The sequence below is a fragment of the Stegostoma tigrinum genome, chromosome 33 (assembly GCF_030684315.1).
Source record: "Stegostoma tigrinum isolate sSteTig4 chromosome 33, sSteTig4.hap1, whole genome shotgun sequence".
Lineage (NCBI taxonomy): Eukaryota > Metazoa > Chordata > Chondrichthyes > Orectolobiformes > Stegostomatidae > Stegostoma > Stegostoma tigrinum.
Window position 1 is genome coordinate 8,604,860 of NC_081386.1, and position 496,221 is coordinate 9,101,080.

The window sequence follows — 496,221 nt, forward strand, 5'->3', positions numbered from 1 at the left end:
GTAATGGCCTAGAATCTAATGATGACCGTGAATCCATTGTTGATTGCTAGGAAAAAACCCATCTGGTTCACTAATGTCCTTTAGGGAAGGAAATTGCCATCCTTGCCTAGACTGACCTACATGTGACTCCAGACTCAAGCAATGTGGTTGAATCTTACCTGCCCTCTGGGTGATTAGGGATGGGCAATAAATGCAGCCAAACTAGCAACACCTTCATCCCGTGAATGAATAAAGAGAAACAAAATTGTGGCGGTTAGTCATGTTCTCTAGAACATGGAGTACAGGAACTCAATAAGCTTTCAGAAGAAAATACTCCAGAGGCTGGAAATCCAAACTAAAAAGGGAAAAAAATTGGAATCATTCAGCGGGTCTGACAGTATCTAAAGAGGAAGGGAAAGACAAAGGTAACAATACATTTCCATGACCTTTCACAGGAACCCACAACCTTCAGATTCAGCGATTTTGACCAACAAGGGCTCCAACATTCCCTCTGACCCACATACCATACTTGGTTTTACATATTTTGCCCTATCTTCATCATTACTGGGCAACACCCTGGAATTGTCCGCTACTGTGGGACGTCCACTACCACTGCAGCCTATCAAGGTCAGGTACAACTTTCTGAGGAAGTTATGTGACATCAGGTTAGCACTCCTGTTACTAAGGATGGAAAGGGTCTTAGCAGTCTTCCAACACACAAATGGTTAAAGCACGGCTGTCTACTTAGTGGCATCCAAACATGTTTAAAAAAAAAACAATGTTACCTCTAATACCCTGTCGCTGTGAGCAACTTATTTGTTTTGCTGCATTATCCCTTTAAATTTGCCAGAGGGCTGCATGTGTACAGTTCTTAAAGGGACAATTCTTGTGGGTAGCTTATTAATTCCATGCAAAGTAAGTCCTCTTGGCACTGAAGTAGTTTGGGGTTGGGCAATGGATGTTGACCTTGCTATAAGCTCTATACATCCCTGAGAACAAATGAAAAAATAATTTTGGAAAGGACTAAATGCTCAGAAAAACATAAAAGATTCCAGGCTCCCAGACAAAAAAGGATATGTACTATTTTAAATCTCTCCAGAAATAAACTTTTGTTTGAATTCTTTGCTTAAAATATCACATTAATAGCAAAGCTTTATTTGAATGTAGTTTCATTCAGTTGTACATTCAGTCATATTTATTATAGTTTGACATTGTTGAACATTCAGTGTGGACCTAGCATATGCAAGATTTATATACTGTTTTAAGAAAACATCACCTAGCTATCGCATTTAAGATGCATTCACATCCAAGCCAATATTTTGTGCTCTCTGCGCTAAGTATGGGCGTTGGTGTCTTTGGGGGGATGGAGTTGCTACCACCTCACTCCACTACCCCAGTCAGCAAGAGCTGACTGGTGGGCTTCTTGGCCTATCAGGTGCATCAACCTGGAGTCCTGCCCTGTCAGAAGCTGCAAGCCGATCAGAGGCAGGAAGTCTCTGGGCACTGGAGTGCTGAGCAGTTATAAAGGACAACAAGACAGAAAGTGAGGGAAGATGGTGCTCATTATCAGATAGAGCTCGTGGGGGCTGGAGGCAAGGGTGGGTTGTTGGCTCTCAGTTATCGCCCATCTGCCCTCATATATAGAGATAACAAGGTGTGGAGCTGGATGAACACAGCAGGCCAAGCAGCGTCAGAGGAACAGGACGGTTGACATTTCGGGCCTAGACCCTACTTCGGAAATGGGGTGGGAAAGGGGGCTCTGAAATAAATAGGGAGAGAGGGGGGTGTAGGTAGAAGATGGATAGAGGAGAGGATAGGTGGAGAGGAGGCAGATAGGTCAAAAGGTGAATGTAGATGGACCCATTAAAGGTCAGTGTAGGTGGGGAGGTAGGGAGGAGATGGGTCAGTCCAGGGAGGATGGACAGGTGGAGGAGTGGGATGAGGTTAGTAGGTAGGGGATAGGGGTGGGGCTTGAGGTGGGAGGAGGGGCTAGGTGGTAGGAAGGACAGGTTAGGGAGATAGGGACAAGCTGGGCTGGTTTTGGGATGCGGTAGGGGGAGGGGGGATTTTGAAGCTGGTGAAATCCACATTGATACCGTTGGACTGCAGGGTTCCCAAGCGGAATATGAGGTGCTGTTCCTGCAACCTTCAGGTAGCATCGTTGTGACACTGCAGGAAGCCCAGGATGGGTATGTCGTCTGAGGAATGGGAGGGGGAGATGAAATGGCTTGTGACTGGGAGGTGCTCTCCACCCATTGCTTAGATGACATGTCCATCCTGGGCCTCCGGCAGTGCCACAACGATGCAACCCAAAGGTTGCAGGAACACGAACAGCAACTCACATTCTGCTTGGGAACCCTGCAGCCCAATGGTATCAATGTCGACTTCACAAGCTTCAAAATCTCCCCTCCCACTACTGCTTCCCAAAACCAGCCCATCTCATCCCTGGCTCCCTAACCTGTCCTTCCTCCCACCTATCCCCTCCTCCCACCTCAAGCCCCATCCCCATCTCCTACCTACTAACCTCATCCCACCCCCTTGACCTGTCTGTCCTCCCTGGACTGACCAATCTCCTCCCTACCTCCCCACCTACACTCACCTTCACTGGCTCCATCCCCTCTCTGTCCGTCTCCTCTCCACCTATCTTCTCTATCCATGTTTTATGCATCTCCCCCTCTCTCTATTTATTTCAGAATCCCCTTCCCCTCTCCCATTTCTGAAGAAGGGTCTAGGCCTGTGACATCAGCCTTCCTGCTCATCTGATGCTGCTTGGTCTGCTGTGTACATCCAGCTCTACACCTTGTTACCTCTGTATGAGGGCAGGTGGGTGATAACTGAGAGCCAACAACCCACCCTTGCCTCCAGCCCCCATGAACTCCACCTGATAATGAGCACCATCTTCCCTCCACTGGGGGGTGGGTGGTGAACCCCCACTTTCTTGTCCTTTATAACTGCTGTCATTGATGGTGGATCAGGTGCCCTTTTTTTGCCACCTGGCCCACCACCTCTAAGGAGGGAAAAGTGCTGACCTCAGTGTTTCTGACTTGGTACAGAGCTTCACAATAAACTAGGTTAATATCTCAATGGCATAACATTCACGCGAGACAGTATAAAGAAAGATCTGAACAAAGAACTGTGGATGCTGGAAATCAGCAACAAAATCAGGAAATTTCTGGGACAATTGTGCAGGTCTGGCAGCTCTATGGAGAGGAAATGAGCTACTGTTTCAGACCCAGTGTCTCTCCACAGATGCTGCCAGACCTGTGCAATTCTTCCAGCAATTTCTGATTTTGTTGTTTTTAAAGACAGCTCTGGATGGTTTTGCTGATCAATTTTAATCTTTCAGGCTATTTGTTCCATTGTTATTTTGGTTCTGCTATGGAATTGAGCAGCAAAAGAATTGTGTGCAGAATCAAGCCATAAGGCCGGAGTGGGTTGGTCCAAGAATTTTATTTTTCTGTTCCCATTTTGTTAGCAGCTGATATATGAGCAAGGTAAAATGACTTTAGCTATATTTTTACAAAATATAATCAATGGGCAGACACTACAGTTTAAAATAAAACAGCAACTTGACAAATGGATACATTTTTCCACTCTACTCTGTCTCAAAGCCTGGACTAAACTCATTATCCTGCCACTCCTTCACTTGCCGTTGCATGTTCTTCCTGTTTTTCCAATTTCAGGTACCCAATGAAAGCATTTCCAGGTAAGAGATGGTGTGAGCCAGAGGCAGAGGGTTTTCTATGCTGAGAATATGTGCCATTGTTCTTCTGTCATACATAACACCCATCGCAGGATGTACTCTGAGTAAACAAAAAAAAATCTGGCATATTCCAATCCTTTATAAAGTGGCAATTAAATAGTATTTGGCTAAATGCTAAGTTTACTAGATTTTGTAGTCTTGAAGGAGCCAATCACACGTACACAGATCCAACCCATCAGATGATGATTCTTGTAACAACTGTACGTTTGTGACATAACACATCTGTCCTTACAAAGCAGAGTGACGCCCCATGTACTGTGAATAATGCCATGGGACACTGCAGAATGCCTTGTATATTTGTACTTTAGCCAAAGAGACGTTCCAACCAAATGCTCCCTTAAACAAAAATATGTTGCTGATCTCCACCGCATTTCACTTAACAATGAGGTGGAGAAAATTATTTTTCCTTTTTAATGCTTCTGTGCTACAAATTGTTACGTCTGAAATATAACATCTGAGCTATAAGAAGTGAATATGATGCATTCAAAACTTTTGTGCAGACAGATCTGTACATTACATTCTCAAGATGCTGTTGATCATGCTAAATATTGAATTATTAGAAGAATACATTATTTGATAGCCTCTCGTACCTGGTGGAAGAGTCTAAGACCAGAGAGCATTGTCTCAGAATAAAGGGACATTAATTAAAGACTGAGCTAAGGAGGAATTCCTTCTGAGTATTGTGTGCGGTTTTGGAAATCTTTGCTGCAGAGAGCTTCAGGGGCAGTGTCTCGGTATATGCTTAATGCTGAGATAGATTCTTGATCAAGAATCAAGGGAAAATGCAGGAAAGTGGATATGAGGAATGTTGGATCAGTCATGATCAGGCTTAATGGGCTGAGTGGCCGATTCGTGTTCCAATTTCTTGTGGTCTTCAAGCTACTCTTGATAGAATTCTAGGTGCTAAAATAAAGCTGTGAAGAGGACACAAATGCTCTGCAATGAGATATAGGCAAAATGTGACTGGGCAAAATGGTGGCAGGTGAAGTATAAGTGGGGAAGTAATAAATTATCCACTTTATGGAGAAAATGAGTAAACAGAATCTTTTCTGAGGTGCCATACATAACAGCTTGGTATCCAGGGAGAATTGAGGATCCTTCTATATGAATCAGACAGTTACAAACAATGGGGCCTTAAAAGGGTTGTTAGCTGTCTTCATTGCATAAGAATGAGAAAGTTTTGCTGCAATTAATTTCAAGTTTTCATGCAGCCGATGTGGACTGTATGTACGGTTTTAGACTCCTTATCAAAAGAAGGGAATGTTTAATCTTGAGGAGAAAGCAAAGATTCACTAGATCGATGCCTGGGAAGAGGATGCTATGATTTGATGAGGGATTGAATTAATGTCCTTATTCTTTGGAATTTAAAACAATTAGAGGAGATCTCATTAAAATGTATAAAATGCATAGAGGATATGAGATGGTGACTGCCGAGAGGTTGTTTCCTTCCATTGTTTGGGGAGTCTAGAGGTAGGAAAAGGGGATGACCATTGAGATGCAGAACAACTTCTTCAATTGGGATGGTAAATCTTTGGGGGTCACCCCCAGAGAGAGCCATTAAGCTCAGTTGATGACTTGATTCATGACTGAGATTGATATTTTTTTGGGTGCTGAGGGAATTAGGGAAATGGAGATAGGAAGAGTGAGATGATGTTGAAGTTTAAGCCATGATCTTATTAAATGTTGGTGCAGGCTTACGAGGGCATATGGCTGCAATTCCACCATAGGATTCAGGCCCCCAAGGTGGGTCACAAGGTGATCTGATAGCATCTTTTTCTCCGATATATCAATGGCTGCTTTGGAGCATAGGTCACATTACTACAGCTGTGTTTCTACTTGGACAGGCATCTATTCTCAAGGCCATTTCCCTCAATTTCACTGGCTTGTGTGAAGCATAAACCCTGACACAGACCAGTTTGAATGTATGTCCTATTTCAGTGTTATACACGCTATGTGACTGATCAAAAAAGAAAAAGAAATTGAAACAGGAGCATGCAAACAATATAATTTTCAGCATTGTTTTTTTAAACAACCAGTTTTGTTTGAAAAATCCTGCCTGGCCTTTCTCGAGTCATGTAGCGTGGGAGTTAAATAATTATACATCAAAAGATTTCTTTTGAAGATAGCTTCAGTTACACTTTCAATGCCCTTCCTCTCCCAGTTAACTTCATAAATTCCGAGTGATGTAAGAACAATTCGAGACAGCATCTGAAGCATTAGGCCCTTTGTTCACGTCTTAATGAAAGGTATCTTTGAGAAATTTGTAATTTGATAACTTCTAACTTAAAGTAGAAGTAAATCTGGCCATTACGTGTAAAGTTATAGGTCTGCACCATTGATGCTAGGGTGAAAGGAAACCAAAACTACATATTTTGAGGGAGGCTCCACTATTCTGGGAAGATTTGATGTGGTTCTATTTGCAACTAAGTCAGCAGACAAGTCGGCCATTAATGGCAAGGAAATGGGGCAGACTGTGTGAAGCTGGTTTAATGAAAGAAGATGAAAATCATATTAAAAGGTTTCATTTGAATATTATAAATCTGCATATCAATAAATCCCTGTCATACTTACAATTGCTACTTAATTAGAAGTTGGCTTGTTGAGTTGTATACTAATTATCTACATCAGAATTGGTCACAATTCCAGGTCCTTGGTGAGAAGGAGTTCAGGTGCCTGGGAGCTAATTTGCTGAAAGTTGAGGTGGGCTCAGACTGTGCTATATTCCTATCCTTTCAAAACAGTTGCTGAAAATCTCTATAAGAGAGGGAAACTTTTATTACATTCTTCCTTTCACGTGCTCTGACATCAGTTTGGGAACGTTTTTGAGGATTTTCCAAGCTTTGTTTTTGAAAATCCTGTTAAAATGCCAAAGATATGGGCACGAGAAAGCAGATTTGCATGCCAAGACACCCCGGTCTTTCAGCAACAATACCAGCTTTCATTTATATACCACCATTAATGTTGCAAAACATCGCAAAGTACCTTACAAGAACATTGACATCATTATTCACACAGATTGAAGAGATGGTGGTGTAGTGATAATATCATTGGATTTGTAATGCAGAATGCCAGCCTAATGTTTTGGGGACATGCCTTCAAATCCCACATTGACAGCTGTTGCAGTTTCAATTTTATAATTTTTTGAAAAGAAAAGGAGCCTATTATTGATTTATGATTGATCATCGTAAAATTATTTCAGGTTAAATAATGTCCTTTAGTGAAGGAAGACTGCCGTTCCTATTTGGTCCGCATTACTTGTGACTCCCAACTAACAGCAAAGTGGCTGACTTTTAACTGCATTCTGACGATTTGCACCAGGCAACAAATGTTGGCTTTTGTACTGATATCCCCATCCATAAACAAAGAAAAAAAAGATCAAAAATACATTCAAAGAGATTTAGGAGGAATGTAAGTGAATTCGAGAGCTTAGGGCTTTGACAAAAGAAGGTAGGTCCTCCATTAGGAGGCCCATTAAATCATATTCAAGGGATGAATAATTTTAACAATAGGAATGATGTAGATGAGATTCTCCCCGTGTTTGCTTGGGTTTCCTCCGGGTGCTCTGGTTTCCTCCCACTGTCCAAAGATGTGCAGGCTAGTTGGATTGGCCATGCTAAATTGCTGGTAGTGTTCAGAGGTGTGTAGATTAGGTGGGTTATAGAGGAATGGGTGGGATGCTCCAAGGGTCGATGTGGACCTGTTTTCACACTGTGAATTCTATGATGATAACATTTTATCCATTTTCCTGTACGTCTCAGAAACCTTGGACAATAAGTAAAGACTTTGACAATAAGTCAAAATCTAGGAAAGAAAATAAAGGGCTTTTAATGCACATGCTAAGACATTAAAATGCCACTTATTTTATTACCTTTCATTGGATATAGGTATCACTGGCCATGCCAGAATTTTGTTGCCCATCTCTGAATGGTGTGGCTTTTCTAGGACATTTCAGAAAATAGTTAAATGTCAATGACTAAAATGATGGACTAAGAGTAATGTGCATCATGCAGCTGCTCCTGAGATTCTGGCTTATTTCTAGAAATACTTCTAGATTTCTCACAGCTATTACATTCCAGTAGTATAGTATTTTCATTTTGACTCATTCTTGTTTCTTTGAAGTTAAAGCACGCTTTTCTCCAAACATAGTTGTGTTAACAGGATTTTTGGGAAGGCCTACACATATCATACTTTTGGATTTCTCGAAGTTATTATATTTCAGTAGCATAAGGTTTCTATTTTAATTCATTTTTGGCTCTTTTATAGTCAAGAAACCCCAAAATAAAACAAATAATGCAGTTAACTGAGCCACATTAGGGGCATTTAAACAGTCCTTGGATAAGCATATGGATGATGATGGGATAGTGTAGGGGGAGCGGCTTAGATTAGCTCAAAGGTCGGCGCAATATCGAGGGCCGAAGGGCCTGTTCTGTGCTGTGTTGTTCTATGTTCTATGTTCTAAAGCATGTGATTTTTTCTCCAAATGGTTTTCTGTTATCAGACCTTTTGGAGAGGCCTACGTGTGAACAGCTCAGTTTATTTTTCGAGTAGAAGAGAGAATTTTTTTAACAATGCCAGGGAGATTTTATTTTTAATCACGGAGAAGAGTTATTTTTGAAGCAGAGTTGTGTTTATGGAGCTTTTGGAGAGTCCTACAAATGGGTGGCTCTGGAGTGAGATTTTCTTTTACCAGAAGTTTCAATGCTGTCTCCTGGACCACTAATTTGTTTGTTTTGCAAAGTGGTTAGTTTTATTTAAGATTTATGATGATTTTTTAAATTTTGTTTTCCATCCTTAATATTAACTCTTTGGGTAAGGGAAAGTTGTTTACTTTATATATAAGGTGCTATTGTAAGTTGCTTCCTTTTAGGCTTAATGCCATTGAGGGCATTCGAGAGATAGAGAGTTAGACGGCTAATAGATTCAGAGAGATGATTACTCAGCAGGAACAGTCAGATAGATGGGTGAGGTCAGAAGGTAGTTCAAAATTCTCCTGGGGTTATTCCTCTCTCAAATGTATACTTAGTTTTACGTACTGTTGAAAAGGATAGTGTCTCGGGAAAATAGAAGAGAGAGTCAAATCTTGGGCACTAAGAATGACTCTTATATTAGGCAGGGTTTGACAAAATTTAAAACAATAATTGTTATAGGGGAATCTTCTGTCAAGGAGGCAGTGAGCGTGAATGTAGGTAGTCATGCCCTCATGTATCACCCCGTAACCTCTGGATTCAACGTATCATTCTCCATGACTTCTGTCATCTGCAATCTGACCACGCCTTTCATCCCAACCTCAAGCTCACCTGGACTATCTCTGATACCTCATTCTCCTTCCTGGGCCTCTCTGTCTCCATCTCTGGTGACTGCCTCAAAACCGATATCTATCTCAAGCCCACCCATTCCCACAGCTACCTAGACTACACCTCCTCTCACCCACCTTCCTGCAAGAATGCCATCCCCTATTCCCAATTCCTCTGCCTCCACCACATCTGCTCCCAAGATGGGGTGTTCCACTCCTGAGCATCCCAGATGTCCCCTTATTTCAAGGACCGCAACTTCCTTCCTTCAGCAATCGAAAATCCTTTAGACTACATTTCTTATGTTTCCCACACGTCTGCCCTCATATCCCCTCCCTGCAACAAAAACAAAGACAGAATCCCCCTTCTCCTCACATATCAGCCCACTAACCTCCGCATTTGACATATCATTCTCTGCCACTTCTGCCACCAGCAATCTGACCCCACAACCAAGGATATATTTCCCTCCCCGCCCCTATCTGCCTTCCATAGGGACCGCTCTCTCCATGACTCCTTCGTCCGCTCCACATTCCCCACTGGCCCCAATGCCCCTGGAACCTTTCACTGCAAGCACGGGAAGTGTTACACCTGCCCCTACACCTGCCCCCTCACCTCTATCCAAGGAACCAAAAAACCTTCCACATTGGACAGATGTTCACCTGCACATCCACTAATGCGGCCTACTGTATCCGCTGCTCCCGATGTGGTCTCCTGTATATCGGTGAGACCAAGCGCCGGTTCGGAGACCGCTTTGTAGAGGACCGGTGCTCTGTTTGCAACAAATGACAAAACCTTCCAGTCACAAACTACTTCAACTCCCCCTACCACTCCCTGGGTGACATGTCCATCCTGGGCCTCCCCCAGTGTCACAATGATGCCACCCGGAAATGGGAGGAGCAGCACCTCATGTTCCGCCTTGGGAACCTACAACCCAATGGTCCCAATGTGTACTGGTGAGTTTCAAAATCTCCCCTCCCCGAACTCATCCCATGAGTAAACCTCCCTCTCATTCCCGCCTCCTTGACCTTACACAATCTGTCTGTCTTCTCTCCCACCTGTCCATCCCTCCCACTTCACTGACCAATCCCCATCACAACCTACCTGCCTTCATTTCTGAAGAAGAGTCCCGATCTGCAACGTCAGCTTTCTTGCTTCTCTGATGCTGCCTGGCTTGCTGTGTTCCTCCACTCCACATGGTGCTATCTTTGACTCCAGCATCTGCAGTTCTTACTACCTCTGGATCTAGGATAGTATGTTGCTTTCCTGGTGCCAGGAGTAAGGGTGTCTCAAAATGTTTGAAGTATATTGTCAAAAGGGAGAGTGAGAAATTGGAAGTTATTGTACACATTAGTAGGAATGACATAGTTAGGGAAAATAAAATCAAGCCTTTACAAAGTGATTATCAGAAATTAGGTAGAACATTAAAAAAACAGAACCTCAAAAGTAGCAATCTCCAGTTTACTCCCAGTGCCAAACTTGAACGAGGGTAAGAATAGAAGGATAAAGGAGAAAAGTCAGCAGCTGAAGAGGTGGTGTAATATTCAGGGATTCAGGTTCTTGGATCATTCGGATCTCTTCTGGAATAGGCCTGTTCAAAAAGGATGAATTTCACCTGTAATAGAAAGAGATCTAACACTATTAAGGGAGATTGTAAACTATTTGGCGGGGGTGGCATCTGTTTGGGGGGGTGGTGGTAATGGTGGTGGGGGAGTGGAGGAGTGGGGGGCCTGGTGGAGGGATCCTAAGCAGCTGAGTAAATAGAAGGATAGATAAAGATAGTGTTGAACCTAAAAAGGGCAAGTTCATTAGAAGAGACAGACAAGACCAAAATCAGACAACGAAGCAACTTTGGAGAATTAGGTTACATTTATTTCAATGTAACAGGTCATACAGGTAGGGCTGATAAGTTCAGGGCATGCTTGTGAACGTGGGATTGGGATGTCATACCTATTACAGAAACTTGGCTGAAGGATGAACAGGACGAGCAGTTCAGTGTGCTGGGTTTCAGATGCTAGAGGAAGGATAGAAAGGGAGGTAAAAAAGGATAAAGTATGGCGTTTTTGATTCAGGAAAACATCACTGTGACTAGAGAAAGTATTTCTGAAATCATCCAATGAAAATATATGGGTTGAAATTAGAAATTAAAAAATGATCACCTTGATGGGATTGTTCTATAGACTCCCCAATAGTCAGAATGAAATTGAGGAGCAAATATGTTGAGAGATCTCAGATATATGTTAAGAATAATAAGATTGTAATAGTAGGGGATTTTAATTTTCCAGACATTGACTGGGAGTGCCATAGTGTTAAGGGTTTTGCTGGTGAATAATTTGTTAAGCCGGTTCATGAAAATGTTCTTTATCAATATGTAAACATTTCTACCAGAGAAGGATCAAAACTTGACCTTGTCTTAGTTAATAAGGCATAGCAAATGGCTGAAGTGATATTGAGGGAACACTTTGGGTCTAGTGATCATAATTCTATCTGTTTTAAAAATAGTTATGGAAAAGAATAAGCCTTCCAGCAAAATTAAAATTTTTAACTGGATTAAGGCAAATTTTAATTGTCTGAGACAACAGCATTCAAAAATTGAGTTGAGTAGACTGTTTGCAGGTAAAGGCACATCTGATAAGTGGGAGGCTTCTAAAAGTGTGATAATGAGACTTCAAAGTCATGTTCCTTTTAGAGTGAAAGATGAGCCTGGTAGGATTAGAAAACATTGGCTGAATAAAGATATTGACATTCTAATCAAGAATAAAAATGAATCAAAACATAGATATACACCACTGAGTTCAAATTAATCTCTTGAACAGTATAAAGAGTACAGGGGCATTCTTAAAAGGGTGATCAGGAAGGCAAAGAAGGATATGACACAGCCATGGCAAATAAGGTTAAGGATAATCCAAAGAGATTCAGCAAGTAGATTAAGAACAAGTGGGCAACTAGAGAAAGAGAGTAGGGCTTCTCAAAGATCAAGGCCATCATCTATGTTTTGAACTTCAGGAGATGGGAGAAATATTAAATGAATACTTTGCATCAGTTTTTACTGTGGAGTAAGAAATGGAAACTAGAGAACTCGGGGAAATAAGTATTGATGTTTTGAAAACATTATAGAGGGAGAAGTGCTGAAGGTCTTAGAAATATAAAGATAGATAAATCCCCTGGACCTGATCTAGTGTTTCCCAGGATGTTGTGGGTAGTTAGACTGGGAACAATTGACTTGTGAGTCTGACTTTGGTGGTAGGTAAGTCGTTGGAAGTGCTACTGTAAGATTTATATGCATTTGGAGAGTCAAGGAATGATTAGGGATGGTCAGCATGGTTTTGTGTGAGGGAACTTGATTGAGTTTTTTGAGGAAATAACCAAGGAGATTGATGAGGGCAGAACAGTAGACATTGTCTACTTGGACAGCTCTTTGACAAAGTTCTGCATGGCAGACTAGTGAGCTTGTTAATTGGATACAAAATAGGCTTAATGGCAGGAGACAGAGAGTGATGATAGAGAATTGTTTTTCAGACTGCAGGTGTGTGTAGGCATTGGTGCTGAGCCCACTTTTGTTTGTCATTTACATAAATGATTTAGATGAGAACATAGAAGGCATGTTACTAAGTTTGCAGATGACACCAGGATTTATGGTATAGTGGACAGTGAAGAAGGTTATCTAAGATTACAAAGAGATCTTGATCAGTTGGGTCAATTGGCTGAAGAGTGGCAGATAGAAATTTATTTGCATAAATGTGATAGGGTTAGGGTTAGGGTTATGTTTGGTAAATCACACAAGAGCAGGACTTATACAATTAAAAACAGTAGGGGCCTGGGTAGTGCTGTAGAACAGAGAGAACTAGGGGTTCAGGTACATAATTCTTTGAAGTTTGCGACACATATAGGTAGGGTGGTTAAGAAAATATTGAGCACACTTGCAAGTATTGTTCAGGCTTTTGAGTATAGGAGTTGGGATGGTATGTTGAGTTTGTGTAGGATGTTGGTGTGGCCTCTTCTAGAGAATTGTGTCCAGTTCTGGTAGCCCTGTTGTAGGAAGGATATTATTAAGCTGGAGAGGGTTTAGAAGAAATTTACCAGGATGTTGCTGGGAATGAAGGGTTTGAGTTATAAGGAGAGGCTGGACAAATGGGCTTTTTAAACTGGAGAGTAAGAGGTTGAAGGTTGACCGTATAGATGTGTATAAAATTATGAGGTGTATAGAAAAGGTCCTTTTTTTTCTCCACGATGGGGAAGTTTTAGACTAGGGGACATATTTTTAAGGCGAGAGGAGAAAGATTTTAAAAGACATCAGGGGCATTTTTTTTTCAAAGATGGTGATTCGTGTGTGGAATGAACTTCTAGAGGAAGTGATGGATGTGGGCAGTTACAATGTCTAAAAGACATTCATATGAGTACATGAATAAGAAATGTTTAGAGCGATATGGGCCAAGCGCTGACAGGTGGGACTAGTTTAGTTTGGGATTATGGTTGACATAGACTGGTTGGACTGAAGGATCTTTTATCGTGCTGCATGACTCTGTGATTCTATGACATTGCCTTGGGTCCTAAGTCACATGCGTGTCTAATCAGGTAAAGGTAGTGGACTTTCTTCACTGAAAGACGTTAGTGAATGATATGAGTTTTTGCAACGATTGGTAATTTCATGATCACTATTACTGAGATTATCTTTAATAATTTAAGATTTTATTAACTGAATTTAGTTTCTACCAACAACTGTAAAACTATAAGATAAATGAAGAGTCATTTCAAACTACAAAGGCCAATAGATCTCGAGAAGATGACATCCGGGAGAGATAATATCAGTATTTTGGCCATTTGATCAGAGCTTAAAAGCTCAGAGGTCTCCTATAGTGAATAAAGTAGAGGGTAGTACAAGGAGAACCTAGGAGTGGTTGGTGTAGACAAGATCCAGTGGAGTGTGAGGATGGTACAAGACAGGCAAGCGGCCCACTGGGTCGTGACAACAAATAATAAATATAGTTTTCGAAATGTGCATGGCAGTGAATAATATTTACCCACTTTTGAGGTTTTGTCCATTAGCCTTTCTTGTCACAGTGAGTCCAGTTAAGAGTGAAGAGGTGGATGTGTGGCATTTTCCCAGATGAATGCTGCTGGCACCTTCTGGTATTTCCTGCCTTTACCACTGTGTGGTACCGGGTAAGGGTTGTTTGGGCCATTTCGCTGCCTTCAATCCCGTTTGTCTTTGCTTTCTCTTGCGCTGATCTAGTGATGGGGAATGCACCACAATACGGTATTTGTAGAAGAGGCACTAATCTTAAATAACAAGAAACTTTATCACATGACAGCAGTAATTACAAATAGATTTTGTCAGGCATAATTACGCGGACCTTAAGGAGTTGGTGACGATGCACCTGCTCCCTCTGGAAGTGTAGAACTCTTTGTCTCAATTTCTGATTGTGTATGACATAGTAGAATGGTTGGTGTCAATGTGTCATGATCATTATTCTCTTCAGAGCCATTACTTATACAAAAAACTTCAGATTCAAGCAACTCTTTGATGTTGAGCTCCTCTGGTACACGGACAGTTGCCACTAAATCCTGAACAATGTCAGCATTACTACACTTGCATCTACATATTTGCAGGCTTACTTCAAATTAGGACATGCATGCAAAATCTTCCTGACCCTGCTCTGCTGACAATGTACTTTATATGTAAGCTTGATGAGCACCAGTTTCTCTCACGAGCAGCATTACTGTATTGTTAAAGAGCTCTTCTGAAATTATCTATCCCTTTGTAACCTTTGCTTGTAATTTCTCCCTTTTGTAAATTCGGGTGCTTTCACAATCATAGTCACAGAGTTTTTAACAACACGAGAAAAGACCCTTCAGCCTATTGCATCCACACTGTTACTCAAGGATCTATCTTTTCTAATCACATTTTCCAGCACTTGGTCATAGCCTTGCATGTCATGTCATTTCAGGTGTTCATCTAAATAGTTGTTGAATGTCTTGGTAATACCCTTTCAGCAATGAGTTACAGAAACACACAATACACAAAAACCAGAATCAGAAACCGACTATTTTCAGTATCAGACAAGTTTTTTTTTGACTTAGTTTTGATCACTAAACAAAATATTCCCCCAGGCATTGTAAAGTGAAAGATAATTTAATGGATTTTTTCATGATCTTAAGTCTTTTTACAGGCAAGATCTGACTTTTTTGTCTCCTTTGGTTTCTGGTTTCTGCATCTCTTTGTCATGATTTCTATCCATTAGTCATACACTTTGCTCTGTCTCTCTCTGTCAGCTTGAAAGCCTCTGTATCTCATTGTAACTGTCTCTGCCTCCTCGCAATCTGCAGATTCTCAATTTTGTCCCTAGCTGTCTCTCCACCAGCTGTGGTTTTACATCAGCACAGGAATATTATTCATCAGAACTAAGCAAATCTGAGGTATGTCTGAACCATGTGGCAGCCATATTAAATTTTCAAAGAATGTTCATATTTTAATAATGTCTTGATGATATTAAGACTAGTAAGCAGCCTGAATATTGCACAAAAGTCATCAATGGAATAGTCCAAGAGATTATGCAAACCCAGTGTTTAATGATAACAGTGTTCAAACCCAGTTTTGCGACAGTGACTATACATCACAAGATTAATATCGGTGGATGTTGGAAGCTAAGCATCATGAAACCTGGACTTTAAACCAAATATGAAGCCTGAAATTTGTGCGTATTTAAGGCACATAAATGCGTGGCATATGCGTATTTATGTGCTGGTGGGTAGATTTATCTATTCAGTGCATTACATATCTATATGTTGTTGTATGCTGTTTGTGTGGTGTCTGTGGACATTTAACGAGGACCAGATTGAGTTTGACTCTAATCCTATGATTGATTTACAGGTATATGCCATAAAGAGAGAACTTTGATTTGAATTCCTTGAATTTAAAAGATAAAGAAGCACTTTCAGGCTGGCAACTTGTAACGAGTGAAGTGCCGCAGGGATCAGTGATGGGACAGCAATTATTTACAATATGTATTAATGACTTGAATGAGGAAAGTGGATGTAGTATAGCCAAGTTTGTAGGTAACATGAAAATACATGGGACAACAAGTACTGAGGATGACTCAAAGCATTGACAGAGGGATATATACAGGCTAAGCAATTGGACAAAAACTTGGAAGATGGAATATGATCTTGGAAAATGTGAGGTTTTGAACTTTGGGGGAGGAATAGAGGAATTGAATATTATTTAAAAGGAAAATGACTGCAGAAAGCTACAGCACAGTGGGGTTTGGGGGTCCTCATAAATCATAAAAAGTGAGCATACAAGTTCAGCAGGTAAGAGAGGAGACAAATGGAATGTTAGCCTTTACCTCAAAGGACTAGCACACAGAAGTAGAGAAGATTTGCTAAAACTATGCCTGGCACTAATTGGACCACATCTGGAGTATTGTGAACAGTTTTGTTCAACCTATCTAAGGAATTATATGCTGACATTTGAGGTAGTGCAGTGAATGCCTTTTGAAAGTCCAAGAATATTCCTTCTACTATTTCCCCTTTATCTACCCTACTGGTGCCTCCTTTAAAATGTTCCAATAACCTGTTCAGACATAATTTTCCTTTCATAACATAATGTTAATTATGTCTGTTCATTTTGTAATTTTCTAAGCATATGAATAAGACTTCCTTAATATTAGGTTATGATTGCCTGATTATCAGGTGGGTAACTGGTCTGCAGTTCTCTATTTTTTTCTCTCCCTCCTTTCTTGAATAGCAGACTTATAGTTGTTAACTTCCAATCAATTGAAATCATTTTAGAATCTAGGGAATTTTGGAAAATCACAACCAATGTATGCAAATCTCTGCAGCTACCATTTTTTTAAAAACACTTGGATGTAGGCCAACAATTACCAGTGTTGTCAGTTTTATTCTTTTAAGTTTTTGCAATACATTTCCTGTGCTGATATTAATTGCCTTGTTAGCTACTCACACTTACTATTTCCTCATTTAGTCTTTATTTCTGGCATGTATTTTCTGTCTTCCACTGTGAAGGCTTGTTCAATGCTTCAGGTGGTTCCTCATTCCCCATCATACGTTTCTATCTTCTGTTAAGAGATCTAAGTCTACTCTAGCTACTATCCTTCTTGCTATATACTTGTAATAGTTCATACAATCTGGTTTCATATTACTGGCTAGTCTACTTTGGCATTCCAGTCATTTTCCCGCTTGATCAACTTATTGATCCTCAAACTTAGAACTATTTTTTGCAACATTGTAACACTCTTCTTTCATCCAATGTTACTGTTATCATTTCAGCCGGACATGTCAGATCCCAGATTGAAATTTGGATTGAATTGATCATTGTTTTTCATTTGATATTCATGAAACATTATCTGACAGTGCCACAGATTTGCCTTTAACAATAATACAGAAGTTTATTCTACAAAAGAAATGAAGATCGAGTCGAATAAACCAAATTGTGTACATATAAGCAATTCTAAAGATGTAAAAACGTCCAGTAAGATATAAACCCTTTAATCCCAAAAGCACTCCTTTGCAGTATACACTCCAGCCTTTCTCTTCCACATCTGTGGGGTTTAATTTAACTATGGCTTTAGTTCCATTTTGAGAAATTGATAGCCTCTTCCTGGAGTCTTCATCCAAATGAGATTAGATTTTCTCAGCTTCAGAGGTTGTAACCAAACAGTTCTGTCATGAAACGTGGAGCTAAAGTATCATCACAAACAACTGTTTTATACATTAAGTTTCAACTAAGACTTTTTCAAAACTGCGAAACTGAAACTTTTTCAATCTTGCTCATTCTTTCAAGTGATTTCATAGAATTCCTTCAGTGTGGAAGCAGGCCACCTGAGTCCACACTTACCCAGCTCCCTACACGATCCCTGTAGCCCTGCATTTCCCATGGCTAACCCACCTAGACTGCACATTCCTGGACACTATAGGCAATTCAACTAACCTGCACATCTTTGGACTATGCAGAGGAAACCCCAGAGCACCTGGAGGAAGACCAGGGAGAATGCCTGTGTGGAATTTACACAATGTCCTGAGGCTGGAATTGAACCTGGGTCCCTGGCACTGTGAGGCAGCAATGCTAAACACAGAGCAATAATGCCTCCCCTTAAAGGTTTCCTTAAAGGCTTTCCTGTTTATTTGTCATCTTAGCTTTTAGTCTATTAACCCAAGCAACCTAAGACAACTCTCCTCTCATGCTTATGTTGTGGATTTAATTTATTTGGAGATGTTTGTTTGGAACTTCAGCACATTGCATTCAAACTCCTATTATTGTGCTTCCTGTAGCAGGAACCTTTACTGCAATAGGATGACACAATTTAATTTAAAATGACTAATAGACTCTGATGGCGCCCATGATCAAGTTGATGGGCTCCAAAATCAATGAAAACTTAATTAATTTCTTGCTCAAATGATATGTGATCAAAAGAGTTAACAGCAGCAGCATTTAAAAATTATGGCAGCTCATATATTAGTGCAAGGAATGGGTAATAAATAAAGGCCCTGGGCTGATGGTACAGATAGTTACATGGGTGCACAGTATCATTCCTGTAACAGATATATGGTTTAAAGAGAGACAAAAGTGCTGCAGATCAACTTCCCTGAACAGAGAGGTTTCAGAGAGCGATGAAAAATGTGTAGACTTATTGACTAAGGAATCAACTATGGTTGTGAGGAAGCATGATATGCTAAATCAGTGGGATTTGGAATCCCAGTGGGCTCACAAATGAAAGTTTTGTGGTTGTGCAATCTGAGATGGTAAACATTGGTGTGGAATTCAGACCAAGATACAACAGCTGTGCTCCCATATTGGGAGAACCACAATCTCACAGTTCTCCCTGAGGGGTCATAACAATTTGCCAGCCTTGAAGTGGGTGGCACGGTGGCTCAGTGGTTAGCACTGCTGCCTCACAGTGCCATGGACAGACTCAAATCCAGCCTCTGGTGATTGTGTGGAGTTTGCATGTTCTCTCTGTGTAAGCGTGGTTTTCCTCTGGATGCTCCGGTTTCCTCCCACAGTCCAAAGATGTGCACGTGAGGTAGATTGGCCATGCTAGATTGTTGATAGATTCCAGGGATGTGCGAGCTAGCTAGATTAGCCATGGGAAGTGCAGAATACTGGGATAAGATAGAGCGCTGGGTATGGGTGGAACGCTCTTCAGAGCGGTTAGTGTAGATTCCTTGGGCTGAAAGGTCTGTTTCCACACTGTAGGCATTCTATGATTCTAAGTAAGCTCACAGTGGGAAAACATTCGGGGAACCCTGTGCTAAATGATTCATCAAATGAGGCCACATGGGTTGAGCTGGAAAATTTAAAAAAGGACTGACCACACTCCTAGGAGATCACTAAAGATCCCCACATAGTGGGATGGAGCTAGGATAGTAAATATGTAATTACATTTCTAATTGCATAAAGAAAAAGAGCAATAATAATTGGGGTGTCAACTGGGCTATGAACAATGTGAAAGGCACAGAGGGGGCACCAAATTCTTGAACAACATTCAAGACAACTGTTTTTGGCTTTTAGCAGGGTATAGAGCTGGATGAACACAGCAGGCCAAGCAGCATCAGAGGAGCAGGAAAACTGACATTTCGGGTCGAGGCCCTTCTTCAGAACCGTTTTTGGCTGACAAGTAACAACAAGAGGGGTCACAATTCTAGATTTAATCTTAGGAAATAAAGCTGGGCAAATAGATGAAGCATATGTAGATAACTATTTGGAGAAGGTAACACCTTAACAGCTAGATTTAGCGTCATTGCAGAAGAGGGCAAAGATGAAGCAAGAGTAAAAGTTCTAAACCGGGGTAAGGCAAATTTTATTGTGCCGAGAGGTGATTGGCTGATGGTGGATTGGATACAGTTACTTGTAGAAAAATCAGGGACAAAATGGTAGGAGGCAAACCAAAATTCTTCGGGCACTATGCAGACAAGTTCCTGGAAAAAAAAAGAGGTCCTACAAAATCCAGAAGAATGCAGGGTGGAGTGAAGCAGAAAAAACTTTTATGACAATCACAAAAATTAATTCTGTAGAAAACCCAGAGGAGAATAGAATGTGCAATAATAAAGTAGAAAAGGATATTAGGAAAGCAAAGAGAAAACGTTAAAAATATTGGCAGGTAAAAACAAGGAGATCCCAGAAATATTTTATCAGTACATTGAGGGCAGGAGATAATGAAGGATAGGATAGGACCTATCAAAGATGTAAATGGAAATATGTGAAAAGCAGAAGATGTGAACCAGAGTTCTAAATCAGTACCTTGTCTCTGCCTTCACAAAGGAGATGGATGATGCAGATATTCCAGTGAAATATTAGACACAATAAGCATAACACAAGATGAATTACTGGAGGGACCAACAGCCTTGAAGGCAAAGAAATCCCTCTGGGCAATGGATCCTTGTATTGTACCCTCAAACTGTAGGCTGTTAAAGGAAGCCAGGGAGGAAATAAAAAATGCTCTGAGGATCATTTTCCAATCCTGACCAAATATTGGTAAGGTAACCGAGGTTAGGAGCTTTGAACGTTGCAGCATTATTCAAAGAGGTTGAGAGAGTTTTGAGAAGATTTGTAGCTCAGATTGAGGTTCTGGATGTGAGTTTGCTCGCTGAGCTGGAAGGTTCGTTTTCAGACGTTTCATCACCATTCTAGGTAACATCATCAGTGAGCCTCCGACGAAGCCTTCGTCGGAGGCTCACTGATGATGTTACCTAGAATGGTGACGAAACGTTTGAAAACTAACCTTCCAGTTCAGCGAGCAAACTCACATCCAGGTTGAGAGATACAGGCCAAAGTATGATTCCACAGGGCTGTGCATTCAGCCCTTGTCATTTGTTCTATAAATTAATGAATTGGAGTTAAATATGGAAGGTGTAATTGGAAAATTTGCATATGACACATAAATTTGCCATATAGTTGACAGTGAAGAGGATTGCTCTTAACTCCAGAAAGATATTAATTGTTTGGAGCAGGCAGAAAAGTGGCAAATGGTATGCAGTCGCAAAAGTGTGGGGCTATACATTTGGGAGGACACAAAGAAAGGGAGCACACAATAATTGGGAAGGTATTAGGAACAGTAGAGAAAGTGAGAGATGTAGGAGTGCATGACCACAGCTACTTGGAGATGGCAGAACATGCTGATAAGGGAGCAAAGAAAGTATATACAATGCTTTGCTTTATTGGACAATGTATCAATTACAATAGCAGGGTTGTAATGTTGGAACTGCTTAAAATGCTCGTTCAGCCACATTTCAGATTTTCTGCACAGTTCTGATCATTACGTCATCGGAAGGAAGTATTTGCTTGGGAGGGAGTAAGGAGGAGATGTACGAAAATTTTACCAGGGCTTGAATATTGCAGTGACGTGGAAAGATTGGATAGGCCAGGGTTGCTTTCCTGAGAAAAGAAGAGGCTGAAGGGTGACTTCATTGAGGTGTGCAAAAATACAAGACACCTAGACAGAATCACAAAAAAATCCTGTTTTCCCTCCTGGAGAGTCAATTAGCAGGAGGCACAGATTTAAGGTGAACCATGGTTGAAGGATCGCAGTGGATATGAGGAAAAGTATCTTCACTCAGAGGGTGGTGGGGCGTCTGGAACATACTGCCCGGCTTGTGGTTCAGCAGGAACCTTCAACTAGTCTGGAAGATGCCTGGTCCTGCATCTGGAGTGCTGTAGCCTACAAGACTATGGACCATGTGTTGCATAGTGCAAGCAGATACACAGCTAGGTTTGTTTTTGGCTGCACAGACTCTATGGTCTGAATTTCTTCTTTCAGTGCCATAACATTTTTATGGGCTTCTCTATGTAAAATGTTAAAAGATACATGCATTATCTGGTATATTTTTATGTCAACCTGATAGCTCACAGGAATTTACAAGGCAGTCTTATGCTGTGGTACAGTGTCCCAACCTCTGGACAGGAGATTTGGGTTCAAGTCCTACCTCAGACTTTCAGGCCCTGGAAGCTGTGTTCTAACACAATAAAACATGTTGGTTATTGGTCAAGAAATCCTTCTGATGATCTGATAGTAAGTCAGAGCACAATGGCCTCCCCATGCTAAAAGATTTCACTCGTAAGTTCTTACCATGAGCAAATGTCATTCTTGTTCAAAGGAACTGACACACAAACAATTTTCTGAGATGTCACCTTTTCTTTTGTCAGATTTTTAAATTGCGAGGCAAGAACTCAAACTTATCTTTTTGGTATTACCAGTCCAGTATCACGACCACATCTCAAACCGAATCAGAGCATGGCTATCTCTAGATGGTGTTTTTGTTCAGTACTTTACTTCTCCGTTTCGATTCCTGTCCCTCAGATTTGTGATTCTCTCAGTTCCTCTATATTTACGATTTGATCTTAGAGGTTCCTTATTTCCCAGGGTGGTTTCATCTGGGTTTGCAGTCATTTCACATCTGTTTCTTCTGTTGTTGCCCATTTATTCATTCTGAAGCCAATTTCTTTCATACACATTGTATGAATATTAATCGATTGCCCAGTTCCTGTATGTCTTTATCTGACTTTCCAATCTTCATTTGTCCTGTCCCCATCTTGCTCTTTCCCCTTGTACTTTTGGTTTTGACAAAAGAGACTTTTTTTTTAAGTTTCTACTTCCCTTCTCATTTCATTCTCTTGATTTTTCTCACAAAACTTTATTGCCTTTTGATTCTCTTTTCTGTATTCTGTTCACATTGTCTTCGTTTCTAAAGAGGCTCACTCTGTGGGATTTTCTTGCTCAATCTGAATGCAGGATTGACAGCTGTTCAGTTTCTGCTTTGTCTTTGCACCAACAGTACCATGAATAATAGGAAGGTATAATCTAAAATGTAATGATTTTAACCCAACACACTTTTCTTCTGCTTAACTCTAGTAAATGAAACAAAGGTAGTTCCAGCCCTTAGATCAGCGAGAAAGCATACATACGCTGAAGACAAATCCTTGCTGAAATTTACCCTGCTTCACCATCTATGTTCCTGCTCTCCCTTTTCACCTCCTGACTCATCAATGTACAAATCAGGAGTAGGAGTAGGCCATTCAGCACTTTGAGCCTGTTCTGCGATATAATAGGATGATAGGTGATCTGATTATAACCTCAAATCCTTGGAGCAAAGAGACCTAACTGCTTGAAAGGTCTCTCATTACATGTGTAGACAGATGGAAATTGAGAAAATATCTTCAGGATTTTAATCAAATAAGCTTGTTGTTCCACTCAATCCCCTTACTCTCCTGAATTTCAGCAGATATAAGTCTAGACTGTCTCATCTTCTCTCAAAAGATAATATGTCATCCCAGGTATTAGTCCAGCAAGCCCTCTCTGAACAGCCTCCAGTATATTTACATCTTTCCTTGAATAAGCTGACTAAAATTATTCATAGGTGGAGGCTGATAAAATTACAATATTTAAAAGTTATCTGGATAGGCATATGAATAGGAAGAGTTTAGAGGGATGTCGGCCAAATGCTGACAAATGGAACTAGATTAATTTAGAATATCTGGTTGACATGGATGAGTTGGACCGAAGGGTCTGTTTCTGTGCTGTACATCTCCATGGCTGTGCCTTGCATTATGGAAGTAGAACCTCCATCCTTTTGTATTCAATTCTCCTCATAAGTGAGAACATACCAGGCAGAACCTCTTTTTTTGGCTAGATCTGGATTGACTCGAGTACTTTGGAAGATTTCTGTAGGTAAGGTTCATCAAGTTTCCTAACCAAACTTGCCTCATTCTTTACTCACTACAGCCTTATGGCATCTCTTACATCCAGATACTATCATCATCTTGCCCCAGCAGTTCACCACTCAAATGGCTGGCACCTCTGAGACCCCACCATTGTGAAAAGGTCCACTGAATAGCCAGAAAAGCATTGGCATTTTGAAGCTGTCCTGCTCAGTCAATGGCAAGATGATGGAGAAGGGGAAGATGGCACTGTGATTGTCCAATGTTGATTGGAGCTCCCAGTGGCTGAGGTGGTCAAAGAGAGGGCTGTTCTTTTCCTAGAGGGCTGGCAGAGGCTTTGTCAACCTGGTCTGAAGTCACCATTAGGGTCAGTGCCATCTCCAGGTGCAGAGGAATTACCAGCCATGCTGCTAGAAAGTCAACAGCCTTTTCCACACCACCACGATAAGTGCCACACTCGCCACTTCACTCACTATCTCTGCTACTGTACACATCTACCACCAAGGCTCATGCTCTGCCACTCTCACTGCTGCCTGCAGCATCTTTTCTCACCCATTCTCACTCCCAAACTCCCACACCATAAAGCGTGCACGCTCTTCGCACTTGCTTCCTCAGCCGATTTGAACACCTCACCACCTCCCCGCGGGCATGCACGAGTATTAACTGCCGTGTTACCCAGCAATCTCTCATTCAATCCCCCATTTTCTGTTTTTACAGGAGACATCCATCCATAACAGGGCAGAGTGAGTGTGTCCTCACCTCCCCTACCAGAAGAGAATACGGGTCCTCTCAGGAGAGAACAGGAACTGCTTGTGCTGGGATGCCAAGACATCCAAGTACTCAGGGAGGAAATTGCAAGCTCCTAGCAGAAATATTCATGTTTATCTGTAAATTCGAAAGAGGTGCCGAATGACTGGAGAATGGCTAAAGTTGTGCCTTTATTTAAGAAGGGATGCAAGGAGAAGCCCGAGAACTGTAGACCTGTGAGTCTGACTTCAGTGGGTAAGTTGTTGGAAGTGATTCTGAAAGATAGGATTTAGATGCACTTGGAGAGGCAAAGAATGATTAGGGATAGTCAGCATGGCTTTGTGCAAGGGAAATCATGTCTTTACAAACTTGATTGAGATTGTTTGAGGAAGTGACCAAGAAGATTGATGAGGGCAGAGAAGTAGACATTGTTTTCTTGGGCTTCAGTAAAGCTTTTGACAAGGTACTGTATGGTAGACTAATTAGTAAAATTAAGGTCACATGAAATTCAGGGTGAGCTTGCCAATTGGCTACGTAATAGACTTAATGGCAGGAGATAGAGAGTGATGCTGCTGAGTTGTTTGTTTCTCAGAGCCTTGTATGTAGGAGTTGGGATGTTATGTTGAGGTTATACATTGTGAGGCCTCTTCTGGAGTACTGTGTCCAGTTCTGGTTGCGTTGTTAGAAGAAGGATACTATTAAGCTGGAGACAGTTCAGAAGTGATTCACCAGGATGTTGCTTGAAATGGAGAGTTTGAGTTGCTGCATATGCTGGGACTTTTTTCACTGGAGTGCAGAAGGTTGAGAGGTGACCTTATTGAAGTTTATAACGAGGTGTATAGATAAGGTGAGTGGCAGATGTCTTCTTCCTAGGGTGGGGGATTTCAAGACTAGGGGACATATTTTTAAGGTGAGAGGAGAAAGATTTAAGAAAAGACACAAGGAGCAATTCTTTTACACGGAGAGTAGTTTATGGGAAATAAACTTCCAGAGGAAGTGATGGATGTGGGTACAGTTACAACATTTAGATAAGTACATGGACAAGAAATGTTTGGAGGGATATGAGCCAACTGCAGACAGGTGGGACTAGTTTAGTTTGGGATATATTTAGCACAGTCTGGTTAGACCGAAAGGTCTGTTTCGATGCTATATGTTTCTACGACTCTACCACCAAATAATCATTATATATCATGTCTAAACACTGACTGCAATGCCGTCTCTCTCCTGTGTCATACAGATTCCACTAATCTCCCTATGACCTCTGCAGAGAAGCAGCCAGCTCCACCCAAAGGCCCTCCTGGAATTTTGAGGGTCTTGAGGTCTCAGAAGAAGCATTGGCAAGGTTGTCTTCTGCACCCTCCGCCTGTTCAGATACTGACACCTCAGTGATTAGAGGTGGAGAGCGTGGGCATGCAAGCTGGTGGGTACCTCACCGTGACAGCTCTGCAGCTGGCAGAGGGAGGAACACCCCAGAGCGCTGGCACTTGGAGGCATGCCAGAGATTAGGCTCCTAATCAGCCCCGGGCAGGAGAGGAGCCTTTGATGAGGGTAATCAGGGACTTTGTCCACGCACACAGGGAGGACCAGGAGCAGCGGACAAGGATGTGAGGAACAATGGTCCTTTTTACCCAGAGGCTGCAGCAATGCAGTGAGTAATGCTGACTCCATGGACAGGTTGGCAGTGCCATGGAGATCCAGGCCCAGCACTCCGGAGCTGCTGAAGAGGGGCATACACCCACACTCCATTGTTCTAGACGTCAGTCCTCAGGACTGAAAGCACTGTGACAGGAAAGATTCACCCCAATCCAGGTGCCCATACCACACAGGAGGCAGGGTGGTGCCAGGAGGGTAACCTCGGGCTAGATGTGCATAGATCAATGATTTGTGCCTTTTTAATCTCTCAGACCATCTTAGCTTTAAATCCCCAGACTGGCTGTTATGGGGTCAATGGGCTGATGCAATCCAGTTCCTGGACTGGAGAAACATGGACCTTCTGACCGAGAACACCCCAGCTGATCAATTGTCTGGCGTGGCATGGGAGGCTGCTCTTGACTTACCGTGCGAGGACCCCCTGACTGACAGCGCCTCAATGGACTTTAGTGAGGAGTACCCCTTTAAAAAGATGGCTAGATAGCTGCTTTCTTGCCCCATATGTAGTGTGTTTGCTGTGTAAGCTGCTGGCACATGGCACAGAGATTGCTGTAGCATACTGCTGCAGCAAAATGTTGCATGCCCTAGGCTAAGGACTGCTAAGCAGCAAGGCCCGTTGTGCAACTGAGCTAATTATCACGACAGGGCAAGGCAAGGGTGCTGGAAGCATGCAGTTCAGTGCGAAGTGAGCGAGCTTGAGGACAGCAGGCAAACAGCCCTGAGATGGGGCCTGGTCCAATTGGAAAGCTGGGTGCCTCTCTGCTAATTGTCCCCACTGTGGGCTTTTTGCAGTGCAGCGAATGCAAGTCTGTGCCTCCAGCACCCATTGTCAGTGCTCTCCAAGTCTAGTCATAATGGAAACGCAGCAACCAACCTGCACACAGCAAGCTCCGATCAACAATAACTTACCAGATGATCTGTTTTCAGTATTAGTAATTCATAAGAAGTAGTCAGAAGGCCATCAGGAAAATTCCTCTCTTCTCAAAGTAGTGTCACAGGGATATTTTTATACTTTCACCTCGGGGGGGAATCACCATTCAGCTGGCAAACCCATTCTCAGTGTAACGTCTCATCCAAAAGACAACATAGCACATCCCTCAGCTTGGCACTGAAATGCCAGTGTAGATAACGTGCTCAAGTCATTTCTGTGGCATTCTGGACCCATAATCTATTGATACAAGGCAACCTATTCAGCCAATGTAAAATTTGACAATAAGCTGTGGTCTGCATTAATTTAGTTTCATGTCCGTTGTTTTGTTAACTGCACTGTACTATATTATATTATTGGTTTTGTCAGTTGTAATCCTGTTCAAATCCTACAGAAAGTGGGAAAAATATCTAAGCTTCACTTCGGCACCATTCTCATATAGGCAGCTTCTTGCTGCACTTTCCCTATATCCATTTGTTCATAATGACAGAACCCATCTCTTTCTATTGTGTGCTTTTTAGGTGACAGGTTTAATCTTTTTTTCTCTTTTAAAAGGCATGCCATCTTTGTCACCTGTATCTATAGCAACAAGATCTTTTTAATCCTGTTGATTGAATGTATAAAAGGCGACCTGTGTGATGTTGTACACCAAGTACAATATTGTTTCCATTGAAATAATTTCTGTAAGGGCCTCTAATGACCTCGGAAAATCAAAAGTGCTGTGTATTCAATGTTGTGTCATCACTATTGCAATGTGGAAACATGGCAAGCAAAGTGTGCATTGCAAGCTCCCACATCAGCATCATGCAAATGACCAGATAACTGATATTTTCTCAGTGATGATGCATTAATCAAAAGAACGTGTAAGACACGGGTGAAAACTCCCTATTCCCTCTTCAAGTAATGCCATGGGTTTATTGCCATCCACTTGGAAGAAGAACAGGTAGTGCTTTAGTTCAAGCAAGAGATGGCATTTCCAACTGTGTGACAGGGTTACGGTTGGCATTAGGGTTACCATACTTACATTGACACTTCGAACATCTGTAAGTTAGTTCACACTTCCTTTCCCAATAACTTTGTGATCCTGTTATCATTTCACTTATTGTAGGCCTACTGAAGAAGGGCAGCAGACCAGTCTGTTACAAAACAAAGAACTGTGGATGCTGGAAATCTGAAACAAAAACAGAAATTGCCGGAGAAACTCAACAGGTCTGGCAGTATCTCTGGAGAGACAGCATAGTTAATGTTTTGAGTCTGAAGAGAGGCCACTGGACTTAAAATGTAAACCCTGCTTTCTCTCCATAACCAGACCTGCTGAGTTGCTTTAACAATTTCTGTTACCCAGAGTATCCAGCCAATATTGTCTACTGCCCCAGGTGAAGAGGCCATGTTTGAAATTAGCCAGCCTTTCGGAATTCTATGATGTTACTCCCCCTAGAATGGAAAGTCACCATCAATGATCCTTCTTTATTTTTGTGGTGAGCACAATGTCCCTTAGAATCTTTTAAGCAGTTACACACATTATATAAAGAGACCAGCTTGTTTGTGGCTACTGCACAATGTCCTTGAGTTGCTGCACCATTTGGGGGGGACGTCAGTCGCCGTTTACAGCCAAGCACGAGCCCCTGTTTGCAGTGTGTGCCTGATGAAGATTGCATACTTCCTCAGCATTTCAATCTATACAGAGCTCCTTTCAACATCAATGGCATTGCTTTGATAGAAATATAATTGCTGCAGCTATTCACAGCTAACATTTCCCCTTATGTACTTTTAGAAAGTGTCACAGGGGAGGCTAGCTAGCAAAGAGGTCAGGAATTTTTGGCCTACTTCCCTCACCAGAGGGAGTGAGACGCTTTATTCTCAACCATTGCAGTCCGTTGAGTGAAAGTAGACCTATTGTGCTGTCAGATAAGGAACGACAAGTGTCCCAAGTCAGGAAGCTGTGTACTTTGGAGTGTAACATAGTTTTCCTATGCACTAGTACTCCTGGTCCTGCTTGGTGGTGGAATGCTTGGCTACCCCAGGGATTTCTGGATTTCTAACCGGGATTTAGAGAATGTGTCCAAATCTCCACTTCACGGGGTTGGCCACCCATAAAAAGATATTCTAAAAATGAAAACATCCAGAAAGGCAAAGGGAAAGCACTGCCACCCTCATAAACACCTCCAATGTCATAAATGATGGTGGCACGGTGGCTCAGTGGTTAGCACTGCTGTCTCACGGGGCCAGGAACCTGGGTTCAATTCCGCCCTCGAGTGTCTGTGTGGACTTTGCACATTCTCCCCATGCCTGCATGGGTTTCCTCCGGGTGCTCCAGTTTCTTCCCACAGCCCAAAGTTGTGCAGGCTAGGTGAATTGGCCATGCTAAATTGTCCAAAGTGTTCAGGGATGAGTAGATTAGGATGATGAGTCTGGGTGGGATGTTCTGAGGGTTGGTGTGGGCTTATTGGGCCAAAGGGCCTGTTTCCACACTGTAGGGATTCTATAATTTATGACCACGGCATCTGATGACCTTTCTGTCCTCCAAAAGCTAGGTGGTGCAATTGCTCCTCCAAGTTTCAACTCCCAGCATTGTTATTGCAGATTGACTAACTTTTCGTTATTTTCTGCTGTGTGAATTGGATTTGAAAGTTGATTTGTATTCATTGATTATTGGACAACAGAAAGCCCAATCTGATCTTTCTGCCCATACAGGGTTAAGGAATGTAAAAAAAGAAGGTACTTGGAGTGAAGTGGGTGATAGTGAAATGGGGATGGGACAGCAGCTAAGGGGATAGCACGAGTAATAAGAGTTATGTCGCACAAGGTCATTCAACCCAATTGGTCCATGCTGGACAAACTTCCAATCCAGTTCATCTAATTTGATTGACATATTATTTGATTCCATTCTCCTCCATATGTTTTTCTAGCTTCCCCTTAAATGTTACTTGCCTCATGGACTCCCTGTCATAGCAAGTTTCACATTCTTACCACTATCTGGCAATATTTACCTTTTCAATTGATTCGTGATTATATTGCTTAGCTCTGACCATTCAACGAATGGCAGCATCTTCTATACATGTATCTGCCATCAAACACCTTCATTATCCCAAAAATCACCATTACATGGGGCAAAGAGCTGCTATAAGGGAGATAGGTTTGGATGTGAGCGAGCAAGAAGAAAAGCAGAAAAAAAGGTTACAAAGAAAGAAATATAAAACTGAAAAAAAAAGTTGAGAAGCAGAAAAGAATGAAAGAAAGGTAATTGTGGAGAGAGTGGAAACTGTCACACCACGATGTGGCTAACTACAGACAGATAAGAGAGAAAGAGTTTATTACAACTTTCTGTAGAGTTTTGCTGACGGGGAACCATGAGTCTTGTGTTTCATATACATTTTCTGCTCCTCACATTTAGTTCTTGTGTCAGAATTTTATACCATGTAATTGGTTTTCATGTATGTGTCACTTCTGGCGAATATTGATAAATGTTCACTAATTTCTTAAACTGGGTATTACAAAGTGACCACACTTTTAAGCAGTGTTTAATGTTGGCTGTAAAGTTCTTTGGATATTGTGAATTGGTGAAGAAAAAATTGAAATAAATTGTTCTGCTCAGGAATGGACTGTGTAAAGTGGTAATGGAAGCGGGTTTGGCAATCTTCAGTTGTGAATTTGATATATATTGGAAATAGAAATATTAGCAGTGTGTGGGACTCAAGAGGGAAGTGGGACTTTTTTCCTATTCATTTGTGGGATGTGGGGGTCACTGACTGGCCAGCATTTATTGCCCATCCCTAGTTACCCTTGAGAAGATGGTGGTGAGATGCCTTCTTGGACCACTGCAGTCCTCTTGCTGTAGGTTGACGCACAATGATATTAGGGAGGGAATTCCAGGAATTTGACCCAGTGACAGTGAAGGAACAGCGATATACTTCCAAGTCAGAATGGTGAGCGGCTTGGAGGGGAACTTGGAGGTGGAGGTGTTCCCATATATCTGCTGCCCTTGTCATTCTAGATAGAAGTGGTCGTGGGTTTGGAAGGTGCTATCTGAGGATCTTTGGTGAATTTCAGCCGTGTATCTTGTAGATAGTACATGCTGCTGCTATTGAGTGTCAGTAGTGGAGGTAGTGACAGTTGGATACAAAATTGGCTTAATGACAGGAGACAGAACATGATGGTGGAGGATTGTTTTTCAGACTGGAGATCTGTGACCAGCAGTGTCCACAGGGATCAGTGCTGGGTCCACTTTTGTCATTTTATATACATGATTTAAATGGGAATATAGAAAAGATGATTAGTAATTTTGTGGATGACACAAAGATTGGTAGGTATACTGGTCAGTGAAGAAGGTTATTGAGATTACAAAGAGATCCTGATCAATTAGGTCAATGGGCTAGAGAATGGCAAATGGAGTTTAATTTGAATAAATGCAAGGTTTGCATTTTGTAAATACAAACAAAGACTAGACTTACACAATTAAAAGTGTGGCCTCGGGTAGTGTCGTAGAAAAGACAGACTAAGGGGTTCGGGTTACATAACTCGAAGGTTTTAGGGTAGATTTGTAGCTTGGTTTGTGGATGTTGTGGTTGGTTGGCTCACCGAGCTGGTTCGTTGTCTTTCTGCAGATGTTTCATTACCCTGCTGGGTAACACCATCAGTGCAGCCTCCGATGAAGTACTGTTGAGTATTCCGTCTTGTTATTTAAACTCTGGAGTTCATTGAGCTGGATTACCTCATTTCTGGTTTTCCTTCGCAATGGAGTGTATATGGATTCAAGCTCTATGTGCTTGTTGATGCCTTTCTTTGTGGAGTACCAGGCTTCTAGGAATTCCCAGACATGTCTCTGCTTTGCTTGTCCCAGGATCTCGGTAAATAAAAACCAAAAGAACTGCGGATGCTGTAAATCAGAGGCAAAAACAAAGTTGCTGGAAAAGCTCAGCAGGTCTGGCAGCATCTGTGGAGGAGAAAACAGAGTAATGTTTCGGGTCAGGGGACCCTTCCTCAGAACTGGGTCACCAGACCCGAAACATTAACTCTGTTTTCTGCTCCACAGATGCTGCCAGACCTGCTGAGCTTTTCCAGCAACTTTGTTTCTGTTCCAGGATCTTGGTGTTGTCCCAATCGAATTGGTGGTCCTCCTTGTCCATGTGGATAGAAATGAGTGAGTATTGGTCATGTCTTTTTGTAGCCAATTGATGTTAGTGTACCCTTGTTGTTAATTTCCTTCCTGTTTGTCTGATGTAGTGTTTGTCACAGTCTCTGCAGGAAGAGGTTAGCCAAACTAGTCCACCAAAACAACAACAGAGCAGACACCTGGATCAGAAACCTCTCAGACAGGAAACTAACAGACACAGAGAAAGATGTTCTCATCCACAGACTTAGCTATAACTACAGAGATGTCAACAAAACAGAATTCCCAGCCACGCTGGAAGCCACACTGAAGACCAACAGCATCAATGAAGAAACACAACAAACCATAAGACAGAGTGACCCCGACACTGACCAGGAAAAACAAACTCAACGCCCTCAACACATCGGAAAGAAAAGCCCTAGAAGGACTGAAAAAGAACAAGAACATTACAATTCTATCAACAGACAAAGGGTGCATGAACGCAATACTAAGTAAATGGGACTACCTCTCCAAGGCACATGCACCACTAGCCGACAAGAACACATACTAGCAAGTGGAGTAAACCTGACACCACATTTAGGCAACAAGATTCTCAACACGCTAAAAATACTCAAACAGATCAGACAGATCAACAAAACAGACTTCTTAAGAATGAAACCTGAAGGAACTAAGACCCCCTGATTCTATGGCCTCCCAAAAGTACACAAACCGGAAGTATCCCTTAGACCAATGGTCTCCCTGCCAGGCATGCCATCATGTAGGAACTACGTGAACAGCCAAGGAACTACAAAGGAGACTAAAGCACCTCATCAGCAAGTCACCCCACTCAATCCACTCAGCGCAAGAGTTCCTCAATTCCATCAAGGACATAAGAATAGGTAATGATGAGGCCATGGTATTGTTTGACGTTATTGCCCTATTCACATCGATAGACATACCACTAGTAAGAGAAACAATGACAGCACTATTAAAACAAGAACAAGACCCCAGTGACACCATCTCCACAGACAACATGCTGAAGCATATTGGACATATCCCGCACCACCCACTTCACCTTTAACAGCCAAATACATGAACTGATCAACGGGACACCCATGGGATCACCTATCTCCGCACTAAGAACCGAAGCGGTGATGCAGAGATTTGAAAGTATGGCCCTTCCGCTAATCCAACCAAAACTATGGATATGCTATGTGGACAACATCTTTGTCATCATTAAACGGGCCAAACTAGAGGAGATTCACAAGCTAATAATCAACACTCTCACCAGGGTCAGATTCACCAGGGAAGAGGAGAAGAACAAATAGCTTCCATTCCTGGACGTCATGGAGGAACGCAGGACTAATGGGGAATTCCTAGCAAAGGTACACAGGCAAGCCACACGCAATGACCAAGTACTGAATTTCAACAGCAACCACCCTAACACACACAAATGAAGTTGTGTGAGAACATTATCTAAATGGGCAACAACACAGAGCGACGCCAAGAAGAAGAAGAGTACTTCTTCCAGGTATTCAAAGACAACGGATGCCCAAAAAACTGGGTCAGAAGATGGAAGCTATTTGGTCTTCTCCTCTTCCCTGGTGAATCTGATCCTGGTGAGAGTGTTGATTATTAGCTTGTGAATCTCCTCTAGTTTGGCCCGTTTAATGATGACAAAGATGCCTATTACACGAACGACACCAGGAAGATACTACCTGCCCCAATACACTCATCACACTACCTTACATCAGGAACACATCTGAACTGACCACAAGACTCCGACGACCGCAGGGCATCAGTGTAGCACACAAACCCACATCAACCCTATGCCGACTGCTCACCCAAACCAAAGACCAATGGACAGGACCAATGTCGGATACAAGATTCCCTGCAAAGACTGTGACAAACACTACATTGGACAAACAGGAAGGAAATTAACAACAAGGCTACACAAACTCCAATTGGCAAAAAAAAAAGACACAACTAATACTCACGCATCTCTAACCACATGGATGAGGAGAACCACCAATTCAAGTGGGACAACACCAAGATCCTGGGACAAATAAAGCTGAGACACTCCATTGCTGGAGGAAAACCGGAAATGAGGTAATCCCGCTCAATAGACTCCAGAGTTTAAGTAACAAGCCGGAAAACACAATGGCATTTCATCCAAGGCTGTACTTATGATGATACCCAGCAGGGTAATGAAATGTCTGCAGAACAACCAAGCACAAGGTACATAATTCTTTGTCTGCATCACATATAGATAAGGTGGTTAAGAAGGCATTTAGCATGCTTGTCTTCATTGCTCAAACCTTTGAGTACAGGAGTTAGGATGTTATGTTAAGGTAATACATGACTTTGGTAAGGACTCTTCTGGAGAACTGTGTTCAGTTCTGGTCAGCGTATCATAGGAATAATAATATTAAGCTGGAGAGGGATCAAAAGAAATTTACCAGGACGTTGCCGAGAATGGAGGGTTTGAGTTATAAAGAGAAGGCTGGATAAACTAAGACTTTTTTCTCTAAAGCATAGGAAGTTGAGAGTGACCTCATCGAGGCTTTTTTCAAAATAATGAGGCATATTGATAAGATGAATGGTAAATGTCATTTTCCTAAGGTGGGGATTTCAAGGCTAGGGGGCGTATTTTAAAGGTGAGAGGAAAAAGACACGATAGGCAATTTTCTTACAAAGACAGTGTCGATTGAACTTCCAGAGGAATGATTGATATGGGTACAGTTACAATTAATTTGATAGTTTGATATTTTGACTTGATAGAGGACTAAAAAATGATCAGAGGTATAGATATGGTAGACAGCCCGAGACTGTTTCCTAGGGTGGAGGTAGCTTTTACAAGGGGACAGAGTTTTAAAGTGAAAGGAGGTAGATATCAGGGAGACGTCAGAGGTAGTTTCTGTACTCAGAGAGTGGTAGGGGCATGGAATGCATTGCCGGAGAGGGTAGTGGAGTCGGCCTCATTAGGGGCATTTGAGTGGCTATTAGATAGGCATATTGTTTGGTAGTATAAGGTAGCAGTGGAGGTTAGTTGGACCTTAGGTTTCGGGTAAAAGTTTGGCACAACATCGTGGGCCGAAGGGCCTGTACTGCGCTGTTCAGTTCTATGTTCTTTCACGGAACCACTACAGACACAATGACCTGAATGACCTCCCTCTGTGCAATGTGATTTGACCATTCTGTTGATGCAAGTCTTCTGTCTTTTAGACTGTAACTTGGATTCTCAACTGCTCCTTGCCTTTTAGACTTCCCAAGACTAGATGGCACTGTTGCTGTTTCAAACAGCAGGTCGTGATACGGTGCTGCAGACATATAGATTTCTTCTTTTTATAAAAAAAATTTCATTGTATATTTACGATTCTCTCTCGCTGTAGTGTAGTGTTCTGTCCAGGACTAACAAGACTTTTCTTCAGATCTCTATTCTGTAGGCAACCTTGCTAAATCCTACTTTCGCCTGACCATTATCAATTCTTCCAAGGAACATGAAGAGGCTACTCAGCAGCTTCAGCTAATTTTGTCTTTCCATTGAACCATGGCTGATCTGTGTTTTAACTCCAATCGCCCACAGAGATTCTATGTCCGTCACTGCCCACGCCTTGCTAAAATATATCTATATCAGTTTTTGAAATGTCCAAATGACAACATCACGTGGGTTTTGGAGCAGGCTCCCTCAAAGCACTTTACAGCTTTTGAAGTGCTTTTGAAGAGCAGATATTGTTGTAATGCAGGAGATTTTGTAGCAAATTTGCAAACAGCAAGATCCCACAGTACATCAGCATGATAAACCACCTGACAAGTAAGAAACAGACAATGTGAAATAAGTGATTGAAGGACCCTTGGTGAATTTCTGCAGTGCATCTTGTGGATTGTACACGCTGCAGCTACTTGGGCTTGGTGATGGAAAGAGTGGATACTTGTCATTCACCATCAGTGCTCAGTAGCAGCAGTGTGTACGATCTACAAGACGCACGTGGAAAAAATCACCCAAGATCCTTACGCAGCACCTTCCAAACCCGCAAACACCTCCAGCAAGAATGACAAAGATTGCAGATACATGGAAGCACCACCATCTGCAAGTTCCCCTCCAAGCCACTCACTATCCTGGCTTGGAATTATATCACCGTTCCTTCACTGTCACTGGGTTAAAATCCTGGAATTCCCTTCCTAAGGGCATTGTGTATCAACTTGCAATACATGGACTGCAGAGTTAAAGAAGGTAGCTCACCACCATCACATTCTCAAGGGTGCCTCGAGATGGGCAATAAATGTTGGCCCAGCAAATGACAATCATGTCCCATGAGACAATTAAAAACAATCTGGAATGTAAATTCAACTGAATCAGCAATGATACAGAGATGTATTTTAAATGACTAGCTTTTTTTTGGTGATGTTTGAGAGACAGATATAAACTAGGACTTTGGGAATAAACCCTCTGCTCAGTGCAATGAGATCTTTCTCTTGCACATGTAGGGCAGATGGGGCTTTGGTTTTGGATTTTATCTCAACGGCAGCGCCACCAGTAGTACAGGTCTTTCTCAGTACTGCATTGGAGTCCCAGCCTTTGGCATCGCTTGAAGTTATGAAAGGCATTGTGTAAATTGTCATTCTTTGATATTACCTATAAATGCAGCGTGACCCTTCTTTACATTGCAGAGGTATACTGACCACATAACACATCTCCATCACTATATACTTCTTGATGGAGTGAGTTGCAATTTCTCACAGTTCACTTAATGCAGCACCAAAACTTTTGCTGGCAGAACACTCCTGCCACCTGGCCTCATGATCATGCCATTTTGCTTAGGGGTCCTACATGCTTATGTTAACTTTTCCTTTGAAAGTTTGCCCAGACTATCTAGGTCATACGTCAATTTGAGTAAATATTTACAGTGGCAGTTGGAGTGAGTTGAATAGACGAGTATGTGACAAAATAACAGCATACAAAAATGGGACAGTGTCAATTGTTAAACTTCAGAAGAAGAAAATAAATGTGTAATGAATGAGGATGGAATTGGGAATATCTTTAGTGTATTTAACTTGGCAGTCAGAGTGATCAGACAAGAGAGCAATCAAAGATAGATCAACTGAAAAAGATTGTATAGATAATATTGTAAAGTAAATAAAAAGGAAGAAAGTGAAGAAAAGGACAGAAATTGTGCTTTTGATACTACAGGTGAAGAGAAAACTAAAGGTAATTAAACCAGGAAAGGAAATTAGAAATGAGTGAGTAAAAATTTTGAACTCTTCACAAGCAATGTTCTGCGGAAGTGTCACCAGACTCAAAGCATTAACTCTGATTTTCCTTCACAGATGCTGCCAGACCTGCTGAGCTTTTCCAATAACCCTGTTTTTGGTCCTGTCCAAATATAGCTGTACTTATGCTATCATGCAATAAACCTTCTAATCTAAACACAGAGGCTCTTTTTTAGATGCTCTATTGTGGTATATCCTCTTCCATTAGTCTCTAAATAGGTCCAAGACAAAGAAAAGTCAAAGAAAGATTGATCTCAGTTAACCAACTTGATAACCGTAACCCAGAATTACATACTAGTAGAGGGGGCAAATACCAAAATATGTCAGGCATGGTCATCGGAGAAAATGCCCCATGAGTGCAACTGTGTGAATCTAACTCTACTTCAAGGAGGAAAAATCCAGCAAACTCAGAAGAAAAAGAAAAATAGCAAGCAAGGGAGTTTATCATTTTAAGAACATTTCCCCTATAAGCAGGCACAGCCAGTAACTGAACTGTGGTCACTAATGGAGAGGGATTGCAGCAGCTATGTAAATTGGCCAGTGGTGCTGAGGTATGATTGAGGGCTGGCAAAAGTGAGAAAAGCCAACAACTCTTAGAAAATCCAGAGGCCTCAGGGAAGGAGACTCAGAAAGGGGCCACCGATGGCTCCAAGAGGTAAAGTTAGACATCCTTAAGGAGGAAGGCAATAACTTAAGACAAAAATAAAACACACACCAGAAAGGGAAGGCAAGGGAATCTCAAAACGTGTTCTCATTTCTCTTAAGAGAGTATTGTCGCAATCAATATTAGGCTGCATGAAGCTCGATTGCAAGGAATGGTAAAAGGGCCTACAGAATCAGTGAAAGCCTCAGAGTTTATTTGAGCTGAAAATGGGTAAATTCAAGGGATTCTAGTGAAAGATTCTAGCAGAAAAAGAAAAATAAATTATGAAAATTTCATAATTAAGGATTGGTACTCAGTCAATTGAGCTGTGATTTCAGTGGGAAGATCTATAGAGAACTTCACCACAAGATTTTTCTAGAAGAAAGAGCTTTGTGTTCATAAAGAAAAATGTCCAGTTTAACTGGGAAGTTGTGAGAAAATTCTAACTTCGCGGAAGAAGGCAAGAAACTCCTCGTCAAAATTTTGATCATTAAAAAAGGCAGGAAACCCCCCAAAATATTGGAAAACCCAATAAGCAGTGGAAAGATATAGAGATTTGAAAAAAAGTGCTTGAAAGCAGTAAATCAGTATAGAAAAGCCAGTAAGTACAATTTAAAGTTTCATGGAAGAACATAATAGTTATACAGCAATATAACATTTAGAAAGAGTATCAAGAGAATGCTGCACAGAATCAAACTATTAATTTAAACATTCGTAAATTGCAGATTATAAGCAGTATTCTAATGATACAGACTTAAAGTACCTTACAGTAATGAGGTTAATCAGCACATTGAGCAGATTCAAGATTAGAGATACAAAACACTTGACCGGACTTCATGGGGTGACAGTTCTCAAGATGACAACATTATGCCAAAATCTAATAATCCGGCAATGGCCTAGTGGTATTATCGCTGGATTCATAATCCAGAGACCAAGATAATGTTCTAGGGGCACAGGTTCAAATCTTATCATGGCAAATGGAGGAATTTGAATTCAATAAATATGTGGAATTAGGAATCTAATGATGGCCATGAATCCATTGTTGATTGTCGGAAAAATCCATCTGGCTCACTAATGTCCTTTAGGGAAGGAAATGCCATCCTTACCTGGTCTGGCCTAGATATGATTTCAGACCAACTGCCATGTGGTTGATTCTTAACTGCCATCTGAGCAATTAGTGATGGGCAATAAATGCTGCTCCAGCCAGTGGCACCCTTATCCCGTGAGTCAGTAAAAAAAAGCACTAAGCATAGAGGTAAGATCGCATTACAGAACTTCAGGAAAGGGGGATGTCGTATAAGAAAAGAGGTCAATATAGTAGAAAAGATAACTGAGGCATTTTAAGGGAAGTTGGTTGGCCCAATGATCTGGGTTTCACAGAAAAATGTTCATCTTGCAAAATTTAATCTCACATGAATAGCGAGATCTTTGTCCCGTAAGACAAAAATACCACGCCTGAAAAAGCAGATAATACTGTCGCTAGAGATCAGTCTAACGTTATAGGTGGAATGGCTGTCAACAATACAGGAGTGTTACAAGTTCCACAGAATTGCAAGTGTTTACATAGTTCACATCAATTCTCCTCTCTTTTGAACCGACAGGCATGTTTGCACCTCAACTTTCTTAAGAGGTCAGAAGGAATCCCACTAATTCTAAGAGAACAACTGGTCCAGAAATAGAGGTGTGGAACCACTGGTCCAGAATGTTGTAACCAGGTGAGGAGGTGTTTCACCTCCCCTCTTTTTAAACCCCTTTTGGACATTCACAACAAATGTCTTATTTCTTTTGACATATTGCTATGTTGCACATTAATTAAAAACATAGATAATGAAATCAAAATGAAGGAGCTGTATACAAAGTTTACTTCAAGGAGTCAGTGGCCATTACAGCCAGGAAGAGTAAAGGTTGTGTGTTTTAAAACTCTTTAGCGTCTGTGAGTGTTAGATAATTTTAGCTGAGATCACAGTTGTTTAATTTTTGACTCCTATCCTCAGCAATGGCAAAGCTTGGAGTTCTTGGAGTTCTCATGAAATAAATGTTTCCTCAATTTTCTTTTTCAATGGATGTTACCTTTGGTAAGGCTCAAAGGGACAAGAGAGACTTCTTGCTTATGTTGTTGCCAAGTCATTTTTTTCATGTCTCTGCTCTGCTTTGCCAAGTATCTGATATGTGAAATATAGTTCATTTATATATTTCCAAATCTGGTTCCATTGTCTTTCTAATTGAAGACAACCATTTGTGTGCAATACATGCATTCATACAAGTGTGAATTGCTACAGGAGATATAAATTTCTTGATACTGGCTCAGTTGTTTTACTGCCTTTAAGAAAGCAGGAATTTCAGCGCAGGTACTTTAGGATGATCACAGCTGGTATCTAGATAAGTATCTGTCCTTTTTAAGGGCTATTTTAGGCCATACTAAATCTCACGTATAACAATCAAATGAGCAAAGTTAAAATTCAATAGTTCACATATAACATAGTCACAAGAAGCAAACAACTGTTGAAACACCAAATGAACAACAAACTGTGGTCAAACAATTGGTCAAAGAGCATCCAGTACAAGATCTAATTGAGCTTCTTAGACTCATGGCTGAATCCTAAAAGAGGGAAGAATTTGTTGAGATTATTGTTTTATAATAAATGTTTCAAAGCGTCGAAAGGGAAACAATGGTCAGCAAACTAAGAGACATTCAAACAAAGCCAACAAGAACAGAAGAGGACAAAGATTATGCTACCATTCATTAGTATTGTGTTAAAGGATGGTCAGACCAAAGACCAGTGAGCTCAATAAGAACACATACTTTTAACAGTGGCAGCATTCCAAAAGCAAAGAAGATTTCCTATAGTACGGAAAAGGACAAGTTATTCCAGCTGTGTGTATCGATTGTACTAGCTTTCTGGGGTCTTATTAATTATGCTTGACCAAATGTAGTTGTACTTATTGCTAGTATGCATTAAACCTTATTGTTATCACAAAACAATGTCTCTTCTCATAGGGTCATAGAGATGTACAGCATGTAAGCAGACCCTTCTGTCCAACTCGTCCGTGCCAATCAGATATCCTAAATAAATCTAGTCCTATTTGCCAGCATTTGGCCCCTATCCCTCTAAGTCCTTCCTATTCGCATATCCTTCAGATCCTTTTAAAATGTTGTAATCATATCAGCTTTTACCACTTTCTCTGGCAGTTAATTCCATATATGCACCACCTTCTGCATGAAAACATTGCCCCTCAGGTCCCTTTTAAATCTTGCCCCTCTCACCTTAAACTATGCCCTCTAGTCTTGGACTCCCTATCCTGGAGAAAAGACCTTGTCTATTCACCCTATCCATGCCACTCATGATTTTGTCAACTTCTATAAGGTCACCCTTCAGCCTCTGACCCTTTAGGGAAAATAGCCCCACCCTATTCAGCCTCTCCCTATAGCTCAAACCCTCCAACCCTGGCAACATCCTCGTAAATCTTTTCTGAACCTCTTCAAGTTTAACAACATCTTTCCTGTAGCAGGGAGATCTGAACTGAATGCAGTATCCCAAAAGTGGCCTAACCAATGTCCTGTACAGCCAGATCATGACCTCCCAACTCCCAAACTCAATGCACTGACTAATAAAGCCAAGCTTACCAAATGCCTTGTTCACTTGTTCTGAAGAAGAGTCACTGGATCCGAAACGTTAACTCTGTTTTCTCCTTCACAGTTAATGCCAGACCTACTGAGCTTTTCCAGCAACATCGTTTTTGTGGCCTTGTTCACTGCCCTGTTTACCTGTGACTCAATTTCAAAAGAACTATAAACCCCCACTCCAAGGTTTCTTTGATCAGCAACACTTCCCAAGACATTACCATTAACTGTATAAGTCCTGCATGGTTGCTCAGTGGTTACCACAGCTGCCTCACAGCGACAAGAACCCAGGTTTGATTCCATCCTTAGGTCACTGTCTGTGTGGAGTTTGCATGTCCTCCCTGTGTCTGTGTGGGTTTCCTCTGCGTGTTCTGGTTTCCTCCCACAGCCCAAAGATGTGAAGCTCTTAATTGAATGGATTGGCCATGCTACGTTGCCCATAGTGTTCAGGGATTTGTAGGTTATGTGGGTTACAGGGGGATAGGTCTGGGTGGAATGCTGTGAGAGTCAGTGTGGACTAGCTGGGCTGAATGGCCTGTTTCCACACTGTAGGGATTCAGTTCTATGATGTGCCTTTCCAAAATGTAGAACCTCACATTTATCTAGATTAAATTCCACATGCAACTGCTCAGCCCATTGGTCAATCTGATCAAAGTCCCGTTGTACTCTGAGATAACTTTCTTCGCTGTCCACCAGACCACCAATTTTGGTGACATCTGCAGACCTACTAACCATCCCTCCCTTATTCACATCCAAACTATTTACATATATTAGGAAATAAAGCAGTGGACCCAGGACCGATCCTTATGGCACACCAGTAGGTATTTTACAGTGGTTTAGCCTCAACACTGACATTATTCCTTCAACTATGTCTGAACTCAGGCTGTTATGGGGTTTGGAGTTCAGTTGGAACACAAACTGTGCACCAATGGACAGACTATTCGCAAGTGCATGACTAACTGAAAGAGGAAGCTGCATAGATGTTCTCTCCTTCAACTATAGCAGTGACAAACAGGGATAAAGCATTTCAAATCCTCCATAATCAAGCTCCCGAGTGTGTATTAATATAATAACAAAATCAGTACCAAGTGGATAATCCAATCTGCCCTCGTCCTAAGTTTCTAGCATCAGTGATGTCAGTCTTCGGCCAATTTGATTCACTCCGCATGAAGTTAGGAAATAACTGAGCGCACCATGAATAGCAAAAGCTGTGGATCCTGCCCACACCTTGGCAGTGATGATGTAAAACTGTGCCTCAATTAAGTGTGCCTCTGGAAGACTGGTATTTATTGGGCAAAACAGAAATGCAATGCCTTTCCCCTGATGGGTTTTGGAGGCAGGGCTGCAATGAATTGGGTGGGAAGGTTTGGCAGCCATCACTCTGTCTCTGTCCAAATTAAGTCCATGGTGATAAAGCTTGAACATGGTGATCCTGCCCTGTCACTGTTTGAAGCTCTTAATTGAGTGAAGTGTCACCAGTGGTATCTAGCCAGCAATGGGAGTGAAATTCACCCTGTGGTAAGCCTGCAAAGCAAACACCATCAGAATTGATTGTCAATTTGCAGATGGGGCAGCCTTGCTCAAAGGTACTCAGTGCCTGATCAAGGAATCTGACATCGGGAAGGATGGACCAGCTAAGAACTACAATATTTCCTTCCTGCCATTCCCCTGATCCCCCCAATTCACAAAGAACTTCCTTGTGGTTCCTCCTCTTGCCATCAGTCACTGGTGTGCTGGGAACCTCAACAAATCCCAGGTTAGTGACTTGGTTGGACAATGAAGAAATGCCAGTCCATAATGGCCGGTCAGTTCTTGACATGTGGAACCTCTGTCCCAGAGTCATTGATCATCAGGGAAGGTCCTTAGCTGTCCAGTTAACTGTCCAATTGGCTCTTCAGCAGCCAGAGCCTCAACACCTGTATTAGATTCTGTCTATCCTGCCCACAAAACTAGGACACATTCATCATGGCCATTCCATGCTCCATTCATCTACTCTCAATCATTAGCAAAGTAATTGGATGGGTTATCAATACTAATTTCAAGTGGCAGTTCTTCATCCAAAAACTGCTGATTATTGAACTACAGGACGTCTCAGTTCCCGATCTCATAATATCTTTAATGAAACATGGCCAAAAGTACTGAATCCTAGAGATATGAGGTGTGTGGCTACCCTTGACAGCAAGGGTAGTCCAAATTTGGCATCAAGGAGCCCCAGCATCATTGAAGTCAATCAAAATCAGCAGAAGGTCTCCATTGATTGGAGTCCTCTCTAGCAGAAAGGAACATAATTATAGTTATTGGAAGTCAATCACGTCAACTCTGGGCCATCACTTGAAGAATTCCTTCAGATAGTTTCCTAGGCCCAACCATCTCTACGAGTTTCATCAATGACCCTCCCTCCATATAAGATCAAAGTGAGGGTATTCAATGATGACTGAACAATGTTCAGTGCCACTCACAATACTTGAGATACTGAAACAGTCTGTGTCCAATCCATAAAACTAACCAACATTCAGGCTTGGGCTGACCGTTTTCGAGCGATATTTATCACTGGTGTGGCACAATCACCAGTGATAGAATGTAATCATCTCCCTTTTTATCATTCAACAGCTATCAAGTGCCTATCTGAGTACTTTTTAAACATTGTGAGGTTACTGTCTCAACTATCCTCTCACACAATGCATTCCATAGCTCCACCTCCCTCTGGGTGAAAAAATGTTTCCCCAAATCCACTCTAAACCTCCAGTCTTTCATTTTAAAATTCTGCCTCCTTGTTATTGACCCTTTGACTGCGGGGAACAGCAGCTGTCTATCCACAGTGTCCGTGCCCCTCATAATCTTACACACCTCACCTCAATCAGGTTCCCACTCAATTTTCTCTGGCCTGGGCAACTGAAGACATGTTTTTGCCAGAGATGGAATCATGGGAATTAGAGAAGACAATGAGGCTGCACAAGATACAATGGTCTGAGGAATGAAAAAATTCATGGGTTTGTAGGCTGTAGGAAGTTAAAGATCATAGGGAATGATGACATAATGAGATTTAAACATTAGCATCAGAATTTTACATGTAATATATTTTGCATTCTTTTCAACTATTTATCTTCAGTATTTTTCTTAATTATCTGTTGCATATAACACAAACTTCCTCCATCATACAGCAAAGTCTGGGGTAAAAGCTGTACTTCCTAACATTAGTCTATGTGCATCTAAACTGTAATAGTGAGCCCATTACATTTGACACTATGGTGAGTGTTGTTATGGAAACTGGGTCAGGCTGTAGCAGCAAGATAATGAGTAAATGTGTAATTGTATTCTCTTCACCAACATGAACTGAAGCAGAAGAAATCACTTCTTCATTGTTCTCTCAGTTATACGAAAATTCATTTTTGTTTTGAGTGTGGAAATTGCTGGAGATACACAGCAGCTCCTGCTCTGTGCAATAAATAAAACATTTTAATCTGTCACTAATTCTCAGTATTCACCTTTTTAAAAATCTTTTTGTGCTATGTTTGGTGTTTTTAAAACATAACATTGATGATCTGTACTGACCACTCAGACAAAGACCAATTACTGAGCTCAACTAATAATTATAGAAATATAAAATTAAATAGCATGCAGTACGACAACATATTTTGGATAAGATCTAATATTTAATCAAATTTGTTCTGAATATGGACTCAGCAGATGTTTGTCACTTCAGTTGAAGAGGTTCCAAGGATTCATATTATGAGTACATCAGGGCCAAACAAGTAAAACCATTTTTCTTTCACAGGAGATGGGTATTTCTGGCTAGATCAGTATGCATTATCATCCCTAATTACCCCATAGATGGAGCTGGTGATAAGCCATCTACTTGTTCCTCTTCAGTCCTTGGGGTGTAGGTATTTGGGGGGGAATTCCAGGAAATTGACCCAACAATCTGATTTTGATCTTTCCTCACTTCAGTATATAAATACATTCATTGTCTGATTTAAATACAACTCGATATTTCACCCAAATCTAAATGGCCAGTGACATTCAACTGTTTGATTCTGTTCACGCTCAGTATCTGCATTTGTGCAATTCCTACAATGTTATGGATTGACAGTTGTCATGCTGGCCAGTTGTGAGCTGGGAATTTCCTTGCATCTGAACCTCATTTGTTGCAATAACTTTTTATAACTGAGTTCAGATTCTATTCAAATAAGTAAAAAATTGATACCAATGAATTAGGCTTTAAGACCAGAGTACATGGTTAAAAACAACTTCACAGCTAATCTTTTAAAAATTAATTCAAGGAGTGTGAGGGTCACTGGACAGGCCAGCATTTATTACCCATTCGGATTTCCATCGTAAATGTGGTGGAGAACATTCTTCTTGAGCCACTGCAATTCACGTGCTAGAGTATACCCTCAATGCTATTGGGGTGGAAATGCCAGGATTTTGACCTAGTGGCAATGGGACGGCAATGTATTTCCAAGTCAGGACAGTGAGAAATTTGAAGGAAATGTTTAAATGGTGTTGTTTCCATATGTCTCCTGCCCTTGTTCTTCTAGATGGCTATAATCTTGGATTTGAAAGATGCTGTACAAGTAGCCTTGATACATTACTGCCATGCATCTCATTAAGATTTGCCATTGTGTATTGGTAGTGGAGGGAGTGGATGTTTGTGGATGCAGTGCCAATCAAACGAGCTGCTTTGTCCAGGATGGTGTCAAGCTTTTTGAGTGTTGTTGGAGCTGCAGCCATCTAGGCAAGTGGGGTGTATTCCATCACAGTCCTGACTTGTACCTTCTATACAGTGGACGGGCTTAGGGGAGTCAGGAGGTAAGTTCCTCACTGCAGGAATCCCAGCCTCTGATCTGTTCTTGTAGCCACAGTATTCCTGGTCAATGTTAACCCTCACAATGTTTATAGTGGGAGATTCAGTAAAGGTAATGCCATTGAATGTTATGGGACAATATTTAGTCTGTGTCTTATTGGAGATGGTCATTTTCTGGCATGTAAATGGCATGAATATTCCTTGCCACTTTTCAGCCTAAGCCTGGGTATTGTTCAGGTCTTGCTGTATTTTGAATTGGATTGCTTTAGTAATTATGGAGTTGTGTATGGTGCTGAACATTGTGTAATCCTCAGTGAACATCTGCACTTCAGACGTTATGATGGTCATTGATGAAGCAGCCGAGGTCAGTTGGACTTAGGACACTACCCTGAAGAACGCCTGCAGAGATGTTCTAGAGCTGAAATGGCTGATCTCCAATGACTACAACCATCTTTCTATGTGCCAGGTATGACTCCAATGGAGTAGTTCAGAAGTTTAATTACAGCAGAAAATAAAAAGCATGGTGATGGCTACATATTAAGCAGGGCATTAGGAAGAACTCCTTCAGCCTTTTTCTAATAACGATCATGGGATCTTTTATGTCTGCCTGAGAAATTAATGTTGCACTGCGAAGATGAATTTATAAACATGAACAGGATTTCCAATACACTTTTGACATTCACTGCCGTTGTGTTCTTACAATAAATCGGACTCAGATCAGTCGGTCTGGATTTGATTCCACCCTGGGGCAACTGTCTGTGTGGAGTTTGCACATTCTCCCCAGCTCTGCGTGGGATTTCTCTGGGTACTCTGGTTTCCTCCCACAGTTCAAAGAAGTGCAGGCTAGGTGGATTGGCCATGCTAAATTGTCTGTAATGTTCAGGGATGTGTAAATTAGGTGGGTTATAGGGAGATGGGGTGCTCTGAGCATTGATGTGGTATTGTTCGGCCTGTTTCCACACTGTAGGGATTCTAAGATTCTAAGATCTAAAATGATGCATGTCCACTTCTTAAACCCAGGACCTCTCTGGTCTACATGGTTTTAATCTCCTGTTGCTTTGAAAGCCTTGAATCTTTGTGGAATACAAGGCTGTATCTGTGCAGAAAGTCTTTCAGGAAGTTAGACAGGCTACAGCTATGGTTGACACAATGGGGGGCTAGAGGAACACAGCAGGCCAGGCAGCATTAGAGGAACAGGAAAGTTGACATTTTGGGTGCCGAAACTTTCCTGCTCCCCTGATGCTGCCTGGCCTGCTGTGGTCCTCTAGCTCTACACTGTGTTATCTCAGACTCCAGCACCTACAGTTCTTACTATCTCTACAGCTATAGTTAGGTACTTGGAGAAAGTATGTGCACAAAGAGGGCTTGGTAGACCCAGTGGCTTATTTTCAATGTATTAATGCCAGTTGAATTGCAGCACAATGCACTAGAAAACAAGATCCTCCTTTCTGACACGCAGTCTTTGTAAGGCTCATACTTGCCTGTGTGCCTTGTTATAGACAGAAATGCTCTTCACTAGTATGGCACAGTTTGCCTTCTTTAGGAGCATCATTAAAATCATCTTCTACTTAGGCCAACTTCTCATGATTGTCTTAGTTTAAGGTAGACTGCTGTACCACATGTTGGGGCATAGAGTAGATGAATGTATCTGCATTATGAGATCACTTATTTCCCTTCTTCTCAGGACGATGAGAATGATGGTGAGACCTTGGTCATCTGGAGTACTGTGTCTAGTTTTGGTCTCTTTATCTAAGGAAAGATTGATTTTCCAAAGAGGGAGTGGAATGGAGGTTCATCAGATTGATCTGTGGAATGGCAGGATTGTTTAATATGGCGGGATTGAGGAGGCAGCGTCTGTATTTTCTGGACTTTCATGAAATCATAGAATCCCTGCAGTGTGGAGTCTCCCTGTAACCCACCTAATCTACACATCTCTGAACACTATGGGCAATTTAGCATGGCCAATTCACCTAACCTGCACATCTTTGGACTGTGGGAGGCAGCCAGAGCACCCAGAGGAAACCCAGACATGGGGATAATGTGCAAACTCCACACAGCCGCTCAAGGGTGGAATTGAACCTGGGATCCTGGTGCTGTGAGGCAGCAGTGCTAACCACTGAGCCACTGTGCTGGAAATGAGAGGTGATTTCTGTGAAACCTATAAAATTCTTACATTAAAATTCAATGGGTTGAAAGGCCTGCTCATATTCCAATGTTCCTAACTGGGACAGCCATGAATAAAAGGACAAAGGAAAAAAACAACTTTTATTTATTTATGCTATACAGCCAATAATTCTCTTGGCCTGTACTTATCATCACAAAGGAGAAAAAAAAGCAGATTTGTGAGGCAAACATCCAAAGCCACAGTCAGATCAATGCCCCGAGTATTGGTTTGGATGGTATTTCATTAAGGAAATAAGTTGGCTAGGACCACTCCCATACTCTCCAATAGTTTTGTAGAATCTTTTACAGCCACCTGATAGGATAGAAGAGTCTTTGGTCTTCTCATCTGAGACAACGCACCTTTGACGGTGCAAGACATTTTCAGTCCTATGTTGAACCAACAACTTACACTGTGTACTTAAAGTTCTGAAGAGGGGTTTCACCATGCAATCTTCTGAATTCAGGCCAAGAGTGATCATGAGCCAATACTGACAGCTGAAGACAGCCCACAAAGCTACATATTTCTTCTATTCGGCCATAGACTATAAAACCATAAGATACAGGAGCAGCATTGGGTTATTTGGCCCATCAAATCTGCTCTGATCTCTGATCATGATTGATATGTTTCTCAACCCCATTCTCCTGCCTTCTCCCCGTGACCCTTGATCCCATGATTCGTCAAAAACCAACAATCTCCGAGTTAAATACACTCAATGCCTTGGGGTCCTCAGCCTTCTGTGGCAATGAGTTCTACAGAGTCACCACCCTCTGGCTGAAGAAATTCCTCCTCATCTCACAGGTTTTAAAGGGATGCCCCCTTCACTCTCAAACTGTGTCTGAAGGTGCTAGTCTCCCCTAACCGTAGAAACATCTTCTCCACATCCATTCCATCCAGAAACTACACACAGATTCATTCATGAAATGGCATAGTCCTCTCACTACTAGCCAGCATTTACTGCCCCTCCCAAATTGCTCTTCAGCAGATAGTGGCGACTTGCCTTCTCAACACGTTGCAGCAATCAATTTGGTATTGATACACCCACAATGCTGTTGGGTACTGCCCCAATTGGATCCAGTTTAAAATATACCATGACTTGTTTAATTGCCTGAATTAGCTGAAGCAAAGTTTTTAAAATTTGAAAGTTTTGAAGATCTTTTGAAAAATATTGGAGGATGGAGGCAATGTTGTTCAATCCTTGCAGGCTTTCCTGCTCCTAAGATGCTGCTTGGCCTGCTGTGTTCATCCAGCTCAAAACCTTGTTACCTCTTTATTTAATTTGATTTGGTTTATTGTCACATGTATTTATTATAAATGCAGTGAAAATTGTTGGTTATTGCAGCCACTTTTCTGGCACCAACTTAAAACATAGAACATAAAGCCAGAAAATAAAACAATAAAGTTCACTTTGTAAGTCTTATTTCAATAAAGTTAGGTGGTCTTTGGAACAGTTCCCATTTCTAGCTCAGTCATGGGCCTGGAAGTGGGCTCCTCCACCAAGATTTTATATCCTACCCCATTTCACAGGTAGCATTCTTCTTGATTTGATTACTTCTGCGTCCTGCATCCTAACTCACAGCAAGACCCCAATCACTTGGATCAGAGACAGCAGTGGTGCATGCGAAAGAGGGTTCTATGTGGAATGCGGTGAAGATAGCGTTAAGGGCCCAGGGAGCAGTTGAGGCTGAGTAGCTGTTGAAACAGAAGGCATCCGGCAACTACAGCAACAACGCTAGGACAAGACGGATGTGGCTGAAGGTCTACTGGTGAGCAAGAAGCTGGTCCCAGGCATAACTGTGCACGCCCCCCCGCCCCAGCCCTGACTCCATCCTCTTTCCCCCCACCAGCCCTGACTGTCTTTTCCCGCCCCAGCCCTGAGCCTCTTTCCCCCCCCACAGCCGTGACCCTCTTTCTTCCCCCCCGCTGTGACCCTCTCGCACCCCCCCTCCCCCAGCCGTGACCATCTTCCCCCCGCCCTGGTTCGACCCTCCCTTCTTTCTCCCCCACACTTCCCAGTCCTGGATCGGACACTGCCCCCCAAGGCCCTGGCTCGCAGGCTGAACTGAGGCTCCAGATCCGCGGCTCGGCCTGGGTACCTGACGGCGAAGGCGGTGAGACTGGTACCAGTGCAGGATCCTGTGGCACCAGTGGCAGCTGCATCGGCGAGGTTGGCCCAGCGTGACCTCATGGTGGCGATGTTGGTGGAGCACTCTTACGGGCAGTGTTGGTGGTTTAGCAGCAGTGTCTCCAGGCATCAGGGTGGAGGAGCCCAGATCCAGGCCCATGACTGAGCTAGAAGTTCCAAAGACCACAACTTTATTGAAATAAGACTTATAAGGTGAACTTTATTGTTTTATTTTTCTGGCTTTGTATTCTGTGTTCTGGTTTATTTACTGTATTTAAAGGTGGCTTTGGGGAATGACAGCACTAAATAACACTTTTTACTGTATTTGTAATCGATGCACATGACAATAAATCAAATCAAACCCAACCTGTCTTCCCTTTGAGGATTGGACAACATTGCCTCTCACCCCCATCAATAATTTTCAAAACATGTTTAAAATTTTCCACCCCCACTGCGAGGTCGCCCTCCCTCTCTCCCTATCCCCTCCCTTCTCCAACCAGACAACCTCCTTCGACAGAAACAAAGTTGCTAGAAAAGCTCAGCAGGTCTGGCAGCATCTGTGAAGGAGAAAACAGAGTTAACGTTTCAGAGATAACAAGCTGTGGAGCTGGATGAACACAGCAGGCCAAGCAGCATCTTAGGAGCAGGAGGCTGGTGACCCTTGCTCAGAACGCTTCTTCTTGGCCTGGGGCTCAAGTTTTACCTGCGAAAGCTCTTCAGAAAGTTCTATTAAGTTTTTCAAATGCAAATTGTTGATTTTCTTTTGACATTCCATCAGTTGATAATATCGAGCACAGAAAATGTACAGGCTGCGTTGATGTCTGTGTAAATATCATTTATGATCACTATTTCTGCGAAATAATTTTGACTGGAGAATTACACTTCCTGCCTAGCTTGCTGGAGTGGTTATGACTGGCTCTGAACACTAAGGGGAGCTCCTGTCTAGTCGAACACAGATGGAAATGGAGGGGGGTGGAGGATAAATCAGGGAAATCTCAGGAAAGCTGACGCTCGGGGCGCAGTGATTCCTGGCTCTGGGCTGCTCGAGTTTCACCTGTTCTGTCCCACCTCTGCCATCATCGCTGAAGGTTGACTTGCGATCGACAGTTGTACGAAGCTGGTCCGGTGCAAGAAAATAATAAAAGGGAAGAACACTTCAGCATCCAGCCGCTGGGCGAAGAGGGCAGAGTCACTCCTTCGGGAAGCGAGAGGTATGCACAAGGGAAATTGCGAACTTTGCCCCGCATGCGGACTGTGTTCATTTTGTTTACACTGATATTCCCTGGGAGCGTCACAATGACCAAGTAGGATAAAATCGCGGATATAAAACGACAGGTTACCGACTAGAAACACGCCCAATGTCTGTCTCGATTTTTAAAAAAAATTGAGATGCAGTTTTGCAGTGCACTTTTGCTGCAGTTAGCTTTGGAGTAGGTTTGTATTCATTGTTCTTGAAATGATTGCACGGTTCTCTGCAAGTGCACCGATTTGCAAAGTCTTAATGCATGTTGCGAGCAAAGCTCTGGGTCCCGGTATTTGGCTTCACAGTGCAAGAGCGTTAAGATGTTCTGACTGTTCGGTATCACAGACTGTTAGGGAGCTATCTAAAGCGAGGGGCACACATCTCACACAATGGAATCACATTAACGCTAAGCAGATGTAAGGGCCGTGGAGCAAAACCACAATCCTGTGCAATGAGCCATATGAACCTTCTCAGGAGCTGAATATGTTGTAAATCAAACCAGCTGGCACAGAGTGTACATGTTTATATATCGGAGGGCAGAGGTGAGCTTTCAGTTAGAGAGGTACATCTTCAAATTATATAATGCGTCTAGAAGGGAAAGAACCCATTCAGCGTATTGTGCCAGCCTCCCTGGTCTTGCAACTGTTTTCCCTTTGGGTGAGTATCCAACTCTCAGGCAATGGCATTCCAGATCCTAACCACTCGCTGCATAAAGACGGCTTGTCCTCATAGAATCAGGCCATTGAATCCACACCAACCCTCTGAAGAGCATCCCACCCTGACTTATCTGTGTAACCCTGCATGTTCAATACTAATCCACCTACACAACCCTCGACACCATCAATAACGTAGCACGGCCAATCCACCCAACCCACACATCTTTGGACTGTGCGACGAATCCTGAGCACCCCAAGGAAACTCACACAGACAGTTGTCCGAGGGTGGAATTGAACCTGGATCCCTGGCTCTGTACTGCCCCTCCTGTACTGTCTTTGTTCGGCTAGCTATGGACCAATTGGTATCACACGCTTCTGTTTCAAAACATTGTGGGCTGAAATCCCCTACCAGAGACTTAGCTCAAAATCTAGCGTGGCATGCCTGCGAGGGGTTGCAGCACTGCTGGTGATGCCATCTTGTAAAGAGAATGTTAAAGCCAAACCTTGTCTGCTGTCGCAGGTGGAGGTAAGAGAGGTTTTGGCACTACCTGATGAGGGATAAGGCGGTAGTGTTCTTATATTCTGACCAGTATTTATGCTCCTCCAATACTTAAAACAGACCAACAGGTTGGTGCTTTCTGCTGCTTTGTGTTGGAGCTTTCTGTGATCAAATTGGCTATTGTGTTCCCTGAAGCACAACACTGCAGAGGCTTTATAACTCATTGAGATGTTATGGAGGTGCTGTAGAAATTGAAATCTTTATCTTTAATGAATTTATGTGAGTTCTGAGTTAATGTTGTACACAAGTCAAAGAAAAAGACCTCCCCCTTCTACTTGAAATACCATTAGTTTTTGATTAACCTAACCTTTTAGACTCGCAGGACGTTCAGGACGTAGAAAGTAGATGCAAAGCTTGGCAATTTAGCCCTTCTTCGAGTTTGCTCTTCAATTCAAATATTTCATACCATTTTCCCATTCTGCCCCTTGATATTTTTAATATCTAGGAATCTATTGATTCCTGTCTTGAATGTAGTTAATGTGTGAACTTCCACAGCACTCTAGCTTAGACAATTCTAAAGATTCACTACCCTCTGAGTAAATAAATTTTCCTCATCGGAGTCTAAGCGGCATGCCTTAATCTGAGACCGTGTTGCCCAATTTTTTGATTCCCAGTAGTAGGAAACCCCCTTCCTGCATTTATTGAGTTGAGACCTATGAGAATTTTGCATCATTCAATTAGATCACCTCTTCTGGTTCTAAATGCTATCCTTGGACCAGTTTCATTAGACTTTGCTAGTGGCAACTGCTGGGACGCAACACCTGGCGTGACCTTTGAACCCAGTTTAGTGCCTCACCACTATGGAAAGTGCTTATCTTCTGCAACCCTGTTGAGTCCCGACAATCAATGATGCATGTGAAGAATGGAAAGGCTTAGCCACCAGGTCAGAACCAGTCCAACTCATTTCATATTTCACATATTTTATCTTAGAAAATCGCTGAGGCCTGTGCTATTTCTTATTATTATTTCTGTAAACTTTCAACTTTTCAAAACACACTGAAATCTAGGACTTTTCACCATGGTGCTTTCTGTGATGCATTATTTTCCTTTTTCCCCAGTGATTTCCAAATTTGAGCAGCCAAACAGAATCAGAAGAAATCCTATATATATAATCCCTATAACCCTTCCGAGATACTAACTTATTTGAAATAATGGATTTAAACCTTTGCTGGATGAAGAGAGACTGATGCATAAAGGTTCTAGCATCATGGTTGTTGGGTGCTAACTGGGGTAACCCCTGAAAAGGGGTATGGCAATCATGATATGTGATTATCCAATGACTGTTCAATATCATGCAGACAACACAACAGACTGTCTTCATATCACTTGGTTGTTGTCACAGATGCTATAAGCAGAAAGCTCTAACTGTGTGTGTGCTAGTAGCACTTGCTAGCTACTTAAAACATCTCTTCAAGGAAAGGACCGTGTGTCTCCTAGAGACCACAGGAGTGGATTTACACTGAGATTATTCCAACACCATTCTGGACATGTTGATGGAGGAGACACAAAGGGGGTGAGATGCCAACCAACCTGTGTTTGCACACTTCTCCACATAGTGTCCAACATGAGATGTGATCCAGCGATTGACAGCACCAACTGAACAAACTCAAGTGTGCTAAACTGGCAGTTTAGCGTTATCAGTCTGGCTCGCAGTGAGGGTTACCTGTGCTTGCTGGAAGCTGTCTATATTCAGACACAGGCCTCTGCAAGCTGGAAGAATATATCCAGGCACTGTATATTTTTAAATTAGACCAATGCAAGGGGGACAACTGTTCCCTGAGTGCATTTCTCATTGGAATGTCTCAACCATTCAGAGTCAACTTGGCTGCTTTGAATTTAAACAAAAGCATTTAATACCAGAAGTGTATCCTTTAGGGCCTGGATGTAATTTTGCAGAAAAGTTTAAAGTTCTCAGAAGTGGTCTGAATTGGTGAATGGAACTCCCAATGCCACATCCCACCAGCTCCTATTTATATCACCACAACTGTCTTCCCTCCCCCATCACTTACCTATCAATACTCTCTACCAATCAAAACTCATATCTTACTGTCATAGCTTCATATGCTCAGCACCACTGCAGGCTTCCCACCCACATTTCAAAACTTTCACATACTGACAGCTATTCAACCATGGTGTGACTTCATACTCTCTAATTGAGCAAGGAGGTGGAGGCATAGGGACCAACTGAAGGCAGGGTTTCCACCTGCATGTCCTAACTCCATGAAGTACATGGTTCAGGTGGTTAAAGAAAGGGAAACTCCTGAAACTGTGATCCCGGTCGAGCCCATTGGCAAAGATATTTTCCTCACATGAAATCTTCCTTCTCTTCCCATGGCCCCCTCTCTCTTCTAACTGGGAAGCTGAGGGTGGTTTATGCATATATCTCATACTTTCCCCTCTCGTCGCTCTATAGCCTTATTCTTGTACCACTTTCATTTCAGACACCCAAGAACTGTAACCTGGCCAGACGGTGGTGGAAGACCAAGATGATGGCGATGATGAGGACACACAGTCACTTGATTTCACATTCACAGCCACAGGTTCAGATACTCACCCTGTACATGTCTTGGAGGACAGTGTAGAAATGGCGTCTGCACACGGTGAGCAATGGGCGTAATTGTCCTGCTGCCAGTGTGCCAGAGAGCGAGCCTACAAACGGGTTTGGCTGCAGAAAGCTCAGATGTGGACTTCAGTGTGCTAGAGATAAATGCTCATGGGTCTACATGATGAAACTTAGAAATAGGTGTAGGTCATTCAGCCAATCAAGCCTGTCCTACCATTCAGTTAGATTATAACTGATCATCTGCCTCACTCCCCTTTCCAGCAGTATCACCATATCCCTTGAGGTCATTAATAGCTAGAAATCTATCAATCTCTGTCTTGAATTTACTCAAAGATTGTGCTTCCACAATCCTCTGTGGTAGAGAATTCCAAAGATTAACTACCCTCTGAGTGAAGAAATTCTTCCTTATTTTAATCTTAAAAGGTCTATTTCTTATCCTAAGATTATATACCCTGGATTTAGATTCACCAGCTAGGGGAACATCATATATACATCCACTCCACCATGCCCTGTAAGGATTTTCTGGGTTTCATTGTGGTCAACTCTCATTCTTCAAAGCTCTAGGAAAATAAACCTAATTTCCTCAATCTGTGCTCGTAAGGCAATCCTGCCATCACAATGATTTATCGGTAAACCTTGATTCTTCTCCCCTTTTGGCAAGTATATCCTCATTTAGGTAAGGTGACCAAATCTGTTCACGATATTCAAGGTGAAGTTTCACCATGACTTGAGTCAACTGCAGCAAGATGTCTGCACTTCTGTTCTCTATTCCCTTGCAAAAAAGAGCAGCGTCCCATTTGCCTTCCTAATTGCTTGCTGACCTGAATGTGACTCATTAACAAAGATACTCTGTCTCTTAGGACACCCACACTTCACAACCTCTCACCATTAATTCCTAGAGTGACCTGTTTGCTCGTACTTTCTGTTTTCTGTCTGTTAACCCATTCTTGCCCCAAACTCATGTGCTTGAATTTCATTTCTTAGTCTTCTGTGTGGAAACTTATCAAAACCCTTCTGAAATGCTAAATGCACTTCACCTGCTGGTTCTCCTTTAACAATGCAACAAGTTTGTCAAGTATGATTTCCCTTTCACAAATCCATGGTGATCCTGCCCTAGTCTGCTATTCTTTTCTAATTTCCCAATTATTATATTTTTTATAATAGATTGCTTTTTATTGTCAGTTCTCACACTCCTGACATCAAACTGACAGGTCCATAGTTCTCCATTCTCCCACCTGCTCCCTTTTTACCTTTGGGATTACATTTATGACTTCCCAGTCTGCAGGAATTTTTTCAGAATCTGTAGAATTTTGGGACGCAGTCACAATGCATCAGCTTTTTCTCTAGTCACCTCGTTCAACACCTTTTGTGAAGTCTTTCTGGTCCAGGGGACTTCAGTTGAATTAGCTTTCCAAGTACTATCTCTTTATTATACTAATTTCTTCTACTTCTGAACTTCTACAAATCCTTTGATTTCCCCATGTATATGGGAGATATTTGGTATCACCTTCCATGAAGACAGACAGAAAGTGACTGGTTAGAGGGTTTCTCTGTCATAACCCTGTAAGCTATACATAAGCTTATATTTGCCCCAGTGAACCATTTCCTTTTCACCTATCTAGAAGATTTTATAGTCCATGTTTATGTTCTTTGCTAGTTAGCATTCATGTCATCTTTTCCTTTTCTTAATCAGTTTCCTGGTCCTCCTGTAAATTGCTCCAAATCTCAGGCTTACCCCTTTCTCTGACAACCTTATAAGCTGCTTCCTTTGATCTAATGCCGTCTTTAATTTCTTCCACTAACCACAGTTGATTTACTTTTCCTTTTGCCTTACAAGAATGTATATCTGTTGCAGATAGTGTGGTATTTTCTTTTAAATATGAGGTGTCTACAGGTGGTAATGATTTGGAGCTCACTGCTCATAAGGCTGGTAGAAATGATGATTTAAAAAGAAAATTGGATAGGCATAACGTAAGAGCATAAGGAATAGGAGCAGGAGTAGGCAGCTGCACCATTCAGAAAGATCATGGCTAATCTTTTCATTGACTCAGCTCCACTTACCCACCTGCTCTTGGTAAGGCTTAATTCCTTTACTGTTCAAAATCTATCTATCTTTGCCTTAAAAATATTTTAACGAGGTGGCCTCAACTGCTTTACTGGGCAGGGGATTCCACAGATCCTATAGGAATTTGGAATTTTTCCACAGTGAGCTGGCGTAAACTTCATGGACTGAGCGTCTCAGTTGGTGCTTTAACTCTACAGCGCTACATAAATTTATACAGTTATCAGGTGAGGCCAGTGTGATCAAAGTCACAAAGAAGGTGTTTGCCTGCACTGATTTTAAACAGAAATGTTCATTTATCCTTAGTTGAAAGGTAATCTTTGCAGTGCATCAGCTGAGGTTTGGAAACATGGGTCGCTTTGATTATTTGCTTGTTATGTTGTTATGTAATTAAGGCTGTAATTGTGCTGCTGCTGTAACAAAATAATCAGGTACTCTAAGGGTAACAAAGAAAGTATTGTGAATGAAGCCAATGAGGGTTACAGCTGCAACATGTCAAGCGTCTGCGGCCGGACAGATGTTCGCTTGCAATCACACGTTTCAATTTTAATTCATGCTGTCCTGACAGCTATTTCGCCAAGCCAACAGGCAGAGAAAAGGATCACACCCTCGCTGCCTGCACTTTATCCCAATTTTAACTCAGGGCATGTAGGAGTGGCATTGGAGCCAAAACTGGGGGAAGGGCCTGTGAGTTCACAAACCTTTGGCCCTCAAACTCTGGTTACATTGTGAAGATGGATAACCTTAACTCCTGACCTCTAACAGCATGCTCCTGTGTGTCACCCCCTATTCTAAAGCTGTCAAGGATATTGCCAAGTTCGCCAGATAATAAACAACCAACTAAAACCGAATCTGACAAATTTAAGACTCAGAAATTGTAAAAGAACTGCTGGAGCTGTGAATCAGAATCAAAAACAGAAATTGCTGGAAAAGCTGAGCTGGCCTGGCAGCATCTGAGGAGAGAAAGCAGAGTTAACGTTTCGGGTCGAGTGACCCTTCCTCAGAACCGTTCTGAAATGTTAACTCTGGTTTCTTTTCACAGATGCTGCCAGACCTGCTGAGCTTTTCCAGCAATTTCTGTTCCTGGCACTGAAATTGTAGTTTGATTTTCTTTTCAAAATCAAATGTTTGCTGGATCTCTCCTACATGTCCCTGCCCACTGAGGATTGCCATTTAAAATGTTTCATTTCCTTTATCATGTTTAAGCAGTTCTACTTGTAAAGTCTACCCTGGACATGGCTTCTGTCCTTTTTCTATCAGTCTCCATCCCCTTTGGTGATAAAAGCCAAATACTACAGATGATAGAAGTGGAACGTTGGAAATACTTGACAGCTCAGGCAGCAAGTACGTGGAGAGAAATGGAATTAATGTGTCAGACCTGTGACATTTCATCAGAACCAAGGAATTATTTCATTGTCCAAAAGCCAAAGGGTGGGCTAATAGTTAAAGTCAAGAAACAAAGGATGTGTCTAGATGAGATGTGACTGGTTGAATAGCAGCCTTTCTCACGGAGAGGGCGGTGACTTGATTCAAGAGGTTGGTGGGTTACAAGGGGAGGACCAGAGAAACCCTCTAGTGCTTCAGCGAGGGAGATGAAAGTGTAAGAGGAGAAAAGTGTGACATAGATGGGTCATGGTGGAGGGCTGTGTCAACTGGGTGGCATGTTCGTTTCTCACATCGGAGGTGTTGAAATGGAATGTGGTATCCATTTCTGTCATCTCCAGCATTGTGCCATTACCAAACAGACTTTACCCATCCCCTCAATGCTAACCATCTCAATCCACGTGGACGAGGAGAACCACGACTTCGACTGGAACAACGCCAAGATTCTGGGACAGGCTAGGCAGAGACAAGCACGAGAATTCCTGGAAGCATGGTATTCCACGAAGCATGCTATTAATGAACACATTGAACTCGACCCCATATACATTCCACTACGAAGGAAAATTGGAAGTGAGGCAATCCACCGCAATGAACCCCAGAGTTTAAAAACCAGGCAGGAAAACACACCGTTGCTTCATCGGAGGCTGCACTGAGGATGTTACCAAGCACCGTAACAAAATGTCTGTGAAACAACAGATCAGCTCAGCGAGCCAAACGCCTTGAACACTCACAACCCAAGCTACAGATCTACTCCAAAACCTTAGACATCTCCTCATCACAGTTCCCCCTGTGAAATATGTTATTCTACACCTGGCCTTGCTTCCTCATGACAGGCTTCCGTGCGAGTAAATGTAACGTACCTATTTACCTACATTCCCTACTGCTACTCTATCACAGAACTTCCCTTTTGTCCCTTCCCTACCCACCTTTTCATTGGTTTAAACACCCATTGGATTTCAAAACTTCCCCATCTCTGATTAAAGGCCACTGACCTGAAACATTAACTCACTTTATTGTTTTGATGAAGGCAGCCGATCCAAATACTGATTGACTCCTGTGCTTATACATTTCACTGGCTCAGTCCTTTGAAAACCCTTCTTTATTTTCAATACTTCCTCTTGCCTTTACGATCCCATCAAAATATTGTAACAGCCTCGGGATTAAATTTCATTATATTTCAATTTCATGAGAGTTTATGGATTTAAAGAAATCAGTAAAAAATATGTAAATTTCAACGAAATTGATATGACTTCAGAGAAAGAAACCAACAAATGCACTCAAAAGCATTACATTGAAACCCGTGGATGAAATAATTTTGTAATGCTGGTATTCACTCACAGCTCAAGAAGGATGTGAGTAACAATGTAAGAGTAAGCAATGTCAATGATTAAAATTCAAATTCAGGATTGTCTGTAAAGTGGCACCACTAATGAGGCAGGCACTGTGGGAAGGATTTCTGCATTTGCAGTTGCCTGTCTGTGATTTCTAACTATTCTTACAATCAAATCAAAACTATAGGCTGACAATGGCAGAAGTGAGTATTCAAAAGCCGGGTTTTAATCAATATGTGATATAATACAAAAAATGTGAATGTACATTTTAAAAATAATCAACCTGTTCTTAATTAAACTGTTCCACTGGATTTATTTAAATTTCTACAATGAATGTATGGTGTCACAATTCAACAAAGCTACACAGCCAATTAGATTATGAACCCTTGCTCATATTCCGCATATCTGCTTCTTTGTAACAAGTTCTTGCTACCTGGGGTTCGGCTTTAAGTTTAAGCATTGAGAATCAGTGCGCATACACCTTGCTGAAAGAGGCTGAGTGCTGAAGTTGCATTTCCAACATTTATTGTTATACACCTGAGTGTGAAAAACAGCAAGGTGGAGAATCATTTAAATGGTGACATATTGGGATGTACAAAGGCACGCAGGTATCCTTGTTCATCAGTTACTGAAAGCATACAGACAGGTATAGCAAGTAATTAGGAAGGCAAATGGTACATTACCTATCACTGCAAGAGGAGTTGAGTTGAGATATAGGATGTTAGAAGGGTAAGTCCGTTATGGAGTATTTTGTGCAGCTTTAGTCTCCCTACCTAAGAAACGGTATATTTGCCATAGAGTGAGTGCAGTAAAGGTTGACTTGGCTGATACCACTCACCTATGAGGAAGACGTTTATTTGACTAGGTCTGTATTCACCAGATTTTAGAAAGAAGAAAGGGCATCTGCTTGATACACAAAAAATTACAACAGAGTTGGACAGACTAGATGCAGGAAGGATGTTTTCCCTGGTTTGGGAGGATCACAGTCTCTAGATACAGGGTAGACCATATAGGACTGAGATGAGGAAGCATTCCTTAATCAGTGGGTTGTGAACATGTGCAGGCCAAGTAACTGACTGTACAGTGAGGCTGTTGTGGAGTATCGTGTTCAGTTCTGCTCACCCTGTTTTAGGAAGGATATTATTAAGCTGGAGAGGTTCAAAAAAGATTTACCAGGATGTTGCAAGAAATGGAAGGTTTGAGGTAAAAGGAGAGGCAGGATATTATAGGACTTTTATTTACTGGATCATAGGAGGTTGAGAGATGACCTTTCAAAGGTTTATAAAATCCAAGGGGCATAGATAAGGGGCTGATGCCTTTTCCCTAGGGTGGGGATTTTTTCAAGATTTTTAAGATAGGCGATTAAAACAAGACATGAGGAGCAACTTTTCTTACGCACAGAGAGTAGTTCGTGTGTGGAATGAACTTCCTGAGAAAGTGGTGGATGTAGATACAGTCACACTGTTTAAAAGACACTTGGATAAGCACACGAATAAGAAATTGTTTGGAGGGATATGGGCCAAGCGCAGGCAGTTGGGACTAGTTTAGTTTGGGATTATGGTCAGTGCGGACTGGTTGGACTGAAGGGTCTGTTTCTGTGCTGTACGACGCTGTGACTGTATATGCGAGAAAGAGAGATATAGTTTTGATTTTAAAGGCATCAAGGGGTATTTGACATTGAGGTAAAGGATCACGCAAGATCATATTATATGGTGGAGAAGGCTCGAATGGTGAAAGGGCTTACTCCTATCCTAGTTTCTACTTTTTCTGATGTTACAACTGTGACTAAACTTCGAAAGTATCTCAACATCTGGAGGAAGACTTGGTGCATCTCAATATCACACAGAAAGCTACAACCCTTTCTTTTCTTTCTTCTAATTTGTTTTCATGACCTTGAAGATTAAACCATTGCGTGAATGACCTCCCCAGTATTAGATGACCATTTTGTTTCAGTTGGCCTGGGGCAGTGGCTCATTGTAACAATCATTATGTTGGCAGCTTGCTTGATGAATAAGAAGAATATAATTGAGTAAAGCAGAAAAAAAAGTCTTAAGTAAAATCTGGAAACTTTGGAAATACTCAGCAAATATGTCAGCAACAATGGAGATAGAAGCAGAGATAATATTTCATCTCATCATATTTGTTTGCTTTTGATAATACACTATGTTTACAGTTCTGTTCACCGTTCGTTACATTCCAGTTGAATACCATAGAACCATAGAAAAGATATAGCCCAGAAGGGTGCCATTCAGCCAATCCTGTCCATGCCAACTCAAAGTTACCCAGTCGCCCTTTCTAATCCCATCGTGCACACAGCTCATAGCCCTACTGGTTACAGCACTTAAGATGCAGATCCCGGCCCCATATAGAATTGTGTTAAAGTTGAGATTTTTTGAGCAATTTTTGGATGAAAAGAAGAGGATCAACTTTTACATCAATAATAAATTTTGAAAGGGTTTGAAATCCATGAATGGTGTCGGCACTGCCAGTTGACATGAACACTGGTTGCCTGCCATGGACCTGAGTTGATCAAGGGGCAGCAACTGTCCTGGACTGTGTTCCAGGATTCCTGGTGTTAAAGTGAGAAAGGGGCAATTGTGAAAATGACTCAGTCAATCAGTGTTTCTCAAACCTTTCCCCACTGTGACTCCATTTCAAGACTCAAAAATTGTCCTGACCCCTCAGCGCGCTAGTGTGGATGGGGGTGGGGATGAGGTGTGAAGCTGTCAAGACTGACGTCTGTTCCAGCAAGAGGGGCCTCTGTTCTAACTTGGTCACGCTCTATGGCGAGCATTGCTGTATCAGAGTTTGTGACTGCTGACCTCTACTGTAAAACAACCCAAGCCTGACATGATATTGAGAGAAATTAATTATATTTGGCCAAAATTCAGGGATTGGACTTGTATTTCCAATATATAAAAATAGGGGTTTGGAGGCCGAAAGTGGAGGGTTAGTACTGTCACATGACAAACCATTGTTAGAGTATATACAGTAATTAAAGTAAACGAAATAGCTGGCATGTACATTTCTAAGCCATTCTTAGATTTAATGCCACATCATGTTTTATTGCAGTTATTGTAACTGATTTAAATCTCACCATTGACAGTTGAATTTGAATCCCGCAAAAATGTTGCCAGTTTGAATTAGCCAGACACCACAGCATTGTTGTGGCTCAGCTCCATTTTTCTTCCTGAAGCTCAGCGATTAGTTTCTCAATTGTCTACTGTGCTGGAAATACCGTGACATTGACATAATTACTTGTATTGTGTGTTGGAAGTAGGTACATTATCATCTTTGAACAGTTTCACATTAGTAAGGCTGTTAAGTTAAGACGAATGATCAGTGTTTCGGGCAAATGTTCTGTCACAATGACAGTATGGTTCAGCCAGCTCAAAATATTGCGGATGCTGCAAAAGTCAGGTATCAAAACTGAATGCTGGAAATACTCAGCACGCCAGGCAATAACTCTAGAGATGGAAACAGTAACATTTCAGAATCCCGCCTTTCACCAGAGTGGGGAGACTTTAGAGACAGTCAGAGAACAGATGGGAAAGAATAAAAAAAGGTCAGTGATTGGGTGGAGAGTAGGCAGTGATCCGTACAAAAGAGATGATGGTGTCAGTAAAGAAATAAAAGAAGGACAAGGAATAAGACTAGGCCACTCTGCCCTTCAAACCTGCTTTGCCATTCAGTAATTACATGGCTGATCTGATTTTAACGTCAGCTGTACGTTCCTGCATATCCTGATAATGAACTGTGAACTGGGATTCAAATTCTGGCTTGACGAGTTTCTCCAGTGATTTATGCTTTCATTTCAGATCTCCAGCATCCGCAGTGCTTTGCTTTCTCAGAAAACAGCATTTGGCAGCATTTGTGGAGTGAAAGCAGAATTAATATTTCTTCAGAACTGAAGAAGGGTCCCTGGACTTGAAACATTAACTCTGTTTTTCTCTCCTCAGATGCTAAGTGCCTCCGGCAATTTCTGTGCTGGTTTCAAATTCTAAGAAATTATTTTAGTGTTGCTATTTCCTTCCATTAAAATTTTTGAGCTTCCTACTTCCGCATAGTGTTGCTTCATCCCTGTCATACAGGATATTCAGGCACCCTTGTAGTCTTAGAAAGAGGATTTCTTTTGTTTAATTGATTGTGAGGACCATCAGAGCAAATCCTGATCCTGGCTTATTTTCCAGTTGTGGTAGTTGAATAACTATCCTTGAAGAAGGAGCTATCTTTGCTTGAAACGCTCCGTCAGAATGGAAAAGCTAATTGTTAAGTGCTTATTCCTGCCCTGAATGAGATTGACTAACTGAGCACAGACTAATTCTCACTTTATTGTCCAGGGTGTTTCCGGAATGAGCTACAACCTTTAGGCTTCCCATGATAATGATTGTGGTGAGTGTGGAACAGGAGTAGTTGGATGATTATAATATTATATCTCTGTTTATGAACACAAATTAATCACTACAATAGTTTTAAAGATGTTCTTTTTTTTCCATTTTTCCAGCCCATACTAGCCATTGGGCAGTTTGACTAATACAAAAAATGGGTGAAGGTGCCACCCAGAAAATAGAGATTTTGAATGTTTTTCAAGCACTTTGATGCCACTGTGTAAAGTCCGCCCAGGGTAAATTGTAGGTTTTGTTCCATCTCTCTGGCTTGCACCACACAACATCAATTTTATCAAGAAAGTGGAGTGCTACACTTCCTTGACAATGTAGTCTCTACTGGTGACAACTCAATGACTCAAGGAAACTCAGAACAGCATAGAAAGTTAAGTACGAGACTGCTGCATCAAAGGGCTGGCGGTGTATGGTGCTAATGATTTTATTCTCAAATGGTAACTGTGAACAATGTCTCTATCTCTGACCATGGATAATGTGTTGGCCTACAATGAAAAGTGGACAAACCCAGAGTCTTTTGACTTAGTATCCTGCAGAGCATTTACTAAGAATACACTGTTGACCGGTACAACCACAACATTTAAAAGGCATCTGATTGGGTATTAGAACAGGAAGGGTATGGAGAGATATGGGCCAAATGCCAGCAAAGGGGACTAAATTTATTTACAATATCTGGTCGGCATAGATGAGTTGGACTGAAAGGACAGTTTCCATGTTGCATGTCATTGTGACTCTGTAAGACAGGGTCCTAACCATAAGGCCTCTGTTGAAGAAGAATGATGATCTAAATGCAGCTTTTCTAAGGTGTCTCTACAAACCACCCATGTACTGTTTGGCTGCATTAGAACTTCTGATGGGCAGAAAATAGCATACTCAGCTCCCAACTCTTCCACCCACCCTCCACCTCAGGCCAACAGAGCTGGAGAGGATGAGAGAGAGAGAAGATCATCACACACTTGACCACAAACTATAACCATTGCCATAAAACATGAGATTAATAGAGAAGTCCAGTCAGGAGAGTCAGTATTGGTCCCTGACTAAACCATATGACCATAAGATGTAGGAGCAGAATTAATCTATTTGGCCCATTGAATCTGTTCAACCATTTGATCATGGCTGATATATTTCTCAACTCCATTCTCCTACCTTTCTCCCTGTAACCCTTGATCCCCTAACTAATCAAGAACCTATCTATCTCTGTCTTAGGGACACCTCCACAGCCTTCTGCAGCAATGAGTTCCACAGAGTCACCACTCTCTGGCTGAAGGAATTCTTCTCATCACATCCCATGAGGGTCCGATCCTGGCATGTGCTATATGCCGATCTAACAGAAAGGAGTGCGGGTGTTCTCAGGAGAAGCAGGTCCACACTAGTGCCCATCCCAAAAAGCTTGGAAATAAATTGGACTGGTTATACTGACTGACAGGACCCCAACCAGGTCGCTCTGCTACAGGGATTAGCTGTCCCTTTGTGCAAGGGCAACCTGCTCTGAAAGAGCTGAAAATAGGATTGGGCTGACTGGTTGAAGTCCCAAAGTACCTGTCCCTGTACTAAGGGATACATGAAGAAACTTGCTAGGGAAGGGAGTGGAAATATAGAAGCCCTGGCCTATGTAATTGTTTTCTCTTTAGTTGGGTATCCAACTCTCAGGCAGTGGCATTTGAGATCCTAACCACTGCTTGGAAGGGTTTATCCTCAGAGAATCCCCATAGTGTGGAACCAGGACATACTGACCCTCCAGAGGACATTTCACCCAGACTCACCCTATTCCTGAAATTCTATTTTCCCAATGGTTAATCCACCTAGCCTGTATATCCCTGGACACTATGGGCAATTTAGCATGGCCAATCCACCTAAGGTGCGCATGTTTGGGCTGCAAGAGGAAATCCACACAAACATGGGGAGAATGTGCAAACTCCACACAGACAGTCACCTAAGCCTGGAATCAAACCTGGGTCCCTAGCCCAATGAGGCAGCAGTGCTCACCACGAAGCCACTATGCTGCCCTATTAGATAGAAATGTAAATACTTAGAGGCAGATTGAGTAGTTGGGGGGAGATATAGTGTAACAGAAGTAGCTAGCAATGTGGTAGCCAATGACATCACTCCAGTAATGTCAGGTCACATGATGAGCTGTTGATTAGTTAGGGGATCAATGAGAAGGCAGGATGGTAAGGTGGAGAAACATATCAGCCATGGTGGAGCAGACTTGATGAGCCAAATAGTCTAATTGTACTGCTCTGTCTTAACGTCTATAGTAGTATGCTGTGTTGGGACTTGCTGTAAAGTGGATGTACAGAGTTCTGTCCTCTTATCTATGCATTATACTTGCTCAAAGGAGTTTCTGCTAACAAATACCTGCTCCATGTTCATCTTTGAACATGTTTGCAAAAGTTAGGAGATAAACGATGAGTGAAATGTGTTGGGATAGCTGTACAATGTTGCGTTTGTATAGCACTATTCACAACCTCAGGATACACCAAAATGGTTGACAACCCCATGATATATTTTTTAAATATAATCACTGTTGTAATATAGGGAATGAAACTATTAGCTTGTTTGCAAGAACTAGAAATGTGATAATGGCCAGATAATCTTCATTTTAAGTCATGTTTATTAAGGACATCAGGAATAACTCACTTGGTGGCCTTCAGGATGGTGCCAGGGGATTTTTATATCTGTCCGAGAAAGATGCTTAATGTCTTAACTGAATTCAGCTTGTGCGATATTGGTGCATTCCCTCAGGATAGTGCAGGATGTGATAATCTACCATTAGCAAGAAAAAGAAGAGGGAGTCACAAGGGCATGTTTTTGCAGAGAGGGAATGTTCCCAGGGCAAGCTAAGAAGCAGATTTCCTCCCCACTTCACACTGCAGGGACAGGAGTGTGTTTTTGGAGCCAGAGGTCCAATTCCCCAAAGAGGTGGCTATGCTTGCGAAAGGGCACAACCTGGATCCCAAGTGATTCCTCTGCTCAGAGAGTCGTCATGGCTTCTGTTCTAATTATGCTGTACGTCCGTCCATGGCTCCAAGGGCATCTCCATATTGAGGAGTCCCCACAGTCATCAACTTTCCCAGCACCCTCTTCCTCTTTGAACAGAGGAATTCAGATGGAGTATGGAAACAAACCTTCAGTAAATTTAAGAATGATTCGCTCTCTTATAATTTGAAGCATTTAGTCATCAAATTATTAGTCCATAAGTAGGGCTGCCGTATGTGACTCCAGACCCACTCTTAACAGCCTTCTGGCAATCAAGTTTGGGCAATAAATGCTTGCCTGGCAATCCAGACCTACATACAGTGAACAAATTGACTACCACACTGCTAGCATTGCCCCCCCAAAGGGGAAAGCCTGCCTGATTTAATGGCCAGAGGTGCACTTTCCCTGGGGCAGTGGAGATCCCGCCCAAAGAGATCCTGGCAAATTAAGATAATAAAATGTGAGGCTGGATGAACACAGCAGGCCAAGCAGCATCTCAGGAGCACAAAAGCTGACGTTTCGGGCCTAGACCCTTCATCAGAGAGCTGTGTTCATCCAGCCTCACATTTTATTATCTTGGAATTCTCCAGCATCTGCAGTTCCCATTATCTCTGGCAAATTAAGAGGCTGGTTGCAATCACTTGCATGCAGTGCCACTGGGAGTGTGGTGGCAGTTGCTGGTACTACACCTACCAGCATCACCAAGAGTTTCACAGTTAGCAGGAACTGCAGATGCTGGAGAATCTGAGATTACAAAGTGGAGAGCAGGATGAACACTACAGGCCAAGCAGCATCAGAGGAGCAGGAAGGCTGACGTTTCGGGCCTAGACCTTTCTGAAGAAGGGTCTAGGCCTGAAACGTCAGCCTTCCTGCCCTTCTGATGCTGCTTGGCCTGCTGTGTTCATCCAGCTCTACACCTTGTTATCTCAGCATCACCAAGGGACTGAGTTTACAAGTGAGGGAGGGATGAGAGGTTACAGGGTGGATGGGGAGAAGGAAGGTTGGCAGTATGGGCAGAAGGGGTGGTTCTCAGCAGGCTCATCCCCACTTCCCGAAGCCTGTAACATGAGCTGGCACTGAGTATTTTTTGAATGAGACCCACCTCCCTTCTATGTCAGGGTTTGCATCTGGGCTGCCTGCATGGTGACTGCATTAATTGCCCACTGAAGGTTGGGTAATTGGTGCTGGGTTTCTGTCTTTGGGCGTAGTTTTAATTGTGGTATTTCCAGCGAAGTTCTGCATAAGCTGTAAGAACAGCACCTCATTTTCCACTTGAGAACTCTGCAGCCTTCTGGACACAATATCGAGTTCAACAATTTTAGGACTTGCGCACCTTTCTCCATGCTTTGCCCTATCCCCACGCACAAGGCCTTATCATCACATGGGCTGCCACCACACACAAGCCATCGCCAACCACTAACAGTCTCCATTAACAGCTTCATTCTCCCAGAATGATCTTTAACCATTCCTTTGCCTGCCCAACTGTTTTTCTGTCTCTTTGGGTTGTATCTTCACCTATCATTTACTGCTTGCCCCTGCCCCCAACCCTATCTTCTGAATAAATACTAATGTTTCCTAAGCTTCTATCAGTTTTGAAGAAGTGTCAGTGGACCCAAAGTGTTAACTGTGATTTCTTTCCACAAATGCCGCTAGACCTACTGAGTTTTTGCGGTATTTTCTGTTTTTGTTTCCGTTTTCCAGCACCCCGTAGTTCTTTTAGGTTTTTTTTGCTTGTAATTAGTGTACAGGCAGGAAGACAGGGTACCCAATTGCATGAATAAATGCCCCTCCACTAACCACGCCTCCAAACTTGCCTTGGTTGGCGTATAGTGAAGAGGGCATTAAATTGTACTCTTGTATCAAGATTCAGAGGGTATATATGTGTTTGAGAGGCAGGTACGTCACTGTCTTTCATTTTGCCCAGAACCTGGGCAGGATGAGAGTCAATGAAGGATTGTTCAGCACAGTTGCTCTCTCAATTTAACTTTGCATCTGTTGCTTTCTCAATCTGAATGTGTATTGAGGTTAGTTTGTGTGGTCAGCCTACAAATCGTGATGATTTGCCAGTGATCCCACACGATGTGAGGTTAGCAGTAATCTGGAAAACAGTATGCAATGGAGTCTTAGATTGTGGCATATCACACATGTTTTGACAATTCTTCAGTTCTACATGTCACCTAGATTACAGCCAGTTCATTAGCTAACTAATGGCATACAAAATATTTCGCTATTGGAAAACAATCAGCATATACATTATTGGGAAATTTATTAAAGAATTCAGTTTGGGTTGTGCTTGCAGAGTTGGCTTCTATTGCCCGTGCCCCACTCGTCCTTGAGAAGGTGGTGGATCATCTCCAACGATCGCGATCCATTTGCTAGGTTGTTGCCGCACTGCTGTTTGGTGTCCAGGGGCTTTGACCCAATGCTGCGGGAGGAATGAAGATAAATATTCCAAACAGGATGGGATGTGACTTCAAATGGAAATTGGAACTGATGGTGTTGCTATGAACTTGCAGCTATGCTGGTCTGTCTGGCTGGTGGAGGTCATGGTTTGTAGAAAGTGTTGTTGAAAACATCTTAGCAGGTTCCCGTAGATGTTACGACTTATGATGGTAGGGAGGTTTGTAGTTTTGGGAGATTGATAAAATATGCATTGCTAAGAAACTACCAACTTCCTGAGTATGAGCAATCCAGTTCCTTGCTAACAATTTCCCTTAATTAATTTCAATAAGAACAATTGGGTTGGAGTACAAACTTTGTAGGAGTTTGTTGAATACAGATAATTGCTACAACATCTACATAGCAAAAGTGCTAAGGGTTAATTTGATTTGGTTTATTATTGTCACATGTACCAAGGTACAGTGAAAAGTATTGCTTTGCGCCCTAACCAGACAAATCTTACCTTACAGAAGGACATCAGGGTAATAGAACAGAATTCAAAAAATGATGTTACGGTTACAGAGAGTGTGCAGAAAAAGATTAACTGTAATGTATGACAGGTCCATTCAAAAGCCTGATAACAGCGGGGAAGAAATTTCTTGCAGTCTTTTACAGATCAGTTGCCATACCAAGCTGTGATGTATTTGGATAGGATGTGTTCTATGGTGCATCAATAAAAACTGTAAGAGTCATTGTGGACATGCTGAATTTCCTTAGCCTTTTGAGGAAGTAGAGGTGTTAGTGTGCTTTCTTGAGTGTAGCATCGACATGGATGGACCAGGATAGATTGTTGGTGATATTTGCTCCTAGGAACTTGAAGCTCCCGATCACATTGATGTAGACAGGGGTGTGTCCTCCACTCCGCTGCCTGAAGTCAATGACCATCTTCTTCTTTTTGCTGACATTGAGGGAGAGATTTTTGTCTTTATGCCATGCCACCAAACTGTCTGTCTCTTCCTGTACTCTATCTTGTCATTGTTTGAGATCCGACTATGATGATGTCATGCTGTAATTGGAGTTAGAGCTGAAATTGGCCACACAGTCGTGAGTGTATGAGAAGTATAGTAAGGGACCGAGTACGCACCCTTGTGGAGCACCAGTGTTGAGGATTATTGTGAATGAGATGTTGTCACCTTTCCTTACTGATTGCAGTCTGCAGATGAGGAAGTTGAGGATCCATTGAATCATACGAGAAGCATAGAATCCCTACAAGCATGCTATTTGGCTCATCACGTCCACAATGACCCTGCAAAGTACATCCCATTGAATCCCAACCCCACATCCTGTCCCCATAACCCCGCATTTCCCATGGCTAACCCACCTAGCTCATAGACCCCTGGACGTTTTGGGCACTTTAGCATGTTCAGTCCACCTAAACTGGACATCTTCTGACTGTGGGAGCACCCAGAGGAAAGCCAGTTGCAGAAGTAGCGGGGAGCAGAGTCCTAGATCTTGGAGTTTGGAGATGAGTTTTATTGGAATTGTGTTGCTGAAGGTGGAGCTAAAGCTAATCAGTAGTCTTTGTCATTATCCTTGAGTTCCAGGGATGGGTGTAGGGCAAGGGAGAAGGCATCTGCCGTGGACCTATTGTGATGGTAGGTGAATTGTAGTGGATCAAGGCAATCTGAGAGGTTGATGAGCCTTGGTTCTGTAGCCTTCCCAGGCTGTGGGAAGTTGCCACACAAATATAAGCTCTATCCTATATGTAAGTAAGAAACACAGAGCATGTTCCTTACCCGTTATTGTCAGTGTTGTGTTTTCTGACAGCAGAGCTGTAAGGCAGTGAAGGAGGGAAGGAAGATCTGTTTATTGATTTTACTGAAGACCTGGGAACCCTTTTCTCTGGATGAGGTTCAGCCACTTTCCACTGAACTCAACTTATGTTGCTATTCAACCAGGCAATCTTATAAACTACTCTGAGCTTAACCAGGCTCGAAACCACTGGATTGTTGCCAGTCTCTCTGTTGGAAGGGAGAAGGTAGTAGTGCAATATCGGTATAAAAATTCCAGTGACAAACAGTGCATTTCTTGGAAACAGACTTCTCAAAACACACTTCCCAAGATTCTTTCAGCTGTTTTGTATGTTTCTATGCTCAAGTTAATTAATAAAGAATGAGAGAAAAGGCTGTGACAAGATTTTTCACCATTTGAGACACTTAATGCAATAATTTCCCCTCCTTTATAGTGTCAACAGTTCTGAATTAGTTGGTAACACAACAGGAATCCAGGTTACATAAACCTTAATGGCATCACTTAAAGGTCAACATTGACAAAGTCAACACTGTGCTTCTGGCCTAACATTTAGCTGAAATTTTCATGCAATCAAATTGGTGAATCAAGAATTGTGCATAAAATGTAACTCATAGAGTCAGAATCTGATGCTGTGTGAATGTTCCTGAATGTTAATAGCAAATGGGTTTAGAGTCATAGATCCACGAATGACAGGTGAAGATCATTTGGCCCATTATCCCTGTGCTGCCCATCCAATTAGCCCTGCTTCTCTCATCTTTCCCCATAGTTCTGGTGATTATTTCTTTCATGTACTTATCCAAACTGAATGTTGGTGTTGAATCTGCTTGCAGCACACTTCCAGGCAGTGCATTTCCGATCATCTTAACCTGCTGCGCAAATAAAAACTTTTCTTTATCGACCCCTCGGGTTCTTTTTCCAGTCACTGTACTCCTGTTGTTGCCCCTGTTTAACAGAAACAGCTTTTTCTTCTCTCCTCTAGCAAAAAATGTTAGATTTAGAACACTTCTGCTAAACCTTCCTGGAATCTTCTTTGGTCTAAAGAGAATGAACACAGCTCCTCCAGCCTCTCCATATAGGACAGCTCAATGGTTGGCACTACTGCCTCCCGGCACCAGGGGCCTGGGTTCAATCCCACCTTCAGGTGACTGTGTGGAGTTTGCATATTTTCCCTGTGTCGATGTGGACTTCCTGCAGATTCTCAGGTTTTCTCCCACAGTCCAAAGATGTGCAGGTTAAGTGGATTGTCTGTGCTAAATTGCCCGTAGTGTGTGGCTCGCTAGATTAGCCTTGGGGTATGGAGGGTTATAGGCATTGCTTCGGGGCACAGGAGACTGGATGCTCTTCAGAGGGTTGGTGTGGACTTGGTATGCCAAATGGTTTGCTTCCAAACTGTAAAAATTCTGTGATTCCATATGAAGTCCCATTTTAAATGGTACCATTCCATTATTCCTTGGCTGCCTACAGGAGTGAAATAAATGTGGAAGTATCTGAGATACATGATTTTTGTTTCAATGCCACATGGGAGATCAAATGAAAATGCTAAGCTGTCACTGTTGCTGCACTGAACCTATAAATGTGAAGATTTCCTTAGGCATTTCAGTCCTGTGCTATGAAAGAAATATTGACAATTTAACCACTTCATTCTAATTTCTTTTAACAGTTCATGAAGTCAGCAAATTCTTGTGGTCGGTGGATTAAAAATCCAGTTTTATTGGAACCTTTCCTTCTGAAACAATTTGCTTTCCCATAGCATCACAATCTTTTCCAATCCTTCAGCATCCCACCGTATTTCCTCTCTGTCCCCAGACTAGTCACTGCCTTGGCAAGAGAGAGAGTGAGAATGGGGGGACTGTCTCTTTGATTCACTGCTCCTTTGCTCATGTGTGTTGCTGCAATTTTCACATAAACTGGAAAATAGTCAAATTGAGAATAGTAGACGAGGAAGCAGCAAGCTTTCTTAATTCCATTGAGCCAAACATAACCACTGTAACCCAGCTAAGAAATTGAAATAAAGGGACGAGTAAATCCACATGAAATCTGAATGGTTGCATTGAATATCAGGGACATAATCACTAAAGAGCTATATTCAAGAGCAGTGACAATTATTTTTAATGACTTTCCTTTTTTTAAACAAGTAATGACAGAGCTATTTAAGGGGAGGAGAGTCATGTGGTCCACGAATATCATGAACCAAATGGACTGACTCTTTACTGCAAGATCGATGTAGTTTATGTATATTTTGCTCCATTTTGACACATGCTAAGTTCTTCATTCTCTTATTATGTGATTTTATAACTTCAAATTTTTTTTTCTAATGATATCCTGCTGTGAACTAGATTTTATTCCGTAGCAGTGATAGAAAAGAAGTCATGCAGATTTTGAATGTCGCTTCAGTTGTGATCTTTACAAGTGATATTAGGATTATTGAAAAGGATTAATGATACAGTGCACATTAAACTCGAGCAGGAGTGTAAGATTATGATTCAAAACTGACAGTCACTTGCCGTGAAAGGCAAGAGCTTTGCTCCTGTGTTTTGTTATTTGAGCAATAAATTACACTACAATTAATGCCACATATAGAAAAAAAAGTAATACAGCAGGGTGAATGTTATGTTTGACAGGTTTAGATGAAGGGGTTTATGAGGAGACTCAATGTGGAGTAGAAGCACCAGTTGGATCAAATGGCTGTTTCTGTGCTAAACATTTTCAGTATTTCTGAAAAACTTTAAGATGACACAGTTGCTCAATGGCTAGCACTGCTGCCTCACAGTGACAGATTTGATCCCAGCCTTGGGTGACTGTCTGCGTGGAGTTTGCACGTCCTCAGCTTTTCTCCGTGGGTTTCCTGCGGGTGCTCCCCTTTACCCCCCCCCCCCCCAGCCCAAAGATATGGAGGTTAGGTGGATTGGACATGGGAATGCAGGGTTACAGGGATAGGGTCTGGGTTGAATGCTGTTTGGAGGGTTGGTGTAGACTCAATGGACTGAATAACCTGCTTTTGCTCTGTCGGGATTCTGTGATTCTTTGTCAAGGTTTTGGCATTCTTCTGAAGGTGTAATCCCAAGCATTGGATGCAATCCTTGAACTATGCCGAGCCAGTGACTTAGAAAGGTTTAGCTTAACTGCAATGGTTTTGCACTCAATAGGTTGGCCTTACATCACAGAGATATCAGTGTCTAAAAGCTGTATTTAAAGCAATGTTATGAACAAATGGCTGTTAAAAAAACACACACCCATACCATTGTGATTTCAACAGTTGACTGATTGTGTACAGAATGTTTACTCGATGAAACAATAGGATGGTGCCACATTATTGTTTGGGGAGGAGGAAGGTTGGATATAAGGGTCATGGAATGGAATAGTTTGGTGTGGATGGTATGAGGGTACATGAAACACAGGTAGACAAGTAGGGGAGACTGATTCAAAAGGTTCCTTCATTGAATTTATGGTTCTCAACATCTAAGGAAGTGCCCTGAATCATGACCCCTTAAAAAGCAGGCCCCATTCTATGAAAATGGCACAAGGCTAGGAAATGCCAGTGGAGCCGGCAACGTTTGGAGAGATGTGATATTGCCTCCAGCAGGGTACTTTACATGATGTGGCATTATTCTTATCATTCCCTGTATTATAAGAAACTGGGCGTGGATATTGTGATGTAGCAATATCCAATCGGTGATTCTTACAGCTAACCACTATGTTCAAACATTATGTTTCTGAGATGCCTATGTGTCTGGGCTAACGTTAAACATCCACCTTACAATAGAACAGCATGCTGTCAATAACATTGCATGCTTCAATTGATTCTGAGGTAAGATGGAGTATGAGACATTGATACCCTGAGATCACATGCTGTGATAATACAGAGGTAATGTCCTGACCCTGTCTTAAAGTCTAACTCGCACACTGATCGTGAACAGAACATAAAAGGGGAGCAGGTCATGGGCTTGAACCAGTCTGCACCCTTATCCCAGGGCTGGTGAAAATTGGGAGTGACATTAATGTGGCTGGGAATCTCATTTGTAGAGGTCAGCAGAGTCTCCCCAACTCTGGAACAATCCAGCTTTACGCCCATATTTAAAATGCCTGGAATTCAGTGTGCATTTTTAATCAGCCACAACGAATTGCCCCGCCTTCTTTAAAGATGTCCCTCTCTCTGTCATAACTGCTAATGAGCACTTAATTATTGATATGTTGTGAAACTGTGCTCAGAAAAGATTTTATTCATTGCCTGTGGATTTGAGTTCAACTGATTCAAGTCGTATTGCTCTGAATAAAATTCTGTTCGTCTTCTGAGAGTGTTAGATTCTAAGTTGCGAATTCGTCATGAAGCCGTTCAGGATGTGGATGCCCTGAACTGTCAGCATTTAGACTTGGGGCTCCACAGGTTGAGGTCCCGAGACAGAATGTATGAGCATACCAGCTGGACATAGCCGCCAGAATTAGCTCGCTGTAACAGAGAAGGCTGGAGCTTTGCTTCAGTTATTTGTGCCAGTTTGTTGCTAATTTGCTGCATCAGTGCTCAGGTCAGCAAATTAGATTTTGTGCACAATGCGCAGCAGAAGGTACATCACTGGATGTTAACTCTGCCACCACTACATTGTGCGATTCAGCTTCAGAGAAAAAACACATGTCATTGAGCAAGCCATGTTCTAGGTAGTGCTTCAGTAGCTCTCACTTAATCTGGTGGTGGCACTAACTTCCATGTGAGCCTGACACACAAAGGGTTCATAGAGCCATAGAATCACCTGCAAGCATGGAGAAACAGTGAGATAATGGTAGGGAACAAGGTATTGCAGGAGCCCAGTTCATCCACAGTCAGGAGTGCCCCGGCATCGAGGAGGGGGTCAGTGTTTGACCAGACTTGGCATGGTGACTTTCTCTGCCAGGGTGCTGTGCCGGGCTAAAGGTGAGCAGGTACAAGCTCATGAAGATGGGTAGGTTGAGGAGCTGTGGGGCTATGAAGTCAGTGGGGTACTCAGGAAGGGGATCTGGATGATCCAAACCTCACTGACGTGGAGACATGAAGTTGCGCTCACTGTCACCTCCCATTGTGCTGGAAATTGACAGTATGCAAGAGAGAGGAATATGGCAGTGACCATACCTGGAGTGGGCAGGGTACGTTTTTCAACCTCAGCAGGAGGGGGAGCTGCAGGACGCTCGATGTGAGACCCTTGAGAGGGCAAAAAATATTTCGCTCAGACCCACACTGTGTAAAGGATACAGACCTGCAGGTTCCCTAATTCCTGGCAATCCCAACGCACTGCCCCCCTGTGTACTGTACATCTCCCTGCCCCATACATCACTGACCACTTCATTCAGCACCAACACAGTTGGGCACAAAGGCCAAGGAATGAATTGGGATGTTTCAGTGTGCCAGCATAATCCAGGCCAGGATGCAGCAGCCTGTTGGCATGGTCTCGTCTGCCAATTTTTAGAGGAAACCTCTCCTCTAGCCCCTCCACCAGGACGTCCTGGTCCCTGTCAAAGACTTGTGGCACCATCTTCCCCTTTTCCAATGCCTTCCGTCCATCACTGAGCAGAGCACCTTTGGAATGCCAGAGCTCCACTGGGTTGACATGGCATGTGTGCCAGGGTCTTTTGGTGGGTATCCATTGAGCAGCAAGTTGTTCCAGGAATGTATGAGCTGAGATAGGGCTAGAATTGCATAAGAGGGGTGCAGCAGGGGCAGGGTGGGTAGTTACTGAAGTGTAATAAAAATTGAAGGAACTGCAGATGCTGTAAATCAGGAGCAAAATCAGAAGTTGCTGGAAAAGCTCAGCAGGTCTGGCAGTATCGGTGAAGAAAAAAATCAGAGTTAACGTTTCAGGTCCGGTAACCCTCAAACGTTCTGAGGTAGGGTCACTGGACCTGAAATGCTAACGCTTGATTTTTTTTTCTTCACAGATGCTGCCAGACCTGCTGAGCTTTTCCAGCAACTTCTGTTTTAGTTACTGAAGTGTCTTTTGCTAAATATTGTGGTAAATCTTGATGGACCTCACAGTGGGAATCCTATGGAAAAAAACCACACAATTTGCCAAAAAAATGTAAGATTCAGCCCGAAGTGGTTTTCAGGAGTGAGTGTAAGTGCCAGAGTAATGAACAGTTGTGTCATAGTCAGACTCAAAATGTGCTCTCAATCTTCCACATTGATTAATTTACAAGTTGACAAACCGACACACACACATTTCCTGAACTGCGTCCCTCATTAAAGCTCTCCTGGTCTATTGGCCTCAGCAACTGAAGGCAATCATGTGGCAGGCACCATACAAAACTCTTTGTTTCAAATTCCCTGGTCCTTTTTTTATCCAGGAATGTAGAGGACTGGGCAAAACATCGAATGCTTGAAAGCAATGAGCCTATTCATTAAAAGTAGAGAAGGAATGGGATGCAAACAGACTGCAAAGCTGTATCCAATTTGGTAATTTTGTGTAATCACATCTGCTCTGGCACACATGCTGACCTGATGCTTTGTAGATACTCAGTCCTTTCTGAAACATATCTTACCGCTGCTCCACTCAAATACAAACAAAGCACACAGACTTCTTTTTCAGTCGGCACCAGGCTTGAGGATCCTTCAGATGATCTCCTTAGCCCCTGGGCTGTCATTAAAAATGTACCTAAGGGAGCGTCGAGTCGATGCCCTTGTTCACTTTTCCACTACAGGGCATGGCACACCAGGACTTCCACTTTGGGTAGGGTGAAGAGACTGGTTGCCAATCCACCATCACTGCCACAGCAGGCTACAAACGGTTGGCACTAATCTCCTCTACCCCAGCCATCCAGATGGTCAACCAACCCCCTCCACCAACGAGACTGAGTTCCTGTGGCAGTATATATTGTAGTGTGCGTGTTTAGTCCAGAGCTATGAACAGTGATTGCAGAGACTCCACCTCTAACTCTTTCACATGGCCATCAGCCTCTCTGTCCTGCTCTTACCACTTATCATCACCATGCTGTGGAAGGATTTTACAATCTGGCCACATTGCGAATGCACAGTCCTTGGCCGTCAAATCCTGGATTGAGAGTTAAACCTGCATCTTCTGGCTTGAGGGCCCCAGATAGATTCTAGAACTAGTAATACTAGCATCCAGGTCTAGTTATAGTTTTTAGAACTAAAGGGATCAAAGGGTATGAGGAACAGGGACTGAGTTGGATGATCGGACATGATCTTATCGAATGGAGGAGAAGGTTTGAAGGGCCGAAAAGCCTACTCCTGCTCCTATTTTCTTTGTTTCTAATTGACACAAAATCAAATTGCTGTGGTAATTTCAATTTGAAAAAGTAAATATTATAAAAAGCCAGCATCTGTAACAGTGACTATGTAGCTACTGGATAGAGTCACAGTGAAGTGTAGCACAGAAACAGACCCTTTGGTCCAACTCATCCATAACAACCATCTATCCTAAATTAATCTAATCTCATTTTCCAGCATTTGGCCCAATTGTTGTAAAGGAAATCCGGTTTACTAATCTCCTTTCTCGACATTAGTCTCTCATGCTGATCAAGTCTGACTGATATGCCACTCCTTTTCCACACCAAATGTAATTGATTTTGAACTCCCCTGTAACACTGTTTGGCTATATTCGAGAAGGCAGCTCTGTGGTATTAGGGATGGGCCATAAATGCTTGGCTTGGAATTTCACTCGGGCAGTGGCTCTGTGGAGACCAGAGAGTGCCTAGTCTCCTAACCCAACCTTTGAAAAGGTGCTGTGCCATCTTTGTTTTTTTTGGCACCGAATGAGGAGGCGGGTTAGATGGGACGTCAGGGCAGGTGTTCTGGGAGCATCTGAAGAGGACGCCAGGTATGGAAATCAGATGGGCAGAAGGCCTGCTTTACGGCTCTAGCATTGTCCAAAGTTTAAGAATAAAGATTATCACATCAAACATCCCTCCAGCTCTCACCCAGCAACCTCCATCCAAACATCACACACCACCTGTGCCCCACCATGCCAACTAATGCCCAGTTCACACCATCTCCTTGACTGTCACGACCCCACATCAAATTATGACTGTACCCATCCCCTAGTCTTTTATAGCCTTTATACGAAATTAGTGCCAACTCGTGTTCCACGCACATTCCATTGCCCTTTTACCTACTGTGTCAACCCAAATTGTACCCACTTTCAGCAGAGCACAGTATTGCTGTACAGGTGAGAAAGAAGAAAGTTCTATTGTATTAAGTAAGTATATTGCGAAAAAAGTCTTTCATTCAGAAAAAAACATTTACTATGTTTAAATTAATTTACTGCAATAAATTCTGGCTAAAATCAAATATTTTGTTTAAGTACAAACATTGGAATTCATAGTTCCACATCGAGTCCAAAACCACTTGTCAATCAAACTGTGAAATGGAAAGCATCTCACTGTGATAATGGATCCTCGTGAAATGAGTCAGGCATCACTAATCCCAGTTATGGAAAATTCTCAGACTTACCTCAACAGACGGAGTGAGATAGCAAGCAATCACATTTTTTAAAGCTCTCTAGACTTCCTTTTCCCCTCAAGGTTAAAGGGGCAGCATTAGTCCTGAATGCCTTGATGGGCCCCTGTAACAGCTTGACTGTTCTTTGACAGATCAACAGTTCTTTGACTGCTTGACAGACTCATTGAATTTATGAGATTCCCCTAACGGGCACCTAATCTCTTTCGAAGGGTTCCTTCCATCTCAAAAAGAGCAGTGTACCTCCTGGAAACATGTGCAGCAACCATATCCAAATGTGAATACCATCTGTCTCCAAAGCCCTGGGTATACAGGCTATGTAAACAAACCCACTGAGTTCCAGACTTAACCTGGTGCCATCTGTAGACTTCGGGTTTCAAGCACCTACTTGACCAAAATCACTCAGAAGTGAAGGCAGCCGAAGGATTTAACCAGCGAGCCATCACTGTAAACCTCACGTGCATGAATCCTGAGCTAACTCCATTCTCATGCCCTGCAAAAATGAGAAGTGCTGTGTTAGGGGGAGGGACATGTCATTTTCAATCACGATAACAGAGGGGCTTTCCATGCTGGTGATAATCTAGGCTATGTCCACATCCCAGCAGAGTTATTGTTTTAAAAAGATGAACTTCAGATTGTTATCAGAATTTTCTATGTGGATGTCGACTGGATTTCAGTAGGGGTTATAAAGGTAAGTCATCCACACCATGTTTTGAAATTTGCATAGTTTCTTCCATTACATAAAACAGTGATAAATTTGCATTTAATACAAATATTGATGACAGATACTGTCAATATCATTGCAAATTAAGCAAACAGTGCTCTGAACTGGCAAAGGTCATTGCTTTATAAATACCTGGTTTGAGCAAACCAAAGATGGCAAACACCAAGCTGCTGAAATCAAACACTAAAATATCACTTCAAACTAGACTGAAAACATTGCGACGGACATAAAAAGCAACAACACTTTGTAGTATGGCATTTTGAGGCATTGAGTATTATGTGTGGCAGAAAGTGCTGAAAAAAACTCAGCAAGTCATGGAACCATCTGCAGAGAAGTAAACGCAGTTGATGTTTCGAGTCTTCTTTGGAGGTGGATTCAATGCTTCGAATTCACTGTCCTTTGAAACTGAAAGGTAGAGGGGACATTCCACTTTAAGCAGAGGTTCACCTGCACATCTGCCAATGTGGTATACTGCATCCACTGTACCCGGTGTGGCTTCCTCTACATTGGGGAAACCAAGCGGAGGCTTGGAGACCGCTTTGCAGAACACCTCCGCTCAGTTCGCAACAAACAACTGCACCTCCCAGTCGCAAACCATTTCCACTCCCCCTCCCATTCTCTAGATGACATGTCCGTCATGGGCCTCCTGCATTGCCACAATGATGCCACCCGAAGGTTGCAGGAACAGCAACTCATATTCCGCCTGGGAACCCTGCAGCCTAATGGTAGCAATGTGGACTTCACCAGTTTCAAAATCTCCCCTTCCCCTACTGCATCCCTAAACCAGCCCAGTTCGTCCCCTCCCCCCACTGCACCACACAACCAGCCCAGCTCTTCCCCCCCACCCACTGCATCCCAAAACCAGTCCAGCCTGTCTCTGCCTCCCTAACCGGTTCTTCCTCTCACCCATCCCTTCCTCCCACCCGAAGCCGCACCTCCATTTCCTACCTACTAACCTCCTTGACCTGTCCATCTTCCCTGGACTGACCTATCCCCTCCCTACCTCCTCACCTATACTCTGCTCTCCACGTATCTTGTTTTCTCTCCATCTCCGGTCCGCCTCCCCCTCTCTCCCTATTTATTCCAGAACCCTCTCCCCATCCCCCTCTCTGATGAAGGGTCTAGGCCCGAAACGTCAGCTTTTGTGCTCCTGAGATGCTGCTTGGCCTGCTGTGTTCATCCAGCTCCACACTTTGTTATCCTGGATTCTCCAGCATCTGCAGTTCCCATTATCTCTGGTAGCTGGGGAAGTGATGGATTTATGCTATAAGAATGTGAGGGAGGTGCAGTGTGTGAGGGAGCAAGTGGAACAGGGATAAGGGTACACACAGCAAAAGGCAAAGGGTGTGCTAATGGCGGTGGAGAAGTGATAAAGGTGAAGAGAAGGTGTTAATGGCAGAAAATACATCAACCCTACTGAAAGCAAGCATGTGAATAAGAAACTTGGGTATATGAGGTTGGAGAAAAGAGCATTTTGAAAGCTAACAGAGGACAACTTTAGGTAGCACACTTTTGGAAGGATTTCAAAGCCTTGGGGGAGAGAAGAGAGAGCACAACATCGAGGGCCGAAGGGCCTCTACTGTGCTGTAATGTTCTATGTTCTATGTTCTATGTTCTAACACCAGGATTAACAGACTTTGTTATCTGGAGGAATTGTAGAATCCCTACAGTGTGGAATTAGGCCAGCCAGTCCATCAAGTCTACACTGATCTGAAGAGCATCCCACTCAGACCCATCCCTAAAACTCTGCATTTCCCATGGCTAATCCCCTAGACTGCACATACCAGGACACTATGGGCAATTTAGCATGGCCAATCCACATAGCCTGCTCATCTTTGGACTGTAGGAGGAAACCCACATAGACACAGGGCGAATATACAGACTCTACACAGACAGGCACACAAGTGTGGAATTGAACCCAGGTCCCTAGCACTGTGCGATAGCATTGGTAACTACTAAGCCACAGTGTCACCCCGATCTCAGATATACAGTAATATGATTGAATCTTAATTTCCCTTTGAAATTTTCCCTCTCACTATAAACCTATGCCCTCTAGTTTTGAATTACCCTACCCTGGGAAAAAAATCTTTGGCTATTTAACGTAGCCGTTCCCCTCATGATTTTATAAATCTCTTTAAGGTTACCCCTCCGTCTCTGATGCTCCAGAGAAAATAGCCTCAGCCTATTCAGCCCTTCCCTATTGCTTAAACCCCCCATGCCTGCAACATCCTTGTAAATTTTTTCTGAACCCCGTCAAGTTTCGCAACATCTTTCCTGTAGCAGGGACACCAGAAATGAGCACAATATTCCAAAGGTAGCCTAACTAATTCAAAATGTTCGACTTGCAAAAGTTGACTGGTGACAATATTTGAGAATTTAAACTCTACCGCCTTACTCAAATGGTGATCAATTCAAATCTCATCCCAAAGACTCGCACTAAAGCGAGGTAGAAACTCCCGTGTATGGTGGCCCAGGTGTTTTTCGATACAAAAAGGATATATTTTGTATTGGGGTAATGGTCTGTTTAAGGACTGGGTTGCACTGGTAAATGATCATGTGCCAAGCTGCCTGGGAGATATTAGTAAAGCATAGAGCCAACCACAGGTTTATTATAGGGGAGAGTAGATTCAAATAACTTCAGATTAGAGCAAGCTAGCTGCATTTCTTTCTAGCATTATTGAATTGCAGTCCTGTGTGCTGGCTGAAAGGATTTAAAGGCACTGAGAACTGAAGATAACCAACAGCGAATCGGATTTCTGAGTTAGCCAAGCTGAGAAGAAAGAGTTCTTAGATACAATATTCCAAAGTGAAAAAAAAATTACAATCAGGAGAGTTTGAACTGAGGTGGCACTGTTTAAGACGACAGTGATGTGCCTTGAGTTTACAACCATGGGGTTGTTGAAAAAGATTTGAAGGGGCAACCTTGCTGGAAATAATTGGAAGGCCCAATTTTTACAAATGCCCCATAGAGAGCATCCTATCTGGATGCATCACAGCTTGATGTGATGCCCGAGGCTACAAGAAATTACAGAGAGTAGTGAATGCAGCTCAGTCCATCACAAAAGCCAGCTATCCTTCCATTGACTCCGTCTGTACTTCCCGTTGCCTTGGGAAAACAGCCAACAAAATCAAAGAAGCATCCCACCATGGTTATACTCTCTTCCACCAACTTCCATTGAGTAGATGATACTAAAGTTTGAAGACACGTACCGATTAGGCTGAAGAACAGCTTCTTCCCCACTATTATCAGACATATGAACAGACCTCTCATATATTAGGTTGTACTTTCTCTTCACATTCTCTGTAGCATCATTCTGTTCTGTTACCCTAATGTACTTAGGTATGATTTGTCTGGATAGCATGCAAAACTGCACTTTTCTTTGTACTTCAGTACATGTGACAATAATAAATCAAATCAAATCAAATCAATAAAGCTTAATATTTCTATGAATCATTGAAACAGTAGCCAGACCAAGTACATAATTTTCTAATTTCTGATAAATATTAAACCTGAATTTTTGCAGGTTAGCTGAGTGTAGAAGGAAATTTGAGTCAAAAAGTTAAGTTTATTGTTCATTGTACTTTTTAGTATTTCTAAAATAACTGCCTGCTTTGAGATATGCTTTCCTATATTCATGTTACGTGATTTTTGTGTAATAGTACGCTCTTGTTATAAACAGTGAACCTTTTGGCCTCATCCATTAAGTAAACATCTGGGTTTTGGAATTCCCTGAAATAATTAAATGTGGAACTGGTCCATTCTGACATCATAGCAAGGTCAGCAGTCAGAGTAAGAGTTAAACTGAGCCTGACTTTTCCCTCCACAATCACCGTTCGTGATCCCTTGGACAATTAACCAAGAATAAGGTCATTTCTCCCCAGTGCGCTGGCCCATAATGAGCCATTATCACATAGCTTGTGGGCCATGTAATAATGATTTTATCTGAAGAAGGTCCCAACCCAAAATATCAACTTTCCTGCCCTTCTGATGCTGCCTGACCTGTTGTGTTCCTCCAGCTCAATACTGTATTGTCACTGACTCTAGCACCTGCAGTTCTTGATTTCTTCATGTTATAATGATGATGCTAACCTCTCCTATGAGACCAGGAGACAGGAGACAAGACTTGGGTAACAGTAATGTGGTGGCATTGCGTAATTGGCATGAAGACAGATTCCCTATTCATTAAAGGGAGTGGGTGAGTTCTTGAAGTAGTAATGATTGATGAAGTTACCAAGTAGGTGCCTTGACATTTGACATATTTAATAAATATTGAATTAAAGAGTAGAAAAATACTGCCAACTTGATGGGGTGGAAGTTGTGGGGGCGAGGAAAGATTTCCTCGACGGCATGATCTTTGACGATTTCACGCTACTGTTGTGTCATTGGCAACGAAAGCTGACCAGAGCACCAGCTTGCTGTTGGGTATCTGTCTCATGTTGGGTGAATTATCCTACACGTTACCCATGCCCCAATCCCCACCCCCACCCTGATTGGAAAACTGCTGGCATTGTATCAGCCTCCAACAAAATCTCCAGTGTTGGGATTGGGTTAAAGAAATTGGCGCAGTGACTGATGCTGGTATTTCTGGACTAGGCTGGGTCCATTTCCATTTTTAGTCCCAATTTCAGCATGGCTGAATGACTATGGCTACAAGAGCAGGTCAGAGGTTAGAGAAATTTTGCAGCAAGTAACTCACTTCCATACCTGCCAAAGCCTGTCCATCACCTACAAGGCACGAGTCAAGAGTGTGATGGTATATTCCCTACTTGCCTGGATGGGTGTAGCTCCAACGACGCTCAAGAAGCTTGACACCATCCAGGACAAAGCAGCCCATGGGAGTAAGCTGTTGTAGATGCTGGAATCTGCAATGAAAACAACAAATGCAGCATCCATGGAGAGAGAGCAAGCTGACATTTCGAGTCTGGACTCTTCTTCTTCAAAGCTAAAATGAAGTGTGGAGGGGACAGCATTTACGCTGTAGTTTGGGGGAAGGTGTAGAGGTAGTGGATTTGGGGTAGTGGTGGTGGAGAAAAGATGTTGATAGTTCAGAATAAGTAATCAGAATGTGAGAATGGTAGAACGATGGTGTGTCTCCTGCCAGTCTTGAAAGGACAGATCTTGGGTTGGGAGGAGGGGAGAGTCAACATGAAAGGGAAGAAATGGTTCACAATTTGAAAGTATTGAGCTCAGTTCCTCAGTTCCGGTCACCCACTCTAAGCTGTCCCTTTTAAAATTGCCACACTTCACTCTCTTAGATCCAACCCTAACTTTGTTTTCAAACTGGCCAACAAAGGTGATGCTGTGAAAGATAATGGGAACTACAGATGCTGGAGAATCCAAGATAACAAAGTGTGGAGCTGGATGAACACAGCAGGCCAAGCAGCATCTTAGGAGCACAAAAGCTGACATTTCAGGCCTAGACCCTTCATCAGAAAAGGGGGATGAGGAGAGGATTCTGAAATAAACAGGGAGAGAGGGGGAGGTGGACTGAAGATGGATAGAGGAGAAGATGGGTGGGGAGGTAGGGAGGGGATAGGTCAGTCTGGGGAGGACGGACAGGCCAAGGGGGTGGGATGAGATTAGTAGGTAGGAAATGGGGTGGGGCTTGAGGTGGGAGGAGGGGTTAGATGGGAGGAAGAACAGGTTAGGCAGGCTGGGACGAGCTGGGCTGGTTTTGGGATGCAGTGGGCGGAGGGGAGATTTTGAAGCTTGTGAAATACACATTGATGCCATTGGGCTGCAGGGTTCCCAAGTGGAATATGTGTTGCTGTTCCTGCAACCTTCGGGTGGCATCATTATGGCACTGCAGGAGGCCCAGGTTGGACATGTCGTCCAAGGAATGGGAGGGGGAGTTGAAATGGTTCGCGACTGGGAGGTGCAGTTGTTTACTGCGAACCGAGCGTAGGTGTTTTGCAAAGTGGTCCCCAAGCCTCCGCTTGGTTTCCCCAATGTAGAGGAAGCCACACCGTGTGCAGCGAATGCAGTATACCACATTGGCAGATGTGCAGGTGAACATCTGCTTGATGTGAAAAGTCATCTTGGGGCTTGGGATGGCGGTGAGGGAGGAGGTGTGGGGACAGGTGTAGCACTTCCTGCGGTTGCAGGGGAAAGGTGATGCTGTTGTAGTTTGGTGCACTGATCTTTACCTTGTGGAGGCAATGTGAACCATTCCTTCCCTTTCTTTCGGCTTGTTCTCAAGTTGTCTCTCCCCTCCTCCCATCCCAGGGTCTGTCCTTTCAAGTCTGGCAGGAAACACACCATTGTGCTGCCATTCTCATATCCTGATCATTTAATCTGAGTTATTACCATGTTTTCTCCAGAACCCTACACCCACATCCCCCTCCCACCAAACTACAGCATAACTGCAGTCCCCTGCCCACTTCACTTCAGCTCTGATGAAGAGGTGTCTACACTCGAGATGTTAACGAGCTGTCTCTCCATGGATAACAAAGTGTGAAGCTGGATGAACACAGCAGGCCAAGCAGCATCTTAGGAGCACAAAAGCTGACGTTTCGGGCCTAGACACTTCATCAGAAAATGTAGATGGCGAGAAGGTTCTGAAATAAATAGGGAGAGAGGAGGAGGCAGACCGAAGATGGATAGAGGAGAAGATAGGTGGAGAGGAGAGTAAAGGTGGGGAGATAGGGAGGGGATAGGTCAGTCCAGGGAGGACGGACACGTCAAGGAGGCGTGAAGAGGTTATTAGGTAGGAAATGGAGGTGCGGCTTGAGGTGGGAGAAGGGGATAGGAAGAGGAAGAACATGTTAGGGAGGCGGAGACGAGCTGGTCTGTTTTTCCTGGGCCTCCTGCAGTGCCATAATGATGCCACCCGTAGGTTGCAGGAACAGCAACTCATATTCCGCTTGGGAACCCTGCAGCCCAGTGGTATCAATGTGTACTTCATGAGCTTCAAAATCTCCCCTTCCCCCACTGCATCCCAAAACCTGCCCAGATCATCCCCTCCCGCCACTGCATCTCAAAACCAGCCCAGCTCGTCCTCGCCTCCCGAATCTGTTCTTCCTCTCACCTATCCTCTCCTCCCACCTCAAGCCGCACCTCCATTTCCTACCTACTAACCTCATCCTGCCTCCTTGACCTGCCTGTCCTCCCTGGACTGACCTATCCCCTCCCTATCTCCCCGCCTATACTCTCCTCTCCACCTATCTTCTCCTCTATCCGTCTTCGGTCTGCCTCCCCCTCTCTTCCTATTTATTTCAGAACCCTCTCCCCAACCCCCTCTCTGATGAAGGGTCGAGGCCTGAAACATCAGCTTTTGTGCTCCTGAGATGCTGTTTGGCCTGCTGTGTTCATCTAGCTTCACACTTTGTTATCTCGGATTCTCCAGCATCTGCAGTTCCCATTATCTCTCCATGGATGTTGTCTGTCCTGCTGTGATCTCCAGCTTTTGTTGATTTCAGGACAAAGCCCCCCTGCTTGATTTGCACAACATCCACCAAAATCTGCTACTTTCACCGCCGACACTCAGTAGCAGCAGTGTGTACTGTCTACAAGATGCACTGCAGAATTCATTAAGGCTCATCAGACAGCACCTTCCAAACCCACAATCACTATCATTTAGAAGGACAGGGGCAGCAGATACATGACAAAAGCACCACCTGCAAGTTCCCTTCACTCACATTCCAGACCTGGAAATATACCACTTAGTCAAAATCCTGGAATTCCCTCCCTCATGGCATTGTGGGTCAATGTATAATGTGGGCTGCAGCGATCCAAGAAGGCACCACCACCTTCTCAAGGGGCAACTAGAGATGGGCAATAAATGTTGGCCAGTCAGCCACACCCCCATCCCATGAACGAACAAAAAAGAGCGCAAACACCCTTTCCTTTGTTTTTCAAATAGATCACTAGCTGCAAAGAACTTTAGGATGTCCTGAGATTATGAAAGGCGCTACACAAATGCAAGCTTGAACTCCATTTGGAATGTAAATAAAAGAAACCATTTAAGTCAAGGCACGTTGTCATTATGCTGTGGGCTGAGGTTTAGATGTAAACAGCTTGTTCATATGTGCTAGTATGGTGGGGTAAACTCTGAGAAAGCTGATTGCAGCATTGTGATAAAGAATGTGTCTCATTCAGGTCAGGCGTCAGTCTAACTTGTTTGTTTGACAAGGGAACAAATTCCTTCTGGTTAATTTTGGGGAGTTTGTGAGATGTGTTTACTTTTTGCTCTGCAGTCAGATGGCAGCGCCACTCAGATGTAGGCACAGCTGAATATGCAAAGTGCCTTCAGATGTGGCCTCCTACTTTCTAACACTGCTCTCAAGATGTCGTTCTGGTGGGTGGGTAGAGAGAGTGATTTGACAGGAAAGTTATGGTTTTAAATAATGATTGTGTGTGATCCTTGCCCAAATGCTTCCAGTATCCTCGTGGTTATCACCCCCAGACTGGCTTACTGCAGTTCAGATTTATTCTACCAAAACAAGTCATAAAGTTCAGTTCAGCAATTGTGGCCTGGCAATGAAGAATTAATTTTTCCTTTTAGTTCATCCATGGAATGATAGTGTCGCTGGCTAGGCCAACATTTATTGACCATCCCGAATTGCCCGGAGAGCAATTAAGAGTCAACCACATTGCAGGGGGTTTGGAGTCACATGTAGGCCTGACCCTCCCCTAAAGGGTGTTAGTGAACCAGATGAGATCCCCCCCGACCCCTGACAATGGATTCATGGTCATCGTCAGACTATTAATTCCAGATTTTTATTGAATACAAATTCCACCAACAGCCATGGTGGGTTTGAACCAGGATCCCCAGAATATTACCTGAGTTTTTGGGTTAGCAGCCCATTGATAATACCACAAGGCAGTCGCCTCCCCTGTAACTGGTTAATTCCTTCCAGGGAAGGAAGACAGCCTGGTTTGGCCTATATACAACCGCAATATTGAAAGTGATACAGGAGAATATTGTGGTAAAATGGCTCTAAGGTAGTTGATCAGCCATGATCTGGAATGGTAGAGCAGTGCGAGGGGCTGAATGGCCTACTCATGCTCCAATGTGTCCTCACTTGCATTACGTTACTTGGCTGTATTTATGGATTATGCCACAACTAGAAGCAATAGTGGCGCATGCACAGACATGCAGCATTGCAGTGTGACATTGCCTGACGATTAACAGTCTTGCTTAAAACTAGAACTCCTACAGAGCAGGACACACTCATCTGAGGCTGAGTACTGTTATAGTACATGAAAGGAATTTGTAACAGGAAACAGTGAGACTGGCTGATCCAAGTATGTTTGCTTTTCCCACACAGCAAAGTTTGTGCTGCACAAAATGCCGTTTCTCTTACTTCCAGGTTCTAGATATCTGATACGATTAGTATAAGAACTCAAGGTGTCACATGCAAGAAGAATGCAATGCAGGCTTTCATTTTGATCATCAGATTTGGACAATGAGATAACCAATGGGTTACAAGCTGCGGAATTCTGTTTGTCCAGTTTGCACTGTGATTGCATCTGTGTACATGCATATGGATCTTGGCGATCATTTTTAATGTCAGCGTGCTCATGCCTATGTTGGGAATACAGATTCCAATATTATTATCCTTTGATGCCCTCTGAAGAGGACTGGCAGGAGTGCCAGTTATTGAAAACTCCCTTTCAAGTTCCGTAATAAATGTTCCCATCACAATGGAACCTACACCGTCTCAAAGTAATAAAGAAGATCTCTCTGTGCAACCCCAGAACAAACCAAGAAATAGTTATTATCCCCACTTTCCCACTGCAAATAGCATCCTATAACTTTAAAAATAAAACACAATTCCTCGTACCTTTGAAACAAACACCACATCGCAAGGTCTATCTGATCAAAGCCATGTGTTCTTTTTTGTGGCCCAGGGCAGCTGGTGTACTTTATCTAGTTGAATTATGGCCATCAGCATCTGAGGGGTTTCTGAAGCTGCATCTTGTCACCAGGAACCAGTTGATTGCCATTATTAGTGTTGGCACACCATCTTCCCTGCAGAACTGCTGGTGCAGTCAAAAGGCTGGCAGCTCAACAGCACCACCACTCAGCTGTGGCCACTGCAGATACTGCAGCCAGAGGTTGATGGAATGTTTATGGCGAGAAATCAGGTTATTGGGGGTCTGGGGATGTCAGGGCCAGTCAGGAAGGGCCCCAGTGAGAAGGACGGATCCACTGTTCTGCTGGGTGTGGCCGTCACCAGTGTATGGAACACTTCAGGGCTTTGGTGTGATCAAGTAGCCATAAAAGAGAGGCCACGAGGGTTTGAGAGATAATGGGAACTGCAGATGCTGGAGACTCCAAGATAATAAAATGTGAGGCTGGATGAACACAGCAGGCCAAGCAGCATCTCAGGAGCACAAAAGCTGACGTTTCGGGCCTAGACCCTTCATCAGAGAGGCCACGAGGGTTTATTCACTCTTGCCACTGGTCAGTTAACGCTGGTGATATGAATAGACCCTTAATTGGCCATTCATTGAGTGAGTTGGGCTCCCAGCAGGCAGCAAACAAGGCTTCTTAGCTTCCCTCCCCACACTTCACTTCAGCTCTGATGAAAAGCCATCCAGGCGGGAAATATTAGCTTGCTTTTTCTCCATGGATGTTGCCTGACCCACTGTGATCTCCAGCAACACACAGTTTTGTTTTTTGTGTCATTGAGCATGCTCTGCTGTTCAATTTGATCATGGCTGATCTGTACTTGAGCACATTTTACTTGCCTTCATTCCATATACCTTCATCTAACCAAAGATTGTCTCCTGCAGTTGTAAACACTCCAGCAGTCCAGGCCTTATGACGCATAGATTTCTGCGTCCCTTTGTATTTGAGCACATAATTCCTGGCTTCATTCCTGAACCATCTTCTTTGAGGTTTTTTAGGGGTTTATATAAGCATGAGGGGCATGGACTGTGTGAATAGCCAAGGTCTTTTCCCCAAAACTAGAGGGCATAAGTTTAAGGTGAGAGGGGAAAGATATAAAAGGGACCTAAGGGGAACTTTTTCACAGCGAGGGTGATGTGTGTACAGAATGAATTGCCAGAGGAAGTGGTGGAGGCTGGTGCAATTACAGCATTTGGATGGGTACATGAGTAGGAAAGGTTTAGAGGGATATGGGCCAAATGCTAGCAATCGGAACTAGATCAGTTTAGGATATCTACATGGATGAGTTGGACTGAAGGATCTGTCTCTGTTCTGTACGTCTCTGAGCCTATGACTCTGTGTCCCTTGTTCTTGATTCCCCCTCAGCAGGAATACTGCTTTCTCCACGTTCAAGCTTTCAAATCCTTTAAACACTTGATCTGATCAATTTTGTGTTCAAAGGAATATAAACCATAATTAAACATTCTGAACCCTATTCCACAAAATCTATGTTGCACTCCTTCAGCACTCAACAAATCCCTCGTGAGATGCAGTGTACAAAACTATATACAGTATTCCAGATGGTACTTAACCTAGGATCTGTTTATATTGCATGTAATGTATGTTTAAAATCAAATTATACTGTAAAAATAATTGCAAATTTAATGCAGTGGCAGTCTTATTTCCTCTGTGCCTCTGAAAGTATCAACATATTAATTAAGGTTAGCTGTTGCCTGGCCTAAAGGAGAGACTAATAATCACAGTAATATTAGTGGAGTGTTGAAAAAGTTTAGGTTAATGTGATCTGATGTAAATTTGATTATAATCTCCATTTTTTTTCAAATAGTGCCTCTTTTCGATTTGTTATCATCTTTCAATATGAGGAGAAATTCAAGGGTGAGCAAAGCATTTGTCTCATTGAAATTTATCCCTCAAGTGCCTTGAGGCTTTCAGTAAAACTCCTCATTACAAAAAGGCACCTCATTTGAATAAGTCACCTGATTTCAATAAGGCACTTCATTTTAATAGGCACCTTATTGCATTATGAATGTAAAACTTGAAATGTCCTTGATTGCAGTTGTTCAGCTTGACCAATAGGGGGAATACCCACTTATTTGTGCACTCAATTTACCCTACCCCATGGAGGGAGGTGCCTACGCTCTGACCTATCTCCAGAGGACAGGCAATTCTGTTTTGGGGCAAACGTAGCCCTAATGGTAGCCCTAGCATTTAGTGCCACAGGGACATTGATCACCCTTACACTTAGATACTTGGCCACTGTTTGAGTGTGCAGTCCGAGAAGAGGACAAAGTGACCTGGAATGGGTCTATTGGGAATATTTAAGAATGTGTGGGCAGTAAGTTTTTGTATGCTGCAGGAAAGCTGGAGGCTGGGAGTGGAAATAAACTCTCACACATGGTTTTCCATGTTCATTCATTCCTTAATCCTCCTTTGTTAGTCAAGAAATTATCTCCGTCTGCCTTAAAAATGTTGAATGACCCCATTTCTAATACCAGGAAGGACAACATCACATCGCTCTCAAGGACAAAACATTCTCCGCTTCTTCATCTGAAAGGAAGGACCCTTTATTTTTCAATCATGTCTCCTCGTTCTAGCTGTCTGACAAGGCAAAAACATCCTTTCAACATCCATGCTGTCAAGTCGCCTCTGGATTGTATATGTTCAATGAGATCACCTCTCGTTCTTCTAAACTTCAATGACACAGGCTTAACCTGTCCATCCTTTCCTCATAAAGCAACTCAGACATTGCAGGAATACCACTTTAATGTTGATCTCATATTTAGTGCCAAGCTCATCTCTGTAGGCTGTTTATACCTCTAACTGAGGAAGGCCACAATTTTCAGAGAAACACAGGAAACAGAAGCAGATATTAATTTAGCACATCTTGTTATTCTGCTGGTGATTTTTGCATTATAGATATATGAAGCAATTCCGTAATGTTTCTGAACAGCTGTGTTATTGACCATGTAAGGGAATTTTGATCCAGGTCAAGTTACAAAGCCATGATTGAAACTGCTGACAGAGGTTAGGAAAGAAGTAGCAGAGATATAACCCTGTCTTATTTCCCCTGAGATAAAGAAGCTGTGCCAAAGGACTGGAGGGCAAGAAACATGGTAGGAACGATGGGGGTTGGGTAGGGAAGGACGGCTGTGCGAGAGGCAGGGAAGCCTTGACAGAAAGCATTAAGTCCCTGTCAGCCTCAAATCAGTTGTGAAAAACTCACTGAAGACAACAGTGTTGATCCAGAGTAAATGAAAAGGGAGAACAACAGTGACTGGTTGGGGATTTTTGAATCAGCACCCTGATTCAAAACAGTAAGTGTAGACAAGGTCATGTTGAGTATCATTCAAATAGATGGTATAAATGCGTGTTCATTCTTTGGAGTGAATTGTCTGGGTTATATTGGTCTGAATTTTCCCATATTTTGTCCATGTGCCAGTTTTGAGAAGTTTCCTGGAGGGCCTCCCAGCGATTCTTTTCATTCCTCTGCAGCGCACCTAATTAATTATGTTTCCTGACCCTACAGTGCCACCACTCGATCTGGCATTAATTCAGGTGACTGCAGTGGGTAGATACCTCCCTGCCCATTCTCATTATGTGGTGGTACATGGGTACTTCCCCAGTCCTGTGCTGACAATTTGTGTTATGTTGTTGTGCATTGCACCTCACTGCATGTGACTGGAAATGGTGCCCACTGCCTGTCTCAAATCGCATATTTCTTAAACTCCACCCACTGTATAGGGATTGGTCAGATTCCCACGAGATGGTCGGAGAAGCTGGAGTGGCAAGGAACTCCCTTGATCAGTTCCTAGCAGTTGGCTTAAGAGTGATACTGACCAGAGCTTGGGAATACGTCTAGTCTGTTTGCTTGACCTGAGTAACGTGTTAAGGAAAAAGAAATAATTCCAATACAACCTCCCTAGCCTTGGGCCAAAAGCAATGTTTTTTATGTGTAAACCAGAGTGTTTCTGCACTTTCAAAGGAAAATGCTTGACAAGTGATCACAGTACACTTGTTAGATGGATATGTTCTGACATCCTTAATCCTTTGTTTGGTAGCAGCTAATTCTCAGCGTTAACACTTTCACCTCTAAATCAGGAGGTCACAGGTTCGAATGTTATCATAGGGAGAATTCAGCAGAAAATCCAGGCTGACGTTCCTATTGGGTGCAGAGGGAATGTGACCGTGTCCCAATACCCTGTTCTGGTTTGAGATGTTAAACTAAGGCCCACCTTCTCAGCTGTAATAAATCCTCTGACATTATTGCCCTCAGTCTAAATCTCTCCAGATCACCCATAATCTGGTCAGTTGTCTCATTGCTGTTTGTAGCATCTGGCTTTGTGCAAATTGTCTGCCACATTTCCTAGACCATAAAATAACTACACTTAAAATTACTTGTTTGAATTTTGAATTGATCTGATTTATTATTGTCACATGTACCCGAGTACAGTGAAAAGTTTTGTTTTGCTCGCAGTACAGGCAGATTGTACCACACAAAGATTGAACAGAGTGAGGAATACAAACTTAAGCTGCAGAGAAGGTGTACAAAAAGCAAGATCAACAATAGATTTGATATTTGAGAGGTCCATTCAGATGTCTAATAACACTGGGATATAAAGCCCTTCAGGATATCTTGAGGTCGCAGGAGGCATTATATAAATGCAAGTCTCTCATTATTTGCTAAAGTAACATACTGCAGATATTGGAAACCTGAAATAATAACAGAAAGTGTTGGAAATACTCAGCCCGTCATTTGAGATGTAGAGAGAGCGAAAGAGACATAGTCAACTTTTTAGGTTAATGATTTTGCACCAGAGCATTTGTATATTTTTAAGTCAGTATTTCAGTTCTGTCAAAACATTATTGATTTAAACTGTTAAGAGATTTATCTCTTATCGTGGAGAGCTGCTCAATGTTTCCAGCATCTTCATTTTTAACATTTTCCATCTGTCTGGAAATATGATATTATCAATTCTGCCAGTAACAGAAACCTCCCTTTGTTGCTACAACACAGTAAGGTATCTGTTATACAGCAGCAGCAGTCTTAAGTCAGGTAAAAATAGCATATATGTCCCGTTTAGCCCTAAGAGTAATGTGGGGGCACAAAGGAAATATTTGATGGCAATCTATAATGTCCATCACTCAAGTTGAATCTAACATGATTACTTCTGTTTGTGAGATATTTATATAGTTATTGCAGCTAAAGTTCTGATGAATACACAGAGCAAGCACAGCAGTAAAACCCAGAGTGGCAGTCAATTCAGGCTGATCCTGCCTGTTCTGTTGTATCGAGGCTTTGAAAGTTTACCAGCTTCTTGTAAAGGCAGCCTTTATCTGCACAGCGATTAGCTTCTTTAGCCTGTGCTGTGGATAACACGAATCCCCGTGATGACAAATCTTGAACTGCTTTCTGAATTCTCAGCCTGTCAGCACAGTTTTTATGCTACAATGAATTTGATAGCACTTTTCTGACAGCTTTAAAACAAGAATTGATGAATCAGCTGTGGACTGCTGGTATAGGCACAGAATCATAGAATCCTGACAGTGTGGAGGCAGCTGATTTGGTCCATCGAGTCCACAATGACCCAACCCAGACCCACTCCCCCACCCCATCTCTGTAAACTCTGCAGGAGGAAGAGAAAGCTATTCAGCACCCCCTTACCTATTCAATTCTATGTCTTCATTTCCATGCTGTGGTAATGTTTTCCTTGCTGGTTGATCAATTAAGATTTTGAAGTGTTTGTTCAATACCCTGCAATTTATTTCATGATGGGATGTTGGCAATGTCAGAATTTGCCCATCTCGGGGTCTTACTGGGCCCTTTCTGTGGGCACTTAAGAGTCAGCCACATTACTCTGGGTATGATGTCATATTTAGGCTGGGAAATTTCCTCTGTTAAAGGGTACTAAGCAACAGCAATCAATGGTCGTTGCTATGGTCACCTCATTACACTAGGGTTGTATTCCAGATCTATTGATATAATGTCAGATTGCACAAGTTCCTATAGTAGGATTTGAACTCATGTGCCATAGTATTTTATCTTTGACTTCTGCATTACTAGTCCAGTGACATTTTACAACTACACCACAGTGTTCCACTGGGGGCAGAGAGGAAGCGTTGTGTGAGATTCCTGACATGATCTTTCAACAGCCGAACAGCTCTCATTTTAAGTTTGTCATAGAATACTTACAACGCGGAAGCAGGCCATTTGACCCATCAAGTCCACACTAAAAAGCATACCCCGCCCCAGACCCACTCTGTCCCTGTAACCCTGCATTTCCCATGGCTAGCCCACCTTGCCTGCGCAGCCCTGGACACAGTGGACAACTTCACATGGCCAATCCTCTTAATTTACAGAGATAACAAGGTGTAGAGCTGAATGAACACAGCAGGCCAAGCAGCATCAGAGAACCAGGAAGGCTGATGTTTCGGGCCAGCTCTACGCCTTGTTATCTCAGATTCTCCAGCATCTGCAGTTCCTACTACCTCCTAATTTACGCATCATTAGATTGTGGGAGAAAACCAGGGCACCTGGAGGAAACCCACCCAGACATGGGGAGAATGTGCAAACTCCACACAGATAGTCACCTGAGGCTGGAATGAAACCCAGGTCCCTGGCACTGTGATGCAACAATGCTAACCACTGAGCCACTGTGCCACCCTCATTCTGGATTCCTAAACCATAGGGAATAGTTTCTAACTGTCTAGCAATTAAATCCTCAGTCATCTTAAACACAGGACATTTTGCCACTGTGGTGATCCCACACCATCATGCCCAGCTCCCATTCCCCATGTTGGTGAAGGTGAGGTGCTCGCCTCCGTGGCCCAGTGGGGTCCATGCTCAGTGACCAACACATTGAACATGATCCTCATGGAATTTCTACCATCAGAGCCATCAGATCTCCAAGGACCATCATATAAAATATTTAACTCTTAGGGCACAATGGGCAGAGCTTGAATAGTCTTATCAGAGCACCACCCATGGTGGGCGGTCAAAATAGTAGACTTAGTCATTCTGTTAATGGCAAAAGAAGCATTATGCTATGCACATTATAGACGTTTTAAAATAGTTACTAAATTGTAATAACTGGAAATGGGAATGAGGAACAGGAAGTCTGATAGATTTTACGTATATAAGTGTATTTATATTTGGATCACCAATGTTCTATGTCAGAAGGCTACTTCTTTTTAAAAAAAATTCTCATGATGTTCACATTCCTCAAAGGCATTCCCCTTCTTTGTCTTAGTAACTTCTTCCAGCCCACAAGTCCCTGAGATATCTGGCTTCAGTTCTGGAAACTTGTACAGCTTGAGTTCTCTTGTTCCATCTTGTCTTCAGTTGCCAATGTCCTAAGCCCTGGAAATCCCTCCCTTAAACCTGTCTGCCTGTCCCCTTGAACATACTTTACAAGACCTACCATTTCAGCCAACCTATTGGTCACATAAATAACAACCATTTACATGGTTCCCTGTCAGTTTCTTAGCATTCTTAAGAAATGCTTTGGGATAGGAGCAGCCAACTGGACCTTTGATCCCACATTCAGCTAGATTGTGGCTCATCTAGTTATAGTCTCAACTCCATCGTCGTGTATACTCTCCATAAACTTCAACTCCCTATGTTTTATGCTATTAAAGGTGCTATGTAAATGCAAATAGTTACAGTATTGCAAGCACATCCTCTCATGTCCTGTCTTCTGATAGTACCTGCTAACAGCCTTCGTCACAATTTATAGCTTGCTCCTGCATTACATAGTCAACCGTTATCTTTGGCAAGGTGGATGAGTACACATGGGGGATAAAAGTATCATGTGCCAGCTATTGTGGCTTTGTAGATGTCCAAATGCAATGCTGCATACCAGCTTGACATTGTACGAGCTACATGCTGATCCCAGTGTTGGGGCCTCACAAACATCTGGATCCCTGCCCCAATCTCTAATGATCAGGTGGTATAGAATCTTTGCAACCATTTCTGTAGAAATTCTCCCCATGGTTTAGTTCTGAATCTAGAACTCAAAGAAGCTCTGGAACCATGAAGGAACTGGCCAGTTTTGTACAATACACATGCATTGAAGAACAATGAGAAAAAAACAGATTTCCTGCAGAGTGCAGTCCTGAAGGACTGTCTCCTGCCAGAAGTCGCAAGCCACTCTGATCCTGAATTCACAGCAGAACTCTCCATGAATAGTACTTCCTTGATCTATTCTTCAGTGACCTGGATTTCAATTCCCTTCTTCCTCTTATTAAATTCCGTCCCCCTTTGCCCTATTCAGTATTTTACTGATACGATGTTAGCTGTCACCCTGCTTCAGAATCTTATCTAGTTGCACTTTATTGTGCAGTCATTAGGTTTTTGAAATGGTATAAATCTTCAGTTTGCAGAGTGCAAAAATTTTCTTTTGCAAGAAAAATCTCCAGAATTCGGTGACAGATATTTTTATATATATATAATCTGCCGGCAATGGAATATAATTGCATAAATTCTACTTATAAGGATGCAAAATCCCTATTTTAATCCTTCCACCTACAATGATATCATGGATGAGCAGTTTGCTTCTGGGACTTTGTCAGTCCTGAATCGTTAAATTTGATTTGATTCCTCTGTCCCCCAACCCCCCTTTTGGAATGCTAAGGCAGAGAAAGCAATGCTTTGTAGATCGACGCGTTCTCAGTCAGACTTCCTCTGGCGTTCAGTTTTGAGTGCCATGTCTCTGAAATGGTGAACTGACCTTAGGGAAGGTGTACTGCAGGCTTATCGGAATGATAACACTGTTTCAAGAATTGTGCTCAGTAATGAGAACAAGCCGTGGAAACCTAGCCTGCATTCCCTTGAGTATAGAAGTTCGAAGAATGATCTGATTAAGGTGCTTAAACCCTTCAAAAAGGCATATGATAAGGTAGATACAGGGAAATGATTTCATCTGGTTGCAAAATCAAGAATCAGTGAGACATAAAGATAATATACTATTTTAAAATTAGAATTGGATCATTTATAAACAAAAATAAATGAAAGAACGGCGGATACTGCAATCAGAAACAAAAACAGAAATTGCTGGAAGAACTCAGCAGGTCTGGCAGCATCTGTGGAGAGAAATCAGAGTTAACATTTTAGGTCGAGTGGCCCTCCCTCAGAACTGATGTAAGGAAGGGTCACTCGACCCGAAACTTTAGCTCTGATTTCACTCCACAGATGCTGCCAGACCGGCTGAGCTTTTCCAGCAATTTCTGTTTTCATGTCCAAAGGAAATCCTTTTTGCATAAAGAGTAATGGATATCAGAAATGCTTTGTTGGGGTGAAGAGCGTTATCTGATGGTGTCTTGTCTTACAAAAGCATGACCATGGCCTCTTTTACAAAAATTGTCAAGGCTATATGCATATTGAACTCTCAAGCGAACTTAGAGATACTGCTCACTTCCAGAATTTTGGTTTAGATTTAGATTTAGATTTTTTGCCACATGTACTAAGTATAGGAATACATAAGTACAGCGAAAAGTGCCCAAAGTTGTTATTCGCTGGTGCTCGCTTGGTTACAAAAACAGAATTAAAAGATTTAACAAAGCTAAAAGGCAAGCAAGAAAAAGTCCAGATTCCAGAATCCCAAGCCTCATCTCCACAATGATGCAGGTGCCATTTTAAACGCCACGTTGCAAAAGCTGCCTCACCTGCCCACTCTCTCACCGCAGCTGTCTCACCGTGCTGACTCTCATCGCCGCTGCCTCACCGAGTGGACTGTCACCGTCACTGCCTCACCGTCCCAGCCTCACCAGGTTCACTCTCATCGCTGCTGTCTCACTGGCCCCGCTCTCACGGCCATCGCTGCCTCACCGGCCCACTCTCAGCGGAATCACTGCCTCACCAGCCCCCTCTCACCACCATTGCTCCCTCAATGGCCCAATCTCATTATCATCGCTCCCTCGCCAGTCCACTTTCACTGCAGTCAACTCCCCACCGGACTGCTGTCATTGCCGTTGCTCCCTCACTGGCCCGCTCTCACCGCCAATGCTCCCTCACTAGCCCGCTGTCAACGCCGTCGCTCCTTCATGGGCCCAATCTCCCCGCCATCGCTCCCTTGCCAGCCCACTTTCACCACAGTCACCCCCTCACCAGCCCGATCCCACCGCCATCGCTCCCTCATCAGGCTACTCTCACGACCATCACTCCCACACCGGCCCAATCTCATCACCATTGCTCCCTCACTGGCCCGCTCCCACCGCCGTCGCTCTCTCACCAGCCCATTCTCACTGCCATTGCTCCCTCAACAGCCCACTCTCACCGCCATTGCTCCCTCATGGGCCCAATTTCACCGCAGTCACCCCCTCACCGGCCTGCACTCATCGCCGTCACCCCCTCACCGGCCTGCGCTCATCGCCATCACCCCCTCACTGGCCCGCTCCCACCGCCATCGCACCTTCACTGGCCCACTCCCACCGCCATCGCATCTTCACTGGCACACTCTCACCGCCATCACTCTCTCACCGGCCCAATCTCACTGCCATTGCTCCCTCACTGGCCCGCTCCCTCCACCATCGCTCCCTCACCAGCCCACTCTCACCGCCATCGCTCCCTCACCAGCCCACTCTCACCGCCATCGCTCCCTCACCAGCCCACTCTCACCGCCATCGCTCCCTCACCAGCCCACTCTCACCGCCATCGCTCCCTCACCAGCCCACTCTCACCGCCATCGCTCCCTCACCAGCCCACTCTCACCGCCATCGCTCCCTCACCAGCCCACTCTCACCGCCATCGCTCCCTCACCAGCCCACTCTCACTGCCTTCGCTCCCTCACCAGCCCACTCTCACTGCCATCGCTCCCTCACCAGCACACTCTCACCGCCATTGCTCCCTCACCAGCCCACTCTCACCGCCATCGCTCCCTCACCAGCCCACTCTCACTGCCATCGCTCCCTCACCAGCACACTCGCACTGCCATCGCTCCTTCACCAGCCCACTCTCACTGCCATCGCTCCCTCACCGGCCCACTTTCACCACAGTCACCCCCTCACCGGCCTGCGCTCATTGCCATCACCCCCTCACTGGCCCACTCTCACCACCAGTGCCTCACTCTCTCATTGCCACTCTCTCACCAGCCCACTGTCACCACTGTCACTGTGTCGCGTTAGCGCTGATGTTTTTCTTCACAGATGCTGTCAGACTGGCTGAGCTTTTTCAGCAATTTCTGTTTTCATGTCTAAAGGAAATCCTTTTTGCATAAAGAGTAATGGATATCAGAAATGCTTTGTTGGGGTGAAGAGCGTTATCTGACGGTGTCTTGTCTTATAAAAGCATGTCCATGGACTCTTTTACAAAAATTATTCAAGGCTATATGCATATTGAACTCTCAAGTGAACTTAGAGATACTGTTCACTTCCAGAATTTTCGTTTAGATTTAGATTGGATTAGATTCCCTACAGTGTGAAAACAGACCCTTTGGCCCAACAAGTCCACACCTTCCTTGAAGCATCCCACCCAGACCCATTCCCCTATATAACCCACACACCCCTGAACACTATATGGGCAATTTAGCATGGCCAATCCACCTAATCTGCACATCTTTGGACTGTGGGAGGAAACCGGAGCACCCGGAGGAAACCCATGCAGACACGGGGAGAATGTGCAAACTCCACACAGACAGTTGCCTGAGGTGGGAATTGAACCCGGGTCCCTGGCTCTGTGAGGCTACAGGGCTAACCACTGAGCCACCGTCCTGCCCTGTAGATTTAGATTTATTTGTCACAAGTACTAAGTATAGGAATCCATAAGTTCAGCAAAAAGTGTGCAAAGTTGTCATTTGCTGGGTTACAAAAAACAGAATTAAAAGATTTAACAAAACTAAAAGGTAAGCAAGAAAAAGCCGAGATTCCAGAATCCCAAGTCTCATCTCCACAATGGTGCAGGTGCCATTCCAAATGCCAGGCCACAAAAGCTGCCTCACTTGCCCACACTCTCATCGGCGCTGTCTCGCCGAGTGGACTGTCACCGTCACTGCCTCACTGTTCGGCTCTCACTGTCACTGCCTCACCAGGTCAACACTGTCACCGCCGCTGCCTCACCATGCCGACTGTCATCGGCGCTGCCTCACCGTGTGGACCCTCACTGTTGCTGCCTCACTTGCCCACACTCTCACCGCCGCTGCCTCACCGAGTTGACTCTCACTGTCACTGCCTCACTGTTCTGCTCTCAGTGTCACTGCCTGACCGTCCCGCACTCACCGCCACTGCCTCGCCACTCTGCTGTCACCATCACTGCCCCTCCAGGTCCACACTCATCGCAGATGTCTCACCGGCCCCGCTCTTACTGCCATCGTTCCCTCACCTGCCCACTCTCACTGCCATCGTTCCCTTACCGGCCCATTCTCACCGCCATTGCTCCCTCACCAGCCCACTCTCACCGCCATCGCTCCCTCACCAGCCCACTCTCACCGCCATCGCTCCCTCACCGCCCACTCTCACCGCCATCTCTCCCTCACCGGCCCACTCTCACCGCCATCTCTCCCTCACCGGCCCGCTCTCACCGCCATCTCTCCCTCACCGGCCCACTCTCATCGCCATCGCTCCCTCACCAGACCACTCTCACCGCCATTGCTCCCTCACCAGCCCACTCTCATTGCCATCGCTCCCTCACCGGCCCGCTCTCACCGCCATCGCTTCCTCACCGGCCCACTCTCACCGCCATCGCTCCCTCACCAGCCCACTCTCACCACCAGTGCCTCACTCTTATTGCCACTCTCTCACCCGCCCACTGTCACCACTGTCACTGCGTCACATTACCTCTGACTTTTTTCTTCACAGATGCTGCCAGACCTTCTGAGGTTTTCCAGCAGCTTCTGTTTTTGATCTCGAGTAAAATGTTTAATTAATTACGTGAGAAAGCTATGCTGCCCAACCCCACCTCCAACACATGACAATAGAAGGCAGGCAAGATGTTTAGACTTGTTAGTCCCAGACAGTTACAATGTCTTATAAATCAACGTGTACAGTTATAGAATACAGCTACATCAAACATTACAACATGCACCCTCGGTTGGTGTGGCTTCATTGGGCTGGTGCACCAGAAATCAAATCTCACTATATTCCCAGAGTCGTTGCAAAAGTTAATAATATTTAAAAAGTATGCAAAATTCCTCAATTGTCTGTCTTTTAGATCCAGGTAGACAAAAAGCGTGGACCAGGTTTCTGCATTTAATAAAAGCTATGATTTATTATACATTAGTCGATTCTAGCAACAGATAAACAACTAAGAACCAGTGGCATGTTAAGAACTCCACTTACTAAACCCCAAATCTCCTTGTCAACTCCCCCTAACAGAAACGTGCAGGTTGGGAAGGCCCTAGAATCCCTAGAGTGCAGAAGCAGGCCATTCAGTCCATTAAGCATGCACCAGCCCTCCAAACAGCATCCCACCCAGCCAAAACCCCTTTCCCCTATCCCTGGAATCCTGCTTTTCCAATGGCTAGTCCACCCAGCCTATACACCCTTGAACACTATGGACAGTTTAGCATTGCTAATCCACGTAGCCTACACACCTTTGGACTGGGGGAGGAAACCGGAGCACCCAGAAGAAACCCACACAGACACGTGGAGAATGTGCAAACTCCACACAGACAGTTACCTGAGGATGGAATTGAACCCAGGTCTGAGGTATGTTGAGGCAGCAGTGCTAACCACTGACCACTGTGCCTAAATAATGACTGGTCTGCCACAGACATCATTATTGGTACCTCAACTGTTTACAATTTATATAAATGACGTAGACGAAAGGGCAGACGGTATGGTTGCCAAATTTACTGACCAGGGTAGGTCAGTGAGTGTGGGGGTAACCAGGAAATGGGACTTGATGTAGGTGAGGATATGGACAGAGATAGTAAGAACTGCTGATGCTGGAGTCAGAGATAACACAGTGTGGAGCTGGAGGAACACAGCAGGCCAGGCAGCATCAGAGGGGCAGGAAGGTTGACTTTTTGGGTCAGGACACTGGGTTTAGCTGATAAAAAGTTTAAGAAGGGTAGAGGTCAGTCAAAGGAATGGAAGCCAATGGAACAATCATATAGATGAAGGATTTCAGCTGTGGAGGAGCTCTGTAGGTGTAACACACATGGAAATAACATTGGTACAGAAATCTGGTTGGCAGTTTATTCTGGGAGTCAAAGGTGACGTCAAGTTTGGGAACTGGCCATCAGACAAGGTGCAGGATTGAATCAGTGGGTAGGGGATAGGGTTTGTTGTGGGGAATAAATACACCAGCTTTGATTTTCTCGCTATTTAGTTGGAAGCTGTTTCTGCTCCTCCGTTTCTGGAAGTTGATCGAGCTATTGGGCAACTTACAGCCAGCGGATTGGGCCTGAAAGACATGATGGTGAGGTGGAGATGTGGGTTCCAAGTTACATGTGGAAACTGTTGCTATACTTTGTGATGATGTTGCCAAGTGTCAGGAAATAGGTGAGAGATGGGAAGCGATTGAGGACAGATCCTTGGAGGACAGCAGAGATAACCGTGAGTGAATAGCAAGACAAAACTATTGCGAGCGGTTAGCTTCTGACTGCATGACTGAGAATGGTACCACGAGAGTGGAGGCCCGCCAGCTGAATGGAGATGGAGGGTGATGTGCTTGACTGTGCCAGAGGCTATAGATAGGTGAAGAAGAATGAGGATGGGCTCATTTACGTCAGTCACAGTCACTTGAGTTGTCATGTTTGACGTAGGTAAGACATGAGGGGCAGAAAACTGATTGAAACTTGACGTTTGGATTTTAAGCTGCACATTAGGAGGCCCAAGCCCCTTTCAGTGTGGGAATGTAAAGTAGCAGAATGCCCTCATTATGGCAATTTACCACCGTCACTGAAAGGGAGCAGGCTGGCAAATCAGAAGTGAGCCTGCCATTTTTCAAATTAGCAGTTAATTAGATATTGAACCTGTTAAAGATCCAATAGTTTGCAATTTCTCAATGCCCACTCCACTCTGGACTTGAACAAAAGTCAATGAGTCTCTTATGGCAGGTAAGAGGAGGCAGCATATGGACAGAGGAGAGGCCTATTCCTGGGTTTGTGGCTTTACCAGAGGCTGCACATGAAGGTGGCAGGGTCTGTGTATTTATGTTACCTTGATTTTCACAGTTTTACATTTGATTTGTTGACCTGGGACAGGTCTGAACAGATTGCTCACTCTCCATCTCTCCTTCCGGAAACCATCAAATCAAGCTCATTACATTCTTGGGAATGGATTTGGGAGGTGATGCATGTTCGAGGTTTTTATAGAAAAAAGTGAGGTGTGAGGTGTGGGATGGGGTAGCCAGTTTGTTTTCTTCCCCTGCAAAGGGTAATAACTGCCAGGGAATGAACATCTGGTGTGCAATCTGAAAATGCTGCATCTGAGACCTCAGTTTGTCTGGCAACATTGAGTGGAAAAACAGTTAATGTTTTACATTGACAAACTCCCATCAGAATCGGGAGCTGCTGAAAATACATTTCCTGTCCATCAACTGTAGAGAAGTATAACCTCCTGTAATTGAATGTACAGAACACATTTGTATTTTCAAAGAGATGTACGTCACTGTGGCATGAGTGAATGAATTCATTTATAAATGATGCCTGCACTTACTGGAAGTGTCCAGACTCGCAACACTCAATTAATTAGATATTGTATGTCACTGCAGTTGTATACAATAAAATACCAAGCCCTTTAGTTACTCAACATCTCCTTCACATTCCCTTATTTAGCTTAAGAGGTCTGCACTGCTCAAAGGTGAGTGCAGGCCCATTGGAACTCACAACGATGAATCTTTTCAATAGTTTTTATTTTCTTGTGCATGCAATTGGTTAGATGTGCATTGTAAAAGTTTCTGAAGGTGGACCATTGTTCCTGCCATTGTACTATTTTTTTTTTGGGTGTGTGCACAAGCACATGTGAGTGCATGTGTGTCTGTGTGTGTATATATCTGTTTGTGTCTGTGTCTGCGTGTGTGTATATCTGTGTGTATGTATGTGTGTGCTTGTGTGTGTATCTGTGCACATACCTGTGTGTGTGTGTTTGTGTTTACGCGCGTGCACCAGTGAAAGGCATCATTAAGCTGGGTGTGACAACGAAATGATTCACAATGACCAATTTTGATGAGAGCTCTGTTTGTTGTCAAAAAGAATTGAAGATTTGGCTGAAGGGCCAAAGAGAGGTTGCCCTCCCTCTTGTCTAAAGTAGGTTTAAACCAAGGTCCCAGAGTGTAATGAAATCACAATGAAACCGTCCATGGGAAAAAAATAAATGAATTACCATGGAGAGGAGGAGTAGAAGCGATCTAGAAAGAACAAAGAACTGGGAAGGATAAATGAGATCATGGAATAATGCTTCATGCAGCATAGCTGCCTTTTCTGATGTTTATCATATTTTAGTGAAGACATGCTCTTGAAACCAACTACTCTCCACATCCTTTCACATGAAAAACTGTGAGCGAGCACAGCAAATAAAGGACTTACTGTTCCTATGAGCAGAGATCATGTGGCATTTACCCGAGGCAGAATGGATGCTAATACACCATGAAATATGGGAAGTATTTCTCCAGTTAAACATTGTGATTCACTGCAGTACAATATCCTGTGAAAAATTCTGTGACTGTCATTCTTCAGCAGAATTGCAGTTTGACAAAGTCTTACTCAGACCCCAGCTGGAGTTGGTCTGGTTCTAGAGATCGTGAGAGTCAATTTGAACTAGCTTTATTGAAGGCAACTACGTGTAATTGATGGTAAGAGAAGACATCTCATCGGAACTCTTCAAACCCAAGTTCCAATACCATGTTATCTGATTTAGCTGTGACAGCTGTGTATGTATGTGTTCAATAGCTATTTTTTGACTAAAGGTATGATTTACCCTTTATATCATACTTTCTCAGATTCTTGCACAGTACCCCTTTTAACCATTAACATTTAGCAATGAGGACTGCCACGTCCCTCTCTCAAGTTAGTCTCACCCAAGACATTAATCTCCAACAGTACTCTTCGTCCGTCTGGATGACATATAAACATCTGCACTTATCCTTGTCTTAAAGGTGATTGTATTTGTGTATTGGATTGGCAGCTTCTCATGACTGCTCATCCCTGGGCTGTACAGCAATGAAGACCAATTGGAGAAAATCTGATTGAAGGGACAATCTTCTTTTACTCAAGCTAATATAGCCCCTTGAAGAGAAAGACAACGAACTGAAATTCTCTCTCTCCCATCTACTCTCTGAACTGCCAAAAAATATGGTGCCTGAAGAGAACAAAGAGCAATCTGAAACCAATTATTACAGATGAACGAATGAGGGCTCTTTGATTGCTCCTAGGGTAGGGATTTTGTTTTCTGCAGCGAGTGGCATCTGTTCCACACTTATCCATGTGACACTGCACATCTCATTTTGCCTTCGATATCTCTTGTGCCCCAATCTTCAATGGAAGACAATTTGAAAATTTATGGCCTCAATCATGGTGATGCATCAGAGAGACTAGATACGCTTTATAGAGCCATTCAGCACAGAAACAGACCCTTTGGCCCAACCAATCCAGGCCGAACACGATCCCAAACTAAACTAGTCCTGCCGCTATCCCTCCAAACATTTCCTGTACATATATCCAGTTGTCTTTTAAATCCACCATTTCATCAGAAAGTTCATTCCACACGCAAACCACCCTAATTAAAACATTTCCCTCTTATGTCTTTTTCAAATCTCTCTCCCTTCTCACCTTAAAAATGTGTCTTCTAGTCTTGAAATTCCCCATCTTAGGGGGAAAAAATAACTATCATCAACTGTATCTATACATATTTTATAAACTTCTATCAAGTCACTTCTCAACCTCCTATGCTCCTGTGAAAGAAATCCCAGCTTATCCAGCCTTTCGTTATAATTCAAACCTTCCACACCCAGCAACATCCTGGTAACTCTCTTCTGAACTCTCCCCAGCTAGATAATATCCTTCCTATCACTGGGCGACCAGAACTGCACACAGTATTCCAGAAGAGACCTCACCAATATCGTGTACAACTCCAACATTACATCCCAACTCCTATACTCAAAGGACTGAGCAGGGATGGGAAGTGTGTTAAATGCCTTTTTATCTAGCCTGTCTATATATGATACAAACTGCACTCCTCGGCCCCTCTGTTCGACAACTCTCTATCATTAACTGTATAAGCCCTATCCTTATTTGTTGCATCAAAATACAATAGTTTGCATTTATCCAGATTGAACTCCATCTGCCATTTTTCAGCCCATTGACCCATCTGACCAGGATCCCTTTGTAATCTTATAAAATCATCTTCGCTGTCTACAATGCCACCAATTTTGGTGTCATCTGCAAACTTACTAACTATGCCTTCTATAGTCTCATCCAAATTGTTTATATAAATGACAAACAAAGGAGGACCCAGAACTGGTTTGTGTGGAACACCACTGGCCACAGCTCCAGTCTGCAAAGCCAACCCTCCACCATTGCTCCCTGTCTCTTGCCATTAAGTCAATTATGTATCCAATTGGCCAGCTCACCCTGAATCCCATGTGACCCAACTTTACTAATTGGCCTACCATGCAGAACATTCTCAAAGGCTTTAATAGAATCCAAATAAACAACATCTTCTCCCATATTCAGTTGCAGACTTAGTTCTCTTGCCATTGACTGTGACATTATTACTTTAATCCACAGTTAAACTATTCAGAAGACATTTACCAAAGTGTTGGTGGAAATGGGGGATTATGGGAAGAGGTTGGATGGTTGGGACTTTATTCACTGGAGTGCAGGACGTTGAGGAGTGACTTTATAGAGGTATATAGAAACACGAGGGGTATGGATAAGGTAAATGGTAGGTGTCTTTCCCCTAGGGTGGGGCATTTTAAGACCAGGGGACATTTTTAAGGTCAGAGGAGAAAGATTTAAAAAATAAATGAGGAGCTTTTTTTTTCACACAATCGTTTGTGTGTGCAATGAACTTCCAGAGGAAGTGGTGGATGCGAGTACAGTTACATTGAAAAGGCATTTGGATAAGTACATTAATAAGAAAGATTTGGAGGGATATGGGCCAAGCACAGAAGGTGGGACTAGTTTAGTTTGGGATTATGGTTGGCATGGATTGGTTGGACTGAAGGGTCTGTTTCCATGCTGTACGGCTCTGTGACTCTACTTACAATAGAAATCTTTATGGGTCTGCAAAATCAGGAGAACCAAAACCCTACAGTGCTCTTGTTGTATCTTCCAAGGAGCTTACATCCTGCTGTAATGTTTGAACACTTACAAGCCACTATTGTGGTCTGTTTATAGGTTTCCGTTCTGCTAATCCAGCTCCAACATGCTGTTTACTCTCTGTAATACTAATTGGCCAGACCTCCAGCTGTGTGAGTCCCTCACAATATTCGTTGTACCCTGTTTCCTCATAATGTTCTCACTACTGGGCTTTCTGAGTGCTCTTTCTTTTACTATTAATGTTACGAACCCTCATAAAAATCTATTACCTAATGCGGGTAACTGATTTTCTTGCCATTTCCCACATTCCCTTCTGTGGGCTTTTCCCATGCTTTGTCAATTCTTTGTGGGAATTTCCTCTTTGTTGTCTAGTCCTAGGTAGAGCCCTGAATTCCTTCACTTGTACCACACTGCCACTGGGGCCACTGTTTGGGCTTAGTCCCACTGCCTTGGTTGAATAGCTAGGCTGGCCTTGTACTACCCCTGCAGCATTGGATTGTTGCTGGACATCTCGGGCTCCTTTCTCCTTGCCTGTCGCTTTGTGTCTGTGGTCACCCTGACTACCATGTAGGAAGATGTGGCCGACACTCAAGAGAGTAAACATGAACATGCTGTAAAGACCATAATTATAGACAACAGATGATGAGCGATGACAGATCTCTGGAACCCTGTAGATTCAGGTCTTAGGTCCCTGTCATATGACATCACTATGACACCCAAATGTTCCTTTACTCCACAGTTACACAGTTCAGAGAAGAGACGTTCTGGCTGGTGTTTGTTCCCTTATCCTACATCGAGGAAAATAACACATACAAGCAAAATATTGCTGTGCTGAAATTCTGAAATATGGAGGAAGTGTTGGAGAAACTCAACATCTATCAGCATCTTTGGAGAGGGAATCAATTCATGCTTCAAGTCTAAAATGAAGCCAATTCCAAGGAAGAATCATATTTGACTCAAAATGTTAACAGTTTCCCTATTCACAAAGGCTGCTAGACATGCTGAGTTCCTCGAACACTTTCTATATTTTAATTCACTAAAACAGGTTTTTATTTAAAAGTAGCTTTACTGCTTATGGGATCTAGATGCATGTAAATTCTCTGTTGTGTTTCCTCTGGTGCATCAGTCACAGCAATTTGAAAGCACTGCATTGACTGTGAAGTACTTTGGGATATTCTGAGGTTGTGAAAGGCACAGTGCAAACATCTTTTCTCTATTTTGATTTAGATGATGATGTAGTAACAGAGCAATGCATTTGACTTTCATGTTGGACTGCTTGTAAAGCTCTGGAGGATGGATGTAAAGTGATTAGGAATGGATTAACACAGCAATCAGGCAAGCTAGCTTAAACATGTGTGTACAGCCCTTCTTAATATTCCTATCCGGTATTTATGGTTGCTGAGCTATTTTACTCCCCCTGTCATGGAGAGGCTATATGATTTAGTGTTATTTTCACATTGCATAAATAAGGCAGAGAGAGATACAAGTCTCATTGATGGAAGCTTGGTACCAGTCATCTGTGTCACAGGATAATACTCCCATCTGTGCAGAGAATAAGGCTCAAGCAAATGTGATCCAAAAAGATTCAAAGTAACATTGTTAAGAATCAATCTGAGCTTAATTACAGTGAGTTGATGTTAGCCTAGCTGCCCAAAGATTTTAGAAAGCCCTGGATACATTTGGCAATTTCCACAACCTCAGGATGTCTAAAATCACCTTGCAGCCAATTAATCATTGTGTCTTGATGTCTAGCCACTTGACCGTGTCAGAAATGCAGCAGCTAATGTGAGCATAGCAAGATCCCATAAACAGCAAGGTGCTAACGTCCAGATAAGCAGTTTTAACCTATTAGTAAGGGCATCAGTATTGGTCAGAGCACTGGGAGAGGACCATAGCTTCTCCTTGACACAGTGCAATGAGGTCTTTTTTGGCCACTTGAGAGAAGCAGGCAAAGGCTTGGTCTAATGTTCTGTCAGAAAGTTGGCACCTCTAACCGTGCTGCACTCCCTCAATACTCCACTGCAGTGTCAACTACAAAGAGTTCAAATTCCTGAAGTGCAGGGCTAGTGGGTAAACATCTTGGCCAAATATTCTTCTCTTGCTGCTACTGTTCAGTGTGATTTTTTAATTTTATTTGACATTTTGAACAGTATACGTGCCGTAAGCTTCTTTGGTAGTCTAACTTCACAGAATCACACTTCATTATTACTGCCCTCTTGTTTCCTGCAGCTTTGATTGACTCATGTAGTAGCAAGCACAATAATTGCATGAGACGTACTGGCCAATTGGTAATAAAAATGAATCACATTTCGATATCTCTTTACAGCCAATGGTGTACTTTGAGAGTGCAGTTAATGTTGAAATGCAGCAACCAATAGCAGACTGGGAGGTTCTGTGAGCCACAATGTGGTAATGCCCAGATAAAAGTCTGAAGCAGCCCGGTGGCTCAGTGGTTAGCCCTGCTGCCTTGCAAGACCAGGGACCCAGGCTTGAACACAGCATCGGGTGATTGAGTGGAGTTTGGACATTCACCCTGTGTCTGCGTTGGAGTCCAAAGATGTGCAGGTTAGGGTGGATTGACCTTGGGAAATTGCTGATAGCGTGCAGGCTGACTGGATGAGCCATGGGAAATGAAAGGATAGGGTGGGGTCTGGGATTGATGCTCTTCAGAGGGTTGATATGGTGTATGGTGCGATGGACCAAATGGCCTGCTTCCACCTGGTATGATTCCATGAAAGGTGAGTGTGTTTGTTTGATACCGATTGGCCTGGACACTGGGAACGCCCCTGCACCTATTCAGAATGTGCTTTTATATCCACCTGAGAGGGCAAATAATTTAATGGCACTTCCAATAGCGCAGCACCCCCTCAGTACTGCACTGGAATGTCAGCCCGATTTGTACTGCTCAAATCCTGACCCAGGTGAGTCACCATTAGCATAGAATGTACTAAATTACAGGTTGATTGATTCAAGATGGAGTTTTCAGATCATAATCATGAGTTTTTCATGATTTAATTGCATTGGCCTTAATTTTACCCCACCACCGCTCCGGATAGTGTGTTGATGGGATAGAGTGCTGTGCCTGTTCCCTATGTTTCAATCCCTACCCCAGCTGCACTTTTACCAGCTACAGGCGAGGCCTATCTAAATCTTCAGCCTGGTATCTTTCGTTGCATGGTTTACCAATGGGCACAGGTATGTGAGAACCCCCTTAAATGGACCCCTCAGCCCATCAGAGGGCAATCCCAGAAACTCCCCTCCATATACTATCTCCTTCCTCACCATCTCTCAGCCCCTGTCACTCAAACCACTTTCCCAGTTCACCAACTCTGCCCACCCAGCCTCAGTAACAGTTCCCCCTTTTGACTTTACTCTGACTCTGGGTCTAGCACAGCTGCAGTACCAACAGTGGCCACCATTCCCAGGAGAATTGCTGGCACTGGAGAGCTGCGGCCTTTGGTCAGCAAGCCTTTGAGGTGGAACCTCCTGTTACATAATCCGTTGACTGGTTGGAGTCCCAGGTTTGTTGGGGAGAAGAAACCTAAGAGGAGATATGATGAAACATTTTTAAAATTACGAGTGGGCTTGAGAGGGCAATATTGTTCCCCTTCATAAAAGAATCGAGAACCGAGAGCACAGATCTAAAGTGATTTGCAAAAGGATCAAATGTGATGCACAAAGTAACTTTTTCACTCAATGTTAGGTTTTGGAATGCACTTCCTTGAAATGTGGTCGAGGCAGGTTGAATTGAGACATTTAAGAGGACACTGGGATGATCATTTGGATATTAATTAATTTGGATATTAATAGGGGTGTGGGAGAAACCATGAGATTTGCACTAAATTGTGATGCACATTTGAAGACCTGGTGCAAACACAATGGGCCAAGAGGTCTTCTGTGGAATAATGCTTTGTGATTCTGCGATTCATTGAGGAAGGCACTGGGAACACACCAAGAGGCTTCTTTGGGAAAATGCGGAGGTGAAGCTGAGGTGTCAAAGGGAGCACACAAACTCCCAAACATCTCATTCACTTCTCAAGCACTAACTGTCCCAGACATGGCACATTCTCTAGATTGCCAATTGGCCATCATCCATCAACCATTATCAGAACCCAGTAAACCTGAGTGAAAGGTTCATCCTTGTTCACAAGTGACCGCCTAAGAAGAAAATTCTGAGGAGGAATGGTAGTGTCAGCCCAATATGCCCTCTTGAGCACAATAAGAAATTATTTTGTCAACATTACTGTTTGTGCGAATTTGCTTTATGCAAGTTAACAGCCAAATTTCCTACATAGCCACACTTCTGAAAAGCCCTAATTGGCAGAACAGTGCTTTGGGATAGCTAATGGGTGATTAAAAAATCAAGTCTTCTTTACTCTCTCTGATTGTGTAAGAAATACGGAGACCATTTCATGATGTTTTAAATAGTCCCTATCGGAAAATATTGAGAGACTTCATGCCTAGTTGTTGACAGCTTTATGACCTTGTATGTACATGCTGTGCATTGTAAACTAAGGTTTTCTATCTTCATTCAATGTACTTTTCAGCTGGTGGACTTCGGCAGCTCTCGGAGTGTTTGTGAACTGGAGTGAGAGGCACATTTATGGAGCTTCCTTTCTTGAAAAGAAGCTAATTATGGATCTTGGCTTTCAAGAATGCATGCAGTAAAATGCTTCTCCTGTAGCCAGTCTCCCACTGCTTGAAGGGATTTAACATGTGGCCCTGATCAAGCAGCCCAGAGGCTATCGTTCGTGAACAATCTGAGCCTAGTCAAACTGAGCTGGGCCCTTGGAGCGAGCCAAGCTATTGCAAGTATAAAAATGCTGCTTTCATTCGCATAGAACTTGTTTGATTTGGATTGTTCACTGGGGTGGTTTTGGTACCTTTGGGGACCGTGACACCTCTATCTTCAGTAAACTTCTAGGTGTGGGGTTAGGGAGGATGTGGCAGGAGGGGAATGGGATGGTGAAGCAAGTCAAAAGTTGGCTTCAAAAGAAATTTGGCTTTTGAAGCACATTCAGAGTTGACTGTTGCCTGAGGATGGGGGCCATGGGGCGCAGGATGCGGAATGGGAAGCAGTAGTGGGGAGATGAAGACAATGGGGAGAGAAGTTAGGATAGGATTGGAGCTATGTAACAAATATTATCAATGGGAGAGGAAGAAATGGGTTAGGAATTGCTTCACAGCGAGGAGTAAGGCGATCAGGATTGATGAACAATATCCATGAATATGGATATAGAGAGTTTTGTGTGTGTTGATAGGAAAAGGCCATTGAATTGTCAAGGAGTGTGGAGAATATGCTAGCAGAAACTGTTTCCCGGACAGAAGGAATGTTTTCCAAGCCTTTTACCCAGGATCACCTGCAGATTTGACTCCTCGAAGAAGACAAGTGTGAAGAAAAATCAAACACGGACTGGGGCTTGAACCCATGACCTACTGACCTGGGCCAGACACTTAGCAGCTGGCCACTTAGCTGAAACCTCGTGATATAGACCTCAGATGAATGCCTCATTTGAACCTGCCTCCACTATACTTCAGGGATTGCATTCCATATCCGAACTACTTGTTGCATTAAGAATTGAATTTGCTCCTTTTGCAAATTACTTTAAATTCACACCCCCTGGCTCTTGATCCTTTTGAGAAAAGGAGCAGTTTCTCCCCATTGTAATTCCGATCAAAACCAGGCTGTTTTAAGCCTCTCGTGTAGATCCCTAACTCAAGTTACTGTAGTCTTAGTAGACCATAGTGTTGCTATGGGTCACCACGCCTCAGGTGAGGGGAGAGGTTGAGAAGGAGAGTCGTTCATTGTGACCTCTGCCAGAGCAAGAATTGAACTCCAACTGATAGCGTCACACTGCTTTGCAAGCCAACTATCCAGCCAACTGAACTAACCAATCCCTAGTTAACCAGTTCAATGCTCAGTGGAAATCCATGTGTCAATGAGTTATAGCAGTACAGGGGTTCAGTATCTTTGTCGATGCCTGTTTAACTTACTCCATCTGTGAGTGTGCACGGTAGTGCAGTGGATGCTAATGAGTCAGACCTGGATAATGCTCTGGTCATCAGTCCAGTACTGTGCCCAGTTCTGGTCACCACACTTAAGAAGTATGTGAAGATCCTTGGCAGGGCACAAAGGACCACAATGGGTACAGAGATGAGTTATTTTAGCTGCAAGGTCAGGTTGGAGAAGCTGGGATTGTTTTCCTTGGAGCTAAAAAGGTTGAGAGAGAATTTGAAAGTGAAATATAAGATTATGACTGTCCTAGAAAAGGTGGACATTAAACGTATTAGCCAATGGTGTAAGGACTGGGAATGGTTCTGAGATTTAGGCTTCTAAGCAAGAGGGTATTAAGAATACTTGCTTTGCACAGTGGGTGATAATAAACTTGTTGCCATGAATGTGTTACAAGCGGAACTGAGGAATGATTTTGAAAGGAAATTGGATAAGCACTGGGTTGAAATAGACACACATGACGGGGGAGAGGGCAGTAAGCATTGGGACTTATTCGATTGCTATACAGATACTCAGCATTGAGGGAATAGGTCTAATTCGACTTGAGGACATTAACATTTCAAGAACGTAATGGACCAAAGTCTTTGTTGAGTTCAGTATGTCCGTTTATGAGCTAAGTATGTCCATTTATTCAAACGAAACTCCTCCCGACTAATGCATGTGTTGGCAGTATCCAAAATAGTGCATGCCTTGAGTTGTAGACAATATTGTCTAACGTCCAGACCAGCTGGAGGGTCAGTACACTGTACTCCACAGAGATATCAAATTTAGTTCAGCTTTGGGTGATCTGTATTTAATTCACCATAAAAAAGGGACATAAATCTCACTAACAGAAGCCTTTAACAATCTGGGAAGCGTTTTGAAGTATAATGATGAAGGGATTAAAATATCTACAGCATCCTGCAGACAAATACCAATGACATTATTGAATAAGGCACATATTATGAAATGTTGTATAATGAATGGCGGTACTGTTGTGCACTTCAATGTATTGTGTTGACCTTGTAACCTCAAAGTGCAGATACTAATTTGAGCAGTCATTAACTGCAACCTCATTATCTTTCTACTGAGATCATCTAACAGGGTTCAGGAGCACCCCCTACAAGAAGTCTATAGGATGTTCCATTGATGAAGGGCAGACAGCATTGATACTGTGTTGACAGAGAATGGCAGAGTCATAGAGCTTCCACTATATGTGACAATGTTCATTGACTGTAATCATTATCTCACACAGACAGCAAAAGATTAGGCCTTTGCCACATCAAATTAATCCCAGTAATGGAGCTTTGTTGACTGTGAAATCTGAACTGGAAAAGCTGATTAGCACAAGTGAGAAAGAATGAAGATGTAAATCCAAGTGAGCCTTGATTCAGGACTCCTATTACAAACTCAGCTTTTCCAAACAGCCAGTTTGCAAGTTATTTTTGTGGCAAACAGCACACAATTTACAGCATGAGAGTAGATCATTTTTATTCTGTGGGTTTTTATTCTCCCCACAATCTCTTCCCTTCCCTACTTATTCTCATGGGCAGCATTTCCTTTAATCAGTGAGAAATTCTGTTATTTTTGTGAATGAAACTATGAAAAGATTAATTCCGAAAGCAATAAAGTGTTGGAGGTCACAGCGGGCCAAGCAGCATCCATGGAGAGAGAGCAAGCTAACGTTTCGAGTCTAGATGACTGAGAGTCAGTCAGAACCATTCAACCTGAACAGGATTGATTCTGGTGTCGACATAGGCAAGTGAGTTACAAAATAAATAATTAATGCTAATTAAAATGATGAAGTAGGTATTTTAATTCAAATCAGAGTGACTTGTTGAGGGATTTATCTGTAACATAGTTGAGATTTAGATATTTAGTACAATGGGCTTTTGTTGTAGTTATTAATGAAGAGTGTCAATTTAAGAAATGTCATTCATCCTCACATTCCCATTCACAAAACTGTATTTTCTTCTGTCAGCTGTCAATTTCTACAAATTCCTTGCATGCACTTTTTATGATGGAACTCCAGGCAGGCCCCTGGTTGGGAACAGTTCTGGAATCTGTTTGCAAGTTGATTTGTACACAAATCAAAAACAATGCATGACAAGGTAATGCAACTGTTCATAAGTACTGGAAATGTTCATACATCATATGTTTAAAGTTACACCCCTGTCTGGGGTTGTGTTCATAAATAAGTGTGTTTCTGAATCAGATATTCATGAATTGGGGACCTCCAGTGTTGTAGCTGGAGGGCAGTATTGACTGAAACCACGGTTACACATTCTGTTTTTTTAAAGGTGGAACCCTTTTATTACACTGTTTTTTGGGTGGTGAGGGAAGGGGGTGTAGTTTGGATAAAGGTGCATCAGAGTTACAAAGAAAGTTAAAGCTTCTTCCAATGTTTAAAATGCAAATGAGATAGTCTTCCAACTTTTCACAGTGATCCCTATCCCCACCTGATGTATTCTGGGTTTGCTTGCCATCTTCCATTCAGTCAATGAGCAATGGGTATATAGGCTGAGTTACTTAAGTACAATTTAAACCGATAATCTGTTTGATAATGATTATTCATTTGTTATGGTCAATGGTTTCAGCATACAATGAGCAAGTTCGGGTCTGAACATTAGGGATGCAGGGGATCATTGATCCCACTGAACAGCATTGTGGCTCAGTGGTTACCACTGCTTCCTCTCAGTGCCAGGGAAGTGGGTTTGATTCTGGCATTGGATGACTGTCTGTGTGGAGTTTGCATATTTTCCACGTGTCTGTTTGGGTTTCCTTGGGATGCTCTGATTTTCTCCCACAGTCCAAAGATGTGCAGGTTAGATGGGTTGGCCCTGCTAAATTAACCATAGAGTCCAGGGATGTGCAGAATAGGTGGACTAACAATGGGAAAATGCCAGGCTAAGATATGGGGAAGGTCTGGGTATTTTTCTGGCAAAGTTATATGGGGGCCCATTCAGTTATTGGACCCTCCTGTTGTCCAAATTCAAATAAGTAACGTCTTGTATAAGTAAGGGATGCCTATGGTTTGTTTGTTGAATAGAGTTGAACTCCAATGTTCTTTGTTTCTTCATATGATACTGTACAGAACTGAACTGCTTCAGTGACTGTTAATGTAAATAAACATATTTTTATGAATGAGGTATGTTTTTGAAATTAAAAGAAAGGCAATGCCTTTGCTGAAAGCCTCACACCAGCATTTTGGGTGTTACCATTGACTGGAACTGAATATGTCACTATGTGGCTACATGAGCAGGTCAGAGAGTACAAATTCCATAGTAAATACCTCCCCTCCTGACTCCACTGTCACCACAAGTCAATGGTGATGTCTGTTACCTGGTGCAGAACCAGAGGTTCAGTATCTTCTGGGCCAAAGCACTCTGTATGATTGGTTCCCCATCCACCACTTTCAATGGTCACTCCCTTCCCCACAGACATACATTAGCAGTATCTACAAGATGCACTGCAGAAATGCGCCTCTGTTAGCACATTGCAAATGATTGTCAGCACAAATTGTACGTAAGCAACTTACCGTCCCCTACCCGACCTATAAGGACAAGGGCAGCAGATGTATGAGAGCACCACCTCCTCTAAGTCACCCCCAAGAGCCACAATTCATCCTGATTTGGAACTATATCACTGCTCCTTCAGTATCAGCAAGGGTCACAGTCCTGAATGTCCCCTCCTAACAGCACTGTGGGTGTACTACACCATTTGGACAGCAGGCATTCAAAAGCAGCTCTGTATTAGCTTCTTGAGGGCAACCAGGGATGGACACTAAATGCTGGCCCCACCAGCCACACTCCTATTCCATGAGTAAAATCTTGTTTTAAATCCAAAAACCAAAAAACGGGCAAGGCATTTCAGAGAGATGTGAACCCGATTTTAAATCATGGTAAACCCATTAACTTTACCAGGAGTTAAATTCATGGAATCCCTACAGTGTGGAAGCAGACCATTTTGGCCCATCAAGTCCACGCCAATCTTCCAAAGAGCATCCCACCGTGCCTGTACATACAACCCCTCACAGGTACCACGTTGGTACGCTGATTGTGGTATTAACGTCCTCTCCCAGAAGTTGCTGTCACGCACAGACTTTGTGTCTATCCAACCAGAAAGAAAATTAGAGGGAACGCTGATTGTAATGGTCACTAAAACTAGCTTTTGATTCCAGATTTATTTTTAAACTTAATGGGTGGCATTGTAGTTCTGTGGTCAGCACTGTTGCCTGACAACATCAGGGATTTAGGTTCAATTCTGACCTTGGGCGACTGTCTGTGTGAGGTTTGCACGTTCTCCCCATTAACTACTGAATGCTCTGGCTTTCTCCAACAGATGTTAGGTGGATGGGACGTGGTAAATTGTCTTGTAGTTGATTTGATTTATTGTTGTATATACTGAAATCCAATGAAAAGTATTTTTTGCATGCTACCCAGATAAATCATACGGTGTATAAATATCTCAGGGTAACAGCACAGAATGTAAAATATAATGTTACAGCTACAGAGAAGGTGCAGAGAAAGACCGGTAAGAGAGGTCCTTTCGTAAGTCTGATAACAGCGGAGCAGAAGCAGTTCTTGAATCTGTAGGTACGTGTTTTCAAACATTGTTTCATCTGCTCAATGGAAGAGGGTGGAAGAGAACGTCACTGGAGTGGGAGGGGTCTGTGATGATGTTGGCTGCTTTCCCAAGGCAGTCAATGGAAGGAAGGCTGCTTTTCATGATAGAACTGGGCTGCATTCACATCTCTTTGTAATTCTTGCAGTATTGTGCAAAGCAGTTGCCATACCTAGATATGATACATCCGGATAAGATGCGTTCTATAGTGCATCAGCAAAAACTGTAAGAGTCATTGTAGATATGCTGCATTTCCTTAGCCTTCTTAATTGGATTAGCCATTAGAAATGTGCAATTATGGGGGTTGGATCTGGATTTGATGTTCTTTGGTGGTTGAGTACAGACTCGAGCTGAACAGCCTTGATTTGCACTGTAGAGATTCTATGAAATTTGAATACTACCAGCTGCCATGGTGGGGTTTGAACCAATGTCCTGACGGTATTAGCCTGGTCCGCTGGAATATTTGTTCAGTGTCATTACCGCAACAGCATTACAGTCCCATAATGGCTAATTCAAAAGCTGACACCTATGACATTGCAGCACTCCCTCAGGACTGAGATAAAAGTTCACCAAAATTTTGTGGTCATGCCCTGGAATGGACTCAGTGGTGGGAATGAGAGTGTGGTGGGCTTTTATGTATAGTTCAGTCACATTTTAAAATCATATGGTCTGGCTTCATTTTTGCTATAAGCCCCTCATTCACCATTATGGTGGATGCTTCCTACTAAACGTTTCCCTTTACAATGACACCCTCCTTCCAGGTGAGTGTGGCTAGATAGAGTGTATCAGTGATAATGGGAACTGCAGATGCTGGAGAATCCAAGATAATAAAATGTGAGGCTGGATGAACACAGCAGGCCCAGCAGCATCTCAGGAGCACAAAAGCTGACGTTTCGGGCCTAGACCCTTCATCAGAGAGGGGGATAGGGTGAGGCTTCTGGAATAAATAGGGAGAGAGGGGGAGGCGGACCGAAGATGGAGAGAAAAGAAGATAGGTGGAGAGGAGAGTATAGGTGGGGAGGTAGGGAGGGGATAGGTCAGTCCAGGGAAGACAGGCCCCAAGATGACTTTCCACATTAAGCAGAGGTTCACCTGCACATCTGCCAATGTGGTATACTGCATCCACTGTACCCGGTGTGGCTTCCTCTACATTGGGGAAACCAAGCGGAGGCTTGGGGACCGCTTTGCAGAACACCTCCGCTCGGTTCGCAATAAACAACTGCACCCCCCAGTCGCAAACCATTTCTACTCCCCCTCCCATTCTTTAGATGACATGTCCATCATGGGCCTCCTGCAGTGCCACAATGATGCCACCCGAAGGTTGCAGGAACAGCAACTCATATTCCGCTTGGGAACCCTGCAGCCCAATGGTATCAACGTGGACTTCACCAGCTTCAAAATCTCCCTTTCCCCCACCGCATCCCTAAACCAGCCCAGTTCGTCCCCTCCCCTCACTGCACCACACAACTAGCCCAGCTCTTCCCCTCCACCCACTGCATCCCAAAACCAGTCCAACCTGTCTCTGCCTCCCTAACCTATTCTTCCTCTCACCCATCCCTTCCTCCCACCCCAAGCCGCACCTCCATCTCCTACCTACTAACCTCATCCCACCTTCTTGACCTGTCCGTCTTCCCTGGACTGACCTATCCCCTCCCTCCCTCCCCACCTATACTCTCCTCTCCAACATATCTTCTTTTCTCTCCATCTTCGGTCCGCTTCCCCCTCTCTCCCTATTTATTCCAGAACCCTCACCCCATCCCCCTCTCTGATGAAGGGTGTAGGCCCGAAACGTCAGCTTTTGTGCTCCTGAGATGCTGCTGGGCCTGCTGTGTTCATCCAGCTTCACATTTTATTATCCTAGATAGAGTGTAAGCAGTTTATGAAGTCAATTCCCCCTCTAAACAAGACAGTTTATAATATATCCTTAAATAGTCAAATGTTGCACAATTTGCATTAATGTTTTGGGACTTTTGGTTTACCTGCTTAAAAGAAAAGTAAATATAATTATCAAGGTGTGAGAAAAATTTAATGAGGAAACCTCTCCTTTTGTAGTCCTCATTATTGGAAGCTATTTAAGCTTAGAGTATCCATGACCTCCTCATTTTGTGGATCATTGTGGAACATAATCAGGAAAAATGTTAAAAATCAGATGGATATGGGAATTCAAACATGCATGGTACTTTTACATTTGAATAACAAGAAAACATCTTTGAATAGATTGGAATTTGGTATGTTCAATCTTTATTCAAACATTGATCATTAATTGAACAACAATTGAAACATGCTAGCATTTTGCTGGACCTGACGTCCACGATACCTGCAAAATGCCCTGCAGAAAAATGTTCCAATCAGCATAAGGGATTGATTTATTTTGATTGTAGTATATTCCTCCATTCTTTATCTCCAATGCCTGCTTCATTGTTGTACTTGATTGAAGTCAGGTTAGGTGACTGAAGAATAACATTGTAATTGGAAATTTTCACTGCAGCATTCAACAAATGATCAAACCAAATGGAAAAATGTTCTTCTGGGGCATGTCCTGAAGCCAAATGTAGCTCTGTGCTGTGTTGTACTATTTAGAACTGTCAATCTGGACATGGTAAGGTTCATTTTAATTGTAGGTGGATTCAGCAAGTGATATTTTTTACCAGGATTGTAAAGCTCTTTGGCAGTGGCCTAGACACTCCTGTGTCTGGTATTCTGACAGATAGTGTTCTAATTGGTAACCCTGTTACCCTCACCTTTAACAAAGCGGCTTTGTTTTTGTGTTTAGAGAAACCAAGTATATTTATCCCATTATTTTCTTCTGCCCATTTCAGGACAAGAGTCACACCAATGACAATCAAAGTGCACAGTGATTTTGTTTTGTTCTAGGCTCCTGCTTCCTCATATGTACTATTTTTCCTAAAGTTATAATCCAGAATATTCACTGCCCCTGTAATTCCATGGGCTATAATCATGTTAACCAAGTTTACTATGTGTCACGTCTGCCAGACTTCTCTGAGTTTGGTTTTAGGAGGTTTTTTTCCATGCCTTTAAAAACATAGAATTGCTAGATTTGTTCCTCATATCATTTTAACGCATTGCAGTAAAAATGCAACCCAACAGCCAATGGAACCATCAACAAAGAGAATCAGTGACACTGCTGAATGTTGTCTTCTGTCTAGGCAAGACATTAAAGTTCATTTCGGTGTGTATTTAGAATGACTAATTATGAATTGAATGAGCAAGAAGGTGTAGAAAGATCTACTTTATAGAGAAGGCTTTTCAAATTCCAGGAGTGAAAAAATGACCTTTATTGATTGGGACAGCTAAATAAGAAGCATGTATGTGCTTTGGAGTCAGCCACATAGTCATCACAGCCAATATCTCACCACATATGAAAATCTATGTGTAAAGTGATTGATTTAAAGAGAAAACCAAGAGAAAGGAATGAGAGTCACTATTAGTAAGTTTGCTATAAGAATTTACAACCACTTAACATTGACTTAACATTGGCAAATACCAAAACCATTTTGTGGTGATAGAAACCTACATCCAATAATTTGGCCTATTCCTCTGACTCATTGCAGATTTTATTTAATCCACAGATGTGAAGCAACAAGAAGATCATGAGGATATTTCGTAGGCATTGCATCAAAATAGGAAGGACAGACAAACTCACCATCTTAGAAACATAAAGAGACTTATTTTTTCATTCATTCATGAGATGAGGGTGTCACTGGCTAGGCAGCATTTATTGCCCATCTTTAATTGCCCTGAGAGTCAACCACATTGTGGTGGGTCTGGAACCACATGTAGGCCAGACCAGAAAAGGATGGCAGTTTCCTTCCCGAAAGGACATTAGTGAGCCAGATGGGTATTTCCCGACAATTGACAATGGATTCAAAGTCATCATTAGACTTTTAATTCCAGATATTTATTTATGCTGGTGTCTCTGTTAACTCACTGCAGGTTAATTCATTTATTATCTCTCAATCTCTGGGGGTGTCCTGTTCTGGGAGAGATCATTTCTGTTTGTGTTAAGAGTATAGGTAAAGTTGCTGTAGTCCAAAAAGAGCAGAGGACTGCTCTCTCACGAGAGAGAGAGAGAGGGAGAGATGAATGGTGGTGGTTTAACCTGAAGGTCACCACACCTCAGTGACAGGGAAAGTGAAGAATCTTTCATGGTAACCTGAGCCACTGCAGGAATTAAACCTACACTACTGCTGGCAAACCAGCCAAGCAGCCAACTGAGCTAACCAAAGCCCCCAGTCCCTCCCTACCCTAGTACACTCTGCATGTTGTGCATTTGCTCCCGGACTGTTGCTAGCATCTGATTCAGGTTGAAGGCAGTGTGTATACCTGTCCAGGCATTGGTAACGGTAACATAGTGTTTACATGGCTGATGTATGATTACAGAGGTCAAGACTGAAAATCCAGAAAGCGCAATTTGAGTTCTCACCATAGAATTTTGAGAATGTGAAAGCAATTTAAAATAAAGGACATGGATCAATAAGAGTGACTGTGAAGCTGGTGGAATGCCATTCAGATCTACCTCCCAATTCATAATATGCAGACATTCCGAGGTTGACTGAGGAGTTCTAGCATTTGTGCTGTTCCAGAGATGTGGAGACTAATGCCTTGAACCTAGCCTTGGCATCTAATTCCTGCTGCTTAGAAGCATTTCCCCATTGGGTTCCTTCTGGGAAGAATGTATACGGACAGATTGTCAATTGAATGATTCCAGTCACTCCTTGCAGTTCTATTCAGCTCATTATTGAATTTTAGAGGCTTAATATGGTGTTGATGGACAGTCCAATTGCTTTGTATTGTTGATCATGGTTGCTTGCCCTCCCTCACTCAATGTCACTCCTTATTGCTTCCAAACACTATTTTTTGCCCTTTCAGTACACACAGCTACCAGAATGTGAACTTTTTAGTCAATCTGCCCATTCTAATTCATTCAGAGAGTTCCAAAGGATTTATAAGAGATGTATTTAGTTAATGTTATTGTCCAAAATCACTGGAAGGATTGTTTTCTTTCCTCATGTTTAATGGATCAGTCATTGACATCAGGTCAATTGTTAGCACGAAGAATCAAAATGGGAATTACTTCCTCTGAGTCAGCCTTAATGTTGAACTCTGTTATTGATTGCAATCTGTAAATAACACTGCATGGCCTTCATTCTCCCTGCTGGCCGCAATAAAACATGTCAGCACAGCAAACAGTATTCAGATGTATGTGAATACAAAGCTGTGAGATGTGTATAGGTGTCACACGCAAAGATACTCATGTGGGCACACTCATGCACAAAAGTGCCCACACTTATATAAACACAGACACACTGAAGGCACTGGATCCTGTAAAGGCTGTGAGCCCTGACAGTAGTACTGAAGACCTGTGCTCCTGTACTTGCTGCTGCCCTAGCCAAGCTGTTCCAGTGCAGTTACAGCATTGGCATCTACCCAGCGATGTGGAAAATTGTCCAGGTATGCCCTGTACATAAAAAGGAGGACAAGTTCAATCCAGACAGTTACCACCCCATTGTCTACTGTTGGTCATCAGTGAATGATAAAAGGGGCCATCAACAGTGACCTCGTTAATAAAGCAGCTTTAGTTTACCAGTAGCCTTCTCACTAATGCTCACTTTGGCAGTAGGAGTGAAAAGGAGAGGATAGAGCCCAGAGAGATAAATGAAAGGTGTGGATAAATGGGGAGATTAGGGTTAGCAGGCCAGGACTGAAGAGAAGTTAAACAAGTGATAAAAAGAACTGAGAATAGGAGAAAATGAGTGAGCTGCACTGAATGCAGTCAATATAATGTGACAATGGGCATAGGAGGGGCATGGTGGTTCAGTGGTTATCACAGCTGCTTCACAACTCCAGGGACCTGGGCTTGATTCCAGCTACGGGTGACTGTCTGTGTGGAGTTTGCATATTCTCCCCATATGTATATAGAATTTCCACAGTGTGGAAACAGGCCTTATGCCCAACCAGTCCATGCTGACCTTCAGAGCACCCCACCCAGACCCATCCCCTTATACCCCACCTAATCTACACATCCCTGAACACTACGGGCAATTTAGCCTGGCCAATCCACCTACTCTGCACATCTTTGGACTGTGGGAGGAAGCTGGAGCACCTGAAAGAAACCCACGCAGACGTGGGGACAATGTGCAAACTCCACACAGACAGCAGCCCAAGGGTCATAGAGTCATAGATGGAATCGAACCTGGGTCCCTGGCGCTGTGAGGTGACCTTACCAACCATTGACCACCGTGCCGCCCCTGCTTGGTTTTTCTCTGGTTTCCTCACACTGTCCAAAGATGTGTAGGTTAGGTGGATTGGCCATGAGTGGGGTGCTGTTCAGTATTGGTGTGAACTCAATGGGCCAAATGGCCTACTTCCACAATGTAGAGATTCTAAAAGAGCTGAATTCCAGAGGGGAGGTGAGAGTGGCAGCCCTAGACATCAAGATTGCATTTGACTGAGTGTGACATCAAGGAGCAGCAATAAAATTAGAGTCAGTGGAAGCCAGGAGGAAAACTGTCCGTTGGTAGGAGCCATACCTGGCACATAGGAAAATGGTTATAGTTGTTAGAGATCAGTCATCTCAGCTGCAGGCTGCAAAAACTGAAATTGCTGGAGAAACTGGAAGCCTGGCAACATTTGTGCAGAGAAATCAGAGTTAACGTTTTAGCTCTAGTGAGTTCTTTCAGTTTTTATTTACCACAATGTGTTGGTGGGTCTAGGGGTATGTGAGAATGGGTGACTGTGCTAAACCGAACCCATGCCATAGCAGGACCATGGTGTATAAAAAAAACATGGAAGGATGGAATCAGGCTCTAAAAATTGTACTCGATGTTGACTTCAGCAGTGATTGTAACAAGATCAGTCAGTTGAGCTGCATTGAATATGAGTTCCCTGATTGGGGCCATTAATCTGCTCTATTCAGGCAGCCCTGGCTGAGAGATAGAAAGGGTGATTGTCAGAGATGCTGGCATTCTGGTACCTGACTCTGTATGAGGCAGTGCTATAGCCAAGGACTAATTATGTGTAAATGAAGGGTGATTTGATGATGAGATATTGACCTCTGTGGAGTTATTTCAAGTCTTAGAGTGCAATGTCACCAAGTAGAAAATGAGATGTTATCCTCCCAGCTTGCTCTGAGACTCACTGGAGCACTGCAACAGGCCCAAGACAGAAATGTTGGCTGGGGAGCATGATGGTGTGGTAAAGTACAGGCAACTGCAAGCACAGGGTCATTTTTTGTGGACAATGCACCAGTGTTCTGCAAAGCAGTCACCCAGTCTGCATTTCATCTCCCCATGTAGAGGAGACCACATTGTGAGCAGCGAATATACCAGACTGGATTGAGTGACGTGCAGGTAAGTCAGTGTTTCATCTGGAAGGTGTGTCTTGGGCCTTTGATAATGAGGAGGGAAGAGGTAAACAGTAGATATTATAACCTTCTGCGTTTGCTGTGAGCGTGTGATTAGATATTGGGAGCAGAAGAGGAATGGTCCCAGGTGTCCTGAAGGGAACAGTCCCTGCAGAAGTCTGTCAAGGGAGGGAAGGGAATATGTGTCTGGTGATGGCAATTCATTGGAGGTGGCAGTAATGGCAGATAATAGCCCTCCAGATGAGCATGCTAGTTGGATGGTTGCTGAGGACCGAGGGACCCTATAGCTGTTGTGGGACGGAAGGGAAGAAGTGAGAGAAAAATTGCAGGAGATGTTCAGATTGGGTCCTTGGACCTTGTCAGCCAGAATAGCAGGGAATCCTCGGGTGAGGAAAATGCTGAATGTTTCTGAGCTTCCCCTGCAAAGGTGAAAGTGTCAGAACTGATGTGACAGAGACAGAGAACTGAGAGAATAAGATGTAGTCCTTTATAGGAAGCGGGGTCTGAGGATGCATAGTTAAGGTAACTGTGAGAGTCGATGGGTTTATAGTGGATATTAGTGGCCAGTCTATCCCCAGAAATGAAAACAGGGATGTCAAGGAGGGGAAGGGATGATCAGAGATGGATCAGGTGAAGGTGAGGCCAAGGTGGAAATTGGAAGTGAAGTTGATAAACTTTTTCCAGTTCAGATCACTAGAGGGAAGTGGCACTGGTGAAGTCATTGATTTATCAGAGAAAGAGTTGTGAGGTGGGGACCAGAGTAGGACTGGAACGACGAATATTCCAGATACCCTACAAAGCCACAGGCATAACTGGGGTCCATGTGGTTACCCATGGCCACCCTTTGACCTGAAGAAAGTGAGAGGAGTTAAAGGGGAAGTTTTCACTCGGGGATCCTGTAGCCTTCTGGACTCAGTATCGAGTTCAATAATTTTAGGCCATGAACTCTCCCATGTCCTAGCTTCCTACCTCACACACCAGTTCTTGTTATCACGTAGTCTGCCATTACATACTACCTATTGTTAGCTGCTAACAGTTCCCATTAACGGACATTCACTCTCCTAGCCAGATTGTTATCCACTCCTTTGTCTGCTCAACTGTTTCCCTGTCTCTGTGGGCTCTATCCACACCTATTACTCCTCACTCCCTCCTCCCACCCTATCATCTGCATATAAACCAACATTTCCTAGTTACATCAGTTCTGAAGAAGGATCTCTGGACCTGAAACATTAACTCTGGTTTTTCCTCACTGCCAGACCTGCAGAGCTTTTCCAGCAAGTTGTATTTTTGATAAGTAGTATAATACTCCGAATCAAAAAAAAAGACAGAAATCAGGAAACTACGGTCTTAAAATCTGGTTTCCAAATTTACAGGCATCACAAGCTAGCTGAGAATATGAGTTGTGAAGAAAACAAGAGGAGGTTGCTACAAGATATTCACAAGTTAAGTGGATAAACAAAGATGTGATAAATGGACGATATGATGTAGGAATACGTGAAATTATCCATTTTGTTCGGAAGACTAATAAAGAAGCTCATTATCTAAATGCTGAGCTATTTCAGAGCGCCAGGATGCAGAAGGATCTGGGGCGTCCTCGTGCATGAAAAGCAAAAGGTTATCATGCAAGTACAGCAAGTAATTAGGAAAGCTAATAGAAAGTTATAATCTAATGTGTGGGGAATTCAATTTTCGGGAAGGTCATGCTTTATTTATAGAGGGCATTGCTGAGACAGCATCTGGAGCACTGCGCACAATATGGGTCGCCCTTGTTTAATTAAGGACATAAATGCACTGGAGGCAGTCCAGAGAAGGCATACCAGACTAATACTAGGGATGGACAAGTTCTGTTATCAATAAGGTTGGTCAGCTTTGATTGGAACAAAATCAGAAGTTGCTGGGAAAGCTCTGAGGAAGGGTCACTGAACCTGAAATGTTAACTGAAATTTTTTTCTTCACAGATGCTGCCAGACCTGCTGAGCTTTTCCAGAAACTTCTGTTTTTATTCCTGATTTACAGCATCTGAAGTTCTTTCGATTTTGACATTGATTGGAGTTTAGGAGAACAAAAGGCAATTTGTTTGAAGCATAAAATCCCAAGGGGTCTTGAAAGGAAAAAATGTGGAAAGATATTTCTCCTTATGGCAAGTCTAGAATGAGGGGGTCACTGTTTAAAAAACAGAGGTTTTTGCCTTTTTCAGATAGCGAAGGAGTGTTTTTTTCCTCTCTCAGAAGGCCTTGAATCTTTGGAACTCTTTTCCTGAAAAGGTGGTAGTTGGCATCAGATCAGCAATGATCTCATTCAATGGCAGAGCAGATTTGATGCTCTTTTAATGGCTCTAATCTTTTATGGGTAGAGTCCTTAAATCTTTTTAAGGCAGAGCTAAATTGATCCCTGTTAAACCAGGGGGCGAAATATTATCACGGGTAAGCGGGGATGTGGGTTTGAGGTTACAAGTCAGATCAACCATGGTCTTACTGCATGGCAGAGCAGGCTGAAGGCATTGATACGGCCTACAGAAACATGTTGGAAAAACTGAGCAGGACTGGCAGCATTTGTGAAGAAAAAATCAGAGTTAAACTTTCTCAGAGTTAAATTTTCATGTTCAGTGACTTTTCCTTAGAAGGGCCTACTCCTACTCCTGTGTACAGTAATAAAGATACCTTACTGTAATTACAAAGAAGCTTTTTGTGACCACCCTTGTGTGCAGTTGTGGTCTCCTCACACAGCGAAAGATAGACAAAGTTCAACCAAACTAACTCCTGGGATGGAGAGATTGTCTTACAAGGAAAAATTAAATAGACTGGGTCGATATTCTCGGCCTATATTCCTCTGTTGAAGAAATGAGGTGATCTCATTCAAGTATACACTACTCTCACAGTATTCAACAGGCTAAATGCAGAAACAACATTTTCCCCTGTTTGTGGGGCCTTGATTCGCGTGACACAGTCTCAGAACAAGGGCAAAATGTTTTAAGAATGAGATGAGGAGGAATTTCTTCGTTCTGAGGGTGAAGAATCTTTGGATTTCTCTACCCCAGATGGATATAGGGGTTTCCGTATTTAAGAATAAGGTTGATAGATGTCTACGTATTGAAAACATCAAACAATATAAACATAAGAGCAAGAAAATGGTGTGGAAGTAGAAACATAGAAAAATTGAAACATCGAAAATATTGGTAGCTGTAGGTCATTCAGTCCTTTGAGCCTGCTCCTGTATTCAATATGACCATGCTGATCATTCAACATAGTCTCCTTTTCCAACTTTCCCCCCATATCCTTTGATCCTTTTTACCCTGAGAATTATAACTAACTCTTTCTTGAAAGCATTTAATGTTTTGGCCTCAACTGCTTTCTATTGTAGAGAATTCCACAGGCTGTCCACTCTCTGGATGAAGATATCTCTCCTCATCTCAGTCTAAATGGCCTTAGATCATGACCCCTAGTTCTGACCTCCCGAGTCATCAGGAACAACCTTCCTGTATTTACTGTGTCTAGTCTTGTAAAACGTTGTAGGTTTAGAAGATCAGCCACAATCTCATTGAAAGGGAGAGCAGGACACAGAGGGCTGGCCTATACTTATGTTCCTTCTTCTGATGTTTTTATGCTCTTATACAGCGAATGGTGGGTGAACAGATAATGAAGTGCCATTGCTTGGCTTGTGATGGGGGCAGAGGGTTGGCATTAGGAGCCAAGGGGGTGTTGGTGGGGCAGAGCCTGGTGAGGAAAGCATGAGGGTTGGGTGGGTGCATAGCATAATGTAGGATTGGGTGGGGGGGGGAGGCATATGGAATAGAACCTGTAAACTCACCTTTCAAGATATTCCCTTAGCCAACCTATAGTTCATGACAGGTCAGAGATTCTGTAGGGCATGATTGTTTGACCCAACCACAGCCATTGTCAGGGCATTCCATTTGCATAATGGAACTGGCCAAGGCAGGTATGCCAGCTGAAGACTTGTGACCTAAAAGGCACTCTTGAAAATCAGTAACTTTGGAAGTGGGGTTGAAATTCCAGTGTTGGGACCAAACAGCCATTTTTAAAAAGGTTCCTGAGTCATCCAAAATCCCACCCATACAAAGTGCAGTCATACTATCTCATACACGCACCAATACATAGACACTCACGCATACAGACTGATAAATATATGTGCAACCTCAGCTGTTACTGGCATTTTAAAATAAATAAATTCTTTATAAAACAGTCGTCTTTAAATAGGAATCACAATGCTTGGGAGGAACTGATGAGAGAAAGTGTCTCAGCGGAATTTTGCTGATTGATTTCCCTTTCAGTTGTGAAATATCTGGAACCTTGAAAGTATGTAACATTAATGAGTGTATGAAAGGCAGATTATTCTCTTTCTCTCGGTTTCCAGTGTTTGTGATATTAATAATTTATTATCTAAAATGTGATGTTGTGGTTTTTCGTTTTATTTGTTTTACCACAGTGAGTTCCCATCAATATCAATTACCAGAACAAATGAGAGTTTCCTTGCTCTGGATCATTGTTACTTTTAGTATTTTAAAAATTAAATTTATTTGCAGTTTAGAAAAACAACTTCACTGAACTGTAAGCTGAATGTAATTCGCTTATCTCAAGATTAGCTAGCTGAAAGTTACAATACATATTTATAGGAATAACGTCACATAGGTTTATTTTAGCAGCTGCTCACAGTTTCATTGTTTTATTTATTGATCTCTGAAGCCTGTATGTGGTTTTGATAGACGGTTCGGTTGGTTCCTATGGTTTCAACCTCAGACCATATTTGTTTCAAGTTCTGATCAAAGAATATCTAAGGAAAACCATGATGAAATTGCTGCATTTCTGCAATTGACATTGCTTCAAGATTACTATCTTTAATAGTTTCAAGCGTTGTCAGGCTCCCACCTCATAAACACCTCTAACATAGAAAGTAGCCATTTGGTTCATCAAGTCTGCACCATCCCTCTGAAGCACATCATACCAAGACACAGTTCCCTACCCCTGTCCCTGTAACCCTGCATTTCCTGAGGCTAATCTACCTAGCCTGCACATTTCTGGAGACTATGGGCAGTTTAGCATGGCCAAACCACCCTGTCTGCAGATCCCTGGACACTATGGGGCAATTTAGCCTGGCCAAACCACCTAACCTGTACATCTTTGGACTGTGGAAGGAAACTGGACCACCCAGAGGACACCCACACAGGAGCAGGGACAATGTGCAAACTCCATACAGTCACCCAAGGCTGGAATTGAATCTGGGTCCCTGGCGCTGTGAGACAGCAGTGCCAACCATAGAGCCACTGTGCTGTCCATCTGTTTAAGCTATTTTGATTTGATTATTGTATATTGTAAATTTATTTGTGGGTGGAAGAGAGTATTCACTTAGCGATGTCGTAATAATCATTTAACACACCAGAAAAGTTGGGTAACTAACTAAGAGGAACAGACTTCTAATTTGCAAATGTATGTACATTCTGCGAATCTCAGACTTGAAAAGTTTTAAGTATACCTAGAATCCAGGGACCAGAGCCCTAAATTATTCTTTTTGTGAGGGCTCTTGTTGAGAAATTTCTTTTAGTTTTAAGGGACTCACATTGTGACATTGCCTCTGTATTTGGGTTGACCTTTTTTTTGCGAGTTTTCACCTTTAAGTAGATGATAAAGCGCAAATACCAAAGATTAGCTACATGCATGCATTATTAAATCTGACAATTAATTATTAATGGACTGAATTCCAAGCATTTTCTCAGGCCAAGTTTCAGTTAAACATAATTTGTTCAACTTCAACCAGAGTCCTATGTGTTGTTAGTCAGTGCCTAATCTGTCCCCTTTCCAGCCATACACATCATCCAAACATCTGGGTGACTCAATGGTTGGCACTCCTGCCTTACAGCACCAGGGACATGAGTTTGATTCCACCTTCAGATGACTGTCTGTGTGGAGTTCGCATATTCTCCCTGTGTCTGTGTGGGTCTCCTCTGGGTGCTCTGGTTTCCTCCCACACTCCAACGATGTCCAGGTTAGATGGATTGGCCATGCTAAATTGCCCATAGTATCCAGGAACGTGCAAGCTAGTTGGATTAACCACGGACAATGTGGGAATGGGGTAGGAGAATGGGTATGGGAGGGATGCTCCTCGGAGGGTTTGTGTGGACTTGATGGACTGAATGGTCTGCTTCCACACTGTAGGGATTCTGTGATTCTATCCCACCACTTCCCCTCACTCATTCAGTTAGCAGCCACAGAATTCCCTGTCAAGCCCTCAAACCCTTTTCCAGTCGAAATATAATCTATGTATTATTAGACATGACCGTATTTTTTATTCTCTTAAAGAAAAGTTCTGCGTAATCATTTGATGATTCAGGAGTAGTATTAGGAACTGGTTAAATATTCAGAGATTGCAGCTTCTAAGCTGCCTGTTGTAACGGAGAATCAGTCCTTTCCGATCTCACGGCTACATTACGTGAAATGAAAAAGCAAGTGAGGCAGTCCTAAAAGAGAGGCTTATTTGTGTTTAAACCAGTCAGATTTATTATCAGCTCTGACCCAGTTCTCCTCAGGAATGGATCCCTGTGACGCAATCTGATTACCAAACTTCTAAGGCACATTACTGACCCAAGCTAAAGGCTGACAAAGAATTGATCTTTCGAAGCGACATGTTACTTAGCTGAGCATATTGGTCTGTCTCACTGAGCGTGTGCTCATCCCCAGGTCACTATCCAAGCACCACATTCCCCACCCCCAGGCAGTCACTGCAGGCTAATGAGGCAGCCAGTTCTCACGTTACAAATCCCACAGGCAGTGGTGAAATAATGATGATATTATGTTTATCCTTACCTTGTTGAGGGATTAGATATTGGCCAAGACTGTGTGAATGGCCCTTATCTTTTATTTGCTCCTGAGCAGGCAAATGAGAGCCTTAGTTTGACATTGCACGCAGCAGTGCAGACAGCACAGCATTCCCTCAGTACCACAGTGAAGAGCAAGCCAAAGTTGAATGCTCAATCTTTGGAGAGGAACTCAAACTCTCTGATTTACTGAGAAGCAGGTTCTGCCACTGAGCCAGGGTCAAAATGACAAATGTATAAACCTGTGGAAAATCTCCAAGTGGAGAAAGAACTGTTGACCCATCAAACCTGTCCTTAGGTCATTGCAAAATGCTTCACAGCTAATGAACCACTTTTGAGATGAACACAGCAGACAGTTTGCATCACTGTTGGTCAGTGCAAAAATGCCCTGAGATAGTTACATGGGCAATGTTTCAGCACAACCGTGCCTCGGTATAGCACTGGGGTACAGATTGAGTGAGAAATGTCATTCTGCCTTTGGAAGCAGGCAGTGAACAGGTATCCCTGGGAATTGTGGAGTTGTAGAATTGAGAAGGAAAGCTGAGAGAGAGAGATAGTTCCCATCAGTATCTGGGGGAGGGCAGTGCCAATCTTGCTCAAGCACTTTGCATCCCATGTACTGCATCCCCCTTTAGTAAGGACCACCCAATCATAAGGGAATCCTTTTCCCATCCTTCAGTATTACAGCCCTGTCACCAAAACCTGTATAACTGGCTTCCATGAGCCTTGCACACTTACCTGCTCCATTGTTGCTGGCCCAGCATGGCTGCAGTGCCAGCTGTGGCCACCACTTCCTGGTGGCGCATTTGGAATTGAAGTGTTGCCTGACTTCCCACTAGGAGGCAGGGCTTGAAGGCGAGACCTCCATCTTTAAAGAGACAGAAGCACGGACACCAGGTTGTTAACAATCTAATGACCTTACATCCTGGTGAAGGTTTCCAGAATTAGCCAGGTTTACTCCCAGCTTTCCAACCAATGGAGAAGGCTCCCCCTGTGGCTGTTAAAGTCAACTGCTTGATTTTATGTTCAAGTCTGGAAAGAAGAGCCATCAGGAGGGTGTTGAATTATTATTGGATAGAAATAGTGCGCAAGCAGGATATATGCACTAGGTAATGATGCTGGTTTAAAGAGCAGGCACAAGAATAATGGGCTGAATGACCTCCTTCTGACAACCCTGATATTTTATGATAAAATTTGAACCACAACACCAATTTGCATTCCTACAATGCCTTTTACATGTTAAAACACCCCAAAGTGTTACATTACAGTAATGTAACTAACAAAATATATGTGAGCTGAAGAAGGAGCAGATTATCAAACATTGTGCCTTAAAGGAGTAGAGAAAAAGTTGTCAAAGGGATTCTGTGAAGTTTCAGCCATCTGTGTTTGATCAAAAACTTGTTGGCTCCAGAACAGCTTTGTTTGATTCTGCTTATACAGGATATAGAATCTTGAAGGACTGAGGAAGTTAGTTGCAGGTACATCTGACTCAGCGACGACCACAAGTTGGTGCTTGGTTTTGACTTGTGTTTAATCCAGCCTCTTCGTGGCTTGTGGCTTCCTTTCTCAGGCAATATGAAGGTAGTTTCTGTTCATTATTAATTTCTTGCTGTTGGATGGAATGTGACTCATACAGATGTTTTGTGATAAAAGTAGTGATAATCACTGCTGGCTTAATAAGTGATGTGAAGAATGAATTGAACAGTGTTGTAAAAAAACTAATTTTTTCTTTGGTAATATGATAACGTTTTGGCTGCAAGATGCAGAAAATGCAAGGTTAGACTTTGCTTGATTTTACCCATATCTTCAAATGGATACTTTAGTTTATTTTTTTAAAAATAACAATGGGGATTCAGGAGAATATAAGGCAAGATTAATTATGAAGCATAAAAAATTCAAAAGGCTATAGTCATCTAAATCCAGAAACATTCTAAAGTCAAAAGGATAACTATGGAGATGGTAGAACCACTCAAGGGTAAAGGAAAGAACTTGTGCTTGGAGGCAGAGGATGTGGGTGAGATCCTAAATGAGTACGTTGCATCGGTGTTCACCCAGGAGAAGTATATGGAGGATAGTGAGGTTTGTGTGGAGCATGCTAATATGCTTTGGCATTTTGAGATTAAGAAGGAAGTACTGTTAGATGAGGAGCATTAATTTGGTTAAGTCCCCAGGGCCCAGTGTCTCTACCGCAGGTTCCTGTGCAATGCAAGAGAGGAGATTGCTGGGTCCTTGACCAATATCTCTGTGTCCTTGCTAGCCACTGGAGAGACCCTGGAGAACTGGCAAGTAGCTAATGTTGTTCCACTGTTCAACAAGGGAAATAAGGATAATCCAGGAAACTATAGACTGGTGAGCATCACATCAGTGGTTGGGAAGCTATTTGAGAATATTCTTAGGGATGGAATTTACACACGTTTGAAAAGCATAGCCAAATTAAGGACAGTCAGCATAGCTTTGTGCAGGGCAGGTCATGTCTTAGTAACTTGATTGAATATTTCAAGGGGGTGAGGAAGGGTAGAGCAGTTGGTGTTGTTTACATGGATTTTAGTAATGTTTTCGACAAGGTCCCTCATGGTAGGATCCATGGCGACATGGCCACGTGGATTCAGAATTGGCTTGAGGGTAATGGTGGAAGAGTGTTTTTCAGGCTGGAGGTCAATGACTAGTAGTGTTCTTCAGGGACTGATACTGGGACCTCTGCTGTTTGAGATATATATTAATGACTTAGATGAAAATGTAGATGGGTGGATTAGTAAGTTTGCAGATGATACAAAGATAGGTAGAGTCGTGCATAGTGTAGAAGGTTGTTAAAAGATACAAAGTGGGATATAGATCAGCTGCAGATACGGGTGGAGAAATTGCAGATGGAGTTTAATCCGGGTAAGTGTGAGATGCTGCACTTTGAGAGATCAAATGTTAAGAGAAAGTATTCATTAATGGCAGGCCTGTGAACAGCATTGATGTACAGTGGAATCTTGGGGTTCAATTCCATAGCTGTCTGTAAGTGACCACGCAAGTAGATAGGGTGGTAGAGAAGGCGTATGGCCTGCTCGCCTTTATTAGTTGGGGAATTGAATACAAGAGTCAGAATGTCATGCAGCAGCTTTATAAGACTTTGGTTAGGTCACACTTAATGTATTGCGTTCACTTCTGTTCGCCACAAGAAGGATATGGGTGCTTCGCAGATTGTGTGGACGAGATTTACCAGGATGCTGCCTGGATTAGAACGTATAAGCTATAAGGGGAGGCTAGAAAAACTTGTGTTGCTTAGCGGAGGCTAAGGGAGATTTGATAGAAGTCTATATAATTATGAGATACATAGATAGGATTGACAGTCAGGATCGTTTTTTCAGAGTTGAAATGTTTACTACAAGGGGACATGCATTTAAGGTGAGAAGGGAAGAGTTCAAAGAAGGCATGAGAGATAAGATTTTTACACAGACAATGGGGAGTCTGGAATGCATTGCCGGGGTGGTGGTGGAGCCAGATATGATAGGGGTGTTTAAGAAACTTCTAGATAGGCAGATGAATATACAAGGAATGGAGGGATATGGATCAGGGGCAGGCAGAAGGGATTGGTTTCATTTGGCGTCTGTTGGGCATAAGATCACGGGCCAAAGGGCCAGTTCCTGTGCTGTACTGTTCTATGTTCTAGACCTTAATATTGTTGATATCAATGAACAGAAGTTTAATCCACTTGTGACAATTTTTGACATGAATTCCATGAATTTTACAGGCCATTTGCTCTGTACCAAGATTTGACACTCCAGGACCCACACCCCAACTTAACTCTTTCTACCTATCAGGAGATTCTTTTATTCCTTGCTCCTTTATATATCCTGACCTGGTTTCCCCTTAAATGCGTCTTTATCTCCAATACTTTCCAATATTTGGCAGCCTGAATAATTAGTTACAACCTTGGCTGAGTTAACAGGCAAAACAGGGTTCGTGTAGTTACCTGCTCATTTCTTACAGAATCCAACAATGTACGCTCAGACGTGCATCCAACTCATTCATGTTCTCATCATCTGTTGATGTTGTTCAGCTCTTGATTTTTCTGCGACGATGGGACAAGTAATATGTTAACAGTACATGTAACTCCTGATTAGAATTGAAGGCAGATGGCCATCAATTGTTCCCTGCTACGCTATGTTCTTACAATGTGATTCACAGCTCCAGCTTCTCACGTGCTGTGAGGGACAAGTTACTGAACCCACTCTCCCCAAGGAGTCAGCCATCAAAGTCTGACATGACTGCAAGGTGCTGGTTGAACCTGCCATGCCTCAGTCAGTGGTTCAGCCTTATCCCTAGCCTGTCAACTGTTTGCTAGCTAAGAGATAATGGGAACTGCAGATGCTGGAGAATCCAAGATAACAAAGTGTGGGACTGGATGAATACAGCAGGCCAAGCAACATCTTAGGAGCACAAAAGCTGACATTTCAGGCCTAGACCCTTCATCAGAGAAGCTTTTCTGATGAAAAGTCTAGGCCTGAAACGTCAGCTTTTGTGCTCCTAAGGTGCTGCTTGGCCTGCCGTGTTCATCCAGCCCCACACTTTGTTAGATAATAAAATGTGAGGCTGGATGAACACAGCAGGCCAAGCAGCATCTCAGGAGCACAAAAGCTGACGTTTCGGGCCTAGACCCTTCATCAGAGAGGGGGATGGGGGGAGGGAACTGGAATAAATAGGGAGAGAGGGGGAGGCGGACCGAAGATGGAGAGTAAAGAAGATAGGTGGAGAGGGTGTAGGTGGGGAGGTAGGGAGGGGATAGGTCAGTCCAGGGAAGACGGACAGGTCAAGGAGGTGGGATGAGGTTAGTAGGTAGCTGGGGGTGCGGCTTGGGGTGGGAGGAAGGGATGGGTGAGAGGAAGAACCGGTTAGGGAGGCAGAGACAGGTTGGACTGGTTTTGGGATGCAGTGGGTGGGGGGGAAGAGCTGGGCTGGTTGTGTGGTGCAGTGGGGGGAGGGGATGAACTGGGCTGGTTTAGGGATGCAGTGGGGGAAGGGGAGATTTTGAAACTGGTGAAGTCCACATTGATACCATATGGCTGCAGGGTTCCCAGGCGGAATATGAGTTGCTGTTCCTGCAACCTTCGGGTGGCATCATTGTGGCAGTGCAGGAGGCCCATGATGGACATGTCATCAAGAGAATGGGAGGGGGAGTGGAAATGGTTTGCGACTGGGAGGTGCAGTTGTTTGTTGCGAACTGAGCGGAGGTGTTCTGCAAAGCGGTCCCCAAGCCTCCGCTTGGTTTCCCCAATGTAGAGAAAGCCGCACCGGGTACAGTGGATGCAGTATACCACATTGGCAGATGTGCAGGTGAACCTCTGCTTAATGTGGAATGTCATCTTGGGGCCTGGGATGGGGGTGAGGGAGGAGGTGTGGGGACAAGTGTAGCATTTCCTGCGGTTGCAGGGGAAGGTGCCGGGTGTGGTGGGGTTGGAGGGCAGTGTGGAGCGAACAAGGGAGTCACGGAGAGAGTGGTCTCTCCGGAAAACAGACAGGGGTGGGGATGGAAAAATGTCTTGGGTGGTGGGGTCGGATTGTAAATGGCGGAAGTGTCGGAGGATAATGCGTTGTATCCGGAGGTTGGTAGGGTGGTGTGTGAGAACGAGGGGGATCCTCTTGGGGCGGTTGTGGCGGGGGCGGGGTGTGAGGGATGTGTCGCGGGAAATGCGGGAGACGCGGTCAAGGGCGTTCTCAATCACCGTGGGGGGGAAGTTGCGGTCCTTAAAGAACTTGGACATCTGGGATGTGCGGGAGTGGAATGTCTTATCGTGGGAGCAGATGCGGCGGAGGCGGAGGAATTGGGAATAGGGGATGGAATTTTTGCAGGAGGGTGGGTGGGAGGAGGTGTATTCTAGGTAGCTGTGGGAGTCGGTGGGCTTGAAATGGACATCAGTTACAAGCTGGTTGCCTGAGATGGAGACTGAGAGGTCCAGGAAGGTGAGGGATGTGCTGGAGATGGCCCAGGTGAACTGAAGGTTGGGGTGGAAGGTGTTGGTGAAGTGGATGAACTGTTCGAGCTCCTCTGGGGAGCAAGAGGCGGCGCCGATACAGTCATCAATGTACCGGAGGAAGAGGTGGGGTTTGGGGCCTGTGTAGGTGCGGAAGATGGACTGTTCCACGTAACCTACAAAGAGGCAGGCATAGCTGGGGCCCATGCGGGTGCCCATGGCCACCCCCTTAGTCTGTAGGAAGTGGGAGGAGTCAAAAGAGAAGTTGTTGAGTGTGAGGACGAGTTCGGCTAGGCGGATGAGAGTGTCGGTGGAGGGGGCCTGGTCGGGCCTGCGGGACAGGAAGAAGCGGAGGGCCTTGAGGCCATCTCCATGCGGAATGCAGGTGTACAGGGACTGGACGTCCATGGTGAATATGAGGTGTTGGGGGCCAGGGAATTGGAAGTCCTGGAGGAGGTGGAGGGCGTGGGTGGTGTCACGGACATAGGTGGGGAGTTCCTGGACCAAAGGGGAGAAAATGGAGTCCAGATAGGTGGAGATGAGTTCGGTGGGGCAGGAGCAGGCTGAGACGATGGGTCGACCAGGGCAGGCAGGTTTGTGGATTTTGGGAAGGAGATAGAAACGGGCCGTGCGGGGTTGGGGAACAATGAGGTTGGAGGCTGTGGGTGGGAGGTCCCCTGAGGTGATGAGGTCATGAATGGTGTTGGAGATGATGGTTTGGTGCTCGGGTGTGGGGTCATGATCGAGGAGGCGGTAGGAGGTGGTGTCGGAGAGTTGGCGTCTGGCCTCGGCGATGTAGAGGTCAGTACGCCATACTACCACTGCGCCACCCTTGTCTGCGGGTTTGATGGTGAGGTTGGGGTTGGAGCGGAGGGAGCGGAGGGCTGCCCGTTCTGCGGGGGAGAGGTTGGAGTGGGTGAGAGGGGTGGAGAGGTTGAGGCGGTTGATGTCTCTCGACGGCAGTTGGAGATGAAGAGGTCGAGGGAGGGTAGGAGGCCTGGGGGTGGTGTCCAGGAGGAGGACTTGTGTTGGAAGCGGGTGAAGGGGTCAGTTGAAGGAGGGTTGGGTTCCCGGTTGAAGAAGTAGGCATGCAGGCGAAGACGGCGGAAAAACTGCTCTATGTCCGACCGTGACTGGTATTCGTTGATGTGTGGTTGTAGGGGGACAAAGGTGAGCCCCTTGCTCAGGACTGACCGTTCGTCCTGAGTCAGTGGGAGGTCTGGGGGGATGGTGAAGATAACACTTTGTTATCTTGTTTGCTAGCTAGCCTGTGTCATATGCTTGCAAACACTTTTCTTTCTTTCAAAGGTAATATAATTAGTGAACTTCCTTTGGGACTCTTGCAACTTAGTGTGTTCCACATGACCACAGAAGTTGGATTTGGAATATTGTGAGCAGCTTTTTGTTCCCTATCTAAGGAAGGATGTGCTGGCCTTGGAATTGTTCCAGAGGAGGTTTACAAGATTGATCCCAAGATGAAGGGCTTGTCGTGTGAGAAGCGATTGAGGACTCTGGGTCTGTACTAAATGGAGTTTTGAAGGATGAGGGGGAATCTGACTGAAACCTACAGAATATTGTGATTAGCATAGTGGGACAGGAGCATGTTTTCACTGATTAGTCATCAGGATGAGGATCTTTTCGTAAACTCATTCACCCAGCTTGACAAATTAACTGATAGACTTTGTTGGTGCAGTTCATGGCTGCTCACAGTTGCACAAGTCATGTCAGATGCAAGGAACTTAATGACTAGTTCCCATGATTTATGTAACTCAGGAGGAAGCCGGGTAGACAGACATTAGTGCTGCGTTGGAACGATAAGTTTAAACAAAGTTTTCAAGGCACCTAATTTGAACAAGAGCCGGGGAGTTCCCCGTGATGCCCTAGTTGTCAACCAACTTTGTTGCAAGAACAATTACTCATTACCACAGATCTGCCTGTGGGTGCATGCTCTGTGTAAATTGGCTGCCCTGTTTCCTACATTACAAAAGTGACTGCATTTGAGATGCATCTTCAGTGCTTGTGGAAGGTGTCATATGCTTGCAAGCACTTTTCTTTCTTTCAAAGGTAATATAATTAGTGAACTTCCTTTGGGACTCTTGCAACTTAGTGTGTTCCACACAACCACAGAAGTTGGATTTGGAATATTGTGAGCAGCTTTGTGCTCCCTATCTAAGGAAGGATGTGCTGGCCTTGGAATTGTTCCAGAGGAGATTTACAAGATTGATCCCAAGATGAACGGCTTGTCGTGTGAGAAGCGATTGAGGACTCTGGGTCTGTACTAAATGGAGTTTGGAAGGATGAGCAGGAATCTAATTGAAACCTACAGAATATTGAGAGACCTGGATTGATTCCATGTGGAGAGGATGTTTCTACTGAGAGGAGAGACTAGGACCCAAGGGCACAATTCAGAGTGAAGGGATGACCCTTTAGAACTGAGTTGAAGCGGAATTTCTTCAGCCAGAGGGTGGAGACTCTGTGGAACTCATTGCCACAGAAGGCTGTGGAGGCCAAGTCATTGAGTATCTTTAAGGCAGAGATAGATAGGCTCTTGACTAGTAAGGAGATCAAAGATTATGGGGAGAAGGTAGGAGCACAGGCTTAGAAACATATCAGCAATGATCAAATGGTGGAGCAGACTCGATGGGCCAAATGGCCTAATTCTGCTCCTATATTTTATGGTCTTATTAGAAAATGTCTGCTTCAATGTGTGTGTCAAGATGATCCAGCCGGCAGTAGGGGGTATTAATTTGAGTGTAGGTGTACGTCCTGTGGCAAGCAATAAGCAGTCTTCCCCAAAACATTCTAGACTCAGTGAATTCATCACAAATAATCTTGGAGGTCCCCTTAAATTTGACAGGGAGCAGGTTCCCTCCCATATCAAGATTAGAGATCATGAAGTAGTTCTAACAGGGCCAAGCTGAAATCCAGAGAAGTGCCCCTGCTCCCTGTGGTCCAGGAAAAAAAAATCTTAAGAACCCCTACAATGTGGGAAGAGGCCATTCAGCCCATCAGGTTCACACCGACCTCTGAAGAGCATCCACCCAGACCCACCCCCACATTTCCCATGGCTAATCCACCTAGTCTGCACTTCCCTGGACACTAAGGACAATTTAGCATGGCCAATCCACCTAACCTCCACATCCTTGAACTATGGGAGGAAACCAGAACAGACACCGGAAGAATCCCTACAGTGTGGAAACAGGCCCTTCAGCCCAATAAGCCCACACTGAACCTCAAAGCATCCCAACCAGACCCACCCCGCTATAACTCACCTAACCTACACATCCTTGAACACTATGGGCAATTTAGCACGGCCAATCCACCCAACCTGCACATGTTTGGACTGTGGGATGAAACCGGAGCAACCCCATGCATACACGGGGAGAATGTGCAAACTCCACTCAGACAATCGTCCAAGGCTGGAGTCAAACTCAAGTCCTGATGCTGTGAGGCAGTGCAAACCACTGAGCCACCACACCACCCTAAGAAAGATTTGGCGCTTTCAGACCTCAGATTAGTAGTCAGGGGTGCAAGGCAATATTGAAACATTTTGTATCTTTACAAGAGGACCCCATTGTGCTATCCCCTCCTCCATCTACTCAAATATACAGACTAGTCTTTAAGATCTCTTGTGGGACACTGGTAGTGTCCCTACCATTGGGCCAGAGGTCCATGTTCGAGTAACATTGTAAGTGGAGCTGTGTCATAATATGTCCAAAGGTTGACTAATAATAATTGTACATTGGTCTTTGCATCAAAGGAACAACTCAACAAGCGCATAGTGTTTAATTGAATGGAGAGTTGCATGGATGTAATTTAAAAGTTAAATTTATAGTCAGTCAGATCAGGTTAAATTCACCAGTTCCCTTTCACTTCATCCCTGTCCAGTGTCCGTCAGTCAGTGGACAAGTTCAGATTCTTCCCTGATCTCAATCAGATCTGAGGCATTTAGTAAAAACAAAAAGAACTGCGGATGCTGTAAGTCAGGATCAAAGACAAAGTTGCTGGAAAAGCTCAGCAGGTCTGGCAGCATATGTGAAGTTAAAAGCAGAGTTAACGTTTTGGGTCCAGTGACCCTTCCTCAGAACCAGATCTAAGGCATTTAGTAACAGCTTCCCATGATTTGTGTTCCTGAGAGGGTAGATATGTAATCGAGAGCCGTAAAGTTTAAAAAATCAGAATGTGAAAGGAAATATCACAATAAAACTTGTACACCTTTTTATTTTCAATCATTTAGTTCTGTTACTTGGTGTTGTGACTAATCATTTCAGCAAAGGTAAAATCATGTTTAACTGTTAACGCTCAAAAATGGCTTCTGCAAGCCATTGTCTCAGCATTCAATGTCAGAGGATTTCCATGTGTGTTAACATGGGCATCTTGTCGCTGATTTTCCTGGAACAGGGCACCAGCCTATCATCAGAGCCACTGAGGAGCACTACTCTGCATGAAACATGGCCGACCAGGAGACAGTTGATCTTTTACAGCCTGCTGTTGATGCGTTGGAGGGATTTGCAAGTTCATAACCACATTGCGAATGCAGTTTCTGTGATTGTCAAGACCTAAAATGGGACTTAAACTTTTAGCTTTGGGCTCAGAGGCACTACCCACTGAGCCACAAGATCTCTAAAGTACTTAAAAACCACTCCTAATCATCATCTACATATTATGTGGGATCAGTAGATAGAATTCTGAGTCACAGTGTTCTGGTTTCAAATCTGGTGTTGGGACTTGTATCAAACAACGCGGTACTGAGGGCATACTGTACTGTTGGAGGTGTCGGCTTTCAGATGAGACGTCAAAGTGGTCCGTTTGTTCAGTTCAATATGAAATATCCCACGGCCCTATTTTGATCAAAAACCTTGGTGTTCTTCTTCAAGTCCTGGCCAATGTTTATCCCTGAATCAAAATTCAAATGGTGTGGTCATTATCGCATTGCTGTTCATGACAGCTTGCTGTGTGTCATTTGCTGTGCTACATTACAACAATGATTACCCCTCAAAAATTACTGATGGCACCTGGAGATATTTGATGCTTGTGAGAGGTGCTATATAAATGCAACCCTCTTGGTGAGGCATTGTCTTACATTATAAGTGAGTCAAGTCTGCTTGTGAATTTGGGAATGATATCTGTTTTCATGCTTATTGGTTAAAGCATCCTGTCCCAGCAACATAGTGACTGACTCATCAGTCTGCTTTTCACTCATGGTGGCAAGATCATGACTGAACATTTCTCCCTCCCCCTCCCCCTTCCCATTACCACCCACAGTCTGATTCCCAGGGAGAAGCAACGAAGAGGAGAAATCCAGGGCCAATAAGAGAGATAAGAGCTTGAAAATTCCCCTGTAACCTCCTCGAGTGCTCACAACCAGTCCAGGGGTTGTGCACAGCCCTTACGTGATCTGTAAAGCTCCTTACCTTGATCTGATGCAATCTCTGTCCTGGAAAGTACTAATTTCAAATGTAGAGACGTAAATGTATCTAATGACTGGATTGAATGATGGTCACATCATGTTTTTTGTAACTCCCATTATCTGCTTTGCATTTGGAAAATCACAGGCACGTTGTGTAAGAAGCGAGCCCTGCATCCCAGAGGTAAAACTTGCTTTCTCATAAACGGACCCAAGGCATATAACAGTAGGAAAGTCTTACTATAGCTGGTAAATGTGCTGGTGAAACCATGCAGTGAGTACTGTAACCAGTTTTTGTCCCCTTATTTAATGAAAGACATCATTTCATTGGAAGCCGTTCAGAGAAAGTTCACTGGGATGTTCCCCAGTAAAGGAGGGATTGTCTTATGAGCAAAGGCTAAACAAGGTGGGACTCCAGTCACTGCACTGCATTAGGATTTTTAATGGTCTTGACAGGGCAAATGCTGAGATGATGTTTCCATCCATGGGAGAGTCTTGGGGAGAATAAAAAGGGCAGCAATTTAGGACTCCGATTGAGGTGCAATTTCTTCACTCAGGGGGTTTTTAGCCTATGGCACAGACAGCTGTGAGGCAGAGCCCTTGTGTACATTTAAGGCTGAGATAGGTAGATTCTTCATGTTTGGGGGAATCAAGTGTCACAGAGAATATAAGAAATAGGAGCAGGTGTAGGACATCTGACCCATTGACCCCACTCCACAACTCAATAAGATCATGGCTGATCTTTTCATGGGCTCGTCTCTGCCTACCTGCCCGCTCACCATAATGCTTAACTCCTTTACTGTTCAAAAATCTATCCTTCTTTGCCTTAAAAAACTTTCGACGAAGTAGCCTGAACTGCTTCACTGGGCAGGGAATTCCACAGATTCATGACCTTTTGGGTGAAGATGTTCGTCCACAACTCAGCCCTAAGTCTGCTCTCCTTTCTTTCGAGGCTATGCCCCCTCGTTCCTGTTTCACCCACCAGTGGAAACAACCTCTGATGAAGGGTCTAGGCCCGAAACGTCAGCTTTTGTGCTCCTGAGATGCTGCTTGGCCTGCTGTGTTCATCCAGCCTCACATTTTATAGTGGAAACAACCTCCCTGCTTCTATCTTATCTATTCCCTCCAGAACTTTATATGTTTCTATAAGATCCCCCCTCATTCTTCTAAATTCCAATCTGCTCAATCTCTCCTCATTAAAAAAAGGCAGGAAAGTGGATGTGAGGTATGTCGGACCAGCCATGATCCTTTTGAATGATGGAGCTGGCCCAAGGGCCAAACAGACTATTTCTTATGGTCTAATAGGTTGCTGTTTAAGAACCGAGAGTAACTATTAATTATTTTACACAATGGTCCATTTACTTATAAGCTTGTCTTCACAGACGAGAGAGGGATAAGTCTAAAAAGAGAGAGAAAGACTGAAGAGAGAAGGGAAACAGTTGAAGAGAGAAGGGAAACAGATGAAAAGAGAGAAATATTAAAGGGAGAGACAAAAATGCACAAATATTTTATCTTCGCCCGCTTTTCATTTTTCATCAAGAAAATCTGGCTGTTCTTGAACCCAGCATAATATCTGTCTTACTGATTCAGATTTTTATTCATTTTGGATAACCGACAACTTATTGACAAGAGAAGTGATGGTATTTTAAATTCACATTAAGGATATAGATTGAGTAGGTGGTTAACCCAGTTTGATTGTAAAAGCATGCACATCACTTACCCCACCCAAGGTATTATTGTTGGTCTATACAGTCTAGTCTCAACATGTAAAGGGCAGATACATTACATTTGTTTCTTTTCAGCAGCTCCCTCCCTTAAGCTTCTCAAATGAACATTCATTTAAATCAAAAAAGCAATGGTGTGTCATCAACTAACAAATTTGGAAAAATCGATTGAGTGAAGTGACACACCTTAAATTGCATGATTGACCTGGGGCTAGGAGGAAGGAAATGCTATTGTCAGCTGAACAGAGGCAACTGGAAGATGCATTTGAAAAGAGCTAGCTTCACAGTGGCTGGTAAAGACTAATTAATGCTATCTACGCTTGCTTTTAAGAAAGACATAAATGATCAGTACCAGAGACACAAATGCAATCTATATTAGTGACCTGAATGAAGGGACCATAAGACCATAAGAAATCAGAGCAGAATTAGGTCATTCAGCCCATCAAGTCTGCTCCACCATTCGATCATGCCTGATATGTTTCTCAGCCCTGTTCTCCTACCTTCTACCTGTAACCGTGATTCCCTGACAATCAAGAACTTATCCATCTCTGTCTTAAATACAGTCAAAAGACTTGGCTCCACAGCCGTAGAGTTATAGAGTCAGAAAGTGATACAGCACGGAAACAGATCCTGTTCATGCCAACCAGATATCCTATGTAATTCTAGTCCCATTTGCCAATATTTGGCCCATATCCCTCTAATCCCTTCCTGTTCATATACCTATCCAGATGCCTTTCAAATGTTGTCATTATACCAACCTCCACCACTTCCCCTGGCAGCTCATTTCCATACACACACCACCCTCTGCGTGAAAACGTTGCCCCTTAGGTCCCTTTTATTTATTTCCCCTCACACCTTAAGGTTATGCCGTCTAGTTTTGGACTCCCCCACCAGCAGGAAAAGATCTTTCCTATTTTCTGTATCCATGCCCCTCATGATTTTATAGACTTCTGTAAGGTCACTCCTCAGCCTCCAACATTCCAGGGAAAATAGCCCCAGTCTATTCAGCCTCTCCCTATAGGTCAAACCCTCCAACCCTAGCAATATCCTCGTAAATCTTTGCTGAACCCTCTCTAGATTTGCAACATTCTTTCTACAGACAGGAGATCAGAATTGCAAACAATGCTCTGAAAGTGACTAAACCAACATCTTGTACAGCCAAACATGAACCCCAACTCCTATACTCAATGCACTGACAATAAAGGCAAATGTACCAAATGCCTTCTTCACTCTCCTATCTACTGATTAGCAAGTTTGCAGATGACACTAAGATCGGTGGAGTAGCAGATCGTGAAGGGGACCGTCAGAGAATGCAGTGGAATATAGATAGATTGGAGAGTTGGGCGGAGAAATGGCAGATGGAGTTAAATCCAGGCAAATGTGAGGTGATGAATTTTGGAAGATCCAATTCAAGAGCGAACTGTATGGTAAATGGAAAAGCCCTGGGGAAAATAGATGCACAGAGAAATCTGGGTGTTCAGATTCATTGTACTCTGAAGGTGGCAATGCAGGTCGATAGAGTGGTCAAGAAGGCTTATGGCATGCTTTCATTCATCGGACGGGGTATTGATTACAACAGTTGGCAGATTGTGTTACATTTGTATAGGACTTTGGTTTGACCACATTTGGAGTACTGTGTGCAGTTCTGGTCGCCACATTACCAAAAGGATGTGGATGCTTTGGAGAGGGTGCAGAGGAGGTTCACCAGGATGTTGCCTGGTATGGAGGGCGCTAGCTATGAAGAGAGGTTGAGTAGATTAGGATTATTTACATTAGAAAGACAGAGGTTGAGGGGGGACCTGATTGAGGTCTACAAAATCATAAGAGTTATTGACAGGGTGGATTGCAAGAAGCTTTTTCCCCAGAGTGGGGGACTCAATTACTAGGGGCCACGATTTCAAGGTGAGATGGGAAAAGTTGAAGGGAGATATGCATGGGAAGTTCTTTACGCAGAGGGTGGTGGGTCCCTGGAACGCATTGCCAGTGGAGCTGGTAGAGGCAGGCACGATAGCATCATTTAAGATGTATCTAGACAGAGACATGAATGGGCAGGGAGCAGAGGGATAGAGATCCTTGGAAAATAGGCGACAGGTTTAGATGGAGGATCTGGATCAGCACAGGCTTGGAGGACCGAAGGGCCTGTTCCTGTGTTGTAATTGTCTTTGTTCTTTGTTCTTTGTACCTGTAACTCTGCTTTCGAAGAACAATGAATTTGCACTCCAAGATCTCTTCGTTTGGCAACACACCCCAACGCCTTCCCATTAAGTGTATAAGTTCTTGCCCTGATTTGTCTTTCCAAAATGCAGTACCTCACAAATCTTCTGAAGCAATGAGTTCACAGATTAATCACCTGCTCACTGAAAAAATACTCCCTAATCTCAGTTCTAAAGGGTCATCCCCTCACTCTGCTGCTGTGCCTTGGGTAGTAATCTCTCCCACTGGTGGAAACGTCTTCTCCGCGTCCAGTCTATCCAGTCCTGTCAGTCTATCCTGTCCTGTACATTTCAATTAGATCCCCCTTCACCCTTCTGAACCGCATTGAGTGAAGGTCCGGAATCCTCAGCTGCTTCTCATATGACAAGCCTTTCATTCTCAGGATCATTCTTGTAAACCTTCTCTGGGCAACCCCTCCTTGGCTAGCACTCTTTCCTTAGATGTGGGGTACGAAACTGCTCACAATATTCCAAATGCAGTCTGATCAAGTCTTATACATCCTCAGCAATACATTTCTGCTTGTATTCTAGCCCTCTTAACATGAGTGCTAATATTGCATTTGCCTTCCTGACTGCCAATTGATCTGATTGTTAACCTTAAGTGAATCCTGATCTCGGACTCCCAAGCCCCTTTGTGCTTCAGATTTCCGAAGCCGTTCCCTATTTAGAAAATAGCCTATGCCCCTATCTTTCCAAGCAAACTGCGTAACCTCACACTTTCCCACCTTGTATTCCGTCTGATACTTTTTTTGGCCAGTCCCCTAGCCTGCCCATGTTCTTCTTCAGCTTCCCTGCTTCCTTAGACTATCTTTATGCCATCTGCAAACTAAGCAACAATGCTGTTAGTTCCTTCATCCGTATTGTTAATGTATAATGCAAAGAGCTTTGGTCACAACTTCACTTGTCACTGGATGCCATCCTGAAAAAAAAACTGTATTGTAGCCAAAATTGCTGACGATTCATAGTTGCGTAAGCAACTTATAAAGAGGAAATAGTGAGCCTCCAAAGGGATTTAGATCAGCTAAGTGAGTGGGCATAAATAAACAAGAACATGTAAGTTAAGAGCAGGAGTAGGTTAAACCATCCTCGAGCCTGCTTCACTTTCAAAGAAGGTTTAGCTTCAAATCCACTTTTCTGCCTGTTTCCCATAACCTTTGACTCCCCTATCATTCTAGCATTTGCCTAACTCAGCCCTAAATGTATTCAATGACCTAGTCTCTTTAACTTTCAGGCATGTATATTTTGAAAGATTCACAACCTTCGAAGAGGACAGATTTCTCCCCATCTTAAATGGGCGATCTCTTTTTCTGAAACTAGACTCTCCCAAAATCCTGCCAACATTTACCCTGTCATATCCCCTCGGAATATTTAATGTTTCAATGCCATCGCCTTTCGTCCCCTGAACTCCGAGTTTAGGCCCACAAGATAATCCCTTCATGCTGAGAATAAGATGGGTGGACCTTCTCTTAAATGCCTCCCATATGAGTGTCTCCCTCTTTAACTGAGGCCAAAACTGTACATAGCACAAGGTGTGGTCTCAGCACCATTATATGCAGTTGAGGCAAGATTTTTCCTCCATTTATATTTTCTTCGTTCCAATAAAGACTGTTTTTCCATTTGCTAATTATTTACTGTACTTGCATAGGATCACTTTGGGATTTGTAAATGCATAATTCATGGAGCTAGCTGGTTACTTTAATTACCAACTGGCTCCACTCCTCTGTGTGTTTGATTGTGCAGGAGAGGAAAAAGCAAGGAATTCAATGTAGACCTGGTAAGTACAGGAAAGAACTTTTGTGCATTCGTTTGGCTGACCAGGATGTCAGGTACACCCTTGGATATGGATCAGGGATGCCTTTCAGGAAGGTTAGGTCCAATGTTGAGGAGGTAAATCACAGAATCCTACAGTGAAGAAGCAAGCCATTCAGCCCATTAAGTCAATACCAATCCTCTGAAGAGCTTCCCACGCAAATCCATCCCCCTATCCTATCCCTGTAACCCTGTACTTCACATGGCGAATCCACCTGCCCATTTTTGGTCTGTGGGGGGAAACCAGAGCACCCAGAGGAAACCCACGCAGACATAGCGACAATGTGCAAACTGCATACAGACAGTTATCTCAGGGTGAAATCAAGCCTGGATCCATGGTGCTGTGAGGCAGCAGTGCTAACCACTGAGTTACTGTGCCACTCTTGTGTCATTGGTAATGTTCAAAAGGCATGAATGTACAGAGAAAGTGCCTAAACTAAGATTAGGCTGATTGGAAACGTCCACAGATCTGTCAACATCAACTGTCAAAAGTATCAGAAGGAACAATCAGGGGACCTGTCAAAGCTGTCAAGAGGATCTGTAATGAAGACTGTCAAATGGACCCCTGTTATGCTACCAAATCATTTAAATGTCCAGCTCTTTAAATCTCTGAAAAAAAAATCTGGAGTGTGGAAAGAAAGCATTGCTCACCATTTCAGTCGTCTTCTTGGCACTGAGGGTTCTCCTCGCTGGACTAATACTACAAGACTGATTTTACAACTTCGCATTCTCACAGTAGGCTGCCTGCCTTTTCCCAGTTTGATTGACAGCCCCATATGTTTATCTAAATTTGAAATATAGCTTTAAATAAATTCTAAAGCTTGTTGTTATAAGGGATTGTGTGCTTTATTGAAATGCTTGTTCTTATAAGTCATTATCTAGTTGAAGGAATGTAAATGTAAGTAAATGGGTTTTTATGAATGAAAGTTATTTTCAATGGAGTGCAGTCTGCAATAGACACCTCGTACTATATGTAATGGAATATATTCTTTCTCATCTCTACATGTTTCTTGAGGTCTCCCTTGGTAGTAGGTGAAATGTTATGGTCAGTCTAAGAGCAAAGCATGGTGGGTGAGAAAGTCACGTGTTGGCATAAGTCACCAAATGGACACCCTCTCAGATGGGTATGGGGAAGAGCAAGGGAGATCTTCCTGGTGTCCTGGCCATTACTGATGCATCGACCCATTGTGGAAACTGGTTATCTGCATGGTATTTCATTGCTAGTCATAGAGTCATAGACTCAGGCCCGCCAGCTCAACTCAGCTATGCTAATCAGGTTTCCTAAACTGAACTAGTCTCATTTGCCTGTGTTTGGCCCATATCTTTCTAAACCTTCCTAATCCATGTACCTGTTGAAATTTATTTTAAATTTTGTAATTGTACTTACCTCTACTGTTTCCTCTGGCAATTCAGTCCACAAACACACCATCCTCTGAGAGAAAAAGTTGACCCTCAGGTCCCTTTTAAACCTTTCCCCTCTCACCTTAAACCTATGCCCTCTAGTTTTGGACTCCTCTACCCTGGAAAAAAGACCTTATTTATGCCCTGCATGACCTCTACAAGGTCACGCCTCAGTCTCCAATATTCCAGGGAAAAATGTCCCAGCCTATCCAGCCTCTCCTTATAACTCAAACCTTCCAGCCTCGGTAACATCCTTGTAAATTATGGTTAGTTGCTGTATCCAAATCGGCTGTAGTTCTTCCTACATTACAACAGTGACAACACTTCACTTCAAGCATATTTTAACTGGTGTGGACTAACTGTGACTGCGAGAACATTGGAAGCCTGTGAAATTCTAAAAGACACTTCCTTGGTGGAGCTGGTGGAATGATTTTGATATTCACAAAGCTGCAGTTTTGGCCTGGAATTTATGCTCCCCTGCTGGATGGTTTGAAGGTTGGTGAGTACCATGCACGGGAATTCTTCCTACCAACTACCCACTTGACTTGACTCAACCCCAATTGTACCATGAGTGAGGGTGGTCCCAGCTAACCACACCTATTGAGGCCCTTAAATAGCTAATTAATACCCACTTAAGGGTCTAATCGAACTTTATTGACATTTAAGGGGTAGCAGAAGAGGCCCACACCAATCAGTTAGGCTGTGCAGGCTGGTAGTGATCAGGGGTAACCCCTCTTGAATCGGCCTTTTGAACCCCTTCGAGGAATGCCCAATATGTCACCCCCAGCTTCTTTGAGTTGTCCAACTGCTTTGACTTTTCAAATCCTGGAAGACCCTCACCACGTCCCCATCTAAGTATGTCACTGATTCTGAAAACACCAACTAAATTCCAATCTTTTATAGCTCGCCTCCTGATCTACTGAGTGCAGAACCATCGGTCACCACTGTTCTCCTATTGGTTCCACTGAACATCTCTGAAGTGCGACTTGCTGTCCTTGAGAGGCAGCCATTCTTCCCTTGGGGTGGGGGGGGGCAACAAACATATTAGCCAGCAGAGGTCGGGGAGGAGAATAATGTTATCATGAAACCCTGTAAAACCCAACCTTGTATTAACACCTGTGGGCCTATAAACTGACTAATTAAGGTAAAATAGCCAGTGATGATTTATACAGGGTTGTTGGGGTGACATGGTGGATCAGCGGTTAGCACTGCTGCCTCACAGCACCAAGGACCGGGGTTTGATTCCATCCTCAGGTAACTGTCTGTGTGGAGTTTGGACATTCTTCCCATATCTGTGTGAGTTTCCTCCGGGTGCTGTGGTTTCCTCCCCCAGTCCAGAGATGTGCAGGGTAGGTAGATTGGCCATTCTGAATTGCTCATAGTGTCCAGGGATGTGCAGACTAGGTGCATTAGCCATGAGAAATGCAGGGTAGAGTAGGGGTGTTGGTCTGGGTGGGATGCCCTATGAAGGGTAGGTGTGGACTCATGGGCCAAATGATCTGCCTCCACACTGTAGGGATTCTATGATTTGCTTGCTGATTACATATCATCCACAGTAGGAAACATTGCATCTGTACAAAATACTTACAAATATGAAATAAACATTCTACAAATCTTTGGGACATGAAAGAACAAAAATTTTTCTGGCATATATTTATATTGACCTTGGAATGTGAGAAAAAATGTTGTAACATACATAATTTGCATTTTAAGTGAACACAGTTACACTGGATTTGATGAGAGTCTTTGAACTCCCAGATATATGTGATGCCCTTCATTCTTTGTTTATATCAACATATAAAATAGGATCTGGATTCATGAATAGATATCACCATTAATATTGACATCTCTAAGGCATGCTGGGCCTGTGGTTGACTCCCTGAATTTGTTTGGAAACCACAAGGTAGAGGAAGACTAAAACCAGAGCCTATGAGGCCATTGTCCTTACCATTTTGCAGCATAGCCCAGTTCCTGAGTCTGGTATTATGTCATTTTTGGAGCTCCAGAACACTTCCACATGAAAACTCAGTGGCAGGACACAAAGAAAAGTAGAAATTGAGCCCCTTAAACCTGCTCCACCATTTGATATGATCATGGCTGATCTCAACTCAGCTTTGTCTCCATTTTTCTGCCAGCTCTCCACAACCCTCAACCCATTATTAATTAAAAATCTGCTTGTCTCGTTCTTAAATTTACTCAATGTCGCAGCATCTACCACACTCTGCAGTAGTGATTTCCAGGTTCATAACTCAATGAGAGAAGTAATTTCTCCTTATCTCTGTTTTATATCTGCTAACCCTTATCCTTAAACTATGACCGATCATTCTAAATTGCCCCACATGAGAAAATGTGCTTTCTGCATTTATCCCCTTTAGCATCTTATATACCTCAATTAGATCTCCTCTCAATCTTCTAAACTCAAAAGTTCATAGGCCTAAATTGCTCAATCTCTCCTCACAAGGCAAATGTTTCGTCTCTGAAATCAATCTAGTGAACATCCTCTGAACTGCCCCATTACAGATAGATCCCTCTTTGGGTAAGAGGGCTGAATTGTACACCAAATTACAACAAAGAACTGCAGATGCCAGAATGAAATAAAAGCAGAATCTGTGGAGGAAGAGCAGAATTAATGTTTTGAGTGCAGTGACCCTTCTTCAGAACAGTGAGGTCTGAAGAAGGATCACTGGATAGAAACATTAACTTGGCTTTCTCTCCACAGATGCTGCCAAACCTGCTGTGTTTCTCCAGCAATTTCTGCATTTGGACCAGAATTGTATGAAATACTCCAGGTGTGGTTTCACTAATGACTTTTATAGTTGCAGCAACACTTCTTTACTTTTATTTTCTATTCCTTGAGGAATAAATGCCAAAGTTCCATCTGCCCTCCTTATTACCTGCTGTACTTGCATATGAGCTTTCTATAATTCATGCACAAGGACACACAGATCCCTCTGCACCAAAACACTCTGAAGTTTTTCTCCATTTAGATAATAAATTGCCTTTCTAATCCTTCCAACCAAAATGGATAACCTCATTCTTATCCCTGTTGCAATTCATCTGCCAGTTTTTGGCCTGTTCATCTAATCTGTCCATATCCATTTGTAAATTTCTTACTTCTTTACAACAGCAAGGACTTCCACCATGCTGGGCTCAACACCATGAAAACGCCTCCAGAAATCTTCAGTTTTCACGAGCAGGCCCATGCCTCTCACACGGTTGATTACAGATTACCCAATCAGATCCTCAAACGAGACATTACTCAGATCCGAACTACCTTGAAGTCATTTATCAAGTAGTATAGAATCTTAGAATCCCTACAGTGTGGAAGCAGGCCATTCGCCTCATTGAGTCTACACCGACCCTCTAAAGAGCATCTTAGCCAGATCCACCCCATCCTTGTAAATCTGTATTTCTCATGGCTAATCCACATAACCCATACTCTATGGGCAATTTACCATGGTCAATCCACCTGTACATCTTTGGACTGTGGGAGGAAACCCATTCAGACACAGGGATAATGCGCAGACTCCACACAGACAGTTACCTGAGGCTAGAATTGAACCCAGACCCTTGGCACTGTGAGGCAGCTGTGCTAGTCATTGAACCACCATGCAAGAAAATAGCCTTGCAAATGTCTGTTACAATGGCCACTTTGGGACGACGCTGCAGTGACCAGTCCCTTTTGGAAGTGAGCATTGAACCTTGGCTCGACCTAATTTAAGGAGCATCAGCCCCAAACATACAACATCTACCATGCCCAGGGGTAGGACAGGAGACTTGGCACAGCCACAGATGTTCCCTAAAATACTAATAACAACTATACGGATTGCCAAGTCTGCAGGCATTCATGCCAGTCCTGTATCAGGCTCCTCAGTCATGAGAGGATTCACAGAAGGTGGTGAAGTAATCCACAGCTTGGGAATACTTGAAACAATGAGGCATCTATGCTAAAGAAACTATCTGAAATAATACTGGTAGTACTTTCTGACTGACAAAGTTAAGATTTGATGTTTCAAAGAGCAAAGTAGTTTTATTTCTGCAGTAGTTAGTCCTAGTCAACAAATTGGGAATAAGGGAAAATGTTACTTGATTCTTATTAACAGCAGCTGCAAGATGGTAGCTTTAATGTAATATCCCCATGGTGTTACATTGGAGGATTGCCAGTTAAAACAACAAGTCACTGAACCCAAAGGAGATAAGAGGGTAGGTAACAAAAAGCTGAGGTAGGCTTTAAGCAGTGCATCAAAGAAGGAAAACGAGATGGAAACATTTAGAAAGATGATTTTAGAGTTTAGGGCCTAGATCAGGGCTTCCCAAGCCATTTTCCATTGTGACCTCATTTTAAAGGTTGTAAACTGTTGTGACCTCTCATTGAGTGATGGCAAAGGGACAGAAGGCCTATCAGAGCAGGGAGAAGGTAGGGTTCCCCCTCAGAGCTTGTAACTCCATATTTGAGGTCTATACTCCCATCTTGGGAAGCCATGTCAGAGAAAGCTGAAGGCATGGCCCCCAGTGATGGAGCGAAGGATGTCAGGGATGTACAAGAGGCCAGAATGGGAGGGTTCTGAGACTGGCGGAACTCGGGACAGACAGTGTCACCTTGGGGTCTGAACACAGGCGTAGTTACATGGGGTGATTTCTGGATTTCCCTGGGTGCCCATACAGCATGACCAACTTGTAGATGTCACAACAGAGCCCAGACCACTGGTGTTCCTGAAGTGACAATCAATTTTAGCTGTTCTGATCGATCAGGAAATGTGGCAGCAGGGAGTCGGTGGGGCCATCTTAGCTTACCCTCTGTCTGTTGCTTGTGTGTGCACAGTCCACACAACTCAGAGTTTTGGAACGGAATCTGCCTTCTAAAGGTTGGAGTGTTGATTTTGTTTTGCGCTGGGGCGGGCTGCTTAAGGAGTACACCTCTGGGGCCGTTTGCAAAGAAGTTGAAATCTTTATTATTATCCAGGATCCCTTCTGTCTTTTGTGATTCCTTATTCTTCCTTCTCTTCCACCACTCCTTCTTCCTCCTCCTCCACCACTCATTCACTCTCTCACCTTACTAACACACAGCCTGCACACGCAACTGTGACCCCAGTCCTAATCTGGACCAACTCGTAACAAATTCATTGGGAAAAACTATGGGCTGAGTTTCCAAAATAAAGCAGAAATCCTTTTTGAACAAATTAACGAAGGAATGTGATTTTAGCAGGAAAAGCCTTTCCACAGAAGATGCAAGTCCCTTCAGTGGTTATGTTATAGTGTGCCATTGGGACTGTTGCAGGAGTATGTTTGAAATTATGAATTTCGATTGTGTACATAGCAAGAAGTTGTTTCCACTGGCAAGAGCATTCATAACCAGAGTATACAGATTGAAGATAATTAACAAAATAATTGGGTAGAGAGATGAGGAGATTTACTTTGCAAGCTATTCTGATTGGCCATGTGCTGTCTGAATGATGGATACTGATTGAACAGTCACTTCAAAGGTGGACAATGACTTAAAAGGAAAACATTTGCCAAAGTCTAGAGAACGAGCAAGGAAGTGGGATGAATTGGTATTTTTTTAAGGAGATGTGAAAGAAGACTGACCTTCCTAAAGAACCCATGAGTGGAATGGTCTGTCACAAGCTGTATCTTTCAAAGCTGCTGACCCCCATCATTAGAGCTTTACTTCTGCTTGCTTATGGTCTATAATGTCATCTTCATACCGCAGCTGAAGTATGCCTTTAGTGTTAACTTTTCTTTTATAGATACTGAACTTTATTGTTCATTAAACTAAGTCTTTAGCTCTGCACAGGTGAAAACTTTCCATTTCTTTTATCTTTGTTATGTGTCTACTTAAGTCCTTAATATTGGGATGTTAATGAGCTTTTGACATGCATTAGTACCTTTCCCAGTCATCCAAATCATCAACATCAGTGAACTTCAAACAGAGCGAGGGCAGCGTTAAAGAACAACACCTCCATATGAAGCTTCTCGGAGCCTGGCGAGTGGATTAAGTGAGCTAATGATCCCAAGCAGCCCACATGATACAAGCTGAGGATCTTATCAGAAAGCCATCGCCTGAAATTGGCCATCTTTCCCTTTTACTCAAGACGTCATTCATTGTTTAATCTGTAGTTGTTCCATAAAGAAATCTGATTATCTCTTCCTTTTGGCCCAGACTCTAGCTCTAAGGGCGCCAGCATTTGTTATCAGTCAGGGAACATCTGGTGCATAAGCCACATCTTGATATGAGGAAGCAATGGAAGCTCCAATGCCGTTATGGAATGCACAGATGGAGGTTTCTTGTCGCAAGTATGATCACTTTCATGTGAAGACCTATGTTAGATAGCGAGGAATTTGTTCACTTAATGAAGGACTATTCAGGGGCTCCCGATCTGCTGAACTTACTGCTCTCATTCGATCATGGGTCAGTCAGCATTTGTAAAGTTTCCATTACTAAATTGCATTGTTAAAAATATTTCTATCACACCAGTTCCATTATTTTCAATAGTAGAAGTGACACTGAACTCTGGTAAAGATTAAAATGCCATCATTCTTTTCAAAGAAATTGCATTTTTATCAGTGCCTTTCCCACACCAAGTTGTGGCAAAGTGGTGAAGAGTGAATGAAGTATTTGGAAGTGTAGGAAGACCGTGTAGGAAGAGGTATGTTGTGGTTTTTGATATGCACTGGGCCAGTAGTCCACAGGCTAATTACCTGTAAATCAGAGAACATGAGTGCACATCTGACCATGCTAGTTGAGAACCTTACTTTAAAATACTGCATATAATCTTAGCTAGTTCACTAATGGGAAGGAATATCACCATCCTTAGCTCTACCTGGCCAATATTTGTACCTAGTTCCACATCTGAGTGCCAGTTTGTGTGGCATTGAATCTTTTGCAGGTTTAAATTGTTTACTCATGTTAAAACCTTAAAATATCAGGGCAGACTTGGGTCTTTTGGCCCATCAATTATGCTCTGCCATTCGATCAAGGCTGATATTTTCTCAACTCCCTTCTCCTGCCTTCTCCCATAACCCTTCACCCCCTTACTAATCAAGGTCTATCTATCTACAATCTGTCTATCTCTGTCTTAAATACACTCCATGACTCGGCCTCCACAGCCTTCTGTGGCAGTGAGCTCCACAGAGTCCCAACCCTCTGGCTGAAAACATTTGTCTTCATCTCAGTGCCCTTGGACCCTGGCTTCTCTGATGAGTAGAAACATCTTCTCCACATCCACTCTATCCAGTCCCCTCTGTATGTTATAAGTTTCAGTCAGATAACCCATCATCCTTCTAAACTCCACAGAGTACAGACCTAGAGTCCTCAATCACACCTTGTATGACAAGCCATTCATCCTCAGGATTATTCTTGTAAACCTCCTCTGGTCCCTCTGCAATATCAGCATCTAACTATCCCTCCTTACATACGCAGCACAAAACTATAGACGATATTCCAAACACAGTCTGACCAGAGCCTTTATACAGCCTCAGCATACATCCCTGCTCTTGTATTCTAGCCCTCTTGAAATGAATGTAAACATTGTATTTGCCTTCCTAACTGCCAACTCAGCCTGCATGTTCACCTTAAGAGAATCCTGAACTAGAACTCCCAAGTCCCCTTGTATTTCAGATTTCCAAAACCTTTCCCTGTTTAGAAAATAGTGTATGCCTCTTCTTTCTACTAAAGTGCATTACCTCACCCTTTCCCACCTTGTATTTTATCTGCCACTTCTTTGGCCACTCTGCTGACCAGTCCAAGTCCTTCAGCAGCATCCCAACCTCCTACTGACAATCTTAATGAAACACTTCATTTTTATTAAAGTATTACCTCTGGATCTTTAAAGAAGATAGTTATTTTGCCCCGTAATGTGTTGCTCCAATCCACTCTCAAGAGAGAGGCAGATTTATGTCTTTTTCTTATTACTCCCCATCAGCTGAAACAGTGACCTAATCATTTTGTAGGGTTCTTGAGGAATTGTGCATTCACTTATCTGCTGTGCCACCAAAGTAGTGAATCTTTGTTTCAAAGGTCCAATACAATTCTCAATTCCCAATGCAAAGCGTAGATCAGGAAATACACCCAGGCTTTACATATTTATTCATTCATAGGATGTGGGCATCCGTGGCTGAGCCAGCATTTATTACCCGTCCCTTGTTGCCCCCGAGAAGGTGGTGGTGAGCTGCCTTCCTGAACCATTGCAGTCCATGTGCACAATGCCAATAAGGAGAGAATTCCAGGATTTTGACCCAGTGACACTGAAGAAACAGTGATATGTTTCCAAGTTGGGATGGTGAGTGGCTCGGAGGGGAACTTGTAGATGCTGGTGTTCCCATGTATCTGCTGCCTATGTCCTCCGAGGTCAGAGGAGCCTTGGTAAGTTATTGTAATGTAGCTTATAGACAGTGCACTGCTGCCGCTGTGTGTCAGTGGTAGAAGGAATGAACACTGGAGGTGGTGACTTTGGTGATACGAGGTAGATTGCTTTGCTTTGTCTTGGATGGATTCAAGCTTCTTGAGTGTTGTTGGAGCTGCACTCATACACATATTACACTCATATTACAGTAAAACCCCCGTAAGATGGTGGAGTCAGGAGGTGAATTACTTGCTACAGGATTCCTAGCCTCTGACCTGCTCTTGTAGCTACAGTGCGGCAAGGTCCAATTTATTTTCTGTCAGTTGTAACCCAAAGGCACACAAGTCTATTCCCAGGGGTTTACCACTTCAAAAAACGTACAACCAGTATGAATCTGGACTAATTGCCCACAAATTCTAAATACAATTACATTTTAAAATTTCACATTCATTTTGTAAGGAGCTTCCTCTCAGTTTGTGAATGTTTAATGAGGAGGCCTATACTGTTACAAAGTTAAAATGGATTTTTTTTTTAACGTGAATCCTTTTAAAATTCTGATAAATCTTGTTAAAGTAAAATCTATGAATTTTTATTATGATTTATTAGACATTTTAAAAGTCATTGATATTTAAAATGTCTGATAAATCTTAACAAAAATTAATAGATTCTCAACAAATTTATTGTACATTAAAAAGGTTACATTTTTAATTTTGCAAAAATACTTAAATTTTTAATTCTGTAAGATTATATTTAAATGTATAATTTTGTGGAATTTTTTTCCAGTAAAACTTGATTTTACAACAGCATTTTAATATGATTTTGCAACTGCGTTTTAATGTATTATTCATTCATGTGGGCATCACTGACTAGGCCAGGACTTTTTTGCCCAAGCATAATTGCCCTTGAGAAGATGGCGGTGAGCTGCCTTTTTGAACCAGTTATCTTTGGGGTGTAGGTAGACCACAGCACTTTTGGGGAAGGAGTTTCAGGATTTTGACCTCAGTGACACTGAAGGAACGACAAAATATTTCCAAGTCAAGATGGCGGCCAAGTTGCAGAGGAACTAGCAAGTGTAGGCATTAATATAGTGAATGTCTTTTCCAGTTCTTGCAGAAATAGTGACTGAACCCCACATTCACCAACAACTGATATTTCCACCCTACTACACCAGACTGCAATCCTCGGTGGGACAGAATTCTCTTTACTGACCAACCCCCATCCCAACTTCCTACCTACCCTCACCTTTACAAGCTTCATGCCCATCTCCTTGACATAACCATTTTCTCCCCCACCAATCTGCTCCATCATCCACCTTCTATCACCGCCCTCCCCTCTCTATTTATTTCAGAGCCTCCTTCCTGTCCCCTATTTCTGAAGAAGGGTCCAGACCTGAAATGCTAGCTTTCCTGCTCCCCTGATGCTACCTGGCCTGCTGTGTTCACCCAGCTCTACACCTTGTTATCTTAGACTCCAGCATCGGCAGTTCCTATTATCAACTGAGTGAATCTCTTTGGTACCACCTCCAGAGCCAGTATATTCTTGCTTTAGTGTGGGGGCCAAACTATACTCAGTTCTCCAGGTGTAGTCTGAACAATACCCTATACAGTTATAGAAGTCTTGCCTCATTTTAGGCTCCAAATCCCTAGCAGTAAAGGCCAAAATTACAGTTGCCTTTTCAATTACTTGCTGCACCTGCTTGCTAACTTCTTGTGTTTCACATCAACATGTTGAATGTCACCTGTGCTTTGCAATATTGTGCACACTGTGGCTTTCCCAAATAGATTCTGTGTAGAAAGGGCGATTATTTTAATATTCTACTTTAGGGACAATAGTCACTCATTTTAGAAATGGATCAGTTCAAACAATTACAACATTTAACACATTTGGACAGGTACAAGGAGAGGAAAGGTTTGGAGGGATCTGGGACAAATGCAAGCAGGTGGGACTAGTTCAGTTTAGGAAACGTGATTGGCGTAGATGAGTTGTGCCGAAGGGCCCATATCCATGCTGAATGACAATGTACACGAGCACCCTGAACTAATAGGTGGTGAAATGGGAGTTGAATGGAAACTGGGAGTGAAAGCAATTCATCCTGCAGCTACTAACCCATAAGGAAATATCCCTCTTGCATTCAGAGTAGGAAAAGAGACATTCGGAAATGAAATGATGGTGAAATCCTGTTGCTGGTGATGATTTTGTAATCTTCATGACTCAATTTAAACAGAAGAGTGTGTCCTGAGACTTACTAAAGCTGGAGCGACAGTAGATCCTCATGTGAGCTGTCTCCACAATGGTAACGTTCATCAAAACTCGGGTTTTAGCAGTTAGAAGTGATTGCTTTTTCAGCCACTCTCCACTGTAGTTTTCTTAATGAAATAAATTTCTGTGGGGCAGAAACAAAACTGTTATTCCCACAAACATTCAGGTGATAAACTCTGATGAAGATAATGACAATTCTCAGGGGTTTAAGAGAAAAAAAGACGTGTGAAAGATGGATAACCCTAACTTAGTGACACGTTATAGATTTTTGGAAGAAGTTAAATATTAGTTAATGCTATAGAGGAAAATAATGTCTTCATTTTTAATCAGAGAGCAGGATATACGTTCAGGAACAATGACTTCCTGCTGCAAACACTGACCTGAACCACTGGGAACGCCCTGTGTATGTACAATACATTAGGTGATTGTGATCAGTCAACTGGCAAATATCGTTTTTTAATACTTTCTCACTATATGAGGAGCATCAATAAAGCAGAGATAAAAAGCAGCTGTGATAACAAGGTGTAGAGCTGGATGAACACAGCAGGCCAAGAGCACCAGAGGAGCAGGAAAGCTGACGCTTCAGGCCTAGACCCTTGTTCAGAAATGGGCCCAGGCCTGAAAGGCCTGCTGTGTTCATCCAGCTCTACACCTTGTTATCTCAGATTCTGCAGCATCTGCAGTTCCTACTGGCTCATAAATAGCAGCTGCTTCCTTCCTCAGGGTGCAAGGCTTGCAGTTGTTTGACCGAGTTCTGTAAAAGTCTGTTGCAGGACTGTCAGAATGTCTCAGCATTGCTGAGAAATACCTCTCATCCCGGGGGCAGATTCATTCCTGATGGAAATTGCAGTCCCTTGTGGAACAGTGCTGCTGTTATTAGATGGTTCAATTAAACTTTACATCATGGGATAGTTAACATGTGGGGAGGTAATGGTGGGTGAGTGGAGCTGAGCCCACAGAAGGATCAGCCATGTTTTTATTGAATGACAGTGCAGGCCTGACAGGCCAGGGATGGCCTACCCCTGCTCCTATTTCTTATGTAATCCAGAAACTCAGCTAATGTTCTGGGGACACATGTTCAGATCCCACCATGGCAGATGGTGGAATTTGAATTCAATAAAGAATCTGAAAATAAGGGTCTAATGATAACCAGGGAACAATTATCAATTGTCGGAAAAACTGATAGGCTTCATTCATGTTCTTTCGGGGAGGAAATCTGTCATCCTTACCACCTCTGGCCTACATGTGGTTGATTCTTAAGAGCCCTCTGGGTAATTAGGGATCAGCAATAAATGCAGCCTAGTCAAAGATGCATGTATCCCGTGAGTGAATACCAAAAAAATCAAGCATGCAAAGCATGATTCTTTGCAACATTTAAATCACAATAGCACCTTTTGCAACCTTAGGATATCCCAGCTGATAAAATATGTTTTGAATTGTAAACACTGGAAGCACCAGGGAAGAAAAGCATCCAGTCAGTGCACGGGAAAAGCACACAGAACAACAATGCAATAATCCCACTAATTTGTATTTTAATCATAAATATTGATAATCCCTGTTCATCTTCAGGTATCGCCATGGAATCCTCTACATCCAGTCGTAGATGCAGACAGTTTAATATCTCATCTGAAAAGTGGCACTTCCAGTAGTGCGGTGTCCCCTGGAGTGACGATCAGGATTCCGTGCACGTATCACAGCAGTGAACCTTAAACTTACAGCCTCCCTGATACATTGATGAGACCCAAACAAGTGAACCTTGGCTGGGAACAAACTGTTGACACATAATGAGGCATTTACATTATGGTCTGGATTTTGACTTGAGAGTCAGACACTGGGAGTTGGGAAACTTCCTGGTTCGCCAAACTGGGTCTATAATCTCGAAAAATGATATAAGGAAGATGTGGGTAAGATGTTTCCCCTAGTTTGGGAGTTCAGAACTGGGGGTACAATTTAAAAATAAGGGGGACGCCACTTAAGTCTGAAATGAGGAGAAAATATTTTACTCGGAATGTTGTGGACCTCTATCACAGAAGGCTGTGGAAACTCAGTCTCTGAGTATGTTTGAGCTTGCCATTGATAGATTGATTACGAATGGTCTGTAGGATTATGGGAATAGGATGAGTAAAAGGTTGCAATGTACCCATCAACATTCAGGCATATGGGATGGAAGGGCAGGTTCGTGTTTCTGCCTCAGGAGAAAGTGTACCAAATAATGGGAGAGATAGTAGGAACTGCCGATACTGGAGAATGTGAGACAACAAGGTGTAGAGCTGGATGAACGCAACAGACCAGCATCAGAGGAGCAGGAAAGCTGAATTTCGGGTCCAGACCCTTCTTCAGAAATGGGGTGTTCGGAAGAAGGGTCCAGATCCGAAACGTCAGCTTTCCTGCTTCTCTGATGCTGCTTGACCTGCTGTGTTCATCCAGCTCTACACCTTGTTGTCTCAAGGAATGGGATGTTTGTTCAGGGAGGAAGCAGATGTGTGACATGGATATGCCCTGCTGCCACCCTTCCCCTGCCTTTTCTAGGTGCGGATTGGAGGCAGCCACATGATGGGAGGGTTAAGCTCCCTAACCTTAACCCTGTTGTGGGTTCCCAAGGCTACATCGGTTCTTTGGGATCCCAGGTCCTTTAGGCCCTCGAGCCCTTATTCCTCCTACCCCCTCAGATCCCCTCCACCATCACCAACAATCCCATGCCAACACACACCAATCCATTACGCCCAACTACCCTTATTAACTCTTGTGGCTCCAATGCAAAATTAATGACAACTCGTGCCAATGCATTCCAAACTCACCATCCTTTGATCTTATGCCCTTCATGCCAACTGACAGAATCCACCATTGGCAGACATCAGGAGCCATGCTGAAAAGAAATAAAGTTATAAATATCTAATACAGACTTCACTGTATGTAAAAGAGCAAGTCATGAAAACTAATTCAGTAGATGTAAATCTCTTTCAGTGTTGATTCCAAATTCATAACACCACAGCATTGAATAACAGTGAGGAAGACATTGATCTTCACCCTGTTGGTACGTGTGCTTAAGCTTTTGCATTTTCTGATGGAAGAGATTGGAAGAGATTATAACTGGGGTGGGAAGGGTCTTTGCTGATGTTGGCAGCCTATCGGCTGAACATCTTGTTCTCCACATTATAGTAGTTGAAAACCTCAGTACTTTGTTCAAAACTGGACGATTCTGCTTATCAAATGGCAGATCTCGCAATTTGTAAAGGCAGAAAGCATGCAGGGTGGGGGATTCTTACTCTTCTGTTACACAACATGTTTTAAGCAATATTAGAAAGGTCAGAGGATATATGAGCACTAATAAAAAAAGATTTCATCTGGAAGCCCTTAATTTTGTTTTGCTATTGATTCATCTTTATATTGCAGTTAGATTAAACTTTAGCCTTTGCAGGAAGGTTTGTGTCAATTTAAAGTATCACTGGGCTATTTAATTAGGGATGACCTTAAAGCAGTGAATAGATTAGTCACCTCAGTAAATCTTAGTAAAAGGCAGTGCATTTATTTAAGAGAACTGCAATATGTAGATAAGTACAGGGAAAGTGGTTAGCTCTACAAAGGTTAACATGCATGCTGTCTGGTATAGACGATACTGAGACAAAGGAATTATGTTTCTGAGACTAAGCGTGGAACATAGGAATTAAGAGGGGAAGCAGGCAATTCAGCCCCCTGAACCCAAACACCATTTAACATGATCATGGCTGATCTTATCCTGGTCTCAACTCCACATTATAGCCTGCCTCCTATCGTCCTTTATCCCCTTTTTTTTGTCAGAAACATATGTTTCTTTCTTGAGATCAGAGATAATGAGAACTGTAGATGTTGGAGAATCCAAGATAACAAAGTGTGGAGCTGGATGAACACAGCAGGCCAAGCACCATCTTAGGACCATAAAAGCTGACGTTTCAGGCCTAGACCCTTCATCGGAAAAGGGGGATGGGGAGAGGATTCTGAAATACATAGGGAGAAAGTTGATTGATTCTGCCTCCAGTGCACTGTGGGGTGATGAGTTCCACAGATTCAGAGAGAAGTAATTTCTCCGCATCTCAGTTTTGAACCTACCTGCTCCCACTCTATATCTTTGACTTCCTGAACAAGACTGTCCCACAAGGAGGGGGAATGTGGAGACAGACTTGAAAATGTGCTTCCACATGGAGGCAGATCAGGTTTTCTTGCACAATTACAATCTCCACAGCTCGTCGCACATGTGTGTAAAACCCTACATTTTGTGGGCAGGAAGTTTGACCTTCTAGGCTCCAACATATTCCAAAGGCTTTCTGACGGTACTTTACTCTCTGCAACCCAGAAACACCACTCCGCCTCTGCTCATTGTGCCCATCCACTCCAGCAGATGTCAGAGACCAGCCAAAAGGCAGTACCACGCACTAGCAAGGCCTCTGTGAGGTTTTCTCTAGAAGGCTGCCCAGGAGCAAGGAGGAGTTCCTTTTCCCAGGCACGGCAGCAAGAGGCCATGCCAACTGATGGAGACAGCATGGACAGAGGAAGCGACAAAGATCAGCAACTGGGGGCAGCTCGAAAGAACCTGGCTTCAGTGCCATAACAAAATGAATGATCTGCATGGGGGAGGCAATGGCCTAGTGGAATTATTGTTGTACCATTAATCCAGATGCCCAGACAATGTTCTGGGGATCCCAGCTCAAATCCTGCACAGCAGATGCTGGAATTTGAATTCAATAAATATCTGGAATCAGGAGTCTTTTGATGACCACAAATCCATTGCCAATTGTTGGAAAAAAACCCATCTGGTTCACTAATGTCCGTTCGGGAAGGAAATTACCATCCTTACCTGGTCTGGCCTACATGTGACTCCAGACCCACAGCAATGGTCTTGACTCTTGATTCTTAACGGCCCTCTGGGCAATTAGGGATGGGTAATGCTCTTATCCATGAATGAATTAAAAAAGAACTCCAGAAAGGCATGTGCCGCTGTCTATGTTCTCTATGACTGTGAGCATTGTATAGCTCCAACTGCAAAGGAGATTGTGTGTTCGGTGACTCTGTCAGACACTTCTAATGTGTCCTTGACCCATGGACCCATCTCTTTGCTGAGATGTAAGATTCTTGTACATTATTCTAAGGTGTGATGGAAGGTCAGTGACCTGACAGTGCATTAGCTGCTACGAAGTGTAGTTTCTTTTGTGTGTGAAGTGAAAAGATGTTTATACTCACCGGAGTAAGTCTATCCCACCAGGAACATGCCCGATTTGCACTTACCTTAATCAACTTGTTCAGACATGCTGCGATATAATCCTAGGTGGGACTTGAGCCCAGGCCTCCTGGCTCAGAGGTAGAGATACTACTACTACACCAATACTTGACCTGACATCATTGAGTTTCTGATTGTTGCCTGATAGAATTGTGACCTTGAATAGAATTCCTGTGCGCTGTGGTGTTAAGAGAACGTACATGACATGCTAATAAATGCAAAACAGGGTTTTTGACCATTAATAATCCGCACAAAAGGACCTGAGAACTTAATGGATGTTGCGAAATTGATATCTTTTGCCTCTCCTCCAAATAGGTTCCCCTGTACATGCATCCACATGTTCCAAGCAGGCTCGAAAGATTCCACCCACAGTTACTAAAATTAATTCTTCCATGGGATGTGGGTCTCGTGAGCTGGCTGCCAGCATTGCTGCCTTCAAGAAGTTTCCTTTACCAAGATCATAACAGCAGAGAAACAGCTCTCTGCTGGATACTTGCACTGCTCCATCTCCAGGATAGAGCAGTTTTGTAGCCTTTAGCTTCGTAAGTGGCAGGTGCTGTTGAAGGAGACTGTGTGCATGATAACAGTCGCAGGAATGTGCTGACCTCGTACTCTGTTCAGTTGGAACGTCATGTTCTGCTGGTACAGGACGTTGCTGAAGCCACTTTTGAAGTACTGCGTGCGGCTCTGGTCAACCTGATATTGGACGGACGTCATTAAATTGGAGAGGGTTCAGGAAAGATTTACAAGCTTAGAGAGCAGAGTGCCAGGCGTTGCTGCTCAGTTGAGGGGATGTGGTTGAGGATAACAATTAGTAGGTGTGCAGGGAGAATCAGTGCAGCGGCTTGCTGGCAGTGGTGTTTGCACTAGTGTCAGCAGGAGTGACGCGGGCAAGAGGGTGGGTGTGGTGGGGGAACATTCGGCCCCTTGAGCCTGTTCTGCTGTTCGATGGGATTGTGTCTGCTCTGTGGCCTGGCTCTGTGTACCAGCCTTTGCCCTATGCCTCTTGGTACTTTAGATTCTGCATCCTTGTTGCCGGGTTTGGAGTGCTTTGACTTATAAGGAGAGGCTGGATAGGCTGGGACGCTTTTCCCTGCAGCATCGGAGGCCACGGGTCATGGCTCAGTGGTTAGCACTGCAGCCTCACAGCACCAGGGACCTGGGTTTGATTCGAGCATCGGGCGACTGTCTGTGCGAAGTTTGCACATTCTCCCTGTGTCTGCGCGGGTTTTCTCCGGGTGCTCCGGTTTCCTCCCACAGTCCAAAGATGTGCAGGCTACGTGGATCAACCATGCTAAATTGCCCGTAGTGACCAGGGATGTGTGGGTTATAGGGGAATGGGTCTGGGTGGGATGCTTCAAGGGGCGGTGTGTTGGACTTGTTGGGCCGAAGGGCCTGTTTCCATACTGTAGGGAATCTAATCTTAATCTTTGTTGAGGTTTATAAAATCATGAGAGACATGGATAGTGTGAATAGCCCATGTCATTTCCTCAGGGTTGGGGAGTCTGATACTAGAGGGCAATGGTTTAAAGTGAGAGGGAAATGATTTAAAAAAGACCTGAGGGTCTTTTTCACGCAGACGGTAGTGTGTGTGTGTGTGTGTGTGTGTGTGTGTGTGTGTGTGTGTGTGTGTGTGTGTGTGTGTGGTGCATGAGTGGGAAAGGTTTAGAGAGATATGGACCAGACGGGGGGCAAATGGGACTAGATCAGTGTGGAAAAGTTGGTCAGCATGGAGGAGTTGGACCAAAGGGTCTGTTGCCATGCTCTATGACTCTGTGACTGTTAATCACAAGTGCCATTGGCCTGTGTTTGGGCTATCAATATTTTTTTGAAGCTGTTAGCTAGTTTTTGCTTGCTTCGTTGGTTAGTTATGGCACTGAGCAACATAATACTTTATTTATTTTCCAATCTTTCCATGATCCTCCTTTCTCAAACCTAGTGCTAGAATCCTGTATTGAAATATGCCCTTGGGCAGCTGATAACTTCACCTGGTGATGTTACACAGCAAACACCTTGATACAGATACATGGGTGTTAGCGACTGTCTCCCTGATCTGAAATAAAACTGGTTCCTCACAAAACAAAGCCCAATTCTTAAAGGTAACAAAGTGTGGAGCTGGATGAACACAGCAGGCCAAGCAGCATCAGAGGAGCACAAAAGCTGACGTTTCGGGCCTAGACCCTTCATCAGAGTGTCTCTGATGAAGGGTCTAGGCATGAAACGTCTGCTTTTGTGCTCCTGAGATGCTGCTTGGCCTGCTGTGTTCATCCAGCTCCACACTTTGTTATCTTGGATTCTTCAGCATCTGCAGTTCCCAGTTCTTAAAGGGTTTTGTTATGTGAGGAACCAGTTTGGTTTCCATTTTGTCTGAGTAGATACATTACCAGTGATTATACATAACAATATTGCAAAGCACTTTCACTACATGCTATCGTCTGTGAAACTATTAAATCGTTCACACCAAAACAAAATAATTTCCGTTCAGGCAGCACCCTCAAATCTTTACAGTCCCATCCACCAGGACCGCGTGAAGTGTCTTGGCACTTTGTGAAGTTGCATTAGTTTCATTGGGATCCTGTGCTTAACCTTCAGCAGTGCAACATCAACTGTGATGAAACTTGAAAAGTTGAACAGAGTTAATAAGAATCAAGGGACATTGCATGAAAGACATGACGCAGCAGATTCCTGGCTTTGATCGCCACAAAGATTATTTGCAACCCCAAACCACATCCACACAAACCTTGGCAGATGTAGATATTCAATGCGCAAATGGAAAATGAAAAGAACCATAGAGTTGTACAGCACGAAAACAGACCTTCAGTCCAACTTGTCCATGCTGACCAGATTTCCTAAACTAATCTAATTCCATTTGCCAGTATTTGGCTCATATCCCTCTGAACCCGCCGTACTCATATACCCAACCAGATGCCCTTTAAATGTTGTTATTGTACCAGCCTCTACCACTTCCTCTGGCAACTTGCTCCATTCATGTATCACCATCTGTGTGATAACGTTGACCCTTAGGTCTATTATAAATCTTTCTGCTGTCACCTTAAACCAATGCCATCAGTTTTGGACTCCCCAACGCTGGGAAAAGAGCGAGTTTTGAGAAGATTTTTAGCTCAGGTTGAGGTTCTGGATGTGAGTTTGCTCGCTGAGCTGGAAGGTTCGTTTTCAGACGTTTCGTCACCATTCTAGGTAACATCATCAGTGAGCCTCTGACGAAGCGCTGGTGTTATGTCCCGCTTTCTATTTATCTGGAAAAGACCTTGGCTATTCACCCTATCCATGCCCATCATGACTTTATAAACCTCAATAAGGTCACCTCTCAGCATACGATACTTCAGGTGAAATAGTCCCAGCCTAATCAGCCTGGCCGAACAGCTCAAACCCTCCAACCCCCAGCAACATCCTTGTTAATCTTTCCTGAACCCTTTCAAGTTTAGCAACATCTTTCCTATAGTAGGGAGACCAGGATTGAGTGCAGTATTCCAAAAGTGGCCTAACCAACATCCTGTACAGCTACAACATGACCTCCCAACCCCTATACTCAATGAACTGACCAATAAAGGCAAGTGTATACCAAGTGCCTTCTTCATAACTTTACCTGCAACTCCACCTTCAGGGAATAATGAACCTGCACCCTAAGGTTTCTGTTCGACAGTACTCCCCAGAGCCTTGCCATTAAGTTAAGTCCTGCCCTGATTCGTCTTACCAGAATGCAACACCTCATATTTACCTAAATTAAACTCCATCTGCCAGTCCAAAGCTCTTCAGTCTGAGACTGTGGAAATTCAGTCTTGCAGACCGAAATTGGGATGCCTCAGTGCCCAGTTGACCACTAGAGGTGTCCCAATTTCAGTATCACAATAATCCTTGACTCCCTATCTGGTTTAACCCCATTAACGTGGTTGTTAATGTACACCTATTTTCGCCATTAAAAAAGAGACAAAGGAGACTGCGTAGAGAGAACGCTGTACTGACCCTTGACTGCGTTAATCTAGAGACTCAAGGTCTTCCATTTCATCCTGCTTTACAAGTTGATTTGAATCAGATGCAAAGTTTATTACATTCATGGCCTAATAAAAGGTGTTGCTCATGACGAGGTTTACCTTCATTGAAAAGTTTGCAGGGGCCTCATGTGGTGTGTTGGTAGTGCCCCTACCTCCGAGCCAGAAGGCCCAGGAATGAGTCTCACTTGCTCCATCTCTGAAGAGGTTGTTTAAGAAAATATATATTCTTCTGAGCAGTTTAGGTGTATAAGGAGTGATCCTATTGATACTTAGACGGGCATTGACAGGATAATGGGAAGATGTTTTCTCTCAAGGGAGAATCTAAAACTGGGGAGACTCAGTTTCAATACAAGGGGTTACCAGTGTAAGATGGAGATAGGCTGGTTTTGTTTTCTGTCTCAGAGGATAATCCACTCTTGCAATGATCTCCCCCAGCAAGCAGTGAAGACAAGGTTATTGAATATGTTCAAGGCTAAGTTTCATATTGGTCTTCAAGGGAGTCAAGGATAAAGGGGAAGGTGTGTGTGGGGGGGCAGGGTGCGGGCGGTGGGGGGATAGTGGTTAAGGTCTTAGTTAGTTCAGCTGTGATTTTATTCAGTGGTGAAGCTGACTTGTTGGGCTTAATGCCCTACTTCCTGCTTCGACTTCTTATGACCTCAGAAATACTTTACAGTCAATGAAGTACCATTGAAATGTAGTCCCTCCTGTCATTATTATAGAAGATTACAGCAGCTGATTTGCATAAGGCAAGGTCTGTACTGATTGTGAAAACCTGTTATTAGTTTAAAATTTTCCACTTAACGAATTTGAACCTGATACCTTTTTGTCTAACTCACGCAATTTTACTTTAGCTCAGAGATGTATACAAAAGCTGTGAGGTTCCCTGCTTTAAGTCTTGCTGATGAACTAGTTGCAAAGCCACACATAAGATCTGTATCTCCAGATTAAGGAATTCTAAGAACACAGAAAACTAAGATCCAGCTGTATCATGTATCAGTGCTTACAGTTCTTGTGAAACTCTATCATTAAATGCACTTTGTCACAAATTGGCTAATTTAGTGAATGCAGTAGTGTTCTTTTAGTCCTGACCATTCCTCGATTAAACAGCAAAATTGTGACTTTAATTTGTATATTTATAAGATCCATTCACATTACAATTTATTGCTCTGAGAAAACTTTGCATCAAAACTAAAGGTATAAACACTTACAAATGGCTCATCCAGTAAGAATGAGCAAGGTCAGCTGTGTTCAATACTGGAAATGGATTAAAAGAAAGCATAATATTGTGGAATTAGGTCACAGATGCTTTGGCAGAGAGTAGTTAGACAGTTTCTTTAAGTGACAACTTGCAAATGGCTGACATTGATACTACCTCCTCAAGAACTGACTGAAATTAATTGCACTTACACAATGCCAAAGTTACAATTGCCCCACGCAGTAGCATTTAAAGGGGCATTACCAGTACAGATTCCAGGATGAAAAACCCTAAATTACTGCCACCAAATGGATCAAATCCAGGAGCATCGAAATAGAGGCACATGATACAGATTACACCCCTGATAGTTATAATGAAAATTATGGTCTATTCACATGTTTACAAACCAGCATTGACGGTTTACTCTACTATAAGGATTCCAACTGACAAGTTCTGATAACTGCTTTTTAAACCAGTGATTTCTCTCGGCCAATCTCCTTGTTTAATCTATAACTGATCCCAGGAATGATGCCAACTGCGTGCCTCCTTGTGAACTTAGTTTGAACTGAGAGAGTTTGTCTTTTGTTTCTGTTCTGCTCATGTTTGTTTTTCTCTAAGGCATCTCGAGCAAATAAACTAAAAAATAGTTTGCATTCAACACTGTACTAGGGAAAGGCCATTCAGCCCCTTGAACCTGGTATTTCCTTCAACTAGAGCACACCTGATCTGTATCTTATCTTCGGCTACCTGCCTTAATTCCAGGCCTGTTATGAGCCGATTAAAAATTGATTGATCTCAGGTTTGACATTTTCAACTGATCTTTATCATTTATACCTATTTGGCAAGAGTGTTCCCACTTTCCATTGTAGAATCCCTACAGTGCTGATAGACAACATTTGAGGCCATTCAATCCACCCTGACCCTCTGAAAGGCATGCTAACCTATCCCTGTAACCCCACATTTCCCATGGCTACTCCACCAAGCCTGCACATCCCTAGGAACTACGGGCAATTTAGCATGACCAATTTACCTAACCTGCGTCTTTGGACTGTGGAAGAAAACCAGAGCACCCAGAGGGGACCCGCACACATATCAGGAGAACATGCAAACACCACACGTACAGTCACCCAAGGCTGGGATTGAACCTAGTCCCTTGGCAATGTTAAGCAGCAATGCTAACCGCTGAACCACCATACCTATCCATTGCACAAAGAACTGCTTTCTTCTGTCATGCAAACAATGTGGCTGTAATATATGGGCCATGGTCCCTTTTGGCTCCAGAAAGTTTCTCTCTGTCAACTCCATTATTCATCAAAAGTGACTCAATCAAATTGTCACCTATTTTATTCCATGCATTTTAACAGCTCTCTAAATTGCTCTGTATCATTCCCCTGACTCTCCATTGCACCCCATCCATGCCTAGGACGTGATCCTGGCCTTATTTCAAATCTCACTACAGACCTTAAACACATAAGGAGCAAAGCTGCCACTTCACTGTAGTACTTGGGGAGAGCTGCACTGTTGGAGATGCTGTCTTTCAGATGAAATGCTAAGCTGAGGCTCCACCCGCCTTTTCAATTGGACCACATGGCACTACTTTGAAGAAGAGTACAGGAGTGATCCCCAGCATTCTGGCCAACATTCATCCTTCAGTTAAAAAGAAACAGATTATCTGGTCATTGCCATGTTGTTAACCACAAGCATAATTGAAAGAAAGTTGAAGAAAACAGATGTTAGTCTTTGGATTTTTCGGCCTCATATGGCAATAGAGGCATTGATCATTGACGAAGGCAGAGATAGATAAAGTCTTAAAAGATAGAGGAATGAGACGTTATTGAGGACAGATGGCAATGTGGAATTGAAACACAAACAGACTAGGCTGTGATCTTATTGAGTGGTGGAGCAACTTTGGGGTCAAAGGGCCTACTCCTCCTCCAAATTCATATGTTTGCATACTGATATAACCAAAGCAGAAGCACCTCTACCATCTCTATCTCTGGAATATCACCACTTCGGCCTAATTGGTGCTGATGGCTTTGTCACCAATTATGTCAGATCCAGGACAACTCTGCTGGAGTTCCTCAGGGTAGTGCCCTAGGCCCCGCCATCTTCAACTGCTTCATCAATGACCTTCCCTCCATCATGAGGTCAGAAGTGGGGATGTTTGTCAATGATTGCACAATGTTCAGCACCATGCACGACTCCTCAAACACTGAAGCAATCTGTATTCAAATTCACCGAGATCTGGACCGAGATCTAGACAACATCCAGCTTTGGGATGACAAGTGGCAAGCAACATTTATTCAATACAGTATTGCCAGACAATGATCCAATTGAAGTAAATCTAACCATCATCACATGATACAAATTGTAATTACCATGACTGAATTCCCCACTGTCAACATTCTGCAGGTTACCATTGACTAAAACAAGACATATAAATACTGTGCTGTACAGGATTGGTTCAGAAGCTAGAAATTCTGCCGCAGGTAACTCCCCTCCTCTGCTGAAAGCTGTCTACCATCTACAAGCTAAAACACTGGAGTGTAATAGAACATTCTCCACTTATTTGAATGGGTGCAGTTCCAACTTGAGAAGCTGTGGGTCAACCCACAGCAGGACGACTGCAGTGGTTCAAGAAGGCAGCTCACCACCACCTTCTCAAGGGCAACTAGGGATGGGCAAGAAATGCTGGCCAGCCAGTGACACTCATATCCCACAAAAAATGAATAGAAAATAAAAGTTTGACACAATCCGGGACAAAAAAAGACTGCTTGATTGGTATTCCATCCACTAGCTTCAATATTCACTTTCTTCACTGCAGCAACTCAGCAAAGTTCCTGAGACATCACCTTCTAAACCCGGGACCTGTATTGTCAAGAACAGAGCTTCCTAAAATGAGATTGGGGTCTCAAATGGCATCCCATGGTGATTCTTGGGGATTGCAGTCTGAAGCAGCAATTGTTGAATCCAAGATGGTGGACTTAGATGGTGGAGAGCAGCAATGGCTGATGCCAGTGAATCACAAAGGACAAGGCATCCGGTGACAGCAAGAAGGCAGATGCAGCTGCACCGCTGCCCAGGATCTCCCAGTGAGCAAGGATCAAGTCCTGGACTGAATACCCTGGCCTGGACTCAGGCTGAGCCAAGGCTCCAGGCCCACAGCTAGGCTCAATGCTTAAATGAGCAGCAGCATTGGCAGAGGACCGCTGTGACCGAGATCTGGCGGCATCGTCTGGATGAATGTCGATGCGCGATTGGCCCATGGCTACAGCTGGGATGCAGCTGTGGCAGGATTGACAGTGGTGGAGGCCCAATACCGATACCCGGAGCGCGTTGCAGAGATCTTGGCTAATGTCAAGTAGAGCAATACAGCAGGAACAAGAAGGGGAGAGAAAAATTAACTCCATTTTATTAATATATTTTAATATATTCAGTAATTTGAAATGGCACCGGAGCATGGCAACAATCGACACTTTCCATCGTATTTTTTTTAAATACATGTGATAATAAATAATTCAATTCAATTCAATTCATTTATAGCAGCTGTATTCTGCTCTAAAAGGTGCCTGCTCTCTCATCTGCCCAATCCACTGATTAGGCCTGTGACAATTGCCACCCTTCAAAATGAGGGTCACCGGGCCAAAGTTTGAGGAGCACTAACCACCAGAAGGTCCCCTCCACGTCATACACTGTTCTGACTTTGATGTAGATTGATGTCATTTCAGTGTAACTGGATCAAAATCCTGGAACTCCCTCCCTAACAGCATTGGGGAAAGTACCTGCTTCATATAGATTGCAGTGTTTCATAAAAACGCACCTCCTCAAGGGCAGTGAGGGATGAGCAATAAATGTTGGCCCACCAATGATGCCCATGTCCCAATAATAAGAAACACTTTATACATCCACAAGCATCCACTCCCTCCAACACCAGTGCTCAGTAGTAGCAACGTGTGCTATCTACAGGATGCACCGCAGAAATTCACCAAAGATCCTCAGACAGCACCTTCCAAACCCACGACCACTTCCATGTAGAAGGACGAGGGCAGCAGACACATGGGAACGCCATCACCTCCAAGTTCCCCTCCAAGCCACTCACTGTCCTGACTTGGAATTATATGACCACTCCATCATTGTTGCTGGGTCAAAGTCCTGGAATTCCATCCTGAAAGGCATTGTGGGTCAGCCCACAGCACTATAGTGGTTCAAGAAGGCAGCTGACCATCACCTTCTGAAGGGCAGCTGGGGAAGGGCAATAAATGCGGGCTCAGCCAGTAACACCCACGTCCCGTGCATGAATTAAAAAAATCTTTGAAAATAACATTTCTAACCAATTTATAAGCTGATAATACTTGACCACACTCTCCAGGTTTACAGTATGAAACTACCTGTAGTGTTGTTTTCCATGCCATGTGAGGAATGAGTCAAGTAAAATTCATTCAAATGAGGCCCCATTAGAACCTCTGAACATGTATTTGGAAAAGCAGTAAAGAAATGTTTAGTTCACATGCGTACTATTCTTGACTTGTTTTCCATTTGACCTGAGAGGATTTGAAGATTTGTAGATTATGAGAGAGTTAGCCAACATGTTTATCTTCAGCATATTACAATCAGGGTTTGACCCATTCCTGGATAATAGCTCTGAGGTGTGAGTACATTCTAGCATTATTCTATCAGCTTAAGTTCTGTTTTGGCCAAATTGACTAATTACAGGAGTGTGCAAACTAAAAAGGAAGTTCCTTTTATGCAAACAGATTTATTCAAGGTTGAACTGCATGGGAGTGATCATTGATGGCTGTTGCTAAGGCACTGTGGAATATTATACCACTGGGAAGCAAGGTCAAATAGGTAATTCAAGCAGGCAGCTGCCGACGTCGTGAATAGGAATTTATAGAAGGAGTTTACTCGAATACTGCTGGATATTCTGTCATTAAGGCCTGTAAACAATCTCACAGCAGAAGCAAGTTGATTTTCTGGTAAGAACTATCACTGCTTGCATCTTTGAAATATTAGGCATGTCAAATTTACTCAGTTTTTCTGACTTGTTTTAGATAAAGAATGAAAGATTTGCATTTTTTACAAATTCAGGACATTCCAGCTCATAAAGTACTTCTGAAGTATGGTCACAAATGTAAGGTAGGGCATTTGGTACCCTATTAGTACACAGCAAGCTTGGCAAATAGCATCCACCAGAGAGAATCAGTTTTGAGATGGCGATAATACTGACGTGGACACCAGAGCTAGCTCTTCTTTGAAAATGTGCCTTGAGATCTTTGTCAATTAGCTGGCAAGTCAGGACTCAATGTACTAACTCACAGTACAGTGGCTACTCTGGCAGTGAGGTAATTGCCTCAGTACTGCACTGGAGGGTCAGCCTAGATTCTTGTGACCCTGGCCTGGGACTTGAACCCACGATTTCTGACCTAGAGGCAAGAGTGCTGTTGACGAAGGAAAAGTAGGACTTCAGAGTAAGGATGCTAGCGTTGTGTATGAAATGTTATTAAAAATTGACTTATTAACTATATTCAGCATCTCTCAGTTATTGGGGTAGGTATTCATCCTGCTACCCAAGTGTGAAGTATCACTGTGGATCAGGAATCTCCCCAAGTTTGGTTTCTGCTGATTTTGGTTTTAATTTAGTCAAACTGAAATTCTTGGAGAGCACTGTCAAGTCGCAACATGGAATAATCTCCTAAAGGAATTGGTCAAAGCTGAATGCAGCAACGTAAGATAATAAGGTATAGGATCTGATAACCGTCGACTCAGCCATTGAGTAGTGGAGCAGACTTGATGGGCTGAATGGCCTACCTCTACTCTTCAAAGAGAAGATGATGAACAACAAGGTTTTGTCTGTGTTGAAAAGTTGGGCTCTTATGTTTCCCCTCTTACGCGAAGAGGTTGGGTGTGGGAACACACAAGCACACACTGTTTTAGTGCCTCCTACCTGATGCTGCTGGTTTGGTATAGTATTGATCTCTGGACAGTAAATAAGCAGAATCATGCAATTCTCCCAACTCAACAAGAAAAGTTCAGATTCTCTGCTACCACTGCCCCTGCCATTTTCCCAACCGCCAGTTCTGGCAAAGCTGCCATAGGAAGGATATTGTTAAATTGGAAAGAGTGCAGAAAATGTTTAAAAGGATGTTACTGAGGTTGGAGGCTTTGAGTTATAAGGAGAGGTTGGATAGGCTGGAACTTTTTTAACCTGGTACATAGGAGGTTGAGGTGAGACATTATAGAGGTTTATAAAATTAAGAGAGGCATAGACGAGGTGATTGCAAAGGTCTTTCCCCTAGGGTAGGGAAGTCCAAAACTAGAGAGTGTAGGTTTAAGGTGAGAAATGAAAGATTTAAATGTGACCTGAGGGGCAACTGTTTCACACAGAGAGTGGTGTGTATGTGGAATGAGTTGCTAGGGGAAGTGATAGACGTGGGTACCGTTACAACATTTAAAAGACATTTGGACAGTGAAATAGATAGGAAAGGTTTAGAGGGACGTGGCCAAACATAGGAAAGTGGGACTAATTTAGTTTGGGAAACTTGGTTGGCATGGCACATCATCTCCTTCTCTTCACCCCCTCCATTTGCTGCCAGCCAGTAATCAGTTTATCCTGGCAGTTGAGGTCAGTTGGTTAAAATCTCCAAGAAATTTACCAGAAAGATTGGCACTGATTTCCTCTGGGAGTTAAGATCCATTCCCTCACTTCCCCAGCTGAAAGTAGAGGACAGGAAAGTGTCAGGGCTGAGTAAAGCATCTAGTCCAACCACCAAGCATGGATCTGCCTTCATTACATCTCCCCCGTGCTCCCCAGAAGCCCTCAGTGAATCCTACTGGCTTTTACTTGCAGATGTACAGTCACTCCGTGGTTAGCACTGCTGCCTCACAGCACCGAGGACCTGGGTTCAGTTCCAGCCTCGGGTGACTGTCTGTGTGGAGTTTGCATATTCTCCCTGTGTTTGTGTGGGTTTCTTCTCATAGTCCAAAGATGTGCAGGTTAGGTGGATTGGCCATGCCAAATTGTCCATAGTGCCCAGGGATGTGCAGGTTTAGCCATACGAAATGCAGGGATACAGGAATTGGGGTTCGGGGTGGGATGCTTTACAGAGGGTCAGTGCAGACTTGATGGGTGCATGGCCTCCTTTCATACTGCAGGGATTCTATGACATACACAACATTTGCAGTAAAATGTTCCATCAGTAGTTTGACAAGAAACTAACAACAACATGGCATTTTGGGAAAACAGAGGATCGAAAATGGGGAATTTCTTTAAAAACGCTTTTGAGAAGATGGGAGATCAAGGCCTTGCTGTCATACTAAAAGATTGCAGTACACAGCACAGTAGATAGAGAATATTTTCATGTTCTCGTTCCTCCTTATCTTTGTAATCTGCTACGGCACCCACACATTTGCACTCCTCCAATCTCGGCTCCACACGCATCCCCACATTTAACACAGAACTTTGAACAGTACAGCAGAGTACAGGCCCTTCGGCCCATGATGTTGTGCCAAACTCCTACCCTAATCCTAAGGTCTATCTAACCTCCAACCTTTATACTATCATCCAATACCTATTTAATAGCCACTTAAATGCCCCTAATGAGGCCGACTCCACTACTGCCTCTGGCAATGCATTCCACCCCCCCTACCAGCCTCTGAGTAAAGAACCTACTTCTGACGTATCCCCTATCTCTTCCTCCACTCACTTTAAAACTATGCCCCCTCATAATAGCCCACCTCCACCTTAGGAAAAAGTCCCTGGCTGTCCACACTATCTATACCTCTGATCATTTTGTACACCTCTATCACGTCACCTCTCATCCTTTATCGTTCTAAAGAAAAAAGCCCTAGCTCTCTCAACCTTTCCTCATAAGACCTTCCTCCATTCCAGGCAACATCCTGGTAAATCTCCTCTGCACCTTTTCCAATGCTTCCGTATCTTTCCTGTAACGAGGCGACCAGAACTGGACACAATACTCCAGTTGTGGCCGAACTAGGCTTTTGTGTAGCTGGAGCATAACTTCATGGCTCTTGAACTCAATCCCTCTGTTAATGAAATCTCACATACCATACGCCTTCTTAACAACTCTACATACCTGGGTGGCAGCTTTCAGTGAACTGTGGACATGAACCCCAAGATGCCTCTGCTTCTCCACGCTGCCAAGAATCTTTTTGTTAACCCTGTATTAATGAATCACCTCACACTTTTCAGGGTTAAACTTTATCTGCCATTTTCTAGCCCAGCTCTGCATCCTATCAATGTCCCTTTGTAACCTAGAACAGCCCTCTGCACTGTCCACAATGTGACTCACCTTCGTATCGTCCGCAAATTTGCTAATCCACCCTTTCACTCCTTCATCCAAATCATTTACAAAAATCACAAGTAGAAGAGCATCCAGAACAGATCCTTGTGATACACCACATGTAACTGAGCACCATGTTGAATATTTTCCGCCCACTACCACCCTTTGTCTTCTAAGGGTCAGCTAATTCTGAACCCAATCTGCCACATTTCCCCCTATCTCATGCCTCCCTACCTTCTGCATGAGCGTACCATGGGGAACCTTATCAAACGTCTTACTTAAGTCCATGTCTACCAGTTTAGTTTAGTTACTGCACCTTTAACAGTCATGGTTTCATTGCTCCTAAACTCTCAAACTCCCTCCCTAAACTTTCTCTCCTCCAAAGACAAGATAATAAAATGTGAGGCTGGATGAACACAGCAGGCCCAGCAGCATCTCAGGAGCACAAATGCTGCTGGGCCTGCTGTGTTCATCCAGCCTCACATTTTATTATCTTGGATTCTCCAGCATCTGAAGTTCCCATTATCACTCTCCTACAAAGACATCTGGCTTTTGGTCACTTTTCCTTGCATTGCCCTTCGTGGCTCATTGTCAGAGTCACCATGTGAAGTGCATTACCACGTGAAAGGGGCTTCATAAATGCAAACTTTTCGGTGCTTGAAAAATAAAGTCCAATATTTTGCCAAGGAATACAGCCAGAATTGAATTGTGATAAGTACAAAACAAAGTTGCCAAGGAATGTTCCGCTTGGATTGGGATTGCTCTCGGTTCAGGGCCCCTGTACAATGGGAGCGGATGGGGAGTTGATGCAATTCGATTGGAAAGATGCTCAGAGCACGGATGAGCTGGTCCAGCCTGCAGGAAGAACAAAGTGCAGTTTCAGGCAGTTCATATGGAAAGTGGCGGTGATTGTTAACCACTGTACAGAAATCAAAGAGACTTGTTCCAAAGTTGATTTATGTTAATGTTTTCTCACTTTAAGGGTTAGCATCAATACAACTGACCTGATTAAAGGGAAGGAGTGAGATTGAGAAATGAAATATAACCACGTGGTATAGAAGAGATCGGTTTTGATCAAAGACTTGGGTAAGTGTTTTCTTTCTGTTGCAATGATGTTTTCCTATATTTGGTTCCCATTCACTGGAAAATGAAGATTTCTTTTTCGGTGAATATATTCAATAAATTCATTTCCTTGATCCTCCTGAGGTTGCAGAGCTGATGAACCAGTTTTCCAGATACTTTCTCTCACAATAAGAGAAGCTAGTAAAATGTCATGATCAGCTGAGGTGATCTGGAAATTGTGATAATGCCTTCCATCAGCTTGGCTTCTGTTTCATTCTAGGGTAAGGTTGAGGAGTGAATAGAGTGAGGTATTTAAAAGGATGTACTGAGATAAGTAGAAACGATTTCCTCAGGTGCTGGAACTCAAGGAAGGGACTTTGGGCATGAAATTCATTTGAGTAATACCAAGAAAAGCTGACCATGTAGTAAACATAACCCTATTGGAGCAGCCTGTGCAAGTGCCTGTTTCCATGCTGTAAGACTCTATGACTCCAAGCGCCCCCTCTCCATTCACCAGTCTCTGTCTGTGTGAGGTTATGTGCTAGGTGCTGGAAATGGGATTAATTGAGTTAGATGGTTGTTTTGACCAGCACAGACTTGATGGGCCAAAGGGCCTTTTCTTGTGCTGTAGACCTCTGGTTATTACTGAGATCTGTGGCCTAATGCAACACCAGGATACAAATAACACAATACTGACAACAGCTTCCTTATTCAGTCCTGAAACAACAAATATCGGAAAGCACGTTGATTCCAGCTCAGAACATAAGAAATTAGAAGAAAAACAGACCATTTAGCTCATTGAATCAGTTCCTCCATTCACTGTGATCCTGGCGGATTTTGGGCTTCCTTGCCCAATCCCATATCGCCAAAATTCTCAATCTCAAGCTTAAAAACATGTGACTCTGTAGCATTCACAACCCTCTCGAGTACAGAATTCCCAAACCTGACAAGCTTTTGAGTGAAATTCTCCTTGTCTCCGTGACCAGTCCCTCACCTTGGGACACAGTGTTCCTGTGTTTTAGATTTCTCAGCTCAGGAAAGAATCTTTCAGCACTTACCCTGTCAAGCACCTTTAGGCAGTTTAATGTGTTAATGGAATATCCTCTCATTCGTCTAAACTCCAGAGAATATATTCAAGTCTCTTAAATCATCCCATGTGCTAATCTAGTGAAACTTTGCTGTGCCGTTTCCCATAGAAGCATACCCTCCATCAATTGGAGACCAAAACTGCATACACTATTTCACAAAGTCTTGTACAATCGTAGCAAGGTGTCTTTGTTCTTTTCATAGAATCATAGAGTCGTACAGTACATAAACAGACCTTTCGGTCCAACCAGTTAATGCCGAGCATAATTTCAGACTAACCTAGCCTCACTTGCCTGCACTTGGCCCATATCCCTCCAAACCTTTCTGATTCATGTCTTTTAAACATTGTAATTGTACCCAATATTTACCCTCCAAACCCAGTTGTTTTTAGAGCAGCTTTCTGTACCTGGAAGCTAATATTTTGTGTTCCTTAAATACCCCCATGTGCCACTGTCTGAACATGGCTAACAGGGAAGTAAAGGACAAAAACAAATTGAAAGATAAAACATGCTAACTTTGACTCCTATATATGTTTGTTTATAAGTTTGCAGATGACACCAAAATTGAAGGTGTAGTGGACAGCAAAGAAGGTTACCTCAGAGTACAACGGGACCTTGATCAGATGGGTCAATGGACTGAGGAGTGGCAGATGGAGTTTAATTTAGATAAATGTGAGGTGCTGCATTTTGGAAAGGCAGATCAGGGCAAGGCTTGTACACTTAATGGTAATGTCCTGGGGAGTGTTGTTGAACAAAGAGACTTTGGAGGGCAGGTTCATAGTTCCTTGAAAGTGGGGCCACAGGTACATAGTAAGGAAGGCGTTTGGTACACTTGCCTTTATTGGCCAGTGCTTTAGGTATAGGAGTTGGGAAGTCATGTCGCAGCTGTGCAGAACATTGGTTAGGCCACTTTTGGAATATTCCGTGCAATTCTGGTCTCTGAGCTCGAGGAAAGACTTGTTGTTAAACTTGAAAGTGTTCAAAAAAGATTTACAAGGATGTTCCCAGAATTGGAGGGTTTGAGCTATAGGGAAAGGCTGAATAGGCTAAAGCTATTTTCCCTGGTGTGTCAGAGACTGCGGAGTGATCTTATAGAAGTTTATAAAATCATGAGGATCATGGATAGGGTGAATAGTCGAGGTCTTTTCCCCAGGGTACAGGTGTCCAAAACTAGAGGGCATAGGTTTAAGGTGAGAGGGGGAAGATTTAAAAGTGATCTAATGGCAGCATCTTCACACAGACGATGGCACATGTACAGAATGAGCTGCCAGAGGAAGTGGTGAAGGCTGGTACAATTACAACATTTAAAAGGTATCTGGATGGGTACATAAATAGGAAGGGCTTAGAGGGATATAGGCCAAATGCTGGCATTTGGGACTAGATTAATTTAGGATAAATGATTGACATGGACGAGTTGGACCGAAGGCTCTGCTTCCATGTTGTACAGCTCTATGACTCTATGATGGTACAATGTGATGAAAATTAGTGGTAAGCCAGGGGAAAGAAAAATTTAAAGACCAAAAAAGATGACAAAAAAGGATAAAATTATTGTGCAAATAATATGTCAACAGACAGTAAGAGATTCTTTCAATTTATAAAAAGGAGGAGAGAAATCATTGAACTTTCACCTCTTAGAGATTGTGACTGGGAAATAAAAAGGTGGAACTCGGAAATAGATGATTTGAATAAATACCTTGCATCGGTCTTCATGGTAGACACTGATAGCATTCCAAAATTATGAAATAATCAAGGGTCAAAAGACAATAACTGTCACAAGAAAAAATGTGCTGGGGAAACTAATGAGGCTACTAGCGGATAGTTTCCTATGGACCTGATGGAATGCACCTAAGATATTAAAGGAAGTAGCTGCAGAGATAATAGATGCATTAGTAGTGAATCTTCCAGGAATCCTTAGATTCTGGAAAAACCCCAGACAATTGGAAAACTGCCAATGTAACATCTTTATGCAAAAAGGGAATGAGACAAAGAAGAAATAGGGAACTATAGATGAGTTAGCTAAATATCGGTTGTTGGGAAAATATTAAAGTGTATTATAAAGTATGTTATGTCAAGTATTTAGAAATTCACAATATAATCAAGCAGAGTCAATATGGTATCATGAAGAAGTAATAGTTACTGACAAATTTATTAGAATTGTTTTGAGGAGGTGACAAAGAGAATAGATAAGAGTTGTAGTATTTTTTGAGGTTTAAGGTGAGAGGGGCAAGATTTGAAATGGATCTAAGGGACAAAATAGTTGGTGCGTGTATAGAATGAGCTGCCAGAAGTGGTAATTTGGTAAAGTTACAACATTTAAAAGACATCTGGATGAGTATATGAATAGGAAGGGTTTAGATGGATACGGGCAAAATGCTGGCAAACAGGACTAGATTAATTTACATATCTGGTCGGCATGGACAAATTGGACCGAAGGGTCTGTTTCCGTGCTGTATAACTCTATGGCTCTATGACTCTCACTCCAAAAGGCCTTCAGTAAAGGATCACCCTTTAATTAGAAAAGAGCCCATAGTGTTGCGAAGCAGTGTACCAGCATGGATTGGGGATTTGCTAGGAGAAGGGTGGCATTTCTAGGATGGTGACAAATAAAATTAGTGGAGTGTTACAAGGATCACAATTACTTAAAATATATTAGTAATTTCGGTGATGCAAGTGAATGTACTATCTCCGAGTTTGCAAATAAAACAAAAATAGCAGGGAAGGCAAGTGGGGATGATGTAAGGGCTCAATGGAGGGATACAGTCAGATTAAGCAAGTGGGCAAAAACTTAGCAGCTACAATATAAAGTGGAAAATGTAAGGTTATGCACTTTGGTGGAAAAATAAGGAGTTGAAGTGTTTCCAGTACAGACGAGTGTCTTGTCAGCCATTTTGGATGATGGCCTATTGGTATCATTGCTGGACTGTTAATCCAGGGACCCAGGTAATGTTCTGGGGATCTGTGTTTGAATCCCCCTATGGCAGATGGCAGAATTTGAATTCAATAAAAATCTGGAATTAAGTGTCTAGTGGTGACCGTGAAGCCATTGCTGATTGTTTGGAAAAGCCCATCTAGTTCACTAATGCCCTTTAGAGAAGGAAGCTGCCATCCTTACCTGGTCTGACCTACATGTGACTCCAGACCCACAGCAATGTGGTTGACTCATAACTACCCTCTGGGCAATAAATGCTGGCCTGGCCAGCGACACCCACATCCTGTGAATGAATCAAAAACAATTTTCAGAAGGCATTTAAGATTCAGCCATTGCTGTGGAAATGGAGTCGCATATAAACCAGAAGTGCCTAGTTTTTTTTTCCACAGGTTGAAGCCAGAGCACAGGTTGAGCCCACTTGCTTAATCTGACTGTATCCCTCCATTGAGCCTTTACATCATCCCCACTTGCCTTCCCTGCTATTTTTGTTTTATTTGCAAACTCGGAGATAGTACATTCACTTACATCACTGACGTTACTAATATATTTTAGGTAATTGTGATCCTTGGACCTCACGTTTATCAGCCCCATGATATTGCCACTTTGCCACTGTCTCCACAGTTTTGTACTTCCCCTGTTTATTGCTATACCTGTTAATCTGTTAACCCAAACAATCTTAGCTAGTTTGCCTTTCGTACTTAAAGAATTGACTTTGTTTAAGTTTGGGATGCTTAATGTGGAATTTAATTGGAAAATTGTTGTTATTTCCCAGTCGAGTTTTTACAATGTGTGTATTAATTAATACTACCTCACTAACTCTGTCTACCTATCAGGCTGATGGGGCAAACTGCAAAAAGACAGTGCAAGGCAATGAGGGATGCTGTGAGCATAAGCATGTGCTCAGAGTGATTACATGCAATGACAGTAAGCAAAGAGACTGGAGGTGAAACCTGATCCAGTCCACGAGCTGGATGGAATTCCCTGTGTGCAGTGCCCTGCTGCAACATTACAATAATAACTGTAAGTGGACTGGAGACATGCCATCAGGGTTCATACAGTTCACACTTCAGATGCCAATGCCTGTGGATGTAGGGTGTATGTGGCTGGTGCCCATGGATTATGCCCTGAGATGGTGGCATCCGATTTCCAACATGGAAGTCCTTCAGAGCAGAAGTTAACAAAGTGTAGAGCTGGATGAACACAGCAGGCCGAGTAGCATCTTAGGAGCACAAAAGCTGACGTTTCGAGCCTATCTAGGCCCGAAACATCAGCTTTTGTGCTCCTGAGATGCTGCTTGGCCTGCTGTGTTCATCCAGCTCTACACTTTGTTATCTTGGATTCTCCAGCATCTACCGTTCCTATTATCAGTGAGCTGAAGTTGCCAGGTATCCACTCTAACTTCCATATCGAGAATTTTCAATATCCAGCTTGTTTGGCATGTTTGGTAAGATAGGAAGCTGAATATTAATAAGGTGACTTGGCCTGTTAGTAAGGCATTTAATAAGATCTGATCCCCTTAATTGGCAACTCACTGATGCCTGATGAGAAACTTGCCTTGGCACCTGACAAATGCCTAAAAGATGCAGGAAAGAGCTCCCAGTGTTGAGATGAGCTTTGCCAGACTTCTCACCTGATTCTTCTGCATGTTTTACTGTAACCCACATTGCTCAGGGCTCTGTAAGATTCCACCCATGGTATTGTCTTTGGATTGTAAATGGCAGTCTAGTTTTAGTCACTTGCATGTGCACCAATTTAAAAGGATCAACTTGAGGTGGCTGTTGAGCTGTTCAGCTCACAAGGTTCATTATGAAGCAGTGTGGTACCCTGTGATATTATTGCAGCTGCTTTAGAATATCTGTTTTTCAGGTATACACTATTTTCTTCAAACCTGATCAAGTCCTTTGTAGTTGCATTCTTGAGGGAAGACAATGTCACCTTTAATATACCATGACACACCGTGGAGTAATCAGAAAGCCTTCTGGGCCCTTCACAGCGTAAGGTAGAATGTTGTAGCTTTGAGAATAGAGCCTACCTGACAGGGTGGTGAAGAAGGTGTTTAGCACACTTGCCTCAGGATGTTGCTGGGACTGGAAGGTTTGAGTCATATGGAGAGACTGGATAAGCTCGGACTTTTTCACTGGACCATAGGAGGTTGAGGGATGAGCTTGTAGAGGTTTATATAATCATCAGAGGCATAGATGAGGTGAATAGCAAAGATCTTTTTCTCTAGGGTAGGGAGTTCAAAACGAGGGGGCATATTTTTAAAGTGAGAAAAGAAAGACTTAAAAGAGACTTGATGGACAATGTTTTCACACAGAAGGTTGTTTTTGTGTGGAATGAACTGCCAGAGAAAGTGGTAAATGCAGATACAGTTACATTTAGAAGATATTTGGATAACTACATGAATAGGAAAGGGATATGAACCAAGCACAGCCAAGTGGGATTAGTTTAGTTTGGCAAATTTGGTCAACATGGGCGAGTTGGATCGAAGGATCTGTTTCTGATTCTGTGTAACGCTATGACTCTGTCACACAATACAAAATCCAAAATAACTTTATCCCTATTTGATTTGACAATGTATTACTCCAGGAAACACTAACAATAGTATTGCACAAACTTTTTGTCACAATCATCTTTGCCAATTCGCTTAGTCCAGTCAACAAGACAATTAAAACCTATCTCCCCTATTACATAGCATTGGTGACAGGCTCAGTCATTTCTTGCTTAATGTTCTTCCTAAAGATATGGCTACTGTTAGGGGTCTATAAAGTACTTGCGACAGTAATTTTCCACTTCTGCTATTCCTAATCTCCATCAGCATACTTTATTCATGATTTTTGAAGATTCTTTCACGCTGATGTCCTACATCTTATTTATCACCAGGACTACTCTTCACCTGTTTCCATTTTGCTTGTCATTTTAAAATGTGTTCCCTGATTATTTATTTCTCAATCTTACTCACCTTGTAACTATGTCTCTGTAATGGCAATTGGATCTAAACCATTTATCTTTACTTTGCCCCGAGTTCTCTGTTGAATTGCAAATAATTTATAAATACAGATAAATGAATTGAATTATTTTAAACTACCATTTTCTGTAAAAACCTAACTCACTAATATAGAGCCACCCCAGCATTTTCTGTTTTCATTTCATATTAAATTCATGTTGGTTTTGGTTTGGATTATTACAGGAGCAGTTTTATAATGTGAAATCTTGTCCTTAGGGTTTTTGTATTGGGGTCGTTTCAGAAGTTTCGTTCTTTAAGGTAGTTAAAAAGGTGAGGTGCACATGGCTTTGGGGAGGATGGAGGAATAGGACTAATTGGGTACAAAAATAAAATGCTGCAAGTGCTGGAAATCTGAAATAAGAACAGATGATGCTGAAGGCCTGGCAGCACCTATAGAGAAAACTAAAGTTAACATTTCAGTTTGATGATAAACCTTCATCTAAATGGATAGCTGTTTCAAACAGCTAGCCTAGACATGATATGCTGAATGGCTTTCTGAATGTGTGGCAAGGTTCTACCCCACTAATGTTGATTAAAGTCAATTGGTTCGCTGACATTCCGCTGCAGTGGAAAGCTCCTTCACAGATCCTTTGGTCATCATTTGGTTGAGCACTCATTAATTCTGTGCTCTATTCCAACTCTCACCTTTCAGTCTTAAGCCTCCCACACTGTTGCAGTGAAGCTCAACGGAATCTTGAAGCACGGCACTTTACTCTCTAATTAGGTATTTTACAACGTCTCAGGCTCAATATTACATATTCAGATTGTACCTCTCTGATGAAGGGTCTAGGCCTGAAATGTCAGCTTTTGTGCTCCTGAGATGCTGCTTGGCCTGCTGTGTTCATCCAGCTCCACACTTTGTTATTTTGTTTTCAGATGTTGTTGGTGTTAACACTGCTGTTTCATTCACACCTCCCCAAGACCCAGCTTTTGTTTCTTTACTTGTCCAATTGTTGTGGTGCCCCCCACCCTCCGCCATTGCCATTGGTCACCTCTGCCCCGCCCCCCAACCTCAGAGCTTCCTCTGTCTGTCAGGCCCCATTCCTTGCCTCTCTACTGACTTCAAACCTCTTACAGTGTTTTTCAGTCCTGATGAAAGACCAGGGAACTGAAATGTTAATTCTTATTCCCTCTCCACAGAGGAGCATACTGTGAATATTGCCAACATTTTACTGGTTTTATCTCAGAATTCACATGTCCATGGTGCATTTGCTTTGACTTTTGTGAAGATATGTATTCATTGTATGTGACAATTGCTGACATGTACCAACCTTCCCAAATTGTCCTTGAGAGGATGGTGGCAAGCTGTGCACAGGGATATTTCCTTGCTCCTGTGCGGAAAAGTTGTCTTAGTTTTGTTCTCTCTTTAGAGACAAATGACTGGTAGTGGCATAACCTGAGAGTTGAGAAGTAGAATCCATCACGGTAGTGGTGGTAGGAACTGCCGATGCTGAAGAATCTGAGATAACAAGGTGCGAAGCTGGATGTACACAGCAGGCCAAGCAGCATCAGAGGAGCAGGAAGGCTGACATTTTGGGCTAGACCCTACTTCAGAAATGGGGGAGGGGAAGGGGCTTCTGAAATAAATAGGGAGAGAGGGGGAGCCAGATAGAAGATGGATAGAGGAGAAGATAGGTGGAGAGGAGACAAATAGGTCAAAGAGGCAGGGTTGGAACCAGTAAAGGTGAATGTAGGTGGGGAGGTAGGGAGGGGATGGGTCAGTCCAGGGAGAACGGACAGGACAAGGGGGCGTGATGAGGCTAGTAGACGCCTCAACCGTGTCTCCCACATTTCCCACAACTCATCCCTCACACGCCCTCCCCGCAATAACAGCCAAAACGGGATCCCCCTCAGCCACACTTAACACCACACCAACCTCCGGATCCAATGCATCATCCTCCAACACTTCCGCCATCTACAATCCGACCCACCACCAAAGACATTTTTCCCTCCCCGCCCTTATCTGCTTTCTGGAGGGGCCACTCTCTCTGTGACTCCCTTGTCCGCTCCACACTCCCCTCCAGACCCACCACACCCGGCACTTTACCCTGCGACACCTGCCCCTGCACCTCCTCCCTCACCCACACCCCAGGCCCCAAGAAGACTTCCCACATCAAGCAGCTGTTCAGCTGCACATCTGCCAATGTGGTATACTGCATCCGCTGTTCCTGTTGTGGCCTCCTGTACATTGGGGAAGTCAAGCAGAGGCTTGGGACCACTTTACAGAACACTTACACTTGGATCACACTAAACAACTGCACCTCCCAGTCGTGACCATTTCAACTCCCCATCCCATTCCTCAGACGACATGTCCATCCTGGGCCTCCTGCAGGGCCACAATGATGCCACCCGAAGGTTGCAGGAACAGCAACTCATATTCCGCTTGGGAACCCTGCAGCCCAATGGTATCAACGTGGATTTCACAAGCTTCAAAATCTCCCCTCCCCCAACCGCATCCCAAAGCCAGCCCAGCTTGCCCCCGCCTCCCTAACCTGTCCTTCCACCCACCTATCCCCACCTACCACCTCGAGCCCTACCTCCATCTCCTACCTACTAACCTCATCCCGCCCCCTTGACCTGTCCATCCTCCCTGGACTGACCTATCCCCTCCCTAACTCCCCACCTACACTCACCTTTACAGGCTCTATCCCCGCCTCTTTGACCTGTCTGTCTCCTCTCCACCTATCTTCTCCTTTGTACGTCTTCGATCTGCCTCTCCCCTCTCCCTATTTATTTCAGAACCCTCTTGCCTCGCCCATTTCTGATGAGGGGTCTCGACCTGAAACGTCAGCTTTCCTGCTCCTCTGATGCTGCTTGGCCTGCTGTGTTCATCCAGCTCTGCACCTTGTTATGTCCATCATGGTGGTGTCAGCTGGTGCAGGAATTGAGCCCACACAGTTGGTATCACTCTGTATTTCAAACCACCTGTCCAGCCAACTGAGCTAAAATAGCCCCCTCCTGCGTGGGATAAAAAGTTATTGATGCCTTTACTGTAAGAATAGCCGGTGAGCAAGTGAATAAGGAGTTACGTCAGATCACATGGAGTCATAGAGTCATTCAGCGCAGAAACAGCCGTCCTCGTTCAACCAGTCTGAGCCAACCATAATCCCAAACTTAACGAGTCCTGCCTACCTGCTCCTGGCCCATTTTCCGCCTATTCTTTCCTATTCATGCACTTACCTAGATGTTTTTTAAACGTTGTAATTGTGCTCACATCCACCACTTACTTCCTCAGGAGGTTCATTCCACAGGCGAACTACCCTTTATAAAAAAAAATTGCCTCGTGCCTTTTTAAAATCTCCCTCCTCTCACCTTAAGAATATGCTTCCTCGTCTTGAAATTCTTCATCCTGGGGGGAAAAAGGCACCTTCTTTTCACCTATCCATATGCCTCATGATTTTCTAAACCTCTAGAAGGTCACATCTCAACCCCCTACAGTGAAAAGAAGTCCCAGCCTATCCAGCCTTTTGTTATAACTGAAAACTTCCACACCCAACTACATCCTGGTAAATCCCTTCTGAACTGCCTCGCCCTAATAATGTCCTTCCTATAACAGGGAGACAAGAACCGGACACCAGAAGCCTCACCAATGTCCTGCACAACTTCAACATGACTTCCTAACTCTCACACTCAAAGGGCTGACCAATGATATGGAACTGGGACCTGAGACTGTAGGATTCCAGTGATAAATTGGCTGAATGTATAGTTACATTTAACAAAGGGTTCTCGATGTTCACTGATGTGAGATATGAACCATCTTTGATCAGCAACCTGATTATTCTGCATCACATGGTGGCTTTGATTTAACATAATGGTTATCTGTGCTTTCTCAGAGGGCAATTAATCATTTCCTGCATTGCTGTAAACCTGGATTTCTGTATATCCCAGGCCAGGTGTGGATAACACATTTCCTCTTCTGAAGTTAATGAAGCAGAACATTATTAGTAAGACTGGCATTTTATTCTGAATTCATGAATTGAATCTAAATGCTGTGCACGGTCATGAACCCTTGTTTCTGGAATATTAGTCCAAGCCTCTGGATTGCAAGCCCAGGAACATCACAATATATTCCATCATCACCCCTCCCACCCCATGTACATACAGACATGCAGAGACAGACACAGACATACACATGTACACAGACACATGTACACACACTCGTTTTGTACACCTTCTGCGCAGCCGTAATCTCATATGCCTCGCTCCATCTAAACACCCTATGATCTGTATGTCCTTGTATGTTATAATCTGCCTGTACAGCTCACAATACAAAATACAAAAATTGTCAAATGTCATTCTTTGGCATGGGCAGTCTTCCATCTTGGTTTGAAAGCCTATTTTACACTTAATAAATGATACTGCTGAAAAGTAAAGCTCTACAGGGAAGGAAAGTAAGCTGTCGAGTTCACTGTCCGTGATTCCCTGGAAAATTGCACTTTATTCAAAATGGGAATGGCAAATATCTTTGTGGATTTTGGCAATGGATTTCCTGGCCACTTTTAAACTGCTTACTTTAAAGCTGGAGAAAAAGGCAATGTGTGAACTGGAATCCAATCATTATGGATTAGTTATTGGGGAAGGATATTTTTATAGGAGCCTGCTTCTTGCTGAACTATGACAAAGGCAAAGAGGAGGCCATCTAAATTTGAATTGTTCTGATAGAGTAAATAAGGGGAAACTGTTCCCACTGGCACAAGGGTTAATAACCCAAAGACACAGCTTAAACATCGGCAAAGATAAGAAATTTTGTTTACGCAGTGTTTCGAAAAAAATGGAAAATGCTTCCTGAAAGGTTGAATTTCAAAATAGAAGTAGATATGACCTTCAAAAGAAAAGGTCAGTAGCGTTATGGTGAAACTGCAGAGGGTTGAGACTAAAGAGACACCTCTTTCAAAGAACCAGCACAGGCACAAGAAACTGAATGGCCTGTTTCTGCACTGTAGTATTCTATAAGGAATGAGATCGGATAGCTTTAGACTTGATATTGGTAGAGTCAAGTCACTGATCCCACACATGCAGGATGTGTGCTCCAACATTATGCTTGAACCTTACACCCAGTGAGAGTGTGGGCTTCCATACGATATACGAGACAGAAACATGGTCATATTTAAATATTGCAGAGCTCTCCACGTAAATACCTCAACCTACGATATTGGAAAATCATACGTTTCATTGAATATTTAATGGAGAGAAAAGCTAATAAGCCGACTCTCAATAAGGCCTGCTTGTACAGACTACTGGAATAATATTTACACAGACTATGAGAAGATTTCATTTGCATCTGCAAATTCAGTATTTTGTCTGCAGTAGTACAGGTGCCATATGCAAAACGTATGTTAATTTTCTGCTAAACATTACCATTTGCAAGCTGCTATCTTTTGATAAGCATCAGCGTTGAATTTCTGGCAATAAAACCTTTAAATCTGCTTCAATACAATAGCTCACACAAAGACAATATTAACATCTGAAATACAAAGCTGGCATTGAATGCCTCTGACTTTGACAGGTTAACATGCTGATAGAGTTTGGGACTGGCATCGAAAACAGTGGCTTTGGTGATAGATGTGGCCATCGGACAGGTCTGGGCAGGCCTGGTTGACCAATTATGCCACAACCCATGCTGCTCCAATTTTTAAAAAATCCTCACAATGGGAGAACTGAAGGAAGCGATTATCTCCAGTTTCTATACCTTACTGCCAACTACCTTCTTAATCCACTCGTCACATTCCCTTCCTCCCTCACCTCTCCTCAACAAAACTGAGTTCTCCTCCACTCCCCGTGCTCTAAATTCCACCTGATGTCTTCAACTCTTATCCCAGCCGGGTTTTCTTACCAAGTTCGCCTCCAGCAAGAGATGTATGTCTTGCTTTTGGAGTGGCTTTTCATTGAAGCAGGAGGTCAGACCATCTGTAGTTTATGTGAGGTGAGGAGATTTGAGATCTAGATTTATTGTCACGTGTTTAAAAAAATAAATGAGAATTGGTTCTGTTGTGTGCAAATTGTCACCGTGCCCCTGCACCATCTTGAAACATTAAATACAATGTAAGATACTACTGCAATAGAGGTCATCTTTATTTCTTCCTCTTGTCCCTCCTCTGCTGCTCCTCCAGTCACTGCTTGACATCAGTCCAGTCTCTGTAACAGGCCCTGGGGTCTTGGTTATGGGCTCCTGAGTCTCTGTAATGGCCTCTGGGGTCTCAATTATGGGCCCCCTTGCTACCATAATAGCAACCGCCAGTTCTGAGCTAGAGCCATGGTCTGGGAATGTGCAGATTCCAACTCTCCTCTTCCCATCTACATGCCTCCAGAAGCTGCTGCCAGTCATTGGCGTTCGGGGTCCTCCACCATCCTTTACAACGATGCTTCTGCTCCTTCACGCTCCTGGGCCTAGCTGCAGACCCGGGCCTTCAGCTTGGCCTGCGAGTCTGGGCTGGGTGGGGGGGCATGTGGAGTCAGCCTGGGACATACTCCTCGCTCACCGGGAGAACCCAGACTGGGATGAAGCCGTGTCCGGCTTGTCTGGGCTTAGCTGCTGCTGCAACCAGAAGCTTTGTCCATCAGCTGCTAGTCTCCAGGCTTTGTAATTTCTGTGGTTCCCATATTTCCACAATTTTCATAATTCTACAACTTCCCAGACTCCATAATTCCATAAGCCGTGCAAATGACATTGTAATTCACCTCCTCTACTTTGATTTACAATCTGAGGTGGTTTCTTTGCGAGTTAGCAACATGAAAGCTTGCAAGAGAATTTGTGAAGTGCTCAGTAGGAAACATTCCACTGTTTTTCCATCAATGAAGGAATCGACCGTCTTCTCTAAGCAGTTTTTTGTATCACGAATGTAAGTCCAACCAGTGACACAGTAAGTGGTTTGGAGTATGAGAACATTTTCCATATTCATACCAGACCATTCTTCAGCCTTGGCTCTGTCTATCACTTATGGTTGAGTCAGCAATGGGCTGCTCTCTGATTCAGAGGGCTGTGGATTCAAGTCCCATGCAGGACTTTGACAGACAATTTCTGTGGTGATGGTGGATTTGGAGGGGATGGCTTTTAGATGAGATGTTAAACCAAAGGCTAACCTGCCCTTAGTTGGGTATAAATAATTCCATGCCCATTTTATGTTGAAGAAGAGCAGAAGAGTTATTCTCTATATTTCTCAATCAACAGTACAAAAACAGAATTTCTAGTCACTCTTACATTGCTGTTTCTAAGTGCTTGCTGTGTGAAAATAGATTGACCCTGGTGGGGGCCCTACATCAAAATGGTAACAACACGGCAAAAATATTTCTCTGGCTGAAAGGCTATTGCGAGGTTATGACACATGCTATAAAAGTGGAAGTCCTTCTTTAGACACTAAATTAAAGATATTTGTAAATGAGAAAATACAATAGGGTTAGGGTTAAGCTGGTATGGAGCATTGTTAACAAAGTGTATTTTATGATGTCCCCAGGATGCTCTTTACTGACAGGGATTATTTTTGAAGTGGATATCATTATCATCTTCCCAACGGTTGTGCCAGCTAATGTCTACACAGCCAGCTCTTAACAAGCATTCAGGTAGCCATTTATGTTGGAGCAGATGAGAAAGAAGGGATACTGGCTCAGCTGGTAGTGAGTTCAATCCCGAGTACAGACTTAAGCAAACAAGGTGAGGGGAAATTATTTAACTACTTTGTGAGTTGATTTGAACTGTACTGCCTGGAAGAGTGTTGGGAGCAGATTATTATCTTAGATTCAAAAGGGAATTGGTTGTACACCTGTAAAGATTTGCAGGGCTGTGGTGAAAGAACAGAAGAATAGAACACATTGGATTGCTCTTTCAAAGAGTTTGCACAGGCTTCATGGCCTAAATGGCCTCCTTCCATTAATGAATGACTTATTGATGGGACCCTCAAATGTTGATCTCAAAAGCTCGCTCCTGAGAAATCTTTTGTTCTGTTAACATTTATCACAAAATGTGCTCACTTCCAGAAATTTTTCTGGCACTCGCTTAACAAATTAACCAAACCTGATCACATTGTTGGATCCCAGCCGCCGGAGTTTTACTGGTAAACAACTCCCAATATATATATCAAGTTGTAAACAGCCACATACCATGCTCCATTTGGGTAATATGGTACCCATCAGTCTAGCAGACAACTATAAAACCTTCCTTATTTACTCGACACTAGAAACTACAGGCCACAGCTTACAGAACATTTACCAGCTGCAGCTATAACCCAGGCCAGAGTTTAAACTAGCTTGACCAAAATTTCCAGCATGTTCAATTGTAGCACTTAACCAGTGTCGTAGCTATTGCTGCTGCTGGGCACCTGACCACAGTAGCACCAGAGACATTCATTTGTAAAAACTTCCCTAGTAGTTAATGCACAAGACCTGCTCCGCTTTGAGATGTCATGGTGACCATCCCAGTTGAGCCACTGAGCAGGGAACCAGCACGACTGAATGGCTTGCTGTTTCAGAGGACTGTGAAGTATCACGTTATATCCTTTTCCCTTACCACCTAAGAATTCCTCTTTACCCCCATTTCATCCCTCACAGATAGAAATTGATGTCAGAACCAAACTTTGATTCATGAACCAATACATAATCATCAGCCATTTCAGCTGCTAATCTTGCAGTCTTAACTCTCTGCCCTTCCACATGTGTTCTCATTACTTCCGGAAGTGAATTTTTGAGCTCCTCCAAAATAATTGTCTCAGAGTGTCATGTTTGATCTGTTTTCAATGCCCTAATCCATCTATTGAAATTACTTCGTTTGATCCTTTCAAACTGAATGAATGTTTGACCAGGATCCTTCCCCAGATTCCTGAAACGTTGCCTGTAGGCTTCTGGTACTATCTCATATGCAGTCAAGGTGGTAAGGGCGAAGAAGATGTTGTAATACTTAGTGGCCCGCTGAAAGAGCAAGCCATTCCGTGAGAGCGCAGTGGCATCTAGGCTAGAGTGTGGCAAGGATGCCAATTTTCTTTTCTTGAATGTCATTGTGAATCTTGTCGCCTTCACTGAATCTAGTATTTTATTTCCGTATGCTTTTAAACTCAGTTCAAATTCTCAGACTGATATTACAGGATAATGAATGCGCCAGAGAATCTCTGCAGTGTGGAAGGAGGCCATTTAGCCAATCGACTCCACACCAATCCTCCAAAGGATATCCCATCCAGACGCACCACCTACTTTGCCCCTGTAACCCTGCATTTCCTGTGGCTAACCTACCCAGCCTGCACATCCCTGGACACTATGGACAATTTAGCATGGCCAGTCCACTTAACTTGCACATCTTTGAACTGTGAGAGGAAACCAGAGCATGCAGAGGAAACCCACACAGAAGCGGAGAGAATGTGCAATACTCCACAGAGACAGGCACTGTGAGGCAGTAGCACGAACCACTGAGCCACCATGCTGCCCCAAATCTGAGTTAGCAGCGCGTACTAGAACAATCCCACTGAATTGATTGAATACTGTGTCAATCCTGAGGTAAAATAAATGCATGGACATTCCTTTGTCTTGCTCACAGTCAGTCACGTCATAAACAATTTATATCATCAGGTTTTTCTGGGCTGATAAAACAATGGATGTTAGCTGACCAAGGTGCATTCTGGCCCCAGTACATTGAGATCTTCAATAGGCCCAAGATGCTCTGTATACCTCAACATAGCCAATCACTGTAACAGACTCCAGCAATCTTTTGGTTGATGTGCACAGAAGCCAATAAGGTGCACAAATATAATTAAGTCAGGAACAATGCAGGCTGAACTATTTTTCCAAATTGCATTGAATCTGCTTGAATGGCAGTGTAGTCATATCATTTTCTTCCACTTAACAAAGAATAATACAGCACAGGAACAGGCCCTTCGGCCTCTGAGCCTGCACCAACACATTTTGCCTTTCCGTACTAAAACAGCCTTCATTTGCAGGATTCAGACCCCACTATTCCCTTCCTATTCGTGTAATCGTCCAGGTGCTTCTTGAATGCTGCTATTGTGTATAATCTGGTCCCCTCCTATTGGTCACCACGAGGCAAAATGGAGCAGGTAATGCTGTTGTCTCTGTGCCAGGATTTTGTTACGAAACTATGACTTTAAGTGGTTGTATTTTGTATTTTTTTATGAAGTGAGGTTGAGACAGCGAGAGAAGGCTTTCTGTTTCATGACATCCCATGAGGCTTGGGTTCTTTTTAAAGCTGGAACAATAGAAGGAGCCTGAATGGGTGGGGCCAAGCTCCCAGAGAATCTGAAAGTTTTAATTTAGCTTTCAGTAGCTGTTGGGCTTGTGAAAGCTGTAACATCTCTCTCTCCCTGCAGCTAAAAGCTTCCTGCTGCTGGAATTGCATGCTTGACAATCTATTTTACGTATTTGACTTTTGCCAATTATGTTGGGATGTTACTATATTGGAACAGTTAATGAGCAGTGTATTATTTTGTTAAGTATTTCAATGCAGTTACAGTCAAACCAATTCTTTTATTTTTTATTGTGTCTGTATTTTAACTGTAGTGTATGAATAAAATATGTTTTGCTTCAACCCTGGTAGATTGACCAATCGAATTGCATCCAGAACTCAATGCTGGCACGTATCTTTCAGTTAAGAGAACAAGGGTCTAGGGCCTAGGCTATCTCCTTGACATGTTTTAAGGAGATTTGATCTGGTCCATAACGATGTTGATGCAACTTCTTCAAAAATCAGTGCACATTTCAATTGAGTGTCAGCCCAGATATTGTAACGTTGAGAGAGTCATCCATTACTAGCTCTCGGTTGACCATTCTTCTGGAATTCTTAGCCAGCCGCCCTAAATCGTGTTATCTAAAACTCTACTATCTCTCTAACTTGCACCATTTATCCATATTCTGGTTGACCCACACTAGCTCCTAGTTAAGCAAAACCTTGATTTTAAAATTCTTAGCTTTATGTTCAAATTACTCCATGGCCTCACCCTATCCTGTCTCTATAATCTTTTCTAAACCCACAACTCTCTGAGATCTCTGTGCTTCTCTGTCTCTGAATTTTTGTGCACTCCTGTTTTAAGTAGTTACTTCAACCACGTGGGTCCTAACCTCTGCAAGTCGCTGTCTAAATTCCTCTACCTTTCTCCTGCTGGCTTTAGAATGCTCCTTACCTTAATGACTAAGCTTCCAGTCATTCTATGGAGTTTAATGCAGAAAAGTGTGAGGTGATGCACTTTGAAAGGAGTAGCAGGAATACAGAGTACTGGGCTAATGGTAAGATTCTTGGTACTGTGGATGAGCAGAGAGATCTCGGTGTCCGTGTGCAGAGATCCCTGACAGTTGCCACCCAGGTTAATAGGGTTGTTAAGAAGGCGTACGGTGTGTTAGGTTTTATTGGTAGAGGGATTGAGTATCAGAGCCATGAGGTTATGTTGCAGCTGTACAAAACTCTGGTGCGGCCGCACTTGGAGTATTGCATACAGTTCTGGTCACCGCATTATAAGAAGGATGTGGAAGCTTTGGAAAGGGTGCAGAGGAGATTTATCAGGATGTTGCCTGGTACGGAGGGAAGGTCTTATGAGGAAAGGCTGAGGGACTTGAGGCTGTTTTTGTTAGAGAGAAGAAGGTTAAGAGGTGACCTAATAGAGACATAGAAGTTGATCAGAGGATTAGATAGGGTTGACAGTGAGAGCCTTTTTCCTCAGATGGTGATGACTAGCACAAGGGAACATAGCTTTAAATTGAGGGGTGATAGATATAGGACAGATGTCAGAGGTAGGTTCTTTACTCAGAGAGTAGTGAGGGCATGGCTGCAACAGTAGTAGACTCGCCAAATTTAAGGGCATTTAAATGGTCACTGGATAAACAAATGGATAATAATGGAATAGTGTAAGTTAGATGGGCTTCAGTTTGGTTTCACTGGTCAGCGCAACTTCGAGGGCTGAGGGGCCTGTGCTGCGCTGCAGTGTTCTATGTTCTCTGTCTACGTTCTGTCTGACACTTCTTTATATAGACCAGTGACCTGTGTTTCATTAACTTATAGGTGCTATATAAATAGAAGTTTCTGTTGTGAGATATTTTGGGTGTTTGGACACAATCGAGCATTGAAGAAATACAACTCCTAACATATTGAGTTCTGAAATATACTGAGTGCCATTAAACATTAAACTGAAAACTGTTTCATTCAAGGACAAGTCAGAAGGGATCACACTTCACTGAAGAGTCATTTATTTCCAAGTATGGAATCTCTCTCCTCCACTTCTATTTATTTCTGATTATTATTGTGTGGTGGTTTGTAAATATATGCCTCCCCCAGCTCCATGACCTGGAGGGACATTGTAGTCTTTTATCGTGTGGCTTGTAAATATTAATTATTCACTAATGATCCAGAGTCAGACAGCAATAGCTTCAATAACAATAGACTTCTTGTGCAACTCAAGCAGAAAACAAAAGATGGATTTTCCAAGTTGGCCCACCCTATGCCAGGTTTAAATGGATCTAAAGCCATGTAATAACTTGTATTTGTATAACAGCACTCATGTAGTAAAGTTGAAGAGCTTTTTGATTTGTCTGTGGGAATTGGGGGGTGGCATTGCTGCCTAGGCAGGCATTTATTACCCATCTCTAATTGTCCTTGTGAGGGTAATGGTGAGCCACCATCTTGACCCACTGCAGTCCTTGGGTGTGGGTCCACCCACAGCACTGTTAGGGAGGATTTCCAGGATTTTGACCCAGTGACTGTGAACGAATAGCAATCAGAGATAATGGGAACTGTGGATGCTGGAGAATCCAAGATAACAAAGCGTGGAGCTGGATGAACACAGCAGGTCAAGCAGCATCTCAGGAGCACAAAAGCTGACGTTTCAGGCCAAGACCCTTCATCAGAGAGAATAGCAATGTAGGCCCACGTTAAGATGGTGCATGTTCCTCATCAAAATAATTTTTCTTTGATGATGTATACATCAAGCTTTGCTGCAGATTACTTAAAATGCAGGCGTAAGCCATTCTTATTCAAGATGTGGAGGTGCCGGTGTTGGACTGGGATGGACACAGTCAGAAGTCACATGGCATCAGGTTATAATCCAACAGGTTTATTTGAAATCACAAGCTTTCGAAGCACTGCTGCTTCATCACCTGATGAAAGAACAGTGCTCCAAAAGCTTGTGATTACAGATAAATCTGTTGGACTACAACCTGGCATCATGTGACTTCTGACTTTATTCTCATTCAGAGAGATCAGTGTTTCTACAGTTCAGTGTTAACATGATCTATAAGATGTAGGAGCAGAAAAACAGGCTGTTCAGCCCATTGAGTCTGCTTGCCATACAGCGGGATCATGGCTGATCTAATCATCTTTTCCCAATAACCTTCATTTCTTTACTAATATCGCACTAATGCCTCTCTTATCTGTGACAGGACTACTGTCAACTTTATTTTGGAATGATCAGGACAACAGAACATTTTCAACAATGTAAATGTGAAAAGTTTGCCTCGAACTCAGAGTGGTCATGAAGAAAGTGGCAATTTTGAATGGCTCATGGCCTCCTGCTGCATTCAGACAGGAAAACTGAATGTCTGAAACTGGATGAGAGAGTGGTACTGTCACTATGCTGTAGACGTATATTTGCTCTCAGGACGTACTGTCAGTGAAATCTGCTTTGCGACTTCAGCTGCCTGGCACTCAAACAGAGACGTCTATGATGTCTTTAACATACTTACCCATTGAGACCCTTCACTGGAGCGTGCCACTTCTGGTGTGGCTGGCAGCTCTCCCTTCTATCAGCGTTAATAGAGGAAATGCAATGTTTAGGACAAGACCTTAAATAAGTACATGTGCAGGAATGCGTGTAATAAGCCCTACAAGGCCCAGGGGAGATTCACTAATTCATCTCTATGTGGAACTTGTTGAGCATGAGTTCCCTCAATAACAGGCAATGGCCAGCCCTGCTGAACTCATCACCTTTATAAAGCAGACGCAGTGGGGCTCTTGTGGTGCAATGGTAGTGTCTCTACTCCTGATCCAAAAGACCTAAATTCAAGCCCCATCTGCTCCAAAGGTGTTCAATAACATCGCTGAACAGGTCAATTAGGAAAAATAGATCAATTTTTTTTTTAAAAGGCAGGCCCAAGTTTCTAAACCTCCCTCAGGAGCCCACAGCCTGAGCTATCTCTAGAGTAAGCATAGTGTGCCTTTTATTGCCTCACAAAGAGATGAATTTACTTCAGGCTGTTGCTGCACACCATCCACCTTGACACTTACATCCACCATCCAGACATGCCTTTATCGTTGCCAGGTGGCGGGGATCCCCTCTGGGCAATAAATGATGGCCTACCCATTGAGGCCCAAATATCATGAATAAAGATTTTAAAGAAAGTCTAACATTTCATCCAAAACACAACATTTCAGTGCGCCCTCCATTAGCCTAGATTTTGGTGGTCAAGGTCTTGGCTCACAGTGGATTGGACTTAACCCATGAAGGAAATTGGACAAAGGCAAACAGCAAACACGATAACTGAACAATAAGCCACGGACAATTACACAGTGAGGCATCAAACAATGCCACATAGTAACTAAGAAATGGAAAAAAGTTAGAGTGGTAAGGAAATACAGTATGAGGTGGATGAACACAGCAGGCCCAGCAGCATCTCAGCAGGCTGCTGGGCCTGCTGTGTTCATCCAGCCTCACATTTTATTATCTTGGATTCTCCAGCATCTGCAGTTCCCATTATCACTGATACAAGAGTAAAAGAGTGTTTGGTTTATCCCAAGTATTGTGTCACATCGTGTTCTTCCTGTGTGTACATGCAAGAATACACAAGAATAATGATGAAACCGCTTTTTTAAATCTGCATTTATCCACAGGATATGGGTGTTACTGGCAAAGTCAGTTTATTGTCCTTGAGAAGGTGGTAGTGACAAACCTGAAAGATTTGCTGCAGATCACAGGGTAAAGATAATTCTGTGGTACCATTTGAGAAAGACTGCCAGGATTTTGACCCAGTGACAGTGAAGGAACAACAATATATTTCCAAATGAGGATGGTGTGTGGCTTGCAGGGGAACTCGAAGGTGGTGGTGTTCCCGGTTTTCTGCTCCCCTTGTCCTTCTAGACAGAAGGATGTGCCCACTCACCTGTGTATGCCTATACAGGGATACATACAGGAATACACACTTATAATAATACATTATACACACAGAAAAGCATGAAACAAATGTGGTGGATAAATTTTATGCAGTGCCAGTGGTGGCTGAGCCAGAGACAGGTGAAATCTCCTTGCCTTGTGTGAAGAGGTTGATCATGCAGTGGTTGACATGGGGGTGAGTACATTGTGCAAAGGTACAAGGAAGGCAGGTCAGAGAGCTGAGATAACGATAAGATGGACTTGACGGTGTTCTGCCTGAGGTGCTGGATAGTTCATTGAGATGTACCTTGCTGGCACTTTGAATTTCAGTGAATTTGAGTAAGTGTATGAGAGTGAATTCCACCCAACCCTGGGGCAAGAGACATTATTAGTCCTTTTCTGTTCTAAGAAATGGGTAAATATGGGCAGGGTGGAATTGTGAAATAAGGTCAGTATACAGCACAATATTTTTTGGCTACCTTTGCTGAAAAGAAAACGGAACTGTCGCCTGTACATTCTTAAACTCTCAATGTTTACCAGGCAATCATGTTATTATTATAATTGCTGTACTTTATCTAATCCACCCTTACTCTATACTCTAACCCTATTCCAACCTTAACTGAGCTCATTTAATTTAAGTATCATTATGAGAATCTTAATTGTTGGATGATCTAGCAGAGGATTCACATGTCGCAATCTGAACTGTCTGTCCTCAATATGTGTGCCTGCCTAATAGTCAGGGTGCTGTCAAACAGCTTACCTCTGTATAATGCTTTTAAATGTTAGCAAATATTCCAATACACTTCAGAAAGTGGGCAGCAAACCAAGAAGAGGCTGGTGATAAAAGTTAGTTAAAGAGACGGATCATGAGGGTTTTTTTGGAGGTGGAGAGATTAAGAGAGTGGGACCAACACTGTCAGTGGCCACAAAAACAGAAGTTGCTGGAAAAGCTCAGCAGGTCTGGCAGCATCTGTGAACGAGAAAAGAGAGTTAACCTTTCGGGTCCGGTGACCCTTCCTCAGAACTGTCAATGGAGCCCTGGTGGGAATATTGGGATTGAAGGTCAACAGAGTTAAAAGGATTGAGATTTTGGGAGGTGGATTATATGTTAAATACAATTAGATTTTTAGGACATGAAGAAGGTATGCATTGGGGTTCCCCAAGTGTAAAAACCAGGACCGTGGGTTTTTGTGATATAATAAAAACCTAGACTGGGTGTGAAGGACACCATTTCAGCATTAGTGGATGACAAAAACTTGGTAGCATTCTAAAAGGGTGCAGGAATATAGGAACCTAGAGGTATATGAACACACATTATTGAAGGTGACAGGGCAGTTTCAGAAAGAGGTTAAAAAGACAGAGTATCTGGAGTTTATCAATAAAGGTGTAGAATAAAAAAGCAACAAAATTTCAGTGAAACTTATGGAATCTGGTTCAATTTCAACTTGCGCATTGTGTCAAACTGTGACTCAACACTTTATGGAGGAGGTGGAGGTATTAGAAAGGGTGCAGAAAAGATTTACAAGACTGTTTCCAGAGAGGAGAGACTCCAGTTCCGTGGATAGATGGGAGAAGTTGAGGGAAGTTTTCATAGAGAAGAAAAGCTTTAGAGATGATCTGACAAGAATATTGTTGCATAAGGTCATGGTTCAGGAGGACTTAATGCTCGTGTAAAGTTATACTCCACTCAGTCAAGAGTACTCAAAGGAAGTAGCTGTATTTGCACAGCTCCAAAGATTCTTCAGTAATTATGCTGAGCAAGTTATTGCAAATGGTACCACCTACTACAAACTATCTTGTTAGGTAAGCCAAATCTCTCTGCTGACTAGACTCACCAGCGATCAATCCTCCACCACTGATAATTAGACAGACCCTGGATTCAAGAGAAAGGACAATTGGTGACAGAAAACAATCCAGACCAGGATACCACATACTGACAGTGGTGAGACCTGAGAAAAATAAAACTGTTTGCATTCTTATGTGCTGTAAAGGATCCCACAATGCTATTTGAAGAGCTTATCCCAAAGTCCTGGCCACAATTTATCACCAAACTGTTGCCATTAAAAGAATTGTTTTGCTCCCAAATACTTGCCTGCTTTCTGGGACCTTGCTGTGTACAGATTGGCTGCAGTGTTTTCTAGAACAGTGGTTACATTTTGTAGAGCATTTAATTGGCTCAGTGGTACCTTGGGATATCTTGAGAATGTGAAAGAAGATCTATCAATGTGAATTCTTACTTTGGTTCTTTCACCACTTATTTCTCAAAGGACTTACGAAATGCTTCAGTGATGTTGTGGAAGCCATCAGTATGAATGATCCATAATAGATAGAAACACAGAAACAGGAGTAGGAGTGGGCCATTCAGCCCTTCGAGCCTGCACCACCATTCACTATGATCATAGCTGAACATCCAACTCAGTCCTCTGTTCCTGCTTTCTCCCTCATACCCTGTGATCCCTTCAACTGTAAGAACTGTATCTAACTCCTTGAAAATATTCAGTGTTTTAGCCTCAACTGCTTTCTGTAGCATAGAATTCCACAGGCTAGCCACTCTCTGGGTGACAAAATTTCTCCTCATCTCGGTCCTAAGTGACTAATTTAAACTGTGACCCCTTGTCCTCGACTGTCCAGTCATTAGGAACACCCTCCCTGCATTTACATTGTCCAGCCCTGTTAGAAATTTATGGATTTCTGTGAGATTCCCCCTTATTTTTCTAAATTCCAATGAACATAGTCCTAACTGATCCAGCATCTCTTCATACATCAATCCTGCCATGCCAGAAACCAGGCTCGTTAAACCTTCATTGCACTTCCTTCATCACCAGAACATCCTTCCTCAGATTAAGAAAACCAAAACCACACACAATATTCCAGGTGCGGTCTCACCAAGGCCCTGTACAATTGAGGCAAGACACCCCTGCTCCTGTATTCAAATCATCTCACTTCAAAGGCCCACATACCATTTACCTTCACCACCACCTGAAATGCTTACCTTCAGTGAGTGTTGTACAAGGACACCCAAGTTTCAGTGCACCTCCCCCTTTCCAAATCCATCATCATTCAGATTATAATCTACCTCCATGATTTTGCTACCAAAGTGGATAACCTCCCATTTTACATTATACTTCATCTGCCATGCATTTGTCCCATAGCTCAACTTATCTAAGTCATTCTGAAGCATCTCTGTATCCTTCTCCCAGTTTACCCTCCTGTCCAGCCTTTTGATTTCTGCTAAATTGGAGTTATCACATGAAGTTCGCTCGTCTAAATCATGAATATATATTGTGAATAGCTGGGGTCCTAGCATTGACCCCTGCGATAACTCACTGGTCTCTGTCTGTCACTCACTTAGACATATTTATCCCTATTCTTTGTTTCCTTGGTCTGCCAGCCACACCCCTATCCATGTCAGCACACTACCCCAGTCCCATGTGCTTTAATTTTAAATGCTAATCCCTTATCTGCTAGCTTGTCAAAAGCCTTCTGAAAATAAAAGTAAAGCACATCCTCCAGCTCCCCCTTACCAACTCTACAAGTTACATCTTTGAAAAATTCCAGTAGATTTTGCAAGTACGATTTCCCTTTTGTAAATCCATGCTAGCTGTGTCTGGTCTTGTCACTATTTTCCAAGTGCTGTGCCATTAAACTTCTGATAAACTGTAGCGTTTTCTCAAGCGCCAATATCAGCAGTCTATAATTCCTCTCTTTTCTTTTTATGTTGCTTTTTAAACAGTGAGGTTCCATTAGCTACCCTCCAATTCAGAGGAATGGCTTCAGAGTCTGTAAAAACTTGGAAGATGATCACCAATGCATTCACCATTTCTACAGCCACTCCTAACTATTCTGGGATATAAATAATTGGTGAAATCCATCAGTCTTTAATCCCATAAATTTTCTCAACATCATTTCCCTACTGATTTCCTTTAGTTCTTCCCTCTCACTGGACACTGTGTTCCCCTTGTGAACACAATGCCAAAATATGTATTCAGTTGAAATTGCTGGAAAAGCTCAGCAAGCCTGGCAACATCAGTGGAGAGAAATCAGAGTTAACATTTTGGGTCCAGTGACCATTCCTCAGAACAGGAGTGAAGAACAGCCATCAGACCTGAAACGTTAACTCTGATTTCTCTTCACAGATCTGCTGGGCTTTTCCATCAATTTCTGTTTTTGTTTCTGATTTCTAACATGTGCAGTTCTTTTAGTTTTTATTATGTGTTTAATTTGACTGCCATCTTTTTGTTCACCAATCTAACTGACATCTGAACATAATTATTTATCCTAACTGCAGATGAGTCCGGCACAATGTTCACATTTGAGATAGTAAGAACTGTCGATGCTGGAGTCAGAGATAACACAGCGTGGAGCTAGAGGAATGCAGCAGGTCAGGCTGCATCACAGGAGGAGGAAAGTTGACATTTCGGTCGGGATCTTTCTTCAGAAAACCCGAAGAAGGGTCCTGACCTGAAACGTCAACTTTCCTGCACCTCTGGTGCTACCTGGCCTGCTGTAATCCTCCAACTCCGTGCTGTGTTATTAATGTTCACATTTGATGTTGTTTTCCACAGAAGTTGTTGATTTCTAATATTTATTGGCGAATCCCACTAATACTGTATTAGAGATAGTAGGAACTGCAGATGCTGGAGAATCTGAGATCACAAGGTGTAGAGCTAGATGAACACAGCTGGCTAAGCAGCATCAGAGGAGCAGGAAGGCTGACATTTCGGGCCTAGAATACTGTGTCACTCCGTTCCTCACTCTGTCAGTGAGAATTTACACAAGGAATTACATCAAAAGGTTACTGTAGTCCTAGGATATGTCTACGAATTGTCCGAGAGGTGTAAATGTGACTGGAAAGTGTATCTTTCAGAATATCAAGCTTGGTGCATTCAGTAATTGACATCAAGCTGTGTAATGTCGATACCTTAATGGGCTCTGGTTTATGGGAGTAGCATTAGACACCGACTGTCGCATAATTTAACGAGGGATTGATTTCAAGATTGCAGACAAGGCTTTACGATTTATTGTATTGCTTTGAAGCAACAAGAGAACAATACATGTGAGCCAATCTGAGTAAGAGTACCTGCTATTTAAAACAGTCCTGATGATGAATTGCACACTGCTAGTTTCTTTGTTTTTTATACATTGCAAATGCATTCAGTGCTGTTTGAATGAATTAAGAGTTCAGTGATGGAAGGAATAATATCAAATGAATATGACTGTGTGCTAATTGCATTTTTTGTTTTGCGAAGGCATTGAATAAAATTGTCCTGCAGCAAGGATTACATTGACAAAGATCGTAGTTTACAGTAGCTCCAGAGCCATTAATGTTCCTCTGGGATTCACCAATGGAAAACCGCTGGCAGACTATATGGCAAGACCCTCAGTCAGTAATTTCCTCTGTGCCTAGGTACATCCCCTTCTCAGTCCTTGCTGTTAGTGGCAGCTCGTATTCATCAGGCACTACAAGCTCGGCTCCAGCTCCACCAGCGTTTGGTAAGAGTGCACTCCCTGAACTGTCAGCTATGACCGGGAATGTTGTCGGTGTTAAAACGGGCTTGAATGCTGGTTCATTGTTGTGGCTCAGACAGATCGGGGCTTTGCTAGAACCTTTTGGGTACCATGGCGATAGATTGGATCACCTTCTGCTGTAGTAAGGTGCTGTAACCATGGTGAGAGCAGGGTTCCAGCAACTGCTAACGATTGATGAGCAGGGTTTCTGTCGTCCTGTCAGCATGTGGATACGATCAGGCTGCTTTCATTAATAACTCAGCATTAAACAGTATGGGTCTGCAACTGCTCCAAGTGAAGTTGGATAACAGTGATGCACAACCCCTGTTAGAATTGTGGTGGAAAACCGCCTGTTAAATGTAAGTACCCTGCACTGCTAATGGGCTGTATTTGTAAGTCTGGAGAGAGGAAAATCAGCTGCACGTTTTATTTTCTTTCTCTCATTCCACAGCATTTTGATTTCAGAAACAGATTCAGGAGAATAAACAACAGTGACTCCAGCATTTTCTTTTGCTTGTCAATGTGACCAGTTACTTGTCAGATATTTTCAAAGAAATCATTGTTCTTTTGGTGCCTTGTTTTCTCAATTTGATTTGTAACACAAATTTGAAGCAAACGGAGAAGGTATAGCCAGTTAGTTCTTCAGACTGGCCAGGCAGTGGCGTCAGTGTGGCTGGAACAAGAGAACGTAGGCTGTGATGAGCTGAGACAATTTGTCTGTCCTCCTCTTTCTTGTTTCATTTTGCCCTGATTATCTTTCCCCAACAAAGCTTAAAATAAACAAGAGGAGGTGAAAGGGCAGGGTTTTTTGTCCTTTGTGAGCTTGAAACAATGGCTTGCTTTGAGACAGATAGCTTAGGTTCATTTAAGAGGAAGCTAGGTCAGTATGTAAGGCAGAAAGGAATAGGAGATGCTCCACTGATTAGACGAGATTAAGGAAGGGAGCTCAATGTGGAGCGTAAAAGTCAGCATAGAATTCTTGGGCTGAATCACCATTTGTTACATGCTGCAAATTCTTCTTACCATCTTCTGAAAATATCAGTTATATTTTTCAGCCACGCTGAATAATTCATGTTTAGGTGCTGAGGCAGGGTCATTGGACCTGAAATGTTAACTTTGATTTTTTTCCTCACAGATGCTGCCAGACCTGCTCAGCTTTTCCAGCAACTTCTGTTTTTATTCCTGATTTACAGCATCCACTGTTCTTTCTAATTTTATTCTGAATAGCTTATATTAAGATTGTAGCTTATATATTTAATTATTGTATGGTTTGTGGGTTAAACTACAAGTGTTAAATCATTACTGAAAATGTGTAAGGCAACATATCTTCCAGACATTCCACACTAATGGTATTGTTGTGTCACCATAGCCTTACCAGACCATAGAGCTGCTGTCTCATTAGGGAGATTGACTGTTGCTGGTTTAACCTGGGGGCTACCATACTGCAGGTGAGGTTGAGAAGGGGAGCCCTTCATGGTGACCCCATGCCAGTGATGGGAATTGAGTCCACAATGATGGTACAGTACTGCTTTACAAATCAACTGTGCAGCCAACTGGGCTAAACCAATCCCCTACTTGGTGTTCATGTGTTTGAAGCTACAAGAAACAGTTTAGGAGACAGAAGGCCTTGGACAATTAAGAGCAGTGATGAGGATGGAAACTCCAGCATTAATTGCGTGTTGTGAATTGAGTCTGTGACAGTTGAGGTTGATCAACCTGTATCACGTATTGGAGCAACTTATTGTGCAACAGACAATTGGAGCCGAATTTACAAGCCACTTCCTCCTTTCGGTTATTAAATTAGCTCGACCCACACAAATTAGGTGGCACAGAGCAGTGCTCTCAGTTCAACTTAGTTAAACGGTCACTTGTATTAAAATAGAATTTCCTGGAGAAACTCAGCAGCTCTGGCAGCATTTGTGGAGAGAAACAGAGCTAATGTTTCAAGTCTGATACAACTCTCTTTTGTCTTTGTGTGCAATTGGTAATGGCCATTTATTAAACACTCATTTCTTCAAGCATGGTGTCAGGAATGGAGCAGCTAAAAATCAGTGGATATTCTGAGCTATAAGACAGCCAATTCGAGAAAGAGACAAAAAGGATGAAGTTAAAAACTAACATGCAGTTTGGATAATTGAATGACCAATGTGTCAATATAGCTGTGACCTTTCCACCCCCTACTGCTGTGGAAGTGAAAACATGTATGAGACAGAATTGGAATTTTTTTTCACTCTCAGGGACAAAAATTTGAAATAGCAACAAAATTAGTTTTCAAAACCACAGCAAGTAAGAGTACCAAACCTTCAATCCATGCTGGAGAAAGAATGCTTTAATACAACCTAGATCTCACTAAGGAGCAGAAAAAGGGCAGGTGTATTAGATTTTACAGACTTTTAAGGCACACTCTGAACAATATTAATGTCACTTATGAGTGGTATCTGTTCAACATCAGAAATCGAAGGAAGAAGCAAATACTGATCAGTACGTGACATCTAGCTGAATCCTGTGCATTTGGCCAACTGCAAAATAACCTCATCTGAAGTATTCCTTTCTTATATATAAAGTATTCTGTAATGAGAGCACATCAGCTGAGAGAAGAGAAAAGCTACTGACATATGCAGAAGTTATGAGTTTGTCAATCACCAACTAAAATATTTTAATAGGAGAAGAGACAATGTTTTGCTTTAACTGGAGTGACAAAGACAATGTATTGAGAAAAATAATGGGAAAAGTATTTGCAGAAGGACCAAAGCTGGATGACAGGGTATAAATATTGCAGACAACATCACACAAAAGAAAGGAACATATGCCCAGTGTGGGAAAGTAGTGTGCTAACTGCAAGAAACTAAATGGCATTGCATGCAAGCTACAAAGAAGCAAACAAGTTTATAAAGGCAACTGCTGGAGAGAGACTAGCTGATGATTCTGATGAATCACATTATACCATATCAAAGGTTAGCTTAGTCAGGTTTAAAGGTGATTAGTGGTTTGTGATTGTTAGAATGATGATTGCAGAAGGAGAGCAAGAAGTGTCAAATGCTTTGTGCAAAATCGTGAACTTTGCAGACCTGTGCAAAGTCACTCAAGATGGTGACCCAAGAATGAGGGTCCACAGAGATAAGGTTGAGGTGAAGTCCTGGAATGATACTCATCTGAAGAGGACAGTTGAGGCTGAGAGCCCAATTCAGTGGGAAGAATGTAGATCTAGAGGGCCAGGTAGCATTAATTAAATAAAATCCAATCATCTCAGCTGAAACAAGTCTGAAGCTTCAGCTATAAGAGATAATGGGAACTACAGATGCTGGAGAATCCAAGATAACAAAGTGTGGAGCTGGATGAACACAGCAGGCCAAGCAGCGTCTCAGGAGCACAAAAGCTTGTTACCCTAAATGAAGAGATTTGCACTGCTATAAGGCTACTAAGTCATTCACTGCTGAACAGATCGTTGAAGATTATAATGTAGGTTTTTGCACATCATGGATATCTTTCTGGTTTTTATCATGTCAAAGTAGATGAAAGATTGAGACCAGCTCAGTAACTGCTGAGGAGACCAGAAGTGCAGTGTGAATGACAGGATGGAAGAGCTGGAAAAGAGAGTGTATTCCAGAGTGTGGATGAGCAGCATGATTGCTGTGGGGAAAAAAAACCTGGAAAACCTAAGAGTGTACATCAATCCAAAGAATCTCAATCTGTCTTTAAAGAGATCATAGAATCCCTACAGTGCGGAAACAGGTCCTTTGGCCCAACAGTCCACATTGACCCTTGGAGCATCTCACCCAGACCCATCCCCCTATAACCCACCTAATATACTCATCCCTGAACACTGCAGGCAATTTAGCATGGCCAATCTACCTAGCCTGCACATCTTTGGACTGTGCGATGAAACCGGAGCACCCAGAGGAAACCCACACAGACACGGAGAGAATGTGCAAACTCCACACAGACAGTCGCCCAAGGGTGGATTCGAACCAGGGTTTCTGGCTATGAGACAGCAGTGGTAATCACTGAGCCACCCACCGTGTTGCCCCCTATTGTCACTACCCCACTCCATTATTCAAAGCAAAATGCTTTACTATCTTTGATGTGAAAGATGGTTACTGGCAAGAGAGGCTGGGCTGAAAGTAACAACACCCTGTGTGAGATACAGATGGCTGCCCCTGCTGTTTGGCATTTTGACTAGTCAGGAAGAGTCTCATTCGGGATGAAGCTTTTCTGGATAATCTACTAACTCATGGATATAGAGGCATAGTGAAAGGAGCCAACACAGACTATGACCAGAACCTAATACAACAGCTAGAGAGAGAGCTCACCAGAGAAACTTGAATCTGAATCTGAATCAGAACAAGAGAAAGATGTAATTGTGGATGACAGAAGTCAAGTATTTAGATTATGTTCTGACTGCAAAAATGACTTTACACGAATCCTGAAAAGGTGATAGCCGTACTGGGGATGTAGCAACCAACTGTGCAAAGCCATGCAACAATTTGTTGGATTCATGAACAATTTAGCAAAATTCTTGACTGTGTGGAGTGGCACTGGGGCACAGAATAGGAGGTAACTGTCACTAAGAAGCAAACAATGGATGATGACTATACCAGTGAATACAACAAAGTCAGTGTCATCTTTCAGTTGCTGTAGTTGTGTAAAGCACGCATCAATTGAAACACTTTTAGCAGACATTTGCTAAGTGTTTCACTTGAGGCATTGGCAGAAATGTAGAAACAAGTACCTGCCTGGATCTTTGGACCTGAGCGCTGTGGAAGGAGAGAAAGAGGAAATATTGAAAAGAAGGAATAAGAAGCAAAGGCACCCCCCCCCCGCCCCGCCCCGACATAAGGAGCAGTGCTCCCTTGGAGCATTGGTGGATTAATTGTGGGCCTGAAACCTTGATTAATCATTCAATAATGAGTTGAGGCCAATTCTGACCAAGGAAGCATTTATTACCCATTACTAATTGACCTTGAGAAGGTAGTGGCTGACTTTCATCTTGAACCTCTGCAGTCTGTTTAGGTAAGGTGCTACCGTTGCCCTGGGGAGTTCTAATATTTGTCCCCATGAAGGAACAGAGGGATTTGTGCCTGACCTGGAACAGATCTTGGTGTTCTCTTAACGGCCACAGCTCTTTATAAAATTGGCCCCTGCATCCATCCTTTTTGAACTGATCTCCTACAGTGACAGTAGCAGAGCAGCTGGTGTGGTGTAGTGGCTTCGACAGACTGACTCATGCAGGATGTTGCTGTGGGTTTAATTAAAATTTAATTCATTTTGCCCTCGAGTTTCTCAGTGGGTGCGCCTGTGTCTGAATTCCCTCATCGAATAGGGAAAGGATGAATGTCATGCAGTTCTTGAAATTTAGAAATATGCTCCCAGCTGAGCCTGATTGTATTGTTAGATGTTAAATCAGTGATAGTGCAAATCGCAAGCCCAAATCCTTCTCTCTATTAGGAGCTTAATAACTTGAGAACTTTTTTTTTCTCTGGAAGGTCTAATCAGTGCATTCTTTCAGGACTGAACAATAGAAGATTAACACCAAGCATTTACTGTGTAACATGTATAAATTTCATTAATCAGGAGTGTTTTGTCTCAGTGGTTTGGGATCTGGCATTATCATGGTTAGAGAGTTGACTGCAGTGCTGCAGTCCCATCTTTACCGTATATGTTCCCTATGAAGACAGCTCCCACAGGCAGTCGAGATTTTGTGACTTGGCAGTCGCAAGTCTAAGTGTATGAAGCTATGTCTTACTCTCTGTCACATTCTGATTCTGCAGTCATTGTGGAGCCCTCTGTTCTCTTCAGTTTCTCTCATTTGTCTTCAGCAATGTTCAGACTTGCATCTATATCTGTCATTGACAAGGATTTTAACCACTCTTGCCCAGTGAGAATGGTGCATGAAAGTGTCTTAAATTAACTCAGGTCCATTTACCAATCTCGACATAGCTTCACTCTCACCCACAGGATTTCAGGATAAAACTTGAGACTTGCATTTATGCATCACCTTTCGTATCCTCATGTTATCTCTTTCAATGTGTAGTTACTGTTATAACGTTATAATGGGCAGCACAGTAGCTCAGTAGTTAGCAACCCTGCAGCACCAGGGACCTGCGTTCAATCCCAGCCTCAGAAGACTGTCTGTGTGGAGTTTGCACATTCTCCCCGTGTCTGCGTGGGTTTCCTCCAGGCTCCAGTTTCCTCTCACAGTCCAAAGATGTGCAGGCTAGCTGGATTGGCCATGCTAAATTGCCCGTAGTGTCCGGGGATTTGCAAGCTGGGTGGATTAGCTGTGGGAAGTGAAGGGTGATAGGGATGGGGGAGTGGGTGTGGGTCTGGGTGGGATGCTGTTTGGAGGGTCAGTGTAGACTAGCTGGGCTGGATGGTGCAGTGATTCTATGATAATGTAGGAAAGACAGCAGCCAGTAAGCTCTCATGAATGGCAATGTGATAATGACCATATACATCTGCTTTAGCCATGCTGGTTGAGAGATAAATACAACCTGAACACTTGGAAGAACACCCACCATTCTTTAAAATAGTACTGTTGGATCCTGTGGCCCTAGCTGAGAGGGAAGCTGCAGCCATAGGTTCCCAACTTGCTCAAATGTGGCACCTCAGACAGTGCAGGCCTCCCTCAGTACTGTACTCAAGGTGCAGCCTCTCATTGTGTCCTAGTTTCTGCAGTGGGGACTGAATTCACAACCTTCTGACTCAGAGATGAGAGTTATTTCCCATTAAGCTACACGCAGTAGGCAGACTTGAGCAAATTACAGGATGAGTAGCAGCCTAGTAAAGTGAGTAAGCAGCCCCATCTTCTCAAGGCTACATCCTTTATCACTCTGTGATTCACATGAATGAAAAATAGGAGAGTTTGAGCTTGTACTCTCTGGAGTTTGGAAAAATGAGAGGTGATCACATTGGAATATCCAAAATTCTTACAGGTCTAAACAGGAAGGATGTTTCCCCTGGGGGGAAGGATGGCTAGTACTAGGGGACACAGTCTTGGAATATGGGGCAGTCCATTTAGGTCTGAGATGACGAGAAATCTCTTCACATAGGGCTTTGGAATTCTTTACCTCAGAGGGCTGTGGAGACTGATTGACTAAGCATGTTCAAGACAGAAACTGAGTGATTTCTAGAGGTGAAGGATTGACCAATCAGTGTTGACTTGCCTGATTTGAAGTTCATCAGTTAAATATGATTGACAGTTAACAGTTCCTGCCGAACCATGGATGAGCCAATCAACAATGTGATCTCACATAGGGTAAATGGTTGGTTCCTTTATAAAGTTGGTTTTCTTGCATTTCATTCTGGACCTGTGCAGGAGTAAAAGCTTTGCCTTCATGTTTCTTTTTAACAATGTTAAAGTTTTTTCCTACCAAGTAATTATAAATCTGGGGAACAGTCCAGGAAAATGGTGGTGAGACAGAAAGGTAGCCATGAACTAATGAAACGGTGAAGTAGATTCAAGGGGTTGAGTGTTTCCTCAGTTCCCTGTTTCTGTAACATTAGTTAAATGTGCAGAGCGCAGATCCATCACCTCAAGGGTTACTGAAGCACAATGAGTGGAGTATGAGAGGAAACTGTTTGTACCTTTAGCTTTTAACGGATGGGAGGGAACTTAATCATTTATGAATGAAATGGAGCCAAACCAACCAGAAGCTTTTAATTCTATTACAATTAAGGGATATTAAATGAAGCATAATGTGGTGAACTGGTGAACTCTATGTTACTTATTTTAATAATGTGCTTGATTGACCTACAGTGCTGGGTATATCAGTGACTGTATTAAATGGCTATAGTATTACCTTTGAGATAGTAAGAACTGCCAACACTGGAGTCAGAGATAACATAGCGTGGATCTGGAGGATTATAGCATACCAGGCAGCATCAGAGGAGCAGGAAAGCTGACGTTTCGGGTTGGGACCCTTCTTCAGAAATTCTGATATTACCTTTTGTTAATTTTGAGACTGGACTAGCCAGCTGTTGTTGGACATGTTCCTGGACGTTCCATTACAATGACTTCAAGCACCCCATCCCAGCAATACACCATTCACCATTTCCAATACCGTAAAGGGCTCAAAATATGAGGATGAAAAGTAGGCTATTTTTGAAAGCCTCCAAGATATTATCTGACAGGAAATTAATCTTTAATATCTAGAAACTTCAGGATAATCCTCTATTGAGTATCTTCTTTGAATCTCACTGAAGGAGGCCTTTGAACTATTGTGCCTGTTCCAACTCTATGAAGAATCTAAATAATCCCACTCCATTGCTTTTTCCCCATTTCCCTCCAAATTCTTTCTTATTTCAAATTTCTTAAAGCAATGAAAACAGTGAATTATTTTACTGCCTGGTGAAAACATGTCAGTTTCCCTAGATTCTTTCTGGTACTGAAGCCAGGCTCTCATTTTGACCTTCAGGCTCAAAGGATAGCTACCCACGGCTGCTGAGGTCCTTCTTAATGTGGACTTCTTGAGTTCTGACGACATCTTTGGTTCCTGGCTGTAGTAATGTCCTGAGTAGGTAGCAATAGTACCTTTCACACCAGGCCGAAGAAGATGGGGACCAGAAGGAGATGAGAAAGATGAATTTTAAACATTTTTATTTAACTTTCCTTATGTGACCGTAGGAAAGTTCCTTTAGTCTTCGCAAGGAAAGCTCAGGTCTCCCCTGCTGCAATCTTTTGGGAATAGTACAGCGTTATTTGAAAGAGTTGTAGTGAAGGAATGATGATATATTTCCAATTCAGAATGATGTGTGACATGGAGTAGAAGTTGTGGTTTTTTCTGTGTTGGTGATGTCATTTCCTGTTCTTTTTCTCAGAGGGTGGTAGATTGATTTGGAGCCAATGTGTTTGTTGATGGAGTTCCGGTTGGAATGCCATGCATCTAGGAATTCTCGTGCGTGTCTCTGTTTGGCTTGTCCTAGGATGGATGTGTTGTCCCAATCAAAGTGGTGTCCTTCCTCATCTGTATGTAAGGATACTAGTGATAGTGGGTCATGTCGTTTTGTGGCTAGTTGATTTGGAGCCATTCGACCATCCTCTGAGAAAAAGAACAGGAAATGACATCACCAACCCAAGGAAACCTAACCAGATAAATATAAAGCGGGACATAACACCAGCGCTTCACCGGAGGCTCACTGATGATGTTACCGAGAATGGTGACGAAATGTCTGAAAACTAACCTTCCAGCTCAGCAAGCAAACACACATCCAGAAACTCAACCTGAGCTACAAATCTTCTCAAAACTCGCTTTCAATTCCATATTTTCATCTTTATATTCAAATCCCTCCCTGAGCTTTCTTCTCCTATCTTTGTGACCCCATTGAGCACTGCAACTCAGTGTTCTGCCAATTGTGACCTCCTGTAACCCTCTCCGTTTGCTATCTCATTGGCAGCCACTGTTTCAGGTGACTTGGTCATTGTCACTGGAGTTGTCTCCCAATGAACTCTGCTTCCTTTCTTTTAAACGCTATGTTAAACTCAGCTCTCTAACAAAACCTTCAGTCACCCAACTCATTTTTGTTTCACCCTGCTGATGGTGAATGTTTGACTACTTTCTTAGGAAGCACTGTGGGATATTTGCCTATGGTGAAGGCATGGGGATATGGTGGAGATTATTGGTGAAACTTGTGGTGGTGCTGGTGATCATGCTTGTCCCTAAGTGTTTCAAAGTACCTCTATTTAACTCCGTCTCCCCTCTGTCCCTCCTTCATCACAGCATTAATAGCACATCCACCCAGTTTTCTAGCTCGGTTTTTGTCCCTCCAGTCTCTACAATTCCTGCCAGCCCTGCAGTGCCCAGTGCTCTACCTGTCGCCTAGGACCTAGGCTTTCAAACCTTGGACTCCCCAGTCGAATATTTCCACCCTTCCTGCACCAAGCGAGGACAGCAAAGGCAGAAACAGGACAATCATTAAGGGAAATTTCAGACCTTAGATTTGATAGATTTTTGTTTGGCACAACTTTTAAGAGCAATAGAGCAAAGGCAGGCTGATTAAGTTACAGATTGGCCATGGTCAAAATGAATGTTAGATCAGGCTTGAAAGATGAAATGGCTTCTTCCTATTCGTCTGACTGACATCATTAGACATTCACTAATGTGTGTGTGTCCTTTATAAATTATATCTAGCTTCCTATAAGAACAGATCTCTATAAAGTTGTTTCCATTGGCCATGTTTCCTCCATAGTTACAGTGACTCATTTTAATTTAATCATCTCAGTAGTAGCTAACGCTTATGTCCTCATTTTCCTTTCAATGCTCTGTGTAGAAGTTATTGGCATCTTCAGATCTCTTGCTACCCTATGGGATTTCAGAATCGCAGTCTCTACAAAAATGTTTATTTAATGAGCACTGACCCGTTTACAGTCTGCTATTTGTCTGATCCTAACATTGTGTCTCCAAGCACTCTGCATCTCCCAATTAGCATTCTGAACTTTCTCTTAATGTGTGTGGGAGAAGAGTAAATTGTATTTAATTGGTCTGTAAAGATTATCATTACCCTGAAAGAAAAGAACTCGGCCAATTCATCATTCCTTTGAGCCAATGTGAAAGAAACAATGAGAGTCACTTCAGGACAGCATTGCAAGCAGCTCTGGAAGATGTCGAGTTGCCTGTTCTTGCAGATTGCTTTCTTTAGTGATCCGGTGAAGATGATCCATTATCAATAACTGTGAGCACCAAGGTTCAAAATGGGATTTCTATCAATAAAATAGCTTCAACAGTTTTGAACCTCTGTCAGATCAATAAGATATTTAAAATAGATGAGGCTTGTCCACCAAAAGAGAATCCCCCTAGTCCTCACATACCACCCCACCAACCTCCGGATATAACGGATCATCCTCCGACACTTCCGCCATCTACAATCCGACCGCACCACTAAAGACATTTTTCTATCCCCACCCTTGTCTGCCTTCTGGAGAAACCACTCTCTCCATGACTCCCTTGTCTGCTCCACATTCCCCTCCAACCCCACCACACCCGACCGTTTCTCTGCAACCGCAGGAAGTGCTACACCTGCCCCCACACTTCCTCCCTCACCCACATCCCAGGTCCCATGATGACTTTCCACGTCAAGCAGATGTTCACCTGCACATCTGCCAATGTGGTATACTGCATCTGCTGTACCCGTTGTGGCTTCCTGTACATTGGGGAAACCAAGCAGAGGCTTGGGGACCGCATTGCAGAACACCTATGTTTGGTTCGCAATAAACAACTGCACCTCCCAGTCGCGAACCATTTTAACTCCCCCTCCCATTCCTCAGATGACATGTCCATCCTGGGCCTCCTGCAGTGCCACAGTGATGCCACCCGAAGGTTGCAGGAACAGCAACTCATATTCCGCTTGGGAGCCCTGCAGCCCAATGGTATCAATGTGGACTTCACAAGCTTCAAAATCTCCCCTTCCCCCGCCGCATCCCAAAACCAGCCCAGCTCGTCCCCGCCTCCCTAACCTGTTCTTCTGCTGACCTATCCCCTCCTCCCACCTCAAGCCGCACCTCCATTTCCTACCTACTAACCTCATCCTGCCTCCTTGACCTGTCCGTCCTCCCCAGACTGACCTATCCCCTCCCTACCTCCCTACCTATACTCTCCTCTCCACCTATCTTCTCCTCCATCCATCTTCGGTCTGCCTCCCCCTCTCTCCCTATTTATTTCAGAACCCTCTCCCCATCCCCCTCTCTGATGAAGGGTCTAGGCCCGAAACGTCAGCTTTTATGCTCCTGAGATGCTGCTTGGCCTGCTGTGTTCATCCAGCTCCACACTTTGTTATCGAGGCTTGAAATGTATTCAGATAAGAAGGAGGATGGGACAGTAAATAGTGACAAGTATGGTGGCATTGTTGCCATATCAGTGGCCAGACAGAACCGCCTGGTGGATGACTTATGGTCACCACATGGTCAACAGTTGAATGGCATGTGTACAGTTTAATGTACAGTATACACTATGTGTTGACCATGTGGTGTTCAAAAGTTGTCCGACAGGTAGTTCTGTCTGACCACTGATAGAGCAACAATGCTACCATTTCAGTCATGTGCCCTAATTTAAGTGGGCTTGTCCGCTCTGCCCACAACACAACACACATTCATACAGTCGCACCAACACACAGTCATATACATACACACTCTCACACACCCACACACACACATACTCGCTCACACCTACACACACTCACTCACTCCCACCCACACACAGATGCTCACTCAAACCCACCTACACAGACACCCATCCACAACACACAGTCACACCAACACACACACACACACACACAGAGTCACACCAACACACTGTCTCACATACACACACACACACACACACACACACTCACAGTCACACCCACACACTGTCTCACACACACTCACACACAGACACACACACACACACACACACAGACACACACTCTCAATCTTACGCTCGCACATGCACTCACACACCCACCCAAACCCACCCACAACACACACACACACACACACACACTGATACAGTCACACCAACACACGCTCTCACACACACACACACAGACACAGACACACGTACACTCAGTCTTGCATTCACACACATGCACATGCGCACACGCACTCACATTCACACGCATAAGTGGTACAGGTAATAGACTTGACCTAGGTAATTACTTCTTGAGCCTCTACTACCTTTCAGAATCCAGGAAAATAAAACAGTAAAGGCTAAAGGTTTACGTGCACATAATGTGTGCGTCGAGATCACAAGACCCAAAGATGGGTTCTGTTCCTCATTTTTTGTTTAGTGATTAGAATTCGGTTTGCTGTGTTTAGATTCTGACTTTGCCACATGCAAATAGAAGATCATGTATTGAACAATATGTACAGCTCTCTCGTAAATTAATGTGATGGGGCAGATATGCTTCACAATGGCAGTGGATGCAAAGCTGGATATTGTCCACAATTCAGGGTTGTTCTCACTTTCCACTGCAGTCAATTGATTTGCATTTGGCTGAACTCCTCACCATAGCAACAGGGAGTCAGTAGGTCATGCACCATTATTGCTGTAGTTTAAATCCCCAGGGGTAATGACCCCTATTCCAGCATATCTGTTATTCAGCTATATGTTCACGTTGATGGCTTGGCAGATCACACTCTTCATTGTAATGTATGTGCTGTTTAGAATTTGTGTGTCTGTATTAAAAGATTTGAATGTTTGATTTCCTAGTCACAACAGTGTTCTTGTTCACCCCCACAAAAGGAAACCATCTCTCCACATCCACTCTTAACAAAATTGTTCCTCATTATTAAAGACCTCAGTTAGGTCCGTCCCCCCCCCCCCCCCCCCCCCCCACAACCCTGACTGCTGTTTTGAGAGAAAAGAGCCTACAGCCTGTCAGTCCTTTTCTCAGAAACACTGAATTGTTTTTGATGGTGAAGCCATTCAGCCCATCATGTCTACACTGGCTCACTGAGTGTTTTGGCTAAGTGTGTCTGCTGTCTTTTCCAGTTAATTCTGCACATTGCTTCAGTCAAAATGATTATCTAATGCCCTCTTGAATGCCGTTCGTGCAATATATGCCCACACATTTCTAACACATCCATAAAAATATTCTCTGTGCCTCCTGTAGTGCCAAGGAATTGTAACTGATGTCTAATTTTCTTTAGAAAGAGATCACCACATACTTTTTGAGACCTCTTCCACTTCCAACTTGTTGATGATGTGATGTTGAAAGAGTGTTACAATTGCAGTGTACCTGCTGTATCTGTCCTACGAGATGCTATCTAATATTTCACCACAAAGGCAGACATAGTGGCTTTCACACTGGTAATGTCTGATAACTGATTGAGTCAGGCTCTGCAAAATGTGTTTTTACCTTTTATCGCTGACAAAAACTTCAACCCAAAGTGCGAACGAAACCCTGTTGAGAAGCTTTGTACTGCAGTGGAGTGCTCTGCTGTTGATCTCCAGCAGATTTCAAATTTACAGCTCCGTGGGTGGAGGGGATTTCCAAGCTAAGTGCTGATCCTTATGGAAGAATGTGGAAGCAGTGTCTCTTTAAATAAAAACCTGGAGCCTGGTTTAACCATGAATAAACCTTCAGTCGTCATGCATTAAATTAAAAGCCACACTTACACCTTCTATTTCTACTTCATCATCTGCCTTTCACTCTGAGCGTCCTCTGTGTTTCTTCTGCCACTTGGCCACTCACTCATTGTTTGCTCCCGTATTCCTGAACTCTGTATGAATGCCGAATTGTAGCCAAAGTCAAGACTGAGGTGCAGACTGAGGCAAATTAAATGTGCAGAGTTGGTCAAAAAGAGTGTGTGAGTAAGGAATGCCAATACGTTGCCTGATTTCAATACAGCACAGTGACCATACTGCCTGAATAGAAGTTAGTGGGCCATCTCACAGAATAAACAAAACTATTTTTTTATTTCCACAGCAGAAAAAGAATGCTTGAAAAGCAGGATATGGCAGATGCTCAAAACCTGAAACACAAAAATAAAACGTGCATTTGTATTGTACCTTTCACAAGTTAAGGTTGTCTCAATGCACTTTACAGCTGACGAAATACCTTTGAGATGCAGCCACTGATGTTGTATAGCAGCCAAAATCCAGCAAACAACAGTGTGATAATGACTAAGTCATTTGTTTTAATGATGTTGCTGGAGGGTTAAATATTGGCCAGCATTCAGTGGCAAACATCTCTGCTATTCTTCAAGAAAGTCTCATGAAATGTTGAACTCTTGCAATTCAATCTGTCTGACAGACAGAACCTGAGCACTTGAAATCCCTGCTGAAATACAGTGGTGGAGGTAGCAATATTGATACAGCCCCATTTGAAAGGAGGAGAGTACACCAATGAGTCTCGGAGACGTTGTAATTGTAACTAACTCCAAGTTAGGAGATAAAACAGTTTGTGGTAACTGCCGAGGAATCTCCCTACAGTCTGCCACATGGAAGACCCCCGTTCCAATAATGCTCTTCAATTGTATCCCCCCCGACATTTGAAGAGTTCCCAGCAGGATCAAAAAGTGGATTCTATCCGTCATAAGGTACAGTGAAGATAACCTTCTCAGCAAGTCCAAGAGAAATACAGAGAGCAGCGGTGACCTGGACGTGGCCCTCCTTGACCTTTCAAAGGCCATTGACATTGTCAACCAGGAGGGATTGTGGAATGTCCTCCCCAAATTTGGCTGCCTGCTGAAATTCCTCACCATCCTCTACATGTTCCATGACGGCTTGCAAGCCTTGGTCCTTGCCATGGATCCAATACAGATCAAATATGGCCACAAACTAAGGTGGCTCCTAAGATGCTGCTTGGCCTGCTATGTTCGTCCAGCTCCACACTTTGTTATCACGGATTCTCCAGCATCTGCAGTTCCCATCATCTCTCTCAACAATGGCTGTGTCATCATACCAACATTCTTCTCCATCTTCCTCACAGCAAAGCTTCAGCCCATTTTCATAGACCTTTCATCAGAAGTTGAGCTTTTTTACAGGACAAGTGCAAATCTATTCAATTTGAGTTGGCTCCAGTCCAGAACCAAGACTACACCCACCTCAGTTGCTGATGTAGACAATGAATACGTGTGTGCACATTCAAAGGTGAAGTATTCATGAGTCATATGAAAGAACAGACCCTTGAAGTCAAAGGTTCTCCAACAACCTACTTCCACCATATAACACTCCCCTCTAACCATCAGGATCGTCAGCAAGCCACTGGACAATGTGGATCAATTCTCCTATCTCAGGGGCATCATTTCAGTAAGGGTAGACAGTGTTGATGAAAGACAATATTATCTCCAGTGAGGTAACACAAACTTTGACCATCTAGTGATCTAGTAAACACCTCTGACACAGCACCAAGCTCATGGTCTATATGGCAGTACAGAAACCCATCCTCTAAGTGAGATATCACAGTGCTTCTTCCAGAAAACCTTATAAATCTGTGGCAAATTGCATGCTACAGTGTCTGACTATCCTCTCTCAGACTAGCATCTCCAGTACTGAGGCTTGAGTTACTGTCAATTAGCTGCATTGGGCTGGCCATGTCCACCACTTTACCAAATGCAAGACTCCAAGTAGTCTCTTTACTCCGAGCTCCATCATAGGACGGTAGAGGAAATGCTTCAAGGATATCCTCAAAAGATCCCTTCAAAATATACAACAGCCCTACTGTCTCAAGGGAAACTCTTGCCCACAAACTGCCCAAATTGGAGACTAAGCACCCACAAAGATGCCAGTCATCTTCAACAGGCCCATAAGGTGACCAAGTGCAAGCAGCAGATGGACCATGCAAGATCCCAAGCTCCTCTTAAATTCTGCTACACTGTTAGGCCAACCTGCAGCAGGTTTGGTGGATCCAATATTAATTGTTTTGTCACCTCTGAGCCCATGATACTGGAGCAGAAGTAAGTCATCCTTGGTCTTGAAGAAAAAAAGAGGAGACTCAGGAGAATGAAGGTGATTTTGGCAAAGATAGCAGTGAAGAGAATTGATGCACAGGAAATGCTGGAAGATGTGATTGAGAAATTATCTGATGGGGCTGCGGATAATTAACGCTCTGAACAAGGCGGTTTATTCAATATCTAACCTGAAAAACAGCACCTCTGGCAGGGCAGCATTCCATCTCTGCACTGCACTAAGCCTTTAGTCTAGATCATGTGCTTAAATGTTTGGAGTGAAGTGTGCTACCAACTGCACTACAGTTTGACACCAAAGAATTACAAGCAGCACTATAACGATGATCTGTGTCTTCCTGGAAAGGATCCAACTTCCTTCTTCCCTGTCGAAAAATGTATCCTGAAATTGTAGTGAGTGTGGGGACAGCTGTTGCTGTTTCTGTGAGCTGGAAAGGAAGGGGCTCAAATTTGCATTTAGATTGAATATTTGGAAAGTGAATTACAACTTTTCACTTATGCACTGGGTTATGTAGAATTCATTCAGCATATTTCATGGTGTGCAATTCATCAGTCCTACAGTTCAGCAAGGACGACATAAATGGTGCCGTCTTTTGCGGTGAATCCTGACAGTGGGCCTGGGATTGCTAACCATAGCAACCACTCTCCCAGGCATCTGGAGAGCAGCTCACCAGTTCATTCAGGGATGTGTGCATTGAATGCCAGTGTGCTGTGCAGATTGTAACAGCCTCTAATCGAAGGTGGTGACAGCAACTGCACACATCAGTGGAATTGTGATGAGCTATGGAGCAGCTGGCTCTCATCCACTGTACACCAGCAGATCTGCAAATACGTCCCTTTTGAACACAAGTCATTTGGCTGGTAAATGTATTTTTGAACTGCGTCTTCATTTTCTGTCATTGCTTCTTGTTTCAGGTAGGCTGTCACCACATCTCCAGAACAAAGCACACATGTCAACATTAATGGTACAGTGAAGGCAGTGGCAAAGTGAGGATATCGTGAAGTTAGTTTTCTTGATCTGAATTGTTCTTTGAATGTGCTTTACTGTGGATAGCTAATGTTTTTATATTCCACTTTAACATTACAGAACCATATTTCTGCTTTAAATAAAGATTCCATCTGTAATGAAGCAGGTCACACCTGTTCACACATGTTTGACAAGTTTCAATTTAATGGCACATTCTCTATCCTAATTAAGTTCCAACAACTGACTGCAAGCCAAGAGTTCACTATACATTGCAAAATTATCAATTGAGAAACCTTCTGCACAATAATAAGAATCGGATCAATAAGATGAAAGAATTGCAGTACTTTACAACACAGCAACATCCCATTGAATCTGTGCTGGAGAGATTTAAGGGAATAAAGTCAGAATAATTAGCTGCGTCTAACTGGATGTGTTCTAACTTGGACTTCATTCTCAATTTTCCTTCTGTTCTTTCTGTCCAGCGGCTGCCTGCACTGTGTATCTGGTCATAGAGTTTAAAACCATCTGGCAAATTGCTTCAGTATCCAAAGTCACATGAACGTTTTATTAGTTATTCACTCATTGGACATGGGTATTGCTGGCTGGGCCAGCATTTATTGCCCATGCCTAGTTGCCCCTTGAGAAGATGGTGGTGAGCTGTCTTCCTGAACCACCACAGTCCATGGGCACATATAGGTTGACCCACGATGCCCTCAGGAAGGGAATTCCAGAATTTTGACGCAGTGACATTGAAGGAACGGCGATAAATTCCCAAGTCAGCATGGTGTGAGGCTTGGAGGGGAACTTGAAGGGGGTGGTGTTCCCATGTATCTGCAGCCCTTGTCCTTCTAGATGGAAGTGGTTATGGGTTTGGAAGGTGCTGTCTGAGGATCTGTGGTGAACTTATTTTGTAGATAGCACACACTGCTGCTCCTAAGCTTCGATGGTGGAGGGAGTGGATGTTTGTGGATGTGGTATCAATTGAGTGGGCTGTTTTGTCCTGGATGGCCTTCAGTGTTGTTGGGGCAGCACCCATCCAGGCAAGTTCCGTCATGCTCCTTATTTGTGCCTTGTGGATGGTAGACAGGCTTTCCTGCCTGTTTTCACCTCCTACCTTACTTAAGCTTTGGGACATCCTGAAACAATGCAAAACACTATGCAAATGAAAGCCTTACCCTTTCTCTCCTCTCTGTCATTTTCACATTTGCCTCCACTTTGAGCTACCACCTGGGCATTGGCACTGGCCCAATGAGTAACACTCCCTGTTGGTGTCAGAAGGTTGTGGACTTAACGCTTATTGTGTGTGCCTTGATTGCAAACTGTCGTCTGACACTCCGGTACAATATGGAGAGAGTGCTGCACTGTTGGTAGTGCCGTTCTCTTAGATATTTGTAAAGCCCAGACCCTTTCAGAAAGATGACAATAGTTTATCCTCATGCTCAAGGCAGTATTTATCTCTCAACAAACATTGCCAAAATTGATTGTCTGGTCATTCTGACAATACAAGGTTGTGGAAGTTAGCTTTGTACAAATTTACCAGCCTGACTTACGCATCAGACATTTCTTCAGTGTCACTGGAACTCCCTCCATAATGGCACTGTGGGTGTCCCTACTGCAGATGGGCTGCAGTGGTTCAAGAAGGCAGCTCACCAACACCTTCTCAAGGTCAATTGGGAATGGGGCAAAAAATGTTGGCTCAGCCAGCCTATGCCCAAATCTCATGAATGAATTAAACAAATTAAGTTAATTACCAACTCCATTATAACAGTAGCTATATGTCAATCACAATTGGTTAGATTTAAAGTGCTTCAGGAGATCCTGAGTTTGTTGATATTCTTTTTAAAGCAAGACTTTTTCCTTTTGTTATGAGCTAATCTGAGGGTGAATGTTGTGTTCTCTTTTATTGTGAGATAACAAGGTGTAGAGCAGGATGAACACTGCAGGCCAAGCAGCATCAGGAGGACAGGAAGGCTGACGTTTCGGGCCTAGACCCTTCTTCAGTCTTCCTGCTCCTCTGATGCTGCTTGGCCTGTAGTGTTCATCCAGTTCTACACCTTGTTATCTCAGATTCTCTAGCATCTGCAATTCCTACTACATCCTCTTTTATTGTGTTGCTCTAAGTATTTCCCTTGGGATGTGAGTTTAGGCTACATCTGCAGGCTGTTAAGAAGTGCAGAACATCATAACCCACCAGCTTCATATGTTGTAGTGTTTGCATCCAGCAAGAATATTGATCTGGTCAGAGAAAAACTGTAGTTTTCCCAATTCTGTTCTGGAGTTTTGGAAACTAATATACTGCCTCTCCTCACAGTGTAGTTCAAACCAGTGCAGCACAGCTTCTTGCAACATGCTTAATTTGTATATTCTGAGCGCTTTAATTTAGCTGACTCTTGGGAAAGCTGTCATAAAAAAAACATTAAATAGCTGTCAGCAGTGATGGCATAGATGATTAAATTCTCAACATCTCCCTTAAGAAACCAAACTCTTCTGTGATTTATCTATCTCAACCAACCTTGTCAAGCACAATGTGCCAGACAGAATGGAAAAGCAAAGATAGTATCTGGTCTCAAAAGGAAATTTTTAAAAAAGAGTTAAGATAAGTTCATGAAAAGAACATTTAAAAAAAGATGTGAATAAATCTTGTGACCAGCTACTCAATTGCCAATATGGCTTCAGCACAAGCCATTTAACTTCAGATGGTTTTGGTCTCACAGTTCAGAGCTAGAATGATCTCTTCAAAGTCCAACATGAAAGTAATCTGTCTCAAAGCTTCCAGAATATTCACTCAACTAGAGTGAATTATAGCAGATAAAGAGTCTTTGAGATTTCTGATGGTCACCTGCATTGTGTGGCAGGGAAAGACCTCTGGCGCCAACCTGTGGGTAGGATAATTGGCCAGAGGTAAGGATTTAATTTTACCCTCTCAGAAGCTTATGAATCTGTGGATTCTTGAAAAAGTGGTGTTGACAGAGTACTTGGATAACAAAGTGTGTAGCTGGATGAACACAGCAGGCCAAGCAGCATCTCAGGAGCACAAAAGCTGACATTTCGGGCCTAGACCCTTTATCAGAGCTTCATCATTGACAGAGTACTTGATTTGTTTTTAAGACAGAGATTATATAGATCATTATGATCTATGTTAGTCTCAATTATTCACAATATTTATTAACAAGTTGGATAATGGCATAGAAAGTCACGTATCCAAATTTGCTGTTGACACAAAGTTGGGCAACGTTGTAGACAGTGCACATGATAGCATAAGAGATAACAAAGGAATATTGATAGACAGGGTTTTTAGGCAAAACTGCGGCAGATGGAGTTCAATGTACGCAAGTGTGAGGCTATTCATTTTGGACTACAAACGTATTAATCAGGATACTTTCTGAAGAAAGGAGTTCATTCAAAACAGACATTTTGTCACCATGCTAGGTAACATCATCAGTGGAACCTCCAATGAAGCAATGGTGTTCTGCTCCCATTGGAATTTATACTGTCCGATCTGGAATGGTGAGTAAACAAAGAACAATTACAGCACAGGAACAGGCCCTTCGGCCCTCCAAGCCTGTGCCAATCGAGATCCTCTGTCTAAGCCTATCATCTACTTTCTAAGGGTCTGTATCCCTTTGGTCCCTGCCTGTCCATGTACCTGTCGAGACACATCTTAAAAGACACTATCGTGTCTGTATCTACCACCTCCGCTGGCAACACATTCCAGGCACACACCACCCTCTGTGTGAAGAACTTTCCATGCATATCTCCCTTAAACTTTCCTCCTGTCACTTTGAACTCATGACCCCTAGTAATTGAGTCCCCCACTCTGGGAAAAAGCTTCTTGCTATCCACCTTGTCAATACTCCTCATGATTTTGTAGACCTCAATCATGTCCCCCCTCAATCTCCGTCTTTCTAATGAAAATAATCCTAATCTACTCAACCATTCTTCATAGCTAGCGCCCTCCATACCAGGCAACATCCTGGTGAACCTCCTGTGCACCCTGTCCAAAGCATCCACATCCTTTTGGTAATATGGTGACCAGAACTGTACACAGTACTCTAAACATGGCTGAACCGAAGTCTTATACACTGTGACATGACCTGCCAACTCTTGTACTCAATACCCCGTCTGATGAAGGAAAGTATGCCGTATGCCTTCTTGACCACCCTATTGACCTGCATTGCCACCTTCAGGGTACAATGGACCTGAACACCCAGATCTCTCTCTGCATCTATTTTCCCCGGGGCTTTTCCATTTACTGTATAGTTTGCTCTTGAATTTGATCTTCCAAAATGCATCACCTCGCATTTGCCTGGATTGAACTCCATCTGCCATTTATCTGCCCAACTCTTCAGTCTATCTATATTCTGCTGTAATCTCTGACAGTCCCCTTCACTATCTGTTACTCCACCAATCTTAGTGTCATCAGCAAACTTGCTAATCAGACCATTGCACCTTCCTCCAAATCATTTACATATATCACAAACAACAGTGGTCCCAGCACAGATCCCTGTGGAACACCACTGGTCACAGGTCTCCAATTTGAGAAACCCTCTTCCACTACTACTCTCTATCTCCTGTTGCCTGGCCAGTTTTTTTTATCCATCTAGCTAGCACACCCTGGACCCCATGTGACTTCACTTTCTCCATCCGCCTGCCATGGGGAACCTTATCAAACGCCTTACTGAAGCCCATGTATATGACATCTTCAGCCTTTCCCTCATCAATCAACTTTGTCACACCCTCAAAGAATTCTATTAAGTTGGTAAGACAGGACCTTCCCTGCACAAAACCATGTTGCATATCACTGATAAACCCATTTTCTTCCAAATGGGAATAGATCCTATCCCTCAGTATCTTCTCCAGCAGGTTCCCTACCACTGATGTCAGGCTCACCGGTCTACAATTACCTGGATTATCCTTGCTACCCTTCTTAATCAAGGGGACAAAATTAGCAATTCTCCAGTTCTCCGGGACCTCACCTGTGTTTAAGGACGCTGCAAAGATATCTGTTAAGGCCCCGGCTATTTCCTCTCTCGCTTCCTTCAATAACCTGGGATAGATCCCGTCCGGACGTGGGGACTTGTCCACCTTAATGACTTTTAGGATACCCAACACTTCCTCCCTCCTTATGCCGACTTGACCTAGAGTATGCAAACATCTATCCCTAACTTCAACATCTGTCATGACCCTCTCGGTGAATACCGATGCACAGTACTGTCATTTCCGGTTTTGTTCTGTATGAGTTTGTATATGGGGTCCAATTCTATATGTTTGTTGATTGCATTATGAGTTGAGAACCATGCCTGTAGGAATTCCCATGCATCCCTATGTTTGGCATGGACTGTGATGGTTACCTTGTCCCCATTAAATTGATGGCCTTCGTTGTCCAAGTGTACTGATATAAAGGAAAGCTCATCATGCTGTTTTGTTGCTAACTGATGTTTATGTTTTCTGAAGGCTAGTTTCCTTCCTGTCTGTCTGATGTAATGTTTATGACAATTGTTGCATGGTATATTGTAAACCACGTTGGTTCTGCATGTTGTGCGAATGGGGTCTTTAGTCCTTGTGAGTGTTTTTTGTAGAGTGGCTATGGCCTTGTGTGCTACCATGATTCCTTGTGGTCTCAGAAGTCTCATTGTCAGTTCTGACATGTTCTTGGTGTAGGCCAGTATGGCTAGTGTGTTAGGACATGCTGTGCCCTCCTGTTTTTGTCTGTTTAGTGTGCGCCTGCAGATGAAGTTGCGGAGATATCTGTTCGTAATGAAGATTTTGTATAGGTGCTCTTCCTCTTTCCTGCATAGTTCTGGAGTGTTGCAGTGAGTGGTGGTCCATTTGAATAATATACTAATACAACTTCCTTTGTGGACATTGGGGTAGTTGCTGTGGAAGTTGAGGATTTGGTCAGTGTGCGTTGCTTTCCAGTATGCTGAGGTTTGGAACTCAATGTTGGTCATACGTTCAATTCTAATGTCCAGAAACAGAAGCTGATTGTTGTTTTCTTCTTCTTTGGTGAATTTAATCCCCATGAATATGTTGATGAGATGGTGGGTTTCTTTTGATTTGTTGCATCTAGTATTATAAAATATGTTGTCAATGCACTGGATCCACAGTTTCGGTTGAATGTGGGGGAGGGTGGTGTGCCCTCGTCTTTGCATGACTGCCTCTGCGATGAGTCCTGAGATGTGTGACCCCATGAGTCTGCCATTGATCTGTTTGTATACTTGACCATTAAAGATGAAGAGGGTGATGGAAGCACAAGTCTAGTTGTTTGAGAACATTGCCATTGCTGATGGAGTTGCTGGTCTGCGTTCCTGCCTCCTTTAGTAATGTGACCACTGTTTCTTTGGTTAGTGGGATGTTGATTGGCATGAATAATGGTGCGACATCAAAGGATACCATAATCTCATCATCGCTGATTTTTATGTTCTTGAGGGTATTGAGGAGATCTTGGATTGAGTGGATGGAATGGGATGATCCATCGACCATGTGTTTCAGTCTCTGTTGTAGGTCCTCGGCCAGTTTGTGTGAAGATATGCACGGTAGGGAAATAATGGGTCTGAGGGGAATGTCTGGTTTGTGTACTTTAGGAAGTCCATAGAAGCAGGGGCAGTGTTTGTGCCTTCTGGTTTCAATCTCATGTAGTCTGCCTTGGTTAACTGCCCTGCATTGTTTAGTCTTTTCAGAGCCGGGATGATGTTATTATCTAGCTGTGGTGTTGGGTCTATCGCCACCGGTTGGTTAGTGTTTGTACCTGTGAGCAGTGTCTGTGCTTTCTTAATGCTGACTGGTTTGTTCATAATGACAGTCATGTGCCCTTTTTTCACTGGTAGAATTATAATGTTCTTGTCTTTCTTGAGTGTATCTAGTGCTTTTATCTCTGATGTGTTCAGGGTGTCCCATTCATTCCTCCAGTTTAGCATGGGGATTATAGTTTGTCAGATGGCTCGTTGTGTTTTGACAGTGAGTCTGTTGTCTTTTAATGTAGTCTCCAGGCTGGCCATGAAGTCTGTTCTGTTTGCATTTTAGTGGTTATAGTTCAGTTTGTGTAATGGAATAGCTTTCTCAGTTTCTGTGAGTCGTCTACTGTGAGTCGTTTCTTATTCATGTGTCCGGTTTGTTGTTGGCCTTGTCTTTGTGGTTGATCAAATTGCTAAGCTTCTCCTGTAGCTTGTGTCTCTGCTTAGTTCTGCCGTACACCAAGAACATATCAGAACTGACAATGAGACTCCTAAGATCACTAGGAATCATGGTAGCACACAAGCCCATAGCCACTCTACAACAAACACTCACAAGGATTAAAGGCCCCAATCCCACAACATGCAGAACTAACGTGGTTTACACAATACCACACAACGATTGTCACAAACATTACATCAGACAGACAGGAAGGAAACTAGCCTTCAGAAAACATGAACACCAGTGAGCAGCAAAACAACACAATGGACTTTCCTTAATATCGGTACACTCAGACAAGGAAGGCCATCAGTTTAACTGGGACAACATATCTACAGTAGCCCAAGCTAAACATAGACACACACGGGAATTCCTGGAAGCCTGGTTCTCAACCCATAATGCATTCAACAAACATATAGAAATGGACCCCATGTACAAACCCATTCAGAACAAAACCAGAAATGATGCTACTCACCATTATGGACCGGGCAGTATAAATGCCAAGCAGAGTACAAAACATTGCTTCGTTGGAGGCCTCACTGATGATGTCACCTAGCATCTGAATGGAAACAAGCCAGCTCGGTGAGCAAGTCAGCAACCTCACCCACAACCCGAGCTACAAATCTTTGCTAAAATTTTAGTTCAGAATAGTTAGGGAAAGGGTTTTCTCAGTGTAAGGGTTTTAGTTTGAAATTCCAGACCAGAAGTGCTTGGTTTTAACTCTGAATAGGTTGTTTGAAGCTGAGAATGTCCAAAATCAGAATGTTCAAGTATAGTCAAAGGAATGGGTCAATCAAACCCTCAAGACCAGGAACTGAAAGGAACTGTTATGTCAACCTGAAAGATGTTGCTGGGGAGGGAACTCTCTCTCATAATGAGTGCTGTAAAGTAATGGCGTTGCAATAATTAGGATTATAATTTTACCATGTGTTTTGAAGTCCTATAAATTGTGTCACATGTAAATAGCTTAGGGTATTCTATCTTATCCTCATTTCTTTTGTATAATAAACTTCTATTTTATTAAAATGAAAAACCAAATCTGCAACATTATTTGAGATAACAAGGTGTAGAGCTGGATGAACACAGCAGGCCAAGCAGCATCAGAGGAGCTGATGGGTCAAGACCCTTCTTCAGAAATGGGATTTCTGCTCCTCTGATGCTGCTTGGCCTGCTGTGTTCATCCAACTTTACACCTTGTTTTCTCAGATTCTGCAGCATCGGCAGTTCCTATTATCTCTGCAACATTATATGCCTGTTTCAATGAGAGACCACCTCGGTAATAAGATTTATCGAATCAGGTTTGATTCTGAGGAAAGGTCATCAGACCCAAAACGTTGACTTTGATTTCTCTTCACAGATACTGCCAGAACTGCTGAGCTTTTCCAGCAACTTCTGCTTTTGTTTCAGTCTGGGATCTGACTTGTTGGGAAAGTAACATCAGCTGGGATCATAAGATGTTGAGTTGTGTGCTTTGTCCCTTTCCTGTAATAGTCTTGGTCTTTTTGTACTTCAAAGGGATATTTACATAACCTTCTGAGGTAAGGAAAACATTCATTTCATTTAAAAGAACATCTTACTGTGACTTCACCTTGCTACAAGACTGCAGGAGAAAACAAGATCATGTGACATTGCATCATTTGCTGTGATGTTCTACATCTTACTGACATATCGCACAGCCAGTCTTAACACTGTTTACAGAATGCCCTTCCTCAGAATTAATTGTGAGACGTTCTCCAATTATTTGGAGACTGACAAACAGTGTTCTGTGCAATTTAGTGGCCTTGGCTTCTGTCTGTGATGGCTCGATTAAATTCTGCCCAGTGTTTGGATTCCATTGCGTATCAAACTCTGGCATCCTGCAAATGTAAATGCCTCTGAGCTGGTTTATTGTAAATGCACATAGGAGGCTTAAACCAGGAAATAATTGTGTTCTCTTGTTAATCTTGCTTTTTTAACCAGTTCAGCCTGCTCAGCCAGATGGAATTTTGGCAGTTGTTACTAAAGGAGTCGAGTGTAAAAGTAGGGAAGTGTTATTGCCACTGTTCAAGGCATTAGTGAGACCACATCTGGAGTATTGCATACAATTTTGGTTCCCTTACTTGAGGAAGGTTGTAGTTGCATTGGAAACAGTTCAGAGGAGTTTCACTAGATTGATTCCAGAGAAGAGGGGTTTGTCTTATGAAGAGAGACTTCGCAATTTAGGCTTATACTCTTGGAGTTAAGAAGAATTGAGAGAACTAATCGAGTAATGTCAGATGTTAATTCGGATTGATGAAGTAGACATAGAAAGCATGTGAGGCAGCCTTGTCCAAGAGGCCATAGTTTTAGGATAAACAGGGATGAGGACAAGTTACTTCTCTCAAAGGGCTGTGAATCTGTGAAATTCACTACACCAGAGTGTGGTGGATGCTGGGACATTGAGTAAACCTAAGGAAGAGGTGGACAGATTTTTAATTAGTGATGGCTTGAAAGGTTATGGGGAGCAGGCAGGAAAGTGGAGTTGAGGCCGAGATGAGAACAACCATGATTGTATCAAATGGCAGAACAGGCCCAAGAGGTTGAATTGCCTATTCCTGATACTAGTTCTTATGTTCTTATTGGGCCACATTTTTTAATTGGTCTGTGAAATAAGTAGCAGATCCAGGCTGACTCACGTTTCACTATCTTCACTTTGTGGCATCTAATCTTGCTGCGTAGAAGATCTGTTCCATCACCTGAATCTATATGTGATTCATGTGAACCCAGGCTCTCTGGAACAAATGAGTCAATGGCACTTGCTGATGTTAACTATTCAAGTCCTGAAGTTGTTGTGAATAACTATGATTCAGTTTGAAATCAGCTGACAGTGAGCAGAAACTCAATGAGGAGTATTTAAAACAAATTGTCACCTGCTATTTGTTTACAATATGCCCCCAAGTAGAACTAAAGATTATTTAAACTTGATTCGTTTTGTTTATTTCTCTTTTAGATATGAATAATACTTTTTTTACATTAATCTATATTGGGTCCTGGTCAAACAACATGTTGATTTTACAATTCTCATCATTGTTTTCAAATTTCTCCATGACCTCACCCTCCTTGTCTCTGTAATCTCCTCCAACTCCACAATCCCCAAATTTATCGGCCTTCCTTCAATTCCAACCACTTTTCCATCTCCAATTTTTAAAACATAAACCTTTGACTAAGCTTTTGATCATCTGACCCAGCATCCTAATATAGCTTGGTGCCATATTTTAGTCTCAAATTTTCCTGAGGCATTTAATTATATAAGAGTGCTATGCAAATTCAAGTTATTATTGCAGGTTATTGCCCTGTGATAAGGGCAATCTTATTTGCTAAAATTTTATTTTACAGTGATGCAACCAAATATGAACTTATTTGAATGAATCCAACAAGGTTGAATTGAGACTGATTGCTATGAGATCTGAACAGTCAGACATTAGTGAGAAATTAAAGCAACGTGTGGCAATAAAGTCAGTTTGACCTTGTTCCCATTTCAGAACTTGAGCACGTCATCAAGGCTGAGACTGAACGCGGTACAGAGGGAGAGCTGTATACTCACATCTCCCATTTTGAGACGAGACATTAAAATGAGGTCTCTCTGATTTCCCACAGATTGGTGTGTATGCTCAAGATTCCCAGACATTACATAAAGAGCAGATGCCTTCCCATAACCTATCCCTTACTCATCACCACTGAGAAATCAGTTCATCATTTTCTCAGTGTTTGTTGGAGCTTGTTTTGTCCAACATGACTGTCAGTGGTCTTTATAATAATTAGTTGCAACTGCAAAATCATTGATTGTTAATTGCCTGTGGGATATTTCAGAAATAAATGCATTGAGGCATTACAGAAATGACAAGTCTTTGCTGCTAAAACTTTCATTACGAGAACAAACAATGACCAGGAATGAACAATCACAGAAATTAAAATGCATGCAATACGTTGTTTCTTAATATCCCAAGGAACATTTAGAGGTGGAATCATATAGCACAGAACATTTTACATTTGGTGCTGAGTCTTTTCAATTAATCCTACCCCCCTGCTTTATCCCCATTGACCTACAGTATCTCCCTTAAGTATTTGTCCATTTGCCTTTGAAACATATTTTTACTTCCTCCAGTGAAGATGGCTTTTGCCTGTCTGTGCTAGAATGTTTGTGAGCAATATATCTCAAGAACAGAAGAGTGGGGTTTGACACAACCTCTTACAGAGGTAGGGTATTGTGCAGGGAATAACTAATTAGTTTTGGCAACAATGCAGGTATAAAGCTAGAAATCGAAGAATTTTTGGAAAGATCTCTTAATAATTGGAGATATGGCACATTGACCTTTCCATTACAATGCTGTTGATTGTTTTCGAATGTAGCATTGAAACAGCTGATAGTGTGGAGTTTTGTCATCTCTGTCAAACTGTGAGTAGAGTTTTCAGAGCAGATTTTTGGATGCGATTAGCCTGATGTATCCCCAGTGAGATGAGAGCCCTTAATTAAAATAAAGTTAATTATTAAATTGCATTTAGAAAGTTCAGGTCTCAGACCACCCAGAGGAAACACACGCAGACGCATGGAAGACAGTCATCGAAGGCTGGAATCAAAACTGGGTTCCTGACACTGAGGTAGCAGTGTGACCACTGAGTCACCATGCTTGATATGAAGTGACACTTCTCAAGCTATAGCTTCTGGTGACCTGCCTCAGTAAATGCACAAGTTATGGAACCAGGCATAAGCAAATGTTTCATTTGTGCATCTGTAATCATAGGTCTAGATGTAAGAAGAGAATCAAGAAGAAAATATGGATCATCAACAAGCAAGAAAAAGCCTCAAGGGAGAACTCTGTAACTGCAAAAAGTGAATGTAGGTCTGCATTTTACTGGCTACCCTCTTCATTTCTCCCCATCTCCTCAGGCCATGCATGCCAGATTGAAACAACTGATTGAGTTAAAAACAGCTTTCCTCATTCCCATCTGGCTTTTTTTTTCACAATTACTATAAATGTGAATGTTGCTATTTCGAGTCACAGCACTTGGTTGCAAAGAACAGTAACAGTTTGTATTTATTTAGCTCCTTTAAGGTGGGCAATCTCTCAAAGTACTTTACAAAGAAGAAAGAATCGTGTGAGAAAGCAGAGGAACTGAGCCAAATCAGGCTAGCAGCATTGACTAAAATCCGATCTGCAGATGGATTTCGAAAGATACAGGGAGCCGGGGAAGTGGAGGACTTTAGAGAAATATTGAAAACAACTAACATTTAAATTTAACTTAACAAAAAAATTCCAAGGCACTGCATAGGTACATCATATATGACAACGAGCCAAATGAGGAGAAATTAGAACAATGACCAAATGTGTGGTCAAATAGGTCAGATTTATGTCAAATCTTAAAAGCGGAAAGTGAAGTGGAGGGATGTAAGGGATAAAATTTCTGATTTTGGAGTCGTGTTAACTGAAGATTCAGCCATTCAGTGATAAAGCAATTGAAATTGAGGATGCTGAAGAGATCAAATCTAGCAAAGTGCAGATATTTCAGAGGTTTATAGGGCTGGAGAACATGACAGGGATAGGGAGGATTAGCCCACAAAAGAATTTGAGAGATGCTGAAAATATTATGATAAAGATATTACTAACTGAGAGGCAATGTAAACACCAGGGTGATAGGGGAATGAGGTTTGCTGTGCTTTGAGACACAGGCAGCAAAGCTTTTGATGCCCTGAAGTTTACAGGATAGACTCTGGGAGACCAGCCAGATGGGCAAATCACCAAATCCTAACTGTTTTTAGGGAATGTCAAGAAAGGCTAACGGAACACATATTTACCGTAATGAGATTGTCAACTAAACTGAAATGAATGTCCAAAGCATGCACTTCTATTGAGCTACATCTCATTATTAGAATGTGCAACAAGGATCAAATGTCATGTGGATTGCACGTTATTGGATTAAGTGCGGGTTTGACTAAAAGCAGGAGCAAATGGTATGACAAATGGTGAAGTGTGTGACAATGTTCTCTGGTGGCTGCTGCCTGTTAGAGATATTGTTGCCCTGTTATGTGTCCACATCCAGTTTTGTTTTGGAGTGCTTTGGTAAAGAAATGTCAGCCCAATGAAAGAAAAATAACCCAACATTGCACACTGATGGATGACTTGAACCATTTCAGATGAACACACTCAGGAATTGAGATCAGACTGTAGGAGGTTGATTTTTTTGGTAACTCAGAAAGGAGCCCCGTGAGACATGAGGGTAGATTTATGTAGCAATGCCAGTGTACAGCAAGTGTATTATAATGAAAGTGGCTTCAAACCCTGCACTCCCCACCATATAGCAATTTTTAAAATCTGCCTCGGCAGTGTATATCGGGGTGAGAAATCTCCCCTTGCCAGATGAGGAATGGAGGAAGAGAAAAGTCCGAGCCAGAGTAACCCCAAACTGCATATTGCTGGACACAATTTAAGAACAGAAGAACTAGGAGCAGGAGTAGGCTGCTCTGCCATTCAATACGTTCATGACTGATCTTTTCGTGGACTCAGATCCACTTACACACGCCCTCACCGTATCCCTTAATTCTTTTATTGTTCAAAAAAAAACTACCTTAGCTTTAAAAAGGTTTAATGAAGTTGCATCAACTACTTCACTGGGCAAGGAATTCCATAGATTAACAACCCTCTGGGTGAAGAAGTTCCTTCTCAATTCAGTCCCAAATCTGCTCCCTCTAATCTTGAGGCTATGCCCTCTTGTCCTAGCTTCACCTGCCAGTGGGAACATCCTCTCTACTCCTATCTTATCTATTCCCTTCATAATTTTAGATGTTTCTATAAGATCCCCACCTCGATCTTCTGAATTTCAATGAATATAATTCCAATCTACTCAGTCTGTCCTCACAGGCCAACACCCTCAACTCTGGAATCAGCCTAGTGGACCTCCTTTGCACCCCCCCCCAGTGCCAGTACATCCTTTCTCAAGTAAAGAGACCAAAACTGCACACAGTACTCCTGGTGTGGCCTCACCAGCACCTTGTACAGCTGCAACATAACCTCTCTGCTTTTAAACTCAATCCCTTTTGCAATGAAGGACAAAATTTCATTTGCCTTCCTAATTACTTGTTGTACCTGCAGACCAACCTTCTGTGATTCATGCACAAGGACACCCAGGTTCCTCTGCACAGCAGCATGCTGCAACTTCTTACCATTCAAGTAATAATCCCTTTTACTATTACTCCTACCGAAATGTATGACTTCACATTTATTTACATTGTACTCCATCTGCCAGACCTTTGCCCACTCACTCAATGTATCCACGTTCCTCTGCAAAGTTTCACAGTCCTCTGCATACTTTGCTCTGCCACTCATCTTAATGTTATCTGAAAACTTTGACACCCTACACGTGGTCCCCAACTCCAAATCATCTATATAAATTGTAAATAATTGCAGTCCCAACACCGATCCCTGAAGCTCACCACTAGTCACTGATTGCCAGCTAGAATAGCACTCATTTATCCCTACACTTTGCTTCCTGCTAGTCAATAAATCCTCTATCCATGCTAATACTTTACCCCTAATGCCATGCATCCTTTTCTTATGCAGCAGCGTCTTGTGTGGCACCTTGTCGAACGCCTTTTGGAAATCTAGGTACACCACTTCCACTGGGTCCCCATTGTTCACCTTGCTCGTAATAGCGTCATAGAATTCCAAAAGATTTGTCAAGCATAACCTGCCCTTCATGAACCCATGCTGCGTCTGCCCAACGGGACAATTTCTATTGAGATGCCTTGCTATTTCTTCCTTGATAATTGACTCAGGCATTATCCCCACTACATAGGTTAACTGGTCTATAATTTCCCGTCTTTTGTCTACCTCCCCTTTTAAACAGTAGCGTCATATTTGCTGTTTTCCAATCTGCTGGGACTGCCCCAGAGTCCAGCGAATTTTGGAAAATTAATGCCTGTGTACCTGCTATTTCTCCCGCCATCTCTTTTAGTACCCTGGGATGCATTCCATCAGGGCCAGGAGACTTATCAACCCTTAGCTCCATTACCCTGCCCAACACTGCTCCTTCCGTAATAATGATTGTTTCCAGATCCTCACCTACCTTCGTCCAATTACTGGCATGTTATTAGTGGCCTCCACTGTGAAGACCGATACAAAATACCTGTTCAATGTCTCGGCCATTTCATCATATCCCATAACTAAATTCACCATCTCATCCTCTAAAGAGCCAATGTTTACTTTAGCCACTCTTTTTTGTTTTATATACTTATAGAAACTTTTGCTATCTGTCTTTATATTCTCTGCTAGTTTTTTGTCATGTTCTGTCTTGCTTTTCTTTATAGCTCTTTTTGTGGCTTTCTGTTGACCTTTAAAGTTTTCCCAATCTTCTAGTTTCATTCTGTTTTTGTATGCATTCTCTTTCAGTTTGATGGCCTCCCTTATTTCCTGAGACACCCATGGCAGATTACCCCTTTTCTTACAGCCCTTCCTTTTCACTGGAATATACTTTTGCTGAGCACTTTAAAAAATTGCTTTGAAAGCCCTCCACTGCTCGTCAACTGTCCCACCGTAAAATCACTGTTTCCAGTCGACTTTAGCCATGTCCTCCCTCATTCTATTGTAGTCCCCCTTGTTCAAGCATAGGACCCTGGTATTGGATTTTATCTTCACACTCTGTATCTGAATTCTGTATTCAACCATACTGTGATCGCTCCTTCCAAGATGATCCCTAACTATGAGGTCATTAACTATTCCTGTCTCATTACACAGGACCAGATCTAGGATAGCTTGCTCCCTCGTCGGTTCCATTACATACTGTTCCAGAAAACTATCAATGGATATACTCAGCGAACTCCTCCTCAAGGCTACCCTGACCGAGCTAGTTCGACCAATCTACATATAGATTAAAATCTCCCATGATAATTGCTGTACCCTTTTTACAGGCTTTGGTTATTTCTTTATTTATTGCCTGTCCCAATGTGATGTTATTATTTAGTGGCCTATAGACTACGCCTATCAGTGACTTTTTCCTCTTAGAATTTCTAATTTACAATTATATAGCACCTTTCATAAACCATTGTGAGTCTCAAAGTTAACAGTCCATTCCTGAAGCACAATCATATATGGAATAGAGTGAGACACAGAAGTCAAACTGCCAACATGCTCCCACACAAGCTGTACCAACAGTGAGCTTTTCTCCATAGGTGAAGATATTCACTGATGATTGAATTTAGTTTGGTCTCATTCATTAGATAATGAAGCAATTCATGCCCGTATTCTGCAGCATTTGGACAATATTTAGGGAGTGTAATGGAATGCTTTCCACTTGCCTGCAAGAGTGCAAATTCAACAACACTCAAGAGGCTAGAAATTATCAGGAGAAAGGAGCTTGTTTCTTTGACACCCTATCCACCAGCTTTAACATTCACCCCCTTCATCACGGAAACACAATAGCAGCAGTGTGTACAATCTCCAAAATTCACTGCAGTAACAACACCTTCTAAACCTGCAACCACTACCATCTGAACGACAATGGCAGCAGATACATGAGAAAACTACCATAAACAAATTGCCCGCCAAGTCACTCACCGTTTTGATTTGGAAATGTATCGCCATTCCTTCAGTGACACTGGATCAACATCCTGGAATTCCCTCCCTAACTGCATTCTGGGTCAACCTCTCGGCCACGGACCATAGCAGTTCAAGAAGTCACCTCACCTCCAAGGGCTACTAGGGCTAGGCAATAAATGCTGGCTCAGCCAATTACACCAATTCCCCAAGAATTTTTTAAAAAATTTCTACAAACCTATATCCCAGGATCATTCAGCTGAATTAGCAGCACTGAGAAGGCAGGAATTCAGCTGGCTGTCTCTTTCATGAAAATTTCTTTTACTTCTCTTTTTGATGGGCATCTTATGCTAGTGATTCCATTGTCACCAGCCAAGGAGAAGACAGGAGCTGGCATAACCTTAGATCCTCCATCAATGCTGCAGTGAAACGAGACTCTGGAGCATCAGTATTGGCTGAAGTTTGTGGGTGCCAACCCTCCTCAGAGATTTGAACACACAGTCTAAGCTGAGAGACCAGTGTAGTACTGAAGGAGTGCTACACTGTTGCAGGTGCCATGCTCAGGAGGGATGTTAAGTTGAGTGCCCATTTTGTCTTTCAGGTAATGGCTTTTGCAGGATGGTTCAAAGGTGTCTCACAGTATTTATCCTTAACCAGTGACAAATAGTTAGATTATTTGGTTTTGATTTCGCATTGTCCATAGGAGGGGAATTTGCAGGGAGTGGTGCTCCCATGTAAAGCTGTCCTTGTCCTTCTAGATGTAAGTACTTGTGGTTTTAGAAGGTGCTGTGTAAGGATCTTGGGTGAATTTCTGGCGTGCATCTTGCAAGTCGTGCTACTAAGCATTGGTGGTGGCGTGAGTAGATGCTAGTAGGAACAGGAGTAGGCCATTCAGTCCATCAAGCCTGCCCTGTCATTCAGTATGATCATGGCTGATTGAACACTTTTACGCCCATCCCCATAAATCCGTACACCATTGATAATCAGAAATCCATCAATCTCTACCTTAAACATAATCAGAGTCTCCAAACGCTTCTGTGGTAACTGTCTGAGTTTAAAAAAATCTGCTCCTCTCAGGCCTAAGTGGCATACTCCTCATTTTTAAACTGTTCTCCCAGGTTTTACATTCCCAATTCAGGGGAAAGATCTTACCTGTGTCCACCCCCCTATCCCTGTAAGTATTTTGTAAGTTTCAATGAAATCACCTCTCATTCTTCGAAACACTGCAAGATAAAAGCCGGTTTTGCCCAATATCTCTCATAGGACAGTCCCACCATCCCAGGGCCTTCTGGCAGAGCAGCTTGGCAGATGAGACTCACTGTCAGAAGCTGGATTGCCTGAAGCTAAAGTAAATGGTCAACAGTAATAGGAGTGATTGAAATATTGTGTGTGGGGTGATATTTGTGTCAATTTGTAATCAGTACTGAATGGTGCTAATCCAACTAGAACTGGGCGGGAAGTGGAAAATATTTAGCATTCGGTAGCGTGTGTGGAGAGAGAAATGGGTGATATTTCAGGCCAGTGAGCTGTTGTCAGAATGATTGGTTATACACTGTTTGCCTGGGTCTGTAGATTTTTACTGGTCCAGATGCTGACAGAATGACTGCTCCAAGCTAACCCCGTGGTGACAACAGGGGAAGTGGGAGATAGAGAGACAGCAAACATTGTGACTTTGGGAAGAAGTCAGAAGACGTTGGGGCCTCATGGTGGCTCAGTGGTAAGCACTGCTGCCTCACAGTGTCAGGGACTGGGTTTGATTCCACCCTTAGGCGAATGTCTGTGTGGAATTTCCACGTTCTCCCTGTGTTTGTGTGGGTTTCCTCCAGGTGCTCTGGTTACTTCCCATAGTCCAAAGATGAGCAGGTTAGCTGGATTGGCCATGTTAAATTGTCAACAGAATGCAGGGATGTGAAGGCTAGATGCATTAGCCTTTGGAAATGCAGGGTTATGGGGTGGTCTTGTTGGTTGCTGTCCAGAGGACTCACTGGGCCGAGTGTCCTGCTGCAACTGTAGAGATTTTATGATATTACAGCCCATTGCCAGCTGTTTGCCAAGGCTGAAATGGCTAAAGGCATGACTGGCAATGGTAGTGAGAGAGGAAACTATGAAGCACAGGTACAGGCAGTCAAGACAGGGACAATATAGGAGGGACAAGAGGTCAGCACCAGACTCCAGTCTTTATTGAGAAAGTGGTAGGGGCGTGGAATGCATTGCCAGAGAGGGTAGTGGAGTCAGCGCAATAGGGGCATTTAAATGGCTATTAGATAGGCATATGGATGATCGTATCAGGTAGGGGTGGAGGTTAGATAGACCTTAGGTTTAGCGTAAAAGTTCGGCACAACATTGTGGGCCGACCAACCTGTATTGTGCTGTACAGTTCTGTGTTCTATGTACTATGTTCCATTGGTTAACTGGAGATGGTGCTGCATGAAATGGTCATGGTTTGGGATTGGGGGTGTTGGCTTAGTCCCTTTTGTCGCTCTCACCAAACAGGTTGGCAGCAGCCCAGCCTTTGGAAGATGTTGACTCCAACTGACAATGTGGCAGAGGCCACTGATCCTATAGCCACCGATCTACTGACCTGGAGTGTGGGAATACAGCTGTCCGAACATTGCTGCCTGTTAGTGTTGACCAGTCTACAGCAGTTGGTATCCTGATAGACTTAAAAAGTTAATCTAGTCGAGATCTGATATCAACACATTTCACAGCCTGATTCCAGTCTTGCCTACACCTCACCTTCATGTATATGTTCCCAGTGGATGGGTGTATAAATGATCAGGAACAGATTCCCTCTCAATCTCTCTTCCAGCCAATTCCAGTTCCTTCAATGTTAGCCTACCCGACATCAGCCACTTCAACATTCACTGGGTGAACTCAGCACATTTCACCTGCTAAACTGATCTCAATATTGTGAGGACTTTTATCTATTAAAACCAGAACATTCGCTGTGCACCAAAAACAGTTCAGGACAACAACTTGCTTGGATGCACTTCGACTTGATTTTAAAAAAAGCAAGTATTATTGCTATATTTTCTAATCTTATGCACTCAAATCTTATTAGCTATATTTTTCCCACTTCCAGTCTACTGTAGGCTGCATCTACAAAGATAACCAGGCTTTCAAAGCTGTCACACTAGTGGTGGTTTGGATATCTGGTTGAAATGTTCCACTCCCTACAGAAACAGGAATTAGATATGATGGTAAATGCAAATGCAGGATGAGACATTAGAACATGTTTCACAATATGATTATACTTTTGAGTAACAGACAAACAATTTGAACACATTCTGTGGGATTTAATATAAGGCAAATGATCCGAAACCCAAATTTTCTCTGATAAGAGTCATTGAGTTAGAGTCATAGAGTGCAAAAACAGGCCATATTGTCCGAGCAGTCTGGGCCGAGCATAATCCCACGCTAAAGTGGCCCAACCTGCCTGCACTTGTCCCATATCCCTCCAAACATTTCTTATTCATTAAGTTATCCAAATGTCTTCCAAATGTTGTAACTATACCTGCATCCACCACTTCCTCTGGAAGTTCATTCCACACATGAACTATTCTCTGTGCAAAAGAAAATTGGCCCTCATGTCTTTTCTAAATCTTTCTACTCTTACCTTAAAAATATGCCCGCTACTTTTAAACTCCCCTCACCCAAGGGAGAGGACCCTTGCTATTCACCTGATCTGGGCCCTTCATGATTTTATGAATCTGTATGATGTCACTTCTCAATCTTGTATACTCCAGTGAAAAAAATCTCAACCTCGCCAGCCTATTTTTATAACTCAAACTCTCAATTCCCAGCAACATCCTGGTAAATTTCTTCTGAACCCTATCAAGCTTAATAATATCCTTCCTATAACAGGGCAACCAGAATTGGACACAGTACTCCAGAAGAGGCCTCACCAACTTCCTGTATAATCTCAACGTGACATCCCAATATTTATACCGAAAGGTCTGAGCAATGAAGGCAAGCGTGCTAAACACCTTCTTAACCACCCTCTCTATATGTGGTGCAAGCTTTAAAGAATTATGTGTCTAAATCCCTAAGTCTCTCTGTTCTACAGTGCTACCCAAGGCCCTATTTTGTGTAAGTCCTGTCATTGTTTGTTTTACCAAAATGCAGATTGTGTTGCTAAAACTGATTACCAGTAGTATTGGATTCCTTATCTGTGCTAAACAAGGCTAATGGGTCCACTTAAAGTTGTTGCCATGTTCATTTAGTTCTTTTCATTGGGCATCCTGTCTCACAGCACACGTAACTTGGCTCGAGATTCAGGGTCTCCCTGTGATGCTCATAGATTGCAATTCTTCGAAAAGAAGGTCTGTCACATTCCTGCATTATTTGTGTTCCCAGAGCGAAAGGAAAGACAAGCCAAACGTCTCCCATCCGTGCCAAGGAAGTGGATTGAAATGTGTTTGAAAATCTCCACGAGGATGCATATCGTAGTGTTGAATAAATCAAAGCTACTACTGATAAAATATTGGATTGCATTTGGGTGTCAACACAGTAATAATAGTTAATCTGTACCCACAGTGAGTTGAACTTATGCCATGTGGTTTGGGTTAGGAATGCTTTAACTGTTTGCATGACATTTCTCCATCTGACTACAAATAATATGATGTCGACGTTCCAGTGTTGGCTTGGGGTGGACAAGGCCAGCAGTCACAACACCAGGGTGAAATCCCTAGCTTTCGGAGCGCTGTTCTTCCGTTCCAACAGTTTATGATTTCAAATAAACCTGTTGGACTATAATATGATGTCATGTGACTTCTGATCTTATACATAATATGTTAGCCAGTTTATCAGAAACAGGCTACCCTGAGCTAACAGCTCAAGAGTTGAATTTAATCAAGCAGAGGGGACAGCAGTGTCATGGGAACTCACCACTTCCGACTTCTTTATCAAGCCACACAACAGCCTGACTGACACATTTTTATGTGATTTCTTAACTGTCTCCATCAAAATCCTGGAACTCCCTTCATTGATCCCACCATGGGAGCACGGATATTGCAGCGGGTTATGGAGAAAACCCAACGACAGCATTTTTCAGGGCACATGGAGCTAAGTAATAAAATTCAACGCTGCCACATCCTGAGAACAGATTTTCAGAACCTAACACTTTGTTTTCTTTGCCCCTTAGTTGTGTGATCTATAGATTTTAGTTCGGCATTAAAGCCTGTGCACCTGCTTTTTGTTTGAAACAATGGGGCTCGTGATTTCCTCCCTTGTATCCTCTTTCTTTTTGAGCACAAAAGTCTGCAGGGAGGTAATAATCAGCTAGTTTAGGACCCCCTCTCAGACCACATCATGGCAATCAGATAATTCCATGGAAATCTCAAATCCACACATCACGGGTGTTGCCTTCCAGATACATGTCATTGCTTTACCCATATCTCACAGTATGAATGTGAAGGGAAAAAACATACCAAAATTATGAGTAAGGTTCAGGATTCAGTTATCAAACTACAATTTAAGAGGTCATATCCTGGCTGCATGGCCAGAGGATCAGTTCGCTCACTTGGCTGGTTTACAATGCCAAGTGATGCCAATAGCCCTGGTTCAATTCCAGCACTGGCTGAGGTCACCATGAGGACTGTCCTGCTCCAGCTCTCTCCTCACCTGAGGGATAGTGACCCAGTCGTGTCTATCTAATGGAGACTGGGGCTACAGTGATTTAACTCTATATCCTTGAAAAGAAAAAGTGCAACAGTTACAATCAAATCAATAATGGGGTAATTTTATCAAGTTCAATCATTAAAAAAACACATGATTCTCCTGCACATCCCAGATGTCCACATTCTTCAAGGACCGCAACTTTCCCCCCACAGTGGTCGAGAACGCCCTTGACCGCGTCTTCCGCATTTCCCGCAACACATCCCTCACACCCTGCCCCCATCACAACCGCCCCCAGAGGATCCCCCTCGTTCTCTCATACCACCCCACCAACATCCGGATACAACGCATCATCCTCCGACACTTCTGCCATCTACAATCCGACCCTACCACCCAAGACATTTTTCCACCCCCACCCTTGTCTGCCTTCCGGAGAGACCACTCTCTCCGCGACTCTCTTGTCCGCTCCACACTCACCTCCAACCCCACCACACCCGGCACCTTCCCCTGCAACCGCAGGACGTGGTACACCTGCCCCCACACCACCTCCCTCACCCCTATTCCAGGCCCCAAGATGACCTTCCATATCAAGCAAATGTTCACCTGCACGTCTGCCAATGTGGTATATTGTATCCATTGCACCCGGTGTGGCTTCCTCTACATTGGGGACCGCTTTGCAGAACACCTCCGCTCGGTTCGCAACAAACAACTGCACCTCCCAGTCGCGAACCATTTCAGCTCCCCCTCCCATTCTTTAGATGACATGTCCATCATGGGCCTCATGCAGTGCCACAATGATGCCACCCGAAGGTTGCAGGAACAGCAACTCATATTCTGCTTGGGAACCCTGCAGCCCAATGGTATCAATGTGGACTTCACAAGCTTCAAAATCTCCCCTTCCCCCACTGCATCCCAAAACCAGCCCAGTTCTTCCCCTTCCCCCACTGCATCCCAAAACCAGCCCAGCCTGTCTCCGTGATAATGGGAACTGCATCCTGTCTCTGCTTCCCTAACCTGTTCTTCCTCTCACCCATCCCTTCCTCCCACCTCAAGCCGCACCTCCATTTCCTACCTACCACCTCATCCCGCCTCCTTGACCTGTCCATCTTCCCTGGACTGACCTATCCCCTCCCTACCTCCTCACCTATACTCTCCTCTCTACCTATCTTCTTTTCTCTCCATCTTCGGTCCGCCTCCCCCCCTCTCTCTATTTATTCCAGTTCCCTCTCCCCATCCCCCTTTTCTGATGAAGGGTCTAGGCCCGAAACGTCAGCTTTTGTGCTCCTGAGATGCTGCTTGGTCTGGTGTGTTCATCCAGCTTCACACTTTGTTATCTTGGATTCTCCAGCATCTGCAGTTCCCATTATCACATACCAGTCAGATTTTTCTTTCTGCACTGCAGGCAGAACGTCTGGAAAATCTTGTCAATGTTTGATGAAAAGTACAAAACAAGGGAATACTTAATTTCAGAGATAGTGGGAACTGCAGATGCTGGAGAATCTGAGATAACAATAAGACCATAAGACATAAGACATAGGAGTGGAAGTAAGGCCGTACAGCCCATTGAATCCACTCTGCCATTTAATCATGGCTGATGGGCATTTCAACTCCACTTCCCTGCACTCTCCCCGTCGCCCTTAATTCCTTGTGAGATCAAGAATTTATCAATCTCTGCCTTGAAGAATTTAACGTCCCAGCCTCTACTGCGCTCCGTGGCAATGAATTCCACAGGCCCACCACTCTCACTGAAGAAATGTCTCCTCATTTCCATTTTAAATTTAGCCCCTCTAATTCTAAGGCTGTGCCCATGGGTCCTAGTCTCCCTGTGCTGTAGATCTGGATGAACACAGCAGGCCAAGCAGCATTGGAGGAGCCGGAAAGCTGATGTTTCGAGCCTAGACCCTTCTTCAGAAATGGGGGAGGGGCAGGGGGTTGTGAAATAAATAGGGAGAGAGGGGGAGGCAGATAGACGATGGATTAAAGAGAAGATAGGTGGAGATGGGACAGAAAAGTCAAAGAGGCGGGGATGAAGCCAGTAAAGGTGAGTGGTGGTGGGGAGTTAGGGACGGGATAGGTCAGTCCAGGGAGGACAGACAGGTCAAGGGGAGGGATGAAGCTCGTAGCTAGGAGATGGGGGTGGGGCTTGAGGTGGGAGAAGGGGATTGGTGGGAGGAAGGACAGGTTAGGGAGAGGGGACAAGCTGGGCTGGTTTCGGGAAGCGGTTAGGGGAGGGGAGATTTTGAAGCTTGTGAAGTTGTTACCATTGGGTTGCAGGGTTCCCAGCGAAATATGAGTTGCTGTTCCTGCAACCTTGAGGTGGCAACGTTGTGGCAATGCAGGAGGCCCGGGATGGACATGTCATCTAAGGAATGGGAGGGGGAGTTGAAATGGTTCGCGACTGGGAGCTGCAGTTGTTTGTTGCAAACCGAGTGGGGATGTTCTGCAAAGCGGTCCCCAAGCCTTCGCTTGGTTTCCCCAATGTAGAGCAAGCCACAACGGGAACAGCGGACACAGTATACCACGTTAACGGATGTGCATGTGAACATCTGCTTGATGTGGAAAGTCTCCCTGGGGCCTGGGATGGGGGTGGGGGGGAGGTGCTGTAGGGGCAGGTGTAGCACTTACTGCAGTTGCAGAGAAAAGTGCCAGGTGAGGTGGGGCTGGAGGGGAGCGTGGAGCGGACAAGGGAGTCACGGAGAGAGTGGTTCCTCTGGAAGGCACATAATGATGTGGAGGGAAAGGTGTCTTTGGTGGTGGGGTTGGATTGTAGATGACAGAATTGTCAGAGGATAACGCGTTGGATCTGGAGGTTGGTGGGGTGCAGAGTGAGGATGGGGGGATTCTGTTTTGGCTGTTATTGCAGGGAAAGGGTGTGAGGGATGAGTTGCAGGAAATGCAGAGTTTGAAATTCCCAATTCCTTCGCCTCCGCCAGATCTGCTCTGAGGATGAGGCATTTCACTCCCGAACATCTCAGATGTCCTCGTTTTTCAAGGCCCACAACTTCCCCCCTCATTGGTCGAGAACACCCTTGGCCATGTCTCCCGCATTTCCCATAACTCATCCCTCACACCCCCTCCCCGCAATAACAGCCAAAACAGAATCCTCCTTGCCCTCACGTAGCACCCCCCCCAACCTCCGGATCCAATGCATCATCCTCCGACACTTCCACCATCTGCAATCTGACCCCACCACCAAAGACACTTTTCCCTCCCCACCCTTGTCTGCTTTCCAAAGGGACCACTCTCTCCGTGACTCCCTTGTCCGCTCCACACTCCCCTCCAGCTCCACCACACCTGGCACTTTTCCCTGCAACCACAGGAAGTGCTACACCTGCCCCTACACCTCCCCTCTCACCCACATCCCAGGGCCCAAGAAGACCTTCCACATCAAGCAGATGTTTACCTGCAGATCTGTAAATGTGGTATACTGTATCGGCTGTACCCGTTGTGGCCTCCTCTACATCGGGGAAACCAAGCAAAGGCTCGGGGACCGCTTTGCAGAACACCTACGCTCAGTTCACAGCAAACAACTGCACTTCCCAGCCGCGAGCCATTTCAACTCCCCCTCCCATTCTTTAGATGTCATGTCCATCCTGGCCTCCTGCAGTGCCACAGTGATGCCACCCAAAGGTTGCAGGAACAGCATCTCATATTCCGCTTGGGAACCCTGCAGCCCAATGGTATCAATGTGGACTTCACAAGCTTCAAAATCTCCCCTCCCCCAAACACATCCCTCAACCAGCTCAGCTTGTCCCTGCCTCCCCAACCTGTCCTTCCTCCCACTTATTCCCTCTTTCCACCTCAAGCCTTACCCCCAGCTCCTACCTGCTAGCCTCATCCCGCCCCCTTGACCTGTCTGTCCTCCCTGGACTGACCTGTCTCCTCCCTAACTCCCCACCTACACTCACCTTTACTGGCTCCATCTTTGACTTTTCTGTCTCCTCTCTTTTATCCATCTTCTACCTGCCTCCCCCTCTCTCCCTATTTATTTCAGAAACCCGTTCCCCTCCCCCATTTCTGAGGAAGGGTCTAGGCCTGAAACGTCAGCTATCCTGCTCCTCTGATGCTGCTTGGCCTGCTGTGTTCACCCAGCTCTACACCTTGTTATAATACTTAATTTCATCCAGCTTCAATCCTGATTTAACAAAGGCACCCAGGAAAATTAACCCTAAGGAGCTCACACCTTGCAAGGGCCTATTACAACACCCGCACCTCAAAATGTTTTCCCAAGAATCAGATGCCTCACTGAAGTCAAATTAAATTTGAGCTTCTTCACCTTTAATTATTTATTATCACAGGTGACCTAAAAACAGGTAAAACTATAAAATGTATTTTATTAAATGCTTTTCCACTATGACCAATTTTCAGCTTAAGGAGAAGGTAATGTGGCTTCCTGATTTTGATCAGTTTGGGTTCAGAACTGTTCATGAGTGTAAGTTTTCTGAATGGACACTGGTATTAAATGACATGGAAATCTGTGAGAGAATTGCGAGTAACCTCAATTGGAGATTTTCGCGCAAGAGCTTTCTGTTGTGCCAAAGTAAGAACTTTTCTTTCACACTAATCTTTTGGTGTTACTTTTGTGCCAATTAAGGGCTGATTAATGGCTCTTAATGTAGATTGGTGTTATTTTCCAGTGGGTGGAATGATTTCTGTCACTGTTAGTCATAGAGATACATGTTGCCTTTCTGTCATTGTGTAAAACAGTGACAGCCACATCAATTCTACATGACTTCCATTTCCAGCCATAATAAATTCGATCAAAATCAAAATGAGGAAAGGTTTAAAACAGGCTGCTAATCTGCTGTTCTTGTTTTACGTTAATATACAATGTCATGTTGTGAATCCAGAGGAACTGACCTCTTGGCAGCTCCAAAATGCTTATCTTGCCCAGTCAAGGGGACAGAGGAACAGCCCATGCTAAGAGTTTCACCACAACAAATTGGCAAAGGATGTGCAAATCATTGCCATTTTGGGGAATTCGCCATTCCCACTCACAACAAGAACAGATATTGCTGAAGAAACTCAGCAATGGGAAACTAACTGCTCTTTCTCCATGAGGTGAGCCAGAGGCAATGCTGCCATCCATATACTTACCGTGAATAGTGTACAGCATGCAAAGAAATTCAAACACGGCTGTCAATCACGGTGCCGAACTTGGTGCCAACCGGAGGATGATGCCTCCCTCTCAATTTTGTAAAGTCACATGCCTTTATCAGGCCAGTTTTATAAGTATGAATAGACAACTAGATTGAGTTTTCCCCAAGATTTTGTCCATAGTTTGTAACCTGTTTGGACATTAGTTACATCTGTCACATCATTTCTAGCCTAGATAATAGCAGCAGGAAATTCACATGGGCATTGGTATCTGCAATATAGTGATCATATAGCGCAGAAAGAGAACCTTCCAACCCATTGTGTGTGTACTGGCTGTTTGAAAGACTAGCCCAGTATACTCTCACTTCCCTGGGCTGTCCTAGAATATGTTGAAAGTGCAATGACCTTTGATCAGGAAGGAGCACAGGAAGGAGTATTTGTAGCTTCTTTAAAATGTCTATGGAATCTGCAGTTGTTTTTGACAATATTTGATAAGGATTTTTCAGAATTTTCTCAGCGATTAAGAGTCATTTTCTTGAATTATGAGAAATACTGGCTTTTGAGAACCCCACCATTTGCAAGTTCCCCTCCGAGCAACTCACCACACTAACTTGGAAATATATCACCATTTCTTCAACATCACTGGGTCAAAATTCTGGAATTTGCTCCCTAATTGTAAGTGTGCCTTCGGCATATGGATGCAGCAGTTCCAGGTCGCGACTCACCATCAGCTTCTCAATTGAAACTAAGGACGGGAAGTAAATGCTGTATAGCCAGTGACACCCATGTCCCATGAGTGAATTAAGAAGTGGTCTTGCAACCTTTTACCTAGACAGAAAGGCCATTAAACACAAAAACTGTGCGGCCCAAACATGAATGAGAGCTGCAGCTGAGGGGAGAGTAAGGAAGGCTTGTTTACAAAGATCTTTATGTGTATGAAATAATTAAACAGGAGAAAAAGCCAAAGTCACGGATAGAGTAAGAGTTAGAAATTGGATGATTTTACTGTTGCTGCTTAGGTTTTGTGAGATCTGAACAGATCATTCTATAGTGTTTATTAAAGAAGTCAGATACAGGAATCCCTGGGGAATATGTGCCTTCAAGACTATTGTGAACCTAATAACAGAGGTTATGTAGGAATATCACTTTCAGTCAAATGCCATCTCTGAAGATGTTGAATTAAATATGAATCCTGGTGAATGGGACTCAAGGTGTATCAGTTAAGTGGAAAAGTATGCAATCCTCGGAACCAGAGGCTGAGTAAGAGAACTTTAACCTACACATCATGCTATTAGTGCGCAAGTTGTGATCTTGTAGTTGTGTAAGACATGTTCTTGTTATACTGACTATTTAAGTGAAATTAATCTTTTTGTTTCTAACTTGAAGTATCATTTGTGGAATTGAAAGCAAAATGGCATTATGGGTCTACCTTCTACAAATGGACTGCAGTGGTTCAAGATGGCAGCTCACCACCATCTCCTCAGGGATCAGCAACAAATGTAGCCGGTAATGCCCACATCCCACAATTGAATTTTAAAAAATTGCCTGTTAGTACATGTATAATTTGTGTTCATTCTGATTTGTTGCTTGAAGTCAGATGTTATTGAGAATTTCTTAATTTGGAACATTTGGTAAATTTGGTTACTTTGGCTCATGATTTTCCCATGAGGATTGTAACAAAAAAATATTGAATTTGCTTCCACCACCCTTTCAGGCATTCTAGATCAGATTAATGTGTTGAATGTAAAAACAAATTTTCCTTCTCGCCCTCCTGACTGTTGACTTTTCACTTTATTATTATTAGTTGATACATTTCCCAGAGTTCAAAGGGTGAGAGGAAAGGAAGAGTTTGTACCCTCTTAGCAGTTTCCTGTCGAGCTCTGTGGCTGTTGACTTTTGCTGAAAGAGCTGAATTCCAGACCCTGTGCCTGTGAGTTCAGGCAGAGTCCCGTCAGCCTATTCAGAGGGCATGGTTGACTAGCCCCAGGCCAACAATTATGAGTTCTGCAGCTGCTGGTATTCATTGCTTCAGTAAACAGCCACTTCAAAAGAGTGAACTTGCATTATCAAGAGTTAAATTGGAATTAGTCAGATTTCTGTCATTAACACTTAGTTATAAAGGAATGGAAAATTCTGGACAGTCATGCAAAAGCACAAATATTGACAAAACTGTAATAGTAATATTGATTTTTTAATGAACAAATTAATGCTCTGTAATCGCATGCATGGATCTTGTTTATTTTAAATTCATTCGTAGGGCATAGGCATTGCTGGCTGTCCTGTATTTTCTTATTGCCAGTCCCTAGTTGCCCTTGTGAAGGCATTAATGAGTTGACTTCTTGCACTCCGACAGTCCATTGTGCAGTTGTTAGACCCACAATGCCTTAGGAAGGGAATTCCAAGGTTTTGACCCAGTGACAGCGAAGGAACAATGGCATATTCCAAGTCAGGATGGTGATTGGCTTGGAGAGTAACTTACAGGTGATGGTGTTATCATGTATCTGCTGCACTTGACTTTCTACATGGAAATAGTTGCACAATTAGAAGGTGCTGTCTAAGGATCTTTGATGAATTTGGGCATTGCATCTTGTAGATAGTTCACACTGTTGCTCCTGAGCATCAGTGACAGATGGAGTGGATGTTTGTGGATGTGGTGCTAATCAAGTGGACCGTTTGTCCAGATAGTGACTAACGCTTTGAGTGTTGTTGGGGCTGCACTCACCCAGGCAAGTGGAGAGTATCCCATCGCAGTCCTGACTTGTGCCTTGTAGATGGTGGACAGGCTTTGGGGAGAATAAAAGTGAGTGACTCACTGCAGAATTCCTCGCCTCTGTCTTGCTCTTGTAGCCACAGTATTTATATAACTGGTCTAGTTCAGTTCCTGGTTAATGGAAACTTCCAGGATGCGAGGGAGTGCTAAAGTTTTTGGTGAGGCAGTGGAACGCACTGCTGATAATGGTTATCACAAAGGATGTGGAGGACAGATAAGAGACCGGAATGAAAGAAACATCAGGATTTCAGAAGGGTGGTAAAACCCAACTGTTTTGGAAACACATGGACATTGAAGAAGACATTCCCATTCATTATCAAGGTGTCCAAATGGTGCTGTTCAAGTATCCAGTTGAAACCCTGGCTGTCACCATATCATCTGTAAGACAGCAAGGCAGTGGGGACGAGGCAGCATGGATAACCGGAATAACAAGTTAGAAGAAAATGAGAGTATTTTACATCAATTTACGTCTGTGCTAATATTAGTGCACTAGAGAAAAATGAGAACCATAGTGTTGGTGATGTGCTTTGTCGAAACTATAACAAATCAATTTGAGAAAAAGCAAGTTTCACCAAGGTTTGTGTGTAACTTTCAGGCAGGATTTATCAATTTGAGTTCTCTTCACACTGAATGGTTTTAAACAGGTGCTGAGTCCACTCAATGGCAAATGCCTATTCTGCTGTTTCCATGTAATTTTTCAAAGTTATCCAAGAATCATTTTGCATTGGATGTTTGCAGTGGTGCATGTGGGAAAGTACTTTATGTGAACTTTAAAAGGATTGGGATGACTAAAATCTTAAAGGAGATGTTACTGAAGTGAATGCCACAGTCTAAAGCAGTAGGGAAATGTTGAACTACCTGTATTCCGTCTGTACCTAGCCTCCTGTCTGATGGCCACTGGCGATGGTAGTTTTTTTTAGGAAGAAGTTGCGACAAAAATTTAACCTTAGTACTCCAGTATAGCCTTGCTGTAGGCCACCATTGCAGTGTGAGAAGGAGGACTTGCATTTATATGACACCTTGCACAACCTCAGGCCATCCTAAACCACTTTACAACCAATCAGGTGCTTTTTTCAAAGCGAGTTGTCTCTGTTGTGAAGCTACAAAGACTGTAACAAATTTTCACACCCCAAGCTCCCACAAACAGCAGCCTGATTATGGCCAGAATATTCAATTTATAGGTGTTACCCAAGGGATAACTATTAACCAGGACATCACAAAATACTTCTTTGCTGTTTGCGTAGGGCTGTCTTACTGATTGAGATGCATACCAAAGAAAAGGTACAAAGAATCTCTGTCCACTTTATCAACAGGCAACCTTGATTGGCCAGGCAATGCCAATGGTAAAATATCCTGTTCTGCCTAATGGAATCTCTCCAGTCTGAGCAGCCTTGAATTTAAGGAAGTGCCCCTATTATTTCCCTCCTATTAAATGCAAGAGTGATTTGTATTTAAGCTTTTAACATAGTGAAACACCACAGTGCGCTTCACAGTAATGTTATCAAATTGACCCTGAGCTGTACAAGCAAATGTTATGCTCAGTAAACTAAGTTTAAGAAGCATCTGAAAGAGTAGAAAGAAGCAGTGAGTTTGAGGAAGCAATTTCATAGCCTTGGGCTGCAACACTGGTGAAGCATTATAAGCAGGGAGTAGCGAGAGGCCAGAATTGGTGGAGCACACAGATCTCAGAACATTGTAGACCTGGAGGAAACAACAGAGTTGAGGAGAGGTAAGGGCAGGTCGTGGAAGGATTTCAAAATAAAGATGAACATTTTAAAAGATGTAATAAACAAAGAACTGCAGATGCTGGAAATCTGAAGCAATATCAAAAATTGCTGGACATACTTAGCACATCTAGCAGCATCTGTGGAAAGAAAGCAGAGTTAATGTTTCAAGCCCAGAACTGATTGTAGCTGGGAAAAGGTGGTATATATTCTGAAGTCAGTGGGTGGGGGAGGGGAAGGAGTGAGCAAATAGGCAGAGATGGAACCCAGAGAGAGAGAATGATAGTTAGGGGGATAAAGGGGTGGAAGATAGAATGCCAAGGAGAAAGAAAAATTACTAATGGAGACCATAAGTAAGTGAAAATGAATAGGCTGCGCTGAAAGCAGCTCACATGATGACAGGGTGAGGGGATGGGTGAAGGATATAAAGGATGATGTTCAGGGTCTAAAATTATTGAACTTGATATTGAGAACTGAAGGCTGCAGGCTCCCCAAATGGAAAATGTGATGATGTTATCGACTCATAAAGTCATACAGCACAAAGACAGACCCTTCAGTCCAACCAGTCTGTGCTGAACATAATCCCAAACTAGACTAGTCCCAGATGCCAGCTCTTTGCCAATATCCCTCCAAACCTTTCCTATCCATGTACTTGTCTAAGGTAACAAAGTGTGAAGCTGGATGAACACAGCAGGCCAAGCAGCATCTCAGGAGCACAGACGCTGACGTTTCGGGCCTCAACCCGTCATCAGAAAAAAATGTCTTTTAAGTGTTGTGATTGTACCCACATCCACCAGCTCCTGAGGAAGTTCATTCCACACCTATGTAAAATAATTTTCCCCTGTTGGGTTTTCTCCACTCACCTTAAAAATGTGCCCCTGTCCTAGGGAAACAACAGCCACCGCTAACTCTATCTATACCCCACATTATTTCTATGAAAAAAGTCCCAGCCTATCCAGCCTTTCTTTATAACTCAAACCTTCCGCACCTGGCAACATCCTGGTAAATCTCCTCTGAACCCTCTCCAGCCAGATAATATCCTTGTGACCACAACTGGACACAGTACTCCAGAAGAGGCCTCATCAATGTCTTGTACAACCTCAACATTACGTCCCATCTCCTATACTCAATGAAGTGCCTTGTTAACCACCCTGTCGATATGCGATGCAACGTTTAAAGAATTATGTACCTGCACCCCTAGGTCCCTCGGTTCTACAACACCACCCAAGGCCTGTACCATTGTTCCTCCCACTTGTGTTGAGCCTTTGTAAAGTACAGGTGTTACTGGACTGGGAGCCACTGTAGGACAGTAGTCACCCAATGATATTTATCTTAGTGTTACCCCAATGGTAATCAATGTACCCACTGAAAGTTTGAGGAAGAGTTTGTTTGAAAGCAAATTGCAAGAGAGACCATTGAAAAAAAACAATTATTGGGCTGAAAGGAGCATGCATATTGTAGCTACTCCTGAGTTCCAGGCTTTATTTCATAATTCTATTAGTTTTTACATTTCAGAATCACAAGGCTTTTATTTTGAAACTATTGTAATGCAAAAAAAATGCAAAGAAGTAGAGATTTTTTTTAAAACTGACCTTGTGTGGAAGGGGCCTCAAGGAGCCCGTATTAATTCATGAATAGTAAAGGTTTGGAGGGCTAACAGTGTGTAGAGCTGGATGAACACAGCAGGCCAAGCAGCATCATAGGAGCAGGAAAGCTGATGTTTTGGGCCTAGACCCTTCTTCAGAAATGGGGGAGGGGAAGAGGATTCTGAAATAAATAGGGAGAGAGGGGGAGGTGGATAGAAGATGGGTAAAAGAGACGATAGTTGGAGAGGAGATAGTTCAGTCAAAGAGGCGGGGATGGAGCCAGTAAAGTTGAGTGTAGGTGGGGAGGTAGGGAGGAGATAGATCAGTCCAGGGAGAACGGACAGGTCAAGGGGGTGTGATGAGGTTAGTGGGGAGGAGATGAGGTGGGAGGAAGGACAGGCTGGGGAGGTGGGGACAAGCTGGGCTGGCTTTGGGATGTGGTAGGGGGGAGGGGAGATTTTGAAGCTTGTGAAGTCCACAGTGATACTGCTGGGCTGCAGGGTTCCCATGCGGAATAAGAGTTGCTGTTCCTACAACCTTTGGGTAGCATCGTTGTGGCACTGCAGGAGGCCCAGGATGGACATGCCGTCTATGGAATGAGAGGGGGAGTTGAAGCGGTTCGCGACTGGGAGGTGCAGTTGTTTATTGCGAACCGAGCGTAGGTGTTCTGCACAGCGGTCCGCAAGTCTCTGCTTGGTTTCCCCGATGTAGAGGAGGCCACAATGGGAACAGCGCATGCAGTGTAGCACATTAGCGGATGTGCAGGTGAACATCTGCTTGATGTGGAAAGTCTTCTTGGGGCCTGGGCTGGGGATGAGAGGGGTGGTGTGGGGGCACGTGTAGCACTTCCTCCGGTTGCAGGCATAAGTGCCGGGTGTGGTGGGGCTGGAGGGGAGTGTGGAGCGGACAAGGGAGTCACAGAGAGAGTGGTCCCTCTGGAAGCAGATAAGGGTGTGGAAGAAAATGTATCTTTGGTGGTGCGGATGGATTGCAGATGGCGGAAATGTTGGAGGATGATGCGTTGGATCCAGAGGTTGGTGGGATGGTACGTGAGGACGAGAGGAATTCTGGTTGTTATTGCACGGGCGGATGTGTGGGATGAGTTGTGGGAAATGCGGGAGACACAGCCGAGGGCGTTCTTGACCACTGAGGTGGGGGAAGTTGCAGTCCTTGAAAAACGAAGACATCTGAGATGTACAGGAGTGGAATGCCTCATCCTGGGAGCAGATGCGGCGAAGGTGAAGGAATTGGGTTTTCCACCCTGGGCCTCGTGCAGTGCCACAATGATGCTACCCAAAGGTTGCAGGAACAACAACTCATATTCCGCTTGGGAACCCTGCAGCCCAATGATATCAATGTGGACTGTACAAGCTGCAAAATCCCCCCCTCTTCCTACCGCATCCCAAAACCAACTTGGCTTGTCCCCACCTCCCTAACCTGTCCTTCCTCCTACCTATCTCCTTCTCCCGCCTCAACTTCACAAGCTACAAAATCTCCCCTCCGCCTACCGCATCCCAAAACCAGCCCAGCTCATCCCTGCCTCCCACCTATCCCCTTCTCCCACCTCTAGCCGCACCCCATCTACCATCTACTAACCTCATCCCACCCCCTTGACCTGCCCGTCCTTCCTGGACTGACCTACCTCCTCCCTATGTCCCCACCTATAATCACCTTTACTGGCTCCATCCCCGCCTCTTTGACAGGTCTATCTCCTCTCCACCATCTTCTCCCCGCCTCCCCATCTCTCCCTATTTATTTCAGAACTCCCTTCCCCTTCCCCATTTCTGAAGAAGGGTGTAGGCCCGAAACATCAACCTTCCTGCTCCTCTGATGCTGCTTGGCCTGCTGTGTTCATCCAGCTCTACACCTTGTTACCTCAGATTCTCCAACATCTGCAGTTCCTACTATTTCTGAAAGGTTTGGAGGGATGTGGGCCAAGCACAGGTAGGTGGGACTTGTTTGGTTTGGGAACACGGTCAGCATGGACTGATTGGATTGAAGGATCTGTTTCTGTGCAACTGGATTACTTTGGTTTCCTTCACACATAGTCGAGAGAATGATTATGGCATTTATCTGCAAATTTGCTTTACCCAATTCCAGCTCAGAATTGCAGCTGTATGTATATTGTTTCAGTTCGCTGAAATGGCAGAATTTGGTTCCCTGTTTCTATACCCTCCTTGGCTGATCTCAACAAATGTTTTTATTTTCTTTCAGGAAACAGTATCATTCTATAAATAAAAAAGGAAATGAAGGAGCCAGTTAATGAGTATTCTTGAGTGAGGGAAAGAGGAATTTTATTACTTATTAATCCCAAGTTAAAAAATGATAGTCAAAAACACACAGCATCAGAGGTAACAAGTTTAAAAGGTAGAGTGTCTAGTAGAGACAGGAGAATAATGGTTTTGCAGTATTGACGCCACAGTTTCTTTTTTACTCACTCATGGAATGTGGGTGTTTCTAGCTGGGCCAACATTTGTTGCCCATCTCTAACTGCCCCTTGATCTCAATGGCTTACCAAGGCCATTTCAGAGGGCAGTTAAGAGTTAACTACGTTGCTGTGGGTCTGTAAACAAAACTAGCTAAGGATGACAGATTTCATTCCCTAAAGGGAATTAGCAAACCAGATTGGTTTTTACAACCATTGACAATGCTTACATAGTTGCCATTGGGGTAGAAATTAACTCTGAAATTTTTAAAATACAGCCTAATAATCCGAGATGGAAGACTGGAAAAAATTGAGGCTGTAAGAGCTGCTCCTTTTGTGAGGTATTTTCACTGTTGGAGCCGAAGTCCTCAAATTCCAGGAGTAGTAATTATTGCGTTATAAGCTGTTGATTGTTTTTGGAACTAATGGAAAAAAAAGATCAAAACAATGGCACTTTTAAAAAGGAGGAAGAAAGACAAAGCAGGGACCACATGGGCAGTGAACCTGCACAGCTGCCTGCCTCTGCAGTTTCGTTTCAAGTATGTGGGCATTGGAGAAACCTATATGGGGACCCCACAGCAGGGAATCTTACGTTTTTAATTTGTAAATCTACAATAGTGAGTAGAGTTTTTTTTTGGGTTATATGTTTTGTTGAGAAAAAGCATCTAAATTGGTATATGAATAGGAAAGGTTTAAAGGAATATTGGTAAAAATGCTGGGAAGTGGGACTAGATAAATTTATGATATCTGGTTGGGATGGACAAGTCAGACTGAAGGAGCTGTTTCTGTGCTGTACATTTCTATGACTCTAATTGAGTTCAAATTAACCAGCTGTCAGGACTGGATTTGAACTCATGTCCCCAGAGGATCGCTGCATCATTAGACAATTGACATTATCCATGACACTATTGCTTCCCGTAATTCATGGCTTATTGAATGGTATCCTCAGTATTTGAAAATTCCATAGACGTCTCTGTGTTCTTGGTAAATGATTGTTACATTAATTGGCTTCTTCACTGGGTGTTGTTTTCCAAGATGATTAGAGAAATAGGCAGTGAAAAGAGAGACTGAAAGTTCCAGTTCCTGCTTGAAGATCCATATTTTCTTCTTGTTGTTGTTCAAAGAAGTTATTGAAATATAGTTCAGTGTTGTGATGAAACTGAGATATGAATTTCAATGTCATTTGGCATAGATTTGAGTTCATGGCGTTCTGGGTTGGACGTGTGGGTTTGTCTGTGTGCTTGGAGTTGGCACTTGGCATTTGAGGAAAAAAAATACAATGCCATGATTCAAAATGAGAGGAAGTTACCCAGAGTTCATAGGAAACTTCCCAGACGGCTTGGGGAAAGGACTTTCCAAATTCAGTGAATCTCTTGGGGAGTCATTCAAGAGGTAAATGTGTATGAAGCCCCAAAGTACTGCCAGGTTTTTCAATACTGTAACGTGATCAGCAACTTTCCTGAGAAAATGATTTTGATTAAATTGTCTTAAATTAAGTTACTATTAGTCCTAGGCCAAAGTGTGGGGATACAGCCTGTAGGAGAGAAGTTTTTTTTTAAGTTTAAAGGGAAAGAGAAGAACGAACACAAGTTGCAGCAGAGCATTGGGATGAAACTGAATCAGGAACATCGTAATAATGTGGAAAGTGTTATCTGCAGATCCTTCAGTAGATGAGTTAAAATTTTAATTACTTAAATCCCATCAAACAAATAGAAAATTATCTCTGTCTCCTTGGAAATGAGCTGGGATAGATCCTGCTATAAGTGCAGCACAGGATGGACTTGGAATTGCAGCAGTGTACGGAAACTGTACCAGGGGAAGTTCATTCATAGTACAGTTTTGCCTGCACTGTGACCAGGCTTTTAGGCTCATGTTTCTTCTGTTTTGTGAAAAAAAAAGTCTATGAAATGTCACTGATGTGAGAATCAGATGATAGCAAATTACCTGGTTTGCTGTTGCATATCATTGGTCATTTATGACACATAAATTCAGGACACCTTCAGATACCCCCAAGATATCACACTTCGCTGCAGATTTGCAACAATTTGCGAAGAAAGGGACTGTTTGTTCTTAGTGTTGCCAACTCTCCAGGATTGCCCGCAAGCCCCCAGGAAATAAGGAGGCATGAGAAAACTGCAGAATTAAAAATGTTTATCTTCAAATACTTGGACAGTCAGAGTTCAAGTGTAAACCAATGTCAAAAGCAAAAGATGTACCCATGAGGCTTTTCAAATGAATGCATATTCTAAATGATTATAATTATTAGGAAAGGATACTGAAGCTTCAGGTATTCTTTCAAGAAAAGAGAACGTTGAGGGGTGACCTGGTAGATGTCTGAAAATGATGTAATGAGTCAATGTGTAGTAGAAAATCTAAATCAAATTAAATTCAATGAGGAAATTGGGTGGAAAAATTACCCAGAAGGTGGTTAGAATCATAGAATTGTTACCATGCAGAAAGATCCCATTCACTGCATCTGCACTGGCTTTCTTGAATTTTTCTCCTGCCTTTTTCCCATAACCCTGTAACATTGTTTATGTTTAAATAACCATCCGAAGCCCTTTAGAATGCCTCAATTGAACCTTCCTCCACCACACTTCCAGGCACTGCATTCCAAACCCTTACTGTTTGCTGTGTGAAAAAATATTTTCTCATATCACATTTGCTATGTTTGCAAAAAACTTTAAATCTGTGGTCACTTGTTCTTGTTCCTTTTATGAATGGTAACAGCTTCTCGGTACCTATTCAATCCAGACCCCTTATGAATTTTGAAAATTTCTGTCAGATCTCCTTCTTGCCTTCTCTGCAAGGAAAAGAGTCCCATCTTCTCCAGTCCTTTCTCATAAGTGGAGAATCTTATCCCTGGAACCATTCATGCAAATCCTTTTTTGCATTCACTCTATAGAACATTTATATCTTACCCAAAGGGTGGCACCTGTAACTGTACAGTACCACAAGGAGACATGAGGCAAATGACATTGATACCTTTAAGAAGAAGCTAAACAAATACGTGAGGGAGAAAGGAAAAGAAGCATATGCTACTTGGGTTAGAGATAAGATTAGAAATAAGTCAAGAGGAGACCTGTGTGCTGTGTAAGTACGGTACGGACTAGTCAAGCTGAATGGCCTCTTCCTGTATTTTAAATGTGGTGTAATTCAACAATAAGAAAATATCAGTGAGTGTTGTTTTTGTCGTTTAATATCTCGATGTTTTTTGGGAAAGTCCCTGCCTACCAGCCAAGCATGTTGATATTGCCAGATGCATAGCGCTTGTAGGTGAAAGTATGTTTGGAAAGTCAATGCCTTTACTGTGCAGCTGAAGACTCAGTGCACAAAAGAACATTACAACATGGATTCCAGCAACAAAATATGTTTGGTCTGTTGAGAGAATTCTTTCTGTCGCTAACGTATAACTTCATTGGTACAGAGCTAGCTGTTGCGATTGGCGTCAGCACTGGCTTACAGCTAGCATTTCCATCTCCGAGTCGGGTTCAAGCCCCACTCAAGAGAATTGTCTAGGTTGATAGTTTATTGCTGTCCAATCAGAGGTATTGTTTCAATGAGCTGTCCAATCAAGGCCCCAGCTTCCCTTTGAGATGGATGCAGATGATCCCGCAGCACCATGCATAGGAGTGGATGCTGGATCTGCCCCATCTTCTGATCAATACTTACTCTTCATCTTCATCATCATTAAACACACTAACCGATCATGTACCTCATCGATGTCTATGTGGGTGAGCTGTGCATCAACTGGCTGCCTTGGTTTCCTATGTTTGGCAGTGATTATCCCTCAAAGGTGCTTCATTGGCTGTGGTCAGCTTTGTGTCATGTTTGGCACCAGATAAATTCAGTCCTGTTTCTTGTCTAGAAGAGTAATGTTTTGTTATCCCTCATACACCACCATTTTAAGACAAGATATTTGACATATGGCCCTCACGTGGGCGAGGATTCTGAAATGTTACACCTTGGAAGTATCTTTTGGTGCTATGGTCTTTAACAATTCAGCAGCAACTGGGAAAAATTGTTTCATTAAATCTTTGAATTTTGAAGATTGAATTTTTACTCAAACGGCAAGCTCTTGGCTTCTGCTGGCTTAAGGAATTTGAATGTTTTGCTGAGGCAACAGAGACAAGGCAATGTATAATCAACACTCATACTGCATGGGGAAAGTAGAAAATAATTGTAACTATGTTGTCAACTGATTGTTCTAAAAATTGCAAATTTTTCATTTTTTCTAGAACTTTTCCTGTGGCAAAAGTAAATGTACGACAACATGAGGATCTGCAGAGTTAATCTTCAGAGCCACGTCATCCAAGATAGGAGAAAATAAAGAGTTGTCTAGGAAAGGTTAGTAACGGGAAATATTCATCCAGTCTCGCTTGTATTGTATTGTTTCTTATTGGCTTTGATGGTTTCACTGATGGTTGTAAATGGAATTGTGTGTTAGTTGGTGTATGTTTGCCTGGAACAAGGTGTTTTATCTGATGCAGCAAAGCTTATACTATATCCCCTAACAGAACCCGGGTGTGGTGTTGAAAAATCCAATTTATTATAACTAGCTATTATGCACAAGCGTTATATTTTTCAGACGCGTAAGTGTCTGGGGTAAAACAAAGCTTTTAAGTTACAACAGAGCAACTTGCTTTCAATAGAGTGTCACGCTTCAAGTGATACCGGGGTAATATGGAATGTGAGATCTTTATACATACCCTCACTTCATCTGCTTTGCTGCATGCCATGAACATGTACCATAGAATCCCCACATTGTAGAAGCAGGCCAATTGTTCCATTGAGTCCACACCAATCCTCCAAGAGCTTCCCACCGAGACCCCCAACCCTATCCTATCCCTGTAACTCTGCATTTCCCATGGCTAATCCACCTAATGCACATACCTGGACACGGTAGGCAATTTTCCATGGCCAATCCATCTAATTTGCACATCTTTGGACTGTGGGAGGAAACAGACACAGGGAGAATGTGCAAACTGCACACAGACAGTCACTCAAGGGTGGAATTGAATTCACGTCCCTGGCACTGGACGACAGCAGCGCCAACCACTGAGCCACCTTACAGCCCTTACTGCCTCTTAAAAGCGTACTGAGTAAGAGATGTGAAACACTATGAACACCTGTGTCTATGGGTCTCCAATTCCTCTAGACCACCATTAATAGCAACAGCCTAGAAATTATTATTATTGAGCAAAAGGAGGCTTAGCAGTTTCACATATATGTCATTTTGGTGGGCACCTCAATTAATGCGAGTAGGTTAACATGAGAATGAAGGTGCAGATGGTACTAGTAATAATTTCTATGTGAAATTACAGTAGTTAAAACAAGAAATGCAGCAATTTATCAGCCAAAGCACTGGAATAGAACAATAAAGCATGGCACCATTTGTGGGATAGGAGTTCAATTTCTTTCTGCTCTAAGTTAACAATTTCACAGACACTGCTTGGGTCAAAGGCATTTGGGAGTGGTCAAAGGCCGCAAACCCTGGATGAAAAGGTGAACTACAGGCCCCCTCACTTCACTTCCACCTGGTGGCTGATCGAAGAACAAAATTAGTCAATCACTAAATCAAGGTGTGTTTTGCAATGAGCTCTTTGCAGCGAGAGGGAAGGAAGAAATATGAAGAGAGATTTGCCTTTGAGTTAGTGGGAACTGCAGATGTTGGAGAATCTGAGATAACAAAGTGTGGGGCTGGATGAACACAGTAGGCCAAGCAGCATCTTAGGAACACAAAAGCTGATGTTTCGGGCCTAGACCCTTCATCAGAGAGGGGGATGGGGAGAGAGTTCTGAAATAAATAGGGAGAGAGGGGAAGGTGGATCGAAGGTGGATAGAGGAGAAGACAGGTGGAGTTATTGGAGATTTGCCTTTAGTTTGTGTTATAGTCTCTGTGCATCTGAATCATTTCAAAAAGCAGCTTGACTGATAGAATGCTTTTGACTTGTTTCAGGAAGGGGTTGCAGATGGGTGGGTGCTAGGGGTTGTGGGCTGAGGGTGGGGCACGAGGAATTCCCCAGAGTATTTGTTATCCCTTTCCAACTTCGGTCTTTTCAACCTTCCAGGGGTTAATGAAGCTAAAAGTTGTCGAGTCACCAAGAAAGTGGGGCAGGCTTGATGGACTATCAGGATCACTTCCTCCTGTCATTTTTAAATCTCAAGTGCGCGAAAATGAAAATGACAATGAACAGCTCAGCCAGAGGCTATCAAACTTGTGTTCTTCACGGGAGGCACTTAGTTCAGCCTCATTTGTGTGCTAGACTTTTAGCCAACTTAAGCCTATCATTATCTGATTGGATTCATACAAGCATAAACAGCCTGGTTAATAAACTCTAACAAGCAACAAGTTCCAATCTGTATTTTTGCCTTTAGTCAACAATGGAACGCATTGATACTGGTTTGTTTATTTTTGTTTTTTAGAAGACACAGTTTATTCTTTCTACTGGATCTGACACTAGGACATGGGAATGAATTCCAGTTTTGGATGCTTTCCAGTTCATCATTGCTGGTCACCGCTTGCCCCCAAAATCAGCATTTTTAAACATTTTTTCACACACAAACCACACTTTATTGTTTCTGAGGGCCGTGACAATTCCATTTTTGTCTACAAGTTGACATTTTCCCTTGTGAAAATGAAAAGGCTAATGACGCAGAAAATGCCTCAAAATTGGCACAAGCTGGGAAGTCGTGTAACCTTTTCCCCAGTGGCACTGTGCACTTTTTTTTAACAGCAAACAAACTTGTGCTGTAAGGGACCGTGGTAAAATTCCGGGATGCTGTATCGAGAGCCAATCGTTTTCATTGTCCAAATAAAGCATTCGATTTTCCCCATCAATTCACAGTCATACAGGAAGCCAATCACTGCTTGAGAAAGCCAGTGATTGGGTTGGTCCCCCTCAGCAATAGTCAAATAAAACCAATTGAATAGACTTGGCCACCCAGGAAGTTAAGTCTCCCAGGGCTCAAAATCTTGCAGTGCATGGCAATACAGGGCAGCTAATTGTCAGCAATTGCACTGTGTTCCCATTTACATGGTTATGATTTTATATATATATATATATATATATATATATATATAAAATCTTTCACAGGTAATGTTTCTGCTTTTATAACATACAAAATAGGACCTTCCCGAAATGCGATCACCCTCCCCCCCACACTCTGACCATGTCTGTGTAGAAAAAGAAGCTGCATTCACGCTGTGCACAACCTCACAACATTCCAAAACAGCTCACAGCAAATGAAGTAAATTTTTGAAGTGCTGAAATGGTTTCAATGTAGGAAACGTGATAGCTGAAATCCACTTAGCAACATCTAAAAACTCCAATCTGATAATGACCAGATAACCTTTTGCATAGATTGAGGGATAACAATTGGCTTGGATACCAGCAATAACTCTTCTTTGAAACAATGCTCCAAGTGATCTTCAGCTTCCACGGAAGTTTAGCTTCTCATTCGAGAGGCAGCACCTATGATGCGTCAGCCTTAGCTGCTACTCACAGGCTCGGCAGTGGGTCTTGAGCATACAGCCGAGTAACTCACTTGGGAGTAGTAAGAACTTCTGGTGCTCATGCCACCGGAAACTGGAGGAGCAGCACGTCATATTCCACCTTGGGAGCCTACAACCCAATGGCCACAATGTCGACTTTACTAGGTTCAAAATCTCCCCCACCCCCGGCCTCATTCCATGACCAACTCTCCCTCTCATCCCCACCTCCTTGACCTGTCTGTTTTCTCTCCCATCTATCCACTCCTCCCACCTCACTGACCTATCCCCATCACTCCCTACCTGCACTCACCTATCACCATCCCACCTACCTTCCCCAGCTCCATCCCTCTTCTCTCTATTTGTTTAGAATCCCATTCCCCCTCACCCATTTCTGAAGAAGGGTCCTGACCTGAAATGTCAGCTTTCCTGCTGCTCTGATGCTGCCTGACCTGCTGCATTCCTCCAGCTCCACACTGTGTTATCTCAGAGGCACAAGTTTGGCAACCGAGCCTCTGCTGGCAGCAGCTACTAAACACAGCCCTCCGTGTTTGACCCTGTATCGTCAGAAATTAAAGTTCAATCATGACATTGCTGTAGGAGGTGCCTCGAAGAAGCAACATTTGGACCAATGTAAACAAATAATGGTGTATAAGATCATTGCAGTTTTCAGCACCAAAATACAGCTCTAGGCCTATTCTTGACATGTAAGTTGACATCACTTTTTTTTTAGCTCATGAGTACAAGTACGAACATGAGGGGTTGCTTCAACCTTTCAGTTCAGAAAAATATGCTTAGAGTTATACTTGCCTTCCAGGTCAGCACTAGAGGCATACGCTGTAACATGGGATCAAGGAGGTGCAATGGGTCACGTTGACAAAAAAATGTGCAAGACATTCAGACCCACAAAGGCCTTACGTGGCGACTGACAAACAGAAACTTTTGTACATTTCAAAATGACAACCTCCAATACGTTCTATACTTGGCATATAAGTTAATCCAATTTTTCAAAATGTCAAATGTCAATTTATAAGCCACAATGTATGTGTTATTGTTTTTCATTTTGGTTGCGCACACATGCTCACACATGCACACGCATGCATGCGCACACACACATGCATGCTAGCACACACACTTACACATAGGCACACGCAAACGAAAGCACGTGTGCATGCACACGTGTACACACACACACACACACACACACACACACACACACACACACACACACAACCTTTGTTTATAAATCATAGAAACGTTGGAAGTAGGAAAAGCAACTGTGTGACTTGACAGGGCATTTTCAGAGGAGATGGTTTGCAACAAATTCTGCAGGAATATTCCCAAATTCTAAGTTTGCAGTCTGAATCAAGACTCTGAAACAAAGTTGTATACTGATTTGTCTCACCATGAACATTGTCTCAATATTTGTTACTCGATATTGTTATTAATCTTTCTAGTCGATCAACATTCTCTAGAACCACACTCAGGACTTTGTGGCTGTGTTTAAATAAATCCACTTCTTATTTCCATGGATACCATTAGTTTATCCTTGTCTTTAAACCTCATGGCCTGGAGTACAAAAAACAAGGAAGATTTGCCAAACCTTTATAAATAACTGGTTGAAACTCAGCAGGGCTTTTGCATCCAATTCTGGGCACCATTCCTTGGGGAGGATGTTAAATCTTGGGAGAAAGGCTGCAGAGGAGACTCATCAGGATCGTACCCAGGAACAGGGACAAGAGTACTGAGATTGAAGAAGCTGAGTTTATTCTCCATGAAGCAGAGAAGTTTAAGCAAAAACAAAGTGCAGCCGTTTGGCAGAGTAAATGAAGAGAAGACATTTTTATTGACAAGAGGCTTGACAAACATGTTAACTCTGATTTCTCTCTGCAGATGCTCTGGGACCTGCTAAGCTTTTCCAGCAATTTCTATTTTTGACAATACTGACATAGGCTTAAGATATGATCCATCAGGAAGTGAAGGAGACAGCTTTATTTTGTGAGTTGTTATACTCTGGAATAGTGAAGGCCAGTTAGCTCAGTTGGCTGGACAGCTGGTTTTCGATGCAGAACCCAGAGGTAAATATGAAGAACTTTCTTTTTCAATTTCCCCCCCTCTGCTGAGGTGTGATGACCCTCAGATTAAACCACTATCAGTCCTATCTCTCTCTCTCTCTCTCTCTCTCTCTCTCTCTGTAATGAGAGAGCAGCCCAATGGTCTGGCATGACTGTAGTGACTTTATCTTTTGGATCTGGAATGCATTGCATGAATGGATGATGGAAACAGATACAACAGGAACTTTCAAAAAGGAAATGTACTTGGAAAGCAAATGTTTATGAAGATACCAAGAAAGAAAGGGACATTGGGACAAATTTGACAAAATAAATCCAAGAACTGCAGATGCTGGAAATCAGAAACAGAAATTGCTGGAAGAACTCTGCACAGCTTGCAGTATCTGTGGAGAGAAATCAGAGTTAATGTTTTGCGTCTGGTGACCCTTGTGCAGCACTGAACGCTTTTCAGTTAATTCAGTTCTGAAGAAGAATCACTGGACTAGTTTGACAGGTCTTTCAGAAGGTTAACAGAGTGGCTGTGGGCCAATTGGCCTCTCTGTATGCTGTAAGATTCTATAAGTTGTCTCTTTATTTAAATAGGCATCCAATAGGAATTGTAACATGCACTTTATGAACTTGATTCACAAAGTAAAATTTCTCCTGAAGAGACTCTAGCTGACGTGAGGTGTGATCAATTACTTATGAATCAATGCCCAGTGTTTCTTGTGGTGATAATTAGGTTGAGCTGATGGTGACCCATGAAATGCTCCTAAGCCTCTCTCCCCTTAATGGAGAGAAACATTTGTCTCTGTAGCGATAAAACCAATATTTGTGTAAGTTCTTCATAAGACTTCGAGTCAGATGTTAACAGTTAGCCTCTGAGGAGCTGAGTATGGTGGTGTTGGAGCATGTGTGGAGATTGGTTCCAGCTTTGACTGTGTTGTAAGCAGTCTCCTGCATTTCACCCTCTGTCAATATGTGTCTATCCAAAGATTTTTCTGTGTCACGTCTTCTTCACCCATCACTATTCCCCCTGACCACATAGACTGATCTACACCCAGATTTTAAACTTCTTATTTTGATTTTGAAATCCATCCATTATGTCATGCCTACTTCTGTTTTCTCCTCCAGCTTTACAACACCGTGATCTCTGCACTGCTCCAATTCTAGCCCTCTTGCAAACTGCTATTTTTCAGCCTTTTGTCAGCGGCCGTTTGGGGCTTTTTAACTTTGTTAAAGGTACCATTCTAATAGAAGACGTTGTTGAGCCTTGCACAGGGTTGTGCTTGAGATTGATGTTTGAATCCACATAACTTTGAAACTTTGAACCGTCTACCATCAATGTTTCTTCCCCTAATTCCTTGTGATATGTTTTCTTTTTCTGGATCGGGCACCCTGGTGAACCTGAAAAGGTAAAGTTCATCCTGTTGAGAACTTTGACACAAAACTACAGAGATGTAGAAAATGGCATGTTTGATTTGATTTGATTTATTATTGTCACATGTACCAAGATACAATGAAAGATATTGGTTTGCTTGCGAACCAGACAAATCATACCTTACATAAGTACATCAGGATAACAGAACAGAATGCAGAATATAGTGTTACAGCACAGAGAAGGTGCGGAGAAAGATCAACTGTAATATATGAGAGGTCCATTAATAAGTCTGATAACAGAGCTGGTCTTGAACCTGTTTCTACATGTATTCAAACTTCGTAACTTCTGTCCGGTGAAAGAGAGTATGACTGGGGTGGGAGGGGTCTGTGATTATGTTGGCTGCTTTGCCAAGGCAGTGGGATGGGTAGACAGAGTTAATGGAAGGAAGGCTAGTTTGCATGATGGACTAGGCTGTGTTCACAACTCTGTAATTTCTTGTGTCTTGGACAGAGCAGTTGCCATCCAGATAGGATGCACCTGTAAAAATTTCTAAGAGTCCTTGCGCCATGTTCCTATGCTGCAGATCTTCCTGGGAAAGTTATCAACAGAGAATGCTGAAGTCCCTTTAATTCTGCAGATTTTTTTTCACATGTGAGCTGAGGCTACAAAGGTTTGGGTAATAAAAGGTTGTTTTTGACTTTGTTTGAATGTTTTGACTTGTTCCAACTTGTTTTCCTCTGCTATGCTGATAATCAGAGCAAACAGCAGACACACCCGACTGAAAATTATATTGTGTAATGTTGAGGATTTCATGATCTGCTGCTCAAAAAGTGATGTTTATCCAGGTAAAATGGCAGTGATAAGAACATGTTTTCTGCAAGGTACTTTGACTTATAATTTGTCCAGGAAGAGTAGATGGATGAATTCTCATAGCTGGTAGTCAAAATGATTTAAGTGGAAAAATATAACATTAACCACAAAATAAATTGAAGACACTTGGGCCATCCACAGTCATCCTCTGTGGAATCTTGCTATTGCCTTTGTAGCTTGATGTGGGGGGAGATCAACATGATGTTTCCAAAGAAGCTTTTGTTTTAGTATTGTTATGATCTTAAGATTCTGCAGACAGATGTCATCGCACCTTTGGGCTTTTGTGGTAGAGTCCCAACCTCTTAGCCGGAAGTCACATGTTCAAGGCTCCACTTACTCCAGAGGTGTGTCATAACATCCCTGAACAGATCGATTAGAAAATCTCTTAGCTGTGTCTTCACTTCAGCAACTAAATGCTGGGATCAGGATCTTGTTGTTTTCTATGTTTATTTACAGATTTTGTCAGAGTTTCCAATTTAAATGAATTAATTAAATAATAAATAATTAGTGTAGAGCTGGATGAACACAGCAGGCCAAGCAGCATCAGAGGAGCAGAAAGGCTGACGTGACGTTTTGGGCTAGGCCCGAGACGTCAGCCTTCCTGCTCCTCTGATGCTGCTTGGCCTGCTGTGTACATCCAGCTCTACACCTTGTTATCTCAGATTCTCCAGCATCTGCAGTTCCCACTATCTCTGAAACAATAAATAATTAGTGTCTGGCTAGAGTTAACTTAGATGTGACCAGAGGGTCATTGGATGATTAATTAGACAACAATTAGCTGATATTCCTGTTTGCCGCAAGAGTTCCATTGTAATAAATTGTTCAGATCATTATTTATTCTAATAACATACCATTAGCAGTGCTTCACAGAAACAGTTGTGTGTTAAGGTACACACCACTGCAGTAGTAGAGAGTCTTGAAACTCGAAAGCTAATTATCTGTGGTTCTATTTGCATTTCACAGGCCTAGAGGGTTTTGAATAATTATTGCCCCGTCAGTGGATAAATCCAGAAGTGAAGCTGTAAGATCTGATGGTATTGCAAACCTGAGATTATGTACGTGCTTATGTGAGGTGTTTCCAGCTTCATATGTTATTCCTGCTCTGTTGCAAGTTCTCATGAGCTCAGAAAGGCAGAACTTGGGTTCAGCACCACATTGGAACATTTTGTTTTCTGAATTGTTGCCCTGCAATGTTTGAGCATTTTTAGCATGCAAAGCAACCCAAAACAGGTCATGATAGATAATTCAACTTTTCCACATTGTCACCTCACCTCAAATGGAAATTTCTTTTCAAAATGTTATGATGGGGCGTGACTGGTGGTGTCTGCTTTTGTTGCCTTTGTCTTTTCTCGTCAACATAGAATCCATTTGTTTTGGATCACAACATCTTTCCAAGTAGTTCGTTTCAGATTCGGGTAAATTAGTTAGTTAAGAGAAGGCTCAAACACAGCAAGATGTTTAACTATGAGTGTTCATTAAGTAAGAATAATGATTATAATGGCAATCATAAATGAGTGTAGTGGTAAGAATAAATGGAAAAGCAAAGAGAGAAGAGAAAGCAACTAGTCCCATGTTCTTCTGCTTGGTGGGGACCCCTCGACCAATGGCTGGCTGGAAGATTAGGTTTGTTCCTGGCACCGCTCACCATTCTGATCCAAGGCAAAGTCCCTAGACTTGGAACAAAACGGTCTCTCTCTTACAATGAACAGGCAGCACAAAGAAGACAGATACAGACAACAAAACACAGCTACAGAAAAACAAGTTGTAGGAGATGCCTTTAGCCCAGTGTTAACAAGACTCATCCAAGGTCATGCAGCTTGTTGAGTATCATCAACACTTTTGGCCATTCAGTCCATTTTATACAATTTATCTTCTCATGCAGCTGTCGAATATTATCATTAACTTTTAGCCCTTCAGCCCATCTTATACACTATGTCAGTTATGTAGCATGAAGTGTGTTATCATAGCAACATCTTTAGCTTCCAGTGGCTCAGTGGCTAACACTGCTGCCTGACAGCACTAGGGACCCAGGTTTGATTCCACCCTCGGGCAACTGTCTGTGTGGAGTTTGCACTTTTTCCCTGTGTCAGCATGGGTTTCTCCCACAGCCCAAAGATGTGCAGGTTGGATGGTTTGGCCATGCTAAATTACCTTAGTATCTAGGGTGCAAAATGCAGAGATAGGATAGCGGGTGGGTCTGGGTGGAATGCTCTTTGCAGGGTCAGTGTGGACTGAATGGGCCAAATGGCCTGCTTCCACACTGTAGGGTTTCCACAAACATTGTCTCTTGCCATCATCTGTAATCACTATTGAAAGGCTCCCATAACTAGAAAGAAAGCAGAGCTTTTTTTAACACTCACAGATTGTGGGTATCAATGACAAAGTCAGTATTTGTCAACCATCACTAATAGCCCTTGAACTGAATGCCTTGCTAGGATATTGCAAAGGGCAGTTACGATTCATTCATGTTGCATGTACTCCAGACTGAGTGAGGACAACAGATTTCCTTGCCTCAAACTTATTAGTGAACCAGATTGGTTTTCAAGGCTCACATTAAAAAGAATGAGTTTGATTCCAGATTTAATTATTGAATTCTAATTCCACCAACTGCTGTGATGGGATTCAAACCCACATGCATGGAGCACTGGCCTGCCCTTTGGAGTACTAATCCAGAGACATTATCACTACACCATCCTGTCCCCTCTGAGTTTGCTGTGTCAAGGTATCTGAATACTTGTGTGCACTAACTGCACTGGTCTCCGCGCATGGTAAGGACACAGATTTAGCCTCGGTGCTGTGGCCACAGAAGATGCCTCACCAAGTTACTGTGGTCCATTCTGTTGATCATATACACTGCAACAACGCTGTGAAGGGAGAGGGTGCTTAAAGTGCTGGAGGGTACCTTTGCAAAACCTGTGAAAATTGAAAGTTAAAATCTGAGATATATCTAATTCTGGGCAAGAAGGCTTGTTTTGTTGAAGATGGGTCCGTTAATTTGGTGTGAACCACATTCTTTAACCTGGGTCCCAGCTGCTCTTTGTAGGGTTAAGATATAGACATTCTGTGGCACATTTATAAGTCATTTTCATTTCTGAAGGTCTTGTCTCTTCTCATGTCTACTTAGTTTTAGCAATTTGGCCAAAGTTATTGATGGAACAATATGTATCCACCGAAGTGTCCTAACTAGCTTTGTTCAGACATCCATTCTGCTGCCGTACTCTGTAGCCACTCCAGTCAAACGGCAGAGAAAACAAATCCATGACAATTGATTTGGAGCTCAGAAAAGGTAGCCAGTCTTTCACTTAAAGCAGTGGAGCACTGCCTAATGTCTAATAACCTGGACAATCTGTAGTCATCACCAGGCAGTTACTCTGAGCCACATGAATGGAGTGACAATAGACAATAGACAATAGGTCCTGGAGTAGGCCATTTGGCCCTTTGAGCCAGCACCACCATTCATTATGATCATGGCTGATCATCCACAATCAGTATCCTGTTCCTGCCTTATCCCCGTAACCCTTGATTCCAAGGGCTGGTGAGGATTGGTGATGGGAGCTTTGCAATGGATAATTTAAATATGAGAGAGACCATGAAATTTTGAGCATTCGTGGGAGCAGGAGCATGAGGGTGAGGTCAAGTAAATGAAGGCAGACTAATTCCAGTCGCTGAAGTGCCCATGACTGCATATTTCGACTGATCGGCAAAAGAGCCAGAGGTGACATTCTTTATTCATTAATGGGATGAGAGCATTGCTGGCTGGGCAGCACTTATTACCCATTCCTAATTGCCCAGAGGGCACGTTAGAGTCAACCACAGGCTGGAGTCATTTGTAGGCAGACCAGGTGAGGATGGCAGTTTGCTTCCCTAAAGGACATAAGTGAACTAGGTGGGTTTTTCCAACAATCAACAGTGGGTTCATGGTCATCATTAGATTCTTAATTCCAGAATTGAATTCAAATTTGAACCCGGGTCCCCAGAATGATATCTGGGTCTCTGGATTAACAGTCTAGCAATAATACCATTGGGCCATTGTCTCCCCTCGATAATAGTCTTCTCTGTACAGGTGGTGAGGATTTGAATGTACTGCCTGATAAAATAGTGGACATCAATTCAATATTAATTTTCAAAAGAAATTTGGATAAATTCTTGAAAGAGAAGGACATTGCAGGCATGATATTGTAGAAAGGAGCCCGCTAGATGGATCTTTGAACAAACCAATGTGGGCTTGTTGGGCTAAATGGCCTTGTTCTGTGCTTTTCAATTCTTTTTTCTGTCTGGCAGTGAACATTCACACATCTTTCACCTTGGCTATTAACTCAGGTGAAGCTAGTCCATAACCCCTTACTTGCAGGTGAGAATGCTACAAGATGAGCACTCTGATTGATGTCCTGTGATGAATGAGTTGTGAAGCTCCCACGAGCACTGCTTGCCCCTTTGATATAGATTATTTATTATCATGAACCACTTCAACTCCAGTTTTGCTGATATGGATTTACCTCGACCAGAGTCAAAGCAGATTTTTGTTTTTGATGGCCCTTGGAGCTGCCACAGTGCGACTTCCCAGCACGGACGTGGTTTATGAAGCAATCCTTGTTATAGATACAAATGCCAAGTTACGAAACATTGTTTTCTTCATGGTGCCAGGGAACGTTAATGACTGCATTGACAGACAGATTTCATAACCTCAGCCTGTCTCACTCTTCCTACAAGGCTCCTGGATTTAACAGTGGAAGTATTCTAAGATATGTACAGTGCTTGTACCTTCATTGAGAAATGAAATCAGTCACTTCCGTCGCTCATGGTTATTTCAGCATACTGTGACAAATAACAATAACAAGCCATGTTCTTTATTTTAAATGCATTTTCTCTCACCTTTTCTGTCTCCCATTTATAGCAAGAAAAACATAACCTTGGCAATGGGGACATTCACACCTTATTTTTGACTTGTATCTTGATATGTTAATCATCTATTCATTGCAAAATCTGGCTTGCAAAATCCCAATGTACACAAAATCCTAATTTTCTCAAAGAAGGAAATCAAACCAGAGTCCAGTGAGAACCTTCCCCTTATAGAGAACACTTGTTCACTGTGAAAGGAAAATATGCAAGGCAACAAGGGAGGAAAGAGGCCTGGAACTAATTGGATAGCATCTTCAAGGAACAAACACAAGCTGAACAGCTCCTTCTACACGGCAGGATTCTATGATTTATGAATCATTGGACAATATTGATGAATGGCAATGAACACTAGATATCTTCAAGAATGCATTAAGTAATTGTTGTGCAGAGCTTAAACTTTGCTGAAAAGAGACATGATGTCATTGTTTCTCATCCTGCGCTCTTCAGAGCTGACGGTGAAGAAGGCACACTTGGAAGGGGGACACTAATTTATACAGCACGACAAGCGTGTGCTGATTGATTGGCAGAGTGGTGAGTGTAGTGGGAACAGTTAACTACCAATCTTAGTTAGCTGACAAACTCAGAGCAGGCAGATGGACTGTAATTGGTCAGGGTGTTGCCATGTGGAATCTCCAGAGGAATCATCAGTCACCAATGCTGCAATGCATTGTTGAACTCTTTTTACCTAAATAGGATACAGTTCCATGTGTTAATATGTTCGGTTCCAGTACAGACAAAGTTTTAAATCGTTTTCCACTCTAACTTGTGCATTCAAGTTTATTTAATCATGTTATTCAATAGCTAAATCATATCACATCTTGGACATAGAGTTCTGAGGTTTGCAAGCTCAGGCTGTTTAGGCACGGTCAGTATATGTTAGCCATTACAAACAGTCAAAGCTGTCTAATATGGTCATTGGGATGTATGGCATACATGTCTGGTACTACATCTGCGCCAAAACTTAAATACCGCATTACTCATTGCATGGTTGGCATGATGTCTCTATTAGCTTGAAGGCAGCATTCTGTTAATGAAGAAAACTAGTAGGAGCAAATTACTGCAGATGCTGGAATCTGAACTGAAAACAATAAACGCTGGAGATCACAGCGGGTCAGGCAGCATCCATGGAAAGAGGAAGAATCATCTAGACTTAAAATGTTAGCTTGCTCTCTCTCCAGTGATGCTGCCTGATCTGCTGTGATCTCTAGCATTTGTTGTTTTCAATGAAGAAAACTATTCGTGTTTACTAGAAAGGAGCAGCATGAGACAGCTAGCTTCATCCATCATTCAGATGGGCAATTTAGTATGGCCAATCCACCCTTATTTGCACATTATTGGACTGCGGGAGGAAACTGGAGCACCCAGAGGGGACCCACGCAGAACATGTCAATTTTACACACAGAGTTGCTGGAGTGTGGAATTGAACCCAGGTCTCTAATGCTGTATGGTAGCAACACTAACCACTGAGCCAGCATGCCCTCCTTATCATGCCAGCAATGATAATCAAAGATGTTCGTGAAATGTAGTAAGTGATGATTTGATCCGGGTAGCTACTATTAGACAGGAGAGCTTTGATTGGCCTTTTCTTAGCTTATACATTAATTCTATAAAAATTCAACTTGTCAAGTTACTGGTGGATCAGCATAAACTTCCAGTATGTTTCTTTGTTGCTTTTTTATTTGCTAATGACAAAAATTTTTAGTCCTGTGAGAAACACTGGAAATTTCAGGAAGAAATTGATCAATTCCACAGGGCAAGATGAAAATTTCACAAACAAATGAGAAAGATCAGCATATGTATATATACATGCAACTTAGTGTTATTGAGTAGCATATGTGGTTGGCTGGTATAACAGGTGTCATTTTAAAATGGGCAATATGTTTGTCATTCTTAATTTCCTGCCTACGTCTACCATCTGCCTGAAAAGGATGAAAAAATCTGCCTAAAAGTGTCCAATGTAGCAATGTTGAAATTCAATTGGAAGAGGATTGAATAACAATTGAAAAAGATGTGGTAAGATAAAATTTATTACAACACATAATAGGTTTAACTTAATTGAATCCGATTAGGATTCGTGCCATTTCCAGCACACTGTTGCCAGTCAGCTAACTGGATTTGGAAGGAAGCTTGCTAAGAAAGAATTTGCATTTATAGAGTATCTTCTGTGATTTCAAAATATTCCAAAGCATTTTGCAACCAACAAAGTATTTTGGAATCCTAGTCATTGTTAAAATTTAGCAAAATGAGGCAACATTTACGTAAGAACGTAAGAAATAGGAGCAGGAGTGGGCCCTTTGACCCTACTCCGCCATTTAGTAAGATCATCGCCGATCTTTTCATGGACTCATCTCCTCTTATCCGCCCATCACCACAACCCTTACTTTCTTTATTGTTCAAAATCTCTCAAATTTGCCTTAAAAACATTTAGTGAAGCAGCCTCAGCTGCTTCGCTGGCAGGGAATTCCACAGATTCACAACCCTTTGGTTAAAGAAGCTCCTCCTCAGCTCAGTCCTAAATCTGATAGATACAGCACTTGGGGTGAATGGGATCATGAGTTATGGGGACAAAATGGCTATTGAGTTGGACGATCAGCCATGATCATGATGAATATTGGAGCATGACTCGAAGGGCTGAATGGCCTCCTCCTGCTTCTATCTTCTATGTTTCTATATTTCTATACAGCTGCATCATAACCTCCCCGTTTTTAAAATCCTTCCGCCTTGACAAGTTGACTTGATGAGACTTCAGTTTGATATAGTGTCCCTTTGTAATGAATTACTGATATGTACTACGGACTTGATCTTTATGTTTTTGTCAGTTACAGTTCAGGGTTTACCATTCTTGCCTTTGAGTCAAAAGCCTGAGGCTTCAGACCATACATCAAATAAATTGGCATAAAAATCCAGGGTGACACTCCTGTGCAATACTTAAGGCAGTGCTACACGGTTGAAGGTGCTGTCATTCAGAAGAGACCATAAAGTGAAGCCTAATCTGCGCTGTCTCAGGTGAAAAGGACAGATTCCATGACACAATTTTATAGAAGAAACAGGGAAGTCATCCCTTGTGTCCTAGCCAATATTCAACCTTTAGTCAACATGGTACTTTTTAAAACAAAATCTAGATTATTGGATAATCAGCACACTTCTGTTTACAGGAGTTTACTGCATATAACTTATTGGATGCCACCACCTATATTATAGCAGGAACACAGCTCAAAAGTACTTCATTGGCTATAAAGCTCATTAGACTGTCATGAAGAATGCTGTTGTAAATGCTGAGCTTCCTTTGTTACCCTACCTCATGTGTTATCTTATTTCAATTACGGCTACAAAAGGAATACTAATTCACATGATTTATTGGAACAAATGTTTTGACCCACTGTGGGGGAAAAAAACATTTCTGATTCTTGTGTGAAATTTTTTTTCAATCAGAGGCTGAGTGTCTGGAACTCACTACTTGAAAGCGTGGGAGAGGGATGAACCATCACAATTTTAAAGAGTATTTGAAAAGCCATATCGTACAAGGCTCTGGGCCAAGTCCTGGGAAATTGGATGAGAACAGAACCCCTACAGTGTGGAAGCAGACCTTTCATTCCATCAATTTCACACCAACCATCTGAAGAGCAACCCACCCAAGCCCAATTCCAACACCATCCCTGTAACCCTTCATTTCCCATGGAAAATCCACCTAGCCTGCACATCTTTGGACTGTGGGTGGAAATCAGAGCACCTGGAGGAAACCCACACGGATATGGGGACGATGTGCAAAATCCACACAGACAGGCACTGCGGATAGAATTGAACCTGGGTCCCTGATGCTGTGAGGCAGCAATGTTAACCATTGAGCCCAATAGGATAGATAGGTGCTTAGTTACTGGTGCAGTCACGATGAGCTGAAGGGCCTCTGTGCTGTAATAACTCTAAGTCACCTTCACAAAAAAAACAAAAACCTATTTAGCTCTACTTCATATCTTTAGTTAACAAATAACAATACATTGTATTCTTTCACCACATAAACCTTATTGCAGACCAACCAGGAAATACACAGAATAATGCTAGGTTAGAATGGGGGATGATTTAAGTTAGGGATGAATCCAGAATGGGATGGATTCTGAGAGTCTCCATAACTCGCAGAGAACCTGGAACATTACAGTGCAGTACAGGCCCTTTGGCCCTCGATGTTGCGCCGATCTGTGAAACCAATCTGAAGCCCATCTAACCTACACTATTCCATTATCATCCATTTGTTTGTCCAGCGACCATTTAAATGCCCTTAAAGTTGACGAGTCTACTACTGTTGCAGATAGAGCATTCCACGCCCTTACTACTCTCTGAGTAAAGAACCTACGTCTGACATCTGTCTAATATCTATCACCCCTCAATTTAAAGCTATGTCCCCACATGCTAGCTATCACCATCTGAGGAAAAAGGGTCTCACTGTCCACCCTATCTAATCCTCTGATCATCTTGTATGTTTCTATTAAGTCACCTCTTAACCTTCTTCTCTCTAACAAAAACAGCCTCAAGTCCCTCAGCCTTTCCTCATAAGACCTTCCCTCCTTACCAAGCAACATCCTAGTAAATCTCCTCTGCACCCTTTCCAAAGCTTCCACATCCTTCTTATAATACGGTGACCAGAACTGTACTCAATACTCCAAGTGCGGCTGCACCAGAGTTTTGTACAGCTGCAACATAACCTCATGGCTCCGAAACTCAATCCCTCTACCAATAAAACCTAACACACCGTATGCCTTCTTAACAACCCTATCAATCTGGGTGGCAACTTTCAGGAATCTGTGCACATGGATACCGAGATCTCTCTGCTCATCCACAGTACCAAGAATCTTACCATTAGCCCAGTACTCTGTATTCCTGTTACTCCTTCCAAAGTGAATCACTCACAATCTTCCGCATAAACTCCATTTGCCACCTCTCAGCCCAGCTCTGCAGCTTATCTATGTCTCTCTGTAACCTGCAACATCGTTCCACACTATCCACAACTCAACCAACTTTAGTGTCATCCGCAAATTTACTAACCCATCGTTCTGCGCCCTCATCCAGGTCATTTATAAAAATGACAAATAGCAGCGGCCCCAAAACAGATCCTTGCGGTACACCGCTAGTAACTGAACTTTAGGATGAACATTTCCCATCAACCATCACCCTCAGTCTTCTTACAGCTAGCCAATTTCTGAACCAAACCGCTAGATCACCCTCAATCCCCTGTCGCTGTATTTTCTGCAATAGCCTACCAGGGGGAACCTTATCAAATGCTTTACTGAAATCCATATATACCACATCAACCGCTTTGCCCTCATCCACCTGTTTGATCACCTTCTCAAAGAACTCAATAAGGTTTGTGAGGCACGACCTACCCTTCACAAAACTGTGTTGACTATCCCGAATCAAATTATTCCTTTCTAGATGATTATAAATCTTATCTCTTATAATCCTCTCCAACACTTTACCCACAACCGAAGTAAGGCTCACTGATCTGTAATTACAGGGTTGTCTGTTCTCCCCTTCTTGAACAAGGGGACAACATTTGCTATCCTCCAGTCTTCTGGCACTATTCCTGTAGACAATGACGACATAAAGATCAAAGCCAAAGGCTCTGCAACCTCCTCCCTAGCTTCCCAGAGGATCCTAGGATAAATCCCATCTGGCCCAGGGGCTTAACTATTTTCACACTTTCTAGAATTGCTAAAACCTCCTTATGAACCTCAATCCCATCTAGTCAAATAGCCTGTATCTCTGTATTCTCCTCGACAACATTGTCTTTTTCCTGTGTGAATACTGATGAAAAACATTCATTTGGCACCTTTCCTAACTCTTCGGACTCCACACACAACTTTGCACTACTGTTCTTGGCTGGCCCTAATCTTACTCTCGTCATTCTTTTATTCCTGACATACGTATAGAAAGCTTTGGGATTTTCCTTGATCCTACCAGCCAAAGACTTCTCATGGCCCCTCTTGGCTCTTCTTAGCTCTCTCTTTAGATCCTTCCTGGCTAACTTGTAACTCTGGAGCACCCTAACAGAGCCTTCATGCCTCATCTTTGCGTAAGCTCCCACCTTCCTCTTGACAAGGGATTCAACTTCTTATAGTAAACCATGGTTCCCTCGCTCGACCACTTCCTCCCTGCCTGACAGGTACATACTTATCAAGGACATGCAGTAGCTGTTCCTTGAACAAGCTCCACATTTCAATTGTGCCCAGCCCCTGCAGTTTCCTTCCCCATCCTGTACATCCTAAATCTTATAATCGCCTCATAATTGCCTTTACCCCAGCTGTAACTCTTTCCGTGCAGTATATACCCATACCTTTCCATCACTAAAGTAAACGTAACTGAATTGTGGTCACTATCACCAAAATGCTCACCTGCCTCCAAATCTAACACCTGGCCTGGTTCATTACCCAGTACCAAATCCAATGTGGCCTCGCCTCTTGTTGGCCTATCTACATACTGTGTCAGGAAACCCTCCTGTACACATTGGACAAAAACTGACCCATTGAAAGTACTTGAACTATAGCTTTTCCAGTCAATATTTGGAAAGCTAAAGTTGCCCATAACAACTAGTGTTACTTTTGCTCCTATCCGGAATCATCTTTGCAATCCTTTCTTCTGCATCTCTGGAACTTTTTGGATGCCTATAGAAAACTCCCAACAGGGTGACCTCTCTTTTCCTGTTTCTAACCTCAGCCCCATACTACCTTAGCAGACGAGTCCTCATCAAAGATCCTTTCTGCCACCGTGATACTGTCCTTAATTAACAGTGCCACACCTCCCCCGATCTTACTGAAACATCTAAACCCCAGAACCTGCAACAACCATTCCTGTCCCTGCTCTATCCATATCTCGGAAATGGCCACAACATCGAAGTCCCAGGTACTAACCCATGCTGCAAGTTCATCCACCTTATTCCGGATGCTCCTGGCGTTGAAGTAGACACACTTCAAACCACCTTCCTGCCTGCCGGTACACTCCTGTGACCTTGAAACCTTATTCATGACATCACTACTCTCAACCTCCTGTCCACTGGAGCGACAATTCAGGTTCCCATCCCCCTGCTGAATTAGTTTAAACCCTCCCGAAAAAATTAGCAAATATCCCCTCCAAGATATTGGTACCCCTCTGGTTCAGGTGTACATGATCCTGTTTGTAGAGGTCCCACCTAACCCAGAATGAGTCCCAATTCTGCCAGTGCAATAAGTTTTCAAACAATGCTGCTTCAATAACCTCAACCATTTAGCTTAGCTTTAAGTTAATGCAGGAGCATCAAAACAATGTATCTGCTTCCTATAGTGCTTCCAATTTAAAATGGCAATAATTACTGCCTTTTGTTTTTAACTGATCCTCTCAAGCCCGTGCAGGACTTTCAACTCGAAAACTGGAAGTTTGAAATGATGGTTCTCACTTGACTGCTTATGACAAATAGTGTATTGTGAGGATCTGACAGGTTGAAATGCATCCAGCTGTTAGAATGTAAAAACAAAAATTGTTGGAGTAAATTTAATTACAGAATGTATACTCGATATGCAGTTCCAATTTAGTTGGTCTGTTGCCCTCATCAGACACAAGTAAGAGCGTCCTGTCAGCAATTTTTTTTTAAAGGACTTAGTTAATCTGTTATTTAATACACAGGTTACCAAAGGGACTAAAATGATACTGAGTCAAAAAAGGGCAGGCTAATGCACAATCATAACACTGAGGGTTGAATTTTCTCCATTTTTCATCATTAAAGTGTCGTTTTCCAGAGATCTGTTTCAGGTGGTCTGCCATGGTCGTGGTCAAGCTTCCTCACTGTAACCCACCACTCTGTAGCTCAATAATTACACCATCAGCCTCTTGAGGTCTAGTCTCATATTGTTGTACAGGAAGAGAGGTGGCTTTGCTTACCACTGCTGGCACTTGGTGATGTTCATGCCACAGCCACTGTATTTAAACTTGAGCATCACAGCATACAAATGCTGCAGGCCAGGAAATGCCCATCACACTTTGCTGCTCAGCCATTCTCACTAAGGACGTGGCCAGGAAGAGAATCTTGCATCACTGGGACCTGGAGGAGGTGTTGGACAGGTTGGCGAAGGGGAGGTCCATCCTTTATCCTTGGCCAGGGACAGTGCCTTTCCTCAGATCAGATGAGACCCTCAGCCATGTAGGAGAAAGGCCAGTGATGCTCTGCTGTCCACAAGGAGGGGTGCCATCATTTTCTCTCTTCTATCTCACATTCAAAGTCTGCCATTGCACAGTCATATCGTCAAGGTTACTGGTCTACATCTCTCAGTATTGCATATGGCAAGTCTACTCAACAACTCGCAGCCACCTCATGCACTCAAAACCACCAACACTCTGCACTTCCTACTCTGTCACTGGAGACACCTCACCACCTCATCTGTTCTAGCACTCTCACTAAAAGCTGTTCCATTCACTTTGATCTCACCTAATCCCTCCTTTTGTCACATTGCTGGAGAAACTATCTCACAATCAGGGAACAGGTTGAATGAGAAGCCATTGAACCCTCAGAAGATGCACCAACAAGGTTATCTCCCCTATCTCAGAGACCTCCCCCTCGGTGGTGAAGCTGTCTAGTAACATTTGGAAGCGCAATCTGTTCAGCAATACCACCTTAGCAGCTGGTGGTAATCTGTTCCACAAGCTGTCATCAAATTAATAAAATGCCAATTAGACCACCAAAAGAACTAATTTGCCTGACTGACAGTGATTGAGGACAAAAACAATTTACACCAGGTAACAGAAAGGAATTCTCTTTCTAATGTCACACTTAACGTATAGCTGAGAAAAGAAAGAATACGAATTGACTCCTAGGCAATTTTAACTATAACCCCTTTGAAACCTCCAAATACACAGACACTGATTCGTGGTTAAGACAGCCAAAAGATAAGTAGTTTGACACATATTATGGTTGGCAGAATAAAAAAAAAGACAGCGAAATACTGAAGGCCAAAAGGCAATAATACAAGTATGAACCAAACTGTCTCTCACAATTCCATTTGATTCAGTGATGATGACGCACTGCTGTCTGTAAAGTGATGGTCACTCTTCATGTTGATTGTTGATGTGGTGGCACTAGGTGTTGTTAGAATTTGTTCTTTTAAATTTTTTTCTTTGTTCATTTTCTCCACTCCCAGCGGGAGAAAGAGAACAAGTGAAGTTTTCAGTTTGTTAGCTCTGGGAAGTCTCTGGTTGCTCTGCAGATTGCCAGCAAACTACAGGTCAACCAATTCAAGGGCTGTCATGAGGCAGATGTCCTTCAGCTTCAAAACTCTCGGTTTTGCTCAATCTCAAAGTAATGATCACACTAAGCATCATTGGCTGAAATTGCTTTGTAGAAATTTCAAGGCTTTTGCAAAAACTTGTCATATTTAACATCTCTCAGGAGTACATTATCATGTTAAGACTGTTGTGGCACTTGTAATGTACAATTGAGAAGAGTAGAAACCTTTGTAAACTTGTATTCTTGTTGAGTTCCTACAACACCAGAGGTGTTTTAGCCTTACAGAAAGGCCCATCCAATTTGAGTTAATATAGCTACATTATTATAAAAGCTTTGGAGGTATATGGGCCAGGTGCAGGCAGGTAGCTTGGGATTATGGTTAACATGGCCTGGTTGGTCCGAAGGGTCTGTTTCCATCCTGTATGACTCTATTGATGTGTTCTAAACCAACATTTGGAGGCAACACAGGGAGGCATTAGCCTAGTGGTATTAATGCTGGATTGTTAACACAGAGACCCAGCTCATGTTCTGGGGACCCAGATTTGAATCCCACCATAGCAGATGATGGAATTTGAATTCAATAAATATCTGGAATTAAGAGTTCTAATGACAATGAAACCGTTCTCGATTGTCAGGAAAAGCTCCTCTGGTTCATTAATGTCCTTCAGGGAAAGAAGCTGCCATCCTTACCTGGTCTGGCCTTCATGTGACTCCAGACCCACAGCAATGTAGTTAAATTTTAGGGATGGGCAATGAATGCTAGCCTAGCCAGCAGCACCCTCATTCCTTGAATGAATTTTGAAAAAAATTGATGCCAAGCCGCGTATAGGTTGATACTAAGGCAGATGACCAAAAAAATTTGGGTGAAGATCAACGTTTCAAAGAGGGACATGAAGTGCAGAGGAGGAGGGAGGAATATCCAGAGCTGAAGGTATGGTTACCAATACTGGAATAGTTAAGATTAGCAGTTAAAACCTATTGAAAATCCTTTAGTCAAATATAATATTGTTTAGGGTTTAATTTGGTTTATTCTACTTAAAATACACTTGAAAAAAATACTTTTGTAACTCAGCACTTAAACCTCAGGTTAATATGTTTCAAACATGGATACTAAAATTGATACCTTGTAGTGCTGGTTAATAAAATACATCAGTGATTAAAAAACCATGATTTTTGGAAAAAAAAAATTTTCTTGTCTGCGTACATCATTCTAACTTCATGCCTCTGTACGTCACTGTGAGCACACTTGCGATCACGCGTAAAATACTGAAATTGCTGCCAATTAACAGTGCAGATAAAAAAAATTTTCAACTCTCATTTTGATAGTTGTGTCACGAAGTTCAGCGATAATAATTCTCATTTTAATAACTTAAGGGAGTTTCTGCTGGTTATCTTATTATTTAATAAAACATTTCCTATGTGCCAACTTTGCCATAGAAATTATGATAGAACCACTTAAACACCTCCCACAAGTGACACAAAGTCATCATTGATGAGGGAGTGTAATTTTTGAGGCTATTTTTTATCTTCACTTTCCAATTTATATGTAGAATGTAGAAATAGAATACAATACAACTGCATAAAAGCTAGGCTGTTTAAGCATGGTTATCAGTGGCAAGGCAAGTTTATCGACTGATTCATCCCTCATTGCAGGTCACCTGACTGATTCCTGGGATGGCAGTACTGACATATGAAGAGAAACTGGATTGGTTAGAACTATATTCTTGGAGTTCAGAAGAATGAGCAGAGAATCTCACTGAAACTTTTATAATTCTAACAGGACTAGTTGGGGTAAACACAGGAATGATGTTCCTGATGACCATGGAATCCAGAACCAGCAGCCACAGTCTAAGAATAAAAGGAAGGCCATTTAGGACTAGAATGAGGAGAAATGTCTTCACCCAGAGAGTGATGAGCCTGTGGAATTCTTGACCATAGAATGTGGTTGAGGCCAAAGCATTGAATGTTTCAAAAAGAGGTTAAATATAGTTCTTAGGGCTGAAGGGATCAAAGGGTATGGAGAGAAAGTGAGGAGCAAATGAAAGTGAGTTGGATGATCATCTATGATCATATTGAATGGTGGAACAGGCCTGAAGGGCTGAATGGCCTACTGCTGCTCCTATTTTCTATATTTCTACTCTTTTACACCTGTGGCAAAAGGAACAAGCACCTATAAGTTTCTTCTTCACCACCATTCCCTTACTCCTCTGCCCCTCCTCCTCCAATTCGGCAACCAACCAAGCCACTCGGCCTACCCCTGCTCCTGTATCCTACGTTTCTACAGCTTAGTGGACCTTAAAGGTAATTTGGAGGGCAACTAAGAGTCAACCACATTTTTGTGGGCCTGGCATCACATGTAGGCCAGACTGAGTAAGAGCTGTCCCGTGGCTGTGCACTTCTGAGGTCAGGGTGCACAAGTGTATTTCCTGCACCCCTACCACTCACACGTCCTGAATAAGATCTATTCTCATTTCGGGCAACTTTTTTCCTCAGGAGTAAAATTGCATCTTCTGATTTGGCAAATAGGCAATATTCAAAAATTTCCATGAATGAGGTTCGGTTTCACAGATTGTATACAGCAGGACAATCTCCCAATTTTGATTATTCATACAATCATGTGAATTAGGAACAGGAGCAGGCCATTCAAGCTTGCTCCGCTTTTTAGCATGGTCATAGCTAAGCTGCTGACTCTACATCAGGGCTTATGTAGCACAGTGGTAGCATCCCTATCTCTGAGCCAGGAGATCCAAGTTCAGGCCCCATCTGCTCCAGAACTGTGCAATAACATCACCAAATGTTTAAAAGGCATCTGGCTGGGTATATAAATAGGAAGGGTTTAGAGGGACATGGGCCAAACACTAGTAAATGGGACTAGTTAATTTTGGGATACCTGGTTGGCATGGATGAGTTGGAGTGAAGGATCTGTTTCTGAGCTGTACATCTCTATGTTTCTTTTTCCTGCGTGTCTCTGATAATGTTTCAACCTCCCCTTGCTTATCAAGACACCATCCAGCCCTGCCTTAAAACAATTCAAAGACTTTGTTTCCACCACCTTTGAAAGAAGCGAGTTCCAAAGATTCATGAGCCTGTCTTCTGAAAAAAGAATTCTTTTTATCTCTATCTTAAATGGGCCACCTCTTTTAAGCAATGGCCCCTAGTTTTAGATTCTCGCATAAGAGGAAACTCCCTCACCATATCCACCCTGTCAAGATCCCTCAGGGGATGCTATAATCAATAAAATCTACAGATGAAATAATGCTTGTTGAGAATGTCTTGGAATAGCCCTCTTTTATTAAGCACAGGGAAATTTCACTGAAAAGTACATTGTGAGCATTCAAGGCATGTTTTGGGAAGGACTAAAACAGTGATGTTTAAAAAGTGTCAGAAATAAAGGGCAATCTACTCCCATCCTCCACTGCTGTTAATCTTACTGAAATCTTAATGTTTGCATTTTAAATCTCTGCTCTGATCTGTGTTGGAATTCTGTTAAAGGCAGCTGAAATATCTCCAGCATCCGCGGTAGTTTGTTCCTGAACTGTAATTATCAGTTTGACAAAGGGGTTGTGCAATGGTTGGTCATCCTGTAATTAGCCCATGTTTCTCTGGACAATTACCACACAATAGGATGGGGCACTCAAATGGATGAAGAGGTGTAACAAGTGGCATTATAAAAAGTAGGTTTGTAGTGGGCATAGGGATAGCACATGAATGGAGGTGTAGCAAACACTGAAGATTGGGGCAACTGCTGCCAAGGTGCAGTGGGGAAAGACCACTGCTGTAGGTAAATGCGTTTGCACCCTCTTAGTGCCTCAAGGAATGTAAGTATAATCTTGTATGTGTAAGAGATGTCTTTGGTTTTATGAATAGAGTCAACCTGCAACATTTGTTTGCGTCTGTGATACATTACTGTACAGAACCGAACTACATTTGTGAATATGGATATAAACAAAAATATTTTTCATGAATAAAGTATATTTTTGAAATTAAAAAGTGGAGGTGTCACTGGTTGGGGTGAAGCTAGCAGGCCTGTAATTGATGTGGATGTAAGGGTGTAGTAGGTCTGGAAGGTGCAATGAGCTGGGATGTGACAATTGGAGATGTGACAAGCTGGAATACAACAGGCATTGGTATAATAGACACTTGGGTAATGCACAACGGTGTAATGAGCAGGGGTGTAGCGGGTAGGGCTGTAATAGGAGGGCAATGAATAAGGATGAAATTTGCATCACATGTAGACACAGTGGTTAAAAAGGCATTTGGCATGCTTGCCCACATTTCTCAGTCCTTCAACTTTAGGAGATGGGAAGTCATGTTGAGGTTGTACAGGACATTGGTGTGGCCCCTTCTGAAATACTGTATCCAGTTTTGGTCACCCAGTTATAGGAAGGATATTATTAAGCTAGAGAGGGTTCAGCAGAGATTTACCAGGATGTTGCTGGGTGAGGAAAGTCTGCGTTGTAAAGGAAGGCCGAATAGGCTGGGACTTCTTTCACGGGAACACAGGAGGTTGAGAGGAGACCTTATAAAGCTTATAAAATAATGAGGGGTATAGAAAGGGTTAGTGATAGTTGCCTTTTTCCTAGGATGGGAATTTCAAGACTAGGGGCCACATTTTTAAGGTGAGAAGAGAGAGATTTAAAAAATGACATGAGGGGCATTTTGTTTTACACGGGATGGTTCACGTCTGGAATGAATTTACTGAGGAAGTGGTGGATGTGGGTACAATTACAGCGTTTAAAAGACATTTGGATAGGTACATGAATAGGAAAGGTTTGGACGGACATGGACCTGGAGCAGGTAGGTGGGACTAGTCTAGTTTGGGATTATGGTCAGTATAAATTGTTTGGACTGAAGGGTCTGTTTCTGTGTTGTATGACTGTATGACTCTAAGTGGGCAAGAATGTGACAGGTAGGGGTGTGACAGGCATGTGTGTAACGAGCGGGGGTATAATGGACAGGGGTGTAACCGAGCAGGGGTGCAATGGGCAGGGGTTCAATGGACACGGGAGTAGCGAGCGGGAGTGCAATGGGCGGGGGTGTAATGGACAGCGGTGCAATGGGCGGGGGTGTAACGAGCAGGGGTGCAATGGGCAGGGGTGCAATGGACAGGGGAGTAGCGAGCAGGAGTGCAATGGACAGGGGAGTAATGAGCAGGGGTGCAATGGGCAGGGGTGTAATGGACAGGGGTGTAACGAGCAGGAGTGCAATGGGCAGGGGTGTAATGGACAGGGGTGTAACGAGCAGGAGTGCAATGGACAGGGGTGTAACGCGCAGGGGTGCAATGGACAGGGGTGTAACGAGCAGGAGTGCAATGGACAGGGGTGTAACGAGCAGGGGTGCAATGGCCGGGACAGTATTGGGAACCCAGTGTGCAACCACTAGATTTGCACCAGCGTCCACAGTATAAGTCACCTCAAGGAAATGCACCATATCTGTTTTTGTACATTTGTGTGCATCTGCGTGTGAATTTTGTGTGTGTTTCCTTGTGTGATTGTGTGCATCTATGTTTAGGGTCATGTTTTGCTCTTATTCCTGTAAAGGTATAGAGGCGATGGGTAACCTGCTGAAAGACCTTCACGTCTGAGCTGTGGGACTACTGACTGGATGGTGGTGCCTGAGCTCTTCATATGCCCTGTAGCTGAGGGGTAAGAAAGAGCAAACTTTCTAGTTGATGTAGTGCCAGCATGTTAAATTGGGAAATATAACAACTGGTTTGCTTCCAGCCAAATCCCACCAAAGATTTGGGATAAATGACAGGTCAACCAGTTTTTGGTCTGTTAATCTTGGTTGAATACTGTTCAAGAAAGCTTTCTCTTCGAGTAATATTGAACAGTATCATGGGACATTTACTATTAAACTTGAATCAACACAACAGGCAGATCTTAGCAGTTTCAAAATTATTGTGAGTGTGAGTTCCTTCAAACCTCCTGGTCAAACTGAAAGAGCCTTGCTGAGTAAACAATGTGACAGTTATTGTGTTGCTTGTTATATTCCACAATTATAGTAATACTGGGTAATTCAAATCCCAGGGTGAACTCTGATTTGAAAGACCGTTAGATTTATGTTTATAGTTTAAAATTAGAGAATTACCACAGCACGAGAGGCCATTCAGCCCATTCCATTTACATTGGTTCTGTGAATGAGTATTTCACTGAGTACTATTTTCGTAACTCCAATAATCCCACACTTTGTTCCTTTTAAAATGGTAATCAAACCCACATTTGAACGTTTCTATTTAATCTGTCTCCATATTATTTGGACCCTGATCACTCGCAGTGAGAAAAAGCATTTATTTCTTCTAAAAATGGAGATATCAAGAATACACTTCCAGACTTACAGCTGAAGATTTACAAAGATGCTTCCATTTTACTTTGTTAGTCTGTCAAGTTTATGAATTTGCAAAATTGCAGGACTCATATTACAACATCTTTAAACAGAGTGAAAAATCCACATGGCTGGAATTTCTTCTTGCCCAATGTAGTTGCACAATTTCTTCCCTAGGGATCCCAATCACTCACCAGGGTCGCCATGCAGGGTCAAGAGTCATGGAAACTCCTTGAGAAACAAGCAGAAATTTGAGTTATTAGAGCAGATTTTGAGTTTAGGGTCATGACCTATGGGTCAAATGAAAGTTCTGATCCTGCACTGGGTGATGAGAAGTAGCAGGCATTTAATGGTGATTTTACAGAAATTGAGCAATTTGGCCAATGGGAGACTTGACTTCCTGTAAATGGCAATGGGTAGACTTGTCTTCCAATCAAGGGCAATGGGTAGACTTGTCTTCTAGTCAATGACAGTGGGTAGACTTGTCTTCCAGTCAGCTCAGAAAGCCAAAAAGGGAAGCTATCTTTTTGACTTTAGGAGTCTAGGAATGGTATTGACTGGATTGTTTTACAGAGAGCTGGCATGTACTCAGTGGGCTGAATGGCCTGTGTCTGTGCCTGTATTGACTCTAATTTGGGAATGGACATAGCACAACTGAGAAGAAAATTGAACAGGGAAATCTAACGAAGATCTCTTTTCACTGACCGCTTGTATGTGAGGTTCGGGGGAGTGCAGACGGGAGACTCCCAACTTGGTGTTTCCAACAGCATGAACCAATCACTATTCAGAGAAAAATGAGATAACAAAGTGTAGAGTTGGATGAACACAGCAGGTCGAGCAGCATCTCAGGAGCACAAAAGCTGACGCTTCTGGCCTAGACCCTTTATCAGAACTAATTGTTGAACCTGATTTCATCATATCTCTGGCAGCAAGATCCTTGCCACGACAACTCTCTGAATAAAATAACATTCACCTCCCACTCTGGGTCTTTCCTCCATCACGTTAAATCCAGGAAGGGTCACCGGACATGAAACATTAACTTTGATTTTGTCTTCACAGATGCTGCCAGGCCTGCTGAGTTTTTCCAGCAACTTTCTGTTCTACTTCTTAAATCCGAGTCATCCTTCTGGCTATGTCCTGTGAGTGAATTATGGGGAAAAAAGGAACAAATTCCCCTACATCGTGGGCTGAAGGGCCTGTTCTGTGCTGTACTGTTCTATGTTCTATGTTCTTTAAGTTTTCCAAAGAGAACAAATGGGATCTCAGTTTAATGTCTCATTGGATAGTGTCGCCCCATTTATTCAAATCAAAAAGACTCTTAATTTCAAACATCCCAAATTAAACTTCCCCTTAATTTCCCCCTGCTGAACAATCCCACATGATGAACTCCTTCAACTGGCTATACTGTCTGAGAAAATTATCTCAGAGGAAAATGAGCACGGCTCTTGAGAGCTGATGGCAGTATTGCCAGGAGGAAACGGGAGAAAATTGTTGCAACAGAAATTGGTAGGTGAAATATTTTCTGTCAACTACCGAGACTTTGAAGTAGAATTGTGAGCTGTGTGTGTGCGTGTGCGCTAGGAGCCTGCAAAGTGAACTGCTAGTGTTTTTTTCTGAGTTTGTCATGCCAATTAAAGTTAAAAGCGTTCGTTTTGCTTGGGCGTGTTCTTTGGCTGAGATTACAAAGATTAAACAAATACCTCTTCCATACGCTGTGTCTTTGGTAAACATTCCATCAGTTCCAGCCTGTAAAGCACTGCCGTTTTATGGAGGGTTTTTATGTCTATTGATTCAATCCTTTAGGGGATTTATTCTAAAAGCAACAGATAAATTGCATCAATTTGCGATTCTCGACTCCCCGCCCAACATATTTATCTCAGTCTTGCCAAGGAAACAAAGAGATTCATAAATAAGTAAGTATGTAGTCAGAACTTAATTTTATATGTGGCTTTTGCTATCAGTTTTCCACTGTGTTTCGCATAAGTTTGAAGTGTGATACGTCTCTCCTGTTAGAAACATTAGTTTCTCAACTGGATGAGAAAATTACTTGCTTCTGAAAAATCAGGAGAGAGCCTGTTCAGAAGTGATCTTTAGTTTACAAGAAGATCCGTAGATTTCCTCAGCATCTTGTCTCAAGTGTGCTGTTTATAAGTTGTCTCCAAGTGAAGCATTATATTTTTTAAAAATCCTCCAGTGCAGAAACTGTATTCAACACGGCGGTGTTCTCTGTTTTTAACCTTTGGTGCAAAAACAATTTTGAATGTTTGCAAATAATAATCGCTCCGGATCATTTACTGAGGAAGGACAGTACTTTGTTTTAATGTTTTTTTACCCCGTCTGTCGACGCAGACTTCTCTTGTTGCATTCAGAATGTGGATTGGCCAAGTCAGTCGGTAGTAAAAACACTGAAGGCAGAATTTGACTCTCTGCCCATCTGATTCCTTATCAGTTTATAGACTACACGTTTATGTGAAGCAGCTTTAGACCACATGGTACGGCATGCGGGGAGCTGTGAACGTCAGGACTGTTGCGGCTTAGTGAACAATTTCAGGCAGAGTATCTCCGTGTGGATATTTTAGCTAAATTGTAAGTTAACTCTCGTGGTATGTGCTGGGATTCATGTGCAGTGGGAGCGCTCATGTTTACACTATATATATTTATACCAGGCTGGTCTCCCAGATGGTGCTGGAGGTTAATTGTCAAAGACCGGATACTGCATTCACATCTTTCCTGCATACAGTGTCACTGTGGATAGACTTTATAAATCCTCAAATCTGTGATAAAAGGCTGCGATCATTTGTCATTCGATTGTGGATTCTGAGTTAAAAGAATTGCAAACAAATAAGCTGGTTCCTTGCAGAATTTTGAGCTTTACTATCCAGTTATTGAAAATGCGTTTTGGAACATCGAAGTGCTAAATTAAAAACTTTTCTTTGGATTTTGAATCCAGCCATATCAATGCTGTTGGTGACAGAGTAGGTTGATTTCTCAGTTTAGTTGGTTTGGAGCTTTCGCTACTGTAGAGTGTTCAGTTCAGAGTGCAGGGGTCTGGGCTGCATGTTTGTTTTGAAGATTTATGTTTTCGGCTGGTAACTTAAAGATGTGTTTCAGAAGGTGGTGGAGTCCGGCCACACAGGCAGGATCTTTAATTTCGAAGCCCGCGAGTTTGTGGGGGGATGGGGAGTGAATGTCAAGGTTTGTCACTCTTAATTTTCTGCAGCCTGAGGAAAGGGAACGTTCCACTGGGGGGGGGGGGGGGGGGGGGGTGCGAGGTGGTCAGCTACATCATTTCAATAATTAATACTGTTGTGGAATTTGTGAAACTGCATAGTATTTCTTTTGCGGGAAAAGTGAAATGGATTGTTAATCGCGCGTGTGTTTTGTTTTAAAGGAATAACTACTTTCGTTCGGCCACTTTCCATAATTTAATAGCCGTTAATGACAGGTATTTCCATACAGAAGGCAGTTTGGCCCATTGTACCTGAGGTAGCATTGTCATCCGGAACACCAGCACTATGCTCGATCGTTGTAGGCACCTGGATTACTGTGTGCAGTTTTGGTCTCCTTATCCGAGGAAAGATAATGTTGCCCACAAAGAGAATGCAGGAAAAGTTACCCAGACGTGTAGCTGGGATGGCAGGACTGACCTGTGAAGAGAGATTGGGTGAACTGAGCCTGTATTCCCTAGAATTTCAAAGAATTTGAAAAGGTGCAGAAAAGATTTACTAGGATGTTGCCAGGCTTGGAGGGTTTGAGCTATAGGGAGAGGCTGAATAGACGGTGGCTATTTTCCCTGGAGTGTCGGAGGCTGATGGGAGACCATGTAGAGGTTTATAAGATCATAGATATGGTAAATACCCAGGGTAGGGGGATCCAGAACAAGAGGGCATAGGTTGAAGGTGAGAGGGGAAAAATTTAAAATGGTCCCAATTATCACACAGAATGTGATGCGTGTATGGATTGAGCTGCCAGAGGAAGTGGTGGAGGCTGGTACAATTACAACATTTAAAAGGCATCTGGATGGGTATATGAATATGAAAGGATATGGGCCAAATGCTGGCAAATGGCACTAGGTTAATTTAGGATATCTGGTCAGCACGAACAAGTTGAACTGACGGATCTGTTTCCATGCTGTACAGCTTCATGACTCTAGACTTATAATTTGAAGTGATCTTGTAAAATACTTAAAGGGATAGGCAGGGTAGATGTTTTCTCTGGTTGGGGAATCAAAAGCCAGGAAACGTAATTCAAAATAAGGGGGAAGCCACTTTAATCTGAAATGAAGAGAAAGTTTTTTATTAAATTCTTGTGAACCTTTGGAACCTTACAACAAATGGATGTAGAAGCTTAGTCTTTAAGAACATTTATGGTAGTGGCTGATAGATTTCTGATTACCAGCAGTGTGCAGGGTCGTAAGTAAGGAGCTGGGTAAAAGACATTGAAATGTTCAATGATTGATGATTGTATTGATTAGGCCACTTTTGCAACACTGTGTGCAATTCTGGTCTCCCTGCTGTAGGAAGGATGTTGTGAAACTTGAAAGGGTTCAGAAAAGATTTACAAGGATGTTGCCAGGCTTGGAGGGTTTGAGCTAAAGGGTGAGGCTAAATAGGCTGGGGCTATTTTCTCTGGAGCATGAGAGGCTGAGGGGGTACTTTATCGGAGTTTATAAAGTCATGAGGGGCATAGATAGGGTGAATAGTCAACGTCGTTTCCCCAGGGTAGGGGAATCCGTAACAGGAGGGCATAGGTTTAAGGTGAGAGGGGAAAGATTTAAAAAGGACCTAAAATCATCCTTTACTGTGTAAATTCCAGGGAACACCAGGTATCATTCTGGTACCTAATCTAAGGTACACTCCCTCCAAAAGCACTATATCCTTCCAGCGGTGTGATTCCCAGAAATGCCTGGGTTTGAATCCCATGATGACAGATGGTGGAATGAAATAAATAACGTTGAATATAAGTCTGGAATTAAGAATCTGATGATGACCATGGATCCGTGGTTGATTATCAGCAAAAGCCCATCTGATTCACATCCTTTAGGGAAGGAAACTGCCATCCTTACCTGCTCCAGCCTCCATGTGACTCCAGACTCTCAACAATATGGTTCACTCTTAACTCCCCTCTGGTCAGTTAGGGATGGACAATAAATGCTGGCTTAGCCAGTGATACCCTTGTCCTGTGAAGGAATTTTTAAAAAAACTCTGTGATCCCAGGGACCAATCTAGTCAAGCTTTGCCGTACTGCAATGCAATTATGTCTTCCATTGATGTCAAGTCCAGAATGTGCAGTGTAATTCAGCTGTAGGCTTTTCAGAGTACTGCACAGATTGAGAAAAATAGTACTTCTCATTAACATGAATCCACCCCAATTGATAAAAGTTCATCTACCCCATATGAGGTTCTTGCAATGATTTAAATAACATAATGGCGTACCTTCACCTAAATATTGATTAATCTATAGCTCATCAGTGCTTGGAAGAAGCACTTGTTGCTTTTCTCCACTACTTACAGCCATTTATGTGGTATTTTTCTTGACTTTTCTTTTCCCTTGTTCAATTTGCGGCAAAGCCTTCAATCATTCAGTCCATCATTCTGGAATGTTGCCTCATCCTGTAATCTTGTAACCTTTCCTTTATCTCAAACGCCATCTCTTTGACCAAATGTTTTATTAATCCTAGCTCAGTTCCTAATTTCTTTGGTATATTTACATTCCAGACATTGTAAACATAAAACCACTTTTCATAACCATTTCCCCTGTTTTGAATAGGGAGTGTGATGTTTACAACTCATCAGCCCTTTGATATAATTCCCATTGCCCCAGTGCATTCTTATTTCTTCCCTTCCCTCCATTGTACTCTGAAGTGTAGGTCATCTAGTCCTGATGGTTTACCAATGGCAACATGCATTAGAGTTTTAATATTACTTTCTTAATTTGAGGGTAATTAGAGACTCTTTTGCTCCTTTCCCTAGGAATTATTTGCACTCATTTCTTACGCCATAATTTAGAATTCATAAGAACATAGCAGCAGGAGTATGCCATTTAGCTCCTAAAATCTACTCCATCATTCAGTTAGCTGCTGCTTGCCCTGTACAATGTTCCTCATCTCATTGTGCTGCAAAAGAATATGGACAGAGTCTGCTGAGGTAAAGAAAACGAACATTAACTTTATTTAAGAAGCATCTCATTGTTCCTAATCTTGTCACAAGACTTTGCTGTGATTATCACATTAACGTATCACATAGTCAAACTTATCCTCTTATACTACATCTCCAAAAGTGTCTGATTCTACTCTTTATATTATATGCCCACCAAAGTGCCTGATTTAGGGTGGATGGAACATCTCCTTTCAAGTCTCTTATTATACCCATGATACTGCAATCTACACCTCAACTCGATTTACCCATTTTGCTGCAACACCAGTTGAGCTCTGTTACTTAAGAACTTGTTTGCCTTGCTAGGAATCCAGGCTAAACCATTCCTTTACACTCAAACCTCTAAGACTCATTCTCCCTTGGCACCATTCACACATTTGTGGAACAGACACTGAGAAAGTGAAGTCTGTAGGAAGAGAAATGATCAACCGTGACACTTACTATGAGACAAACAGTTATCATAGATATCCCAGGTGGCCTAAGCCTGGAGACACAGATACTGGAGCAATAAGGAACAGCTGTGAAAATGAAATTGAACAATTTAGCGAAAGCAATGAGAGTTAAAAAAACATTTGTTTTCTTCAAAAGAATTGGAGTGAGTTGGACAGATTTTGGCTGCAATATCAATATGGATAGAAAACAGAAATTGGAGGATTATTTTTTAAAAAGCAAAATCAAACAGAAATTAACGATACATCCCAAGGTCCATGAACTTTGTCTTCTAGCAGTCCGATTATCACATTGTGTAGACAGTCTTCATGTTTTGGAGCCTGTTCACCAGTGAGTCAGTAGGCAAGTCAGAACACAGTGCAGGACAACATCAAATAGCCATTCAAAGTCCAAGAATAACTTGTATGTCGGATCTTTGAAATTAATATAATACACCCCTGTCCGGGGTTATGTTTGTTAGTACAAGAATTGATAAGTTGGACATTTGTAAATTGGGGGCCCCTTTTAAAGCTCAGTTTGTGCAGTATGATCAAATTCAGCTCTTCCTTTGTAGTTTTTGTGTATAGGAAAGAGATGATTGCACCTGGAGAGGGTTGAGAGGAGATTTCCAAGGATGTCAACTAAAATGGGAAATGAGGAAAGATTGGATAGTTTCCTTTGTTTGTTTCCATTGGAATTGAGGAGGCTGAGGGGAGACAAAATTGAAGTGAATCATGTTTTGTGGGGTATGGGTAGAGAGGCTAGGAAGGCCCCATTCCCCATGTTTGAAGCATAGATTTAGAAAAAGGGTAAGGAAGTTAAGAAGGGATTTGAGAGGAAGTGTTTTCATCAAGGTGGTGATGGGGGTTTGGAACTCACTGCTTAACAGGTGAGAGAGGCAGAAATCTTCATCACATTTAAAAGGTTGTACAATGCGCTCTTGAGGGGACATGACTTGAAGACTATAGCTCAAGAACCAGAGATTGGAATTAGGCTGGATGGCTCCTTATTGACTGGTGCAGACACTGTGGGCTGAAAGGCCTTCTTCCATGCTGTAAATTTCAGTTTCTTTGATTAAAGAAATTTAAAGAAACTTTGATTAAAGTGGTAATGACTATTGCCTCTTGGGTAGATGATGGGCTGGGTTTTCAATTTTGCTACCTGGGCTAGAAGTATCACTTTGACAGAGCAGAGGCGGAAGAATCTACTAGAAGGATTCTGACTCCCTTAATATTCTACCGAGAAGTGGCGAGTGGGAGAAAGGCAAATAATTACCCACTCCCATCCCACCATCTTGTTGAGGGCCTTAATAAATGTAGGCCTGGACAGGGGAGTCGATCTGTAGAGTGCCAGATCAGTGGGGGTATGAGCTTTTACAAGCTGACCTGCAGATCCTTGTGCCATTTTGGTGTCTAGACAGGGAAATCTTCAGCTTCTGCCATTCTGGGCTTCTGTTTCCCTCTCCTGAAGGTGATTGGCTGCATCTCCACCATTTACTCAAGAACACTCCCTTCCATTGATGACTTCCTCCCTGCCTCCTACGATCTGGTTGAGGTGAGGAGAGGAGGTTCAGGAACCATAAGACATCGAAGTAGGAGTTTTCAAACAACACTGTAGCGATTAAAATGAGGTCAGGCAGAAGGGTCTCATTGAAGATGCCTTCCCTGATTGGAAAATGTTTGTCTGGTCCAATCAGGGAGCCCTGGCTGACAGGTAAAACCTGGATTGTCAGAGCTTCCCGTTCACTCTGAGAACTGGCTCGGAGGGAGCTGGACCAGTGTCAAAGGCTTTCCACATGTAAATACATTGGTGATGGAATACAACCCTCTGTGGAGTTATTTCAAACACCTTGACAAATAAGTTACCATCTTGCCTCCCCATCCTGTTGCCACAATACAGAAACTCCCCTTGGTTCCTTAATGGTCAAAAATCTCTTAACATCTATTTAAATGAGTTGGTGCAGGCTTGGAGGGCCGAAGGGCCTGTTCATGTGCTGCACCGTTCTTTGTCCTTCATCCACCGCTCTAGGGAGTAAAGGATTCCTAAGATTCACCGTGCTTTGAGTGACGAGATGAAGGTTGGCAGATAGAAGCTGGACTTTGTCCGGCACCACCTGAAAGAAGGCATCCTGAGCTGGTAAGAACCTAGCATTGGCTATGCCTACCACCACACCAGCAAACATTCCAGGACGGACAGAGAAACCCACCGCCAACTCTTGATGGGTCACCTCATTGCTGTTTGTGGGATCTTGCTGCGCTCTAAATCAATTACTGCTTTCTCTGCGATACAGCAATGGTGCAGAAAAACTGAGGGGACACCTTTGTGCTTCCAGAACGAACACGGTGCTGTGGAGAAATTGTGAAAAGCCATGCCATTCTCTTTGCTAATGGGAATAAAGGAGCTACATAGACATGTGACTAAACACGTCACTGAAGGCCCTGGTCCTACTGTCAGAAAAGTGATGACGATGCCGTTATATCTATTAACAAAGACTGGGATTACGGCGAATTGTGCTCCAATCATCCATTTACATTTTCCCTGAAGCCTGGCGTCACATTCAAAGTGAAGGCTTTGCGGTGATGTAGCACATTAACAAAACAGATGGATATTACAGGGAAGGGGAGGATGCTAATTGTTTAAATGGTAAAAGTGTCAAAACAGCTGCCAGTGAAGCTGTTGTTGACACCAGTGCTGGCAAATAACCATGTAATATGAAATCACAATGCCTCACTCTAATGAGCCAAGTGAACAAATATTGCCACACTAACTTTCGCAGCAGGTACAGATTCTTTAGGATGGCAAATATGCCAGAAATGTGTCACTTGTACTTGTAATACATCCTGTCATGGTAATTCTGCAAGAGTTTGAGAAAAATGTATTAGCCCACATTAAAAAGAATACATGGCCCAGAACTAAGCCATTGGACACAGCTATCTATGCCAAAACAAGTGTCCTTTCTAACAACACAATCTAACCCAATCAACACATCCTTCCATTCTTTATTCCATCTGTTTCTCCTGAAATGCAGCAACACTGTTTGCATCTGCTCCATTGCATGGTAGCATGTCCCACACTTCAACCACTCTCAGCTGTGGATAAATATGTGGCTGTCTGTCCATTCAGTCAGAAATTTGTGCGTTGGACTGTTGTGGAGATCATGGGGAGTATGGCTGCTGTCTGGTGAGCCAGCATTGCCTTTTTCTTCGGGAATGACACAGGGCACAGTTTATTTGTTGACTCCTTGTGTGGCGAGTCCTTGCCCATCACATGGTTGGCACGGTGGCTTAGTAGTTAGCACTGCTGTCTCACAGTGCTAGGGACCTGGGTTCGATACTAACATCAGGCGACTGTGTGGAGTTTGCATGTTCTCCCCGTGTCTGCGTGGGTTTCCACTGGGTGCTCTGGTTTCCTCCCACACTCCAAAGATGAACAGACTAGGTAGATTAGCCATGCTAAAAAAAACCCTGTAGTGTGTAGGCTCGATGGATTAGCCATAGGAAATTCAGGATTATGCTAGGGGGTGGGTAGGTCTGGGTGAGATGCTCTTCAGAGGGTTGGTGTGGATTCAATGGGCTGAATGGCCTGCTTCCACACCGTAGGGATTCTATGATTCTATCGCTGGCTTATTAAGGGCCTCAATTGTCAGAAGCCTTGAATGGCCATTGCCCTCTAATGCCTCACCAGATTAAATGCCCCTGTGTCACCACACTAACCAAATGCAACGGCACAAGCTTCCAGTCATGGACTCAAGCGTTACCTCAAATCTTAAACATAGAATTCACAGCTGATGCCCCTGTGTAGTACTGAGGGAGAGCTATTCTGTTGGAGTTGCTGTTTTTTGGATGAGATATAAATCCATCTCTGTCGGGCAGGTGTGAAAGATCACATGCCACTATTTGAAGATGAGTAGGCATGTTATTCTCAATGTCCAGACCTTATCTCTGAAATCAGCACCACACAAAATAAAGTTGTTCTCATCATTATTAGACCGATAGTTATGGGTGCTTTCTCTATACACATTGGCTGCCGTGCTTTCCAAATTATACTTCGTTGGTGGTAAGCCGCTTTGAAACAGCCAATGGCCATGGAAAGTAGTATATAAATTCAGGCCTTTCTGTGGCTAAAGATGTTTCTCCTGAATTGCCAATTGGATGTGTTTTTGATTTTTAAGAATAACCCCCAAGTTTTGTATTCCCCCACGAGTTTATTGCTTTTTATATCTTGATAGTAACATTGAGGATTGGCCCACACATTTATGGAGCAGATTGTGGATGCATGCGAATAAATAACAGTGGGTTTTGGAAATTCGCAACAGGCCAAACAATGTCTGTGCTGGAAGAATAAAATAACATATCAAGGCATTGGCTTTGCATCAGAAACCCTATCAGAAAATAGCTCCTTTTGCATTGCTGAGTAAAGGCACACGCTGTGAGAGCTTTTCATTTTACACTCAGCAGGTCAGAATCGCAAGAATACCAGACCTTAAAGGGAACATCAATTTATGTTGTTTGCCGAAAATACTCAGCTTCTGTCTCAATGAGTGACCATGATCTCTTTTGCGTCACTTTCTGCTTCCTTTAACTTGGAAAGGCATGAGTTAATCAAGGATGGATTTATTAAGGGTGGCTTCTGTCAGACGAACTTGATTGAAATGTCTGTCGAAGCAGTTCAGTATTGTGTATATTTACGTAATCGCTTGTGCACAGCAGCTATCTCTCAAAGGACTGTTTCAGCCTCACATTTAACCATCTCGGCCTTGTTCACAGCACCATGTGATTCAGCATTCCTTTCAAAGAACAAAGCTAAACAGTGATGACACTGAGAAGCTGGAGGAACACAGCAGGCCAGGTGGCATCAGAGAAGCAGGAAATTGACGTTTTGGATTGGGACCCTTCTTCAGAAGAAGGGTCTTTCTGCAGAAAAGTCTAGACCTGAAATGTCAGCTTTCCTGCTCCTCTGATGTTGCCTGGCCTGCTGTGTTCATCCAGCTCCACACTGTGTTATCTCTGACTCCAGCATCAGCAGTTCTTACTATCCCTGAGCTAAACACTGATACCTTTTTTCAGCTCCTCTGCCGCTGTTGTGCCTTTTTGTACAATTTGCCTTTCTCAGGACTTGTGCCAGTTTGCCAATCATGGAGGTAGCAGGATATAATCAAATACCTTCTCACTACCACACCACCCCCAACCAACGGGCACCGCAGGTGACTGCCAGGTTGCTGCAAGTTGAAGGACTTCTCTCTGCAATTTTCTTTGGTAAATTTACTGAAGTTTGGGCCTCCCATTGATGTAAAAAATGTGAATGAGTTATATTTGTACAGGCTGCATTTGGTCCCACCCCAGTGACAGGGCACTGACTTGGACACTCACTGCCCAAGCTGCCACAACGACACTGACATCACTACGATGCCACAGGTAGTTGCCTGCATCTGAAAATGTTCGTTGCAGTCAGCCCAGACTCCCCAGAGAAGCTTCCTTCCTATATCAGTCTCCCTGCATTGGGAACTTCAGTAAATTTGCCTCAATAATTAAAAAAAATGCTCCCGTTCATGAGATGTGTGAAAGCAGAGGAGCTCACAGGAAGAGCCTCGATCTCTTCATTGTATACCCAACTCCCTAAGCCAAGAAACTTGCCAAGAAGTGAGTAGAGTGGAGAATTGGGGCAGTGGGCTGTCATTGCATAGTTATGACACCAGACAGGGAAGTGTACTTTTAAGACTGTTACATAGTATCACGACATGTACATTCTGGTGTAAAGGTACCCACCTCACCCTCCGTGACTCAGTCATCAGTGTTGTGTTGTGCAATGTTTTCAATCACAGTCAGTTAATCTGTATGTGATGTACAGGAACAACAGTAAGGACCAAGGCTGTATATGAATCTCATATAACAGGGGAATGAGTCAGTGTTGTTAAGAAATTTCAAGACATTTGTTTCGACAATAACCCAATCCTTGTATAGTGTCATACATTAGCTAAGATAGTAGGCAGAACTCAGACGATATCATACCGGAAGTACTGTTTGACCCAGGCAACTACATTGGAGGAGAATGAAGAATAGGATGCAGGGTGGAGAGTGGCAAACTGGGTGCTGAGAGGAGCAGAGAATTGTGGCAGTGGTGCAGTTGCACTATTTAAAAGGCATCTGCATGGGTACCTGAATAGAATGTGCTTAGGGGGATATGGGCAGTGGTACCAACTCCCATTTTCAGTAGAAAGTGAGTGAACAGGTATGGTATCATTGGTAGAGTCAGAAATTAAGGCAGAAAACTAGGCCCAATTTCTGATTATCCCACTTTTTAGTGAGGCCATGAGCAAGTACCCTTCTGTCAAATGCCTTGGAATGTTTTGTATTAAAGGCTGTGTATAAATGCAAGTTGTTTGCCTTTGTTTTGATCTCGTCATTTTTGTTGTGTATCTGACATTGACCTGGAGTTGGAAATCCCATCAGAAACAGAAGTCCAGGATTGCTAAAGAGAAATAGTGCAGCAGATTCCTCACTCCAACACCGCACCCTTAACGTGCTATGAGTGAGCCTAATTTTTACAGGACGTTGCACAATGCAAGAGAAAACACAATGCAAACATGTTAGTTTCTTTAAATTACAGTTTGAATTTCAACATCTGAAATGATAATACTTGAGTAACAGAAACCTAATTGAACGTAGTCATTTGTTAAATGGATTAGAAACAACCAACTGTAAGGAGTCACCTTTGTCCCTGGACTATCAAGGAACTGCCATAAATTCTGTTTCATTATCAAATGAATGAGGTAATGCCAACTATTGACCAGCTATCTGTGTGTTCAGTTCCCTTGGCTTGAGTACCTGATAATATGTCACTGCGAAGCCTCATACCCACTCCAGACCAGGAACCAAATCTTACTTGCCATGTTTCTTTCTTAGAATTTCAGAATTAAAATTGTCATTGTTACACCCTGACAACAGTTGCTTATCCACTTTCTGTCAGTGAAATTACCTGTGGTTATGTAGCTTTTACAGAATGATTTGTGTGTGGGAAGTGGTGACACCAGCTCAGCAACATATCTTGCCCAATCCTCAATAGCTTGAGAACATTAAGAGTCAACCAGCTAACAAGGATAGGTTGGAGTTTTTATTCACTTTTACAACTTGTCGTCGTAGAGTTTGAACTCATGAACTCTGGGTTCTTACTCCAGCACCGGAACAATTGCACCACAGTAATGCTTGCACGTTGTAAATCTGTGAGTGATAATGTGAATGGTATTTTAGTGTTCCTATGATCAGTCCACTAAAGGACCTTTTCTCAAGATCGTAAGATTTCTGAGAAGGGGCCAACAATTTGGATACTGAACTGACTTGAAGGAAGGGCACAGAGGGTTACTTTTCAGACTGGAGGCCTGTGACCACTGGTGTGCCACAAGGATCACTGCTGAGTCCACTGCTTTTTGTCATTTATGTAAAAATGATTTGGATGTGAACATTGGAGGTGTGGATAGTATGCTTGCAGATGACACCAAAATTGGTGATGTAGTGGACAGCAAAGAAGGTTATTTTGAAGTACAACAGGACCTTGATCAGATAGGCCGATGGTCTAAGGAGTGGCAGATGGACTTTGATTTAGATAAATGTGAGGTCCTGCATTTTGGAAAGGCAAGTCAGGGCAGAATTTATACACTTAATGGTCAGGCCGTAGGGAGAGACAGACCATGGAGTACAGGTTCATAGATCCTTGAAAGTGGAGTCCCGGGTAGATAGAGTAGTGAAAAAGGCATTTGACATGCTTGCCTTTATTGGTCAGTGCATGAAGAATAAAAGTTGGGAGGTCATGTTGCAGCTGTACAGGACATTGGTTAGGCCACTTTTGGAATACTGCATGCAATTATGGTCTCCCTGCTGTAGGAAGGATATTGTGAAACTTGAAAAGGTTCAGAAAAGATTTACAAGGAGGTTGCCAGGGTTGGAAGGTTTGGGCTAATTTCTCTGGAGCATCGGAGGCTGAGCAGTGACCTTACAGAAGTATGTAAAATCATGAGGGGCATGGAGAGGATAAATAGTCAAGGTCAGGGTAGGGGAGTCCATAACTGGAGGGCAAACGTTTAAGGTGAGAGGGGAAAGTTTTAAAAGGGACCTAAGGGGTAACTCTTTCATGCCGAGGGTGGTGCATGTATATAGAATGAGTTGCCAGCGGAAGTGATGGAGGCTGGTGCAGTTGCACTATTTAAAAGGCATCTGCATGGGTACCTGAATAGAATGTGCTTAGGGGGATATGGGCCAAATACTATCAAATGGGAGATAACAAAGTGTGAAGCTGGATGAACACAGCAGGTCAAGCAGCATCTCAGGAGCAGGAAAGCTGGCCTTTCAGCTTTCCTGCTCCTCTGATGCTGCTTGGCCTGCTGTGTTCATCCATCTCCACACCTTGTGACCGTGGATTCTCCAGCATCTGCAGTTCCTGTTATCACTAGCAAATGGGACTTGGTTAAGTTAAGATATCTGGTCTGCAAGGACGAGTTGAACCAAAGGGCCTGTTTCTGTGCTGTACAATGATTTCTCCCCAGTTGGGATAAGATCAGGGATCATCCAATGGTGAGCTCAACTCCACTTCACAGTCTGCACTTGAGTCCCATATTGATTAAAAATCTAACTCATTCTTCGTCATCTTCAATGACCAATCTTCCATTCCAGTCCAGGCAAGAAAATTCCACAGACTATCAAACCTCTGAGATGAATAAAAAACCTTCCCCAACTCAGTCTTAAATGGGAGATACCTTACTTTTAAACGGTGTTCCCTAGCTGTCAGTGATAACAAAGTGTAGAGCTGGATAAACACAGCAGGCCAAGCAGCATCTTAGGAGCACAAAAGCTGACATTTCGGGCCTAGACCCTTCATCAGAAAAGGGGGATGGGGAGAGGGTTCTGAAATAAATAGGGAGAGAGGGGGAGGCGGACCAAAGATAAATAGAAGAGAAGATAAGTGGAGAGGAGAGTATAGGTAGGGAGGTAGGGAGGGGATAGGTCAGTCTGGGGAGGACAGACAGGTCAAGGGGGCAGGATGTGGTTAGTAGGTAGGAAATGGAGGTGCGGCTTGAGTTGGGAGGAGGGGATAGGTGAGAGGAAGAACAGGTTAGGGAGGTGGGGACAAGCTGGGCTGGTTTTGGGATGCAGTGGGGGAAGGGGAGATTTTGAAGCTTGTGAAGTCCACATTGATGCCATAGAGCTGCAGGGTTCCCAAGCAGAATATGAGTTGCTGTTCTTGCAACCTTCGGGTGGCATCATTATGGCACTGCAGGACGCCCAGGATGGGCATGTCATCTAAGGAATGGGAGGTGGAGTTAAGATGGTTCGTGACTGGGAGGTGCAGTTGTTTATTGTGAACCGAGCGGAGGTGTTCTGCAAAGTGGTCCGCAATGGTATCAATGTGGATTTCACAAGCTTCAAAATCTCCCCTCCCCCCACTGCATCCCAAAACCAGCCCAGCTCGTTCCCGCCTCCCTAACCTGTTCTTCCTCTCACCTATCCCTTCCTCCCACCTCAAGCCACACCTCCATTTCCTACCTACTAACCTCATCCCGCCTCCTTGACCTGTCCGTCCTCCCTGGACTGACCTATCCCCTCCCTACCTCCCCACCTGTACTCTCCTCTCCACCTGCCTTCTTCTGTATCCACCTTCGATTTGCCTCCCCCACTCTCCCTATTTATTCCAGAACCCTCTCCCCATCCCCCTTTTCTGATGAAGGGTTAGGCCCGAAACGTCAGCTTTTGTGCTCCTAAGATGCAGATGATTGGCCTGCTGTGTTCATCCAGCTCCACACTTTGTTATCTTGGATTCTCCAGCATTTGCATTTCCCATGATCCCTAGCTGTCAGTATCCACCCAGTCAAATCCCCTCAGGGTCTTTTACATATTGACAAGATCACCTCTCATTTCTTCTAAGCTGCAGTGAGTATAAGGCCCAAACCCAGCTCGTAAGAAAACCCTATCATCCCAAGAAGTAGTGAAGCGAGCCCATCAATTTAGGAAGTGAAGGATACCTAAGGGAAGAGAGAAGAAAAATTTAAAAAAGACACAAAGAGCAATTTTTTAACACAGTGAGTGGTTTGTGTTGAATGAACTGCCGGAGGAAGTGGTGGATGTGGGTACAGTTACAATGTTTAACAGACATTTGGACAAGTGCACGAATAGGAAGTGTTTGGAGGGATATGGACCAAGCAGGACGGATAAGTTTAGGTTGGGATTACGCTCAGCATGGACTGGTTGGACCAAAGGGCTTGTTTATAGGCTGTATGACTCTATGACTGTATAACTGAAGGCACAGTTAAAAAAAAGAGTAAACTGAGAGCATATGAATCACAAGAAAAAAATAAGAACAATTTTCCCACCCAGTACCATCAGGATACCGTAATTACCCGCCTCCGAGGACAGAAAATAAGGGTGAAAGCTTGTCATGCCAGCTCTGAGTCCCCTTTCTGTTGCTGTGAGATTTTCAGTGCTTCTGCACAGCAGCTGTAATGTAACATTAGTGTCTTCCAATGGAAATGCAATGGAGGCCACTCTACCTCATTTTCTTGACCTGGAAAATATCCAGACAAAAGGACATTGGGAGGGAGGAGACTGCTGTGAACCTGCAGTTGGGCTCCTTTCAGGGTTGGAAGAGCTGAAGGTGCAAGGAATAAATTGTCCCCTTTTATTCAACAGTCTGTGCCCTTCTTCCAACTGTTCTTCAGTCTCCGAGAATTTCAAGTTGATTTTACGTGCGTGTGTGTGTGTGTGTGTGTGTGTGTGTGTGTGTGTGTGTGTGTGTGGTGGGGTGGTGACTAGACCACATTAGTGGGCTAGTCCACCAGCACCGTGCCCTCTTTAGTCTAGATAAATGGAGTCTTGTACTTATCTCGAACCCAAGGTAAGGGTCAGGGGTTTGGTGGCATTTGAAGGGGGATGTCAGGAATCTTGATCCCAATATTTCTGATGAGGCTGTAAGATGGGAGGCACTGAATTGCTTATTTTTGCCACCATCTCTGCCCAGAGGTGGCCTTTATTGATCAGTAGACACTCCTCATTTCATCCCACTGTGACACGGCAGCCAGTTGAAAAGACAGGGCAGAGAAATCTGAGAGAAAAAGACAGTCCCTGAAGAGGGGGCAAGATACAGGGATCAACTGTAACCTGAAGCAGTGTAAAGGGATAGGATAAAGTAAGACAGAATTATCTGACAGAACACATCCATCTCAATAGGGAAGCAAACTATACACAATAAGAGTCATTAAGGCACCAAAGGAAGCTGTGTAGCCAATTGAAGTTCATGTTGGAGAGGTAAATATTTATTTTGAGAAGTATTTGAGAGCAAACTGTTAACTTGAGCTGTGCGTCAACATGATTAAGGCAGAGTAAAACAGAGTGATGTTCACAAACTAGGAGAGCCCAGCCAGCTGCATTCTGAGCATTTCACAGAAGCAGTGCTGTGTTTTCCTACGCTGGACTGAATCGTCATTGTCACCCCAGGACAGATTCAAGAGATTCTCCATCCAGATTAATGTCAGGAAGATTAAATGGCCAGTGTGTTTGCAACTGTACAACTAAGATCATAGAATCCCTACAGAATGGAAACAGACCCTTCGGCCCAACAAGTCCACATGGGCCATCAGGATATCCCACCCAGACCAATCTGCCCCCACCCCCACACCTCATAACCCACCTAATCTATAGATCCCTGGACGTTAAAGACAACTAAGCGTGGCCAGTCCACCTAACCTGCACATCTTTGGACTGTGGGAGGAAACCAGAGCACCAGGAAGAAACCCACACAGGCATGGGGGTGGGTGGTGTTGGGGAGCAGGATGTATAAACTCCACACTGTCAGCCACCCAAAGGTAGAATTGAACTTGGGTTCCTGGCACTGTGCCACCCCACAGTGACATGCCCCATTAGGAGGAAGAGGTCTGAAGCCACTATCACCCGACTCTGTCACGTCTGCTGTCTGCCTGGAAAAGATTCTGTTTGATCCAAGAGCTTATTAAGACCTTGAACTATCAAACTTGTTACACGCTGCTTCATGAAGTGTTTGCTTTTGCCGCTGAAGCAGATTTGCCTGTGCTATATTATGAATTGCGAAGAGGTTTGCAGTGGAGCACATAATGTAATATAAAGTAAATTAAACTCATTCTTAGAAGGGCTCGAAATAAATGTGTCTGAGTGCACTGTCACCGCAGGAAGCATGCTTTTTCTTCGGAATTGATATTGGGTGATTAACTTGTTGGTACATTGAAACTGATTCCATTGCCTTGGTGATTTTGAAGGTGCAGTCTGCTTTTTTTCACACCTAATTTTATTTCCATTTGAGTCATAAGCTGAAGGTTAATTCTTATTTTCTGTCTTGTTTTTGTACTAACAGCATGATTATCAGTTTAATGGGACCACATTTTACAATAATGTGCATCATTGTTTCAATTATATAAAATTATGGAAGTGTTTACAGGATAGACTGTAAAACCCAGACGTTGTAACAGGTTCAGTTGAAACTAAGGGTGCAGTTTTATGTGCATTTATTTACATGTCTGAGACGTTGCACATTCACTATGATTACAGTGTTAAAATCATGACCATGCAGGTTGCTGAAATATTTTAGATCCAGCTGAGAATGTAGTTAAACTGATAGCCTTGGAAATACTGCCATTCCATTTCATAGCCAAGGAAGATTTCAGACCGTGTAATTTCTTGGAATGTCTTTTAAAGTGAATTACAGCAAAAGGTTCTTTTTAATGGATTTTTTTAAAAAGGGGAGAATCTATTCTTAATCATAAAACATTGCCAACTGTGATTTCAGAGATTGCTGAAATCAGTGTTCAAAATTAACAATTTGATGACATGAACAGAACAGCAAAGTTTAACATCAGTTTTCAGTAATCTGCTGGATTCATTCAAAGTTCCTAAAACCTGAACAGTGACTTCTGTATAAAAACATATGTTTTTTTAAAAATCCTTGGAATTCAAGCTGGTATTGTGTCATGATATTTCACAGATGGAGTCCAGTCGCTCATCATATTTCTGCTGATAGTCTGAAAGAGATGTTCATTTAGATCCTGTCAACTGCCCTGTCTTCCTCGTAATTATAAACAAATTCTTTCTTTTTAAAGGCTAATGTAAGCTGTTTTCTATTTTAGTCCAGCTTTCCTTGCCCGTTAATACTCTACACAAAGAATAATATCTAAACCTGTCGTTTCATTCCTAGTAGGATAGTCTTAAAGTTGTGTCTTTACAATACCGTTTCACCAAGTGAAAATGTTTTTATTCAAGCCATCCAATCAAAATCTCTTATAATTTCAATCACTGTTTTACGATCTTAACCTTCTTCACCAGTGAACAAGTGTCCCATCATCTTGAGTATTTCTTAACATGAGTGAATGTTCATGTCTTGGGGATTATTTTCAAAAATTGCATCTACATAGCTTCACATCGTTACCAAACTGGTGTTACCTAAATTGGACCTGGTCTGTTCCCTGTGCCTCTTCAGGAGTAAATGTTTAAAAAGACATTGATCATCAGCTTTGAAGCAAATCAGGGGAGCCCCAATTAGATTTTACTGAAACTGCAGGAATGCTGCTACAACTGCATTATGTATAGAATCCCGACAGTGTAGAAATGGCCATTTAACCAATTGAGTCTATACTAACCCTCCAAAGAGCATCCTACCTCTGTAACCTCACAGATACGGAAACCAAAACTGCTTACAGTATTCCAAATGCCATCTGATCAGAGCCTTTCACAACCTTAACTGTATATCTCTGCTCTTGTGTTCTAGCCCTCTCAAAACGAATGCTAACATTGCATTTGCCTCCCTAAATGTCCATGGATGACTTTTTGTTTCCTCTTGTTCATGGGATGTGGATGTCACTGGCTAGGCCAATGTTTATTGGCTGTTCTTAGCCACTTAACCTGTACATCCCTCGACACTGTAGGCCAATATTTTGCATGTTCAGTCCACCTAATCTGCACATCTTTGGACAGTGGGACGAAACTGGAGCACCTGGAAAAAGCCCATGCAGACACGGGGCGAATGTACAAACTCCACACAGGCAGCCAGGGGTGGAATTGAACTCAGGTCCCTGGAGCTGTGAGGCAGCAGTACTAACCAGTGCTGCCTATGTTATAGGGAGCAGGTAGAGCTGTAGCATAGATGCACAGTATAATAAAATGTGAGGCTGGATGAACACAGCAGGCCCAGCAGCATCTCAGGAGCACAAAAGCTGACGTTTCGGGCCTACACCCTTCATCAGAGAGGGGGATGGGGTGAGGGTTCTGGAATAAATAGGGAGAGAGGGGGAGGCGGATCGAAGATGGAGAGAAAAGAAGATAGGTGGAGAGAGTATAGGTGGTGAGGTAGGGAGGGGATAGGTCAGTCCAGGGAAGACGGACAGGTCAAGGAGGTGGGATGAGGTTAGTAGGTAGATGGGGGTGCGGCTTGGGGTGGGAGGAAGGAATGGGTGAGAGGAAGAACAGGTTAGGGAGGCAGAGACAGGTTGGACTGGTTTTGGGATGCAGTGGGTGGAGGGGAAGAGCTGGGCTGGTTGTGTGATGCAGTGGGGGGAGGGGACGAACTGGGCTGGTTTAGGGATGCGGTGGGGGAAGGGGAGATTTTGAAACTGGTGAAGTCCACATTGATACCATTGGGCTGCAGGGTTCCCAGGCGGAATATGAGTTGCTGTTCCTGCAACCTTCGGGTGGCATCATTGTGGCAGTGCAGGAGGCCCATGATGGACATGTCATCTAAAGAATGGGAGGGGGAGTAGAAATGGTTTGCGACTGGGAGGTGCAGTTGTTTGTTGCGAACCGAGCGGAGGTGTTCTGCAAAGCGGTCCCCAAGCCTCCGCTTGGTTTCCCCAATATAGAGGGAGCCACACCGGGTACAGTGGATGCAGTATACCACATTGGCAGATGTGCAGGTGAACCTCTGCTTAATGTGGAATGTCATCTTGGGGCCTGGGATAGGGGTGAGGGAGGAGGTGTGGGGGCAAGTATAGCATTTCCTGCGGTTGCAGGGGAAGGTGCCGGGTGTGGTGGGGTTGGAGGGCAGTGTGGAGCAAACAAGAGAGTCACGGAGAGAGTGGTCTCTCCGGAAAGCAGACAAGAGTGGGGATGGAAAAATGTCTTGGGTGGTGGGGTCGGATTGTAGATGCCGGAAGTGTCGGAGGATGATGTGTTGTATCCGGAGGTTGGTGGGGTGGTGTGTGAGAACGAGGGGAATCCTCTTTGGGCAGTTGTGGTGGGGGCGGGGTGTGAGGGATGTGTTGCGGGAAACGTGGGAGACACGGTCAAGGGCGTTCTGGATCACTGTGGGGGGAAAGTTGCGGTCCTTGAAGAACTTGGACATCTGGGATGTGCGGGAGTGGAATGCCTTATCGTGGGAGCAGATGCGGCGGAGGCGGAGAAATTGGGAATAGGGGATGGAATTTTTGCAGGAGGGTGGGTGGGAGGAGGTGTATTCTAGGTAGCTGTGGGAGTCGGTGGGCTTGAAATGGACATCAGTTACAGGCTGGTTGCCTGAGATGGAGACTGAGAGATCCAGGAAGGTGAGGGATGTGCTGGAGATGGCCCAGGTGAACTGAAGGTTGGGGTGGAAGGTGTTGGTGAAGTGAATGAACAGTTCGAGCTCCTGTGGGAGCAAGAGGCGGCGCCGATACAGTCATCAATGTAACGGAGGAAGAGGTGGGGTTTGGGGCCTGTGTAGGTGCGGAAGAGGGACTGTTCCACGTAACCTACAAAGAGGCAGGCATGGCTGGGGCCCATGCGGGTGCCCATGGCCACCCCCTTAGTCTGTAGGAAGTGGGAGGAGTCGAAAGAGAAGTTGTTGAGGGTGAGGACGAGTTCGGCTAGGCGGATGAGAGTGTCGGTGGAGGGGGACTGGTCGAGCCTGCGGGACAGGAAGAAGCGGAGGGTCTTGAGGCCATCTGCATGCGGAATGCAGGTGTATAGGGACTGGACGTCCATGGTGAAAATGAGGTGTTGGGGGCCAGGGAATTGGAAGTCCTGGAGGAGGTGGAGGGCGTGGGTGGTGTCACGGACGTAGGTAGGGAGTTCCTGGACCAAAGGGGAGAAAATGGAGTCCAGATAGGTGGAGATGAGTTCGGTGGGGCAGGAGCAGGCTGAGACGATGTGTCGACCAGGGCAGGCAGGTTTGTGGATTTTGGGAAGGAGACAGAAACGGGCTGTGCGGGGTTGGGGAACAATGAGGTTGGAGGCTGTGGGTGGGAGGTCCCCTGAGGTGATGAGGTCATGAATGGTGTTGGAGATGATGGTTTGGTGCTCGGGTCATGAATGGTGTTGGAGATGATGGCTTGGTGCTCGGGTCATGAATGGTGTTGGATGCACAAGTCTCTTTTACGGTGCTTTACACCGGAATGCGATGATATCCCCATCATTGTGTGATGTAACACAGTACAACATTCTAGACGTACTGAATACTGGTTCTTAGCAACATTAGTCTCATGCTAATGGAGGCACTTTTTCTTTTTGACTCTGCAAATGTATTGTGGTAAATTTTCATGCCTGGTTTCTGACAGTAGTAAAACTGCCCCAGAAACAAAGTCAGTAGGAGCGAAAGAAAATGAACTGGTTCCTGGATTGAGGTTAGATGGTCTGTTACAGAATGATAGGCACCAAGTGATAATTTCACTTTGCTTCCATATAAGTTGAGTTTAATAAAAGAGTGTTGTGTGTGCAATTGAAACCAACTGTCCTAATTATAAATTAGCCATAAATAGATGAAGTAGAGACATTAATGTTCTATCATGGGATGTGAGCATCATTGTTTGGGTCATCATTTGTTCTTTGGCCCTATCTGTCCTGGAGAAAGTGGTGGCAAACTGCTTTCTTGAACTAATACAATCTATGTGGTGCAGGAATATTGACGTTGCAGTTAGGAATTCCAGGATTTTGACCCAGCGGTAGTGAAGGATTGGAGAATGTTGTCTGGCGCAAAGGGAACTTGCAGATGTGGAGTTCCAGTGTACCTACTCCCTTTGTCCTTGGCGGGAGAAGTTTGTGTGAAAATGTTGTCGCTGTAAAAGGTTATTTTGCCCTGTTTTTGCTTTTGAATTTGAAGAGAGGTTGTACAGCAGAAGTACCGAACTGGCTAGTTAAGACCAGTTGTGTAAACAGCTTGGGCGGTCTTGAGTTTTATTAATGCAACCTGAATGGCTGTGGCCAACTCTCACAGATCAGGATTTCTGAGTAGCATCAGGAGTTATAGGGATGAGTTGGAAGCTTCATTGGATGTCTCCTGGCTACTGCTCTGTCTGAATTTTCTCTTGATGTTTTCCTCCTGGATTAGAGAACTGCATGTGAGAATCTGTGTCTGAATTTTCCTTTCTGCCAAGGGGTGTGTTTGTGGAATGTTACTCTATTGGAACAGTTAATTGGTAATAGGTACTGTATCTATTATTCTGCTAAGTTTCCAATTGAGTTGTTATTTTAAATTCCTCTTCCCTCACTTGTATTTTAACTACAGCGTTTAAATAAATAGTGTTTTGCTTAACGTCGAGTAGTTTGACCAGTTGCATTGCGTCAGGAATAGACATTACATTTTCCTTTAAAATAACAAAGAAAAGGGTTTAGGCTACCTTCTTATAATATTTTAAGAGAACGAGATCTAGTCTATAACATTTGGAAGGCGCTATTGAATGAGTCTTGGTGAATTATGACAGTGCATCTTGTTGACAGTGCACACTGCTGTCACTGGGCATTGGTGGGCGGGGAATGAGTGTTTAGAAGGAATGAATATGGTGTCAAACAAGTGGGCTGCTTTGTCCTGGATGGTGTCAAGCTTCTTGAGTGTTATTAGAGCTGCACCCAATCAGACAAGTGGAGACATGTACCTTGTTCATCTATATAGCTGAGAAAACAGGAGAGCCTTTCACCTTAGAAAAATCAAGTTTTGTGCACTTTTAGCTACACAAGGCAGTGTTGCCTTTCAAAGCAGTATGAGGGGACACTAAGACAGTATTTCCAAGAATCGTTGGGTTAAGAAATTCAACTCAATTGAGCTGCAGTTTGTTACAAAGCTCTAAGTGCGAGGAAAGCTGGAGACCTCCAGAGCCTGTGAGCTGAAAAGATCTCTTTCTGCCCCAGCTCTCTCTTCAAATGAAAAGACAGAAAAACTCAGAAGGAATTCTAGCAAGGAAGAATATAGGTTCACGAGATCAACTATTGAAATGAAGAACAACCACTGCTTTCCAGTTTGGCATCTTCATTTAAATCAGAAAGTGTTGTGACAGATAATTTGACCACCCCATAACTTAGGATCTTTAGAATTTCCCTGCCTATGTTTTTTTTTCTCCACACATAATACCTGTGTCAAACCATCTGTCTCTTGTCTCTTGCATGGGTATTTTGGGGTTATAAAAGAGGTGCAGTTTAAGTAATATAGCACTATATTCGTAATCCTTTCATTTTTCTCCCATTCATTAAAGTGAAGTATGTTGATGATGAAGCCTGTCGTGAATTGATTTTGTTCTGAATTGCAGCCTGTCAGACAAATTGGTTCTTCTGGTGGTTGAATTGGATTTTTGCTCACTTTGTGACGGCCTGTGTAACAGTAAGGCTTGATTATTAGTACAAACTTTCCAGTTAAATCGTGACGCAGCAACTTGTATTTATAAAGCATCTTTAACTGAAACTGTATTTGTAATACTATGAAGAGAGAAATGAAAGTCATTCTGTTTTGCAGGAGCACGTATATGGTAATTATGAGGGACGGTAAAGAAGATTATTTTGTATTTGATGGTTAAATGGAATGGGTTTCTATTGACTGGCACATTTTAAACTTAAGCTGGAATAGAGCTTTACTGAACGAGACTAGAACCAATCTGCTTTCAGAGACCTGTGAAGGATTGACATTAAGTCCGCAACCTAAATGGAAGAATTAAGCAGAGTGCGACAACAACAGACTGGCTCAGTTTGGGGTTATTTACTGCTCTTTAAATGGAGGACAATTTAAGTACACATGGAGAAAGATTGATAAGTAATACATTGTATGCACATAGAGGCAATCCATTGAATTGTTTCAATCAGCTTTGTCATTTTTTTTTACCTTGACATTGGTGAAGAATCAGTGAAGTAATTGAGACACAGGCAATAAAGGAGACAGTGAAATTTGGCTTTAATTGCAGTAGAAACTGCTTGTATTCTACATGGCAACATCTCTTAATTGATGTTGCACGTAATTCGAATTGGATTGAAATTGGTCTCAGTCATTAAATAGTGATTTTGCTGAAACTGTCGGAATTATTTAGTGGCCTACAGTTGCTTCTGTGCCACATTACATAGAGACATCGATACTGGAATATTACTTCCTTCACGTCTTTCTCACTCCTCATCACCATCTTTTGTTGGACATTCCCCTCGGGGTCTTGTCCTAACCGACCCTCTATAGGTCAGGAAGATATAATGTGCCACCCACTTACAAGTATTATTTAGTTAAAACTTGATCAACAGAATGGTTCAAAGTGACTTTCTCGCTTCCTTGAAATTGGGAGTACACAGAAGTCCAGGTGATATTTTATTTAAGACTTTAATTGGACTTAAACATCCCAAACTGAGCATGCGTTGTGACAAGAAATAGTTACTATCTTCTGTTGTTTCCAGTTTTTCTCCCCTCCTGCCTTAGTGTGGGCTATATCTCTGTTGGCACCCAGGTGATTATTCTTGTGAGAAGTTAGGCGATGAGTGGTGACACACACACACACACACACACACACAGTCCAGCAAACTCAGATTGTGACTCTGATTCGAACTCTAATCTATCTACTCAGGAAGCTCAGGACCAAGCATGACAAAGCAGCCAACTAGACTGGTGCCCTCCCCACTGCTTTAAACATTCACCTACTCACAGGCACAGCAACTCAACACTTTCAACAACACCATCTAAATCAGCAGCTCTACTACCTGGAGGAACAATGGCAACTTTGTGAGAAAATCACCACAGGTAGTTCTGCTACAATGCTCAATCATTAACGCAGTTGGCAGTAATGCAATTAATGAACAGTGGACGCTGTTTGGATGCGACAAACTTTCTCCTGTACAGGTATAACAATTTGCTTTGGAATTTGAGGTTTTTGAAATGAGGTTTTCTATGGTGATTTTCTATAGCGCAATTTTCTATAGCACGAGGTCACACAAGAACACAACTATTGCACTATAGGAGAACTACCTGCATCAGAAAGTTTCGTTTCAATTCACTCTCTGTCCTGACTTGAAACTATGTCACAGCTCCTTCAACGTTGAAAGGTGAAAATCCTCAAAATTACTCTCTAACTGCACTGTGGGTATACATCCATTATTTGGACTGAAGAGTTTCAAGAAGACGGTTCATTAGCACCTTCTCAAGGCAATTAGGAATGGGCAATGAATGCTGGTCAGCCAATGTCAATCTTAACCCATGGAGCAGGAATAGGTCATTAGACCCTTCAAACCTGCTCCATCATTCAACAAAATCATGGCTGATTCTTGGCCTCAACACTCTCATCTTCTCCTGTTATTCCTATAACCCTTAATTCACTAAGCATCTAAGAATCTACCTGTCTCTCACTTAAATATACTCAGTGACTGTGCGTCTGAATTCTGAAATTCCAACAGTTCCAAAAGATTTGAGTGAAGAAAATTTTCCTCATTTCTATCTGGCCAACTGTTGTTCTGAAACTGTGACCCTACATTCTGGACTCCTCAGCCTATTGAAATAGCCACCTGACTTCGACCTTCCTAAGTCTCTTAAGAATTTTGTGTGTTTTAATGAGATCACTCCTCATCCTTACAGATTGTAGGGAATTCTACACTTGCCTCAATGCCTTCCCACAGGACAATCCCTACATCCCAGGATTTATTTGGTCAATCTTCATTGTACTATTTCTCACACAAGTGCCTCATTCATGTAACCATTGTCATGCACAAAGATTGCTGCAGGGCACTGGATTTCCAGCATGGTTTTATAGTTAGAAACTGCCTTAGGTTTTCATTCTGTTATGTTGGCCATGCAGGCTGGTAGCACCATGAATCTTGTCTTCTCATGTTCAAAAAGACCATCTTCACCAGAACTGTTCTGGGCCTTTCCTCTGTCCTGTTCATTTGCTGGGTATATCAAGATTCAGGGATCTTTCAGCCATGTTGCTAAGAAGTCTTATTGGGAACTTGTCCTTTTGCTGCTGTCTGATGATTGTTTTCTGGGAAGTATTCATTTTGTCCTTGAGGTCTTTTGGTAGTCTTTGAGAATTCTTCATCTTCTGTCACTGTCCGTTATTTTTTCTACTTCACAAGGCAGCTACTCCAATTAGCTTTGGGCTAAAACCTTTACTGGACTCACTGTTGGATTTGGCCTATTTAAGTGACTTCCTGACGATAGTTTTTGAGGACCTGTTCTGAAATGTCGTTCTCAGTTTTAGGCCAGTGGCTTGTCCCTGTTCTCATGACAAGTTTTGATATCTAGGGTATCTTCTTCACGGAAAATTCCTGCTTCTTTCATGCTCATGCCAGTTTTTCAGTAATACTGAATCCCCTCTCTGCATTATAGTTATTTGTCAAGATAGCAAATGACTTTCAGCTTAAAACCAGCTTCACACTTCATCCCTGATAACAAAGTGTGGAGCTGGATGAACACAGCAGGCCAAGCAGCATCTTAGGAGCACAAAAGCTGACGTTTCGGGCCTAGACCCTTCATTTGTGCTCCTAAGATGCTGCTGGGCCTGCTGTGATCATCCAGCTCCACGCTGTATTATCTCGGATTCTCCAGCATCTGCAGTTCCCATTATCTCTGATCATACTTCATCCCTTTTTGCTAATGGATTCATTTCTGTTCAGCACTGGCCAAGCAATTTGTGCTCTTCTCTGTGTCTTACAATCCCACACATCTTCATCACAACACAGTTTCTGTCACTATACACCACCAACTTACAGTATAGTAAAACATGCAGTTTTGAGGTGAGTGTAGCCTTTTATAGCTGAAAAGGGAGATTTCAAACTATAGGCCAAGTATGTGCAAAGCTATGGTTTTTGGCACCGGAGAAGAGTTTGGATGTCACTGACAAGGCCAGCACCTATTGCCCATCTTTAACTGCCCTTGATCTGAGTGAATTGTTAGGCCATTTCGGAAAGCAGTTATCATGACCCAGTTGGGAAGAGTATGCTGATAATTGAGCTGCACTATTCCACAAGCTGTGACATATATGTCTGAATCCATTAGACCATGAAAACCCATTTACCTGACTGACTAACTACAATTCAAAATCTAAAGGTGACACTCAACAGGAACAGAAACAAAGTTGCTGGAAGAGCTCAGCAGGTCTGGTCGCATGTGTGGAGGAGAAAACAGAGTTAACATTTTGGGTCCAGTGACCCTTCCTCAGAACCACAGGTTCTGACCCTTCCCCCCGGTGACCACCCCAGTCGCAGTTCTTTTGGTGACACGTAACAGATTTTGAAAGTGAGTACTTTGCTCAGACATTTAAAAAATGACAATGAAAATAATTATTAATTACTTAACTACAACTAATAACCTTAATCTATAGTCCTTTTACCCCAATTACACACTCACTCAAGAATAAAACAAAAGACAGACAATTTAACACAAATACTTTGACTAGGGAAAAATATGATCAGGGAAAACACAGTTCTGTATCTTCTGTCCAGCCACAAATGTAGAACAGAGTATTCTCACAATCCGTTTGATTTCTATCAATGCTGGCACACTGTTGTCTGCAAAGCAATGGATAGTCTTTACTTAACAAAATGTGAAGCTGGATGAACACAGCAGGTCAAGCAGCATCTCAGGAGCACAGAAGCTGACGTTGCCGGCCTAGACCCTTCTGATGAAGGGTCTAGGCCCGCAACGTCAGCTTTTGTGCTCCTGAGATGCTGCTTGGCCTGCTGTGTTCATCCAGCTTCACATTTTGTTATCTTGGATTCTCCAGCATCTGCAGTTCACATTATCTCTGATAGTCTTTATTTCATTGGTTGATCGGTTGGGTCCAGGGTCTTCCCTTTTCCTTGATATTTTGGTTCTTCTTTCAGTGTCTGTGACTGTAGATTTTCCTGCTCTTCCGACAGAGAATTGAGAGTAAACCGTTCATTGAAAGGGGATGGAGCGATGATGTTGCAATTGGTTCCTGGAGGTTTCAGTTTGCATTGCACTCATGCAGCATGATTTAAACTGCAGTCAGACCAAGGTGACTGGACTCACTACCCCAAAAATGTTGTTGTCTGCCGTGTGCTTTTGTTTTTGAAAGCCATGTATTTTTTCCAGTTTCAGTTCACACTCCAAAATAACTAGAAGTGACCTTAAGACAGTTAAGGATTGCCTAAAGCACTGTGGGTGTGGAGTCATATGTAGGCCAGACTGTCGCCTTAAATCAGGGCCCTCTTGTTCAGAATCTGTTGACTGTCCTGGTGTATCGTGATTTTGAACACCTCCATTGAATCTCTTTAATGAGGACAACAGCCCACCTTCTCCAATCCACCCAGTTGAACATCTAATCATCTGGAATGCAGGCCCTGTTTTAGAATCATCCCTCATCAACATTCGGGTTGCTATGGGGACCAGGAGCGGACACAGTTCTAATTGAAGGGTTTGAGAAAACAGAAAACCTGAGCTCAGGGAAAGGAATGTTTGTCAATGATGATCTTGTGTGTAAGATTGTTGACTATATGTTTGTGGTGATCATGGTTGTAGTTTTATGGTGACATAATGTATGTAGTACAGTGACCGTACATCAGGATGGTACAAGTTATGTTCGTTATACAAGTGCAATTAGATCATTCTCAGAAATTGTGATTCAAGTCATCAAATACAGTCATCTCATTTCAGGATGCAACTTGTTGAGGGGAATTTATAATTTGATGTTTCAGAAAACCAAACACACAGCCAAGCACTAAAGCCTGGAATGAGCTCACCATGTGATTTGAATTCTACTCAGGCATTAAATACATATCCTTTTTTTTAACATCATTGTTCTTGACAAAATTCTGTAACGCGCAGAAAGCAGATCTATTACTCACAGGCTGCTCTATTAACCTTAAAAGAAGTTGGTGTGCAATTGTTCTGAAGATATTCTATCATTTCCAATTAAACTATCATGTGAGCAGATGCAGCTATCTGACCACATTTGTTACTTAGTTGAATACATACATTTTATTACAGTATATTCCTCATTTTGAGTCTGTCAGAAAGGTACTGCCTAGTTTCGTTATAAAAGTGCAACATACTGAAAGATGCAAAGACACTGTCTGTTGCCCACTGAGTACTCCTGCTTCCAAGACAAGTAAAAAGTAAGATAGAGCTTTATAAGCTGAAGGATTTGACATTGTAGGAAGTAAGTAATTCACTTGTTTGATACCAACTTAGAGTGACAACATAGATGTAGCTGGGATATATTCATTGGCAGGTGTTCCTGTCAAAGCAGCAGTTTAGTTGGGTTGGTTTCTCAGACTTGAGAGCATTGTGTGGAGTGGTGTGACCAGGAACATTATGAGGACCATTGATTGTTTTTATTAGAAGAATCTCTACAGTGTGACCCATTCCACACTAACCTTCTGAAGAGTATTCCACCCAGACCTATCCAATCCCTGCATTTCTCATGGCCAATCCACCTAGTATGTATATCCCTGGACAATTTAGTATGGCCAATCTACCTAACTTGTATATCTTTGGCCTGTGGGAGGAATTTGGAGCACCCAGAGGAAACGCATGCAGACATAGGGAGAATGTGCAAATTCCACGCAGACAGTTGCCCGAGGGTTGAATTGAACCCACCAAGGCAGCAATGCTAACCACTAAGCCACTGTGCCTTTTGATATATATTAATGACTTGGATATATCAGATGTAATCTCAAAAATGGCATAAAATCCTGAAATGTACAGGTCAGTGAGGAGGACTTTGAGAACTAGTCAGCACTTATATACTTAATGGCGAGGTCCTGGGGAGTGTTGCTGAACAAGGAGACCTTGGAGTGCAGATTCATAGTTTCTTGAAAATGGAGATGTGGGTAGATAGGATTATGAAGAAGGTGTTGGGTACGCTTGCCTTTATTGGTCAGCGCATTGAGTATAGGAGTTGGGAGGTCATGTTGCGGCTGTACAGAGCATTGTTGGACCACTGTTGGGATTCTACGTGCAATTCTGGTCTCCCTGCTATAGGAAGAATGTTGTGAAACTTGAAAGGATTCACAAAAGATTTTCAAGCATTTTCTCAGGGTTGGAGGGTTTGAGCTATAGGGAGAGGCTGAATAGGCTGGGGCTGTTTTCTCTGGAGCGTCGGAGGCTGCGGGGTGACCTTGCAGAGGCTTATAAAATCATGAGGGGCATAGAAAGGGTTAATAGACAAGGTCATTTCCCCGGGGCAAGCAAGTCCAAAATTACAGGGTATAGGCTTAAGATGAGGGGGGAATGATTTAAAAGGGACTAAGGGGAGCAACCTTTTCACACAGAGGGTGGTATGTCTATGGAATGAATTGCTGGGGAAGTGGTGGAGGCTGGTACAATTGCACCATTTAAAAGGCATCTGGATGGGTGTATGAATAGGAAGGGTTTAGAGGGATATGGGCAAATTGGACTAGATTTAATTTGGTTATCTGGCCGGCATGGATCAGATGAACTGAACGTTCTGTTCCTGTGCTGTATATCTCTATGATTGTATGATTCTATGTAGTGTGTCAGTGGTGGAAGGAGTGAATGTTGAAGATGGTGGATGTGGTACCAGTCAAACATGCTGCTTTGTACTTTGTGAAACCGCTTGAGTTTTGTTGGAGCTTTAGCTTCTAAGCAAGCAAATATTCAATCACACTCTTGACTTATGACTTGTAGATGGTGGGTAGGCTTCGGAGAGCCAGGACGTAAGTTACTCATTGCAGTATTCCCAGGCCCATTCTCAGATCCACTGTATTCACATGGGTGGTCTAGTTAAGTTCCTGATCAATGGTGACTGCCAGGAAGTTGCTGATGGGGAATGTTGTGATGGTAATGCCATTTTGTTTGATTAGATTTTGCTTTGTTGGAGATGGTCATTGTTTGACAATTCTGTAGCACTAATGCCCAGTATTCTTCAGAACTTGCTGCACATGGGTATAGACTGCTTCATTACTGAGAATGTAAAAGTTTGAAATAGCTTATGAATTGCTCACTCTGGTCCAATTTAATCACACTTTACCAAAAGGGGTTAGGTTATGTCCTGGAGAGATTACTGCATGGGAGGCAAGTTAATCCATTGAGTCTGTGCAGATGTGTGAATGACACAGCAGATAAGGCATTGCATGTTGATTAAACAGATCTCGAAGCTGTGGTAGATTCAGGGAGTGAAGGGGAAGAAAAATAAAGTGGAAAGCATAACAGGAAAAACTTTAAATCACTAAAGGGAAAAGAGAGGTCGTGACACCCTGGGTGTGTAAACTTGATTAGAACAGGTTCTGGGGGAAGGACACACACCTGGAAGGCTGGAGCCTGCCTGTTCTGTTTATGAATTCTGAGTGTTATTTGGATTGTTCCACAGCCTGCATGTATCAGAAAAACTGAATTTGCATTAGTAACCCATGCGGTTTGGCAGAAAACCAATGCTCTGAACCGGGAGATTGGGGATCTGACTCTCATCAGTTTAGATTTGGCATAGAAATGTCCACCCATTGCACAAAAAGAGGCCATATGGTCCATCATCCCCATGTCGGCCCTGCTGTCCAATTAACCCCACTTTCCTGCAGCCTGGCAAACATTTCCCTTTCCAGCATTTCTATTTCCAATGTTAGAGTCCAATCCACCTCCATGCTCTTCAGACTGCACTTTCTAGATTGGCACGTCAGTCATGATCCTAACTCCAAAATACTATCTGAGTAAAGCAAACCTCCTTCAAGTGACATTTTGTCATTTGACAGAACAAGCACCACACCTACTTTGGTGGCTACGTATTTTTTACAGCGTGTATGGTCTAGTGTTGCAGCTCCTTTCTGGAGTACTGCTGCAAGGCATTTGTCAAGGCTCACTCCTTAACCCAAGGAGCAGTCAGTATTCCAGGTCCGTTTTCTGTTCATGCTCACAAGGACTGACTCATGTTTTGGGAGCTGCCAGTCATTTACTGCTGAGTGAGATTGTGTCAGAGCAAAGTCACAGAGTTTGTGTTGACAGTTTCCTTTAACCGTTTCACCCAACAGCCTGTTCAGGTGATTGCTGCCATTCCCCTGAGCTATCCTTGAATGTATAGCAGGATGAGATCAGCAGAGGCCAGAGGTCCAGTGCTCTGAGTGCAGAACTGACCGCATTGGATGACCATGATGTGGATGTGCTGGTGTTGGACTGTGGTGAACAAGATCAGAAAACACACAGAAACTACATAGGATGGAGCATATTGTGGGATTGAGGGTCCATTGCAAAAACCAAATCATGGAATCAACTCAGTGACAAGGTTCAAGTGAGTGGGTATTTACAGAGGTGAATAAATCAGCTGTTGGAGACAGCGGATCTTGTTCTATGGCTAGCTACTCAGATGTTGATGTTTGAGTTGATAACCACTTTTTCTTTAAATTGCTATTTCATATTGTTGTTAGGCTGACTGTGGTAACTGGGAATGAAATGACCGCTTGCTAAGTATTATATGAATGAATCAAGCAGGAAATCCCAGAGAGAAGGTGGATCACCTTGGATGGAACTCCAGGAGAGATGTTTATTTCACATGGGCTGAGAAGCAGATTAGTGTCAGTGTTGTAAACAGGAGTTGAGGTATGAATGAGGCCCATACGTGGATAGGAGAGTTTGTCGGAAAACTGGGCTGTGAACGGAGTGGGTGTTTGACTAAATTATACTTGATTGAAATAGTTGATTACGAATATAAAAAAAGTGTAGTACAACAGGATATGATGAAGTGCTTACAGAATACTGTGTTCAGCATTTTGCATTGCAGTATGGTACAGCAAATTGCAGTGTGTGTAATACCTTGTGTGTAGCATAGTGCAGTACATGCAGCAAGTTATGTGCAGCACACTCATGTGTACAGTATGTTGCAGTCAGTCTAACATCCTGAGGCAAGTATAGCACATTGCAGTATATATAATTGTGTTGTGTGCAGCATGCTGTGGTGTGTGTAATATATTGCAGTGTGCACAGTTTATTTGTGTTGTGTGCTGCATATAGTACTGTATACAACCTATTGAAATGTATGCAGTTTGTTGAGATATACTCAGCTTATTGCAGTGTATGCAGCATGCTGTGATGTGTGCAGCGTCTTGCATTGTGTACAGCGTAATACAGTTTGTGCAGTGCACTGCAGTGTATGCAGCTTATTACAGTGTGTGCTGCATATTGTGTGTGTACTGAGGCCTGCACAGTGGATTGCAGTGTGTGTATAGCATATTAATGTGGCATAGTGAAGGTATTCAACATGTTGATGTTTACAGTGCATTGTGCAGCTTACGTACAGCCTATTTTGTGCACAACATACAGTGGTCTGTATGGCTTATTTGCAGTACGTACAGCATATTGCGGAGTGTACAGTATATTGAATTGTGTACAGTCTATTGCAATGTGTAGAGTGTATTGCAGTGTATACAGCATATTGCAGTGTGTACAGTACATGGTATTGTGTATAACATATTGCAGTGTGTACAGTATATTGCATTGTATACAGTTTGCTGCATTGTATACAGCATATTGCAGTGTTTACCATATGTTACAGTGTATGGTATATAGCAGTGTGTACAGTATATTGCAGTGTACAGCATATTGCACTGTGTACAATATATTGCAGTGTACAGCACATTGCAGTGTGTACAATATATTGCATTGTGTGCGATATATTGCAGTGTGTACAGTATATTGCAGTGTGGTACACTATACTGCAGTGTGTGCAGCATCCCATGTGCAGCATGATGAAGTGTATGCAGCATTCTGTGTGAATCATCCTGTGGTGTGTACAGCGCACTGCAGTGTATGCAGTATAACTGGTTTGGGCAGCTCAGTGTTGTGCCTATATAAAAACACGTGTACATGATTGTATTGTTTAGTGATTCTGTGCGTTAATAATAGTTCAGCTGGCTGAACTCAAGCCTTTTGAACAGGAACAAGTCCATTTCTTGTTTACTTTGCATGACAATTGATGAATTTGTGTTAAATTCTGGCAGGCACTATTTTGACATTTGTTAATCAATTTAAAAATAAATAGCACACACAGCATGTTGAACCAAGGGGAAAATGCAAATTAAGCAATGTAAAACTGGTTTAATCCAGCTAATTAAAAGGGAGAATTCTTACCAATTACAGACTTTAATGCTCATACTGCTTTCGGAGGTCAGATTTAGGAATCATTGGTGTCAGAATAATCATAGATAGGGAATAGGCTTCTACTCTCACATTTAGAAATTGCTTTTATTCATTCTTGGGCTGTGGGCAATGCTGATTGTTTGTTGCACATAACTAACTGCCTTTGTGACGGTAACAGTGAGCTGCCTTGATGAAGAAGGTACACCCACAGTGTTGTTGGGAATGCATTTCTAGGACTTTGACCCATTGACAGTGGAAGGACAGTGTTATAATTCCAAATCATGGACCTTTAGTTGGTGGTGTTGTCATATATTTGCTACCCATGTCCTTCTTTGTGGTAGAGATCATTGGGTTAGAAGGTACTGCCAGAGAAATTTCAGTGATTTGTTGCAGTGCTTCTTGTTAATGGTACACACTGCTGTTACTGCCCATTGGTGGTGGAGGGAGTGAATGTTGAAGGTGGTGGATGGGTGCCAATCAACTGGACTGCTTTGTCCGGGATGATGCCATATATATAACCTGGCATGCATTTGGCTTCAGTGTTACTTTCTGCTTATCAAATCTGAATGTTGTCCAGGGCATGTGGCATAGAGATATGGAGTGGTTTTCACCTCTATAACATCACAATTGTTCCATGTGTTTACCATAGAACCTCTTTTCATTTTCTAACTGACTCCCTGTTATCTTTCGGTAACTTGATTTTTATTTTGGAAGTACCAAGATTTTTGGTTTTCTTGGGCGTCTATGGGAGTTAACTGTCCAATTTGACAGAAATGCTGTTGAATAGTGTTAAAATGTGAAGAGGCAGATTCCATCGCACTTATGAAAATCCCTGCTTGTTGTTGAACTGATCCTTTAAAAATTTGCATGACCCCAATTCCGACAAAAGTCTCCACACGAGCTGTATGTTTCCCAGGCCTAACGTGGCACGGGAAGGAACAAGTCTGAATGCTGGTATCTCTTAGTGGGCTAAGAGGAGCAGCAGTTAGGGTGCGTAGGCCTGAATAACAGGTATCCATCAATTACATGCAGTCGGGCTACACTTGTACAGCTGCTGGATACGTTGGCGATGCATTTCCACAATTATTGTTGTATCTGCTGTGGTGGGAACTTCACAGTAACGTGTGTTGGAAAGTGAGGAACACACAAGCTCGGTGTGATTGAAGTGGCTGTTTTTAAGTGGTCCATCCTGTCTACGAGCCTCTTTAATGATTGCTATAACTACCTATGCATGTGCATTGTGTTTATACAATTGCAAACATCAGTTGGAATCTTGAATCCCATGGGGAGCTTGATGGGATTTAATCAGGCAGAAAGGTAAATCATCTCTCTGCCATTTGAAGTCCATAAGTGGGGACAGTTGAAGCCTGTCCTCAGGGCTTCAGCCCAATTCGGTTGATGTCAGCCCAGAGGTGGGGTGGGGGCCAAAGCTTGTCATGCTCAAATGAGACTCCAGGGAGGGGGGTACACAGAGACACTCAGTGCCTGATCACAGAATACCTACAATGTGGAAGCAGGCTATTCAGTCCATCGAGTCCACAGTGACCCTCTGAAGAGCATCCCACTCAGACCCACCCTATCTCTGTAACCCTGCATTTCCCACGTCTAATACACCTAGCCTGCACATTCCTGGACACTATGGACAATTTTGCATGGCTAATCCACTTAGCCTGCCCATTTTTGGACTATGGGAGGAAACTGGAGCACCCAGAGGAAACCCACGCAGACACAGGAAGAATCTGCAATACTGCACACAGACAGTCACCCAGGGATGGAGTCAAACCCGGTCCCTGGCACTAACCACTGAGCCACTGTACAGCCCCAAGTCATGAGGTGGTGGGCCGGCTGGGAACTGAGCCCTACACTTGCTGATGATCCTTCCACTCAGTCCGTGACTCCAATCCCACAACTCACTAGTTACCATCACTCACCTGTTGCCCAAAGTCATCCTTGATCATCAGCTGCGGGTGCATGTCATGCCACCTGTCTAGTGGCGCAGCTCAGTACTCTGGTGGACTGGCATCTGAGTGTGACTGGGAGTTCTAGTCCCACGGGATCCTTGATCTTCAGAGAAGATCCAACCGCCCGCTGCCCTATGCAGTACCTGAGAACTATGAGATGCAGCAGGTTTTATTGCTAAGAGGGATGTGGAGGTCTCCAGCAGCCAAGATACCCATCACCTCTGCAAGATTCTGTCCATTAAATTACTTTATTTGAAGTGAGTCTACAATAACACTTTGCATTTATATTTCATCACTAATGTGGCTCATGAGGGGCTTCCGAGGAACATGATCAAAATTTGATGTAAAACAACCTTAGGAGATACCAGGACAGAGCAGGGTTTTAAAGGAATACCTTTTGAGAGAAAGCAGAGGAAAGGGGGTAAATCCAAAGGCAGACCCTCAGCAGCTGAAGGTACCATTGCCAGTGATAGGGTACTGGCAATCAAGGGAATTGACCAGGATTAGAGCAGGACAGGGATCTCAGACAATTCAAGGGTTGGAGACAGGTGAAACCATAAAACTATTTGAGAATGAAGAGGGGATGTTTAAAATTGAGATTTTATTGGACTGCTGCCATTATAAGTCAGTGGGGACAAGGGAGTCTTGGGTGAATGTGGCTCAGTGACAGGATACATGCAGTGTTTAGAATGTTTGCAGAGGGCAGTGGGTGGGAGGTTGGCCAGGAGTGTTTTAGAATACTGGACAAATACCTCTGTCAATTTCAGCAGCACAGGGACGGTCGGTGCTGCAGAGGTGGAAATAGATGCTCTCAATGAGGCAGTGAACATGGGATTGGACCTCAACTCAGCATTGGATGAAAACACAGGATTGTGAATAGTTTGAATCTAGCTTTGGGGCAGCGTGGTGGCTCAGTGATTAGCACTGCTGCCTCACAGCACCAGGGACTGGGTTCGATTTTAGCCTTGGTCACCTGTATGTGTGGAGTTTGCATGTTCTCCCTGTGTCAGTGTGTGTTTCCTGCCATAGTCCAAAGATGTCTGGTTAGATAGACTGGTCATGCTAAATTGCTCATAGTGTCCAGGATGTGTAAGTTAGTTGGATTAGCCATGGAAATTACAAGGATAGGGTAGATGAAATGCTGATTGGAGAGTCAGTGGACTTGTTGGGCCAAGTGGCCTTACCCCCACATTGTGGGGATTCTATGATGACAGTGCCCGGAGAGAGTGACAGTATCTACAGCCAGGCAGTGGAACCCATGGACAGTGGCTTCAGTTTTTTCTGGAAGGACTTTGTATTTGAGCAGCGCTGGGTATAGGTCAAGCAGTGTGATAGATATGAAGTGGAAGAGCAAAGGGAAATGGAGGTGAGGTCAAACTGAGTGTCAACAATATGAAGGGTCAGCATGTACTCAAGTGCTAGGAGAGGACACAGGAGAGATCTTGGATGGACAACGGATGTAATGCTGTGGGAGCAGCAAGGAAAAGCATCCCATTTGATTCTTTGGCTATGACTGGATGGATGCAGGAGAAGACAGTCCCAAGCAATGAGGCATTGGAGGAGGATGGTGCCGGGGAATAGCTCTCTATAAAAGATTCTACACCTGCTGAGAATGACACGAGTTGTCTATTTTGCTTCACCAGGACAAATGCAAGAGTGCCAAATTTCAAAGGATCATAACAGTTGATACTTCCTGGTTTTGATTGCTCTGATTGTTCGAAATGCCTTGCTTTGTCGTCCAGCTGGGTGAGACCATGCCCTCCTGCCTCCATTTTTACCCATCCAGCCTTCTGTGGAGAATTTGCTCACACATTTGATGTCCACTGATAACAAAGTGTGGGGCTGGATGAACACAGCAGGCCAAGCAGCATCTCAGGAGCACAAAAGCTGACGTTTCAGGCCTAGACCCTTTCTGATGAAGGATCTAGGCCCGAAACGTCAGCTTTTGTGCTCCTAAGATGCTGCTTGGCCTGCTGTGTTCATCCAGCCCCACACTTTGTTATCTTGGATTCTCCAGCATCTGCAGTTCCCATTATCTTTGATGTCCATTGAGTTCTTTTTGTCTCATGCTCACCTGGAGTAAAAGGGCAACTCTTCCAGCCAACCAGCACCCATTTCCACTGTGGGAGAAATTGCTATGGTCATTTGAAATTTGGCATTCTTGCAGTTGTCTATTGAAAGATGGAAAATTTTGCTATCATGTGACTTTCCAGCAATATTCAAACATGGTGCCAGCAAGCAACAGAATTGACAGTAAAGCAAACTTTGTTTTAAGCAACACTTTATGAACTGGCATTCTCAATAAATCAGCAAAACGTATGTACTTCGTCAAGTTTACTGTCTAATTATTATGGTAGTTTTTCTTTCATTTATTTACCTCACTGTGAATATACTGGTTGTTCATTCGAATGGGCACATGGAAAAATCAACAGTTGATTCAATTTTGAGTCAATTTTTCTGAAAATAATGCTATTTGTCATGATGTCCAAGTAGTCAGTTGAGTGTGAGAGTGAGAAAGCTCTCTGCCAGTAAGTTTTATTTAAGGCAAAGTTGCTTTATTATTCACGATATATTCTGTAAATAAAATATAACAGTGTGTGTATCCCTGCGTTACATTTCTGTTGCTTAGTGTTTTTTACACTGATTATCTGGATGTGTTGATTTTCTGGAATATTTGATCAACTGGCACATTCCTGGTCCCAAAGGTGCTGGCGAATAAAAAGTTCACTATAATGAAGTCTGGTTGTAGTCTGTGAGCAGCTTGAACAACATTCATTCAATCTATACCTTGACATTCAATAATAATTATCAATTCGATTCTACCTTGTAACAAAAACAGAAATTTCTGGAAAATCTCAGCAGGTTTGATAGCATCTGTGGAGAGAAATCCGAGTTAATGTTTCAGGTTCAGTGCCCATTCTTCAGAATGGTCAGTTCTAACTTGGGATAACAAGGCGTAGAGCTGGATGAACACAGCAGGCCAAGTAGCATCATAGGAGCAGTAGAGCCGACGTTTCAGGCCTAGATCCTTCTTCAGAAATCATTTCTGAAGAAGGGTCTAGTCCCAAAACGTCAGCTGTCCTGCTCCTATGATGCTGCTTGGCCTGCTGTGTTCATCCAGCTCTACACCTTGTTATCTCAGATTCTCCAGCATCTGCAGTTCCTACCATCTCTGAAACAATTCTAACTTATCCTTGTTTACTCTTTGTGTTACAGATCTAGCTTTCAAGAAACAGGGAACCTTCTCGGATCTGCTTTGACTTGCAGAATCTAGTTTGGAGAATCATCGCTGTCTGCTAACAAGCAGCCTTCATTTCAGCCCTGTGATATCTTAGCTGTTCTGCGTAACTTATCAGTGGATTATTAACCAATTCCAAACCTTTGAAGACAAGACAACAGAAGCATTCATTAAATAATGTCCACCTTGAAGTGCATAGCCACCATGGCCCTGGGCTTTCAGAGTTATCTGTTGCTGGCAGCAAGTACTTTATGTACGGTTGGATTTACGCAGCCCCTTTCTAAGGAGGATGACATTGTTCCAAGGATTGCTTTCGAATACAGTAAGTAGATCTGCTCTAGACGGTGAACTGTGGCAATGTACAGTTAATTGCTGTGTAAACTCTGGACAAGAGAATCCTGCCTTGCTCACTCAGGAGCTCATCCTTCAGTGTCATCCTGTACAATGGTAAATTTGGGTGAGAAGAGACAAGAGGAGGAGTGGTGATATATTCGTAATGTCACTGGACTACTGATCTAGTAAGGCCAGGTTTATACTCTGGCGATATAGGTTCACCATAGCAGTCGGAATTTAGATTAATCTAAAACATCTGGACTTGAAAGCTAGACGCAGCAGTGGTAACTGTGGTAGTTATCATTGATCATCCTAAAAATCTGTCTAATTCACTAATGTCCTTTATGGAAGGAAGTATGCTGTCCTTAGCTTCTCTGACCAAACTGTGGTTGACTCTGAAATGGCCGAGCATACTTCTCAGATCAAGGCCAATTAGGAATGGGCACTAATGCCAACAACATCCACATCCTGTGAAACAAATTTTTTAAAATCCTTACATGTACTGCTTGGTCCAGTTGGCCTGTTTCTGTGCCACCTCCCATATCAATTCCTGTCGCATGCTTTATTTATGTTGGCCACCTCTCCTCATTTAACATGAGGTCAGTCATGAGGAAAGTTGAAAGGAAATTAGGATGAGTTTTATTTTTCTTCAAGAGAGCATGTGTTAACTTAAAAGCTGTACCCAAAGAAATGTTAACTTTCTCTTTTCCCTCATTCTCTGCAATCTCTATATCTCTTGCTCAATATACTGTGGTGAACAGAAGATTAACATTGGTCAGCCTGCATTTCTCTTTGTGCGTACAGCTGGAGCTCATGATTACAGGCTTCTTTGGGGATCATCCTTCCAGTTGTGAGTTGGCTTCGTACTCTGACCAAAATAGTGAATCGCTTGGAAGCAAGTAACCCCAGACCCTTCAGTAATGAGCTTTCATGCTGTACTGCTCCACAGAGAAAATTAAATTTCTGTACATGCTAATCTACAGGGTTACCAAATACTTTCCAAATCATCTCAGTCAATGAGGACGATCATTCTCAGTGAGGCTGGTGCATGTATTGAACAATTCGAGTTTCCCAGAGAATCCTGCAGCTTAAATCAGTAACTGATCATGATCAGACAGAAACCGCTAATTATGAGTTAAGTTTCAGTGTTATTTGGTTTTGTTTATTTTTCAGAAGTTGAGAGATGGAAATTCATTGACTGGCACTATCAATTTGACCTCATAGTACCCTCCCCCTCCCCATCTGACAGTCAATTCCATCGCATCCAATAGAATTGGTGTTTTTTGCACGGGGGGGGCATGCGATGTTTGCTGTTTAGTGCTCCTATCAAAGGAGTTCTGTGCCCCAATAGGACCACATTAAGGGCACACTTTGGCATGTTTGCAACTCTGCATTGACTCTGCATTTCAGCTTGCATGCATCATCATGACTGATCAATGATCTGTTCAGTTAGACATTATTGTCATTTCTGAGCAAGGAGCAACTTCTCCCGAAGAGGTCATTATCAGCAATTCAGGCATTCATTGCTTCCTGCGTAGTGAGGCCAGTCTCCACCCATTTGAGTGCGGCAGTACTTCCAATATGACCTTTCACTCCACCCGACTCCTGACCTATTTTCTAGGCTCGGGTTCACCACATCTGTGTACTAGTCGCTGCTGTCAATGGTGGGAAACCCTTGTGGAGTCAGTGGGAAGGAGAAAGCTCTGTTAGAAAGAGACCTTTAGTGGGCAGAAGGAAGTCCAAGATCAGAAGAAGTTTCCACTGAAGGCCAAGAATGTGATTAGGGAAGTCTTTGGAGGTAGCTGGAAGGAGAGGAGGCTATTACAAGGCCTCTCACTCCTGGCTAGGCAACTCCAGTAAATCCAAGCCAGCTTCCAGCATCTCCTGCATGTGGACCATGAATCTGCAATAAGGGAAGCAGGAGATGATGAATCCCTTCCCCCACATACCCCAGATGTCAAGAACATACAGGCATGGTAGTCAGAGAAGGTACCTGGTGGCATCACTTCACCGCTTGTACCAAAACCTCTCCCTGCTGGACACTGGGTATCGATTTCTCAGGACATGCTCCACGACCACTAGCCACATGCATCCCACGTCCACGGACAATGGCATCCAACATGTGCCAGTCTCTTATGATCTTTCATATCGTATCTCTAATCCATTTCTGCACTTCAGTGTTATACTGGTGCCTATCATTGCAATGTTGCAACAACAACATTGTGTGCTCCACTCGAGATAGTGCGAGGTATCAGTAGATGGTGGCATTTATGCTGGTGAAGTGGAGAAGGTCACTGATCTTCTTTCTACAGTACTGGGCATTCCTCCAGACCGTACTGAACTTGGTAGGTACCTCAGACCAGGTAGCATGGTCTGATGTCATGACCTGCCTGTGCACACTCCATTCAGTGTGCCCCTGCCTGCAGTGTGGGACACCAGTTATCCCTGCCTGTTATGTAAATTGTAATTATCACAGACTGACCAGGGCATCTCTGGACTGACAGTATCTGTCTGGGTTCACAGCAACATTGTAAATACGATGCGGCTGCAGGGATATCCCAGCAGTAGGGAGCTGTTCTGTGAGGAGTGCATGATAAGATGGGTCTAGAATCAGTCAAGAGGGACGTCACTGGGAGACGGGATAGATTATTTAATGAGATTGGTAAGATTCAGCAAGAAGAGTTCCCAGGCCACAAGGTGAAAAGCCCCTCCAGTAAAATAAACACCACAATCATTCAGCCAAACAAAAATGCAGTTTGTAGAGTTTTCAAGTGACAATAATGTGAATGGATTAAACACACATGACACAGTACAACTTTTGTAATAAAAAGTGAGTACTTTGATATTTTGTCAGAAAAATCCAACTGTAGCAAAGGGAAAATGATGGTGTTGACACTGCGCTTGTAATCCACAGAGCCACGGGACACGGATCCCAGTCTCAAAGTGACATTTGGTGGAATTTAAATTCAATCCAGCCAAATTCAAAAGCAAATCTCAGTAATGTATCGGTGAAACTCTCATTGATCACTGTTAAAAATCCATCCATTAATGCTCCTCAGTGGGACTTCCCAAAGTTAGGGTCAGAAGCCCAAGTGGAGCAATGGTTGCCATGGAGCTCCAGCTTAGTTACAACGGCTGATAATGATAATAGCTTTCTTTCCCTGAAGGGCAAGTTGCCGAAACTTCTTCCCACTGCGACCCCATTTTGAGGCTGAAGAGTTTTCACAGCCTCTCAGTGAGAGCAGAGAGATCAGGAGCCTGTTAGAGAGGGAGCGCTGCCAATATAAGAAACGTATACAATATATAATACTATGAAGTAACTTATGACTCACAATGACACAACAGACTTTTAACTGCCCTCTGAAATGGCCTGTAACAAGCCAAACAGTGAATGGAGACAAATGCAGGATTCACCAGGAGCATCAAAGGTCATTTTTTTTAAAAAAGAGCTTTCAGCCCATCGAAACTTTGAAAGAGCTAATGAATCAGTCCCGCTCTCTTGCTGATTCCCCTAAGTCACCCCTGAATTGGCTTCCTCGTGCCCTTCAGGCTGCAGTGAATTAGAGAAACAGGAATTGGGAATCCATGTCTCCTGGCCTTCTGGGATACGAGTGATAATGCCATAATAATTCCTTTGCCGCTGAGGCTGATGGAGAGGGATAAGGTTGAGGATGTGGTTGTCGAGCCTGAGGTATTGACGCCTTCACCTCACCTGTGTTCAAACCCCAATAAATATTCACTGCTGGCTTCTGTGACACTTACTTAAGTAATAAACAGATTGTTTAAAGGTGTGTAAGCAGAGAACATAGTCCGTGATTCTTGGAGCATGTCTGTGCAGGTTCTCACATATTGGCACAGAACTGCTACGTTGCACTGCATCTCAAAGTCAAGGCAAGGAGCCAAAACATTAATCTTAGGTCACTGGGTAATCAACTTTAGCACAGTTTTACAATGGGCTGGCACACCGGTTGGAGCAGAAATCAGTGTTTTTCACAGAAACAGTGAGGTTTGTATGCATATAGAACCTGAAGGTTACAGCAGTGTTGAACAAATGCCACAGTGTGGTGGTTATGTTGTTAGTATTCCAGATTAATCAGACCGCTGTAAGTTTGAGAATTGAATTCTTTTTAGCATGCTTTTGTTTTTTGAAAGACTGGTGTTCTGTTAAAGTAACTGTGAAACTACAGAAAACAAAACATTGTTAGCTAGTTCACCAAACCTGCCAGCTTCATCCCATTCTGGCCTATAAATGCGTTTAGGCCCACACCAACTCTTACCTTCCCTCTGAAATAACCTGACAAGCCATTCAGTTTGACGAAACTTCATTATCACATTCTCAGAGCAGCTAGAGATGAACGATGAGTGTATGCCTCCCCAGCACAAAAATGGACAAAACAGAAGTGAAGTGACAAATAGGCAAGAGATATGGACTGGAAAAAACTAGAAAGAGACAATAAAAACAAACTAACACAGGAGAAATTTGTTGGTTCCATTTATGTGTACGTGGTTTCATGCATTTGTTTTTACTCACTCATGAGATGTGGGCATCTCTGGCTAGGCCAGCATTTATTGCCCATCTCTTAATTTCCCAGAGAGCAGTTAAGAGTCAACCACATTGCTGTGGGTTTGGAGTCGCATGTAGGCCAGACCAGGTGAAGATGGTAGTTTTCTTCCCTAAAGGACATTAGTGAACCAGATAGGTTCTTTTTTTCCCTGATAATAAACAGTGACTTAATGGTCATCTGTAGACCTCACATTCTAGATTCATTTTCTTTTCATTGAATTCAAATTCCACCATCTGCCATGGCAGGATTTGAACTATGGTCACTAGAATATTAGCTGAATTTCTGGATTAACAGCCTAGTGATAGCCCATCGTGTCCTCCCCTTGTGATAATTGAGCAGTTGATCTGCTTTTTTCTTCCACCCTTCTTTTTCGGATTGGGCCTGAGATTTCCATTGAACTTATTTCCCAACCACATGTGAAAAACCTATTGCCATTGCTGCAGGACAGTTGACCAGGAACCTCTCCCTCTGTTACCTTCGAGTGTAGGTTTATAGTTCCTTGAAAGTGGAGTTGCAGGTAGATAGGATAGTGAAGAAGGTGTTTGGTACACTTGCCTTTATTGGTCAGTGCATTGAGTATAGGAGTTGGGAGGTCGTGTTGCAGCTGTGATTTGGCCACTTTTGGCATATTGCATGCAATTCTGGTCTCCCTCCAGTAAGAAGGATGTTGTGAAACTAGAAAGGGTTCAGAAAAGATTTACAATGATATTGCAAGGGTTGGAGGGTTTGAGCTACAGGGCGAGGCTGAATAGACCGGGGCTATTTCCCCTGGAGCATTGGAGGCTGAGGGGTGACCTTAAAGAGGTTTATAAACCCATGAGAGGCATGGATAGGGTAAATATACAAGATCTTTTCACCGAGGTGGGGAGTCCAAAACTAGAAGGTGTAGGTTTAAGATGAGAGGGGAAAGATATAAAAGGGACCTGGGGGCAACTTTTTCATGCAGAGGGTGATGCGTGTAGGGAATAAGCTGCCAGAGGAAGTGGTGGAGGCTGATATGATTACAACATTTAAATAGCATCTGGTTGAATAAATGAATAGCAAGGTTTTAGAGGGATGTGGGCCAAATGCTGGAAATGGAACTAGATATATCTAGGATATCGAGTTAGCATGGACGAGTTGGACCAAAGAATCTGTTTCCGTGCTGTATATCTCTCTGATTTGCTCACAGTTGACATATTTAGGCATTGCTCCATGTCCAACCCAGAATTGCTGGTCTAGAGACAGGGACACTGTCATTCTGCTGCGGCAGCTGCTGCTGTCAGGTGAGGCAGATAAAAGAGGAGAGATTCCATGTTTGGTGTAGATATTTCAAATCGACCTGTTCATATTTGTTATGACACAACTCTGAGCAGATGGGACTTAAACCCAGGCTTCGGGCCTAGAGGCAAGGACAGTACTGCCATGCCATAAGATCCTGCTGTGTTTGACGAATGTTGAGCTAGATGCTTTCCGAAGGCAATATTTGGAGTACACTTTGGCACATCCATGCCTGGGAATGGGAGGTTGACCCAGACTGCAGGATTGCAATTCAGGCCCATGAACATCGGGTGTGAATTGTATGAACGGTCGACTAAACACATATCACAGATCTTTGTTGGTCATTGCTAATGGAAACTCCGTCCCCACAGTAGTACACACTGCTGCTATTGGTGTGAGGAATGCTTCAATCAGGAAATTTAAGAACAAAAATGAAAAGCTGCAATAAATAAGGCGTAATAAAGTAATAGGAAAATTATGATACAGGCAGGTACAAAGAAAGGAGCAGATTGAAACATGAACCTTGCTCCCTTCTGTTGTTGATTGTCAGCAATGCCAGGGGATTTATTTTGTTTTAAATTTTTATTGGCAATGAATTCTGATCATAGTTCAAACTACAGCATTTGGATGCTTTTACACAGTATGTGGTTATTCACTGGTGCACAGAATTGCCAGGGTAGAGAACTGAATATGCTAAATGAACAAGATAATAAAATGTGAGGCTGGATGAACACAGCAGGCCAAGCAGCATCTCAGGAGCACAAAAGCTGACGTTTCGGGCCTAGACCCTTCATCAGAGAGGGGGATGGGGGGAGGGAACTGGAATAAAATTCATATTTGTTATGACACAACTCTGAGCAGATGGGACTTAAACCCAGGCTTCGGGCCTAGAGGCAAGGACAGTACTGCCATGCCATAAGATCCTGCTGTGTTTGACGAATGTTGAGCTAGATGCTTTCCGAAGGCAATTATTCCAGTTCCCTCCCCCCATCCCCCTCTCTGATGAAGGGTCTAGGCCCGAAACGTCAGCTTTTGTGCTCCTGAGATGCTGCTTGGCCTGCTGTGTTCATCCAGCCTCACATTTTATTATCTTGGAATCTCCAGCATCTGCAGTTCCCATTATCTCTGATGCTAAATGAACAGCCCAGTTTTCTGAAATAATTTTAAAAGCTATCTTTACACAGAGAGTGGTGGGTGTGTGGTATGCGCTGCCAGCGGGGTTAGTGGAGTCAGATACATTTGGCACATTTAAGCGACTCATGGATAGGCACATGGATGATAGTAAAGTGTAGGGTATGCAGAGTAGTTTGATCTTAGAGTAGGATAATAGGTCGGCACAACTTCGTGGGCTGAAGGGCCTGTACTGTACTGCACTGTTCTATGGTCTGTGTTCAATGGAATGATATGTATCGAGCTAAAATCGGAATAATACCAACTGACCCAACATATCTTGTTGCCATCACATAAAGAGACACGTCACTGCGGTCTGACACACACTATCCTCACTATGTGGTCTATGTGATGGGATGATCGATGAGCAACTAGTTGCATTCAGCTTTCAAAATAGAATTGGCTGCATCTGCAGTGAGGACATAAGGTGTCACAATGCAGCCCTGGTGGGCAGCCTGATAATGTGGGTAACTGATACAGACAGTATTCCAGACAGACAATCATACAGAATGTAGACAAGACCCATTGCATGATCCTGGGGACATAGATGAGGTCATTGTTTATAAAGCACTTAAGTGCACTGTCACATTGTGAAAGGCAATATATAAATGCAAGCCTTTCTTTCTCAGATTGATTTATGACAAATAACAGTAACTCATGACTCATTAGTAACTCAACAGTAAATCATGACTCATGATTTCTGTTGGAAGGGTTAATGTTGGATACTGCATTAAGCTGTACCTGATATCTTATAGTCTTAAGTGGGGAATAAATAGAGTTTAGCTTGAGATCCCAATGGTCAGACATGTCATCCCTAGCTCCTGATAGACTTTGTAATTATGTGGAACTGGCCAATATAGCATTTCATTGACTCATGTGATGTGGGCATCACTGGTGGACCAGCATTCATAGCCCATTCTGGATGTGAGTTTGCTCGCTGAGCTGGAAGGTTAGTTTTCAGACGTTTCGTCACCATTCTAGGTAACATCATCAGTGAGCCTCCGACGAAGCGCTGGTGTTATGTCCCGCTTTCTATTTATCTGGTTAGGTTTCCTTGGGTTGGTGATGTCATTTCCTGTTCTTTTTCTCAGGGGATGGTAGATTGGCTCCAAGTCAATGTGTTTGTTGATGGAATTCTGGTTGGAATGCCATGCTTCTAGGAATTCCTATGATGGAACGTGTAAATGCTTGTGGATGTGGTACCATTCAAGTGGCTACTTTAACCTGGATGATGTCAAGCTTCTTGAGTGTTGTTGGCACTGCATTCATCTAGATAAGTAGGGTGCATATCATACCCCTGAATTATGCCTTGAAGATTGCATATAGGCTTTGGACAATCGGTTACTATAAGCAGTATTCCTAATTCTTGCTCTTGTAGCTACTGTATTTAAATGGAAACTCCAGTTCATTTTTTGGTCAACCCTAGGCTATTGATAGTGGGAGATTCACCGATGGTAACAACATTGAATCTCAAAGGATGGTGGTTGGATTGTTGCATATTAGAGATGATCATTGCCTGGCATTTCTGTGGTGTGAATGCTACCTGCCACTTGTCAGCCCAAGCCTGGATATTGTGTAATCCTTGTTACATCTGGACATGGACTGCTTCAATGTCTGAGGAATTGTGAACGGTGCTGAACATTGTGCAGCCATTGGCAAACACTTCCCCACTTCAGATCTTATGATGGAGGGAACGTCATTGATGAGGCAGCTGAGGGTAGGACACCACCCTGTGGAACTCCTGCAGCCCCTGAGCTGAGATAACTGACCTCAGCAACCTTGACTATCTTCCTTGGTGCCAGGTATGCTTCCAACCATCAGAGTGCATTCCCTCTGATTCCCATTGATTCCAGTTTTGTTAGACAGCCTTGATGTCAAGAGTTGTCACTTTAACCCCACCTCTTTTGTCTTTGTTCGAACCAGAGCTGCAATGAGATCAGTAGCTGAGTGACCCTCATGGAACCCAAACTGCTCTCATGCAATAAACTACATCTTGTTGTTAAGACAAGTGCCTCTTCTCATAAGACTCACTTGTGATTCATCCCTTGCCACTGTTCACCAACTAGGCCCCTTTGAGCTAGTACAGGAAGGCACAATAAGGAGAGAGCTGGGAAATATGGTAGTCTTTCCCTTTGTGCTACTCTGTGCCTAGCCCTGTGTTGTCCTTGTCCTGGGAGTATTTGATGGGGATCAACATGAAGGGAGCCTTACTTTCAGTTCAAAAGAATAGAGGCAGGTTTACTTTGTATCTCACTCCCATGCTGTATCTGTCCTTCGAGTGTTTGATGGGAACAGTGTGGAGGGAGCTTTACTTTCAGCTTAAGAGAGTAGAAGGTGCTTCCTTTCAGTTTGAAAGAGTAGAGAGAGCTTTACTGTCCATCCATCCCGATGTTGTACCTGCCCTGGTAGTGTTGGATGGGACATTGGAGAGACAGCTTTACTTTCAGTTTAAAAGAGTAGAGGAAGATTTACTCTGCACCTAACCCTGTGCTGTTCTGTCCTGGTAGTGTTTGATGGGGACACTATAGAAGAAATTTTATTCTGTTCATAACCCCAGGCTCTCCCTGTCCTGGGAGTGTTTTATCAGGGACAGTGTAGAGGGAGCTTTACACTGTTTCTAACCTCTTGCTATCCTTGTCCTGGCAGTGTTTGATGAAGAACAGTGCACATGGAGATTTACTTTCAGTTTAAAAGAGCAGCAAGGAGAATTGGTGACAGCATTGTATCCCAGCTATTAGCTGATCGTGGTTGGTGCTACAAACATACAACAATTCCTCACACTGTGATTCGTCTCCCTGTGATTTTGATGGGGATTTTCACCTCTGCTGTGCATGTTGGGATAGCAACACTTCATCAATTAGATTTACTGCTGTATTGAGGGAAACATTTAAAGAGGAGCTGAAACAAAGAAAGGCACTAAACGTGGTTAATTACATCCCACCCTACTGCTTTTAATAAATATTTATTGTTTTGGTTTGGGGTTGTATTTCTCATGCCCAGAATGTTTTTGTTGTTAAAGATGGAACCTGTTTCAATCTCATCACCCGACTTGTCATCTGACTTCCAGCTTCTGGTGCCAGTTTGGTAATAGGATCAGCTGCTGCTGCTGTTTCATAGGGCAGGCAGTGAGGTTAGTCCACAGGGTCGCTTCAAGTCCCACACCAGACACTTGAGCACATAATCCAAACCGACTGAATCAGTACTGCACTGTTAGAAGTGTCTCCTATCAGATCGACCATTGAGACTGCCCTCTCAGGTGCACATAAAAACCCCACAGAACTAATTTGGAAAAGAGCTCAATTATAATTGAAAATGCATTTGGTCATCCCAAATTGTTGAAGGCACTGTGTAAATGCAAGTCCTCTCTTCCTGTTACTCACAAGGCTTCTGGTTGGAATAATTAGATGCACAAGCAATAATTTCCTCATCACGTACTGAAATCATTGTGCTGTTCAGCATAATTGAGTGCCTAATGTTAAAGTTCTGGCACAGTGTCTGTTTAAAATTATAAATAAACTCCCTCTTATTGAAGCTGATATATTTTGCAGCTGTTTTGTAATTAGCTTCCTGATGTACAGGACAGAGCAATGGCAACCAGCTCCTTAAAAGGGCATGTATCTCATTCTTTTAAAAATGAAGTGTTCTGCAAACATTCTTTTCTCCTGTTTGTAATTATCTCAATGTGATGAAATGCATGATTTTATCAACTCCATGTGATGCCGTCACACTGCATTGCCTGAAACCTGCTCTACCCCCCCCCCCCCCCCCCCCCCGTTTACTGTTTGAAAGAGGTTTTGTTTCTTTCAGACCTCTTTCCCTGGAGAGATCAGTTTTTGCTGCAGAGTCCAATCAGAGGAAGTGCACTGTCCCTAATATTGGTGATGCAGAATTATATTGAATAATCTGAATGGAAACAGAGCGCTCAGCCCAACTAAAATTGGCTATTTTTGTTCTTTCCAAGATTCCTCTGACTCGCTGAAGACTATTGACATATCCTTCAGCACTTTCTCCCTTGTGTTTATGTAGCTTCCCTTTAAATGCATGTTATCTGGTTTATTATACATAGATTAGGGATGAATTTAACACTTTACATGGGTTGGTGGCAATGGTCCCAGGGATGAGTGGTTAGCACTGCTGCCTCACGGCACCAGGGACTTGGGTTCACTTCCACCCTCAGGTGACCGTACATGTGGAGTTTGCATGTTCTCCCCATGTCTGTGTGGGTTTCCTGCGGGTGCTCTGGTTTCCTCCCACAGTCCAATGATGTGCAGGCTAGGTGGATTGTCCATGCTAAATGACCCCACAGTGTCCAGGGATATGCAGGCTAGGTGGATTAGCCACGGGAAATGTGGAAATATAGGGTGTCGGGGTGGGCTGCTGTTTGGAGGGTTAGTGCCAAATGGCCTCCATCTCCAGTGTAGGGATTCTGTGACCTTAGATTTGGCATTTTTTGGAAGTGATGCCAGGCATTACTTTCCAAACCTTGCAGAACAAAGAAGCAATTCCAACCTTGGACATTTGCTGCCAGGGAAAGTTTACTTGACAATCCATGCCTGAGCAACGGTTAGCACCTCTGAATTCTCCTGCACATCACTGAGGCAAAATCATAGAAATCCTATCAAACAACAGGGTGGGGACACCATCACCACATAGACTACTGTGGTTAAAAAGAACATTCACCAGCACCTTCTCATGGACAGCTGTGAGTGCAATAACTGGCAGCCTTGTTATATCAGAGAATACTCTTTAGAAAAAGTGAACACTTCATTTCCAATAAAGCACTATGGGAGATCTTGAGGTTGAGAAAGATGCAAAATAACTACAAATTCCTTTTTCCCTTTTTTCTCAATTTGTCTTTGTTTCATTCTTCACCTTTCCCTCTGTGTTGCATGGCAGTTCCCTCTACAGTCATTCTGATAACTCCAGAGCATGTTCACTTTAATTTTCAAGCTCTTGTTTTATAGACATTCCACTTTGGCTCTAAAATATGGCCATTGTTTTCACTGCTGTTGTGGCACTGGAGTGGTCCATTGGTTTACGAACATTACTTGGTCATTATTGTCCTCAGCTACTAGAAGTTAACAAATTACAGAATCACAGAAGACTTATGTGTAACCAGGATGGGCAAGAGTTGCCCCTCACTGGTGCTTCTGTTTCTGATCCCACCAATTGTATTGCTTTAAACCCATACCAACACTTTTGAATTAACCTCTGTTTCACGACTTTTAAGCCTTTGCATTGAAGGACCTGATTTTAAATTCTAGCCTCAATGACACAGTAAATGGCTCTTCAAGCTATCACATTCCTAATCATTGTTTGTTGGGAAATAGTGTATTTTGCAAATGAATCAAAACAAAGTGAGGGGGCACTGTCTGATGTCTTCAAACTATGAACTGATGTATTATGATGGCATAATTTTTCTGATTGTGGCTATGCAAAATATTTTGAGGCATTATTCTTTACTGAAGGTGCTACTGAAATGCAGATTATTGTAAAGGTGAAGAAGTACAGCAATTTAAGATGATAGGTGGGCTTGTCATCTGATGCACATGTACATGCTAGAAGCTACATCTATAACCAGAGCTTTATGTGGGTAAAAGGAGCTCTTACATACATTCTCATTGGGAGAAAGGCGTCATGGATACTGCCAGTCGCTGGTGCATCCCCATGGTAACACCCTGACCAATTACAGTCTGTCTGCTGGTACTGCTTTATGAATTGGTGACCCTACTTTCAAGTCTGTTTCCTAGTCCCAAAGGGTGTAAGAAGAAAACTTGGTTTTCTTTAAGAAAGTTAAAATAGTGTTAATGCTGGAGATTAGAAATAAAAACAGGGAATGCTGGAGAAACTCAACAAGTCTAGCAGCATCTGTGGAGCGAGAAACAGAATTAAAGTTTGGAAACTTTTAGTCTAAGAAACACCGCAGAGTGTATGGTAGTTGATTACAGGCAACAATAGTTCGCTCCTGGTGTTTAAGAAACCATTATCACCGTTAATTATACTTTTTTAAACCCTTCGGTTTGGATTGACTGCTCCTCACTGTGCCTCCTCTGCCCTTAATTTAACTCAAATGCATCCAATTGTAAAACCACTAGCTGTGGAGATTGCATTCACATTCTAACTTCTGCTATTTTTACAGCTTAAGTTTAGCCTTCTTTTATCATTTGCACTTTCTATTCTATACAATTACAGCCTTTCTATTCCCCTGTCAAATACATAACTAGCGATTTCTAGCACCTACCATCTCATTTTGGTGAAAGGTTGAACTCCAGGTCCAGATGTCTTTCAGTCTTGGTGAGGCTAAGCGCTGGAGTAGTGGTGCTTTGTTAACAGGACTAGGGAGGAGAGTGCACTGTAAGAGTGTTGACTATTACAACGAACCCCTTACACAGCAAAACAGACTTAAATCTCCCAGATGTGCCTGAGTAATTATGCTAACAGACTGTGAAACACCCAGAGGGAGAACAGTCATGCCGTCCTTCACTCATGTTTGCATAAAAGTTGCAGGTGGCAGGCTGTAACAATATATCTGTAGTAGTCTGATCATGAGAAGTTGTTGAGTTAGTGCTTCTGAATAGCAAATAAAAATATGGACTGGGTTGGAAGATTTCTTTTGAAGCGAGGTTCTTTTGGACTATGAATTATGTAAGCGTTCAACATCCCAGAGGAATTCATAGACCTCCAGATGCTGCCTGAATGATAAGGAGTAAATTGTCAGCAGCTGGGGAGTTATTGAGCTAATAAATAGAATCTGGATGCCAAAGCCATGAAAAACCCCATTGTACCAAGCATCAGTCAACTGGACAGCGAACATGTGTGTTACAGGAGCAACATTATTTCCTGGAACAAGCTGCATGTGTGCTCGTATTTTTGTGACTGATATATTCTCGCAGACGGATCAGTACACATTGCTTTAGGGTTACTCCTTAAAACCAACAGTGTCTCCAGGCTTCACAGTCAATACTTGGGGGGTAATTAACAGCTTATCATTAATCCTGTTGTTGTTGCGTAACATCAGATGACAGTCATGACGAAGCAATGGGAGAAATTTACAAAACTGATGGGTAGCAATATTTTGGCACACTTTCAACTTCCCTGAAGTAGTTTTGCTTCAATTGTGCAAGGCCGAAGTAGTTTAACCTTATCTGTTTACATTTTTTATCAACATATCCAACAGCTTCAGGATGCTAAAAAGCTTGGTGTAATTTTTCTTTCATTTCAGCACTTTGGAGAAACATATTTTGAATGTTTCTTTTTTTACCATGCACATATATGGAGAACATTTACACCATGTGGGGGAATGTGGGTACTGTACTTGCAGGCAGAAAGTTTTTGTTGCGCTACTGGTACAATTTGTGTTACATATTTGAGGAAAGTCAAGATTGAACAATGTAGCAAATGTGCAACAGAACAGAAATAGGACTGAGATGCCTGGACTTTGAGGGATTGGATTTTTGGGGCTTGAGGTTTTGCATAAGCCTGTCTGACTGTGGGTTGAGTACTTCTTGTTTGGTTCAACAACAAATAGCGTATTTTGCACAGTTCTGGACTCCATGTCATAAATGCAATTTAGAAATCCTGAAAATGTGCAAAGAAAAATTTATAAGGATGCTAACCTGAACTCCTAACAGCAGGAGAGACTTGTATTTTCATGGAATGTGGGTGACACCGCCAAGGCCAGCATTTAGAAACAGAAAAACTAGAAGCAGATACAGGCCAATGGATCCATCTAGCCTGCTTCACAACTCAACTGGAACATTGCTGATCCTGTATCTCAATACAATATTCCCACTTTCTTCCCATACCCCTTGATGCCTTTAACATGTAGAAACGTATCTATCTCTTCTTTCAATATGTTCAGTAACTTGACCTCCTGTGCCTTCTATGATAGAGAATTCACAGGTTCAGTACCCTTTGATTGAAGGAATATTTCCTCATCTCAGTCCTAAATGGTTTGCCTTGTGATCCCTGGTTCTAGACTCGCCAACCAGGGAAAACGTCTCCCTGCATCTAGTCTGCCCAGCCTGGATAGAATGTAATATGTTCCAAATTTGTAGTCTATCCCTCATTCTCCTTGGGCTGAGTGGCTTTTGCGGCATAGGACATAACCCCATTTGGAATGATATGTCAGCCGTACCGGGAAAGGTCTACTTTTCTATACATTTACTTTCATGATGGGTTTTCCTGCCAATTGATGATTGTTATCATTGTTACCATTACTAAAATTGGCTATCAACTCTGGATTAATTAATTGTGTTTAAATTCCAGCACTGCCTTGGGATTTGAACCAAATCCCCCAGAGCATTAGCTCTGAATTAATAATACTGCATCGCTAACATAACCAGAGGCTGAACAAGCTGGGATTCTTTTCTTGCAGAAAGATAAAGCTGAGGGGTGACTGTTTGAGACCTATATGATTATGGAAGCATTTAACTGAGTAGAAGTTGAGAAGATGCTCCCACTTCTGGGGTAACCATAAACTGAAGGCAATTTATAGGGGCCTATTGACAGATTAAAATGCCACAAAAGTGGATGTTCCTGATGAGTATACTAACACCAGTGGGAACTTTAGGAGGAATTTCTTTAGTCAGAAAATGGTTACGTAGTGGAATTCTCTAATGCAACAACTGGGTGAGGTGAATAGCGTAGTTGGATAAGGAAGCTACGTAAACATCTGAGGGAGAATAGAACAGAATGCTAGGATTAGACAAAAGGGTAAGAGGAACGAAATACTGGACAGGTCAAATGTCCTTTTTCTCTTTCTGTTATTTCTAAATGACATGTCATTGCATCAAATCCTGGAAGTTTTTTTAAAAAGATCAGATTATCAATTTCTATGTCATTTTCGTTTAAAGGAGCATATTGCTAATCCACAAGGTTTTTATCCAAGATTACTACTTATATCTAACAAGACTTTCCTCCTTTATTGCTGTTTGGTACGGAGTGTTCATTAGTTAGTTCAGCTTTGTCTGCACAACTGTAACCTATGAAAAATGCAAAACAAGAGGCAGCAACATTTGGTAATACTGTTTTTATCCAAATAGCTACATTTTTAAATTAAAAGATGCCAAGGGACTAATGACCGTGATGTTGATTGTTTGTTAATTTTGAGCTGTCTGGATCCATTAAGTTTCTGAGTAGAAACTGTTTTTATAAAGAACAAATGCATTACATTATCTTATCATTAAGGAGATATTTGAATTTGACAGTAATGTGAGACTTTATTCTGCTGCATAAATCGGAAAGGCATTCAGATTAACATAATCAAGAATACAAGCATGAAGCAATTCATTAAATGTTTCTGAAAGTTTTTTTCATAGTTATTTACAAATGATAACTACTTGGACATGTATGGCTGAAGTGTTTGAAATATTTGGCCTCATCCTTTTGTTCTGTTATTGACTGCTGTCTCAGCACCCAGTTGGCACTGCCTCTCAAAGTAATAACTCATACCGACTGCTGCATATTCCTCACAGTGACAATTTCCTTTTCATTTCAGACCCCCTTTGCATAAGATTATTTCATAACAGGTAATAAACTCCACAGACTATTCTGGTGGGAGTAACAGATGGATATTAGTAGATATACATGCTAATAGGTACACTTTAAGAGCACTTGCAAGAGCTCAGTCAACAGCTTACTATTTGCTGTAATGTTTGATGTTTCAATTTGCCTATTCTGAATTCAAATCTTCATCTTGATCACAATTGTGACGCTCATGTTCGGAGGCCTTGCAAGATAGTGAACAGCTTATTTTAGCAAAGTGCTGTTACATCTTTAAAATATTTAGCAATTAATTAATAATTTTCAAAGTGCACTCAATGTTATAAGGGTAGATAAGACAGCCAATCTGCATACAAAAAGCATGGAGATAAATAACCAGTCAATCTTTTTTCTGATGATGCTGTTTAATGGCCACAACTAAGGGGAGCCTTCTCTGCTCTGATTCAAATGGTGCCTGGGCAGTTTGTGTGTTCACTTAAACGTTGAGATGATGCCTCGACGTAACATTCCACCTGAAAGACAGCACCTCTGATAGTGCGATGTTGTCTCTACTGAACTGGAGAGTCATCCAAAATTTACGTATTGATATTCAGGAGCAGGGCTTAAATCCACAGCCTGACTAGAAGAGATCTGCATACTGAATACTGTGTGCTGTCCATAGGTTAGTAATTTGGGCAAATAAGCTACATATAAGAGGTCCTTTGAGAATAACGTCTGTGATAAATTCAACTAAGGTTGAATGAGCTTGGTTAGAAGTAGTCTGCTTGTCTAGTCCCTCTAAGGAATAATCAATTGATTGTGTATCCTTTTTTATCCTACTGTCAGTTGATGGATATCATCCCAAATTATAGCAGAGATAATAATACTTTAGTACATCCAGACTTATAGTTTCAAAGGAGTTCTTTTTCTTTAAATTTTAAAAGTACACAGGCCCTGTCAGTCACTTTGTGTGTCATTATTCTGGAGAAAATATCCACAATTGGCAAGAGTATAAGATATCTCAGGATTTTCTCCAGGGTTGGGGAGTCCAAAACTAGAGGGCATAGGTTAAGGTGAGAGGGAAAGGATTTAAAAGAGACCTAAGGGGCACTTTTTCAAACAGAGGTGATGCGTGTATGGAATGAGCTGCCAAAGGAAGTGATCAAGGCTGGTAGAATTACAACTTTTAAGATGCATCTGTGTGGATATATGAATAGGAAGGATTTAGAGTGATATAGGCCAGAAGCTGACAAATGGGACTAGATTAAAATTTAGGATATTCAGTCGGCATGGACTGAAGGGTCTGATCCGTGATATATATCACTATGACTCTATGGCCTAGACAGCTGGCAATCAGTGTCATTGCAGTGTAATCAGAGACATACACTTGTTGTCTTCTTTAACAGACTTTTTATACTGTGCTCAAATAAATGAACCGCTGGAGTATTTCAGCAGCAAACATAGCTTTTAGGTAAAATCCGAACTGCAGATGCTGTAAATCAGAAACAAAAACAGAAGTTGCTGGAAAAGCTCAGCAGTTTTGGCAGCGTCTGTGAAGAAAAAAAATCAGAGTTAACATGTCAGGTCCAGTGACCTGTCCTCAGAAGTGGGGCTTTTCGGCTGTTGGATTCATGTTAGTAAATTGTTTGTTGAAATGCACCTCTTGTCAGTTGACTAAGTGCACAATGGTACTTAATTTAGGAGAGAGAATTCAGAAAATCACTTCAGAGAGACAAATTATGGCCAAAGCCTGCAGCTACATCATGACTGTTGACATGATAACATTGAACAGGAATTGTTTATATAACAAGTTACAGTAATAAATATTGACTAGAGAAATGTGACTGAAAAATGTGACTATAGGCAGTAAGATTTGTGGACACAAAAGAGTACTTCAACATAAGATATTTAATAATATGTAGATCATGAATTTCTAAAAGCTGTACCAACTTGTCATTTCCCCTGAATTTTCCATACTCTTCCAAAGCTTCTTTTCATGTAGGTAATGTGACAGGAAGTACAAAATGTACTTTGAAAGTTAAGAGGGATCATTGGGTTTGATGCTAATTGACTCCCCAGGCAGATTTAATTTGTTGTAAAGCATTCCAGTTATTTTAGTCGTCTTCTGTCAATTATATTTCTTCCTTCTCATTGCCTTTGCCTTCTTATTAAGGAATGGTGTCACTGGGGACTGATTTGGCTGCTGGTATTTTTGGCCAAACCACCATAATGATCATCAAAATGTTCAGTATCAAACTGATGTGTCAAAGAGAGAGCCGATGGTCTAGTGGCACTATCACTGGACTGTTAATCCAGAGATCCAGATAGTGTTTTGGGGACCCGGGTTCTAATCCCACCATGGCAGATGGTGGAATTTGAATTCAATAAAATATCTGGAATTAAGAATTTAATTATGACTGTGAATCCATTGACGATTGTTGGAAAACCCATCTGGTTCACCGATGCCTTTACGGAAGGAAAGCTGCCATCCTCACCTGCTGTGGACTACATGTGACTCCAGACCCACAGCAATGTGGTTGACTCTTAACTGCCCTCTGGGCAATTAGGGATGGACAATAAATGCTGCCTGGTCAGCGATGCCCCCATCCCGTGAATGAATAAAAGGAAAAAAAATCTAGACGAAGATCGACTGGCACAGCATACTTTCACAGTTCAACTTCTCAAACAAGGAAGAAAATCAATTAGTGGAATATTCAATGGTTCCTGAAATAGTCAACAATGATATGCATTTATGTAAATTTACCCTTAAAGAGCAAAAGATCTCAAGGTGCTTTGTAGGTCCATTGTCAAAAGAATTGTCACAGCCACCTCAGGTGTTATTAGGACTGGTGAGCAAAAACTTGGTGAGAAGAGTCATGGGAGATCAAAAGTTGCAGAGGTTCCTGAAGGACATTCCAGAGTTTTTGTGTCAATAATTGAAGGTAAGGTTGTGGACTGGTGAAAATTGGGAATGCTCATGGCTGGTGTTGAAGATTTATGGGGTTTGTGGACAATTGTGGAGCTAGACAAGATTACAGAAAGAGGGAATGAGGCCATGGAGAATTAAATACCAGGATGAGAATGTTCTGGAAAACAATTTTATGTCAGTAAACTGTATATTGATAGGCGAAGTGAAGTTGGTATGAAATAAGATGGCATTTGAGGTACTCAATTCCATAGTTCGACAATAATGGTTTTTTTTCCTCCTTTAGTCATGTTTTGGCCTCTGAGTCAAAGGAAATGCCGTGATTTAGTTTTGACTGTCAAAGAAACATGAGGTTCAGCATAGTCTTCATAATCTTTACACCTGTTCTTTTCTCATTTTACTTCAAACAGTATTTCATGACCCAATTGTCCTCTCTCTATGGGAAACCTAGGCTTTGAAAGTTTGAGCTGAAATCTAGTTTGCCAATGTTGACGTGTCACCTCATTGCCAATAAGAGTGCTTTTATGTCAACAATATTTTGTTTTCAGGACTTAGCTCGCATTCAGAATTTTAATGTTTATGACTAAACATATTTTTTCAGTATTGATGAAAAAGAGGACGTGCTGTTGAAGCTTTTCATCTTCCGCGTGTCAGAACAGATGCAAGAATATTGTATTTCAAATGGAATAACAATTTAAACTGGATGGAAAAGGGTGCTGACTAGTTGTCAAGTTGACATTGATTGGTCAAGGTATTGCCGTGGAAAATGCACCAAGTAATTTCCTCCATCCTTTCTGTTATTTCTTTAAGGGGACAATGTCTAGATACATACTAACGTATGTAAAGGCAATCTGTTCATTCAAAGCATTGTGGATCATTGGAATTCTCCATCCCAGTGGGACACGGATGCTCAGAAGTTGAATATATTTGACACAAAATTCATTGGCTTTGGGTAGTCTCAGATATTAAGAGATATGGGGATAGTGCATGATTAAGGAATTGATATTGAAATCAGCCACACTGGTATTGAATGATCCAGTGAACACAGAGGGCTGAACGGCCAACTTCTATTTCTGTTTCTAACATCCTTATGATGCTTACTGCAACCACTTGTAACAGGAATTAAAGCCTTTTAAATTACATTCACAGAATAGATAACAAAGGAATTAGCAAATAGATCCAAACAGCCCATGCAGGCATTTATTTCTGTCAGAGCCTCCCTTGGTCCTTCCTTTTCTAACCTGAACAACAGACCCCTCTATCAACTAGTCCCTCAGGTGCTTTTCTACTTTCTTTTAAGTGTATATGTATTATTTGTTGATAGTAAGTTCCACATTCTTACTGCACACAGAGGAAAGATGTTCCTGCTAAATTCACCATCTGGCTACTTGGTTATATTGTGGTGAATAGTTTGTTCCAATGGGAATATAAATGGCATTTTTATATTCACTCTTGGTACATGGACATGGCTACCTGGGCAGCATTTATTGCCTGTCGTTAGTTGCCCTTGAAAAGGTGGTGGCAAGCTCCCTCCTTGAACCGTTGCAGACCATGAGATGTAGGTTGACCCACAAGGTCATTGGGGAGGGAATTCCAGGATTTTGAGTCAGTGGCGGTAAAGAAGCAGTGATATATTTCCAAGTCAGGATGGTGAATGGCTTGGAGGGGAACTTGCAGATGGTGGTGTTCCCAAGTATCTGCTGCCCTTGACCTTCTAGTGAGAAGTGATAATGGGTTTGGAAGATGCTACCTAGGGATCTTTGGTGAATTTCTGCAGTGCAACTTGTTGATAGTGCACACTGCTTCTACTGTGCAGTGCTAGTGGAGGGAGTGGATGTTTGTGGACCTGGCACTAATCAAGAGAGCTGCTTTGTCCAGGATAATGTCAAGCTTCTTGAATGTTGTTGGAGCTGCACTCCTTCAGGCAAGTGAACAGTATTCCATCACACTCTTAACATGTGCCTTGTTGATGGTGGACAGGCTTTGGCGAGTAAGGATGTGCATTACTCACGGCAGTATTCCTAGCCACTGACCTGCTCTTGTAGCCGCTGTGTTTATGTGGTGAGTCCTGTTTAGTTTCTGGTGAATAGTAACCCCAGGATTTTGATCACAAGCGATTTAGTGATGGTATTACCATTGAAAGACAAGGAAGCGTGGTTAGATTGTCTGTTATTGGAGATGATCATTACCTGGCATTTGTGGTGGTATGAATGTCCATAGAATCATAAAATCCCTATAGTGGACATTCAGCCTAACAAGTCCACACTGACTCTCTGAAGACGATCCTACCCAGACTCAACCCCCTACCCTATCCCTAATCCTGCATTTTCCATGCCTAATCCGCTAACCTACATATCCCTGGTCAGTATAGGCAATTTCATGTGGCCAATCCACCTAACCTACACACCTATAGACTTGCCTTTTTCAGCCCAAGTCTAAATATTGTCCAGATCTTTTGCATTTGAACATGGACTACTTCAGTATCTGAGGAGTCGTGAATGGTGCTGAACATTGTGCAATTATTGGTGAATATCCCCACTTCTGTCCTTATGATGGAAGGACGATCGTTGATGAAGCAGCTAAAGTTGGTTGAGCCTCTGATACTAGCCTGAATGACTCTGGCAGAGATGTCCTGGAGCTGAGATGACTGACCTCCATCAACCTTAATGATCATCCTTTGTGCAAGGCGTGTTTTCAAACAGAGCAGAGTTTGCCCCGCGATACCAATTAATTCCAGCTTTGCCGGGGCTCCTTGATGCCACACTGAGTCAAATCTAGAACCTTCTAGCACAGAGCAGATCATGTGTTCCAACTGTGGCAATATTCTTATCCACAAATCATCTCATCCTCTTTCCTACACGCTTCCCCTCTCCTTTCATCTTTTGAACAAGCATCTGACTTCCTTGTACAGATATGGTGGCCAAAGGGCCTGTTCCTGTGCTGTACTGTCCTCTGTTGTAGGAGTGCATGGATTTTCCTTCACCAATGGTTTGTGATCTTGAATTCTGCATTCAAACTCTCCCCATGTTCTATAAAGTTCAATCTTAAGGCTTTTAAAATATCGTATACATTGGTAGCCCTGCTAGCACCCTAACTAAAAATGTTACAGTTTTACAGGATAAATTCTCCTGGACTTGGGCAATGCAGACATTTATGGCCCATTGCCACTTTCCTTTGAGAAGGCAATGATGAATTGTTTTATTGAACCTCTCGAGTCCTTCTGGTGAAAGTGCTCTGCAGTGTTGTTCAGTGGTAAGTACCAGCATTCTGGTCCAGTGAGAAATTTCAATTAACGATGTGAATCATGGCTTGCAGGTGTAATATTTCCTGAAATGTGTTACTGTTTACTTCCTACTCAATGTGGATTTAACGACACAAAGTTTACCTCAGAGTACAACGGGACCTTGATCAGATGGGCCAATGACCGAGAAGTGGGCAGATGGAGTTTAATTTAGACAAATGCGAGGTGCTGCTTTTTGGAAAGGCAAATCAGGGCAGGACCTATACATTTAATGGTAAGGTCCTGTGGAGTGTTGCTGAGCAAAGAGACCTTGCAGGGCAGGTTCATAGTTCCTTGAAAGGGTAGTGAAGAAGGCATTTAGTATGCTTGCCTTTATTGGTCAATGCCTTGATTATAGAAGTTGAGAGGTCATGTTGCAGCTGTACAAGCCATTGATTAGGCCACTTTTGGGATACTGCATTCAATTCTGGTCTCCCTGCTGTGGGAAAGATGTTGTTAAACTTGAAAGCATCCAGAAAAGATATACAAGGATGTTGCCAGAGTTGGAGTGCTTGATCTAAAGGGAGAGGCTGAATAGGCTGGGGCTATTTTCCCTAAAGCATTGGAGGCTGAGGGTTGACCTGATAGAGGTTTATAAAACCATGAGGGGTGTAGATCAGGTGAATATCCAAGGTCTTTTCCCCAGGGTAGTGGAGTCCAAAACGAGAGGGCATAGGTTTAGGGTGAGAGGGGAAAGATTTGAAATGGACCTAAGGGTCAAAGTTTTCACACATAGGTTGCTGTGTGTACAGAATGAGTTGCCAGAAGAAGTGGTGGAGGCTGGTAAAATTACAGCATTTAAAAGGCATCTGGATAATTACATCAATAGGAAGGGTTTAGATGGAAATGGGACGAGATTAATTTAGGTATCTGGTCGACATGGACAAGTTGACCGAAGGGTCCGTTTCAGTACTATACAACTCTGTGACTCTATCTAGTTTTTTTTCTGAGTTCCAGAAAACACATTTACTGTGTGCACGGTTGTAAACTGCACCCTTGCTGCCAACCACACCCCACCCCACATTCTCTTCTTCCCTTACCATTCCATGTGGCTACATTTCTGTGAGATGAACCTGCCAGTAAATTAATGCATAACATGAAGCTATAACTGTAAAGAGATTAGCGTTTAGATAGGATGATTGATAGCTGCAAGCAAAGTCCAGTACAACACCGCCAAATCTTATTTAGGTGCTGACAGATTCGCTTCCAGAAATAACCTGTTTGAAGTCGATTTCTATTTGACTCAGAATGGCCAATGAATGGAAATAATGAATTTGATTTCTAATGTAAAGAGCATCCACATCTCCAAATTTGTAACTTGGTTGGATTAACCCTATTTTGCAGCATTTTCTCATTTATAAAGTTTCTTTGCTTCGGTGTATTTCTCTGATGGGGTATAGTTGATTTATTTACAATCTTCAAGCATTCAAAGAGTGTTCTCCATTGTTTCAAGATACATGAGACACAAAATGCCCTTAAAGAGTTAATGGAAGAGAGGGGCTGTCAGTGCTGCAGGAGTGAAGAGCCTTCCCTGCCTCATGATCTAATGTAGATGGAGAGTTTTGATAAACTTTGTTTTGCATCATGTTGTTGCAGTCAGACCTTTATGGACTGGTCAGTCCTAACAATCAGATTACGTTAAATACGGTAGGGTAATTATTAACATGCAGTCATTTGATTCTTTTTAAGTGCAGCTAATGCAAACCAACAGTTTGTCTTATTGATTGTATTGTTGGCCAAAGAAAACCTATGGTTTACATATTTTACTTTACACCCAAACAGTTAGTCCTCATTTTAACTCTGAATATATTTGCTGTTTCACAGAAGGTAAACTTTAATTTTGACGGCGTAAACCACAGTGTGCACCCTCATTGTGTAGGTTTTTATAAAATTGTTCATGATACAGGATGTCTCTGGCTGGGCCAACAATTTCTTGCCTGTCCCTATTGTCCTTGTGAATCTTGAGGCAAGCTGCTTTCTTAAACAACTACAGTCCATGCAGTCAAAGTATCAGTTGGGAGGTGTTGGCCTGGTGGTATTATTGCTAGACTGTTAATCTGGAGACTCGGGTTCAAATCCTGCCATAGCAGATGGTTAAGTTTGAATTCAATAAAAATCTGGAGTTAAGACTGTAATGATGACTGTGAAACCATTGCCGATTGTCGGAGAAACCAATCTGGTTCACTAATGTCCTTGAGGGAAGGAAGCTCCTGGCCTCCATGTGACTCCAGGCCCACTACAATGTGGTTGATTCTCAACATCCCAAAGGGCCATTAGGGATGGACAATAAGTGCTGACCCAGCCTGTGATGCCCACATCCTGTGAATAAATTGAAAATAACTCCATAGTAGGGCTTCCCAGAGTGGTGGTTTGGACTCAATTGGGATTAAGAGTTCTGCGCAGAGTTTTCAAAATAAATTGAAAATTGATTCAAAATGAGCAATGCAAATGTATCAACACTTACATGATGCATGATGGGTGGTGATAAATGTACTCTCTTACCTTCAAAACATGTACTACACAGAAACAGACCTTCAGCTGCTCCATATCTGCCCTAGCTGTGCACTAGGCAGCATGTCAGGAGGTACATGTTTCCTGCATTGATGGCAATTCTGAGCAAATTGTAAATGTGCACTGAAAATCTTAAGTGAAGCAGAACTAGAAGTCATATTTTCACAGGGTTATGGTATATCTCAAGGGAATGTCCTCACTATCCTGACTTGGAAATTTATCACCGTTCCTTCACTGTCCCTGGGTCAAAATCCTGGAATTCCCTCCCCAGTGGCATTGTGGATCAACTCACAGCAGGTAGAGTGCAGCGATTCAAGAAGGCAGTTCACTACCACCTTCTCAAGGGTAACAAGCCATGGGAAAGAAATGCTGGCTTACCCATCGATGCTTACATCTCACAAGTGAATTTTAAAAAAATTTGAAATTTGCTTTGGATCACCTGTTTTTCTTTTTAGCTTCAAAAATAGTGAAAAGCCTTTGTGATTAAATTTACTGTGTCTAATGTGCATAAATGATCATTTGATGGTTCCAAATTTTAATTTCCATGCATAGAAAAGAAATCAAAGATGTAAAATGAAGTGTAATTCTCATGCTTTCTCCTGTTTCTGTAAGGTTTTTCAGATTTTTACACTCTGGCCTATGAAGGAAAGACCAGTAAAACTTGGAAATAAAAGGTACTGGAGTCCTGTACTCCAGTATAAAAGATAAGTTTGCTTCATTTCCAAGTTGTATTGGATTTCCTTAAACAGGGCAACTGGAAATGAAGCCTAAATATCTGGTTGGCAAAACCTGCTGGTTAGGCCATTCTAAGAAATTCTCCTACAAATGTGACTCCTTTGTCAGAGAACAAGGTGTAGAGCTGGATGAACACAGCAGGCCAAGCAGCATCAGAGGAGCAGGAAGGCTGATGTTTCGGGCCTAGGCCCTTCTTCTTCATTTTTCTGAAGGGTCTAGGCACGAAACGTCAGCTTTCCTGCTCCTCTGATACTGCTTGGCCTGCTGTGTTCATCCAGCTCTACACCTTGTTATCTCGGATTTTCCAGCATCGACAGTTCCTACTACCTCTGGGTAGCTGAATAAGTCGTGGGTGTGAACAATACCATCAAAATCTCTTCAAACTCCAAATGGGTGGGTAGTGGGTCTTTGTCTCCGGTAAATACCTGAAGAATGACGAAAGCTGGTTTGTATTTCCTCACTAGTTGCTGTAAGCTATTGGTTTTAACCAATGCAGTATGATGGAAAGTATGAGAGGGTATGTTAAAATGTATTATTGTACTTTCTCCAATGAAAAAACACTACAATGTTGACCAGTGTTAGGGTCAACCTACTTTTAAAAGGACAAATCCCCATGACAAATCACTAAAATAAAACACCTCTATCTCACAAAATGATATCGACACAACCTAATTATGTGATTTAAAAAAAAAAGAAATCTGTTGATGTTAATGATTGTGGAAGCTGCGTATCTGATTTCCCAATGCATGTTCCCAGCAGCAAAACCCAGCACTAACCACAAACTCATACCCCTCTGAACATGGACATTACCATGGCACTATTCAAAGACGAGTTTGCGTGGTGCCCTCGGACAATACGTATTCCTCCCCAACATCTGAAAAAAAAAAGATTATTCACCCATTATCTCATTGCTTGTTGTGGGAGCTTGCAGTGGGTAAACTGGCTGCCATGTTTCTCAGTGACCACATCTCAGAGAAGCTGCTTAGAAAAATCTGACTAGATGAAAGGGTCTACATGAATGCAAGTTCTCCCTCCCACCTTTACCTTTGTATTCCCTTGTCTTCCTGTTTTCCTTATATTTGAATGTTAAAGCTCTTACGTCTTAAAACCCTACTCTAACCTACCTGGCATTCATTTTAATCTTACTATTTTGTTTTAAAAATATAGTTTCCTCTCCTATTTGTTTTCTCCTCCCGGTGAAGCTACCTATTTTGCAAATAGAAGAAAGTTGCAGAAAGAGCTACATATCGAAGGTCTGAAAATCCTTGGTCTAAGTTCTGGCAGATTCCATCAGCAACATAACCAGGATAAGATACTTAAAAGCCACTTGAAGCAGGAAGTCCGAGGGTGAATGAGTACCACAGTTACTCACAGGAACTTGTTTGACGTCAGATGAATCATTCTGTGGTGTGGTAATGATTCATTTCCAGAAAGAGACTGGAATTTAATTAGATGGTAATCAGAATAGAGCACACACTTAATGATTATCACTCAAGAGGACTTTTAGTTCGTGAGGTTTGTGGTGCCACGGCTGATTAACTTCTCCAGTGAAAGTGTAACTTGGTTTCTTTTTACATGTGGCTTGGTGTCAAGTTTTTTTCTGATAAGGTACCTGTGAGTTCCATTGCGACATTTTGTGTATTATAAAGGCCTTTCAATGAAGGCCTTTGAAAACTATCACTATTTGCAAGATAACAAAGTGTGGAGCTTTGGGTCTAGGCCCGAAACATCAGCTTTTGTGCTCCTGAGATGCTGCTTGGCCTGCTGAGTTCATCCAGCCCCACACTTTGTTATCTTGGATTCTCCAGCATCTGCAGTTCCCATTATCTCTGATCACCATTTGCAACACTTTGGTGTAGCTTTCAGCCAACTGAGGAAAAGCTGTCAAGGAGCAGGTCCTAAAACTCATTTCTAAGGTCAAGTTTTATCAAGTGACAGCGATTCTCATGTTCCTATCTGCTGTGGAGACTTGGTCAACCTACAATAGGCACCTTGTGACATTGGTAAAATGTCTGTCTCCACAAAATGCTTCACATTTGTTGGGGGTTATGTGGTCAAACATTATCACCCTCTTCAACACCTACATTCCCAGCATTGAGAGCCTAAAAAGCCACAAACAGCTTTGTTGAGAGAGCCACATCATCCACATGCCTGACCCTGAGGTGCCAACTCAACTGCACCCCTCTGAATTTGGCTGTGGTAGGGGACACCAGCAGGGCAGTGGAAACATTTTAGGGAAGATCACTGTCATTTACTGACTAATGAGAATCCTTGGCCAGTGACTGCTGAAAATGGAGAGAGACTATGCAGGAAGGCACTGGATACATCAAGATACATTGACTGCAGGTACTTCTACCAGAGAATCTTTGACCAAGTTCATGAGCAGAAGAAATGGATCTGCCCAAGAAATTTCTCTACCTTGTGCCTCAAACATCAGCTGTCCCTCTGTAAAGAAGAGTGCAGATCCTGTGTTGGAGCTGTTCGTCACCCAAGAACGCAGGGAAACAGAGTGGAAGTATTTTATCCTTGAGCCTGAGAAACTATGTATAGATTCATAAACAGTCTTGTTCATAGTGTAACTAGATTTTGTCTGAAACAAAAATATTTAGACAGAGCCGTAGCTTTGAAATGATTGATCCAACTGATGTCTATCAGCTTCAAAAGCCCATCCCCAGTGAGGACTGTAACCTTGGAAACCTTTGTGTCTCTGAGCTCTTCATCCAAGGGTTGGTCCCAGTCATTGATCCTGGTGTCACTGTGGGGCAGGACAGCGTACAGAATTGTTAAAATCTGCCTCAAGAACTAAATCAGCCTCAGGCCAAAAAACTGCACTCTGCATTGCCCAAAGATAACCTGCACCTGTTTCAGATATAGTTTTAGAGGGAGGGGTCCATTTGAACAGGCAAGATCCTGAAGGGGCCTTGACATCAGGAATGTTTTCCCTTGAGGGGGAGACTGGAACTAGGATAGGGGCAGGAGTATGAGACCATCGTCAGATCATCCATGGTCTTATTAACTGGCGAAGCAGGCTCAAAGGGCCCAATGACCTTCTCCTGATGCTACACACCTCCTTGGATATAACTGAGGGAATTGCTTGACTATTTCACAGGGCATTTAAGAGTCAACCACATCCTTGTTGATCTGCAGCCTAACTGAGTAAGGATGGCAGATTGTTCCAAAAGCCCATCTGAGTAACTAATGTTCTTCAGGGTGAAAACAGTCTAGTAGAGTCAGAGTTGTACAACACGAAAACAGGCCTTTCAGCCCAACTTGTCCATGCTGGCTAAATATCCTAAATTAACCTATTTCTGTTTGCGAACATTTGGCCCATATCTCTCTAAACCCTTCCTTTTCATGTGGATCCAGATGCCTTTTAAATGTCATTGCACCTGCCTCCATCACTTCTTCTGGCAGCTCATTCCGTACATGCACCATTCTGTGCATGGAAAAGTTGACCCTTACAGTGATTTTATGTGACCATTATTAATAATAGTTTTTATCCCAGATTGATTTAATTGATAGGATTTAATGACCCAGCTGCCATAATAGGAATTTGAACTGAGATATCCCAAACCTCCTTCTGAATTACTACATCCAGAAACATAACATTCTGGATAAGTAGTAAAGAAGGAACAATTCAATTCCACTTTCCCTGAGCAAGCGGAAGTTTCAAAATTGAGGAAGGGTTACGAAATTCCATTTTGCCTTCTGGACAGGTATCAGCCAGTTTTCACAACAAGTCCTGATCTAACCCTTGGTTTCACCAAAGTTATTAGTCACTAAAGAAAACACTGCACAAAGCAGAGGTATAGAATTTGGATCAATGAATAAGGCAGGTCAGGGCCAGTTTGGGACAGTATTGTTTTCTTTGCCATTTGAGATATTTTTCTGACAATCAGGAGTGTAAAATTCATGTAAATATTTCAGCATAAATCAGTGAATGAGCATCTGGGCTTCCTGCTTATACGTTGGGACAGTGTGAGAAATTACTCAGTGTGTACATTAAACGTCAACATGATTAATGATTATTGAAAGAGAATGAAGCCTTCTTGAGAAAAAAAACAGTAGCTCTTGTCCAGATATGTTGTAAATGGTGCACAGCAGCCCACATGGGATCACTTATGGATAAAAGTTTTGTGGAAAGTTTAGATCATCAGAAAATTATCCGATATGTTAACGATACTTTACGTACCTTGTTTCTGTGACTTACTGTCACAGAAGATGTCATGTCTTTGCATTCTACAGATTGGAGAAGGAGCTTTTCACTGGTTTTTAAAGCATGATTAATAAATCATTGTCATTCAAAGCAGACCTGGGATTTTATTCAAACAGCCCTCTGATGAGCAACTGTTTGAATTGCTAAAATAGAACAGCAAAGTAATTTGGCACATATAAGGCCCTTCTTTGACTTAACCACTGGTTGGAGTTAAATACTAAATAATGTGTGTTGTCACACTGGCCAAAATATTCTTTTCAATTCTGGCATCACTATTTAGGATCAAGGATACCTAATATATAATTTATTCCTAGTAAGGCAGTGAGTTTAAAGAACTTTAGCAGGATCTTTTACTTTCTAATGCTCAAATATATTTCCCGTTTTCACAGCTTTTGTTCATGGTTTCCTTTCAGTCCATCTATGTGTACTCCAAGCAGGTCCCAGTTTGTGAATGGGTTCTGTTCTGGAGTCCACCCGCAAGTCAATTTGTACACAGGTCAAAACACAATGCAAGACAATATACAATAGTTGTTTGTAAGTACAGGGAACATTCATACATCAGATCTTGTCAGTAAAAATACACCTCTGTATGGGACTGCAAACCAGCAGCCCCTGTACTGTAAATTGTTACATCAAGGTTTCCAGTTCATGGTGTAGTTGCTGGCTGTACCACTACTTGGGTTTGTGCAGCAGGTTTCTGATGCCTCATTCCTAGCTCCACTGCCATACAGACAAAGAGATCCTCAGACTATCACATCAGTGCCAGCCAAAAACAAGCATCTATATTTATTCTAATCACGTTTTCCAGCACTTGGCCCATAGTCTTGTATGCCTTGGTGCACAAGTGCACAACAGAATACTTCCTCAATGTAATGAGGGTCTCTGCCTTTACAGGGAGTGACTTCCAGATACCCACCACCCTCTGGATGATAAAACTTAACCTCATATACCCTCTAGCCTTCTGCCCTTTGCATTAAACCTATGCCCCCAATGCATTGAACCCTCCATCAAGGGGAAAAGTTTCTTCCTATCTGTACCCCTTATAATTGTATACATCTCAATCCTGTCCCCTCCCAATCTGCTCTGTTATAGGGAATCCACCCCAGTCTATCCAAACTCTTTGTAACTGAAACTCTCCAGTTCGGGTAACATTCTGGTAAATCTCCTTTGCTCTCTCTCCACTATAATCACAACCCTCCTATGATGTGGATTCCAGAACTGCACATAATACTCTAGCTGTGACCTAACCAACATTTTATACAGTTCCAGCATCAACTCCCTGCTTTTAAACTCTATGACTTACCAGAAATTAAAATGTCCCATAGGCCTTCTTAAACACTTTAATCTCCTGCCCTGATACTGTAAGGGACCACTGGACATGCACACCAAGGTCCCTCTGATCCTTGGTACTTCCCAGGGCCCTAGTGTTCATCATGTATTCCCTTGCCTTGGCCTGTCCAAGTGCATCACCTCATATTTTTCCAGATTGAGTTCACTTTGTCACTGGTCAGCCTATCTGACTAGCCCATCCATATTCTTAAGTAGTCTAAAGCCAAATTTTTTGTATCATCTGAAACTACTGATCAACCCTCCCTTAGTCAAGTCTAAAATCAATTATATAAACCACAAACATCAAGGGCCCCAATACTGACCGCTGTGTGACCCCATTGGATACAGACATCCAGTTGGAAAAATACCCCTGAACTATCACCCTATGCTTCCTGCCACTCTGCCGTCTTGGCCATGTCTCACATTCTCTTCAACTGAAAGGCTATGGATGTAGGAGAATAGTTGGTGTCTGAAATCAATGGATTGTTAACAGTATTATTCTAAACAGATGTTTATGAATAGATTTGGAGATAAGAGAAGTAAATGGAGATGAGATGCAGATCAGCTGTGATGTAGTGGAATGACTGAGTAGATTGAAGGTAGATTCATGGTCTACCCCATTCATATTCCCATTGTAAAGAGAAACGCAAAATTGTTCATTGACTGTTAAAGAAAGTCAAATCCAATTCATTAGCATATGGCTCATTTTAACAAAGAAGTGTTCTTCTGGATCAAGTTGTATTATATCAGTTGTATTCTAATTAATACCTTGTTTTTTTGCTTTTGCACATTGAGCCATAATGAGCTAAACGGAAGAATTTGCAGTGTAAACAGGGCCTGATTCAGTATCTCTGTAAACTTTAATTAAATATAGCCATGTATTTAATGAAGTAAATTAAGCTAAGCAGAAACAGCTTTAAATAAAGACAGCTGGTACTCCCACACAAGTTGGTGTGGAAAATACAAAGATACTTGTAATGCAACCAAGGTGTGTTGTTTGAGGAGACGAGAAGTAAATTTATATTATCTGTCTCCATTAATACTGGCGTTGGCTGTCCAAATGGAAGTTATAGTATTCCATTTCAAGCTTCAACATCCCTCAGCTTGATGGGGTCTCAATCCATTGAATCCCTACAGTGTGGAAGGAGGCCATTTGGCCCATCGTTTCCACACCAACCCTCTGAAGAGTGTCCCACACAGACCCACTCTATTCCTGGCTAACCAACCTAGCCTGCACATCCCTTGACACTATGGGGCAATTTAGCATAGCCAACCCACTTAACCTGCACATCTTTGCACTGTGGGAAGAAACTGGAGCACGCAGCAGAAACCCATGCAGACATGGGGAGAATGTGCAAACTCCACAGAGACTGTTGGCTGAGGCTGGAAGCAAACCTGAGTCTCTGGTGCTGCGAGGCGACAGTGGTAGTACTGAACCACAGTGCTATCTAATTCTCCAGTAAAAGCGGGTAAGAAAAACGCAAGGCAGTAGAATGGAAAATTACCTGATAAGAAAAATTCTCTGCTCATATCAGGTACATTATTTTTCACCCAGAGATTGGTAGGGGTCTGCAACTTACTCCCTGAGAGGGTGCTTAAAGTAGAAACCCTGAAATAATTTCAAAAGCTGTCTGGATCTGTACGTCGAGTGCTGAAATTTTCCAGGCTGCCACCCAAAATGCTGGAAAATAAACAAAGCTGGATGCGTTAACACAGACAAGATGGCTCAAGTGACCTCTTTCTGTAGTGCAAACATTTTCTGCTTCTACGTTTTCTATTACTGAGTTACCACAGTTTGACTACAATGAAACTGACATCTGATTGCATGATTTCTAACTATACTACAGCATGTACACAACTCAAAAAGCTTCTTGATTATTCAGACACAAGGGCCTTCATGTTCTCTTCCGTGAGAGAGTAAAGAGTTTGCATTCATATACTTCTGACTGCCTTGAGATGTCTCAAAGTGCTTTACAGCAGCTGAAGTACTTTTGAATTGTACTCACTGTTGTGATGCACATAGTATGATTGCCAATCTTTGCCCAGCTTAAATGCCCCTAATGTTGCTGAGTTAACTACATTGGCAGGCAGGACATTCCACGCCCTTGCCACTCTCTGAGTAAAGAACCTGCCTCTGACATCCATCTCAAATCTATCACCCCTTAATTTGTAGCTATGCCCCCTTGTACAAGCCGACGTCATCATCCTCGGAAAAAACCTCTCACTGTCCACCGTATCTAAACCTCTGATCATCTTGTATGTCTCTATTAAATCCCCTCTTAGCCTTCTTCTCTCCAATGAGAACAGACCCAAGTCCCTCAGCCTTTCTTCATAAGGCCTTCGCTCTAGACCAGGCAACATCCTGGTGAATCTCCCCTGCACCTTTTCCAATGCTTCTCCATCCTTCCTGTAATGGGGTGACCAGAACTGTACGCAATATTCCAGGTGAGGCTGCACTAGCGTTTTGTACAGTTGCAGCATGACATCAGGGCTTGACAAACTGCAATGATCAGCAAATCTGTTATTTTTAGCAATGTTGTCTGAGATTCATGCATTGGTCTGAACTCTGAGGTGGATTTACCAGCTATTCTTCAAAGTAATTCACTTCGGGAAGAAAAATAGGAAGCAGAATACTGGGTCAATGGAAAGATTCTTGGTAGTGGGGATGTGCAGAGGGATCTTGGTGTCCATGTACATAGATCCCTGAAAGTTGCCACCCAGGTTGATAGTGCTGTTAAGAAGGCATACGGTGTGTTAGGCTTTATTGGTAGAGGGATTGAGTTCCGGAGCTGTGATGTCATGCTGCAACTGTACAAAACGCTAGTGCGGCCTCACTTGGAATATTGTGTGCAGTTCTGGTCACCCCATTACAGGAAGGATGTGGAAGCATTGGAAAAGGTGCAGAGGAGATTTACCAGGATGTTGCCTGGTCTAGAGCGAAGGCTGAGGGTCTTGGGTCTGTTCTCATTGGAAAGGCGGCGGCTAATAGGGGATTTAATAGAGACCTACAGGATGATCAGAGGATTAGATAGGGTGGACAGTGAGAATCTTTTTCCTAGGATGATGACGTTGGCTTGTACGAGGGGGCATAGCTACAAATTGAGAGGTGATAGATTTAAGACAGATGTCAGAGGCAGGTTCTTTACTCAGAGAGTGGTAAGGGCGTGGAATGCCCTGCCTGCCAGTGTAGTTAACTCAGCCACATTAGGGGCATTTAAGCAGTCCTTGGATAAGAATATTCATGATGATGGGATAGTGTAGGGGGATGGGCTTAAATTAGATTAGATTCCCTCCAGTGTGGAAACAGGCCCTTCAGGCCAACACAACCACACCGCCGCTTGAAGCATCCCACCCAGACCTATCCCCCTATAACCCACACAACCCTGAACACTATGGGCAATTTAGCATGGCCGATCCACCTAGCCTGCAAATCTTTGGACCGTGGGAGGAAACCAGAGGTCCCGGAGGAAACTCGCGCAGACACGGGGAGAATGTGCAAACTCCACACAGACAGTTACCCGAGGCTGGAATCGAACCTGGGTCCCTGGCGCTGTGAGGCTACAGTGCTAACCACTGAGCCACCCTGCCGCAACATTACAGATTGGCGCAACAGCGAGGGCCGAAGGGCCTGTTCTGCGCTGTATTGTTCTATGTTTATGTAACTTCGTGGAATCTTGGAATACTGTGTAGGAACGTCGATTTTGTGCTCCATTTCATGAACTCTGCTTCGTCACTCTGGTCCTATTTAACCAAATCTCCCTCCAATCTCACCGCTCCCCAACTCAGTAATCCTGATCTCTCTCTGGTGCCTCCCAAGTGCTCGTCCCCAGCCACTGTGCCTCTCTATCCACCTTGCCCTCATCACAGTTAACCACACTGTTTTCCATTTCCAGTTCCAGCACCCACACTTGCACACATCTAGCCAGATCCACGCTAACCATGATTTCAATTCTCAGTCCCATACTCATTTTCAGAGAGCGACGCAGATCCAACCTTGCCCTCATCCACCCTCACCCCTGTGGCAGCTTGAATACCTGTGACAGCAGGATGAGACCTGGAAGTGGGCATTAATTTGTAATGAGGTGATCGGACCACCCACAGGACTTCCGGGAGAAGATAGTGGCAACCCTACTCAGCATCCTCCCATCCAATTAAAAGCCCTACTCTACCTTCAAATTCACCTGGCATTGAATTGTGCCCTCTCTCAGGTGGAGTCTGACTGTTCCCAGCTTGGATGCCTTATTTGATCTCAAACTGATCATCTAACCCCATGTTGTCTCCAAGCACCACCCAGTCCTACCTGTGGAACATCTCCCCAGCCTCTGTCCAGGTTTCACTTGCACCTCCACCAGGTTTAGTTGCTAATGTGCTCTCCAGGTTGATCTCCTACATTACAAGCTCTGTAAACCTCAGCTTCTCCCAAGATTCTGCTGCTTGTTCATCATCCCACTCCAAACCACACTGGCCCTCGCTGATCCTTCCTGCCCATACTGAGGCGGTGTGGTAGCTCAATGGTTCACGCTGCTGCCTTGCAGCACTAGGAACCCAGGTTAGATGTCTGTGTGGAGCTTGCACATTCTCCTTATGTCTGCATGGATTTCCCTTCAGGTGTTCCACTTCTCTCCCTCAGCCCAAAAATGTGCGGGTCAGGTGGATTGGCCATGCTAAATTGCCCATGTCCAGGGATATGCAAGCTAGGTGGATCAGCCATTGGAAATGCAGTGTAAGACATTCACTCTCTAGCTGGGCTTACAATAAAATAAGCTGCTTTCTCAGGAGAGGAACAAAGATTTAATAAGACAGGAAAATCACTGTAAAAGCTCAGCAGCAACTAGCCCAATTTTCGTGAGATGTGGAAGTGACAGGCAAGGGTTAGGGTAGGGGGTTTGGGACTGGATGGGATGTTCTTCACAGGATCAGTGTGGACTTGATGGGCCAAATAGCCTGCTTCGACAGTATAGGAATTCTGTGATTTTGATTCTACGATCTCTATGAGCTGTATAGGTCCATGGTCTGCAAAATCTCAACTTAAAGGCATTGTTGCATTTAAACACCTCTAAATTCTCAGCTTTCGTAGCCACTGTAACTTTCCGTGGTTTAATTTTCCACTTGGTTCAGCTCTGTGGAGGCTTTACCTGAAATGAAAATTGAGAAACTATTTTTGTGATTTATTTGAAGCTCATTGCCTCATATATTGTATATATGGAAAATGTGCAATGTGGAACCCTCCTGTATGTTATACACTGCCATGGAAACCAAGCCCAACCTAACAGCTTCACAAATAAAACTGCAGCTTTCATCTGACAGCAGCTTGAAGTTCTTACATGAAGAAGATTCAAGGCATAAGATTTGCACTGCTGCTTGATTGATCCCTTATATTCCCTGATTTCATTGTTACCATCTTCAGGGACAGACAGTCCATACTTTCAGCAAGAGCCTCACTGCACTGAGCCCTCACACTTGTTTCTCCTGATTGACAACAGCTAATGGCTTTTCTCTCATTCATAAAAGGTGAGGAATTTGAAAACTAGGAGGGCAAAGAAGCTGTTTTCTGCATCACTTCAAATACATTCTGAAGAGCTTCAAGCGAGAGGGCTGTAGGCCCTGTGTCAATGGTTTACATATTTACATCATAAGGCCAAAGTCACATACCAGAGCCAGCCCCATGTGAGCATTTGTTGCCACCCCACAGCATAGCACAGATGGAGTGCCAGACTGCCAGAGGGATCATACTTCAAATGAGAAATTAAATCTAAGTTTCTCCTCTATATGGGGAGGGTAGAGGAGTCAATGGCACAATTTTGAAGAGAGTTCTCCATAGTGTCCTTGTCAATATTTAAACCTTAATCAACACCACTGAAACAACACAGTCACATTATTACATTGCCGTTGCCAGAGCTTGCTGTGTGAATCGTGTTTTCCCACACTTTAAAGTTAACTTACTGGTTTGAACAGACTCTGGCACATCCTGTTACTGTGTTCGGTGTTGTTTAAGTGCTTTCTTAGCACCATTCATTGGAATTCAATTTTATTTGCAACATAGTAACAGTACAAATGAACACTGAATTGTAACACTTATTTTGTGTATGGCATGAGCCTGAATGAAGAGTCTGTAACCCTTCAGCCTCCTGTAGGTGTCCCATCCATGACACAATGCTATTGGAAAGTTCTGCGTCCCTCTTCTCTAGTGCAGCTTGTTCTGCTCTAAGTGGAGAATTGTGGAAACCTGGAAACCCTTTCTCTAATCAAGGAAGATACATCAATACATTCACTTCATTGGCTGAAAAGAGAGACATGGTGTCAAAACTTTGCTTCTTGCACCAGACAAGTGTAAAATACTACATTCCTAACAATGAAATCAATACATTCATATTAGATAAAAATGTTAAGGGATATAATGGTATAGATTTACCCTGGGCTAATTGACTTGCTTTTCCATTATAGTGCCTCTCAATTTCTGGACACCCAAAAGCACTTTACAACAATTGAAGGGAGATAGTAAGAACAGCAGATGCTGGAGTCACAGAGAACACAGTATGGAGCTGGAGGAACACAGGCAGTGTTAGAGGAGCAGGAAAGTTGACATTTCAGATCAGGACCATCCCATTCAACATAACATTCTCTACCACTCTTGCCACCTACTACCCAACCCCACAACCAAAGATATATTTCCCTTCCCATCTCTATCTGCCTTTTGTGGAGACCACTCTCTCCATGACTCCCTTGTCCATTCCAAACACCCCACTGACCTCAGCACCTTTCCCTGCAACTGCATGAAGTGCTACACCTGCCCCTACACCACCCCTCTCACCTCCAATCAAGGCACAACAAACCTTCCACATTCAGCACAGGTTCACCTGCACATCCATCAACATGGTCTACTGCATCTGCTCCTTGCAATGTAGCATCTTCTACATCAGTAAGACCAAGCAGAGGCTCAGAAAGCATTTTTGTAGAGCATCTCTTAGTCACAAACCTCTCTCCCACTCCCTGGGTGATATGTCCATCCTGGACCTCCTTCGCTGTCACAATGACACCACCTGGAAACTGGAGGAGCAGCATCTCACATTCTGCCTCAGGAGCCTATAGCCCAATCCCCTAAATGCAGACTTTATCAGTTTCAAAATCTCCCCTTCCCCAGCCTCATCCCATGACCACCACTCCCTCTCATTCCCACTTCCTTGGCCTGACACAACTTGTACATCTTCTCTCCCACTCATCTGCCCCTCCCACCTCATTGACCAATCTCCATCACTCCCTACCTGCGCTCATCTATTACCATCCTACCTGCCTTTCCTATCCCCACCCCTCTCTCTATTTCTGAGCTCCCTTGCTCCTCCCCATTTCCAGAGAAGGGTCCCAACCCAAAACATCAACTTTTCTGATGCTGTCTGATCTGCTTTGTTCCTCCAGCTCCACACTGTTGTTTCTTACAACAATTTAAGTAGTTTTGGCAGTTACAGTTGTAACATAGAAAAGGTGACAGCCAATTTTCACATAGCAAGCCCTCAAAAACAAATAATGACCATATAGTTTACATGGTGGAGCAGGCTTGATTGGCTGAATTACCTACTCTGTTTTATGTTGCTAATATATTCCAAACCAAATTGGCAGATTAAATCAGTGGAAAATCAAATTGAAATAATTACCATCCTTTATACATGTAGTTTCTTGTGACAGAATTACAATTGACAGGCAGAGTCACACAATGTCTTACTTAATAGTCAAGGCTATTGGAAGTAATTACAGTTTAATTATCTAGTTCTCCCTTGTTGATGCTCAGATTGTATCTGTTTTCAATTATTATTCTGGCACTTAGCAAAGTTTTCTCACTAACCCCCTATCTGTGTAATTGCTACAGGGTCTACCTTGTATCTGTACAATGCACTTCCTGGGCCTGGTCTGCATCTTGCAAAGTGTGTGATCACTTGCTACCAGTCTATTAACTGGTCTGCTTACTTGCACTCCTTCTGACATAAACTTCCATGGCTGGATCATGAGCAACACTGGCGTGTCCAGCCATGAGGCAGCTCAATTTCCAGGGGACTGATCCAGAGTCATAAATTCAAATCCCATTACAGCAGCTGGGGCAATTTATATTCAGTTAATTAAATAAGTGCAGGATAGAATGCTAGCATCAGTAATGATGACTGTAACACTATGGAATTGACATAAAATTCTGTATGGGTTCTTGGTTTCAAGGGAAGGAAATCTACCATCAACACCTGGCCTGGTCTACACATGACTCCAGACCCACAGTAATGTGGTTGACTCTTGATTGCCCCAGAAATGGCCCAGCCAGCCATGTTCAATTAAGTCCCACCTACTCCAGAGGCAAGTTCGAGTGCACTTTACAACCAAATACATGTTTCAAAACTGTAGTCATTGTTTTAATGCAGGAGACATGACTGCCAATTTGCTCCCACCAGCACCAGTACAGTAATAATCTAATGGTCTGTTTTTGTAATGCTGATTTGTGAATAAATATTGACCAGAACACCAGGAAGAAAGCTGATTTGTTCTCCTTTGAAGTTGAGCCATGGGATCTTTACCATTAATCTGAGAAAGTAGATGACTTATAAGTTGGACATGTCACCAAACAATGACAGTGCAGCAGCCCCTCAGTGTCTGACCCTAACCTCAGTGCTTCACTGCTAGGCCAGTGTTTCCTCACTAGCTGTTTGGCTCACTGTCATATTTAACATATTCCAACTTCAGTTAAATCCAGCAATTGATGCATTTTGGAAAGGAAACAAATTTCTTGGAACTTAACAACCCACCTTTCTTTCAACCTCCCATCTGACCCCAATCCACCCTTAATTTTAGGATTAAATTCCTCTCCTGGGTTAGTGGCTAACCTATTGGATGCCTGTTATACATAACAGAAACCCTGCTGAGCACTGTCTGACCACAGCATCCACAACACTGAATTGAACCGAGAAGTTGTAAGCCATTGCTCAATCTACCTGCATGAACTACAGCCATGTGTCACAAGTGAATCATTTAAAGCATTTTTTCTCAGTACACCTGAACCTATTTCAGCCGAAATGAGATTGGATTCATAATTGAGTCAAACAAGCCTATTCCGTGCTGGTAACCATGACGACAGTGGCTTGAAAGCACAAAGAATTCTCCCACCCTCCTCCAAAGTTTTATCCATTTCTACCCCAAAGAGCAATTCATTCAACAAGAAGCAATTAGAGAAAATCTGCCTCTGTGTAATTGGCTGGTCTCCTGAAAACGTTTGCTGCTGTTTTGTCATGTTTGAGGTTCAATTGCCGAATGAATGTTAGTTAAACAGCATGGAGCATAAGCAGAAATGAAACTCTGCAGAATAAATTGTTTATACTAATTCAAAGATAGCAAAATTAATCTTGCTTGAGTGCTAATGCTGTAAAGTTTACAAGAACAAGTCTGATTAAAGCCCAATTAGTGGCACAGATTGTTCTGTTAAATACCAGACTGAAAGCTTTTGAAGCAAATTGGTAGTGTCACTACCTCAGGCCTTAAACTCTGGATTCAAGTCCCATTTCCCCAGAGGTATATCTCAATGTGTCTGGGCAGCTGAATAAAATATATGTTCCAGACTTACAGGAAATGTGATTGAAAACCTGGTGACTGATCGGTTAATCCACCCAAGGATGGAAAGAGCTGAATGTATTGGCTTAAGGACAGCTCCAGTAACTGAAAGCTTTCTCACAAAGATTGGAGCACAGTACAGTTGAATGGTTTCTGCACAAAGGGTTTCATCATGCAGTGCTGGCCTGCAGGTTTGCTCCATTTACAGTTCAAGAGGACACTTTCTTTTCAGCGTGAAATTGAAATGCTTTCAAGCTCTATCCTAGGTGACACCACCTAGTTTACCTGTGAAATGGTACCTGACCAGTAAATTACCTATGCTGTATAGGGTGTCAACTCTGCATTTATTCCGAATACCTCAGAACATAGCCATCCACTTCCAGCAGCCCTGCGCCCTCCTACAACATCCATTTAGATTACAACAAAGTCATGAAGGTATTCAAAGAAAATGAAACACAACTTCTGTGACGGTCTTTCCTCAAAGTTTCTTGCAGTATCCAGACGTTTATGCTGTCATTGGATAATCCCAGCTGGTTGGTAACCCGAAACGTCAGCTTTTGTGCTCCTAAGATGCTGCTTGGTCTGCTGTGTTCATCCTGCTCCACACCTTGTTATCTCGGATTCTTCAGCATCTGCAGTTCCCATTATCTCTGGTTCGTAACCATGTTACTCCAGAATTAATTATCTGCCCATTCCTTATGTAAGACTGGTATAGCCAGTATGTTCTGTTCTTTTCACATCTGTCACATCCTGGTTTATCAGGTTAATCCTGACCATGCCCTCAAAATGACCATCAGTGCCAACTAGGGATGAGCTTCCGTCTTCACACTAAACATATTAGCTATCCTTTCAGTGGCATGACTACTGTACCAAATGGGATAGCTTCAGAACAAATCTAGCAATTCCACACCAGGCATCCACAAGGCATCTGCTGCAGCAGAATTATATTTGATCGCAATCTGTAATCTCATGGACTGTCATATGCCACTCTCTAACATTACCATTGATTCTTGGTTCAACAGGGAGTGCAGGAGAACATGTCAGAGACAACACCAGACATATCCAAAAACAAACTGCCAACTCAGTGAAACTACAACATAGCATATTAAATGGTGGCATGAAAATGTGGTGGAGCTTAGTAATCCCACAACCAACAATCAGAACAAAGACCCCTAAAGTTCAAAATGAGATGCAGGATGTCCTGAGGAGTGGTCACCTCCCAAACCCCATCTACAACCATGAAAGTGGTAGCCTGGCTGCAAAAGACTTGTTCTATCACATAGTTAAGGATGTAAATAACATAATGCACTAGGCATTCAGGTAAAGATGAAACTTCATCTCTACAATGTATACTCCTAATAATACAATCATAAATAGATACAGTTGTGACAGATCAATGAGGACCAGGTCAAGTGGCTAGTGGCTCATTCTACACAGGCCATGGGCAATTCATTAGCCCTATATATTGTTGCAGGTAGAACAGCAATCCCTTTGACCTCAGTTTCAATTTTTCTGTCTTATTCTCTTGTCTTGCACATACGAGATGTCAAAACTAAGGTGGCAGGTGGAACACAAATATTGAAAGTGAGGGTACTCACTATAAAATGATCAAATTTGATTTTTTTTAATTGAAGAAAGGTCTTTACTGATCAGGAGATTGGAGAAACAAAAGAACGTGAAATGCAAATCCACATTTTTAAAAGAATTCATCAACTTTTTCCACTTAGTTAGTTTATCATAAACCCCACAATGATATTTTTAACTCTAAACAGTTAATTGTTTAACAATAATTCAATCAAATATAACAAAATTGTTTCACTTTGTATCTTCAACCATCTTAGTCAAAGTAAAAACCCAAAGAACTGGGATGCTGTAAATCAGGAACAAAAACAGAAGTTGCTAGAAAAGCTCAGCAGGTCTGGCAGCATCTATGAACAAAAAAGTCAGAGTTAACATTTCGGAGCCTGTACCCTTCCTCAGAACACCAGACCCGAAATGTTAACTCTCATTTTTTCTTCACAGATACCAAAGCTACTGAGCTTTTCCCGCAACTTCTATTTTTGTGAAAGTATTTGATATGATTTATTATTGTCACATACTGAGATACAGTTAAAAGTATTGTTTTGCGTGTTATCCATGCAAATCATACCTTGCATAAGTACATCAGGATAATATCAGAGTACAGAATATAGTGTTACAGCAACAGAGAAGGTGCAAAGAAAGTTCAACTCGAATAAAAGAGAAGTCCATTTGTAAGTCTGAGAACAGTGGGGAAGAAGCTGTTCTTGAATCTGTTGGTATGTGTTTTCAAACTATTATTATCTTCAGTCAAATGGAAAAGGGTGGAGGAGAATGCAACTAAAGTGGGAAGGGTCTTTGAGTATGTTGGCTACTTTGCTGAGGCAAAGGGAAGTATAGATGGAGTCAGCGGAAGGAAGGCTGGGTTCTGTGATGGATGGGACTGCATTCACGACTCTGTAATTTCTTGCAATTTTGGGAAGAGCTGTTGCCATACCACTCTGCGATGCATCCAGATAGGATGCTTTCTGTGGTGCATCTATAAAAATTGGTGAGAATCGTTGTGAACCTGCTGAATTCTATTTAATGTGAGTCTCAAAACCTGGTATTTGAAGTTAACATTTTCCCCAGATTTATCACTTCTGAGCTAAAGTACTTAGAGTGACTCATGATCTATAATTCCCAGGATACCACAATCTCATTTGATGTCAGCTGTGGCTCAGTGTATAGCTCCCTGATCCAGAGTTTGAAGATTGTTGGTTCAATACAAGTAATAAGTTGATATTCTAGTGTGGGTGAACTGTAATATCTGGCAAAAGGATCCAATGCCGTAGAGGGAAATACAAAGATCCTTGAATCTCAGTGTAGCAAGTATTCTTACAAAAATAAGGAATCAATCCTCCATATTAAATATAATTTAATGGATTTTATTTGCAGAAATTTCTGCAGCGGATAACAAAATGCTGCGGCTGCCGAAGTCCATGAGATTGTGGGGAGTAACGGTCAGTCTTGCCTGTATAGGAGCTGCCCCCACTATTGTTTGGGCTGACAGGAAGGTTCACTAATCTCCCCATCAGCATTGGGTCCTGTGCTATTGTTGATGCTTCGAGGGTCCTCACAGTGATAACTTCCCAGATGACACCTTGTGGTATTTGCCACCTCTAATAGTATGTGGTATTGGCTCAGAGTTGTTAGAGGTAGGTAGCTGACAGCAGCCCTCCTTGGTCTTAAGCCTATCTAGTGATAAATCATAGAAGATACCCCATTCTAAAGTGTTTACAGAGAGGAGGCACTGATCTTAGATAATAAGAACTGAATTGCATGATAGCAATAATTACAAATAGATTTGTTTAGGCATAATTGTTCACTCTTCAGGGGCTTGGTACAGATACATCTGCTCCCTCTGAAAGCTGGAATAGAAATACTTTGTTTCCGCCTCCCAGACTGTGTATGAAATCAGTAGAAAATGGGTGGAGACAATGTAACAAGTACATTAATCCTTTCTGTGCCATTACTTTAGTCAACACTCAGTTTTGTCAAGCTATATTCAACGTTTTGGCTTTCTGAGACAGAGAATTCCACAGGCCCATCACTCTCCAGGTGAAGCAATTTCCCCTAAGGATCTGGAACCAAGTCAGGTGAATGGACTTGGATGACAGATTGGCTATGATTTCACTTCATGGCAGTACAGGCTTGAGGGGCTCAATGGCTTCCTTTTGTTCCTTTGTCTACCGTGTTCTTCTAACAATGTTACTCCAGTGAAAAGGAAATCCAATTTTTTAAGGTGGAACCCTACTGCTGCCAAGGAGCAGTCACATCTGCAATGTGCCTAATCTTAGACACACCTCCATATTTCACTGAGCCCACAGGAGATGGTAACTCCTGCTGTACTGAATCCCTGGCTCCTGGTCTGCACTGTCATCTGACAATAATGACAGATGGTGCCTTAGCATCCACTGGGGTGGCCCAGCAAGCCACTGAACAGATTTACACAAGACCCAGACGTCATCGTTTGGGAAAACCATGAATGTTAAATAAATGCATCATTGATATTATCACCCAAACTTGGACATCAAATATAGAATTTTCTTGAAGTACCACCAGCTGTCAAAAACAAGAATACTTGAGACATGGCAAGACACTGCATGGCGCGGACTCAGTGGGGTCCTTCTGTATCATTATGACTTTGAAGTGGGAGGGATTCTGCTTTTATCCCCAAAACAGAATACAGCAGAGGCTGAAAATCTGAAAGAGCATCTGAAAATGCTGGCCATACTCGGGCAGCACAAGCAGTACCTTGGCAGAATAAAACATGTCAGGCCAATCCCCTTTCATCAGAACTCAAAAGATGATCAAGATTTACAGTTTATGTTGCAGCATCAGAAACCACCCCCACCCCAGGTTGACTGCATGCTTCTTTTTGATTGTAGGCCACACTTGATAACCAGCTGTGCTTGGTACTGACATAGCTGAACACTCACTTGGTTGGCAGATGACAAGCAGCAGATTAAAGCACCGTCCCAATCTGGGATTCCGATCTATAACCACAGCTCAGCAGCTCAGTACCACAAAAACCACAAGTGGCATGCATTTGGAGAGGAGCCCAGCTCAGACTGTTCCATGAGAGCTGATAATGGATCATCCGACATCACTTGTTTTGCTGTACCAGAAACCAGTTAGCTCTCCAGGAAAATGGACGCTTCGTTAAATGTATTTTATTATTACGTTAGATTGTGAATTGTTAAAATGATTAGGAGGCAACCTCCATATCTAATTCACCATGCATTTATAAATAATGTTTCTATTTATCCATAGTGAGTAAACGGGTTTAATAAAGAATCTAACAGTCAGTTAATGAAAACAGATTACCATCCTGGCCTATGAACTTGTCCTTAAAGTAGCCATGTATCAGATAACTGGGCCTGGCAAGATCCCAACAAAGGGGGAAGAAAAGGCTTGCGTTGAAATAGCACTTCCCATGCCCACTTTACAGCCAATGCATTTATCTTTGAGTAAAATAGTGAACTGTGGATGCAGGATATCTGAAACAAAGAGAAGCAGAAAGTGCTGGAGAAATGTAAAGATCTGGCAGATGAGAGAAAACACAATCAACAGAACGATTCTCAAGAAGAGTCACTGGTCTCAAACTATTTTCGAGTCTAATCTTTGTTGCATCGTACAGGAAACGGCAGCTATTTCTGCACAGCATGCTCCTAAAGACAATAATGTGGCAATCGCTCAGATAATCAGCTGTCCTCATGTCGACTGAGGGATAAATATCGGCCAGGTGATGGTGTATAACTCAGTTCCAAAGAAGAAGAAGCTCTAATCCTTAACTCTCTCCACAGATGCTGCCAGACTTGCTGAGTTTCTTTAGCATTTTGTTTTTATTTCAGATCTCCAGCATCCACAGTGTTTTGCTTTTATTCCCATAGATACCTCCATGCTCTTCATCAAATCAAGGGCCCCAACCCGAAACGTCAACTTGCCTGCTCCTCTGATGCTGCCGGGCCTGCTGTGTTCCTCCAGCCCTACACTTTATTATCTCTGCTCTTCATCAAAAGATTTTTTGCATCCACCTGAGAGGTAGATCTGATCGCTGCTTAATATTTAATCAAGCATATAGCACCTTCAGAAGCACAGCATTCTCTTGGTGTTGAGCAGAGAGGTCTGCAGTGGTGTTTGTCTTCAGCATTGGGTTGGGACTAGAACCTTGTTGTTTAGAGGGAAGACTGTTGCCAAGGGAGTGCAATTGACAGCCGGGTGTAATGCATATACACATTTCCATCCAGAAATCTGGTGTATAACAAAAGGAGAGAAACTAGCTGTCAAGGGGCTGGTGTTCGACAATTTCCAATTAAGGATTCTAACGCCTATAAGCCAGGTACAAGGTTGGTTTGTCCTGAGGCAGTCTGTATGGACTATACTGAGTTACATGAGATTTTGAGACGGCCAGCCCCCTAACAATAAAGCATTAAGATGGGTGACCTGTCATCGTGCTAGGATTTCAGGAACAGCGCAAAAGCCGGAAGAGGGAATGTGAGCAAAGACGTGAAGAGGCGGAGAAGTTTAGGGAGAGAATTCCAGAACTTTAGAATTGTCACAGTATGGTGTAGAAGAAGAAAAATGCTCCCCTCGCTATTCTCCAAATATAAGTTGAAGTTCAAAGTATGCCGTTAACAAAGGCAATCTTGTGTCAGTGCAAGATCCTCCCTGACTCCTAACCAGTGCTCCCTTCAGATAATTATCGCTGAATTCCGAATGTTTTTCACTGGGGACCCGCGGTCAGCCAAGCCTCTTTACACGTCGACTGCTGCAGCCAGAGGAGGTTTCCATTTCATCTCAGCCTTTGGGTCTTCAAAGCCAGGTCCCAGAGGCAAATAGTCAGCACAGATAGATTCTCTCAGTCAGTTCCTCCCATCATCTTCTGAGTCTGAATCCATTATCACAAACTGAAAGCTCAAGGGAAATACTGTTCAAACAGCAATGTTTTTTTAACATATTCCTGAATAACCTGCCAGGAAACCAAGAGTGTTTTATTTTGATTGAGCATGTGGTCTTATAAAGCGGAAGGAAATGAAACAAAAATATTTAATGGAAATGATCATTTTCTAACTGCATATTTTGGACTTTTTTTAGAAATAGAATTTGGTAGCAGAGCAAGAGGCCATTTAACCCATCAATCCTATGCTAGAGGGCTCTTGTTGCACAGTGGTAAAGTCCTTACCTCTAGCATAGAAGGCGTGAGTTCTAAATTCTCCTGATTCAGTGGTTTGTCATGATATATCTGAATAGGTCAGTTAAGAATATTAAGCTGTGCCACCTCTTCAGAAGAGCTACTAATTAGCCTCGCTCTTTCCCTATACCTTCAGATTTTTTTCTTTTTCACGTATTCAGTTTGAAGATTTGAAACTGTTTCCACATTCCTTTTTGTCAGTGTATGCAGATAAAAACCAACTCACATCCTCTCCTAAGATAACAAGGTGTAGAGCAGGATGAACACAGCAGGCGAAGCAGCATCAGAGGAGCAGGAAAGCTGACGTTTTGGGCCTAGGCCCTTCTTCTTCATTTTTCTGAAGGGTCTAGGCCCGAAACGTCAGCTTTCCTGATCCTCTGATGCTGCTTGGCCTGCTGTGTTCATCCAGCGCTACACCTTGTTACCTCAGGTTTTCCAGGATCTACAGTTCCTGCTAACTCTGAATCAAATCCTCCCTTCTCTGATTCTTCAGACAATAATTTCAAATCGATAATCTCTTTTTATTGATCTTTCTCTTTCTTATTCACTTGTGGGACATAGGTGTTACTGGTCGGACCTGCATTTATTGCCCATCCCTTGTTGCCCCTTGAGAAGGTGACGGTGAGCTGCCATCTTGAACTGCTAGTCATGTGCTGTATGCGTAATCCAGCGACAGCAAGAGCAGCAATATATTTCCAACTCAGGATGGTTATTGGCTTGAAAGGGAACTTGCAGGTGGTGGTCTTCCTTTGTATCTCGCCAGTGGAAAACCATCAATTCCATCAAAATTCTTCATAATTTTGAACAGGTCCATCCATTCTCCTCTTAACCATCTCTGCGCTGAGAATAATCTCAGATTCTCCAATACCTCCCCATGGCTAAGGTCCTTTATCCCTGGCTTCTTTCAGGTCAGTGATTTCAGCACCATCTTCAAGGCTACAGTATCCTTCCTAAAGTGTGGTGACAATACTCCAGCTCAGGACGAACTAGTGACTTTCAATATAATTGACACGGACTCTAGCTCTGTAATGAGATATCAGCGAAATGTCATTGGATTTGATGGTAGCATGTAAACAAATCAGGTTGCTAAATTATTAACCACTTGAAATTAATTTGCAGTTTAGTTTTGTGTCAGCATACTGGAATCCTGACCAAGCGTGTGAATTGATCCTCTGCACTGAAAATACAATTAACTCGTTTCTTGAGAATAGGTGCTAAGATTATTGCAATGCTCTTCCCTGCTTGAATCAGTTTTATGTCTGCAATGTAACTTTTTATTCAAAATTCCACTGTCTGCACTGTGAGTAATAAGCACAAAAGTATTTGAAAAATTAATAAGTTTATGATATTCATTAAAATCTCTTCCCTTTGGTGTTTTTTTCAGTGCCCAGAGTATTGAGCCTATGGTGTTCATATTCAATGACATCCAAGGGCGATTGTTTACTGTGTCTTTCAGAACTTCAGTACAAGTTTGACATCTTGACAGACATCAATATTTGGTTCGCCACAAAGTGATGGAACTGATATTTGGAGTAGAATGTGTACTAATTTGTAAATATGTAAATTCATGACCTCCCCAGTAACATTTTTACAGAGAAGACTTCTGAGTATCCAAATGGCTCATTCATTGAATTAAAGTTGTTTTCATGGAATTAGAGTTCCCTGGGATGGCTACAGCCAAGCAGAGGGTTATTTGACCCATCATCCCAGCTCTGTGCAAGAACAGCTCTCCCAGTGTCACTCCCCTACCTTTTCCAGATCAACAGGTTCAATATCCTAATTTCTTTCCCTTCAGATAATTATCCACTTCTCTTTTGATTCATGATTGAATCTGCCTCATATTAAAGTAGTGGAATTTGATGAAGGTTATTTTAAACTTATCTCTCATGCACAAACAGAATGAAAGGCAGTTCAGTTATAGAATCCCTACAGTGTAAAAGCAGGCCATTCAGCCCATCATGTCTACACTGACCCTCTGAAGAGCATCCCACCTAGACCCACTACCTCTTACCCCTGTAACCATGCATATCCCTGGACACTATGGGCAATTTAGTTCGGCCGATCCACCTAACCTGCACATCTTTGGACTTTGGGAGGCAACCAGGACACCTAGAGCACACCTGCACAGACTCCACACAGCCTGAGGGTGGAATCATGCCCTGGCCTCTGGCATTGTGAGGCAGCAGTGCTAACCACTGTGCCACCCTGTGGCATGAAAGAGTTTAAAGGATTATAGATCATTGAACCAAAGTGTGGAATTGTAAATGAGTCCCGATTTGAACATCTCACGCCTAAAATGTCGCCCATTTTAATCATGGCAGTCCTGTGATAATTGAGTCGGATGACTGGACATTCATCCATGGGCCAAAGGGGATTATCTAGCCTGAAATTTTCATGCAGTAATGCGTGAGTGTTTCATTATCAGATGTGCCATCTTTCAAATGAGCTGTTAAACTAATATTCCGTCTGTTGATATGGCAATCCGATAGCCCATTCAAACAAAGTGGGAATTCTCCCAGTGTCCAGTCGAACATTGCTCCGATGACTGCAACCAATATAAAAAAAAGCAAGCTGGTCAGTTAGCTATTTTCAGCGTCCTCAAAAATTGTATGTTACAAATCAATAAGACACTGCAAAGGTGAAAAATCTTTCTGTTTGAATCCTTTCCTCTGAATCTGTTTAAAAATAGACACGTATGTGTGAATATTTTGATCTTAAGTTCTATACAGGATGATTGGAGAGGTTGGGACTGTTTTCTTTGGAAAAGAGGTGGCTGAGTGGAGATTTGATAGAGATGCACAAAATCCTGAAGGGCCTAGACTGAGCAGATAGAGAGAAATTGTTAACCACCAATAGAAAGCTTGAGGACCAGAGTTTTAAGGTAATTAGCAAAGGAAGCAATTGGTGACTTGGGGAAAACTCTTCCATACGTGGAATGGTTTGGATTTGGAATGCACTGCCGGAGAACACGGTGGAGGCTAGTTCAACTAAAGCTTTCAAAAGGGAATTGGGTCATTATTTGAAAAGGCAAAAGAGTTACAGGTTAAAGGCAGGGGAGTGGCACCAGATGTCTTTTTCCTTCAGAGAACTAGCACAGACACAGTGGGTTGAATGGCCCCCTTCTGTACTGTGGGCATTCCAAGGTTGTACTCTGCATTTGAGCTGCAGATATTTAAACTAGTAACCATCTCCCAGATAAATCAAAGAACTGTGGATGCTGAAGATCTGAGACAAACACAGAAATTGCTGGAGAAACTCAGCAGGCCTGGCAGTATCCTTGGAGAAAAAGCAGAATTAATGATTCAAAGAGATAGTAGGAGCTGCCGATGCTGGAGAATCTGAGGTAACAAGGTGTGAAGCTGGATGAACACAGCAGGCCAAGCAGCATCAGAGGAGCAGGAAAGCTTGACGTTTCGGGTCAGGACCCTTCTTCAGAAATTAATGATTCAAGCCCAGTTCTGAAATAGGGTCATGAGACTTGGACCGTTAAATCTGCTTTCTTTCCACAGATGCTGCCAGACCTGCTAAATTACTTCCTTAATCATATTTAAAGTAAACCTTCCAGAAATCCACAACCGACTTGAGCTAGAGTTGCTGTCAGCTGCCATCCTGCTTTGGGAAGAAGGGCTTTTCCTACTTGCTCTAATCCAGAGGCTTTCTTCTTTTTCAGATAGCACAGACAGACCTGTCAAACATTTCCATCGAGACGGAGTGCAGAACTACACAAAGCTGCTGCTCAGTCCCGAACACAGAGTGCTCTTCGTTGGTGCAAAAGATGCCATTTTCTCCTTGGACATTTTTAATATTGCTCCCAATGAGTTTAAAAATGAGGTATATTCTTCTTTATGTCTGAAAAGGGATGGGAAGTTATCTTGATGCAGAGCAAATGAGTGCTGTTGTATTTGGCTACTGCTGTTTGTTATTTCTTTTAAAGGTCATTCCTCTGGGATTTAATGGACAATTAGTGCTGTGGCACAAAGCCGAAGAGCATTTTGACTGTGGATGAAATCCATTGGGAATGATCAAAATACCTCTCACTGTCAGCTGTCAGAGCGTACATCCAGATACAGGGCACAGGGTCACAGAGAGAAGGTTCAGCCGCATTATTTCATCAAATTTCCCACTACCCTGGCTCCGAATCTGTCATTAAATGCTGGGCTCCTCTCTCTGAGATGGTGACGGACAGCAGCTTCCCAAAGCCTGTGAAGACTAATACTCTGCTGGCTCCCAATTTGGATGGAGCCTCGGCACAGATCAGACAGAAACAATCCAATTTGGCGTTGAGGATACGATGTGGAGGTGCCAGTGTTCGACTGGAGTGGACAAAGTCAGAAATCACACAACACCAAGTTATAGTCCAACAGGTTTATTTGAAAACACAAGCTTTAAGAGTGTATCTCCTTCATCGGGTGCAGTGAGAAATAAGCAGACACAACACAGAATTTATAAGTAAAAGGTCAAAGGGTCACACAACTGATGAGGATGTATTAAGCAAACCTAGCATGGGCTGTAACCTGGTGTCATGTGGTTTCTGGTGTCAACGTTAGCAGGTCAGCTAGAGTTGTGTGTGGTGAGCCAGTGAGGAGTTCTTGCTAACAATCCTAAACTGAATATTTATCATTGAAGTTTCATAAAGCCACTTTCCTGGAAACATCATTAATCCAGTTATCAAAATAATTTAGTCTTGGTACCCCACAGCGAATATTTCCACTAAAACTGTCATCAGGGCGTTGAACAGTTTTAATGGCAACAGATTACTTTCTAAAAACAAAGAACAAAAATACAAAGTACAGAGAGTTTTGTTGAAATGTACGTTTTTACTGAGGGAGACAGGCCATAGATTATCAGCCATTCACTAAATTGTATTAACTCTGAGAAAAGGACAGGGGTAAATCACTGATTGATAATGCAAGTGGCATTTCCATTGTGTCAGTGAAGGAGAGTGAGAGATGGTTTGCAACATAAGACAGAGAATTGCGTCCAATTTCTCCAATTCTTTGTTAGATTCATTTCCTCACTGGTTTCTAACATTGTACAGAGGGATCCTCTGTGCACTGAATGTTTTATATCTTTGTTTTAATCTCTTGAATGGGGTTTTGATCATTCTGCTTATTGTGACTAATGGCATCAGTGCACTATTGCAGTAAATGACTAAAAACTTTCTGCTGTAGGACCTCAACTGTGGGGGAGCATGAGCTGATTTTTAAGGAGTTACATTAACAGATTGTTCAAACCGTGGTCATAAAATTTCTCACAGTTCCCAACATTCGAATAGGAACTATCTAGAAACGTTTTGAAGAAGAGACTGTGCGCATCCTGCTGTGTGACTGCCAACCACTAATGAGGTGCTGTTGAAAAGGGTGGCTTCCCTGTTATAATAGGAGGCAGCCAAAACGCCATGTGGTCATTGGCTCCTTCTCCTCATTCCACAACGGTACTCCAACGTGGACTCATTCCTTCTATCATGTGCTTTGGGTCACATGATCAAGCCTCAGTTACAAGATCAACCTTGAAGTCATCCAACAGCACAGCAAATCTGAAGGGCTGAATGGACGACTACTGCCCTTTTTTTAATGCTCTCAACAGTCCTTGAGTGAAGTATTGCTCGCTTCAGTTGATTCATGAAGGCTAACTCGGCTGCTTAAAGGGTCCTGTTCAAGATGGGGTTGCAGTTAGATAAAGATATTGCTGTTCAGCGATAGCCCATGAGGAACCAAAAGCTTCTGCCGTTGTTAGAGAGAGAGAAAGAGAGAGACAGAGAGAGAGAGAACTGGTTATGTAACTTAAAGAGCACCACTGCACATGGGACAACAAAAGAAGGTAAGTATAGATGAACTACCACACCAGGACAGGGATTAAACCCACGTCATTGGCATCAATCTGTACCTTACTCTAGCCAGCCCCATATTGAGGGTTGAGAGTGGACCAATTTGCTTTGAACTGGCCTAATATGAGATGGGCTATCTTCTAGACACCTCTGTTATGGAAATGAGGGGGCCAAATGTCTTTGCATGCAAAGGATGCCTGGAGAAGATCTGACAGAGCATTGGACCGAGCCATTTTCTGGACGTTGTGAGCTATATAATATGGACTTAAAGTCACCAAACCTGATATCTGTTAACAGTGAGTTTCTGTACCCGAATTGTCAATAGATTATTAGTGCTTCCTACTGCTGAAGTCATGAACTGTGCATTCCCTCCCTTCAACAGCTCTCTAGCCAAAGACAAGTTGGTGAGAGTAAAGAGTCAACATGGATTATTGGTTGTTTAACGGATGTTAGTGCAAGATCTTGAAATAAATCCAAATATCCCTTTACAGGTGGTTTGGGAAGTCCCAGAGCAGAAGAGGAACGAATGTCACTTTAAGGGGAAGAGCCTATCGGTAGGTGGAAATTAACCGTTGAGATACATTTAAGAGCAATGGCGAGTGATAGGTTCTAACAGGTTTCTCTTGTTTCAGAGTGATTGCTTCAACTACATTAAAATCCTCCTTCAGGTGAACAGTACACACGTTTATGTTTGTGGGACTTACGCTTTCAGCCCCACCTGTGCCTACATCGTAAGTGTTGACACTGCCATCTTTGGGATGTTAAGAATTAAACTATTGCCAATTAATTGCACAAGCACAAGGTGTAACATCTTATCTTTTCCTCGTAGCATATCACAAACTTCTCTCTGGCAAAAAGTCCATTTGGTAAACACTTAACAGAAGATGGAAAAGGCCGCTGTCCCTTTGACCCGACCTATAAGTCGACTGCAATTATGGTTGGTGGGTAAAAGCTGGTTTTCATTGGTGGTTACCCACTATATGATTATAACTCTGAAAATGAGATGGTATCCTGAGCCAGTTAACTGTCAGATTACAGGGTTGCTGGTTGGAGCATACATCTTAATCCAGTAAAGGATTGCTGTGCTGATCAGATGTTGTTTCTGCCAGCGGACCTGACTGTTCCAGAAGTTTCTCCCAGCTTTTCTTTCTCTAGAGTTTGGAATGTTGAGTGATCTGATTTGGTCTGTTGAAAATGATGTAGGGATTCAGTGCACCACGCAAAGAGAATTATCTTCTCTTGCATATAGAACATAGAACATCACAGCACAGTACAGTCCCTTCGGCCCTTGATGTTGTGCCGACCTGTCATACCAATCTCAAGCCCATCTAACCTACACTATTCCATGTATGTCCATATGCTTGTCCAATGACGACTTAAATGTACCTAAAGTTGGCGAATCTACTACCGTTGCAGGCAAAGCGTTCCATACTCTTACTACTCTCTGAGTAAAGAAACTACCTCTGACATCTGTCCTGTATCTTTCACCCCTCAATTTAAAGCTGTGCCCCCTCGTGCTGGCCGTCACCATCCTAGGAAAAAGGCTCTCCCTATCCACCCTATCTAACCCTCTGATTATTTTATATGTTTCAATTAAGTCACCTCTCAACCTTCTTCTCTCTAATGAAAACAGCCTCAAGTCCCTCAGCCTTTCCTCGTAAGACCATACCAGGCAACATCCTAGTAAATCTCCTCTGCACCCTTTCCAAAGCTTCCACATCCTTATAAAGCAGTGACCAGAACTGTACGCAATATGCCAAGTGCGGCCGCACCAGAGTTTTGTACAGCTGCAGCGTAACCTTTTGGTTCCGGAACTCGATCCCTCTATTAATAAAAGCTAAAACACTGTATGCCTTCTTAACAGCCCTGTCAACCTGGGTGGCAACTTTCAAGGATCTGTGTACATGGACACCGAGATCTCTCTGCTCATCTACACTACCAAGAATCTTACCATTAGCCCTGTACTTTGCATTCCGGTTACCGCTACCAAAGTGCATCACCTCACACTTGTCCACATTAAACTCCATTCGCCACCTCTCAGCCCATCTGTGCAGCTTATCTTTGTCTCTCTGTAACCAACAACATCCTTCGTCACTATCCACAACTCCACCGACCTTAGTGTCGTCTGCAAATTTACTAACCCATCCTTCTACGCCCTCATCCAGGTCGTTTATAAAAATGACGGACAACAGTGGACCCAACACCGACCCTTGCGGTACACCACTAGTAACTGGATTCCAGGATGAACATTTCCCATCAACCACCACCCTCTGTCTTCTTTCAGCAAGCCAATTTCTGATCCAAACTGTTATATCTCCCACAATCCCATTCCCCCGCATTTTGTACAATAGCCTACTGTGGGGAACCTTATCGAACGCCTTGCTGAAATCCATATACACCACATCAACCGGTTTGCTCTCATCTACCTGTTTGGTCACCTTCTCAAAGAACTCAATAAGGTTTGTGAGGCACGACCTACCCTTCACAAAACCGTGCTGACTAATCCTGGTCAAATTATTCTTTTCTAGATGATTATAAATCGTATCTCTTATAACCTTTTCCAACACTTTACCAACAACTGAAGTAAGGCTCACTGGTCTATAATTACCAGGATTGTCTCTACTCCCCTTCTTGAACAGGGGAACCACATTTGCTATCCTCCAGTTTTCTGGCACTATTCCTGTAGACAATGACGAGTTAAAGATCAATGCCAAAGGCTCGGCAATCTCCTCCCTGGCTTCCCAGAGGATCCTTGGATAAATCCCATCTGGCCCGGGAGACTTATCTGTTTTCACACTCTGTAGGATCCCTAATACCTCTTTCTTGTGAACCTCAATCCCACCTAATCTAGTAGCCCGTATCTCAGCATTCTCCTCGACAACATTGTCGTTTTCTAGAGTGAATACTGTTGAAAAATATTCATTTAGCACTTCCCCTATCTCCTCTGATTCCACACACAACTTCCCACTTCTATCCTTGATTGGCCCTAATCTCTCTCTCGATATTCTTTTATTCCTTAAATACCTATAGAAAGCCTAAGGGTTTACCCTGATCCTATCCACCAACAACTTCTCATGTCTCCTCCTGGCTCTTCTGAGCTCTCTCTTTAGGTCTTTCCTGGCTACCTTGTAACCCTCAAGCGCCCTAACTGAGCCTTCACATCTCATCCTAACATAAGCCTTCTTCTTCGTCTTGACCAGAGATTCCACTTACTTCGTAAACCACGGCTCCCGCACTCTACAGCTTCCTCCCTGCCTGACAGGTACATACTTATCTAGGACACACAGGAGCTTTTCCTTGAATAAGCTCCACATTTCTAATGTGCCCATCCCCTGCAGTTTCCTTCCCCATCCTATGCTCCCTAAATCTTGCCTAATCTCATTGTAATTGCCTTTCCCCCAGCTATAACTCTTGCCCAGTAGTATACACCTATCCCTTTCCATCACTAAAGTAAACATAATAGAATTGTGATCACTATCACCAAAGTGCTCACCTGCTCCCAAATCTAACACCTGGCCGAGCTCATTACCCAGTACCAAATCTAATGTGGCTTCGCCCCTTGTTGGCCTGTCTCCATACTGTGTCAGGAAGCCCTCCTGCACACACTGGACAAAAACTGACCCATCTATAGTACTCGAACTATCGTGTTCCCAGTCAATATTTGGAAAGTTGAAGTCCCCCATGACAACTATCCTGTCTGTCTCACTCCTATTGAGAATCATCTTTGCTATCCTTTCCTCTACATCTCTGGAACTATTCGGAGGCCTATAGAAAACTCCCAACAGGTTGACCTCTCCTGTTTCTAACCTCAACCCATACTACCTCAGTTGACAAGTCCCCAAACATCCTTTCTGCGACTGTAATACTGTCCTTGACCAACAATGCCACACCTCCCCCTGTTTTACCATCTTCTCTGTTCTTACTGAATCATCTAAATCCCAGAACCTACAACAACCATTCCTGTCCCTGGTCTATCCATGTCTCCGAAATGGCCACAACATCAAAGTCCCAGGTACCAACCCATGCAGCAAGTTCACCCACCTTATTCCGGATGCTCCTGGTGTTGAAGTAGACACACTTCAAACCAACTTCTTGCTTGCCGGTGCCATCTTGCATCCCTGAAACGTTATTTCAGACCTCCCTATTCTCCACCTTTCCCATACTCGAACTACAATTTTGGTTCCCATCCCCCTGCTGAATTAGTTTAAACCCACCCGCATAGCCTTAGCAAATATCCCCCCCAGGATATTGGTACCCCTCTGGTTCAGGTGAAGACCATCTTGCTTGTAGAGGTCCCACCTACCCGAGAAAGAGCCTCAATTATCCAAGAATCCAAAACCCTCCTTCCTGCACCATCCCTGTAGCCACGTGTTCAACTCCTCTCTCTCCCTATTCCTCGCCTCACTAGCATGTGGCACGGGCAACAAACCAGAGACAACAACTCTGCTCGTTCTAGCTCTAAGCTTCCATCCTAGTTCCCTGAATTCCTGCCTTAAATTACCATCTCTCTTCCTACCTATGTCATTGGTGCCTATGTGGACCACGACTTGATTTCCTGAACTAGCGTAGAAATCTTAAAAAAGAGAGCCATGCTACTTAAGAAGCAAGTCAATAAACTGTCTTATGAAAATAGGGTGGAAGAAATTTTGAATCCTTTTTGGACAAGCACAGGGATAGGAAAGATTTAGAGGGATATTGGCCACATGCAAGCAAGTGGGGAGGGAAAAAGAAACAAAAGAATTGTGGATGCTGGAAATCAGAAACAAAAACAGAAATTGCTGGGAAAATGGGCAAATGGGACTAGTTCAGCTTAGGAAACCTAGTCAGTATGGATGAGTTGAGCCAAAGGGTTTGTTTCTATGTTCAAGAATCTATAAAGAAAGGACTGAAAGGTGGCTCGATTGTGATTCAAGACTGAGACTGAGATTTTTGTTACGTTGGGGCAAGAGCTGATATGGAACAAGGATGGGATAATGGTGTTGCTATCAACAATCATGTAAATGGATAGCGGGTCAGACTTGAGGGGCTTAATGGCCACACCAATTTCTGTGGTTCCTGCTCAATCAGCAAAATTCAATGCTGCACCACACATTGCAGCCTGGGTCCAAACATTTGCAAAAGAACTGACCTCCACTGGCGAGGTGAGAGTGATTGCCCTTGACATGAAGGGCCATTTGACTGAATATGGTATGAAAGAGCCTGAGCAAAATCGGATTTGATCACTGGGAATCAGGAGCGGAGTGAAAACGCTTCATTAGCTAGAGTCATAAGACCATAAGACAGAGGAGTGGAAGTAAGGCCACTCAGCCGATTGAGTCCACTCTGCCATTTAATCATGGCTGATGGGCATTTCAACTCCACTTCCCTGCACTCTCCGCATAGCCCTTGATTCCTTGTGAGATCAAGAATTTATCGATCTCTGCCTTGAAGACATTTACCGTCTCGGCTTCCACCGCACTCCGTGGCAATAAATTCCACAGGCCCACCACTCTCTGGCTGAAGAAATGTCTCCTCATTTCCTTTTTAAATTTACCCCCTCTAATTCTAAGGCTGTGTGCACAGGTCCCAGTCTCCCCGCCTAACGGAAACAACTTCCCTGCGTCCACCCTTTCTAAGTCATACATTGTCTTGTAAGTTTCTATTAGATCTCCCCTCAACCTTCTAAACTCTAATGAATACAACCCCAGGATCCTCAGCCATTCATCATACGTTAAACCAACCATTCCAGGGATCATCCGTGTGAATCTCTGCTGGACACGCTCCAGCGCCAGTATGTCCTTCCTGAGGCGTGGGGCCCAAAATTGGACACAGTATTCTAAATGGGGCCGAACTAGAGCTTTATAAAGTCTAGCATAAAAGAAAGAGCAGCGGTCCAACAGCTTGTAATTTCAAATAAACCTGTTGGTCTATGACCTGGTGTTGTGTGACTTCTGACCTTAGTGTCGAAAAAGATGCTTGTAGTTGCTGGGAATATGCCTACAGAATTTCCTCAGGGTAGTGATGTAGCCCCAGTTATCTTTAGCTGCTCACTCAATAACCTTTCCTCAGTTGTATGGTCATTATTGAGGGTGTTTGCTAATGGCAGCACCATGTTCTAATTCCTCAGATAAATACACAGTGCCCCTATGAAGTAAGACTGCACATTATTTAGGCTCAGTCTGATAAGTGGCAAACACATTTGTGCAACAAAAGTCCCAGGCAATTTTCAGCTATAGAAAAGGGGTACTTTAGCACTTCCCTTTGATGTTCAGCAGCATTACCATTACTGATTCCCTCACTGTCATCGTACTGGATGTTGTGGTTGGCCAAAAACACATGAATTCTGCAGCTGTAAGTGCAGGTCAAAGCCTGGGAATTCTCCAGTGCTTAACTCACTTCATAATTCCACAAAGCTGCACTTCTGGCAAAAATCAGGAGTGCGATGGAATACCCTCCACTTGCCTACATGAGTGCAACTCCAGTAATGTTCAAGGAGCTCAAAACATTCCAGGACAAAGCAGCTGCGCTTGACCTTCTGATGAACAACTTAAATATTTACTCTCGCCGCCACAGTGACAACAGTGCGTACCATCTGAAAGTGAATTGCAGCAACTCACCAGCACAGCAGTTTCCAAACCCATGACCCCTATCATGTAGAAACACAAGAGAGGATAATGCGTGGGCTCACCAGCACCTGCGATTTCCCCACTGAACGATATGTCATCTTGACTTGGAATTACATTGCCTTCGCTCCTGCTGGGATAGGGTTAGGGTTGGAGCTCCCACCCCAATAGTACTGTGGGTGCTCCTATGCCAGATGGACTGTAGCAATTCAAAAAGCAGCTCACCATCACCTTCTCCAGGGCAATCAGGGATGGACAATAAATACTGTCTCTTCTATCAATACTCAAATCCAATGGAAGGATAAAGAAATAGGCATTGAACCAAGGAGAAGCCATATTTCTCTTCTTTGAGTAATTGGGTTTTACATTTTGGAGTCTGATATTATTATGTAAAAATAAATAAAGATACATATTAAATATTGAGGAATTCTACTGATGGTTTTAATCTTTGTCTTTGCTTCTGCCAGATGGGAATTTGTACGCAGGAACTGTCAGCAATTTTCAAGGGAATGAGCCAATCATTTCAAGAAGTCTAGGAAACAAACCTCCCTTAAAAACTGAGAACTCTCTCAATTGGCTCCAGGGTAAGTAACAGTCAACAAATGCACAGATGTGTAAGGATGAAAGTCTTTAAAATAACCAATTAACTCCTATCGCAGGGGCCTTTTCAGAGCAGCAGTGCTGACTTGTGAAGGTAGCCCAGAGAGTTGGGTTGATCCACATTCACTGAACCGAGCTCTGTCATTAAAGGGAGGCACGGAGTTCAGGAGAGATGCTAGCCCACGGGTGGAAGAGAAGATCAAAAGGCAGATCAACACATGTATATGACATAAGAAACAGTTGAAAGCAAAGTTCAGCCTCCCTCTGGAATGATAACAACTCACAGCAAGAGCTTCTGTTCTGCCATACTGCTTAGTACTAACATGACCCTCCTCCTGGCTAGAGTTTTTAAAATGTATTTATATTGAGTGCCCACCCGTATTTGCCCTTGAACTGAGTGGTTTGCAAGTCCATTTAATAGGGAGTTGAGATTTAACCATATTTGTTGTGGTTCTGGAATCATATATAGGCTGGACCACGTAAGGACAGCAGATCTCCTTCCCTGAAGGAGAAGACTGAATCCTACATGGGCTTTTACAACAATGGTTACAGGGTTGCCATCAGACAAGCTTTTATTTCTGGATTTTTGTTTGTAAATTAAGTTCAAATTTCACCGTTTGCCATTTGCCATGACGCTAGTCTGGGGACACCGAATTTCTGGTCCAGTAATATTCCCCTGCCTGCCAAAATGCCAGCCAAACTGTCCGTTGCATCATGCCAATCTGTATGTCTGTCTGGTCTTGAAGAAAAGTTGCCGTTTGAATCTCAAAACAATACATTCGGGGGCCAGAATTTTTCTGAAGGGCCCAGACCCAAAACGGCAGCTTTTCTGCTCCTCTGATGCTGCTTGGCCTGCTGTGTTCATCCAGCTCTATACCTTGTTATCTCAGATTCTCCAGCATCAGCAGTTCCTACTGTCTCTTCGGGGTCCAGGTTAGCTAAAGTTGGGTATGTTCAGATAAGATTTCAGCATGTGAACACAAAGGAAAGATGAAAGTCAGCTCCATCGTTGTAGACCATCTCATTTCATCTTCTCACTCCTTCCCTTAATCCAAAAATCTTATTGCACCTATTCCTAGAAACTTTTGTATGGAAAGAGGCCGGTTGGCTTACAGAATCTGCGTTGACCATCTGAAGAGTGTCCCACCCAGTTCTAGCCCTCAACCTTATCCCCATAATCCTGCACTTCACATGATTAACGCACCTAGCCTGCATATCCCTGCACACTATGGGCGATTTAGCATGGCCAATCCACCTAACCTGCACTTCTTTGGACTGAGGGAGGAAACCGGAGCACCCGGAGGAAAGCCACACAGATAGTGCAGACCCCTCTCAGACCGCCACCTGAGGATGGAATGAAACCCAGGTCCCTGGCACTGTGAGACGGCAGGGCTAGCCACTGAGACACCATGCCGCCCTTGATTTCTGTCTTGAACAAACTCAGTGATTGACCTTCCACAGCCTTCTGGGATGGAGGATACAAAAGATTCACCTCACTCTGAATGAACAAATTCTTTGTCTCAGACACTAATTCCCTTATCCAGAGACTGTGTGCCCTAGTTGTAGAATTACTAGCCAGCAGAAACATCCTATCCCTAGCTATGCTGTAAGAATTTTACGCTGCAAGATTCCCTGTCATACTTTGAAACTAGAAAATACAGACCCCGTTTCCTCAATGTTTCCTAATCAGACAATGCTCCTGAACTGATGGATTAAAGCAAGCGTGATATGTATCAACAAAAAAAATCCCTGTAAGTCCATGTTACTTTCACCCATAAAGCATGGCCCTCCAGGTTGGTTATTAATAAAGACTATAGCTAGCAGCATTCACCTTATAGAGCTGTAATGCATTAATCTCCCCCTGGACAAGCAGTAGAGATCTTTGAAGGAGGATATACATGAAAATAATAGGATTATGTAAAACTGGCTGTATAAATTGGCAGCAGACATCTAGGACATCTTGATAGAGTGGAACTGTCACTTAATTCGAGGTTGAACCATGAGGCAAATATCCAAATGCCTCTAGGTTTAAAAGCCAGTGGGTCCTGATCAAGGCAGTGAGTTTTTGGGCACATCTTTTCTCGTTGACATTGTTGCACTTAATAAATTTGAAAATTAGAATTTTCTCATCATTGGCGATGCTCTACCGAGCCTGGTAAGGATGAAACAAAACACTAATGGCAACTGATGACTTGCCGTTAACTGTTTTGTTATTCTCCAGACAGATGGATACTAATGGAGCACAGGAGTGTATTGTGTGCATTTACTCCCTTGCATATCACAGATTGTTGTGCCAGGCTTGCTCTTGGCTACATGAGATTCAGACTACGCAACAAACTTCAATGCCCCAGACGCGATGTAGGTATTTTACCTCATGACCATCTTAGTGGGCGATACAGCAAGTACTGCCAAGGGATAAAAGTCAAGCCACTAACTTTCTCATTCTGTGTAACAGTTGCTCAGCAGCATTTAAAGCAATATCAAATCACTTCAAAAACAAAAGCCCCACTGAATTCACTTTATCAAACTTAGCATTGTTTGCAGTATTCCACAGTAAGGATCATCAATGATTTGGGTTGAAATCCTGGACGGAGACATATTTTAAAACAGTTGTCATGTTTTACAGATCCAGCATTTGTAGGTTCAGAGTTTATTCAGGAGGGAGTCTCTGGAAAGAATTCTGGCAGCGATAATGGAAAGATCTACTTCTTCTTCAGCGAAACTGGCAAAGAATTTGACTTTTTTGAGAACACCATCGTATCACGGATAGCTCAAATCTGTACGGTAAATATAGATCCTCCCGAAAGGCTCCCATTTCAGTTCATTGTTTCCAAGTGTATTTTTTGTAATACAAAACATATTGACCTTCTGTTATTATTAAAACCTCTGAGAATTAAGAATTTTAGGATTTGTCTGTCTGTACTTCAGCATTTTGATTAAGAACTAAGTTTAGAACATAGAACATTACAGCACAGTACAGGCCCTTCAGCCCTCGATGTTGTGCCGACCTGTCATACCGATCTCAAGCCATCTAACCTACACTATTCCATGTATGTCCATATGCTTGTCCAATGACGACTTAAATGTACCTAAAGTTGGCGAATCTACTACCGTTGCAGGCAAAGCGTTCCATTCCCTTACTATTCTCTGAGTAAAGAAACTACCTCTGACATCTGTCCTATATCTTTCACCCCTCAATTTAAAGCTGTGCCCCCTCGTGCTCGGCGTCACCATCTAGGAAATAAGCTCTCCCTATCCACCCTATCTAACCCTCTGATTATTTTATATGTTTCAATTAAGTCACCTCTCAACCTTCTTCTCTCTAACAAAAACAGCCTCAAGTCCCTCAGCCTTTCCTCGTAAGACCTTCCCTCCATACCAGGCAACATCCTAGTAAATCTCCTCTGCACCCTTTCCAAAGCTTCCGCATCCTTCTTATAATGCGGTGACCAGAACTGTACACAATACTCCAAGTGCGGCCGCACCAGAGTTTTGTACAGCTTCACCATAACCTCTTGGTTCCGGAACTCGATCCCTCTATTAATAAAAGCTAAAACACTGTATGCCTTCTTAACAGCCCTGTCAACCTGGGGCAACTTTCAAGGATCTGTGTACATGGACACCGAGATCTCTCTGCGCATCTACCCTACCAAGAATCTTACCATTAGCCCTGTACTTTGCCTTCCGGTTACTCCTACCAAAGTGCATCACCTCACACTTGTATACATTAAACTCCATTTACTACCTCTCAGCCCAGCTCTGCATCTTATCTATGTCTCTCTGCAACCTACAACATCCTTCGTCACTAACCACAACTCCACCGACCTTAGTGTCGTCTGCAAATTTACTAACCCATCCTTCTACGCCCTCATCCAGGTCATTTATAAAAATGACAAAACAGCAGTGGACCCAACACCGACCCTTGCGGTACACCACTAGTAACTGGTCTCCAGGATGAACATTTCCCATCAACTACCACCCTCTCTTTTTTCAGCAAGCCAATTTCTGATCCAAACTGCTATATCTCCCACAATCCCATTCCTCCGCATTTAGTACAATAGCCTACTGTGGGGAACCTTATCGAACGCCTTGCTGAAATCCATATACACCACATCAACCAGTTTACTCTCATATACCTGTTTGGTCACCTTATCAAAGAACTCAATAAGGTTTGTGAGGCACAACCTTCCCTTCACAAAGTTGGGAATGATGGTGATTGATTCTGCAATCCTGAGAACTGAGTTTGAATGTTGCCTTGCATTTTGAGAATTTTAAGCCTAAAAACAAAATTAGTTGTTGAATGAATGCACAAAGACTCAGTAGAATCAAACTTGTTATCCAGTCTCCTTTCGAGAAGAAAGCTTTTAGCCTTTACATGTTCCCACTGCATGTGACTCCAGTCACACCACTGTGCTTGACCCTTAACCGACGTCTGAAGTAGTGATGAAACCAAAAATATTGTCTCAAACACTCCGCAAGTAGGGCAATAAATTTGAATAAATTTGACGTTATGTTGAAGGACTTTGGTGAGGCACCTTTTGGAGTACTGTGACAGTAGGAACTGCCGATGCTGGAGAATCTGAGATAACAAGATGTAGAGCTGGATGAACGCAGCAGGTCAAGCAGCATCAGAGGAGTAGGAAAGCTGACGTTTCAGGTCTAGACTCTTCTTCAGAAATCGGGGAGGGGCTTCTGAAATAAATAGGGAGGGAGGGAAGCGGATAGAAGATGGATAAAGGAGATGATAGGAGACAGGCAGGTCAAAGAGGCGTTGGACCCAGTAAAGGCGAGTGTAGGTGGGGAGTTAGGGAAGGATAGATTAGTCCAGGGAGGACAGACTGGTCAAGGAGGCAAAGACAGGTTAGGGAGGCGAGGACGAGCTGTGCTGGTTTTGGGATGCGGTCAGTGGAGGGGAGATTTTGAAGGTTGTGAAGTCCATATTGATACCATTGAGCTGCAGGGTTTCCAAGCGAAATATGACTCTGTCCAGTTCTGGTCACCTGTTATAGGAAGGATATTAAGCTAGAGAGTGTTCGGAAGAGATTTACCAGGATGTTGCTGGGAATGGAAGGTTTGAGTTATACAGAGAGGCTGGAGAGGTTGGGAGTTTTTTCCCCCAAGTTTGGGGGATTTCAAGATTGGAGACATATTTTTAAGGCAAGAGGAGAAAGATTTAAAAAAAACAAGTTCTTTTTTTTACACAAAGTGGTTCATGTGTGGAATGAACTCCCAGATGAAGTGGTGGATGTGGGTACAGTTATAATGTTTAAAAGATATTTAGGTAAGTGCATGAATAAATGTTTAGAAGGTCACTTCCTTCTATTTAGCATCTTATTACACATCAATAATAATTTTTCTCACTGCCATGACTTAGGTCACAATAAAACACTCTCTTTGTGGCATAAAAGTAATGTAATAGACTTCAGAAGGCCTAGTGCAGGCAGGCGGGACTGGTTTGTGTGGGATTATGGTTGGCATAGACTGGTTGGGCCGAAGGGTCTGTTCCTGTGCTGTATGTCCATATGACTCTATAAATTTCAGCCCTGACCATGGCACTTTCACCTAGAGAATGAAGCCATGGTCCAGCCAGTGGTGCTGAGTTACAAGGTTCAGGGTTCAAATCCTACTGAGCACAGAAGCCAAGTTTGATATTCCAGTACAGCACAGAGGGTGTGCCACACTGCTAGTGGTGCTGTCTTTCAGATGAGGTGCTAATTTGAGACCCTTGTCAACCTGATTTGATGGATGTAAAAGGTCCTGTAATGCTACCTGAGGAAGAGCGGTGGCATTAGCCCTGCCTGATTATGTATCCCTCAATTAACATAGATTATTGAGCCATTGTCATTTTTTTGATTTGATTTGATTTATAGTAGTCTCATGTACCTAAGTACAGTGAAAAGCTTTGTTTTGCAAGCAGTACAGGCAGATCATAGCAATCAAGGACAGACGGATCATAGGGCGCTTAGACAGAGCGAGGTATAATAGTTGACAGCTACACAGGAGGTGCACAATGCAAGATCAACATTATTTGAGGTTAGAAAGGTCCATGTTAAAATCATTGAATCCCTACCACGCAAAAAGCGATCATTCAGCCTACTGAGTCTGCACCAACCCTCCAAACATTATCCCACCCCAGACCCACCCATCCCATTTCAATAACCCTGCATGTGGTCTTTGCCACAGCTAACCCATCTACCCTGCACACCCCTGACTCTACATGGAATTTTTTAATGTGGCCAATCCACCTAACTATAACAGCTTTGGACTGTGGGAGGAAACTGGAGCATCCGGCAAACACTCACATAGACATAGGGAAAACATGCAAACTCCACACATACAGTCACCCAAGGCTGGAATCAGCCCTGGTTCCTCGTATAGTGAGGTAGTAGGGCCAACTGCTGAGTCACCATAGGTGTAGGGTCTTGTTATGCACAAAATTGTTGTTGTATTTCCTACATTACCACTGCGATTGCACTGTATTTCATTGAATGTAAAAGGCTTTGAGATATCTAATGGCTGAGAAAAGTCATATGTAAATGCAGGTTGGAAGGACATGGCCCCTAGTCTGCCATCAATAAAGATAATTTATTTTTACTGCCATGTCTTAGGTTACAATAAAACACTCACTTTGTGACATAGAAGTAATATAATAGACTTCCTTGTTAGAGAATAATGTATTTTAATGTAAAGAATATTTTAAAATTAGTTGAACCCAGGTACTAGCTAACCAGTTGATTTTTCTTTTGAGTAGCAAGTTATATGCATTTTCAATATTTCACACTGTTACTGTGATTTTTTTTAATATAAATCTGTCTTGACTGGTGAAAATTGTAGAGTTGGACTATAAAACATACATGCTTGGATTTGCAAAACACATGCTTACACTGCAAACTCAGAGAGGCCAAGTCAGAAACCTTTGCATGTGTCAGGGAAACAGTCGAGGCTGCACAATTGCCAGATGGTTTGCAAGAAAGTCCATGGAGAAATGTCCCTCACTGTTGGAAATGTTCACCTGTTAATGGCTCATATGAGAAAATATGATCAAGAGGAGATCATTTACTTCCTTAAGTCCTCCATCAGTCCACTCAATCTTGGCAGATCAGTTGCTCATCTGGGTATACCCAAGTCAGCTCTGTATTCCCTCGATATCTTTAACCAACAAAAAAAACTGGGGAGTCTCAGTATGGAAAAATCCCAATTGTCTCAGTATTTTAAGTGAGAGAATTCACGATTTTCCACTATAAATGAAGAACTGTAGATGCTGAGATCTGAAACAAACAAAAACAGAAATTGCTGGAGAAACTCGACAGAAGGGAGAAAGGAGTTAACGTTTCGAGTCCAGTGACCCTTCAGAACATTCTCAGTGGTAATCATTAGGTTTTTGAAACAGAACCAGGAATGACTGAAGGGAATAGGTTTGATGCCTAGGCAAAGAATGAGCCAAAGAATTGTTCACTGAACCTTGGCGTTGATTTAAACGTAGGTTGGGGAACAAGATGGGTTTGAGCTGAGTGATGGATCTGTAAGCCGCCTTCAGTGAGATGCCCAGCTGATTGGAATGGGCCGAATTCGTTGATCAGACAGGAGTGTTGTTTCAATTGCCTGAGAAATGTCATCAGTGACGACAAGAGAGAAGTTCCTGACAAAAATGAAGTTTGTGAAGGCTCGAAAAGTGGGCCCACAGCCTCTAGTGGGAAAGAGAGGCGCAGGAGTTGGGGGTGTTTGGTATGTCAGTCTGCTGTATGCCCGGAACTCAACGGGTTATTATATATGTCAGGGGTTGAAAGGGTCACCTGACCTGATCAGGTAGCCAAGAAAGTTCAATTAAAATGAACTCTGGCTACATGAATAGGAAGAGTTGAGAGGGATATGGGCCAAATGCTGGCAAATGGGACTAGATTAATTTAGGATATCTGGTCAGCATGGACGAGTTGGACCGAAGGCTCTGCTTCCATGTTGTACAGCTCTGTGACTCTTACCATTAGTTATGGGAAATCCGGTAACCATGTTAATTGTATGTTTTACAGCTGATTTGTTATGGGTGATGGGTAATATTCTGCTTGCACAAGATCTGAGAAATTGCAAATAAAATGTACATAACATGCAAGTTTAGGATTTGTGACAAAGATGTTTCTATTTTTAGATAAGCAGATTTAGTAAACTATGCTGTCTGTAGAAATTCTCATCTAAACTAAAAGAGAATCTTGTTGAAGTCCAATTGTATTTGTACAGTCAAATTCAGCCTACGGGATCTCACTATTGAGGGGTATCACTTACTGATGGGGATTAGAATTACAAGTCAGTTTGACAGTTGGATGTTAGTTCCAATTGATCTTAATACACATCATGTACAATTTCGGCTGTAAGGAAGCGCGAAACAAGCCTTACCTGAGGTGCTGAGTTTACCACTCAGGCTAAAATGACAGCAGTATCTTCAAACGCACAGTTTCTCATTGAGAGAGTTGACAGCATTATGCTAGTGATACTAATCCTTAGTTGTCATCACCAAAAACATGAAAGCCATCTCTTGAAGAATATGCTTTTTAAGTATTAGCTGCATGCCACCCTATTATAGACCAAATGTCACTCCTGTTTGATGTATTTTACTTGTACAAACTGAGTTCTACACAATAATCTGTAATTAGTATTACTGCTTTCAACTTCTGTAGCCTACAGTTAAAACTGGTGATAGTATGCAACCACAGGTGAACGGGGAGGACAGGCTCCTGTGTTGTTCAAACTGGTATGGAGATACTGGTTTCTGTTAACTGGCTATTCAGAATGGTGAATTCGATGCTGGAAAATATTCAGCAAGTCAGGGAGAGAGGCTATTAACAAGCTGAACCTTAGCTCTCAGAAATAGGTGGGCTGAAGTTGAGCCTGAGGTTAAAGTCTGATCTGTACTAATTCATGCACCCCGCCCAGGATTGTGTGTCTTTGGAACTGTCTCATAAAGCAGATTATTGGCTATTTTAAGACAGAGTTGTATAGGTTCTTGTCAGGCACAGAATCAAGGTGTAAAGGGGTGAGATGGGGAATCAAGGTTTTGTCAAACACTTTGTAAACCACATACCCCTCAAAGGACTCTGTGAGAGTGCGTGTGATTATGTGTGTGTCTCTGTGTTTTTGTGTGTGCGCACATGTATGTGCGTGCCTGTGTTTGTGTGTGTGAGTCTTTGTGTATATGTGTGTCTCTGTGCATGTCTGTGCGTGTGTGAGTCTCTGAATGTGTGTGCGAGTGTCTGTTTGTATGTGTGTGTGTCTGTGTCTCTATGTATGTGTGTGTCTGTATGTGTATGTGTGAGTCGGTGTGTGTGTGTGTGTGTGTGTGTCTGAGAGAGAGAGTCTGAGTGTGAGTGTCTATGTGTGTGTATGTGTGTCTGTATGCCTGAGTATTTTTGTGTGTGTGTGTGTGTGTGTGTGTGCGCGCACGCGCGTATGTGTGCGTGTGTGTGTCTCTGTGTCCTTCTGAGTGTCATTTCTTTTGTCATTTAAATCCTCCTTCCCACATGCTTGCCTGAGTCAGTAATTTCAGTGTAACGGAGCTGTATTTTCCAAGTACCTGATCCAGCAGCCTTTACAAACACAAACCACTTCTTTTGTTAAAGTTAATTAAATCACTCCATACAAATGTGTGCTTTCCAATCATGAAGAAGGAAAACCTACCATTTGATCCTCATTGGCTAAAATGATAAATTGTAATGTTGCAAAGAAAATGTCAAAGAAAATTAATAGAAAGTGTAGAGTCCTCAAGGGAACCTGCTACAGGGTATCGAGGAAATACTTGGTGCTATTGCAGCAAAGGTATTTGTAAATGGTTTAGATTTGGCCTAGATGTTTGTTATTTGATGGACTTTCTAAGTTGAAAATTCTCAAATGAGAAGCAGTTAGTCAGTCTTTAATGGGACTGGGCTAACAACTGGAAGCCTCCTAGAGCCAGATGGTCAGGAACCAAATGAGATAATGGGAACTGCAGATCCTGGAGAATCCAAGATAACCAAGTGTGAAGCTGGATGAACACAGCAGGCCAAGCAGCATCTCAGGAGCACAAAAGCAGAGACTCTCTGATGAAGGGTCTAGGCCCGAAACGTCAGCTTTTGTGCTCCTGAGATGCTGCTTGGCCTGCTGTATTCATCCAGCTTCACACTTGGTTATCTAGGAACCAAATGAGGATCTGTTTCCCAAATAAAACGTGGACAATTTGCCATGAACAATATAGGAATCTCCCAGCCAAGAAGGTGAACGCTGTCCTGGAATGAGGCCAGCCTCGTGGGTGATTCTGGAGTGTAACAGTCCTGGTTTTTAATTCTGGAGTAATCCAGTCAGAGTGTCCAATTCACTGTAATCAGACCAGGTGCAGAATTCTGAAGTAACACAATCCTGGTGTACAATACTGAGATACCTCAGTCCTGGTGTACAACTCTGAGGGGCCCCTAGTTCTAGTCTACAATTCCGAGGTACCCTTGTACTGGTGTACAGTTTTGAGGTACTCCCAGTCGTAGTGTACAATTCTGAGGTGCCCCTCTGTCCTGGTGTACAATTCTGAGGTACCTCAGGCCTGGTATACAATTCTGAGGCACCCCCAGTCCTGCTGTACAATTCTGAGGTACCTCAGTCCTGTTGTATAATTCTAAGGAACCCCCAGTCCTGGTGTACAATTCTGAGGAACCCCCAGTCCTGGTGTACAAGTTTGAGACTCCGCCAGTCCTGGTGTACAATTCTGAGGCACCCCCATTCCTGGTGTACAATTCTGAGGCACCCCCAGTCCTGGTTGTACAATTCTGAGACACCTCCAGTCCAGTTGTACAATTCTGAGGCACCCCCAGTCCTGTTGTACAATTCTGAGGCACCCCCAGTCCTGGTGTACAATTCTGAGGCACCCCCAGTCCTGTTGTACAATTCTGAGGCACCCCCAGTCCTGGTGTACAATTCCAAGGCACCCCCAGTCCTGGTGTACAATTCTGAGGCACCCCGAGTCCTGGTGCACAATTCCGAGGCACCCCCAGTCCTGATGTACAATTCTGAGGCACCCCCAGTCCTGGTGCACAATTCCGAGGCACCCCCAGTCCTGGTGCACAATTCTGTGGCACCCCGAGTCCTGGTGCACAATTCTGAGTCACCCCCAGTCCTGGTGTACAATTCTGAGGCACCCCCAGTCCTGATGTACAATTCTGAGGCACCCTGAGTCCTGGTGCACAATTCTGAGGCACCCCCAGTCCTGGTGTACAATTCTGAGGCACCCCCAGCCCTGGTGTACAATTCTGAGGCACCCCGAGTCCTGGTGCACAATTCCAAGGCACCCCCAGTCCTGGTGTACAATTCTGAGGCACCCCCGGTCCTGGTGTACAATTCTGAGGCACCCCGAGTCCTGGTGCACAATTCTGAGGCACCCCCAGTCCTGGTGTACAGTTCTGAGGCACCCCCAGTCCTGGTGTACAATTCTGAGGCACCCCGAGTCCTGGTGCACAATTCTGAGGCACCCCCAGTCCTGGTGTACAATTCTGAGGCACCCCCAGTCCTGTTGTACAATTCTGAGGCACCCCCAGTCCTGGTGCACAATTCTGAGGCACCCCGAGTCCTGGTGCACAACTCTGAGGCACCCCAGTCCTGGTGTACAATTCTGAGGCACCCCCAGTCCTGATGTACAATTCTGAGGCACCCCCAGTCCTGATGTACAATTCTGAGGCACCCTGAGTCCTGGTGCACAATTCTGAGGCACCCCCAGTCCTGGTGTACAATTCTGAGGCACCCCCAGCCCTGGTGTACAATTCTGAGGCACCCCGAGTCCTGGTGCACAATTCCAAGGCACCCCCAGTCCTGGTGTACAATTCTGAGGCACCCCCGGTCCTGGTGTACAATTCTGAGGCACCCCGAGTCCTGGTGCACAATTCTGAGGCACCCCCAGTCCTGGTGTACAGTTCTGAGGCACCCCCAGTCCTGGTGTACAATTCTGAGGCACCCCGAGTCCTGGTGCACAATTCTGAGGCACCCCCAGTCCTGGTGTACAATTCTGAGGCACCCCCAGTCCTGTTGTACAATTCTGAGGCACCCCCAGTCCTGGTGCACAATTCTGAGGCACCCCGAGTCCTGGTGCACAACTCTGAGGCACCCCAGTCCTGGTGTACAATTCTGAGGCACCCCCAGTCCTGATGTACAATTCTGAGGCACCCCGAGTCCTGGTGCACAATTCTGAGGCACCCCCAGTCCTGATGTACAATTCTGAGGCACCCCCAGTCCTGGTGCACAATTCTGAGGCACCCCCAGTCCTGGTGTACAATTCTGAGGCACCCCGAGTCCTGGTGTACAATTCTGAGGCACCCCCAGTCCTGGTGTACAATTCTGAGGCACCCTGAGTCCTGGTGTACAATTCTGAGGCACCCCCAGCCCTGGTGTACAATTCTGAGGCACCCCGAGTCCTGGTGTACAATTTAAAAATGAAGCAGTCTTTGTGGACGTGGTGATACAAGTATATTAATAATTTAGACTCCAGTAAGGTTTCCAGTCTGCGGCAATCATTAAAGCCTGCCTTGAGGCAGTGACTTAACTGAGGCATGACAACAGCTTATATTTATAAGGAACTTTAAAAACACCAAAATATTCCAAGGCTGTTCATAACAGCGTTAATAAACCAAACCACACAAAGAGATTTTGGGTCAGACAACTGAAGATTTTGTCAAGGAATTTTAAGGAGCATCCTACAAGCCTCACGATTTTAACAAAATATTTTACCTGCTCTCTCTTGTGCACCTATTAACCATGCATCCCATCAGCCAATCCACGGAATGACAGCTCCCATGTAAAATTCTTCCCATCCTTGTCTCTGAACAGCTCTGATCAATCTAAGAAAGACTGGAACTTACAGAACAGTTTCTGTGACATTGAGAGGTGAAGGCTTCATCAAATTGTCTCATTTTTCTGTCAGCTTTGATTTTTTCAATTCTGATGGTCTTTAAAAACTCAATACGATTGTTAACAAAGTGTCAGAATTTCACTGTGTCCTCAATTCTGAAACTATACACAAAGCTCAGCAGGAAGCTTGAAGATTTCGTTTTCTTTTGTCAGATCAGCGATTCAAATCCAGTTACTCCTCTCAGCTGCTCCTCGTGTCAATAATCTCTGCATTTCAAACGACAATATCGAACTTGATATTCGTGGTGTTATATAGCTCACCATTAAACTTAGGGTGTTGTTATGCATTGATGTGATGATTATGGCCCAGGCAGTGACAGACTGCCATTGCTGTTGCGCTGCCATTAAATTCTTTAGAGCTGCTCAAGAGGATACCACTGAACTTTTGTTTGCACCATTTTGTCTGACATTAGTGAATAAAATGAGAAGTGAATTGACGAGAAAAATGTCTTTTCCTTACATTCTTGTTTCATTCTGCTCATAGACAGCTGTAATAGTCTAGTCCAGTTGCTGGAATAATAAGCGATGTGCATCATGGAAACAACCGGAGTAACACAGCCTCGGTGAACATTACTGGAGTAAACTGGTGCCAGCGAACACTAATGCAGTGATCTAGCTTGGAATACCGCGGCCAGTAGCTCATGTCCTGACTCCCCGTGCCTGCCCACCATTGGCAAGGCACAATTCAGGAGTTTGATAGAATACTCCCCACTTGCCTGGTTGGGTGCTTGACACCATCCAGGACAAAACAACCTGCCTGATTGGCACAAATATCCACTCCCTGCGCCATCGATGTCGAGTAGCAGTAGTGTGTACTGTCCACAAGATGCACTGTGAAATTTATCCAACATCCTTAGGCAGCATCTTCCAAACCTACAAGCACTTCCGTCTAGAAAGACAAGGGCAGCAGATACATGGGAACATCACCCCCTGCAAGATCCCCTCCAAGCCACTCACCATCCTGATGTGGAAATACAACATTGTTTCTTCACTGCTGCAGGGTCAAAATCTTGGCATTCCATCCCTAAGGGCATTGGGAGTCAGACTACAGCAGGTGGGACTGTAGCAGTTCTAGAAGGCAATTCAACACCACGTTCTCAAGGGCAGCTAGGGATGGGCAGTAAATACTGGCACAGCCAGCAACACCCACGTCCCGTGAATGAATAGGAATGAAACAGCCTTAGTGTATATTACCGGAATAACTAGTACATTACTGGAGTAAACTATCTTGTTGTGGATGCTGAATATTGATTGCAGCTGTGTCCTATGTAAAGAGACTTGCATTACTGTTAACAGTCTTGAAGATTGTGATGTACCCAGTGTCTGAAGAAATTGTTTCTGTTGCTTCGAGTTATGGCTATTTTATGATGATTCCACTGTTACGATGTCAGATAATAACTTCTGTGCTGTTCATATTCTAGCTGCTGGTGGTACTCATGACTGAAATGTTTCCACAGGGTGATATAGGAGGAGAACGTGTGCTTCAGAAAAGATGGACAACATTCCTGAAAGCCCAGCTATCCTGTTCTCTTCCTGATGATGGCTTCCCATTTAATGTTATTCAGGATATGTTTGTTCTGTCTACTCGAAAAGAGGATTGGGAAAACACTACCTTTTATGGAGTGTTTACTTCTCAGTGGTATGTGAATTCAGCATTAATTATTATTCAAGCTCATAGCCAGACCATCACAATTGTCCCAGTTTAACAAGGACATTCTGATCTTGTGAACCCTTTTCAACAATGTGCTAATATCTAAAATATTCCCTGAATTGTTCGACCCTTCTGGTCCTCTGATTGAAGACACAATGGTGTGGGAGATGAAAGAATCATGATGTATGTTTAATTTGTAGCCACACACTCTCATCAGAGGGATTAACACTTACCGTATGTTGATATGTTTTAAACATTTATTTACGAGATGTGGACATCACTGGATAGGCCAGCACTTTTGCCCAATGGGAAGCTCAGAGCCGCCTAAATTGCTGTTGTTGTGGAGTTGTGCATGGACCAGACCAGATAAGGGTGGCAGATTTATTTCCCTAAACAACATTAGTGAATCATGTGACAACTGACAGTGATGGATTTTTATTCCAGATTTTTATTAAATTCACATTTTAAGGAATCACAGAAGTGTAATAGTTACAGAAGGAGGCTATTCTTTCATCCTTAGCCTTGGGACATGAACTGTATTCTTATAAATAGCTGTTCAGTGTTCATCAACCGTCTTTTCTCCTAGAATCCTTTCCCCGTCCATTCTACACTAATCTGCTTGGAACTCAGCATGAGTCAGGACATTGGCAGCAGAAATTTGGATGTTCTCGCATTGACAGCTGACCAAGAATGTGTAGGAATAGCCTGATTTAGAGATAAGGCATGGATAGGCATTTTAGCAGCAGATCAGCTGAGGCAGAGAAGTGGAAATATGTAGCCTTTGTAGTGGGCATGAGGATAGGGCTAAATACTCGTTGAATCCATAATTTTTACTGAACAGAGATCCGAGATTATTACTTACTGCATGACAAAAATAATGTAGCATTCATCAGTGATTCAGATATATGTTTATGTTTAATTTGGAGCTGATTATGGGATTCTACACTGTTACTCCTTGTTGCAGATATAGAGTAACTTTTGCTTTTATGGACCTTTCTTTCATTAAGTTAATATGATGTACAGGAACTGTGCATGAAATTTACAACATCCTGTTTTAAAAAAAAAGGAGCAAGTGAGAAATGAACCTTTCAGTATTACTGTTTGATTACACCTTGCAAAATTAGTGGTTGTTTTCTGTCACTTGTAGTAACAACTACCAGACTGTTTATCTGTAGCTGGTATGAAACACCACAGTGTGAATGAGTAAATCATGTTGAATATAGTGACTGAAAGATTGATGGAACTGTCTGACAGAGGAGCGTTTAAGTTGTATGAACTGGAGGGAGAGGTAGAGACATGACCACTACATTAATTCTCTTATTGACTTTCAGGTACAAGGGCGGGGCAGCCTCTTCCGCTGTTTGTGCATACTCTATGGAAGACGTGAAGAGGGCCTTCAATGGAAGGTACATGGAAGTGAATCGGGAGACACAGCAATGGTATCCCTATAATCATGTTGTTCCTGAACCAAGGCCAGGAGCTGTAAGTATCTCTGATAATTAAGAATGAGCCTTGTTGAGTTTTGAAGGAATTAATTATCATTTTAACACAAAAGCCTGATGCTTTATCCCAGAGCTATGTACATTGTGAAAGTTAGTTCTGATTATATTCTGGATCATCCAATGACCTTTCTAGTCATCAGTTAAAACCTTGCATAGGGCCCCCGTTTCCTGACAAAAGTTTACTTCCGGCTGCAGTAATTTTTCATCATGGATTTCTTTCACTACTCTGAGTAGCTATGTCAGCATTTCCCATGTTGAATAGCACTTGAAGGAAGCATTGATGGAGGCCAGGGTGCAGAATTGTCTCTGCATTGGTGCCGTCAATGTCTTTCACTGAGAGTAGCTTGTCAGTACCACTACTGGCTGAGCTGGTCAGATCCTAGGGGACTTGTTTGTTAGACTGGGTGTGCAGTAGGTAGTGAAATAATCCACAAGAGGGAAAAACATATTTAACCCCATCCTCACCAATCTACCTGTTGTAGATGAATCGATCTGTGATGGTATTGTTAGGATTGATCACCAATCTACTATCACAGATGTATACCCATGGCATTATTGGTAGCAGTGACTTCAAACAGATCCAACAACTCAAGACTGGGCTTGACTGTGAGGTCTGTAAGTGGTTTGGTAGCATTATCACTGCCTGAGCTGGTCAAGTCTTAAAGGACACAGCTGCTAGACTGAGTCAGTGGTGGCACATGGTGAGGGAACCAGTACCTGACCACATTCTCACCAATCTACCTGTTACTGATGAATCAGTCTATAATGGTATTGTCACGATTGATCAGGGCACAGGCCATGTGGGGGCAAAGTCCTGTCTTCACGTCAAGAATACTCTCCAATGTGTTGTGTAGCGCCACCACTGTACTCAATGGGATAGACATCAAACAAATCCAACAGCTCAGAACGAGGCGTCTGTGAGGTGCAGCTGGCCATCTTCAACAACAGAATTGTTTTCAGCCTAATTTGTCAGAACTGACCCAGTAGCCATTTCCCCTTTGAATGGATGGTGGTTCTTCAATTGTCTTTGGCTACACAAACCCCCTCAACCAACACCACCAAAACAAAGGAAGCGCTTATCCCATTGATGTCTTCGAGTGCTTCCCATTTGCAAATCAGAGAACACTTCAGCTGACTAAACAACAACCTTTTCACTTCAGCAAAAGAAACTTATTCATTCGCTGTACAAGGGCTCTGGGAAATTCTGAAGATGTGAAGCATATTCGATCCATGTGGTATATTCTTTGTCACAGAAATATTTGGAATGCAGTTGCTCTGGCCAGTCTAATGCAGCGCTGCCTCCAAAATATTTTGCTGCAAATTGTATTAATGTGCTGTACCAGCAGATTTTGATATACCTGACATGTTGAACGCAGTGCAGTTTACTTTTGTCATTGTTGAAAGAGTTAAATGAAAACTCTAGTCACACAATAGTTTTAAAATATGAATCTGCTGCTGTCGGAAAATGTTTTAAGTTGCAGTATAAATAAATATTTCTACGCTTATTTTGTCACCTGGAGTCAGTAGACTTCACTGTCACTCTCCCTCTCCCTTACTCTCTCTTGCTCTTTCGCTCTATGTTCTGCACAATGGTGCAAATTAAGTCCAATGATTGTGAAAAATGGGTTAGCCTACAGATCAGTGGTGATCTAACTGAATAGTGAAATGAAGTTAAGGGGCTGAATGGTCTCTTATTACTATGTTTCTGAACTGTAACATATGCATTTTGCTTGGGAAAGCTACTACTGCCACGAGACTGACAATTTTTTTGCTACTTTGACAATTATGTTTAAGTTCTGGATTCGCAAATGAAGTCATAAGGTCATAGGTTATAAATACTCTCAGCTTTTGCCCGCAGAAAAGAGCACAAATAGCTCCAGATGATTTAATGTGCCATGGATTTGTTAATGGGAAATGATGGGAATTGGAGAATTAATGACACACAGAAAAGAATACTTCCTTCACACCTTTCAAGCATCTAATGAAGTTCTTAAATGACGGATAGCTCATTCATCCATCAGCAGATCAGTCAAAATCATCTTTGTGTTGACTCACTGTCAGATTTCCAAGAGTCATCATTGATCCGTATGTGGAGGTGGATGCGATTGGTATTACGGGGATAATAGTATAAAGTCATGCTTTTTCATTAGGCAAGTTCTCAATGATAACTAGTCGATAGATCTCACAAGCAGACAATTAAATATGAGGCAAAACAAGAGTAAAAATGTAATAGAATAGTAATTAACCTAAACTGGAAAACAAACCTGCATTAATATGGCAACCGCCGGTTGTCTGAAATCAATTTAAAACAAGTGGAATAATTTTGAAAAGTGTAGTTGCTGTTGCAGTATAGAAAATGCAGCAGCCACATTGTACACCGCAAGGTTTTACAAACAGCAATACAGTAAATAGCCACACAGTCTGTTGGTGATAATCATAAAGGGCATGATCATTCAGATAATTCCCCTTTGCTTCAAGGATCTGTTACATCCATCAAAGCAGGCAGAGATGGGGCCTAAGTTTAATGGTGCATTTGAAAGACAGCACCTCGAACAATGTAGCATTTCTTCATTGCCATTAATGAAGTGTAAGCTATGCTTACAGTGCTCAAGCCTTGAAGGGTGACAGAAGCGAGGGAGCTGCTAAGTGCACCATGGCTGACATTATGAAGCAAAGTGGTGGGCATCATAGAAATACTTTCAGAACTGCAACACTTATAAGACAAGATGGCAAAAAGTCAGCTTCATAAACTACAATGGGTGCGAGATGGACAGTTTGCCACTGTGTTACCAAGGCAATGAGGAAAGAGCAAGAAGCCCAGCTTTGGCAGCGGTGCTGCCAAAATTCAGAATGAGGTAAATCACCCCATCATAATGCAGACTGTATAAGATTTGGAAATAATAGGGGGCTGTTGGAAAATTGAGGGTAAAGACAAAGGGCCTCCAACATCACAAGAAAAGAGAACAGTGGAATTAACGAGAAGTGTATTGAAGTTATTGGCTGTGGTATTGACAGCCAGATAGATCATGGGCAGCTTTCATATTCAGTCCGTGCCAGTTGAGTTTCTACACAAGAATTGAACATTCCCATCACAAGTTAGATGTAGAACAACTGATTTTTTGTCTCAATTTTATAATACTCATTAAATTTAAGCATTTTTCAGTTGGAATGGTATGTTAACAATTGTATTGAAGGTGCCCTTTAAAGGAGAACATGTGTGTATGCTGCTGATGCCTATCACACTGCAACACAGTGTCACCTCGATTGATCCAATTAAAGTGAACCTGCTTTCATTCAGGAGTAAAAGAAAGAGGTTTTCTCCAATAAAATGTAATCTTTTGGTTGTAGAGAATTTGAGTATTTCTGAAAAAAGACATATTTTGTCAAACATTCTCATTTTACAATCATTGGGGCAGTTTACGAGAAATACTAAAGAAAAGGGTAAGCAAGTTTTTCTCATATGAGAGGCGAATGCTGATTGGTTGGCAAGAGGACTCTGACTGGAAGAGGTTTCATCATAGCAAATGCACGAGTAAATATGATTGACAGTTAACTGTCAAGTTTGTAGTTAAAATTTAAACAAGGCAGATTGACTCTGAATGGTCAAGATATTGTCCTAAGCAATAAACCAGAGAATGTCTGTCACCTGTTTTGCATTGAAACAGGTACAATATGTCTGCAAAGAACAGAGTCCTTATTTAGCTCTCTGAAGAGCATCCCACCAAGACACACCCGCCCACCTTATAACTGCATTTTCCATAGCTAATCCATTTAATCTACACATCCCTGGACACTAGGGGCAATTTAGCATGGCCAATCCACCCTAACTTTCACATCTTTGGACTGTGGGAAAGAAACCAGACCACCCAAAGGAAATGCACGCAGACACGGGGAGAATGTGCAGACTCGACATAGATAGTCACCTGAGGCTGGAGTGGAATATTTATCCCTGGCGCTGAGAGTTAGCAGTGATAACCACTGAGCCACCATGCCATATATGACTCCTGTCAGTGAAGAGATTTCCCCAATTCCATGAAGTGCCGTTTCGCTAGGGTTCTTTGATGCTGTACTTGTTTAGATGCTGCCTCATTGCCAACAGCCAACGCTCTCACCTTGACAGTTCAGCTATTTTTCCCCTGTTTGGTTCAAGGCTCTAATGAGGTCAGGATCTAAGTGTCCCTGGTAGAATCCAAACTGAGCCTCAATAGTAGGTTATTCCTTTGAAACCAGCACTTAATAATATTGTCAATGACCCATTTTCTCATTTTGCTGACGATAGAGATTAGACTTGTAGATTGGCCAAGTTGGATGTGTCCTGCATTTTGTATAAGGAATATACCTGAGTAATTTTCCACATTGTTAGGCAGATGCTACTGTGTGCCTGTAATGGAAGAGCTGGCAAGGAGCTGGAGCTCAAATCTTCAGTAGTATTACTGTTTATTATTACAGTTTATAGTGTACAGCCTTTTTGTGGAATCATACAGAGTGAATCAAATTAGTTGAAGACTGGCATCCATACTGCTCATGGCATCAGGAGGCTTCCAAGATGCCAATTTGGCACCTCTGTTTGCAGATGGATACAGATAAGTTAAGCTTGTGTTTTGCACTGATGTGATGGGTGCCCCTATCCTTGTGGATGAGGGTTAATTGTGGAGCCTCTGCTTCCTGCCTGTTGTTTGATAGTCCACCGCCATTCATAGCTGGATCATTGGTTGTGGAATCAATCAGCCCTACCATTTGCTTGCTTCTTCCAGTTGTTGTAAATGCACTAAGATGACACGTCAGTTCCAGATATGCCTGGTGCAGCTTCTAGGAGGCCCATCTGCACTCTCAATTAAACCAGGGTTGGTCACTCGACTTGATGATAGAATGGGCTTGCCTAATGAGAAAGGATTCTCTATTCCACATTATACCATTCACATCCACCTCCACACATGGATCAATGATGTCAAGGTTTTAAAATTTGATGTTGAGTCATCATAAAGACATTTCTTGTTGATCTTCTGATGGATGAATGAGTTCGCCTCCACTTAAGCTCATTAGATGCTTGAAAGGTGTGAAGGAAGTATTCTTTTCCATGTGTCATTAATTCTCCAATTCCCATAATTTCCCATTAACAAATCCACGGTACATTAAATCACCGTGTGTGCTCTTACTCTAGTTTCTGCTGGCAAAAGCAGAGAGTATTTATAACCTATGACCTTATGACTTCATTTGCGAATCCAGAACTTAAACATAATTGTCAAAGTAGCAGAAAAATTGTCAGTCTCGTGGCAGTAGTAGCTTTCCCAAGCAAAATGCATATGTTACAGTTCAGAAACATAGTAATAAGAGACCATTCAGCCCCTTAACTTCATTCCACTATTCAGTTAGATCACCACTGATCTGTACCCTAACCCACTTGTCACAATCATTGGACCTAATTTACACTAGTGTGAAGAACTGCGGGAGGGGGAGGGGTATGGAACAGAGAGGGAGAGAGAGAGGTCTACTGACTCCAGGTGACTAAATAAGAGACAGAAATATTTGTGTACACTGCAACTTTAAGAGAGAATTACTGCAGCAGATTCATATTTTAAAACCGTGTTTCATTAACAATGATAATGCTATGCTGTTTGAGTGTAGTTTTCATTCATCTGATCTAGGTGCATCAAAAGTAAACAGTAAGAATACTGCTTTCAACAGATCAGACATATTAACATTGTTTGCCTTGAAGGAACAAAAGGGGAGGCTTAACAGAGGTGTTCAAAGTTATATGGACTTTGTTGCAAATAAGATTGTGATGTTTCAGGACCATGCCTTTAATATTAGGTAAAATGGAGAAATCAAGGAGTTCATGTGACCTTTCCCAAATTCTACCAACGGCAAGCCTGGGTATTTTGGCTGTGGAAGGTTAAAGGGTTGGTGGGTCACGGGATGTGGAAGCTGGCCGTTTGTTTCACTGGGATAAAAGTTTCAAGGTAGACATTAGTCACCCTTGCAAAAAGCAATCAAAATATCTGTGCTGGCAGGGGATAGTCTGTTAGATTGCAAAATCCCACGACAGTGATAAGAATGTAAGATTTTATAAATGGCAGTTATGGGGTGACATGGTAGTTCAGTGGTTAGCACTGCTGTCTCACCGTGCCAGGGACCCAGGTTCAATTCCAGCCTTGTCTGTGTAGAGTTTGCGTGTTCTCCCCATGGCTATGTGGGTTTCTTCTGAGCACTCTGGCTTCCTCCCACAATCCGAAGATATACAGGTTAGGTGGATTGGTCGGGTTAATTTGCCCCATAGTGTGCAGGCTAGGAGTGTTCGCCATTGTAAATGTGGGCCTACAGGCAGCTTTGATAAAGAGACATCTAGACTCAACTGTTAGAGATAGTAGGAACTGCTGATGCTAGAGTCTGAGATAACAAGGTGTGGAGCTGAAGGAACACAGCCGGCTAAGCAGCATCTTCAGAAGGGCCCAGACCCGAAGCATCAGCTTTCCTGCTCCTCTGATGCTGCCTGGTCTCCTAGACTCGAATGTTAGCTTGCTTTCTCCCCATGAATACTGCCTGAACTGCTGTAATCTCCAGCATTTTTTAGTTTTCAGTACAGATTCTAGCATCTGCACTAATTTGCTGCTTCAGGGACAGGTTGGAGCCTGGGTCTGGGTGAGTTGCTGTTTGGAGGATGAATGCAGACTCAATGGCCCATATGGCCTCACTCCACACTGTCGGCTGTCTACCCAATTCCAATACAAATCGAAGTCAGAAATCTAGAAGGTACCTAGTTATAATTTCTACAAAGCCAGTGAGATTCACTGCCTTTTGGCTTCGAGAAAATAAAGGTCCACAGGTAGCTATTGTAGGATCAGATGAAAGGCCTTCTTAAAAATATTACTGAATTTATTTGACTGGTTCAGTCTGCAAGATTCTGAGGGAGAGGGAAAGAAAGAAAGAGAGAGACGGCAAATTTCTATTGTTCACCACACAGGAAGGTGGATGGGAGCTTGTATTCAGATAGAAAACACCAAAGTTGTAAGAATTTGTATGTAAATGTGGAAGATTTGCTTAATAAGGGGAGGAATCTCCAAGTAGCTGTAAAAAATAGTTGAGCAATTTGAAGTTATCAGACTGAGAAAAGAAAAGAGAGGAAACTAGTCCTGGGGAACTAACTATCACTTTGGACAGGAGAATAGAATCTTTGCTGAAGGGATGAAGTAAAGTATGACCATGGAGGGTAATTTTCAGTTGTTTAAAATGTTAAATGGGGAAGTAAGCGGTCTCCTCTGTAGTTTAGAGAATACATTGCCTACTGAATAGTGTTTAGTCAATGCTGCTTTAAGATTGCACGTTACAGTAAAAACCTTAAAACATGAAATCTTGTGTGTTTTTTCAGTCATTCATTGGAAGTTTGAATTTCTTTTGAGAAGTTATGAAACTCTTTGGCGATTGTAACAGGTTTCAGCAAAGGATATTGGTGGAACCTATTTCCGCTGGATAGTAACCAGCTGTTGTTATAATCCATTAGTCACGCTTATTGTTAAGTAACACAGATTTCCCTTTCTTTCATTGTCCCTCACAGTGCATTACAAATGCAGCAAGAGCCATGAACATAAATTCTTCATTCCAAATGCCGGACAAGGTGCTGAATTTTGCAAAAGATCACTTCCTGATGGAAGAGATTGTCAGGAGCCAGCCCTTGCTAATGAAGAAACATGTGAAGTACATCCAGATCACCGTGGACAGAGTCCAGACTATGTCGGGCTATTACGATGTGTTGTTTTTGGGCACAGGTACAGAAAATCAGATAGCCTTGATCTGAACTAGTTATTTAATGAGGAATATCTGGAAATTCAATACTTTGTCATAACATAGGAAGTCCTTTTGTTTGTTCTTTCATGGAAGTACGCATTGCTCGCAAGGCTAGGAGTTATTACTGTTTGTCCTTGAACTGTGTGGTCTCCTAGGCCAATTAGTTGAGTCAACAATATCACTTTGGATCTGGAGTCACACATAGACTAAAGCAAACACGGACAGCGGGTTTCCTTTCCCAAAGGATTTTAATGAATCAGATGTGTTTTTATAATAGTTGAAGATGTTTTACCACTTTGGAGACAGTCCAAAGCTAGTGTTCCAAAATATAAGCTTCTCATCAATGAATTCAGGAGAACACCCTTTGCCCAGAGAGTGTTTGGGATGCTAGCGTATAAAACCCGACAATAGTTAGAAGTGACATTATATCCCATTTGTCTCTGCCTGTCACGTTTGAATCTGCCTTGAATAAACTCTTAACGCAGTACATAACAGATCCTAATCACTGGCTGCGTAAAGTCTGGTTCTTAGCCCTTGCATGAATGAAAATAATTTGGTCTATATCTTTTAAATCTCCTCAGTAGCGTCTCTGAGGAGAATAGCTTTTGCAATTTATCCATATTACCAAAGTCCATTATCAATGAAACTGTTCTGCACCCTCTCTAATGCTCTTGAATCTTCCAAACATGTGGTGCCTATGATTCATCTCAATATTTGGACCTGACCAATATTTAATAATGATGTCTGTAATGTACCTTGATTGCTGTTTTACTGCATGAGTCTACTCATAAAACTCAGAATGCTGAATGCCTTATTAACCCTTTCTCAAACAGAGGGGAGGCGATGGCTGAATGGTATTATCACTGTACTATTAATCCAGAGACTTAGATAATGTTCCCAGGACCCGGGTTTGAATCCTGCCATGGCAGACAGTGGAATTTGAATTCAATAAATTTTTGGAATTAAAAGTCTAATGAACACTGAATCCATTGCTGATTGTTGGAAAAACCCTTCTGGTTCACTAATGTCCTTAAAGGAACGAAACTGCCATCTTTACCTGGTCTGGCCTTCATGTGACTCCAGACCCACATCAAAGTGGTTGACTCTTAACTGCCTGCTGGGAAATTGGGGATTGGCAATAAATGCTGCCTAGCCAGCAATACCCTCACCCCGGGAATGAATAAAGGAAAAGGAAATATTTACCCTGCACGGCCAGACACATTTAAGAGGCAGCTACATGTGGAGTAATATATATACAAACATACAAAGTAAGAGGTCGTAGACCAGAGGTGCGCTGACGATGTTACCTTGCGGAAATGTCTGCAGTCAAACACACCAACTCAGTGAGTGTGTCTACAATCTCATCCACAACCCAAGCTACAAACCTACTGAAAGTACAAAGTAAGAGTAAAAGTGACCACTCAATCACTCAAGCCTGCTGTGCCATTCAATAAGATCGTGGCTGATTTGAATACCACATGTTCCCTCCCTTACTCAGTAACTATTCACCCTGTTGCTCATTGAAAATCTATCCACCACTATCTTCAAAATATTCCAAGATTGTGCTTCCACTGCCTTTTGGGCTTGAGAGTTCCAAAGATGCATGACACTCTCTGAAACAAAAAATTTGTCTTATACTTGTCTTAAATTGGGTGACCCCTTATTTTGAAGAAGTGACCACTAATTTTAGATCCTTCAGCAAAAGGAAACATCCTGTCTCCATGAACCCTGTCAAGATCTCTCAGGATCTTGGATGTTTCAATCAAGTCACCTCTGATTCGTCTAAATTTGAGTAGATAAAACCCAAATCTACCCAAATACCCCTCATTAGACAACCTGCCCATTCCAGATATTAGTCTTATAAACCTTCCCTGCATGGCTCCCAATACATTTAGATCCCTTTTTAAATAAAGTGACCAGTACTGTACAAGTATTCCAGACGTAATCTCACTAACGCACTATGTAATTAACGCCAAGACCTCCCTACTTTTGTGTTCAATTTCCCTCGCAATAAGCAATAACATTCTCTTAGCTTTCCCAGTTACTTGCTGCATCTGCGTACCAACCTTTATGATTCATGCACAAGGACATCCTAGTGTCTCAAGTAGAACTAGGGAAGGGCAATCAATGGTGGCCCACCTAGTGATGCCCATATCCCATGAAATGAATAAAAACACCCGGATCTCTCTGCACCTTAAAGCTCTGCATTTTCTCACCAGTGAGATAATATGTTTTTCTTTCAATGGAAGAATATGCTTACAGGCTAAGGTAAAGCAGAGTATGAAGTGACTGATATGGAGGATAAACACCAGCATGGACCGGTTAGGCGGAATGGCCTGTTTCTGTGAGGAGAGAGGTAATGGGAACTGCAGATGCTGGAGAATCCAAGATAATAAAGTGTGAAGCTGGATGAACACAGCAGGCCCAGCAGCATCTCAGGAGCACAAAAGCTTCCTGTTTCTGTGCTGTGTGAATTTAATTGATTGTGTAAAATCGATAATTGATTGATATAACAAGGAGTCAGATTTCACTTGCCCTTAACATTACACCATGCTGTTTCATGAAGGAGTTGCACAATAGCTACATAATTCTAGAAACTGAAGAATGTTTCACAGATCTCAAACTAAGGAAAGAGGATGAATTTCTTTCATTTTTCCCTCAAAGCTCGATCTGTGATGTTGACATTTAGCACAAAATAATCAAAAAAAGCATTCTGCAGTGCTACAGGCTGGAGTTTTGTTTCGCCTCATTGTTTCTATTTATGTTTGATGCAGTGTTCTACCTGTTTCATCATGAGACAAAACCAGAACCTTACTTTGTGCAAACACAGCATTCAAAGTAAGAGACCTCGCCCAGGAGCAAAACCAACATTAAGTAAAACACAGGTAAAACGCACAAAGGGAAAGGGATTCTCAGGAAGTTTTGGCAAATCTGTTCACTTATGAGCACACCCTGAATCTTGCCTAATCCCTCAGCTAAAGTTGCACTAGTTTGTCTGTGAGTAACACCCATTTCAGTGTTCACAGCCACCAAGCCTCCCTGGGCCTTAAATGTCTGAGGTTTACTGTCCATCTCAGGGTCAGCATTGAGGCAAGTGGCATCTCTGTGTCTTGAGGGCTAGAGGCAAGGTATGAGGAGACTGAACCAGAATGTGGTGCCACCAATAACACTGATTTGATTTAGTTTGATTTGATTTGATTTATTATTATCACATGTAACAAGATATAGTGAAAAGGAGGAAGGGTCGCTGAAGGATTCTCACTCCATGGGTTGGTGTTCAGTCAGTAGATATTTTTCATACATTCAAGCCTCCAGGTTAGGATTATCCAGAGTCACTCCCATGGATTCTGTAACAGGAAACAAAGGACAGGGAGATCAGTTCTACCATTTTAACACCCAAGATCTCTTAGATAAAACTCCTTGAGATTCCCATTCTCCTTGTGTTTTACTTATTGTTGATGGTGCTGTTGTTTGCAAGATATTCAGCTCTGCTAAATGCTCAGGCAATTCAACACAAATGGATTAACCCTTTAGCTAATAAACAGTGAACTGTCAGTAAAAAGGGCTCTTGTGGTACAGTGGTAGTGCCCCTGCCTCTGAGTCAGACTGCTGGGGTTCAGGCCACAAATGCATAATATCATCCCTGTGCACGTTGAATAGAAATACCTGAAATGCTAGTAAATGAGGAAAGAGAGACTCGTTCACACTACTTATGTAACTGTGGCTGTCTCAGTGCAATCATCGTCTGTACCAATTTTTCATAAAAAGCTCTTTTAGGGCTGGTAATTCAACAACTTTTACCATGTGCTGTAAAAACATTCAGCAGTGGAAAGAAAAATCAGTGTTTGAAGTTAGATTCCTAATACCCTGAGGGACTGTGAAGCCCTTGGATACAGTCAGATTTATAAAGGAATAAGATATCTTAATCTGAACGTTTCTTACATGCAGAGGAGATGAAATATATTTACATGAAATGGTAATATTGCTGTTGGATTTCATTACATGGTACTTTAAAAAATTGTTTACTCTTTTTTGTCAGAAAATGGAATATTGCACAAAGCTATAAAGGTGAATCATAAGGTTCATATTATTGAGGAAATTACTCTCTTCGCTGAACCACAACCCGTGCAGAATCTGATATTGGATTCGAAACAGGTACAAATTTCTTTGCAATTCACTCTTATTTTCCTGTAGAAGGCAAAACAAGGAGTTTCCATCTTAGCAGTAATGAATGCTGGGCCACGGCTCATTTACTGAAAAGCTATTTACTTTCAATTTTTTGCCAGCAGTCAATCACGCAGAGATTAGTAAGGTCATCTTCCTTCCAGAATTTGTATCTAACTCGTGTCAATTTTTTGTGTTGAGTTTGGGTTTTGTAACATGAGAGGATGCTCACTAGAGACTGATGAGGAAAGAAATGGTAAATTAAAATAAGGTGGAAACAGAGTGTTTTTGAAGGCTGTTGTTCTTGTTCATTCCCACTCTTTGTATTGAAAATGGTGTTGAAAAGTGCGAAGATGTGCAAACTGATTAACAATTGGAAACATGAACATCCTTCCATCAGTTTAACTACAACATCAATAAAGGACCCTCTGGATTTTACATAGGAGAGTAACCTATATGCAGAATGTTTTTATGGACTTCCATTATCTACACGATGAAGATCTGTGAGACGTCCTGGAACTGAGAGCAGAGACTTCTTGGAATTGGGGTTTGAACTCAACACCCCTTGGCTCAATAAAGTGGGGTAGAGGTTATATTATTAACACTAATGGAAAGGCCAGTCTTTTCCAGTCCCTGGAGATAGCAAGGAGGAAATAATTGGGCATGTTGTCCCTCTTCCATATCCCTCCCTACCTCTGTAACAAGCACTTAAGTGTATGGTGAGAAATTCGATAAGTAACCATCAATTAATGCCTTTCAGTGCTCAGTTAATGGCTTTTTAAGGCCTTCAACTCGTCGCCTCCCTGACAGAGTAACCATGGCAACTGGCCTAATGTGTTTGGCTGAAATCCATCTTCCCTCTCTTTCATCTGAACACTTCTGCCCTTGAGCCCCTCTCTCCTTCCAAAAGAAAAAAAAGAAAATGCTGGAACCCATAAGGAGTAGGTCTCAATTAGCAAACTTAAGGGCCTAAAAGTTGCTGGATCCCGATTGGTTAGCAGTTTCTAAGTCAGGCCACCAGTGTCAATCCCTGTGATAGGGCAGGATCCTCCCTCTTGCTGACCTAACAAGGTGTAGAGCTGGATGAACACAGCAGGCCAAGCAGCGTCTTAGAAGCACAAAAGCTGATGTTTCGGGCCTAGAACTTTCATCATTTTTTCTGATTAAGGGTCTAAGCCCGAAATGTCAGCTTTTGTGCTCCTAAGATGCTGCTTGGCCTGCTGTGTTCATCCAGCCCCACACTTTGTTATCTCGGATTCTCCAGCATCTGCAGTTCCTATTATCTCTTGCTGACCTGTCAGCTCTGAATAAGCTGATTGGTGGGTGATCTACTGAGCTAGTGCACCATCAGGGATGATTTGTTGGTTACTACCTAACATTTAGAAGTACAAATAGAAAAGTCTTCCCTAAATTTTATGTTGCTTGAAAATCTTTTTAGAACCTTTGCAGAAAGAACATTTTAGCATTGAATGCATTTCCATTGCAGTTGCTCTGTTATGGGAAGGTTATTTCAAACTGGAGAGGGTTCAGATAAGATCTATCAGGACTTTGCAGGGAATAGAGGGTTTAAGTTTAAAAATAGATTGGAAAGACCAAGACTTTTTTTCACTGGAGCATGGGAGGTTGAGAGGTGATCTTATTGGGGTTTATAAAATCTTGAGGGGCATAGATAAGGTGAATGATGAGGGTCTTTTCCCTAGGATGGGGAAGTTCAAAACTAGGGGGCATATTTTCAAGTTGAGAGAAGAAAGATTTGAAAAGGACATGAGGGGCAACTTTACTACACAGAGAGTGATTTATGTGTAGAATGAACTGCCAGATGAAGTGGTGGATGTGCATACAGTTACATTTGGATTAATTCAAAAATAGAAAAGTGTTGGAGGAAATGGGCCAGGGCAGCTGGGACTAGTTTCATTTGGGAGCATGGTTGGCAATGGACAGGGTGGACCGAAGAATCTGTTTCTGTGCTATGATTCTACGATTTGTCAGTTATTCTGCAATATTAATAACCTTAAATTCATGAGCATGCTAACCAGTCTGTGTTGGATTGAAGCAAACCATTTTATCTCCTGCTCGCAGGGCATGTTGTATGCATCATCATTCTCTGGAGTGGTTCAGCTACCCGTCTCAAATTGCAACATTTATCCGAGCTGCGGAGAGTGTGTCCTGGCCAGAGACCCTTACTGTGCCTGGGATGGGAACGTATGCAGAGATATGCGAGGGTTGCAAATAGGACTGTAAGTAGTTTTTAAGTGAAAGCACTGCTCACTTATTAAACAGAAATCTCTAGTGAGGATTGATCAAGCTAAAAACCTCATTATTTACTGAGGCCGTGTTTCAGAACAGAGCAGGGGTGTTCTAGAAAGCACCCAACATACACTGGGGAGCCAGGAAGAGATCAGAGGAGAGGACTGGAAATATACAGATTGATGACTACATTTGGGGCCAGTGAATCGCTGATTGTTTTAGTGTCAGTGATCATGGTGGGAGGTGTAGATAGAGAGTGCGTGTCCCTAATGTTGATACTGGGGTTGTCAGTCGAGGAGATATTATCAAGGCATAAGGGGTTTACATGTTTGGTTATAGGGGTGAGAGGAAATGCAGCTGTAACTCTTGGCCCACAAACAGTGATGTAACAGCACTCACTGTATGGATCCAGCCTTTATCAGCTTTAACCTGCCCGATGTTCTGACGCCCAGGCCTTCTGGCTGACATGAGAGGCCCAAAAGATTTCAGTGGTAAACCCACCTACTCTGCCACCTCAGAACAGGGAGTGAGTGGGGCTCAGGCAGGATTGATATTTGACTTTTTTTTTAACACCTCCGTCTCCCTCCTGAACCAATCCAATAGCCGTGAGGTTGGAGTTGCTGCTAGGCTTACAAAGTGTTGCCATCAGTTCTTATTTTCATTACAGATTTCCAATATCCTTGGTGATTTGCTTCTCTTAAGGATGTATTTTGATATTTACAGTTCAGTGGAAGAGTTGCTGATTCCCTTGTCTATGTCTTTGTGAATATATTTCTGAGCAATTTTTCATGATTTCCATGTATATGTATATACATAACATAACATCCCATAACATCCAGAGATGTGCAAGCTGGGTGGATTAGCCAGGGGAAATGCAGGGTTACAAGGATGGGATTGGTTTGGATTGGATGCTTTTTGAAGGGTCAGTATGAACTGGATGGGCCAAATGGCCTGCTTCTATACTGAAAGAATTCTATGATCCTATAATTATTTGCAATATGCAAATAAATTTGCACAACAATAGAAAATATTCCGTGGATTTAGAAGTTGGGGTGAGTAACCACTTATTGCCCAAACGAATTACACCTTCTGACCTACAACATCACATGTGCAGTAACCTTCCCAACTGTCAACATTCAGCACCATACAGCAATTAATCTCTGATTGACCTCCATCTTCGTTCACTTAAACAGCAATTAGTTTTGTAGCCATTAACAGACAAAGCTGTACTTCAGCAGGAGGACAGTAGTTTATTGTACAAGAACTGCTCTTTTTCTTATAGATAAAGCAGCATGTCAGTGAATTTAATGAAAAGTCTTGCATTTTTGTAACAACTTCCCTGTCCACAAGACAATCTAACGTAAGTTATAGCCAGAGAGATGCTTATGAATTATTGTTGCGTGCACAGTAGCTAATTTGCACACGGCAAACTCTGGCAAAAGTGACATAATTAACACTGCTTCTGTTTTTTGTACTGATATTGATCAAGGATAGATATTGACTAGGGATAACTCCTTCACCTCGCACACGCCACCAACCCCTCATTTTGTCAAAGTGATCTTTTGTATCTAACCAATCGGCAGTGACTGTCACCCCAATTAAGCATTACGTCGAGAAGACTGCATTTCAAACAGTGCAGCATTCCCTCATTGATACACTGGGACATGAGCCTAGATTTTAGTTCTCCGGTCTCTGGAGTGAGAGTTGAACCTGTATCTTCAGACTCATAGCCAACATGACCCAATGAATCACAACTTGAGGCCATTTGTCAGGTGTCAATATTTGTAACAGGTGAAGCACTAATATGTATTCCACTTACATTGGTTTGTTTTTGTGTGAAGGAAGGGAATGAGGCATCTTTTTATTCCTGTGAGCTCCTAATGCAAAGCAATACAATGGAGGCACAGTGTTGAAATATTGCAGAGGGCCATTATACTGCCTGCCTGATGAGCTGTCAATCCTCTTTGGGTTAGCCTAGCTGGTCCGTATTGCTTGCAGTATCACAACCTGTATGTCCACTGGCCATATTCAGCCTGTCATTGCTCTAAATTGCATTGTCTAAGTTGACCCAGCATATAGAACAACCCCACCTTCTCAACCCAACAATCACACATGAGAGGAAGTGGTGGCGTCATGGTAATCTTCCTGGCCTGGCAATCCTGAACCTAATGTTAACGGTCTGGGAGAAGGGTTCTAGTCTCACCATGGTACACGGTGTAATATGTATTCAGTTAAAATCTGAAATTAAAAGGCCAGCCTAATAGTGAATATGTAAGTACTGTCAGTAGTTATTAAAAACCTATCTGGTTCACAGTTGCTGTTCAGGGTAGGAAATCAGCTGTCATTACCTTCTTTGGCCTAAATGTGACCCAAGACAGACAGCAATGTAGCTGACTCTTAACTGCCCCCTGGCTTGGCCAATGATGCCCCCATCACACAAACAAATAAAAGAAAACACTATTATACATAATGATGTAAAGTCAACTCCCTTCTTCACCCACAATTTTCATTAGTAGTTAGTCTCAATTTTTCCTCCCTCAAACGCATGATACTCACCACGACCAAATAAAGGGATACAAGTGATCAAGTGGGAGTTGGAGCTGGGCTGCGTTGTGAAGTTGATGTGGGAGCTTAAGTTACATCAACTCGTTCTGCCAATTGCAGGTGATATTTCAAAATGTTTCATTTTTAGCCTCAATACCTAAGTTAACCCCAAGGTTTGGAAAGACTTTCCAGGGCTTTGGAAGTAGACTTGTATGTTAACCTCTACAGTAGAGTGGAATTGGAAGAGTAGTGCCATTCAAAATTTGAAGCAGCAATCCCAGAGTGACTGAGACATTGATCCATCAGCGCACGGGCCTCATACCGACTGCTCATATCAGATATTTAATTTACAGCCATTGGAAGCAGGACGTTGAGAGAGGCCGACCAGAGCAACAGTGTCAGCAACATGACGGCTACTCATTAGGTCCCAGAGCATTACAACCGTCTCGTAAGTAATTCCTACTCTTCCAGGAGAAATGTGCCCTGGAAAATAAGTTAATGTTCGAATTATGCTCTTTTTCCAAATATTTGGATTACAGCTGTTTATTTTGCACTTGTTGTGGAAGATGGTTGAAGAGAAACCATTCTGAATAGCCGAGGGCTGGAATTTACAGGCTGCTGTGTACCCCAACAATCCCTCTTTCCCATGGCTTACAAATGGTCATCAGCCCGAATACCTCAAACGACTGCCCAGCAGCAGTTTTGCTCAGGGGCTGCCCGAACTTTTTCGGAGTGCAACCTCAGCTCCACCATTCACTACCTCTGGGAGGGAGCCTTGCCCTAGAGAGCTGCTGACCATTCTGATTAGCTGGCAGCTCTGTCGTCCCATCAGCACGAGCTTTCAGCTGGGGCTATCACCCATCCCTGAAGAACAGCAAGCGGGGGAGCCCCTAACTGAAGGTAAGTTAGACAGACCTGCTTGGTAGAACGCAGCAAGGGACAGTGGTTGAGTGGGTTGGCCGAGCATTAAAGTTGGAGCAACAATCTTGAGGGGAAGCGGTGACTTATTTCAGATAGGCACATCGGATTCCAGAGCGAGATGCCCCCCACCTCTGCCTGACATAGCAGCATAACCAACCTGGCCTTCACTTTCCCTTGCTCCTTGTAGAACAGCAGCGAGGCCCTAAAGTGACTATTAAATAGGTCGGTAGTGGGGCCTATAAAATCCAGCCCATGCAACACTCTTTGGAATATTGGTGAGGATGTGGCTTTTCCAATCTTCAAACTGCTGTCTTACAAGGTTATCCAGTCTACACACATCCCCTTCGAGAAAAGTCTTAAACTCGACCAAGGACTTATGAAACAGGAAATGTGTGTAAAATACATAATGTTACAGACAATGTTAGTGACTGCATGAGCAGTGTCCCTTCAGATTCATTTTGGCTCGACATAACAGCTTGTGGCTCCAACATCCAGCTCCAATTTACCATTGACTGGCAGGCCTCAACTTCCCAAAGCCCTGTAATTCCTCCCTGGACCTCTCAGTCTAACTCTGTTCTCCGTTATGACACATCTTGTAATCTATTTCTGAAGAAGGGTCTCAACCCAAAACGTCAGCTTTCCTGCTCCTCTGATGCTGCTTGGCCTGCTGTGTTCGTCCAGCTCTACACCTTGTTATTCTCAGATTCTCCAGCATCGGCAGTTCCTACCATCTCTTGTAACCTACCTTCTGTGGAAGAATTTTGTTCAGGCATCCCATTACCTCCTCATACATCACATTGTGAGGGGCCTTTGATATAGTATTGCAATAAAACGGCCTTATACATGCAGGCGATTGTTGCTTTTCATCAGCAAGCTACACCACATGGAATCATAGAAGAATCATAGAATCCCACAGTGTGGACACAGACCATTTGGCCCTTTGAATCTACACTGATCCTCTGAATAGCATCTCACCCAGACCCAACCCCACTCTGTTTCTGTAACCCTGCAATTCCCATGGCTAACCCACCTAGCCTGCACATCCCTGAACACTGCAGGCAATTTACAATGGCCAGTCCACCTAACCTGCACATCTTTGAACTGTGGAAGTAAACAGGAACACCCAGGAGAAAACCCACACAGACATGGGGACAACATGCAGACTGTACACAGACAGTCACCCAAGAGTGGAATTGAACCCGGGCCCCTGGTGCTGTGAGGCAGCAGTGCTAATCACTGTACTTCCCCATGAAGTACAGTTGTTCACAAGCGTAATCAGCCACAGGTATAAAGGGCATGGGGTAGACAAGTAAATAGAATTGAAGCAACCATTAGATCAACTATAACCGATGATTGAATAGGCCTGAAGACCTGAATTACCAATTTCTGATCCTGAGGCACATTTGACTGGACTGGACTCAATGTGACTCTATATTTGGTGACTCAATATTGACGTCTGAAATGGCCTGACTAGCCACACATTCATATCAAACCATTAGGTTAGAAAGCCCTAGGACTCTTCAGCCTCAAAAAAGGAAGACAGAGTGAGAGGATGTTACAAGGCCTAGCTCAGAATAGAGGTGAATTGTTCTGGGATGTGTTGTACATTCAGAAGAGACACGATAGTGTAATGCGAATTATCATAATCCAGAAATCCAGATAATATTCCAGGGACATGGACTGAACTCCCACCAAGGCAGATGGTGTAGTATTAATTCATTTTTTTTAAAAAACACAGCCAGGAATTAAAAATCCAATGATGATCAAAAAACCCATCTGTTTCATGATGTGCTTTGCGGAAGGAAAAGTACCGCTGTTACATGGGTCTGTGTCCATGTGACATGTCATTGACTCTTAACTGCCCTCTGAAGTGGCCTGGTAGGTCATTCAGTTCAGGGACAGTTAGGGACGGGCAATAAATGCCTGCCCAGCCAACTACACTCTGAACCAAAGCATGAATAAAGAAAATAATTCAACCATTAACTGCAGAAGATGACAGAAGTAGAGACAATGAAATGTGTTTGGGCCATCAACTCATTGGTCTTGGAATGCCCTGTCTAATAGAGGTCCGTAGAGAAATGCTCACAGGAGGAAGAGCAGGAAATTTCGAGAGAGGCCATATTTTTGTAGAAAGTCTCATCCAACATCTTCAGATTCCACAAGATAATCTTTAAAATTATTCTGCATGTTTTCTGATCCACACCTTGTGCCTCCAGCCCTGTCTGTTGAATATTTGACAGCTTATTGAATATTTCATATCTCTGATTTACCTCCGAGCAATTCTGAGATGGCCCTGGTTTCTAAATGTGTGACAAATTTGTTTACAGTGCTTTAATCAGTGCTACAATCAGAAGTATTGGCACCAGTGCTCGTACCTGCTGAGCTTTGAGGTCATTCTGTTTATTCAAACTCTTGAGTCAATACCCAGCCTAATAAATTGGGCACAGTGAAGACAGATCAACAGTCTCGTATCATCAAGCATAGACCAATTAAACCATTGAATATGGCCATCGAATATTTTAAAATTGCAATTGACATCCTGAAGTCATTAAGACCCGTGCATGACCAACTGCTCATTTCTGGAGAAGAGTCAAATTTGACTCACACCTTTAACTCTATTTGTCCTTACCAGACCTGCTGAGTTTCTCTAACACTTTGTTTCTGTGTCACCTTTAGCTACGCGTCCTTATACATGCATATCCTGTACAAGATGTTGAAACTTTCAAGCTCAATTTTCATAAAGACAACTGACCTCTGCTAGAAACTTTGCTTTAAATTGGTCCTTGGGGTATAAGTGTCATTGATAAGACCAGCATTTATTGCTCATCACAAATTGTGGTGATGGTGAGTTGCTTTCTTGAACCAATGCAGTCTGTGTGGTGTAAATACACCCACAGTGTCATTCAGAAGGGATTTCCAGGAGTTTGGTCTAGCAACAGTGAAGGATCAAGGATATTTTCCCCAGTCAATCTGACTTGTAGGGACACCCATACATGGAGGTGTTAAAGTTTGGGAATTTTATATGTGTTCTATCAAATTAAAATTCATTTCTCTATGGGGGATAAGTAGACAATCAGTTTTTAATTCAGAGGTGGACACTGATACTGTCTGTGTTAAATCCAGCACAGTGGTATAATGACAGTTACGTGGAATTACAATGAACAGCCCAAATGCTGCTGTTCGATTCCAGGAGTGTTTATGCTGTACAATTACTACTTGCTCCACTAATTCCTCCAAGGCTATGAACATAACCTTCAATTCCTGTGTTCCTCGTGTATTGGCCTAGCTTCCCCCTCATGTGCATCAATGCTTTTTGCCTCAACAACCCAATGTTGTAGCAAGTTCTACATTCTAAGCACTAGATAAAGAAGATGCTCTTTAAAGAATGCCCTGCCTGACGTATTTATAACAATACTCTGTTTGTGACTCCAAGTTCTAGTCCCAACCAACCAACAGACGAAAACATCTTCCTTATATCTACCACATTGAATCCCTTTATAATTTTATAGCCTTCTCACAAATCATGCTTCAGTCTTCTGATTAAAGAACCCTAGCCCACTTAGCCTTTCCTTAAAACTCTTTACTTCTAATTAACCAATGGCTGTGCATTCAGCACTCAGGTTGTAAACTCTGTGACTCAGTTCCCCAAATGTGTTCTGCCAGATTCACTTTCCACTTATTTATTTTAATCAACTTGTTTGGCCATGCAATGATACACCTCCAGGTGTGTCTTGAACCCAGACCTCTTGCCAAAGGTAAGGACATTATCACTGTGCCACAAGTGCCTACATCAACAGAAATGAGTGAGTCAGAATTTGCTGCAAGAAATGTAATAAGATTGAACATGCAAATCTATAAAGCTGGTTGACCTGTCTGTTCATTGGTGAATTATAAACTCATGTGATGGTCGTATCATGTTAAATGGAGAATCATTCATTTGCAAATAGAATAAATGTATTTAAAATTTTTAAAAATCAACTGTAAACAGAGTAAACTGAGCACTGCTTGAACAGATGCTTAACTCTGTTATCCGTTATCTTTCACACATGTTAGCTCCTTAGAAAAATTACATTTCTATAGTGCCTTTCCCAATCAGTAGGTTCTACAGCAAGGAACTAAAGGTGATGTATAATCACAGTTGAAGTGTGAAGAGAGACACATTACTCATAATTCCTCTGTCTCAGCTTTCTCCGTAGCAGTGGGATGTGCTTGCGTTCTGTTTCTGTAGGTCCTTGTCTTTGAAGTGTGCATTTTAAGACACTGTATTGACTTTTTCTGTCTCTGATAAGCAGGTACCACCTCCTGTGAGACGGTCACTGTGAGGCCCAACAGTTTCAGGGTGCTGACATGCAAAGTACAGTCAAACTTTGCCACCAGGACGTGGACTCACAATGGGGCAGCCGTCGATGACAGTTTCATGGTGCTTCCCGATGGTGGGATCATTGCTACGGCGGAACCTCTGGGGGTCTACGAATGCTGGGCCATAGAAGAGGACTTTTGGCTGCTGGTCGCAAACTACTGCATGCGATTGGATGGTTCTCCAGAGGCCACAACCTTGTATGCATCAAGAAAGTCCATCCAGGAATTGAATGATGGACCTAGATCACAAGGGAATGGGATCATTATCAATCCGCTGAGCAGTGAGAGCCGCTTCCCTCAGCTCACCAACAGCAAGACTTACTGGACGGAGTTTGTAGCAGTAAGTGTGGTCTTTGGGTTAACACTTGCGGTCTTGTCCCTTGTCCTTTTATACCGGAACAGAGACAAAATGAAATCGCTGATTAAGGACGGTGAGTGCTCGAACATACAGCAAAAGAAGCAAAGGAAGATTGAGATTCCTCACGAAAGCTTGCCTTTGAATGGAAACCCAGTGCAAGTGGTAGCCTCTGAGCACCACAAAGGCTACCAGAGTCTGAATGATAACCATATCTGCAGTACCCCTGTGCTGGAAAACGCTCTCAATGACAAGGACTCTGGGTACCCTGAGTCGCCGAACAACCAAATGAACCAAAAAAACTTGTACGTGGAGATTTCTGCCCATTGTCCCCACCCGAGGGTGAGGATTGGTTCTGAAATCAAAGACTCTGTAGTGTGAGACGGCAGAGTGAGTTTGAACTATGGCATCAACTGAAGCCTTCCTACAAGGGACGGGGCACACAAAATTTAGAAACATAAAGCTTGGCAGCTTACAAGACTAAAATTGTTGTCCTGTGCCATGTACACTTTCTCTTCTGTATGTGAGCCACATGCATGGATGGTTGTTGGTGTGGAAACTGAGCTTATAGTAAACTTGTGTGTCTGTGACCATCCACCAAGCAGCATGGAACAGCGCATGACATATTGACTGGCAATTTTTCCCAATCCATTTGCAATTTAGGGCTCATGGTATGTGACATTGATATTCAATTTCTTGTTTATTTTCGGGGGGGGGGGGCGGTGGTTGGGGGGCGGGGAGTGGGGATTGTGGGGAGGGGAGGTGGGCGAGCAATATGACGGTGAAGGAGAAAGATAATCACAAGACGAAGGTGGATGAGAAAGCAGTAAGGTTTGTGAACTAGAGGTTATGTTCTGAGATAATTGTTGGGGATTGTGGCTAAGCAGCCTTACAATGGCTGACTATATATGTAGCAAGCATTGCATAAAGCATTATTATTTTACAGCAGTCACTAAATAATCAGAGTGGCTGCTTCATACTGTGTGTCTCGCCATGACCTTGTGAGGACACAGTTGAAAACTCTTCCCTTCCATGTGAAAAGTACAAACCTAATGACTTTCTGCAGAAATCTACCATAGAGTTGACATATGTAAAGTACAGAAAGATAAAACATTTCTCCAACAATGTAACAGTTGTAATAAATCTTCCAGAAGTGGGGAGAACGTGACAAACATAATCCTGTTGTTTAAAAGAAAATGCTTGAAAATTTAACAAATTGTTCTTGATCAACTAACTTTTTTTAAATGTTTAATTGATAAAGCAAATAATTAAAATAGACATTAGTTGTAGTGTAGTTGGATGTTACTTACATAGTTAATTGTAACAGTTGGTTTGGTCAAGGTGTATTTGGACAGATGAGCTCCAGTGCTTAGAGTATTTGCCCATTTGTTTGTTTGTGATGTTCAAATAGCTGTTTGAACAGGTGAAGCACTGACAAAGATGGGGAAGGATTCATTGGGAATATTCCACAATTACAATTAACCAGTTTGTATTTTTTTAAAACTAAGATGTCCCAAAGCATTTCACTGAGGTGCAATGTAGGAGAAGAGTTAGAGATGGTCATAGACCTGATCAAATGAGCAGTCACTGTTGAGTTTGCAATCAGAAGATGTGTGTAGTGAGTCCTGTATCCCTTCTGTTAACAGTCAGCATAAAGATCAATTATGTTCAGAAGACAGGAAGAGCCTAATTATGAAGAACTGATCTATTTTAGGTGACACCAGTTAAATATAAAGCGCTGGGTGAGGTACAAGTGTTGACTTGATCTTAAGAGAATTTATCAGGACCCTAGTTTTCCATTGGTTAAGGCTCTGCCTTTCAATAAAAACCCAATTTCTTAACGTTACCTTTTAAGGACAAGCCCATATACTCAACAGCATTCATTGAAAGAGAAGTCCCAATAATTAGAGAAGTCATTTGTTAGAAATGTGGACTTTAAATCAAATTAGTTTGGCTAACTAGATGGCACTCTTAAAAATTAGTATTACTTCAGATATATCTGTGCCCTACACCATAAAAATTTGTAAACACTTGCACCATTACTATCACAGTTCTTAGGCTCCAACTTATGTTCTTGGAAATAAGTGCAAATATACAGTAGGGTTCTTTGAATTATGAAGAAGGTACATATTATATGACATCATATAAATGTGTGTCTCCAGCTGGCCTTTATTGTTCAGTCATTACATTTTGATTCTCAATTTTGTTTCTGGTTTCTCACTAATAAGACAGACCTTTTAATGCAAATGTTGTCGCAGTTCCCTTTTAAACTGAGGTAGTGTAGGTGTAGATAACAATAGAACCTGTGCTGCAAGCTGTGCTAAAAGATGGTATGAAAATATGCTCAAGTCGATAGAAAACAGATTTTTACTGTTAACGTTGATGGGAATTATGCTGACTTGTTTTTTTTATACACCAGAAGAAGATCTTTAAGCAGTGAAACCAGGCTGTAGTAGCAATTTCTCAGTGAAAACCTGTAAAGGAGCCTCTCTACCCTGAAACATAACATTTTGAATAGACAGCTACAGTTTATTGTGTGTACATTGTTAGTTTAAACAACAATCTGAAAAACTTGGTCAGTCAAAAGAGAATTTATTGCAAAGGAACATAGGAGAAAGAGGAAGCCGTGCAATGCAGTGAGCCTGTTGTTTAGCAGGTCCATACTTTTGTTTATCGCCCTCACCAGCCTGTTCCTAGCCTAAGCCATTCACCCACATCAGGAGAGCCTTGCACTCCTTTCCCCCTACCCACCCACCTAGCTTTCCACAGCTCAAGTTAATTTGCAGGTTTTAGTGCAACCTCAATTCATCACAATCCAGCCACCCCAGTTCCAAAGGAAATTAGTCTTGTGCGTTAGAATTCTGATGTTATTGTCTCTCAGGCTGAGGAACAGTGCATTTCCTCACAAACAGCTACTCACAATAGAATTATAAAAACATTGGAATTTTGTCATAGAAATAATATTACAGCTGTGACAACAAGCTCCACTGGCATTAAATCTGTTCTCCATTGGCCCAAGTATATCATTTTTAATCAGTGTGCATGTAAAAGTCGATGTTATCAGCTTTGTGTTATAGTAAATGCTTTTTTGAAAGAAATATAAAAACTTATGTTACCTTCTGCAGATTAAAATAAGATTTCGTATAGGTACATCTAAACACAGTTTTACTAAGAAATACTTGTAATAATTGTCTAAAGTCTAATGGTCTTATACAGTTAGCACAAAACACAAATTTCCAACTGGTAATAGTTGTTACCTGAATTCCTATGCACTATGTATAAAATCTTCTTGTCGGGTACTAGTGACTGCACATTGCCATTTACATTCTTGGGCTTTTTGCACATGTCTTGTATATATTGTATGGACTGTATTTTGTGTATTTTCTGTAAAATGTGATGTTTTCCCCCTCTAGGTGGAATTCTTAAGCTGTTACATGTTTTGTTGCTAATGTTTCTTTGCTTTTCGTAAACTAAATTGATCTAGAAATGTAATAATTTCAGAAGAAAATGGTCTTAAGTTTATCATTTTACACTGTGTTAGATGTAGGCTTGGCAGCCTTAAATATTTATGACTTGGGTTGGGAGGGAGTAATCTAATTATCTCCAGAAGTCTTTCATTTTATGTGTGTGTATCTACAATGAAATGATTGCAAAAAGCAATGACCAAACACACAGTGTGTTTTAAAATGTTTTTAAATGGTGGATCAAAATATGATTGTACTTTATACTTGGAGTATGTAATAGCATGTTTTAAAATGAATGACGTTTTTAACATTGTGTGTTTTATTGTGGCTGTAATAATGGTAAGTGCTAGTTCTGATTTAAGGTGGAATATAGGAATCTGGGATTGTTGTGGACACAGTCAGAGAAAAATAGTTCAGTTTGGAAGTTTAAAGTCCATCTGAGCTCTAGATAATGTTCCAATACATTCCAATCATGTAGACGTCAACATTTACCAACAGTATCGACTTAGATTTACGTAAGAACTTTAAAGTAATCTTTTCATTGTAAAGTGCTTTGAGATGTCCTGAAGACATAGTAAGTCCAGATAAATGCAATGTCTGAAGAATTTATCATAGGCATGTATTATAAAATACCAAAGTTACTTATTATTAGGAATAATAATGTGACGGACTTGTCACATCAAAGACCTCGAAGCAGATGGTTTACACTGGTTACATTCCAGTTATTAAATGAAGAGAAAAAGACTTATCACTGATCTGTGCCCTTTTGTTTTATTAAGAAACTTGAGGGTGAGAACAGTGAGATTTAGGTCAGTGCGTAAACAAGGAATATGTGTATGGCTGGATCTGTCAAAATGAATCCGATACTGTACGCTCAATGGAAGTATAAAGACATAGGGAAGGGGGAAGATCTGTCTGCGAAAAGTATATGGTACAAATGACAGTCTACATTTCTTGTAATGTACGTCAAGCTTTCCTGCTCCTCTGATGCTGTGTTCATCCAGCCTCACACTGTGTTGTACCAGAGACTGCCAAGTCATTTTGATAACACAGAGCAACAAACGTGCCTGTTAGTGTTTTGTATGTTAATCTTGTCACTGTATGGTGTTATTAAAAAGGCACTTTATTTCTTTTTTTTGTAATAAAACACAATAAAAAATGTTGTATTTTGGTACTGCGATTTGTGAATGGGTTTTGCGTGTTTGATCTTGTAATACTCTTAATACAGTGTGCAAAGGCCCCAGTAATGGTCCCGTTGGCTTTAAATTGATGAGAGGCTGAGGGTAGAATTGAGGAACAAATTCAGCTGTGGTCAACATACAGTACACATGGTGGAGGTCATTTGTAGAATGGAAAGGAACTTTGGGCAGGATGTAAAATGGGTAGCCAGGCAACTACTGCCTTTTTTGCCCACATTCCATTCAGAACGCAACAGAAAATGGTTTAGCTGATTAATGTGATATTATAATAACTGGAACCTACTACCTGTGCGTTGACTCCCAATGCTGTGCTATCCATTTCACTTGCATTTTTGCTCAGGCTTTGCAGTGCCAACACACAAACTAACAAATTCCCTCCCTAAGGGTATTGTGGGTCAACCCACAGCAGGTGGACTCCAGCGTTTCAAAAAGGCAGCTCACCACCACCTCCTCAAGGGCAACTCGGTACAGACAATAAATGATGGCCAGCCAGTGACACCCACATCCCACGAATGAATTTTTAAAACTTGCCTGGTAATATCAACTGGTCTGAGTTTGATGTTTTGCTGGGATTGATTCATCGGATTGTAATAACATGGTTTGAATAATAATGCTAAAACAAGTATTAAAGGGTGATCTCCATACTTAAAGTATTTGAAATAAGTGAATTAATCATTTCATTATTATTTAGTTGCTGATAACATTCTAGTTCCTTCCTCCTCCGTTCTAACTAGTTCTGCCCCACATCCTTAGTCCATAGACACAGAGATCAGAAGATCGTGAAATGACATGGGGTAAGAGCAGGCTCCTTACTTAGATCTTGTTTAGAGAACTGGCAGATCCACGAGGGGCCTAACGGCCTCATTCCATGCTGTAAAATGCTATGAGTGCTAATTGATAAACCCCTATCTTGTTTCCCTTGCTTTGTTGCCAAACTTGGAGTTATCATTATATTTTATTATTTTTAGTTCCGATCTCAAACATCCGTAATACTTTGATGTATTATTGTGTCAAATTCTATGTGTTTCTCTTCAAAATCCTTCCCCCAAGTTTTCTCTTGACACGTTGCTAATTGATGAAAAACAAAACCTCAAGATGTATCTAATTTTACTATGTAAATTCCGATTTTATACTTTCTATAATTACATACAGGAAAAGTAATTTTCTCAATGTGAATATATTTTAACATTGCACTGCAAAGAAAGAATCATGCTAGTTCCAACTGCACAATATTTAGTGTTGGATCTTAAAATAAAAGGGACTTTATTGATTCTGTTGCCTCTTATATATCTCTTGGAGTGAAGTTAATGGAAATAAAAATTGAGACTGGCATATAACAGATAGCTGCATCAATATTGTCCGTTTTAAATCAAAGTGTCTTGTACCACCATTCGTGTGAACATTCATTGGGGCTGATTGTTTTCCGAATGTTCTATCTAATGCTGTTGTGACATGATCAGAATCTCCTGATATTCTCAAACTTGACCACAGCCAACTTGACTACTGCAAGAATTCTTCTCTCAGTTTCTCCATCTCTGCCGCTGTTCTGAAGTTGCCAGCATCAATGATATTCTTTTTCTTGAAGCAAGGGTTTCCTTCCGCCATTGTTTACCAAACCCTCAACCGTGTCTATTCCATTTCCTGCAATTTTACCCAAGCCGTTTAGTCCCCAGAACTAAGATAGTGTTCCCCTTTCCAGCTCACCAGACCCCACATTCAACAAATCATCCTCTGCCATTTCCATTACTACCAGTGCAATGGCAACACCACATCCTCTTTAGCATGCTGAAGGAGATATCACCTTAGTGTTCCATCACCCAGAACATGCACTTCCTTTGACAGGGCATTGTGTGTTCTCATTCTATCTAAATGTCACACCGATGAAGTATGTGGATTATTTGAAGATCACTGATGGGTTTATTTACAACTAAACAATTAATTTGTACTTTCAACTTAATAAAACATATTAGTTGCTCTCTTGGTATCCTGTACATTGAGGAGACCAAACACAGGTTAGATGACCACTTTGATTAACATGTCTCTTCAGTCAGTAAGCATGATGCTGTGCCCTGGTTACCTGAGGCTTTAATTCTCAGTTCCACTCTGACTCCTTTGTCTTCTGCTTCCCGTACTGTTACAATGAAGCTCAATGGAAGCTTAAGAAACAGACCTCCATTTTAGGATTAGGTGCTTTGTGGAATAAATATTGAGTTTAACAGTCTAAGGTGACAATGTTACAATCCTCTTTAATACTATCTCAATCAATCGAAACAAATGTTTTGTTTACCTTTTTACACACAACTACGCCACACATCAATTGAAAATATGATTAACTGCATCAAATGAAGGAGGCAATTTCTACCTGAGGAAAGATTAGTAAAATGCAACATTAAACACACACAAATGCACAAGTTATAAATTTACCAAAGGATGGAGCAGAGAAAAAAACTGGCAGGAGGAATATGGTTTAAAAATCTTTATAGACACCGTGTGATTTTTAATCTGAGATCACATTTGCTTAATTGTTGACTCATGCCACCAGCATTTGGTGCAGTTTGTCTGAATTCTCAGTTAAATGGTTATGTCCCTAATTTGCTTTCCCAAGGATCTGCTTGAAATATAGTGTCACACGTAATACAGAGTCTGGCTTCAGTGTCTTCCCAAGCTTATCAAAGGGCAGCTGAGCCTTTCATTTCTCAATATATTAAGTTATCATACAAACACGAAGTAAAACAGGATATACTGATATGATTTTCTCGACGTAACTCATTTGATTGGTTTTAGATAAAGACAGTAATTTCAGGATAGACAATTTTGTTTATTTGATTGGACTTGCCTTGGTAGCCATTTTAGGTCTGTGTTTGTCCCTTTTAAAAACATTTCAGTCCATAAAAAGTCTCAGACAAAAACAGATGATGGGCGAATGATAGCGCATTTTTACCTATGTGCCATACCATAGATGAGATTTCCATTTCTGGACAATCTCTTAGACAGGAGTGTAATTAGGGATTCCTTGTCCCCTCCTGTTTTGGGGGCATTGCCCTTATTCCCAAATCATTGGGTCTACTGGGGAGTCAGTTTCCTGTCAGGGAATGCAACTAGTCACCCTTCCTACGTTCATGATTGGCACAGGCACCCTCTCAATTGTAGAATCATGGAGGTCTACAGCATGGAAACAGACCCTTCAGCCTAACTTGCCCATGCCGCTCCGTTTTCACAATTAAACTAGTCCCATTTGCCTGTGATTGGTCCATATCCCTCCCTATCTATGCCATCCATGTATCTGTCCAAATGTTTCTTAAACAATGAAATTGTGCTCACTTCCACCACTGCGTCTGGCAGACTCTTCCAGACACTCACCACCCCTCCGTGTGAAAAATATTGCCCCTCTGGAATTTGAATAAAAGGGGCCATTTGAAATGCTTGAGCATTGCGACAGTGTAAACCCTAGGACTAGCCTTGTTCACAATACTGTATGGGCCTCAATACGAGGGCTCAAACAATCCCACCCTTGCATAATTCCATACCATCACCCCATCCCCAATATCCCACTTTTTTATTTTGCTTGGCATCAGCAATAATTTCATTTGCTGGTGTCCCTTCCTAACGTTACAGTCTGCCTATCTGTACAATTGCTGCAACTGTCTCAAAGATCAGGAATAAATTTCTGTTTAATCGCCTCTCGTATCTGCTGGTCCAATAGTGTCTGTATGAGGAGATAAGGCGGGATCCACATGACTCTGTCCATTACTAGCTCTTGGGGAGAGAACCTCATTCCCTTAGATTTACATCCCTATATATTCATGAGGAGCAGGGAAAACTTCTCATCCCTTTTCGGAGATTGACTCACAAGTTCTTTCCTTGAGGTTATTCGAATGGTTCTGTTCATGTGCTCCACTATACCCGAAGATTGAAGGTTGTAGGACATTGTGTCACTTACTCTCTCCCCACAACAACCTGAAAGGGGTTTGCATCAACTGTCCTGGTAAAGTGACTCCCCTGATCCGATCCCACTATATCAGGCAACTCCCACCTTGAAAACAATTCTTTTTATGAGGATTCTTGCTGTCCACAGAACTTTGGCCAACCTACAAGAGAAATCCTCGATAATAAAGTGTGAGGCTGGATGAACACAGCAGGCCAAGCAGCATCTCAGGAGCACAATAGCTGACGTTTCGGGCCAAGACCCTTCATCAGAGAGGGGGATGGGGTGAGGGTTCTGGAATAAATAGGGAAAGAGGGGGGAAGCGGACTGTAGATGGAGAGAAAAGAAGATAGGTGGTGGAGAGGAGCGTATAGGTGGGGAGGTAGGGAGGGGATAGGTCAGTCCAGGGAAGACGGACAGGTCAAGGAGGTAGGGTGAGGTTAGTAGGTAGGAAATAGAGGTACGGCTTGAGGTGGGAGGAAGGGATGGGTGAGACGAAGAACAGGTTAGGGAGGCAGAGACAGGCTGGGCTGGTTTAGGGATGCGGTGGGGGAGGGGGAGATTTTGAAGCTGGTGAAGTCCACATTGATACCATTGGGCAGCAGGGTTCCCAAGCGGATTATGAGTTGCTGTTCCTGCAACCTTCGGGTGACATCATTGTGGCACTGCAGGAGGCCCAGGATGGACATGTCATCTAAAGAATGGGAGGGGGAGTTGAAATGGTTTGCGACTGGGAGGTGCAGTTGTTTATTGCGAACCGAGCGGAGGTGTTCTGCAAAGCAGTCCCCAAGCCTCCGCTTGGATTCCCCAATGTAGAGGAAGCCAAACCGGGTACAATGGACACAGTATACCACTTTGGCAGATGTGCAGGTGAACCTCTGCTTCATATGGAAAGTCATCTTGGGGCCTGGGATGGGGGTGAAGGTGGAGGTGTGAGGGCAAGCGTAGCACTTCCTGCGGTTGCAGGGGAAGGTGCCGGGTGTGGTGGGGTTGGAGGGCAGTGTGGAGCAAACAAGGGAGTCATGGAGAGAGTGATCTCTCCGGAAAGCAGACAAGGATGGGGATGGAAAAATGTCTTGGGTGGTGGGGTCGGATTGTAGATGGCGGAAGTGTCGGAGGATGATGCGTTGTATCCGGAGGTTGGTGGGGTGGTGTGTGAGAATGAGGGGATCCTCTTTGAGCGGTTGTGGCGGGGGCGGGGTGTGAGAGATGTGTTGCGGGAGACGCGGTCAAGGGCATTCTCGACCACTGTTGGGGGGAAGTTGCGGTCCTTGAAGAACTTGGATATCTGGGATGTGCGGGAGTGGAATGCCTCATCCTGGGAGCAGATGCGGCGGAGGCGGAGGAATTGGGAATAGGGGATGGAATTTTTGCAGGAGGGTGGGTGGGAGGAGTCGGTGGGCTTGAAATGGACATCAGTTACAAGCTGTTTGCTGAGATGGAGACTGAGAGGTCCAGGAAGGTGAGGGATGTGTTGGAGATGGCCCAGGTGAACCTGAGGCTGGGGTGGAAGGTGTTGGTGAAGTGGATGAACTGTTCGAACTCCTCTGGGGAGCAAGAGGCGGCACCGATACAGTCATCAATGTACCGGAGGAAGAGGTGGGGTTTGGGGCCTGTGTAGGTGTGGAAGAGGGACTGTTCCACGTAACCTACAAAGAGGCAGGCATAGCTGGGGCCCATGCGGGTGCCCATGGCCATCCCCTTTGTCTGTAGGAAGTGGGAGGAATCGAAAGAGAAGTCGTTGAGGGTGAGGACGTGTTCGGCTAGGCGGATGAGGGTATCGGTGGATGGGGACTGATGGGGCCTGCGGGACAGGAAGAAGCGGAGGGCCTTGAGGAGAAATCCTCCACCACTTTGTGAAATTATCTCCCTGGACCAGTCTCTACCTTCATTGTTGCTTGCAGAGGACCAATGCAGTCAATCACCCAGCTCCTTGGTCCATTGGGTAGCCCCCGGTTTGAGCTTACTGTCCAGGTACCCTGGTCTGCGTTATTCTGCAGACAGACCAAACATCCGTTGACATGGGCCTCCACATTCAACCTCATTCCTGGACACTATCCCAAACCTTAATACGTTCCCAGGTTCTCTCACTTCCTGAATATCCTGCACCCTCCTTATTTTCCCAAACTTATATCTGATACTACGTTGGTGCCTACACCAAGAATTCCTACAAAACCTAAGACCTCGTTGCCACCATACCTCCCATCTCTGCCTCCCCTCAATCTGTAAGGGGGAAGACATCTCACTGCATAGCACAATGCTATGTCCAAATACCACTTACAGCCTGTGCCAGCTACCTGCATGACAACACACACACACACACACACACACACACAAACATATGCACACACAAATACACACATACACATGCAAGTACACACACACATATACACACACACAAACACATCCACACATATACACATACACACGCACACATGCACACAGACATGCACACACGCATACATACACACAGACACACACACACACACACACAGACATACTCACATACACACACACGCCCAAGCACACACAATGAAATGGCCATGCCCATGCCCTGAAGCTTCTTGCATTCAAATTTTGTTAAGTGTTTATTTTTTTACGTGCACCGTCAATAATAATGTCATATTTGGGCATTCTAAATCCCAGAATCAGATCTCAGGATACTGATTGTGGATGATCAGCCATGATCATACTGAATGGTGGTGCTGGCTCGAAGGGCCGAATGGCCTACTCCAGCACCTATTGTCTATTGTCTATTGTTTATTGTCTCCATTTACATCAGTGCTCATTTGTTTATGCAACATTTCAATGAACTACTGAGGTTAAAGTAACTGTCATCAATTTAAAGATAATGGGAACTGCAGATGCTGGAGAATCCAAGAGACTCTGATGAAGGGTCTCGGCCCGAAACCCTCAGCTTTTGTGCTCCTGAGGTGCTACATGGCCTGCTGTGTTCATCCAGCTTCACACTTTGTTATCTTGTCATCAATTTAACATTGAATGCCTTTAAAATTCGGCCTAGGATTTGATGAAGCTTTTTGATCCCAGTGCTCACATTTAGTGAAGGATCAATAATTGCACCAATCTGAAAGAACTCAAACCCACTACATGTAGGCGTCAGTTATTCAATACTGAAACAGGGACAAAACATCTCTCAGTCTGACCAGCAGAGAAAATTAAGTATTTTATAAGAGCAATATAGAAGATGTGCTTTTCATTTTGATAGAGAAATCAGATGATGAAAATTTTTTTTCTTGTGCTTTCAAAACAGAAATAACAGTTAGTTCTGCAGGGTTACTAGACTTACAACATTAACTCTGCTTTCTCTCCACAGTTGCTGCGAGACCTGCTGAAGTTTTCCAGCAATTTCTGTTTTTGTTTCAGATTTCCATCATCCTCAGTTCTATGACAGTGTTTGTTTCATAACAGTATTGGCTTTCACCATAATAAATGAAAAGACTTATGCGTATGATATTTGTCTCCTAACTATTACATGTTATCGATCACGAGGGAATGAGAAATGAAAACTTCTCTTAGCTTATCCAACTATCAGGAAGTCTTCAGTGTACAATTGTTCTCCTTATGATTCCAGGTTTGTTACAAAGTTACTGTATCTTCAGATTCAAATGATGATTATTCTTTGCAATGGACTTTGTCCTTATGAGTAAAGAGCAGATGATAACAAGACAAACCTATTTCACTTTATTATCCCAATGAAAATAATAACTGGTAGAAATCAAAGAGTTGCCAACACACAATTGCCAGTTTCACAGTGACACACAAGGTCATTCTTATTCTCCTTTTGTGGAGAACCTTCCTGTCATCAACCTATAATTATCCTTTATTAGTTCAAAACTTTGCCAAGTGTTCAAAATTATGAGGGCTAAGTAGTTAGAAACTGTTCCTACTGTTGGAGAACCAGGCGACATCAGCTTGAGGTGATTGACAAAAGAATCAAAAGTGATATGAGGGAAATACTTTTTAAGCAGCAAATGATTAGGGTCTGGAATTGATTGGCTGTGAGTTTGGTGGAAGCAGATACAATCATTTCAAAAGAGAATTTGATAAGGCTCTGAACAAAACCTTTTAGAGGTACTAGATGAGCACTTGAACATCATAACATTTAATGGTGTGGGTCAAGCACAAGAAAGTGGGACCTGTGTAGATTTAGAGATAACAAAGTGTGAAGCTGGATGAACACAGCAGGCCAAGCAGCATCTCAGAAGCACAAAAGCTGATGTTTTGGGCCTAGACCCTTCATCAGAGACCCTCTCTGATGAAGGGTCTAGGCCTGAAATGTCAGCTTTTGTGCTCCTAAGATGCTGCTTGGCCTGCTGTGTTCATCCAGCTTCACACTTTGTTATCTTGGATTCTCCAGCATCTGTAGTTCCCATTATCCCTGTGTAGATTTAGCATTGTTTTTGATGGTGCAGGTACATTGGACTGAAGGGCCTCTTCTGGATGATTTGACCAAGGCAGATGGTGGAATTTGAGTTCAATAAAAAGTTTCTGGAATTAAGAATCCACTGATGACCATGGAACCAGTGTCAATTGTTGGAAAGCTGCATCTGGTTCACTAATATCCCTCAGGGAAGGAAATCTGCCATCCTTACGCAGTCTAGCCTACATATGACTCTGGGCTCAGACCCTCAACTACCCTCTGAAATGGCCTAGCTAACCATTTAGTTCAAGGGCAGCTAGGGATAAACAATAAGTGCTGGCCAGCCAGCAATGCCCATGTCCCATGAGTGAATTAAAAATAAACATTCTATGATTCTGAAGACACAACATTTGCAAACCTAATGGAAAACTAAACAATGGCGGTGTTAGACTGACCAAATTGCTGGTAGAGCCAGCAAAAACACAACTAATCAACTAGACCCCTGTGTGATAAATATTAAATGATTCCATGATAATACAGCTCTCTCAATTTCTTCATTATTTCAGCACATACCACTCATTACATTGCAGTAAGATTTGTATTATGAGGTTGTATAATCCAAACATTGCCTGCATACATCCTGAATCCTTGAAAGGACACTTTTGGAAAAGAAGTGACATTGACCACAGCAGCAACGATGTTGTATTGCAAGGAATAGAATGCTCAGGTGGAGATATCCAATCCATACCAAATCCTTGTAATCCTCAGGGGTTAGAGGCATGGATTTTAAAATTCTTTCAGGGGTTGAGGGTGTCACTGGCTAGGTCAACATTTATTGCATAAGAGTCAACCACATTGCTATGGGTATGGAGTCACATATTGGCCAGACTAAGTAAGGATGGCAGATTTCTTTCCCAACATGTCATTAGTGAATGAGCTGGGTTGTTTTCTGACAACTGACAATGAAATTCATGGTCTAAAACTCTTAATTCCAGATTTTTTTTTCATTATAGAATTCAAACTCCACCATCTGCGTGACACGTTCATCCTGACAATTAATAATGGTCACCACTAGACTGTTAATTCCAGAACTTTATTGAATTCCAATTCTACCATCTGCTGTGAAGAAGGGCCTCGGCTCGAAATGTCAGCCCCTGCTCCTCTGATGATGCTTGGCCTGCAGTGTTCATCCAGCTCTACACCCTGTTATCTGCTGTGATAGGATTTGAACCCAGGTTCCCCGGAATGTTACCCTGGGTGTCCAGATTAACAGTCCAGCGCTGAAACCGCAGGGTTTCTCCCCGGGCTTGAAAAACACATAGGTACGCTCCAAAGTAAATCTCCCATCTACCACAAAATATGGCGTGATAAGACACCAATAGTTAATCAGAAAAAAGCAGACTTGGTCTGGGGCTTGTTCTACTGTGTGGAGAACAAGGAGTGACTATAAAGTTCACACAGCACAGTTTGACAATGTAAAGAAGCTGAGTTCTGACAAAGAGTCTCAAAACAATGACCCTGTTTCTCTCTCCACAGATGCTGCCAGGATCTGCTGCATTTCTAGTGTTGTTGTGGAAACAAGTATTCCCACTTTCTCAGTGTCCAGTGAGTTGTCAAAGTAAACATTCTCATTATTTACAAAACCATGAGGAGCATGGTCAGGATAAATAGACAAGACATTTCCCCAGGGTAGTGGAGTCCAAAACTAGAGGGCACAGGTTTAAGGTGAGAGGGGAATGATTTGAAAGGCACCTAAGGGGCAACTCTTTCACACAGAGGGTGGTGTGTGTGTGGAATGAGCTGCCAGAGGAAATGGCGGAGGCTGGTACAATTACAACATCTAAAAGGCATCTGGATGGGGACATGAATAAGAAGGGCTTAGAGGGATATGGACCTAATGCTGGCAAATGGGACAATGTTAGTTTAGGATATCTGGTCAGCATGGACGAATCCGGGTAACAGGAAATGACCTTAAAATGAAAATGGGACAATATATATTGCTGTTGTCATCAGCATGTTGACTTTGCATCACTCAAATTTAGTAGTGTGTTTCAAATTAGATGATTCACAGATATAATTCAGTAAATGAAGTGTTTTAAGCAGCAAATCTAATTGCTACCAGCATGTTTTACATTTTCTATTGATATGCAAAGCAGAAAATGCCTTCTCGTATGGAAAATTTTCGTAGTCAGCAATCTACTATTGTACAGTAAGACTCTCACAATTCCCGATTAGTGAAGAGTATATTGCTTTCATTATGCTTCCACGATGTTCCCTGTCATTTTAAGTGACTACCAGAGGATGACTCCGAGTCCCAGTGCTAAAACAGGAATTATCAAGGACACTAAGAGACAATGTATTTGGAAATCACGAATAGACCAATTTTATCAGGAGCATCCCACACTGGACACTGCTCTAGAACCACTTGTCCATTTTTCTCGTTGCCAATTGTAGACAATAGGCAATACACAATAGGTGCAGGAGTAGGCCATTCGGCCCTTCGAGTCAGCACCACCATTCTTTATGATCATGGCTGATCATCCACAATAAATATCCTGTTCCTGCCTTATCCCCATACCCCTTGATTCCACTATCTTTAAAAGCTCTATCCATCTCTTTCTTGAAAGTATCCAGAGAGTTGGCCTCCACTGCCTTCTGAGGCAGAGCATTCCATATATCCACCACTCTCTGGGTGAAGAAGTTTTTCCTCAACTCTGTTCTAAATGGCCTTCCCCTTATTTTTAAACTGTGTCCTCTGGTTCTGGACTCACCCATCAGCGGAAACATGCTTCCTGCCTCCAGAGTGCCCAATCCCTTAATAATCTTATACGTCTCAATCAGATCACCTGTGTTAAAGGAACATTTAAGTTAAATGAAACCTTACTTTCCACTTGGTTACACACTGCAAATTCATTGAATCACAAATCATTACAGCACTGAAAGAGACTATTTGGCCCATAGTGTCTGTGCTGGCTCTCTGCAAGGACAACTCTGCCAGTCCCACTCCTCAGCCCTTTATGTACAGCCCTGCATTTTTAAAAAGGTAATGAGCACGTTTTGTTGGACATGTGGTATGCTGTAAAAGTTGATCCTTGAGACAATGTGACAGAGAGATGGCATATTTATTTATTTTCCTGTGGCATCTTGACACAATCTGAATCTGACACTGGCAGAACGTTGACTAATTCTAATATGATCACAAGGTTCGCGCAAGCTATCGTTTATGATATCACTTGTATCTTGATTCATTAGCAAGATTGTCCAAATATAAAATGGCAGTCTCTTAACTTACTTCCCTGTGCAGCCCTTGTACAGATGCTGCATACAGAAGCATCTGCTGTTTTGGTCTTTCAGTTATCGCCCCATTTGTCTCACTGACTTTAATGGCCTCCAAGGCTCTGTCCCATCCTGTTCAACTTTCTCAATCTGATTGATTCAGTTGCTCCTTCTGTACACGGCAACTTCTTATCGAAGTGTTTCACACCAGTGAAAACAATGGTGAGACCTGTGAGGTCCTTGCAATACTGGGGCTCCCAAATCCAAACCCAGGGCGTCCTCCCAGATAGCCTATCTCCAGGAGCCTGGTCTGACCCTTGACCTTGATACCTGCAAAATCTCAAGTACTAATCTAGCCTCTGAATGTTTCCCCATCTTTCTCAAACAACTCCAACCCCTCTGCTTACTTCGGATTTCATTTTTCCACATGCCTGGAAAATCTTCCTTTGCGCTTTAGCACTAATTTAATCCCCCTCCTCGTCGAGGTGTTTCTCCTGTTGCTGATGTGACTAATAGTTCCCTCATTTCCATCTTCAAAGCTCTCGCCTCCACCAAGTCATCCTGTCTATTCCCTTATTCCTGTGTGTACACCTTTCTGTATTTAGTGCATCTAGTAAGTTCACGCACTGCCAAATTAACTGAACCATTCCAAGCCTTACTGGAGTTTTCTCTCTGACATCAAATCCATGATGATACTAGAAGTTCTTGATTCCTCTTCTTGGTGACGAACAATCTACATCACGCCACCTTCCTTTGCAACTCTTATCTTTGTCATAATTGCTGAAGAAGCTCATACAGCAAGATTTGTGGGCATCTACATGGCCCTCACATGTCACATTCTCTTCTTATTTCTGCCAACAACTTTCCAGGCAATCATTATAATTCCAACTCTGCAAACTTCGCAGTTTCAACCCATTCATTTACTCAATTAAAGTAACCTTGATTCCTGTGCCCACTCAAATCCTTGCCATGGAACCAAACACTGTGATGTTCAATGGTTTAATTAATCTGTCATTCATTATGTTAATATGTTCACTTCTAAATATTCATTGTATTTTGTTTGATATTGATTTTTGATTTTATTGTCAAGTATTTTACAACAAGCTTACAATAAAATACAGTGAAAAGCTTTCACTTAGCATCATGATACAGCACTATTTTGAATCATTTAAGAGCCAGGAGAAAAAAGATACAGCTTGAATCTTACTGCTTAAGCATCAGAGTAGAGTGAGACAGCTTGGCAACTTACTGTCTACAGAATGTCCCAGAAAGATTTGGAATTTGGCTTGACAATGCATGTGCATAGAAATCCTGTAATTGCTGAGATATTTGTAAGTATTTTAAATAAACTTGTTGGGCATTTAGAACTAGCATTGCCACTGCGTTTCTATGGCAGAGATCAAATATATAAGACATACTTCAAGCCAAATAATATATAATTGTTTTTCCCAGCTCACTGAAATTACTCTCTTTGTCCATCAATTTCCTGCCTCCAGAGTGTCCAATCCCTTAATAGCCAAATAGGTCTTTCAAAAGTTTTATTCCACTCTGCCTGAAAAATTTTACATTTGGTTCTCTTTCTCTTCCACCGCCAATCACTTCCTAAGGTTCCCTTCTGTCCCACATCCTTAAACATTGCTTCATTTCCAGTTGCATGCTCACCTCTCCAGAAATTGCTTGTGTACATCCATCCAGTCCAGTTTTCACTTTGCCCGCAGAAGCCTCGCCAGACAAAACCATTAACTATATCCTCTGGGGCTATAGCTATGACCTTTGACTTCTCTGAAACGTTTAACATTATTGATGATGCTTATGTCTCCTCCACACTTCAGCCCTACTATCAGGTGTCTTTTCTCCATGATTTCTCTCCTTCACCCTCCCAACCCGACTGAACACAGAAAATGCTGTATAAGAGGAGGGATAATCAGAGGCATGTAGCACAGAAACACACCCTTTGGCCCAACTCACTCATGATGACCGGGTTTCCCAAAAATAAACCAGTTCCATTTACCTGCAATTGGCCCATATCCCTCTCAACCTTTCCTGCTCATGTACCTGTCCAAATGTCTTTTAAATGTTGAAACTGTACTTTCCTCTATCACTTCCTCTGGAAGTTCATTCCACACACAAACCACCTTCTGTGTCAAAACATTGCCCCTCAGGTCCTTTCTAAATTAACTTCCTGTCACCTTAAAATGATGCCTTTTTAGTTTTGAACTCCCTGACCCTGGAGAAAAGACCTTTGCTATTCATTTTATCTATGTCTCTCATGATTGTATTTATATAAGGTCACCCCTCAACCTCGTACGTTCTGGGGAAAGAAGTCCCAGCATCTCTAGTGTTTCCTTGTTCAGCCTTTCAAGATGATCATGAGCTTCAATTCCAGCTTCCCTCTCATTCCTGTACCCTTTGATACCCCGAGAGGCCAAAAACCTATCTTTCTCAGTGTGGAAACAATGGTAACCATTGCGGTTTAGGATTTGTGGAGCAGTGGTAATGCCCCTGCTTCTAGTCCACTATGTCCTGATTTAAGACCTGCATGTCCCACAATTTTGTCAATAGCAGGTTCAGTAAAGTTATATCCTTTTTTAACCCTCCAGGCTAAAAGTTTGCACACTTTCACAATCCTTTGACTGAAATAATTTATCTCCATCTCAATCCTAAATGGTCAACTTGTTATCCTGAGACAATGCTTAATTATTGCCAAAGCAGCAGTATTTATTGTCCATTACTACTGATTTGGGGTTCCATGTAGACTACAGATATACTTCCCTGAAGGACAATAGGTATCCAGATGGATTTTTACAACAATCAACAGTGTGTAATCATTAGGATAACTTTTTATTGCAGATCTATATATTTTAAAATTAATTCAGGTTTCACCATCTGCCATTGTGGAATTTAGAAGCCATGCCCTGAGCTGGGAGTGCTAATCTATGATATTAGCATAACATCACTGCTCCCTATTCTATCAATGTCTCCCTATATTTCATCCTTGCTGATCTCCAACCTCCAGTAGAGACTTGATTTTTCCTCAAAATGAATAATAGCCTTCATGATAGGAACACTATTAAATAGATAGACAAGTAAAATTAATATCTACGTGTAACATTGGTAAAATACGATTGATAAATCCGTATTTAAGACAACAATTGCAACGTTTAAAAGACATTTAGATAAGTACACAATTAGAAAATGTTTGGAGAGATATGAGGTGGCAGGTAGGACTAATTTAGTTTGGGATTACATTTGGCATAGACTGGTTGGACCAAAAGGTCTGTTTCCATGCTGTGTGATCCTATGACTATAAGTCGAGTGCATCAGATGGTGTTCAAAGTTATTCATTTTAAAAGTGCATTCTTCAAAGAGAAACTCAATCAAAAGGATTTCTTCTGGGCACACGCAGACTTGAAATATTGCTCAATTTACAGAGTTTTGAACAATTTTCACTCAGCAACTAATTTTCAAATGCATCTTCAGGAGCTGTACTGGCTTCATTCAGATTTCCCATAAAATAAATATTCACAGCAGGTTGAGCTTTGCACAATTGTTGCAAATGTGAGCTCTGAAACGGAGCAGCTAACTCAAATCTGTAGGCGTTAATCCCCTTCTTCTGTGGGCTCCAGGAAAGAGTTCCTGGAGACTTGTCACAACAGCTATTAAATATTAATTTTCCTTCCCGATCCTTTGTTCTAAAAGAATTACCTCCTACTCTGAGTCCCACCCCGACAATAAATCCATTATTGAATGACATCAAATGTTCTGGAGGCTAAACGCTTGGCCTTTTGACAGGTCGTTGGCCAATCCATCCAGAGTTTGTTCAAATGTAATTTCCACATCATTCAGAATTTTACTTCAAATTTTTTTTACAAGTATCCTTTCAAAGTCTTAAAATGCTTTTCAATGTCTGGCACATCAATCTAACTAAACTCCATGCTGACCATGTATAAACACTGAAAAGAATTGCTTTGCATTTTCTCAGACAAAAGTTTGTTTGTTACCAAGGCGACACTTTACGTTACAACGTCGATACAATGAATGACAAACATGGATTTACACTAATGTATGCTGCACAGATCTTTGTGATTTCAAATCACACTGTCAGGGCAGATCCTCAGCAAAAGTAGCTCAATAACTGAAGAGGGTGTGAAGCAATAAGACGCTCAGTCAACCAGGCAAGCTCCAGTTAGTCATGGCTTTGGTTCACTGCTCTCGTGATAATAGAAAGGACACAACATGAGCTTGGATTTTGCAGTCAATGGTAAAGCAAGGGACCTCTATAGAAGGAAGCTGCATTGAGATATGTAGCGAGCCCTAGGGCAAGAACATCAACTCTTGATGTTGTTAGAGCTGCATTCATCCAGCCAGGAGAAGAGTGTCCTATCACACTCCTGACTTGTACCTTGGTGGACAGACTTTTGGGAATTTAGAAGGTGAGTTAGTCACCCTCAGAATTCCTATCCCCTGACTTGTTCTTGTAGCTATAGCATTTATATGGCTGGTCCAGGTCAGTTTCAGGTCAATTGTAATCCCTAGGATGGTGAGAGTGAGTGTTTCAGTAATGGCTGAATGATGATGAATGCATTTGAACAAAGGGAGATGGTTAGATCCTCTCTTGTTCGGTAGATTCTTTGTCTGATACCTACATCACACGTATGTTACAAACCATTTATCACCCCCAAGTCTCAATGCTGTACGCTGACAGGGACTGATTCAATATCTGAAGAGTCTTTCTAGATGGGTACTTCCAAGCTGGTATGTAGAAATACAATGGATGTCCAGAGAGATTTCAGATGTCAGGTGCAGAGATCTTTCAAATGCCACAAACAGATCTAGAAAATAATTAAGAAGGTTAATGGAATACCGGTCTTTATATCCAGAGAACTGGAGTACAAGGATGCAGAACCTATGCTGGAAAACCCTGGTTAGGCCCTGCTTTCAGTACAGTGGAGAAGTGGGCACCTTAGGAAGGATATATTGGCTCTGGAGGGATGATGTAGCTTTATAAGAATAATATCTCGTCTCCAGGGATTGTGTTATAAACAGAGATTACACAAATTAGACATGTCATTTTGAAGGTTAAGAATGATCTGATCAAAGTCTTCAAGATATGAGCAGGAAATGACAAGGTAGAAAAACTATTTCCACTGGTTGGGGTTTCTAGAACGAACGGGCACAGGCTGAGAATTAGGACGAATCCTTTCAGGAAAGAGGTTAGGAAGCACTTCTACACAAAAAGGGTGATAAATGTTTGGAACTCTCTTCCACACACAACAGTCAATGTAGGATCAGTAGTTCATTTTAAATCTGGGAGAGATAACTTGTTGTTAATTAAAAATATTGAGGGATATGAGCCAAAGACAGGTATATAGGATTAAACCTCAGATCAGCCATGATCTCACTAAATGGCAGAATAGGCTCAAGGGGCTGAATGGCCTACTCCTGTTCTTGTGTTCCTATAAACAATCTATTTTTTAAAGTAAATATAGCAATTAATCATAATAGAGGCATTTAACAACATTCCATGAGTAGAAAACTATTTTCAGGGTCAAATATATTGTTCAGAGGCAGTTATTACTGTTAAAAATCCAGTTACACATCATTGTACAAGGCGTAACATTTTATGAGGTTTCTAACAATGGTGTAAAAATGGTAGAAGAGAAATTCTCAACTGGTCAGTTCAGTTCACTGACTCCAAATTTGTCGGTGCTTGGAATTCTCAGTGTGGCCTGTGGCAGAGCAACATATAACAAACTTTAGTTTTAAGATCCGCACTCTGCACCTGTTGCTTTATCTGAAGATGGGGATAGATTCAGTGATTAATAACAGTAAACACCAATGGTTGACCATCAAAACTATATTCCACATGTATCTATATAGTATATATGAATGAATTTTAATATATATATATATATATATATATATATATATATATATATATATATATAAAAAACACAATGCACATCTTTACCATCTGTGTATCAACAAAGAACTGTAGCACATTAGAAGTGTGGAGTTATTAATTTTCACTGAGTGTTGTGTGAAATAGTTAATATAAACTCAGCTGCCTGTTATACATCCCTCCAGACTTTCACTGCTTCATACTTCAAGTGATATTGACTCAGGAGGTAGCTGTGTAAACAAATTCTGCCAAAAAGTCCAACAATCTGAAAATAGTCACGCAGTGACTAGACATTACATTTCTAATGGCACTAACACACCATCAAGTGGCTGAATGTAAATATTGCAAGCAAACAATTTTAATGGCGGACAACATGCCCATCAGAAGTTTTACTTGCATGTCACACAATCAAGTCTACTGCATACACCAATGTTTTGTCTGCCCAGAAAGATCCTGAGCTTCCAGTTTCCTGCCACTTTAATACACCCCCCCATTCCCTAGCCAACATCCCTGCCTCGGGCTTGCTGCAGTGTTCCAGCGAAGCTCGGCACAAGCTGGAAGAGCAACACCTTATGTTCCGCTTGGGGACCCTGCGGCCCTCTGGATTCAATATCGAGTTCAACAATTTTAGGCCTGGTGGCACCTTCTCCCATGTCTTTACCCCCAGTCTCACACCAGGCCTTGTTATCACATGGTCTGCTATAAAACACATTGTTAGACCCTAGTAATCCCCGTTAACAGCCTAACATTCTCCTCGGCTGACCAGTATCCACTCCATTGTCTCTCTCACTGTTCTTAGTCACAGAACCATAGAGACATAGAGCACGGAGGCAGGCTCTTTGATCCAACCAGTCCACGCCGAATGTAATCCTTAACTAAACTAATCCCATGTGCCTGTTCCTGGCCTCTTAACCTTTCCTATTTATGCACTAACCTAAGGGTCTTTTAAATGTTATTACTGTTCTCGCATCTTTGGAAGGTTTGTACAGACTCAATGAGCTGAATGGCCTCTAACTTGACTATGGTAACCCAGAACATTAGTGTGGGCTCCAGGGTTCCTAGTTCAGCAATATCAAATGACCATTTCCCAATCTCGTGGGGGCTATCTTCAAATTTGGACCAGGAGTTCAGAGTAAAGCACTTTGACGATTCTCCTGGCTGGGTGAACTCTCCAGAGGTGGTGAGCACCAGCATGGACTCCCAAATTGGGAACAACACATAGGCAAAGCCATTGAGCACAAAGCCCAGTGAGTGCCTAGAGGTGGCTTGCCGACCTTAGTAATCTTGGGTTGTATGAGGTATCATGTTCTAATCCTACACCCACCCCACCCCTACACCACTCGGGCCTCAGAGACTCTGCCAGCGTAGCCATCATTGATTGCATTTAGCTCCATAGTTTAAAGAGCCTTGCAGGCTGTTTGTGCATATTGAACAATATGATTCTTCTAACTAAAAGATAACGTGAAGCTGTCTGCGAAATGATCCTATTTATGACTCTTACTGCTAAGCCTGCCCTAAACTCCAGTGACAAAAATACTATTTAATTGTCTGTAAAAGCAAATTACTGCAGAAGCTGGCAAACAGAAAGCACTGATAAAACACAGCAGATCTGAAAACACTTATGAATAATTATATTAGACTGGATGTGTCAACTCTGTTTCTCTCTCTATAGATGCTGCTAGACCTGAGTGTTTCCAGCACTTCGCATTTTATATACCACGTACCTTTTTTTTGGGGCAACAGAATTTTCATTAACTCCAATCCCATTCATAATGCCAAAGTAATAAGCCAGCAAGACATCCTAGCCCTTGTTAGGCATTCTATTTTATAATCTTTGGAGCACCTGAAACATTGAGGAGGCTTCACATTCTCCCAAACACCACTCTCAACTCCCTAAAGCTATGGGTAACCTGACTGATCCCACAGCCTCTACAACATGCAAACAGCCCTTAACTAGAGAGCAGACCAAACTGACTGCCTTTGGGAAGGTCATGCAGGACAGCACCTTAACAATCAGAGCTGAATCGTGGCTCGTTAATGGTAGGCGGAGCAGACTGGGTCTCAAGGGTTTGGGAAAATTGTGGAGGCTCAGAGACAGATTAGAAGCAGTGAAGAGGTGATTGAGGAGTTGATAACAAAGACGAGATCAGTGATCAGGGATATCATAGGGGAGTTTCTGAGCTTGATGATGGTAAAAGGGGCAGGAGTGCGATGGCTGAGTTGTGAGGGAAGTATGTGGGGAGATGGGGTCGCTTGTGGAAGCACAGTCTGGTACTCCTCATGCTGAAAGTGGTCTTGCCTCTCCATAGCTGATAGGCTTCCTGGGAGACCTGGGAAAGCCAGCTGGCCAGGGTTAACATCAAAATGGAGTAAACACGTCAAGCATGCAATCTCATTAAGACACCTGTGAGAAGCACAACTCCTCAAAGGGTCTAGACGTAGTGGGAACTGCCAATGCTGGAGAATCAGAGATAACAAGGTGTAGAGCTGGATGAACACAGCAGGCCAAGCAGCATCAGAGGAGCAGGAAGGCTGATGTTTTGGGTTGAGACTCTTCTCCAGAAATGGAAGAAGAATCTCGACCTGAAATGCCAGCTTTCCTGCTCCTCTGATGCTGCTTGGCCTGCTGTCTTCATCCAGCTCTACACCTTGATATCTCTGTTTCCTCAAAGGGTCTAGTTACCTGTCTCCCCCCAAACCATCCTAACTCCTAACCATGAGGCGGCACGGTGGCACAGTGGTTAACACTGCTGCCTCACAGCCCCAGGGACTCGGGTTCAATCCCACCCTCGGCGACTGTCTGTGTGGAGTTTGCACATTCTGCCCGTGTCTGCATGGGTTTCCTCTGGGTGCTCCGGTTTCCTCCCACAGTCCAAAAATGTGCAAGCTAGGTGGATTGGCCATGCTAAATTTCCCATAGTGTCCAGGGATGAGTGGATTGGGCGGATGGGTCTGGGTGGAATGCCCTGAGTGTTGGTGTGTGTTTGTTGGGCAAAGGGCCTGTTTCCACACTGTAGGGATTCTATTCTATGAGCTCCACCAATACTGAAAGTGGGGTGTTTAGGTTCAGCTTTGCAGCTTCACATATTTTTACATCCTAACCTGTGACGATTTTGGGACAGAAACAGTTACGTATTCAACCTGAGGCATTTAGAATAGGAACAGAACAAACTCTTAAAGATGAGCCCTCATGAGCAGACTTCCTCTGCTGGTACATGTGTGTATGGTGCCCCCAACAACGACTAAAAACAAAGTTGCTGGAGAAGCTCAGCAAGTCTGGCAGCATCTGTGAGGGAGAAAACAGAGTTAACATTTCGGGTCCAGTGACCCTTCCTTACATCTGTTCTGAGGAAGGGTCACCAGACCCGAAACATTAACTCTGTTTTTTCCTTCACAGATTCTGCCAGACCCACTGGGCTTTTCCAGCAACTTTGTTTTTGTTCCTCATTTACAGAACCCAAAATTTTCGGTTTCTAAAATGCACAATGACATTTTCTTTATGTCATGTAATGAAACCAAGTTCACACATTTTTAGGGGGGGAATGTGGGGGTACTTAAGATGCTTCTCTGAGACTTCACAAAAAACCATGTGCAAGTCTGTTCTAATCCCAAAGTATCATTTGTAAGAGGAGGTTACTTTACTCACGCTGTTTCCCTTTTCTACAGTTTGCTGCTCCGATTACTTCCTTATTTGTTACCTCTAAATCATTTATTGTTTTGACTCATGTACAATGATGAAAGTACTTAGCTATAAGGAATGATGCCCAGGATGAAGAATTGTAATGGAAATGTAAGTCAAGAACTATTTTAAATACATCATTGTTTTGTCTTCATGAGCTTTGCAATGTGGTTAACTCCTGTGTGTCATGAATGTTACGTTTGTTTGAAGCACTGAGTTCAATAATTTCTTTTGTAAACTGATGGAGTTTTGGCTGATGACAAACAGGATTCCAGTTGAAGTTAATTTGTGTGGGTGGTACACTGAGTTGAAGTGCTGGAGGTCCCAATTTTGTAACAGGCTCACCCCTCTCATACCCTCAGTCATTCAGGAATCTGCTAAGTATGGAGTGACACGAGGCTAAGTGAAAGCTAAACAAGGTGTTCCGTCTAACTATAAAGAAGCATGCACAAAAATGGCTTTAAGATAATGAAATGTGAGGCTGGATGAACACAGCAGGCCCAGCAGCATCTCAGGAGCACAAAAGCTGACGTTTCGGCCCTAGACCCTTCATCTGAGAGGGGGATGGGGTGAGGGTTCTGGAATATATAGGGAGAGAGGGGGAGGTGGACCAAAGATGGAGAGAAAAGAAGATAGGTGGAGAGGAGAGTATAGGTGGGGAGGTAGGGAGGGGATAGGTCAGTCCAGGGAAGACGGACAGGTCAAGGAGGTGGGATGAGGTTAGTAGGTAGGAGATGGAGGTGCGGCTTGGGGTGGGAGGAAGGGATGCGTGAGAGGAAGAACAGGTTAGCGAGGCAGAGATAGGTTGGACTGGTTTTGGGATGCAGTGGGTGGAGGGGAAGAGCTGGGCTGGTTGTGTGGTGCAGTGGGGGGAGGGGACGAACTGAGCTGGTTTTGGGATGCGGTGGGGGAAGGGGAGATTTTGAAGCTGGTGAAGTCCACATTGATACCATTGGGCCGCAGGGTTCCCAAGCGGAATATGAAGCGCTCTACACCCACAAAAATGGCTTTAGCATTTTCCAAGGCAATTAAGGACGGCCAATAAACACTAGACAGCAGCAAAGCCCACACCCATAAGTCGGTAAAAATATATTGTGCATTGTGCAAAGCCTGGGGCTGGTTTGATTGGAACCTTAAAGTCAATTTCTCTGGAAGTTATTGTTATATTCAACTAAACACTCCAATTGATGTGTCAATAACAAGTTGCTGTCAATTTGAGACCATTCGATTAATCAATTAAAGGGAAAATCAAAGAAATGCAAACTAGGATTAGCATGTAATTACTCTAATGTGCTTCTCCCATTAGGGAGCAATCTAGTGTTGTATATAAGAATGATTTCTTGGGCATTGTGTTGCTATCAAAAGGACTCTTATGGAACAATGGCCATGTCCCAAATTCAAGATCAAATGTTGAAGGCCCGCCTAGCCTGGGAGGTATGTAATAACTCATCTGAACAGACTGATTATTTTTAACCTTTTAAATATTGAATTAGGCAATATCTTCCCGAATTGCTGAACTTTATATGGTGTGGGTAACCATGAATGATTCTCCCTACCAACCTCTCCCCATCACCTGTGGTGACCCTGAGGTTAAGCTGGCGTCAGTTGTGTCTCTAATGGGATGGCAGCCTGATGGTCATAGATGACTGTAGCCACCAACAGTGGTTATAGGAAGGGTGTCCCAGGATTTTGATCAAGTGATGGTGAAGGAATGGTGACTTAGCTGTAAATCAAGATGTGGTGGAACCCACAAATGATAGTGCTCGCATGGACCTTATTGCTCTGGGTGCTATTAGAGGAGCCTTGCGGAGTTGCTGCAATGCATAATTTGTAGTTTTATATCAGATTTTGTTGGTGTAAAGCACCTTTGGTCAATTTACTCTTAAGTGCAATAAATTAAACTGAAAAAAAATTAAAAATGACATTGTATCATTGCACTAGACCACACATAGATCTCCCCCTTAGTGCTTTCGTTTGATTTCTAAGAAACTCCTATTCTGTGTAAGTCATGTTAAAGGGTGACTGGTACAAAAAATGGTTTGAATTGGCAGAAAGCACAGCTCAATGTTCTGAAAGTGCCTTGGATGGTGCTAGATGTTTTTGCTGCTCTATTGGTTACCACAGGAGAGCTAAACTGGGCCTTGGTAAAACCATGGGCAAACCTGCTCTTGAATTCTGGCCTCGTCAGTGAAATATTTGGCTTTAATCCAGGAGCTGGGTAATGCTATCTCCTGCCACAACACTAATGGTTCCCATTGAAAGAGACAATCCATTTTTATGCAGAAATGTTTGCCTATTCTAGGAGAGAATGCGGCTCCAGAATTAGTGAATGGCGTGTGAGGTTGGAACATTGGTGCACTGTTGATGCATAGGAGCATCTTTTCTCCTCCTCCCTCTTGTATTACATTGAACACGAGGATAAAGAACATTGAAGCCAAACAATGAAATAAATTTGCAATAAATATTGCTAAACTTCAGACAGTGTGAATCCTGCCCTCTGTTGTATAGTATTGAATGTTACTGTTTTACCATTCAATACAGTCCTGCTCCATTTCATAAGTGTTCCACAACAACAACATATTGAATGTAATGTAGCAAAGCATCCCAAGGAATGTTCTCAGACAAAATTGGTCACTGAGCTACATAAGGAGATGCCAGTGCAGCTGACAAAGCTTGCTCAAAGAAATAGGGTTGAAGATATGAAGGCAGAAAATAGTTCAGAAATGCAGAGAGGTATTAGATTTAAACGAGTGGGTGTGGGGAGTGGTGTGATTTGTTTTCTTTATTCATTCACAGGATGAGGGCATCATTGGCCAGGCAACATTTAATGCCTATCCCTAATTGCCCAGAGGGCAGTTATGAGTCAACCACATTGCTGTGGGTCTGGAGTCACATGTTGGCCAGACCAGGTAAGGATGGCAGCTTCCTTCCCTAAAGGACATTAGTGAATGAACTAGATGGGTTTTTCCGACAATCGACAATGGATTCATGGTCATCATCAGACTCGTAATTCCAGATATTTATTGAATTCAAATTCCACCATCTGCCTTGGCAGGATTCAAACCCAGGTCCCCAGAACATTATCTGGGTCTCTGGGTTCACAGTCCAGCGATAATACCACTAGGCCGTCGCCTCCCCTATCCTAATTCCCTGGGCAGGAATGCGGTGGTGAAAGAGCTGAATCCTAACCACTAGACCACCAGGATCACCAATATCTGATATTAGTAATCAACTATTTGTAAGCAATTGTCAGAAAGTTTACTGAGTTTAAGGACCAGCTGATTCACAATGACAGCCCAATGGCCTAAACATGGAATTCATCAGTTTCAAAATCTCCCCACCCCCTGCTTCATCCCATGACCAACCCTCTCTCTCATCCCCGCCTCCTTGACCTGACACACCCTGTCCATTTTCTCACCCACCTATCTGCTCCTCCCACCTCACTGAACAATTCCCCCCACTCCCCACCTGCTCTCACCTATCACCATCCTACCTATCTTCCTCATCCCCACTTCTCCTCTCTCCCTTTATTTCTGAGCTCCCTTCCCCCTCCCCATTTCTGAGAAAGGTTCGCAACCCAAAACTTCAGCTTTCCTCCTCCCCTGATGCTGCCTGGCCTGCTGTGTTCCTCCAGCTCCACACTGTGTTATCTCTAACTCCAGCATCTGCAGTTCTTACTATCCCTGAGCAGTTTGAGACATCCGTTCATAAGAAAAGAAGGGAAGTATATGACCTGTGACAGATGAAACCACTTTTCCAATTCTGATGTAACCAAATGGAATGGAGAGGAGGTGGTGGACCCTTTCAAATGGTAGTGATGTTTTGCAATCTTTGGTTATAATCTTTGTTATTCTCTTGAATGTCTGGTCTTCTCCCAAGAAGAAGATAGTTTGACTCTCATGACTCCTCACCTACCCCTCACTAACTCACTTCCCAACTGCCCCTTGAAATATATCTTTCTTTGCAGGGTTGAAGCTTAACTGGAAACCTTGGATGAACAAGAAAATCCACTGCCTACTGAAAACCAAGTGTGCAGCATTCAAGCTAGATGATCCAGGCCTATACAGAAAATCCAGACATGATCTCTACAGAGCCATCAGAGATGCCAAGAGACATAACCGGAGCAAGTTAGAGGCTCAAACCTAACATACAGCTACCTACCACCTTAGCAAGGCCTACGCAGTATAATGGGATACAGAATTAAGCAGAGTAAGATAGTGGACCAAGACACATCCCTCTCTGTTGTGCTGAATGCTTTATGTGCAGTTCAAGCAGAATGCCAGTGGCATGGTGTCACCAGCCCAGACACACCTGCTCCCTCTGTCACTGCTGCAGACATCAGATCGGTTCTCCTGGGAGTCAAACCAAGGAAAGCAACAGGCCTGGCCGTTCACTTAGATTCTGTGTGGACCAGCTGGCAGAGATATTCACTGACAACTTCTACGTGCTGAAATCCTCACCAACTTCAACAAGACCACCAGCATCCTGGTACCTCACAAAGCACATGCAACATGCCTCATGACTACTGCCCAATAATCTGACCTCCATAATCATCAAGTGCTTCAAGAGGCTGGTCATGGCTCTACATCAACTCCAGTCTCCCATCCTGCCTCGATCCCCTACAGTTTGCCTCCAAGTGAAATATCTCTACAGCAGATGCCATTTCCCTAGCCCTTCATTCATTCCTGTAACATCTGGACCACAAGGACACAAACATCAGGCTCCTGCTCATCTCCTACAGCTCCGCTTTCAGCACCATTATCCACTCCAGACTCATCTCAAAACCCCAAGACCTTGGTCTCAGCTCCAGTCTCTGCAACTGGATCCTCAACTTCTTGACCTACAGACCATAATGAGCGAAGATAAACAACAGCACTTCCTCCATGATAGCCCTCAACATTAGTGCACCATAAAGATGTGTTCTCAGCCCCCTACTGTACTCCCTGTACACCCACGGCTTTGTTGCCAAATTCCGAATGAATGCCATCTACAAGTCTGCTAACAACAGCACTGTGGTAGGATAGATATCAGGCAGTGATGTGTCAGAATACAGGAAAGAGATAGAGGGCTTGGCGTCATGGTGCAAGGATAACAAATTCTCTCAATGTAGGCTAAACAAAAGAACACATCATTGACTTCTGGAAGAAAGGGGCAAGACACACCTCCAGCTACATTAACAGAGCTGAGGTGGAGAGTATCGAGAGCATCAAGTTTCGAGGAGTAAGGACAACTGACAATCTGTCCTGGACCTCCCATGTAGATGCAACGGTCTAAAAGACACAACAATGCCTCTTCTTCCTCAGGAAATTTGCCATGTCCATAAGGACTCTCACCAACATCTACAGATGCACCATTGTCCAAGTGCATCACAGCCTGGCCTGGCAACTGCTCTGCCCAGGACCATAAACTACAGAAGGATGTGTGCACAGCCCAGACTATCATGGAATTTACACTTCTCATTGCTGTGGAAAGGCTGACAACGTCATCAAAGACCCCTCCCATGCCGGTAATGCTCTCTTCCAACCTCTTACACAGGCAGAAGATACAGAAGCCTGAGCACGCATCAACAGGTACAAAAACAGCTTCTTCCTTGCTGTTATTAGACTGATTAATGGACCTCTCTAACTTCAAATAATGTTGATCGTGCTAATGTTGATCTTGCTTGGTGCACCTCCTGTGCAGTTGTAATTGTGTTTGCCTCGCTCTGTCTAAGCACCTTGTGACCTGTTATGTCCTTGCTTGCTATGATCTGCCTGTATTGCTTGCAAACAAGGCTTTTCACTGTACTTAGGTACATGTGACAGCAATAAATCAGTCTATTCTATGTCAATTACCAGTCTTAACCTTTTTGACAAACAACTCTTGGCAGCTACTGATGATGCAAGAATGATAGTCATCCCCATACCAGCTTCAACTGAGGGTTAGTTTCTTTTTAAGAACAAAAATTTCCAATTTTCCTAAATGATACATTGTCAATAGGGCACATTGTGAGAAAGTGATGGCCGAGTGGTGTTATCGAGTTTTGAGAAGATTTGTAGCTCAGGTTGAGTTTCTGGATGTGAGTTTGCTCACTGGGCTGGAAGGTTAGTTTTCAGACGTTTCGTCACCTTTTTTTATTTGAAAAAATATACTTTATTCATAAGATGTACAAAAAATAAAACATATTTATACACCTACCCAGTCATGCAAGCCGCTCTGGGTTACCCGGGGGTACGTACACCAACTAAAGGCAAAAAACAAACAAAAAAGAAAAAAAACAAAGCAAAGAAAATACCCCAGCAGTCGTCTCACCGCACAGTCCCCGTTGGCCCCCTGACCTGTTGGGGAAGGCGCCAGCTGGGCCCAGTTACCAGATAGGGCCCTCTTTTCTATTCTGGACAAGGGGTTTCATACCATGGTCTTTCCCCACTGCGCCTTGGCGGCGGCTGCCCCAAGCTTTAGGGCGTCCCTCAGCACGTAGTCCTGGACCTTGGAGTGCATCAGTCTGCAACATTCGGTCGGGGTCAGTTCTTTCAGCTGGCACACCAGCAAGTTGAGGGCAGATCAAAGAGCGTCTTTCACCGCATTGATGGTCCTCCAGGCACAGTTGATGTTGGTCTCGGTGTGCGTCCCGGGAAACAGCCCGTAGAGCACGGAGTCCCGCGTCACGGAGCTGCTCGGGATGAACCTCGACAAATACCACTGCATCCCCCTCCAGACCACCTACGCATAGGCACACTCCAGAAGGAGGTGATCGACAGTCTCCTCCCCCCCGCAGTCACCTCGAGGGCAGCGTGCGGTGGCACAGAGATTCTGGGCGTGCATTAAGGATCTCACTGGCAGAGCCCCTCTCACCGCCAGCCAAGCAATGTCTTTGTGCTTGTTTGAAAGTTCTGGCGATGAGGCATTCTGCCAAACAACTTTGGCAGTCTGCGTGGGGAACCACACGACGGGATCCACCCTCTCCTTTTCCCGAAGGGTCCTGAGGATACTACGTGCTGACCACTGCCTGACGGCCTTGTGGTCAAAGGTGTTTCACTTAAAATTTCTCCACGAAGGACAGGTGGTACGGGACGGTCCAACTACTCGGAGCGTTCCACAGCAACGAGGCCAGGCCCATCCTTCGCAACACCGGGGACAGGTAGAACCTCAGTAAGTAGTGACACTTGGTGTTTGCGTACTGAGGATCTACGCACAGCTTGATGCAGCCGCACACAAAGGTAGCCGTCAGGGCGAGGATGGCGTTCGGTACGCCCTTTTCCCCCATTTTCCAGGTCTTTGTACATGGTGTCCCTGCAGACCCGGTCCATCCTCGACCCCCAAATGAAGTGGAAGTTGGCCCGGGTGACCGCAGCGGCACAGGTCCAGGGAATAGGCCAGGCCTGCGCCACATAAAACAGTACCGAAAGCCCCTCGCACCTGACAACCAGGTTCTTACCCGCGATGGAGAGGGACCGGAGCGTCCACCTGCCCAGCTTCTGCTTCAGTTTAGTGATACGCTCCTCCCAAGTCTTAGTGCACGTCCCAGCTCCACCGACCCAAACACCCAGCACTTTCAGGTAGTCTGTCCTGACGGTGAAGGGGATGAAGGAGCAGTCGTCCCAGTTCCCAAAGAACATGACCTCGCTCTTACCCCTATTGACTTTGGCACCCGAGGCCAGTTCAAACTGGCCGCAGATGTCCAACAGCCTACTCACCGACCGACGATCGGTGCAGAAGACGGCGAAGTCATCCACGTACAGGGAGGTCTTGACCTGAAGGCCTCTGCTGCCTGGGATAGACACGCCCTTCAGGCTCACGTCCTTCCTGATGGATGCGGCAAAGGGCTCCACACAGCACACGAACAAGGCAGGAGAGAGCAGGCAGCCCTGCCTGACTCCAGATCTGACGGGAAAACTGTCCGATTCCCACTCGTTGATCGAGACTGCGCTAACGATGTTGGTGTAGAGCAGCCGGATCCAATTGCGGATGCCCTCCCCGAACCCCAATTTGGAGAGGACGTCCCTCATGTAAGCATGAGAGACCCTGTCGAAGGCCTTCTCCTGGTCCAGGCTGACGAGGCAGGTGTCCACCCACCTGTCCTGCACGTAGGCGATCGTATCCCTGATGAGCGCGAGGCTCTCAGCGATCTTCCTGCCCGGCACAGCACAGGTCTGGTCAGGGTGAATCGCCGACTCCAGGACAGACCTGATCCGGTTGGCTATGACCTTGGCCAGGATTTTGTAGTCCACGTTCAAAAGTGAAATGGGACGCCAATTCTTAATTTCTTCCCTCTCCCCCTTCTTCTTGTAAATGAGGGTGATGATGCCCTTCCTCATGGACTCGCACATTTCCCCTGCCCGAAGCGCACTGTCGTACACCTCCGGGCCGACCAGATCCCACAGAGCGGAATACAGCTCGACCGGTAAACCGTCGCTCCCAGGAGTCTTATTCCTCTCCAAGGACTTGAGGGCTCTGGTCAGCTCGTCCAGGGATATCAGCTGGTCCAGCCACTCCCTCGTGCCGTCGTCTGAGACCTCTGTGATAGACGACAGGAACGACTCGGAGGCCGTGCTGTCCATGGGCTTCGTGTCGTACAGTCTGGCATAGAAGGATCTGCTGATCCTCAATGTCGGGTCGAGACGACGTCACCGAGCCATCGTCCTCCTTCAGCCGGCTAAGCACAGAGCTCTCTTTGTGCACCTTCTGAAAGAAGAAACGCGAGCACGTCTCGTCCTGCTCCACGGAGCGGACCCTGGACCGGAAGATTATCCTGGAGGCCTACGCGACGAAGAGCGAGGCTTGCTGGCCCCTCACCTCGGGGAGGTCCTCCGTGACATCGACCCCCATCAACTGCAGAAGGAGCAGGTTCTGCATCCTTTTCTGGAGTCGCGACGGCTTTCCCCGCCTCTCTCTTGCCTTCTGAACACCCTTGAGCACAAAGAACCTCTTGATGTTCTCCTCCACCGTTTCCCACCAGTCGCCCGGAGACTCAAAGAGGGGTTTCACGGTTCTCCAACCGGCGTACTCCCTCTTAAGCTCCTCAACGTTTTCTGGGGCAACAGAGTCGTGTTGAGCTTCCACGTCCCCTTGCCGGCCGGCTGGTTGTCCTGTAAGTGACAGTCGGCCAGCAGGAGGCAGTGGTCAGAGAAGAACACCGGCTTGACGCCGGTGGACTTGACCGAGAATGCCCGTGACACAAACAGCAAGTCTATCCTTGAGCGAATAGACCCGTCTGGCCGCGACCAGGTGTACCTCCGCTGCGCTCTGTCTGCAGGGGTGCTGAAGACATCAAGCAGCTTGGCGTCCTTCACCGTGCCCATCAGGAACGTGACGTCCAGTTGACTCCCCCCACCCGCTGTCGCCACGCCGGATCTTCCATCTGCATCGATGATGCAGTTGAAGTCTCCACCTAGGATGACCGGCCTGGACGTAGCCAGCAGGAGTGGAAGCCGCTGCAGGACGGCCAACCGCTCACTCCGTACCGCTGGGGCTTACACGTTGATCAGCCTCAGGGGAGCGTTCCTGTAGGTGATGTCAGCCACTAGGAGGCGCCCCCCCACCACCTCCTGAACTTGAGAGATGGTGAAGTTGCGCCCCTGCAGCAGAATAGCCAGGCCCGAGGAGCGACAGTCATTACCCCCCGACCAGATCGAAGGCCCACAGGTCCAGGCGCCGGACCATTTCCCGTACCTGCTGAGATGCAGTATCCCGCACTCCTGCAGAAACAGGAGGTCCGCCTTGATGGTGGTCAGGTAGGCCAACGTGGACACACATCTTGCAGTGGACTTGATGCTGTGCACGTTAATGCTCGCAACTCGTACCCCCATTGTGGGCAGTGACCGCAGTACCATCCCCAAGTCCAAAGCCCAGCCCCTCCATTTGTCCCTTCTTGCCCATTGCTTGGGCTAACTGCTGGACGCTCTCCGGGCTCAGGAAACCATCCGTGCTGTCTTCCAGGTGGCATCCCCCCCGTCGGGGGTACGGAGGCAGGGGAGTCCGGCTCTGGGTCAGGCTGGGGACACACTGTTTCCTCCTTCCCGCCTGGAAGTTCCGGGGGGCCCTCCAGTGCCCCAGCGGCACGTGACTGGGTGTCGGAGGGAGCCTCAGGACGCCTCCCATCACCTGGAAGTGGGGTGCTGCTTTCCTTCTCCCTTGAGATCTTTAGCTTCTGCTTTGGGCAGCCCCTCTCCGAATCTCCCTTGTCAGAGGAGCTCTTATAGCCCCCCTGTAGCTTCCTCTTCCCGCCTGATGGTTGCGGTTCCTGGGCCCGCCGATGCGCCTTCCTCCTCGCTTTCCGGACCGTCGTCCACTCCCCTGGGTCGCCTGTCGCCGCCTCCATCAACTCAGGGTTATCGGGGGGGAGCGGAGCCTGGAGGGCTGCTTTGCTGGCCTCGGGCCTATCCTGCGGGGCTGGGCCCTCCTGCACATTAGAGGGGTCCTTGCAGGACCCTGGTGCCTTCCTCTCCTCCGGGGGGGCTGGCCCCGCATTGCCCCTGCCAGCGACCCGGCCGTAGGTGGTCCCCCGCTGCGGGCATGCCCTATAGAGGTGGTCTGCTTCCCCACAAAGGTTGCAGCTTTTCTCTTGTGGGCAATCCTTTGCAAGGTGCCCCTCCTCCCTGCAGTTCCTGCAGATGGTGGCTTTGCAGTCGGCCGCGACGTGACCTAACCTGACCACAGGCATGGCAGACTTTAGGTTGCCCTTCATAGGTCAGGTAGCCCTTGCTCCCACCGATCATGAAGCTGGACGGTGGGTGTACAATGTTCCCGTCCGCGCCCATCCTCAGCGTCACCTTGACCTGCCTCTTACTGGTCCAGATGCCAAAGGGGTCCATGATGTCAGTTAGGTCCCCTTCCACCTTCACGTACCTTCCGAGGAAGGTCAGGACATCAACTGCTGGCACATGCGGGTTGTACATGTGTACAGTCACCATACGGCTCCTCTGCGCTGGCATCACAAACAGCGGGACAGCGGTCAATACAGAGAGGGGGCCCTCACCTCCTTTCTCCTTGAAAACCTCCAGAAGCGCTCGCAAAGCTTGGCACTCCTGAAGGTCACATCGTAAAACCCTCCTCCGGGGAAATCCTGCAGGCGGTAAATGTCCGCAGCAGCGAACCCGCAACAGTCCAACAGGACCCTCTTCACGAAGAAGGTGCGGCCCACAGGTTCACCTTCATCCACCTTCTTCACAGAAAAACGGATGGTGTTCTGGACCCCCTGACCTGGGGCACGAGCACTTGCTGCAGCCATCGTTGCAGGTTGGCTGCTCCCCTGAACCAGCGTTAGGCCGAAGCCAGCATTAAGATCCACTGGTTGCAAGGGTGCACAGCCAACCCGACGTCTTCCTTCCACCTCCAACACAGCACTCTCCTCCTCCCGGTCCACAGAAGAGTGGGTCTTTATTTTGTTCCAGATGTAAGCTGGTTCACTGAGCTGGAAGGTTTGTTCCCAGATGTTTTGTCACCATTCTAGGTAACATCGTCAGTGGGCCTCCGATCAAGCGCTGGTGTTATGTCCCGCTTTCTATTTATCTGTTTCAGTTTCCTTGGGTTGATGATGTCATTTCCTGCAGCACCAAGTCCTGACATCACCAGGACGGGCAGGTCAAGGGGGTCAATCCACATTGATACCATTGGGCTGCAGGGTCTGTCCCTGCAGCCCAATGGTATCAATGTGGATTTCACCAGCTTCAAAATCTCCCTTCCCCCCCCCCCCCCCCCCCACTGCATCCTGAAACCAGCCCAGCTCATCCCCGCTTCCCTAACCTGTTCTTCCTCTCACCTATCCCCTCCTCCCACCTCAAGCCGCATCTCCATTTCCTACCTTCTAACCCCATCCTGCCCTCTTGACCTGCCTGTCCTCCCCGGACTGATCTATCTTCTCACTATCTCCCCACCTGGACTCACCTCTGCAGGCTCCATTGCTGGCCCTTTAACTTATCTGTCTCCTCTCCACCTATCTTCTCCTGTATCCACCCTCGATCCACCTCCCCCTCTCTCCCTATTTATTTCAGAAGCGTCTCCCCATCCCCCTTTTCTGATGACGGGTTTAGGCCCAAAACGTCAGCTTTTGTGCTCCTAAGATGCTGCTTGGCCTGCTGTGTTCTTCCAGCTCCACACTTTGGTACCAAATCTGTCTGGTCCATGTTTTTATTTAAACAGCCCTGGAATTTCTCCCTGTCCTAGATACTATACTTATTTCCCAATCGAACAAATAATGGGATTCTTTATTTCACTGTGTTTGGAGCTTACGATGTCCAAATAGGCTGCCACATAGCCCTTGTTTCAAAGGTGACTATAAAAGCACTTCATTGGCTCTAACATGTTTTAGGAGATCAGACATTGTGAAAAGCACTAAATAAAAGAATTTCTTACTCCATTATAAGGACTTGAACCTTAGTGTCCCAATGTGCCTTGGGTAGCGTTGTAGAACAGAGGGACCTAGGGGATTAGGTTCATAATTCTTTGAAGTTTGCATCACATATAGACAGGGTGGTTAAAAACAAGTTTAGCAGGCTTACCTTCATTGCTCAGTCTTTTGCATATAGGAGTTGAGAAGTCAGGACATTGGCGAGGCCTCTTCTGGAATATTGTATCCGGTTCTGATCGTCTAGCTATAGGAAGGATATTATTAAGCTGGAGAGGGTTCAGAAGAGAGTTACCAGATGTTGCCAGGTATGGAAAGTTTGAGTTATAAAGGAAGGCTGGATAGGCTGGAGCATAGCAAATAGAGAGGTGACCCAAGAGAAGTTTATGAAATCATGGGGGGTACAGATAAGATGAATGTTCGGTGTACTTTCCATAGGATGGGGGATTTCAAGACTAAGGGACACATAAGTGTGAGGAGAGAGGTTTTAAAAATGGTATGAGGTTCAAATGGGTGGTTCGTGTGTGGTATGAACTTCCTGAGGAAGTGGTGGCTATGGGGACAATTACAACATTTAAAAGACATTTGGATAAGTACATGTATAGGAAAGGGTTGGAAGGGTACGGGCGAGGAACAGGCAGGTGGGACTAGTTATTTAGGGGTTATGGTTGGGATGGACAGGTTGGACCAAAGATTCGGTTTCTGTGCTCTATGACTCTATGATAAACCTGACGCTAAAATACTAAAATATCCTATTTGTATTGCTACCAGAAGAGGTCGCTCATCTCATGGATGTGGCATCCCAGGAGTGACAGCTCCTGGCTGCTCTCTGTCGGCATGGGCCCTTTTATAGGCATTTGTGCCATCTCTTTATAAGAACTATCCTATCAGGTGGACTCCTCCTACCATTGCTTTATAAATCTGTGCACATTTTTTCTACATTGAATATTTATCTTTCGGAAGTTGTTATTGAATTTGCTTCCAACATCCTCTCAGGCAAACGAATTCCAGATCATAACCACAGGCTGTAGTTAAAAAAAAAAACTCCTTCTTGAGTGAGGTTTTTGGGTAAATTGTCCCACTTAGAGAGATTAGAAACAGATAACCTGTTTCATAAAGGAGCTATCCTACAGAGTGAATGTCAAAGCTTCCTTAAGCACGATCCAATCTGATGGTGTCTTAGCCTTTGGGTGAAGACGAAGCTGGAGGTCTCAATGGAGACAGATGTGTTCTCTCTGGCTCCTGATATTATGTATAATTATGCCTAGCTAGTCAATGGAACTTATTATTATCATGCAGCAACTTTGTCAATTTGGTAAAGTAAGTGCCTCTTCTTGTTAAGACTCATTGTGGTTTATTCTCTACTGCTGATAATTAGGTTCGTTCTTTGACTCAGAATAGAAAGGAAAATTTGTAAGGCTCTTGGGACACATTATTTTAAGCAAGAGTTCACTGAAAACAAATAACGTAAACTCGAATTAAACCACAAGACCTTCATAAATATGCTGAAAGAATCATAATCCATTCACTCTGTCAGGCCGGAGTCACATAGCAACAATCTGAAGATCCACTGTGAATAGGAGAAACTTTCAGGGTCTAGGCACTTGAAATGGAAATGTATCAATATCGAAGGGGAATGGGACAAATTCTGCAATGACAATATTGGCAATGCTGAAACAGATAGCGAACCTTACCATCTCCGTTTGACGTTCAACAGCATTACCATCACTGAATCAATCTCCACCATCAACAACCTGTGAGCTACTTTTGGCCAGAAACTGAACTTGACCAACCATATAAACACTACAAGGGCAGGTCAGATGCTGGTAATTCTGTAACAAGTAACATGACTCCCGAAAGCCTATTTGAGTGTGACAGAATACTCCCACTTGCCTGGATTAGTGAAGATCGAGCAACACTCCAGAAACTTGACACCATCCAGGACAAAGCAGCTCACTGGATCAGCACTCAAACCACCACTTTCAATGTTCACTCCTTCCAGCACCTGAACACAGCAGCTGTAGTGTGAATGATCTACAAGATGTACTACAGGACCTTGCTCCTTCCAGATACACAATCACTACAATCCAGAAAGAAAAGGGCAGCAGATGTGTGGGAACACCTCAGATTCCCCTCCAAGGCATGCACTACCAGGACATGAAACTAGATCAAGAAATGCCTTGGGTTTGGTTACTGGATAGTCAGACTCCAAGGTTTATTTGCTTCTTCATATGCCACTGGTCAGAACCGAACTGCTTTAGTGACTATACATGTATATAAAGACATTTTTATGTATAAAATATATTTTTGAAATTTAAAGAAGTTGACATAATGTCACTGGTCAAAATCCCAGAACTCCCTCCATTAACAGCATTGTGGGTATATCTACATGGACTGGAGGGGCTTGAGGAGGCAGTTCGCTGCCACTTTCTCAAGGGCAATTAGGGATAGGCAGAAATACTGCAGTGATACTCACAAGTAAAGAACAAATAAAAGACAGGAGGGTTAGTCTGATATCAGGAGAAAACAGATCCTTCTCTTTTTTTCAACCAGGTAAATTTTCCTTGTACATTCTCAGGCCTTTTTGGGCTCTTGCAATCCTTTTCTGAATCTCACAGTAAATCGCTGACATTGAAAGAAGATCTTAGCTATTAGCTGTTCATTGTTGTCATAGCAAACGGATTTGTAGCAAACTGACAACCACAACAATACTCAAGGTTCTAAATTACAGATATCAGCGGTAATTTTACCCACAGAGTGGATTAGAATGTCTTACTTGTGACCACATGGAGTTGTTGCAATGAATAACATAGATGCCTTCAAGGTAAACAGATAACAGATAATGGAGAAAGGAATACAAGGGTACTTTAATGGGTGAGATGAAGTGGAATGGCAGGAGGTTTGTATGGATCTCAAATTCCAGCATGAATCTGAAGGCCAAATGGCCAGTTTCTGTGCTGCACTTTGACCTTTGTGGTGATGTCGTTTAGGAGATTCAGGATTCGGATCAACTGTTTGTTATACATCGAATCTCATTTTCCAGATAAAAATGTCAGTTAAGGAAAGACATCACGGACAATTGAAACCCACAAGTGCTCTGACAAAGGCCCTGTGAGCAGTAAAAAAACATTAAAGGCTGTGAAAGCAGTTGGAAATGCAATGGCACCCTTCTGACCTCGAGACTGTCCTCTCAGTGACACGTTCCTTTCAGCAGGAGTGTGCAGCAGAATTTGCTCAAGAAGATCAGTTTCCTGATTTCCCACCCGTTAAAATTCATAAAAATTTCTGTCAAAGAGATACCAGAAGGACAAGCTCAGAAATTCAGCACAAAGGAACTTCAATTTAGCACCTTCAGGGCAAGGCCAGTCAAACCGACAAAAAAAAACCCAGGAAATGGTGCACATTACTGGCTGAAACATCAATATTAAATATTTTTTCATTTATTCGTGTGATCAGAGAATTGACAGCAAGGTCAGCATATATTGTCCATCCCCATCTGCCACAGAACCGTAAAAGTCAAACATCACAGAAGGGGACTATTCAGCCCATCTTAGCCATGCTGACCCAAAATTGACCAGATGCCCTTTCTGATCCCATCTTCTGTACATGGCCCACAGCCCAGCAGCTTTCAGCACTTACAGGTGCAGATCCAGGTACCTTTTCAAATACAAAATCATAAATTGCTGGAAAATCAGCAGGCCTGGCAGTATCTGGGGAGAGTAAGCAGAGTTAATGCTTCAGGTCCAGTGATCCTTCTTCAAGAATGGTTTCTGCTTTCTCTCCACAGATGCTATCCAACCTGCTAAGCTTTTCCAACAATTTCTCATTTTCTTTCTGATTTCCAGCGTCTACAGTTCTTTGGGTTTTTGACTTTTCCAAACAGTTTAGGGCCTCTGCCTCTACCACCAGCTCAGACAGTGAACTGTATCACCCTCTGTGTAATAAAGCTTTTCTCCAAGTCCCCTTTATCTTTTTGTCGCTTAGCTTAAATCAATGACCCCTAGTTTTGAACTCTCTGCTAAGGGAGACAGGTTCCTCCTGTCTATTCTATCTCTATGCCTCACTGTTTGTATATGTCAATCATGTCACCCCTCAGCCTTCTCTGTTCCAAGGAAAATAACCCCAACCTCTCCAATCTCTCCTTGTAGCTACAATTCTCCAACCCTGGCAACATTCTAGTAAATCTTTTCTGCACTCTCTCTAGAGCATCCTTCCTGTAACGTGGTGGCCAGAACTATGCACAATACTCCAGCCTCACCAGTGTCTTATACAGCTCATCATTTTATCCCTACTTTTGCAATCTATACCTCTGCCAATAAAGGAGAACATTCCAACTGTCTTCTTTACAACCTCATCTGTGTGTACTGCTCCCTTTAGGGACCTATGCATTTGCACACCAAGGTCTCTCACTTCATCTACTGTTCTCAAGTTGATGGTGAGCTGCCTTCGTGAGTCAATGCAGTCCATGAGATGTAGGTAGATGCAAAATGTCATTAAGTAGGGAATAAAGATTTTAGTAAAGATCTCCTAAATAGCATACACTTTCAGTAAATGTTACATTTTCCCCCTGTCTCACTTCACCTTGAGCAACACATGGGAGATCTACTAAATTTAAAATAAATTCTCGGCACTTAGTGCAATTTGTGACAGAATGCAATTAGTTTGTTCATGCAGTGAGATGTAGTGTAATGTAAGAAATGAGAGCAGGGGCGTATCGTACAACCCATTGAGGCTGCTCTGACATTCCATGCAATTTTACCTGCTCTTCTCAACTCACTTTCCCACTCACTTTCCAAATTCCTTGATTCTCAGAAAGACCAAATGCATTTCTACCCAAGATTTAACTATGTTCAATGCTGAAGCATCCACAACCCTTTAGGATAGAGATTGTGAGTGAAGAAATTTCTCCTCACCTCATTCCTAAACAAAAGAACATGACTTATCCCTGAGACTGTGTCCTTTTTGTTTAAATTCCATCAACCAAGCGAATCAACCATTTAATTTTTACCCTGTGAAGCCCTTTCAGAATCTTGAATATTTCAATGAGATCATTTTTCATTCTTCTGAATTTCAAAGAATGTGGGTCAAATTTACTCAACCTCTTGTCATCAGAAAACCCTCTCACCCCATAATTTAAAAATAAAACACCAGCCATTTAAAACAGAGAAGAATTTTTTTTCTCTCAGAGGGTTGTGAGTTTCTGAATTCCCTTCCCCAAAATGCAGTGGATGCAGAATCTTTAAATATTTTCAAGGCAAAAGTAGATGGATTCTTGATGATCAACAGGACAAAGGATTTCAGGGGCCAGTTGTAATGTAGAATTGAGGTTAAAATCAGAACATGCATCATCTTAATGAATACCAGAACAAGTTCAAAGGGTTGAGTGGCCTACACTTGTTCCTTGTTCACCTGTTCATAAGGTGTTAAGTTCGTATGGACTAATCTAGAGAGCATTGGCTATTCCACCTCAAGAGAAGAGTGTGCTTCTGTAGAAATAGAGACCAAAACTGTACATAACTTTCAGTCTTGGTCCTGTTACTTGGTTGGAAGTCTGGTCAGTTGTTTGTTCTGCAGCATTCTATTCTACATCATTTATTCTGATGTTATTTCTGGCATAACAAGCTCTGTATTAAAGCTTAACAATTCAAACAGGTCAATTTTTATTCAGGTTTGGGGAAACAGTTGTGCAAGTCACAACATCAATGTCCTGGGAGTTAACAAGCATCTTATATCAGAATTTTGCTGTAAGCATGTTATGTGTATGCTATGTAGGAGATCTTTACTACAACCTTTAATCCCTACGTAATGACATTTTGCACCTTCCTGCATACAAAACTGAACTAAATTATGGATTTTTAAGTTGTTTTCTTGCACAATAATGACATGGTCCTTCTGTGTGATGGTTAACTGGTTTCATTATCAATGTGCTCTAACTCTATCACTTTGGGATCTGTTTTCAGCCTTCGCTTGGGATCAAATATTTGCTCACATTATAAACTTTATAGCATTAACTTTGTGATATGCGAGGAGTACACTGAGTCCAAATTCCAGCAGCTACTGAACATTTAGTTACTCATTCAATAATTAGTGTCCTTCAATCTGTAGCACCATTGTCAGTTAACAATCCACACAGGGATCATTTCTGAATAACTCTGTTCTTGCTGAGAGATTTTGTTTTCTATTCTCTCCACCCACAAATCATGCTCTCTTGATGTACCTTTCTCCTGTTGTTGACAAGAAGCAAATGCCCTGTTCACATTAAGTTATTTTGGACTGTCCATTTTATCAGCTGGATATTTGCTGCTGAGGCGGGTTACACATGTTGGGTAATTTCCTGGTAAACCCTATCCCAGTGCAAGAGCCCCTTCATGTCTGATTTTTATTCTGGTTTGGTGAATGTGGAATGCAGTCATAGTGTCACTGAGTTACATAGCACAGAAACAGACCCTTTTGTCCAACTCATCCATGCTGACCAGATATCCTAAATAAATCTAGTCCCATTTGACAGCATTTGGCCCATATCCCTCTAATTCCCTTCCTATTCATGTACCCATCCAGTTGCCTTTTAAATGTTGTAATTGTACCAGACCCTACCATTTCCTCTGACAGCTCATTCCTCTGTGTGAAAGAGTTGCCCTTTAGGTCCCTTTTAAATCTTTCCCCTCTAGTTAAACCTTTTCCCGCTAGTTTTGGACTCCACTACCCTGGGGAAAAGACCTTAGCTCTTCACCTTATCCATGCCCCTCATGATTTTGTAAACTTCTATAAGATCAGCACTCATCATCTGATGCTCCAGGGAAAATAGCGTCAGCCTATTCAGCCTCTCCCTATAGCTCAAACCCTCCAACCCTGGAAACATTCATGTAAGTCTTTTCTGAACCCTTTCAAGTTTCACAACATCCTTCCTATAGCAGGAAGACCAGAATTGAATGCAATATTCCAAAAGTGGCCTCATCAATGTCATGTACAGCCTCAATATGACTTCCCGACTACTGTACTCAATGCACTGACCAATAAAAGCAAGCATACAAAAGCCTTCTTCACTGTCCTGTCTATCTGCAACATCACTTTCAAGGAACTTTGAATCTGGACTCTAAGGTCTCCTTGTTCAGCAACACTCCCCAACAAATTACCATTAAGTGGCCAGGTGCAGACTGGAGACAGCAAGGACTGCAGAGTGCCAACTGAACTATTTTAAAGGCCCATTTTAAATGCCCCATAAAGGGGCATTTTTCCCAAGTTGGTTACTCATATTTTATGTCCTCTGGCCGTCACCCTTCATCCTCACCCGTTTCCCCATGCCCCATCAATGCCAACCGATTCCCTCGCTCACCCTACTCATAGTCACCACACTAATATAATGCCAAATGATACCACCCACCCACAACCTGTGTCAGCTCCAAAATTAAGGGCACTGTAAATAGTGAACCAGTTACAGGACATTCAGGGAGCTGTTAGAATTTGGACTCAGTGTACTCTTATCTATTATGAAGTTTGGTGTTATAAAATTTATGATGCAGAGAAAATTGTTAATCCCAAACTAAATCAACTTATAAATTTAGAAAATGTCAAGTTGGCTGTAATGAATAAGGACTGGGCAGTGATGGTACACGCAGGTGTCACATATGTCAGCTATCTTGTTCTGGTTCAGTTTCAGGAATCTTTGTGTATATTGAGACCCTCTCCAGATTATGAAATGTGATGGTTTGCCTCCAGGACTTTGATCTCTTTGATAATCATCATGGGCCCCATGCCAACTTAATGCCAATGTTTGATTTGATTTATTTTTGTCACATGCAACAAGATACAGTGAAAAGTATTGTTTGTGTGCTATCCAGATAAATCAAACCTTACGTAAGTACATCAGGATAGTAGAACATAATGTGAAATATACTGTTACAGCTACAAAAAAGGCGCAGAGAGAGATCAACTGCAATATGAGAGGTCCATTCATAAGTCTGATAACAACAGGGAAAAAGCTGCTCTCAAATCTGTGGGTACGTGTTTTCAAGCTTTTGTATTTTCTGTCCAATGGAAGAGGGAGGAAGAGAGTATAACCTGGTTGGGAGGTATCTTGGATTATGTTGACTGTTTTCCTGAGGCAGTGGGAAATATTGACAGAGTCAATGGATGGAAGGCTGGTTTTCATGATGGACTAGGCTGTATTCGTAAGTCTCTGTAATTTCTTGCAGTCTTTGGCACAGCAGTTGCCATACCAAGCTATGATGTCTGGATAGGATGTGTTCTATGGTACATCAATAAAAACTGTAAGAATCATTGTGGACATGCCGAATTTCCTTAGCCTTTTGAGAAAATTGAGGTGTTAGTATGCTTTCTTGACTGTAGCATCGACATGGATGGACCAGGACAGATTGTTGGTGATATTTCCCCTAGGAACTTGAAGCTCCCGACCACCTGCACCTACCCACTCACAATGCTTTCTGCTCAGACCCTCCATGCTAACCTATCTAGTTTCCAGCAGGAACAGAGCTCAAGGACTTTGTTGTGCTTAAATAAAATAAAGACTCAAATGTCTATTACAATGTTCACTTTATTTAGAAGAGCACTCCTATTCATAAAAGCCTATTTAAAACTTATAAATTCCTTCAAGTACATAATCCTATTAAAAATGACATGGAAGTGCTGATGTTGGTCTGGGATGGACAAAGTAAGAAATCACACGAGACCAGGTTATAGACCAACAGGTGTATTTGAAATCACAAGCTTTCGGAGCACTGTGAAGACGTCCCTGATGAAGGAGCAGTTATGTTCATGGTGTGAGGTAACTTCTGACTTTGTCTACCAAAAATGAACACAGTTGTATTCATAACCCAAATCAAAGGCAGTGACCCTTTAATTAACCTCTTTGAGTTGTCGATTGAACAACGAGCTTAAGGTTTCCAAAGATACAATGGTATGTTATGAAAAGCAGCCAAGTATTAATAATGACGGAATGATAGTCCTGAACAGCTATTGTCATCGATGCAAAAGATTCTTTTAACGTCTTGCTGATAAAGACAAGGTGATATTTTTAGTTTTTAATAGGCTGGACATCAAAATAATTTTACAGCTTGGCAATTCTACAGCCATTACCTGTCTTTCAAGATCTTTTCTGGCTATTATAAAAATGTGCTGGTTAGAGCCATTGCTGTGGCAAAAATAATGTGGTCTGTTTGAAGTTAGCACTGACTTCTCAGTTTTGGCTCCATCATGTGTGAGTCTCAACCTGACCCTTTGCTCCACAGACAAAAATAGAATCCAGTAGAAAATGAGATACGGGCTCAAAATCCAGGTAGCACCCATGCCTTTGGGTTTAGAATTCTGCAGTCTCTGAAACTCTGTGAAAGCCAAGGCCTCCAGCAACAATAGTGAATGGCAATCAGGAGCTGGAAAATCTGTGCTGTAATTTGGGTTAATTCAATACGAAAAATAGGATTCTGCACCTTTAGTTACAAGACACAGGCAAAATTTTTGCTTTGTATCTTCGAACAAATCAACTTTTGAAAGGTTCACCTTAAGGCCACAGGTACATGCGTGGTTTGTAGATTTTCACATCCCTAAACTTTTATACAAATTTGCGTGCCATTGTCAAATACGGAACATGATTTTGAGTGTTGATGGCGTGAATGGTTCAGTGAAGATCAGTAGATACAAGTAGATCTATAGTTTTGGTACCTATTGAAAAGTATCTGATGTACAAAACTGTGTTGAGTCAGACAAGATTGGATAGTCTCCATTCTGCTAATGGATCATTATCAGGCTTATGCCATCATTAAACCTGTCAAAATTCTAGGAACAATTCTATACAATATAACATTTTGTATCTATTGGTCTATAAATATATCATTCTGCATTCAGTCATCAACAACCATTGCTAAACATTTTTTTTAACACAAATGTATACAGCCTTATCTTGAACATGAGAAATATCTTTTGGAACAGAATATCACATTAGCAGCTGAATTTAAAGATTTCTACCCTTGAACACAAAGCTACAATGAGTCACCCTCTAGTCGATCCGCTGCAGCCAAACCGAAGTTACCTGTTATCTGTGTCCTTACAATGATAACCATAATTACAAAGAATTCCAGGCTCCTGAAACTCCTAGGACAAGAAGAGAGAGAAGACAACTGTTGAATTGATATGAACAAATCTTGGATCAGTTTGAGAAAGTAACCAGAGAGCCAGTGACCAGTGGCTGTCCAGGGAGACATTGGAAGCAGATACAGTTGAGTTATCCAATTGCAAGTCTGATAGATTCCTTTCAGAAAATAATATACTTTACATGTATAAGTGTCGTTTGAGGCGTGATATGTGCTAACCATACTTTGCTTGGTTGGGAGAAACATGTGACTTTAGACCATATCTCCCAAAGCTCTGTACCTCGGGCTGTTTGGCTCCCATCCTGTCTAGGTCTGTTATAGAGTATTGATAGAGGTTAATTGTCATCATATCTCCATGGTTATTGTATCATGTTAGTAGCAGCAAGTTGTGTGGACCGTGCCTGTTTTTCTTCTACCATTTACTCAGTTCCTACTTTCAACTGACCATTACATCACATTGCAAATATGTTTTCACATTTGCAGGAATGAAATAATCACTAACAAAAGTAATTCTGTCATCCTTTCTTGTCGTTTTCAAGAGTTTGAGTTTCTATAACGAGCAGGTTTTGTTGTATTGGTAGTTGAAATCGATCTTGCATTTAAACAGCACCTTCCACTTAAGGACATTGAAAACCAATTGATTGGAGGCAGCACAGTGGATCAGTGGTTAGTACTGCTGCTTTCTCGCACCAGGGACCCAGGTTCAATTCCAGCCTCAGGCAACTGTCTGTGGGGAGTTTGCGTGTTCTCCCCGTGCCTGGATGGATTTCTGCTGGGTGCTCAGGTTTACTCCCACAATCCAAAGATGTGCACATTATGTGGACTGGCCATACTAAACTGCTCCATAGTATCCAGGGAATGTGTAAGCTAGGTGGATTAGCCATGGGATATGTGACGTTAAAGGCATGGGTTGGGTCTGGCTAGTATGCTCTTCAGAGGGTCAGCAAGGAAAGAACAGGTGGAATGGCCTGCCTCCATACTTGTAGAGATTCTAACTGCTTTTAAAATGTAGTCATTCTCACCACATAGGAATCACAATGGCCAGTTTGGATATTACAAATTCACGCAAACAGTCAGGTGATAATTACCAAATAACCTGTTTTTGTGATGCTGCTCGAAGAGACTTGATATGTCGGTCTGTCCCATAGAATGTAATATATACTACTTCCTGGAGTACTGTCCAGGTCACATGGTATCAAAAAGGTTGAAAAGTTCTTTTGCTACTCTCATTTCCTACTCCCTTGTTTAAATCTGACATCATGCTGGGGGTGGAAGCCCCTGTTTAGCTATGTGAAGCAAACAGGCAGTATCTGTTTGAGTCATTGCGTCAATAGAAAAAGGTGCCAATGACCACTGGCAGGTCCACTGCTTAAATAAAAGCAAGATCAAGAACATATTTGCAGAGAGATATCAGTGCTACCACTCAATCCCTCAGAAATTCACTGGGAACATGGCCAACTACTTCAGATGTTAACCCTTTGAGGTTTTTCTTTTTACAAAAGTTCAAGTCAATGAATCACTGCTGTCAAAAATATACCTGAAATAAGAAGAACTTCAAATGAGAAGGAGCCAGAAAGTCACTCGCCCAGTATTCAGAGAACAATAAAACTTCCAGCTGACTGTTTTGGTTTGAACTGATCTTGCATACAGTTCCAGGTAACCGAAAACACATGAAGAAGTTGAAGATTTCTGCAAAAAGCATGCTAATTACTTAAAAGGGTGACAGAATGAAACTGCAAGTTGAAGAAGTTAAAATGGATGAAATAAATGTACAAACGAAAAATATTTAGAAAAAAAGATAGAGACGAATTGACTTGCTTTATTTTCACTGGTATTTATTACAAATACGGTGAAAGTGTTTTTTAGTGTTGCCATTCTCCGCCACCATCTTAAAACACAGAAAATAAACAGAAGCATCGAATGTAAAGGCGGGAAAATAAAACAGTAAAGTTCACCTTATGGTCTTACCTTAAGAAAGTTCGGTGATGCTCCCACTTCTAGCTCGGCCACGGGCCTGGACCCCGATACCCCTCGAGTTGCTGCCGCTAAAACCACCAACACTGCCGCTGCCGTTGGAACAAAGAGTCACCGCTCTCCGGTGCCATCTCACCTTCACCAACATTGCCCACCATGAGGTCACGCTGGGCCATCCTCGCCAATGCAGCTGCCGCTTGTTCTGCAGGGTCATGCGCTTGGCATCAAACTCACCGTCTCCAGCATCAGGGACCCGGGCCCAGAACCTCGGCTCGGCCTGTAGGTCTGGGCCGGAGACCTACACCTCGCTCCCCTCGGGCTGGGGTGGGGCCATGTCCTCCTCATCCTGGTGTAGCTGCCGTTGCCACCGGACACCTTCTCTCTCAACATTTACATGGCCCTGGGCCATTCTGCCAACTTCGTCTGCCAATCCACACAGGACACTCTGTCTCCAATGCCACCACAGTGGCTGAGGCGGAAAGGTAAGAGAAAAGAAAGAATAGTGAAAGTAAAAAGACAAAGAGAAGAAAAGAAGGATAGGCAGAAATGGATGAGTTCAAGGCTGAATAGCCCGAATGCTACTACTCCCTCATCGCTCTCCTGAATAAACGAGAGAATCAGATTTATTTGGGTTGGTTGAACAACAAAATTTTGGCCAGCACGCATCTCCCAACTAATTTCTGATGAAGGGTCTAGACCCAAAACGTCAGCTTTTGTGCTCCTAAGATGCTGCTTGGCCTGCTGTGTTCATCCAGCTCCACACTTTGTTATCTTGGATTCTCCAGCATCTGCAGTTCCCATTATCTCTGATCACGCATCTCCCAACTGATCAGTAATCTCTCATTCAGTGTTCCAGGGCAGTACCATTCTAAATCATCAATGGCATCCAAAAGTACTGCTTGCAGAAATTGGAACTTTGTGAGATAAATGTTGGAGACTTGAACTTGAATAAGAGCAGAAAATAGGCAGCAGTAGGTCAGCACACAACAATGTACACTGTGTGATTTCCATCCCACTCAGTTACACAGACAGAATGTCTTCAGGTAGAGTGCCATGGGCATAAGATAAGAAATGACATCTTATATACCTCTCATTAGTGGTACAGTACACTCCATGGATTCATCTCTTTCCAATCTTTGCTCCTGTCCACGCTAACGCAAAACTCACACTTATATAGTACTTTTAATGTAGAAATTGTCTGAAAGCGATTAACAGACCAACAGCTATCGAGTCATTGATTCATACAGAATGGAAATAGAACCGTCAGTCCAAATCATTGCTGCCAAGTAGACATCCCGATCTGACCTAGTCCCATATCCCTCTAAACTCTTCATACTCCAACACCCATCCAGGTGCCTCTTAAATGTTGTAATTGTACCGTCCTCTATCACTTCCTCTGGCAGCTCACTTTGTATGTGCACCATCCTCCGCATGAAAAATTTACCCCTCAGATCCTTTTTAAATGTTTTTCCTCTCACCTTAAACATATGCCCCTCTAGTTTTGGATTCCCCTACCCTGGGAGAAAGACCTTCGCTCTTCACCCTATCCATATCCCTCATGATTTTCTAAACTTCTATAAGGTCCACCTCTCAGCCTCTGATGCTCCAGGGAAAATAGCCCCAGCCTATTCAGCCTGTCCCTATGGCTCAAACCCTCCAACCCCAAAAGCATCCTTGTAAATCTTTTCCGCATCCTCTCATCATTTCTCACAGACAGAAAAGCATTTCTCCTTTCACGTTCAAACATCAATGATATTCAGGTCGTGATAAATTGAGTACAGTTCCTGTTCCTAAACCCTCTGTAAAATGTGTTTACAAAAGTCATTATTTGAAGTGGAAGATAGAAATCAGAACACTTGTGTCTTTTCTTTCTTCTCCTGTTGCCCAAAACCTTATAACAAAATAAATAACTAAGCCTAAGGAGAGATGCCACTAAGGTGTTAGTCAGTACAATACAATGTACAATATCCTTTTCTTGTCACATGTACTCCATTGTAGTGAAAAAAACTTTTACTATGTCTGCCTTCTTATGGCAACATCTGAGGTAAAAGTACCTCGGTACAATACTTGGATACAGCAGAGGAATAGAAGTGCAAAAACAGAAGTCGCTGGAAAAGCTCAGCAGGTCTGGCAGGGTCTGTGATGAAAAATATCAGAGTTAATGTTTCGGGTCCAGTGAGCCTTCCTCAGAAGGGGAGTTAGGGTTAGGGTTGGGGTTCCTTTTCCAGCAACTTCTGTTTTTGTTCCTGACTTAAAGCATCCACAGGCTTTTTAAAGGAATAGAAGTAGTTGCTTAATTACGGAGCTGGAAAATGAGTCAAACATGGGAGAATATTAAAGAGTTAATATTACAATGTTCTAAAGGTAAGGGTTGTCCCTTCACGCCGGCCTGTCCAGGACTCGCTGCCTGCGCACTGCTCTGGGTTCGCAGCCCACGTGCTACTCCAGGCCTCACTGCTCGCGGTGTCCTGGGGCTCACGGGCTGTGCCTGCAGGACCCCTAGCACAAGGACACACTGGCTATGCTGGTTCTGCTGCAGGACTCGGCCTGTGCTTTTGAAGGTGGAGGTCGATAGATTTAGGGAGCAGGTTCCACAAAGTGGGACTCAGGTAGTAGAAGTAGACACTAATGCTAGGGCAAAGGGGAGGAGAAATGTACAGGTGGGAGTCAAAATGATGAAGATATTGGATGTGAGGGAGGTTTGTTGGGCTGGAGGAAGTTGCACTACAAGGAGGGCTAAGACCATGTAAGGCTGTGGCAAGGATGAAGAGGGGAGTAGGAAAGAGGGAATTTTGAATAAGTTAAAGTTATAGAAGTTAGAAGGTCTAATTACATCGGATTATTTGAACCTGGAAGTTTAATTGCTCATTTGACACATCTAATGGCTCCTTTATTCATTCAGGAGATACGGTCATCGCTGGATAAGCCATCAGTTATTGCCCATCCTTAGTTGCCCTGTCATGAACTGCCTTTTTGAATCTCTACAATCCATTTCATAGAATCATAGAATCCCTACAGTGGGGCAGCAGGCAATTCTGCCCATCGAGTCCCTTTGAAGAGCATCCCATCGAGACACACCCCTATACCCTAGCCCAGTAATTCTGCATTTCCCATGGCTAATCCACCTGGCCTGGACATCTCTAGGCACTGTGGGCAATTTAGCGTAGTCAATCCTTCTCTTCCAGAGAGTTGTTTCATTGCCCACCACCATTCACATCTGAATGTGTCAGGACTGCAAAGGTTAGATATGATCCATTAGTTGTGAAATTTCTTAGCTCTGTCTATCAATTGCTGCTTCTGCTTTTTGCCATGCAAGTAGCTCTGTGCTGTCTATGTTGCAATTGCATTCCTAGGTATCCTGGTGCTGCTCCTGGTATACCTACCTGCACTCTCCATTGAACCGGGTTTGATCCCCTGGCTTGATGGCAATGGTAGCGTGGGGAATATGCTAGGCCATGTGGTTGCAGATTGTGCTTCAGTATAATGCTGCTGCTGCTGATGGCCCCCATTGACCAGAAACTCAACTGGGCTCATTATATAAATGTTGTGGCTAAAAGAGCAGGTCAGAGGCTAGGCACACTGCAGAGAGTAACTCACTTCCTGACTCCCCAAAGCATGTCCATCATCTACAAAGCAAAAGTCAGGGGTATGATGGAATATTCCCCACTTGCTTGAATGGGTGCAGTTCCAACAACGCTCAAAAAGGTTGACACCATCGAGACAAAGCAACCCTCTTGATTAGCATTCTATTCACAAGCATCCACTCCCTCCACCAACAACGCTCAGTCACAGCAGAGCGTAGTATGTACAAGATATACCACAGAAATTCACCAAAGATCCCTGGACAGCACCTACCAAACCCTCATCACCTTCCATTTAGAAGGATAAGGGCAGCAGAAAGATGGGAATAACACCACGTGTAAATTCCCCTCCAAGCCACTTACCACCCTGACTTGGAAATACACAGCTGTTCCTTTAGTGTTGCTGAGTCAAAATCTTGGCAAGCCCTCCCTAATGGCATTGTGGGTCTATCTACAGCACATGGACTACAGCGGCTCAAGCAGGTAGCTCACCACCACCTTCTCAAGGGCATTTACCAGTGGGCAATAAATGCTGGGAAGCCAGGACGTCCATGTCCCTCAATAACAAAACACAATCTTCTGTCCTGTCCTGCAGGATGGTTGAGGTCACAGATTTGGAAAGTGCTGTCGAAGAAGCCTTGGTTGCTGCAGTGCATTTTACGGTTGGTGAACACTGCAGCCACTGTGCTTTGGTGGTGAATGGGGAGCAATCAAGTGGGCTGCCTTGTCTTGGATGGTGTTAAGCCTTTAGACTGATGACGACGGTGTACACGTCTCGGCAAGAGGCTTGTAGATGGTGGACAGCCTTTTGCGGAGTCAGGACGTGAGCTAGTCACCACAGAATTTCCAATCCATGACCTGTGTTTGTAGCCTCAGCATTTAAATAGCTAGCGAAGCTGCAGTTTTAGTCATTTTTAGTATGTTAACAGGTTTTTTTGCATTGCTCAATGATTAGAATTGCAGAATGCCAAAAGTCTGGTTCTGTCCCATCAGTAATAACAATGAGGAATGAGGAAGGACTGGCTTTCAGAAGCTTGGTAGCTGCTGACGTGTTTCCATTGTAGGTAACTAAGTGTGGAGGGTGTAGGGAAACATATTAGCAATCAATGCTCATGATGACGAATTGACTGTTACGACAAGAATTTCAGTGGAAGTAATTGCTTTGATTTTTAATACAAAGATGAGCTATGAAGGAATTTAGTAATTTAATCCCATGCACTAACATTATCTCTTGGGAGATTAAATGCTAACTTTGGAATCATAGAGTCATTATGGCACATTCAGACCCATGACAACTTTCTGTAGACCAATCCAGTCAATCCCATTCCCCCCTTCTGGGGCCTAGTAGGTCGATTTCTTGTAAGGGTCTCGTTAAATTCAACCAATTGTAGATTATTTTCCACTTGCTGCATGAAAAAAAATGTATATCCTCACATCCCCCTTTGCTGATCTTGTTCAAAGCCTTAAATTTGTGTCCCATAGTCCTTGCCTGAACTTACGAAATGACAGCAGAAGTAGGCCATTCAGCCCCTCAAATCTACTCAGCCATTCAATAAGATTATGACTGATCCATTTGCCTTTCAAATTCCACATTCCCACCCAGACTCCAAGAACCTTTGATTCCACCTAATGAGAATCTATGAAGAAGAGCGATATTGATCTTGAAATGTGAATGTTGTCCCTCCACAGATGCTGAGCCCAATCTGCTGAGTTTCTCCAGGACTTTTTTTTAATGTAAGGATCTATCCACTTTAGTTTTTTAAGAAATCCATTGATCATGCCTCCAGTACCATTAGCTAATGGGAACGGCTCTTCTTTTATGTATCTCAGGGGTTCCTAAATGGTGGGCTGTTATCCCCAGTCGGGCTATGGGACATGAGATAGATATGGTGAGTTTAGGGGCAATCAATAGTCTCTTGGAGCACAGACTCGGATGCATCAGTCCCGCAATCACCAAGGTGGCTGCCAAATGGCCTGTGTAATCAGCCTGTTCAGTTAAGCTACGAAACACCCATCACTCAGTGACTCTGCCATCCTGCCCTACACTCAACAATTAACCCCAGCTTAACCTATCTACCACCCCCCTGCCCGCCCCCCCCCAACTCCTCCAGCCTTCATGCTTAGGTCATACCTAGTGTGAAGCATTAAGGTGGGGACACTGTGGAATGAAATTTGGGAGGGATCCAAGATCTACTTTGTAGCAATCCATTTCTGTACAATCTTTCCTCCACCTCCTTTCCGCCAAGAATGGTACAATGCTTAGCATTACTGCCTCACAATGCCATGGACCTGGGTTCGATTTCACCCTTGGGTGACTGTTTGTGTGGAGTTTACATATTCTCCCCGTGTCTGCATGGGTTTCTTCCCACAGCCTAAAGATGTGCAGGTTAGGTTGATTGGCCATGCTAAATTGCCTGTAGTATTCAGGGATAGGTGAGTTATGAGGGATGCTCTGAGAGTTGGTGTGGACTTACTGGGCTGAAAGGCCTGTTTTCACACTATGATCTACGATCCCAGCTTCTCCAGTCTGACCTTGTTGCTAAATCCCACATCTCTGCAACTAATCAGGTCAATTTCCTCTGTAACTGGCCCAGGACATTCATGCCCTTCTTAATGTGTGAATTGTCTGATTTGGAGGTGCTATTTCAGCTGCAGTTTAACTGGTCCTTAAAGTTGCAGCGTATTTTCCTGCTTTTTACCAATAATCCATTTCTGAAACCCAAAATCTCATATAATTTTCTTCTTAGTCTGTTCTACTCCTTTCAAAGATTGATTCACGTGAACCTTCAGTTCCCACTACTCCTGTATGTACTTTGGAACTTTACCAATAAGTCTATATTGCCTCTCCTTATCTCTTTTACCAAAGAGGGTCAGCTCACTCTGCCCTGTAATGAATTGAATGGGATACATGTCTGCCTATTCTACCAGCCTATCCAATGGTATTTTCCTCACTGCTTGGCTCATGGTTAAAATCGGTGTCAGCAGCAAATTCTGAAATGCTACCACATTTGCAATGGTGAAGTATTTTATTGGAATATTATGGCATCCATCTGTCTATCTCCAGAGACAAAGGATTGTGCTGGACTGTGTGATTAAATCTTGTCTGTTGTGGAATTACAGACCGACTTGCAAGTGACTGTCCCTTCTGCAGCAGATGAATTGTGTTAGCCTGAGTTTGATTTCTTTCCACAGGGTCTTTTTTGCACCATCTGATAATTTATATTGTTTCTTCATTTTCCATGCCTTTCCTGTTTGTCTCTAGGAGTTCCTGTCAGCAGAGTGGACTTTCCAAGCCTCAACTATGATCCCAGTCAACCTGAGGTCTTGTTTGCAGACATCTTTCTATCATAGATGTGTGTGAGTGATGGCTTAATGTTGATAGCAAGCTCACCACAGAACATGTCTCTTTGAAACATGGCCATCATCCCTTCAGTTCGCATGAAACAGCCAATGGTCTCACATTGACTCAAGAGAGGAAACACACTGGGGATCCCTGCATACTGGTGCACTTGGTTATCCGACACTTAGTTTGCTAAGAGATGCCCAACATTCATCTGAGGAAGCTAGTCAGCTGTTTTCTTGGCTTGCATAAGTTGTCCATAAAGTTTTGGCGAAGATCTGTAGCTTGGGTTGTGGGTCAAGAGCCTCATAAGTTGTCCATGCCTCACTACTGTAAAGTTGAGTGCGGAGAACACAAGCTGTTGAGATTTCTCTTTTCAAACATTACAGGATCTGAGTATCATTTGTGTATATCAAAAAAGATGCAATGAGATTCTTAGTTAATGCAGGCTGGTCAGCTTAACATCAGCAGTGGGTAAGACTTGGTTGGATTCCATGTAGATGGTGGTGAATTGGTGGTGGAAGTGTGGCAGATCAGGCGTTGTTGATGACAATGAGCTGGCTCAGGACCATTGAACTCTTTTCAAGCTAGATCTTTCCTTTATTCCCATATTCTCAAATCATTTGAAATGACATGGTATCATGGTGACAAATGAAAAATTTTCACTGTATTTTATTGTATTCTTACTGTAAAATACACATGACAATGAAAGCAAAAATTGAAAAAAAAGTATGTGCATAAGAAGGCCATTCAGCCCATTGAGTCAGCTGCACCATTCAATAAGATCATGGATGTTTTGATAATCCTGAACTCTGCTTTCCTGCCTTATTCTCAAAACCCTTTCTAAAATAATCTATCCATCCCAACTTTGAAGATATTTATGACTCAGAGTAAGGTTTGCAAAAAAAAATCGGGGCGCGTAAAGCATTTCGAGAGGTTTGAGTTATTTAAGAACGGTCAAAAAATATAGTAGTCCTGACCTTAGGAGAACATCACTCTCTATCATCCTGCAATTTGAAAAATAATTGCTTATCACAAGTCATAGAGTCATAGAGTTAAACAGCACGGAAACACACCCTTCTGTCCAACTTGTCCATGCCGACCAGATATGTAAATTAATCTAGTCCCGTTTTCAGCATTCAGCCCATATCCATCTAAACCCTTCCTGCTCATGTACTCATTCAGATGCCTTAAGTCACTGACTTCTGTCTTTAACCCA

General features: G+C 43.0%; 1 protein-coding gene and 1 pseudogene across 17 annotated transcripts; both read left to right on the plus strand.

Annotated features, from left to right (window-relative positions):
* Positions 1-627: 627 nt before the first annotated feature.
* On the plus strand, positions 628-745 carry LOC125467408 (U6atac minor spliceosomal RNA; annotated as a pseudogene).
* A 50,998-nt stretch (positions 746-51,743) lies between these two features.
* sema4ba (sema domain, immunoglobulin domain (Ig), transmembrane domain (TM) and short cytoplasmic domain, (semaphorin) 4Ba) lies at positions 51,744-438,558 on the plus strand. Of its 17 annotated transcripts, XM_059639201.1 has the most exons (19): positions 51,744-51,955; positions 184,004-184,107; positions 240,956-241,050; positions 257,840-257,959; positions 269,197-269,305; positions 338,228-338,571; positions 390,061-390,221; positions 392,709-392,771; positions 392,850-392,948; positions 393,047-393,158; positions 399,287-399,403; positions 402,046-402,203; positions 413,786-413,967; positions 415,311-415,461; positions 423,034-423,244; positions 427,303-427,418; positions 429,507-429,664; positions 432,572-432,666; positions 437,432-438,558. In XM_059639201.1, the coding sequence occupies exons 6-19, from the start codon at positions 338,427-338,429 to the stop codon at positions 438,232-438,234; spliced, it is 2,571 nt and encodes an 856-aa protein (XP_059495184.1). In that variant the 5' UTR covers positions 51,744-51,955; positions 184,004-184,107; positions 240,956-241,050; positions 257,840-257,959; positions 269,197-269,305; positions 338,228-338,426; the 3' UTR covers positions 438,235-438,558. The 17 variants fall into 17 exon arrangements, with proteins under 17 accessions (XP_059495184.1, XP_048418730.2, XP_048418731.2 ...); XM_048562773.2 differs by lacking the exons at positions 240,956-241,050; positions 257,840-257,959 and adding an exon at positions 55,644-55,802; XM_048562774.2 differs by lacking the exon at positions 257,840-257,959.
* Positions 438,559-496,221: the final 57,663 nt, after the last annotated feature.

Excerpts from the sequence above, each read along its gene's own strand:
- sema4ba (XM_048562773.2), top strand. The coding sequence starts at position 338,427 with ATGTCCACCTTGAAGTGCATAGCCACCATGGCCCTGGGCTTTCAGAGT. Across the intron at positions 390,222-392,708 it reads CCAATGAGTTTAAAAATGAG|GTGGTTTGGGAAGTCCCAGA; the intron begins GTATATTCTTCT and ends ATCCCTTTACAG. Across the intron at positions 429,665-432,571 it reads CGAGGGTTGCAAATAGGACT|CCATTGGAAGCAGGACGTTG; the intron begins GTAAGTAGTTTT and ends TTTAATTTACAG.